At 40.7% G+C, this 534,405-nt stretch overlaps 16 protein-coding genes, 1 long non-coding RNA gene and 1 pseudogene across 28 annotated transcripts in view; 13 read left to right on the top strand and 5 right to left on the bottom strand.

Moving 5' to 3' along the window:
• Window positions 1–403: 403 nt before the first annotated feature.
• LOC147317245 (uncharacterized) lies at window positions 404–311,711 on the bottom strand. Of its 3 annotated transcripts, XM_086314025.1 has the most exons (15): window positions 309,116–309,253; window positions 306,552–306,735; window positions 258,502–258,544; window positions 256,810–257,044; window positions 230,038–230,150; window positions 194,337–194,461; window positions 193,027–193,170; window positions 20,167–20,204; window positions 14,429–14,549; window positions 12,092–12,204; window positions 11,690–11,738; window positions 7,364–7,494; window positions 2,105–2,332; window positions 1,922–2,018; window positions 1,650–1,818 (listed from the first exon to the last, which is right to left on the bottom strand). In XM_086314025.1, exons 1-15 carry the CDS (start codon window positions 309,155–309,157, stop codon window positions 1,781–1,783), a joined length of 1,701 nt encoding a protein of 566 aa, XP_086170151.1. In that variant the 5' UTR covers window positions 309,158–309,253; the 3' UTR covers window positions 1,650–1,780. The 3 variants fall into 3 exon arrangements, with proteins under 3 accessions (XP_086170150.1, XP_086170149.1, XP_086170151.1); XM_086314024.1 differs by lacking the exon at window positions 309,116–309,253 and adding an exon at window positions 311,345–311,711 and having other exon boundaries at window positions 404–1,818; window positions 1,922–2,332; XM_086314023.1 differs by having other exon boundaries at window positions 404–1,818; window positions 1,922–2,332.
• A 3,900-nt stretch (window positions 311,712–315,611) lies between these two features.
• Window positions 315,612–324,306, top strand: LOC147317246 (arrestin domain-containing protein 3-like). The gene is made up of 6 exons (XM_086314027.1): window positions 315,612–315,972; window positions 320,243–320,300; window positions 321,241–321,388; window positions 322,021–322,117; window positions 322,648–322,904; window positions 323,121–324,306. The coding sequence occupies exons 1-6, from the start codon at window positions 315,717–315,719 to the stop codon at window positions 323,730–323,732; spliced, it is 1,428 nt and encodes a 475-aa protein (XP_086170153.1). The 5' UTR covers window positions 315,612–315,716; the 3' UTR covers window positions 323,733–324,306.
• Window positions 324,307–336,491: 12,185 nt separating this feature from the next.
• Window positions 336,492–343,073, top strand: LOC147317247 (arrestin domain-containing protein 3-like). Of its 2 annotated transcripts, none has more exons than XM_086314028.1 (6): window positions 336,492–336,783; window positions 339,058–339,115; window positions 339,206–339,368; window positions 339,478–339,574; window positions 339,654–339,907; window positions 340,203–343,073. In XM_086314028.1, exons 1-6 carry the CDS (start codon window positions 336,528–336,530, stop codon window positions 340,518–340,520), a joined length of 1,146 nt encoding a protein of 381 aa, XP_086170154.1. In that variant the 5' UTR covers window positions 336,492–336,527; the 3' UTR covers window positions 340,521–343,073. The 2 variants fall into 2 exon arrangements, with proteins under 2 accessions (XP_086170154.1, XP_086170155.1); XM_086314029.1 differs by having other exon boundaries at window positions 339,206–339,347.
• A 21,737-nt stretch (window positions 343,074–364,810) lies between these two features.
• Window positions 364,811–367,792, top strand: LOC147317248 (arrestin domain-containing protein 3-like; annotated as a pseudogene).
• Window positions 367,793–383,320: 15,528 nt separating this feature from the next.
• Window positions 383,321–387,434, top strand: LOC147317249 (aquaporin-3-like). The gene is made up of 6 exons (XM_086314030.1): window positions 383,321–383,521; window positions 385,910–386,036; window positions 386,189–386,326; window positions 386,422–386,537; window positions 386,644–386,861; window positions 386,968–387,434. The coding sequence occupies exons 1-6, from the start codon at window positions 383,414–383,416 to the stop codon at window positions 387,170–387,172; spliced, it is 912 nt and encodes a 303-aa protein (XP_086170156.1). The 5' UTR covers window positions 383,321–383,413; the 3' UTR covers window positions 387,173–387,434.
• A 19,838-nt stretch (window positions 387,435–407,272) lies between these two features.
• Window positions 407,273–410,616, top strand: LOC147317250 (arrestin domain-containing protein 3-like). The gene is made up of 6 exons (XM_086312883.1): window positions 407,273–407,516; window positions 408,587–408,644; window positions 408,763–408,910; window positions 409,202–409,298; window positions 409,381–409,637; window positions 409,819–410,616. The coding sequence occupies exons 1-6, from the start codon at window positions 407,273–407,275 to the stop codon at window positions 410,179–410,181; spliced, it is 1,167 nt and encodes a 388-aa protein (XP_086169009.1). The 3' UTR covers window positions 410,182–410,616.
• A 125-nt stretch (window positions 410,617–410,741) lies between these two features.
• LOC147317251 (uncharacterized) lies at window positions 410,742–413,345 on the bottom strand. 2 transcript variants are annotated; one of them, XR_015131668.1, is made up of 3 exons: window positions 413,255–413,345; window positions 411,390–411,520; window positions 410,742–411,118 (listed from the first exon to the last, which is right to left on the bottom strand). It is a non-coding gene; the product is annotated as an uncharacterized LOC147317251 (long non-coding RNA). The 2 variants fall into 2 exon arrangements; XR_015131667.1 differs by having other exon boundaries at window positions 413,249–413,341.
• Window positions 413,346–436,753: 23,408 nt separating this feature from the next.
• LOC147317252 (arrestin domain-containing protein 3-like) lies at window positions 436,754–442,118 on the top strand. Its single transcript, XM_086312884.1, has 6 exons — window positions 436,754–437,009; window positions 440,936–440,993; window positions 441,077–441,224; window positions 441,358–441,454; window positions 441,535–441,791; window positions 441,963–442,118. Exons 1-6 carry the CDS (start codon window positions 436,754–436,756, stop codon window positions 442,095–442,097), a joined length of 951 nt encoding a protein of 316 aa, XP_086169010.1. The 3' UTR covers window positions 442,098–442,118.
• A 1,874-nt stretch (window positions 442,119–443,992) lies between these two features.
• On the top strand, window positions 443,993–445,677 carry LOC147317253 (arrestin domain-containing protein 3-like). The gene is made up of 6 exons (XM_086312885.1): window positions 443,993–444,278; window positions 444,449–444,506; window positions 444,587–444,734; window positions 444,856–444,952; window positions 445,031–445,287; window positions 445,459–445,677. Exons 1-6 carry the CDS (start codon window positions 444,023–444,025, stop codon window positions 445,594–445,596), a joined length of 954 nt encoding a protein of 317 aa, XP_086169011.1. The 5' UTR covers window positions 443,993–444,022; the 3' UTR covers window positions 445,597–445,677.
• Window positions 445,678–451,316: 5,639 nt separating this feature from the next.
• On the top strand, window positions 451,317–453,849 carry LOC147317254 (arrestin domain-containing protein 3-like). The gene is made up of 6 exons (XM_086312886.1): window positions 451,317–451,572; window positions 452,069–452,126; window positions 452,211–452,358; window positions 452,669–452,765; window positions 452,856–453,112; window positions 453,272–453,849. Exons 1-6 carry the CDS (start codon window positions 451,317–451,319, stop codon window positions 453,656–453,658), a joined length of 1,203 nt encoding a protein of 400 aa, XP_086169012.1. The 3' UTR covers window positions 453,659–453,849.
• A 1,065-nt stretch (window positions 453,850–454,914) lies between these two features.
• On the top strand, window positions 454,915–457,942 carry LOC147317255 (uncharacterized). The gene is made up of 4 exons (XM_086313082.1): window positions 454,915–454,982; window positions 456,363–456,745; window positions 456,896–457,055; window positions 457,857–457,942. The coding sequence occupies exons 1-4, from the start codon at window positions 454,931–454,933 to the stop codon at window positions 457,940–457,942; spliced, it is 681 nt and encodes a 226-aa protein (XP_086169208.1). The 5' UTR covers window positions 454,915–454,930.
• Window positions 457,943–469,158: 11,216 nt separating this feature from the next.
• On the bottom strand, window positions 469,159–476,692 carry LOC147317256 (aquaporin-3-like). The gene is made up of 6 exons (XM_086314031.1): window positions 476,510–476,692; window positions 472,636–472,762; window positions 472,360–472,497; window positions 470,730–470,845; window positions 470,419–470,636; window positions 469,159–470,326 (listed from the first exon to the last, which is right to left on the bottom strand). Exons 1-6 carry the CDS (start codon window positions 476,615–476,617, stop codon window positions 470,116–470,118), a joined length of 918 nt encoding a protein of 305 aa, XP_086170157.1. The 5' UTR covers window positions 476,618–476,692; the 3' UTR covers window positions 469,159–470,115.
• A 4,223-nt stretch (window positions 476,693–480,915) lies between these two features.
• nol6 (nucleolar protein 6 (RNA-associated)) lies at window positions 480,916–496,009 on the bottom strand. 2 transcript variants are annotated; one of them, XM_086314033.1, is made up of 26 exons: window positions 495,854–496,009; window positions 495,421–495,639; window positions 495,172–495,288; window positions 494,904–495,083; window positions 494,642–494,810; window positions 494,360–494,494; window positions 493,795–493,958; window positions 492,973–493,093; window positions 492,808–492,866; window positions 492,593–492,694; window positions 492,387–492,502; window positions 492,031–492,208; window positions 491,715–491,837; window positions 490,273–490,421; window positions 487,051–487,126; window positions 486,330–486,470; window positions 486,031–486,148; window positions 485,667–485,821; window positions 484,821–484,984; window positions 484,555–484,707; window positions 484,348–484,445; window positions 484,067–484,191; window positions 482,287–482,376; window positions 481,995–482,195; window positions 481,424–481,525; window positions 480,916–481,216 (listed from the first exon to the last, which is right to left on the bottom strand). In XM_086314033.1, the coding sequence occupies exons 1-26, from the start codon at window positions 495,890–495,892 to the stop codon at window positions 481,076–481,078; spliced, it is 3,435 nt and encodes a 1,144-aa protein (XP_086170159.1). In that variant the 5' UTR covers window positions 495,893–496,009; the 3' UTR covers window positions 480,916–481,075. The 2 variants fall into 2 exon arrangements, with proteins under 2 accessions (XP_086170159.1, XP_086170158.1); XM_086314032.1 differs by having other exon boundaries at window positions 480,916–481,225.
• On the top strand, window positions 483,218–484,289 carry LOC147317258 (cocaine- and amphetamine-regulated transcript protein-like). Its single transcript, XM_086314035.1, has 3 exons — window positions 483,218–483,411; window positions 483,536–483,619; window positions 483,751–484,289. The coding sequence occupies exons 1-3, from the start codon at window positions 483,265–483,267 to the stop codon at window positions 483,856–483,858; spliced, it is 339 nt and encodes a 112-aa protein (XP_086170161.1). The 5' UTR covers window positions 483,218–483,264; the 3' UTR covers window positions 483,859–484,289.
• On the top strand, window positions 487,082–491,394 carry LOC147317259 (zinc finger BED domain-containing protein 4-like). The gene is made up of 2 exons (XM_086314034.1): window positions 487,082–488,852; window positions 488,953–491,394. The coding sequence occupies exons 1-2, from the start codon at window positions 487,356–487,358 to the stop codon at window positions 489,502–489,504; spliced, it is 2,049 nt and encodes a 682-aa protein (XP_086170160.1). The 5' UTR covers window positions 487,082–487,355; the 3' UTR covers window positions 489,505–491,394.
• Window positions 496,010–497,678: 1,669 nt separating the features above from the next.
• c20h2orf81 (chromosome 20 C2orf81 homolog) lies at window positions 497,679–500,758 on the bottom strand. Of its 3 annotated transcripts, none has more exons than XM_086314037.1 (4): window positions 500,628–500,758; window positions 499,353–499,605; window positions 498,991–499,191; window positions 497,679–497,804 (listed from the first exon to the last, which is right to left on the bottom strand). In XM_086314037.1, exons 2-4 carry the CDS (start codon window positions 499,590–499,592, stop codon window positions 497,742–497,744), a joined length of 504 nt encoding a protein of 167 aa, XP_086170163.1. In that variant the 5' UTR covers window positions 499,593–499,605; window positions 500,628–500,758; the 3' UTR covers window positions 497,679–497,741. The 3 variants fall into 3 exon arrangements, with proteins under 3 accessions (XP_086170163.1, XP_086170164.1, XP_086170165.1); XM_086314038.1 differs by lacking the exon at window positions 500,628–500,758 and adding an exon at window positions 500,491–500,621; XM_086314039.1 differs by having other exon boundaries at window positions 497,692–498,885; window positions 500,628–500,757.
• On the top strand, window positions 500,594–507,191 carry wdr54 (WD repeat domain 54). The gene is made up of 10 exons (XM_086314036.1): window positions 500,594–500,733; window positions 501,047–501,330; window positions 502,298–502,360; window positions 503,163–503,229; window positions 503,667–503,723; window positions 503,816–503,943; window positions 504,110–504,210; window positions 505,000–505,162; window positions 505,364–505,438; window positions 505,613–507,191. The coding sequence occupies exons 2-10, from the start codon at window positions 501,106–501,108 to the stop codon at window positions 505,742–505,744; spliced, it is 1,011 nt and encodes a 336-aa protein (XP_086170162.1). The 5' UTR covers window positions 500,594–500,733; window positions 501,047–501,105; the 3' UTR covers window positions 505,745–507,191.
• A 12,914-nt stretch (window positions 507,192–520,105) lies between these two features.
• rhobtb4 (Rho related BTB domain containing 4) overlaps window positions 520,106–534,405 on the top strand; it is a 41,096-nt gene continuing 26,796 nt past the window's right edge. The window contains exons 1-2 of one of the 5 annotated variants that reach the window (XM_086314043.1): window positions 520,206–520,340; window positions 521,066–521,210. Coding sequence is in view for 1 of the 5 variants with exons in the window: in XM_086314040.1 (XP_086170166.1) it covers window positions 520,117–520,340 (224 nt within the window). In the remaining 4 variants the exon portion in view is untranslated. Of the gene's footprint in view, window positions 520,996–521,065; window positions 521,211–534,405 lie in introns of all 5 variants that reach the window. The other 4 variants (XM_086314042.1, XM_086314044.1, XM_086314045.1 and 1 more) reach the window with 4 other exon arrangements.

Below are 534,405 nucleotides of genomic sequence, written 5' to 3' on the forward strand. Positions count from 1 at the left end.
GCACCGGTCAGGGTGTTTAATCGACAGGTCTCACCTTGAATCGATTGGCAGGAGTCTCGCAGGGCAAAGACGTGATACACACACAATCAGCACTAACTCACACCAAAACAAACCGTAGGGAGTGGAAGAGAGACGTGGGTGGATGTCTCAATGCCTTCAGTGCTGCCTTCCTGCAAGTAGTTGCTGGGCTTGTTACTTGGAAACAAATTTAAGACTCAATTTAAAGGCACTTTTTAAATTTTACTTGTCAGTCTCGAACATTACCATTCCTTTACATACCTTTGCTTGGGCGCACCAAATTTGCAGTGGTATAGTAAATGTATTAAGCACTTTTTCAAAGAAATAATGAACTTTGCATGTATTTGTCTAATTTTCCAGTAAAAGCCAAATACTATACAATGTCTTACAACATTTCTCAAAATATTTTTATTGAGTGATTGTGGATACAGTTTATGGAAAAAAAAGAAGAAGAATTGAATACAAAATTGAATACAAAACAAAACTTCTCATGTTAGAACATAGGTAAAGAAAAAACAAACAAACAAAAAAATTAACAAAAAAAACGCAACCCAGGAGTGGCAATTAAAACTAACAAACCCTTTCCTTACAAACAATTTCTTGTTACAACAAAAATCACAACTTACAATAACTGAATACAACTAAAAAAAAAAAGCCAACTTGTTACATGACAGACAGGTGTTTTTAAAGGTGGATGATAAAAGGTTTTGCACTGAGCATTTAGTTAAAGAGCCAGTTTGCATACCACAATATTAAAGGACACACTGACAGACATGAAACAAGACAACAAAGACAAAGAGCAAGCTCACATTATCTGTGCAACAAATCAATTTCCTCAAACTGAAAAGAGCCACAGTGGCAAACACATGTGACTCATACCGAAGAGACGGACAGCCATGAAAATGCCTCACCGTGAAAATGTCTTACAAGAGGCCAAGATCCGAGAAGGCGTTATGTCTTTAATAAACAACATACTGTAAGCATTAAAATGAATGTGGCGCAGTGTGTAGGGTAAGAAACAACCTTCTCAAGTTCTGTTGAAATGATGTGATTCAAGGTCTCAGCATTTTCTACACACGGTTTTGACTGTAGGGCATTAGACAAAAGTCTAATGCCTTCAAATAAGGTCAAGTTTCAGGAGTGTTGTTGACTGAGATGGCTTATCGGAGGAACGTACTTGCCAAATCAGAATGTGTGATCACAGGGGTAAATTGGACCCTATTAATGCTCATCTGGACTCTGTTTTGGAGAGCTCCTCCAGAGCAGAAGGTTGTTTTTGCAAGCAAAAATATTTAGCTTTACATCCATTATCAAGTAGATAACAGAGAGCACAATTCCATAGCCAGTGATTTTTTTTGCGGCTTTTGGTTAAGAAATATACATGTTTAGGATAACAAAAAAAAGTTGCATACATATTCACTTGGTTCACTGGTGGGCAGAAGTAGACCTGTGAATTCTTGGAGTAATGCCAAAGGAAAAAGCTTGTCTTCTGTTTGCAGAGCACTTTTTAAATGGCTTAGATGAAGGAGGAGTTTGAGAAAGAGAGGTTTCAACCTGCGATCTCAAATGGGAGGAAGGGAATGTGTGAACTTGCTGTCCAGAGCTAGAGATTGAAGAAGATCTGTAAATGGAAGACTTAAGGCCACTGTGTGGTCCCGTTCTTGGATGGTGACAAGAGGTTACAAATTGAGTTCCAGGACATTTCACAGGAGGTCTGGGTGCAGGCCTGAGCTCGGGGCTCTGCAAAATGCTTCTGCCGCCTTCAGATTTTTGGACTGATTTGGTCAGATATGATCTTCTCTGAAAAGATAAAGATTTATGAAAATATAAGTACAATATATTGTGACAAACTGGAAAAACTGGAGTTGTAGTTTTGTTTGTGATGACTATATAAATAACTCACCTTTTGAGCCCCAGATGAAATTCTGCTTTGAGCTTGTTGTCCCTTTGATAGCTGGGGGAGAGTGCCAGCAGTGGGCCTGCATTGCTTGCCGTCTGACCTAGGTAAAAGATGCAGTGTAGTGAAGACTACGTGAAGACTGCCTTGACTATTTCTGCATGTTCTGCTCCTTGGCTCAAACCGCACTGCTGTCTGACAACCCTCTGTATCATCCCCCTGCTTGGATTTGATTGATGAGTGGCCACTTCCTGTCCCATCCGTTTCTGTTGCAGACATTGCCTCATCTGTGTATGGTTTTTGTTCATGTCTTTCTTTTTCCTCTGCACTTTCACTTTCTTCATCTGTCTCTTGCTCCTCAAAGCCTTCTGGACTTTCCGAACCTTGAACCAGTTTGTGTTTGACATGTCTGGAGCCCTGTCAGGTGGATACACACAATCTTTTAAGTTGTTTTTACTATGATATGGGTAGTAATATTGTACAGTCAGTTTCATTATAGAGTAAACTTATAGGAAACAGAGAATTTCAGCAATAGACATCAATATTTATCTTTGTCATATAACATGTATTGCAGTCAACAATGTGCTCATTTATGAACACTTGTTTGAGTCACTTAAAAAAATATAGACTAACACCTTGTGTTCTGTCAATTCATCCAAATCTTCCAGACTTGCTGAAACTTAGTGTTGTGCACATTTCTGGGAAGCCAGTGTAATGTTCTTCATGTTTGGAAGTAATGTATGCATTACTATGGCATTACTAATGTGGTTACTTTATTGTTTTTTGTCATTCTGCTATAATGGACTACATTTTAAAATTCAGCAATCACATTACAGTCACTAATCCCTTTATTATTTTGACAATTTAAGTTTCAGCTTTCTCTTTCTGTACTGAGAGACCCTGGAGCACATCTGTGCCAGTGCGGCAGTACCTCTGCCCAGTAAAAGATCATCACTGCCAGGAACACTTCCCGCCCTGACATAAAACTGGGAGGGGAAAGCTGATTCAGGAAAGCAAATTAAGTTTCTAGAAATGCCTGTTAAAACAACACTGAGGCCAAACATGGTGCATTGGACAAACTGTATCTAATCCCTTTATAACACAGAGATATTTGGCAATGTTAAATATTTAGCTGATGTGTGTATGTGCATGTGCATGCTGCATGCCTTAGATGTGTATATATGGAGGTGAGAGAATGTCCCTGGAAAGGTTGCCTTCATCAGTGCGCAGTGTAATTCTAATTGGCTTTATTAGAGGGCTTAAATCTAATACCATCTCTGTGCCCTGCCTAAGGCTTTGAGTGTGTGTTTGTGAGTGTGCACCTCTTTTTTTAATGTTTATGTCTCAACAAATTTCTTACAGAACATTTACAGAGTAACATACATGAGTAGATGGACTAAAACAGCTCTATCAGACGGTGGAAAAATACAGTTACATTCCCTCCTCTAAATGAGCCTGATGCAGCGTATTTCTCCAGTCTGAGAGTAGAGCCCCAGTCAATAGGCAAATACAGCATTTAGACGTTCAAGTTCATTGAAATAGCTGCACTGTAGCTCCAGATGTAATGATACAGACTTAAGGCAAGAGAAAGCAGCATGGAACTGCTCATTTGACCCCATTTAAAAACTTGATACCAATTAAGTTTTGATACCCAGCTGTTCTGGGTGTAAATAATTTAGGAGATCTCTCTCACTGAACACACAAATAATGTTATGTGCATGCACACATATATGCACATGGATGTGCATGGGCTCTGAAACACACTAAACTACGAATATATGCACACTCCTGTGCGCGCACACACATGTACGTGCGTAAAGATTCCGCTGTGCTCTGGAAACAGACTTCTTAATGAAGCCTTCCCGAAGTGAAAGTAGAGCAGAAATACATACTGGCCCATTTCTGCCTTCAGTACACCCTCCTCGCCTCTCTCCTCTCTCCCTCGCTCTCCCTTTCCCTCACCTTCTCCACATCATTTGTTTTATGCATGTTTCATTGTCTTTCTCTTTTGTCTCAATGAGTTAAATCACAACCCCTAATTTATGGCTACAGGCAAAGACACTTCTACAAACAAACTGGCTGATGAGAGGGGATGACTGAAAACATACGCGCTGAGCGGTGTGTGTAAATCTTAAAATGTCTGTTACTGTCTTTTTATCTGTGGTTATTTACATAAGAAATGACAGCATGTGTAAAAGAATGACTGCGATGCAAAATGAAAAAGGCTGCGCGCTCGAGGAGAGGGGAAGTGAGCAAGGGGGGTGAGAGAGAGTAAATCCAGTGACACTGAGTGGGGAGCACTCAGGTGTGGTGAGAGGATTATACAAAACCCTGAGTATGAATGACAGTAAACACCTGAATGACAGAGAGACGGGGAGGGGTGGAAGTGTGTGTGTGTGTGTGTGTGTGTGTGTGTGTGTGTGTGTGTGTGTGTGTGTGTGTGTGTGTGTGTGTGTGTGTGTGTGTGTGGCTTTGCGTGACAGTTTAGTGGCCTTCACTGATATTCTGAGAGGTAAGTGAATATATATTCACTCTGATGTTTTCACAACTGTGCTGCCTACTTAAGTAAAACTTGCTCTATTGTATCCATAGTATATACATTATGTCTCTCCCCCTCTCTCTCTCCATATATATATATATATATATATATATATATATATATATATAAGCTGTCCATACCTGAGGCCTTGGAAACTGCCAAGCAAAGACTCACAGCCTTGGCCAGCCGCTTGAGGAGGTACACCAGAGAGATAGAAGGCAGGAGAATAAACCAGCTGTTCTCCACAGAACCAGCAAAGGTGTACTCTCAGTGGCAAGGGAACAATAAGAGAACAGCACCACCAAGGCTGGAGATGGAGCAATACTGGAAGAGCATATGGGAGAAGGATGCAACCCATAACGGCAATGCTCAGTGGCTAGAGGATCTGAGGGCAGACCACAGCGACCTCCCTGAACAGGGTCCAGTAACCATCACAGTGGCAGATATCCAAGAAAGGGTCTCCAGTATGAAGAGTTGGACAGCACCAGGGCCCGACATGGTTCACGCCTACTGGCTGAAGAAGCTGACTGCACTCCACGAGCGTCTGGCAGCACAAATGAACCAGCTGCTAGTTAACGAGAGACACCCGGAATGGCTAACTGAAGGCCGGACGGACCTGATCCCCAACTACCGACCAATAACCTGCCTCAGTACTACATGGAAGCTCCTGTCAGGCATCATATCGGCTAAGATGAACAGGCACATGGGTCAATACATGAGTGGGACACAGAAAGGAATTGGCAAGAATACCAGAGGCGCAAAACACCAGCTACTGGTAGACAGAACAATCAGCCGAGACTGCAAGACCAGACTGACCAACCTGTGCACTGCCTGGATTGATTACAAGAAGGCCTATGACTCAATGCCCCACAGCTGGATACTGGAATGCCTAGAATTGTACAAGATCAATGGGACCCTAAGAGCCTTCATCAGGAACTCAATGGGGATGTGGCGTACAACACTAGAGGCCAACTCCAAGCCCATAGCACAAGTCACCATCAAGTGCGGGATCTACCAAGGAGATGCTCTGTCCCCACTGCTGTTCTGCATAGGCCTGAACCCCCTCAGTGAGATCATTAACAAGACTGGCTACGGATACCGACTACGGAACGGAGCAGTTGTCAGCCACCTCCTGTACAGGGATGACATCAAGCTGTATGCCAAGAGTGAACGAGACATCGATTCACTGATCCACACTACCAGGCTATACAGCAATGACATTGGAATGTCGTTCGGACTGGAGAAGTGTAGTCGGATGGTAACAAAGAGAGGGAAGGTAGTCAGAACTGAGGGGATTGAACTACCAGAAGGCAACATTGCAGACATAGAGGACAGTTACAAGTACTTGGGGATCCCGCAGGCGAATGGGAACCATGAAGAGGCCGCTAGAAAAGCTGCAGCCACCAAGTACCTGCAGAGGGTCAGGCAAGTCCTGAGGAGTCAGCTGAATGGTAAGAACAAGATCCGGGCCATCAACACGTACGCCCTGCCCGTGATCAGGTACCCTGCTGGGGTAATAGGCTGGCCAAAGGAGGAGATAGAAGCCACTGACATAAAGACAAGAAAGCTCCTTACCATGCATGGAGGGTTTCACCCCAAGTCCAGCACCCTGAGGCTGTACGCTAAGCGGAAGGAAGGGGGCCGGGGACTGGTGAGTGTCAGCACCACAGTCCAGGATGAGACAACGAACATCCAAGAATACATTGGGAAGATGGCCCCAACTGACCGAGTGCTCAGTGAATACCTCAGGCAGCAGAAACCCAAGAAAGAGGAGGGAGACGAGGAACCATCATGGAAGGACAGGCCCCTGCACGGTATGTACCACCGGCAGATAGAGGAGGTGGCTGATATCCAGAAATCCTACCAGTGGCTGGACAAAGCTGGACTGAAAGACAGCACAGAGGCACTAATCATGGCAGCACAAGAACAAGCTCTGAGCACAAGATCCATAGAGGCTGGGGTCTATCACACCAGGCAAGACCCCAGGTGCAGGCTGTGTAAAGATGCCCCAGAGACAATCCAGCACATAACAGCAGGGTGCAAGATGCTAGCAGGCAAGGCATACATGGAACGCCATAACCAAGTGGCCGGCATAGTGTACAGGAACATCTGTGCCGAGTATAACCTGGAAGTCCCGAGGTCAAAATGGGAGATGCCCCCAAGGGTGGTGGAGAATGACGAGCTAAGATCCTGTGGGACTTCCAGATACAGATGGACAAAATGGTGGTGGCTAACCAACCGGACATAGTGGTGGTAGACAAACAGAAGAAGATGGCCGTAGTGATCGATGTAGCGGTTCCGAATGACAGCAATATCAGGAAGAAGGAACACGAGAAGCTGGAGAAATACCAAGGGCTCAGAGAAGAGCTCGAGAGGATGTGGAGGGTGAAGGTAACGGTGGTCCCCGTGGTAATCGGAGCACTAGGTGCGGTGACTCCCAAGCTAGGCGAGTGGCTCCAGCAGATCCCGGGAATAACATCGGAGATCTCTGTCCAGAAGAGCGCAGTCCTGGGAACAGCTAAGATACTGCGCAGGACCCTCAAGCTCCCAGGCCTCTGGTAGAGGACCCGAGCTTGAAGGATAAACCGCCCGCAGGGGCGTGCTGGGTGTTATATATATATATATATATATATATCATAAACTACTGATATGTTCATTTACACCATGCATAAAGAAACTGAAACTATTAAATGCAAAGCAGATTTGAGCAGCAAATGATGGACGGACGATGAGGATGTCAACAAGGCAGGCAGGGGCAGGGAGTGTGGAAGAGAAAGATATCACTCAGGAAAAATCCACGGCAAAAGATAGGGAGCTGTTGGGTTAGCGAGTCAGTTAGATTTAGCTTTACAGTATGTAAGTCAATAAAAAGGCTGTAGTGCAAGAAAGAAGAGATATGTTTATCTTACCTGTGCCGTGTTTTCTTTCTCTGTGTGCTCTATTGGTGAGGGTTTTCTGACAAGGTCTCTGAAGTGAGGAAGGTCTCTGAAGTGAGTTTGAGTTTCTGGGTGAGCACACTGTCTGTTCTTCTTTCTGCTCTCTGAAGCACAAACACCTCTCAGCAATTTCAATATACGTTATAATACCTTTTTATGTTCCAAAACTGCATGTGTATGTTCTGTAGTCATCATATACAGAAGCTGGGCGTCAGTTTCTAATTCTGTGCTGCTAAATGAAGTGTCAAACTTTAGAGCCCCAGTGATTTTTTTTGTTAACCTGAATAGTTAAGTTGGAAGAAACAATTCTTTTTTCTACATGCCATTAGCAGGAGTGCCACAGCACACTCAGCTCCTGTTGTGGAAAGCTCAAATGTGTTTTTAACCTCTGGCTTAAGGTTAAATTCAGAAGACAGCAATGCATGTTGATTCCTGGATCTCCTCTTAGTGAAATCCCTCACCTCTAGAGCTATATCACTGTACAGTGCTGACTCTACATGAAGCGTGACCCCGTTTCCCCCACGACGACCCCCTCCTTCCCTTCACAGCGTTGGAAGATAGAGGAGCACAGGGGAAGGCATGCCAAGGCAGTAGACACTTTTAAGCAAAGATTAAAGGTTTTTCTTTTTAATCAGTCATTTGGCAGCAATGTTAGCATTTCACCCTGGTGCTGCTAAGGATCAATTTTTAATGCTGCTGTGCACAGAGCAGACAGGGTGATTGGCAAAGGAGAAGCTATTTACAAAGGATCTATTTACAAATTTTCCATAGAAATATGCAGAGGGCACAATTGACATCTCTTACAGAATTTTAAATAAGCTCTTCTTTTTTTTTTACTTTGTCACAAGGTGCGACCCCTTAGCGCCTGATCATCACTTCAGTGTGCGTGCGTGCATGTGTGTGTGAGTTTGTGCATGTGGGTGCACAGACTCACAAGTGCCTCACATATAAGAATAATAAAGCAACATAACTCTCTCCCTTGTGTTGCATTATCTTCATTTCTCCATCGTATGCTGCCAGGGGCTGGGTAACTAGGTCAATCAACCCTGGTGTAAACACATCACAACAATCCACCAAGAACATGCTAATGACAATGACTGCTTTTTAATTTATATCTCTCAGTCTCTCACTCTTCAGTTTCAGTAATACTACTTGACGGATTTCAGCTTAATATTGCATCCAGGTAAGCAAAAATTTTGGTAAATAGGAGGTAGTTATCTACTATACCTACTGGGCTTAAATATAAAATTGCCCCAATCAGCAATAACTAAAAAAAACCCAATCACTTCATGTTAAGAAATGCTTCTTCGCGGAGGATTCACAACAAATCAACTTCAACCTGCAGTAAATGTCAGGCTGTGTTTAATGGTGGCAGGTGTACAGGACAGAAGTGAGTCTTACACAAAATACAGCAAGCAAGTAACATCTTCAGAACTATACAAGTTCATCTCTGTGCAGACCCGACACCGGTGCCCTCCATGCATCCATCTTTAAGTCTACCCATGAATCAATCCATATATTCATCCATCCATCCATTCATTATGCAACCGCCTATTCATTCCTTATCCAACCATCCATTCATTCATGCAGTCAAACAGCCTTCGAGCCAACCAACCCACACACCATTGATCCAATGATTGACCCTGCATTGGGTAGATCAATACTCTCTTAAATGGCATAGTTGTAAGTGCTTAGGCACAATGGCAAGGCATTGTTTGTGTAGTTAATTTCCAAGGTAGCAAGGCCGTGCAGGGCTCTAACCAAAGTCAACTCTCTTTTATTCTCCACTTACACGATAACGTCAAAGCAAAGAAAGGGGGCACTGAAAAAGATATTGAGCAGAAAGCATCCTGTACACATGCAACAAAAGGGGCAGTGTTCCATGCAAAACTACTTGTAATGACCCAAGACTATTAGATGCTCCAGATAAAGATGCCTGTGGGTACAGCAGGTTTACAGACACATTACTGTACTGTCACACATGCAACTAGACAGGCAAGAGTAATAGCAAACATTTAAACATTTATAGATGAAAGAAATCATGATGCACATCACTGTAATGAGGTGCAGGCTGAAGGTAAAGTTAAACGAAACCATGACACATTTCACCTCGACACTGATATTATACTACACCGTTGATTTAATAATAATAAAAAAGAATTACCATACATATCACTAGTAAAGGTATTACTTAAACAATATTAACCTGAAGTAGCAGTAGTAGTAGTAGTACAGACTCACACCCTGTATATCATTGTGCAGCCTAATGTGGCTTGGTGTGCATACAGAAACTGTGATGGGTTAGAGCTGGGGCCGGGTCTTGGCATTAAATGAGTGGGACTCTGACAAGTCTTGGAGTTCTGTCACTGCAGTTCACAGGTCTTGTTAGCCAAGGTGTCGGCAGGGGTGGAAATAGCTGTGTGTGAGTGTATCTGTGTGTGTGTGTGAGCTGAACATTAGACAGCACTCCTACCTCCACCTCCTCACCTGACACCAGCAATAAAACTAAACAGGCCAAGGTGCTATGCTGTGTGCATGTGTGCGTGCGTGTGTGTGCGAGTGTGTAACTGCGTGTATGGATGTGCACATGGGAAAAGGGGGCATGTGTGCTGCAGGGTTGTTGTTGTTGCTGTCACCAATTTGCCGGGGCCTCCAGACGGGAGTAGGAGCAAGGTGACGGAGCTGTGGCTTGATAAACACAGAAGCCCTGCTTCGATTTCCCATCCAGTCCACTTTGGAAACACATGGCTCTTCTTGGGCGCTCTTGGCCCAGGGAAGAAGAGAGTCACGGTGGGGGGTGGGGGGCAGCAGGGGGAGAGAAGAGGGAGAGCCACAAGAGAGACACAGTGATGGGCATGTAGTGAAGGAAAATAGCAGTCAGAAAGAAGGCAGAGAGAAGAAGTGATGGAGGGGAGGTAATGTATGTGGTACAGCTAGGAAGAAGGTAGACAGAGGTGACAGGCCTGGTGGAATCAGCTCAGGTGTGCAGAGGGAGAAAAAGAAAGATTAAGAAAGGAGAGGGGAGGAGGGGAGTGATGTGAGAAATTTGAGTGAACCTCTAAACGTCTTACACTCTCAAAAAGATAGACACATACAGTCAACCGTCTCTTCACAGTGTGCTTCTTTCAATCTTTCACTCTTTCGGTCCCTCCATCTCTTTCTCTTTTGCCTGAAAAAAAACTTTGCAGTGTTCCGCTTTTCATATGACATCAGAAGTTTAAAGACCAGCTCCAGCTGGAGGCGCAGAGGAGTGTCAGTGAGGGAGGTGGGGCACTGAGCTCCCCTCTGCCCCCCTAGAGAGTTAAGGAGATCACATTTTAACCCCCTCCAAACCCCACCCTGCTGCTCCTCTCCTCCATGCCTTAACACCAACATAAGAGGACAAGTGTGGGCTCTAAGCACCAGTGATCAAACACGAGCGGCTGCTGGGTACGCTAGGCTCAGGACTGTTGGCCTAATAGGATTGGAAGCCCCCAGGTGAGCCAAAGGACACCTCCAATCAGTGTGATTAGCCAAAGGCTGCTATAGCACCGACTGATGTACAGTACTAAAAAGGATCACATTGGTTGTGAAGAATGCAAGCAAGTAATGGAGTGTAGTGTCATGGTTGAATGCGCATGTCAAAGTGTTAGGCTGGAATGGCAGAGTTTAAAACTGCATGTAGTTTTAATGTGTCAGAACGATCTCGAGGTTTTGACTGTTTGCTAATCATTATTAAGTTCACAGAAGCGTATAATGTGCAGAGCTGAATAATAATCTTGGCTTTCTGGCTATGTGTAAAAAACAGAGTAGGCTGTGCATCTAGGCAACATGCTCAAGCACAGGCACACATAAATGTGGATTTCTATGAGTAAAGTCTCGCCATCCACATGTTTACTAACACATACATGAACGGACAAGCACACGAGCAACATGCCCAGATACGCACTCACAGACAGGCTTTTATAAACTCATCAAATCCAAAAAACAATTACCAGAGACTGAGCTCATCACTGACTAAGCAAAAGTCATTCAGCGTGTAAAACACACAATATAATTAGCACACATCAAGCTGCTGGGTCCTACTGTGCATTAATGATGCTTCCCTCTGAAGTGAATTATGGTTCGATGAGTGAGAAAGTGAGTGAGGAGGGGCTTTGAGGAGGAACAAGACATCATTTGGAGAAAAGGATGAGGAAACCAGTGCGGAGAGGAAATACCTGAGGTTGACTGGTTTATCTTTAGTGACGCAGTCTAACTGCCCCAAGATCAATTAAACGGAGAGACATGAATCTTTGGGAATGATGACGGGTTACTCACTTGTGGTGAGAGCCATGATGTGCCATGCACCACAGGCAACACTGATCACCTGCGAAAAAAAATCAAATGTTTTTAAATTTTAAAGTAGTGCGAAAATTCCAAAGACATAGCTTAGCTTTGACGTTTTTCCCCAAAAATTACTTGATGTTGTAAATTTGTATAAAAGGATAAGACAGTGAGAAATGAGACTCACAAAGATGCCTAAGACCTTTGCTACATATTTTCATACTTAATATAGCACTGATCTACAGCTCTTTGTGCAAGATGAGGTCATAATGTAAGCCTGCAGGAAGTGTAACTTCTAAATCAATGGAAAGCAATGCAGTGTGGACTTACCTTTTAAGAACTTACAAATATCCAGATAAAAATCATTTCTCTGAAAACCTTGAGGCACAAACGCACCTTTCGGCCAGCTAGTGGAAAAGGCTGGGGGGTCGAGAGCCCTTTGGGGCCTGCATGATATGTGACCCGGGAAACACAGGGGATCTGACCCCAGAGAAGCAGATCTCCACCTGCTAAAGAGAGCAAAAAAGAGGCAAAAGTTCTGAAGATAGACCAGAACACATGCAATTTCACGGTGCCACAAGGGAAATAAAATATGAAAAATGAAATGACCTTACAGACTTTTTGTTTCTCATTCTAACTAGTGTATTAGCTGCTCCTAAACATCAGTCCCTGATCACATTTTTACCACACGCACACGTGCACATGAGATCAACTTTCTTCCCTCACCACTGAATGGAGAGAACACATTCTCAGTTGGCACCTATTGAAAAAAAACATATACATAATATGTGCTCACCTACTGCAAACACTCCAGCATCCACTCATACTAACTCAGTCTGGCTTTTTAAACCCACCACTAATAAATTTATATTTACTGCCTGCATTGAGGACTTTTAAATTATGGCGTACAATAAACCTGGCACACACATCTCAAAAGCTCTTTCAGGGGATGTTAAAGCAATATAGTAAGCAATTTTCCAAAGTGGATTACAAATTTCACATCCAGGTTTTATTGCACATTACGATAACTTAACCACATCTAAATGTTCCGCATAAATGGGAAATATGTGCTGCTTAATATGCTATTTTTCATTTTTTAAGAAGCGCTTTGCAAACCCTGCCAAGCGAGGGAGCCTGCTGGTTTGTGTGGTGGGGGAGTCAATAATCTTTATGAGGTGGATTTTAATTACAAGGAGATAACTGAGTATCCTCCTCACGGCAAGCCTCCATCAATCTCTATTCTGCATCAAGCTGTACATAGCCTTGGCACACACGCACACAGGCATGCACGCACACACACACACGCTCGCACGCACACACATGCAGACGCAGATACCCTTTCACACATGATTGATCAATCAATCAATCAATCAGTAATGTATTATTTTCATCTCAGTGAAGCAAACCTTATAAAAGCATATGAGACAGGCATTTCTGGATGGCATTTTACAACAGATGCAGCACTAACACATACATGTACATACACACAAAATACAAACACGCAGACACGTTTACCGAGACTCTGGCAGAGTAATCCGGCTAAAAAAGGTTAAGGCTGATGTTTTCCGTACGAACGACAGTCTGTGAAAGGTCAGATCAATCATGTGCTAAGCATGTCTCGTAAGCAATCCATAAAGCACTTGTTTTAAATAATAACATTTTATAGATCACTTAAAGACATAACTGTACCACAGGCAGGTATGGCCTCATGTGCCAAATGGTCTTCAGAGAGCCAAGAATTCAAATGGAACAAACTTAATATATGGTGAGTGCAGCTCATTTAATGATCCGGTGGCATTTCTAGTGAAACCGTGCACGCAGTGCCAGAAAACGTCTCCGTTCAACAATAGGCAATTCTTTTCTCTGAATGGTGCAGCATAGCAGTAGCATGTAAATGTGCCTTTCACTTGAAACAATTACACTGCCTTTTCTCTTTATGCAGAAGATGTTACGTTGGCCATGTAACCGCTTTAATTCCTGCTGAAGAAGAAGCAGTTGCCTGACACTTTGCAGTGGTGTAAATGTAAAAGTGAGCACATGGTTCCCAGCAGCGGCACGTGAGAAAATAACGAATAAGAGATGAGTTAAGAAATGATCTAGCGCTACCTGTTTTCAAACTTAGCAAAGAGTTTCAGCTTTTCAGGAATTACAGTAAAGACGACCAGGCCAGAGGGAAAGATGACATTTGCTTGGTGTGCCTCCTTATCGCTCAGTTGCTATGGCGGCAGTCTGAGATCTGAGTGGGGTAGTTTAGGGATAACTACTTGAATAACAAATCAATTCATTTTGTATATCACCTAACGGAAGAAGCTGAAACTGGGTGCAGTGCTGTGCAGTTTCATTTGGCTTAAGAGATATTGAGAGCTAATGAGGTTGAATTTGTGCTCCGAGTGATGTCATTTGAGGACACTGAATCCTTGTTGTGTTAATTAAAACTCAACGAAATAATGTAGATGAAAAATTTGCATGGCTCAAAGCCACAGTGAGGGGTACTACTGGGAAAATAAGGGTTTCAAGTTAATAAGTGGTTTTTATATATTACGTAGAGTGAATACAACTTTTAGGACTTTTTAATCACAATGAGAGATATTTGCAGTGACAATTAGACATTGAGGGTTTTAGTTAAGTAATGTTATTTAATTGGACTTAATGCTTTCAGGCCAAAATAATACAGCCGCAGGAAAGATAGGATCAAACAGTGGTCTTCTATTGCATTTTGGATGTCTGGCTCACCTGTGACAGCTGCACTGTAGCTGTCCCCAGCTCGTATCTGCGAGACCTCAGAAAGCTGTGAAGAGTTGAGAAGGCTAGGAGTCGATACGTGCAGTCTGTCCTCTCCGAGTCCAAGCTGTCCCTGCAAGTAAAATAGCGATACAGTGTAAGTTACAGAAGTAGAATAAACATTAAAATAAAAGCCATTTCACTGCTTACAGATAGGATGTGTCACTATTTAACTATTCCTATAATTTTACCATTTTGCAGGCAGCAGTAAGTCTATCTTTCATCTGTTAAATCATGCTGCCCTGCCATTGCAAAAATGAAAAGATGGTTGTTATATTTGTCAAAGAGGACTTGTAGATCACCTGCTGAGTGTCATGAGCGCATTCCTGTAAAGCACTGTTATAATATCTGCTGTGTACTGCATAAATGAGATGGGCAACAGGCAATTCATCTTGGTTCAAATCGCTGTCTCTAAGGAGGAAGCACTATTTAAAAAAAAGCACACAGCATTTTTTTCATCATTCATAAGTCTACTTCTTTTTATGTTTCATTTACCACCCCTATCCAGCACAGAGCCTTAATAGCCATAGCATCTCCCACAGTACAAAAGAAGGCTTTGTTCCTAATTTACATCTTTCTGTTTGTTACACATTGTGAGGGTGTTCAGTTTGACTCCTGTCAGTTGCCCTGCTCCTCTCCGCTCCTGCAGAGATAAAGGCTTTCTGCACTGTGCACATCGGCATGCCCTGGCATATGTCTGAAAGTGAGCACAATATGTATGGGTTACTTTTGAGTCTATGTGTGCGCCATGCAGTAATCGGAGTCTTTAATTGGTTATTCATATGCGCGCTACTGTGAGGATTTGTAGATGCGTGGCAGCATATGTTCCTGCTGTGAGTGTGTGCATCTAAGTATTTAAGGTGTGAATGTCATTGTGCTTCCATCAGAGTGTGCCTGTGAAAGCTTACTTGCATTTAGGTGCACTAAGTGAACACATGTGTCCGTACCTGTTTGTGCGTCTGCATGTGTTTGTACTTGTTTAAGTGTATTTTTGTGTGTCTGAGTGAATGAGCACTGTCAGGTGCTGCTCCATGCTGTGCCAGCTGCATCTGGAGCCATCTGTGTTGGGGCGCAGTGGGAGGGGAACGGATGACTTTAATGTACTTGAACCCCAGACAGACCTTTCCCAGACAGTCGTCAGTATGAAACCAAGACAACTGGGCCCAGTCAAGCTGAACTGGCTGATCTGGATGGTGAGCAGGAGACAGATGCTTTGGTTACACTGTAACCCCCCGGTCAGACTCACTAGGGAACCTTTGGCAGTCAGATACACACAAACACTACAATGTGTTTGTTTCAATAATAGAATAACACTGCTCTATATCGGAGAACACTCTCACCTCATTTTAGATGTCAGCCAACTTTCTACAGTACAATCCAGGTTTATTGTGTTTATTGCAAACATGCATGTATATGAAGCTGACAAAATCACAAGATTTAATTTATACTTCATTTGAGTTATCGGTTTAATGAACAAATTCAATTCCTTTCACAGTAATTAGAGCACATGCTATTGTGTTTCTTATGTTTATCAGAGAATTCAGCTCAGATTGCTGCTTTAGAATTTATGTAGCTACAACTGGAGAACATGCTGCAGGACTTGTTTCCCTGTGTTTTTCACTTAATAAGTACAAAGACATTGTAGAACAAATTAGGTACAGGACATATGGCATGAAAGAAAAGAAGTTAGCCACACTGGCCTATAGACCAGTTGGTGACCCTCTGGCAACCTCTGCTACCTATGGCAAAAATGTGTCTTCTGCAAGAGGAATGATGCACTAAAAAAAAAGAAAACCTTGTGATTGCTTTGATCACTAGCAAATTGCTTTAGTTACCCACAGTTTACATGGAAGATGCCGTCTCATCTGCAAACACTCATTAATTAACCTCTAAGTGAAAGTGTAACTCAAAAAAGTTACACAGTAAAAGCATTTCCTGCTGAAACCAACATGTTTCAATGGTGCAACTTTGAATTTAGTTTTAGATAACCAACTGTCTCCATTAATGGTTTGCATGGGACTCACACGGTTTCACAACCACTTAGTGAGCACTTGATGAGTGTTTGTAGACTTGTCATTGTCTTCATGCAAAACACAGGTAATTTGCTAATGGCAAAAGCAATCAAAAGACGTTTTTAATTGTGACTGCAAAAATGCATAAAATGTACAACTATTTTTGTGACATTTGTGCATTCTTGGGCTTTGGTTGTCAGGGTATTGCAGCACCCACTTGTTCTGAATTCTCTATCATACAAGAAAAATAAAGACATATCCATTCAAAATGACAACCACAGTTAACACTTTACCCACAAAACTAAAAACAACACAGTATGTCAACACATAATGCGCCACCACAAAGACAACACAGAGGCCTCGTAATGATCTTGCAGCAACAATATGACTAGTGAAGCACAAAATCAATTAATGCAGCAGTAGAATCAATAGGTGTCTCTCAGCCTGTATGTCCTGCAGTTAATTAATAAACAAAAAGGACATTAAGCAGTAGAGCATCAGAGTGTGGCAACGACTATCATCAGTCACAATGTGTGTACTGATGGCATTAGCAGGAAGGGAAAAGAAAAACATAGACAGATATAAATGTGAGCATGGTGAAAATACCAAACACACCCACAGGCAAAGATGCTTACACTATGTACACATACATTTGAGGGAATGAGAATACATAAACGCACACTACACAAGCATGCATGAACACACACTAATGCACAAACAAACTCCTCCACTTTCACACACTTCCGTGCAGGGAAGGACCTGCAGATCTATAGAATGAAAAAGGTTCAGTTTACAGCTGAATCCCAAACTGTATTAGCATCAATTTGGAATAGGCCCAAGGTTCGATGAGGCCTGAACTGTGTTGGAACAAGGCCCAGGGCTTCTACCACCATAAGGATGGCTTGTTTATTATTTACTATGTTGGATGAGTCACCCTCATTACAATATATAAAGGATTGCAGTAGACAGGCTAAATAGCCACACTGATCTGGAGCTATACATTACTTTTCTGTTGTAATTCTCAATTTTGCCCAATTAAAAACAATTCTTTAAAGGATTTTTAAAGTTTTTAAAATCATTGGTAATAATGTTCTGTAATTTGCAACTCATCTCATTCTCATCTCCTCTCGTTTGGTGCCTGCACGTTAAGAGGGTTGTTTCCCTACACCATTAAGGTTGGGGAATGGGTGTTAGCGCTTATGTGTTGAATGAGAGTTCAGAGTATTCAACCTTCTTGGAGTTCCTAGGCATGATGCTGGAAGGTGGCCCAGCCCAGCACTACACTGCCATAGAGGATGTAGGGAATAACAGTGACCTGGGGGCCTGTGACTGGGAGGAATGGCCTGCTCAATCTAAACCTGAGGGGCGTTTTGTTGTTGGGCTTGTTAACCACAGTTTATCCATTACAAACACCATGTTAGGGCAAAAGGGTTTTCCTAAATGCACTTGGCACAAGAAAGCCCTAGGTCAGAGGTAGGTGATCGATTTTGTAACTGTATCATCAGAACTATAGTCATGTGTCTTGGACACTTGGGCGAAGGGAGGAACTGAGCTGTTAACTGCTCCCCACCTGGTGAGGTTGGATCAGGTGGTCCAGTAGGATGCTGGACAACCCTAATGTACCAAAATGCATAATGAGGGTGTGCTCGTCAGGCAGAGGAGCTTTTCAATGCTCCTGCAGAACAGCAGTCCAAGAAAGCTTGGGGACACTGAATCAGAGTGGACCACGTTCTGTGCCTCCACTGCACAGAGACGGGGGCTGCAGGATGGTTGGTGTCCGTCATGACGGCAACCCCTGAACCAGATGGTGTACACTGGAGGTGACGGCAGCCATCAAGCTGTAGAAAGACTCCTACAAGGCTTGATTAGGTTGTTGAACTTAAGGAATTAAGTCAGTTGACCCTGCTATTGCACAATTGATATCAGGAAACAGCACAAGGCTTTAAAATGTAGATTTTCTGTATTTTCCTGCATTAGGGTCATGAAATAAGTTACACTGGGTTCGGTTGTTATTTATTTAATCCAAAGAATGGGGTGTATGTCAAAGCAATGGTTTCTTCCACAAAATGAATGATATATCAATTTTAGCTCTCTACTTGCCTTGACGCTTATTTGCTACCACCGTTATTCTGTTAGCAGATTGATTCTGGCTGTGGCACCTGCTCTCTGACATCATTCAAATTCCTTCTCACCTCAATCATGTGATACCAAGCAGGCCGTCTGTCTTTTAGTTTCAATAGGAGGAAAACAATGAGATTTCTATCTGTAATACTATTACTACCCTTAAAAGGGTTATAGCTGTCTGGGTTTACCTTGGTAAGGCAAGAGAACTTTATTAAGTTTAAGACCTTTTGTTTTTTTCATTTTTTCTGCTTCTACTGATACATAAGAGCCTTTAAGCCCCAGAGAGAAGATATCAGCCTACTAAAGAAAAAAAGTTTAAGATGTCCCCTCATTTCACTTCTTCCTGTGCAAAAAAACAAAGTGTTATCTCTCAGAAGGTGGAACCTTTCTGATTTTTTTTAATGTGTTGACGGGAGTGGTTTTGGTGTGGCACTATGCGGCTGATTACAGGGGGAGACTTAATCAGGTGGTGCAGTCTGTCGGGGGCCCCAGGGGCCGAGAGTGTGCTACATCCTGTCAGACTACACAGAGAAACAATCAATCATCAGAATGGCTCCAAGACAGAAGAGAGAAGAGGAAGATAGAAGAGATGGAAGAAGAGTAGGGAAAAATGGAAGGGAAAGAAGCAGTAGAGGATGAGTGAGGGAGGACACTCGACGAGATAAAGAACATCATGGAGGAAAGAAAAACATTGTGTCCTTGCAGAGACTAACTTAAACTTATAAAGGCATTACAATGCTTATGAAAACCCAATGAGTGTAGTTAGACTAGGAGCCATCCTGCAATGTAAGAATGTAGTGCAGAAGCCAGGCACACGTCAAAGCTGATGTCTAATATTTTTATTGCGCCGCCTCCCTAACCTTCACCTACATGTTTGTTTCACTGTCCTGGCAAAGCCTCATCCTGTCACATTGTAAACACGATCGCATTTTGGCCATGGTTTCAAACATCCCCACAGATAAACACCAGAGCCAAGAGGAAAAAGAACAAGTGAGAGATGGGAAGAGAGAGATTGAGGTAGGCCTAGGTTTTATACTCTGTGGGCTTTGTCTGAGGGCTGTGTAATGATGCAGCTCTTTAAAGAACATCTTAAATAAAAGGCCAGAACAATCCTTAGTGACAGGTGGGATTTTTTTATCTAAAAGAGGAGTAGGATGGGGCCAGCTAACACACGTACACACATACACATACTTTTGGCTATGCACATTTGAAGGGGCATGCTCATATATAAACATCAGAGGGTCCCATAAAAAGGATTTCCTGTTCTGCCTATGTGAAGCAGAGGAGTCGAAATGGACAAACAGCAGAGCCTATAAAGGTGATTTATAGAATTTAAATAGATGTGCATTCTTGGCACACCATAAAGTATATTAAGTGCTCAAATGGAGCGCTTGGAGACAAAAATGTTTTAATCTACAATTTTCTCCAATTATCTCAAAACAGGACAAAGTTAAAATGACACAAAGAGAACATGACATGAACAAAAAAGCGTGGAGTCCAGTTCTAAGTCTGCCAATCCCAACAGGACCAAAAGTGGAAAAATGTTTGGCTTACCTCTTGCCCCATCCCCCAGGAGAAGACATTCCCACCATCTGAAAAAAAAAACAAGTGAGAGAGAGAAAGACAGCGTGAGGAAGAGAGAACAGAGTAAACCAAACAGTCCACAACTCAAGCGAGGCAACAAATATAGAAAACTGAGGTTAAAATAGAAAAGAAAAAGATAAAAGAAAAAAAAAAAAACGAAGGGAGAGAAGGGAAATGCGCAGCTGACAAAAGTGGCTCAAGTATCATACATCAAGCACTTGTTACCTCTCCCGGTGCTTGTGATTGCACATGACTGCAAACAAGTCAGTGATAAAAATCTGAAGAAAGATGAGACCGATCGGGCTGGCTTTAAAGATCATCAATCACAGCCCTGTAAGCTCAGATATTATTAGTTCAAGTAAAGCTGCACTCTTCCATTTTATGGACATCATAAAAGACTTTGGGGGTGGGGGTATATAAAGGTGGAGTGTTGGAGATCCCCCAGTGTTTTAACTAGGACTGGGATGAATGTGTTTGGAAAAGCAGACCGGATGGATGGACAGCTCTAATGTAGTAATGTTAACTGAATCACTCACTCTGGACTGGGTTCCCCAGGGGAAGGAATGCAGGATGGGAGTGTAAGGCCAATTACAATATGTTAGACTTAGTGAAAGTGTATAATAATAATAAAAAAATAATAATAATCACAATAATAATAATATGATAATGATAAACAACATGCATGTTTGCACAGCATCATTTGTGAATATGTTTTATGAACTTTTTAGCATTTATAGTGTAAGTGGGAAATTACACACACACACACACACACACACACACACACACACACACACACACACACACACACACACACACACCAACATTTAGGCGTACACAACAGGGCACATAGGTCTTTCAGAGATTTCAAAGAACAAGGATCCTACAAATGTGTGGGTTCCTCCAACAGTTCGAAAACTGTCAATTTTAAACTGCAAAAAGTGTGAATGCGAGCACAAATGGTTGTCTGTCTCTCTGTGTTAGCCCTGCAATAGACTGGTGACCTGTCCAGGGCGTGTCCTGCTATTAGCCCCATGACAGCAGGCATAAGCTCCAGTTATACCCCCGTGACCCTGAATTGGTTAAGCGTAAGAAAATGGATGGATGGATACATCACAGATTAGACATGAGGTCAAATAAATCAGAATCACGATGGTCACAGGTTCACACTCTGTGCTCAGTCTTCATATCGAATGAGACACACTACGAATTTTCTGACAGATACAGTCCCAATTAAACTGGTAGAAATATCAAGACACTTAGAGCATATGATAAGATTTCTACACAGGACCCTTGCTCTGGTTTGGCATGATTTTCTTAAAACTCAGAGATAATTTTTTTCTTTTCAAAGAAACAAAACAGATATTATTTCTAAATAGTGCATGCATTTGTATGTAATTCTTTTAGATTCTTTTAATGTAAAAACAACCGTAATGCTGCTTTAGCACCTGCTGACACCTGTTGAGGCTGCACCATGTTCTCTGAGCCTTTCTCTAAAATACTACAACAGATCTAAAAGGACACTACTTCTGGGAACAATACAAATATCTCACAGAAATCTTGTGCTCACGCTGATCAAATGTATTAATATATTCTAATAAAATGTTACACAATCCATGCTCCTGCCCTCCAAACAATCTCTCTGTTTTGTATTGCACATATTCCTCAAAACTTTTTTCTTTCCAACCCCCCTCCACTCTCTCTCTCTCTGCCTGCCACTGAGGACATAAAGGCTAGTGTGAAGTCCATCACTGCCTGGTGAATAGCTGCCCTTTGTGCCTCAGAACTCAATTCAGACACTGAAAGGACTGCAGCCCTGCACCTCTGTGTGCTGGATGATTTAAAAGAGTGTGCATGTCCACGGTCTGCCTGAAAGCCTTCTGTTAGGTTAAACATACCAGGTTCAGTATTCCAGATTCTAAGTTTACTACACTTGTTGAATACCTTATCTGAATACAATCAATTCTGATACCAACACTTGTCTTAAACCAGTGTCAGTTTCAAGGAAACACAATTTTAACATAGCCAAAGAAATATCCTCTGCAGTTACTTCCAGCTCGTGGTAACAGTGTTTTAGGAGGTTGCCTGGTATTAAAGAATTTATCCTACCATTTCAACAACCATAACTTTCCTGTTGTTTTTGGCACAGTTGGAGAGTGCATCGACAACACACCGACCTCTCTCCCCATCTTCCCTTCTGCGCTCACATAGACCTTCGTTCAGCTTGTTAGGCCTGACACTGGCACCCTGGTGAACAAAAGGACTGCACGGCTTAGGGCTGCCCTGGAATGTCAGCGGGTTCACATTTCACATGCAGATGCATGACCCCAGAGCCCTTTAGTGGGAAGGTGCGCTTTAACCTCTCAGAGAAGCAGAAGGAGGGGAGAAGGGGAGTAAAGGGGCACCTTAGGGGGAATATGGGTTGGGGGAAGGGTAGGAAATAAGAATGTCTGAGTTTGCACTGCTTGCATCTGCTCCGAGTGCCTATCTTCCCTCTCTCTTTCCCAAAACACTCCCGCACAATGTTAAACTCCGCTGATATACCTTATAGAATATTATAATTGTCGATATTCTGAAAACTTGTCAGTGCCGTCTCCTTTCTGCGTGATCTGTGATGCGCCCCCTCTTCTTCCCCTACTTTGGAATACATGAAAGCATTACATTTTTAAATGCATACTTAAGATTTCTCCCCAAATAATTGAAAAAGCACAATGGGAGGGGTTATGTAAGGCAAAAGTACTGTGAGCTCCGCAAAAGAAACCAAAGCTACTGTCATCTGCTCTCTGTAGGCCCAGGCAGGCACAGTTTCAACTCAAGGGCTTCGCACTTCTTTAACTTGTTCTCCTTCCCTCGCTGCTCTCCCTATCCTAACTCTCTCTACGCCTGTTTGCCTCTCCTTCTCTTCTTAGCTCTCAGTAGTGAAAACTTCAAAGACAACGAGATCTTCTGCAAAAGCATAAAAACTTCAAGCATAGATGTTTGTTTTGACCCTGAGCCCCTTGCTGTAACCCCCCACCCCCCCACCCCACCCTTACTACTTGCAAGTCCTGCAAAATACATGAGGATTAAATCTGGATTTTTTTTTCTCACTCAAATGCAACTCTCATTCTTCCATGTGATACTTATGTGTAAGTTTTACACAAAGCAAATCTGCCGTATGTCACTGCAACTACAACAGTGACCTCACAAAACTGATGGCAGAAAATGAAGTTTCTTGTGAGGAAAGAGCATCAGTTTTTCAAATGTGTTGGAAGTTATACACTTAACAATGAAAAAACGAGAAAAAAAATCAATACCACCCAAAAGTATAAAAATGCACAAAGTGAACACAAACATGCATTTATGCTTCCACTCTGCTGTTGTGTGACTTCTGCAGTTGTCTGGGTTGAGAATTTAAGTTATTTCTTGAGAAGTGCCAAAGGGTCATATCTGTCAGCAGGTTGTTGCCCCTAATCAGATTTGTCATAGCAGTTCAATGTAAAAATATAGTAAAGTGCTCACTATAATACCAGACATTACCTTACATGAAACCGAATAAAAAGAAAAAGAGACCACTCAAGTTTTTAGCATTCTCTCATCATATTGCAGATGAATTACACTCGGTTCGGTACAATGTGGTTGACCTTGGAAGGCATGCTGAAGTATAAAGCATGCTATTCACAGGCATCACTTATTGTGCACTCGGCTTTAACAGTGACAGTGTTAAAAGAAACACGTGCACACATGCACAAACACACAAAACACATAAATGTAGCCTTTAAAATGCCTTAAAAATGTTGTTAAACAAACAGCAAAACCACTGGCTTCACCAGCCGATGACTTTACTTACTGGAGTCCGAGATTTTGCTCTGTGAAGAGACGAATCTATATTCAAGACAAAGTGCTCAATTTTTAATTTGCACACTCTACACTGAATATATGAGAGACTAAGTGTGCGCTCTGTGCTTAGCAGCTCTGCCCTCTAATAGTTGAGACATCTATAGCATCCACAGCAAGGCCAGGGGAGCAAGGGAGCAATCCATAGGCCTGCGTAGCCATGGCAACTAAACAAGGAATAGGCTAGATGTCAGGCGAGCATGGCTAAATTACCCATTAGAGAAAGCAGGAAGGGGAGAGAGGGAATACTGGTCAGGGCACAAGAGGCTAATGGGGAGATAAGATGGCCAACATATATACCACACACGTGCGCACAGACATAAACGCACACAAAAGTGCACACAGTCACACGGAAACAAACAATGGGAAAACAGACCTAGGCTGTCACATGAAGATGCCACTTATAAAAACATTCTTAAATAATAAATTCAAGTAAAAGTACATAAACTTTCACAGCGTTCACATGCAGTAATGCACTCATAAACCTATGCAGGTATACATATACTAAAAGTATGTGTGCGCACACAAACATACATGCACACACTAGCATACAAAGGGCACACAGGGAAGACAAAATGGTTTTAATAAAGACGCCCTCTTGGAGAGGTTGCTGGTGAATGTGAGGGAGATGTATTTATAGGAATCCTCCTGTGAGATCCTCTGTGCCAGGATTCACATCTTTGCATGAGAAAGCGAGAGAAAGGGAAACAGAAAGAATGAGACAGAGATGTTGTGTTATTACCTGTTTCTTCATCCTAATCCTTGATGCATGGCCTATGCCTTGAGTCTATACTGCTGAATAAAACAATAAAGAACAAATGGGTCTAAGCATCTGCACCTTTGGAGGTGTGAAAAGGTAAAAGGGATATTGGCCTAACAGTTCGTTCCTACTACGCGTTTACATGCAACTGTGCTCACACCTATATGTATCCAAACAAGCGCAAGCACCTAAAGTGTGCATATGTAAGAATATGGGAGCTTATTTGTGAGCAAATGGTCTGTGAACTTACACGCGCACACACACACACGCGCTCCTGCACACAGACACACACAAACATGATACCGGTTACACACTCGTACACGGCTAAACGCACACACTGACACACAACCCCTCTAAACACAGAGTCAGGCAGGCAGGCTCCTCCTGATTTTAATGCTGCACATTCATTTGCATGCGCCATAATTAGCGTCAGGCACACAGAGGCTGGTCCTGGGGGAGCCCTGTGATAACCGCTTCCTCTTCTATTAGGGCTCTCATTCCAAGAGTGTCAGACATTGCACATCTTCATTGTGGGGCCTGCAGCACATGGGCTCAGTGGAAACTCTGCCGCCGTAGCTACTGCTGGAACATTTAGGAGAAGACGATGGTTTCAGGGGCTAGAGGAAAGGTTGCAGTGGATGCTGGACTTGGTGTAGGATGTGTAAAGAGTGTAAAGAAAAGAAAGGAATGAAGTGATAAGTTCGTAAAACAAAGGGGAAGAGGGAACTAGAGACAAAGAGAGGTAGTAAAGCGGTTACACATTGTGCAGCAGACAGACAAGCTGGACAGAGGTAATGAATGCAGTTATTAAATTGTTTCAGCTGCAAAGAGGTCTATTCTTATGCCATTATAAAGGGAACAATTTATCCCCACTGATCGGCCCTGTCTCCTTTCTCCTCGCTCACTTTGATCTGCCAGCATATTGCCTTGATGTGTCCTATTCAATAGCGAATCTGGGGCAATTTTAATGCTTTTGTACCTCGCCACCGCTCCACTTCTCCCTCCCTGTTTAAAAATAGCTGTTAATTATAAGTGCAGTTTAAATGTCTCTAGTGACCCAGAAATGCAGGTTGGAGTGAGAAGAAGGGATTGAGAATCTCCAAGTTTAAAAAGAGCGAGACTCGATTTCTTCCCCTCTTTATCATGCTTTCTTCAATCTCCCTTTTTTTCCCTCACACCCCCCTACCACTTCTTTGTCTTCTCCATTCACCTCCCCTCCGATTCTACTTCACCATCTCTTTAGTGTTCCTCCACATTTTCTTTTTCTCCATCTCTCGCTCTCTCTGTCTCCTCTGTGGTGTTTCTTCGGCTCGGCGGGAGTGAGCAGGGCTGGAGGATAGGGGATTCAGTTCTTTTTCTCCAACACACGAGAGAACTGCAGCGAGACATCGGAGACCATGGCTGTGAAACCGCTTCAGTCTGCAGATTGTATGTGCGTCACGCAGAGTCTTTGTATCTCTCTCCCCAACTTCTTCCTCTCATGCAGCCGCAGGAGTGGGATGTTGAAAGGAAAGGCATGTGAAGGTGCGCTAGGTAGCACAGTACGAGGCACAGGCACAGAGTATACCTGTGGGGAAGAGAAGGGGCTGTGCAGGGACCTGAGGTGTGCACCTGGGGGGGGTGCAGTGTTATAAATAAGGCATTAGCCTCATGAAGGGAACAGAGATGTGAGGGGCTGTCTCGGTAGCTCTCTTTTTCCCACTAACTCTAACTAACAGTTAACCCGAAGGCATGTACATGTACTCCTTTCATCGCAAAGGAGGTACGGTACAAAAAAATGTCTCTAAAAGGTAAACTCTGGGACTCTGTCATGTCAAAGTCTGGACATGACAGAGTCTTAAACTTAGGAGAGGTCAGGTATAAACTTATCACAAGTTTGAAGTAACTGTTGTCACTGACTGGCTCACACCCTTCAGTTTTTTTGGTAAAAAAAGATGACCAACATTCAAGAGTGTGAAGAAAAAGAAGTTACTCTCTCTGCTGGTGTACAGGTAGGCTTCATCTCATCTAATCAGAAGTATAATGATAAATAAAGTATCACAAATAAAAAATAAAAAAACAACACCTTGAGAACACCTTTCAGCACCCACCTTTCTAATGCAACTGTAGAACATGAACAAATCATTTCCAAAGCGCTTTCTGTGCAGTGCATGGGACGATGCCGCTAAATGTGTCGAATTCAAAGCCACGTGCAAGGACAAGGTTTATGTGTTGATCCTTTTCACTCCAGCGCTGTGAATGCCGTTTTAAGTTTCATGGTCGCACGCTATGTTCTTTTCAACAATATCCCACACAGTTGTGACCTTACATAGAGCTGTGTTTGCTGATCAGTTTGCCTACAGCTCAGCAAAGCGAGGTAGACGTATGACTTCAACCCTTACAGTGTAAGAGCAGGTTAGTGATTAATAAGTAAATCAAATTAAGTCGGCGGCAAAACAAATTAGCTCGTCAAAATGTTCCTCTTTTTGAGGATTAGTCTAGCGAATGAGACAATGCACGTGGGGTTCAGATCTTTTTTTATTTATAGTTTGACTGATTGTTGAGATTGATGATTGTTTTCACACAAGTCCTTTAAAAAAACAAAAAAACAAAACAACACAAACAGACAAAAAAAGACATGAAACTGATTAGCAGCACTTGGGGAGAGAGTCGCAGAATAATAACAATACTGAGAAAGTTGCTCTAAGCCAATTCTGCCTTGCAATAATCTTATCTGTGCTCTTTTCTTACCATTCTCAAATACTACAAGCCAAATGACTTGAAATTCTGCATAGTATTCTTTAATTGAGAAAAGTGATTAGGTGATTTTTATCTCTTCTGTATCAGTTGCTAATAGTAAAAGCACTAGAAAAGCTAAGGTCTCCATTTTATTGTACTTCCAGACTGCTTCAATCTTGGCTTATCTGCAGTGATACTCATATTTCTGCAGGAGGACATTTGCTGACCTCAGCAGCATATTGTAACTTCTGGCTCTAACTAAAAATTAACATGACCTCTGTCTGTCTTTGCTGGCTATTGAGGCAATGATTTACACTGTCTCAACCAGTGTGTATGGCTTTGCCTGACAATAGAAATATGTACAGGAGATGACTGAGCAGTGCTGAAACAAGGACCCTGTGTGGGTCCACTCACTCAAAGCAGGCAAGCACTTGATAGATAAATGAGAACAATGTATTGGTTTGTCCACAGGCGTGGCAGAAATGACAACTTGTTAATACTGTCCTTGCTAAGGAAGGCATGACTGTAAATAAAATGTTATCTAGCAGCAGTGGGAGAAGCATCTTTAAACACCAGCAGTGCCCGAGGAAACCACAGCAAATGAAAGTGGCCCTTACACTCACTTCAAATCATTGTGGAAAATAGAGAAAACAATGATGCTGACGCTGTAATATGTAAGCGTTGTAAAATTCTCTCAAAAGTTTTGCTTCTCACCATACAGATATGTCGTCTTATTTTTCAAAATTACATGTAATAATAAACCAACCCAGGCCCATTCCGATGCAAGAGTTTTTGATATTCTAAGACTATCCACAGCCCATGAAGTTAATATGAACATGTTTACCTTGCAAAGCACAAGGGCATGGGTGGAAGGGTGACAGGGGAACCCAGGTATAGCCAACTTTTGTTATCAATCCATCAATCAATCCATCAATCCACCCTCTTAACCACCTCACACTTCAAGGTGTGTTCTGGCTTTGAGACTGGAGCCTATCCCAGCTTGAACACCCAGAATAATAAATAAATGTAAACAAAGAAGAAAGAAAATTCATCAGATGAGTAAGGAAGACAGTATAGAGATGGGAATAAAAAATGTGAGCTAATGACCTTGATAAGACCAGGGACACAAAGAGCCTGAGGACAAGACTTGATGTGTTGGCGTGACAGCAGTGTAGTAGTGCTGGTGACAAGAGGAGATGAGGAGCCGGCACTTCTTGGCTGGTGTTACACATTAGCATTGTTGTTTGCCAGGGGGCATCAAGGGTGACTGTGTGTTTGTGTGTGTTTATGCGCACAGAGCGAAGTAGGAAGACATCCCAGCCGAGGCCTTGCATGGTGACAGAGGCTGATACTAATCTAATGAGATAAGAAACGTATGCAAATGAACCTGGCCACAGTTCACACTAATCAGCTTAACACCCCGATAGATATAAGCTATCTGTCGCATCGTGTGCACACACACGCAGGCTCTCAGAAGTTAAAACAATCACTGAGAGGATTTGCCATGCCATGTATGAATACACTGATCCACACAAATGGGCCCGCTCACTTCTCCTAACACCTGTAGACTTGCAGATACTGAGTACAGTAAATGTTTGAACAACTGACCCATGCATACTAAATGCGAAAGTAGAAATCAAATGAGTGAACAGAGGCTTCTGTGTGTGGGTCTTTCTGTTTTTGGGATCATAAATTCTTCAAGTGAAATGTGGAGAGACAAGAGAAGCAATGGAACAGCAGGGAAATGTTTGATGAGAGGTGACTGCTGAGTCAAAAGTGACCTGCAAATGACTCCCGTTTTCCAACATCTCACCCCGTCAGTAAATACCACCTATTTATTAACATTAACACTACATATACTTGTTGTATTTTCACACAAATGTAATGTCTCTGAGAAAAAGTGGACTGGGTGCAGAAGGTCAAGGTGTCATTTGAAATGATGTGTTGTCACTAGGCAGAGCGGAGAAGTCGTGCCACAGCTGTACTCTTCAACACCACTCTTGGCAGCTATTATTATCTGTGGGAATCCAGGGCATCCTGCATGGTATGGGGGCAAAATTGACCATCAGTAAAAGACTGGCCCTGGAAATGCACACACAGCTGCCCCTCACACACTCTTCAGTGCTCACTGACCTTCGCTTGTGACACTGTTTAGACAAGAAACAAAAGATTTGTTTTTTTTAATTTTTAATTTAGATGCTTGATGAAGAGCTCTACTGTTTAATGTGCTTTTCTCTGTGAGAAACACATAATATACTGCATCTTCTTTTCTACTGACACTCCAGGAAGTATAAATATTGGGTCTTGCATTATACTGTATAATACTATATATGTGAGTGTGCAGTGAATTACATAATGTGGACACTGTATGCTGTATTGAAATACCAGAAAATACATGCATGTTCTAAATAGATGCAAAAATAATGAAAGTAGCTCAACTGCATCAATTTAGTCATGAACCTTTTAAATGTTCAAATATTTTCATAGCACGTCTTTGCTGATATTCCTGTTTTTATGCCTGTATTTCATTCTGTTTTTCTCCATGTTCCCCATCCTCTTTGATCTTTCTTTGACATTTACCACTAACCTTCCTATTTCAGTCGACCTATTCTTAAACAAAGCTCGGCCAAGACATCTTTATGGAAATCACTGCGCTGGGTGTGTTGATTTGCAAAGAGCATGGAAGCTGTTCAAGCAACACAGGTTATACAGAGAGACGGCAATGGAGAGACAGACACTGACTTCCACAAAGACGGTCAGTGACATAGAGGAAGTGAAATACAGAGCACCTTGCTATAACTATATTGGTTGGCTCCAGTATGTTGGCGCCCATCTTACCTGGCTAGAGTCCCACACAGCATTCATCTAATGAAAACCTGGCTGGATGGCCGGCTGGCTGTCTCATCAAGGCTCATTGCCATAGGTTCCTCTCCCCCAGCATCAAAGTCACTTGGCTTTTATCAATGGCCAAGTAAAAGCAAATAACTTCACTAAAATTTGAAAGAAACCATGAAAAGAAATCTAAAGCAGACATGAAGGGAGATGTCTAGCAATTCTTTAGGGGCACTCAGAAAGACTTATTGTAGCAACAATGAAATCAGAGAAAAGATGATTATTATGCATCTGCAACTGTGTGTACACTCACCCGATACACATGAAGACACAAATTTGTCTGCTATTCTGCTCTCTCTCTCTCTCTCTCTCTCTCTCTCTCTCTCACACACACACACACACACACACACACACACACACACACACACACACACACACACACACAGAAATGGACACAAAGGAACCTGTGCTTATGGGAAATGCAGACCTACATTAAAAAAAACATTAACTACAACATAGCACACAAGGTACAAGTACGCAGAGCCGTCACACTTTGTAAAATCCCCAAGTGTCGCATTACAGTGGACTGCTAAAACTGTGTTGGCTGGTGATAGCTCAGAGACCACAGCCAGACTACAGTAGCAGCCAGTCCCCCAGTGGATGACTGGGCTCTGCATATGAGCTCAGTCACTGTAACAAGCCCCACTTAGTCATTGGCTCTTTCACAGGCCCTCTCTCCATAGACCCTCTATACAAACAGGACACTTAAAAACACCATTACTGGGAGATTGCTCAAGCCTTAGTGAGCAGCTCTGAAGTGGTGAGTTAGAAAGATGAGACGACAAACAGGGTTCTGACGAAACAGGAGTGGGATGAAATATGAAGTAAGGTACACAAAGAGAGTTTGTCGAGAAAGGCATTGATGAAACAACACAGTGTGCTAGTAATTAGCAGAAAATGCAAGTTTGTGGTTTGGGAAAGATGTCAAAGTTCATACAGAAACTTCTTATAAAATGATTCTTTAGGCAAAAAGTAGTACAAGTCAGCAACAGAGGCTTCTCTGTTAAGTCCTTCTCTGAAGTATAATACACTAAAGCGGCATATCTGGAAGGAAGTGGAACAGATACAGCATGCTGAATTTTTGCCTACTCTGGTTGCAAATGCTCCGCTTCTAAAACGTATGTTTTTTGTTAGGGCATGGGAAACAGTATGCTTCAGCTTAAACAATCAGACATAATGTCCCCTGACTCGAAATACACTGCGTTTTTGGGAATATCATTTGTGGCTTCACGAATACTGAAGACTTGTTTAACCCAGATGTGTCACACGCTGACCCGTAATGTCCTATCTTCACCCCATTACTCCTCCCCTGTCTCACCCTCTACTTATATACCCCCCACCACCCATCTGTCTCCCATCCCTCTCTCACCCCCTTCCTATCTATCTCTCATCTCTCTCTAGTCCAGCCTCTCATCACTTGTTCATAACTTTACAGCGCTCATTAGGCAGAGTCACAGTTTCCATCAAAGAGAACGAGAATATTTTTAGGCAGGGGCCTGCTTCACGAAGCCTTCTCGGTGAAAGTAAACCACGTCCAAACAGGAAAGCCGCATCCTGATTTCCCAATAACTATATGGGTGTACCCCCTGGCACCCTTACTGCCCCCTTACTGCTGTCCTCTGGATCTGTTTCAAGCAAGAGAGCAGATTGGGAGTGGGCATGGGTGCATGCCAAAGTATTCTGGGAAGGGCTCCAAAGAACATATTTGTTGAGTGGGGAAGAGAGCGGAAATGGACTTGTGTCTGAAGGGAGGTATGGTTGGAAAAGCTGGGTGAAAGCAAGGGTAAGCGACACAGAGTCACAGAGCAAGATGGGAAGTTGAGTCATTGGGTAAAACTGAGGTGGACAAGTTTGCCGAGTGACTCATTGAATACAAAAGGTGGATTCTGATTCAGCCGATTACTAATATTTAGTGCACCCTTTACAGGATAAAATTCCACCTTCATGGTTTGAGACATGCAGATTGGGTTGCGGAAGATTTCCTATCGTGTGGCACTGTAAATGGATGTTATAAGTACACTTACACTTATACACACACAAAAACCCAACAGCCAAGGACTGAAAAAAAAAGAGTCCAGGCTTCAACAAACAGAATAATATGAATCCTGTTTGTACATGGAAAGGTTGCTTTAATGCTAAAATATACAACTGAATCAAGAAGAAAGAAAAATGCATTTATACACACAGCATAGAATTTAGCTTTTAATATTTCTCTACAGGTTCAGTTCACACATTTCTGTTCACTTTCTGAATACATGCTGCATACCTGAATATCTGAGAAGGTGCACAGTATTTATTGGCTTCTTTATTAGTAGCTGTTTATGTGCAAATGTATGTCTTACACAGCACTTCAAGTCATTCACAGTATAACCTGCTGACACACTGTGTGAGCATGTGCGACTATGTGCGCGATTATGTGTGCGTATGCATGGGTGCATGCGTTCTTTGTTATTGGGCTGGCTTGCCACATACCATACTTCAGTGCTACAGGGTAATGCTATTTCACACAACTCTTGGAAAATAAGTGAAGCTGGAACAAAACACATCACTTATAGCGATGTTTGAACATATTTCTGAGGATTTTTCTTTTAAAAGCAAGTACTGGCAGTAATTTGTGAACTATGAAGCAATAACTGACTCTTTATCAGCTGAATCAATCCCAGTCCTGAAGTTTTCTTTAACCCTTGAACTTACATATAATATCAATGCAAATATGTGAATCTTTTCCCAAGTGCAACAATGGGTTTATATGTTGGCCATATATATGGTATGTTAGTTTAAAATTACTCTTTGTGACAAGAAAGTGGAAGAAAGGCAGAGAAGGAGGTGGAGGTGTCTTACACAGTCCAGGCAGTGACCTCTAAAGATGACAGTGAAATAGTTAACCTACCTGGCAAATGCCATCATGTGAAAAGTATTTTGTCACTGCAATGTTTTCCCATACGGTTGTTGGAGAACTCTGGGAGTTCACACACTTTGCAAGGTCAAAAAAGAAACATCAAACAGATTTGTTGAGTCCTTGTGGGCTTTCTTTGGCAGCCTTTTGTCTTCTTTGTTTCACAGACACATCCTCACTTAAAGAGGCACTATGAAAGTGCTCAGATACGCAACAGATGCACAAATATAACACAGCAGTTGGAAAGAACAAAGTCATAAACACCTCACTCAAAGTAGCATATGTAAACATGTAAGTCCCCCCACCACAACTCACACGACCCCACATTACATACATGCACATACCATGTGCAATAGCTGGCATGTGGGAGTCATGCATAGCACATAAACTGGAAGCGGCGTCTTCATGTAAATTCTTCCCTTTTGACAACTGAGCTTTCTCATAAGCTCCAGCACTCAGCTGTCTACTGCATTCTCCAAGGGGCAGGCATGACATTATGTTAATTTAGGGTGGCTCCAAGGTGTGAGTGAGGGACTTTACGCAAGCGAGTACTCAAAGTAACCATGTATGTCATAATATGCCAGCAAATGTATTGGAAATGCTAAACAGAATACATACTACCAGTATAAATAAAATGGAAAACAAGTTGACTACAATAACTGTTCTGCTTGCTGTTCTCATTGAAAATGTGTGTATATATTCATCCACCATTCTAGCCCACCCCAATGTGGCTACAAATAGATGTGCAAAGTGGTCCAATCCTTGCAGAATGTTTATCCAGGGAGGTGGATTACATCAAACCAGTCATCACTGTGTCACAGTGAAGGACCTGATACCCCCATAAGCTCGGCATTTCCTGCCTTGAGAGCCATAATTAAGAGCGTGCTGGAGAGCATCACACTCTGAATCCTCCAGACCTTTATGTGGCTTTTGTTCATCCACGACACAAGAGGCTATATGAAGAGATAACAGTTAAAGCTCAGTGACAGAGAGACAATAATGCAGACATACATGTAGCTCATACAAGAAAGAAATTGTTAAACCATCCACCTGCAGGAGCACACGGTGGGAGATTTGGGCTTTGAAGGTATATATTTATAGATACCTCAAATAGGGGGAGTTAGAAATCTAATAACTGAAAATTAAAACTTTGGTCTTTTGTACTTTGGTTACCTTACTTCCAGTACTATTTACTCCGTACTTGTGGGTCAGACCATGTCCTACTTCACAGCTGACCTTCAAACTTGTGAAGTTTCTTAAATGTACACTCACTCGTAGACAATCAGACAGATATATACTGTCATGCAAAAAGAAAGTGTCCACCCTTACTACTTTCATAGGAATTAAGGAAGTAATTAATTAACTGACCACCAGCAAAAGTGAGCACTCTTATAAAAACAGAAGTTTTGATAGTTTGCTGGTCTGAAGCACTCAGGTGTGTGCTCGCCCTGATACTCGGAAAAAATGCAAAAAAGTGCTACATCTCTTACTCTCCAGGTCTCAGTTAGCATGCCAAGCCTTAAAGTTCCTGTGACACATTTGGCAAAAACCAAACACAGCATATCAGCACAAACAAGTGTCAAGCACAGTGGTGGAGGGGTGATGATTTGGATTTGTTTTGCAGCTACAGAACCCTTGCAGTCAGTGAGTCGAGCATAAACTCTTCTGTATACAAGAGTACAGTAGAGTTAAATCTGAGGTCATTTGTCCAACAGCTAAAGCTTGGCCAAAACTGAGTCATGGAGCAGAGCAATGAACCCAATCTCACCAGCAAGTCTACAGCAGAATGGCTAAAAAAAGAAAAGAATCAAGGTATTGCAATGGCCCAGTCAAAGACCAGACCTCAGCCTGATTGAAATGCTGTGGCTAGACCTTAAGAGAGCTGTGGATAAAAAGAAATGCCCACAAACCTCAATGAATTGAAGCACTGTTCTAAAGAAGAGTGGGACAAAATTCCTCCACAACCATGTGAAAGACTGAAAAAGTCATACAGAAAATTATTACTTTAAGCTTTTGCTGGCAAAGGTCATTCTTCAAACTATTTAATTATGCTATGTACTTTGTTTTTCAAATGACCGAACAGAGTCCTGTGAAAGCTTTCTTTTTTGGATAAATGTAAATGCCCAAAGAGGGTGGTTCAAATAACATTTGAGGTACCCCAAAAGATGACTGAGCATGCATCAAGAGTTTGAGGTGTGCAACAGGTTGCAACAATGACACAGGCATACACACACACAGATGAAAACAATACTGGCCTCGCTCCTGCAGCGGGAAGTTAAAAAAAAACACAGAGCTGGCTGCGTGATTGTGTCAGTGGACACAAAGCACACACCTGCCAGTGCAAACTAGCAAACATACGGATGCTCGCAGTCAAAGGGGACTTGCTGCTGATATGGTTGTCCTTCTCACTCCCTCATAACTCCTCTTTTTACCCATTGCTTAGAACTTGATTCACGCAGAGTCAGAGTGCCATAAAAAGCATAGCACAAGGCAACAATTAACCTGTATGTAAACAAGACCATCAGTTATGACCCTCGATTCCCGCCTCTGTGCTTAGGCCGCCCCGCCCCACCCAGAAGGGGTGCTTTGTAAGGAAGGTGGAGATTGTCAAACCACTTGAGTTCCACTTCAGTGCACAGAGAGTCGAAGAGAAGTACGACTCCACTCCCTGTGTTACCACAAGTACTTCAGATCACAATGCAGAAGAAAAGAAGTTTGGAAAATGCAGTTGTAGATGTAGATGTTTCATGGAAAAAAAGGAAGAATGATCAACATTTAAGATAGTAAAAACAACAAAAATACTGAAGTTTATGTATATTTTGGTTAAATAATGAGGAACTGAGCAGGGGGATGCTTTGCTTATAGGTTCCTGACAGATCTTTATTGCCCTGTTGAAAAGGTAGAGCTGGGACAAAGGCCATTATCATCACTTGGCTACTTCTACTACTTCTGCAATGCTTTTTTCATGCCTTGTCTTTGTGTGTGTGGGAGGTGTATGTTCATTCATGTGTTTAGGTGTCTCCGGATGTGCATATGTGTAGGCCTGTCTGGAAATGTGTATATACTGCTGAAGTGAGGTCAGAGTGTCCAGGGAGGCGAAAGGTAATCCTTTAAGTGAGAGACTTTAACTCTTTCGGAAAAGTAAACAGCCAAGCGTTTGAGGGCGTATTGTTGTTGAGTAGTGTAACAGAACTGCAAAAGTGCCTTGAGGCACTGTGTATGAGTGACACAGGAAAGCTATGGATACATGGAGTAGGGAGGGGTTTCTGTTTGTGTATGTGTGTGTGTGAACCTCTCAAGCCATGTCTCGTGCTGCCTGCAGCCTTGAACAGCTCTGTGGCAGGGGAAAAAGAGAGCAGATGCCTCTTCACTGGGGTGCATCGGGCCACCAAATCGGAAATATCACTGATCAAGTCTCAATTGAATTACAGGCCACCAACTGATGCATAGCAGAACCTGTTTGTGTGCATGACTGGGTGGGTCCTTACCTCCGTATGTGTGTCTCAAAAGTGTGTGCGTTATGTGTGTGCGGGCATGCGTAGCTGCCGTGCTAGTGTTCCGGGTTTAAGGGGGAAGAAGGATGACCCCGCACAGCTGACAGTCAGTCATGCAGGACAGAACAACACAATAACACTCTTGTTAACCAGGACATTGCATACCCCCCACCTGTTACCCCAAGAACCACACACAGACAGGGACATGCTTGCACATGAAAAGACATACTTAAAAATGCTCTCTCTCTCTATCCCACACACAATCTCATTTTATACACACGTACACTTTTTGAAGTGTTTCGAGAAACATAAAAGGCGCTTCACTGCGTCAGCTCATTTGAAGTCTCTCCTTCCTTCATTTAGCAAGGCATCCATTTATCTTTGGGCCTGTCAGGGAATTTCTAATCGCTTAACACACTTCCTGTGTGTCCGTCTACCTAAATTCTGTAAACAAGCTTCCCAAACGAACATGTTTAGTCTGGACCTGGCCTGGCTAGAGAAGAGTAGAGAGAGCTTGCTGAATCCCTGGCAAGCTAACGCACCAGTGTATGCTGAGGGAGAAGCATACAGCAATCCTATTTTTTTTTAATATCTTATTCAAAGTTCGCCAAAGTTTGGCTTTAGGTAAAGGTAAAAAATTAAAACAGAAGCCAAAATGACATATATTTAGCTCACTTTCTAAGTTCAGCACAAGAGTACAAAATACATTGGAAAATGCATTTTATTCCACTGTACAGATCTTGGACATTGAGTGCTCTATTAAAGGAGCTGTATGACCAATATGGGTGTGTGAACATTGTGTTACACTGTGCAACACTCTCCCCAGCTGTCTTTTTTGTACTGGGCTTTCCACAAGTACATGCAGTAGCCAGCTGAAGAGGCCCAGGGGCATCAGAGGAAACATTTAGATGCCAAAGCCCAAAATTGCTGTTACGTTCTAATGCACCCAATCCATAATAGTACACTCATTTTAATTGCCGCATATTCAAATAACACATATAATACGCCTATCTGTTTGTAAACATGTAGTGAATTACTGTGAATGAAAATTAGGCCTCTTGTGTGTCCTAGCCAAGTCTTTAAGTAGGTATTAATATTTCAAACTATTCTTAATTATAATTAGAACTTTTGTAATTAACAATCATTTGACCTTATTTTATATTTTCATTCACTGGCATGTTGACTGCAGGTTTATTTCCAAGACACACCACAGCGTTGATTGTACTGTTATTGTTACTGACGCATAAACACGCTCCCAAATTCAACAATAATAAAAAAGATTATTTCAGGAGGAACGCATTTTTAATCCCATGTTTTATCCAGTCTATAAAGCTGAGCCATAATCTATATTCTTCATATTATAACAAAGGATTACTACCTTGGCAGCAATGCTTTTTTTCAGTGTGCGTTTCTAATATGTTCTAAAGATGGCTCTGCAACAAAAATCACAGTTTAAAAAAAAGTAATTATTGCTCATCTTTTTGTTTATTAATACCATAAACCAATGCAATCTCACTCCCCAGTTATCCTAATCAATCAACGACAGGACTCAAACAGGTGTCGAAGACTTTGATTTCACTTTTTTTTTTGTTTTAATTTTCTGTTACTGCTAATTTACTCTGATCTGTGAAACTAATTGGTTAGGCTTGGGTTTAAAATTCGCACTTTCAGAACATTAAGAGGCATCGTCTACAATTTGCAGTAAGCTTGTCCATCCTTCTGTTACCATGAGCACAGCATAGCTGTCTATTATCCCAAACGTCTTCATGTTTACTTGTAATGGGAAAAAAACCCTATAGAGCCTATAGAAAATAGGAGGGCTAATTTCATTTCACCCTGCAGACAAAAAAAATGTATCTGTATGATTCACCTGGGTCACACTTTCAGGTCTGAAAATACTGAAATCTGAAAAATCATTTCCCTGAATACTGTAACCCTAGAGAAACATAATAAATAATATATTGATATTTAACTGTCTTGAAATGCATTGTTCTGGGAGTTTAGTCTATAAGCTTTTGTGCCAATAAATCCTATTGTGTTTTTAAAGGATGGAATTTGTTCGTGGGCAAGTGAGGAATACAGAAACATGTATATGTGTGGAGAAAGTGTTTATCTATGTGTCACACTTTCTCCAATAGTGTGTTGCTCTTGTTTATGGCCTGCTATAGACAACATATGCGTTGAGAGCTCTCCAGTTATCACTCAGCAACTTTTGAAAAATGAAAATAAGCTTACTTTACATGAAGGGTCACAAAATACACAGACTTGTTTGTACCCTAACTGTATTACATCCATCATTCCACAATGGTTTTACGATATGTACGCATTCTGCCTCACAGTATACTCAGCTCTTGGCTTTGTTTAGACAGCCCAGCCATGGGGAACACTGCGTTAGACATAATCTACACAAGATGGAGACTTAGCTTTTCAGAGAGCAACTAAGTGCACGGCTGAGTGAGTCTTCCAATCTGTTAGAGGTAACACGTAAAAATGGGTCCTGATAAAGTGCCTCAGTGATACCAATGAATAATGTGGGCCAGGAGATGAGAGACACGAGAGAAGATATGCTTTGTTATTCACAGAAAGACTTTCAATTTAGAGAGTAATTTGCTGATGAGCAAATTTTTCTGTTACTTTTCCACACTTCTTTTGCAGTGCACAGAATATCCAAAACTTTGTGATCAACTCTACTACGTGAACAGGTAGGCTGCAAACGTGGTATGAATATTTCAAAAGATTAGAAAAAAAATGTGTAAAAGTGGAACTGAGAAAGTGAGCAGTGGAGAAACGGAATGACACGGGTGCATGTTTGTGTGCGGTGAGCTGGGGCAAAGGGGCGAGAAACGAGGGGGCAAGCGAAAACAAATTCACAATGCTAGCTCAACTTCCAAAAAGTGTGAAAATCTCTATAAACCCATCAGCTCCAATAACAGGCAAGGCTGAATAGATGAGAAACAGAGGAGGCGGAGAGAAAGGCAGAACAGGGCCACAGAATGAACTGGCCTCCCCCATTCACTTTTAAATTTCCTCCTCCACAGTCCCCTGCACACTGTTAATTACTGGCCAGGCATTCCCCTGCCACCTTTTCACACATAACAAGCACCCCATCCAGACCCACCGCTGGAATATGCCTGCAGCCTAAGGATCAAGACCAATTATGGCCCTAAGCTGGACCCATTTCTGTTTAGCCCGAGGGGGGTGCGGAGGGTGTTAAACAGGCAGAGGATGGAAGCAGAGGTGCTGGAAGTGTTATTTTTCCCACAACATAAATGTGTCTGTTTATTTCGGAGTTGCTTGCTGAGTTTACTGCTGTTAAAGCACAAAACATGAAAAGCGGATATCCCATGAAACATACAGAAGTTAGTTGCACATGTGGAATAACTAAAACATACAGGCCTGTATTTGGACATAATCCCGCACACAGAAAATCGCGCTGAACAAAAGTATTAAGTAGAAGACCTTCTCCCAAAAATTATGGATGATGGATAATCAACAAGAAACGGGATTATGAAATATTGAGGCACAGACAGCGCAGGAGAGAGAGGTTCGGAAACAAGGGAAAGTGGCAGGAGAAGAAAAGGAATATACTGGAGCAAAAGCACAAGACAGAGGACAACACACACACACACACACACGCAAATCCATGGGTGGAAATACCAACATAAAATATATGGATGGATGCACACACGCACACCAACAAACACACACAAACACACGCACGCTTTCAAATTACAGCTCTGAGAAGCCATTAGTTTCATATATAAGCAGACCTGCTGATGAAAGCTCATAAAGGCGGCTATGTAAATAAAACAAATGAAAAGCCAGTGCTCAGAGGTGAGGGGGGAGAAAAGAAAGAAAGAGACCCTCAGGGATTTATTGTTTGTGAAAGGCTGCTCCATTTACTTTCGCCACTGGAGAAGTGAGTGGTGCCATCACCGAGGCATTAGCTAGCATCTTCTAATGGCAGAAAAACAGCACACCCAGCGTCTGCCTCACAGCTCAGTGAATTGAAAAAGGTGAGGGAAAGAAGACGTGGGTGGGAGCCACACATGCGGGGAGGTTATGACCCTCTCACATGCTATCCACAAGGTATATACAGAAAGACACACATTTGCAGTAATGCTTCAGCTATTACATGTCTTATCAGGACGATTTTCCGCATGAGGCCAAAGAGGTGAAAGGTTGAGGCTTGGGCACGCTCTTTTCATTGTGTGCAGCAGTGGAAAAATCATGTGGTAATGAATGTGTCCAGAACTAGTGAAGGAGAATATGACCTATGATCAAATTCACAACTTAAAGAAATAATATTTCTTTGCTTCTTTGGCTTTCATTTCATCAAGCTCATTTTGTTTGACAATAGCTTTTCTACCTCAACAAGCAGCCCAACCTCACAAGACAAGTGGCAGTTGTCATTAAAAACACTTCCAATAGTCAATGTTTGCATTTGCCTTGAGGTCACATGAATAAGTACATGTAAACTGTTTGTTGATAGGACAGGACTTCTCAAACAGATAACCAAGAAAATATAGAGCAAGCTTGTTACATATGGGAAAAGATTGCCTTCGGGGCTTTCTGCCAGAAAGCCCCTCACACATGCAGCACATGTTTTGAAAGACTGATTTTTACCTACCAAACAGTAAATCTACCCATCCATGCATTTCTTAACCACTTATACAATTTATGTTCACAGGGGAGGGTTGGAGCCTATCGTAGCATTCCAGCTATCATGGGGTGAAAGTATTTAGTATTTAGTATTTATTTATTTATTGTCATTGTCAAGAACAATGAAATTGCGTTTGGGGCTTCCATACAACCCCCAAAAAAGAAGAAAATAATAAATACCCCTTAAAACCCAAGTGTACATATTTAACCCAGTGTGACTCCAATGCAATAAGACAATCCTTAGCAATAATGTTCGTAGAAATTCAGACAAAGACCTGAGAAACATGACAAAATACAACAATGCAACCCATTCAATATTATTGTACTGTGAGATATGATATCAGATATGATAGTTATCTATTTAAGAAAGAGGGGGGGGGGCAGGAGGGGGAAGAGAATAAAGATATGATGCACCAATGCAGACCAGTTCATTGCTATTAAGAAGTTGGATATGGTTATTGTCCGTGAGAGGGGGGCAGAGAGTTCAGGAGCCTCACAGCCTGTGGATACAGGCTGTTGGCCAGTCTGGATGTTCTGGCCTGTATAGACCTGTACCTTCTCCCTGAGGGCAGCAGATGGAAAAGGTGGCGCGCAGGGTGATGTTGGTCCCGCAGGATACTGTGCACCCTCCTCAGACAGCGAGTGGGGAAGATATTACTGATCTCTGGCAGACTTGTTCCAATAATTCTGCCAGCTTCTTTCACCACCCGCTGGAGTGCTTGCTGATCGGACTTGGTGCAGCTGGGGAACCACACTAGAAATCCATACGTCAGAACGCTGCTGATGGCACAGTTGTAGAAGTTCAACATCAGAGATCTGGGAATGTGTGCGCTCCGCAGTCTCCTCAGGTAGTAGAGGCGCTGTTGGGCCTTCCGTACAACTGAGGTGATATGGTTGCCCCAGGACAGGTCCTCGGTCACAGTTACCCCCAAGAATTTAAAACTGCTCACCCTCTCCACCACCTCACTGCCAATGAAGAGAGGCAGATGGTTGTTATGACCCCTCTTCCGGAAATCTACAATGATCTCCTTGGTCTTTTTGGTGTTTAAGACCAAGTTATTGTCGTGGCACCATGACTCTAGTTGTTGCACCTCTGTCCTATAGTTTGTCTCATCATTGTTGGATATAAGTCCGAGCACTGTAGTGTCATCTGCAAACTTAACAATGAGATTGGACGCGCAGGAGGAAATACAGTCATGGGTGAAGAGAGTGTATAGCAGAGGGCTCAGAACACACCCCTGAGGGGCACCGGTGTTGACCACAAGGGTGGAAGAGGTGTTCTTACCCACTCTGACACTCTGTCTACGGTTAGTGAGGAAGTCCACAATCCAGTTGCACAGAGAGGAGTTAAGTCCCAGTTGGTGGAGTTTGGGACGGAGTTTGTATGGCCGGATGGTATTAAAAGCCGAGCTGTAGTCTACAAAGAGGAGCCGTGCATAGGTGTTCCTGTGTTCCAAAGTATACTGAATGGTTGTCTATCACAGGGAGAGACAGACAACCATTCAATCTTGCATTCAGACTTAAGGAAAATTTAGAATTAACCCTTGACCCAACAAACACGGACTATGGGAGGAAGTTATGCAAGCACAGAGAGAACATATAGACTCCACAGGACCCAGGGCGGAGAATTTGAACCCAGAAGCTTCTTGCTGAGAGGTGACAGTGCTAACCACTGTACTGGCTAAACAGTAGTTGAAAATGAAAACAATAGGCAGCACGGTGGCACGGTGGTTAGCACTGTTGCCGCACAGCAAGAAGGTCCTGAGTTCAATTACACCATCAGGCCGGGGTCTTTCTGTGTGGAGTTTGCATGTTCTCCCCGTGTTTGCGTGGGTTCTCTCCGGGTACTCCGGCTTCCTCCCACTGTCCAAAGACATGCAGCTTGTGGGGATAGGTTAATTGATTAATCCAAATTGTCACTAGGTGTGAATGTGCGAGTGAATGTGAGTGTGAATGGTTGTCTGTCCCTGTGTGTTAGCCCTGCGACAGACTGGCGACCTGTCCAGGGTGTACCCCGCCTTTCGCCTTATGACAGCTGGGATAGGCTCCAGCGCCCCCCGCGACCCTGAAAAGGATAAGCGGAAGCGAATGGATGGATGGATGGATGGACTTTTGATCCTCCAAAAGCACACTACACTGTTCTTTCTATTCTGCTGAATTTAGCTTCTACCAATATTTAGGTTTTACTTTGGGACTCAACGTAAACTGTAAATAAGACTGGTTCTTCGAAACTGTGACAAATATCATTATAGCTGCAGTAATTTTTATGATTTTATGTGTAGGAGAATTAAAAATGTCATTTAAAGATGACTATAATGACAATAAAAAAAAATCACACAAAGTATTAAAACATAATATAAATGTACTGATAAATATACTGTACAAAATACTGTAAATAAAATGTTATATTGACTCCTCTAAAGTCATATAAACATTTATTAATGATCGGACAGTTACACAGTCATTGTTACCTTTACACACAACCACAGTGGCTTTTAAAACAATCAAGATGGTCAGAAGGTCAGAAGGATTGCCCAAATATTTATTTTAAAAACTTATACTAAAGGTACAGATATTATTGTGTCAAAGTCTCTGGAAAGTATAGTCTTCCAAAGATGTTTTCTCCTGAAACCGATCTCTCCCATGATAGGGTAAGGTGATCACTCAGAAAACCTTTATAATGATGTGCAGTCACCCTCCCCTTTAAAGGCACACTATGCCAGAAAAATGCCTCACAATAATGCCCCTGAGCCACTGGATAGCTTTACTGTATGAGTAAAGGATTTAAGTTTTTCCCTTGATATATCACCTGTCTATAGTGTTATCACCCTTTAAACTCAATTGGTCATGTCTAAGTGGACACTAAAAGACCCATCCAGCGCTTCATGACTGTCTGTACGGGGGCCAAACAGGACTGGATCACATTTTCATTCAGTCAACTTATAAATGTACAATAACCCACATATTAACAGCCGGAGGAGGGGTAATCATTATCTTAGTCACAGGGAAGAAAAAAAAATATTATAACATATACTTAAATAAAGTAAAATAAGAAGCAGACATCAGCAAGCTAAACTACCTGTTTTACATAGCTAAGTGATATCAGAAGCCAATAATCTGAGTATATCTGATACACCAATCCCAGTAAAGGTCTGACAGGTGAACAAAACAGATCCAGCAATTGGTGGGAGCAGCATACAGTGAGAAAAATGGGTTTCTGTACTTCCTGTGACATGACCGTGCTTCCCATGGTGTGGCATTTAGCATAAACAGATGAGCTAATCTGAGCTGTGGATAAGGCACCTGCCTCATTCCACTAAATAAATAAGCCCTGTATCCCAATCTTCCTCCACTTGTGCCTCTGTCTATACTCCCATACCTCCAGCCCCTGCTGTTCTGCTGCTCTCCATTTATTTCTCCTCCTCTCCATCAGTCGGGTAGATGGAAAGAGGGAACGAGGGAGAGTAAAAGTGGAAAAAATAGAAAAGGGCTCATATCATTGCTGGGCCAAAGGTGAGTCGCCTGGGGAGGCAGCGGGAATGAAATTCTCCCAGTCCCATTTTACCAGCCATTCAAAGCACATTACTCTGGAGAAGGGGAAACTTATAAAGCCCTTGCAGTTGAACACATTTCTGTGTGTTTACGGGAGACAGAGAGGGGCTGCTGCACCTATGCCTCAGTAATAGATTCCCAATTTAGGGTCACTTCTCGTCTCTCTCCCCCTTTTGTCTTTTTGTCCCTCTCTTTTACTTGATAAGTCTCTCTCTCCTCCTCCTTTCCTATATTCATTTTCTCTCCTTCTCTATATATACATTTCTCTGCAGGCATGCTGCCCTCCCCTTGAGCTAGGATAGCTAGAAGGGACCCTCACAGTCTGTCTGCTTGCAAAAGGAATATTAGGAAAACTGTTTGTTTGTGTGTGCCCCTGTAGACACTGCAAACTGTTTCACTGAGGAGAGCTGATAGAGTTGATGATATAACTGTCATCTCCATAGCTTGATGGCAGACTATGATAGCTGCTCTGTAACTATAGTCTGCTGCTGGTGTGAACTACTGCCAGAATAAATACCTTTCTGAAAATGATGGAGCAGTTTGCTACAAAATGGGACAGTTCATTAGAGGGGCAGAATAAAAGGTTCTGCAATCAAATTCTCTACTTAAACCTTTTTTTATGCAGGTGAAGATCACAAGAAGTTGTTTTTTTTTCCCCTGAATTTGCTTATGACATAAGGTACACTAATAAACCGAATCACTTAAACACAATCTCCTGCCCTATAATAGGGTAACCATGTGGGATGATGCTGTCACTACAGTAATTACAGAAATACTATCAAGGTGGAAGGGCAACCTGCTCATAATAGTTGCCAAATTAGCTTATCTGTAAGGCATAATAGGGTCCTAACACCTTGTAGCAATACTAGACTCTCATTATTGCCATGCCTTTACATGTTACTGCCATTAACGCAGGGCTACATGATTTGTGAATAGAGGATGTTTTGTCTAGTGCTAGTGGATCAGGCCAAGAGATGCTGCCTGATTGGCCATATATTTTATTGACACAGATAAGTTTGGCTAAAAGTGAACTAATTATCATATTATGGTTCTATTATACGAAACTGCTCACAGGCTATGATTAACCCCCCCCCACCTCTCCTAGTTTAACAACTGAGCGGTCACTGGGTATCATATCAACTGCTTTTAATTAGATTAGTATGTTACATTTTCTGGATTGCTATTGGCTTCTTGGGGATAAAGGTATACCATAAATGCCTATTTCATAGCTATATATTTCCCTTTAAGCTAATTTAATATAATTGAGTTATACATGTAATGATCCTTTAACAGTTGGAAAGAGAAAATGAAACACAGGTTACACAGACTAATCCCACAACGAAACGTTGTCAGATACGACACAACTGCAAAATCCTGAAGTTAATTCTGATATTCATACATTTCCACGCACATCTTCTAAATATCAAACAATTAACAACTTAAAGTTTAAGTCAAGCATAGAACAGACAAAGATGAAACATGAGCAGAATAAGGAAATAAACATCTCAGTGTCTTGTCAGAAGCCGTTTCAGGCAGAGGAGAGCAGACATCAGTGAATGTCTTTGGAAACCAGCCGTTTAGAGTGGACGGCAGGCTGCCCATCAGTGACAGGCCCCAGGCCAGTACACAAGTGGAGGACCCGATAGGAGCTGGCAGGTGAGACCTGGCCTGGAGTCAGATCATACAAGTCCAGCTGGGGCTAACACATCAGGAGACAACAGCACAATGCAGGTGGCCTGACACAGACGTAAATATGACCTGCCACTGATGGACTCTGGCTGAATTCAGCTTGATTCAAATCAGGTTTTATTTGCATTAAGAGGCATTGCAAAGAGGAATGCTGTCAAAACCTCACAGGCCTGAAACAAACCACTGAAATGAAATGCGTCTCAATGAACTTCAAAAACCTGAATTCTTTCGTTGTTGACTATCTCTTCTCTAAACACAACATGTTAAGTAACGCATTAAAAGTGTTACGATTTCACATCTTGAAATCTGTAGAGAACATCAGCACAACCTTTTCATTATTCCTTTAGACAGCTGATCTTCTATTTATTCCATAATTTTTTCGCAATTTCCCAAAGAAGAGGGTACAAAAAGGGCCCGCACCCCCCTTTTTTTCTTGAGACCATAAGGGTGTATTTTAATCAACATCGTGTGCAAATGAAATGTCACGCCCTTTAATGTGAGAGCACCGTGGGAAATGTCGATAGAAATGTCAAGTGGTTGCAGGGATGTGGGACCAGAGGGGTTGATGTCGTCCATGGTACAGTAGACTGTGGGGCCATTGGGCATACCCAACCTTAACAGTGAGGACAGCACAGTGAAATTAGGATTGGTTTGAGCTCAATCTCCAACTGGACCATGTTTGAGCAGATGTCATCAATATGATTATTAGCTTGGTTCATAAAAACATAACTACATTTTTGTCTCACTAAACATAAAATGTAGTTTTTAACATTTGTGTGTGACACATTGATGGTGTATATTGAGTTATTAGCTGATTAGCTGATTATTAGCTTTGAAATTCTTCTGGACAGGAGACCAGGTGCTCTGCGACCACTTGAAGTTGTTGTCTTCAAAGCAACTTTGGTACATACATACATACATGCAGTCATAGAGTCAGTCTGCTATCAGCTTGCAACCAAATGGGATCAGGCTGGCAACTGCATGCAATCTATTTTGATAATACAGCAATTATTCGTAATAAACTGGTGAAAGCTGCAAATCTGTTGCTGTCTGATTCAAATCTGTTGTTTTCTATACACACTTTCACTGTTTGCATTGGGAGTCCAGACAGAACCTCACTGATTTGAAAAAGAAATTCAAAAATTCCTACAGAAAAAGTGACATAGTTGTTGCAGGAGGGTGACCGCAAAATGACAAAGGCCCTTGGCAAACTTGCTCACTGTTGCAAGGTTCGCTAACTGGCACAGACTAACTCAGAGTGATAGCAATCTGTCTGTTTACAAATATGACCGCAATTATTTGCAAATCTGTCTGAGTTAGACTGTAACTGTTTGGAGATAGGTTGCCTCCCACCAGGTGACCAGTGCAACTGTCTCGTGAAAGTGCTAGCCCAGAATTGGAGTGTTTCACTACTTTCAGTCAGTCACTGAAGTCACTTAAATTCAATCACTGGACAACCACTGATTCTTTCCTAGTCACAACAGGGTTGTCATCCTATTTTTACAGTAATGTGAGTGAACTATAAATCTGAGTTTTTAGATTATAGGTTCAGTTTTATTAACCTAGATTAGATTAGGCAGGTTTGTACCTGGAAGAATTTGCGATTACAGAGTTTGAACTTTAGTCAGAATTAGATTAGACCATACAAAAATGGCACATTTGTTATGTTATGATATATTTTACAACTCATTTAAGTAGATTAAAATCACCATGCACTTAAAGAAAACTTGCACATTTTCACTACGTGCATTTCTATCCGAGTATACCCACAGTCAGGTTCACCACAATAGAGTCTCAAATAACTGAAGGTAAACACACATACTGATTGTTCACTTTGAAAAAGCAATCAGCTTTCTAAATAATGTCTTTCATTAACCGATCAGAGCAGATTTAGGTAAGAGGACTTCTTTTGCTGCTCTTCCCCAACCAAAGGGTTGAAATTTGCTGTTCTTAAAGTAGAGAGGGATTATTTTCCCTTGCAGATATAATGGTCCACCTGTCAGAGGGAGTTAGAGATGACGCCATATCACTGACAGGTACACTATCACCCTTCTCAAAATTCAATATTTCTCAGTGGAAAATTAAACTATAGGGAAAATAAGGACATGGAGTGTGCACCGACTGGAAGAGACATGGCTACTCATATCTTGCTGACGACATAATTCTACTGCCAGAGACAGAAAGAGAGAGAGCGAGACAGAGATGGTGTCTGGGCATGTACCTATGCAGACAGATTGTGCTATGTATAAGTATGGTGTGCTATAGTGGAAGGGACCTGGGCTCAAGCTCAAATTAACTATGTGGCAGACTGGACTGTCAACTGCAATTACCTGCCTCACACTTCCTGGACCATCTTGGTAATTTATTTTCTCTTCCCCTCCCTCCATGGTTTCCTCTCCCTTTCCTAACTCTCTCCGTTCCCTCATTCCAAATATCACTGGCAAATATAAACAGCCCTTGGCCACCTCCCTGCAACTTGGAAGGCCTTATAATTGGAGCCTTGCACATTTAGGGGCTATTTTAAGTAAGAAGATGGGCGCTAGCCCTCTGCTCTTCTCAGTCTCTCTCCCCTCTGCCCTCTTGACCACATTAAGGGACAATTATCTCTGTCTAGTCAGGCAGGGCAAAGGGTTTAAGTTGAATAGCCATTGGCTGTCGCTGATTGCTTTTTTAGATTTATTAGATTACAAATTAAATTGGAGGAATTGGCTTGTGGCGCTACAAGTCAGGAGGCTTTCTATGTATGACAATGTGTGTGTGAGAAGGATTCAGTTTAACAAATAGGAACAAATCATGTGTTTTTGTGACAGGCTGTTAATTACAAAATGCCTAAGGATAAAATCATGATTGCTATTTGTGACGTTGTCTGTTATGTGTAGACACACAATTGGTTCATCCCTAGAGTTAGTTCCCTTTTTATGCTCAAATCATTCATAGATCAGTGGCTCAACATAATCATAGATAAGTGGCTTAACAAATAAACAGACAAATAACTTGATGCATGCTCAGTCATTCTGGTAAGTAAATCCGTAAAGGTTGATTCTGTTCATCTGGACGTAGTATTTTCAGTGGGAGGAACGTTTCGTCACGTTTTGTCACTCATCCAAGTGACTTCTTCAGTCTTGAGTCACTTGAATGAGTGACGAAATATTTCTCCGACTGAAAACGCTACATCCAGATGAACAGAATCAACCTTTTGGGAAACAGACAAATAAATAAACTAACAAAAACAGATTCCTTAAAAATATGCTGGTTCAAGGACTGGACTCAAGCCAATATGTCCAAAGAAAAATTTCATTAAGACCTTCAGTAAGCATGGAGAACTACTGCTCAAGACCAAAATGAGAAGTGGCTCAAGACTTTGTGAATGTAAATGTAATAAAATATGTAGAATAGGGACTCTAGATCCTTTAAGTGTTTTCAAACATATGTTTATTCTTGAACTTGTGTGCACCACACAGTGGATGCCTATATATGTAAGCTTGTCCATTCACTGTATATCGGCGAGAGTGAGAGGTGATTTTGGGGCTACAACGTGCCTTAAGGCTTAAATCCACCTCGGTAACGCGGTTATAGTCATGATCCCCTGCGCTACTATCCCTGCGGGGAAAGCAAACATTTAGCCATGATGAAAAATCATGTAAGAAACGCCACTGCTTGGCTCAAGTGCATTTATGCGTATTTATACAGCCACATTCTGCTCTTTATCCGGTTGCATCATATCATCTCGAGGAGAGAGTGGCAGTCTAGGCGATCCAGCCGTGCAGTCACACAGTTATTCAACTATGTGAATTAGCTCTGGGCTAGTGGCCAGTTGTAACAGGGAGTCTAATCATCTCCATGTCTCTGCTAGCTCTATTACACTTTAAGTGGATACTTTGCTGGGTCAGGTATATGGTAATCATACAATCGTTTTAATGCAATCCACATATTTACTGTGTCTCCTGTATCTGCTAGTACATAGTTTTGCAACATTACCAGCTGACTCACTGAAACAACTGACTTTGAAAGTGCATAAATAGGTTGTACACTGCTGACATTACGGATTCCATCTTCTACTTTACACCTTTTACACTCTTTTGCTATTATTCTTCCATAATCTATCTTCTTAGCAGGCACAAATCCTGAGAAAGAGGTGTAAGGAATTATTTCCTTTCTTCAATGCCATCCTTATGAAAATATAATTGGGGCAAACAGGTCCTTACCATGCAGGATACTCTCTAGGTGATTTAAGAAAGTGAGGTGGGAGTGCGGATTCATGGATTGAAGATGGGGGAAGAAGAAAAAAGAAACATAGTATGGAGTGGAGAAGAGAGAAAGAGAGACTGAGTGAGAGAGAAACAGATAGGGCCATACTGCCGGTTCCACTCTATTTTCAGCCCAGTGTCAAAATGAATTTCACATCTTAATATGGAGAAAGTGCTTACTCTCTGAAATACCCCCCAAAAAAAGAGTGTTGGTGGCGGTAGCAGTAAAGGAAAGGGAGGAGATGGGCTCAAGAAAGGGGATGGAGAGGGGGATAACAATGAGAGAGGAATAATGCTGACAGTAAAATAAAGAGAAGTGAGAACTCAATTAAAGGCAGGGATTTGACAGGGAGGGGGCTGGCCCTTAGGTGCAGAGCGGGAGGGGAGGATAGTAGGGGACTCTCCTGCCTTAATGAGCTTAGCCCCAGGGCCCGACTCACTGGTTGACTGGCTAAAACTGTATGACCAAATGTCTGCTCAGATGACTGTAACTCCGCTGCCAATGTGAAGAGTGGCACAAGCTTCAATGAGCTGGTAAGTGGAGGCTAATCAACGGCGATCAGATGTTGTCGCTTGTAAATTTGCCTGCTTGAGTCGGTACCGTGATTGCCACTGCGTGATTGTTGATGCACATTTTTCTATTTCTCAAGGATATAAAGACTATTCATAGGATCGGGTGTTTTTCCACCAGCATTAATGGCTGTACAAGAAGCATACTTACCATGACATCAGCACCAAATTACAGTGAACATGGAAAAGAATTTACTAGAATAGCCAGGTTACAAGGGAATAATAACACTATTTGCACACTCTGTTCTCACCCCAGTTTTATCTCTGCGTTGCTAAAAACAAATACCAACTCATTTCATAAACCTCCTTATTTGTACTTAGACTATTATTATTAAACCCCCATTGGATAGAAAGACTCCAATTATTTCCTCCTATTATTTCTATGCCTGGATGGAAATGATGTTTATTAATTTTTTTTTCCTCCGCAATTTGTCCTCACCATTTCTGAATGGTTTCACCCTTTTCCACTGACGTTGCTGAGATGGAACATGAGCACTTCATTTTACCAGCAGTGAAAAGTCTCTTCTCATGATCCTGTATGTATTTTCTGTTGTCTTTATCACCACATTAACAGCAGGAGAAAAACGAGAAACAAGAAGGGGGGGAAAGAAAAAAAAAATCTACCAAGACTGCCAAGTGGCAAAGTTGAGCTAAAGCTGGAGCGTGGAATCACATGAAGTAAAGCACCTCGAGGGAGAGAGCGAGAGTGAAAGAAAAGGGATAGAGGCAGTGTGATGGGCTGCTGCTGTTCAGTGTTGGGGATGATAAAACAGTGGGGGTGAATAAGGGCCTTGAGCTATGATAAACATATGGACACACAAACACAGTTATACAGATGCCCAAACACACACACCGCTGTGTCTCCCCATTCAAGCACCTGCCTGTTCATGGACGGGGTTGATTGCACAGCCCTGACTCATCCTTGGCTACATGTTAAACCCCAGGGAGCCTCCGATTGGCATGAAGATACTAATGGAGTGAAGCAGGAGAGCTGCTGGGAATGGCAAATCTCCGGCTGTGGGGATGCACCGGAAGTCTATGTGGGATCAGGCTCCCGCCCGTCAGCCCTGAGTTTTGATCTACAGTGAGGCACTGCTTTTGATGTCTTAATCATCTCCCTCAATCGAGCTCAGGGATTTTGGGGAAAGGAGAGCAGAGGGGAGGGGAGAAGAGAGGAGAGAGGCAACAGGGCAAGCCCAAGGATGTGAGCCCTGTGTGGGAAAAGGCTTCATGACATAGCCTGTTTGTCTCTGGATGACTAACTCTCAGTTGGCCTTGCAGCCTCTCAACCTGTTGTAAACACTTTAATATCAGTTGCCCTGGTTTTATGTTCAGGACTGCCTACACTCTAACCTACTTTCTGATCTATTAAAAAAATATGTTTAAAGCTAATTGATAAGCTCATCTACACAGTGTACCTGGAAAAACCTGAGACATTGCACTCACAGAAAGCAAAGTTCATACAGTGTTACAAGGCTGAACTTCAGAGGAAGCCCAAGTCAAAGAGTCTCCTCGATGATCATAAGAGATGCAACAGAGAGCTAGAGTTCAGCACAATCCAATTAAATCAGCAACCACTGTCTTGAGTGAGGAGCAGAGGCCAGAAAGGAGAAGAAGAAGAGGTTCAGAGACGGAGCAAATGAGAGATGGAGAAAGAAATGGAGAAGGAGAGAGAGAGAGTCAAGATTAAACAGTCAGATAAAAGAGGAGTGAGTCAGAGATGTATTCATTCATCAAAAGTTACAGACCCCCACCCACGGCTTTTGCTCAGGGCTAAGTGTTCCATGGAGAAGCCTGATGAACTGATGAGCTGAGGGAGAAGTGCGATGGAAGACAGCGAGAGAGAGAGAAGGAAGGAAGAAGAACCCCTCCACCCACATCCAACCCCCCACTGCAACTACTATAACTATCTAAAGAGAATATCACAGCATGCCGTGTCATCTCCACAGTGCACAGTTAGAAGACACAAGCAATTAATAAGTCAACAAAACTGGGGTTTTTCAAATACCATGTCATAGAGCAACACTCCAGCGTAGGAGAACAAAAACTAGTATATGCCTCCACATAAATGGTGAAAAAAAAATCACTGCGGCATTCATTCTTTGTCTCACAGCACAGTAGGGAAAAATTCTAATAAGATGTTTGAAGTTTAGACAGAAGTCTCTAATATAGCAAAATACTTAATTAAAAAGTAACTGCTATGGTGGCCTTGGTATTCAGAGGGGAAGTAATAAGCATCCACAGGTTAACTGCAACAAGTGATAAGACTAAAGGGAGGTGCAGTGATTCCTGATGTGAAAGTGATCGCTATCAGTAATATCTGGTTTCACTTTTTGATCTTTAAACATTTTTTTTGTATTAAATCCGAAAATGCTCTTTTTTTAAAATAAAGAGATCATCATCATATTTTAATTTGAGATATTAGCTCAAAACATAACAAAAATGTTCTCTCTGTGCATGTTTGGCCTTCGCTGTTTGTATGTGAATGTGGATGGTTGTCTGTCTCTCTGTGTTAGCCCCTTGACAGACTTGTGACCTGTCCAGGGTCTACCCCACTTTTCACCCTATGACAGCTGGGATATGCTCCAGGTCCCCCACTCCCCCAGATGACCCTGAATTAAATAAGTGGTTTAAAACATGAATATTTTTCTCTAATATTTTACTGTGGCTTGGGATAAAACACTTTTATTCCACTCCAGTCAATAAAGGCATCCCAACATTTAAACATGACAATGCCATCAAACTTTGTGCGCTACAGTCTGTGACTGCTGATGACACACTGGCACATCACATTGCATCTCTAGCTTGAATCACCTACCAAATGGTCTAATATAAACAGCTATGAATTGATATGTCAAAACTAGGAATACAAATATAAACAGGATGCAATTTTTTTAGTATAACAATGAATGCTAGTGATTACATTATTTGTTGTGCTGCATATACATGAGTTTATGGTATACTGACAATTTGTCTTAGCTCTGCTGGGTAAGCCGATGTCTTGTAAAGCCCTTTTTAGATTTTTTCGAACAATTTACAACTCCAAAATATGAGGTACAAATTTTTTAACTCAATATTGTGTCTGTCCCCAGGCAGACAATGGAAAGCATCATGAATTGGGTTACTTAATCCTGCATTCTAATTGGATGGCTAGCTGCTTTATAAGAAGACTTAAAAAAGGGGGAGTACACTTGGTAACGGTGCGATTTGCCTTAGAATGGGAGGAGATCAGCTCCTGGACTACAGCTCTAACTGGTTAGTACAGCTCTAGGAAATAGGCATAAAGACTTTGTCTGGTTGGGGCTCAGTAAAATAATATTAGACTTATATTTATGACTTCAAAGGGTGGCATGTGAAAAAATAAAATCCTACCGAGCACTATAGAGCTCTAGCCTGGCTAGCTTACACTAGTCATTTAGTAATTCCAGAGTCGATAAACAGATGGATAGCTGTCATTGATAGGGACCTTAACTGCCTTGAGACACCTACTACAAACCCTGAAATGAGGTGTTCAGAGATGACTGTTACATTTCTTTAAGTTTGGATAAAAAAAAGAGCTTTCCCTTTGCTAAATTATGGTGCACATTAAGTCTAACTCTTTAACCACTGAATTTAATCCATCAATTACCCAGGGAGCTGTTGCGAATTCTTCTCATCGCCTGCAAATTGTGGTGTCTCTCTCATGCACACACACACACATACACGCAGTCTCGTGGCAGATTTGCCGCTTGCTATATTTATCTGGTACCGATGCATATTTATTTCTAATTCTTACATGGCTGCAGGCTGTGCCGTGATTCGCCATCCTCTACCGGCATTAGTGGCCTATAATAGGGCTTAGAATTACATGTGGAACCCTGTTGGAGTCTCATGGCTGGATTTAAGGTGGGATTTATCATGTTCAGAATTATTCACTGCTCAAGCGCCTTTCCAGGCTCTATGAAGAAAAACGGCTGGGCTAAGAAACCCAAAAAGGCCAGTATGGAAAACAGGGAGGATGGGAAGGGAATAACAGAATGAGATGGAAGGCGGGGAGAGATTTAGTTATAGTGGAAAATATAACTGGGTGGCACAGAAAAATTAGGAATTTTAGGAAAATGTAATTTCAGCTGAGCAGACAAAATATCTGGATGAATATGAACCAAAGAGCTATGAAATTTTTCTTCAAAGAAGTGTGCTTCTGGACAGCTTTAAGAGCATTTCATTCAATGACAAAATTTTATTTAATGCTCATTTGACTGTCGAGTCAAATACAATAATAATTACTTTGATTTGAATTTTAGAGAATTCACCAGCAATCGTATTCACCCTTATTTTAGGCAACATTTCACACCCAATGAATACGACACATGTGTGGCGCCCACAAACACACATACAAACAGCTGTGTTGTGGAAATCATGATAGAAAATGGGGTCCTGCAGGCTGTGCTCTCTCTGCCTATACTGTTGACACACATCAGTCTTAAGAGCGCTTGGTTCACCTCTCAGAAGAAAGAGGGCAAGGGATGAAAGCCACACCTCAGGGGTTAAAATAACATGTCTGAAGGCATACACACTGCAGACTGCTAAACACAAACAGTGCCACAGAGCAAAACAATTCACATAAAGTTCGGGAGAGACAACCAACTTAACACTGTCGAGCCAACACTACATTTATTTTACATGGCAATAGTTCTGTTGACGGAAAAGGCAGAAAGTCCATGGAGCGTCAAACCAAACTGTGATAAGATTAAAGTTCACAACTCAGATGTAACCTGGTGGGATGTGAAAAAATGAGATGGGGAATACATAAATGTGAAAAGCTCTCTCAAAGGGTCAGTATTGACTGGGTCAGTACAAAAACACCAGTAAGCAATTACATGAACTTGAATTATACACTGTTGCTATAATCAACAAGTTCTTTATTAAATGATACACATCACTTAACGTTGTTTGCCTTGGGAACACTCACGTGCATTAACCTCTCTGAACCTCTGAAACAGTTAACACCCTCCTTCCTTCTTCTTTTAACATAATACTTAACATATCATATTTTATGAGATTGCACCCTGTACAATATATAAGATGCATTACTTCTTTTGCTTAAAGTTTCCAAACACCAGCTGTGAAGAGCATAGAAATTGGAATAGGGCATATGGTGGTCTCATATGCGGCAATGAGAAAATTAGTTTTGTGGCCCATTTATGCGTAAGATTACGTTATTTGATCGTCGTTCTTGTTTCTCTACTGCTAGTCAGGCTATGACACGTAACTGTAGTTATATAGAGAGTGGACAGAGGCTCAAACACACCGAAAAGCTAACTTTGCTTTAGAAAATTAGATCAGATATTATCACTCCTGCAACTAATTAATTAATTCACACAATTAAATGCAAAGCAAACTAACTTATCTGGCATAACAACTTGAATATTTTAGTTGAATGACACCAAGGACTGAATTAGGTCAAGTTACTGAACGCTTTTGTGCTTGTGATCCATTGAGATGAACGTTTCTTCTTTCTCTGACGAAAGCATTTTTTCCCTTTGTCTTCTCTTTCCATAAAGTTAATAATTGATGATATGCCTAATAATATCTTTTTACTGTTCTTTGTTTCACTTGGGACTATCCTGAAGACTAATTAGTTCCCCTAATTTTTAATCAGCAAAGCCATGGTTTGCTCTTCTTGGCAGAAAACTGATAATGCCTTTATCTGAATACACCTGCCTGTAAGGCTTTGTGAAATTGGTTATTTCTGAATATAAGTATTAAAATACAATTCAAATAACTTCAGACTACGAATGAGACGGTAAACAATTTAGAATCAAGAAATTGGACAAAGGAACTACACATAAGCTCAATAATGAGAATAAACAGCACTCTACCAATGCAACTTACATCACTGCTCCAACCTCCAACTGTAATAATGAAACATGAGATTGCACTGCAGAACACAATACAACAGTGACTCTGAGGAAACAACAACAAAGAGCACAGAGCAGCTTGACCTTTGCCACTGTTGGCAGCAAACCAATCACTATCCCCCGTATCTGAACATGTGCCCCAGGCCAAAAGCGCTCCTCGCACAGAGGAGGACAGAAGAGGAGAGCAGAGAGGGGATTTGCTTCAGCCACATGATGGTAGTGAGAATCTGCCTCCTCTTTCCTCACCACTCACAGCTCTCCTACCTTTTCCAGCCAGAGGGCTTTTCCTAACACTCAACACTCATTTTCAGTTATGCCTTCCTTTCTTTCTTTAGCGTTTTGCAAAAAACAAAATGAAAAAAGAAAACATTGTTTCTTTGGCTCCCCAACGTGCAGCCTATCCTGTGTGGTTTGGATAGTTAAACTTTAGTCTATGTTGCTGCATACACTTACTGTAGGTAAGGGGGAAAATGTATTTTTCTGTGCATGTGTTTAGTAAATATAAATCTATTATAGTACTTGGCCTGGGGTTTGACTTGGCTGCAAAAAAGTAAGAGGCGAGTTGATGGTCTGGATCATGTTACAGATCCAGCTGTCTCTAAGCAGGAGAAAACTCCAGCAAACAGATCAGAATAATAAGACCACAGCAAGCATACTGCAACATGAACCTAATCTCATCCCTAATAAAATCAACTCCATCATCACTGTGTCTGTTGACGGTCACAAATGGAAGGGCATAAGCACAATCCAAGGCAGACACGAGCATGTGAATGCTTGAGCTCACACAAACCCAGAATACTTTTGGCTCTTTTCCAGCGCGTAGTGTACGGTTATCTATCAGACTGGTCAGTTACCCTTGTGTAGGGAAGGATGATGGTCAGAATAAGGTTACCATAGGCAAAGAAACAGCAGCAGCTCGTATGGATTCCTCAAATCATTCTCTACACCATATTGCATTTCCCTGTGTTTTTGAGATTCTCTGGAGAAAAAAAACACCTAGAAAACAATTCTTATCTCTTTCATGTTGGGGGAAAAGTCTGACAAGTAGCCGCAAACTGATGGTGTATGAAAGTAGCCTAGCCTGATACAGTATTCAGCCTGCACACTTTGTGTTCATCTGTTTCCAGGATTCAACCATTGTCCGTGGTCTTTAATCATTCATAGTGCCTGATATAGATAATGCATCTCTCTCTGTCTCTCTTACCTCTGTCATGGATGTAATCAGGTTTAGCTGTGACATTCTGTTTTTCTGTGGTTTTGCAGGATTCCTTGTCAATATTTAATTAATTTGCGCAACACAGAGGGTAAAGATTAAAGAACAGTATATTGGATTATCAAAGGCGCAGAGGCAAGCAGACAGAGAGGTTGAGTCATTGCAAAAATCCAACCAATTACAGTGGATTACTAGACTTGTTTGGCTCACACCATGATGCTACATCCCATGCAATTATCACATATATTACAGTCTGGTGCCTGCAAAGACACTTACAAAGAATAACTGTATAGAGGCTGGCATTGCCATATCTGGAAAATGTTTAATAGGCTATGAGTAGTGCTAATCCAACAAAATCCAGTAAAATGTGGAACAAAAGAATACTTAAAGAAATGACAGGGTGGAAAAATGGCAAAAAAAAAAAAAAGTCTAAATTTAAAACAACACATGCAAAAATCAACTCATTTCTTACCCAAGGAGAACATACTATGAGTAGTTTAATGATCTCTCTGCTCTTTTCCATATTTCTCACAGATATAAACTTTGTGCAGATCACTCTAACTTTGGAAACTTTTATTGATTTAGTGCACTTTTAGTTACTTCACACTTTCTTTACGCCTCCTCATTCCACCAACGTTCATTCACCTCGCATCCACCTCCCACTTCATTTGTTTTTTCCCCCTCAGTCTTTTTTTTCCCACACAGGCATGGCACGTAAATGTAGAAGTACACACACACACACACACACACACACACACACACACACACACACACACACACAGTCATACTCACACAAAAAACACAAGTCCTGGCCTAACCAGAACGTCGTAAAATACCCCAAGGTTAACCTGGATAGGATGGTAAGAGTAGGAGGAGTACTGTGCAAGCAGTGGAGGGAATGAGGGTGGGATGCAGACCCAATTAATCGAACGCTTTGACTCCACTTCCATCTCTTTCAATTTACCAAATCTGCCAGACAAACTATTAATGTGTGCATTGCCAATGTGAAAACTTCTTTAACCCACATTAAATTCAACCAAGGTCAAAGCAAGTGTATGCTTATGCTGGCGTGGGATCAAACTAGCCCTATTAAATGTGATTTGAGGCAGGAGGGGGATGAGGCGGCAAGAGAGTGGCTGGTATGGCGGCAAGAGAGTGGCTGGTATGGCAGGGATCTTGGGTAAACAGCCTGCATAAGGGCATTATTTTCTAAATCCCACTTACTGAGGGCTTAAAGGTAACATTGAACAGCATTATAGCAGCATTGCTGTTTTCATGGGAGGAGTTCAAAAGTTCACAGTGAGGTCCTTTCAGCCAAAACCATTTTGCACAAGGTCAGTAAACATGCCAGAGGAGTCTGGTAACCTTCCTTCAGTTCAACTGCAGGGAGAGAAGGTGGACAACTGGAAACTAAGATGCTTTGTTACATAAACTATAATCTTTCCATAAACAAGTAGATTTTCATTCTTGAACCTAATCGGGTAGTTTGATGACTAAATTGAACTGAAACAGCAAGTAAAGAAAAACTTAAAACGTGGTCTCAGACAGGAATACAACTTCAGTTTCCTCTTTAGCGATCTGGTGTGTTTGTGCTTCTTCCATTCTTAAAATGATGTATAGAGTAAATTGCTAAGCATCAATGAACACGGCAAGCCATTTTTCTACCAGCCCAGTGCCAGTGGTTAATCCTGGCACTGACACTGGCTGTACACTGGTAATACATCAAAAGAAGTAAGAAACATACATCTTCAGAGACACACATATCACATGCACAAACCCACACAAAGGTTTGATTAAAGATAGTTAAATACCTTGTTACAGTCTTGCTTAAGTGTGACAAAATATCCAGGCACTAAATATTAGGCTGAATTATTCTGAGACTCTCTTAGCTAGCTGAAAATAAAGGTAGGGCATTATTTGTAATAGGAGTACTTTATAATGATGCAAAAATCTACTTTTGAGTAGTATAAGAGGATCAAGGTGGTATAATGATAATATACCACAGTCACAATCTTCTTAGACAAAGTGAATGTGTCAGAATCAAAATTTAAACCAAGCAAAGCTACACACAAAAAGATATAATATATTGTTATATACAATAAAAGCATTTTCAGGGCGCCCCATATTGTAGAGGTTTGCAAATCTACCTAACAAGCAAAAGTGGCCTAATTTGATTCTGGGAGGGGTCACAAATCCCTTGGGAGTTGTATCAGGAAGGGCATCTGTATAAAAATCTGCAAACTCAAACATGCAGAGAAACCTGCTGTGCTGACCCCTAATGAACAAGAGAACAGCCCAAAGTAGCTTTTACAGTATAAATATTTCCCAAAAGCATAGAACAGAATTTCATTGGGAACACTGAATGAGAACCTCTCCACTCCTTCTGAGGCTTGTCTCAAGTGTCTAGAGACTAAGGAAACTGTTGCATTTGGACAGCACCAATATTACACCACTTTCCTGAAGATGTAAGGGAAAAAAGAATTGTATGTATGTATTTTCTTGTTTTGTCATTTGCTTCTACTTCCAATTCCAAGTTCATTGCTACAGGATTTTCCTATTTTTTGCTGTAAAACAGTTTAAATCACTCTTTGTAGAATCCAGCTGTTCTAATGCAGGACTGTTGTAAAAGGCTATTGATCACGCCCTTGTCAAAATAGCTTTATCTGATATGCTTGTGTTGATGTTGCAGAATAATGTTGGTCCTGGGTCAACACGACAACTGACCAATGATGCTATTGGAGTATTTAGTTAGCATTAGTTACGAAGTTAGCTAATTCTCTTTTAAAATTAAGACTAGCAGACTAGGGTTACTAGAGTAACCTAAATTTTGCCAAAATTATAAAGACAGTTCTTGAAATGCTTAGCATTTGTACTAGAAGAGAGATTTATATAAACAAGGGTATTTTTTTTCTTTTTTCCCAATGACCTCACACCAGCATGATTAGTCAGTTTCAATAATCTTGGACCACCAATTACGATGATGATGCAGGCACACCACAACACAGGAATATCAGAAACACCTTAAAGTAAGCAATCAGGGCCCTTCTTGGCTGCTGTATATCTGATACTCACTTTAGAGGGTCAAATGATGGAAAAAGTAAGCAAAAGAATGTGAATGGCAGAATGTAACATGAGTAAATTAAGTCTCTAAAGGCAAATATAATTGCAAACTTCATAAAAAGTAAAAGCAAAACATGTTCTGTAATTTGAATGGAATCCATTGAGGGCAAGTAATTTTCCTGTTCATAGTTACGCGCCCTGACTGTCTGCCAATATGAGCCAACTGTTAGGAGTAAGGGGTCCAGTAACCCAGCACTGCTCTGAACAGACAAACAACACTAATGGCTTTCCTGAGAAATTAACAGCTCACAGCAGCAGCAGCAGCATCTGTGACTGTATGCAATCCCCTTGGATGACTGAGGACAACAAGAAGTAGCTGGAATATGCATCGTGAAGGGGGCACGTTTGAAAACTGTGAAAACATTTTTTGCAGACTTTCTTACTGCAGAAACATGTAATCAACTCCATGTTTTGCTATTCATTGTGGTAGTTACCATGCTCTTTATGGTAGTGTTTGTGCACTTGTACTCTATTTGGATATGGATGGACATTAAAAAAAAAGTGGCCATATTAGAGAACAAATCAGGCTCACTTGTACAAGTATGAAAAATTATTTGGTTTGACTCCAAGTGGGATCATAGCTCACTGAATGTGTGTGGGTTTTCTCTTTGGGCCAGAATCCATAGCTGTGGATGAACAATGCAACTGTGGTCACAAGGCTACCCCCTACACACAGCAACCACACACATGCAGTTAGATCACACTAACCTAGAAACAGCTAGATTTCTGAAAATAGACAAGAAAAAGAAGCAAGCCATTAACGGAATTATATCCTCATTTATTTATTTATTTTCTTTAAGAGTTCCAGTTGTAAAAAAAAATAGGATTAAGGCTGGAATGGGGGATGAAGGTTTTAAATTGTGGTTTAACGCATGTCTGTCAGTGACCATTTAAATTGGCGCAGATAAGAGTACATTTAGAGCACTAAAAATGACTGCACTGGGTTTTGGTCTTCTCCTCTGCTTAGATGTAATGACTCTTACTCTGACTTATTCAGTTGTAGTTATTCAGATTAAAAATCTCTGGTCATTTGCTGTTGTTAGATTTCAACCACTAGCAGCAAGGCAGGAAGTTATGAAAAACCAAAAAAAGGGCAGATAGGCACCTGAAAACACTCCTTTGTTATCTCTTCCACTGTCCATCACTGCCTCGCTGTGTCCATCATATCAAATTCAACACCATAAATGATCATTAACTCCTCACACTTGTAAACCTGTTTCGATTACAAATGACTGTCACTAAGGCTACATTTTTAAGATGAGATTTTTCCAAGTTAGTTTTGACAAAAATCACTGTTCACATAAAAACGCAAAGCACAATTTTTTGCACCGTCAGTATGTGGCAACATAACCCTAAGTGTGAAGACATACTGGCCAATCAAAAGGCTACAAATAAGGTGGGGCATGTTGTCTACTATCACATCAGTCTGCATGTTGAAGTGTCCTCAAACATGCCCCTGATGTGCGTGTGAAAACTAGGTTAAAAGCACTTAGGCACAGAAAACGTGCTTGCATGGGTGAATGAGGCTTGTAGTAAGAAAAACATCGACTTGCTTCCTTCTTTGGATTGTGTAGGCAACAGAATGGACTCTGCAGTTGATTTCTTAGCTGCTGCTACAAATGAAGCAAGGAAATGCTCCCCTACACTTGTGAAACATTAAAGAACCTCAAACCTTAAGGTTAACACAACCACACTTTCTGTACCTGGACTGATACACTTGAAATCAGTTACACTTGCCCCCTGCCATGCCTGTCCGATAATGGCCCACCTTCTTTTGTGTAAAGAGCCGATCATGTTTATTATTGTTTCCTCGAGCATGCGGTAAGGCAGCGGGTGAACTGAGGTAAGTGGGTTAGAAAGAGAGAGGGAGAGAAAGAGAGTCTGAGAGAGTCGTCAGTGCAGAACAATCTCAGCATCAGAATTCAATACAGTGCCTCATATATAGTTTTGCCCTATCTTTACCAAAGTATATCAAGTCCACTTGAGTTTTATAGTTTTGCCAAAACGAATACTTGTGTGTAGGCAAATGTGTAATTCATGTCCATTGGCATATCTCTTGCTTTCCTTTACTGCATCACTCATAGGTGTCCAACGTGTGATAAAATAGCTACACTCTTTTGTTTAACAAACACAAGCTGCCCCGACTGCTTTAGTTCGTCCCAATAAATACACTTTTTCCCCACCACAGCCACATTACAGCAACAGAACACCACTGAATACAGGAAAATGAGGGAACAAAAACAAATTAGGGGAAGAGCCCTTAGAAGAAACAAAAGACAAAAGAGCAACTCTCAATAGGAGAGTTGCTCACCCGATACAGGGAACATTCTGGTTCAAGGCTGTCAGTCAAATTCACTCTCAACCCCCCCTTTCTTTCCCCATCCGAGTCCAGATGCACCTGGAGGAATCCAAGCAACCTTAAAAAGCACAGAATCCCAAATGCATGCCCATTTGTGTGTGTGTGTGTGTACGAGAGGGAAAGAGAGAACCCAGATGTTTCTTTGCCCTTGCCTCTCTCTCTCTCGCTCTCTCTCTTTCTGCTTGCCTAGTGGGGTGTCTGATGGCCGTGGACATGTGCACTCTGTTGTGACTAGTACCAGATGTGCTCCATTGACCCAAATCACCTAGGCAGTAGAAATGCCACATAGGCCCGAATCTTCAAGACCCACCGCACAATCACACACACCTGTTTCCATTCATGAGCTATGCTGGGAGAGAGGTGCATCTTGGGATACGCTGTCAGCTTTTTTCATCTGCTGCTTATGTCTTTCTTGTTCTCTTCATAGTCATTGTCTCATGCTCTGGGATATAAATAGGGCCTAAGAGAGATTTCAAGGTTTTGTGAAAACAGGCCTAATGACACGGCAGATAGATATTAATTTAATTTAATTTACAAACAGAAAGAGCTGGTACTTGGTAACCAGATATTCTGGGAGGAGGCCTGTTTGATTTGGGATCTTATTTCATGTTACTGATTCTGAATTAGCTTAAGTAAATACACCTGCACGACCTCAGAGTACTCCAAAGGTCAAAGTCATTCAAACATTTAAAGAATGGTAATTAAATTACCCTTGGTGCTGAATAACTTTAATTTGGTAGCTACACAAATTGCTTCCAGCTTTTGTCTTCTACAAAGCTCCCCTTCAGCTGTGCTTTAGTATTTTATCAAGCAGGACTTGTAGCAACAAACAGCCACTCATTTTCCAAATCTTAAGTAATCAAAGCTAATTCTGACCATTTAGACGTGCTCTCAGTTTTCTGTTGTTTTTGCTGTATTTGAACAGGCAGATGTACCAAGAGAAGGAACTTTACGACAGGGACTAAAGCTAACATAAGTAAGCACTTCCACGCCAAATGAACTTCCTTGTCTGTTTGGCTGATTTATTAAGTGAAATAAAAATGGGTCCCTGCATGGTATTAGTGGGTTTTTCAGGGGGGCGAAATGGGACCTAGGGCCCATATTTCAGCTGCCTTGTGGGAATGTTTTGGCCCAGGTGGGGCCCCTTAATATGGTTTAACTGAGGTCCAAGTGAAGGCAGCCACAATGCTCTACAATAACTCTTCATTTTGATCTTGGCCTATTGCCAGCACGTCTACTACCTGAGTCTCTTTGAAGAGCGACACATTGGCCTGGGTATTTAACCATGCTGTTTGAGGTCCTGGCGCTGGGAGCAGAGAGAAAGAAAGAAGGGAGATAGAAAGAGAGAAACCGACACAGAGAGATACAGAGATAGATGTAAAGAGGAGGGAAGAGAGTGAAAAAGACTGCAGTGGCAAAGGCAATAGAGGCTTGAACTCTGATGAAATAATCCAGTTTGTTGAGCTGACAGTCCAGACAGACAGAGAGATGAGTAGCAGCGAGAGAACAGCAGCCCTTTGGTGACCTGCAGTTGTTTTTATAACAGACCCCGTCCTCCCAGCGCTTTTGATTACAAAGTGAAGCTCCCTATCTGCTCATTTTTCACCCTGGTCAATACTCTTGAATGCTACACATGAACATAATGTTCTCATGTCACATCCCTGTTGCTTAACGCTTACAAATGTTTGTGGTTATGCCTATTTATAACAATTACAAAGCAGGAAAAAAGCAGCTATTAAGCCAAATTTCAATTCACATTTCCCTCCGTATAATCGGAAAGCTAACTTTTTTTTGAAACACGGTATCAAGCTGAATGGAGAATGGATTACTCATGCAAAGAATCCACTCCTTTATTTAAAAAGAATTAAATAACTTTATCAACTCTCATGTCGGCAGCTTCAGTGTGTTTATACCAGCCAGCTTGCTACAGAAGAGTACTGAAAGAGCTCTGCTGGATGGAGCTCTTGGCTTTGATATAGTTTCTGGGCTGGAACTTTGGCAGCGTGTTAAATATTAATAGCGATTAACCCAGTTCAAGCTCTGCAGCAGAGAGTACAGACAGAGTTCAAAGAGCCTTCTGCTCTGTGCGGGCACTCTCTGCTCTCCAGCAGTTTAGCCCTGCTATCAGGAGGCTGCTGCTGCACTGCACCACAGACCAGACTGGCCTTTCTCACTTCAGCTCAAATACAGAGAGAGACACATGATAGAATACATACAACATGTGTGAACAGTATGTACAAAGACGTTGTAAGAGGCTTTTAAGATAATTAGCCAATAATGAAAAGACAGCCTGGCTAACCTCTCTGTCCCTTTCTCTTCTGTCTCTATCTCTCTCAAACTACTGCTGCCCTCCCTCCCTCCCTTCTTGTTCTCACTTGCTGAACTCCTGATAAACTCAGTCTTTCAGAGCTACAACATTCCTCAGCCTGGCACATTCACCCCCACTAAATAGGCCTGGACACCTCAGAGATCAAACACAATCTCCATTGTGCTGCAATTACCCAGACCTCTGTCAGTTCCCCTGCCCTTCACCCCCACCTAAACACTTCTGTGTGCTTGTGTGTGTGCTTGTGTGTGTGTGTGTGTGTGTGTGTGTGTGTGTGTGTGTGTGTGTGTGTGTCTGACTCTCTCCACCCACCCCTACATATATCCCTCTTGCCCTCTGGAGATGATGGTTCTGACGCACTGGGCCTCAACAAAAGCAGGCTTTATTTACAGAGAGAGTCTTTGGAGAGGAGTCCGGGGCAACTGAGTGCTGTCAGAAGGGAAGTGTTGGCTGGATGCTTCGCAGAGCGCTGAGAACCAAGCATGTGTACATTCGTTAACACATGATCCTGTGACCCTTTCTGCTCAATTGCATCAATTTAGAGCATGTTAACTCTTTGCTGGGTAGGTCAAAGTGTCACACTTGGTGAGTGTTGTTTTACTATAATGTATTCATGGAGAATGTGCGGTCAGCATGCTGAGTTTCGGAGGGCTTCATTGGTATTTATATTTGCTAAATCTAGGCTGCGTTCAAAATGCTGTGCCTAGATGTGGCTTTTAATTTGTAGTTGAAAAGCAGATAGCTGGGTTTTTTTTCTCTTATTGACATTAACATAGCTTACTGGCTCACCACATCGCTCTTGTCTGTTTTGTTTCAGAGACTCATAAATCTTCAATGTTCAGAACAAAGTGTCCTTCAGGACCTTGGGCACTTTGACCATCAGTTACACAAACATTCTGTTTGTTGGTTTAGGCAAAAGTGAAAGCATATGCTACAGGAACTATAACTCACTAGCCTGTACACAGATCTCCTCAGGACCGACTAATACTGAACAATCCTGTTTCAGGCTAATGTGGTGACATCATTCCCAATAGCAATTCCTTTCATGGTCCATTAGTTAAAGCTGAAATGAAAATGTCAAATGAAAAATTAAAAAGTTTAAGAGAAATGGAAAAAAAATGACAAAAAGCAAACTACAAGCATATTACAATCAAAGCCTTCTATGAGTAATCCTGGGTAAAAGGAGGGGTAAAATTCCTGGTGTCTGGGTCTTTCCGCCTTATGACTCTGAAGCGGTGAGAGCTGCGGTGGGAATGTGAGGTCACGCTGTCTGCGTTCTGTCCCCCATGATGCATCTGCCAATGAGTGCGGCCCCACTGTTAGCCATTATGTACCTATTAGCCTTGATTATCTTCTGATAGCTGAGCGCCAGTTGGTTTCACTCAGCCTGACAGTTGCAGCACTTTGTTTAACCTTTTGACTGCCATGGCATGCCCATCCAACAGAAGCAATAATGATGGGGGAATCAGCAAAGGAATGGGATGGGCGATAGGAAAACAAAGTCAACATGGAAGCATTTAAGCTTCTCAAGAACAGCATTACAACCAACACCTTCTCAGAGGTGTCACTTGATGCTGTATTTCCTTGCTGAGAGACGCAACCTTGGTCCTTTGCTCCACTATCTTGCAACAAGTGTTAAAAAAATAAATACAAATAAATAAGAGCAAGAAATAATAAAAATTACAGTGGCAGAAACACAAGCACCGTAATAAATCGCTCTTATCTTTCTTAACATATTCTTTTATGTATGTTGCCTGAGTGACACAACGTGGACACTTACATTCTGCTTTCTCCCGCTAACATCCCCCACGAGTCTTCACAGATCTGCCTGCCAGACATATTCAATTTGCAGCTCATCCTGGTCCCCTGTCTGCAGACGTGAGGAGTTATCTGAGACAGAATGAGAAGTGAGAGTAGAGACATAGAGAGCGGCTGGGATAACATGGAGCCACATGGAGCTCGGTTTCTCTGTCCCAGCCTTGTGCTAATCTCTCTGGAGAGACAGAGGTGGCCATGTTGGGTCAAAGCCTTTACATCAAGAACTGCAGGTCTGGACAGCTGACCTTGGTCTGGTCAGGTGACAAGAGAGGTGGGAGTCGGGAGTGTGTATGTTGGGTTACAGAGGGCAAGCAAAAGGGGAAATGTGTGTGTGTGTGCGTGTGTGTGTGAGAGAGAGAGAGAGTTGTAGAGAGATAGGGAAAGAATGTTTGCTGGTGTGAGTGTTTCAGTGTGTTTGTAGTTTATCTGTTTGTAAATGCAGACGATGACACACCAGACCCCCTGTGGCAAGGTCTGCGCTATAGCACCGAGGAGTTATGCTAAGAGGTGTCCAGCTTGTGGTCTGTGTAAGTGTAAGTGTGTGTGTCCTTGCAGCATGTTGACCTGTGATAAGCCCAGTGGCGAGGGCTGGACCCCTGCTTAGTGACAACCACAGAGGGCAGGCAGCAGGCGAGAGGGGGGCAATTCACAAACCTTTAATGAGCTCTGAGGAGACAGAACTTGTGAAGAGGCGGTGGGAGTAGAGAACAATTATATCATTACAGTATTTCATAATGTCTGAAACATTCGACTGCAAATGCAAGGCAGTCTTCTGGAGAAACTAGGGCTACTGAAAGCTTTGTGTCTGCTTGTAAGGCTAAACATAAGAAAATTAATAAAAAGCATCACTTTGTGAATTTACATACCTTATTGGAGGTATGTGAACTAATCCAATTACACTAAAGATTGAAAATACATATCTAATGAGTGAAGATATGTATTTTTTCTATTACAAATACATCAAACTATAGTCTATTTAACTATCTAAAAATACTGTATGTTTTTCAGTTTGAACAGGCTCCTAATGAGTGCAACTGATAATATGTTTTATCTTTTTAAATAAGTGGGCGTGCTCCAAATTTTTATCTTGAATAAGTTGAACCTGCAATCAACAACAGCAACAAAAAAAAAAAATTGCATTCCATTCTTGGATGTGATTGATCACCTCTGCACCTGTTGACCTTTTTCTCACCACTTTGCCATCCCAATTTGTACCTTCACCCATCAGAGACAGTCAGGGTCTGGGAAATAAACATCTATTTTGGAGAGGGTGCCGCATGAGTACAAGTTTCTAATAATACCACACCAACCGGATAATAGGACTCTCTAAATGACCAACCAGCTGCTAGTGCTGCCTATCTTTCTTAATCCCTCTCCTCCCTTTCCTCTCCTTAGGTTAAAAGGCAGCAAGTATGCGGCTGAGTGTGTGCATTTGTGTGACCTGCAGGGACCTTTTGCCGTGACACAGCCTGGGATTATAAACTCTGAGCTTTCTTAGCCTACCTCTCAAAGATTGCAAAAATATTTATTTGCAAGTGTAACAACATGACATTGTCTCAGATGGAGACACGTGCGATTTAGGTATGCAAGCAGCATGCATGGATACACACTCGCACCCACCACATAGTCACTCCAGCCTTTAATCCTTCGTTTTCAGTCAGTGGGAGACTCTGTGTGCAGGGTCTCTGCCCTTTGTATTGATCACATTGAACATGAGAAGGACTTCCACGCAAGGGCCTGTCCTTTGAGAGGAGACATGTATGAGGGGAATGAAAGGTCAATGAGAGTACAAAAGAGATTGGCAGAGGATGCAGTGGGACAAGACGAAGCAACAACAGAAACAGAGTGAGCTGCAGGGGTACAAGAAAGTATGAGCACTAAAAAAAGAAAATAAAAAATTGCAGCAGCCAAAGCCAATTCAGTTTTATTGTGTGTAAATGAATCAAACATTGTGGAGGTCAGAGCACTTGCACCTTGGCAGCGACCTCACTGATCTCTTCAATCAAATTAAATTGAGACCGGCCCACGTGAGGCATCAGCATTAATCTGATAATCTATGATCACAAGATGGCACAGGTGACAAGTGCTCTGACATGGCCCGTGAACTCATCTAACATTATACTCACCTTATCACACGGTGTCAGATACATTAAGGAGCATAAGATAGAGACAGAACAAAAAGCACACACAGTTTTTCTTTTCTCCTTTTACTGCACACACAATACTCCCTGAAATGCTTTGTTTGAATGAAATTTATTGCCGTGAACAAATTTGTCTTCATCTCTCATTAACTGGGGTTATGTCTCTTAACCCCTATTACAAAAGCAAGTCGATGATTCTATCGCTCTTCCCAGTCATAGCAAACAACACGACTGACTTGTATATTTTTTTATAGGTGCTACAAAATCCTGAAATGCTATATTGAAAAAAAGAATGAATGCAATGATTTGGAAATCATTTAAATTCTAAATGTATTTGAAAACAGTGAAAAAAATAGCACCTAGGCACGCAGACTGCTTCTGTAAACATTTGTGAAAGAACTGGTCGCTCTCAGGAGTTCAGTGAATTCCAGCGAGGTCCTGTGATAGGGTGCCACCTGTGGAATAAGTCCAGTCGTCAAATTTCCTTGTTACTAAATATTCCACAGTCAACTGTCAGTGGTATTACAATGTGGAGGTAATTGGGAATGACAGCAACTTAGCCACAAAGTGGTAGGCCATGTAAAATCACACAGCAGGGTCAGTGGATGCTGAGGTGCACAGCACACAGAGTTCGCCAACTTTCTGCAGAGTCAATCACTACTGACCTCCAAACTTCATGTGGCCTTCATGAACGTGGTCCATTGTGGTTGTTACTCTATGCAGAGTTCAAAAGCTAATAGTCATGGTATGGAGGTGCATTAGTGGACATGCTGTGGGTAAACTTGCACAAGTAATTTATCTAAACTCCAGAGGAAGCTCTGCCTGGGAAACTGAACATCTCACTGACAACAGTAGAAAACGACTAAAGTTTCAAAGTAACAGCTAGCTGGCTATCTGTAAGCTTGCTAACATTATGCATACAAAACTACAATCCAAATCCAGATCAGTTCTGAGCAAGCTAACTAAATGTTAGCTTGCTCGGCCTCTCTTAAATTAAAAGAGAGTGGAAGAGAGGCACAGAGGTCGGGCCAAGGGAGTGAGAATAAATGGTACACCCTTTGGTTCTCCCTGAAAATCTGGCCTCAGTCCGGTTATTATAGTATTAAAAAACCTCAGTAACAGCCCACCTTATGCTCTCGAGTGACAGCATCTTATGGGTTCCTGCATTCCATTAAGCACTTTAGGCTGATCAGTGCCCCAGGAGGTTGATAAGCAGATTATGTCTGATTAAATTTGTATCAGTGGAATTTGAGCAAGGGACCTGCAAGGACAGATACATTTAGGGGTGTTTCCCTCCTTTCCTTCCTGTTTGTTTGCTTATGACGCATACGGAGTTCATCGCTTTCTTCACCAATATACATTATTACACTTACTACAAGTCATGCACACATGCATGACATGTATGCACAGTGAGTGCGTGCTTTGACCTCAGGGACTAGTACATCTCAAACGTTGTTACTTCTGAGTCACCAGTGTAAAACAAAGCAAAATGAGACTGTCACTGGATATGTTCAGTTTTCTAAGAAGGGTGCGATGCCTCGGGGAGTTATTACACCCACTCCCTATACACATATTAATGCAAACAGCCTCTTTCTCTCTTTTTTGAAGGCCTAACATACTCTGCAATACTTTCAGTTTTTTAGCCGGGAGATCAATATAAGTAAGTGTGGGTGGGGTAAATGCTGATTTGTGGATTTATATACTGAAAGTGTGACTGTCTGAATGAGAGGTAACAGCAGGTTTTCTTTCTCAGGATGCAGGGCAGTAAATCACCATCCCCTGGCTGGCTGTTTGCCTGACAGTTTGACTAGATGACTTACTAAGTACATGGAAACCGAGGTTACATTAGCATGTTATACAACCCAGAGCTGGTAAAAGAGAGTGAATTAAAGTATTTTAAAAAATTAGAAGCTTAAAATGGATCATATTTAGCTGTGTTATGCAAAAGGCAATGTTTAGAACATATCACCAACTTCATCTTCCTCAACTGGTAGGCTGTCCTGTCATAAAAGAGGTCATGCCCAGTTGTCTTGTCTTTCACAGGGGGTGGAGACATCTTATTGTGCCAGGCCTTGAGAGCTTTTGGAGGATGCTGTTCCCATATCTAAACCACATGCTCCCTGTGCAGTCACAGCCCTCCATACAACAGAGCAGTAAAACCCTGGGGGTGAATTCTTAAGTACTGCTGGACCATCTGTGGAGGTGGGCTCAGAGCTGTAGACTGACAGAGTTTAGCCACTGGAGTTGTCACTGACAGCCATATTAGCACAATTCTGCTTCTCTGTGAATCACTGTCTCTGTGTGGGCTGGAAATAGGTTAGGACTAGACCAAGACCAAGCCAGATCAAGCTAGAGTGGGCCAGATCTGACAGAAACCACTATAATTTCGTGGAAGTATAAATAACCCTCCTCTGTGTTTGTGTAACCTCCACTGGTCCCCTCTGACAGGGTAGTCATACACATTACACACGCTGAAACATATATTCCAAATACAGCTGAGCAGGCACATGCACACACAGACACACACTGTCTCCGGTCCATTTCTCATCCAGCGTGTTAGCCCTGCAGCCCGTTATCTCGACCCCAGGAGAGAACGGGTCAGGTTTGGGGCCAGGGAAGGTGTTTCTGATGAACTAGGCACTCACCTTCTACAGACACTGTGAGTGATGTTCAAATGTTGGACTCAAGAAGGATGAGGTTGTGGAAATTAGGGAGAGATGGAAGTAAAAGCTCTCCATAGTTTCTCATCCACTGCTTACAATTAAAAAGTCTTTCTGTCTGACTGGAAGCCACATGTTTGATGATTCTTAACATCTGTCAGTCTCTGCCATTCCAGTACAAAAAGTGAACTCTTGAAGTAAAAAGAAAAAATGTTTCTAGATACAGCTCAAATAGATTCCAGCAGTATCTTAAACGTATTTCGTGTGACCACATGTAATTAGATTTAGCTTCTATGTACAAATTTGATTGTATCAACTGGAAACAGAGACCTCTGCTGAACAAAAATGGCTCTTTTTTTTACCTAGCAAACCAGCTAGCAAAGATAACAACTGCAGCAACTTTAATTGCTTTTTAGATTTGTTTTGATAGGGACATTATTATTTAACTGAAGGTTTGACTGCTTAGAACACAGGATTTACTCACTCGTAACTCAATGGAGATCCCACTTGTAACCTGTTTATCAAAGACATATTTTAGTGCTAAGTCTGTTAATCTATACTCACTCCCTTGTTCTTTTTTTCCCGGCAGGTTCCCACATGCGCGCTGCTGTTTATGCCTTAGCTTCAGCCCAGTAAAAGTGATGGCTGTGTGAGGAGTGTTTGACAACTCTTTAGAGGAGTCCATGGAGCTCATTAGAAGGATAGATAGCCAGCTTGGTAGCTAAGACAGGAGAGACAGATGAATGGCAAGAAAGATAGGATGATAACAGAGATAAAAGAAAGAGGATGAGACGGAGGGAGAGAGAGAAACAATCATACAGTAGGAGTCGGGACAGGCTGTGGATGTGGACATGATGTGTGCAAAGTTGGATGCTATGAGCATGTCCCTGACAGGTGATGTTTATATGGAGAAATCTGAGGAAAGAGAGCACTGTTTGCCAGTAAGGTCATTCACTATAAACATTAATTGAGGATTGAAGACTATATCCCCTCTAGACTTCACACATGCTGTACATAAGCTCTACAATCTACAGCTCCTGGCACCTAGTCAAACTCTTGGAGCCAGACCACAACACCCCCCTGCCAGTGACCTGCAATTGACCGTTTGAACCCTACTATTAAGGTCAGGTGGGCTCCCACACTCCAGGGTCAGAAAATGGTCACTGTGCCCCCCCTCCCAGTTTTGTCTCAAAGTGAGGCCTTTTTATTACCCTGATTTATGAAATCAGTAGGCTGAAGGAAAGTAAAGTTTTGAAAAAAGGCACTGATGGCAAAACATAACAAGGTCTTCTCCTTAGTTTTCTCTTAACATTTCTTCCACCACACCCTGACAAGACAAACACACTCCCAGTGTGCCACACAAAATATATTCTTATTGTCCAGTGGGGTCTCAGGATTCCCGTTGTCCCTGTGGATCTAACTATGAAGTAATTTAGCACCTCACACACACACCGACACACATATTTTCTCACTGAACCCCACACCCATGTTCTTTAGAAGAATACAAACAGCCTGCTGATTCATTGCGGAGCCTCTACCGTTTATTAGTAATGAATTATTTTAATGACCAGAAACTCTTGAAGAACAAAACTCTCAGTGCTACTCAAGATATTGTGAAAGGTCAATTTCATTTTGTCCAAAGCAACATTTGGCTCCCACGAACCAAATCAACAAAAGCTTTTGTTACCAAGCCAATGGATTTCTTTATATCCTCTTTTTCAACTTCAACAAGTTCAGAGGAATTGTGCTTATTTCCATGTTCTTTATTATTTTTTGGGTAACAACCTACTAGGTGTAAAAATCATTTTTTTATCATCTTGTTGAGATGTTGTCTACAAAGAGGTAACCAAGACAATTACTTAAATATATGTTAAAAATGATTTAACATTCCATTTGTGTGAGTAAGGTGTGGAAATCCAAAGCCTATAATAAATAATGGACAACCACCATTAGAACATTAGTCATATCATCAGATTGAAATGCTATACATTTGTTAGGTGATGTTAAAACATTGGACACACAGGAGCATCTATGAGGTGCAAAAGTACAGGCTTCCAACAAAACTCAAGTTTAAGTTCATTGGATATGCTTGATATTCCTGTAGCAATGCTACAAAGTGGAAATATGGAGTGCTGTTAAAGAAAGGCTCTTGTAAGGATCCCTTCCACACACATGAAACCTCAAGTATAAAATTATATAATTAAGGGTATATAATTATATACTGGACAATCACAATGTTTTTTGTTCTCCGTGTGCTTTTGTTTGATATAAAATAATGAATACTCCAGCTATGTCAAAGTCTGAAACTTAATTTGGGTAGGTTTCAGTAAATATAGAAGGAACCGTTAAACAATAAAATGTAGTGCTTTGGATAGACACACATAGTTAAACAAAATGATCATGTTTAATATTTTAAAGACATTCATTTCTTTTTTTGTTGTAGGGTCTGACTGCCAGTCAGAATATTCCACGTCTCCATCCGGAGAAGCTCTTTGGCTTGAGCTCTTTGATTGCTGATCTTGCTGAATACCGAACTGTCATCCAATTATTTTTTTCTCTTTTTGGTTGAATGTGAGCAAACAGAACGCTCTCGTATATGTCTGCAAGATCTACTACATGAGCAAACTGTTCTGTTTCTTTCTTGTGGATTTTTCTTTTTTTAAACAGGCCGGTACTATAACGCTTTTCTACTCAGTCTGAGCACTCACAGCACTTTCGTACTACAAACCTCAGCCTCACACATATTGATACAAGTGCTTTTTAATATGCTTAAACACCAAGCACTTTTAACCTTCACACATTCACACTCCGACAGATGCATGTGAGTCACCTTGTTTCAGTATCTTGAAGAAGGACACTTTGACATGTATGTTGGAGGAGCCAGTAGTCCAACCACTGACCTTCTGACTGGCAGATGACCCACTCTAACTCACTCTTAAAACTAACAGCTGCCCCCACCCCGTTTTAGATTCTTTATCATCTTCTTCACTTGGATGTTTACACCTCTTCTACGAACAGTGACACCTGACAGAGAGTCAACTCTGTGTGAGCTAATTTGTGTAAAAAGTAACAAAAGAAACAAACAGCAGCCATTTATAGTATTGTTCAACCCTATCAAACAGAACACTATGCATTACAAAGGTCACATAGTCCTCACAGACTTCTTTCTATATGTAGTTCTAAAAATATTAAAGATGACACCTTTAATGCTAATGTATTAGTATAAATCCTTTTTTTTTTCACTTGGATGTGCTGGAGCAAATGAGCCAGCAGAACAAAAAAAAAATGTACAGCTGTGCAAATGTTTATTGCATCTCCTTAGATAAGCAGTCTATGCACAAACATGTTACACATAAAGACACTAACTTTCTCTAATCCATAGGCCACAACCATTCCAGACAGCATGCTGTGGACCTCCCACACTTATTACCTGGGATATAATCATCTGCTATCTGTCTTTGCTTCTCCCTCTGGCTATACATAACAGTACCTGTCAATCAAAGTGTTCACTAATGTGGTCCATATGAGACCCGAGTAGCAGGGAATTCTGGAAATCCCATATTCTGCCCTTTTATTTACCCTCCTGTTAGTGAGACAAATTTCCTTATTGACATGAGTAATGGGGTGATCGGACACAGAGGAAGGAGATTCTCAGTTTCGTTTTTTTAACGCTCTAAACACTGCTTATTGGAAGTAGTAGCGATGAAACAATAGATAAGGAAGCACAATGTTATAGATCTGCAGGGCCCAGTTAAGACTTCTTGTTTTGAAATAATTAAATGTGATCTCTGGTGCCCTTGATCCTGGGGGGTAAAGGAACACAAGCAGGTGAAATGAACCACATAATTGAAAAATCCAGAGTGCAATCCAAAACTAAGTGGCCTACTGAAACCATACCATGGTGGGCACAACAAATTTAATAAATAACTGCTGGTCACTCCAGGAGGATTGGGAGTAGGCTCTGCTGAGCTGTCAAAGGGGCCCAATGTTTCCAGGGGTCTCAGAGCCTCCGCCGGGAGAGGAGGTGACACCAAGTGTGTTGTCAAGCGTAAATCCCGATGCAGAAGGCCCTCGCGAGATGGGTGTCCGTATATCAAAGGTCTCACTGACTCGGGCTGCCATTTGATCTCTCCTCAGGAAATTCAAAATTCCAGGCAGATGAGGGGTGAAACTGAGAGGCCCTTAAGCCCAGCTTGTGCTAGTGATTAGGGGCAGCTGTTTCAATTCACATTCTGAAGGACTTGAACTCTGCAACCTGCCACTTTTTTAAGTGGCAGGGCATGGCTTGCACAGACCAGTGAGAAGGCAATGGCCATGGCCATGGTAATGCCAGTCTAAAGCCAGGATGGAATTAAACTTTAATTAATCTCACATTTTGCAGAATGATTCAGTGTAAAGATATGTATGCTCTTTCGTGATAACACACAAAAAAGTATCACCGTATTAAATGTAAACACATGTAAATTTGTTTCTTGATGAATTCGTCTCAGCTGTGGTGCAAAAGGACTAATGACACCACGAGCTGATCGCTCTCCTTTTAAAAAGGACTGTGTTTAAGGATGTGAAATATGAAGGATGAAATGGATGAGAGATGAATTGGACAGATGAAAAAAAAGAGTGAGTGGTAAAAGGTAGGGCACTGAGTTAAAGCGAGAGGTGTGTGACAGACACAGAAAGAATGAGGGAGCGAGCAGAGAGTGGTGCAGGCACATAAACGATTAGTCCCAAACATGAGCTGACAGCTGGATCCCTGACCTTGGCTGGATTTGAGCACAACAACCCCCAGCGTTAATTTACATCCTTTCCATGCCAAGTAATTTAGACAAAATTCTTATTCCACTGAAAAGGAGGAGGAAGAGGTGGGGACCTGGGTCAACCCCTCTCAAAAGACCTCCACAAGTCCAGCAAGTTTAGAGGCGTGGCTTAGAATGAGGTGTCGTTGGCATTATAGGCAACCTTCACACCCTACAGAATCCTTTTGGGCACAGTGACACATCCACATTCAGCATCATATTACTAAGTGGCAATGATGTGATGCTTAGATGTTTTAGTGAAGAGAGTCTGGGCCTCCTATTTTTACTGCCATGTAAGTTGGGGGGATGCCCAGCTTATTAAACAATGATACATCTGCTTTTAAACTGACTTGGAGGTCAAACATCGGTTGTGTTTAAGTCAAGGTTGAGCAGCTGAGATGTCAATTGGTAGATGACCATGCTAACTGCAAGAGGCTTCGGTAATACTATTTTATTTCAAGAATTCAGTCAATGTGTGGCAAGATCGTGATAAAGAAAAAGAAGGAAAAAAATCAACACTAAACAAACAGAGAACAACATGGCACCAAATGGATCACAATACAAAAGACTGCCCAAATTTTCCCTGAGTGACCTTTCACTTCTCTTTAACCTTTTGAACTCTCCATTCTGCACCTACCTGTAGATAATCCTAAACTAATGAATCTCTTATCAGGGAGTAACAAGAGGAACCAGTGACCCCTTGACCTCCCTCGGCTATCTAGTAAGTGATTGTTTGAGGACACTTGTCTGAGAACCCATTCACGGATCTAAGGCTCATCACTCACATGAAACAAACTAGAACTAGGCTCAGGAATCATGGCACTCTGATCTGAAGCCCGAAGGGCGTTAAGGGTCAAAACTACCTTAAGGTGTTTGTGATCTTGTGAAATTAGATTTATCATATTGTTACACACAAAAACACGCAGTGGGGCTCATAATGTGAACACAAAGCTGCTCTCACGATATTCTTTGCCCTCCGGCAGAGGGCAAAGAATATCGTGAGGCAGCATTTAATTGGATCAGTTTTCCAGACCCTGTGAACCCTGCTTTGCTCTTCACCCAAGTGAGAGGAACCATGTGCCAGTCTTCTGCTACCCTTATGTGCTGTGTGCCATGCCCTAGATTTATGGCACATTTCACACTCTGCCACCGTGCAGCGAGCCAGTGATCTGGACCTCGCACTGGGGTGTTAATTGGTCAACCTCTGCCAATAAGCAAGACAAATAACTCATGACGATACTGTGGACGACATCTCACATTCTCTAGGGTTGTGTTCGTGTGTTGGATCATTCAGCATGTTCCTGCACCTGTCTGTGTCCCACACTGAAATGTACATGTGTGGGATGTCGTTGTATTCAGAGGACCGGGGAGAAAAAAAAAGGAAGCAAGCACTGACATGATGAGTATGACAAGTAAGAGTACAGATACAGTACACTCTTGTGCTGTGTTCTCATTGCCGAGAAGTGGACTTACTTTGGTTTGTACAAATGCAGAAGAGATTTTCTGTGACAAACCTTGACTTGTTTACAAATGTCGTCTTCCAACTCGCTCAGCTTTTCTTTCTCTGCTGTGGCCATTCTCTCTACTTCCAAAATAAAACACGGAGCAGTAATTTCATGTCAAGTGAAAAAGTATGACCTTTACTCTGCTGCGATCAACAGTGCTACAGTATATATGTATGTATGTGTACAGAAAGGGCAGCACCATAGCGGGCCTTAACATTTTAAATATATTTTTTGTAGGCTATAGGCTAACACCATTAAGTTAGGCTAATAAAATGTATTACCTAACCATGTATCTATTCATAGCCATGACCATTTTTACACATATAAAAAGAAACATTATATGAACCAATAGCGTTTTCTCTGCCCACTTGTGCTCACTAATTAAATAGTTGTGTTTTGGTGCTCTCTGTCCTGGCCTGTGTGTATTTCCTCAGCTGATATACTGCTTAACCCAACAACTTCGATATGCTTCCTCACTCAGATGTACAGTATAAGATTTCATGTAACAGTGTCATACAGCCAATTACATTGGTAAGGTTGAGTTTTTCCTCAATCTTAGTTAAATGTATCGGTACTTTCTACTCCATCTGAGCACTCAAAGCAGTTTCTACTGCAAATTTCACTCTCCCAATTTCTCTGACACACTCATTCATCTATCATTCACACAAACAAACACTCTGATGGATGCATCGGAGGGGCTCAGAGTTCAGTATCTTGCTCAATGATACGTCTACATCCAGACTAGAGGAGCCGGGCATTGATCCAATGACCTTCTGATTGGTAAACAACCCGCTCTACCACAGAAGCCACAGCCACCTCAGTTAATGTCAGTTGGTAGCAGCCAAAACAGAGCAGCACACTGAGCCAACTCAGCTAACTCTAACTCTACACTAACTCTTACGGCTCTGACATTCCTCCATATTTATTGTGTTAAGGCTAATTATTTTTAATGCCCTGTGTTGTAAACTGTTACTTTAGGAAGACCCCGTTCAAATCACCCATGGGCTTGTTTACACAAACTGGTAAATTGGTTAACGACAGTAAGTCTCCTGCTTCTTATTCATTTAGTCAAAGAGTGTTTGTGCAGTTGCAGATGGGCAGTAAATCAAACTCACTGTAGCATTAAAGCGCAGCCAAGGCTCTGGCTTTTGGTTCCAATATAGACTACGTATGTGTTTGACCCTGAACGAATAAACCACACCCCACTTCAAAAGAGGTCGCCACTGAAGCTGATTTTACAATCACAAGATGTACATCACTCGATACCCTGGTGAAACTACAGTTTACCTCAAACAAGCAACATATGTTTAGAGGTTGTATTTGTCTGAACATTATGTGTATGTTGCGTGTGTGCGTGCACATGCTTATAGATGTATAAGTGTGTGCATGTGTGAGTGTATGTTTTGTGTGCAGCGAGAGACTGGATAAACTACATGTGAATCTAAAAATGTATCCTTTGTCTCGTTCTGGCAGTCTTGCCGCTTTTCCATTGACACCAATGTGGCAGTGACAAAAAGAGCCATTGATATAATCTTCGACCATGACAGGCATTAAAGGGCCTAATTCTGCCCGCTTCTGTATTAAGCAACTCTAAAGCTGATTTCAATTGCCAGCTCCTCAGTGGGGGGGCAGCAAGGAGGCAGACAGACAAGGGAGAAAGGAAAGAAGCAAGCAGAATCTAGCTGGCAGGCAGAGTGGAGCACCCACCCTCAGCCCAGAGCCTGTAAACTCAGATTAGGGGGTGGATCAAAGCCTGGATTAAATCTGGGCCACTGGGCAAGGGCGGAGATTATGGCACCGTGGCACTGTGTGGCACTGAGGTTTGCCCTCATCACACAAATGGAGATATGTGCATGAACATTCACATATATGGACTCGTCTATATGTATGCAGAAATCCACACGCACCCAAGCACACGTATGAAGTGCATGCAGTATATGCTGCTTTGATTCAAAAACCAAGGAGGTGATCTAAGTTTAAACCTTGATCCAGTGCTCAAGAATGGCCACAGGCAAAAAGAAGACACAAGGCGAGTGACACTGATGGAAGAGGAAGTGTAAAAGGCAAAGAAGGGCTTAGAAATGAATGTTAAGGGTTGACAAAAGGCAAAAAGCTCCATAACCTACACTCTCCGCCCACGACTCCATACAATCCCCAAAACACTCAATTTGCCTCACATGCTTTTTCTTACACAATCTTTTATACACACACCTACAGGCACAGTCACACACCCATCCGACAGTATCGTGCCACTGTTGCAAAAATAAACTCGTAGCAGAGCTTCACTGCAGCCCGGCTTTCTCTGTTCGAGTCCCCATCACTGATTTCATCAACTGTGTAATTCTGCCCTGTGCACCCTCGTTGCCAGTGGGCTAACTTCATAAACAATTAATCCACCGTAAACTTCCATCTATGACACTAAAGGTGTTCATTGTTGCCTTTTTTCAGATGTTTTTTGTCAACCTTGCTAATCAGCTTTTGCAGTTCATTAATTTGATTGTAACACTCTGCGAATGCTCTTGCAGGATTAGTAAGATGCACCGATACAGTAGAAATATTATTTTGGCCACAAATATTATTCACGGTAAACTTAACAAATATAATTGTAATATAACTGCTGGTTGCAGAACAATAAGAGCTCAATAACTAGCTACAAGGCTTTGAAACAGACATGCACTTGTTCATTTAACATTTAGTATGGGAAAATGATTTACCCCCCCTCACTTTTTGTCACTAAGACCTCGCCTTGTTAGAGGTGAACTTCAGAAATAGTTTTGATCGCTGACTCAGTTTGTTATGTGCCTTTAGGGTCTATCTGAATTCATCCTTCCCCCAAATCTACCCACGTTCCCCTAAGGCAAAGCTCTGAATGTCTTTAAAGGAGTAATGGGGAGACGTGCCAGTGTAATGTAGTGTGCTGACTTTTCTTCAGTCCTCCCAGACTTCTCCCCATCCTGTCTATTCTCTGTTGCACCTCAAACACACACACACAGATACACACACGCACACACACACAAAGTGATTGACTCTCACACATAAAAGAAGACCCTTGCATTGCTGATTTTACTTGATTAAAGTCAGAGCATTGGGGTCTTGACTAAGCTTCGTCTGGGACAAAGAGCAATATTTGTGGGGTCCGTTCTCCCTGAAAGACCCTCTTGTCAGGGGAGGCCCAGAGAGAGTGCTGGGGGAGCACAGAACGGCTAAAGGCCAGGCCATTTATCATAGTCCACCAAATGAAAGAACCCAAATGTCTCTTTCTTCCTCCCGTCTCTTTCTCTCTTCCCATCCCTCCCTGTTGGTTCACTCTCTCTCTCTCTCTCTCTCTCTCTCGCTCTCTCTCTCTCTTTTTTTTTACAGACTCTCTTTCCCCTCATCTTCTTTCCTCCCCTTTGTCCAAATCCAATGGGAGCAAAGCAATAGTAGCTCACTGGCATTGCTTGTAACAGAGCGGAGACTTGAGGAGTTGTTTGGAACTGGGCCCCACTCACACTGGGGCCCTGGCGCTTTTTTTGTGTGTGTGTCGTGGGGTGATTTGTCAGGCTGTGGTGGCAGAAGTCGAGCCCCTGAGGTTGAAAGGCTATGACCCCAGGAGTGCTCTGTGTATGTGTGGAGACCCGCCCCAGGCTCAGGCCATAATAGACCTGAGCCCCAAAGAATGGGCATCCAGGCAGCGACAGGGGACCACAAAGGCCTCATCTGCATACTTCAGGTAGACACACTGTGACAGGAACTGACAAGGGCGTGACAGCCTCAATGGAAGTGGGGTACGGTGGAGGAATGAGACTTGTGGAAGAGTGTGTGTGTTTGTATGCGTGTGTGTGAGTGAGTGAGTGCATGAAGATATGGGGTCTGATGGGAACATGTACAACTTGCCACCACTCTTCTTGGCCCTGACTGAGAATAATCAATAACAACTAATCTCTCCCAATAATAAAATACAAAATAGCAAACAATGGCTTTGTTTACCCATCTGCGTGTATGCCTCCTGTGTGCCTTTGTGTAGTGTAGACTGCTGGCCTGCATACAAACAGGGCAGAGGGCATGCACACACACACACACGCACACACGCACGCACACACACACACACACACACACACACACACACACACACACACACACACACACACACACACACACAGAATCAAACACAAAGGCTGACAGCTGACACACTGCGCCAGCTCCTAGCCTTGCTTCCCTCCATCCCTGCCTTTCTCTCAGCCTCTCCCTTTGTCATTAAAGAAGGAAACACTTTCTCACTCTGTTTGTTTACTGGTTCCCACCTCTCTTTGGGGAGTTAGTAACAGAAACAAAATTCGTTCTCAGCTGGCCGCCTGCCTTGTCCCTGAACACACCCCACTTCTCCTTCACTTCCACTCCTCCTCCTCTCTCTCAGCATCTTCTCAGCATGGATGAGTAGATTACATATGCTTCCTTTCTGAATGAGTTCACTCGTAAATAATGGATTGAGTTATTGTGTGTTTGCATGACTCTAGGATTTTTTTCTTCTTTTTCTGTTGCATGTCACAGTAGTGGTTTAGCTTGTCTCAGAGGGAGAGTTAGGGTAGGGCTTGATAAGCGCTCAGGGAAAGGGCATGAGGCTGCTTTAAGTGTTTTGTACCGTGCATTTGTGAAAACACACACAATGAACTCAACTTTCTTTCTAACTCCTGAAGCATGCTGTATGAACCTTAATTTAAATGCTTGGTTGAGTCATCAAACACTTTCTCTCCCTTCATAAAAAAACAGCAACATTGGAAGCAGATGCTGCTTTCTATAAATACAAGATGAGAGGGCGGAGGGTGAAGGCCTCCCTGTACTGTCCTTCAAAATCCTATCTGGAAACATTTATGATCCAGCAACATGAGATAGAAACACAGCAAGTGAGGAAGAACTGAGCAAGAGCAATGAGCTAAAAGATAAAATGACAGGGGAAGTGTGGCATGTAAGAGAAAATAAAACAAGTTGTACTCAGGGACAAAAAGAGGGAGCTATTTTTTTCCCCTCTTTCTCCATGGGCAAGAATGCTGTAGTGATGCCAGGCTGGCCAAAGGCTAAGTGACAGCGACCAACCCACTTCACGGTCTAAGGTCACACACTGCTGTGCATCACAGAGTCTGTGACTGGGCCTGTATGCACTCAGAGAATGGGCTGCAGCCAAGGCTAAAGTCGATGCAATTATGAGGCAATTACTGTAATGATCTCCAATGAAACCTGCTATGGCATTGTTAAGGGAGGAACAAAAGGATGGGCACGTCCAATTGTTCAACACAATGTACTCTTTTCAAATAACATCGGATAAAAACCGAAAGGGGGTGCAGGGGAGGGAGGGAAGATGAGAGAAAACAGAGGGACAGACGGATGATGATGGAGCTGGTGGTGAGAACAGGACGGAGCTTTGACTTGTTCTTGAATTTCATTGTCAGTGTTTGTCAAAGACTTTGAAACAGTGTTTGCAAAAAGGAATAGAGGGATCTAGAAAACAAGAAGTGTGTGTGTGTGTGTGAGGGGGGGGGGGGGGGGGTGTTACTGGAAGATAAATTGCCTCTAAGATAAATGCATGCAGGCCAGAGAGGGCCGACCCCCACTCTATACCACCCCACTACCATGACATCAGAACAGAAGGGGAAAACATCTCCTCTTTGTGGAGGAGCGTGATTTAATTTGTACCTTCCAACAAGGGGTAAATATGTTTAGACCATCCCAATGAGCCTGCGATGGCCTGATCAGGTTCTCACGGGAAACTGCTCTGAGCAGGATATCAAGCCTGCTGCATTACAACTTCACTTTTTAAACTAATCTAATTTCTGGGCTCTTCTTTTCTTTCACTCCCCCCCCACCCCTCGCTCCATCTGTTCCTATGTTCCTCTCCTCTCGCGAGGCCGTCACTCCCTGCTGTCCGTGCTCCGTGTCACTCTGACTCACGCCGTTCCCCAGGGATGATCCCTGCGACCTTCTCCATGTCTTACTGGAATTTGACGTCAAAGGTCTTGTTGCTAAGAATGGAGTTTTGTTTAGTAACAAATATGACCCTTTGCCTTTACTTGGTCTGGTGCTCACCGCTTCTCTCACTCTGAGTTTACTTCGCTCTTAACAAAATGTGAGAGTGAATAACTTGCTCTAACATCCCTTCACTCATTTACTCTCCTTTTCTCTCTCTATACATCACTTTCTGTCTTTTCTTACCTTGCATCAGTGGATCTTCCTTTCTTTGCCTCTCTGCCCCCTGGTCTCGCCTCTCATCTCTCCCTGGCTATCTCATGTATTATTTCAGTCTACAGGGGCTCAGGGTGGAAATGAAATATGGCGGCCAAGCCTCAACGGGCATGCTCATATTCTGTGTAATTACCTTGGGCTGAGGACTGGGGCTCAGCTCAGTATCTATAAATCTGTGCTTCTCACTGGCCCCAGCCGCCTTTTGAAACCCTACCCAGCCGACGCATCATGGTGAGACTTTGACCCATGACCTTTCACACCGCTAGGGCTGCTGGGAGTGACCTGTGACCCTGCACTGGGCTCTCTCAGAGTCTGCTCAGTCTGACCCCTCCGAGCTTCATGACCTCCCAAGTCACAGCTGTGCCTGATCTGTCCTTAGGGGCCGGAAAAGAACATGTCAGATGGAGGTTTTTTTGGTTCTAGTGTGTGCGGGCGTGCACGTGTGTGTTGGCGTACATATAAATTGCAGTAGGGTTGTGGGTTATGTGCGTGTGACTGTGTTTGTCTGTATATCACCCACACATCTTTGTCTTTTGGATGCGCAAAGACCCTAACAGGGAGTGTATATATAGCGTTTGGTAGGTTACCAAAACAACGTGCTTCTTACAGCCAAGGCCACGACACATAGACGGGCTAAGACAATCTATCAATCATGCATACAAAGGTCGTAGACCCCTAATGGTGCGTCTGAAGGCAATGCTAATGCAATCTGTTAATAACATCGACATAGATTTATCACGAGATATTGATCCTAAAGATACATCACATCCACAATTATGGAAAAGTTCTCTAAAAGTAGATGCCTGGTCGTATTGTGATTTAATGACACACATGGACTCAGGTCACTAGTGTTTGCTGTCATTAGCTGTTCTGATTCTGACCTCCAGGATGTAGACGGCATTTCGATGTTTAATACCAAGGGCAGGACCTTGACAATATTTTACCTCATTCTTTCTTGTCTGAACTATTTTTCCCCCTTTCTGTACTTTTTCTTTCATCTCACATCCCAATCAGAGCTGTCATTGATGCCTGGAATCATCCAATCCCCCTTTTCTGCCATTTTCCATCACTCTCATCATCCGTTTCTTCACTTTTTGGAGTACAGTAACAGGTCTTCTGCTTTACTGTCCCACTCCTTTCCACTGTGTCTCCTTCAGTTTGCCTCTCACTGTGATCAAAAAAAGCACATGCTGGACCACTTATGTAGTACACTGTGCCTTGCCAAAGAAGAGCATTCCCCCACTAGTTATACCTTCCCTTTCCTGCATTCATGCTCCCTGTATGCTCTCTACCCCGTTGGCCTTCAGAGCCCCGTGTTCGACCAGAGCGGGGCCTCTATGACCTGCAGCTGTGTTTACTGTCAACACAGACCAGTGTTAGGACAGCTGGGGGAACAAGAAAAGGCCAGACAGTAGTGAGCATGAGCAGCAAATACACATATCTAAAAAAACCCACACACACCAAAAATGTACTCAGACTTGACAAAAAAAATGCATAAACAAATATATGATGGAAGAATTTAGCTTCCACACAGACTCTTTGAGTATCGCATGCTCAAATGTGCGAATGGTCAGTTTTTTGAACTTTTATCCGAACTCAAAGGCGTTCAGTAAACACTGTTCATTTGCTCATGTAATGTTGTGGCATCACTGTCCCCCTTTCCTGTTTCTGGTTCCTATGATGACACATTATAGGAAGGTTATGACCTGCACAGCAAAACGACAGTGGGCACCTGGTTATATTTGTTTGCACATGGCGTATGTGGAAATGCCTGCTGATTTGAGAGGAAAAGCACACAACTCAGATTCTGGTTTTCTTTAACCCCTCACATATAACCCCCCACACAGAATGATGACAAAATGTTGCATACTCATGTGTCCCCTTGTACTTATTATTTTTCCCCTCTTCCTGTACGCCAGATGATTCAGTGAGACATGCCCTGGTTCACACACTCTGCATCCTGTCCCGTACTGACACACCATAATAAACACACATACACACAGACCTCATACCAGTGCCTTAATACATTTCTCTGGGATTTAAGCTTTCATGGGAGCCTGCAAACCCCACCATAGTTGTGGTATGACTCTCCCCATGTGTCCTCTTAGGACTGGAGCAGAGGAAGCTCCATTAGTTAGCATCACGGGGGAAATTCCCACTGCTAGTATCAGATGCCCAATGATTTCATAACAAATAACCTTTAAGTAACCAAATGCATGACAACATTAATTATCTGACTAATGGGTATAAAACATTAAACGATATTGCCTTCAATACGAAAAATTGGAAACTGGCCAGTGAGAAGTAAGACAGCAAATTTCTCCTGATACAGCACCTAGTCAGTCTTATCTATATCATTTAACTGAATGACACTATAACAGCAAGATTCTCTACACCTAAAAAGGTATTGACACTTCCTCTTTGCTATTGACATGACTTATTAGGTGTCAAGGAGACTGCCTTTAACAGATTATTGGCAACCTGGATTTAGTGCCATTGATGTGTTGTCACATATTCTGATCACGCCTTCACATTTTTTCTCATTGTTCATTGCATATATATATAAAAAAAAGAACAACATTGCAGCAGGCATCCATAGTTAAATGAACTTGTACCCTTAAAATCTTCAAGTCAGACTTTTGTGTTTTTGTTTTTCCCCCCTTCACCTTTTCTTCGTATCTATACTGTCTCTGACTGTCCCTATGGTATGGTTTCCATGGAAACAGAGCTTGTAGGGGAAAAAAAAGTGTATCGAGATTGAGTGAGTTATTTTTTTCCTCCCAATTTCTCTCTCTCTCTCTCTTCTGCTCTCACTTTCTGTCTCTTGCTCCCTCTCTCATTCACTGTAAGTCAAGCCGTGTGTGGAGCGATCAATATCATTAATCAACACAACTCAACAGCACTCAGCTCTGCGGGGAGAGATGAAGAGGCACGGGGGAATGTCAACATGCCGGCCTGGAGTAGTCTTAACCAATGATACATATCACACATCATATGGATGAGAGCAGGGGCAAGAAGGGAGAGACAGAGAGGAACTGGAGAGGCAGACAGAGAGAGACAGATAACTCAGAAATGGAAGTATGCTTTCTAGGTAGAAGGGAGCAAGCAAGTGAGCAAAAGAAAGTGAGAGATTGAGGTGGGGAGATAGAGGAGTTATTACTTGGTTGTCACCTACAGTCTAGAATCCAATATGACATCAGCAGTGAAGTAGTGACGGAGGTGAAACGTTCATTTATCTGACTCACTCTGAGGTATGAGTACAGTCAATAAGTACAGTCACCATTACACCATCTACTGGAGCTGATACCAGCTCCTGAAACAAAAACAGACGGGTGACAAATGAAAGGAGAAAACAATATAAAGTATCTCTGTAAGGTGTAAGGCCACCATGTGAAACCAGAGCAGCTTCACAGCATCTTGGTAGTGAGTCCACAAGTCTCTGGAACTCTAAGGAAAGCCATTGTTCCCAAAGATAATTCCTCATCTGGTGTTTGGATAATGATAGAGATGGTGGAGAATGCAGTCAAACACACACCAAAATCTCCCATAGGTGGTCAGCTGGGTTAGGATCTGCTCATAGCATATGATTGACATCATTTCCATACATATCTAACCAGTCAGTGACCCCTACTGCCCTATGGATAGAGGCACTGACCTTCTACTTCCATCAGAATAGAAATGTGTCATCACAGGATAAAGGTGATCACTCAGAACAACTTTGTATTGATTTGCAGTGACCCTTCACTCCAAGGGGACAAGTGGACCGAAACCACAATAGACTCATCGTATTCCTTCACTGCTGGGGTTCAAGTTTTTCCTATAATTTCTCTTTCCCAACACTTTCCACCCGAATAATACAGCTCTACAGCATTCAGTTTTCAAATGCAGGTCTGATTTAGAAATATCCTAATCAGAAATAAAACAAAATATTTAACAGGTAACTACAGTGTATTTACAATGATAATTACACTCAAGGTGTATTCTTATCTACACACTGTTTAAGAGTTTTAAGATGAGGTGGTGAGTTAAAAGAACAACAGGTTAGTAATAATAACTAATATTAATCAAATACTATTACTTATGCTACGACACCATTCAACCATAAAGGCAAGTGCCAGGAGCAAAAGGGCACAGCAATAAAAACTGCTGGGCTCAGGTTTGAACCACAGACATTACTGACTATGGGAGGGGGTACCATTAAAAATTCACACTGAATTTGCTGCCTTGATTGTCTGCTCTCAAAATATTATTCTAACTTTCACTGCAATGTTCTCAGACACATCAAAATGAAGCTAAGACACCAAGACACCAGCACTATGTTAATGGAAACCAGTTAAGAGGAAGCACTTTCTCAAAGTCAGGCCCACTGGGTCAGCAGCTTTCATGTTACTGTCCTGCCACAAGCCTTTCGCTGAACAGCTTCCATTAGAAACGCCATAGCAAGAGAGGAGGTGATGTGAGTTCCAGCTGTTGTGGCCAAATAGGACACTGTATCAGAAATGCAACTTCTATAATCAAAATAAAAGTGTTAAAATGGGTTTTCTTTTTTTTTTTTGCTCACTTTTCCTTCAGGCTCTCTTCGCACATGTTCTATTTGTTGAATAACAAGCTGTATCTCTACCTCACTTGCATCTCATCCCTCTCAGTGTCCAGGAGAGATAAGTACGATGGAGCTGACAATGGTAGTGGTCCTGTACTGCGGGCCCGGGGTGGGAGGTGAGTGGGAGGCTTGGTGTAGCCTGTTGCCAAAAACATAATCAGCAACGCTGCTGGCAACAGGACTTGCCAACTCAACTTAGAACTGCCCTGCAGTTCTGCTAAACAACTCGAACAACTTTAAGGTAAAAATTGGTGTTGATTTTCTGTATATAGTCATAAAGCTGCATTTTTCCCCTTTCTGTTTGGCCACTGCTCAGGTTAGTGCATGGAACATGTTATACATAATTCATGTTGGAATTAAGATTCAACATTAAAACATATTACATATCTGTTCTAAACAATATGAACAAGTAAGCTACTAGAAAAAAAACCCGTTCTCAAATTAGTTTCAAATATTTCTGTAATGTCAGCACTGCTGTATGAATCACTGGCTCTTTAGCTCAAAGCCAAGTGTTCAGATCTGTAGGATTGAGCTGTACACAGTACACATGCTCCGAGGAAAGCACAGCACACCCAGGCAGATTTAGAGAGTTGTTTGTTTATTTCCTATAAGTGTGCAAGACAGAATGTTTTCCCGCATTAATATTCAACATCAACTCATACACAACGAGGAAAGGAAAAGATCTAGAGCCACAAAGAGAGGAAGGTGGAGGTATGGAGGCGGATCTTCTTGCGCTGCTGTGAGGAGGCAGATTATTTAAAGACTGATTGAGACGCCAACGTCAGATGGATTGGGAGCGTGAAGGCAATCAGTGAACAGATAAGGAGCTGTTACCTGAAGACGCAGCACTGTGCTGGCTGCTCGGGTAGTCCTCCCTGCACTGTCTGATAACAGCCTACTTTTAATGACCAGTGAAAGCTGGCAGGAGACGGACACTAAACAGATCAACCTCTCCTCCCCTCCGGCTGCGCCTGGCGCTGCTCACTAGATATACCAGCCCCCTCCTCTCATTCCATCCCACCATTCCCCTTGTAGTATCTCTCCATCCTGCCATTCCAACATCCACCTATCCCTCGAGCAATGCTAAAAGCAATGCTGCCAACGTACACTGCAGCCAAGAGCCATAATGCATGTAAATACAAGTGCATGTCGATGTGCAGATATCCACACGCTGGATGAATGAATTCACAATGCTCATATTTTCTCGGGCTTCGTTTTTGCTTCGCGTAACCATTAGAGCTCACGTTTTCATAAAACAAGGCGCACATAAATGCACTTTACACACACAATAATCTATACAAAAGCATTCTCCTAAACCTCTTCACTTTAAAGGTAGGCACTTCTTGCGCTTACTCCGTCTTGGTGGATTACAATTAGCCAGGGATTCTCCTGCAGGGCATAAATGTGTTGCTTTCAGATACAGGGATCCGTTTGACTCTAATGTAATTATTGTATGGAGGCCTGGTGCCCTCGTCAGCTGAAGATTAAGGGCGCTCTCGCCCACCACTTGCTTTCACCTTTGGCTCCTCAGCTGAAACCACGCTAAGAGTCTTACTCATTCGGCTTCGTCTTCCCTATCTCCCTCGCTCTTTCTCACTCTCTCTCTCTGCATCTCTTTCCAAGCTCTCTTCCAATAACATAACCCTGCCCCACACCTCTGCCTTTGTCTATTTGCTCTCAGCCTCCAGGCCAAGTAAGCCGATAGGCTGTCAGGGGTCAGCTGGCTATGAGTGATTGGCTTAATGGGCAAGGCCAGAGCCTCTGCCTGGGAGCCAATGAGGAACAGCCGCCTGGCCTGTACCCCCTTGTTGACCTCCGCTAGCCCACAGCAACAATGACACACCTCTGCAAACACAGCCTGCGGTGGGAGCACGGGTAGCTGCCAACAAGGGTCCTCCACACAAATACACACACACAGTCACATGCAAAAATCACACACAACTCCTCACATAGAAATACACACGCTATGAGATTATAGATTTGGCTGCCAAGTGAGGATCCCTCATATCTCTGCCACCTTTCCATTTTCCATTTCTCTGTGTCCTTATCCCTCTCTTTCTTTCATTCCCTCTGTCTTATTCTTTGCCCATCGCCCCCACATCCTAACTCTGTCTTTGTGAAACACAGTTCTGACATCAAAGTGGCAGAAATATTAATCCTACCAGAAGTATCCACTCCCAGTGTAGGGATCAAGAACCAGGTCGAGGATAGGTGGGGTTGGGTGGGGGGGTGGCATGACAGGAGACAGAAGGGGGGGGGGGGGGGGGGGGGTAGACAGAAAGACAGAAGAAGTAAAATAGATGGGGGATGTAAAGTAGCATATTTTTAAGCTTGAGTGGGAAGCCCCTACACAACAATTATGGCTCGCTAATCTTTAAGTATAAAACAGGTCTCACACACTCACACAGTATGGCTTTCTACCTTTCAATTAGCATAATCGCAGAACACAATACCATACAAATGTGAGGAACACATGATTTCTAAAATAATGGAAAACAAGTTAAAAAAAAGAAGAAGAAAAAAAACTACACATAATAATAACATCAATGACTTTTAATAAAGATTCCTGGCTTCACGGTTCAATAGATGCAGTTTCTAGAATTTCTCAATTCACTATAGTCCCCACTCTGCCTTCACCTCCTTACACTGTCTCCTTACAAACTGCAGGTCAGGCTTTCCACAAGAAAAACACAAAGAAAGCAAGAAATTATTTTCACAACTTAACTTGTCTTCGAAAAGAAGTCATCGCCCTGTTGTGTGAGATACACACACAACATGATAACAGCGATGGCGGCACCTGTGACTAAACAATCACACAAAGGATTTATCCAATGAATAGCATGCTTTAAATGGCATAATAGACATTACTCAGGACTGAGTATGTAAAGAGTGGGCGTAAGTGTTAATGAGCACAGAAATACACAAAATAGCACAATAAGTCAATTCCAAGAAACTTTTTTTTTCATATGATGAAAGAAATAACACGATGGTAAAAATAAAAGTAAACAAGAACATTGTAAGTATAGTTGCATTTTAGTTAACACTACACTCGTCTGCAATTTGCATGAGCTCTCAGTTTGCTCTGAAGTTCATTAAGCTAAACATCAAGTAACGCCACACTTCGCCTCAGGGAGAACACATGGTTGGCCAGTGTGTAAAGAAAGGCATTACGCTGAGTGTCAAAATAATATCTCTGCCTCCTTCTTTTTTTCACTAAGACCGACAGAGAAGAAATGGGTAATGCTCCTCACATGTGCTTTAATTGCACTGTGTGTAACTGTCGGTCTGAGAGTGCAGAGGCGTACGCAACAGACATTAATATTTACAAAATATCACAGAGGTGACAAACGTCCAGCACTTCAATACATATGAAATATTTTATAGAGTTCCCAGTCTGCGATGGTCGTCTGTGTTTTGTAAATGGCTTTGCAAAAGTATTTTTAAATGTGAATAACAATGTCGACTAACCAGTCATTAGAGTTGAAGAGGTCAGTGAAACATTCTTTCATTTAGCATTCTAAAGCATGAAAGGCTGTAATGTCATTGAACTTTCTGGAATCTAAAATTTTCTAAAGCATATCCAAAATATGTAATAAGGAATAAATGTGTAATTTGAAAGGAATGCATGTCTGGTCTATTTTTCAGCACTGTGACCGCTCCCGGAGTATGATTAGATCTTAATAGAAGATATAAAACATTTATAAAAAAATATATATATATCAGAGAAAGATGTTTATAGATTTTAGGACTGCAAAGCAGTGTCAAAAATCTGTACATGATCAAAACCTTACCATAAAACGCACTGAATATTAACCACTGCGTGCTTGCTGGCATCAAAAATGGACTGGGACAACTTGGCAAGAATGCAACAGTTGATCAAGAGCATGTTATCCAAGAATTTACAAACACACACACACACACACACACACACACACACACACACACACACACACACACACACACACACAGAGTCAGAAAAAGTCATGGCAATCTGATCAAGCAGTTCATTTTAAATCCAGCAGATCCCCAATTAGGAATGTTGACTGGCACTGGTTTTTAGTGGAAAAGAGTTTGTTTTTTTTATCTATCTATCTATCTATATATATATATATATATATATATATATAGACATAGATATATGAATTAGGTGTATACTCTGCCACATGTGCTGCAGAAAGTGGTGAAAGAAATGAGAAATGTAAACATGACAGAAGCGAGGCTGCCATATCGCGCCATCGGCCCCCCTGGCCAACACCAGTAGGCGCTAGGTGAAGTGTCTTGCCCAAGGACACAACGACCAGGACAGAGAGTACAGGGATCGAACAGGCGACCTTCCGGTTACAGATGCGCTTCCCAACCCCCTGAGCCACGGTCGCCCCAAGTATGGTGATACTTATGTGTGATAAGCTAAAAAATGCCTATCTAGCTCTAATGTAAATAACACATACTACACCAAACACCCACATAAAAGCAAATGAATGACTATAAAACCTAAATTACTGTATTACTTATTTTTTTCTGTTGCATGTCCAACCATTCTATTATGAAAAGACCAACCACACAGCATACATTCTGCAAATATGTGTAAAGCACATATATAAAAGCATTATTGTATTCTGTTTCACCTCTTCTCTACAAAATATTATGCCGTGACTTCTCATCCTACCAAATACCCCGCTCTCCTGAAGTGATTTAAACACGGTGTCTTGTCCACACGAGCGTAATTATTAAAACAAATACTGCTCATTGAGTCACAGAAAAGCTAAACACAATTAGCTGTTTTTGTTGGAATTGCTGCATGAGATTAGTTGGAGCCATAAAATGTTTACTCATCGTGGTGCCAGTGAAGCTGCAATGCATTAAAACCTACACACAAAACCAAAAGGACAAATAAATCCCTTGTATGGTAAACAACCAACTAGGATAGAACAGAGTAAACAATGTCTGAATAGCACTTAACTCAAGATTTTGAAATGGTCTGAAATCCTGTGTTTTCTATTACAGATTTGATTTGTAGCATAGAGTACATTATTTATTGTATTATTTTTTTAAATTTATTAAAGGGTATGTCTGCTTTGGCATTAATGTAATGTATCTGTGTTATTTATCTTACTATGTTTATGTGCTGTCTGAATGTGTTTCTGATTAGCTAATAAATGTATTGCTAAAATTATCGTCCAATATTTTATTTAGAAAAAAGTTTTAAAAAAACACTGATCCAGTGCTCCATAATACAGGGAGTGCAGAATTATTAGGCAAGTTGTATTTTTGAGGAATAATTTTATTATTGAACAACAATGAACCCAAAAAACTCATTAATATCAAAGCTGAATGTTTTTGGAAGTAGTTTTTAGTTTGTTTTTAGTTTTAGCTATTTTAGGGGGATATCTGTGTGTGCAGGTGACTATTACTGTGCACAATTATTAGGCAACTTGACAAAAAACAAATACATACCCATTTGAATTATTTATTTTTACCAGTGAAACCAATATAACATCTCCACATTCACAAATATACATTTCTGACATTCAAAAACAAAACAAAAACAAATCAGCGACCAATATAGCCACCTTTCTTTGCAAGGACACTCAAAAGCCTGCCATCCATGGATTCTGTCAGTGTTTTGATCTGTTCACCATCAACATTGCGTGCAGCAGCAACCACAGCCTCCCAGACACTGTTCAGAGAGGTGTACTGTTTTCCCTCCTTGTAAATCTCACATTTGATGATGGACCACAGGTTCTCAATGGGGTTCAGATCAGGTGAACAAGGTGGCCATGTCATTAATTTTTCTTCTTTTATACCCTTTCTTGCCAGCCACGCTGTGGAGTACTTGGACGCGTGTGATGGAGCATTGTCCTGCATGAAAATCATGTTTTTCTTGAAGGATGCAGACTTCTTCCTGTACCACTGCTTGAAGAAGGTGTCTTCCAGAAACTGGCAGTAGGACTGGGAGTTGAGCTTGACTCCATCCTCAACCCGAAAAGGCCCCACAAGCTCATCTTTGATGATACCAGCCCAAACCAGTACTCCACCTCCACCTTGCTGGCGTCTGAGTCGGACTGGAGCTCTCTGCCCTTTACCAATCCAGCCACGGGCCCATCCATCTGGCCCATCAAGACTCACTCTCATTTCATCAGTCCATAAAACCTTAGAAAAACCAGTCTTGAGATATTTCTTGGCCCAGTCTTGACGTTTCAGCTTGTGTGTCTTGTTCAGTGGTGGTCGTCTTTCAGCCTTTCTTACCTTGGCCATGTCTCTGAGTATTGCACACCTTGTGCTCTTGGGCACTCCAGTGATGTTGCAGCTCTGAAATATGGCCAAACTGGTGGCAAGTGACATCTTGGCAGCTGCATGCTTGACTTTTCTCAGTTCATGGGCAGTTATTTTGCGCCTTGGCTTTTCCACACGCTTCTTGCGACCCTGTTGACTATTTTGAATGAAACGCTTGATTGTTCGATGATCACGCTTCAGAAGCTTTGCAATTTTGAGACTGCTGCATCCCTCTGCAAGATATCTCACTATTTTTGACTTTTCTGAGCCTGCCAAGTCCTTCTTTTGACCCATTTTGCCAAAGGAAAGGATGTTGCCTAATAATTATGCACACCTGATATAGGGTGTTGATGTCATTAGACCACACCCCTTCTCATTACAGAGATGCACATCACCTAATATGCTTAATTGGTAGTAGGCTTTCGAGCCTATACAGCTTGGAGTAAGACAACATGCATGAAGAGGATGATGTGGACAAAATACTCATTTGCCTAATAATTCTGCACTCCCTGTACAATTTGCTATTTAAATGTAGGTGATTCATGATTGGGCATGATTGACTATGGCTTTCTGGACTGAGTGGATCAGAGCAGATCAGAAGTTTGGATATGAAGTAATAAAAGATGTTTGGCTTTCTGAATGAACAGGGGATCTTGGATGTGTTAAGAGTGACGGAGCAAAAAGTGTCTCGTCCTCAGATGCTCTTCGGTATGCATGTTTTTGCATGACAAGCTACGTTTTCACTTGCCAGAAGATTTCATCCCCTTCCAAACCCAACTCTATTGGTCATAAAAGGACAGGAAGAGATTTGTCTCTTTTACCCTCCTCAAGGTACAAAGAAGGTAATGACATAAACAATTTAAAGGACAACTCTTCGGAGTTTGTGTCACTGTTTATGGTGTGTCAACAGCAGACAGGGGAGTGCTCTGTGGCCAGTATACATGAGTATCTCACAATGCAGCTCTGTATTATAAATTTCAGTGAGAGAAAAGTTATGGACTGAGCTCCTGAGTGCATGGTTAAATGTGGCTGTATCAAATGCATGGGAATACATTCTCCACCAAGAAATGTGACAACAGCAAATGGCTTAGCAGATTTTTCTTCTGAGCTAGAGGGGCCAATAACTGTCACTTTAGTTTAGGCCCACAGACTTTCAGCTCCCTGTGTCTGGTCAGTAATTTGTAGAGGGGAACTCCATATTATAGTGTTTTGTAATACAGAGATAATCCTCCCAGACCTGGTCTGGTGCTCTGACTGTGAACAAGTCCCCGAGGAGTCCTGCCCTCTCTCTCCGAGAGGCACCTGTGTGTGTGTTAGGGGGAGGCAGGAGGTGTCTAAGGGTTGTTAGCATGAGGTATAACTGTTGTTCTGGGTTTCTGGTTAAAGGTAAAGTGTGGGTTAAGTTCGTGGGGTCTCATGTCCCTCAGCTCTTTCTAGCTCGCTTTACTGGTTTTGGCATTTATTAGGCTTTATGCTGTGCACTGGATCTTTATTGGGATTTATACTATGAAATGACCCAGACTGAATATCAGACCTAGGAAACTAAAAACTGCTCCCTTGGTCTTTTACCTCTACTAACAACTTATTTTACTGTTTTTCAGAGAATATTGAGTATAATGATACCCTGTCAAAAAAATCACAAGATGTAACGTGTAAAGTCTGGAGAGCATGAGAAACAAAACAAACAACAGCAATAACTGGAACATGTTTTCTGAGGAGGTCATTTCATACTTTATTATGGATTAAACTTTAAACAGGGATATTATTTTTTTTTCTATTTTCTCTTTGTTCCCATAGCCTGCAAGCTCACAACTGTTCGCTTTTCTGTTCTGTCATTTTTATTCTGCTCATGTGCAAACGTGCAAAACGAAATGATATGAAAAAGCAAAGAGAAAGAAAAACAAACACAGAGGATGAGAAGCAGGCGGAAGCCCGTAAAGCCTGGTGACCCGGGTCAGCTCTCTCAGATACACATCACTAAGAGGGGCTATAAAAGTTCAAGAGGAGGTGTCTCTGTCGATCCAGAGAAAATAAACCCAAGCCTGACTATACAAGGACATCAGCATGAAACACACGGAGGCCCAGGCAGAGTAACAACAACAAGGACAAAATCTACATCCATCATTCAAGGGTAGATACAGTGCGTCTTACATGGAGAAACACAATTTGCCCATACAGCTTTGCAATCGCACACATTTATAAGCACATGTGCACACATAACATTCAGTCGCTCCACACAGATTGGAGAAAGCATGTTTGCACTGGGATTTCAGAGCGTGAGGTGTCCGGGTCCTACTGCATGTTCCTAAGATGTTAGCCATAATAAGAGGTTAACCAGACATGACTTCTCTTTCTTTTACACAGCATATAACAGTGCACTTCATGCTTCACACACCTAAATCAATATCCATACACAGGCCAAAAAAGTACATATAAAAAACTATATGACTACATCTGTATACAAAAACCACAGGGACTACTCCATACAGCCAGCATAAATAACCAACAACACAGGCTGTTCATCATCACTTATTGGTGTATGTACATGCCGTGGGTTTGCGGGAACATGACTGGTCGGTACATTCATCAATCTGATAGTGATCAGTCCCATATAGGGGAGATTAATCATTAGCTCTGCCGGGGCAAATGCATGGCACGGCAGATAGTGATTATTGATGGGTTAATCCCAAGTCCATGGTTTTGCATTCAAGCAACAGCCTCAGGGTCTATCATGCAAAAACATTTTTATTTATTTTTATATCGCTTTTTTATTAAGGCATATGCAGAGAGTTAATGCAGCAGAGGGCAAATTAGGACAATTATGGTTAATGCACCATATTCATATCAATATACTCGTGCGGTTACCTGAAGCAAAGTACGAATTTGCAATTTTCAATACACTATAAGAAGGATTAAGAAATTTCCTGGTTCAGTATAATATGACAGTGTCACTGATGGGAAAGTAGAATCCTATCACCGTCCTCTCGGTTTCTTATTTAATCTTTTCTCTCTCCAACCTTCCTTTCCTTTCTCTCGCTCCCTTTCTCCCTCCTGAAAGTGATGTTTTGCAGAAGTGCTTTTAAAAGCCCCTGAGGGTAAATAGTGCTCGAAACGTAAACAGAAATGAGCTGACCTTGCCAGAGTTTTGGCTCTTGACAGTAGAGCTGCTTTAAGACTTCAAGCAGCAAGGGTCACAACTATAAACAAATCCATTCCAATGCCAGCAATACATACATACAGAGGGAAAGCAAACAAGTTCCTGCCAAAGGAACGTAATTAATGAAAACTCAAGAGAGATAATATGAAAGAAAAGGAAAACAGGGATAGAGTCAGTGGAAAAAAAATGTAGAAGATAAGAGGGGGTGGTCTTCTCATGGCTAAGGAGTATTACTAGTGGAGAAATGCAGTAGGAGGAGGAGGAGGAGGAGGAGATGAAGCAATAACACAGAGAACAGGGTGAAAAATTCCTCACCAGTGTATTTAAAGCCGGATGTGAGTCACCTCACCTGGCATCTGTTTTGGTTTAGCCAAAAGGTCAAAGTTCATGGTTCATAGGTTCTGAGCAGCTCAAGTACACCAAAGGAATTTTCACAGCTTTAACATTAAATGGGGAACTGAGCATCGAACAGTTCAGGCGCAAATCAATTTAGTAACTTGGGTGACGCATTTAGCTTCTATATTAATTTATTCAACCCCAGTGTGTAGTTTCTGGCCAAAGATGGAGAACAAGGAGGACATGATGAGGAACTTACCAAAGCCAAAATGCATCAGGGCTTATCTGATTAGGAAATTTAAAAACCAAACCTACAATATCGTTCCTTTACTCTACCTTCAAGACTTGTCTTTATCCATTTGACCTTGAATCATCTGCTTGTTTATCCTCTACTGAGGAAGGCAGAGAGTCAAGTCCACAGCTCATTATTGATCTACAGCACATTTGTGCATATAACGTATTAAAACACACACACACACACACTGCACACACTTTTACTCAATCTTAAATAGAAGCGAGAAAGTAAGAAAAAACACAACAGAATGAGTTAATTAAATATGGTATAATTATAATAACATATACTCTGAAGTGTGACTTTGGGCTGAAGTGAAAAGTGTTGCAAATGAGGCTGAAACATCATCCTCTTTTTAGGCACATAAAAAAGGCGATTGGTTATTGCTCCAAAAAGAGAGCGTAGGTCACAAGGTGACTATGAAAACCAGGAAGCTAGAACACCTAGGCAGACTGCAGAGGCAGTGACAGGCGTGTGTCCGTACCAAAAGTTCAGTGATACATACAATTCTTGTTATTCTAATGACAGAAAATGCCACTGTGCACAGCACTCTCATCTCATGCATGTCAGTAAGTAAAAGACATAGAGGACCTTCTTCATTTTTAGAAGTAACTCTACCTGTGCTATACTCCTAAGAGAATCCACTATTACCAGTGCTGGATGCCCTGGATTGGGGCAGTCTATACAGATTGTGGTGTGTGTCTCCTCGGGGCAGTGTTTGTCATGTCGGAGAATCTTGTTATATACTCCAAGTTCCTCAGCCCTGTGATAAGTCATCGTTATAGCTGGCCAACCTGGCAACCCAGTGATAAGGGAGCCATGTTCAATCACAACGCCAGCCAATATTTCAAATTCCATATTGTTTGCCTGCGGTCGAAGTTCCCTCCCTCCAGCCCACACACACACACACACACACACACACACATATAAAGGACACCTTTTCTATTTTCATCTTCTTCTGTCTCAGCTGCTGTTACTTTCTCGCTGTCTTTCTGTCTGTCTCTCTCTCTCTCTCCCATCAGGGAACACGAGGATGAGTGGTGTCTGTACCATGTTAGAACAGGGGAGGTTATGTTAACAGAGTGCAGAACCTGTCACACCAGCTCGACATGTCCTTTACTGAGGAGGAAGAGGGATTATTCACAAGGAAAAAAAACAGCTCATGCTCAACTTTCTAAATATATACACGAGCCCAGGAGCAAAAGTTATTTGTTTTACAATCATTATACAGAAGACACATCAGACCAGTGCTGCAATAAAATGTGTTTAATGCATTTTAGCTAAAATCACAATCACAAGTCAACAGGAAACAAAATATAAATATCTTTGGTACAAAAGAAGCAAAGCTACCCCCCCACCCCTTAAGTGCTCTGTAATCCACATTAAGGCTGCTCCTCTGAACTTAAGACTGTGAGGACATGAGAGGATGCTTACAGGCCTTGTATAAACACTCCTACACACAGGCCCTCCTCTGTTTAGTGGTTTTGAGGCTCCACCAAGAAGCTGACCAGCGAAGAGGCATCAGGTGGGGTCTGGCCACATCTGGTGTAGCAGGAAGAGGTCTCTGCTTGCTCTCACGAGCATCATCCTTCTCAACACCATGTCCTCTAAACTTCTTGTGAGCTCTCTTCCTCTGTGTAACTCTCAGAAAAAAGAAGCACAAAAAAAAAAGCTGATGGGTTCGGCTTGGGAAAGCAATGGCTCCCGCGGCTGTGTTTATACAGCTTTAAGAGAAGGCAGTTTAGCAGGTGCATGACGATGTAAGTACAACCGCAATCCACCACTAAGAGGATTAAAAGCTAGGATGATATCTTTCTAGTAAATAACATTTTTCTGGAAAGAAAATACAGCAATAATGGAGCTCTTCTCATTCCCCTGGCTTCATCCTCTTTGCATTGGAAGACAAAAAGTAAGTGAGAGGGAGGGAGAGAATGAGTTTATATTGGCTGAAAAAAAACAGGTGTTAAGCCTCTCCAAACTGGTCTGTGTAATGGGGTTCTGTTTGGAGGGTGTGGAACCGGCGGATAAACAGCATGCTGGTCTATATATTTGCCTCTTTCTACTCTATAATCCTAACAGCGCTACCCAAAGAGTATGCATTATAAGCATCAGAAGCATCTCAAACATATACTAACTTTTCTCGCATAGCCCCATTCAGGGACAAGCTAAGCTCCTGCGCTATATCGCCTTCCCAACTGGCAGGGATATGATACTCATAGCTAAGTAAATGGAGATGAATCATTGAGACAGAATTTCCATCATCTGAATGGGCCCTAGAATCATCACTGAAGCCTTCCTATGCTGACAAGTGTTGCCAGTGCCAGAAAATGCCATTATTTATCCCCATTTAAGCTGCTGCTTTAAGTTTGGTTGTGTTACAGACACCCCAGCATGGAAGGTGATCTTGGGCTCTGTGGTCAATAGAGAGGTTATCTGCCTCTCACAGCATGGCTGAGGCAACTCGTATCATAACAGTAGAACACCTGGCCCGAGTCTAACACATATCCATTTTGTCCTGTGATTCTTGTTGGGCCTCTCGCTTTCACTTTACTTTTAATTTCTTAATTCCTTCAGAGCAGTGCCCCATGACTACCTGGGGGTCCTTCTTCTCTTGCCCACTCATAAAGCAAAAAGCAGTGGGTGTTTACACCTGCTAGGCCCCACTCAAAGCCTTGGGGTGGAGTTAGAGAACTGCCCACTCTCTCCTCCCCGCTCCTCCCTCTCCTATAGGAAACAATCAGCCTGTTACGGAGGCATCAATGGCTCTCCCAGCTGGAGTTTCCCTTTGGTTATTGAGTGCAGATAGGACGCCACTGCGCATTTGTGTGTGTGAGTGTGTGCATGTGCACAGCCAGTGTTGTGATGAGCGCTGCTCAAAACACACTCCAAAACCCAAGTGGATGGGTGGGGCGGCGGACTCTTTTCCACCTCATATCACACAATGCAGCCAATTCTGTTGCCTGCTGAAGTGGAGAGAGAAGGAGGGTAAAGTCCTGGTCTTGAGTGGGTATGAACCCCTAGATCAGTGACCCAGTAGGACAATAGGGCTTCTCACAAGCAGACCCCTTCACCAACCCTCCAACACAACTAAGTTAATCCCCTGAGCTGACCATCTTACCATTAGTGCATAAGTACCGAGTCAGCCTAATTGCGTACCAAAAAAGGCATGTTTCAAGTAGCAGCCAACCACTGGTAGAGCGACACACAAGTGCAACATTTTTAGCGCTGTGATTTGTAATTGCAAAGTTAGAACGTAGGTTTATCTCTCCTAGGAAAAAAACCCCAAAACATGCATGCTTTTAAATTAAGAGTAATTTTCCCAGGTATTCAACCAGAACCAAAGCTTTCAGAGTAATTTACACCTAGTATGAATTGGCGAATTGTTGCATTTTATTATAGACTCGTCCTGATGCCCTGGCACCAGGGATAAGGGGCATAAAACAAAAACTGAAACATACTTGAAAAACCACATCAAGACAACTGACAGCATGAACACAAAGCTTTTTTGTTTGTTTTTTTACAAATAAAAAACACATAGAATCTATAGTATTTGTTGGTAAGACACAAATTACACTAGGGTTGGGCAATTTGTGCTCCCCTAAGGACACCTTCAGGGAAGAACTATCTACACTCTGTAATGCATTTTGTGTGGTCCAAATACAAAACACACAACAGGAGAGAAAAATTTTATCATCTTCAAGCATGAAGAGAAAGACTAAGCTAAACTAGCCTACAGGGTACAACAAGAGCAGGCCTGGTCACACAAATGATTAAGCCTACTGACAACAACAGTAGACAAATGTCTCGGATATTTCTTATAGTATTATCTTTGCCTACCTCTTCTTTTTTTAACCCTTTTCTTTTTTAAACTACAGACCAAATTTCTATTAACTTGTTCAATCAGTTTACTGTTTCACTTCGTCATGCCTTTTCTTTCACATTCAAACACGCCCATTGGAAAGAACAAAAAAAGTTGAGGAGTGGAAACATAACCAGTGTTCCTCCAAACACAGTTACCTTAAGCTCCAATTTAAAATCAAATCAAAACACAAAAAGACCCTCCTTCTGTTTTGTCTTGTTTTGAGATGATGATGGATCATTGCAGCTGTTCCCCACACGTGCATTCATATCAAAGAGGCCAGAGTATGAACTTGTGTTTGCGCTGCACTCATATGCCCAAATATATTTACATCGCAGTTGTTGATTATATGTGAAAATGCATGAAACTATTTCAAGGTAAGATCAATTTTATTTGAATCTCATAATAATGATTATGCATTAATAGGAAATTAAGCAATTACTTTGCAAGCTAATGCTGATTACTCCCACCATCATCAGTCGCCAGTATCCTTGTCCATCAGATTAACCCTATCTGGTATCTGTTCTTCACAGCCTCATGCATAGCAATGACAAACTTTTTTCACACAATTCTAGGCCAAACTTTTTTTTTAATGCCACATAGCTGTAATACTGTATCATGAATACAGAAACAGTATCCATATAAAGAGAAAAGTAAGGGGAAAAACATCACATTTAGAAAAGCAATAATCTTATCAAATCCACGGAGGGCCATTACAAGACATCAGACTCTCTGCCAGCAGGGATACAGTTCGTACCAAGAGATCAGAAATCTTCTACTCTAGCCAAAGGGAAAAATTCAAAACAGTGCTACTGGGCTTTTTTTCAGTTTTTAAGAAATCTAAAATTACTGCAGAAACTTTCCAAAACTCAAATGTAGTCTGAACTTGCTCTGCAAGGAAATGATCACAATGAAAAATGCAACTTTAGCACCTCCTTATTCCAAAAACGGCTGCATGATTTTCTTCAGGATCAGCTACTAATTCAGCCTGAATGAAGTCATACTCAAATGGAAACTAAGATAGGTTATCAAGAGTAGATGAATGCTATTAGAGCAATTGTTAACAGTTATTTTGTCTCTGTACTTTTGTGTTAAATACATAATACGACTATCACAATTTTGACAATGTGTTTGAATTCCTATATTCAGTTACCAAAGAATGAACACACCTGTCTGAGCAGACTTAAAAAAACCTTGAACCCTGATTTAAAGGTCACCAGCTGCTGTAAAACTTGGCCCACACTAGTTAACATTTATCAGTCATTCTCCTGCATAAAGGTTGGTGCTTATTTCAGATTAGCCTTGTGAAACAGCACAACAAAGTGCACCCTTTTCCTCCCCTCTCATGCACCCTCTTAGCCCTTCTCCCTCCTTCTCCTTTACCTTCCAGACTGACACAGTGCAACGCTTTTATCCCAAAGGTTTCAAAGGTTCTCTTCTCCCTGAATACAAAACACTACTGCCTCTTGAACTTTTGATGGTGGCTGAAAAGCAAAGGAAAGTCAGAAACACTCTCTATAAAGACATCACAGACAGGGTTCAGGTGTAGTTCACCTGAACTCCATCCATATTCAAAAGGTTTGTCTCTTCCTCCCTCCAGCAAGCTATTCCGGTCTACCTATTGGTATGGATGAGAGAAAGCCCTATTGAAAGGCTCATAAACATATGACAGAGATGTGGCCATGTGGAAGATGGTCATTGAAAGGGGCTTACACAGATAGAGCTAGCCATAGGCCCAAAGGCCTCAGTGCAAACATATTAATCAGCACCATGTCGTCTTTCTTTCTAAACAAATTATCTAAGGAAGTAGAAGGTAAAAGATATATGGATGGACAATATGCATGAAGTTGCTCCATTTGTCAGTGCTTTTGAAGCTGAGAGGCAAAACCTAGTAGGAAAGGATAATGTTTAGGGTCTTAGGATAAGCCATTGATTACTGTTTCCCATGTACTTTAATCAGCCTGTAGTGACACTTTACCACTGCCAGAGAAGGACACCCCATTGTCTTGGAGATAGAAAACACAGAGTTTAGGGGGTCCATATGCCACACTAATTGTTTATTGACTGTTCACAGCGAGGAGGAAGATAATTAGGGTCATTAACTAGTGTAACTAAGCAGACACAAGTTGTCAATTCCAGATCCCACCAGGCTTGTTTGCTCTATTGTAACAAGCTGTGTAGGATAACCGGTGTCTTTCCATGGGAAAACAGCTGGAGAAAGCATGGAAACACTTCTTTTCTGTTTTTATTATTCCTCCGCCTCCTCCGTTCTTCCTCCTCCTTTTCATTCCTTTTTTTTGTTTATTTTTCCTCCTACGGAGAGGGTCATATGCATCCCTTCATCGGCCATCACGTACTTTTTACTCCTTTTTTTTGCCTCTGTTTCACTTTAAAAGTTGACATGAAAACAAACATACTTGCATACAGTTCCATGTGAAATGTGAGAGGGATGATAAAAATGCACTTCATACACACTGGTCCAGGGATATGATCCCGGGGGGTTAAATAATATAACTTCAGTGTTACAGGATGACGTGATTTGCCTATACACGAGGGCCGCTATCACATCTCAGTGCAATTAAACACTCCTAAACATAAAAACGTTCTCACCCTCACTGCAACTCTGCGAGCAATTTATGTAACAATATGGAAAAGTTCAGCGAATTTGGAGGGAAGAAAAAACTCATCACCACCTCATCAGCCTTGGATAAACAACTTTTTGTTGTGTTTTGGAATCCTAGAACAGGCTGCTCTGATGCCTTGATAACCTTGAGTTTTGAGGTCAAGGCAGTCATGAAATAACTCACAGGCAAAATCATCCATTCTGGTGTTTTACCTCACTCCCCTGCCATGTGCTTTATATAATTATATAATTATTTCCAACTAAGAATTTGTCAAACTAGCTGATATGTATTCTTCAACTCACTGCTAAAAACAAAACTCAACTAAAAGCAAAAAGTTTCTTTAAGGGGGAAATTCATTCCGGTTACAACCATGCAGCTTGATGAGGAATGATCGAAATGAAACATGTAAAGTGGCCTTTTAGGTTCACCTTTTCACTCTATGTTTCACTGTGACAAGGGATTCCACTTCAAAGATAATGAGAAATCATTCTACAGGCACATTTTCAATAAAAAACCCAGAATGTTTGGATTTTCACTGGTGGAATTTGTATTAAGCGGGTGTCGAGGAGGTGTTGAAAGGGTCCAAGGGAAACTGGCTTTGCAAGGACGGCCGAGGGGTCCTGAAGCTCAGAAGCATGTGGGCAAAACCATCAGTTACTCCCAGATGCTATCAGGTCACAACAGCAGCTATGCCTGAACTCCTCAGGGACACACAAACACACAGCTGGAGAAGGCATTAGGACAGAATTTGAACCACAACCAGAAGGAATAGGCTATAGGGGATTTTCAGCTGCGTGTCAAATGTGTGCTAGTGAGACTAAATATGTGGGTGAGTGAGAGATCATAGGTAGTGAATAGTGCTGCTTGTTTCTGTCTGTGTTTAGGTATGCACATTGCTCCATGTAGTTGTGGCCGTGCACTTGTAAATTTATCTCCGTGTATGCTTTTAAGCTGTATTATTTTGTTCTGGGGAGATTAAACAACTGCAGGGATACAGTGTTTAACTTCTATGACACAACACAGATGCCTTGCTAAAGAAAAAAAAGATACTTTTTATCTACTGTAAACCCTGTACTTTCCATCCATGGTTGTGCAGCAGTAAGACTTCTGAATTTGCATAACAGCAAAGGGCAATCAATAGAAGAGGGGGCCCTTTGTTAGGAACTGTCAACAAAAGCAGGGGCCACAGGCCTGCAGCCCCCCCATGTCAAAAGTGCTTATTTGGGGTGCCACTCGGACATGACAGGGCCTCAAGAAGAGGGACTTGGGGTTAAACAGCTAACAACATTAAATGTCACCCCAGGGCCTGCTTTACTACGGAAGAAATGCAAAGTGGCTTGCATCAACCACTGTCGCCAATGTTACATGATGCATTGCACTGACTCACTCAAAACTGTTGCCCATTACAAATCAAGTGCATTTGCATTCAAAAATAAAAATAAATGCATGAAATATGATGTAGTGGAAGCATTTTAAATGCTTAATAAAATATAGTGCCCGATAATATATTTTTGGTCATGACATGAAATTCATCTATAACACTTATGTGTAATAAACCAGACTTGTGTATTAGTCAAGCAGCTGACAAAATGTTGATGTTTCCAAACAGTGTGTCTCCCTGCTCTCTGTTTCTTCCCTTTCCTAATTCTTAAATAATGCCACTCATTCATGGATGGCTTTTTCATCCATTATGGATCAATACCATATTTGATTTTGTTTGTTCTGTGCCAAGTGTCAATGTGCACAAGTCAAAGGGAAGCAGCCCTTTGTTTCATCCCGTTAATAAACACGAAAGCATTTAATATTTCATTTCTTCTACCGAAGGGCCTCTGAGACGTCACTGTGTTTAACACCCGGTGTCTGCGAAGCTCCTCGCGTTTTCTGTCTTTCTCTCTCCCTTCCCTTTCTGTCTTTTGGGTTTGTTTGCAACTGAGGCGTCTGCTCAGGACTGTGTTCTGTAACTTATTTAACAAGGGTTCATTCTCTTGAAAGCAGTTCTACCCGCAGGACCGACACAGGCTTTGACTCGACTTTGTGTACGTCTATTAATAAATTAGCTATTCTGTCACAATCTGAAGAAAAGATTCAATTATTCACAAAATGCAATGCATAATTCCATCAACCATGTTTTAAGCAGGGCTATGAATATTTTTAGCCATTTTACTTTGGATAATTAAAGCAGTAAATCTCTTTGTGAGGCACAGACCAGCCTTTACTGACTCTATGGTTCATGTTACAATGAAAAAAAAGAAGAAAAAAAGAAAGAAAAACAATACACATTTTCTGTTATGGTGAAGCCGGCATTAATCAACAGCTTCAGGTATGAATATGCAAGCAGCGGTTTAGTTAACATCTCTTATCGGAATATAAATCACTCATTTATTGGCAATCTTTCAGCTGTGGAGGATGGGAACAGGCAGGCGAGTGCAAAGGGGTAAAGTAAAGAAATAGAAACATACTGAAAGGGTGAGGAGATTTTGGGGAGGGTGTGAGAGTTAGAAAGACAAAGGATTTTGAGTTTGTGTATATGTATATGTTTGTGTGCGTGTGTGCATATGTTAGATAGAGCTACGGATAGGGAGATCAGTTTACCACAGCAAGTGTGTCCGCTGGCTCTTCTAAACTCGATTTGGGGATACCGCATTAATTTGGGGAAACATGCATCTCCCTCTTTCTCTCTGCTCTTTCTCACACCTCCAGATGAAGACTCAGTGTGCTCACAGCTCCTCTGCCATATGTCTCAGCTGAGACAAAAATGCCTCTTAGGGTTTTTCTCACAGTATTTTTCTCCAGTCACACGGTTTGCCCCTGGTCGCTACACTAACCCAATTAACAGGAAGCCCATAGCTCCCCCAGGTCAGATAAAGACACCCCCTCCTCTCTTTCCTCTCCTCTCTCACACACCCAGTGTCACACAAACCCCTCCACCGTACTCTCTGCTGCCTCTGCTGACCTTTCCGTTCCTTACAGCGAGGTTTCTCACCATCCGTTTACGCTGATATGTTCAATAAACACCACTGAAGGAAACAACAGCTGGATCAGTGATGTAAAGGTGTATAGGAATGTGGAGGGGTGGAAGGACGCACTGTGAGATGTCTGGTACGCACAAAGAACATCCATCAGAGAAAGGCTTGAATGTTTGCTTGACTAACTCAACAGAAATTTTAGAAAGTCCCAGATATGAAAAATATGGAATTGTGAATAGTTCACTAGACATTACAAGCTGATAAAAGGACACTAAACAGTGCTCAGAAATCTTCCAAAAAGACGTCAGTTGTACTCTGGGTCCCCCTGGTAAACCATAATGGCAACCAGTCAAGCAGCATGTGACCAAAACATCCTGGAGAGAGAGAGAGAGAGACAAAACAGGATGACTTCTAAAGCCACAAACACATCAGTCAACTTACCTCCCATCCTCCCTCCTACTCTCCATCTCTTGTCCTCTCTCTCTGTCACACACACGCACACGTGCGCGCGCACACACACACACACACACACACTTCCACCCTGGCTGTCTCAATTAACCCATGGTTAATCTTGGACTTCCCCTAGCAACTTCTAAAAGGGATCCGGGTAGAACGGGAGATGGTATCTGCCAGGAAGATTACAGTGCGACAGGCAGATCAAAGAGGGCTGGACTTTGGGCCCCAGCGATTAGCGGTAATTAAATAAAGTATGTCTGTTTAAACTTCATTAGCAGCTGGGCGTTTGCTCCACCAGAGTGGGCACAACTCAACCGTCCTTAATTAAAAGATAATCCACAGGATCGCCCCTAATCTCCTTCCAAAATATGCTCTCCTCTCCACCCATGACAGAGGTTTTCAGTCTGCTACTACTACAGAACAGGCCGGTGGGTTGAGGTGAGCATTAAAGCTGCCAACAGACTGAATAGCAGCCAGACAAGTGGGTTGCTCCTCGCTCCCCTCCACAACCCCCCAACCTGGAGAAGAGTAGAGACGAAAAAAAAAGAAAAAAAAACCTGCCCCCGATAACATCAATTTAGCATGCTATTATCTCCAATGGTGGAAAACTACACTCTGGCAAAGTCTGACATAAATCTTGGAGAGCTGGGGGGACATTGAATATGCATGAGCTGAAACAGATATGACACTGCTGGCACATTAATATTCTTGTCACTGGAGGTTTTCAAACTTTCAAGTCGATGACTTGAGTGAATCCAGTCTGGAGTTTCCATAAAACAGGGCAAAAGAATATTATACATAATTAAAGACCTACAAGCTTCTGAACTCTGAGGGCGTAAAGAGAGAAAGAGAAAAAGAGAAATGTGTTGCTGTAGATTCCATAGAATTTAGATGAATCCACAGTTTGAATAAGGGTGGAGGGATACGACTGTGTGGATCAAATAAATTCTCTATCAGTGTCAGTTTCTTGATATTCAGGGCCAAGGAGCACATGCTCGACACTAACGTATTTCATAAAAATTATGTGTGCATGGGAGCGCTCAATATGCTGCCACATGAAAGAAAGACAAGCTATTTTAAAAACTGGGCACACATGCAGTTTAGTTGTCAAAGTCACTTAGACACATGCAAGAAAGGGAGCAAAGAGGACTGATGGTTAGATTGCAGCTTTGTTCTGCAAATGAGCGGATATTGATCCCTAAGTTGTGATAATTACATGGTCATGGCTCTTGGGTTCGGAATCTCCAAAGCTCTTATTTACATCACTCACAAAATGTAACAGTTGGACCTTATGTGGCCCGATCTCTTCTCCTCATTCGGTTTCCTTTGCCTACCGCTAAGTACCCATGTCATATACACTTTCCATCAAATTCATCTTTACTCTGTAATATGTGGTCATTTTGGAATCATTTTACTTCTTAATCTTGAATTTGGGGGGGGGTTAGACGTTCCGGCTCTCTGTCTATAAATTGTCCAGCCTGCAGCTATCCAAAACAAACTGGTCTTTCTGCTTTTTCCCTTGGTTTGCTGTCGTTCACACTGTTTAGTCACAACCCTGTCAGCCTGTTTTCCTACCCCCAGGAATACCTTCACTTAAGGGAAGACGAATGGTGTGACCCATCTCCACCAACAAAACACCGTATTAAACTCAGATGTGCAACCACTTTCCAAAAAGATATATCCCTAAAAAACCCACATTGTTACCCTCTTTCACTCTTTTTTCAGGAGGTAGAAGAAGGAGAGCCACTCAAAAGAATATGCTATCTTCAGAGTGATCAGACACGCTTTGGGGTTTGTAACGAACTGTGAATGATTCTGCTCTGGTCTGCCGGCTAAGCAAAGGACCGCGGGGCCTGGTCGTGAAGCAGTGATCCAGGCCACAGTCTGCGTGGCATGCCAGAGAGTCAGAATGAGATTAAACTGAGCACCAAGCACAACCACCACAAACACATATCTATGGGATGCGCTAAGTACACAACACTGCTGCCAACATTTCTAAACTGAATGGTTATTTAATAATGATAATGACTTTTTGGGGCAGATTTAAAAGATGATATAAGAGTGAAACAGTTGTGGTGGTCAAGCTGTAGGGTTTTCGGAGGATCAACCAGAAACAAGAGAGTAGGAATAAAACAACACTGATGAGACATCTTTGTAGATAAACAGGTTGAAATGGTTGAAAAATAGTTCCGAAAGTGAAAGCAGAACCAAAATCACCGGACGTTATCTTAACGTTAGTAAAAGTTTGTTAGTAAAAAGAATGAAATGGAAAAAAAAAACACTCAACTTTGACTCAAGCTTATGACCCCACACTTTCAGGGCTTCTGCTTCTAACTACCAGCATTCCTGAGTTTATGGCGCTGACACTGAGGACAGAGACGGGGTAATTGTGAGAGTCCAACATGTAAAGTTCACCAAATTAAACTGAATTTAGATGCTCTGGTAATGCTACTCTGTGCATATGAAGAAGATTTTTGTTCGCAGTCATGGACTTACCATATTATTTTTGGCAAAAATAAACCAAAACCACCACATTTAATTCCTTGTTTGCAATATATATATATATATATATATATATATATATATATATATATTGCATGTATACATATACATATATATGTATATATATATATATATATATATATATATATACACATATGTATATATATATATATATATATACATATATATATATATGTATATATATATATATATATATACATATATATATATATATATATACATATATATATATATATATATATATATATATATATATATGTATGTATGTATGTATGTATATTCCTTATGTTGAAAAATGCAATCGCCAGTGACTATTTTGTTTTGGTAATATTGCTATGCTGGTATTGGTGTAAGAGAACAACTACTTTGTTAAATGATCTGTCACATAATTAAGAAATCTTCTGGTTTAGCCACTAAGTTTTCACTTTAGGTTTTCACTCAAATTAAGAAAGAAAATTACTTCTCAAATTAAGCATTTATTTCCCAATATTTCAAATATCTGGATATTTTTTGCAGTGTACCTTTAAACTCCTGCTTTGTTCATTACTTTATGTAAAACTGGCTCTTAAAGCACTTGGCCTGTTAGACTAAAAGCAAACACCCAACAACAGACATAAATTATAATTGCACGTTATGCGTATCGTATAAATACAATATACAGCACTGTATAAACAGAAGTACATTACTTTAAAAAGTGGTAGTTAATCACAGTACATGTGGCAGTACAGGAGTCCAGACTGTAGATAATGGATAAGCGGTGATGTGGAATTGAAATATAATACACAACTTTCAATTGATTTACAAAAGACCAGCTATCCTTGGGCTATTAAACAATAAATAACCATTTCCTGGAAATATATAACATTTGACCACACTGATACCGTCGTCACAGCTGTCAGACCCTCCCAGTTACCTCTTCAAAGAAACAATACTCTGACCTCTAAATCATAAAATTGCAGCAGCAGTGGTTATAGTGATGAGGTTACCTTAGCTGTAGTGGCAAGAGCAGGAGTCTAATAGTAGAAAAGGAGACTGGAGTGTGAAAGAGTGCATAAGGAGGTGAGAGAGATTACATCGGCAGCATTGTTAACAGACATATTTCATAAATTGATCCAGCTCACACAACAAAGCTGGGGAGCAGACACATAACCTGACCTTCACCTGTCTCTTTAAGCAGACCAACATTAAATAAATAAAACTTTGCTCCTTTGACAGCTGCTATCCGTAAGCCTGAGCTAGCTACAGCCAGGCTAGACCCCTCTTTACCGCTCTTCTTTTCCTCCCATCTCGTCTCGCCTCTTTTCATCGCTTTTGCGGAGTATCTGTGCACCTTCGGGTTATTCATCATTTGCCATAATATATCCCCTCTCTGCTCTCTCTCTCCCCCTCCACATTCCTTCCTCCAACAAATTCATTTTGCCCTTGACAGGACCCAGACTGTGTTGTCACACTGGACACCCCGTGTGCAGCTACTTCTGTGACACTGGGCGACAGGCATTTAAAGTCTGCCCATTCCCAACTGGACGGAGTTTTAGATAGAGGACTCAGTCTGGTAGAGAGGGAGGAAGAAGGGTAGGGGATAGTAGTGAAGGGAGGAGGGAGGGCAGTGAAGACTTGTGCAAGGACAGCACAGCCTTGTCACACCATTACAACTGGCTGTGGTTATATCGTCGTATCCCTCCTGAAGGTGTTTTTCAGCTCCAGCTGATAAAAAGCCCCTGGGCAAGGTGCTTAGGTCAGGTCTTCAAACACAAGGGGTAATCTATCCCGCCTCTCTGGCTCTTCCTGGCCGATGCCACCGCTCTCATTTCCCCACTCGTTGCCTTAATTTGGCGGCAAGGCCAGATCCTGTTGGTGTCAGCGAGCTTAGTGAATGGGCAAATGTCACGGAGTTGCAATGGCACAGGGAATTGTCAAGCACCTTGTATAGTACATGGCAGCTGCACAGGAAGATAATAGATTAATTTCATGAGTGTCTGAGCCCTACAGGACAATTGCTTTTTCTTTCACCCATCTCATTCTTGCTGGATTGTCGTCTCACACTGATAACACACATCTACCATACATACTGTAAACACATTTTCCCGTGAATACGCACACAAACCCACCAGCTTGCCTTCTTTTCTCTCTGAATTTATTTGGTGACACACATTTCTCTCTTTTCTTTACATGGTAGAGGTTAGGATGTGCAGCACGGTGAGCAGGAGGAAGGAAATTCCATTTATGTGTCATTTTGAAACAGTCTCTCCACTTGGACTAGTGCTAGATCTCAAACACATCAGCCAATTTTCACCATTACTACCAAGCACTTTGGCAATGAAGACCTGCCCGCTCTACTTACCGTTACAGCCCACAACAACTTCACCTGCAAAATAAGCTCCATGAAAAATACTACCGCACTTGGAAAAATTATATATATTTAAGTAAGTTTAAAGAGCAGTCCATCTCACATAGAAAGAGTGAGAAATAAGATATATGAGGTCATGGACTGGCAGACAATTGCCTGGGCTCCAAATAAGAGTTAGGAAATCCAAGCATTCTTTATTATCTCAGGCACTTTTATATACACACAGTAGATTGCAATAGTTGGGTTGCGGTCACGTGGTTCTGATGACGTGCGGAGGCAGCGCGATTTTTGAGTGGAGGGCGGAAGTAAACATGGAGGACACTGTGGAGAGTCAGGAGAGCAGCTATTGTGCAACTTTAGACCCCGTTTCTCGGGAGAGATATAAACAGATAGTTAAAAAATATATCGGACGTGATCCGTATTCTTTGAAAATGTCCGAATACACCACAGAAGTAAAGGATTTGCCTACTATCGAGGCTGTGGATATCACCAACTACTTGGTCCTCCAGACTTCTTACTACACTAGGCAGCAAATGAAAGCTTTCAAGAGTCTGGAGGCGTACAATTTTTTTGTCAGCGGGTGGGTCCACAACCTTGGAACAAAACGTCTCCGTGATGGATACAGTTTGGTGTTTGCAAGGGTGAGTGTTTGTTCTTATATTGCTTTATCTTAAACACGCTAACAGTTAGCGGTAGCGGCTTTAACGTCAACAAACATGCCACATCCTTAGGACTTCGTTAGAGTGACAGTTGTTTGTTTCAAGGTAAACCATTCTCAGAGGTCTAACGAGACACCTCTGAAGACTTGGGTAATTGCAAAGGAGGATGGAGAAGTGATTGCAGCTCATTGCAATTGTATGGCAGGGTTAGTAGCCTAATTAAGTAGGCTCAAATCCGGGCTCTCAGCCGTCTGTTGCATATCCAAAATCGCCTCTGCACATCGATGCTGTTCTGCCTTAAGCTTCATTCTTTTCTCTCGTTTGAGAACTGATTCCGATCTGGGTTTTCGTTCGTAGCCGAGATTGACCGTCGGAGCCCAGTCCTCCGACTCTTCGTCATCCAAAGCACTTGGGCAGCCTATAGTCCCAATCAAGTCAATATTAGACTACTAACTTAAAAGCACTAAGTAAACGAGAATTTAACGACAACCTAATGCTAATAAGTTCGTTTGCAAACATAACATTACCTCTGACGAAGTGGTCGCTGCAGACACGGGCATTGGCAGACTCTGCTCCTCCCGACTGTAAACGTAAATTTAAAATCCATTTTTTCCTAGTATTTAGTATGTATTAGTATTTATTTATTTATTGTCATTGTCAAGAACAATGAAATTGCGTTTGGGGCTTCCATACAACCCAAAAAAAAGAAGAAAATAATAAATACCCCTTAAAACCCAAGTGTACATATTTAACCCAGTGTGACTCCAATGCAATAAGACAATCCTTAGCAATAATGTTCGTAGAAATTCAGACAAAGACCTGAGAAACATGACAAAATACAACAATGCAACCCATTCAATATTATTGTACTGTGAGATATGATATCAGATATGATAGTTATCTATTTAAGAAAGGGGGGGGGGGCAGGAGGGGGAAGAGAATAAAGATATGATGCACCAATGCAGACCAGTTCATTGCTATTAAGAAGTTGGATATGGTTATTGTCCGTGAGAGGGGGGCAGAGAGTTCAGGAGCCTCACAGCCTGTGGATACAGGCTGTTGGCCAGTCTGGCCTGTATAGACCTGTACCTTCTCCCTGAGGGCAGCAGATGGAAAAGGTGGCGCGCAGGGTGATGTTGGTCCCGCAGGATACTGTGCACCCTCCTCAGACAGCGAGTGGGGAAGATATTACCGATCTCTGGCAGACTTGTTCCAATAATTCTGCCAGCTTCTTTCACCACCCGCTGGAGTGCTTGCTGATCGGCCTTGGTGCAGCTGGGGAACCACACTAGAAATCCATACGTCAGAACGCTGCTGATGGCACAGTTGTAGAAGTTCAACATCAGAGATCTGGGAATGTGTGCGCTCCGCAGTCTCCTCAGGTAGTAGAGGCGCTGTTGGGCCTTCCGTACGTTTTTCGGTTAGAATTTTCCATTTTTCTCCTCTTCGTTGGGCTATTTTTGGTACCCTAAAATACCATTTATCAGTTTCTCGGGTCGACCTACTGGAGCATCCGTAAACACAACAGGACATAGGCATTTTGCGTACTGTCTGTCTGTGATTTTGCGCTTATCTTTTTCACTTCCGACCGCCAGTCAAATTTCGCGCTTTACGTCGACGTCACGTCTACGTCAAATGAAACCTAGCTATTAGGCAGACTGACAGTCCCTGTGCGCTACAATGCAAGCATTGACAAAGACACGCAGGGAAAATGAGAAAAGATTTTAGATTTCTTGCAAATGTGATCCAGTCTGCAGATACATCGTTTTAATAAATGCACATTTTCATGTTACAAATATATCATAGCACAAACTATCACTTTGATGCTTGGCCTCGTTTGACCTTTGTAAGTTTGAAACCAGCCCATCTTGTGTCTTGTTGTGGAAGTGCATGTCAAGCCAGTGCCTCTGAGGTCATCTTTTATGCATTGCACTGGGTTGCTATGACGCTGCTCAGCTTCAGTGAAGAACACCAGTTTGCTTCTGGAATGATACTGCAGAGCCAGGGCATTTTCGCGGGCACTGTATTTTTGGCCTGGCTCCACAAGCCACAGCGGTACACTCTCAATCTGCACTTCAATGAAATCTTTTCATGCCATTAGAAAAGAAATTAATTTTTTTTTTCCTGACTGCATCACAAAAGAAGACAAGAACAATGAAAGCATTGGGTTGCTGCAGCTCTCAATTGAGACATACTGCTGAAATGCACAGCATTATTATGAGGGCATGACGGCTGTTGCCGAGTCTTCTAAGAATGATCCACATAGTTAGCATTACTGATCCTGCTGCTTCTCGATAGCAAATATCAGGAATTCCGGGCCACCAGCTAAGAAATGCCTTGCTAGCCAGCAGACATTACCATTTATGATGTCAGCACACTGCACAAAGGAGAGGCAGAAAAACCGTGGACAAGCGAGACAGTCTGGACTGTTGTTTTAGATAAACGTTGAAATTCTTTGCATTTAGGAGTCATTCACTTAACACACAGAGCTGCACTGAGTAATAAAATAATCACACTGTCAACAAAAATGTAAAAATATGCCATTTACATCACATCATTTAACTTTTTAGTTATAATGTGAGCCACAAAAAATCATCACTCAGTAGATTATTTCAAGCCACACTAATAGAGCATATCTAAGAAATCAAGTCCTTTTACCGGCCCCCCATGGCATACTTGTCTGCTGGGTGTTAGCATAGCTGCTCTGAATGCTAACTAGCTACTAAACAGCCTGCCTGCATCTGAGGTTGAGAGGGACTTTGCCACTTGTGGGATGCATTGGGTAGAGTCAGAACCAGGAAAAATGAGCACGACAAAGATCTATTCAGGTTTGAGCCCATGTAAAGACTTACCCACCCCTCCTTAAAATGCAAAAAAGGGCAAAAGAGTCTGTGTGGGCAATAAAAAGAAAGAAAGGAAAGCCAGCGACCAGATTTATTGGATACCGTTGCACAAATCAAATGTGATGGTGAATGACAGCTGGCTGCCACATGAGTATTCTTCTTAATCTTTTGTTCTAAGGTAGCTTTTGGTTCTCTGCGGTTGAGTAAAGGGGCTCATGTTCATGTGTAGGCTTCTATGTGTGTATGCATGTGCATTTGCGATTGTGGGGGCTGCTTTGCCTCGGGGCGTCCTAACAATCTCTGCAGGCAGTATTGATCCTTGTTACATTGGACCCCGAGCAGTTATTGTTATTGTTGTGGCGTTCCTGCTGAGCGGAGTGGAAACCAAATAGTTTTGAAAACAAAAACAGAGCCCAAGCATATTCAGACAAACTAATCAGCTGAGGGCAGACTGATTTTCATACTAATATCACATACTACTCTTTTATTCTGTGAGATATTGTAAAATCACAGCCCCTCACTGCTGTCAGGTAAATGTCCCCTCCTTTTCTTGGTATTCCTTCAGTTCTTAAACAGGAACAAGCCAGAAACACAAAAAAACAACAGAAAAAGCAAAAGAAAAATTCCAGTTTACATTCTACTTTCTTGCTCTGTGTTGTCTGAACTGCTGCTGAGGTCAAACTCACAAGTGCACCACCACATCCTGAGCATTCGTATTTCCAATCGTTTCTAGTCACCTGGAGATAATCGGACACTGCCAGCCTTCACCTCAGGTCTTTGACAGATATTGTTCCTCAGCAGACTATAAATCTGCAGCACTGGGATGTTTGCTAAAAGGGGGATCTGGGTCAAGGGTCAGTGAGCCCTTTCCTTTGGCCCCCACACGCCAGATGGCACCTCAAGGTTTCTCAGGCTGTCAGAGTGCTTTCTCTCTTTTTCTCTGTCTCACTCCTGCTTACTTCCCACCACCCCACTTCACTCCCTAACTCATCTTGCATTGTCACTCTATGTCTCCCCCACTCCTGCTCTTTTACTCCCTGACAACCTACCCATTTTCTCTTCTCACCCTCAGGCCCCAGGTTCACAGGACGTCGCCCCTCCTCATCATCCTCGCTCTGCAGAGATTTTGCTTCTTTGCTGGAGGTGTGAGATTCCGGTGCAGCGTACAATACAGGCAGGGAAGAGCAGACACTGGGAAATGGTTCTTAATTCTCAGTCAAATACCTACAGTCATATTGGGGAAGCGCACTGCTAGCAGTGGCATTATTATCCACTAATTACTGCATTTTGCAGGATTTTTCACGTTTTCTTTTTTTAACCCTTGCTTCATTTCGCCTTCCTCCCTTCCATTTTGTTTAGCAAATAACTTTTTATAATCCTCATTGAAACAATTTTCTGTGTCAAAATAAATAAATTAGCTTGCTTTATTTTGGAATAAACCATTAATACAGGAATGGCTGGTAATTAATTTCCTGTAATTGCCCCACTGGGATTGGTGTCAGTTACACCCACTCCATGAAAATGCTGTGTATTAGCTTAAACATGGCTCTCACTGAGCCTCTGTGTTATTTGGGTACCAGCTATAAGAAAGGAGGACTGACTTTGGGGCGGGGGAGGAATACGGTGGGGTGAGGACAGATATGTTTGACGCAGTCAGTATTTAGAGCCACATACATGTCGAAATTAAGTCTAGGAATTATATAAATATATATTTTAAGGGATGGCAACCAGTGTATGATTTGTATGTTATCAATGCTACTTCAGAATATTAGATGTAGTTAATACTTGAACTTAAGCCTAAGCCTGAGCTTATAGCATTGCTGCTTGTAGTAATAACTCTTTGTACATAACTCTCCCGAAAATGCTTCTTTAGTTGTAATACCCACACCAGGCTGTTTAACATCTCTAATTTGTCATTTCTAGAGGATGGCTGGGGAAGCAGACTGAATTGCCTTCTCTGGGCTAAGCTCCTTATGTTCACTTGTACATATTGAAGGATTTGTGTGAGTGAACTCAGTGGGTCCAGGTAAAGTAGTCCCACTCCACTGGCTGTGTAAACAAAGGATATGAGGGAGCCGCTGTCTTGTAGCCTCTCTCAGCAAGAGTCTGTGGCTCTAACTTTGTACTTTAAGACATCGAGACAGCACATTAACATCCGTCTCCCCAGCAGCGTGATTTAGGAGGCTTCTTCGACAGGTTCCCTCTGCACCCAGTGCCCCCATTCAGAGGCAGAGCGTGGCTTTCCTGCAGTGTCACGGCAAGGTGACAGAATGCTGGCTGGTAAGTGTGTCACCCTGGCTGAGGTTGGGGCACGCTGGCACAGTGGGAGTGTTTCTATTCCCCTACTCCATCTTCCTTTTCCACTTTCTCCCTCTCTCTCTTTTACTCCCGCCACAACAGCACACATGAAACCAGGGCATGCCCCCAGTGAACAGCAGAATAGGCAGCTGCCATCAGTGGGCCTGGAAGGGCCTGACTTAAAAAGAAATTTGGAGAAATAGCTGTAACCCTCTGCCCCACAAAAAAATGAAAAATAAATAAATCAGTGCCCCTATTTTCCTATTTGAGATGAAGTGGTGATAAATGCAGTGAGGGAGGGCAGTGGTTATAGAGCCTGCCAAAACCCAGACAGATCCTTCCCCCAGGTCAGGAACCATGGGGAATGGGCAGGATACTGAATCATGGGCCTACTCAAGGTTCCATTGTCAGTCGTTTTTGATGTGAAAAACACACATTTTCATACACATGTTCTGTGTTTATGCATATTCTGAAGGCAGACACACAAAAATGCACAGACACAAACTCATTTAGGGAACAGACTTACTAGACATCTTCACATGATGTAAACTGACACACAGCTGACTTAGCAGATTTATGTTAGCTATGATTTTATCATATCATTATGAAAGTGGCTTTAAAAGAGTGGGATCCTCAATGGAAATAGACCTGAATATATGGAGCGAATAGACAAAATCTTTTAAGATGCCTATGTAAAAAGCAGTGCATCTCCCCGCATTCCCTTTTCTCTCCATTACTTTGTGGCAGCATTTTTCACAGCTGTATAACTAGCATACGGTCATCTAGCATACTACGCTGCTCAGCAACACAGTTGAAGAAGAGGACAGTGTAACTGCCCGAAAGCTGAGGAAATATCATAAACCAGAAATCCCAAAATGCTAAGTGAAACCAGAGTTACCAGAACACAAAAAACTAAGCACTTAACGACACAGCGATTTTTGAATGGGTTTCTTTCTCAAACAAAAAAAAAAAAAAAAAAATGAGTGAAAGACTGCTTTGTTCAAATCTCATTCTCCCTCCTGGTGACACATCGGTCACAGAAAGACTGCACAATTGTGGTGTACCGGGTTGAAGCTTACATATTCAATTTTTGTTGCACAGCCAAACAAAGAGAGGTGCAGACCTGCTCTCCTCAATTGTACACTTCAAAGACAGCGGGACTGATGGGAGATAATGCTTCTAACATGCGTCTCGTTGGACATCTACCTTCAAACACTTAAACAGAGACACTCCATCAGGATCTGAAGTTGAGAAATATGGTGACGTCTAAAGTGAATCGATACCTTAGGTGTGCGGTGGTGGCTATCTGCCAAAGACGATGGTACAACCAATGCGTTTTCTTTGGAACATCAAGGCTGAGTAGTAGAGAATTATTCTACTACCATGTATACACGAGGTACGCTTTTTTAAAATTTCCTCTTCTTTTCTATCAATTATATTTATATATATTTGCAGTTTTCCTGGGTTATCAATGATAAATGCAAAAATACAGCTACACTCTAAAATGTAAGGTTTTAGAGGTCCCATTTAAATTCGTTCTGAATGACCTCAGAACAATTTTGGGAACTCTCCCGAAAGTCTGAGACATATAAATCCCGCACGGTGGTAATCGAGATAAGGAAACAGAGAGCGATAGCAAGGAGCAGGAGTGTGAGATATCTAAGTCATGTTAAAGCGGCAGGGTAGGGCACTGTCATGGCAGTGTGTCTGAGAGGGCTTCAGCCTTTGGCTCCTCGTGCATTTTAACACCCCATAAATCACTCTCCCAGCTCAGCCCTGCATTACGTGAATGATATATTTTATTTACACTATAGAGGAAAACACATATGGTCCTTATTAATCATCTCCCACCTTTAATAATGAGTCAACTTCCACTCATTCATCACCACTTCCAAAGCCATGCCTGCAGAGAAATGCATCGGGGGAAGAAGTAGGAAAAACAAACATGGTTGGCTAACAAGGTGGCTGTTTGGGAAAGAATATGTAAAATGTTTCAAAATGCGATTGTCACATTCTTATGGCATTAGAAGCCAATACTCTAATGTGGTAGAGCGTGCAGATTTTAGCCTAGGGGATTTTAGCTATTTAGTTTGTCACTCTTTGAGAGTAAAATACCTAGATGACAGGAGAACTTTTCTGCTCACTGACATGTTTATACAAGCTTGCTTCAGCACCATTACTCACATCTCACTTGTCTCTCTTAGAAGTCTTCTCTAATGATCGAGCAGAAGCATAACCACAGCCCTATGACATGGGTGTCATAGAAATCTGCTACATTTGCCAATGTGGCTGCATTACTGTCAAAGCTCATCAAAATGAGGCATTTAAAATTTCAACCTCTCTCCACCCCCTCACCCTCTAGAAAAGATATGCACTAAACGATAGCTGATTTCCCATCGTTGCGCCTAAAATAGATTTTCTTTCCCTGTTGTTAGGAGTCAAGTTAGATACAGTAAAACATCTGAGTGATTTCCTCGTGTTTCGAGTGAAGAGAAAGCGATCCGTCTTAACGGGAGTCTTAGAAAGTTGTACTTTACTGTGTTCGGGGTCTTTGGAACGATTCCAAGCCACACAACAGAGGGCAAGAAAGCTGTTATACAGCCATATTCCCCGCTGTGGGAAATATAATACGACAATAAGATAATAAGTGACAGCAGACAACTGTAACTAAATTCTTATATGAGGGAACATAAAGGATTTGCCACGTGAGCAGCTGGAGAGAAATCAGCGGCAGCACATAGTGGTGGTACTACTGCAGGGGTATTGGTGTTTGATGATGTCTGCATGGTACGTTTCATCAACCTACTTCAGTTACATAGATGGTATTCCTCTACGAGACAAAAACAAAATAAGACAACCATATCCACTAACGGTTTCAGCTTATGCCCACCTGGTGTGCATTTTCCTACAACACACAACCACATTCAAACTACCATCCAGTGCCTTTTTTTCTTTTTATTATTATTTACTTCTTTATCTTGATTGGTCAGGTTTGTATAAACCCTATTTTGATCATCACTAATGCTCAATTTACTTGTTTCCTCGTGGACCACCGAAAAGCTTAAGTAGTAAATGTGTGAATTTCTAGATGGTGGCTTTGAAAGTGTGTAAATATATGTAACAAAAAAAAAAAAAGACAGAAAAGAAAAAGCTATCTTTGCTTTATTTTATAATATGTACTTCTGTAATGGCTTAGAGCTCCTCAACACTGAGGATATGTTTGTACTTAATGAACCAAGAAAAAGGTCATTACTAAAAAGCAAAATACATTTTTGACAGTGCTATAGCTATCATAAACAGGGTGGGGAAAATAATAGGAAAAAGATTTAACACTGGGTCCTGCTAATGTGCTTAAAAGAGGTTAACTGCTGTATTTAGTAACAAGTAAATGCTCCTCCTCCCATTAAAAGCACTAGCCTCTTTTATGGTATAGCTTTAGTAAATCCCCACATCTTGATACTGGCTACACATTATTAAACATAATTTTATGTAGTGGCATATAAACAATGGCAGACTCAGTAATTAAAGAGATTTTGCCTATAGCTCTCTGATATAAAACCACAAAATAACTTATAAATTTTAAAAAGGAGACCATTTTGGATGAAATGTCAAGTTTAATGATGTGTTGTGGTTAGCATCGTTTCATCCTGCAGGTCTTTTCCAAGTTAACTACATCAATACAACCCAGCTCTTTTTGGTCAAATCCCATCCTCACCTCCCTGTGATAGCGATTCAATAAATTACTGTTAACAAATACTTGTCTCCTCTTATTTTCTGTATTCCCTGACACTTTCACTCCCTTTCTGAACCAATGATATATCAAAATCTATGAGCCCATAATCCCATTAATAAAGCTCTCTTGTCCATGCTACAGTTATTTTCACCTAATCTGCTCTTCCACGTTTGTCTGCTCTCTCTTTCTCTCCCTCGCTCACACTTTGTATCTCTCCATGTCCCTTGGCTGACCCCAGTGAACATTTTCCCCTTGCAAGGCTGAGAGAAAGTCTGATTAATGCCAAACATAATGCATGCCATGGGTTTCACATATGACAGAGCAGTTGATGGCATGATCAAGGGTGGTTGAGGCTGACTGACCAAGCCAGCTATCTTCACTTGGTGTGGGAGGTATCCCTTCACTTCCATGCAGACTGACGATGTGCCACACAGTGCCACAGTCATGTTAAATGATAACGCTTTCAAAAAATCTGTATCAATTTAACCAACTCTAGAAAAAGTAAGAATGCATTTATAATAAAAATGCAGTTAAAAACCTACATATACCAGTTTGTAGTAGTTTGTGACCCACAATGGTCCACATAAGCCACTCACCACCAGAGGACAGGAGACATGGAAAATGGGAAGACTGGGAGGGAAAAGGCAGTTGGAGAAACAAGAAGAGTAACTAACTCATTCTGGTGAACTTCCCAACATGAAAACAGGTAAAGAGTTGTTATACTTTTTACTACAGTTTTTTTCAGTTTGTACAAAGTGGATCTTTGTAAAGAAAACTTAACATAAAACTTACTATTACCCCTCCTGCTGCATCCCTCGTCTGACCAACAGGACCCCATGCCCTCAGATTACACTCACACAGTAAAAGACAGACTAGAAGAGAGCAGCGAAACAGCAGGAGAACGTCTGACACTTTTTAAAAAAAATGGCTGTAGTTTTGTTTTTGTTTTGTTTTTTGCAAGGGCTGAACAATCGTCAGACTTAACTTTTACTCTTCATGAAAATATCAGTAGTTTTAAGGGGAATGATCCATAAGCACAAAATACTTAGACATGACCTCATTCCCTGCAAAGGATGACATTGCTTAGAAAATTGTGTAATGCTGTTCTATTGTTAAAAGAACAGCATTACTCATATACAGAAGCTGTAATGGGCAAAGTTCAACTTTTCAAATTTGACTTGTTGCATGACTTTTATCTTTTGAGTCAGCATGCTTCATTTCAATGGGTATTTTGCATCTTATGTCAGTAGAAGTCATGTTTATAAATCCATCCATCGCCAAATGAGTATTACTGGGGTTTGAACGTGCATGCAACATGAGCTGCTAACCGAATGTAAGTTTTTTTTTTCCTTTTATTTTTTTTTAAGAAAGCATCTAAATCAATCAGCTATTTGTTTTTTCTCATCAAATGCAATGAAGGGTTACAGTCCCCCTGCGTAAACTACCCACGTATATGTCAAAACCTCTGGGACGCCACAAAATTTATTTTCTTATTCCAAAGACCTGAGGAATTACATTAATTGGAGGAAACATTCTGAGCTGTTAAACTCTCCGGTGGACCCTGGGTTGCAGATTTGTCAGCAGGCGTGCCGGACAATAAAATGGAAGCATTGATGGAGTAAGTGAAAAGTTTAATGTGGCTCTCACTTGGCTGCATAATGTGTCGTGACCGATGAAACATTTCCCAGTCGTTCACACGGCTTTCTGTCAGCACTGATGTAAAAGCCCTGGAGGCAGGGACCTGGGTCTGCCCTTTAAACTGGCGCCTCACTCTTTCAATTTGGCCCTCACCGCAAAGGAAAAAAAGCAAGATGGAGAGAACAACGGGAGTATAGAACAAATACAAAAATCTGTTCCTAAGTTTAAGGGTCGTGATAAATCGCAGGGTGAAATGAGCAAAAAGCTTTGTTAAAAGAAAACAGGCCATGATAATCTCAACTTGTATATGAATAAAACTTGAGGTATGAGAAAATCTCTGTTAACATTAATCAGTGTAACAGAAAATTATATCAAAATTAAGCTCTTAGTTACAGAAAATATTTTTTTAAACAGCAATGACAGACTTGGATCTGCGGCTGAGAATAACGTCCAGCTAGTCAACTGCAAGATAACTAAAAGACTTAATACGATAAGAGCATGGTAAGAATGTTTTATTATATAAATACGTTAAAGAGTTGTTCAGTGATTTAGCGATTTCTTCTGCTCATGACCAGAAGGTCCATTTTTAAACGTTTTTTTGTGTGTCACAGCCCTTATCCTCCACAGGTTCAACATATCCTATATTAACAATTCATTTTAGACATTGGATCCATTGGATAAGTGACTCACCGCTGCATTCATGAGATTTAAACAGACGTCATACAATCACAGCCGCAAATGGAGGAAAAAGATGCTTTACATGAAAATGTAATAGGCAATTTACATTTACATTTCTACTGTCCTTGCTATGGATGGATTTAATAGTGCAGGGGCTTGCTTTTAATACCTCCACGCTGTCTTCATACCACCTCTTTATCTATTCCCCTTCTACATCACCCTTTTCAACCCCCTGTGTCTCCCACAAGAGCTTTCATCCTCACCTTTAAGGGTGCCCAATCAACGGTAGGCTTGGCATAGCTTCTATGGCGATCACACAGAGGCAACCAGAAGCCCAAACAAAGGCCATTCATTAAAATATCTCCAACAGGAAGCTCAGGGGTTCAAACTACTACATTAGCCTCTCTGCTAAAACACAGTAGAGATCAAACCTTCAGCATACAACAGAGAGATTTAGGCGCCTTATTCTACAAATCTGAGGACTCCAGCAAGGCGAATGTCTCAGGCCTTTTGCATTAGGCAGACAGACAGACTGGCCTTTTGGGTCAGAACACCAATGAAGATGTTAGGGAAAGTCAGTGGAAAAGCATCTGTTCAGAACAATGAGTGGGTGGTGAGATGTAGCCTTTGATGGTTGACTGTGTCACAGTCCCATCAAACAAATCCTGGTCCCCTTTATTAACATGACTGCTAATGATAGCAGCTCACCTCAGTCTGGAGCCTTTCAATTGAAAGGATCGCTCAGTGCCGGCATGTTAAAAGGCCAGTGTGCACTTTAAAGGTATGGCTGTCCGTCATCTGAAAAAGTCTGTCATCATAGGGATATAAGATGATGAGATGTCATGGTGTCAAAAGTAGTTCTCTTGGATGACAATGTGCTTAACTAGCTTGTCCAAACTTTTAATAGCGAGTTCATGTAGAGGTCAGCAGGAATTCAACAGATTTTTAAAACCATTTTTTTCTATTTCATATATGTATATATTATATGTATATATTCATATTAATTAAACTGTAAATTTTTTGTGCAATATGGTTTTCAGTGGTTATTTTATCAAACACTATGTGGTCTGCTAAACAAACACGAGTGTTTAGGTTAGAGCTAATTCTTTTCTCAAAGAGTTCAAATCCTCAAAGATTTGCCACTCTTCTTAATGCAACAACAATAGTTTTTTAGCTGTGGATTAATTTCTTCCTCTGTGGGCTACGAGTGGGGATGAGAAGTGGAGGGTGAAAAGCTGTGTCTCCATAAAAAACTTTACTGCATATAGAATTATACACCTTATGTGCATCATAAATGGTGGGTAATTCATCCATAGATGTAATAAACCATGGAATATGGATGGCATATATTCTATCTAACAATATACTTCAGTAGGGAGGAAATAAATATGGTAGTGTGATTTACAAAGTACACCCATATATTACTGGAATATTTAGCAAGTTAAACACTGCATGGTGGGATGCACTGGAGCTGTACTGCACTGTGGTTGTCAACTGAAAGGATAATAGTGACTGCGACGTGGCATTATGAATGTCGAACGCCTTGTGGACATACGCTACCACGAGGAGACACTGTGCACTGTATCATCCCCATTCTTAATAAAAGCCGATGGTGGCTTCTGAGCATAAGAAAAGTTATGGAAAATATCTCTCACCCAAGGACACAGAGCCAGATGTGCTAAGACTTATGGGAGCAATCATAGGTGGCCAAGGCTCTGGTGTGGGCCTTATTACGTTAGACTGCAACCCGGCACCTTCAACTTATTAAGCTGTCAAGAGTTGCAATGATTAAAACCAAAGAAAGGTCAGTCACAGACCTTCAGCATTGTGCAGACCATGATATTTGCTTTTAGGCCCCCCGACCTAATGAAGACGTTTTACTTGATACATGCATGGGGAAACTAAAAGAAATAGTTCTTTTTCAGACCCTTTTTCAGATTTCTTTATTCACCCTTGATGGCTTGTAAAATATCCAATACCAGTATTTTCTCTTTTCCCACAACTCTATCCTCCTCTTCTTCATCCCTTTTCTATCCTCGCAGACTCCTTTGAAATTAATTTAATCCATGACAAAGAGGCAGATAATTAGGGAGAGACAGAGTGAAAGAAGAGTAGAATAGGTGAGAAAATCAGAACCATGGGTAACAGCGTGCTGTTTTGCACTATCCTAGTCTCTCTATTCAGCAGTTTTGCATAATATCAGCATGTGTGGGGATCAAAGGGAGTAGGTTAATGGGAAAGGGGCTAAGGGATAATTACAGGGAGGGGACAGGTCGTGGAGCGGTGGGGCCAGGTGGAGCCAGCCCTGCTAATATGCACCCGTTATGCTGACAGCAGGATTCCAACGTCTGCCGTCAGAGATTAAAAAAAGGAAGAAGAAGAAGAAAAAAAAAAAAACAATCTTGGGGAGTTTATTGAGAGCTGTCATGTGCGTCCCTCAGATGCTAGGAGAAGGTGGCGGCTCATGGATTTATTCTCTTGTCATAGCTGGTGATGCCATCCAGACGGCTGGAAACTGGCAGATGCTGGCGGAAGACACGGTGCAGAGAAGAGACGTGGTCCAGTAGAGGGGTAGGGTTCAGGGATTACAACCCCTGAGTGGAGACTCAATCATACATAGCAGAGCAATGTGGGACAATACGGAGTGTGGTGAAGTTGAGGAATCATGCTCTCCTTAATACGTTACGCTAATTGTATATGATTGATTTCAGCCATCATTATTATCAAAAGATTATTTAAATCTCTTACATATCTTTACTCTCCCTGCTTCTTACTCTATAAAGTATACTTATACAGGTGCAACAGCTGTAAACACATGCCTCGGGAAGGGTAAACTTGATTGGGCCAGACAGTAGACAAACTATTAGTGCAGGGGCCCAAGACACACCTTTGACACATGAAATCTGTATTCTTACCAGGATATAGCCATAAGCCTATAAATGATGGAGAGTCAGCAGTGGGAGAGAAATAAATCGAAAAAAAGGATAACAGTGCAGAAAAAACTGAAACTGTTTCAGTTCAAAGCATGCCCTTGACTTCAGAAGGGAAAGCGAGTTGAAGGGACTGTGATAGAGATACATCTGTCTATTCTGGCAGCGCATTTCAGGACTACCTGAGAGTAGCAAATTGTCCATGACATGTGTAAAACCGAGGGGTCAGATAAAGTTCTGTTTGGTCTCTGAGGAGTCAGTGACGGCTAGCTGGCTAATTGACACCGCAAAGCTGATAGAGGTTTATTATGCTAGAGCACCATTTATTTTAGGAAGAGGGAAAGAGTGGGTAAAATGCAATATTCAATAAAGAACTAGATATGCTGGTTGGGTCTTACTGTGTATAGAACTGTGCAGGGTTTATCAGTACCTATTGAAATTGGTTGAGTTGCTCATGTACATTTATTACAGTCTCCTAAGTATATTCATATCTGCTTGGGTACTGATAAACATTAAATTATAGCAAGCTATAATTGTAAGGCTATTTTGTTTCAAATTATTCTTTACTAATGTCTGGTTAACTTTACCAACATTTCTAAAAGAAAAAAACAAAAAAAACTTCAAGGACATTCTTGTGACACGAGGCTACAGGCGGAGCCACAGGTCTGAGATCAGCCTTTCCTACAGATACCATAACCATGGCTGTAATTACCTTAGTGACAGACCTAGCCTCAGATCTGCTCCTGGGACCATCATGCTGATCTATTCCTACCATTACTGCTGGCAAAGTCTGTTCTAAACTTGCCCTGCTGTCCGAGCTGTAGGCCCCCCAAACGGTTTTAGTCACGTCAGTCAGTCTAAACTCATTATCATATGTCCTCTAAACCTGAGCCATCAGCGAGTGATGACTGTCTCAGTCAACCAGAAGGCTGGAGGCTAAATGAGAGCTGTCTGCATCAGAAAAACCTGTTCCAACCTCTTGTCTCTCAGGTGCCCTCCATGGGATCCATGCCCTAAATAGTGATGTTTTACCTGGGGCCTCCTCCTCCCTCTTCTCCACCATACTTGTATCCCAACAGGCAACAGAAAGTGTTTAAAATACCTAGGTGAGGGGGTGATCATGTAGACTCTGCCAATGAGAAAAACAAGTCCAATTCACAGTAGTCAAATTGAGGAGATTTAAAATGCAGACAAAGAACATACACTCATAGACAAAACTTGAAAAAAAATCCTTACAAAACTGAATGTTTAACTGTTCTTGCTTGGAGCTTACAGTATGCTGACAGTGCAGTGATTCGATTCAAAGATTTCTGGCAGAAAAAAAGACTTATACAGCCTGTAGCTATCCCAACAGGAGCAGTAAGTGAATAACAATGTGCTACTGAGAGCCTCTTTAGCATCACGTCTATACTGCTGGCTAGAATTGTGTTTGTCTCCCTTCAATCCAACAGCAATGCTCTCTTTCTAAGGAAAAAAAAATCGGATCTGTCTATCTTTGTGATCAGTTACATGCTCATTATGTTGGATCCATCAACATTTTGAAAAGCTCGAACACTCTTTTTTTTTTTCCTTAATAGTTCCCAGGATACACTCAACTGCAGTTGAAAGCTCCAGTTACCTGAAACAAATTGCCTCAAGAAATCTGAACCTCAGCTAGTCTGCAAACGTAAAGAGAGAGACACACAAGAGCTTCAAAACATTAAAGCACACAATACTCCTGTGTTTTCCGTTTTTCTTTCTTTTTTTCCCCTTTTTTTTTGAATTGTCCGCTTAAAAAAGAAATAAATAAAGAATAAAAAAGAAACCTTGTAGTCTGTGTGTGTATTCGCATAGAGTTTGCGCTTTGGGCAAAACGTTGTGTTTCACCACATCCCTCCCTCCCCCTCCACCTCTCCCCCCCTCCACATTCCCACAGTATAAAAAGAGCTTTGACACAGCGGTAAGATAGAGTTTCACAGTGTGTTTGAGTGAATGTAATATGTTAAGATGTTACCAACATGGTTTCCATTACAGTAGAATAACAGATTCACATTTTGTAGAGATAAGCACTGAGGGGGCGTTCGGAGCATAGCCTGCTGTGACATACTGAGTATTTGTGTCGACTGATGATGGGGGACAAAGAAAAAAAAATCAACATGGGTAGGCAAGGCCTAGTCTATGATGTATGAGGGAGCCAGAAATAAAGTATTGACAGGAAAAAGAAATGCTTTTGAGTGCCTATACATTAGCACAAAAGAAGCCCTGAATGGTCTAAATCCCATTTTTTGAATCCCGAGGCAACAACAAAACACACAAGCACAAGCAGACCACCCTGTCATGCCATACCAACTATAGTATTTTTCTTTCTTTTCTTTTCTTTTTTTTCCCTTTTACTTTTATGCTTTCCTCTTACTTACACTCTATGTGTCTCTGTCTCTCTGCCTGTCTCTCCATATGAGGGCTTATCAAAGGCTGCAAAGCCCTGGTTGGGTTTGGCTGCAGAATGCTCCATAGTGGGACTGAAAGGTTTCTGCCAATACCATTACCTAAATCGACCCAGAGAGCATCTGCACACATAGATATATCAATCAGGGAGAGGACAGCAGAGCAAGACTTACAGGAAAAAAAGTATAAACCTACTCCAAAACATTGATCAAGTGTATTCAAGGCTTCTGTGTAACTGTTTGACCTGCTCACTTTTTAAATAGTGTAAAAACTAAGTCCCATCCATTTTGGCTGCGGCCTTGGAGATTTCCATCTGAAAATTTATTATCACCTTTTTTTTTCTCCGTGAATATATCTTTTGTGGAGCATCAAATTCAGCTCACTATTCAGTATTCTCCAAGGTTGTTGCAAAAAATTTTGGCAGATGTAGCCTCTGCTGGAGAGAATTTCACAAAACAGATGAGAACAATAAAATACAGAGGATGAAAATACAGTGCTGTGTGTAAAAGTCTGGACAATGGGGCATGTTAAGGTGTTTTGGCTCAGTGTTAGAGCACACAGTTGTTGGTTCGTTTGGGGTTTGTTTGACAAGTTTTGAGAATAATCACATATTACATCCCCCATGTTTTATAATAAGTAGTTTTGATGTGATAGCCTAAAATTAGCATCAGGGTTTGTGATGTTTTACAATCATTGTTTCATGTCATATATAAACAGAGTCATAACAACAAGTGTACCACTGCTGTAAAAAATGTCCAACCCAAGTAAATAATAAATAAACCCCAAAAAACTTAGAGTTCATGGTAAGTTCAACAGATGATCCATTTCGTTTTCTGCGTTTCCCCTGTTTCTCCCTATTTCCCTGGCTGACTTCGCTCTTTCTCTTCTTCCACCTCCCCTGAACTTTCTTGCTGCTAGGTATTGCTAAAATGATTAGCTGCCAGCAATCAGCCCCTGGCCAAATCAGCTTTGAACTGGTCAGGGCAGACTTATCACATGACGGCCAGTCCCTGGGCTGGCCTTACACTGTGTGTTGGCAGGTGAGACCTGCATTACAGATTGCATAATTCCCCAGGTGGGTGTGATGAGTTCACAGCAGCTTCAGTAGGAACCAAATTGTGGGGATTGCTGACATATAATCGTTTTAGAGGAGTGTGTTTGCGTGTGTGAGTGTGTGAGAGAGAGACAGAATGAGAGAAAGAGAAGGAAGAAGATTGGGACGACAGCCTCAATATAAATTTTGCTGTTCTTCCAGCCCACCCCTCATATATTGCAAACACATACACACTCGTGAAGGGAATAATCTTAAACCCCACATACGCTACGCACACACGGGCCACTCACATACACAAAGGTGAGGAAGACAGAACGAGGTCAAACGCAGAGGCAATAAAAGCCCTGGCGTCCAACTGTTGATCGCATCCTGGGTTCATCACTTTAAACAGGCAGAAACAGCAGGAGAAGAATCTGGTGCCGAGCAAAGATCATCCCAATTAGGATGACTCATGCACAGTGGCGAGGCCCTTCACAGACCCACCCTGTCCCTCGCTCTTGGAGACTGCCTGCCCTATCAGAGGTGAGCATGGCCCATGCAGCTCAGAAGGGGATGATGAGGTTTGGATGTCTGGAGCGGGTGGGTGTTGGAGGAAGAAAGAGTGTGATGGGAGAAGCTGTTTCTTTTTTTTTAGCACGTGGATGCTGTTGTGGTTGAATACAAGTCTTCGACCGCAGACACCCACTCCCTGTGGGACCACTGAACTGAGCACCAACCTCACAGCCTGGGTCTGATGTGTCAGTAAGCAGAATAACCACTAACTAAGAACCTTCTAGCTCCCTATCTCTTTGCACCCCCACCCTGCGGCCCACCTCCCCTCTGCACCCCAAACACCCCTGGAGCAGCAGTCGACCGTACTCTGCTCCCGCTATCACGTGTACCTTTTCATTCTATTTCCACATTTTCTGACAGCTCCTCTACAGTAGGTAACATAAATTCAAGAGGCTATAAAGGGAAGGGAGGGAGACAGAGAAGCAGTTGAATGTGGCAAACATAACAATGTCTTTTCCTTTGGCCAAAAAAACCTGAGCAAAAACAAAAATCAGGGGTGTAACTGGAGACATTTTTTCACTCTTGTGGCTTGAAAATGATACTTCATCCCTTGAAAAGTACTTTGCTACATCAAAAAAAATGTAATAAGTGAGGGAAATGTTTCACACACACTCCTGTACTTAGATTTGCCTTTCTAGTTCCTAATGCCCTGTGTCACATCAGCCTATGTGTGTCTGAGGCTTGTTTTGGCCTTCTGTCAAAAGGACTCTCCTGCAGAATAAGACATATTCACAGTGGCATATTGTTGGGCCTGGGGGGCGGTTGAGTGGAGGAAGTCCCTTTCAGTATTTAATCACAATTTCACATAAAAAAAACACACCCACTCTCTGTTTTTGTCCTTTCTCGTTTGCACACACCCCATCGTTTGCGCACGCACACACACACACACACACACACACACACACACACACACACACACACACACACACACACTTCAACGAACAAACCTTTACACTCATTGACATGTGCACACACCTGATCCTGACAATCATAGTGCCACTACTGATCTGCAGTCCGTTGAGGTCGTGGCAGACTGACAGCTGTCACAGAGTCCCCATTACCCCCACGCAGCAGGGAATTAAAGACAAACAAACCAGTGGCCACAGGAAGAGGAGGTGAAGTTGTATGTGTGTGTTCACTGTGCATGTCTGGGTGTCCCTGTGGTAGAGTTACAGTGAGAGTGTGGGGGGGGGATGCCATCATTCTCTTATGTTTGAAGGGAGTAATAAGGGCAGAACTCTGCTGTTTTTCCATTTCCCTTCATGTCCTTTTTTACTAACATGATCGGTGCTGTAAAACTACTTCGGTAAAGTCTCAAGTGTATTTTGTCTGGGGCATAATTTAGGATCAGGGATGACAAATATGTGATGTGATGTCTAACACTGGAGTAAAATTTCGGTAATGTTTTAGTGGATATTCTTGAGCTGCTTAAACATTACATGCATGTGAGCTATCCTAGAAGAAACACATACAGAATCAATCATGCTTCGGTTCACTGCCCAATAAACTCTTTAAATGCAGTATAAATCATCAGCACGGGGACATGAAAAGCCTTGTCCCAATTTCTTAATCACACAAATCTTAAAATCATCCATGTTCTCCGGCAAGTGTAATGCATATGCCATTTTTCCCTGAACTGCAACCTCACTTTCATAGTGACTCACTGCTAACGGGGATTCAGCCGTAAAGTTTACATGTGTTCCACATCGTTTAACATGCAGCCCAGACCAGTGCCACCATTGGTTTTAACCCCTGCTGGGGGTTGGGGTGGTCCATAGCTCCCTCAAGGGAGGCCACTGCTCTAATGGTAATTTAAGTGTAAAAATCTGCTCCCTGGGAAAAAGGTCATTGAATCTACATAAGCCCCTTGAGCCAGGCTTAGGACCCTGAGCGTTCAAGAGGATGGAGGCAGCTAGAGAATGGCGTCTGTAGCCAGCTTTCCTTCCATCAGCCTCTGTATCCAAGTCCCCTGGCTCTACAGTTCCACTTGGTGCTTGATCTATGTCTGTGAACAATAGCTACAGATGCAATGAAAGTGGGGCTGGGGGAAGATGGGATGAGAGCTTTGGGTGTTCTTCCTCAACTGTCCCCTGCATCCTAAAAGGGGACTCAACAATGGGGAAATCAATACTGTAGTAATGTGTACTTCCTAAAAGCACGACACAGACACCCACATCCACGTTCACCGCACATGTCCACACATGTAAACCTTACAGATGCGAGTAACACACACCCTGACTGCCTTCTCTTGTCCCCATATAATGAATCCAGCCTATTTTGCTGGCAGATGGGGAAAGTGCAGCTGAAACAAAACAACGTCAGTCATCTGTGGCACCACATATTAGAGACGAACTTCTGCTCAAAATTTAAAATTGTAAGCATATGTTGTTTTGTCTTTTTGATTAGGGTTAGTCTTCTTTGACTGTGCTGCTCTACTTCAACTGCTGTGAGACTCTGAGGGGAAGCTTTTCTTTCAACAGATGGCAATATTAGCTTAGGGCAAATTACTCTGTAGTTCTTATCTACAAGTATATATAAAGGCGTGTAAAATGAAACGCAGTATGGGCAAATTAAACGGCATACACTGAAACAGCATGTATAGAAAGAACAAAAATATGTTTATGCAATTGTGAGAGTAAGCAGAGGGCGCACAAACACTCAGAAACACTATGCAGTTTCACATTGCTTAAGCGGCACTATTAACTCATCAGTTCTGCTTAAGTAAGTAGAAACACCGAATATTGAAATGATTCAGTGTTATAAATTGTTAAGGAAAACTCATATAAGCATCTGAGAACTTAGGAGACCTGCTGGTGGAGTTTTAATAAAAAATCTTTTCATTCTTGCTTGATATCTGGACAATCTTTAAAACATGTAAAATTTAGTTTGGCATTGTGTCGCAAAAATATTTAAGCTAAATGGTAAATGGCCTGTATTTATATAGCGCTTTACTAGTCCCTAAGGACCCCAAAGCGCTTTACATATCCAGTCATCCACCCATCCACACACACATTCACACACTGGTGATGGCAAGCTACATTGTAGCCACAGCCACCCTGGGGCGCACTGACAGAGGCGAGGCTGCCGGACACTGGCGCCACCGGGCCCTCTGACCACCACCAGTAGGCAACGGGTGAAGTGTCTTGCCCAAGGACACAACGACCGAGACTGTCCGAGCCGGGGCTCGAACCGGCAACCTTCCGATTACAAGGCGAACTCCCAACTCTTGAGCCACAATCGCCCCGGAAGAAACAAACACATCACGTGGATGGCAGCATATGTTCCTCAATAATGTGGATATATCCGTATATATCCATTCAGCATGAAAAACATCTTCACAGATGTGAAGGTTACTTATGCATACAGAATTATGCACCCCCATACTACCACAGAGCCTGGCTTTTGAACTGTAAACTGATAATAAGCCAGATGATTCCTTTCCTCTTTAGCCAGGAGGAGCCAAAATCCATATTTTAAACAAATGTTGAATATTCAGACACCAGGAGAGTTCCTTCTTCATCTTAATCCATCTTACGGGTCAAATCGCACAAAAGCTGGCTGTATTTCTGGTACTAAATAAAAGCGCCAGCTATTAGTGCTTTTATTTAGATGAAATATATAAAATGAAAGGAGACAAGTTGTTTCTTCATAAACTATTTTCCAAGACAGTCTTTCACAGAGTGTTAAGCCCCCTTGTCGAGTGTTGTTTTTTCGTTTAACTTAAAAAAAAAAAAATCTTATTGGCATAAAATTAATATTTGACATACCAAAAAAAATAAAATAAAATAAAATACAGGATTCAAATTCATTTAAAAATGACAGAATTGTGTTTTTATTTAAACTTTAAACAGTACCACAGCTTTTTTGGGTTATATGAAGACATATCTTTGTAGAGGATCATCCAGCAAAGGAGGATTGACTGGATTGAGGAGTGTTGTATAGAAGGAACACTGAGTTTGTACATTGAGTCACACCAGAGGTTTTCCACTTTGACGATCTTTAGAGGAGTTGCAGCTTGAATGCTGTTTTCAAAATCAAAATCATGTCGACCTTTATTCTCTCCTCTGCTGACAATTAACAAACGGGCATTTTGAAAGCATGCAGGAGGCAGTCACTGCAGTCCATCCCTGGAAAATTTCACTATGTTTGAAAACATGTGGGAATGCTTTATCTCAAAATGTAAAAAGGACTCCTAATATACCATGGTGATACAGAGCGACCATTACACGGTGTTAATATTAACACTTTCTCCCTTTATTTGGAAAGACACTAATTTTAAGACAACTGGACATTTGTTTACTGAGAGCAAGTATGCAAGTATCCAGCGTGAAGAAGGAACTTTGTAGCATAAGTGAAAGATGACTTTGACTTACGGTAATGACTTTAAAGTTTCTGATCAGATGCTACAACATTTTTTCAACCAGTCTTAATCTGCAATAATTTCTACCATAGCAAATAAAAAAATAGCTATAAAAAATACAATCAATCAATTAATTAGTGCTTATTTTCTGAGAAAATAGTGATGTCATACAGTATAATACCAACTAGTACTCTCTGTACCTCTGGTACTCAACATCCCTTTCTCATAACCTAACATTTTGATCTAAACACCTATAACTTTAGTTACTGTATCATTCACAGTTGCAATGCTATCAGACTGAAAAAATGTGTCCATAGATGAACAGTCCAATACACCCGAGTACTCGAGTTCATGTTATCAGGTTCATATTTTGGAAAAACAAGAAAAATCAGACCAATCTTGCACATATGGCAAATAAATTCCCTACCTCTCTCAATCACCTACATAGAGTTGTCTGAATAAAGCTGTAACGTACTTCTGAATGACAGAATGCTATTGCTTTAAACAGATTATCAATCCAGCAACATTACATATCCCACATCTGAAAATGGCTACAGTACTGACACTTCCTGCATCAAGCCTTCCCTCTGCAAGTATTTGGCAGCCATACAAAGAGTTTTCCCAGCTGCTGTTGTGAAATTTCAAAATGCCCTATAGGAGAAATCATTGTCTCACCTCCATAATCAGTAAGTTTTGCTGCTATTTGGTTTAATTAAATAATTTGCTCTCTTTGCACCATTATCTTCTTAATTGAAACCCCTTTTTAAAGATGTGTACAGGTAGGATTTCCTTTATAGTTCTGACAAAGCTAGAGATAAACGATTGTTCCAAAAAGCATTTGGCAAATGTCTGATAGCCCTACAAGGTGAACGAGTGATTAGAAACAAACTAATTGGACTAGAATTACCAACTGAAATGCCATATGTCTCTCCAAAACAATGAAGCTGCACTTTACATGTCTGTTGAGACATAAAATGCACAAATTTACTTTGTTACAGTCAATATATGGGAACTTTGGTTATGGTTAAAAAAAGTGAAACTAAACTAAACAAAAAACTGTTTTTGCGTGGTCACAGTGACATTGACCTTAGACCAACATAAATGAATCATCCTTATAGTTAACATTTTTTGACAAATGTGAATACATTTTCTGAAGCAGTTCAAAAGAAGAGTTCTTGAGGACACAACACATAAGAAATTTATGCTGCTACCATTGTAAAAATGCTAAAACTCAGAGTTATTATTTTATATATTTTAATAAAGCCCTGACCCTAAGCTGAAAAAGCAAAGAGGAGATGGATGGATAGATGGATGGGTGGATGGCTATGCATGACACAGGACTAACTTGTAAGCAATGAGAACCTGAAGGCAGCTGTAGCTCAGAAAATAAATCTGTAGACCCAACAAGAAATACTACAACAAATTAGACAATACAGAATACATTTGGCAATAAACTGATAAAATATATTATTATTTATATATTATATTATTATTTTTTTTTTTTACATAATATCGATACAAAGTAAGCTAGAATGATCAGTTTCTTCACATTCTCTTTAATAAATATATAGTTTGGTACATTAACCATGGTAAACACCAAAGAGTGTGAAAAAAACACCACAAAGGAACAGAGCAAAAAAAAAAAGTCACTTTGTGCATGATGTATATGCAGTATGTGTAATGGGTGTTGATGGATCACTAGCTTAATACTACACCAGAGGCAACAGTGGCCTTACAATATCCCCAATGAATAAATGTTAACCTGTATCTTAAAGAACACCCCCATTGTTTGTCTTCTCTCTCTAGCCCAAGCCTACAATTGATTGGCCCTGTATTGAATGCTCAAACACTGCATGCAACGATTGATCACTCCCAATTACATGTGCAATGGATGTTTCCTTTTATACCTAGGCCCTGAATATCTTGCGGTTACAGAAACTATTAGAAAAGAGGAAACTGAAAGGTTCCACCTCAAAAATGAAGCGATAACAGAAACCAGAACTAAACCAAATATTTCATATTAATTTGGAATTTGATTTAGGTGTCATTTTTATCATCTTTCTCTTCTTTTGCCTCCCTCTTTCTTCTTACTTTCTCTCTTTCTGTTTTCCATTCTGTTGTTGGCTTGACCTATGATCTGCACCCCTGGCCCTTGACCCTGAGACATCTGATCAGTCACCACTCTAGGGGGACAAAATTAATAGAAGCGTTGCTTGTTAATTGCATGAGGGGACAGCTAAGAGATTCATCACCTCAGTCATTGCCATTGCTTTACTTTGACCCCCCCACCCTCCCCTTTCCTTGGTTTCCCAGAGGGCATTTGGGGGCAGGACCAGCTGTGCTTTTCCTATAACCCTCTGTGTGTTTGCTGTGTAATTATTCAGCATCAGCCTTTATTAATCAAGTCGATGCACTTACGTTTTAAATGGAAATTGCGGGGATTAATACAAGCATTCATTTTGTCCAGGAAATCTTGATGGCTTTAGCCCACTAATCGAATTGGAATAAAGAGGCCACGGCAATGGGAGGGACTTGATTGAATTAAGGGAGAAAAGCACACATTATACTGTATCCACCAGCAGGGTCCTGACTGCTAACATATACACACACAAACACAAAGGTCGCGGAGCATTGTCCACTATGACACTTTGATGAGTCGTAAGTGCATGATGCATAGAAGTATAATTTGGTCATAACAGGACTGATGACTCTGCAGATGAATGCACCGATTACTGGGTTGAAGTATAATTTCTCTGTACCTATTTTTTGGCTTATGCACACTTATGGAATGAAACAAGTACAATCTGTATGTGCACACACACTCTCATGTGTATATGTGTTGCCACTAATGGAGCAAGTGTCTGCAGAACCTTGCATATCACGCATGCACACACAGAAAAAAAATCACCATATTCATGTCCCCATTCAGATTCATAAATAAATACCCCCCCGCTTCCCTGTATTATATATGTGCTCAGTCTTTCTGTCATTAGTTTACATTCAGTTCATCTGTCTCTCTCCCTCTCTCTCTCACTTTGTTGCTGCTCTCAGGTCAGCACACACTGCTGAGATGCTGACCATGATTCCAATTATCCACTCGCTTCACTGCTGGATACATGGCATCCACCCTGCACAGGGCAATACAGCTGCAACACAAAATGTTCACACACACAGAGGCACTTCACAAATACATTAATGTGTACAAATAATAAAGTGACATGTGCAGATAATAGTAATACCTCTTATACACTGGGATTGCACTCAAGTAAAGCATTTAAATTCTAAAACGATAGCTTCACATATATGTTCAGCCAAATTGATTGGAACAGCAGAACTCTGCAGGGCTACAACTTAACAAACTGTCACAGCTTTAGTGTCAAATCCCCTTTCCCCTTTACAAATCCACCTTTTCTTTCCCTCTTTACCATTCCACCTCTCCATCATGCCTCCTTTAACCATGTCCTCAGTCCCTGCAACTCAGATTGACAGACAGATTAGATTGGACACAGTTGATGGCGGTGGAAGCAATCAGATCTGGTGTTTGGCAGAGGTTTTGTTTGTGTAAAATGACACAGAGGCCTTGGTCCGCCTGGCCCCCCTCGCGCTCTCCCTCTCTCCATAAGAGATGCCATTGGCACAATCTTGCAGGGCGATTACTATCAGGCCTGGTGGAGGTGTTCCAGCATGTCATTTGTCTGTCATTTGTTTGTCAGCAGACGACAGCTCCGTGTCTCTCCAGTGTATTTGAGTAGGTGTATGTGTGCGCAGTGGTGAAAATGCACATTGTTGTATATTTCCTCTCCTCTTCCCTCCCTCCAGCACCTCTCCTTCAGGTATCGTCTCCTCTATTTGATATGGCAGTGACATTTTTTGACAGCATGTAGATAGATAAGATTTGTTGCGCCCATGAGCCATCTAGGGATTAGAAATTCACACTCCTTTTGGCAGACACTGTCTAGATAGCTTTCTCTTGGCAATGTAAGATTCAACCAAACATCTCTTGTGTACCGCTCCTTAGTTTTGCATTGACTGTGACAGGAAAAAAAAAGCCACACACCACTTGTGCTGCTCTAAAAAAGCACAGGCAATTCCAATCACGTGGTCAGGAGAGGATATTCTCCGTTGTTATAGGAGCTGTACGTTTTCTCTGAGCAATACTTTGAACCCACATGCTCATTAGTAAATTATATGTTTGGCACATTACTGAGCTCTTGAAACTCATTCAAGGCGTATTGTAAGTACTCGACTGTGGTAAAATTCTCTAAAATTCTTGCCTCCTACAGCCTACTCCAGTTCCAACATCATGTCATATCTTAATGATTACTCAGTGTGAAAGTTCACGCTGACCCAAAACAGAACATCTTAATGCCATAAAACCAAAGTAATTGAGATAGAATTACACTAACTGACCCTAAGAAACACTAAACATCTGTTCAGCCTTATTAAAACATACAAATGGGCAGCAGTGTTTTCTCTGCCCATCCCTACTGTATGAAGGTTTCAGGGTCTTTCTATTCTTAGTGTATTGGCCAATGAGCAGTTATCTCATAGCCTCTGTCAAATCAATCATGTCAGATTTGTTTAGATCCTGGCCCAGAGAGGGCTTGTGTGTTTATGTGAGCAGACTATCGCAGCGAGGGATGAGGGATGCGCAGCAGAGAATCATGGCATTCACATATCCACAGAGAGGAGCTTATCAGCCGTGTTTGGCCCAAGTCTTTGATGCTGCTCAAGTACAAATGTGGCTATTGAGTGTAGAGAAAGAAAGGGAATCATGTGTCAGCTGTATTTTCACAACTGTCTTTTTTTAGAAGAAGAAGAAGAAAACCAGCAATCCCTTTCCCCCCCTTTTTGTTTCCCTGTTGACCATGTATAAAATATTCTGAACAAAATGTGATCATGTAGCTCTTGTCTCTAACATATTATCTCATGCATATTAAAAACAGCCTAGCTTTACTTCTCTTGGCTCTGGCACAGCTCAGCTTCAGATCTTGTTTCTTTTTTTTCTCAAGGGGCTAGTTAACCCCCACATGATCTGGCATTCCAACAGACTCTTCACTCTCCTCCTCATATTCCTCAATGACCGCCATCTCTGTAGCAGCCCTGAAACATTACCAAAAACCCCAGCGTCACTTGGCCTGATTTATTGTATCATTAATGTCAGGCTATCAGTGGACATGAGCGCATGAGACAACAGACGAGCCGCCCCCAAAACAAATAGTTTTGATTAAAGTCAAGGACATTCTGTACAGCTTTTCCGTAGAAAGGCATTCATCACATTTGATGTTGACCCTCCCTCCCTGCCTTACTCTCTTCCTCTGCCTGTCTGCCTGTTCGGTGGGGGGGCTGGAGGTGATTGTAAAGGCTGCAAAAACCTAAGGGCTGAGCTAACATAGATACTGACAGCTTATGTGAGAGGGGTTATACAAATCAGTGTGTAATACAAAGTTGGAACAGCACTGAGTGGATTAATTGAATACTAAAGGGATTACAGTATAGAGGTTTAGGCGGACAAACAGTGGGTCACAGACAGAGAGCTTGATTTTTCCATGCCTCTTTGGAATCAGGTACTCGACCAAATAACCGTTATTCACTACATCTTGCAGTAGCAGTCTATCTTATTTTATGTCCTGTGATGACAAAACTCCTACATTATCAACTGTCCCCAGAGATCAACACGTGTATGTTGCTTGTTACGCACACACTTCAATATTTAGTGTTTGGCTTGTCAGCAGATACGCAGCCCATGCCAAGTCTTTAATATGATGCTTGGAGAGTTATAAGTAATAAGAGGATAACAGAAATTGAAATGCAGACATCGTTTACAGTTCCCTAAACCAAACATCTGTTAAAATGACAGGAGAAGGGTCGATGTGAAGAGGATTCCAGAGAGGATGGGAAAAGCACTTCATTGCTTCTATCAACTTTTATCTCCCACCAAAAAGCTTCCAGTTTGTGTAAACAGATCCCAGAGAGTCTGCATAGCCTTTCCTCTTTCCTGCCTCTTTGGCCTGGCCACCCAGCCCGTAGTCCAGCCCACAGGACTTGACAATAACTCCAGAGGTCAAGGTTTAAGAGGAAAGTTTAAGATGAAATCATGAGAATTGAAAAAGTCCACAAACAAATTAGTTAAAGAGGGGAGAAGAAAACAAAGCTGGCGTGTAACACGGAGCCCAAACAGACATCGCAGCCTTAGCTGAATCTGAGCCGAATTACATCTGTGCCTTCCCTTATCTAATAAAAAGAGGGACTTAAGTTGTATTATTTTAATATGTGAGTATGTTACTCTAAGCCTGGCTGTTTTTAAGTGTCATTTTGTCACGGCTTGGGAGAAAAAAAAAAGTGTGATTTTAATCAGGGCAGCTTTAGGTGCTTTCCTGTGCTCCAGATGTTCTGGCCCCTGCCTGAGAAAGCTTTTTTTTTTTCATTTTTCTTTTATTTCTTTCCGTCTACTGGAGACATAAGTGGAGGGTTATTGTGCTCTTCTCAAGGTCTCTCTTAAATGTCTCTCCCACTCAAATATTTGGACAGTCACAAGAGAGGAGAAATGTATCAGGTGCACCTCAGAGGAAAAAAATTCTGGTCGTAGGTGGGCATGAAGATTTACAGCAATATTTTGGACATAAAGGTATGTCAGTAAAATGCATCCAGACACAAATGCGCAGAAAAAGCATTAACAAAAAAGACGATCTGGCAGGATAGATCAGACAGGGAATGGTTGCTTCCCTGCATAGCATCATGACATCATTAGCACGTTAGTGTGTGTGTATATATATATATATATATATATATATATATATATATATATATATATATATGGTCTATTTTAACAGAAGTACTGAATGGTTAATATGAGTTTACAAAAAGGCACCACTGTTCAGAGGCCTCCTTCTACGAAAGTGCGCATGAATGTGTACATTTGGGTCAGACCCGATTTAACCAGCCCCACATGTGACACTCATAGAGGGTCTGATTTCCTCACCCTGCTGAGACCCATACACCCCTGGTTCTCATTGACTTTGGTTTCATGCTCGCGGGGCAAACACAAAATGGCAAAAGAAAAAAGGAAACAGTTAAAAAAAAGCCGAGAAAAAAAAGAAATAAAATGAAACGGAGGATAATACAAAAAAAAATTCAAGCCATGTGCTTCTCGTGCCAGTAAACACCAAGCGGCCCTGGACTGAAAAAAGAGGCATCTCAGGGTTTTAATCGTGCAAGTGATGCGTGTCTGTAAATGCTGCTACCTCTGTGAAGAACTGGAGACTAGAGCATTTAGGAGGATACGTTGACTCCACGAGAAAATAATGAGTCCCAGCGGTCCTACGCAAGTTCACAGTGGTAAAAAATATTGCAGCAAACTCTTGTCTTTGGATGAAAACAGGTTTGAAAAAGTCCTTCAACAAACAATTTTGTCTGAAATGCAGACATCGTTTACAGTTGGTAAGTATACTGTAAGGACAGAGTAAACACGGACGACACATTAATACCGCATTCCCCTGAAAATCATCCATTCACTTAGATTGGGCTGTATGTACTCGGATCTTAAGTGAAGGACTTGGCTGTGATTCTGTCAGAAATGTGTACTAGCCACTAGCCACCAAAGCAGTGGCATAAATCTTGAGATCAGCCTGTATTGATAGGGCCTTGGCTACCGATTTGGTAACACGTGTGCATATCCATTTCCCTGACAGAGACTGATTGCACATGACTGGGGAGGTAATAGAATTGTCTTTAAGGGGCCGGACACCATTTATTACAAGCAGAAGGTAGGCTACACCTGCAGTGCATCCCATTACTCTAAATATCACTCCTCCTTTTGTCAAGCCCTTCGTCCTTTCTTTCATGAATTATGGCATGGTATAAGTGATCAAAACTTGTGTATCATATGTACATGTCAAGTATGTAAGAACAAAATAACGTCTAATGGATGATATTACATCAAAGTAGGTAAAATCAATCAATGTATTCACACTGTACAAAGGTTATTTTTTTTATCTTCATAATTACATGTTAAATGAGCTGATAATTAACTGTATTATGCTAACCCTAACCCTAACCCTGCAAATAAATAACTTATAAGCCCCTCAATCATATTTCAGATTTAGGCAGCTTTTTAGGGCCAATAACAAGTGACATAAAAAAAAGACCACAAGTGAAGAGTTTTTCCAACTTCAACAAGCACGTAGCACTTATTTCATACAGCCATGTATCTGCTTTCTTCTACACCTCATATAGAGTCAGTCTATGACCGAGAAAGTACATTTCAGTGGATGTTTTTTTTTTCTTCTTTTGACTGAACGCATAGGAGATGGCAGAAATGCTTTAAAACAGGTGTTAAAGCACATTTTCAACAAAGCGTAAACCGTGTTATTGTTTGGAATATGCTCTGCAAGACTCACAACTGCCCTACTGAGATAAGCCAAATACCTGAAATTTAATGACTACTTGTTGAATAAAAGCTTCTTTTATTTAAAACTCTTCATCCATTGAGTTTTCATCATTAATACAGATATGCAGTGTGTCCCAGTTCTCCCCTTCTCTCATCAGCCTTTCTTTTCTCTCCTCTGTTCTTCCCTTCCCTTATCTCCTCAAAGTTCCTTACTGGGAGGAAAGCAGCCACAACAAAGTCTTAGGAAGTACCCCGGGGAACTTATTATGTCAAGAGAACTAACAACACAGGGTTTCCTTCATTCTGTCTACCTGTTGGACTGCCTGCCATTGATCTAGCAGGCAGGTGTCAATATAGGAAAAAGTTCACAATATTCGTCTTAGAGCACATGCACGCAAGTTTGACACATCTTCTAATTTCTATGGAGTTTTTTAGTGTGATGTAGGTAATATTTCTTCCCTAATGAGTAACGAAATTAGCTTCATTTCAGCAGTGCTGTGAAAATATTAACGTTAGGGAGATAAGCAAATTCTCAAAGCCACCGAAAGGAGGCTAAATTAAATCTGCAATTGTGGGTTTATTTGAAGCTTCACTCATACAGTGTTTATTGTGTGTAGTGAACAGGAAGGGTAAAATAATGTTGCAAAATAGTGGCATTTTTTTCTGTAGAATTTAAAAAAAACAACTGCCACAGACATATTGTAACAATGATTATAATAATTTCTGTGCCCTTTGTCCCTCCAAAGGGCTAAATATGTATGTAATAAACCCAACAGTTAAAAGGCAAAGAATAATTCATGGGAGACATTACTAGTGAATGCGGTTACCTCCAATGCTTAGAAAGTGAAGTTTTCCACATTAAAAATGCAAATCCAGGTAGCATGTCGTATTTTATTCCTTGCTCCACTTGGTGCAGCTCCATGATTACACTGCTGATCGTCCCATATTTTCCTTAAATCAACATCTTACAGCATATTAGCCAAAGCCTTGGGGGACAAAAGTGCCATTCAACAGCCTGTGCATTTTGTAATGCATACATAGCTCTTTGAATACATATATATTATTTGACTTTGCTCAAGTCTTATAATGGTGATGAGCTCTATGAAAAGTAGTCCCTTTTTTGCCATTCTAAGGAGTACTATTTTAAGAGTCTGTTGTCTGCAGTAAATAATTGGAGCAAAGCCTTTCTCAATGCTATATTTAAGTCTACCTGTCATCTATAAATGGAAACTAATTTGAAACTAGTGAGAAGCAAGTTCGTTTAAGAAATGTTCACACTGGCAAATAAATCTCAAGCTCGGCAGCACGAGCTGTGATCTGAATGCGGCTCTGCTCATTTACACTACAGCCTGTGCAGCTCTGCAGCACTGTATTCTGCACATGTTGAAAAGAACATAATACTGTCGTGAAACCACTGGGGGAGTTAGACAGAGACAACAGTCAACCACAAATGTCTACTTGTGCACACACATATACACACACTGTACAACAATGACTGCCCCTGGGCCATCTACTTCTTAATGAAGCTTTGTCTTTAAGGGGGCTTGGAGGACACGAGGTCAGGCAAGGTCAGTCTGAGACGAGGTCAGCCTACTCATCAGAGTTGTGTAAGGAAGTCTGGAGCCAATGTCAGTCCAAATCATATCTTCAAGACGCAGACAGGAAAGAAACAATGACTATGTGTGTGTTTTGTTTTGTTTTACTAAACTGTACGCAACTGTTTTTTTACAGTTTGTGTTATCTGAGCAGTGATGTGCTCTCTAACAGTTCTCTCTACTTGTCATATTTCACTTCTACCTGTCTGCCTCTTTTCCCTGACAGTCACATGTTAATGCTTTAATCCAACAGCTCATGACATGTTAAAAACAGGAAAGGAAACGGGAGCTTAATCGCTCGCTAGTAGCGACAAATACCTGTCCGTCTCACCCAACAGGGAGGGGAGACAGGAGAGTCAAACACATGGTTGAACATACAAATACGCCCACAGACACCCCAACACATACACATTCTCCTAATTACCCAGGTCACTGGCTCAGTGCAAAAGCCTGCACCGCCCTCCTATTTTCTCTTCTCTGTGCTAACAGTAAGGATGTGGATGTGCCCTGAAAAAACACGAACTTTGTGTTCCTGTCCTGTCTCGTTTGGCTACCAGGGGCCCACAGGAATCCCTATTCTGGGAGTGTCATTCAGCAAGGGTAGCAAGGGGAGAAAAACTTATTTGGAGAAGTTCCCAACGCTGCTCTGTGTTGCATTGCGCGATTGGGCCAGTCAGTGTTCTCTGGCTTCAATAATTGTGATTTATGCTCTAGCCTTCGGGAGAGTGTGTGTGTGTTGCTGAGCCCTTGCGCCACATCGACGACTGACATATTTCATGCACACTGAGCGACCTGATGCGTCCACAGTACACTGATGGTCTGGTCCCCCCCCCATTCATCTGGAGCTGTCTCAAACGCACACTAACTCAACACGGACACGTGACTCTGCATTTCCCAATATTAAAAGCAAAGTGAGATATCAAACAGTTCTTCGAGCAACAAGCACACCTCTAAGAACAAGAAGGAGATGGAAGCTTGTATAGATATATAGAAGTACACCACAAAAAGGAAACTAGGGCATCAGATGCCCCTGTTCTTTAATACAGGGAGTGGTGACACTGTTTCCTTGTGTTGATTTTGTCCTTGCTGCAGGATGCCTTGGATAAGAGTGTGGTATTCTCATAGGAGGACAATTTTAGCTAGTTTAAACCTATGGGCCTTGAGTGGAACAATGAATCTAATGACCAGGAGGATGGAAATAGGGAGCGACGTGGACAAATAGCAGAATATATTTGGAGTTTTTAAAATCCACTGCGATTTATTTTGCATGGAACTTGATACCCCTCGTTTAGGAAGGTCAGCGATGAACAAATTAGACACTGCACAGCTGAAACAAAACACTCAATGATAAAGTGCATTGCGGTGAAAAAGTCTTTGCCCCCTTCCTGATTCCTGAATATTCAACAAATATTCTTTGTTGAATATTTGCCACACTTGAATGTTTCAGATCATCAAGCAAATTTGAATATTAGATAAAGGGACCTGGCTAAATGCAACATTTAGTTTTTAATTGATTATTTCGATGATTAAAGGAAAGCAATAACTACCTGGCCCTATGTGAAATGAGGCCCTATGTAGATGAACAACCACTTCTAACAAAAAAGAACCAAAATGTTCGTCTCACATTTGACTTTTGGGTGGTGGTTTGATGGTCTGAGTCTGTTTTGCTGCTTCAGGACCTGGGCGACATACTGTAACTGATGTAACCATGGATTCTGCTCTTTACCAGAAAACTACTGAAGGAGACTGTCCCACCATCAGTTCATGCTCTGAAGGTTAGGCTCATTTGGGCTATGCAGCATAACCATGATCCAAAACATACTAGGGAGTCCACCTCTGAATGATTAAAAAACATCTAGACTGAAATCAATCAGAACTTTCCCATCTTATGCTGTCTTGTTAATTAATGTTTATACTCAGTGCTGTCTAGTCTAAGCCATTGTGTTTATAGATTACAGGTTGTTCTTTTAATAAATAAAAAAAGAATAATATGAAATGTGCAATGTTAAACAATGCTTAAGAGTCTTCCAGTTTTAATGTGGAGGGCAGATTTTGTTTATTCAGTGGGCTACGCGTACTAATTTGGAAAACACAGACACAGAGAACCATCACTTTTATCCATATGCCAGGTTGACAGAACATGCACCTGAATCAAATGAGGGGGATTATGCATTTTATCTACCTGCAGTACATAAGAAAACAGGCCAAAAGACACATGACACACATGGCAGGTGAGAAGAGTAAGGCTGATTGATCCCTTCTTCATCTCTCACACGGTGTTTTCCTCCGACAACATTCAAACTTGTACAAAGCTCCATCTCTTCACTTTGCATAAAGAGCTTTAGGAGAAATCAAGGGACGAGCAAAAGGTTTTAGGATAGCGACACCAACTATGTATGCAAGCACAGCTGCACACAGACACAAGCAAATGCAAACAGCGTGCAGCATACCCCCGCATTCCCCTTTGTAGCTCAGATCAAATACAGAATCAAAAACAGACATTAATTTAATTGCTGTCTCTCAGATCACAAAAAGTAAGGCCAAAAAAAAAAAAAAAAAAGGAACAAAAAAGCCAAATTGAGTCTGAGTCCAAGGTCAGTGTGTGTAGCTGTCTGAACAAAAGTCGGAGATCTCCCAGAAAAAAAATCTATCAAGTTAGGGAGAAGGCGCCCTTGTCCCGACCCCTGCAGAGTTGCTGGAAAGATGGTTTCCTGTAAAAAGTTTATCTGAGGGTATGGAAGATTAACGAGGGTGTTTTCATTGGCTGCTCTCTAGTCGTCTTGCAGTACTTAGAGGTGATAAGATCAGAATATTTATTGAGCCTCTTCTTCAGGTCATTTGCTATGTAAATTTTATGAGCTTGATGTTGCCTTTGTTTCGCGGTCATGTGTTATTCCTGCTGAACCCTGGAGCAGGGGGAGGAAAGAGGATTTGTATACTTAGTATGCAGTGTCTTCAAATTAGTAACCCATGCATAATTATTTATACCATGAAAGGGGGGGGGGGGGGGGGGGGGGGTTGCAGTGGAACAACTCATTTTACTTGCTGCCTGTGAAAATTAAAATCTATTATTTTTCAATCAGATCTGCCTCTTGTTTTTACACCTTGCTTCATTTGTTTGGAATAATGTATCATCATGAGACAAAAGTGTTCACTTATTGATTTCTCAGGGAAAAGGAGAAGCTATGGGCTGTTTTTAGGCTCAAACAAAATCTGTATTCAAACTGGATTAGCATGGGCCACTGATGAGATTAACCATGCATTTGCTGCAGTTATCACTACAGAAATGCAACTCTATGGAAAATACCCCCCCCCCCCCCCCCCCACACACCCACCCACACACACATTTTGTTAACTATGTAATAGTTCTGTAGAAGCAGAAGTAAATTGTTCCAATCACAAAGAAAAGATAATAAAGTTAGCTGGTTATTTTAAACAAAGTCGCTATTTCCCACCTGTTCCTACCACTGTCAAGTTCAGTAATTGATTGAGGGGAATGGATTGAAGCCCATCAAGCTCTGGCGGACTCTATGATCATAAATCAAATGGGGAGGGTCAAGACATCAGGGCAGGTCTAGCAGCAGAAGCCAAAGCACTGCAACTATGACCTCATCTCAGCTTCCCATGAAATATCTATAAAACACAAACATTTACCCACAGATAAGACGGTATGATGATGTGAACTCAGACGCATATGGATAACTATTAGAACGATGAAACTCTCTCAGTGAAATCTCCTACCATGACATCTGTGGGTTATTCATGTGAAATTACATAAATCTTTCAAACGGTTTTAAATCACTCTCACCCTCCCTCTCTTTCTCTCTCTTTCTCTGCAAGCACTCACCATTAATGCCTATATCAACGGCAGGAGCCAATTGTTAAAGAGGGGTTCTAAGTGCACAGCCCAATCGATATTGATAATGTTGAAAATGTGGTAGGAAAGAGAGCAGGAGTGGTGGAGAAAGAGGGGAAAAAAGGAGAGGAGGGGGGGGACATAAATCTGCACACAGTGAATAGGGGAGAGCAGCTGCGGTGGCCTCTGAGTTGTCCCCTTCACCTCTTTGGAAACATCATCAGCACTAATCAGGGCCCTGCTAAAGAAAATGGTCCCGCTTGATTTACACTTCCTACCCTCTGCTGTGTAACAGAGAGAGAGAGGGAGAGAGAGAGAGGGAGAGAGAGAGCGAGAGAGAGAGAGAAAAGGAAGAAAAAAAAACACAAAAAGAGAGAAAAACCATGAGAAGTGACTAAGAAGGACAGGTTGGGCAAATGAAAGGGGGGAAAAAAACCACGAGGTGGTGAGCAATAATAATAGCCAACATAAATGCACAGAGCCACATTCTTTCAAGGTCAACCTCAGGTGAAGCAAAAGGTTGTATAAAGGTCATACTGCATTAGGGTCATGTAGGTCTCAATGAGAGTCAATAACACCTCCCAGTCTGCTGTAGACGTGTGGGGGTTGCCTCTGCTCTCACATCAATTCGCTAGGCAGGGACCACGGCAATAAAAGAGATGGAGAGAGACTTAGCCGGAGAGAGAGGGTGAGAAAAAAGAAAATGTACAGGCAGATTGTGAAACAGCTCGCCTTTCAACTACTAACTGCTTTTCATGTAAATGTCTGGGACTGACACTTCTTACACATCCCCACCCAGCCCTCCCCGCCTCGCCCACCAACCCCTACGCGCACACACACACACACACACCCTCTCCTACTTCAGTATACTTTCTCTGTCAGCAGAAGAATAAAAGAGAGGGGAAGGCGAGGGAAGGGCCAGGAGAAGAGAGAGTGAGACGGGAGTGAAGGAGAAGTAGGGGAAGAAAAACAGAGAAACAGAAGAAATCAAGTCTCTTGCCGGGGTTGGCGAAAGGTCAGTCCTGACAGGCTCGGAGGTTAAACTGCCGAGTTAAAATACTGTTCATTATCCTCCACAGCCTCTTCCCAAATTCCCCTCTTTTGTGTCACAGTCAGTGCCCAGCATCAATGTTCCCCCACCCCAGGATTTATTAGACATTGTTGAACAGCGAGAAAGGGGACCTTTTCTGTACAATAGTAGCAGTGATCCTATGGCAAGGACAATACCGCTGCCAACACAATTACAGAGCCTGGCTTGAGTTATAAGGGTTGCAGGACTGACACTGCAGTGTGTACGTGTGTGTCTCTTTTTGTGTGTTTTTACTGTATGATGATAAAACAAAAACAACCAGCAGGTATTATATAAAAGCTACAATTTGTTTATGTTGACCCGATTCACTTAAAAATAAGCATACTGAGAAAAAAAACATTCATACAAAAACAATTTACAAACATTTCTCTGTATTTAAAATAACCTTATTCCAGCACAGGAAATTTAATTAGTAGACACGGAGAGAACAAAGCAGGGGAATATCCATAACATGAATTAGGCTGAATCCCATCATTCATTACTCACCAGAGAGCAATGAGATGTGACACATGGCAACAGAACCCTGCCTGAACCGGACAAATTAAAAACACTAGTAATTAGCGCTATGCAAAACATGTTGTAAGTTTATTACCTGATTTATGTGGCTTCCTGTTTATAAGGGCACAGCGAGCCAGCTATTCGTCTTCCACCTAGCATGCTTAAGATTCAGAATGGGTTTAAATGATTTATTAAATGAATAAACAAATAAATCACCACACACCTAATTTCCCTAATGATATTAGAAATGACTGACTGTACAAATTGTGCAAAATATAAGCTACTATTAACCTAAAGCACCTCTCATTTTAGGGGTTCAAAACGTCCATCCATTTTCATTTGTGCAAAAACAAAAACAAAAACATGATTAATAAAGATCTGACTCTTGACATGGATTCCACAAATAAAACACTCCACACTCTCTTTGCTTAATAAAGGAGGGTCAAACACTTTGCGTTGTCAGCAATATTTCACAGTCACCCCATCGAAGATGCTCTGTCATCCTAGGCAGAGAGAAACTGACCCCCCAGTAAAGCAAGGCCCACACTCTTACCCCAACTCCAAACTTTGTACATGTTCTACTTCCTTCACAGCGCTCTGTTGGGTGTCACCCAATCACTGTGTGAACTGTATATTTCTATTTTAAGAGACATACTGTTTTCATCTTTTGCCCCTCTATTCCCAAAGGGAATGAGTAGAATATAAAAGCCAGACTTTAAATAACAAGGAAGCGCCATCAGTTCCCCTGCTAGTCCGCACATTAGCCCCGTCTGTGAGTGAGAATCCGACACCTACTAAAATGCCTCAGCTCTTTGGGCGTATAAGAGCATAAATAATTCAAAATTAATCCCCGCTGAGGGGGACTATAGGAATCATAAATTATCTGAGAGTAGTCCCTAATACAATCCCGGGATTGGAACACCTATGGTAACAAGTCTCATTATTGTGACAGTGTGGCTGGTATTGTTTTCACCCTGTGAGTCTGTCTGTCTGTCTGTCTCTGGGTGTCATCACGGGCAAAATGAAGACCTCGAGAAACCCAGCATAGCAGCCGCTACTGCGGTTTTGAGGACTTTGGTAGGTGGTTGCATATCTGTCTCTCTGCCTGCATGGCTGACACATTTTGTCAGTGTGACAGCACTGCAACGAGGCACGATGAAACTTTACAGAAGTGTAGTTAGCATCAAAACAGAGGCTGAAAGAGAAGATGGTTGAAGTCCAGCATCTGAGTAATGTGCATGTATGTGCTTGGATAGTCGTGGAGTTTTGGACAAAGAAATTTTACCTAAATTCACTTAATAGGAGTGCCCAAAAATTAGACTGATAATGTCCTTAGTTTGTCAAATGGCTTGGATGGTATATTTGTTTGTTTTTTTATCTTGATGTGAATGTGTGTGTGTCCTAGAGGTACCTACTGTAGCAGCAATTAACACAGAGCTTGTGTTGAGTGCTTTGGCAGTCGTTTATATGTTTGTCTGTCGGTGAGGAAATTTTATCAATGTGACAACATATAGCGCAAGATACGGTGACAAAACTTTACAGGTGTATATTGACATCAAAATGAAAGTCTGAGCATTGCTGTTGTGGTTGATGTAATCCATTCTTTTTAGTTTAAAATGTTAGTATAAGTTCATTAATTTAAAAAAGTGGAAACATGGACACACAGTTGTTTTGTTGACATTTACAACAAGTTTTTTTTAAAAGGTTTGCTCATCACTCTGTGGCAACTGCAGACTGCCCAGGGGACAGTGATGGATGGCAGGCCGACAACTGTTAATCAACCCCAGCAGGGATGGAAATACTAATGTCAGGTAATTGAGAACATAAAAGCGAGCATTATCACATAAAAGAAGGTACATTTAGACCTCCTGACACCTGGACACTGAGACATGAAAAGAAGATGTTTAAAGCTGAATGTCAACTAAACCTAGACTACAATGCCAGAGACCAATAAAGTTCAAAAATAAATAAATACTTTCAGACAAGTGCAGCCATGGATACAACTATCATCCCTGAATTAAAGAGATGGCAATGAATCACCTTGTTTATATTTCTAGTATGAAAGACTGGAAAGACTAACACAACTGCGAGCAGAGAGGAAAATGCCAGTCTAAAGCATATCAAAGCTATATTAGATGTGTCTACTCTTGTGCAGAAGGAAGATGTGAGAACACAAACTGATCCTCAATAAAAAGGACTACTGTAACGGGTAAAAGAGAGTGGCATTCGGCGAGGGGAGGGGAAAAAATATCCGCTTTGGAAAGTGTTTGGAAATATACATATCAAAGGAAAGACATGGAGATTTCCTTTCCCTGTGCATCCTATCCATGTACCCCCCGCACCCCCGACTCTGCAAGTGAGATGAGGGGGTCTATTGCAAATTCTCAGGTAAGAGAGCCAGAAACCTACTTATGATGCTCTGCTGGTTATAATCCATAGGTTCTATCAGCAGATTACTAGAAATAAAATGTTGGGAGAGACGTAAAACAGGACTCAGAATGCCAAATGAGACAATGCTGCTTTTCAGTCTATACTTCACTTTCATGTACATAATTAGCAGCTTGTGTTCAGCTCGTGTAAAGACAAAAAAATATATATAAATGTGAAGGGGGAACAGAAATCTTCTTAGCAGGATACAGCTATAAGTAATTTATGTTGCAATATATCCCAACGCTGTATACGATAAGATGCATGATTGCGGTGGAGTTCATGTGGAAATTTTCATTGAAAATATATTACCACATGTAATAGCTTAATCTCTCTAACTCGCCCAGTATGACTTTCCACCCTCTTTAGCGCCACTGGATATGTGTAGGGCAATTCATTCGTCACACGGCTTTACCCATTAGAGGCGGACTGCTAAATGCTTCACCTTTTGATTTTGAGGAGGAGTACAGGATTTGTCTGGGGAAAAGGGAAGGTGCTTTATTGCTCCAAATTTCATCACAATAAAGGCTTATAGGGAAGGTGGCATAATCGTTGCCCTATAAATGTCTCTGTGTAGATTACATGCTTCTTGCCTAGCTAATCCTCATAATTGATGAACTTCTATGCTGACGATTTTTTATATTATTTTGTAATTTGTTTATTAATTAAGATAACACTTATTTTGGGACCTCAACCAAGTAAACACGATTATGTGCTCTGCGGGGTAAGTGTTCAGTGCACTGACGTTCCCAAAGCAGCAAGCTGGCTGGCTGGCAGGCTGCTGCTGCCAGGGAATGTCTAATAGTCTTCCACTGAGAAGTTTAATTCATTTGCCATAAAGCTAAAAATAAACACAGTCACACTTAATTGGGCTCTGAATGTGAGCATTATTGAGTTGTTGAAAAAAGCAAGACCACAAATTATAACGAAGGACTCAACATTTAAACAGCCGAAACGCTGCGTAGGGCATATGCATTTCAATTTTGTGAGTATTAGTTATTACAACAGAAGAATAGGAGAGGGATGTATAAATACTGCACAAAAATAGTGAGAAACAAAATAATTTTCAAATGATGTGCAGTATTTTCTGGAAAAAAAAAAACGTACATTTTACAAAACTGATTATTTTATAGGTTTTGCGCTCTCGGAAGCTCGCTATCACGAGTTATCGCCTTTGAGAAAAAAGCATTTATGTATCATCCAAGTTTATGATGCGCAGTGACTTTGAGGCAGGGCCGTTAGGATAAGAGAGAGGGGAAAATCAAAAAAGATTTCCATAAAAAAGTGGAATAAATAAGTGCCTGAGTTACAACAATTTGGATTTACATACATTATCCAGCTCTATCTCTTTGGGATATTTTACAGTCTTGATATGTGAGGGGGAGAGGAGAGATAAACTGAATATGACCTATGCTCTGCAGGCTCAGCCAGAAAGAGCAAATGCCTGTAAGAATACTCAAGGAGCAGAAAGAAAGGGATGAGAGGATGAGGACAAAAAGCCAGGGGAGAGAAGAAAAATGACACTAAAAGGCAGTCACGATCTGATTGATGCTCTGCTGTATTTGAAGATCAGTGGCAGCCTTGTGGTGGCAAGCACAGAGGTCAGAGAGTGTGCGTGTGTGCGTGTTTGTGTGAGTGAGTGATTGAGTGAGGGGTGTGTGTCCACGCTCGCTATAAGGGCGCGTGGCTTTCTTTGTCGGTTTCACCGTGCATGCGTGTGCAGGAACGTGTGTCCGGAGTCGCTCTACCAGCCTCCCTTTCCCTCTCTCTCTCTCTTTGCCTGTCTCTCTGTTGCTCCATTGTAGAAGAGAAATCTCAGTCGCTGGGTGGCTGGGGGAAATCAGATGTGAGCAGAGAATAACATGCTCAATTTGGCCTGGGAGTGGAGCCACGGCCAGAAGAGAGGGGAGCACCGTGATGTATCGAGCCGTTTGCCAGCCGGATGGGGTACACAGTGGCGGCCCTCTCTCTGCCTGTCAGCAAATACACATTTTTCACTCAGCAGGAGTAGTAGGAGCCCTGTGTATGTCTGCATGTGTGCATTTGCGAGGTCGGTGGAGGGGAGAGCGTGCATGTTTTGGAACAGGAGAGGATTTTATTGGGGGGAGCAGGGTTAGGCAAGTTGTGTTTAATTTACATTTGGTGTAACTGTAAAATACTAATGTCAGTGCATAGAACGTGTTTGCATATATAGATATAAGCCTGTGTGAGTCACATTTGGCAGATGTGAACTGGCACAATGGAACAAAGAGCTCTAACAGTAAGTACTATAACTCTGGGTTTTTGGTTTTAGGTCATTGTGGCTGACACTAATTTGAGGGGAGGAAAAAAATGTGATATTGGTATTTTGTTTAATATTTTTTCCACAAAAATATACACCTATGCATTAAGCTTGTTAGGGTTCAACAGAAAATAGGAAACTATTGGGTCACTGTTCATTAACTTTCCAGCAATATATTTCCCCTGACTAGCCCCCTCAACACCGTCTGCTCATCTACAATGTATACTCTGCTACTTGTGCTGCAGGCAGAATGCAGCAGAGTATATACTGGTGGTTCTCTAGCGTCAACGTGTGCATTTTTGAGACTGTGTGTGTTGTCCTGAGTTTCTGTGGTGCAGGGATTCAGCACCCTGTGCTCGTGACCCACACACTCAGCAGATTTAACTTTGTTTGCCCTCATCAAAATCAGAGGACACACAGCTGTGACCAGCAAGAGGAAAACATGGAGCTCTTCCAAATGCGCCTCGTTGCTTTCTAACCTCCAGACTCACACTTCAGTTAACCCGCAGTGTGTTTAAAGAAGAATAGTGAGCATGTGCCCCTTTTGAAAACCTACAACTGTAATTGCTACTTGTAATTGCAAGAGAAACCTCAAATTTATAAAGAAAAAAAAAATGCACTAAATATTATTACCCTCGCAACTCCCTTTCTAAGCACAGAGGGTTTCATAAGACGCCTGAGAACCTGGTATTGCCATCACATATTGGCAGCAAACAAGTCAGCCTGAAGGTCTCGGAGCAACACATTCACACACATATACACAGACGCGCAAGCCTCCACACTAAAGACCTCTTTTCAGCTTGCGTCGAGGGAAGTGGGCTGGGGAGGCCCTTTGATGTGGGAACACTGAGGTCAGAGAAAACAGTCTGTGCAGCGCTAAATTCCATCCCCCACAACAGTTCCTTTTTCACTTCTCCTGCTACTGGTTCTGGTTTGAGAAGCATATCTTCAAAACAAGTTTAAAAAAGAATTTAGCCCACTTTAAATATGTAGGAGTACAGAATGGATAAATGCCACGTTTCAGGCTGTAGCTGCCACAATCTCTTTTAACAGTCTGCAGCCTGTGTTGCATTTCAGATTTTTTTCCCCCCCTTATACGTTTATTGGCCTTTTGTTTCTGGAACCTAGGGAAAAGGTAAAATGTCTAACCAGCACATAAACTAATCTCAAATGTCATGTCTTATTAGAAGCAAATGGAAGGAAACGTTTGGCTCGCTCACCCCGCCGAGTCAATGAATTTGTCAAAATTTTATGATAATTCATTCAATTACTCTATAGACATTTAAATGATGTGGCGAGTGAGGGAGGAGGTGATGAGGGTCAGCTAAAGAGAGTGGAGAGGGGGGGAGGAAAAGAGGGAGGGGGAGGAAAAGAGGGATTGGGGAATAATCCTGCTCTTGATATTACACTCCCTCCAGAGGCCTTTTAAGAGCTCCTATCACAGTGTGAGGCCTCCGAAACTTCTCTCCCCCTGCTCACCAACTCAGCAGCCAGTCCACCCCCGTCTTCACAGACACCTCTGTTCACAACTATCTGTGCAAACAAGGCCATTGCTAAACCCACATACTTAAAAGCCCAACAGATGCATGCGCATTAGAAAATTATGTTTTCAATATCACATCTGAAAGGGTTTTTACATTGATTTACCTGGATGTATAACCATATAAAAAGACCTTTGGACTACTTTTACATTTTTCTCTTCATGCCCCAGTGTGCACATTCGCAAACACAAACACTACTGCTTTCATTTCTTGGAGAATGGCAAAAAGGCCGCCGCTCATCTCGACCCTTGACCTCTGGTCCCGCTGCCTGTGCTAGAAGAGGGAGAGACGTAAGTATGGAGGGGTGACAAAAGGCGTCAATGTTGTGGGGCCATGAGAACAGCTCCCTCTGTAAGACCGGCTCAGGCTGCATCATGGGTAAGCTCCCCCTCTAGTGTTCACTGGCCTCTCATGTGCCTACTGCTACTCAAAGAGCAAGTTTTAATTTACTGTCCGAACGGGCTGCTCATTTAAACGCAGATATAGACTGTACATTTAATAGAGATAGTGATTATGCATAGCAGGTGCCTACGTGTTGCTCCCTTGCGAATCACTTAAACTGTGGCCAACTAAAGTGCAGCATAAAAACACAACACATTCAAAGTCAGGGTAGATATGTGCCAAACAGAACGCCTGTATGTATTTGTTTACTTCAAAGCTGGTCTTTACCCATGATTCAATCACAATAATCAGAAATAAAATACATGCTTGTTTTTTTTTCTCGTGTAAAACAAAACATATTAAGGCATTTTACAACACTCAAAGGTACAATCATATTTGCTTGCATGGTGGCATTGCCTCGGCGTCTTCTTTCTCTAGCAGGACTGGCTTTTCCTTTGAGTGGAGTCAAAGCATCTGTTCGCCATTGGCTCAAAACCAAGCACGGTGTGTCCCATTCACATCTAAACTATGCTAGTGCCTCCTATTCTAGCTTAGCCACGCCTGAGGGCATGCTAATTACCTTCTCTCTCGCTCTAAATTACCCATCTTTCAGTGGGACTCTGACGCATTTGAGGCCAACGTTGCTAGCAGACAGAGAGGACAGAGTGAATGATAGAGAGGGAGAAAGAGGGAGGAGCAAAGTGTGAAAATAGAAACAAACCAATAATCTTTTACATTCCCTCCTAAACGAAAGCCACTCTGTCCCTAATGTAGACAAGTCATTTTGTACAAGCCGTTAAAGCCCACTGGGCCAGGCGAGCATGCAGTGCAGGGCCGCCCGTTTCAAAGATCTTTTGCAATCAGTTACACAATGGACCCCCTCATTTTATGCTGCTACATCATAAAAGTGCTCCTTTTGTTACATTTCCATCCTTAAAAGGGTCTTAATCCCCATCCTTTCAGGGCAGTCTATGGCAAATTCCTCAGGGACATCCCATTCGCTGCAAGGGCTGGAGTGACCCACTCAGAAAACAGCATGCAGGGCTTTGAGCTTTTCTTCTGCTGCCACTCTCCAGAGAACATTAAATCGTACTTTTCATCCCCCTCACCATAGGGGGAAGCCCCTTAATGATGACAGAGAAAGAGAAATTCCTCCACTCAGTCCTATGACACCATTCTGCTGTCAAGCAGGCGCCTCGGCGGACAGAGAATCAAACATGGCTTCCTGCAGGTGGAGCGTCAGTGAAGGTCACGGTACAGTCCAAAGAGGAGAGAAGAAGGGAAGGAGGGAGGGATAGGGAGAGAAAAAGAGACAGAGGTAGCACGTCAGAGGGAGACCAGCTTTCCCTTTGCAAATTAAGTCATCTGCTGAAAAAGGTCTTAAAAATAGCCTTCACTCCATCTGTCATGTTATTTAACTGGTTGTTGCACAGTTTCTGTTCATATATATACATTTTATGGGGTATCAGGAAATTAATGTAGGTCTAGGGGTCAGAATGAATGCGGTAACTTTGTTAACACTGTTAATGTATAACTGTTATACATTAACAGAGTATGCATACATAAATGTACATTTTCTAACGTCATACGTTTTCTAAGGGCATATATGAAGGCCACTTGCAAAAGTGATAATTATTCTAAGTGTATCACAAAAACAGCAATGAGCTGTTTAATATCAGAACAAGTGTCCGTGCTAATTGGTTAACTATCTTACTTACATTTAAAAATAAGGCATATTTGATGTCAGTGACCAAATGTTAGACAACAGGGGTTGCACATCTCCTTCTTGTGTTTGTCATTTGCTATCTGAAAATAACTACACAGATTTCCTGCCAGACATATGTATTTATCATCGATTAACAGCAGTCAGCAGCCATATACACGTCCATGAGAGACTGATTGTCACTACTTCACATTAGGCCAAATTACTTTGAGTATGAGTAGGTAGCTTTGACGTGACTACAGTAAAAGACGCTTTTGTTATGTCTAAATAATGTCTAATTTAGCTAAAACTGTTGTGGTGTTTTTTTTTTGTATTTATTTTGTTTCACTTTATGTGTCTATTGAAGTTTGTAATTGCTTAATTACAGATAGGGAGTTTGGTCAGACTGAGACCCTGCTGTAAAATCCTCACACTTCTCATAACAAATAATAAATAAACTTCCAAGAGCAAAATTTGCTGTTGTTCTTATTACTTGTAAGATAGAAATCGGTCTCACTTACAGTAATGAATTTAAGGCAATGCCTAATTACTTCAGTGCTCTTTGCTTGCATATTATTACCTTTCTAGCATCAAACATTTACTTGACTAAGGTATTGATACTTTAATGACACTCAGGTTCATACATTTTGATTGTTTATGTGTTTTATTTTTTATTCACTTATTTTTTTTCTTTTCCTGTGCTTAACTGATGTATGGATTTATATGTGTTGTTGCTATTAATGTATTATTACTGCATTATTACTGTATGATTGTACTGCCATCCTTCGTGGCCAGGACCCTGTTGTATAAGAGATTTTTACTCTCAAGAGTTTTATTTTTTTTTATTAGAAGTTAAATAAAAAATAATAATACATGCCAAACTTAATAATATATGCATTTCAACACATAAAATATCAAAATGTCACTGAAATGCTAAAATATGATGATAAAAAAATTAAGCATTTAATGGTAAATACTGGCACAACAAAGCCATGCATGTTTTTGTTTTAATCATTAGCTTTGTGGCATCTATGTCTGTGTTACTTTCCTTATTGTACAGACGGGTCAGTCGGTTGAGGGAGTAATGCTGTGGGATTTGAGCAGGTGAAGATGTCACTGATAGTTTCTAGCATGAGATGAACACAGAGACCTCAACAGTCTATAATCCTCTAGCTACAAGTCTTACCCCCCTGTAATGGCTTTTCAAGCTACTCAGCTTTGGCCAACACAAAAGTCATGAAAATGCACACCTGGAGGTGAAAAGACAGCTCAAGCATCCAGTTCTGTCACGTGGCTCTTTGGAGTGCATTTTCACCTTGTGTCTGGCAATAATTTTCAAATTATTTGCCACACATGGAGCGCATGTTTCACAGTTTGCATTGATGTATATGGAGCATGTTGCCTGGCAGAATTCAGAGAAAACCAAAATAAGGGAGACGCCATCAAAAGCAATAATTACATGCAGAGTCGGGGAGGGGCTACAACGAGCCAATAATCAAAACCAGCACTTACCCTAGAATCTGATTAAACTGCTAATGACCTGTCACTCAAAAGCAAGGCAGATGTTTATAGATGCCCAGTACCAACCGCACAGCTCATCAGTCAGAGTCAGAACCTTGGCAGCCATGTCATATACCACACCCACTCACTTAGCATTGCCACTGCACAACACCGGGGAAAACTACTTTCCGGTTACTGATGGTGGATGCTGAGTTGTCGCCATGTGCTTTCACACAATCAGAGGAGAGGGCAGCGGTGTGTTATACATTTATTAGTTTTTTTCCATTCTCACTGTCTTGCTTTGGCCACATTGCAACACCTCTGCCACCTTGACCGAGCCACTGCCCCTTCTCTTTTCCCATTTGTGATGTGGAAGCAGCCATTTTCTTGTGGTGACTCCCTCAGCTTTCACCCTGACGCGTGACACTCATGACAAATTGGGTGTGGAAGTGAAGGTGATGGGCTGTGAAAGCAATGCCCCTGCCCCCGCTATACACATGAACACATATACACGAAGGCTACTAGAAGTACAAATACAAAAAATATCAGTCGTGTGTGTGTGTTCACCATCTTGCACACAATACCTTTAGACACTCAGCCCCGCTATGAGGCAAAGCACAAAGGTTATGTTGCAAACGGGGTGATGACCTGGATGTATAACACACAAAGAAAACAGGAAATGGAAATCTTGACTTCCTTCACCTCCAGCTTTCACTCCAACATGTGTTTTTCTCCCACCTCATCTATGCAGTTGCAATACAGGACCTTGGGGTATTTACAAATTTGCTCATCGTTTTCAATTTTAAGAAAAAGAAAAGAAAAAGAAAATTTTCTTCCATATTTATGGTTTGTTAGAGTTAATGTTGAACAGATACATTTTTGCATTTCCAATGAAAAATGCCAACAACCTTTCTCCGATTACTTATTATTTTAAAATATTTATAAACCAATTAAATTCTTCACATCGACCACATTTATTGTGAAAAATTGAGTAATTTTGACCAGGGGAAAAATTATTGTACTGAATTGTATAGCAATTATCATAACATTACACTAATTCCCTTAGAAGTATTTAAATTATATGGTTGGTTGATTGCATGATGAATTAAAGAGCCATTTTTCATACTAAGAACCTAATCCAACAGTAATCAGGATGGGGGCTCTAAGGCACATTCAAGACCAGACAGGCCGGAACCAGCCTAAGCTAATACAGTAGTCATATCATTATCATCATCATCACCTCCAGGGACTTAATCTAACCTGTAGCCTTAGTCTGATCCACAAGTGCTTAAGGAACAAATCATTACATTAGCGCCATAATAATGCCAGAAGATGTCACAATGTGATTTTAGACAACTCAATTTTCTACAATCTCCTTAAGTTGTTTTAATTAAGTCTGCTGGAGTTTCAGTCTTGCAGTTAACAGTTGCCCATGAGTTTGATACTCTGATTCAAATAAAGGAACGGGTTGAAACACAAAATTAATAAGCAATAACAAAACCATGTGGTTTACCTTTTTATGTTAAAGAGCAGCATCGTGAACCGTGATGTGCATGATAAAAATATTCCTCGTGTGGTTCAAATACGGAGAACGAAACACAGATGTGGAGAACACAACATACAAACGAGAAAACAGTTTCAAAGAACTGCAAAATGTGCGGATGCTGCATATGCGTCGTCTTTAACTGATGTAAAGGAATCACTGAGTGCACATAAACAGTTTTGTTGTGTGGTGCAAAATAGCAGAGGTTAAACAAATATATGCACTTCCACATTTACTTCCTTCAAGACGAGGGACTCACTGTCTCTGTCATCAACAAACACATACAGTATTCTAAACAAATGACAAATGAAAGTACAGAAGTACTAATTAGGACATCTTCACAAAATAAACTGAAGAAGAAACAGGAAGTGTGCAGAATTTTACGTGGTAGCCGGCTATACAGGGAGTGCAGAATTATTAGGCAAATGAGTATTTTGTCCACATCATCCTCTTCATGCATGTTGTCCTACTCCAAGCTGTATAGGCTCGAAAGCCTACTACCAATTAAGCATATTAGGTGATGTGCATCTCTGTAATGAGAAGGGGTGTGGTCTAATGACATCAACACCCTATATCAGGTGTGCATAATTATTAGGCAACGTCCTTTCCTTTGGCAAAATGGGTCAAAAGAAGGACTTGACAGGCTCAGAAAAGTCAAAAATAGTGAGATATCTTGCAGAGGGATGCAGCAGTCTCTAAATTGCAAAGCTTCTGAAGCGTGATCATCGAACAATCAAGCGTTTCATTCAAAATAGTCAACAGGGTCGCAAGAAGCGTGTGGAAAAACCAAGGCGCAAAATAACTGCCCATGAACTGAGAAAAGTCAAGCGTGCAGCTGCCAAGATGTCACTTGCCACCAGTTTGGCCATATTTCAGAGCTGCAACATCACTGGAGTGCCCAAAAGCACAAGGTGTGCAATACTCAGAGACATGGCCAAGGTAAGAAAGGCTGAAAGACGACCACCACTGAACAAGACACACAAGCTGAAACGTCAAGACTGGGCCAAGAAATATCTCAAGACTGGTTTTTCTAAGGTTTTACCAGAGAGCTCCAGTCCGACTCAGACGCCAGCAAGGTGGAGGTGGAGTACTGGTTTGGGCTGGTATCATCAAAGATGAGCTTGTGGGGCCTTTTCGGGTTGAGGATGGAGTCAAGCTCAACTCCCAGTCCTACTGCCAGTTTCTGGAAGACACCTTCTTCAAGCAGTGGTACAGGAAGAAGTCTGCATCCTTCAAGAAAAACATGATTTTCATGCAGGACAATGCTCCATCACACGCGTCCAAGTACTCCACAGCGTGGCTGGCAAGAAAGGGTATAAAAGAAGAAAAACTAATGACATGGCCTCCTTGTTCACCTGATCTGAACCCCATTGAGAACCTGTGGTCCATCATCCAATGTGAGATTTACAAGGAGGGAAAACAGTACACCTCTCTGAACAGTGTCTGGGAGGCTGTGGTTGCTGCTGCACGCAATGTTGATGGTGAACAGATCAAAACACTGACAGAATCCATGGATGGCAGGCTTTTGAGTGTCCTTGCAAAGAAAGGTGGCTATATTGGTCGCTGATTTGTTTTTGTTTTGTTTTTGAATGTCAGAAATGTATATTTGTGAATGTGGAGATGTTATATTGGTTTCACTGGTAAAAATAAATAATTTAAATGGGTATATATTTGTTTTTTGTTAAGTTGCCTAATAATTATGCACAGTAATAGTCACCTGCACACACAGATATCCCCCTAAAATAGCTAAAACTAAAAACAAACTAAAAACTACTTCCAAAAACATTCAGCTTTGATATTAATGAGTTTTTTGGGTTCATTGTTGTTCAATAATAAAATTATTCCTCAAAAATACAACTTGCCTAATAATTCTGCACTCCCTGTATACCAAGTACTCCATGACCATAACTCAAGACCTTGCACCTGGGGTTTATGAGCTCTTTAACATTTTTTCTTCATGTGGAGGCCAAAAAACAGACAAATAACAGTTTACGGATTCCAAAATGTGTTAAAAAAAAAGGCATAATCAAACACAGACGCACACAAGCGGGAATACCGAAGCATTACCATCAGTCTGTCTGGTTAACCAGAATACTTAAAAGCTGAGCTTGAAAAGGCTACTGATAATATGATTAAAACATTGCTGAGCTCAACAGTAATTACTCTCCTGAACACAGTATATCCTGATGATATGACAATTTTACAGTTAGAGTATTTTTCGACATTGTTAACAAAGCCATCACCTGGCAAAGACTTCAATACATATTAATGAAAGGAGATGGAGTTATTATTAGATTACTGAGGTGAATGTGATTAGCAAGAACTATAGCTTTGCTTCCTGAAAACATAATTGTACTGCACGTTAAGCTAGAGGCTCACATTATCAAAGTTGTATCAGGCAACTGACAAGGCTTTTATAATTAGGCATGGTATTCTTTGAGAGAAAAGAGAAGAAATCTCAGCCACACAATGCACAGCAGGGTATATATTCACTTACAACCCCTACAGGCACCAGAGAACAGGCTTGTTGCCTTTGATCCTTCCATCCAGTTGTTTATAGAGGTTGTAGAGGTCCCAGAACCCTTTTGTATTAGGAATAACTTCAACTGTACAGCTGAGATGCTGGTAAGAGAAAGTGGTAGCAAAATATTCAGCATGCCTGGCTTTTAATCACCGGAAACTTGTCCATTAAAATCTAAACAGTACATCAGAATAACTAAAAAATTAACCAAATAAAATATTTTTTAAAGTAAAAATGTGCATAAATTTTCAATACACGTTTTCATAACCCAAGCTAAACCGAAAAACAAAAACAGAAGCAACTTCTCTTAATCTGTGTCATCCCCTCGGTGTCGTTGATACCGCCCATTCCAAAGTGCCTCTAATCCATGTTTACACATACTGTATATTTTCCTCTAAGACACTGGCCATCACTAAGCTATAGGCCGCGTCTGTGCACGGTGGCTATTATGCACACATCAGGCGAGGGCTTTTTGTGCCATTGTGTTCAGTGACAGACTGAATGAGAGGGACCGTTTCTCAGTATCAGGATGTGTGGGAGACACCTGCTGGGCCGGGCTGCACCAGCCTGCTCTGGTCCACCATTAAAACGTGTAGCGCTAGGGGCTCTTTTGTTAGCCAGGAGCTCTTGGTGGTGACATGTTTGAAGTGTCACAAGTGTCAGTCTTTATTAGATCCAGAGTGATATTAGGGGATGGAAGAGTACGGTTAGCCAAGGATAGGGAAAGATGGATTGAGCCAGACAGACGGATAGAGCTTCCCTCTTTACCCATTTTCCCTTTATGGCTAAATTCACAAAATTAACAACCAACTAGAATTACAATGTCAACACCAAGCAATACTTTGGTTAGAGGTACGTATTACTTTTACAAAGTTTTAAATACAGTGCCAGTAAATATGAAAACGTATAAAGTATATATTGTATGCTGCTCCTGCTGCTCCTAGTACAATTCATCAGATAATCTTCTAGGTTAATGAAGCATCTCCTTACTATTGTTTTCATTAGCATACTTTCTCACTGATTCGCAACACTTTCGCTGTGTGCGAGTGTGCTCCCGTGTCTGCGAGCACTTCCAAAATAACTGGAGAATACAGGAGAGATAATTTATGGGGCTGCTGCAGTACAAATACGGAGGTTGCTGCTGGAAGCATACATCGATTGACATCTGCTCAAATGTTCATTGACAAAAGGAGAAACACTGAGAGAAAGAGTACGAGGGAGAGAGAAGGGTCCTGAGAGGGGGAGAAAAAAAAATCCATAATTGCTCTCATCGCCATATGATTTTCTGCAGGCAATTTTCAGGGAGCACACACTGACCTTTGCCTACTTAATTCCTGTGCAGTAAAGAAACAGAGAGATGATCACTGGGGCACATAATTACACACTCATCGATACACGGATCTATGGGATAGACTATGAATGCAACACGGGGATGAAAGGACAATACACATTACCCTTGCAACCCGCACAAACGAGCGTGTACTCTGACCTACATGCACACGGAAGAAAACACATGCCCACACACATATTATCATTGCACTGGCGTATATTTCTATCTGGATGCAAAGTCAATGTGAAATGCATGGTGGGTAATGATGATGTGAAGGTTTGAGGCTGCGAGCTGGATGGAGGACCCCATATGGCTCTCTCCCTCCGTGTCATTACCTTGTTACGCCTCTGACTTCCATTCAGAGAGAGAGAGAGAGAGAAAGACAGAAGGCAAGAGAGAGCGAGGATCACCCAAGACCATGCTACAACTGAAATTGTCTGGGGTCAACAGTGCCATAATTACTTTAAAATGTCAGACTGCAATAAAATACAACAGTTCATCTGGCAGAAAGCAAATTAGCTTTGACCATGCCGTAATTACCCTTTCCTGCAGAACCATTAGAAGAGATCAAATCTTCACATTCTCTGTTTGAGGAAAGGCCATCAGAGTACACTCCACCTGACAAGGATGCACATTTGCCATTTTGCAGGGGTAATTAATTGTCCTTATAATAGAAATTTTATATTGGACTTTGAAATGGAAAAAAGTGTAATAACCTGCCAGTTTTATCTTAACCATTTGATGACAACCCTTGCCTCTTGCACTCTCATCATTCCTTCTTCCTTTTCTTTTACTTTAGCAGCTGACTGATAAGCATGTTTAAATACTCTGAGGATTTCCTGCTCCAGTAACTCCATCTAAAGAGGAAACACATAATATATTGACATTGATCTGCATTTAAAAATAAGGCGGGATGTCAGAATCAAGATGAACAGTTTTCAGCTTTAAAAACATCGTGAAAGGATGTATAACAGACACCAAGGCTTTAAACACCTGTTCCTGTATATCAAACACACAAAATCTGTCAATTTACCAGAAAGTTGCAATGCAGGTGTTTTCACGTTTCTTCAAGGAGTGCAAGTTAAAATCTTCTGTCGTTTAAAGGTTTTCCTGTCACACTGCATTTCCTTCTAGTTTTGCACCATGTGTATAGGATACAAAGACAGTGAAGGAATTTGAATATAGAAAATCATCGCTTAATTAGAAAAACACTATTTTTTCAAATTATTTAATGTAAAAAGAGTCAACTTATACACCTTGACAGCTTAAATACTTTTTTGGTAATAAAATGGCAAAAAATGAATACACATAATGGCTGTTATGTATTGTTATGTCATGTAATCACTGTTATGTATGATGGCATCCCCAGAGCCAGTTTTGAACCAGTAAAAACCCGAGCGTACATTTTATTAACATGTTGCATTGTTATTTGTAACAAACGCTGTTTGACATAGTGGGCTTCTTGTTTTCTCGCATGCCATATTAACCTTCACAGCATCCACAGCCCATAATCTTCTCTACGTAGTGTGTAGCGATACTAAATTTATTAATAATATTGTAGATAGCTCAAGTGCTGGTGGATTTTCATCAACCTTCGTGTACTTCATGTTGTGTTAACTGAACATGATTTAAGTGTAGGCTATATGTATTTTAACTTGAAATTTCAGTCAGCTAGTTTGTGCTCTAATGCCACTGTCTTGAACTTCAGTTGGTGATGGCAGTCTTTGTTCTGCTGTGAAATCTCACTGACTTCAGTCTAGCAGTGCATGGACCAAATCTTCTAGCTCATAGCAGAATTCCCAGAGAGCAATACAAGGACTGTTGTCACAAGGCACAGAGAGTAGAGTAGGAGTGCTGTACCCTGCAAAAGTCTTGAGTCACCTCAAATTTCTTTATATTGTGCTGGGAAAGTAAATAGTAATACAGTACATAGTTTGTACAGTTCTAATGAGCTTGAAAGTCATTACGTAGCATGGCCAGCTTAAAATCTCTTGGGCAAGCTTTCTTAACATTTTTTTAAGTATTCTTCAAGAATACTTCTCCAGGCATCTTGAAGGATGTTCAAAGCTCTTCTTTGGATGGTGGCAGCCTTTTGTTCTTCTTTATCCTTTCATAAGGACTGGACCCAATGCAATTTGCATACCGCCATAACCGCTCAACGGACGACGCCATCTCCACTGCACTCCATCTTGCCCTGACACACTTGGACAAGAAGGACTCACACGTCCGAATGCTGTACATAGATTTCAGCTCAGCATTTAACACGATCATCCCCCAACAACTGATCGGAAAGCTGAGCCTGTTAGGCCTGAACACCTCCCTCTGCAACTGGATCCTGGACTTTCTGACCGGAAGGCCTCAGTCAGTACGGATCGGGAACTGCACCTCCAGCACCACCACACTGAGCACTGGGGCCCCACAAGGCTGTGTGCTCAGTCCTCTGCTGTTCACACTGCTGACTCATGACTGTGTAGCAACACACAGTTCAAATCACATCATTAAATTCGCTGATGACACGACTGTGGTGGGTCTCATTAGCAAGAACGACGAGTCAGCGTACAGAGAGGAAGTGCAGAGACTAACGGACTGGTGTAAGGACAACAACCTGTCTCTGAATGTTGACAAGACAAAAGAGATGGTTGTTGACTTTAGGAGGACACGAGGCGACCACTCACCGCTGAGCATCAACGGCTCCTCTGTGGAGATCGTTGACAGCACCAAATTCCTGGGCGTACACCTGGAGAAGGACCTCGGCTGGTCCCTCAACACCAGCTCCCTGCACAAGAAAGCCCAACAGCGTCTCTTCTTTCTGAGAAGACTGAGAAAGGCCCGGCTTCCACCACCGATCCTGACCACCTTCTATAGAGGAACTATTGAGAGCATCCTGAGCGGCTGCATCACTGTCTGGTTTGGGAGCTGTGCCATATCAGACCCCAAGACCCTACAGCGGATAGTGGGAACAGCAGAGAAGATCATCGGGGTCTCTCTACCCTCTATTGAGGACATCTACACCACACGCTGCATTCGCAAAGCCACCAGCATTGTGGCTGATCGGACACACCCCTCTCACACACTCTTTACACTCCTGCCATCTGGAAAAAGGTACCGAAGCATTCGGGCACGCACATCCAGACTGTGCAACAGCTTTTTTCCACAAGCCATCCGTCTCCTCAGCAAAAAGGGACTGACTGATAAACACGCACACACACACATACACTAACATTATCACTCAGCTTAACTCAAATACCTCAAAACATTGAGACTGGACTGACTAACCAACACAAGCGCAAACACACTGACCTACACCACCAAACCATCGCACACACCAACCTGTAAATGCTCTTTTGCACAATATTATTACTAGATATATTATATATATATTTTTTTTTTTTGCACTAACTTGTCTTGTAGCACCTTGGTTCCTGGAGGAACGTTGTTTCGCCTCACTGTGTATTTTTAAACTGTATATGGTTGAAGTGACAATAAAGTTGAACTTGAACTTGAACTTGAACTTGATAAGACCCGTTGCCACTGATTTCAGTGCAGTTCTTCTGTAATTTGGCATAACTCAGTCTTTTCTCCCTGCTTCGCTTTCTTTTCGCTTCCCTTTCCAACCATCCTCCAGAGAGAGACCATTTGTGATGAAGCAAATCGTAGATGCATCAACTAAACAGCCAGATAGGAACACGACTTTCAGATACTCCTCATCTCCTACAGTTTTTTAGGCCTGACAATTGTCCAATTTCCTTAATTTCTTAAGGACACACTGCTCACCGTGCTAAGATAAGTCAGGTTTTCTGCTAACAGGTCTTTGGGAATGACCTCGTAAGAGCAAAAATACTATTTTATTCCTGCCAAATTGCATTAACTTGGGCATTTTTCATAGATTCAGCTAAAGAAATGTGAACAAATGTGTTTTGTGACAAGTTCCTAATAATACAGTTTATTATTAGTTGGTAAGTGTAGAAACAATACTGGTTCCTCCCTTGAGTTGTGTGCCTTTTGACTGACTTATAAGTCAGAGCTAAGTTAGTGGCTTAAGAAACATAACTAAAAACAAAATTGAAAAAATGAAAATGGTCCAGTTACAAGGACTGGATTGAAAACGGATAAAAAGCAGCCCACATCTAAAGAAAAAACTTCAAAAAAATGTGGAGAAATATTGCTCAAGACCACTTTTTAAAAAATCCCAGAAAATCTGGCTCCTTGAGAGCAAATGAAAAGAGGGATGGCTAAAGAAAATCCCATCAGCAACCTGGCAAGTGAACCGCTTTTAGGAAATCATGAGATAGGACAGAATAGTACTAACGGGTACTCAGCGACTAAAAAAATCATCATAAGCAGTAGGTTTGGACAGCTATTTTCCTATTACTAACTACGCAAAAGCTGGAGATGAAAAAAGTGTCAAAGCAGCAAAGATACAAATGACCACTTCTGGTCAGAACTTTGAAAATAAAATCAGAGCGAAAGCGATGCATGGGCTTTTATTTTGACTGATAAAGTGTGCATCCTGGCAACCATGATCCACAACTAATCATGTGATCTGAGGAATTCAATTTATCAAGGAGAGAACTGTGATTCATATTCCACATCAGGATTCTACCCATCAAAAAAGTCATAATATGATCTTCTGGCAAGATCACCCACCCCTACGCTACCACTGTTGCACTATGCTGCTGTTGAACCTGAATCTAAGCTCAAGAGCATTGTAACCTTATCTAATTAGCTGTGGGCCCAGTCTGTCAGCCAGTGTTGCTGGGTTGGCAGCCACCACCATGATTAGTCATATTGAATTATACTTTCAGGGCATGTACGACACCTTCCACATCAACACAATACATAGACTCACATGCTATGTGTGCGCTACACATAGCCAAAGACATACTGTAGCCACAAAGACACAAACAAACTCACACACTGATGAAAACAAGTACACATATATGAATGCACATGCATGCACGCACACACACAGACAAAAAAAAAAGAAAGAAAAAAAGCGCACACACTTAGTTTCTGTTTTGGAACAGGGTGATGCGGATGTGCGTAAACAGGATTAGGAGAGACGGTTCCACTGTCACACAGACCTCCAGATTGTAATTCTCATGCCTCTCTGACAGCTTGGCACAGCACTAAGTCACCTAACGTTTGCTTTGACATGAAATCCAGACCTGGGCACAGATGAGGTTATCAGTGGGGGGAGATGAGTGGGTGGAAACGCGTCTAGTCCTATTGGGAGGACTGTTTATTGCCTGGGCTTGGTTGACTGAGGGGACTGAGGGGGCAGGAGGAGAATGGCATAGGGCACAGAAAATATCCACCGTAACTGCCGTAAGCATACCTACTCCGAGGGCTCAGGTCCTCATACAAGTGTGAAACCTACCTAAAAGTAGCTGAAAGATTACAATCCTCTTCATTAAATTTATCTCCTGCGACATAAACTTTTAATATGCTCACCAGCAGTGTGTATGGGACTTCCAGGGCAGCTTAAATGACTGCAACCTGTAATTACTGTTCCAGCACTTGATTAGAATAATCTGATTGCAATTATTCAGTGACTTTAAAATACAAGCCTCGAGCTACAGAACAATAATTCAAGGGCAGTGATTGGGAACGTGTTTCTTTTTTGGCTGTAAAATGACGTTTTAATCGACAGAGTGAAAGAGGTTCCCTGCTAAGGAGCCAGCTCCCTCAATTAAAGGCCATTTATGCAGTGAGGGGGAAGACGTTGTGCTGCGATGTGGAGTTAATCACCAGGCAGACACTTAGAGTTCTCACGGATCAGGAAACTAACCCCTCTAACGGGTAAACAGGCAGAAACGCAGCACAGCGGCAAAGCCATAAAAACACACACACATAAATGCACACGTGCATACCAATATTCAGGCTACCAGTTACTGTACTATGTTGTTTGATTCCTTAATTAATTAAAATAACATAAACATGCCTAATGCTTACAGGTCCAGTTTGTCATGATTACTTGATTAAAAGACACAATCTCAAAATAAAAACTGACATAAGAAAGACGTGTTAATTATCTTCTATATTCTCCAGCAACAAACCTAGACTATTAATAGCATTTAACAGACAACTCTAATGTATCACGTCACTCTAAGAAATCTGTGGTGGATTAATTAAAAAAGTAATACAACTTGAGGGAGAAGTATTGCCCAGCTGGCACTGATTCCATGGTCAAAGTGAAGGACAAACATCGTGACTGTAATCTTTTTCTAGGCCTCTAATTTGCATGACTTTATTTCCTTGTTCTGATTTACCTAAGGAGAGGCGACTTCTGTCCCTGCCTTACAAGCTGACCCACACTGGGTGATTAACAGAGCTGATTAGCCCTTCAACACAAGACACACACACGCACACACACACACAGAAATTAAGTTGTACTTTAACAGAGCGTGCGGGGACAGTGGGGTTAAAAAATTATGTTAAAAAATATGAGAGGCCAGTGTGACTACAAGGTAGTATGAGACTTACAATACATCTAAAAGATTCATATTTATGACTCTTTTTTTTGACACTTTGTTTTAATATATAGAAAGCAGGTGCTTACACATCTGGAAAGAAAATGGTGGCACAAAATTGATTGTCTATTCTATTTTTTAAAAGCTTAATTGTTGCCATCCTGTTTCATAATTGACTGTACATGTTAACAAAATGTGCAACCAAGAACGCATTAATCAGTATTACCCTGCATTAACCTTAGTAAGTGGCACAATAAGAGACATGCCCTCTCTAATCAGCCTCATTGTGTTATATCACCTCCACTCTAACTATATCACCCAGAGTTCAAAGACCTCACCATACATGTTAATGCTGAAACCATCTTTAATCAGTGGCATTGGTCTTTGTTAGATCGTGGAGGTCTACGTCGTAATGAAAACGGCAGCTAGCTCTGATAGCAGTCTAATTGGGAGATAATGAGCCAATAACATCAATAGCTAATGACACACCGAGTCTAAGTCACCCCCCCCCCTCAGGCCACACAGAGGCTCATTCAGCACTGATGGAGTGCATGGCAGGGTAGTCTGACAGAGCTAGACCAAGCTCTGTACAAACAGACTGTCTTGATGGCTTCATTAGGCTTCTGCAAGGCGGCGAATGAGACTTTAAGATGGTTCGCTGAAGGGAACAGATATGTGATATGTAGTGCACTGTCTTATAATTACACTCCAGGTGAAAAATAGGCCTGCTACATTTTGTTTTATTGCAAAAAGAGAAAATGTGGACTTCTTTTTCAAATAAAGTGGCACTGATGATTTTTTGCCATTTGCAGATATGAAAATTACGTGTAGTTTGTTTGTGAGTGAACGAGTGGTGGTGGTGGGGTTGACAGTTTAAGCGCCGTAAGAGTGTGTGGGCGTGGGCACCAGTAAGTGGGTTGAAGGGGGCTGAACTTTTGTCAGTTCTCAACAATGAACTAGGTAACAGTAAACAAGCTTGATGATGCATAATCACATTAAGAGAGACACCAAGCATGGAGGAGCGACCCTGCTAATCCACGCTGTGCTAGCTCTGTAACCTGCACGTAATCCCAGAGTGAGGGATCGAGGTTCAGAAGAAGAGAGAGCAAAAAAAGGGGAGAGGGGGACCAAAAGAGGCTTTGGAATTGAATTACTGTACTTACCAGCTTTAGGCCAATTAGCCAGGTGCTTCACATTTCTGCTGCGTTATAGTAGTTGTTTCCCCCCCCAGTTTAATGGTATAGCATTGTGTTATGGCAATATCTAATCTTAGGGTCAATTTTGTAGGCAGTTATCTATACCCTAGAGGCAAATGACAGCAGTGAGAGAAACCACTTGTCCAGGTGAAGTACAGAGATGAGGACCTAGTCACAGGACAAATACAGTCCAAGGAAAACACATACATTTAAAAGCCAAGTAAATTAAGTAAGACACAAGGAACACAAGTGATGAATACTAAGCAATTTAAATGGCTTTGTACATACACGAACTGACAAAATGACAATGAAAAGACAGAAAAGAGTTGAATGATAACAAAGGAAGTAAAACCAACTAAAAGGAAAGACTACAACAAAGACGCCAGACTGCAGAGCAGAGTGGACCATCAGGTCTGGTGCGGTGACTGTAATACACCCTGACAGACAGAGAAAGTTTCATGATTCCTGGCTTTTGGCTTTGTTTGACTCTATTATTATTATCATTATTACAGAAGGTTGGTCATTTCTCATTTTTTTACATCCCTAGTTTCTCTGTTTTTGTGTGGAGTCAGGTTTTTGTTTATTTTCTGCTTTGATTTCAATTATGTTGTTGTACCAGAGTCCTCTTCTATCTGGTTGTTAGGCCTACAGTCTTTACCCAGTCCAGTTATTGCCTTGATTAGTTTCAGCAGCATCTTGTTATCCTCCTGTGTCCGCTTCCCCCCGATTTGCCCCCAGTGTGCATAAATAGCCTCAGTTTCCTCAGTGGTGTTCCTATTTGTCCTCCTTGTATGCACCTTGTCTTTTGAGAGATTCTTTTGGGTCCTTCTCCTTGCAATTATGACAGAAACACATCAGAAAACACAAAAACATAACGCCTTGGTGATACTTGGAAACACACAGTGGTTTACATGTTACACAAACGTAAAAAAAACCACTCTGTTTTGTGACACTATACAAAAATCCTCTTCATTCAATTAATTGCTACACATGGCTCCACATTAATTATGTAAGAGAGCATTACCTGCTGACCTTTTTCACCTACTCTTCAGTCGCCAACAGTGGATGAGTCACACTTGTCCTGTCTGTAGTCTAGGTAACACAGTACTTTAATAGGATACAGATAGGTACAGGTTGGGTTTTTTGTTAAATGTGAATAAATATGTAGTAACTCAAGAAATTTTATGAATTAATTAATTAAATTTAACATTGCTGTGGTTCCTTCAAGTGTATGCGTGATCAAATAAAAAGTTGTCATATTTGCTATGTTTGGGATTTCCAACATTTTCTTGTACTGGTGATAGAAATCACTACATTGAACATTATCTGGATGGAATTCTATTTCTTTTTGAGAAATGTTTGTTACTTCAGGTTAATCTAGATAGAATTTTAGGATTGGTGTTAGGTCTGCTATGACCTTGATCTTGTGTCATGGTAGAAAACAAACAAACAAACAAAAAAAAAAACAGGGGGAATGCATTCTGTTGACCAAAGAAGGGCTTTTTCAATTACAAACAAGTTAGCACAAAACAAAATCACCAACAGATGTGGTGATCTGTGTATATACTAATGAGGATGTGAACAGCTGTATCTAAAAATGTGCCCAGGGGTGCTGATGCTTTAGAATACTGTGTAAGCAGCGAGAAAGTGTCTGGATGAATGAAATTAGTAAGATTTTTTCAAGTGATGTTGAACTGCATGAATCAAAACAAAGTGCTGGTGAGAAAAATAATTAGCATCCTCCATAAGAAGACATTAATTATAGATATGGAACATATAGAACAGATAAACAAGCCAGAGAGACCTCATCTGGCTATCCTGTATAATGCTTGCCTTGGTCAAAGATGAAAGTAAGGTAATGTGCATATTTCATATCTGAATCATTTTTGCAAATTTTTCCCCAAAAAATAAATGAAAAGTAAATAAAAATAAAAACGAAAGTGGACTTTAAAAGCATACAGTGGAAAATTATTATCATTATTTCCAGAGTATAATAATTTTTGATGAATATGAATTAGCTACCAGGAATCACACTTTAGCTTTTTGCCCCTTGAAAGTCTACTAGGACTAACCCCTGAGGCTTGTTTCTGAACTGTTTTTTAATTGATATATACTGAGGCATCAAAGCTTGTCATTAAGGATGCAGGAGAGGTCATCAAATGTTTTGCTTTTTGTGTGTGTGTGTGTGTGTGTGTGTGTGTGTGTGTGTGTGTGTGTGGGGGGGGGGGGGGTGGTGTTAAAGCTACTCTTGAAGAGCTAGAATTTTGGTGATTCAATGTAAAGCATGCTTCACCACAGTCAACGTATGTGTTTACTTATCTTATGATATCATCTCTTATGTTAAAGATGTGGAAATAGAAGAGATTATCTTCAAAAATGTCATTGAGAATAGTTTGATAATTACAAAATCAGAGGTTAATAATCGTGGTGAATAATCTAGAGTTTATTTAGATATTTTTATTTCATTTTAAGTTTCCTTTTAGTTTCTGCTGAATTTAGTCCGTGATCTTTCAATGAAAATCAAAACCCCAAAGCTAGGTAGAGCCATAGACCATGTGACATGGTCTATAGATCATTTAAAACAGCAGAGTGATGAATAAATGATCGAAGCCGGTTTAACAACAAAAACAAATGTAGGTTTCCTTTGAAAAGCTTACTTTGCAGAACACATTCAGAAGGTGTTAAATGAGGAAAAATGTCTTTGTCTCACGCAGTAACATGTTGAACTTGTATGCATATTATAAGCTGCGCTCTCTTCACTTTACTTTCAAAAGTTTGCTGAGCAAACTTTTTCTGCCAACTCCTATACAGCTGAGGGAAATTCATCATTATCAGCTAGTGGATCAAAAATGGGGAGGGGGGTGAAAATGACAGATACAGCAAAAGTAAAGAAAGGGAAGGTGGGTGGAGACGAAGTGGGGACTGAGGATACAGGGAGATTGGAGGCAGACAATGAGCAATGGAGGAGAGTGTTACTGTGTGTGTATGTGTGGGTGTAGTAAGTGTGTGTGTCAGAGAGGGAGAGAAACGGGAAGAGGTCCTTGAAGTAGACCCTGAGAGTCGGGAACCAGCTGGACTCTGAGTACTTCCTGCTGATTCTGCCTGCCCTTCCGATCCCGTAATTCCTTACCTTATTTCTACAAACTTTCTTTGTCCTGACACTTTCTCTCTTTTTTCACCGTGTCTCTGTTACACAGTGTGTATCTATGTATCAGCTATCTTTCGTCTTCTATCTTTGCACCCCATGTACTAACTTAATGTCGCTTTGTGAAGAGGGCAAAATGGCACATCTAAGATCACTGTACTAAAAGAGCTATCAGAAACTGTTGCATGTTTTTGAACTCTCCATCTCATGGTGATACTGTGATTGTGGTTTCAGTGCAGTTTGAAAAAAAAAATACATATGCATAGATAAAAATAAGGTTATATTTTTATACCCATTCTTGAAACTGCAGTCTCATTTCTTGAGAGAGGCAGCAGCCCAACAGCACTCTAGCCCTGAAACATCATTGTATGGTGCAGGAAAAAAGAGAAGAAAAGAAAAACTAAACTAAACAATGTTAAAGAAATATCACTTCAGTGACTATCAAAGTAGCTCAGATGCTCTCAAGTAACTATGAAACATTACTGGCTAATGCACATGTTTATGTGGCGTGTATAGGAAAGAGGATGCACAAGATTTAAGGACACACCAGGCTTTAACATGTGTCTTTGGCAATCTGATCACTCAGATTTGAAGATTTGTGCTGTGTGTATGCAAATGTGTCCTAGAACAATCTGAACAATTATTTAAAATGAAATAAAAAACACAAAATAACTGAAATATACAAACCAGAGCTTGTATATAGCTGTTTTTTGTTTTGGCACTGATCACTTTCATTAGTTATCCAAACAACTCAAAGATCAAAATTTCTGTCGTTGACGTTTTTGTGTGAATGGTAAATTAAGAAAAAAAATTCAACTGTATAATATCTGTACATCTTGTCACACTGTTGTCATGAACACTGCTCTGTTCGTCTGACAGAGAGCAAAACATACAATGGCAGGCTAAAACAAAACAATGGACAGATGACACAGCTGTGTCATGCGTCATATTTAATTGCTTTAAAACGGCAGCTCTGAAACAAGGATGTCTTATTTCGTTAAATGCCCGTGTCCTCGACTTGTCTCACCTCATCTGTCTTCTTTGTCTCACTAGCATCTCAGGTGTGAGGGTGGAAGGTCTGAAGTGTTCTTTGTTCTTTTAATTTCTGGAAGAATAGGTACAGTAAGTGCATCGCTGCATCTGTATAGTCAAGAGATGTGATTGCTTATTTGCAAATAAATGAATAAAAAGAGTGTGGAAGGGAAACTGGATCACAAGAAAAAATTTACCCTGAAAATTAAACTGCAATATTTAAGTCAAAAAAAGTTTAGTCCTTGTGTTTATGATGTCTTTCTATTCAGTTGCAAAATTACTGCTCAGGCTGCTGTTTATGATAGCAAAACTGCTTTTAAGAACTTGGACCCTATCCTACTGTACAGCCTCATGTAACAAGGTGTAACCATCCACACGCACACAGCACATACACAAAATGAAACCTTGCAAACACACGCTAACACAGCTCAGTTTGACCTCTTTGTGGCAGCAGCTAATGTGTTACAACTATTCTCTGGCCCATGGCCCCAATTTGCTATGCTTGACCACACTGGCTTCCAGCTAGTGTATTATTCCCATAATTTAGCAAAACGCCACAAAAGCTAAGACATCATACCCACTTAGCCGTTGTTAAGGCTTATTGTTTTCAAAAAAATGTGTTTCACAACGAGACATTACTTGGCTGTGAGCTTCAGGGGACTCCCTCGCAAAAAACAAAATCATCATCTAGAGCTAAATGATTTTGATAGAAGCAGCAGATGTGATCAGTGGAATTGCAATGAATAATGACAGATAAATGGCGTGTTTACAGACTGGTCTCGTCCACCCACAATAAGAGGGGTGTAATCAAATCACAACAGTTTTTTGAGAAATGCTCCTTAAAGGCCATTTCTGTCTCAATCCAAAAACAATCACACCCTGATGTAGCTGCTAAGATGCATGCAAGCCCTGAATGTTACTGGCTTTGAACGGTCCAACTAACATTTTCAGAGTCACTTTGTGCACAAATGTATAGTGAATTTTGTCGCAAAATGATTTTTCAATGTTTTTTTGTTTTTTTTACCTTAAACCATGCTCGGTTTCTAGAACATGTCAGAGAGAGCACAAAGAACATTTTTCAACACTGAAAAATTCCAGTGTACATATTTCACACGGTTTCTTTTTTAAAAAAAAAATCTCCTTGAAATAATGTGAAAGCTAAAAGTCTGGAAAACATTATTACAATATTACAGATGCTGTTTGGATTCAATTAGTAAATAATAATATTCTCTTTATTTAAGATAGATATTGGATGTATTCCTGTTTGACTTTTTATAATAACAGAAAAAATAGTATAACAAAAAAGAAAACTGAGGTGAAGTGTCAGTGGAATAATAAAAAACACACGACTTGAAGAAGAAAGACAGAAAGAACAGAAGGAGCAAAAGAGAGGAAGGCAGGGTCTTGAATTAATGCCAATCACTTCAAGGGACTATAACCTGACCACTGAATTCTTTGAAACCTCAGACACACAGATAGAAGGAAGCAGTTCTGGTGAAGCAGCGAAAGAGTCTGGGAGGTAAGAAGGAATTAAACTGATGAAGCAGTGAATGTGAAGTTATGAGGGGAAAAACCGGTGGGGTGGAGTTATAGCGTCCACACCCAAATGACCTGTTTCCAAATAATTATGAAAGAAGAAGAAGAAGAAAAAAATAGAGCAAGTCCCCAAGAACAAGACCAATTTTCACACTCTAGTGCACAAAGAGAAGTACCGACTCTAAGATGAGAGGGTTGGCTGTATTATACTGGCCCACTTAAATCTTAATGTGTTATTTGACTTGGCAAAGAACTTGGTATGTCCCATTGAGTAGCGGGGAATCTTACCAGGGTTTGCCAAGTCCGCTGCAGCCGTACTGAAAAGCTTTTGCCTTGGCTAGCCTGCAACCTTACAGGGTGGTTCCACCCTGTGGAAGAGTGGAAAAGGGTGTCGGGTTGGGATGATGAAATATAAACACTAATGGTTACAGTACAGCCTTTAATTTTAAAACTATCATCGCGAGCACTTACAAAATGAGTACAAACAAACTTGGGGTTTCTTTTTTAGGAGAGAGGAAAGAGTGAAACTACACACGTACCAGAAGTCCAAGTGACAGGGGTTCACATTGGCCTGCTATAATAAAGGAAAAGGTATAATGTGACTTGAAGTAACGTAAATGCTTTTTTGGTTTTCCTTATAAATGATGGAAAATGAAAGCTGCAAGAACAATTTTGCGGTATACAGTGTACGCTGCTGTGAAACGAAAATAATGCAAATTTATTAGGCGAGTGGGAAAATCCAATAAAAACTCTCAGTGATTGGCTTAAGACAGAAAACTTATTATTCCACTTTTCTAAGACAATAAATCAGGAGTTATTATAGGGACTTGTCAAATGTAATGACTTATTTTGAACTCAAAAGCTATATATTCAACACGAAGCGTTGAAGTTGGACAGAGCTATTGCCGTATTTGGCTTATAGACGCACAAACAATAAACTGCTTCGGCTAAATAAAACACGGCTTTACATTTGTGAGGCATGCTCCAATTGAAAATCCAATAGACGACGTTTCACTTTGCAAAGTGCGGCTTACAAAACTCCTCTGTTCCCCGCTAACCCACATTTCATCGCAGCTTTCCATGAAATAAAAAAGCGGGATCATGTGTTGTTTCGTTTACGGCGTAGTTCAGCGTGAGGTCAGAAGGACCTAAAACACTCACTGTACGGCCCACAATTAGACTTGACATTCTGTGTTAATAGCTCGATTTGACTAGAGTGTTTTCCGAGGATTCATGCCACTATGTTTGAGAGGTCCAGACGCATGGGAGGACAACCCTAAAAAAAGAGCCATCCGTGGCTGCCAACATGATAAACCTGTAGGGAGGAGCCCAACATACCCAGCCCCCACAAAATTCATCCTCAAAAGCAAGTATTGCTCTTGCAAACTTACAGGAATTTGAAAGATAGGCCACACCGCACTATCTTCCCAGTGACCTACATTGGAGAAAATAACAGAGAGGTGAACTGTAGAGACAGAGAGAGATGTTGCGAGGAGGACAGGAAGAGAGGATGAGAAATTATGCCAAGATCTGAAGACGCATTTTTTTTGAGAAATGGTGTCTGGCAGCATGCACAGGGTCAAGACCCGCAGCACTAGAGCTCAAGCAGCCATCTTGGCAGTCAGTCCTTTTTGGGGTTGGTGGGGGCGAGTTTGTGCGGGGGGGGGGGTTTCAAGGTACATAAGTCTGCTGGGACTCACCATTTCCTCTTTCTCACTGCTGTAATAAAGAAGCTTCTATTTTTCTTTCATACAGTTTATCTTTGATCGGTAATTTATTACTCAGTTGACAAGAAATGTAAACATCCACATAATTTGGAGCAGAAATCATTACTTCCTGTAGTTATATTTACTATGAGGACAACGATACTCAGAAGGGGATTAGTAATCAAGGCATCTGATGGTGTAAGCTGTTCCCCCACGGGGACAGTGACTTTCTCTCTCTTCCTTCCTGTTCTTGTGAATATCTCAACCTTGGATTCAGTCATTTCCAATAAACAAGAGAATTCAAATAATCATTGTGACATATTTCACTCGCTCCCTTTGTCTCCTTTTCTCACTCTCACATGATCGCACACAGCGCACTCCTCCCTCTACAGGGCCTCCTACATGGGAAAAGTAGACGGGGCATGAAAGGTACACAGTGTTGATCCAGACGATAAGCTGACCAACTGGGTTCATTTATCAAGGAAAATCAGTGCTCAAATGTGATCCTGGTGTGGGATGCAAAGCCTTATGACAACTCCATCCCATCCACAGCTCTGGGCTTGTTGTCGTAGTTGCCTTGCAGAAACCCCTGAAGTGTTATTACAGATCTTCTCTGCCATAAAACAGAACATTAGTTAAAACAAATATTTAAATCTAGGTAAGAAGGACACAAGGGAGACAGTCTGAATGATGTATGCCAGATTAAACTATGCCTAGAAAGACGGAGAAATGACCTTAACAGTCTTTATGCTGCAAAACCCGGTTATATGTGATATATTAAGAAAACCGCAGGCAGATTAGAGAGACACAGATACAGTAAGTAAAACTCATCTGGTATGACTTTCTGTGCAAACTGAAACCCAATACATACATATCAGATCTGAATACTGTGCAGCGATAATAGCTGAATATTCATTTTAGAGCGAGCGGAAGACAAACATTCCTGTCCTTAATGACATCTCTTGGGAGGAAGTTCATTACACAAGGTTGTTACGCAACAAAACTCTGTCACTTTGAGAGGTCAAAGGAGGTTCACATTGCTAACATTAGCGCAAAACCCAGTGGCAACTAGGTTAGTGACACTCCCTGCATAAAAGAGGATCTTTAAAAGAACTGGGATACAAGTAACATCAGTTCTCCAGGTAGACATGATAAGACTTCACTTCTGTGACCTACTTTGTGTGAGACTGCAAAAAGAACATCATATAAAAGGTATGGATATTGTCTAGCTCATAAAACCAGACATTAGCAGTGGAAACCTTTTGAGTATAACCAGTTCACTAGGGGTGTCACACAATATTCTAAATCCGAGTGTGTATCCAAATATTCTTAAAATAAGCAGACATTTGATTTGGATCTTATGCATGCTTAAATGGTTTACTTCTGTGTTAGCTTTCCTGAACAATTAATTAAATGTCATTTTTGGCCAATCCTGACAACATAACCATCAACCACGTGTTGCTTTTTTGTACCCTGAGTACTAAACCTCAGGCATTTTTGAACAATCCCACAGTGGTGTTTGAAGCACCAGCAGGGCCTCGGAGCAAGATACTTGTCTAAGATGATGTTGATCTACAAAATACCTGGGCAGAAAACATTGCTCTTTGGAAAAGAGGTTAAATAGCCTTTTCAGACTTCTACTCCCTTTGAAACTGTGCCCTTGTTTTTCCTTTGGAAGCAACATTAAAAATAAGTCTGTTGTCATTATTTAGGGTACCCGAATGTAGGCAAGGTAGCAGTCAGTTTACCTGCGATGTGTTTATCAGACGTCTTTTTAAGTTGTTCACATATTCTAACAATGTGAATTAAAGCAATAAAATTTAAAGAATTCAACCAAAGAACCATAACTTTTCAAATGTCTAATTTTCATGATTTTGTTTTATATCACTATTGAGTGTTAATAAATAATTATCAGGATGGTGTAAACAGAGATGGGCAGTAACGCGTTAACGCGTTACTGTAATCTGATTACTTTTTTCAAGTAACGAGTAAAGTAAGGGATTACTATTGCAAAAACGGTAATTAGATTACCATTACTTTCCCGTAGGAACGCTGCGTTACTGCGTTACTAAAACCGTGATTTTTTGCGAGAATGTCTCACGACAGTGATGTAAGCGAGTGCGCCGTTAGTGACAACAGCTGTGTGCAGATCAACAATGGATCACATATCGAGTGTGGGAGAGAGTATGAGCGTGCAGCGTTTAAAGCGTGGAAGTACTGGCCTTACTTTGAGTTTGATTCCATAAAAAGTGACAAACACATTAGTGTCCGTTGTGCGTGGGAAGAAAACTTCTTTTTACAGCGAAAAAACCCCTAAACTTCCAAGCAAGCACCGAGTGCGCTATGACGTAATGGGAAATTCACAGAGAAACTCGCGGATTCTTCCATTGACCGCGGCACACCTGCACCAGGGTAAACCTCCGCCTACCGCAGTCCTGCTTTACAGGTGTAAATAGAGCAACAGGACCGCTGTCTTTGACTTTATTTATTTTCTGCTGTGTTTTACTTGCATCTATTTGAAAGACTGAGTGTAAACACAAAAAATATTTTATTTTATGTGCTGGAATGTGCAGAAAATAGGTTTAAATGTTAAACTAATTTATTCAAGTCAGAGAATGTTGCATATAGTTTAATTTTTGCTTGATGCATAAAGTTAAAAGATTAAAACTGATAAAACAAGTTAAAAAAAAAAGAGACTTTTCCATTTGATTACATTTTGTATGATGGATTATGCAGAAAAAGTAGAATTGGGCTGAAAGATCTATCGCTTTATCACCTATTCAGGTTGTAAATCATGTTTTTAAAAAGTAACTAAGTAACTAAGTAACTAAGTAATTAATTACTTTTGAAAATAAGTAATCAGTAAAGTAACGGGATTACTTTTTTGGGGAAGTAATCAGTAATTAGTTACTGATTACTTTTTTCAAGTAACTTGACCAACACTGGGTGTAAAATGTAAAGGGCAGTATATGGCAACATTGTTACTTTACAGAACATCCAATGTGTCCTCTTTTTCTTCTTCTTCGTTATTATTACTATCATCATCTTGCTCTGTTCATCGGTCCATCCCTTGAACCTAGAGCTACCATGAGGATGTGATGGTTCACATCCTGTCACTATATGGAGTGTCAAGGAGAACAATCTTCAAGCTTTTCTTTTATTAATTTCTTAACCATAAACCTTTTTATGGGAAATTTTATTGGCACAGTGCTCCATCTTTTTCTTGACTGAAAGAAAAAAAGAGCAACTATCATCACTAATACTGTTGTAGTTCATGTCCCACATTTTCTCAATTATATTTCTTTGTCTTTATATTTAGTAAGTTTTTCCGATAACTTTCAGAGAGACATTTCTTTCAGTTGGGACAGCAGTGAGCACATAAGTCCCCCGTTGTCCTTCTCTACTAAATCACACTAGCCTCATCGCGTTCACTTATCGCTGATGCGTTCATAACATTACTATGTGTCTTGGATGTTGCAAATATTTGCATACTGCCCAACAGAGGTATGCTGCAGCTTTGTTGTGCCTTGTATGTATTCTGTTTTGATTAATTCTGATCGCCCACAGAGTAGATGGTGTAGTGTCTCTTCTTAGTGTTGAGCAGCAATAGTAATAATAATAATAATAACAATAACAATAAGAAGGTAAAGAAGAAGAGTTTGGTGAGTCTGTATGGAATAATATACAGCAACAATGAGCAGGGAATTCTGATAGTCGTTGAATCATCCCACATAGAAACAGCCAGGTGTACATGTCCTCATGGAAGGTGAGGTTGACTGTAAGTGCACGTGCGCGCGCACGTGTGTGTGTGTGTGTGTGTGTGTGTGTGTGTGTGTGTGTGTGTGTGTGTGTGTGTGAAAACATTGTAGATGCAGTTGCTCACTGTTCTGTGCACAGATGGATGATTGATGTCCATGCAGGCCTACATTTTTGAGTGGATTGGAGTCACAGCACATGAGCAAACACAAGATGGGAGACAGTGGAACTCTTCACTACAAAGACTAGCAAGAGTCTCTGTACCACAAACACACACTGCAGAAACTCAAACTCACACACCACACCCATAGATCCACCTCCCCACCTCCACTGCTTGAAGATCTACCTGCCAGCTGCTGCCAGTCGCAGGGAAAGATGGGCTTTGTTGGTTTTGTGAAGCCCACCGACAAGACCCCCCTGGAGACTGCAGGTCTCCAGCAGCACAAGCCTCAGCCTTATCCACTCCGCCGCACAGGCAATCTGTTTTCTATATTACCAGCCTGTATCACTGTACTATGCACTATAGAACAGCAATTGAGCAGGAAATTAAGTTAGGGGATCGGTATTTGGCGGAGGAGAACGAGCTGGTGTGGTCTTCTCTCTCCACATACAAGGATCATTAAATATCACATGAGTTTTTTGATAAATTTCCTCTTCTCCTCTATCTGCTGTTCCCATCAACTTACTCCCCTCTTCCCCCTCTCTCTTTTTCTCTGTCTCTTTTCTTTCTTCTTCAATTTCCCTATCATCATCTACCAGTTTCTCTCTCATCTAGCTGTATTTGTAGAGTGTATGAACCAAAACATCCTAATGGATGTTTAAACAGCTTGAGATGTGTCAGCCTGGGAACTACCTCCCTGTGACAGGGAGCTCTGGCAGGGAATTGAAACCATTACAAGGGGAAAATAGGGGACATATTTCTTTCTTGTCCTTTTTGTTTATTTCTCTTCCTCTCTCAGGATCCTTTTCTGTCATCCTCCTCGCTTCTCTGTCTATTTTCTCACATTATTTCTCTGTACAAACAAACGGAGGACCGACTCGAAGCATTTGTGGATTCCAAATTGGAGCAGTCTTTTTTTTACTTTGATTACTTTCCTCCCCTTGTTTCCATATGTACTCTCCCACCTGAGTCTTAAATGAGTGACCGTGTGATTCTGTGTAAGCATAAGTAGTGAGTGAGGGAAAGAAGGACAAAGTGAGCGCAAGCTAGGTCAGTGCGCTACTGTTCATAATAGTAATACTTACACTGGAGCACTGCCAGCACACATACAAAAACCATCTCAGCGCTCTGACATGAAGCAGTGGTTTTATTTTTATTTTTTAGCACAAAAAGGACTTTTTTGTTTCTTTTATTAACTTCTTAATCATAAACCTCATTATCAAACTAATAATTAACTTATATTTCAGATTACTTTTAGGTTAATTTTGGGTATTCAAATGCCCCAGATCTCTAATATTAATGAAATGTATATTCATAGAAGACATTGATTCCATTATCTCCTCTTCACACTTTAGGGAAAATCCTTATTTGGTAAGATAGAGTGGACCTGAATGGACTACATTTATACGATTTCCTAAAGCTTTCGAGCAAATATTTAACTATCACACAAATTTGCCTAAAAATATTTTCTTCTGAACTGCTTAATATCTAATGAGGCCTTACAAAATAAAGACGTTTTTATAGTCGTGACTCATGGAAGCACTTATCCCCTGTCGCTGATTGACATGTTGAGTTTCTTCTTCAGAGCAATGTTTTTGCCTGAAACTGAAAGCAGACACTGCTTTTATTACATCCATCCAGACAGACAGACAGCAGACACAGAAGCTCACTCACAAGGACAATGAGCTCTCCTGCAACAATTTAAGGTCAATCAGTAGCGCTGACAGCTAAATTAACAAGTGCTACAGGCACCATTACATTAGACCCCTGATTGTGTAACAATAAATATATCAATACTCTGTGTCACAGATAAACTAATATCTACAAATAAGCAAATCAAATGGAAAAAAAATATATTACTCTGGAGATAGGTTTACAACCACCACTGGCTACACAGAACATACAGGTTACTCAAGACCTGTGTATCGGTCAGGTTAGTAGGAGGCAGTCGGAGAGATAAGGTGCCAAACAGGTCTAAATCCCTCCTGAAGCTGACTTGATGGACAGACAGGCCACCATTAACAATGCGGTAGCTTGTGAGAGCAGCAGCTGATGGAAAGATACCCTGGCATTTGCTGTGTTAAGAAGTGGCCCTTAAAGATTTCACACTTCCAATTTCTTTGAATTATCTGCCATCTCCAGCCTGTCACTCAGCCTGACAATCTCAGATTTTTGCTCACTGAGGCAACGGCCTGGTTATTGACAAAGCAATCCACAGTGATACAGCAAAACCTGATAAAACATTAGTCAAACGACACAACGTACAAATCTAGACGCACCTCACACTCGGAAAGATGCTCACACTCTTTGTTTTCCCTTTTTCAGCTGAGCACAGCTTTAGTACAATAAGAAGTAAGGATTGTCCAGAATTATATTTAAGAGTGTGACCAATAAAGAGTGGCACAGATACAAAGAAATCCAGATATTGAAATATATCATCTAATATCCTTGATATACGTATATATGGTGAATATGATTAATAGGAAAGGAAAATGATCAGGTTGTAGGTATATCTGCAGTGAAGACAATAGTGCATGGCTCTTCAACACAGTCACAGATGAAGTGACACAAGCATTAACTCACTTTGGTCTGTATCATCCTGTGCATTTTTTTTTTTGTGATATTGATACACCAGTGATGCCAACATATCAGGTTTATCTTTGCCTTTTGTGTAAAAGCATGAATCTGCGATTTGCTGTCACATGAAACTTGGTTGAACATCCATTATACATCACAATTAGAAGCATTATAGCTGACACAGCAGAAAGGATTTGCTATAGTCCACTTATGAAGCAGTGATGACAGCCAATGCTGTTACAAGACAGAACAGACCGCTTATCAGATCTTTGCTGGTTTTGATTCGCTCGCTGATTCAGACAGGCCATGATAGAAATATCACAACATCCCCATTACCCTCAGCATTCAGTACATAGTGCACAGCCTGTGCTTTCTATGAATTATTAAAAGCAGACAGATTATGCTGCAAGGCTGCACGGCTGCTAGTCTAGAGGCAGGTTACAGATGCTGCTGAGTAAAACAGTAACATCAGAAGTGCGTTTGTTCTTTTTTTAAAGAAGGGGCTTTGTTCTCTTCTTTGTCAGATTAGGGGGGCTTCGATAGGTTTCAGCGTATGGGTTTAAAAAGAAAAGGAGGGGGAAATAGTTGGTGGGGTTTGGACAAGTTGTATGCTTGTGGACATTTGTGAGTGTGTATGGCACAAGATGAAGAGGGGGTGAAGGGCATAGTGTCAGGGCTTGTCTGACATGTGGCCTGGTGGGCTGGCTGGATGGTTGGTTTGCTGTCTAGATGGCTGGTTGGGTACAGCCCAGCTCAAGCCTGGCAACTCTCTCTCTCTCTCGCTCTCTCTCTCCCTGGAGTGACGGGCTGAGACATTAAGACAGGCATTTTAATTAACTGTGCCACTCTTCCACCTGCTGCCCTCAATATGCTCCGGCCCTGGCAAGCTGTTTCTCATACCACTGACTCCCTTGCACTCCTTTTGTTCCATCTTCCCCATCTCTCTACTTTTTGACTTACTCCTCTTCTTTCTCTCACTTTCTTTCCAATTTTCAAATCTGACCCCTCATTACTTCGACTTTTCTCTCTCCCAAAGCCTTCTTTCCTATTCGTTGTGTATCCCTCTGCTGTTTGACCCTAATAAATGAAAACTCATACCAATAGATAAGGCGATTCCATCAGGCTCAAATGACAGAGTTAGCCAATTTCTTTTTCTTTCTTTCTTTTTTTAACTTGTAGAGAATTAAATCCTACATGTGTCCTGTTCTACTGGCCCTCTAACTACCCCCTCCCAACCACTGAACACAGATACACGAACACACACTCGCGCACACACACACATTGTACACACTCATGCTCTTCAAATCTATCTGGTAATTCAGTTCTGCCCGACACTCATCAGGCTATTCATTAAGGCCTGATTGGAGATGGATATTTCTTTTTCCTCCTGACAGAATGGAACTAGGGATCAAGCTGGGGACATTACAGGATTTGGAAGAGGGACTGCAACACACAGCCATGTGAGTGTGTGTCTTTTTTACTTGGTCAATCAGTGTGAATGTGAGCTCATAAATGTTTGTATTAATATGTGTAAATGTATGCCTGGCGGTTTAAGAATCTCATTTGGTGCCGTGACTCCTATAGTTTAATCATTTAGATCATAAATTGAGAATTAATTCAAACAGAACGGAGCAACAAATGATCCACTTTTAGCACTCTACTTAAATTGTATTACACTTTTAATGGGGTTAATAATAGACGGCATTACCAACACAGGAAAACGGCACTACAAAGTGTTGTATTAAAAGGATTAATGTTCTCCATTCAGAATTGAAGCCAGGTCTTGGAGATACAGCTAAAACTAACAAATGGCCCAACTCAGGCTCCATGATGGGGCCTCAGTTGCAGTCATACTACAGTAAGAAGACAGCAACTGGGGCCAATATATCAGCCTGGCAGACACGGCGCATTCATCTGCCGTGTGGGGAGAAGTGACTTTGAAGTTCTCCGCGGTGAGGTGAAAGAGCAGCTGTGGCCTCAACCTCTGTGTTTATGTAGCCGCTCAAGCCCTGGGAGAGCTCTTAATGAACGATGTGGATAAATGGACACCACGGCTAAAAGCACACACTCAAATGTCTGTGTGCGGGCTAAGACACTAAGGCACTGATTTATTAGCCAAACATCGGTATTGGCCAGTATTCTCCATGATGATCGCTATCAGCTTATCTGAAAATGAGTTCATGCTCACCAGAGGCTGTTTGTCTGTTGTTTCCCACTACGTTAGCAGTATTACACATGGGATCGAGTATCAAAAAGTTGTACACATTTGAACTTATGAAGTTGTGATGAAAGGCTGAAAGGCAGTTGCGTATTTATAATGAAGAGTTCTAGGTCTCAGTGGCACAAAATGGGAAATAAATAATGAAAATGTGCAACAAAAGACTCGTATAAGCATTGCTTGAGGTCAGATCGTTATTTAAATTTGTATCAGAACTGCATGTAGAATTTCAGCGTATCCCTTATAATGTCATAGAGGTCATCCACACTGTTAACTTATATGTCCACATGTGCTTTGAACTGAAATATGCATCAACAGCTGGCAGGTGATGGTATGTTTGTAATAGCCTTCAAACATAAGCAGAGACAAACCTGTTAGAAGAAGGCTGTGCCAACATCCACCAGCAATGTCTTTCACTGGCGAATCTGGTAGCGTCACTTCCTCTGGGGACAGGATGTTTCCCTTTGTGCTTCCACATGACCGTCCACATCCCCACTGAAACAATTTCCCATCACCTGCATGATCAGTTAATAAATTGAGTTTAAGTAGTAAACAATTACACTTCCAATTTAAGCCAATAAATATTTGTGGTAAATTATTAATGAAATGAATACAGTTTCAGCGATGATTTGTAAGTTCCCCCCCAAAAGTCCAAACTTTTGAATACTCAGGTCCTTTTATCTTATACAACAGATATGAGATACCAAGTGATAGAACATGTACTGAACCCTGTACGGTTCCTCCATTAAAAGCAAAGCACCCCACCGGAGGGGCCTCCAACCCCCTGCAGCTCATTTTGCATCTCTCTGCAGCACGCATCTCGGAGCATGTTGTCCTTGTTGTGCGGCTGCTGTGTGGGGGTCTCTAGAGATAAATTATGGATGCAACGCAAAAGCTGTAAAATTTGTTGTATCTTCTATTATCTTCATGTTAAAGGCCACAAAAGCTCTTCAGTGAAGTCAGCCATTAAGAAATGACAGGTATTGCTATCAGGCTTCTTTATAGGCTATTACCTGCAATGACAGCAGCTGCTGCTGCACCACTGTACGGCCTATCACATTATTTGCAGCTAAAGTCAGCTACTGTGTCATTTTGCCTCATTTTCTTGACAGTGCTATCATAAATCCATTGGGCTGCAGGGGAAACTGTCGACTACCCCGATTATCTTCATAGCCTGAATGAATTCTGAAATGTATGTAACAGGCAATGACTGCTATGGATCAGGAGCCAGGGCCATATTCTCACTAACTCTCTCCCTCGCTCCCACCACCACCCCAGCCCCCTCCTTCTGTGTAACGCTCTCAGGTGATGTGCTGATGGAGGGCTCGAGTACTTTGACTAAAAGAAGCCAACTCTGAACTGCAATGACAGCTGATGACAACAATGTTAGCCACCCCTTCTTAAAGGTGTTTTCTGCTTGAGCATTTTACTTCCCCTTGCCCAAAGGGAGGGAAAAAGACAAATAAAATTGAAAAATATCACACAAATCTAAATTCTAAGTAGTCGCCAATAGGATCCTTCTATGCATTTTGATGGACAAACTAGGGTCCAGTTCACACATGAAAAATTCAGTCCATTTTTTCAAAACTTAAATATTTTCAATCCTTATTTATTCATTTAAAACATTACTGTGATTAAATGTCATGTAACCCAAGCAGACATACACAGTGCATTACAGTACCTGTCAGTGCAAGATTATGGTTTGCCCCACAGGTGACCTTCGACACATGGTCCACACGCTCCACAAAGCGGGGAACAACTGCATTTTCATTAGAACCGCTGCCAATTTGTCCATAATCATTTTGGCTGTAGGGTGAAAAGCATAAACACGTAATTAGGAATATAATTAATTACCTGCAGGCATCATCTCTTTTATCACATTTTAAACTCCGTAGAACACAATTTCAAAGCATGGAAATATCGTACATCTTTCGATTTCTATAGGGTAAAAAAAAAAAATTAATGAAAGCATAGCAGCAAGCAGGTTCCACTGGGGACTGTGCAACATATGTGTTGCCTCCCATTTCTATGGATCCTCTTTGTGACAATAACAAGACACAGCCCTATCAGAAGTGAAACACCTCACTAACTAATTAGACTCTCAGGCTGCAGTCTGACAAAATAAAAAAGAGAAAAGTGCTTGAAGGGAGACTTGCTCTCCCGCAATTTGCATCTGCCACTTTTTACTGCATCTGTTCCAAGTGCCATTCAACGTTCTCTTCCTCCTTTTGTTGGAAAGTGTTGAGCCCCAACTATTTAAGCTCACCTCCTACCTACCCGGAGCTTTGTTCCTGCTCCTTTGCAGACCAGTAATGAGCCAACCGCCACAAAACTGCTAGGAAATTAATGACTCATTACGGACGGGGCCTAGACCGCTCCACAGCCTCTTGCCTCTTTTCCCCCGCTCCACCCACATGCCCACATGTAATCCTCTGTCTCTCCCCCCTTTTCTCTCTCTTTCCCTCATCCCTTCAACCCATACAGAAAGACCCCAACACCTCCCTATCAATTAGAGCCTATTACAGGGCTCCCATGCTAGCAGGGTAAAGAAAGACGGCCTTCACAGCTCAAGAGTGTGTGCAGGAGAGATTGGGAGAGTTGAATGAGGAGCCTTAAGGTGCTCCTTTCACACCCTTGCCCTTATCCATTATGCCAGCGTGTAAAGCCCCCTTGGAGAAACGTGTAGCCCCAAAAAGACTTGGGGATGAAAATAAGTCAAGGGAGGAATTCTTGGTCACACCTTTTCCCTTTTCCGTCTCCTTCAGTGTCAAATTATATCATAACTAGTCCTCAAGCAAAGCAACATGGTCACTGTGCTCCTCCTTTAAATGGAGTGTTAGAAAAAGATGGTAAGCTCTGAATGGCACGTATTAATCATACCATCTGTGTCTGTATTGATAGACAGACCAGCTGAGACAGATATTTAGCAGATGAAGCAAATGGCGGACAAGCACGTACACATGAAAATTCATGTGGTTATTGATTTCTTTTAGTTTCACTCTTTCAGTGCATTCCACTAGGTAATAACTACTTATTCGTGGGATTGTTGGTCTTTGTTCAGAGGGACTAAAAAATATGATTCTACTTCTCTAGCATTTTTGAATATCTTTTCTCTTTTTCTGCACGATAGAATATGTATCAGCTTTTCATTCAAGCATTCTGTGCTCACTGGTTTTTTGAAGCTAAGGTGCATTTCAAGGCAATCCCTCTGAGAGTGAATGGGTGAGATCACATGGGCTTGAGGTGGTTTAGAATGGCAAATCCTGCTGAAAGTGTCATCTCCAGTCGGAGGCATCAATTTGGTGTGTGAAACAGAGGCCCAGGAGAGCCCGATAGCCTGTGAGATTCCTGAAAGGAGCAAAGGGGCCTGGGGATCAGCTCATACACACCTGGATTAGACAGGAATTTCACAAAGCGCCTCGAATACATGAAGGAAAAGTGTAAAAGGAGGAAAAGTGGAAGAAACACGATAGACAACTTGGGATAAAGTGCAGAGAGAATTTGAAAGGAAAGCCACTTATTTAATATCACTTTTACAGTATATGGTGACCCTCTGTATTTTATACAGTAAATTAATTTCTTTGTTTTACAGAAATTAGTGAAAACAACATAAAAAAATTATATATACATATATATGTATACACACACACACACACACACACACACACACATATATATATACATACATATATATATATATATATACATACATACACACACACACACGTATATATATATATATATATATATATTTGAAGAAGAAATTCCAAGATCAAACATTAACATGCACTTCTAAAGCCAACTGAGTGAAAAGAGACAACTTTTTGTCCTCTTTGACTTTGACACTATTGTATACAATAGTTATTTATCATCATATGAAGAATACACAGAAAAAGGAGTTGATCAATGACCTCCATCTGGGGACGACTGTCAAAGCTCATAAATATGTTTAATAGGGAGATATTAAAACATTGACATGCACAAATTAAACCTAAATTACTGGTAGCACTATTTCTGGCCAAACATTTCGGTAACTGTAAAGCGGTGCACATAGGCAGCAGTATTATCTCTAATATAAAGCCTCAATTAGCTTAAGTGAGAGCAAAATGGCTGATAATTATTGCACCAGCTCATTAGACTTGTTCTGACACTAAAACCACTTAAATCACCACACAGACATAAACACCAGCACAGAGGCAAACGCACACATGCAGATGTTAGCGTTTATTCCCATCGTAATGAGGCAGATACTGTGCAGGTTGGGTTTTTACATGTTTAGTGGAAAAACTAAACACTTCAAACTTGACTTAATAGGGTCTCACCATTACATAAGCTAATTAGAAATCGGTACATGGATGGCAATTTTACTAAACGATAATAAAAAGTAAAAACAAATGGCAAAGGAGCGTCAGGGCGTGTGCTGTTGTGCACTTCAGGTTTAGTTACAGACATTTTTTTAACTTCATAAGCGAGACCAAGTTAGAGCAAAGAATTTTTAGTCTTGAGCAAATACAATGTGATCATTTAGAAGTCAATAACAAAGTCACTCAAGTCAAAAGACATATTACGGAAATATGATCTATAAAATAGCGACGAACACAAAGGCAAGGTATTTGCTGTACCAGCAATAGATCTTGGCTAATAATGATGCAGGCTCCTATAGAATAAAATCCTTGGGGCCAGTCATGAAAGTTTAAGATTCAATGCGGTAAAATACAATGTGCTGTAAAATATTAATGTGTGTGGTAAAATTATGCTGGGGGTAATATTTTAGATTGCCTCTGTCTGTAAAAAAGACGTATCTGTATTTATTTACAAGCAGGGATAGTGGATGGGGGGCTTTGTTTGAAGCCATGTTTATGAATATTGACTCTGGCTCCTTGGTAAGTGGCTATAAATCTGCAAGAGGATCTTTGTAAAGTTCCCTTGGAGGACATAACTTCAGGTCTAACCGTCTCCTTCCTTCACTTGACTTTTAAACATTTGGATATAGCCTGGCCAACTACATTTAGAGCTGCTTCTAAATTATGAAAGCTTCCACTTTGATAGTCCAAGTGCTAACCAATCAAAGTTGATAAATTGCGGCAATAGATTTATCTAGGACAGAAACACAGGTGCGTTTGGCCCTTGATCTGGAGTGTTTATGAGTTTGGGAATTAAAAAAATAAAAAATGGATCTCTGCATATCTAGCTATGTTCCAAACACTGACTTAGATGCCTTTAAAGCTTTGAGATTCCCACCATCTACCCACACTTCCTGAAATATACTTACGCCAGATACTGACATGTATGCATGTATCATCTGACTTTACAGCCAGATCTTTCAGTGCTAGTCTCTGATGAAAAGTGTGAACAACTTGAAGAGCGTGACCTGTGCTGATAGGAGGAGCATTACTCCTGTGATCAAAAAGATCATACAAGTAAAGATCATACATCACGTCGCTCATATCACCCGAGGCTATTGAGACCAGCTGGAAAAGTTCTATAGGTCCGCACTGTAAGAACCTTTTGCAAATGACTCATTTACACCTTCGTTTTTCTTCTTTACCTCATGTTTGACATGTTTATCTATTTATTTTCTTTCAAAGTTCCAAAGTTCAGATCACAGAGGTGATTGCATTAGCAATATTGCAGCCGCTGGCTGGCCTGGAGATGATGGACACAGAGGTCCGTATCCTCCGGCTACCATGATTACATAGGAGCAAGGATTAAGAGAACTGATTTCTTTCCCGGTTGAGTTCAAAGGGCTCAATCAAAGTGTTTCACTGTTGAACCCATGCCCCTTGCTTTCGATGCATAATTAACTGACAAGTGGTGATAAGGTTAAGCCTTGCAAAAAAACAATTTTTGCTTTTATTCTGCCGGGTGATGAATGCAACAACAGTTGATGTCACTGTGCACTAAATAATGACTGGAAAGCTTCATTGATTCAACCATCTAATTCCAAGAAAACAGCTTCGTCCTGCATTAAATTGGAGAAAACTGACATCCCTCTATTAAAGCCCCATTTCTCTCTGTCAGTCGCCTCCATTTCTTTCTCCACTTTTTTTCTCCTCCATTTCCATTTCTTTCTCACTTTGTGCCTCCTGCTTCCACAAGGCTTATCCTCAAGGCCTATCCGTTTATGTAGAACCTCAACTATCTCTCTCTTGCCATTCTGTCCCTGACGCTAGCTGACACTAGGTATCAGTTCACACCCCGAACACACAAAGAGAGGTGCTAAACAAGGACTTCAGGACATGTCACAGCACACTTAAAGGGCTTCACAGTAATACAGAAGGAGTCCACATGTGACACAGTGAACAGAACACATTCACTCAAGAGAATGCCGCACAATGCACACAAGCTACATGTTTATTTTGTTTTAGCATAAAACAGTGGTATATTTAATTAATTAGTGTATGACCTAAAAATTGATCATACGTAAGAGAAACAAAATGAGTTTTAAACACAATTAGAAACATGTGGCTGAGTAAATCTGCATTATTAACGTTCCATTTTAGTGAATAACATTTAAATTCTGTATCTAGAGCTTAATGATCATAATTATAAGCCTCTGTTGCTACTTGTGGGTTTTTTTCCACGAGACCACGTGTTTGCAGTTATGCAAGATATAGTGTGCTTCTGAGATCTAATGAAATTAGGCGATGTGCAGTGCCTAATCAGTCTTGATTACCTGTTGAATGTTACAAACAAGCATCCCCTGGCTCTTGAAGATATGAGGGTTGAGGTGTACTAATTACAAGTGAAGCAGAAATGACACACAAGCAGCGGAAGGATATAAAATTGTTAAGAAATATGATACAAAATGTCCCATCGCCTAAACAGACAACCCACTTCTATTTCTTTTGTACATTTCTAAGATTAAGATTCTTTAGTTTCACACCTGATGAGTAAAGCGGTGGGTTTCCTTGAATGTCCAACCCACAAGAAAAGCAATCAATTCTGATTTTTACCATTTTAAAAAAATGTACCTACCCTGAGAGCTGAACACACCCCAAGATACTGTAGAGGATGTTTCCACTGAAGAACCCGAAAAGTTGATGTTCAGGTTGCAATCCAAACGCTTTCGGGTACATTTCTAATCACATGAAAAGATTTCCCCATCTCTACAAAAGCCTAAAGCTTAAAAGCTTTCTAGACATGAACCACTTTTTCCCTAAAGTTAGTGCAATCACCCAATGTATGCATATTTTTTTCCCTCCTCTCACTTCCTGTTTTGTGACTGAAAATAATGTGGAGCCCACACCACTTTAAACCAGTATTTACAGTTACGATCTGCCTGTTGTTTTCCAATGAGCCAAGCAGTGCTTTGCCTTTTAAAAAAAAAAAAATTCATTTAGCTGTAAGGCAGTGTGTGATAAGACAGAACGAAGACTTCCCTCATAACGAGGCGCATGCCAAGTCTGACATAATCCAATCTGGTCCATTTTCATCTGCTTTTGTCTTGTGTTTTTTGCTTCTCTTTTGGACTTTCCTTTGGTTCCAACGATGGCTCAAAAACCTGAAATGACACAATTCGGTCGCACTTGTATGGTGGTAAGGCTGCAATCCAAACGGCTTTTCTGCAGAAAAATCCTTGAAGACCCACACACATTTAAATCTGGCCCTGGGGGCAACAGGCTCTAAACCACTGAGATAAAAAAAAAACATCCAGGCCAGAAAGCAAAAATATACATTTTAAGGAAGGGCTTACCATAGCAACAAAAAGGCATGTCAAACTTGTGGAAAGGAGGCATTCTGACTGAGGAGTAAACACAGACCAGTGTGCCTGTAGGAAAGCCTAGGCAAAGCTCTTCGCATATCAAAAGGCCCAGCCTCACACATGTATGCAGCAGAAAGAAAGACAATGGCGGTAATAACACAGGATGCGTTAGGGTCCGGAAAAGACGGTTAAACGGTCATTTGTGTGAAGAGGCATAACGGGGCCTAATAGAGACGGTGCAGTAGGCAGGGTCTTGTAGAAAGAGACAAACAGTGTGTACTTAAAAACAGTATTTCGCCTCTACAAGAAGCATTCCCTCTGTTCAATTAATCTGCAACAAGTCGAAAACATCTACTTATGTGCCAGTTATCACACTAACTTGGACTTTGACATTATTTTCAAAACCTTAACTAATAGATTGAATAGGTTAATTTATTAATAGGTTAATTGATTAATACTCATCGACCAGACAATTTATTAGGCACAACCTGCAAGTAATTCTTAATGGCACATATTCAACAAGTTGCTGAACACCTTCCTCAGAGATTTTGGTCCACATTGACATAACAGCATGCTGCTACTCCACCACATCCTAAAGATGCTGTATTGGATTGAGATCTGGAGACTGTGGAGGCCATTTAAGTACAGTGCAAATTCTTACCCTACCACCCAAATTTTACAGCAAAAATCGAGACTCATCAGACCAGGCAACATTTTCCAATCTTCTATTGTCCATTTTTGGTGAGCCTGTGCAAACTGTAGCCTCAGTTTTCTGCTCTCAGCTGACAGAGGTGGGACCTGGTGAAGTCTTCTGCTGCTGTAGCCCATTTGCTTCAAGCCTCGACGTGTTATGCGTTCAGAGATGTATTTTGAGTTACTCTTGCCTTCCTATCAGCTTGGACATTCTCCTCTAACCTCTGGCACTGACACGGTTGATATTTTCTCACTGGATATTTTCTCTTTTTCAGACCACTCTCTGTAAAGCTTAGACATGGTTGTGTAGGAAAACCACCGTAAATCAGAAGCTTTAGAAATGGTCAGACCAGCCCATCTGGGACTATGCCATATTAAAAGTCACTTGAATTACCTTCTGTTCATCCTCTTGAGTCTTTCATTAATAGGCCAAAAATCCTATATCTCAAATCACAAGAAAACAAAATTGTCACAAATATTATATTGATAAGGTCATCCACTCTCTGCCAGGATTTTTGTCCTGGCGATAGAGCCACTGGCAGGAGTAGTGCAGTGAGACAAAACCCAGACACAGACACAGAAGGTGTCCAATTGGGTCAGTTACCTCAAAAATAAATCTTTTGCTGAAAATCTAATTCCATTTTTTACACAGCCAACCCAATTTTTATTCAGGTTACTAGCTGTTTGAACAACTTTAAGGTATGAGGTAAAAAAAAAAAAAAAACTATGAAAAGAGGGAAACAGGGTTTATAGATGTGGTTGACCAGCTGGATAAAAATCCAAATATTAAAAGCGCAAATCTGCATTCATTCGTATTTGACTGAGGCAGGTGTATACAGATGTTCTTTTGTAGCTATTTTAATAATTTCCTGTCCTTTCTCCAATAATGTCTTTAAGTCCTAATTAAAACATAAGTGAATTAATCTGCAATTTTCTGCAATTCACTTTAATGCACTGGAATACAAAAAGCCTAAATTCAAAATAAACTATAAATTCCTAAATGAATAAAAGCTAAAAACTTCAAATGAGTTAGAATTTTGAACTGCTTCCCTGGTTTCAAACTCATTCATTTTTGTAAATGACATTAGTTGGTTGAAACACAGTCTGTTGCTAACATATGGTTTATAGGCATTACAACATTTTGTTCTCCAGCATTAAATACACAGTACATTATTTAAGAAGACTATAGCCTTTGTTTAGGAGACTTAAAGTCCTGATGGAAGACTAGGCAGTTTCATGCCACTGATGTCTTGCGATTATGTTGCAATGGTGTTTAAAAAGTTGGCATTTTACTTCAATTCAATTTAATTTAATTTAATTTAATTTAAATTACACCAAATCAAAACAACAGTCACTTAAATGCACTTTATGTTGTAAGGCAAAGACCCCACAATAAATAGAGAGAGACAGCAAACCCCAATGATCAGAATATTCAGTATGAGCAAGTACTTGGCGACAACGGGAAGGAAAAACATGGTTTTAACAGGAAGAAAACTCCACCAAAACCATACTCAGGGAGAGGGAGCCAACTGACAGGTTCCATCTTGGGAACCCTCTGTTTAACATTTACATGCTCCCACTGGCACAGATTATAAAGAACAACAAAATAAACTACCACAGCTATGCAGATGACACACAAATATCACAATGTCACCAGGAGACCAAGGCCCTGTACAGGCTCTTGGTAAATGCATTGAGGAAATTAATGACTGGTTGTGCCACAATTTTCTCCAGCTAAACAAAAACAAAACTGAGGTAATAGTCTTTGGCGCCAAAGAAAAACGATTACAGGTCACCAGAGAACTTCAATCTATACACCTAAAAACCACAAACCAGGCGAGAAATTTGGGTGTAGTGATGGATGCAGACCTAAACTTAGAAAAACACATTAAGACAATAACAAAATCAGCTTACTATCACCTCAAGAATATATCAAGGATAAAAGATCTGATGTCTCAACAGGACCTGGAAAAACTAGTCCATGCATTCATCTTTAGTAGGCTTGACTACTGTAACAGCATCTTTACAGGTCTACCTAAAAAATCAGTCAGACAACTACAGCTCATTCAGAACTCTGCTGCTCGAGTCCTCACTAAGACCAAAAAAGTGGACCACATCAGTCCAGCTCTGAGGTCTTTACACTGGCTGCCTGTCCGTCAGAGGATAGACTTTAAAGTTCTGATGCTGGTCTATTAAGCTCTGAATGGTTTAGGACCAAAATACATCGGTGACCTCCTGACCCAGTATGAACCTTCCAGATCCCTCAGGTCATCTGGATCCGGTCTTTTATCAGTTCCCAGAGTCAGAACCAGACACGGAGAAGCTGCATTCAGCTTTTATGCTCCTCATATCTGGAACAAACTCCCAGAAAGCCTCAGATCATCTGAAACACTCAGTTTATTTAAATCCAGGTTGAAGACTCACCTGTTCTCAGCTGCATTTGAATAAAGCACCAAATCCACACTTTTAAGCTTAAATTTCAAAACTAACATTTTAACTACTGATTTTATCTACTGTTCTGATTTTATCTGTTTTGATTTTATATACTGTTTTGTTTGTTTGTTTGTTAATTAGTTAGTTTGTTTGTTTGCTTGTTTTAATCAATTGTAAATCATGCTTTTTATTTGTTTTTGTTTCTAATGTCTCTGTAAAGCACTTTGAATCACCTTGTTGTTGAATTGTGCTATACAAATAAACTTGCCTTGCCTTGCCTTGACATGAGAGAACAGAGGACACACTGTGGGGGGGAAAGAAACGTTTTGACAGCTGCATTAAGAAACTTGCAAAAAAGTAAAATTAGCCTTAAATTGAATTGAAATAATCAAAAAGCCTATGGCATAAATTCCAGCAGCTTTTTTTCAAGAAAAAGTTAAACCACAAGTTAAATTTCTTGTTTGATAAGATAAAATAGACTTCATTCATCACAAAGTCTGCAAATTCCTCCGTTACAGAAGTTAAAAAAAATATTAAAAAGTTAAAATATGCACAGGACCCAAGACATGGATGAAAAGAGGAGCTTTAATTTATTTCTGGAATTTATATACAAATGAATTCACAATTTGTCACCTTTCACCACTACAGGTTTTCTTCATAAGTTTCATCAGCTGCAATATACTCAAGATACTAAATATTATGCGCCACATCGACTAAAATATGGTTAAATTTATGGTTGAATTTGAATTCATGGAAACATTTATCAACAGTAGATTCAATATAAACTTTGAACTAGTTCCAAAGCAGCCCAAATATACTACATGAACTGAGTGAGTTATCTCACGGAAAGGTAGGTCATTTTTTTGTGTTAGTATTATTACAACTGTTATTATAATGTCATTTATCTTTTGTATTCATGCATATTTTTTATACTTTTTTTGCGCAACTTCAGGTTATAGATGGAACTGGCAAGAGGAACTCCCCAACATAAATCATTAAAAGAGTAACTACAGACAGGGAAGATGGAACAAAACCACAAAAGTACTGGGTATTTTATGAAACTGTTAAAGAAATACTATCCGGTAAATCTCATACTATTTTGCCTCAAATCAAAGAGAGGGACGAGGAATCCGGCACCCTGCCGCTCTGGGGCATACGGTGGCACCTTCATAGCGAGCCGTCGATATGCAACGAGGATATCTTCAATCTTCAATTACATGTGACGACAGCAAAAACAAATTCAACAGGGAGGTGAAAGAAGGGGAAAAAAGACAGAATGGGATTCACACAAATAAAATCCGTGCCACATTCTCCTTTTCTATTCGCACTCATGCCGTGAATGCTTATATTTCAAGTGTAAACACAATCAGTGCTGTGTAGGAATGATGAAAAGCCGTTACTCTTATTATAGGAGAAAATAACAAGCACTCATGAAGGGATTGATTGTTTTCAAATCGTAGATCTTTGTAAGAGGAGTGTAAAGTAGAGCTAAGTCTCCATTATAGGACGCTGCTGCTACATTGCTTTTGATTTTCTGTCAACATCCCTCTTACCAACTAGGCACTGTATTTACTAAATGCATCGGGGCCAAGAAATGGATTGAAAATATTGTTCGTCTTCTGCAATCCAAATTGTGTCAACCAGTTGGAGGTATTGCAGGTCTTTTATTCCGTGTGTCTCACTCTGCCAATGTTTATAGATACTGTAGGACTCTTCTGAATAGCTGACAGCACAATATGGGTGTAGTTGTTGTAAGAAAACCAAACATAAATTAACCGTGAACCATGCGAGCAGGCAACTTACTCCTGCAAAGCTCTTTTTTCCAATGCAGGGATTATACACAGAAAAGGAGACCTGAACCAAGTGAAAATGGTTCCCCCAAACATGTCCCCATACAAATCAACGCCTGTTTAATAAACCGGCGTGCTTTACAGGTTTTACACCCAAACACTGTTTTATGATGGTAATGATTATTGAAACGTTTTCAACAAATTAAGCACATTAAATACAACTTTGAAAAGGCATAGAGTATGATAATGTTCACATTTGTTTAACACGGCGTTATATTTTAATACCTTGTTTCGTGTTTTCTTGAAGTCACACACTTCATTTAGAGGATTGTAATTCAAGCACAAGCAAGACCAGCATCCAATCCTGTGCTATGTCAATGAATTAGACAGTTACCGCTTAACATTTCATATCCTCAAACATCACCACACGAGTCAAAAACCTAACGATTTGCTCCCAGTAATTAAGTGCATACACTTACCTGCATGCCACACAAACACAAAGCTCGTGCCCTTCTCTGGTTGCCACACTGTCCTACAACAGTGCCTATTATAAGTCAGCCGCTGCCCCCCTCACCCTTCCCCTCTCCCTCAGAGTCATGGCCCTTCTGTCCTCTCTAAGTACCCCAATAAATTCAAATGTAATGCTCCTAAATGAGATCACTTACATGTGCCATTTCTCTTCAACTATATTTATCATCTAACACTTTGGCCTTCATTAACAAATAGCACTCAAGGAGGTGGCAGTGGTGGGTGATTCCTCATCTCTGCTGTGGGGGAAAGCGAGGGAGGGAGAAGGCTGTCACCAAAGGACACCAAGCAAAATGGGGGTGGAGTGGGGGGGGGGGGGTCACACTTCACATTATGACGTAAGCCCAAGTACAAAGTGTTTCACGAGGTCACCTAAATTACTGGCAAGCCAAATTGGAATACTTTGAGTTACATTAACAAAGGCAAGGACGTACCATAACATATTTGTGTGGCATTTAATATTTTGACATTCAAATCCTTTTGCTTGCACGATTTAAAAATATGAAGCACAAAAACCGTTGCAGCCACCCGGGATGCCAAGGATACAAGGATGACTCATCTCTGTTCACCAAAACATGTCACAATCATAATTTTAACCTGAAGCAGTATTGTATTACATGCTCTCTCTCTCTCTCTCTCTCTCTCTCTCTCTCTCTCTCTCACACACACACACACACACACACACACACACACACACACACACACAGAAAGAGAGAGAGAGCAAATCCCTCCTTCAACTATCAAACAAAACAATACCAAAGTACAGAGGCCACCCACTGCCCAATGAGCATCAGCTAAATAGTTTGGCCATTTACATCGATGCATTCAATTGACTGTCGTCTCCAGCATTGTGCAAGGCAGTGGGGTGCATCTATGGCATTACTCCTGCAATATTACACACAGTGCATTACTTAAGGTTACGCCTACCTATTGTTTAATTTATATCCCAACTATCCTTCCTGTACTGACACTGTCTCCACATCTGCACTGGAAGAGAAAACATTCAGTTTAGCTATTAATTATCACAACAGTGGAAAGATGCACAAAGCAAGGGTAACCCCCTTTTTATTTCCTTTAATAAACATTTTAAAACAGCTTCATTATAATAATGTATTTTGATTAATGATGTTTACCACAGTGCTGGTAGTGAAAATTGCTTTCCCATAAATTAAACCAATAAAAGTTAGTTGATGAATTATTGCCTAAATGTAAAGTGTTACAGTCTAATTCATTCACAGCAGCACTACTCTGTAAAGTATCTACAAAATATACATATTCAAGAAATAATCAACATAATTAATTCATTTCAGGTTCCAACAACTATCTTGATAATATTTTTTTGGTTTTCTTTCATTTTCAAAATATCAATTATGAATAGGAATAACAAAGAAATACTAATGTTAAGAGTTTTTGTAATGCTGCAATATCATATTATCCAGTTACTTTAGAATATGTTAAAGGAACTTAGAATTACATAGTTAAGGTCTCAGAGAATTGGCATACTAATAATTATTCAAGTGAACCACTTGAAGTATACTTAGAGTAAATTAAATGAGCAGATTCAGTTAATCTGCATTATGCTGATACAAAATTAATTTTACATGCATGTGTCTAATATATATACATATAAACCATGCATGCAATTATAATTCAATTCACAAACTTCTTTTTTGGTTTTGTTATGTTTTGCTGATTAAGAAACACTGTTTTGATCTAATACCCTCTATACCACATAAGAGTATATTTAAATCAAGATGAAATATAAATGTTACAACTTGCTGTGAAAAGAAACTATTTTTTAAAAAAAAGTCATTTATGCAGCATCTTCATGGACGTCACAGTAAAGACGCTGAGGGCAAAACAACACAAAGGCGTGTTGAGAGGTTAGAAAAGTGAAAATTGGTTTATGTCAGAGTGCCAATTAAGAAGAAGTCATACTCACAAAGCTCAGACGGCTTAGACTTAAATGGAAAGAAGAAAAAGAATCCACAGGCATAAAACATGTCAGGTAAAATCAAAGAGAAAATATAATTTCCCATGAAGAAATCAATTTGTATTCCTGTAGCTGATGTTTTGGCTTTTTTTTTCTTTTTTTTTTAAACCGGGCGACATTATAGAAGGAAATGCATTTTTATCACAGCCACTTTCAGTTCTTTTCTGATAACTACCATGCTGATTTCAAACAGTGCTTTGTGAGCCTCTTGTATTTAACAGAGCAAAAGGCTGTGTACCCTCAAGGTAAATTTACTATCTCTCTCAAAAAAAGCAAAAGCAAAAGCAAAAAAAAAAAAAAGGGAGGAAAAGCTTTGTGGGGCAAGTCAAACATTTTAACATCTCTGTGTTTCATCTAAATCACTGACAACAAAATAGCCTCTAGCGTGAGTGTCTCTCTTTCCCTCAAAGTTAACTATGACATCTGGCATGGGCTCTGAACACCATGACAACAGACACCACGACTATAGACACCACGTCAGCATACAACTGTAGTGCAAGAAAAGAGGCAGTGAAGAAGGGAAGGATAGAAACACAGCTTGCTAATGGGGAGAATGCAATGTAAAGAGATCACTAACTGCCATTATTTACACAACTCCCCATAACAAGTGGATTATGCAGATCCTAGCTATTGTCAAGACAAATGTCATCTTAAGGCTTCCGCTTTTTTTCCACAGTTTCTAAACCTACGAGGAGCATATGGCAGTGACATGAAATGTACAGTAAAATAGAAAATGCACGCTAGGCTAATAACCAATGAAGCCCACTTGATTAACAGTGAATATCAGTATGAATAATTCATTTAAGCGTAAAGTATCAAGAGAAGACGGTACATCAGCCCCTCTGTGTGCCCTGGGGCTATTGTCATGGTGGGCATGATGGGAGGGGACTGTAACGCAAATGTTTTCATCTAAATATCCTAATTCTGTAATTTAATGAAACTCTAATCATGATGAGAGGTTTGAAACACTGTGCTGAGGAAAACTACAGGCGAGGGATGACAGAGTGACAAAAAGAGAGAGAAAAAGCAGGGAGGGGGGAGGGGTGGGGGAAAGTCTTGTTTTTGGTAAAGTGGGGAACACTGTGGCAGGTAATACTCTGGATACTGCCACTCACTTTCGCAATCAGGCAGAAATTATAATTTTAATAGACATTCAATTAGATTCATTATTTCACATTTCTTCCTTGTGTCGGTCAAGACCCCTCTCCATTCAGATTTATCTCCGAAACACATTTTTGTTCATGGGGAAATGATGGATTGACAATGCAAAGGGAAGAGTGAAGTCAATTTTGCCTGATGTCACTGACAGCTTAGCATGTAATTACTGTCACATATGCACAATAGCAGTACCTAGAGAAGAGCAAGGACAATCAATTTAGCTTTCAAGCCTGCAACTTCAGTATTACTACATAACTTTATTTGAAATAGCACGAGTGGAGATGGTTTAAATGTTAATATATATAAATGTATGAGGTGTTGTAGACCATGTCCCCCCCCCCCCAAAAAAAAAATAAATAAAAAATAAATCTACCTCTATGGCCTCGAATGGATTGTCCAGCAGCACCCTCTTGTGGAGCGTAACTAAAATGCAATCAATATTCAGTATTGCAGCCTCTCTCTCGCTTCTCTTCTCCTCTCTGCATCCTGCTGCAGTACTCCTCCTCCGGCTGCATCTTCCCTCCAGCCTCTTCCTGTCGGAGATGCTCGGCTACTTCCCCTTTTCTTTCACACTGCATCTCCGCCTGAATTTCTCGCTCGGGCTTGGACGCGATCTCAGTGACCTCTTAGTCAAATATTTAGATGGTCGATTTCAACCCCTTTAAGGAACTGCCTCACAACCTCTCGCCATAAAGAAATCGATGGGACGAGTTCAAATGCCAGAGAAAATGTTCAAACATAAACAGGTTCATTGGGAGGCTATGGAGGGGTGGGGGGTATTGGCAGAGGTAGAAGTGCTAGTGGGAGGGGGGGGGGGTTGGCGGCAGCAAAGGGGGAGTCTGATGCTAATGTATGCACAGCCATAGAGTAGCTATGCATATGCATATGGGTAGAAAGGGATTACACACTGGGATGAGCTGAGAAACTGAGAAGGTTTAAAAAGAGGGTGAACACTCGGGACACAATGAGGCAAGGCGGGACAGTTATGTTTACCATGAGAGGAGAGGAGAGGAAAGGAGAGGATTTGGTACATCATGGTAAAAATGGTCTTCGTCTTGTGCTAAACAGAGTGACCTCTAGTCAGGGCCTTGGGGGAAGAGGGTATGGAGGGGGTAGAGTAGTTAGAGCAGCCTACTCTCAGTGTTCCCTTCAGGGAGCAACACTGCACCAAAAAGCATTGGACAAACCAGGGCATTAATATCCTCACACTAACCCCCTGACAATACCGCATTATGTATGTACGCCTCTGTGCATTACACACCTTGAACTAGAAACAATCGCGCCCTTTTCTTTCTTTCCCTTCAGCACTTGAACCACAGCCAAGAAATTCAATGAGCGCATTTTATTATATATTTTTTATTTCATGGGCAAAAAAGAGAAGCGGAAGTGCATACGCTCACAAATACACACACATACACACACATACACACTGCTGAAAACCTTCACTGTGTTCTTTACATAATCAGTTACCTTGTGACACCTACCTTTGCTGCAAATGACTGTTTGCCTTTTATTCAGCTCAGTGTTTTCTCTCTATCTCTCCCTTCCAGCCATGTGTATCATCTCTAATTACAATTCACACCGATTCCAGCCCGCCATGCTAAAACGCAGCCTACAGAATAAAATAAAAAAGCGGCTTGTAAGGTGCAAAGGGGCACATGAAAAACCAAAACCGAGTCTGAAGGGAGAAGGTAAAAAGAAAAAAAAAGAAAAAATCAAAACACAAGTTCTGGGTGTGGGGTAACAGCATCAGCACAGTATTATGATGTTTCTAAATGGGGAGCGTGTCTCTTGACACGGGTCCCTGTCCAGATATCGATTGCTCCTGTGGCTGCAACACTAACAGCAGTGGAGAGCCATTGAACTTAAAAGCAAATAGTCCTTCTCCCCCGCTCAGCGTTCATTCGCAAGCGATCGATACAGGTTGGCCCAGCACGGCTAACACCTCTATCTCGTATAATGGCCTTCCTCCTATAGTTACTGACCAGGAAGCGATGCAGACAGGCAGGAACGGGGTGGGTAAAGTGGAGAAAAGTGAACGTAAAGGCATACGCATGAACTAATTTAAAATTCAAAACAGCTACATAGATATCCAGTTATGTCAGCTAAACTAAAATTGTGGACACAAGAAATTAACTCAAGTCTCAAAGTTCCTACTTAAAAAAGCTTTAAAATTTTTAAATTAAAGGATAGGAAATCTATTTATAAACATCTAAATGTTTAAATACCTCCAACTGTTGTAACGCAAAGATTAGTAGTAGGACTAAGACATTATTATATTTGATAAGCAGCTCGCAGAGCAGTAAAACCACTGGTGCTTGGACTCTCCCTGCCTAGTTTCCTTTAACGGTCTTCCATTTATTTGCCTGCTTAATAGGTAGAGGTGGGCTGGGCGTCTGTTTGATCGCCATTAGCCCTGTATTAGCCACCATGACCCTAATGTTCCCCACTCCATTACTCTGCGGCGGGAGATGGAGGTGGAGATGATGACCCTGGGAAGAGAGTAAGGCCGAGAGGTTCAGCATGGCTGGGCAGAGATCAAGTGTGAACGAGGAGAAACGCCCATCACCCATTCTTGATCACCCTGGAACCTCTTGGGACCTCAAAGGGGATACACCCTGTATTCACCTCGGCCTTGTCCGAAACACAGCAACACATGATATGAAGTACCGTCATCATGTATGACATGTTATCACAATAAAGGTATTATCTTCACATATGTCCAATTTTAAAATGTTCTAATTTCAGCAAGAAATACCTGCTGCTCAAACAACCAGCAAATCATGTTTTATAAATGAATGAATAAATGTTAGTTTTTGGATGTGTTGGTTTGGTTTTTTTTGGAAATACCATTTTATGAGCCAGACAATACCAAAGCAAATCCAATCTATTCTCTTTTTCTGGTTGCCATCCCAATACTGTATAGAGATTTTGAAATTAAGTGCTTTTGGACCAGGCAGAGACTGTGCAAAGGTTTCTCCATCCTACTCTATTCTTTTTAAGGGTATTACTGTAAAACAGGCAACTGGATAACGGCAAGGTTCAAAGCAATATGCAAAAAGAATGCAGTTTTTCCAGCTGAAATCATCTGATCCCTTCCATGCCTGAATCAGCTTCAGCTGTAAGCCATCGCTGAGTAGGGACACAAAGGGAAAAAGGAAATGAAAGAAACAGAGGAAAAGAGAGACTGTATGAAAGAAGACAAACGGGGGGGGGGGGGGATTTGAGGGACTGCGGCACTGTACAAAGCACTTAAAGATGGCAGACGTCAGAAGTCGGAGGCAGTTCTTGGCACCAGGAGTCAGGAGTGTTACAAATCATGTGGTCAAGGCAAAGGACGCTACATGGAATGTATCAGAAGCCTTAAATATGGCGGCTCTGCAACTCAAAATCTCTTGGCTTGTGGATTTCTGCAGTAGCAAGCTACTGTGTAGTAAAGTGCTGACTGCTGACTGAAGGAATTTCACTTCTGGGGATCAGAAGGAGATCCACTGTGACAAAAAGTCCAGGCTCAAGAAGGCTGTGACCAAGAGCAAATTACAGCAGCCTTACAGAAAACATGCTTGTTAGCAAGTGTACGCACTTTTCTAGGTATGCAAAAAGAAAATGACTTCTGAACTTTGGAAACTTTACACTGAACTGTCACATTTATATTTCTATATTTACAGCTACATTCACAGTTACCAAAAAATGTACACACAAGCAAAAAATGTGATGAATAAAAACCCTGACTGAGTGATGTGTCACCCACAAAAAGGAAGGCAATTCCTGAATTTCCAAAGTAAAGCTCCCAAGGTTAAGCCTTCCCAATTCATAACAACATCCTAACTGTTTTAGCCCATTTTAATGGGCGGACGTGTGCTGGTCCTCTATCAGAATTCCATTAACCCAGTATTAGCCATGGTGACCGTAATGGTTCCCACTTCATTACTCTGTCGCTGGGCGAGATGGGATGATAGCCTAGTGTGGAGATGAAGGCCGGGGGGTTCAGCATGGCTGGGCAGAGCTCAAGTGTGAACAGAGGAAACGCCCCTTTGCCCATTCTACAAGTCGCAAATTCCCTCTGAGACCTCGATGCAAGTACCAGCCTACATTCAACACGCCCCTCGTGTGTTGATGCCTCGCACAAAAAGGATCAGCAGTTATGAATAACTCTTTTGCTCCTAACACCTCCCTTCTCATACATCTGAAGACTTCAGCGTATTTTCTTCGGTGTACAACTTAACAGTTCAATGAAAAAGACCAAACTAAAGACAGTGATCCCTTAATATTCAAGTATTTAGATCCACTTATTGAGTCATTGAAAAAACTTTTAAGATGTAAACTACACCCAACATGTGTTTGGGACACTAAAGTTTTCATTACTGACCCCTTTCCCCCATTTTTCTGCAATACCCAGAGTTATTAGGCACAAATGCACTAACTGCAGAGAGAAAATGGCCATAGGGCATTTCTAACAGGCTGCCCTTAGCAAAAATAACCTGTGCGCATTTGGAGAAGTCAGAAACAAGTGACACTGTCCTACAGTTGAACCGAGGAACTGTTCTTACACGTCTCACCTTTCATCCTCTGACCCCATTATTTCTTCTACCATAGAAACCTCACCAAAACAGAACATATTTGATTGCCCTGGCCCTCCAAACTCTCTCCCTCTCATAATGTTATCTTAAGAAATGTGGAAACAATTGAACCTCCATTTGATTTTGGCGCTTGAAATGACTACCACATTGGCGTCCTATGCATTTGTGTGCGTGTGTGTGTTCGGACTCGCCGCCCCCTCCCACCCCAAGAGATTCCACAAAGAGATTCCAGGGCCCGTGTGATCGAGCCTCTCTCATCATGGCAAATTGACCATGTGCACTTGACAGCCAGCTGAGTAATCTCCTGACACGTCGGAGTTAACACACCACTCCACAATCACAGAAAGAAAAACAACTTTGGGGAGAAAAAGTCATAAATAACCTGGCAGAGAAGGAGCTTCACTTTCTACTTGCCCTCTGAACCCGGTTGAGAAAACAGTCAATACGAGAGGAGAGCCACACAATTTTCACTGGCGTTTAGGTGGTTTCATTAGGAGAGGCATTACATGTAAAAAGAGGCATGGGAAACATTTAAGATGGAAGGAGGACTGATGAATAAAAGCATACAATTAGTGCAAATTCAAGACAATTAAAAAAAAATAAAGAAAGAAATAAAAAAGCCACATCAGCCGTAGCAAAGACAGGCTTTGCTAAGGTGTGAGAATAGCCATGAAAACCTGTGAAAGTGGAGTTAACTGTTGCCGTCACAAACAGAGAGCGTGAGAATAAGAGCAAGACAGACACAGACCACAAGACCAGAAGAACAAGAAAATTTTGAATGAGTAAGAGAGAAAAATGCCAGAAATTGTCATTCCTCATTGATGGCGTGAGCAGGAAGTGGTTTTGAACCACGGGGATTGTAGGCCATGCTTTCTTAGAAGGGAGGCTTACACTTGTATGACAGCAGACTTTTCATCACACAGTCACACTGAGCCACCACTGGGCTCCAAAATCTGTCACCAGACTCTAACAGAAATGGCCCTCCAAATTGAAAAAGTCTGCAGCCATCACAGGAGTATAAGGGGTGAGAGAAAGGAGTGTTGAGGGGTGGAAGTTGAAAGCGTGTATGCGTGAGTGTCTCTACCCACAGACATTTCTAAGAGTACGTTTGTCTCTGTGTAACAGAATAGAGGTTGGGAAGAACAGACAGGAGGGGAGGGAGAGAGTGAGAAAGAGGGAGGGCAGCTGAGGGGTTTAGGGGGGAAAATGTGGTCATCAATTGCTGGCAGCGGATCGAGGGAAAAGATTATTGGACGGTAACCCAGCGGCAGATGTCTGATGAGTGTCTATTAACCTGCCTCCTACATCTCGTAGGCCGTGTCGCTGATGAATTCAGACCAGGAGGCCTTGTCCCACCCAATAGGAGGGGTTGGTAATCCCTCTCCAGGAAATACCTGCCAGAGACCCCGAGACCTGATTGGCCGTATCTGCGCTGCTCTGGCACAGTTAACAGGATGGGGATGCAATTGAGGAGATATGAGTCAACCCCTGCAGCTTCCTGTCCATTGCTCCTCTACCATCATATAGTGTCACTCTCCTCTTCCATCCCTCTTTTTGTTTCTCTCGTACCTGTGTGGCTACATCCATTCATTCACCCACTGATGCCCTTATTTGTATTTCTGCTCACCTTTTTTTCAAATTTTCCTGCACTACTACTTGATACTCCTTTAACCCAGCAGACCTGAAAAAGCTAGAATATGACGACAAACTAAACAAACCTAGTCTTGAGAGTGACTGGACAGACAGGGCTATTTGCTCAGTGACATCAATTGGAGGTACAACATCTCTCTGACAAACCGCAGTCACCAGGATTTGGGCCTTGGCTCACCTGAACCTCATATAAAATGGTTTAAATATGGGATTTCCCTGGCTGGTATATGGCACAGTCCCTTTCCCTACTCACCACTGTTTCAACAAATTGCTACATGGACATGGAATACCATCTCTCATCAGCTCCCCACCCACAGACTCCTGCATAGATAAGCCCAAAGTAAAGAATGGGACATGGCATTAATAATTCTCTAGGAAACCTCACCCCATCACTATTGTTCCAGAAAGACATATTTGAACAGGCAGCACCCTTTAAGCCCATGATGTTTATTTTGACTACACACAGTATTAATGTCTATAAAATATGCCAAGAACAGTTGATAAGTGATGAGATATCAACTGACACACTTAGATAAACCTGTTTTGGTCCATTTGGCCTGTTAAAGAGACCATGTCCCAAAAGACCTGATGATATATGAGTTTGGTATCATCTGCCAACAAATCACTTTTATGTCATCGCCTCGACTCAATGTTTGCCTCGCTCTCTTTTTGTCTGAGCAGAACAAAACAGAAACAATTCAGGAGGGAGGCAATTTAAAATAAAAATCATCTCCACCCAACCATCTTAGTGTGCCAGTTAGTTTCAATTAAACCTGTTTAACTAGGAGCTTACTTAGCATGGCCCAGGATGTAGTCAGTGTGGAGGGCAGAGGGGCAGAGGGAGGGGCTACAGGGTGTGAGAGCTCAGGGTCTGTGCTCCACATCTGCTCCTATATTAAAGGCATATGGGCTGGACCACGCCAACCACTTATGAGCATGCACGGACCCCCGTCCAGAGCCCAATCAGTCTTGATGGGGTGATGTAATGGACATACCTTGGCCTCCCTTGTCCTTTCAAGCACAGTGCAGCCATAACGCAATCCTGCACAGAAGGCCAGACAACATGCCAACTCACTGTCAACACCTGCCCGTCAAAAACTGGTGGTATGAAGGCACACATGCAGTGGAAAAGAAGGGATGGCGACGGCAACGGGCTGAGATAAGAAAGGAATATAGAGAGAAGGAGAGAAAGTAAAAGCAAGCGAGACGCAGAGAGGGAAGACAGGCAGCATGCAGGACCGCTGAGGCCACAGAAGGCTGTAGAGAAAAGATGGGAAAAATTACCCGAAAACGAATAGTGCAAAAGTAAAATCTAAGGAGTATCTACCACCAGAACTCGTGCAACTTGTGTTTGTCTTATAGCATGGAAGGTCAGAGAGGAAATGAGAGACACAAAATATGGGTTGGGATGTGGCTGTATAATAATCCAGAACAGGCCTGCTCCTCTACTCCCCCTGTGGCAGAAAATTAGGAGCCTGTGGTACAAGTTGTCCCTTCCACATTTATCAGTGACACCACCATGCCCAGACTCGCACAATTGTGTTTTCATCTATTCCCACAAACAACCATTCATCTTGGCTGTGGTGTAATGGAGAAGAAGCACGGGGAAGGAAACAGGATCAAGGGATCCCACGCTTTGGTGGACAGATATGGTGGAGAGGAAAGGGTGTTCTGGCTAGACGCCTGACTTAGGTGACTGAGAGTTATCTCAGGTTGGAGGCGGGGGGAGCTTGTGTGCGGTTTGCCTTCTCAGAAGGATAAGGTGTAGTCAACTCTGTGGTGACCCAAGAGTTTGTCACAGGGGATGTAATGAGGTCAGATTACAGGCTAGTCCACAGACTGGCTGCAAAAGGTTGGCCCGTAATCCCACAGTCATTAAAGGAATGCTTTGTTAAAAGTGGATGGAGGAGAGAGAAAAAAGATGGAGAGAATGAAGAAGAGGGGGGAATATAAGAGGTGTGTGGGGGAACTCAATAACACTTGATTCAATATGAAAAGCCTCTTGTTGCCACCCAGGAGAAACCCGGCTAGGAAGGATGTGAGGGAAGCCAGCCGAGAGACTCCTACAACCAGGAACAAGACGTGCCTTGTTCCAGGTTTAAGGAGCAAACAGATTAAGATGAATTGATGCAAGCTTAGTGACTTTAGAGAATGGGGAGAGAGAAAAAAAACGCCCACAGATCAATAAGGCTTAGGAAGCAAGCAACCAAAGACGAATCTCAACTCACATTCAAGAGGATAATACTCAATGAAGGAAACACTCTCAGATCTCACATATATCCCTACTCTTTGGTTTAGACTTAAAAACAAAGTGTACAATAAAAAAAATTAACAAAACCAGGATAGCAGTGGGGGGGGGGGGGGGGGGGGGGATTTAAAAACAAAACATTTGAAATTTAACATAAATGTAAACATTTTATGCAGTCGTAGAGGTAAAAGAAAAATTATGAGTATGGACAAAGAATAAAATTTAAACGATGAAACAAGGCTGAACTATTTATACAGACATTGCTTACACATGTGCATTTTTTTTTAAATTTTCACTTCTGTGGTTTGAAAATGCATGTGTCTGTGCACTGTGTACGCTAGAACACACGAGGGGTTTAAAATAAAACATATGCAGATCACACCAAAAGTCCTATTGCCAACAAGTTAACATACATCCAGTGTCCCACAGTGCACTGTGACAGATCAGTGCCTAAGCCGGCCTGGCGGGGCCTGCGCCCTGATGTTTGCAGAGATCAGAGAGAATGATCTGGGTTAACATGGTAATTATACGGCAAAGCCCTGCTATCTCAGGCTGGATCTGAAACTGTTTTTCTCCTCTCTACTCAGATATTTCAGGCCTCCAGTTAGGAGGAGCGACAGCCGTCTTCCAGAGGTAAAGCCTTAAGAGGTGTTCCATCTTAATGGAGGTAAGCACGTTGTGACTACATTTAATAACAAAATAAAGATCTGCTTTAAATTATTAAAATTTATAGGCTTGTATGAAAATATTTTTTATATTTTTCATATGCTCTGATTTAATAATAGAAAGGCTCATCAGCGGTCTGGTTGTTGTTGATAACTTGAAAGTTAGATTTCAAACTGGAAATTGTGTGTGATAAAAAGTCACGTGTGAAATTAACTGTAAAATCAACTGCCTGTTAGCTAGGTTTTATGAGATTATCTGGGCATTGTATATAAAATACCACTGTGCACTATTGAAACCATTAAAAGCAGACTAGTATGAAAGTTAGGAAAGGGCTCATTTAAACTCACCATCATTGTTATTCCTTCCAAAGGAAGAAAGAAGAGATAAGTAAACCATTGGCTGAGGTAATTGAAAAGGGTACCAATTATAAGATTTTAACTGCTTTACATATCATTGGAAACAATCACTGTGTTATTTTTGGAGACAGAAACTTTTAAAAAATAAAATATAGCTGACTTTTGACACTACTGAAATTAGCACATGGTTTGCATCTGGTTTGGTGGTAAAACACAACCTGCTCTTGGACTTCAATTATTTTAATGTGGAAAAATAATAATTGCTCTACCTAGAGAGAGAATTATAAAAATATTAACAGTATTTTGCCTGTATTAAGTTTCGACCAACCAAAAAACACAAAACAAAACCTGGTGGTGGTAGCTATGCCCGTGACTGTTATTTCCCAGTATGTTTATGTTTTTTCTGTATTTATTGTAATGTGTATTGTTTCCGTGACCGCAGGTGTGCCCTTTAACCCCAAAGTCATTAGCCTTTGCCAACTAGGTCTCTAAACTGCACTACGCTGGTGCAAAACACGTGCAGAGAAAACGAGAGGCACAGCGAAAGAGAGAGAGCGGGAAGGGGAAGAAGGCTCCTGGGCCAATTACGGCCCCAAGAAAACAAAGGGCTATATTTCAATGATTCCTCCAGCTGTGCTGTTTATGAGCTGTGTGCTTAGTCTCTGTGACCTTCACCTCCACACTTGCCCTCTCTGAGGGAAAACAAGCTAAAATTGCCTGATGCTCAATCTTTCATTTCCCCTTGTTTTTCTCCCCCCTGTATTTTCACTTTTCTTGCTTTTGCAAGTTGCTAAAAACATACTGCTTATTTGATTCAGGATTTTTTATATTTATTAGGTTAGATATTTTATGGCCTAGCAACTTTAGTGCTAACTTGATGGTATGCCATGTCCAACACAGTCTTAAATGTAAAAGTAAGAAAAAATATAGTCTAATCTAAGGCTTAATGGCAAGGTGTGTGTCATATGTAACCTTTATAACTTTGCTTGTCAGACTCCCTCCCTCTCCCACCAGCACACATACGCACATGTGCACAGACCTCATAAGCAGGGTCTGGGTATCAGTCACTGTGGCCCTTTGACAGGTCTAACCTTCCCAAGCGGCAGGCTACAACATCTTCACTGCAGTCCTATTGACCAAAGCAATAAGCCATTCTATATGGTGTATTAAAGTAATTTTCCACATGCTACCTCAGCACGATCCATTGTTCATGCAAGCTGCTGCTGACCATGAAGACAGGAAGAAGGTGGAAGGGGCAAAAAAAAGAAAAAAAAAACCTTCCCCAAGCTACTGGATGAAATTGCAACACTTTGCACAGCAAAACGATAAGTTCTCTGCATAAATGTGTTTTACTTTTTCTTTTTTTAAAATTAAAAACTGTGTGTGTGTGCATGTGGGGGGGGGGGGGGGGGGGGATTTTTGGACTGTCAGAGGGAGGTGCCAGCAACACCTAAACGCTTGGAGGCATATGTCCTTACTATTCAAAGAGCATGTTCAAATTATTCCTCTTATATTAGAAAGCAAAAAAAAAAAAAAAACGAAAAAGGAGCGGTTCTTTTGTTGGCAAGCACTGGCTGTGTAATATGTTGAGGCCATCTGCGTAGTCCGGTGGCTGCCCTCCCCTGCTCCTCGTGTCAGAGGTGGTGTTGGAATCGCTGTGTACCTCACCCTGGCCTCTGCTGAAATCAGCTCCAGTCCGGGACCATGTGACAAATGATTCCAATCTAGGCTGAGCGCCCTTGACTTGACCCTGACCGCTGTAGACAATAAGGGCAAGCTCAGTCACTGGAAAAGATGTTCTGTGCTAATAAACCCGAGTGCGGACCAGGGTAGCAGTGAGCGGCAGCACGGCTTGGGTGGGAAGGGGGAGGAGGGCATTCGGGGAGAGAGGAAAGGGGGGAGAGTTCAGGTTCTGACCTCTCAGGTGCAGGTTGATAATGAGTCTCCCTGTTTGCTCTGTGAAAATGACCTAAGAGAGATGAAAGGAGCCAGAGCACAACAAAGAGCCCCATTCTTTGCTCCTCTGAAATGGGATCATTCTTGAGGATTGGCTTATGAATGCACTTTCTATTTCATTGGCTTTAAAGGGCACTTAAGCCAAAATACAAACATGTAAAAGTAGTTGGGCTAGATGCTGCCACGCAGCCCCTGAAACCAAGCGTGCACCTCCTCTCGGACCCCACACATGCAAACAAAACAAGCAAACAGACGAATAAAAGTAGATGCTCGCTCGCCCGCATACACATGCATGCAAGGACAAACGCACACATGCCGACAATATCCCAAATCCTGCTTGTGTCTCCCCTTGTCTCCTTAATAAACCCTATAAAATGAGTGTGCTCTTGCCAAGCGTGGTGCCGTAAACATGCCACTCCAGAAAGGTTCTGGGCATCCCGCTAGTTATGCTAATGAAACCCCCACCCTCTTCTGTTTTTCACTCTCTCTCTTATCCTGCTGGCACAGGCTTCACTCTTCCGCAGTACACCACTCCATTGTCATCCCCTGCCCCTGTTCTGCTGGCATCAGACTAGATAATACACAGCAAAACGAAGATCCAAGAACCCTTGTAAAAAAACATGGCAAGAGAATAATATGGTTATTATTTCTTTGAACTCAAAACCAGGCCATTGTTCTTCATTTTTGTGTCCCAATTTGTAGCAAAATATGGTACAAAATATGATTATCTTAAGAATGTGCATGCACGGATGGCTAATTATAATGGTATAAACAACATTTCCAAGGTAAGTGTTAGGAAAGAAACAAGAGAGGGTCATGAAATACTGAACAAAATAACTCTCACTTCTATCTGATAAGCTGTGACAAGCTTTGACACAGCCAGAAAGTAGAGGCAGGACTTCTCGTAGCGCTGATTCTGGTAAAGTGGAGTATATCAGCAGGTTATTTGTCATGGGGACTTTCGGGAACTTAGCGCTTAGAGTAACTTAGAACTTGGAGGCGGAAGTGCTGGGCATGACAGGAACCCCTGAAGTCTGCTGAACTCTGCTGAGTGTCAATCTGGAAACCAGGATTATACCCTCCATCCTCTGGCTTGAAAACACAAAACCCACTTGTCACTGCAGCACAAACTTTTGTTTGTGTGACTCTAAGAGCGAGTAGGTGTGTGAAAATGCACATTTGTCTGTATCTATAAATGTGTGCGTGTGTGTGTGTCCATTTTCATGCTTCTTCAAGGCCTTGTGTGCATGTGGCTTTCTCAGAGCTGTTGAGTATGCCAGGCCTCTGACATGTGGATTTGTGGCTTGACTGCAGAGGAGTTTATCACAGATAATTACATAAGAATGTGCTGGAAAAGGAACAAACCACGGACAGTCTGGGCTGGCAGATGCTGAGCCTCGGCCTACACAGTGCCCCGTGCTCCCTGCACTCCAGACTCACACACCAGCCCCCACCGGGCCTCTCTAAGCTTGAAAGGGCAACAGAGAAAACACTGAAATCCTGGAGAGCCCAAATGAGCTTCTCTTTTATTTCTCACCCTACAGCTTCCTTGCTTCTCTTTCCTTCACTATACTTTTCACACATTTAACTTTAACTTCGCAGAACACACAATAGATTTTTTTTATATATATATATCGTGTTAAAAATATATGTCTCCAAGTATTAAAAGTGTTAAATAAAAGTAAATATATATATTTTATGGAAGTATGAATAGCCAAAAATAAAGTGCACAAATTGTGCAAACACGCTTGTAGTCTCACCAAGCTTGGAAATTGTGGATTTGCCGAATAAAAACTACTGAAATAGGTTTTGCTGAAGATCCAGCTTTTGCCACCGGCGGTGATCATCCACATTAAATTTGTGTGAGTTTCAAACAGAAGTTGATGTCACCACACAAGTTTGAGGTCTGCACTGAAACCGCAGAGTACACAGCGCCAATGATAAGGAGACTTCAGGGAGTGATTTAAAAAATAGAAGCAGCGCTGAATGCACCCTGGAGGTGAATGAGAAGATGATCTTCAGTTTTCATGGATAAAGTCCCTGAATGACTTTGTAAATGCATACACATTGTTTTTTTGTTATTCAAAATGGATCTTTTGAGGGTGAACATCACCTCTGTTACACAATGCCTTGATCCTGGACCAAGAGAGAGAATTCCAAATTCTGCGAATATTCTCGCTCTGTGATCGTTCCGCCACAAAACTGTGGCAGTGTCGTGCCTTCTATCATCCGGGCTTCTGTAAAGCGCAGAAATGGTCACTTTTTTCTCATGTTATGAACATTCTCAGTGTCAGTGTCTCTGTTGCAGATGGTGCAGTGTGTGTGTGTGTGTGTGTGTGTGTGTGTGTGGGCATCTTATGGTGTACTGAATTGGAAATGGAAGTTTATAAGGGCACTGGCAAAAACCTCTCCTCTGCCCTCCCAAGATAATGAAAACAGTGTGGCGAGAAGTAAAATGTGACCACTGCAAAACTGAAACCGCACTGAGGTAGCAAGATGAATAACCTTGCGCACCAGCCAAGTGAATTCTGGGTATCAATGCCTTTTCGATTCACTTACTTTTTGTAATCATCAAGGTCAAAAGGCAATTTCTGCAAGCACATAAATAAATAAAACAGGTTGGCAGCAAATTAAATAGAAAGGGGAACAAAGTCATGCCTCTAGCTAGTAATAGAAAAAACAAGGGTAGAAAATCTCACATGAAAGCTAATTTTAGATAACATCTAGCTTTGCCATTTGACTAATTGGAATACACTTCAGTCTTCATACAGAAATGCCATTAGCACTTAAAAAAAATTTTGTGCTAAAGATTTTTGTTATGCAAAGTATTATTTCTTCATCCATGACAGCATCCAAAAGCTGTTGATAGTGAATGTTGTGGTTTAATCTTTTTTTTTAATTATTTTATCATTATATGGCTTTAAAATAACTCTGATTGTAAAAGTTGTATTTTCTTCAGCTGCACTTTTACTTTGTCCAATAAAGCCAAAATGCCATCCCTTAGTCTATTACTAAAGTTACCAAATGTTACCAGTGGCCCCCTTTTTTTAATCAAAGACAGTGTTAACATAAACATGTTGCATACTGACTATCATGGCTAGCTGTTGTCTAATGCTGCATTTGAGATTACGTGAACAATCAGTTTATAGTTATCTGGTCTGGTGTCCCTCTGTATGCTTTAGTTTGTATTTTAAACTTGTCGTTTTAGCCTTTCTTACATGAAACCTGAGGAGGCCTGTTTTTCAAAGTGACTTTCAGGTTATTTTCTGATGGCACAACTTTTCCACTTAATCCAGGAAAAAAAAGACAAAGAAAAAACTCCTACAGGGTAAATTAGTCTTGCTGTCAAGTCTTAAACTCACAAACCCAAGGAGACAAGACAACTCTCCATGTTTTTAGTTGCTCCTATAAAATATCTACAGGAATCCTTAGTTTTTCTTTCCACCAAATGAGCTAAGATATAAGAGAACTTTATTGACTTGTAATCGTGTGATACTGAGTAGTGTCAGCAACAGCTCAAGGTTATTGTGCGAAATGAGTTCAGGCTCTAAACGGCTCAGCATTGTAAACTAAATCAATACTACCAAATAGTGAGTACTGCCATTTACAGCATGACGCCCGCAGGAATTTCATTCTAGTCATAACTCTCAGCACCCGGCCTTACATAGTAAGCAACAATGGGCCCTTATGAAAAAGTAAACAAGTTGTCGGGGTCGTGCAGTTTATTCCTCAAGGTTGCGTCAAACCCCAACATCCAGCCTCCTACTATAGGGCCAGAGGTCTTGCATTTGTCTGGCTCTTCTGTCAGGGGCAGATCCCTCCTCGCAGTACACTGCTAGCAGAGAGACGGGGGCTTTTATTAAGTGTTGGCAGTAGACAATATGGCCTCCGCCTGTTTCTAGTGCCCCTGATTCTGCTCTCTTGGCACATGATAAGATTCTGAGTCCATTCTGACAAACCATACAGTATATATTGCTTTTGTTCAAGAATCCAGAGCAGTTTCTCAAAAAAAAGAAAAGAAAAAAGGACAGTTTATTACTGTTTAGAAACCTCCTTCCAAGAGCAAAGCAAGCATGCACAAGAAAGAGTAATGATATGTTTTAGGTCAATATTTTATACGATGATGCATTTTGGGAGGCACACCTCTACAAGGCATGTGTGAAACAATGGGTGTCATAACTGCCCCGTGCAGCTTATTAATCTTCCCTCGCCCTATAATCAATCTGTTTCTCCCCTTGCAAACACTGGTTACATCCCTGCGTTACATGAGAGACCATCTTTCACTGTGGCATAAAAGGGTGGCTCCAGGATGCTGATGTCTCTCTCATATGAGGCAGCTAAGACTAACAGTACAAAGCGACTTCCTCGGGATGTTTTTAAATCGATGGCAGCAAGATTAAGCAGGAAAAAGGAAACGGGACATCAACTTTTCTTGTTTGTTTTTTTTCCCCCCACAGCTGATTTGACTAGTCAAATGAAAGCCTAGAAAAAAAAATCTGTAGATTACTTATTGACTACCCAAATAATAGTTTTCTTTGAAGAACAGATTTCCAAAGCTGTGACACAAAGGTATCTTTCAGCGACTGTAAAACCTAGGCAGGGTTCTTATTAGGATGTCCAATCAAACATATGGTGTCATGCTTACAACTGGGAACCATTTCAGAGGTATGTTGTGAAGTCATACGGTAGTGCTCTGTTAAAATTATTCTATAGAAGACAGCAAGGGGAAGTTGCCACTATTCTTGTCATTCCCCATTGTATAGTCATACTGCAGCAATTATTCAAAATCTTTGATTATCCTCAGAGAAGCGATGCAATCATGGCTGAAAATCAATTTCAGGGACATCAGGAAAAATCAAAAAGCTAGCACAGTGCCAACAGGGCCAAGGGCTTGTGTGAGAGAAGAGAAGGGATTTTTTTCTCATCATCGTTTCGGTTTTCCCTTTGCTGAGGGTAATCAGCCAGGAACACCAGAGAGCTTGCTGTTAGTCAGAGCCAGATCCTGATCCTGTTCAGAGCTGCTAGTGATGTAGAGCCAGGTAGCATCCAATTAGCGCTTAGTGTAACTTAATGCAAAGTACTGGCACTCGGCTCACCGAATCCAACTAGTTGTCATAGAATTTCCACGCTTGTTCTGTCAAATTCACGAACATTTGCTGATTTGCTTTGCCTTCTCAAGGCACCATGGAGTTGAAATAAGACGTTTTCATCAATGCTGTGCTGTGTATGGCCATTTTCTGCTAAAACAGATTGGCCTGATTACTGATGAGACAGCAGGCACGTCAGCGACGGCTGCTTGATGCTTATTGACAACTGTGTTGCTTTAGAACCACATTTACTCCTTTTACATATAGAGCAATTTGTAATGGCACAGGTTCCAAAGCTCTTTAATGGATGTAAATCCAATGAAAAAATTTCATGATAAACTAAAAGCATGTACCATTTTAAGTAAAAGAAGCTGGATATAAAAATTCCACACGTCTTTATGTTCAATCTAGGCATGCCCGCTTGTGTTTAATCAGTCTGGACCAAATGCTGGACTTATCTCCAGCAGCTGAGAGCAGATCGAGTCTGATAATGACATATTTAGAGACACAGCATAAAAGGAAAGCCTACCCTGTTCTTTCGTAGCAGACTGATCTGGTTGATGAAAAGCTCAAAAATATGCCAGAGACATTACAAAATAAGGGATAATGTGTAATATCGTATTTGTCCCAGTTAGATGTGTTTCACTTTCTTTTACTTTTTCTTCCCCTTGACTTGTGCTTCTTGGTCTCAGAACATGAGCAGCTGTGATGAGAGCCTCCACAGACTTCACTTTCTAGTAACACTCAGACATTTGAGTTTTGGCTGTGGCATGTGATGTTTTGTAAAGATGGTGGCTTCCTCCCTCTGTCCTCCTACCTGCCAGGGCTCAATGGGCGGATTGCTGCTACTTGTGTAACAGCATTAGCAGAGGTTATTCAGCAAAACAGTGGAAAATCCACTCCATCATGTTTCCTCATCAGGGATGTCTTCTCTCTGACCTCCACCTCTGTTTCAGTGACTCACACAAACATGGAAGATGGATATGTACCATCTCCTCAGGTTCTGCCAAATTCAACAAAAGACAGGCCTGTCAACCATGAAATGGTCTTTACAGAAGTAATATGGACAAATGTGGATTAGTTGGAGGCACTTTTATCTCTAGATAATTTCGTGACCTTTATTTTTTATTCTAGGTTGTAAAAGATTATTCCGAATGCTATCATAACAACTGGTATAAAAGGAAAATGGTGGTCTATTATCCTCCGTAATTCCTTTCTGGACATCTATCATCATGCTCCCCTCCCTCTACCTAGCATTCATCATAGGACACCCCCATGGTTTTCTAATCTACAGCTTTTGTTTTCTTTTTCCTTTTTCTTTTCTTTTTTTTTGTGCTTTTTCTTGGTTATATCTCCTCTGAATTACTTGGCTCGGAAACACACAGGCAAACACACAGACACACACAGGCAAACTGCTGTCTGGCCTCCGAGGTTCAGTGGGAGCATTAAATACAGGTCAGGGTGACAATGAGGTTGTTGCAAGGCCTTGAGGAGGCCTGGGGGACTCTGCTTATTAGTCCCTGGGCATGACTGTTTGTGTTTGGTGAGTACTAGTGTTGGATAGTAAGTTAATAGAGTAGATGCGCGATGAGGACATAAATGGATAAATAAACTAAGCAAAACAGAACAATCCGACGCGATGCACATGTGCACAGATTTCACATCTGGATATTGGATTTCATGCAATGTTCATGTCCTGTCTTGTTCATCTCCCTCAGAAGTCTGTTTTTGGCTCGAGTCATTTCAATGACATCATAGCACAGGACTGATGGGGAATATTTCTGCATGACATTATATTCTTTTTAATAGCTGCAATTTGCTCTTATTATACACTCTTCTTATACACTCTTAAACAGCCTTTATATATAGCTTAAGTTGTAAAAGCACTGTACAACATATGTAATGAATATTTATCCAATTTTAAGGAAAAGTTTTCTCTTACACTGTGATCGATTTAAATTTAGAAGTATTGTTTTTATTTAATCTCACCCTTTCTTTGGTGATTATTTCATTATTTATAATCACAATAAATTAAATTATATGCACTCCAACTTAAATGTACACAATGCACATGCATAACCTTTATTAGTTGAAGCCCAAAATCAGGGAAAAAGATTCAGTTTTCAGTGTAGGCTATGCTGTACTGTACAGTATGTACTATATTCTAATCTATCCACAAGCAGACATGTCTATGCAGCTTCAATCTTTTTCTTTCTTTCTCCATGACAACTTTCATTTCAGTCACATGGGTGTATGCTGTAATAACTCAGTTTTATGTTCAAAATAAAACTGCAATACAGAGGAGAATATTAGTAAATGCTGCAAAGGCGACCCTCAGAGAAATATCCGTTTTCTGCAGTGAATCTTGAGACTGTGTGATGATCTGTTGCAGGTATCTGTTGGTTTCAGAGTCATGCCCTTTACTGTCCCTCCGTTATTTACCCACCAGACATACACAGCTTGATAAATGTTTTGTCTGACCTTCTAAATTTGTTTTCCTTCCTCTTAACTGTGATTTTATTTCCCTTGGACAGGCCAGACACTGTGCGCCTCTCTGTGTGTACGTGCACGTGTGAATGTGTCTGCTCATTTTTTCTTGTTTTTTTAAAGCTTCACCACCCGAAAGATAAAACGTATCTTTTCCTTTTTGAAAATTTTTTTTTTCCATCAGTTCATCATTAGAACGGGAAAAAAAGAAAACACTGTAAAAGCAAAGGAATTCAAAGCTCTACTGAAAGCGACTGGCCCTCCATCTAGTGTGTGTCTACTTCAATCTGTAAAGGGTTAAAGTCGCCACAGGCCAGAGCAGAGTCAACATCGGCCACGGCTTGGCTGGCCTACCCTGCCAGATCAATATCTGCAAATAATAAATTAGCTCCCCAGAGGGGTCGCACTAAACCCTGAGCAACACTGCCCTGGAAAAGTCCACAATTGGTGTGTGTGAGACTCAATAAGCCAGGTGAATGACTGTGCAGGGGCACATCTTTAGCACTCCATAATAGAAAATTAATGGTGCTCAAATCAGTGCTGAGGGCACCCTGAGGGTTACCTAATAGGCCTAGTTAGAACTGTCATCCCTTCCAGAGTCGCCTAAAATATTACATGCAAACACAGGGAGCCACGATGAGAGGGAAGAATGGGAGTGCATTTATGTCTTATTTGTGGTTAAATCAGCTACAGGTAAAAGGTGAGATAGCACTGAGAAGATAAGAAAGGAAAGAAGTCATGATTTAGCTTGGTATAGCTTACCAAAGAATACTAAAGAGGTCTAATTTTGAATTTGGAAGAGGACAGAATCTAACGCTAGTAAAACTTATACGTGTCACCATCAGCAAGGATAATCATGGCACAAACTGTTAAGTGAAACCTTTTTTTACAGTGCACTGTCATCGCTTAATGCTGTCACTCTTCGTATTAGCCTTTTAGCTGTTTATTAGCACAGACTTGCATACAGCTATTTCAATGGCATATGAACAGCCAGGCCCGGCAAGGTCACTTCTACCAGTTTTGATTTCCCCTTTAAGCTACAACATAATAATAATTAGATATTTAAATTTGCTTCATAAAAGCACAGCTCATCTCATTTTAATAGAAAGATTGACTGATGGCCTGAATAAGCACCAAACCGTTGATGTGTATTTCACGATTTTCTTTGTTTCTGCTGGTTAAACGTCAGATATTAGTTATTTCAGTCAGTTGTTGCACAATGTACAATTCACAGCCCTTGATCATACATTTGTCCTGATTATTTATGATAAAAAAACGTTTTTTTTTCCCTTTGTGATTATGCTCATTGTCTTCAGTTTTAATGACAAGCTGTAGGTCAAACAGCTGCTCATGTTACCAGAAAAGAAATAAAAAGGAAGACAATGACAGAAAAATGTGAAACAAAATCATTCCAACTTGCTCAATTCAGGCACTATTAGCCTACCATAAAACCATATACCCTAAAGAAAAATTCATATTGCCATATAAACATGGAAATAAATAACAAGAGAGCTAAGTAATTTAAAGTTTTTCTAATATGGTTCTGAATTTTGATACTGTATAATATTTGCAGTGTTCAAGCATAAGCCAATCTAAGGTCCTGTTTAAAAGCAGATCTATATGCCACACAGGCTTGTAATGAGCCTTAAAAGCACATCTGATCGCTTATTCCAGTTGGTTTATTTCCCCGCCCTTACGGAAAGACTGCTGGATTCAATAAACACACTTCTTATTGATCCTAAGTCACACAGCAACACATGCACCTGTCTCACCCACACCCAGCAAGATTTATTACAACTTTATACGCTTGGAAGAAATGAAAAGGCACAGAAATGTAATCAAGTGCACTCCCATACACACAGACAGTTTAATTAGCCAATGATTTCTCATCAACGTATCCTCATACACGCACAATTTTTCAAACCCTTATTTATCTATGCAATAATATCAGCTGGATGGAATGTGGGGAGGGGTTTTCCTCCTTATCTCTCCTCCTATCCCCCTTAGATCTGGACTTCGGCAAACTGTCTGCTGCACTGACACCGAACTTACCCACATGCCGCCACACTGCCATCCTCCAGAGCAAACAGAGTGTGTCGCTCTCCGCAGGCCACTTGGGATATTTTCAGAGATGATGGAAGATTCTGGAACAAACACGGTGCCAGCTGGAAAAAAAAATAAAGTTCCCAGTGAGGTGAAGAAACACTCTGAGTATCTCTGGGTTGCTGTTATTGTGTAGTTAAGTAGGTATACTCCATCAGTCTGGCAAACATCCCTAAGACGGGCACAGCTACAGCAGATCCTCTCAGTGCAGATGAAGACAGAACAACAGGCACAACAGAGGGAACAAGAAAGAAACAGCATATTCCTTTATGGTGCCGAGCTGTGTAGATCTGATGTTTTTAAGTCCCTCTGTGTATGTCTGTCTGAGTGTGTTCATGCCAGTGCCACACGGAAAAAAAAGAAACAGCCTATGAGAAGAAAAGAAAGCCTGGTTCCTCATCATGCGCTTGTTAGCTTGTCCAATCTATGGCAATCAGCACAGTCCCAGGGGTTGAAAGACATGAGATGCTGGGGAAAGGGAAGCCGAGGCTGAGGAAAAGATCAATACCGCTCTGTGAAACAAGAAGTGCGGGCTATTTACTCTCCATTGATCTGATGATGCAGGAGAAACACCTCACTCGGCTATTAAATTGAGAGTATAAGTCTAGTGTGGAGGGCTTTTTTTCCTTCCTCTCTCTGTCTTTCTGTCTTACTTCACCCCAAGGTCAAGAAAAAAAAAAGCTAAAAACATCCACAAACACACAAAAATGGATTGCTTGGGCCAGGGAAAGTAATTAATCTGCATTAAATCTGTCAAGGGAGCAGACACTAACTACCCGTCTTAAGCGAAGTTTTGCTCAGAGCGACTCATGGCAGCATAGGATGGACTACTGGAGGACACGGTGATAAATATAACTGCTAACCAGGGGCCTGCAGTGCTTCAGATGAGCTACTTTAAGGCTAGGCTTTGCACACTCATAAGAAGCTAAACTAAAAGAACATAAAATTATGCAGGCCTGGTAGTCTAATTAAACTGATGCATTTTGTGTTCAATGTAAACAATTAGCAGGCAGGGAATATACGATATTCTTTCTTCAGGTTTGGTTTCTACAGCCAATATTTAGCATTAGTAGCATTTTAATGCATTTTCAAGAAATCAACAGTTTTGCATCCTGAAATTTTGCAACTCTTAATTTCTGTGGATGTTAACATAGACTAATAAGACCACTCACTATGCTGGAATAAGAAGTTTCCACATTGAATTCCCAAAGTTTCACTGAAACTATGTGATGTCTGCTCTCTATCTGTGGTCATTTTGTCTCAACTCAACAACATATTCTATGTAAATGAACCAAGCTGCTCTAGGTACTTAACTCTGTGGGTCAATAGATGAGCTTCAGAACACTTACGCATGCTTTCTTAAAGGATATTGATTAAAAAAAACAATTAACTCATTACATTGAAACCTGGAGTGCAATTTCTGTTTTGTTTGGTTGGGTTTGGGATTTGTTTTCTTGCTTACTAGCTGTGAAAGGGAATAATTAATAACAAAAGACGTGACAGCAAGAAGTCACAAATAAATAAATAAAAAGTAAAAATAAGGCATTTAAAGTATTTAAAGTCAGAAGCCAAACACTTTGACTTTTCAGAGCATTTTTTTGGTTTTGAAAACAAAAAAAGAAGAAAAAAAAGTTGACCCCAATGATGAAATTATGTTTTACAATTTAACGGTGTGTTATAAAAATACATTTTTGTGGAGAACTGATCGATTTACGACAGATTTTGTCGGTAAAAACCTTTACAAGGTTACAAGTTGGAAGAATTTCCCTAGCATGTGTCCAGTGGCAGAGCTGCTAACGTCCACAAGCTCGGTGTGAAACTCTCTCTCTCCCACCATGCCTTTCTTCGCCTTTCTTCTAACTCCTCAGAGGAGAAGCCTTATTGACTGTGTGGCTGTATTACAACAAGCAGTCTCTAATGACTCCCTGAAGACCTCTCTATCCCTACTGCCCGCCCGCCCGCCCTCCGTCTCCCTCTCTCTCTCTCTGTCTCACTCTGCGTGCCTCTCCTTCTCTGCCTGCTCTTCAGGCTCCAGTTCAGCAGCTAATTAACCCTCTCTAATAGCGTAGATTACATTAGCTTTGAGCAGCTCGCACCCTCCACCGGACCCGCACTGCCACACAATGAACCCAGCCTTGCTTTACAAATCTCCCCCTTCACAAGAGCACAATTATGAATTCAAACAACTTCTTATCCACACTCACTCATCCAGGGACAGAAGCCCTCCTCTGCAACCGCCCCACTCCTCCCATGCCACCCATCGCCCGGGCCTTCACACAGGGAGTAATGAGAGAACTGAAGAGAGGAGACCACACAACAAGATGGCCAAGAGGGGGAGAGGGTTATTGGGAGGGAGGACCCCCTATTGGGGAAATCAGAGAGGTCACTATAGGTGTTTCATTGGCTGAGCTTACAGAAGCCCAATGATAACCCTCCACTTTAACGTTCGTACTGAAAGGAAAATGGAATCTTAATTACCGCGTGCAGCAAGAAAGGGGAATACCAGGACAAAGCGGAGGTGTACGCATTAAGTAGTCAAAGAGAGGGAATTAAGCCCAAAAATGAATGACTTAAGCCAAAGTTTTCCTTCTATACAATGACAAAAAGGCCAGAATGTGTTCTTTCTCTTTTTTAATAAACTTCCCAGTGGTCAAATTTCTTGATCGCTAAGTTAAATCAATCACTTAAGACCCATCATCTCAAAAAATGCACTCCTATTGGTGTGTACTGTACTGCTACACAGTATTTAGTACCCCGCTGTAGGAATGGCACTATGGCTGGTTAGTCATCTTTGATACAATTCAACTGAGCTGTATAACGGTGCTACCACCATTAAACTGCAGGAGTCCAACTACACTTGGAGCGTTAAAAACCAATGGAGTACCTAGGACGAGATAAAGGAACAGTGAATCAATGAAAAATAGGGTAATTTTTTTGAATCGGAATTTTTTTTTCTCTCTCTCGCTGCACTTACAGTGGCGTTTTATGAATGATAATGAGAAGAGGTGTAAGGGTGGTAAAAAAAAGGGCTAAAAAAGAAATAAAGTATAGAGGAAATGGATGTAATCTGCCCTGTCCAAATGTAAATTGGTACATTTGTAGTGAAAGGACATTCTCATGTTTCTTTGTCCGAACAAGTAATTTTCCCTCCGTCCCTCTTCTATAAGCCTTGCCATAGCAGCATTTTCCACAGCATAGAGCACTCTCTTTTCTATTTCAATAGGACAGCTCATTTGCTAGACTCCGAGCCCAAACTGCTGACTGGGTTTTTCAAGGCTGTGTACTTTGTGTGTGTCTGTGTGGACTAGTGTGCGTGTGCAAAAGCTTGTGCTAAAAGAGAGAGAAAAGCTGCAATGTGAGAGGGAAGGAAAACGGCGAGAAAGAGTGGGAGAGAGAAAACATTGTATCATTAAGCTACTCAGAGATCATTAGATATATAAGGGTTCTGCTATGCAAGGTCAGGTCTGCTGTTTTTCTAGGTCGGCAGAGGAGCAGTAAAACCAGTCTAATCATCCACTTCTCTTTTCTCTCTTCTCCCTGGTGACACTCCCTTCCTCCTCCATGTGTGGATTCCAGCCCAGTTTCACCACACTCCTGTATGTATTTACTAACATTATCAAGGCTCATGAGCCAAGGACACATTAAAGCAAACAACATGCACAAAAAGGCTTTAAGCTAGTTATTGGCCTCGTTACGGGGTAAAGCTCCTTGCGTCCTCATTCGCTTTCAGGATGTACAAGGCTACATGAACAGGTGCAGCATTCTGCCTGACTATCCAATATTTCTCATTAATGCTGTCATTTAAAATAGAGTTTAGCAACTGGCATTGTGCCCCAAGTGATGGGTGTGTTTGTGCTTGCATGTCTCAAAACACCAGCACATGTTACTGAAGACATTTTTCAGCTAAGGTGACAAGGGCATTAACTTTATTGAGAGGTAAACTTGTTTTGTATGTGAGTTGCTGACACGTGCTTTAACTTGCGGATACGTATCAGTATTGTTTATAAGTGGACTACTGCACCGCTCGGTAGTTTCAAGTGGAACTGCTGATTTGAAGGTTGGTGGAGTTATGGCAGTTATAAAACTAATATTTTTAGTAACACACACCATGCAACACACTAAAATTCACTCTTTGAATTGCTTTAAGAGTTTTAAATTTATTTTAACAGTGGTGCTTCAGCACACTCTGCTGGTCATCAGTAGTATTATGATCACTGATGTTAGCTATTTGCTAATATACTGGTATCAGCATTTATAACAGGCAATAAAATAAAAAAGGTAAAAGATGGAAGAAACACCCTTCAGTCATTCTATGAGTGTTTATTTTTCCAAGTTGTGTCCACTAGAGGGCACTCTAGTGGACACAATTTCATGCTTTAGCACACCCTGCTGGTGATATGTTGTAATATGATCAAACTGATTTTCAGTAATGTCAGTTCACTTTCATTGTTCATTTTCTTTTGTCACAATAGGCAACACTGCAAACACAACAACCAGCTGATGTAAGGAGAGTCAGGCAGAGAGTAAACGAGTAATTCATGACTTGTTGTAGGAAAAAAACAAGAATATTTTATCTTAGAAATTATAAATAAGAACAAAAACACAAATTTTATGTTTTACGCACCTGAAAATAGAATTTGAAAAAAATTGGCCCATATATCGATTTTGAAATGACCAAATATCGGTATTGGTCCTAATAATCCTATATCCTAAATTGGGGTATTTTCATAGTCTCTCTGTATTAACTCAAATCACTGGTCATCTTACCACATCTAAAACAACATGATTATGATTAAGTGGTGAATGGTCAAAGCGTTGTGGCTGTTCAGAGTATATTTAACTTTACTAACTGGTGAACACAGTAAAACAATTATCTATTTAAAACCATTCTCAAGAATTAGTAGAGACCAAAATTAATTGTGCACATTGAGCTCATATTTACTAGTTACCCGAAACCTCAATCTACAAGTAACTGGTGAACATAGAGACAGGAAGTAAACCGCTTACCATCAAGTATGCAACTTAAAAGTTCATAACATTGCAGAAAAAAAATGTCACTTCACACGAGACTGAGGTCCTTACAAGTCCACTGAAGGACACCACGCTGCTAGCCCTGGCGGTAGGAGGCATTGCTGTTGGTAATGTGCCCTGTTCATCAAGATAATGATGGATAGCTTTAAAACGGACCCTCAGCTTTATAGAGATGAATGTCCTGCTTGGCCTCTTACTCAGCACTTTGGCCTTTCCCCCACTCACTGTGCGCTTTATCACACAAACAGCCTCACCGGGGCTAAGATGGAGATTAGCGAAGCCTGTCTTTAAAATGGAGCCTACTAAACATTATCAATCAAACAAAAACTGGTTTCTAAAATGCATCCCAATACGCCTTCTATTAGGAGCATCAAAATGGAGCAGTGATAGTTGGCTGTTTGTGCGCTGTTGTGTGTGGGATGAGCTCAGAAGATCGAGTAGAACAGAGAAAAGGACAAGTGTGTGTGACAGAGAAAATGTGTGTTAAGAATGCCTCTCGTTCCCTTGACCGTCTCATTAGGCTAATGTTTTTTTTTATAAGGCACTTCAAATGCCAAGGCATTGGTGGATTTAGTGTAAACTTAAATTCCATTACCTGGCAGGCATTAATTGCTCACTGAGCCCAGAGATCTTTCCCCTGGGGCCTCTATGTTTCCTCTCTGTCATCTGGCTAACTATTCTGTCTAGACTAACTTAGAGCACCATAATCCACCATGGGGATCAATAAACTGCACATAATTCAACTCCAATAATGAGCTTTCACTTCAACACAAGCGCCGGCACACTTCCCAAGGAACCGGCAGGGGCGTAAAATGATAATGTAATTATTAAAAGGACAGACAAAATGAGTAAGCACTTTCACAGAGAGAGGGAGGGTGAGGCCAGCCTCAATTAGACATACTTAAAGCTATCATTGTTATTCGAGACAAAGCTAATCAAGGAGGAGATACAGGGGCATCCATTTCAGCAGGTAATGGAATGACGCTCGCTGACTCTCCCATTTCCCTAGGCTCATGATGTTATAAAGGCCGCCCTGTAGTCACGCGTGAGTGGGCACTCTTTAATGGAGTGCAATGGATGTGGTTTCCTTTTAGAGATGCAGAGGAGGGGGCTAGAGTGTAAGATTCACATTCTAATAGTAACACATAATACAATATGTGCAAGGGGTCATTTTGAACCTATAGCTTCCACTAGTTACATTTTGTATCTAATGCAGCTATGAAAAGAGCTTCTATGCACCCTGAAACAGTTAAATCTCTATCATGTCATAACACATCAGGCGCCCACACATGCCAGGCATACACACATCAAACTAGCAGCTGCCGTTTGAGACCAGCATGAGAGATTTGGTGTGTGACAAAGTAAGGTTTAACCTGGGGCCTTATCAGTTAACTAGTGTTTCTCCAATTATATGCATCCTTGAACTCCAGTGAAATCAAGAGAAGCTGGTTTGTTTTTTACACCCAACTGCTCCTAATTCATCTGCAGGCTACAGGAGGTCCATGGTGGATAAATTAGGCTTTTACGGAAGAGTTGCTCCTACTGTTTATCTGCTGGTGACATTTGCTGCATGGCCCCAACTGCACCATAATTACCCCACTTATTCACTAAACAGGAATCATGCCTGGCAGGAACCCCCTGCCACAAAGGTTGCAGGACTTAGGGCTATGTGCAGCCTCCAGAGTTCAGTGGCCATGGCGTCATGAAAGGACTCCATTCATTTGAACATCAGCATGGGCTCACTTTAGCATGGCATAGAAGAAGATGGGGGCTAAACTGACTCGCCTGAATAGCCGGAACAAAGAGCATCATGGCTGATGACGATGATGAATTTACATTTGACTGCACATGCTTTTCTAACGCACAGCACACCTTGGCACGCCGTGAATGTCACAGTTCCCATAGTGGACTGGCATTTTCGAGAGGATTCTTCTTGCCCCTGGAGCCAGCATACTGAGAGTTGATAGCTATACATATCCCAGCGAGGTAGACGCCAAGGGACAAAGAAAAGAGTTGAAAATAGACATCTTGATGGTTCTATTAACTGTCATCATTAAAAATGTACTCTGTATTCTCAGTGTCTAATTTGTAAAATGCAATGAAATCCTACATTAGGACATTATCTTATCCCCTGACATTTTAGATTACGATACTCATTGTTCAGAAAACATGGCCAAATACAGCAAAACTAGGGAAATGCCAATTAAAACTAGGAACAGTGCTTTTCCGTTGCTTATTGTGCAGCTCTTCAGCTGCCTAGAGTTCTGCATAGTCTTATCTGTCAAAGATAGTAAGCACAGATGGATGACAAGTGACAAAGGGATATTTGGTTGAGGTTGTGCAGTAATGAGTGTCACGTGACTCCTGCACTCGAATTTCAGACGGCCTCCCCTGATCCTAAAACTGCAATCAACACTGGGCCATCTGCAACGCTGCAAATTAGCATAATTGGTGTACATTACACGCTTATAGAGAGTACATTTTTATCCACAATTCTTTGTCCTTAACAAGATGAGCTCTGGAGATACTGGGAGAGAGAAACTGTTGATTAGACACAGAGAGCTTGAGCAGACAGCGAGGCTTGTCTTCGTGAAAATAGACGAACTGACGATCGGAGTTTGGTGAACGGCCAGGTGTTAGGGCCAGAGTGCAAGTAGGCCAGCATGCAGCAGAGATGAGCACCTTCAACCACACCTGGAACCGGGGCTTAGGTGATCGACAGGCTGGCCATCTTGTCAGACAGCTCGCAGACTGAATGCAGTCAACACTTAGGCCTCTTCCAGCTGCTCTTCCAGAATAAATTGAACTTGATTAGAATTAATCACACTCAACCTCGTGCAATTTGCAAATATCGGGGAAAATATTCAAGGAAATCTGCTTGGAAGATTGCAAGCAGTGAAACAAAAGGAAAATATGACTGTAGCAGCGCAACTTGACTTGACAACGTGCTTTGGCTGACAGAATGTTTTAACTAAAAAGACAGATGGAGACATTCGGTTGCATGAGAAACCAAATTAATTTGATATGTGAACTCTGTACAAATGAGCAAATACTGCAACAAAACATTTGCACTATTGAAGGGTTGGTTGTGCATCTCCTGCACAATAAGTTAAATTTTACTTGCTTGGAATGTATTAGCCTTCTAATTTCTCACTTAGCCAAAGCACCAGGTGTTTTCTTACCTGTCACACAATGAATAGACATAGTTCACAAGGGTGACTAGCAACAAACAGGCAGCGTGTCAAAAAGTCCTGTGTAAAGTGTAAGATAACATTTTCATGATAAAGTCACAGCACTCACATTAACAAAACACGTTTATTCTGGACGGTCACCATAAGTTAGTCATCTCCTTCCATGTGTACACCAAGAAAATGTGAAGCATGTAAACTGCCTGAGTTTAAAACTTGCATTTAATTTTCTCTCGTGATGGGTCTATGCCAGGGCATTGTTGCTTGAAGAATAAATTGGGTAATTCAATTAAAGTGCTTTCCAAAGACACATCGTAAGTGATGGAGAATGACTCTAACCCAAGCCTGAACCCCGTGCCCCCGCCCATCGCTCTGCTTGCCTGACAAATGGATGGCGGTGTATAATTGAAACACATTGCTGCCAGCGTAGGTCAATAACATCGCTCTCTCTCCTCACCAGTACCAGATTAACAGACTCTATTTTATCTTCCCTCAGCCTGTCCCAGCTTGACAGAGCGGAAGCGTCAGCTGCTTATCCATAAAAGAGGCCCCTTATCTTGAAAATAAACAAATACATAAAGTGCAACAGCTTGCTGTCTGTCCAAGCAGTTAAGGGCTACTTAGTTTAAGGCAAACATGTGGGCAGTGTTTTGTTTAACACATCATCATATGAGACGAAGCACTGCTGTCACTTCAGAAAACCTGCACAGACCTTCTCAGAACAATGATGATAGCGTGGTTTTCCACTGGGAAGTTCTATACTCTATTCTCAAAAACTAAATAAAATCTTTTTTTTTTTATGTATTTGTCCTTTTGTTAAAACCAATCATGGCATTTTGTTCTGTGTCTGTTTTTTACCCACCATTAAGACCAATGTCATCCAAAGTCATTCACTAGTGTTTTTCAAAAAAGATGTGTCTTTGGATATTTGTTCTGACTGTAAATAATTAACATTTTTGAGAACAATTAAAACACCCTTACTTCTGTAGATGTATAATGCAAAGCCATCACTGTTTATGCGTGATAAACATTGCGGATTAATTAGCCTAAGCACAAGTGTAATATGAAGCTAAAATGGGTGATTATATGTATCTAAGCCACAGCATAACAAATCAACTGGCTTAAATTAATTTGATAAACAAATGGGAAAAGTAGGGTTAAGGTTCAAGGGTAAAAAAAACTCCATTATCTTCTACTTCTCACTCTGTGCTTTCATGTAATTATATGTTAGGTTAGGCAGAGTTAATTGAATCTGGTCCATTGAATTTGTTTACAGTTTAGCCATAAGGATTGGAAGCAATAATTCCTGACATCAGACTAAATGAACAAGTAGCCTCAAAATAAATTCCTATAGGGAGTGTGCGCACCCAGCTTTGTGTGTGGGTTTGAACGGTTGTTTCTCTGCACTTGCGAGTGCTTACTGATGGGAGTATGCATGCGAAAACAAGTCTGCATGCATTTCGTGATGACTTGAAGCTCGTGTTTATGCATGTTCGCACATGGAACACACACAAATTAGCCATTCAATTAAGTCCTTTGTCAGGGCTCTTTGTAGGGGCGGGGCAGAATGCACAGTACAGTAATCCGTGATGCACAACAAGGTGACAGCTCCATTGTCTGTCTGACAGACAGAAATTATTTGCAGGCATGCTCGACCAACAGATTAAACCACTGTTGGGGGACAAGATAAGATGGCAGGCAGCAGTATGGAAGGTACCTCCTCTACCAGCTCAAACAATGCCCTTAATCCATTCCCTTCTCATAATAAGGTTGGCTGACATTACTTTTCAGTATCCCACACACTTATTCTTTTCTCTTTTTTTTCCTCTCACTCATTCGCCCTTTCATCAAGAAGAAGGCTTAAAGCAGAAGAGACTTCATCATGCAAATTAATTTGTGCATTACATTAAGAACCCTAAAGCCAATGTCAAAGAGACTTTCACTGTATCACATGAAGTAGCGTTTTTACCTTTTTTTTTCTACATGTCCTATTTGGCTGCCTGTCTGAGAAACTCCTGGCCAGATGAGTTATATGGCAAAAACGCAATTTTGTGTTTAATTCATTGCACGCTGCCTCCTTGTCTGTCAGCTGCAAGGCTTCATCCTTTCTGGCAGCACTGTACTTTTTCATAGCTTTTTATTATTGAATCACAACCTTGATGGGGTAACTTTAAGCTGAATGAAATCACAACTCTATGGATTTACACTGCAGAGGTCTGACCTTAAAATCTGAATTTGACAAATATGTTGGAAACAAAGTGTCTGAAAAGTCCCTGACATCACTGAAAAATGATCACTGAAAAAAATCCATTACCGCCTCAGAGACTAATGTGCGTGTGCTTCTTTTTAACTAAGTTGCTGTTATGTGTACAACACAGTTTCAGTGATTACTTCCTCTGAATTTTAACCAGGTGATGTATTAACACCATAAAATACCAGAAACTTATGGCACAATACAGGTTAAAAGACAGTATGACGGTGCGAGATGGTTAACGCATCAGATACACTTGTAGTCTACATACTGTAAATCCTCCGGCGTCGTTAATAGATTTGTTTAAATAAAAAAAAAATCAATTGTGCACCAGCAGTTTGGTATTTAAGTTTATGGACCACCTCCAGCAAGAAGTGATCATCCACATCCTCAGGTATCCATGCTATGCTGCCAGAAGGTTCCACCAACAGCTGTCTGTTCCAGGGGCAACTGCCTACTTTATATTTGCTTAAGTAAAAATGATTATTGCCAATTAGATGCCCATTAATTGTGCAAGCATGGGATGCTGCCAGCTGTTTACATGGGGGAGAAAAATAGCCCTTCTTATTTCATTTTTCCCTCATACAGAACAGCACAACATCTCACTGCCTGCCGGAAAACGCATGATGTAGTACTTGCATATACTATAAAAGCAAGTGGGTCAGGTACTCTTGTGAAGACATGTATTGAAAGCCCGCAATACTGAAATCAGTACAAAATACAGAACATTAACTCTGAAGAAGAAGAAGGAGTCAAAGCAGTGCTTGAGGCAAAGCTCAAATTCATGAGCCATCACTGGACAAAAACTGACATGTATGGATATGTACATTTAGATTTTAGGACAAACAGGAAGTTGATAGTTGAAGTTGCTGCTGTGTTTTTCACCTGAGGTTTCCTGTATTTAAAGAAATAAAGAAAACATAAAAAACAAACCCAAGTCCATATCAGCATGCGCAAACAACTGTGAAAGTAAAATCTAAAATGTTTCTTTAGCGCCTTTGACCTACCTAAGCAGAACTTTATAGCTTTGCGGTGCTGAATTTGTGATGAATGGTTGTCAGCTGCTCTGGCAATCTGGACAGCTTTAACCTGACCCCACAACAATAGCCCCGGACCCTCAGCTTGTGCCCCAAATCGGCAGAAAGAGCTGAATTTAGTCTTTTCAGTGGTTAGCGACTGACCCGGGCGCAGCCTGCTGAGTCTCAAAGCAGCACACTTTTATTCCCACAAGCCCAGCTATGCTCAGTCTTAGCTTAGGCTCCCAGAAAGAAGCATCTGTTGCAGGTGTCATTAGTTTACCTCTGACCTTTTTCTGAGCCGCCCCTATTAGAGGAATAGCGTGGACGCAACCTGCCTCACCTCTAAAGATGTGCGCTGAGCTAGCTGATGTTGCAATTGTGAGCAGACTAGAGGGATAAATACCATTCAGGCTGCCACGAGAAGCTCCGCAAAGGACTGTAGAAAAGATAAATGAATGCTGAAATCGAGGAAAATTATTCAACCATTTACAACCCCTGCTAGCATATCACTGTTATTCTATTTGTCTTTCACCACTTAAACTGTAAAATCATACAGAGTGCTGCAACCATTTCTCTCTCCGGTTTGTTGCCTCACTTCCACAAAATAACACATCATTGGACAGATAGTATCAATTCTGCCCACGGTAATCCCAGCACCTCTGGTTGTATCACTCATTCCATTTCAGCTAACGGCAACAGCAAACATTACACAGTGCATCAACATTACAGGCGAGAGGCAGCACGGTGGAGAGAAGAGGGGGGGAAAAAAGGGCCGTATCCATCATGTTATGATGCCCCTGTTATTGTGACAGATCAAATACAGTGCTCTGTGTGTATGTGTGCGCGTACAGTGTCTGTCTGTGCAAACGGTTGTACCAAAGGCTGGACTGATTGGCATTTGTGTGACTAAAGACTGTGTGGGTGAATTTCTGAATCTGAAGAATCTGAAGGTTGCCTGACTTACAGTAGATGGCCTTCTTCATACAGTAGCCAGAGCTGTAGCTAGCACGTTTATTGAAGCTGCTCCAATTAACCTTGCCATGGTTATAACCCTGAAGCCCCACTCACTAAGCTGAAGGGTAGAGGACAAATTTTAAAAGATGGGAAGAATATATTGATAAAGGAAATATTGAAAAGTACACAGAGTGCAGGGAGAGCTTTACAATTTTAATGAATGTGGAGAAGATTGGTGTTTTGATTGCTTTTCTTTTGCCTGGGTGACAGACTGCCTTTTTGTTTTGGCTACTTGGCTCATGTGTTGAATAGCTGTACTCCGTCTCTGCTCTTGGAGACGTGGGCTCGCGGTGTCGGCCTTTGAGAGCAGAAAGAAGATGAAGAGGCAGTGTCAGGTTGCCTTTTAATGGTCAGGAGTGTAGTTAGTTCCACTGACTCAAGCCTCTCCCCTGTGATGCTGGGTCCACTCCACATAACTGGCCATAATTCAACTCATTTGGCAGTTTGAGGTCTCAAAGGTCTAGGGATAAAAAGAGTGGAGAGGCCTAATGGCAGACTGTGGGACCAGCTGAGGGCACTTCTTACAAGATCTCCACAGGAGAACATTTCTGGAACAGACCCTGGAAACCATGAAAATCCATTAGCTACTGAACAGGAGGAACAGCCAGCTCGAGAAGAGAGAGACAACAGAGCATTGTAAGATATAGGTTGTATGCCTGTCAGTCGGATGGAAGCCGTCAGTATTTTTAGCACATCAAATTTGTCAACACATAACACCAGAGGACAAGCCAATAAATAGATTTTTTTTTCCTCTTCCCATTCTGATAGATTAGAGTCTATATATATATATATATAGACACACAACACAAAGACTATCAATGGACACTCTTCAAAAAGGTGTTCAAGCTTTGATATGGCAAAGACAGGCACGAACAAACAAACAGAGGCACACACATGCATATAATAACTGACAACTGCTCATAAACGTACATCTTTCATCTGTTGGTGTTGATTGAGACCGAGGTAGTTCACTAATGTGGTTTAAAATGAAAGCACTTCAGCATCTGTGGTGAACATTACAAGGAAAAATCCACCACCACAGTGAGCCTCTGAGGCTCTGTGGGGTGCTGTGCCTCCAATGGGGTATTAATTGAGATGTTGGAGGAATAAGTGCAATGGGACTGAGATCGGGCACAGTGTGTGCTTGATAGGAGAAAGGATATTTTGGCAAATTCCAGTCTGGGCATGTTTCGGGGGGCCCTTTGAGAGCATCTGTGAAGGAGAGAAGGAAACAGAGAGATTTCTGAATTGGTGTGTGTGCCTGTCTGCATGTGGGTGGGTGGGTGGGTGTATGCATCCGTGTTGATGTGTCTTTGTGTAAATGAAAGAGAGAGCCCTGCTGACCCCGAAGTTGGAGTGTTCTGGCTACACAATTAAATGGTGTTGAAGCATGAGAATGAATAATCAATCTGGTTTATTATCACTGATGTGAAAATTACAATAGTGGTGAAAACGACTAAGAAGGTTGGAATATGTCCTTATTCTCACAAAAGCCTATAATATTATGTGTGAGGTTCATTTGAATCACATTATCGTATACTTTTAATGTGTAGGGGAAAAAAGTTAGGTCATAGACTGTGCTCGCACGCTTGCATAAACATATTATTGTCCAACTGAAATATATTAGTTAGGTATTATACACTCAGCCATACCTCAATTTCCTCATATGCAGAACGCAAGTATCATCTGTCTTTCACATAAAAATGGGAGAATGAAGGATGAAAATATTCAGATTTGACAAAGGGAGAGATTTTTCAGTCCAAGTGGGTGTAATTTTGGGATTAGGATTCGCTGTATCTTGGTTAGGGGACATGTATATGATGTGAAGGTTAATCACAGGCTGTAGTTTTGTAATGCTAGTCGCCACTGCACTGCTGTGCAATCAGCACTGTGAGAAAATAAGTGGGTCACAATGCGAGACCTTGATTAAAATCGCAGTGATTATAGTGCGGCTTCAGCTCTGATTTTGTGGGTTTCCCCCAACATCTGTCCTCGAGAGGAGGAACCCATACGAATGAAAATAGACAATATAGAAGCGCGAGAGCGCCTGCAGTTGCGCTTCATGGGTGCACACACGTGCACGCTCCCACTTCACGCCACACATGTGCACACCTGCTCAAAAACAGCAGCGAAAACTCACACAGAGCTACGTACATCCTGAACAATCTCTCCTCTTTTGTCTATTTTTGTCAAAGAAATGTACAGTGTAAATCATGTATAGCGTGAATCATTTTCCTCGCATAATTACTACTGTTGAGGAATCTATTGAAACACACAATAGAAAACTGCACTGGAAACACTGCTCTAAAGATCTTTGTCTTCGGTGCTAATTATAATCTGCTTTATTTACCAAAGCAAGAAAAAAAAAAACAGATGCAAATTTTTTCAGAGAAATGTTTTGTTTTCGCTCTAAACGCATGACATCAGTAACAAGACCATGATGTTCAAAACTCAACGCTGCATTTAAAGCACAAAGTTTCAAAATCTATACCTGACACATAAGTACGTATTTCTCATGTGAACAGACAAATAGTGGTACTTTTATCATGATAGACACCATATATAAATATTCAATTATAAAATACATATATAATATCGATATATATATTTAGTGATAGTAAAATGACTCCATAATTGATGTAGATATTTTTTGTTTGTTTGTTTTGCTTTACCATGCCTGCCAGGAGTCTATCTGGAAAACAAAGTACAGGCTGAAGGAAACAATGCTTGTGCCATTTAACAGCAATGTGAAATCAATATATGTTCTGAAATGGCAGGAAAAAACATCATTGTAAACTAGTTATTGATGTGTTAAAGTAATTTACACTTGCTAGTACAAGACAGATCGTGGCAATATTTATTTAGCTGGCAAGCTGGCGGTGGGAAAACGATACGGCAGCTGCAGCTATCACCAGATGCTGGTGTTACAATGTCCGTCCATCAAACTGTCCCCCTCTACCTCCCTCTTCCCACTCACAACCCTCCTCCTTCATTTTCCCAAATGACTGGCTCCCTCTTTGCGGCAACCTGACAGTCTTAAAACAACTGTATAATTAGAGCTGCATCTGTCATGCAGGTTTATCCCGGCTTTCAGTTCGGGAGTCGCCGCCAGTGGGAAACACTTGAAGTAAAGAAAAACCCAGAGCAAAAGAAAGAACGGACGACACTTTTGCCAATAAACACTGTTGCTCAATCATGATCAAAAAACTTTTGTTTGTTTTTTTTAAATAAGAAAAACTCAACTTCAAGTTTTAGTTGATTTACAGAGTTTTACATACATGCAAGAAGATTACGAAACACCTAAATGCATACATAAGGCAGCATTTGAGCAACGCAATTAGTCACTACAGTACCGCCGTGTACTTGCATCTCCCAACAGGGAAAAAGAAAAAGCTAAAGGGTGGTTAAAAGAGAAAATATGCAGCTGTATGGTGAGCGATCCTACTATCAGCTGCTGCAATTAGGAAGCACAATGTAAAATGTCACAGCGGATCTGTATCATCGGCAGCCCTGTCACAGGAAAAGGCCAGGAGGAGTGGAGAAGCGCAGAGTATGGCGAATCCCATCGGCCAAGCCTGTTTTAGTAACGTGAGAGCTGAGATCGTGTAACATTACGGCAGGACAAGTCTGGGACTCTAGTTCAGATGCTGTCGTGTCACCCCATTTCTATTATGAAGGGACAGGGACAGAAAAATATGATTATGTGGCAATATGCATTAGTATTTTACAGTTTAATGAAATCCAAGAGGGCAAAAGAGCACAGAAAGTAGAGATAATTATGCACGCATGAGCATGATAACAACCTATATTTTAAGGATAAGAAGCCAAATTCAAAATCAATGTGTGATACTTTTTAGAATTAATATTTCTGAAAACAATTTAGAAATAAAGCGGTATTAGTGATCTTTCGTATTCAGGTTGATTATATCATTGTACTACATTTAATGATCACAATTTTTTAAAAAGAAGATACAGATGGAATGAGATCAAATACAATGCAATATGCTCTAAACACAAGCATATAAATCTGATTTCCTTCACTGTGCTGACTGAATTACTTTCATGCTCCCATTTTCCATCTATATTAAGAAAATAATGGTGACGAAAGATGTCTTTTAATTTTCAGCTCAGCATCATTTTGACATGTGGAACTGATGAATCTCTACAGGACATAATAAATCATTTGCAGATTTCCTCCCATTTTTGATCAAGTTGGGATGACCAGAGTTATGCCCGGACTCATTACATTTGGGAAACAGATTGAAAGCACGCCTGGGCACGCTCTCTCTTATTGCCATTACGCACCCTGCTCAAGCTTCTGAACAACAGTAGAATTATCACCTCTGCACTCGCACACATAGCCTCCCACCAGCAAATATCTGGTCGCAAAAACATGTGAGAAGTAATCATCGAATTTGTTTGAAAGAAAGCAGACCCCTACTTCTAAACCTTGCCTTTGTCTCTTGTGTAGGTGAGAGGCCGTGATCTCTACATCGGCAAAATTGGCAAAATTATTTAGGGGCAGAATGAGGAATATCTGAAAGCCTTTTATTTTTTGTGCCTCATTGCTTGAGCAACAGTACTATGAAACAAACTCCTGGTGTGGGGGAAACACAGCATAATATAAGCTCCCTCTAGTGGCTTTACAGAAGATTGCAATACATTTCATGTTAAAGGAAAAAGCCATGGTTTTTTTTAGCACTGCTAGAAATGAAATGTTTTTCAAACTTAATTTTGTTTCGAAACATCGCGTAACAAAAGCAGCACAGCAGTAAATATTCCATTTTGACCCTATCGCATATGCAAATGTGATGTACTTAGCAAATAAAAGTGAGCAGGACAGACTTGGGTAAGACACCGTGTGTGTGTTTTAGCGTGCTGTGCAGCTGCCTGGTGAAGGAGTCAGTGAGGGTTCACTCACAGTACCACAGAAACCCTGCAGCTGGGTTTGCCACTAAGGAACAGAGATGCCCAGGGAGAAAGATAAAGAGAAGGAGACGTGGAGAGTATATGAAAGAGGGGGAAAAAAGAGGAGAGGAAAAGAGGAAGGAGATGAGAAAGAGGTAAAGTGGAGTGCGTGTATATTCATATTTTGCCTATTTTGCCACAAGCTCTTCAAAGGCTATGTCTTGCCTACAACACATCTGGGAATGGGAGTGAAAGTTGAAGAGTTCCTCATGCTCTTTTCTCGCAAGCCCCTAAACCTATTTTGCTGACTCTTCTTTTTTCTTCTCCTCTTTCCTCTCAGCCATCATCTTGCTCTCTCTCTCTCTCGCTCTCCTTCCCTCACAAAAACTTGGCAGCTGTTGTCCAGCCGACTTATCCTTGCCATAAATTTTACTAGTTGTGTCCTTTGTTCATTTAAAAGACTGGAATTATTGCCTCATGGTCATATGCCTCTGCCAAGCAGTCAAGTTGCAGTTAACATCCATGTTTGCCATAAAGGAAAGACTTTGGCAATTTTACTAAAATGTATTAAATGTGCTTACGTTTGGCTAATAAAGCTCAGTCTGCACAATGCTGTAGCTATAGGAGTAGACAGTGCTTTAAATATGGGCAACAAATTCCAAAATTCAACGCAACAGCTACCCAATCAACTCGGTTTGTTGAATAATCGCCAAAATAAGAGTTTTTACAGAATGTTTTAATGTTAAAGAGAATTGACCTTTGACCTTTTTGGATACAGTACCCCACAGAAATCTTGAATCAGCCCTCATTTCTTTATATTTTGCTAATAAAAATATGTGCAGTGATTTATTGAAACAAATAATGTATAAGGAAAAACCTGAGACTGTGCAATTCTACAGAGCTTCAAAGTCAGTATTTGCTTTGACCACTTTTACTCTTCGACACAGCCTGAACTCTCTTAGGCAGCTTTCTTGTCATTTCTTTAAGTAGCCTTCAGGAATAGTTCTCCAGGCTTCTTGAAGGACATTCAAAGTTCTTCTTTGGATGTTGGCTGCCTTTTGTTCCACTGCTCGTCAATATCATCCATGACTAGTGTTGTGTGTTCTTCTATCTATGCATGCTTTTACTGCATTGGCAGTGTATTTGGGATCATTGTCATGCTGAAAAATGTAGCCACTGTCAATTAGATGTTTCCAGATGGTATTGCATTGTGGAGGCAAATATGACCGTACTTTTCTGTAATTCCATCAATGACAAGATCCCCAACTCCACAAGCTGGCACTCCCAAACCATTACAGCGCCTCCACCGTGTTTTACAGATGGCTGTAGAGGCTTACTCTTCTATCAATCTCCTGACTCTCTGATGACGCATCACTCCATAAGACCCATTTCCACTGATTTTCAGTCTAGTTTTTGTGTAATTTGCCACGCCTCAGCCCTGAGGCTTCTATGAACAGTAGATCCGAATCAACGGAAGCTTCTGATGCATCTCTCAGGTTTTGTGTCCGATCTTTGATGGATGTTTTCCTATCTCTTAAGGACATGAAATTGGGATGTTCATGTCATGTCACTGATACAGTTCATCTGCTGTAGATATTTTTTTTAGGTTTGCCACTCCTTCTTTTGTCCTCTCTTTGTCCTGTTTCCTCAACTTTTTAAGGATACACGGCACACCATACCATGATATGGGAAGTTTTTGGCTTACAGCTCTGCAATCACCTGGGTATATACAAGTAAAACTGCACAAAAGGTGCCATTTTATGCTTGCATGATTCATAGGTCAGTGGCTTAACAAACAAAATCATTCTTCTGACAATGGTCAGGTGCAAGGAATGGTGTGAAAATGACTGAAAAAGCAATCAGTATCCAAAGACAAAACTGAAAGTCCTTCAGAAAACCTAGAGAACTTTTATTCAAGACCACTTTATAACATTACAGGAAAGTCTGCCTCGTTGTAAGCAAAACGAAGTGAGAGGTGGCCCAAGACTTTTGCACACTGTACAAAATGCCTTTACGTCATCTTTTGATCCTATTGGACACTGTAAATGTTATGGACTCTCAGTTCATCCTTGAGTCTCAGTGAATGTTTGTAAAAAAGACAAAGAATTCAAGGTCAGTGTGTTACAGATGGAGCTGAGCTGACAGAAAATGCAACCCACTCCTGCTTTTACTATAATCACGCACAATACACCGATTTACTTGGAAAAAAAACCCCAAAAAAACAAGATCAACATTGGTAACAAAAAATATAAAACAGCGAATCTAAACTGGAACAGTGTGTGACGGGAAGATAGTCATTTTGAAATCACCTGCACTGGCTGCCTAACGTTGAGACACTCTCAGGCAAGAGACATCAGCAGATCTATGCTTTTCCTATAAACACAGAACACAGCAAAATGTTCAGAGAGCGAATGCTGATACGGAGCACTGTGATTCCTCTGAAGAGGCGTCAGCAGGTTAAGAGGATACCTTTTCCCTTTATATTTCTACTGTTTTAGTCACGGCTGTGTCTTCTTTCCAATTCCACTCTTTTCCCCTCTATCTTCCTTTCTTGCCAAGTTTTATCCCTGAGGTGTCCTCTGGGGCTACCTACTGGATAAGCCATTTGAAATGTATTTTCTAAAGAACCTTCCGTTCCATTTTTGAACTGCTGCTATCTCTCTAAATGTCCTTAAGAAAAAGTGTGAGAAAGAATGGTGGCAAATATTTTAAAGTACCTTCAGCTGTACTTTTTTTTTGTGCAGTTTACTCATACAGAAAGAAGCCATAGTTTCCCCGCAGCAGTGTGATACAGACTTCTGCAGTGATCTGCGCGAGTGTGTAATGCAGAATGTGGCCTGCTTGCACAGAAACCACTGTGTCAGTATTGTGCAGCTCAACTGAGCTGATGTAAAGGCCAAGCACATGGGGTAGAGTTGGAATTCATCATCCACTAGTAAAAGGGACTGAGGTCTCCCATTAACCCTTTAAACTGTATATTCTTGGTTTATGGCATAAAGCTCAGTCTTGAGGTGAAGATATGACAAAATCGTTTAGCGTGCAGGTCCTGCTTTTGCACGTTAACTAACCACTTCTCATACCGTATGTTTAAGTATCTAGAAGGGCAATCTATAGTCCTAAAGCCATGATCAGTCATTCCCCATAAAGTGCATCACTGTGCCACATCATGGACTACAGCCTGCTGTGTCAACCAATTATGCCAATTATAGCCAGAAACCCCTGTGGTGTTTTGATAAGACCTTCCACAATTTCTTCCAATGAAGCAATTAGTTCCAGCATTTGTTTACAGAGAGAGGCTGTGACTTGCAGCGAAAATAATATTTGTTATCTCCATTTGCCATCAGAGCACAGTGAATCCACCACTGGCTAATCTTAACCTGGCTTTCTCATTGAGGTTTAATCTGGTCATGGCAACTTAGCATCTAGTATGAAGAGCGTGCGCATACGTGTGAGGGTGTGAATGATTATGTGTGCATGCCCTGTGAGTGTGCACATATGTGTGTTTGCATTTAAGGAGGCTGTGGAGGAAAGAGAGACAGACAAGCCAGTCATTCTCCTTCTGCCCCCTCCCTCTCCCCATCCATGTCAAGAACCAATCACGTGTGAAAACTTGCCTTAACTTCCCTTGCCTGTGTGACTACAGCGTCAGAGAGTTTGACAGATCTGTGCGCCACGGAGGCGTCTCCCAGCCATTTGGCATGCCATGCGCGTCTGGTGCGCTGGAGACTGCCTGTCAAACGCCTATGAGTCGGTGGCGCAGCCAGGGACCCTACGGAGCGCCAGATGGGCCATTAAGGTAGTATTAATGTAGATGCCATCGCTTTTCTCCTCTGACTGGGACATGCTCTCTCGAACTGCGAGCAGCTGCTGCCATTTACTAGGACAGCTTCCTGCTAACTTTGGCCAACTGGCATTGCCACTGACTGGCTCTCAATGTAACGATACACTTTTCCTTCTTACTATACCTGTGACTTTTTCTTTTTTTTTTCTTTTATTACCTCTGCCCTCCCTTTCCAGAGGTTTTAACAGGAGAGAGCTGAAAACTTCCAGCTTTTCCTGCTGCCAAAGACACACACTCCTGCACATGCAGGCAGCGATTCCCTCTCCATTTCTCTGACACAGACACATATGCACACACATATAAACAGCAGCTCTCTAATAGGAGTATAGAAACAGAATCCATCTGTACACCCACTCTTAAGCTCATAATCAAGGCGTGATATTCAGCAGTGTACGGTTATTTCTGTTTATGCCCTACTGAGTGCTAATATCATGCTTTAATTGAGAGAAAATTGGCTGTTGGCAAGAAACAGAAAAGAAGGTTACCAAAACCCCTACCATGGATAAGTATTGCAATCAGTAATATTCTATTTAGTTAAGTAGCCTAAAATGGGATGTTTTGAGATCATTATTCAAATCACATTGACAAAATCCTATTATGAGAATTAGTTTTCCAGAAGGAAATGTACAGAATTATTGATACTAAATGTGCTTTCAGCATTACATACACTAGGGGCATATTGGGGAAACAGCAGGGCACATGATTCAAACTGAAACAAGGTCACAAACACCATATCCTCTCATTCACACTGAGAAAACAATACACATTTTAAGGGTAAGCTTTGCATAACATCTTATGGTAAAAAGAATATTTCCAGAGTGCAACAGAAGTCATCACACTGAGCACTTCCAGCCCCGAAAAACTCTGTCAGATACCGTTAAGAGTCAGGAAGATAGGCACTTTTAAAAAGATGCAGGATTTCCAAAGGCACAGGTTAGCCTTCCTGTAAAGTTGAGACTACCTCCCTCGGTTCTCTTTCTTTTTCTTTTTTCTTTGTTGTCTCTCATTTTGCAGCAAAGCCCAGGGCGTGCAATAAGGAACTGAACGAGTGCCCTTTGAGGTCCTCCTAGGGGAGATGGGTAGAGTAGCTGAGGTCACTGTACACCCACACTGAGTTCCCACTTACCGCAGTGTAACAATAGGCAAGCAAGTAGAGTATATACTCTACAACGGCTTTATTGTCTGGCAGTGTCTCACTTTCTTCCCCTCTCTGTCTCTTTACTTCAGCAGCATCAGTTTGAGTGAGATGTGGGGGAGGGCTGTCTATGTTTATGTCTCAAGAGGCAGCTCATATAAGGACTACAGGGTTGGCATCACTGGTGGTCAGTGTTGAAATCAAACGCACCGCCACCGAAGCGCAGCAAACGCTTATGCTCCCGCACAGCCGTTAGTGTACTTCTGGTATCAATCTGACACCTTCTCCCTTGGCTGCTCCTGACAAGGAATTTCCTCGTCTAAAAATTAGTTGTACCTTGCCAAGAGCACAGTGGCAATTTGTACAGTTGTGAATACATTTAAATCTAAGTAGAGGAGATAAACGTCTATTGTGACGAATAACAATGCGCGGGCCCAGAGGGTGCAAAGGCGTAATGCTCATATAGTATGAGTTATGATTTTAAAAAAAGAAAAGAAAGAAAAGAAAAAAACAACATTATTCTTTATTGCTGACCGCACACAGCAGCATGATGCTCGACCAGCTGTCTGTCAGCTCGGGCTGATTTGAAAGTAATTTCAAGAGCCTCTTCAAAAAGTCTCAAATCAACCTCTTCCAACAATGCAAACCCATTTCTTCATAGTTGATTGAGAACAGCAATTGCTATTTTGGTACTTGGACTCAATGAATGGGGCCAGCTTTCTATCTGGGTATCTGCATACTGGGAACGAGGCAAACTGGCACTAATCAGCTGTCTGCCAAGTAACCAGTGTAGCAGAGGGAATCGCAAACATTTCTCTGTGTCTGCCTGACAGCCTGACAGACGAGATTAAGAAGAAGAAGAAGATTCCTACTGCAGAGTAAACTTGAGGATGAGGAAACAGAGTGTGTATATTGACGCGATACGATACAGGGATCCATTTTCCACAGCTTTATCCAGGAAATCCAACCTGAGATGAACAGGATCAATTCCTTTATTTACAAGGTGCATGTTATTGCTTTGCCATGCAAATGCTTTCAAAAGCGCAGTAATGCCATCCCGCTATTGTGGGGGGAATGATCACCGCACCAGGACAAGCAAGCCAGGCTTTGATTGGTGCAGAATAACAGTGTTACACAGCTAAGCAACGTGTGTGTGGGTGTGCTGCAAATAGGTTATTTTGGATGGGTTTTTTAGAAGAAAGGAGGCATTACTGAGGCCTATTGGTGCACTGAGGTATACTTCCAACCAAGGCGATTAACATGAAAGGATAGTCCTAATGTTATTTTCCACTGCAGCGAAGACAGAGGCAGAGAAAAGCCTGTAATCACATTATTATTTGTGTCGGAGATCAAGATCAATCAGGGTTAAAGCGTGTCACAATGTTTCACATTAACAATACATGGCTGTTTGTGTAGGAGATACAACACAACTGGATGTGAGATACTTGGCCTGGGAGGCGGTGGGAGTTAGCAAATGCTCAGTTTTTTTATTTTATTTTAATATTATGACTTACATTATACCTGCGCTCTGATTCTATACATTCAACATACTCAGTGGATAACAGAGTCGTGTTTTACAGCTGTAAATGTGACTATCAGTGTTTCTCAATGAGAAAAAACACAACTGTGGAACAGACTTCACTTCCCTCAGAGGCCTGTGAAGGAAGTATTTTGGCACTTAGGGAAAAACAGAGCACATCGGTATTCACAAGCTAAAGGAAACATTCGGTAACTTATAGAGTGGCTTTTTCTTATATACACAAGATACACAACAAATGAACCATGGCTAGAGATAGAATCACATACAGTACTCAAACAAAAAATACTGCCTTTGTACAATCCTTCATGTAAACAGGTGCAACAAACCCTCAGAAAGGGTGACTGCTAAGATTCAGTCACAAAATATATCGAGCCGGTGAGCAAGCGAGCAGTAAGAGGGAGATTCAAACTTAATGAGTGCTTTGGCAGCTTGCGTGGAAAAGGCAGGGAGGCAGGCAGTGATTAACTGAACACTTCAGAGTACAAGGCACAGCGGTGCTCAAAGAAAACAGTGATGATCTCCACTTAATCGCGGAGAAGCCCGGAGCATCTGCCGCCAGAGCAGGGCAGCGGCACCGGCGAGCTCCCGCTCCGCTAGGCTGTCATCTCCAGAGAGCTGTGGCCATATGCTCGGCTCTGCCGCAAACTCACAGGAAGTTAATTTTCTGACAAAACACAGGGATAAATATGACATTCAAACAAGTTGTGCGCAGCCAGGCTGAACACGGATGCCATGCCAAGCTCAAGCTGCACACGTGTCACACTTAGGAACAGAGTTTATTTTCTTGCTCCCCTGGTCGCTTTTTGCTTACTTTTGTAGAAATACACTGGTACATTTTTAGCTAGAAGGTGTTAGCCTACTTAGAAACTAAGCTATGCAGTGTTCAGAGGGAAAAAAATCAATAAATGGAAAAAAAGAAGTAGATGTATGGTATATGATGCAGGCTTGATACTAAAAAAAAGCTACCACAATACCTACTGCAAGTTTTTATTATAATGTATTATATAAGGCACCTCAGAATGTCCTATGTGCAAACAAAATCCCAAGAAAATGCCAATGTCATTGTTCTAATGGGGGGGTGTCCTGGAGAAATATAAGGTTAACTTTCTTTTCTGTTCAAAGACGTATCGCTCCCCACGGTGTTACATTAAAATAATGTCAATCAAACCATTAAATAGGCGATCTGTCTAACCTTGTCTGGTGCAGGTGAAACGCCATAGCGGGCCTGAACAAAGGGCTCGCAGGTGTGAGCGGAATCCCAATACCTTATCACTGGGCCAATAAAGAACAGAATATAGTGTTTCTTAGATCTCTGCGCTTTGCTACCACTCCATTTCAGACAAAAAGGGGAAACTGAGCCTTAGGGGTGAAGCAGGCAGTTCCAGCCTATAGATTCTTTACAACAATAGCCAGTATCATATAGTCAGGAGACTGGAGGACAGCTGAAGATGGAGCAGCCTGTCTGGTCCTTCAGAAGGAGAGTGTATACAGAAAGGCAAAGGGATGAAAGAAGTGGGAGCTGGGTGGTAACGGACAGGGCCAGGTTTGGGTCTCCACCTGAGGCAATCAGAGGACACAAGTAAGCCTAGAGAGATGAACATATAAGTCTGGGATAGTCATACCACTGGGGCCCATGTTTTTTCTTTAGTAGCAAGATTTTAGAAGTGGGAGCAGTCATGCAGATCCAAATGGCCTTTGTCATTGAGAACAGGTAAGAGCTTAAGCCCATGAACCTTGACACACTGCTTGGTGGCTGGCTACCTTTTGCCCTCATGTATGAGGCCTGTCTCATATGAACTGAAAGGCCTCTCTATTGGATGTTTGTCTTAAACAACTGACTGTAAAAGCCAGCCTTTCAGTAATGACAAAACAGGCAACAATATTTGGGCCAAGAAATAGAGTAGAATGAAGTACAAACATATTAATCTATTTTTAAATCCACTCATTACGAAAATGAGCCTAAAGAGCTTCACATAGTGTATAACGCACTAATGTTGCTGCAAAATGCTGGGAGAATCTGTTGGAAATATAATATATCCAGCACACATGCACACAGCAGCACATACCCATATATCAAGTGCTGAGTGGCAATCATTCACCTAGACACTGCCACATTGTGGTAAATGGGCTTATTTTGCATGAGAAGGAAGAGGGAGCGATGGGCTGCAGCGAGCAAAAGAGGGACTGAGGGACTGAATCAAATGATATGAGTAGGCAAAATTAAGCTCCAATGCAAGTGGAACACTTCACAAGAGAGCCAATTTCAATTCCACAGCACTTAATTTAGGATTTGTGTGGTTCAGCAGCATGCTACTGTATAGTAAGCCACGTAAGGACAAAGCTTGAGAGGCAACTAACAAGAAGCTATCCAGGCTCTTGAGGTATCCATCACGTAGACCTGCCCCTACTCCCAACAGTGAATTAAAAACTAATATTATAGCTAAGAGACTGTGTGGATGTTTAAAGGGGTCATTAAAAAATCATATTAATTTTGCATCTGCAGTGTGTAAATTTTGGCTCCCTCTTCCATCAGTGAGAGCAATTACACAAACACTGTGAACCTCTTTCTGGATTGAAACTCTTCCTCTCAATACTTCTTAGATTTTTGCCCAATAGGCTTCACAACATTCTTAGCTGTGTTAGCCTAAACCTTCTTTCCCAGCTCTTCATTTTTCTATATTGCGTTTATGTAAATATGACCCAAACAACTTTAAGATAATCAGAAGCCACTGGGAGTAGTGATGGATTGGGTAACGATTTGTGCATAACTGTAAAGAAACCATAATCTTCATACCTGGTTCTCTTTGAAGTCAGCCCTCTGGAAGTCATAGCCTAGCTGAGCATAAAAGTTGTTCCCAAAACTGTAGACCTGCCCAGTTTCGGTCCATATGAAGGAGTGTCGGCTTCCACAGGCTATGCCAACTACATTGGCAAAATTCCCATCTAGGTGACTTCCTCTGACGTTTAGTTCCTGTGGCAATTTGACTTCGACTGGCTGTTTTTTTACTGCCCTCTCTCCATTACCCAGCCTAGGAAAAAAAAAAGAAAATAAGACAGAAAATACCTTTAGGCTTTTTCTTCTTCTGCAGTCATTCAATATTCTTTATATTCTGCTATTTACACTTTAAAAGTTTATTTTCTTTAACACTGTTTCTATTTTATTGCAACATAACAAAAGACACCACCAGAAATCGCTTTTACTTGCACTACTCCAATGATACTATAATTTTACCTTTGAGCTATTTTTCTTCTAACCAAACAAGAGTCGCCTAATAAGCATGTTTCAGTGAGGTCAGTTTTACATTCCGGGGAAATCGCTGAACCCAACTTAATTTGAAGCTGTACAAATGACTTTACACAGGCCAGAGCCGAGACTCGTTTCTGCTTCTGCATGCCTAGTGCGAGTGAACAAAGAACATCCAAGCCCCTGTTTCAAGATGAGCTGGTCAAACGCAGCCCCAGCACCCCTGTGACCTATGAGCTCCCAGCAGCTTCAAACGGAGCTCTGCTGTTTGCTTCTTGATAAAATGCTCCTCTTTGTATTTGTTTCCCTGAGCCAGCGTCATAACCTGCAATGCCCCGGCCATATCTGCTAGTTTGCGGCATGTCTGGGAAAAATAACAAACAGTCTTCTCCATTATTTCCACAAACGGGGAACGAAAGGTCCTCGCCCGTCATCCCCACGAGAGCCTGTATTGATTACAACAATGCTTCAACTCAAGACAAGACCACTCTGGGGTCACAGCTATTTCCATCAGAAAGTTTGCCAGTTTAAATTTACACAGCTCCCTCGTACTCTTCTCCTCTCTCGCCTCCAGTGAGACACACAGGAGAGCTGAGGAATTTTCAGATATCAGAGTGCCAGTTGTGTAACACAGATGCTCACCCTTTGCTCTGCAAGTGGGTGTTGCAGAACTCCAACTATAGGCTCCTCCAACTATAAGCGCCCCACTAGAGAGCCCCGACCTGCTTAGACAGGTCAAAGCATCATCAGTAGAGAGAGAACCGCAGACAGAGAAATGGAGATTGAGAGAAGGAGACTAAGGGACAATGGGAAATGATGAGAGAGTGAGAAGTGATGCCTTTGTTCCTTTTATGTATTTCTCTGAGGTCTGCCATGCAGCTGTTTGAGTACTTGAGGGCCACTGAATCACTGTAGTCCCCATGCCCTTAAATGTCATTAGAGCCAGACTGGCTCCTGGCTGGAGAAGTTTTAACAAGGAAGCTCATCAAAAGATAAACAACTTCTGTTTGTTTATAACTATGTCTGAGTTTGTTTGTCTGTCAGCTAGCCTCTTTCGTCCGATTAATATACAGCCATGCAGTACACCGGCAGAAAACAATAAGACGTTTGAATGGCCAGTGGGCAGAACAAACTGATAGCTTCACAGACAGATGAGTAGTTCCCCAAAGTATCACTACTCATCCTCATCCTTCACACACCATCAAAGCAAGACAGATAACGTTACTTCTGACATTTACTTACTGTCCACTGGTGCCATTTCCCCATGCAAAGATCTTGTTATCCACTGTAGTGAAAAGGAAGAAGAGGACAATGTTATTATATGACATGTCGGCCGAAACGCGTCAACGGTCGTTTCAAATTCTTTGAGACAATCTTTGGACTCGCATGTGGCTACTGCTGTTGAAATAATGACAAGTGGTAATGCTTAAAAGCTGCAGATGTTTCACAGTAATGGCTCAGGTTGTGTGTTTTCCCTTTTGTCCTCAAGTGTAGAGTGAGCAGTGCCATGTCAGCGGGTGGACCCTTTCCCGCTGCGTGAAGTTTGATTAATACAGCCTCGACAGAGAGTTCAGAGACTGGGGCCGCCTCTCACACACCCTGCTGTAAAATAATGAGCCTTCAGCGGGAAGGAATAATATACATGGGAGACACTTCCTTAGAATAAGTCCAAGCTGAATATATTCAAATGAAATGAGGAGAGAAGGCAATCCTAACTGATTAGACTTGTCTCAAAGAGAGGGCGAAGCCCATATATTTCTCCTTCTATGTACATGTATTTAACTGTCACCTCTGCACTAAGAGTCCAACATGGCACTCATCCATTTGCATATAGTTACTATAAATACCTGGACCTTACCTGTTCCTGCAGTGATTCGAGTCACGCTAGAATACAGACAAGTCTTATTGGTCTTATGGGAACTCAAACACCACAGGGGTAACAGCCAATAGCAACAGACTTTACTCATCAAGCCAGCGGAGCCCTCATACATTATAGAGTAGGCTTTATGATTTACCTAAGCTTGTCAAAAGAGAAAAATTATCAGGCAAATGTGGGGTAATAAATTGCAATCCGTGCTGCATATGTTTGACACGTGACCCTTGGCATTTTAAGGATCGGGTTGTATGAAAGAGTCACAGGCAAATGTGGGGAAAAAAGAAAATAACATGAAAAGTGAAATATCACTTGGGAAACTTTGAGGAAAATGTTCAAAACATTTGAGGGATTGCTCCTTTTGCCAGAATACAACACCTATTGTGCACCTACGTTGCACTGATACATAGATATTGTCCCTAATTAACCAGTTTCTAATCAAACAACTGTAGAGCACACACTTTTCTTTACTTTGACTGATGTTAAAATACTACATCTTCAGACTATGGGTAGATTTTCTGCAGAATACAGTACACATACACGAATCAAAGTTTTCTACTAGTCAGTCTCATTAAATCATTGGTGAAGATCTGTTGATTCAACCTCTGGAGGTGACAGCCAGTGTTTTGGCCAGCAGATTTCTGGATAAAGGATAACTGACTACCTATTCCATGAGCCTCTCACTGTTTAGAATTTAGATACATTTTAAAAAGAATTGTGTTCCTCAGTTTCACTCCACTCCAAACTGTACACCCACACCCAAAACCAACCCAAAGTATTGACCCACAAAGCTTCCAGTTTCTAGATTCTGATTTTGAATATTCAGATATGTGTTTAGAGAAATTAGCTGCAAATATGATTATGTACATCATCATTTATGCAGTCATCTACGTGTTCATGTGCTACTCGAGCATACAATGCAGAACTGCTCCACTACTTTGGCTGGTTTGCTACAAACTAAGATCAAGCAATCAACAAATAGACTGTAACTTTATATTCAAGTTGGGCAGCAGAAATAAACTGCACTTTTAATATGCAGACATTTTATAACCTTTCAAGTGCATTAGGTAATAATTCATGTGAAATTACCTCCTCTAGCTAGATTCAGGACATACTGCTCAATGGACCAACCACAATATTTATGAAGTGCTGCTCAATACTGGTCTATGTACATTTTCAGTGTTCACATTAATAATATAAACAAAATTAATTAAATGAAATTAATTAAACCACCATGTTTTAACAATACATAAAATTAAAAGAAGAGATTGTTGTTGCCTCAAATAGCATCTTTTTTTTAGACTCTCATTCTATGTTTTTTATAAAACAAAACTGTAGCAATTATGAGTCTAGTAAACATGAAGCATGATGTTTTTTTTATGTTTTCTGCATATGTTCCATAATAATATAATGTTTTATCATTTACATTAAATACACAAATACTGTAATTTAACCATTCGCTCATACATTATGGTGGAAAGCCACTCGCCTTAGAAATGTCACTATTATGAAGACATTTTTAATATGTATATTAATATTTACATTTACATACATTATATATGTTTTTGTCTTTTAAGTGTCTAATTTTAAAATTCAATTATGCGTTTGTGTAAACGGGTTACATTTAACATGGCAGTATAGAAAAATATGTGTGTATGAATTAAAACGTGCCTTTTCGGCAGGCTATTATTGACATGCACCACAGTTCAGGTTGTGTGTAGCGAATGTTCTCCCTAAGACGCTTTAAGATGTTGCAGTGTAACTCAGCTTTGACAGCCTGGAGGACAAACTCACAGTGCACAATCCTATGAATGTCAAAGAAAATGATGCTCTTGCTCGTGCTTCTGACAAGTTCTCATGGCAGAGACTGCAGACTCTTCCAGTCAAGACTGCTCTTTAGTTTCTGAGAGCAAGCTCATCATCAGCAATGATCCTCGACACGCAGGTTAGTTCAGTGTGTGTGTGCAACAATAACAGTTTCTGAACTTTCTGACTGCAAGACGTGTAAGTTTGTTGCCACAACTTTACATGCTCATGGAAGCAACTGATTACTCTCTTGCAGAGCATACTCATGTAGCTAGAAGCACAGTATCAGCTGATTTCATCTTATGAACCATCACATACATGCAATAATGTTATGCATTTCAGACTGATTTTGGGAACAGATTTTAATTGGCTGATCCAGGTTTCTGCGACAAAAGCTGGACTGCACCTATCCTGGCTGTGTCCTGTCTCTGGCCCTAGGATAGGTTCCAGCCTGTGCAGCCCTGAATTGGATAAGTGGCAGAAGACGGTGAATGGATATTTCACTTTTTTGAACACCAGTGTAAAATATTAGTTTTGAGAGAATTTTAGGATTATGGCAGTTTTAACACTGTGATGTTACAAAACGTATCATAAAATGTTAAAACACCTAAAACTAACTATTTGTTTGTCTCACCTCACCTTTTTTCTCCACAAATGATACTAGGTTTTACATTAATCCTAGCCACAAACGATATTGTATATGATTATACAGATATATGTATATATGAGTTCGAAATCTCCTCGGCTTTCTGCCACAGATGTGCTTGTTCGGTTAACTTGTAATTTATCCTAAATATATCATTTTGACTGGTTGCCTGTGTTAGACCTGTGGCCCGGTCGTCATTTCCCATCTTATATATGATATACTATCATGTATTGTACTGCTGGATCTATTGCTTACAAGTTTCAAAAACAATACAGAAACTTTAAGCAAAATTTATCAACTATATTTCACTTGAGTGTCTGTGGGTTTACAGAAGAGCTTTAACTTTTTACGTATTTAAAAAAAAATATATAAACACAGTCGAGCTTTACTTTTGGCTGGGATAAGAATTCTTAGTGGAATAATGAAATAAAGATGAGAGTGAAAATGCAATGGGAATAAAGACTGCGCCTATTTTATTTTGCAGTTTTGTGTTTTATTGTATCCTTTTCTTCTCGTACTTTTTTATTTTTCTGTTTTTGTTTCTTTTGCTACTCCAACTCTTGAGAATTGTAACGTGGGAGTATGATAAATAGCAGTGGTTAGAGTATGTTGAACCGAAGCACAAAAAAATATTGGCAGCTGTAGGTCTGCTGTGTTGTTCGGCACACAGGCGCATTATTAAAGATATCTATTATCACCAGGTTTGGGTCAAACAGTAAACAACACTAAAAAGTATCTACATCTAAAATGTATTTTAGTTTGGGAAAACAGAAAACTTTAGATTATAAAAGTTGATTATTTGGTTAGTTTAACAGTTTCAGTCTGATCCTTTCATATGCAGAGTGCTTCTTCCAACCCGTTAAAAAGGCTAAAAAATGTCTTTGCAAAGTAGTATTTAAATCCAGGTCTTCATAATTAATACACGTGCTCAGGAAAATGCATCTCTTTACTGTTTTATGTCCCTCACCTTGTATCTTTAAGCCCTCTGTTCTCCTCTGAGTGGCAGATGTTTTCACCCCCACCCTAACCCACCCAGCCACCCACACATACATTCTCTCTGTCTGTGGCTGGCATGGGGGCACGGAGGCCGACAGCGGTGCATCAGGCTGACAAACAGAACTGATGGGCTGGGCTGAGAGCGGGCAATCTGGCAGGTTGAGTATTCACCCTCCTTTGCCCCCCACTAGCCCCTTGCTAGCCCCTGCTGCTCTGCACCATACGCAGGCACCGGCATCCCAGCGGCTGGTGGCCCATTGCTTTGCTCCCCCATAAAAATAGCCCATCCCATTATTCTTCTGCCTCCCTGGGGGCCACAAGGTCTCCAGCATCATTACCAGGACTAAGGATCTGACTCTGCCGCCACCACTTGGTACTCCCCCTCCTCTCCCCTCACTCCTCTTCTCTAATTATAGGTCAAGCACTCTTTTTGTAAATTATAAAACCTTTGTTCTTATCAGGAAAACTGAACAAGAAGGAAAGATACGACAGGAGGGCAGGGAGCAAGGAAGACGTGAAAAAGTATGTGTAAAAAGTGGAGGGAAGATGATGTAAAAATAAGAAAGGAGGGGGAAATTTTTCAATTATAAAGCCAAGCTAATTTGGTATGACCAGCGACTGTCATGCATGGTGACGGAGCTCCATTATGCAGTCATTTGAGCTCTTTCAAATTAGTTATGTTAATGTCCTGCGTGTGAATGTAACACTTGGATGGGACAAGATTTCAGCAATTAATTTCTACAGTCAGTGGAGAGACAAGCAAATTTATTTTCCCCCTCTCAGGGAATTGGTGGCGGAGGGAGTGAGGAGGGGAGAGAGCATTCTGGAGCAGGGAACAAGCTAAACACAAGACCTAAATAAAGCCTGAACAATGGGAGCCAATGCCTCCTCATTCATTCAATTGACAATGTTTTGCAGCTTAAACCTGTTTTATTAATTATGTTTGACATTTCCTTAATTAGTTTCATTTACACCAAATCAATCCCTGCTGCTGTACAGCGTCATTTATCATTTTAAAAAATTTGCATAGCCAGTGCTGACTTTTTCTACTTAATTATACATTAAAAGTGTCAGCCGCGCTTGCTGCCTGGCATTATCTGAGGCAGAAAGGTTTGTGGCTGGACGGGGGTGGCATTAATCATCAGGGCGAGCGCGGGCAAGGGGTGCTCCCGGTCGCCAGCGGGAGAGCCGAGCGGGCTTCTCATTTTCTAAGCTTGATGCTTTCGGGGCTATGGTGACCTTAATGACCTACGGGGAGAAGGAGACAAATCAACGACCTCCAGCCCCAAAAACAACTACATCTTGTTTACAAATCATGTGGAAAGGAAAGGCAGGAGCAGAAGCAGGGAAAGAAAAGCCAGGAAGATATGTAGGCAAATCAGCAATACAAGTTGAGCTGCCATACTGTATATATGCAAGCACTAAAGAAATGGGTATTGTTTGGATAACAGTTTTTTAGGCTTTTATTTAACTTAATGATTAAAGGTAGCTCATTTGCATTTACATGTAATGTTTTTTTTTTTGGATAAAAAAAAGAAAGATCATCAGCTTCATGTGTCAGAAAGCTAGCTAATGTTCTTCATTCTAATTAAATAATGCCAGCATTAGTAGCTGAAATCTAAATGTATACCACTGTATCTCAAAAAGCAACTTAACCGGCTGAGTCAACTGGCTGAGTATGGCTATTACTTTCCCTTCAGCAAGTTTGTGAACACAGAGCAAACTGACAGCTCAAATACCTGGCAAGCTCACTCCTGAGTAAATCTTCTGAGTGTTGAGGTGAACATGGCTTTACAAATCACCCATTCAGGAACTGAGGCAGAAATTGGCAGGTAGGCAGAGCCGTGGTGTCAGGAGTGAAAATTACTCTGAAATGCGGAGCACAGTGAGAGACTGAGTGAGTGAGTCTCTGAATGGTGAAAGCTATGGGTGTCACTGTGTACTATGTTCACATGGGAAATCAAACAAGTGTATTTTGGAGGCGAGTCAACACTTTTGTCCTTTGGAAAATGAAAATATTTCATGTCAATTTAAATTCAGACCGGCCTCAGGTACTGCACATAAAAAAAGTGCATGGCATATCAGGCTCATGTTCATGCGCAGGTGAAACGGTTACTCTTACTGGTAAAAAGCCAGTCTTTACATCAATTGTCATATTAAATGTATCTTTAGGAGATTAAAATGCACAATGATAAGTATTAGACATAAGGCGAGGATACACCAGAGTCAAAGATGAAGAAAACCAACCAAACAGCTGATTTCTCAAAAAGGCCCCTGAATAAGATGTATTAAGAAGTCTGTAGCCATGGCTTTGCTTAAAAAAATATTTAAAGGGAAACACAAAAGAGAGGCAGACAACAAAGAACCTGATGAAGTGGCAAATACCTTGGCATGCTCCAACAGGAGCAGCACAGAGGCTACATGTGCACGGCTCGCTGCCCCCTCTGGCCCCAGCTAAAGTACTAACTATCCTCCCTGGCTCATTGTATTAAGATAATCAAGGTATCTTTGATTGCAATGGGCCAGATCAATGTTTGAAAATTTAAAAAAAAGGGGGGGGGGGACTTGCTAATAGACAGGGAAATGCTTAAGAACGAATTGCTAAAATGTGGAGAATGGGGAGTATTAGACATCATTATTGTAGAAAGTTCCTAATCCGCATATTAATGGTGCACATTGACTGGAAAACTTTGTATTATTGCAAAGTACTTGAAATAAGCCACTAACTCCTTTCACTCATGAAAATATTATAATTTATATAAGTGATCACTTTAAAACTAGAACTTTCCTTTCTCTTCAGCCCCCCCACCCGAACATCACCATCAATTCCCCGACGAGAAGCACCCCTTTAAATGCAAAACATTTCTACTATCAAGGATTATGCTTCCTTTCAGGATATATGAAAACCCCTTTGAGAAAATATGATGATGAATTCATGGGCCTAAAACTCCGGGGTAGTTTTTACATTCGCAAAAAAACGGAAGGAGGGGAGGAGAAAAATCACCTATTTGGATGGCATACATTACCATTACTCTTGTATTGTATCTCCACTTTTCATAATGACGGGGATAAGTGTCCTGCACCGAATGCGTATCCGCTGACAATAGAGGCAGACATTACTTGGTTAAAAGCTTGGGGTCCTGTGGGTAAAGAGGCCCAGAGAATAAAGAGTATCCGTCATGGCTAACGAGCTATAAGGATAGCACATTGCCTTTATAAATCACTAGATCTTGCTGTTTATTTAAATTCATTGGTGCCTCATTATAACTGAGCTATGCACCTTTAGGTCTGAGTTGATTAGGAGTGCCATAGCTCAAAATGGCTTTTAATTCAGTGAAACGTAGCTCTGACCTTGGTGCCGTAACCCTGACTAAAACACGCAGCGACTCCCACATTAATAATGATGCTACCTTTACTGGGCCGCAGAGCTCTGCCGCTGCTACTTAAAATATGTATTATTAGTTACCAGCGACGGCACATTTATCACACCAAATTACCCTTCGGTGTAAAACTGCTTAATTCTGGGTCCCTGTACCCCTCTGCACTATTACCTGCTCTTTAGAAAGGCCTGGAATTAAATGTAGGGATGAAATGTCAGGGTAATGGGGAAGAGGATGCGGGTCGATGGGATGCACACTTGATCATTCCCTAGTGGCCTTCTCCACATCCAGACAATATACTGAATGTGTCCTCCTCGTAAAAGAAGCTTCATTGCATCTTGCTTTGCAGGCCTTTGAAGACGTAAAATGCTGTTACACTATAATATGCTTTACACTGATCATTAAAATTACATGCAAAATATTATCTACTTCATGTGGGCTTGAAGGACAACTATATATTCTAGGCATCAAGATCAAATGAAATATTTGGCTCATAAACAGAAACTTTGGATGAGCAAAGAAAACAAAAGCAACCCCAAACTTTTTAGTCACCAGAGCATTTTAACAGATCAACACATGACTTCAGCATACAATACATACACCAGCATTTCTGTGCACAACACAACAGTACCTACTCACATTCTGCCAGCCTATTGAGGAAACAGAGTGGAAACTGGCCATTGTTCATCCCCTGTGTGCCCACCAGAGACTGATTACTTGGACCAATCAGCTAAATGATTAGATCTATTAGGTACCTTAGAGTGGCCATCAACATCAGCTTGCCAAGCTTCAAGACCTGTGGGACTTAGCCCATCAGAGTCAACTCATTAGGTGTCTGGACTCTACCCAAAACTACAGCAGAAAGACACAAAGACAGAGGGCCAGGAAGACAGTAGGGAGAGACAGAGTGAGAGAGAGAGAAAACAAAACTTCAATAAATGAATTAGATGCCTCCCAAACAATAAAGCACCTTTGGGATCACTTGTGTTTATGTGGTTCAACATCTCAAGAACATGTAAAAACAATACAAAGTGATCTAACAGATAACATAAGTGGGAGTATTTTGAGTGTTAGCCACATATTCCATTGTTATAAGACCAATGGGAATGGACTGGTATACAGAATTTCTTTTCTCTAAGTATAACATCAAACAATCCAGTAATAATTTAGATTACCAGGGACAAGGCGATGACGGTTTTACAGAGAAACACAGACAGTGCTGGCATAAACACATTTCTCATATCAAACACAGCCGTACAGTACATAAATATATGCACAATACATTAATGGTTTCTGCTCATCTGAGCAAGTGGCAAGGCTGGAGCAGTGGGGGGAAAAGAGACGTTACACACATTCCATCAGATGTCGAATCAATTAGTCACGACCATCTTCCAAAGTCAGAAATAACCACTCGTCCTCCTGTCTCCAGGGAGCCAGGGATAGGCCTGGGCAACAGACGAGAGATGGGAAAGGATCCAGAGACCCAAAGGGGGGTAAAAGGAGGAAAATGAGAGAAAAGAAAAAAGGGGATAAATAATGCTGTCTGTTTTACACCGCACCGTCTCGCGTCTCTATTTTTTCACTAGTTTTCCGTATATACAGTAGGTTCTCAGCGGAAGTGTCTTTGCATATCAGAGGGCACTCGTTTTGCACACTGTAAATACTCTGGTCATTAACATTTGATGACATTATCTTCCTAATCGCACAATAGAAGGTCTCCTTCATAATGTATACAGTACATCGCAGCTGTAACACTGACTCGAACCCTTTTTTGACGACTCTCATTGGGCAGCTGTTTGTGTCTTTTCACTAACAACAAAGCCTTTAATCTGTTAATCTGAAGCATAAAGCAAGCACAAAGATCATGTGACCGCTTTGGTAAAAGGTAAAGGGACATGATTATTTTTCATAAAGAGAAGCACAATGGAGATCCTTTCCCTGGAGGCTAAAAATAATTTAATCTGGCATGTAGATGCACAAATAGCAGTCTTACATGTGAATTGTACCCATTATTACTGGTTTTCAGAAGTTGGTAGCCGATTAATCTGTTTCTCCTCATCTGAGCTGGTGTAGAGAGGAGAAGCTATTGTATCTGCTAAGATTTCCCTTTTGCTTTGTAATCTCCCTGAACCTCCAGATTAGAGCAGTTTATCTAAACACTGAATAACATGATCTAAAATACTTTTATCAAACGTGTTACCCTCCACACCTTGTGTTCTAAAGCGAAATACCACCGTATTAGCCTAAATATTTGAAGAACAAAGTTCTTCTGCATAAAACAAGTGCTCTAAAAACAGTTTATACTCTATATGGTTCCTGTGGTAAAGTATGAGAGGGAGCGGTTCTTCGCTGAACACAACACTAACCAAGCCGCTGGGTGTAAGTGTTGTTGTTTGCCCACGGACTTGACCCCCTAGAATAAGCAAGGAAAAAAGTCAGAGTGAACTAGCAAGTGCAAGACAGAGACAGAGAGGGTACTTTGTGGGACCCAAAACCACTGCAGAGAAGGCCACAGACACCCCGCATTCCCTTCTGATTTCGTTATTTGTTCATATCGCAACGAATGGTTCTTGTTGTTAGGGGGTTGGCAGTGGAGTGTAGTCAAGGGGCGAGAGAAAACTGTGGTCCCCGCTCTGAATCCGCCACATTAGATGGCGTGTGTTTGTGCCCTAGGGATCGCAGCGCCTCAGCCTGTGTTTGGGGTACTTTGTCAGATGACTCAGTGTGTGTGATTTATGAGCTCTGGAAAGGTTGCATTTCCAGCACGCATGGACGTCCGCATGGTAAATGGAGAAATTCTGAATTTATTAACATACAATGAATGATGATTAATGTTTTGGTATAGATCATGCTCTCTTTTCAGATGTCTCAGTATGGGGGTGATATATGCAGCAATAAAATGATATGTATGTACTCAAAAGCACATTGCGTGAGCATCGAGTCCATGACTCTTAGACACATTTACTGTGTATATGTGTGATGCGAGTACTGGAAGGTTCCCTAGTGTTATCGGAACTCCGTGGACATTTATCTATGCACTGAACGACAGTACGACTTGTGCAAGTTCTACCCTCCGCACAAAGTGAACTGTTCCCTTCTATGGGAAATGCACCTTGCATAGTCAATGAGGAAATGTATAAATTAAAAACACGAAAAACTGTGAGCAAAAGAATGCAATTTAGACCGATATCAGTATACATTTGGAGATCCATTCATCAAAATCCCCACCATTATTAGCTTTTGTATTCTACAACACATCTTGTGTCTCCCTCATCAGCTTTTTCAATATCTTCTCAAATACATTACTGCCAGTGTCGAGCGGGTATGTTCACCCTAGGCCAATTACTGCGTTGAACCATAAAGGTAAGCATTGCTGAAGAAAGTTCTCTCATATATTTGCCTTTGTGTCTCAGCCACCCACCGACGCAGGTGGGAAATACAGGTAATGTTGGACATCTTTATAATCACAAAGACAACAGAGGAATCAATATGCAGAAGCATGTTTCTGACAGGTTCTTGGAATACATCTATATGGGAGATTGTGAGTCTCCCAACACGTTTGCATCTCTAAACGGTGAATCAGGGTTGACCTCTACTTATGCAATGAGTCAACCATTTCAGCCTTGGAAAGAGGCTGCATATTGCTCCATGCTTGCACGTGTGTGTGTGTGTGTGTGTGTGTGTGTGTGTGGGAGGGGAGGGGGGGAATCAGATAAGTTAGATGGAGTGATCATTTCATTGGGCGGCCTAAAACACTCAAGTGTGTGTATGCATATCTTGATATGCACTTTGAAGTGACTGTATATGAGGTGCGGTATGTGTGCACGCTCTGTGTTTACTGCAAAAGTCTGAGCCCAAGTAGCGATATAACATAAATGTGTATAAGTATGTGCACGCGCTTGTGGGTTAACTTTATATGAATGTGGTTGCTGTCAGAAGAAGCTGACTGGTGATGAGGGATGGAGAGAATCAGAAACACATTGGGCTGGGAATGGGGTGTGAGCCGCAGGGTCGCCCTGGCACAAAACACAACTGCCTCTCACATCATTACCCTCATTCCCCTAATGCGCACAACACTTAGAGCTACAAACAGGCTTGAGTCCAGAACACACATATAGGCACACAAACCTACAGAGCCACGCACTCACACAGGATAAACTATACATATGCCTGCACTCATCCTCCAGCAACACATAATGTTCTTTTAAGTGTTCGAGTACAGTAACCAAAGCTGTGTCTTAACATTACTGAGAACTGAAGAAAAAAATCCTCAACACATTATACACATTATATAACAAATGCCGCAATTCTGATGGCAAAATATGTAACAGGCTGTTGCAGGTCAGAGTGCTGCATAGTGGCTCTCCAGGACCGGCTCTTTACAAAGTGAGCCAAGGAGGCACTTTTCCACATCCTTAGATCTTTGCCCATTCTGAAAACACATTCATTGCATTTGAGACCAAAAAAGAAATGATAGCCATTTCAAACACAATTGAGCTCCACTGGGAAAAGTATACCTATTCAACTACAGGACCTCCATAAAATCACAGTAGTTTCACAGTGTAACGGATGCTTTCCTCCCTTCTTGCTGCATGAGAGGTTTTAAGAATGGACCGGGGGAGCGCTTGAGCAGAGAAAGAAAAGATAAAGGAAGAGAAGAGCAGAAGATATGATGCAGAAGAGTGGAAGAGAGAGGTAAGCCAAGCATAAAATAACTTCAATCTAACATCCTCTCGGAAGGGGCGGCAGGAGGCAAATAGCAATCCCACCAATGCCGTGTACTCAAGGGGGTTCCCCCCACCTCTCACTGACCCATAGAGAAGAGGATCATGGGAGAGAAGGGATGAGACAAACCCACTTCAATTAAGCCACAGCGACGTCTCGTCAGCACGGCAGATGAGGTGTCAGAGAGTTCAGCCGTGGATAGATCACAAGGAAAAAAACAGTTCCTGGCTCAGCACAGTCACAGTGTTGAACCTTTCTTTCTGTTCTCCTATTTTTCTCCTTCGACTCCTTTATACCTTTCTTCCAGTTTATTATACTAAGATTTTTTTGATATCTTGCAAGATTAGAGGATGGGCATACTTCTTATGAAATCTGTTAATCTAAAGCATAAAGCAAGCATATACAGATCATGTGACCACTTTGCTAAAAGGTAAATGGACATGATTATTTTGCATAAAGGGAAACACAATGGAGATCCTTTCCTTCCAGGCTAAAAATAATTTAATCTTTCGTGTAGATGCACAAAAAGCAGTCTTACACGTGAATTGCACCCATTATTATTGGATTTCAGAAGTTGGTAGCCGATTAATCTGTCTCTCCTCATCTGAGCTGGTGTAGAGAGGAGACGCTATTGTGTCTCCACAGATATTCTTTTTGCTTTGTAATCTCCCTGAACCTCCAGATTAGAGCAGTTTGCCTAAAGACTGAATAACACAATCTAAAAAGAGTAATGACAATGAATTATCCTAAATTATTTGAAGCATGGTTGGACAATTTCAGGCTTACAGATGACAAAAATTAAAGTTCTGATCCATAAACAACTCAAAAAACCAACACTCTGATAACAGATGCTAACATTAACGCCTTTTTTGCTTTTTCCTTTGTTTTTTTGTTTTGTTTTTTTTTAAAGACCAACAAGACTTTATATTCTTACACACTAAAAGTAACACAGTAATTCACCTCTTTTTGCCTAATGGCTCCAAAGGTAAAACAGGTTAAATAAGGGAAGAATAGAGGTCCTTCACTGAACACGGCACTAACAGGTAAAGGTCAGAATCACAATTTGTGGCATGCTGCGTACTGCAGTACCATATACTGCAATATTGTGCAATTTATCACCTTGTTTCCAACTGCAAATAATTTCCCCATTGGTAAACTTGTATGATTAACCTGATAAGATAAATTCCTCAGTCTGTTTCGCTCACTTTATTCATTTTTATTGTTGTCAAGAAGATCAACATTATCATTAAACCCCGTCATAAACTTCGCATGCACCTCACAAACTAACAAACTGTTTTGTATTACAAAACTTAACTAAATGCAAACATGTGTGGACTGCTATACTAATACAGGTATTTTGAATGCAAGGCAACAGCAGCAAACAGTTCACAGCGAGATGTTAGAGTTACACATAAATCCACAGTGTGCGACATGAAAGTTAGTGTAACTCTTTGTGCTGTGCTTATACTTTCCTCAACTTGATGTCTCACGTCTCTGCATCATGGGTACAGCCATACTCAGGCTGTGTCCATGTGCTCCCTCTGAATTGGTGTTACCATTGTTGGCTGGTTTTTCGGTTGAGCTGAATTAATGTTAACTTTGGTCTCCACAGTTAAACTTACCTCAGGATAGTGGTTTGTGAATTGATAGTTCTCTCAGTGTATTTACTTTCATACGACAGTCCTTGATAATGCCAATGCGTTATGTCCAACTTTTTTCCATTCCAGGAGTCACCTCCAAACTTACACCAAGTTGTGGATGCTAACATGAAAGAAACCAAAACTACTCATCCTAGTGTTGCTAAGGTCAAATAAACTCTGCAAACCTATTTGACATGGTGTGCATTTGCAACATTATGCAGGGTGCAAAGTGTTGCACATTTAAAACATGATTTCATCAATAAGGATATAATTAATGGTTTCATACTGCACCTAAAATATTTTTTGACCCACATTTAACTTTGTCAATTTAAAGTGTGCTAGGTTTCAAATGGGTTTCAAGGGTTTTGTCTTTTAGTCTCGTCTACTTGTCTTATTTTATTCCTCTTTTATAAACAACTAGCAAATTAGTCACCAGGAGCATCCCTACCCTATTGGCAGCACTGAAAAGAGGGAGGGAAACAAGTCCAAGACAGTAGCAGTGCAGGGAAGGCCATAGACATCTTACATTCAGTTATTTCCTCACATTGCAGCAAAAGGGTTGAGGTTTATGAGTTGACAGTGGAATAACAAACATGTATCAATCTACTTAGATTCAAGGACAGACAAACTTCTTATCAAATATGCACATTAGCAGTGAGGCGCCTCAGCACACCTGAAAATGGCATTTAAAGGTCATAATGACGTGTCGCCAGTGGTGTATCAAGATAGCATGGACAAGTGGAAGGAGCCAAATCAAAGTAATATTCGGAAGAAAAAGGCAGACTGATAAAAATGTGATTTTTCAAGGTGTAGCTAGAAATAAAAGGAGACATAGGCTCTAGGGGTAGGGGTGGGTGTAAGATGAGGGGGCAATCTGAGCGACCATGAGATATTTGTGAGGGCAGTGCTGTGCCAAAGGTTTTAAGAAGATATCGCTCTCTCTGTGATTAGGCTGACATTAGCATAATATCGTCTTTGTCACCTCATAGGCCAATTGTTATGAAAAGCGCCAATCTTTCCACTTTTCCCGTAAAGGCATCAAGCAGGCATCCTAAGGTATAGGAAGCCTCTTTCTCCTCTCTTCACCCAGCACTCCCCCTTTCTTCTATGAAGCTCCGCTTGGGAGATACAAGCTGGATTTGGCTCACATCCTTGCCTCTTCCCCAACACTCTGCGTGGCTGCCTGGTGTCAGAGCGCCAACTCTCCCAACCCAGCTGCACTGATTAGCAGAGGCAGATTATTAGCCAGGCATCCTCCTGGAAGCGGGGTGTCCAACACCATTTTCACTATTGCAAAGTACAAAAGGACAGAAATGCAGAAACAAACAATTAGCCCCGCAAGTATACCACAGCAAAGTAGAGAGAGTTAGGTGAAGCTAATTTGTTTTCACTGCTTGTGGACACATCAGCGAAAAGTGATTCATCAGCATTGTGAAAAGAGCTCTCTCATCTTTCATGCCCTGTCTTTCTCTCTCCCCTCTCCTCTAACTCATCCTCCTCTGTCTAGCACCTGTCCCACTGCCAAGATTTCACCTCCCAAACCCTGGGATGTGAGCATCCCACTCCAAAACTTGTGCAATGCCTTATCTGTACCCCACACACTAACATCCAGCATCTGAGGCATCCTTCTCTCCCTGTGCCAGAAATATGCCGGCATCTCTCGCTCTCTTCCTCTCTCTCTCTCACCCAATTCTCCATCATGTTCTTTTCTCCTTCTCTCTTCCTCTCTCTCTAGAGCTTTGCATTTGAAATTGAACAGACACACAGCCAATTTATCATAGGCTGACACGTGTCATGTCCAAGGCCTAACCACAGGGACTTACAGTAGGCATTGCATTTATCCCCTTTGTTGTCAGCAAGGACCAAGACAATACCAGGAGCTATTAAAAAGGGGTAGAGAAGGAGAGAGGGAAAATAGGTGGGGATTGAAAGAGGTGAAAATAAACCAATAAAAATCAACCAAGATTGCATACCACTCTGAAAGGTTAAAGACCCCTGCAAGGTTGAAGGCAGCACATTTTCCTAACCAACAATCAAATATGTGGTGATGCAAGCCGTCTGCTCATAACCCCGATACAAAGCCCAGACAGGCATGTGATGGATTGGGTGGAGAGTTAGCACAATATGGGATCAGACCTTTGTGCAGGGGTGCATAGTGTAGTTTAAATTTTAATATTAGTCTGCGATACTCTGCAACTAATAGACCCAGAAAAATGTAAAGACAACAAAGAAAGTTCTAGCTGAAAACAAAATGGCTGAATGAAAAAACACCTTGGGGAAAACGTTTAAGAATATTCTCAAACACACAAAGAAGCCTAGAAAGTTAACTCCCGCTTGCTAGCCCGCCATTTAGATGCTTTCAGAAACTGCAATAAGGAGCAGGAGAGATACTTAAAGGTAATCATTCCTGAGACATGAAAGGGGACAAAACTGTTAATGTGCATCATATAAAACCCTTTCTGTTTAATCACCTTATCGCTATATTATCGCTCCTCTCTTTGAACAGGTTCTTTAAAAATAACACACGTCCTTATCGTTATACTGTACGGGAGAGGCAAGAAAGATGACCCTGCCTGATAATACTGTCACTACAAAGAATGTATACATTCTCCTTATGCAGACTAGGTGAAAAAGATAAAGAGAATGAGGATAAAGGCTAATGAGATGAGGAAGCAGAGTGTGTATACGAATGTGCGTGCACCTGCAAGTTATGGACCACAAGGTTATTAATTGGCATCTCGCACACCCATAGACTTACATTCATTCCACTTTAATACTTTGGTATTTGACATGAATGTTGAATAGTCTGTCTACAAGGAATTTATATTCAATCTAATAACTGACAGAAAGACTTCAAAATGGTCAAAGAAACGTGAAATATAAAGTGCCATCTCCTTTCGCTCAAAGACAAGCATCGACTTTACAACACCATACATCGTTAAGCCTTGCCAGTCTACTAGACCAGTAGACTTCAGAACTGCTGAGAAGGTTCATTACCCAGAGGTAAGTGACCTTTTAGAAACTAGCTTTGGAAGCCATTTTGGTTCTTCCAGTAATTAACAAGTGGTTATGCATGCGAGACAATTAATGGAAGGTCAAGTGTTTCCCCGCTACCCTTTTCTAGACGCCATTGGGCCACTGACGCTGAATTGGATGTTCAGAGCCCATCAGCTCCTGAGCTTCACACATGGGAATAAGTCACCACTGTGGTCTATAGTGCAAAGTAGATAGCCTTTGGTTGCTGTGAAGACTTGGAGAAAAAGGAGCATAATGTAGTTCAGTGGCCAAATATCTGATATGAATCTTATGGAAGAAGATGGGTCGAGACGTTGAGGAGAGACCTGGAGTCTCCATGTTTAATTATGAATGCTTTTACTATGCACACACCAAGGCTTCCCCATTTAGATACAGGTTAAATCATAACTTCAATAAAGAGTAACTACAAATAGCTAGGTCCAAGTGGCTTTAAAGAGCGCAATATGCTTGACTACTTAGACATCCTGAGCTACGCCAGTGCACTGCTGAATTTTTCTATTCTATTCTCACAGTCTTGTATATTTACCTTATTTTTTATTTTCATGGCATAAAGTCTGATGTTGACTGCTATTAAATTTCCCTTGAGGGCACACTCCTTCACTCACATGCTCCTATCAAATGAGCCAACAAAGCATATCAGGGTGTCGTGTCTGTGAAACACTGCATCACCTTTGTTCACTCTTCATCAACCCTCCGCCCCCATGCTATTACCTCAGGACTATTCCCTATTCCCTGCTTAACCCTTGTCTACAGGACTGGTGTCACACAGAGCACCACTCTACTGCTCTCCACATTCTACAGTCCCTCACCTCACCTGACATCTAACACTCGCTTGTCGCCTCTGACGTGCACACGTGCATACAAACGCGCTCTAAAGCACAGCCGCAAACACTAACCACACAAAAACACAAATTAGCACTGCAGACGTGCACACTGCAAATTAGCAACACGATGACAAATGCACACATGGATGATCAGCCTGTGGAGGGTTTGATATGTTCAGATCTTTGCCCTTCATGATACCAGCAGCGCTTGTCATTCCTACTGAACTCTGCCCCCTATACGGCTTTTCAAACACACGCACGCACGCACGCACACACACACACATGCATTTTCACTGGCACAGTGGTGAGTGAGTTAATACTAGAGGTGGCAGGAGAGAGTGGCATTGAGAAAGTCTGTGCCAGTTGCCTGCTGACAGCACCTTTGGGATTAGTAAAGTTTGATTTGATGGCTTTCCTTGTTAATTAGGGTTTGGAGGTGACTCCTGGAATGGAAATGGGCAAAATGTTCAAAAAAAAAAAATGTGCCAATTCCCACATCCCCTCCATCTCCACCTTCCAAAACATGTGACCCATATACGAGTGTACCTAATGAAGAAAGTAGAACAATCAAGTCATTTGAAGTTATAGGCCACTCTGTATTTCTGTGGTTCTGCCAACGTAGGCAGGGCAGTTGAGTCAAACTAATAGCGCAAAATAGGCTAAAACTTCAATGTGAACAAAGTCAACAACAAATAAGAGAACAAAGAGGAGAATGTTTGGTCTTTAATTAACAGTGCATATGCATTTGTACAAGCATATTAAATTACATATCGTATAACACTGTCCCCTGCTGGTTTGGAGAATCGCTGCATGTGTGTGTGTGTGTGTGTGTGTGTGTGTGTGTGGGTGGGGGGGGAGCTTAACAGTCATTACACAGTTCTGGTTTATTGTCTTTAATTAAAAAGGGGAACTATGTATGACAGCATGAAACAAGAAAGAGCCTCGAAGAAAGACACAAGACAGAAAAAAACAAAGAAACACTTCCCGCCTCCCTCCACTGCCCTAACCTTTCAACACACAATATATGATCTTAGATAGGAAAAGGGTTCAGGGGTACCCTGTATCTCTTACCCTATCTCAATCCTCTGTTGCAAAGCATTTTACTGCAGTATAAGGCTCTTAAGCACACACAGCGAACAGTAGCACAGCTATTTCTGATTTACTGTGCGCGTACTATCTTCTGTTTTATTTTACAGCTGGCTGGCATGCCACTGCAGAAGGGTACTGCAAAAAGCCCAAGGTCAGACCACATAGCCACTGAGATGAGACACACACTTATAATAACACATACACATGTTTTCTCTTTTTACTACTCAGCCAACATTAGTGCTCATTTTACTCTGCCGCCCTCAAACTCGACGTTGCCATCATCTGTCCTCTCTCCTTTCTAGCCCAACTTTGTTTCTTTGTCTCTTTATGATATGTGCTTTTGCTGCAAATTCTGTATTTCTCTTATGTGAGAGGTGAGGGAAGGAGAAAGTACAAGGGGAGAATCTAGGAGATGGCATACATGAGGTGAGTGAGAGGGAGGAGGGATTGCTGGGGGTGGGGGAACACTAACAGTGTGCTGACAGCATGTAGAGCAGTCACCAGATATCTTTAATCAGTGAAATGTATTTCCCTCCTGCTCTGCCGGGGTTTTGCTCAGCGGTCAGACCTGCTGGGGCGACACAAATGAATCTTGGCGGAGGTGAGGACAAAGGCGGCCGTAAGGTTATGGCATGTAGATGATTGGAACTCTGCCGGTTTCTAAGGGAGCTGCCATGTCCCACAGAGCGGGTGTCACAACCAGATGATAGGGACAGGGTCTGCACTCCCTAGCTAACAATGGCATGGGTAAGTGTAAACACACACACAAGTCTAACTATATTTAAACAACATCTCTGATAACTTTTAATTGCCTATAGAAAACGGTGGGGGGGGGAGTAAATGTGCAAAAGTTGTAAGTGTAAAAAAATTCATTAAATTACAAAATGTTAATGTAAAAAAAGCTTGTGCGCTCTCTTTTTTTTTTCCTTTCTTTTTCTATTTTGAAGAATCCGTCATACCAATGAATACAAAAACAATGCTCCCAGAGTGTTATACTCTCATTCTTTTTTGACCTGGCCTTAACTCAAAATAAGATCACAACAGGGAATTCCATTTATGTCTGCAGTTCCTGAAAATTAAGGCAGTATTTCAATTCCTTAGCATAAACGAACGCTTCGTTTTTTTCCTTATAAACTCTTGACTTTTATTCAGCAAAAGGTCCACCTCTTTTGACCTCATCTCAGTGGGTTTCACTGTTTACTTATATAACCCTGTCCTTTGACAATCTGAAATATGCAATATATAGCGTCACTTTGGCCACATAAACCCTGGTCATGATAATTAACACCTGAGAATACCAGGAATGCCATGGCTCATTTAAACATTCCCCTGTCAACTTATTTTTTTTTCGTGATAATTTGGTCTATTATTCAAAGTGTTCTGTTGAGGGGATGGTGAGGCTTTCTGCCATCAGCAGCTGAAGACAGTTAACCTCTCAAAACCCACTGGATGTAAGCCGTTACGGGTGTGGCTTATGATTCCCCATGACCTAAGAGCCTGAAGGAGCCAGGCTCATACAGATGGCTTGTCTGTAGTGTGCTCTCCTCACAAGTCTACCTCCATTTACTGTTAATGAAGAAAGCTACATGAAAAGCAAATATGCAGAAAGGCCTAGAAAGGTGTTGTAGAGGCTTGATTTACAAGGTTATGCTATTGAAGAAAAGAAAAAGGAGGGAAAAGGGCAGCACCTAATCATAGGTCAGGGGGAAAAAAGGCCAATATACCAGGTGTGGAATCGTGGGGTGCAAACAGTGGCTGAAGAGAGAAGGTCGCGTGAATGGGGATGAGGATAAGGTATGTGTGTGAGAGTGAAACAGAGAGAGGGAGCGAGAGATTTGGTATGTGTGTGATTGTGTGCTGAGGCAAGAATGTTCTTAATGGGATACAGGTGACAACATGCTGACCAGAGCCACTGAGCAATGATCACTCAGGGATCTGGGGGCGTGCATGCGTGCGTGTGTGTGTGTGTGTGTGTGTGTGTGTGTGTGTGTGTGTGTGTGTGTGTGTGTGTGTGTGTGTGTGTGTGTGTGTGTGTGTGCGTGTGTGTGTGTGTGTTTGCCAGGGGGAAAAAAAAGAAAAGGAAATCTTTAAATCAAGCTTAAAGATTGTCGGTAGTCTCCCCAGAGAGTAGAATTTCCTTATTGTTATGAGTCTGGCATCAATAAAAACCTGAGGTTGTCAAAAAAACAAAAAAATTGAGCCACAATGACAAGGTTATTCCGACATTTCTAATATTCTTTTAAAGTCTTACAAAAAATAATTAGATTTTTATGCATCATGCAGTACAATTAGGAACAAGTCAGATCAGTTTCAAGTTCATTCTGCAGCATCATAATGACCAAACATTTCCTTACATAGTGAATCTATTTTAAAAAATCCTTCAGTAAGAAAAGGAATCATGCTAAATATGCTCAAAGTCCTCAAAGACCCATGAGATAGTCTAAATCCAAGCTAAAGGTGATCACGTCCAACACTGAGTTCAGATTTTTCTGCTTCTGAATGAAGTTTATGTGTTAATATATATGTTAATATACAATGTCCTTATTACATTTACTGTTTAAAATATTTGCATTTCAGTATATAAAATTTACAAATTTACAAATTAATTTCATCAGTTTGTTTCATATTTGAGAAAAGACCTTTTGATTTTCTTTAAATTCTATAATAATAACAACAATAATAAAAAATATTAATACAGATTTATATTGTTAATATCATGCCAGTGATTTATTAAGCTTAAAATAAACACTATTCAGTTATTAATGTAATTCAGAAATAAATAAAAAATAAAGAGTAACTAATTCTAAGCCATGCATCTGTGTTTTAAGAATATAAGAACTTAAGATTAACAACAAAAATGTAAAATTACAGTTTATTTTATGTAAAAAATAAATGATTAGGCAAAATCAATAGCTTTTGGTTTGACTGAATTGTAGCATAGAGAAGGTAATAAGTGAAAACTGGCATTAAACTTAAAATAGTAAAACAGGTCAGTTTTGAACTTTAAAAATCCGTATGGTTTATTTTTAAAAAGCTTTAATATTTAGAACAATTAACTGCTTATTAAAGACAACAAATTGAATAATGTCTGCTCAGTATAAACTTTTGAACTGTTTTCATATGTAAAATAAAAACAAATCTGAATCCTACTGTAGGAGATCAAACTAAGGAAGGGAAAATTAAAGAAATTTGGAATTAACAAATAGCATTAATCTTAAGGACATTTTTTCCCCAGTGTTTTTGTTTGCTACAAATTGGTTTAACAATTGCTGTTGTGACTTATAAATCAACACTTGAAATGAAAGAAATCAATTTCAAAGGTAAAAGTGTCTGGTTAATTGTTCACTTTGATTTCTGTTGAGAAGATGAGAATAAGACATATATTAACCACTGATAACAAGTGACTGTTTTCATCAGTGTTTCTTTGTGTCTTCTTTGACCCCAGCTTCTCCATCAGCTATTTCTCTTGAAAAGAAAATCATTCAGTTACTGTAGTGCCCAAGTAAATTTATGTAGTAGGCTAGAATGCTTTTGAATTATTCTAAAAGGCTTGTCAAAATTAATTAAAATATTTGTAAGGTGACTTCGTAATTCCTCTTACTTGTGAACATGTATTACGGTGCCAAAAGCACATCATTTATTAGAACATAATTTCCTTTCTAGTAGCGTCTCCACTACTGATATACAGCATTGTGTGGAACACTGGTGCCCCCTAGTGTTAATTATATGACCTTTTGATTAGAACAACACTGATTGTAAAATGTAAATCAATACCAGCTGGTGGGAAATACACCCTACTCCACCTTTTTTTATTTTATTCATATAGTGAATGCAGATCAGGAAATTTGATTTACATATATGTTATTTTCTTTAAACGTTTTTTGAAGTTTTAATATGCACATATTTAATTACTTATCCATGTAGAATGGCAATCAAAGATATCATAAATCCTAAATTTACATGTCTGATGCCATAGCTATGTGAGTGTGTGTGTGTGTGTGTGTGTGTGTGTGTGTGTGTGTGTGTGTACACACACACACACACACACACACACACACAGCCAGTACAAGATGTTCCTTATTTTTCAGTAGGTCTAAACTTTGGCCAATGCCGGCAGTCACACACTCACACACTGCAGTACTCCCTACTCGTAAGCCACTTTGCCATGTTTGTCCACAGTCATCATTAGATGGTAGTAAAGAAAACAAATCAAGCTTACAAAAGTTTGATTTCATAAGTCTCTGGGATGTCTGTCCGTCTAGTCTTTCAGGAACTCATGAACATATCCTTTTCATCACATGTGAAGCCATTTTCGCTCTGGCTTTAATTTTTTTTTTTTAAAGGAAAGAAAAGAAAAAGAAAAAATATGTGGTCTCAACAAATAGGAACATGGTTTTGATGTGCATAATTGGATCCATTTCTCATATGCACAGACAGTCAATTTCTTTTTTCTTTTTTTTCCCAGTGAGACTGCATCATGAACTTATACCTCAACTCTTCTCTCTCATCTTGCAGCTTTGGAAATTAAGTTATTCTCATCTGGCAACACTCCCTCCCCTCAGTCCCCTTGATCACAAAGAAGCCGTCAAGCTAAAGATATGAAAGCACCCCACAACAACCCCAAACCCCCTCCAATAAGCATGCCATGTTTCTTATGCAAATGCCAAAGTGAAGCATTTACAAGAGGACTTTAAAAAGTATGGAGACCCCGTCAATGCAGCTGGGTATTATAACGTTTACTCGCTAATTTCTATGGGTCAGCTGTGGAGGAATAGATCTGCCAATCATTTTCACATGTAGCAAAATTTGTCTGTCTACAAACAGGGTTACTTTGTCGTTGCCATGGAGACTAATCCGAGTCCACAACTCCCCCCATACTTGCTGTCCACATTCTGCGCGTTAACACCGTCAGGCAGTTTCTGAAACTACCTGATCACACATTTAGCTAGAGGCTGGTGGAGCCACTGGGAAGCCCTCAAATAAAGTTCACTGTACACGAGGTCAGTAAGAGGGCTGTGTGACGCACGCCAACACACACACACACACACACACACACACACACACACACACACACACACGTACTTATTCCACACTGAAGCTGTCTAGGTATGTGACATCAATTGGGGAAACAAAACACACAGGGAATTTCTTTTTCCCTTTTTGTCAGCACCACTTAAAGCTGTTGTGGCTGTTTTTCAAAAGAACTGTACAGTGGTCTAGTCTAAATTACAAATATTTTTGGAAAATATTCAAGCGTGAAGCTCTGGTGTCATGCGGTAGCGGACATTGCTCGAAAACCGAACTGCTATTCAGATTTTAAAAACATCCAGTTTCATTATGCGCAAGCTATGAAATGCCTTGGACGTGAACGGCTTTGTGTCTCGCAAATTTGTAAGCATTTGCTTTTAAAACAGTCGCGAGGTAGGAGGCAGATAATTAAAAAACATATTTGCATGACAGTAAACCTGAGTGTCTAGCTTTTCAAGAGGAATTTCTCTAGGATGTCTGCTTAAAATGCTGTGCATAGATCCTATACCTTCTCCCTGCAAATCAAATATTCATGCACTACCTTGTTGTCTCTAGTCCTGAGGGTAGAGATGGAATTACATATGCCTCACACGCATCTTCATGAATCATATATCACTGTATACCTACACACACTCATATTGGTCATTATGGAGTCTACACACAGACAGACACACACACACACACATATGCATGCACGCAACATGATGAAGCTATGTATGAATGCATATCTACTTGTGAAAACTATTGACCGGCTTTTAAGGTTTATTTAGAGTACATGGACGAGGATTTTGATTTTCTGCTAAAACAGGTTTGCTAGATTAAACCTCAACCTGACTGCACTGTGAATGAGAGGAGAATGGGAAAGAGTGAGAAAAGAGGAAGAAGAAGTAACTTGAAGGTGGGGTGAATGAGAGTGGAGGGGTGTTTTCTCAGGGCAGTGGCCTTTCCTGGTGCCAGGACAGGCACTAAGGCACCACTTTGCAGCCCCCTTCAATTAAACAGAAAAATTGATGTGTATCATTAATTACGTCAGTAATATCATTTATCATCACTGGGTGCAGTAATTAATTATTTTCTACTCGTGTGAAGAACATGACAGAGTAGAGATAAATAAGGGGAGAGAAAGCTGGAGTGGAATTGTAGGGGAGGAGGGTGGAGGAGCTGGAGAAAGGGAGGATGGAGGAGGGAAGGGGAGGGATGGGAGGCTATTCGTCCATCAGTAACTGGGGGGTACTCTCACACGCTCTATTTACCGGACCACTGGGATGTGACGGGAACGTGACAGCCCCCCTCCTGCTCTCACTTACCAGCCTTCTCATAGAGGAACAACAATTAGGCCTGAACGAGACGGGCACTTCCTGGAACAGATGCTGGCGTTCCCTGTGAAAAGCGACCCTGTCCTGCCTCTGAGGTTAAGGTGTGTGAAGCAGAGTTACCATTGCCTCTAAACGAACTAACAGCCTTGTGATGGACCATTTATAATCAAAGGGCAGCCTCAGAGAGAGTACGCCTGTAAGGCCAGTAAAGCTTGTCTGAAGAGCTGAATGCATTTTATTGTTCAAGTCCTGCCCACCATTATGGGGAACTTTCTCTTTTTTGTGGCTTGTAGGTGATAGATCTGAAGCTCTGTACTTGCAACATGAGGTTACATGTAGAGAGGTTTACACAGACTTTATAACTACTTAGCAGGTTTAATGCATTTGGTCAGTTAGTCCAAGTCACGAAAACAGAAAAAATCATCTAAAAAAGAATGACTTACAACATCTTTTTTCCATGTTTAATATTATTGCCTAATTATTATCATCTATATTTACCTAATATTTGCTGTTTAAGAAGTTTCTGTGTTCTTAGGACCTAAATTGTTTTCTACTGGCATCTGCAGTTATTAAAACAGGGAATCGCAATTATAACTATAAATGTGATAACAGTTAAATTACTGCATTTCTGGGTTGCTTTGTCAGAACTACGCATAACACAGTACAGTTTCCTGTTTTAGCCTCGATAATTTTTATTTAAATGACCACTTGAATGAAAAGTATTTCAGCTGAAGAGCGCTCTTATCCAGACAGACCTAACTTCTCTGTCTATGCAAAATATTTTATTCTTTGTCTACAACACATAAAAAAATATCCATCAAAATCAGAAGTCAACCTATGCTAAAAGCACACAACAGATGTTTTTTTTAATTTATTTTCGGTAAAACAAAAGACAGACAGTGTGCAGTTTTATTTAGCTTATGTGAAATAATTTAAATAGTCTGCACAGGAATCTGCCTTACACCTACACTATGTGCACTCTACATCCAGTGTTACACAAAGTCTGGAAAGTGGGAGAAAAGGTGATAAAACGCCGACTGCAGCCTGGGAGATTTCAAACTCCATTGCCTTCAGCTCCGTTGACTGACTCACTTGCTTGTATGCCTTCTCCCAGACCTTTGTGGATGCAGAGTATCGATCCAGAAGATGGGGAGGAGATGAAGGGAGGAGAACGTGTGCTGAGAAAAAGTAAACACTGCTCCAGATGACAAAACACTGATCACCCCAGAGACCTAGACCTTCCCTGCTCTCTCTTTCTCTATCATTTTTTGTGACCTTTGGCATCTCAACCTAAAGCCATGTTCAGCCCCGCAGTTTTTCACCAACTGTGTCTACACGGTGTTGTGTTTGTTTACGGGGATTCGTGCATTCAGGAATTCGAGAGGCGCAAATAAGATACACATTTTAAGACTCTTTTTTTGGGGGGTAACGCATTTACATGTGAGGTAAGGCTATGGCAGCACTGAGCAAGAGGGGTTTAGGGAACACAGACATCTAAGCCAGTGTTTAATATCAAGTGTGTGCAGCAGAGTTTAATCAATACCAAGCCTCTTTTGTTACCAGTCTGCTGAGGAGAGCAACGGCCATTCACTCCAGAAAGGTTAATGCTGGGGGTCAAGTGATTTCACACCCACACCAGGATCCTCCATGTCACCACAGCTACCACGCCTCCAGCCGCCACGACACCAGCATCCTGATTTATAGGTTGTGAGAGTGCGATGGGATCGGAGGTGAGGAGGAGGGGAGAGATGCGGTGTTATCTTATGATAATGCTGTCCGTCCATACTCCCACAAATGAAGGGAATGAGAAAGAGTAAGAAACGGGAAGCTAAGCAGAGAACAGAGCAGACTCAGCCTCCCTTGCACAGACGTGGGTGTTATTTTTTTACTTTTCTCGGTGACATGGACCTTTTGTTTCAGCCAAACTGCTCTACACGCAGACCGAATGGTAATCTTTATTGTAATAATTGCTCTAAATTTGCATGTCCACTTGTGAAAGGGCAGTGACGCTTGGTGCAACAGCAGTGAGTCATAATGGATTCGAATATTTATAATACCACTGGCAGAAGATTACAAATCTGTGAGAACTGTTTACAATGGCTGTTAGCAAAGTCAGAGAACATTTTACTTTTTGCCACTTGCCTTTAAATTAATAAGTAAAAAAAAACTCAAGTTAAAGTAAAGATCCTATTTGAAGTCTCACTCTCTGCAGGGATAAATCTATATAACAGGAGTGGTGTGGTTAAGAAGGTGCCAGAGAAAGGAAGAAGCACAAGAGGAATTAACATGAGGACTTATCTCTCCCGGGCCATTATTTAAACCCTCACTATTCTAAACACACCACCCCTCAAATGAGAAGGACAATAAATAATCCTTCCAAATAAAATCTATTCTCTGCAAATTCTCCCGGATACAGCCCATCATTATCAGTAGGAGGGGACAGACAGCAATTAATAACACAGCCACCCATCTCTCAAAGAGCATCCATCTTATTTTCATTAGGTCTATTGCTCTGTGCACATGTGTGCTGGCTTGTTTGTGAGTATGCGCGTGTGCATGTATGAGTATGTAAGAAAAGAGTGTGTCGCTGCATGCATATTTATGTGTCGTTAAATGATTCCACTCAGCCACGCTGCCACGTTCCCTTATAGTCCAGCCTTTACTCTGTGGGCCTGGACGTATGCCGTTTGAGGGAATCTTTTTGTGATCTTGCCTTTAGTGTTTCTAATGCCTTATTAATGTTCTACCAGAACTACCTTTGATTCACTTCTCTGGATCTCCTGCATTTGTTATCTCGTGTTTGGAGGCACTATTCTCTTTCCAAAAGGGCAATTGCGCTAGCTTTAGCATCCTCTGGGTCTCTGGGGGTGACAATAGCAATTAGCTTCAATGACGGAGCAATATGAGAGGCTGCTGATTGACAGTTGCCCCCAGAGAAGGGGCTGACTGAGGTGACAGCTGGGCTCTCCACTCTCCCCGGCTGCCCCAGGCTCTGGTCCTGTGTCATCCCATGCGCCAGCCAAACTCTTCCCCGGCACACAGTCACATGTCTAGTTACATCCTGTGCGGCGGCCAATCCCTTCCCCATCACTCAAGCTTATGTCTTGTTATATCCTGTGTGTCAGTTAAACCCTTTCACCCCAGTTCATGCCTGTTTCTTGTTATTCTAATGCAGCACAATGTGACACGCAACGCTGACCTTTCCTTTTCCTTTTTCCTCATCATACTGTGCGTGTGTACAAATTTGTGTGTATTAGAATTTGTCTGTACTTCTATCTTCTTTTTTTCCCCTCATACAGTACAGCCTGATGGTTTGTATCTCCTCCATGTCAAAGCAAAAACTGCAGCAGCCCTGACACATCAGTGAGTGTTTCTTCAGTAGAAGCCTGAGGAAATGAAGCGCTCCCCGTCTATTGATCCCCCTACACTCCACTGTGCATCAGGGAGACTTTGTTTTCACTGCCTAACAGAAACAGAGCTCCATCAATACTATACAGTATTCCTCAGCACCAGCTCCTCTCCTTACACTGCAGCGTCCCAGGAGGCCTGTGATAGACTCCACTAACTGTACACAACTGTACAGAGAGAGAATACAATATGTTTGTGTGTGTTGTGATGCATTTGTCAAAGCGCAGTGGGGGCCCTGGGATGGCAACGGCAATTTAAGGAGTATAAAAGACATATTGGCAACAATGGTTTGTGAATGATGTATTATGTAATCTGCCCCAGGAGTATATCTCTTCTACTCCATCTCCCTTACTTTTTCTTCGTTCTGTCTTTCTAGCTCTGTTTTTTCCATCTTCATCTTCCTCACTGTGTGTGTGTGTGTGTGTGTGTGTGTGTGTGTGTGTGTGTGTGTGTGTGTGTGTGTCTTTGGTATGGCTTTTAAAGCTCACTTCCACATGCATCAAAATAAGTGCCAATAAACAAATCACTCCACTAAACGGCATCAAGGTCACATCAATCTCAGAACAACAACGCTGACTGGTTTCACTAGAGTCTATTAGTTGAGGGGGAAACAAGCAGGCATTGGGCCAGTGTGTGTGTGTGTGTGCATGCGTGTGTTTGTGTGCGGATGGAAAGAGACCTCTGTCAGCACTGATAGAGCCCCACCACTCTTATTTATGGCATACTGTACTCCATGTTCAGCATTCAGCCTTCAGCCTGTAAATAGGACAATGGTACAAAGGTCTGACAGTGTGTGTGTCTGTGTGTGCGTGTGTGTACTCACACATGTGCAAAAGCTGTATATAAAGAAAACTGTGGTTCTCTGGTATCCACTTTTTTCCATTTCTTGACATTTTGACAAATCTCCTGATTTCCAGATTAATTTCAAGATCGCAATTGATTTTTTATCTATGCGCTCATTCACATTTTTTTTTACTATAAAAACGAACGTACTGAAAAAGAAGCAAAAGCAACACTTTTAAATTTTGACATTACTTTTGCATATCGACACAGTTAGGTAAAAAATAATAGTGGTGACAACTTTTGGCAAATTAAGTAAATTGAGGAACTGAATCGTAATAGAAAGAAAGAAATATTGAGTCTGCACTTGTGGTAAACAAACATCTTACGTATACTTGTTTTTCTAAAGTAAGTCTATGTCTTGTGATTTGTGTAAGAAATGTTCTGTTCCATTTAAAATACAGCAATTCATCAAAAAAAAAAAAATCTTAAAACTTTTCCCAGTGCGGTTACAGTTCTCTCAGAAGTCTTTAAGGAAAATGTAAACAAACACTTAAAACTTACTTAAAACTGTGGGAGTACATTTGGAAGTTATAGAATTAACATGCAATGAAAATTTTAAAAAAATAAATAAAAATCAACACTTTTGTCAAATTTTAATTCAAAGGTTGTTTTTTTTTACTGCTGAGCCATACATATTCATATACTCAGCCTCATCAATTAACTAGTGATCGTGTTTTCTTTTGGTTTCCATGATTCCTCTTTTCTCCTCGCCTCTTCTCTGTTGCACACTCACAGCTCCAGTTAATATTTCTTGTTAGACCATCTATATTCAAGTTCCGATTAATATTTCTCCCAAGAATTACTACCGACTTTTGGAGTGCCATGCACCCCTCACAGGAACCAATAAACACACAGTAATGATGTGTGCAATGTAAGTGGAACTATCCTAAGTTCTGGTCCTTATAAGAGACAGTGGGATGAGATTAAATAGATTAAAAGTGAGAGCTACACTCTGCTCTTAAGGTAGAATTATAACTCGTCTCCATACTAATCAACTTCGGTAGAGGGTGCTATAATGTGGAGTTTACGTCATTGTTTGGCTGAGATTGCAAACCACTTGATGTCACAAAACATCGCATACAATTTATTGCCTCTTGAAATGAAATCCAATTAAATCCTGAAAAAGTGCCTCTTTATGGGTTTTATATGGACACACACAGGCAGCATCGCACATGCATGGATGGACTTACAAGTATACTCATGCATACAAAGGCTCCTGCACACATGCACGCATTTGGATACCTGAAGATGCCTTGTATTTAAGTATGTTTATCCTCCCCTGTAATAACTATCAACCGCAACCCTTTCTAACTGGATGAAATAATCACCAGCTACTCCAGTTTTACATGTTTTTTTCCAATCCAAAAGGAGCTCCCAAATTCTTATGCCACTGATATATATCCGACCCACAGCTTTGCTTTATCTACAAATACATTAAACGGTATTAATAGCACAGAGCTTAATGGATCAATTCCCTCTGTTTATGTAAAAAGGACTGGAAGAGAGGGCATAAACGACAGAGTCACAGACAAAAAGGAGGAGGGAGGGATTAAGGGAGGGGATACGATATGGTAAGAAAGGAAGAGACATTTCAGAGTGTGGGAGAGGTGTGAGTGGGGAAAAAAGCACCTTATTAAATGACAAGCTTTTCCTGGTTTGCACTAATTAATTGTGCAGTGGCACTGACTGCTAATTTGCTGGGAAAAATGCATCCCAAAAGCAAAAGGGGCTCCTGCTTGAACTTTGCCTCAGAAGCACCTAATTCACCGGTGACTGCAGCTGTGTCCGTCTCCTGGACTGCAACACTATTAAATTAGAGCGCCTGGGCCATCAATTTAATAAGCGCTGGAGCAGATAATTTGAATAAGGACAGTATTAGTATTCTAGCTGAGCACAACTAAGAGCAGCCGACCTTTTTCACCGCAGAGAAGATCCTTGAACACATCCAGCTGAATCAGAGAACGCAGTAATAAGCCAATCACTGCTTAACATTGTCAAATGGAAGGATGCTTCTGCTCTCCATTCTCCAGTCAGTCACCACTATCCCCACAGCAGTGCCAGTTATCGTGCTTTATTAAGCCAACTTCCTAGCTTCATCGTGGCAATATAAAAAAAGAGCTAAATAAAGGTTGAAAGGGTTGAGGCATTCATGAAAACATACTCAAATAATGCAAGGATTTATTATTATTTACAATATAGCAGGTATGGACAATATATATTGAATATTTTCAGTGTACTGCAGTTTGTTCTGCATGGAAGTAGTAAGTAACACCTGAAGATTGACTTTAAATTGTATCTCCAATGGCAGGCCCCCTCACATGTAGAAAAAACTACATATATAACTCAACTTAGATGACAGAACTGGGATTGCTGTCAATTTAGGCATTTTCAAGCAAAGATTATTATAACTTTACTATTTTAGGTGATTAGTAAGGTCTTCTTCCTTCACCTTTCACAAAACAGTCCATTGCAGCAAATTTATCCCATTTTTAGACAAAACACTTTTCCTTCCACAGTTGGCATTAGGGCTCTGCCTTGTTAAATTCAAATTCAAATTTATTTGTCACGTACACAGTCATACACAGTACGATATGTAGTGAAATGCTTGGACAACTGCTCGTGACCTAAAGAAAACAAAAAAGGAAAAGGCTATGAATAAGATAGGAAATAAATATGAAAAATTAAAAAGGGTAAATTTAACTAGGAAGGAATAAAATATAAATTAAGGTTAAAAATGAAATAACTGTACAACACAAATTAGAATGAAGGGTAAATTTAACTGGGAAGAATAAGATAAAATATATAAATTAAAGTTGAAAATAAAATAACTGTACAACAAAATACACAATATAGAACTATATAAGAATGTATGAAGAAATATAAATATAAATAAATATATACACAATAACAGCAACTGTACAAGTATTAACCGGAAATGAAGAATATAGTGACCAGTGTTGTGCAAAACCAAAGTCCAGAAAGTCCAGTGTGTGTGTGTAAGAACCATATGTGTGGGTCAGTACTGTGTGGTGGTGTGATTGAGAGACCGTATCGCCTGCGGGAAGAAGCTCCTCCTCAGTCTCTCTGTGTTGGTCTTCAGGGAGCGGAATCGCTTTCCTGACCTCAACAGAGAGAACAGTCTGTTGTTGGGATGGCTGAGGTCCTTCACGATCTTCCTGGCCTTGGTCCAGCACCGCCTGCTGTAGACTGAGTGCAGGTCAGGGAGCTCGGAGCGGATGGTGCGCTCAGCTGACCGCACAACCCTCTCTAGAGCTCGTCTGTCCTGCATGGTGCTGTTCCCGAACCAGGTTAAGATGTTTCCCGCCAGGATGCTCTCTATGGTGCACGAGTAAAAGTTCCTGAGCACCTTGGAGGGCAGTTGGAAGTCTCTCAAGCGTCTGAGGTGGTAGAGACGCTGTCGGGCCTTTTTCACCACAGTGTTGATGTGACAGGACCATGACAGGTCCTGCGTGATGTGATGTTATACCGCTCATGATAATACCAGTATCAATTTTTACGTGTCATCTCAAAATATCAATTATATATGCATAGACACGTTTTCATTCTCGATTGTTCACAACGACATAAGCCGATAACATGGATGAGAGTGAGAGTAGCGTTTCAGCCTCCAGTGATGATTTATTACCTAAAAAGAGAGCCTCTTCAATATTAGTAGTTTGGCTACAAGAGGTTAGACCTTCAGCACAGTACTTTGCAAAATAAGCAAAGCACTGTAATTTTGGCAAAACTGAACAGGCTCCCGAACAGTTCCGAGGTTAAGTTAGTATAACAATAACAAACACTAAAGTAACATGTTAAGTAGGGATGTTCTATTTTTACTTAAAATTTACATGGAAAACACTATCTAGGCTACCTCTGTGCTTACATTTGACTTATGCTGTGTCAATATATCTAATGGGTCACTACTAGTGGAGAATTAGACGGCCAGTCATCAGTGGCAGTAACACACTGGAAAAGAACGATTTTGCAGCGCCTCCACACAGATATATACACACACATACACTACAATTATTATAGTAAGATGTGACACAACACCATTGCAAATTTCTTTGAAATATTCTGTTGCAATTTCTAGGCTATATCACCCATCCAGAGTTAGCAGGATCAACCTGCAGGTATACCCTCTCTCCATTAGAATTTTAAGGGAGTGGCAGCGGAGCAACACGTTTAACTGACCACGAAGAAGATGGCGTAGGTGCAAGTAAGCACACGAGGAAAAAAACTGTTACATGTGGTTTTGGTGGGCCATGTCTCAGTATTTTATATCAGTGTCTTTTAATCAGAGCAATGATAATGCAAACAAATACTGCAATTCAAATTGTATTTAACAATGTTTCTAATCATATTATGATTAGAAATGTTTTTTGTTTTGTTTATTTATTTGTTTTTTAAACACACTCACCAAAAAGGAAAACAAATTAAAATAACAAATTAAAATTTAACTGCCAAGTATACTATCTGTAATTTACAGGTGAAATGCCACAACTCTTACAATAAAGTTGGTCTCTGAACCTCAGTTTACACAGGACATGGGCCCACCAGATCAGATCAGATGTTTCAAAGCTAACTGTCTACAAGAAATTTGACAGAAAGTACTTCTAAGACATTAGTAGTGTTTTTCTGTGATATGTCGCAATGGCATGCCTTCTTTTCTGCCACCTACACAAGATTGGTCAGAATTGATTACTTTTTAAATGTTTTTTATTTCATATGGTCACCCTGCAAAGCAATCTGAATTCCTGCAACTAATTTTCTGACAAAAATGTAATCAGAACAGCTTTGTTGAGTCTATTAAATGCAGCACATTTAAACATTAATTCTACATTACTGGGCTACAGAATGTTCATTCTTTTATATTTATATAACAGCTGGTAAAAGTGTTTGTGCGTAACTATCTGGTTTTATAAAATGTTGATATGATTTTCTTCTATTTCATATAAAATTGTTCCAGTACAAGCAATAAATGAATACCAACAGGATTTTTTTAATGTAGAGGTGTGGTATTTCCTACTACAAATACTCTAAAGGGCAGTGCTGGACGCTTCTGTTAGCTCCTTCATAACAAAATGTGTAATGTGTACTATAGTTTTCTTCATTTAAGTCTTGTAATATAAGATCATAGGTATAGAAAAAGTGCATCCTGCACAAGTGTCAAGATCTAACCATTCCATGTTCAGACATTTTTGATGATTTCCAATCATAAACAATTTCTAGCCAATCCATTTCATGCATGCATAACATGTGCACAATGGTGCAGCCAAACAGTTATAAACACACACACACACACACACACACACACACACACACACACGCTAAAGTGTCATTAGCGTGGAAGCACTTCACTGTGAGCAAAGATACAAACTTTGTCAAAGTAAACCGCAGGGAGAACACCCAACTACAAGCCTAATCGGAAACCATGGACATTGTAAAGAAGCTAACAAAGGCAAAGTGGCTAAAGCTATCCAAACATCAGAGCTAGGCACAAGCCAGCAGCCTTGGAAATGTATGTGCAATGATTCAAAGGAGTTAGGGGGAAATTTATGGAAAGATTAAAAAAAACCCCATAAAGGCCAACGTCCCGTTGTTTGGTGAAGTTATAACCGCACTGGAAAGGGATCTACGTATCGGAAGTTTGCATTGTTATATAAAACTCTTGCATTTGTTTCTGCTTAGTAAGGTAAAACATGGCACATAAGGGTGGGTGCATCTCCTTCCAGTAGTAGAGCAGTTTCAGTTATTTAAGGCAAAGACGAAAGGTAAGTTGTTCCCTTATTCACAAGAGGTCGCAGCCTCAGATAGCTACACTTGTTTGGGGGAAATTGTGAACTTTAATAACTTTTATTATGAGTTTTGCTTGTAAATACTATCAGTTATAGAAAGAAAATCAGAACTAGCATAAATCTGTTTCAGCAGTTCGCAATTGGAAAAAAAAATCACAAATCAGGATCTACAAAATTGCTAAATTGCTTCTTTCAAGATATATATGAGTATTGTAATTTGGTTTTACAATATTGAAATATTTTTTACGCTAAACACGCTATATTCTACTTCATGTACATGCTTGCATTCACACAGTATGCTCACACACGTGTATCTCCTGTCCAGATGCAGAATTGATTTATGGGAATGTTGGGGTGTTGAATTGATCAGTTAACATCAAATTCCCCATGAACTACGAAATAACAAATCAGTTCCTGACCTTAAGCCCCAACATCTTTAGCTTCTCCTGCACACCTGGGTGACAGCCCATTAAGTACTGTTTTGACACATACTGTCTCTGTTTTTAACGCTATCAGGGCGAATTGGCAGCACAGTGAAACATTAGTGGTAGTAATGCACTAGGCTGTGAAATACATCATCCGCAGTGACAGTTATGGTGACTGTCAGAGTGTAGAGGGATTTAACTAGCCTTTTGTCTACATAAAATAAACATTGCATGGGGGGTTAAATGCACCCACATATGACTGCTTGGTGATAAATCAAGGATTTCCTAAGTACGCTATGCAGTAATAAACTTTTTTTTTAAAGAATAGTGAAATCAAAGTATAGATTTAATTTGTGTAATTTTTTGAGGCAGGTAATAGCTAAAGACTATGAAACTGTCTCATATAACACATAGTTTATTGCTACATTCTTGACAAACACACTCAAAGCAGCCTTGCATTTACAAAACTCTTAAAGGTAATTTTCTTATGACAGAAAACATAGTAATTGTTTTAGAGCACACATAAGGCTTCAATGCCAGCATGGAAAACAAAGTCTGTGGTTGGTTATATGACTGTCCCAACTTGGGCATTATTGGGATATAATAAATAAACACGATGTCATCTCATTCTTTCACAATCCTCCGCTTAAAGACTGAGGACAAGAAAGATATATAAGTAATCGGGGAGTTAGATGGTAGATATATTTTAAGCCTGGGAAACGGCCAGCTCTTTGTTTTATGGGGCTAGTTGCAATGTTGATGAATATTTGCCGGTTCAGAATCATAGCTTAATGTCAGCCCACAATTTGTTGCAATTAGCAGGATGATTTATTGGAATGGCAAGACCGAGTGCATGGTAACAATTAACACAGCTTTCTCTAGGCTTTTTATTAATGGCATGTTGCACCAGAAGAAGGTTTCAACCAAAGCTAGTACATCTGCAGGCTTCTCAGTGTGTGGCACCGTTCAACAGCAGCCCAGTTCCACTGAAGCCAAAAAGACTCTAATCCCTTTATTTTCTTTGTTTCTGGGTGCAGTCAGATTTGTTTATCTACAAATTGCCTTTGTTCTAAGACTTTTGAATACAAAATATGTTTTAACCTGGGATTTTTTAAAATATTTTATGTATTTTGACCATTTATTTTAGTGTACACTTTAATTTCTCAAATGAAATCAAAGAAGTGTGTGTGTAAGCCTGTATGTGTGTGCGTGTGTGCACGCACATTTGGCTTTTTAGTGTGTACTTTTTCAAAACTATGCAATGAGACAAAAAAGAACCAAACAGCTGTTCTGTCTGGCAATAACAGGGTTCAAGTGGAGCGATGTGCCCCTAAACGGCTAATAAACGGCACAAAATGAGCCTGCAATTAAATTTATACACTTGATTGCACTGCTGTCATGTCCACTACAGGCTTATCGAACACCTGGGATCTATTTCCTAATAGAACCTTGGGGAGAGTGGGAAAGAGAGAAAGAGGGAGGGGGGGGAGAGAAATTAACAAAGCAATCTTTTTTTCCCCTAGTATTTTTGCCCGCTTTCACAGGCATTTGTGGAGGATCCTCTTCACAGACGCCCAGGATTTGAGGTTTTTAAAGCAGAAAAGCAAAAAAAAGCTGTTTTGTTTAGGTTTTTTTTTTTTTTTTTTTGAACAATGGTAGCTCATTGTAGCAAATGAGTTCTTAATACATTCAAATTGCTGTATTGATTCGAAGCCATTAGTGAGCAGTTTTATGACACACCATAATGAGAGGTGTGTGCTTAGGGATTCGATCAAGGTGAGTTTTAAAAAAAACGAACTGTAAAAAATCGACTGGATCCTGTGACCCTAAATGATACAGCTTTGTGAATTTGTATATATACTTTTTAACTATTGTACAAAGAAAAAAAAGCACTGAGTTGCACAAATGAATGCATGTTATTTGTGGCCCATTTTACCAAGTGGCATGCGTCAATATATGATAATAAATAATGTTACTAATCTAATGAAATGACAGATTCTCTCCTGACTCCATAAGCGCTGACACTGCACTGCGATACCTCTCAGCCCAGCATCAACACTTCATTTCATCATGAAAAAAAGGTGTCAGCACAGCAAATTAGAATCGTTAATAAACCTTTATTTGATGGTGTTTGATAAAACTGTGACGTTACTGTGAAAACGCTCATCTTTTTCTCATGTCTAGTTACACGTAGCATTCTCACTTTCATTTGTATCTCACTTTGAATAACAAGACCAAGCATTTTCTGTCCATTCCTTCTCAAATATGTATACTGATGTGTACGGGGGGGTCTTTTAATTTTACTCACAAAACTCTAAAATGTACTTTTAACAGGTGATGTTTAAGCTATAATATCATCTGTAAAATTGTAAAAAACATGCTAATAACCTACATGATTTTGTTTGCTCTCTCTCTCTCTCATGTATGTATACATATGTATCACGTTCAGCTTGTCCGCAACGTTTGTATTGCGTTGAGGTTAAAGCTAGAAGTCATATACTCAGTCTGTGCTCTGTTTCCTCAACAAAGAGCAAGAGTTCCTTCTCCCTAAATTTTCTTCAATTTACTAATTACACCGGGCAATTTCAATGAGCTGGAGAGAGAAGTTTTGGGCAGTCTTGGCCCACAATCTGTCTCTGACCACTGCTAAATCACAAAGTATGTGGCAATAGGCCAACAATAATTTTGCTAACCCTTTTTTAATTGTGGGAGGGTCATTCACAATGCCCCACAGAGAGCATTAGGCACTGAACTACAACTGAGAAGGGCAGGTTTCCCACCAGCGAGAGGCACCTTGCACGCGGGCTAAGAAGTCACAAAATGAAGGGAAAAACAGAGAAATGAGTACGATTTAGTGCAAAGTTAAAGACACGTTATACTGCAGTCTTGGACTGGCTACATTCTTTTTAGAAAATTCTAAAATGTGCATTTCGTGGTTTATCTTGCACCCAATATAAAATGGTAACTTTTGACTGGAGTGGGAAATTACATTTTGGTTCTTATTTTGGTTCTCTCCGTCAGTCAGCTCCTTATTTGATTATGATTTCTAATTTTGTGACCATGTCAAGCAATTATTTGGCAATTTATGTCTCGTTCTCTGTTTACCTGGTTCACTGAATGGCTAATGGTACCTTGACTTTGGAGCCTTTAAGAAGTAGCCATTAAACAATCAGTTCATTATGCTTCAAAGTTGACAAAGCCAATTTTCCAGGAATGCCAATATTTTTGAAGAGGATTCATCACCAAGAATGTGCAAATGAAGATATATTCATTCTCCTCTCTTTGTTACTCCTGCTTAAATTACCCTTTTTTGACAGCTGACTAACAATCATCATTATAGCTTAAGCAGTCACCTGCGAGAATGGCCATAAATCTTGTTAAAAGAACCAAAACTGTCTTTCACACTTTTTTTCTATACAAGAAGCAACCTGTCTGTGAGCACACACCATCTGTACATAGTTAAAGCTGTATGCACACAGATGGCAGCTAAACACTCTCAAAGTTGCTCCGTCCGCATGTCTAACCTTACAAAGCAAACTAATTAACAGTAAAATGCAGAGAAACGGAAGGAGCAGTTTGAAAGAGTTGCAATGACTCTAATGAGGAGAGAGAGAGAAAAGTCATCTATATAGCAATGCTAAAGCGATGGGGGAACTTTTACTGGGGTTTTAGCTTTACTGCCCTCTTTAAGATCCGTTTTAAATAAGGGCTGCTCATCGCCAAGCCCCTAAACCCAGCGCACAAGCCTTTAACAACATGGTATGGGCATCTGAGAGGAGGGAGATGAGGGCTGGAGAAGAAGAAGGAGAAACCTTGAGTGCCAAATGGAGACATTTTCACACAATCACTACAGCCCTGAACTTTTCTAGACATTATCCAGAGGAGCTCTATGTGAGAACGTGAATGTCCAATTGAGTCGACTTCAAAGTTAAACAAGTTTTACCCCGTTAGCTTCTTACAGCCTTTGTAATGTCCGATTGAGGCCACGTGAGAGTAGAGTAAGTAATCGTCTGGAGAATTCAAAGTGAACGCACAGGTGTCACGTGTCCCGTTTTTTCACATGCTTTTTATAGGCACCACTGCTCACTTAAAGCAAATGGAGTAGTTTAGTTGTGAGAGCACATCTGTGCAAAAGTTCTAGTGTTTTACAAATGAGAAAAGATGCTCACATGTAAAGCAGAAAGCCTCAAATAGTTAATTCAGGGTTTCATTGATCAATCTGAATGATAAAAGTGCATCTTTAGGTTTAAAAGTCTTCATATTTTATCCAATGGCCACAGTGTTTGAAGAACTGCTGACCAGCTTTGTGTAACTCAGTTGCACATTACTTTTAAAGCTTTTCAAGTTGTTTCCCTTGCCAATGATAAGAAAAGGAGTGAAGTACTTGCATATTGTCCCGGTTGTTGTCTTTGACTCAAAACTGTGTACCCCCACTTTCTGAGGGCTACCAAACTGATGAAATGTATTTTGTGAAAACGAGGACAACTCCTTGGAAAGTTAATTAGTAGGAAACAAGCAGAGGAAAAAGCAGGAAACGAGAAATGACCCAGCTGCCAAAAGTAATAACGTTTTCATTATTTATTTCATTATTCATTTATGGATGTGTTCAGACAGAATTAATAATAGAAATCCCTGAGAGAAAATGTTTGCGCTGGAACCCTATTACGAGCAGGCCAAGTCCAGTGGCACAGTTAGTTAACATGCACAAATGTACTGCCCCTGACAAATAACATATCAAGTGGATCCCTGGATTATTTTGTGTTCCCAAACCACTTTCTTTCAATTCTCTCTTTCATTTAATTGTTCCAGTCAAGGTTAAGGTTGCATTCAAACAGTTACTCTCTGCTACCTTCATGGAAAAATAATAGAATTTAAGAAAAACTAAAGCAATAAAGCAATCATCTGCTGCCAAATGCTGTGAGAACTGCATCGCAATAATCACCGTGGCATCCATTTAAATGTCTGTTGCTCTGTTTTCATACATAAGTAAGATGTCCATTTCTCCCTGAGAAAACCAGTAATGAAGCACAGAATCAATTAGAAGTCCCTTTGGAGAGTCAAATTTGTGCTGTTCCATTACACATTTCTGTTTTTTAGTCCAAATATTACATTGCACGATATTCCCTGATCTGGCCTGTGTTTGCTTTTCTCACTGTTTACTGCAACACTTCCAGGCCAACTCACATTTGATTTCCTCCACCGAGAATCCAAGCACACTCCCAATACACACTATGGAGAAAATGAGCCCGGAAAAGAGTAGTGGCAAATCATTCAAGGCTGTCCAAAGATCTCTATTACAAAAGCAGATTTTATTCTCACTTCCAACACAGACATCTCTGTTAAAAAGCGTGTCAAAGGCAACTGGGATGGCTGGTTTTTCTCTTGGCATATTATTTTTTTTACTTATCAAATGTGTTTCCCTTACCATCGTCCCAACCACAACCCACCCACCCAATTCCTGGCTTTACTATATTAAGTAAAATTGAGAACGCATGGTGGGGGACTGAGTGCCTCACTGGGTCTACAGTATGCATCTATCTCCAGACGATGAGGCGGTGATGTGTTGGCGTGGGAGTGTGTTCGACGGGAAACGACAAGTTAATTAAAAAAAATTAAATATGAGAAAAAAAAACACTGACCATGTGTCAGTTGGATATTTTTACATTATCCATATATGAGGCATTTCTCTTTTTTTTGCTCTCCTATTCTGTGCTCACAGCACAAGGGCCACAGCCATGTGTGAATAATCACACAAAGGGCCTCAGAGGTGCCCTAACCGCCTTACAAAAGAAGGCTAGGTGCAAGGGCAGATGGGGGAGGCATAGGTTGTAGGATTTGAGAGATGGAGGAGGGGTTGTAAACGTTAACACGTTGAGGATTTGGATATCCTCACAAGCTTGTCTCATTAGCTGCTAATTGGCAAGACTTTTCTCCATCTATTGTCTTTTGTTCTGCATTAACATTTGTTTTTTGAACGATGCAGACGAGCAAGAAAAAGACAGTCTAAGGCAGTGAGACAGTCCACTATACATTTCAAGTGCTCCGTGCTTCGCTAAGAGAGAGTTAAGCCCATATTACAGCAATATAAACAGTTCTGTCCTATGATTAACCTTAAAAGCAACTGAGTGCAAAACTAAATGCTAAACCTTTTCAACTAAATTAGCACAGGAAATCACTGGAGAGAGAGAGTTAGAAAGATAGAGAGAAAGAACAGTAAGTGACACAGAGGATGAGAAGCAAGGACAGGGTTATTTTTTCCTGTTCTTCCATTTTCTGCTCATCCACCTTTGCCAACTGGGAAATCATAGAAAAACATCAAAACAGCTAAATGGCAAATTATTATCAAAGCTCCCCTCAGTGTTCGGTCCAGGCCAGACATATTGGAGTTGTCATGCAGGGGATGGCCAATACTTTCCTAGAATTACTCTCAGTATTGCACTCTTTGACAAACATTAAACAAGACAATAAAATACATAGGTAAAGGTGCATTTGCCTACAGGCACAGATGGGAAAGACAGAAAGATGGGAAGAAAGAGGAAATGAGAAAATAGGTCTCCAAATTAACAACACAGTTTCCGGACAGTCCAAGTGAATTATACATTTCCAGAAGAAAGCTATGCTTAAGGCACAAAAGACGGGTCATGTGTGTGGGGTTTTTTCCAGCCACTGTCTTTGTCATTTGTCCCAGTCTGTCTATATCTCTCTTGCTCACAATTTTTGTATCCCACTGAGTATACAGAAATAAAGTTGCCTTGAATGCTAATAATTATTGGATTTCAGGGCCAAGTAATTCAAAGAAAACTATGTCTGCTGTACTTAGTTTTAATGGATGTCACCAAACTAGACAGAGATTTGGTTTTTGTCTTGTTTTTTTGTGATGGCTCTAAGAACAGAGGCTTTATCAATCTTGCTTTTAAAGAAAATTGTTTATTACGCACTTTAAAATTTCAGTCTGTGTTCTTTATCACTGTCATATGCATGATGTCATCACATTACACTTTTTTTTTAAAAGTTAATCAATGTTGGAAAATGAAGAGACCATCTGAGAAATATAAAATTGCTTCAATGTTCATCAACAGTTTGCAGGAGGAAATACTCGGGTGGAGGGACTGTGCAAACGTAACGATGGTTACAATTATGGCGAGAACAAGAGTTCTGTTTTATGTTGAGAGATGTCAGAGAGGAAAAAAGGGTAAGGAAGCTGGGTCACAACTCTCATATGTTTTTTAACACCTGACACCAAGGTTCATAACTCATATGGAAAGAACCTGAAAAGAACACTAACAAAAGAAACAAAGAAAAAGAGGAACCTAAATACCTTGCCCAGTCTTGCATCTGACCATCCCAGGATACCGTAAAGACTTTCTGCCAAACTTCTGACACAAGCATCCAAACCAAACAACAAAAGATTTTAAAACATGTTACATTAAAATAGTCTTTAGTATTTGCTTAAAACTCCTTCAAAGTAACCATTTCTGACTTAAGTTATCCAGCTTCTAACAATTCAATGTAGTCACAAGTGCAAGGCCTCCAGCAGAATACTATAGGTCACAGTCGGCCAGCACATGAGTCTTTGGCTTCATCCAACGTGCAGCAGATCAAGGGCCTCGAACTAAAACAGTACTGACAGTGACCTCACTGAGACCCAGCAACTGCAACAGCCCTAACAAGGTATTAGCAGGCACCTCTGTATACCCTCCAACTCTCAGCCTGGGTCCAAAGAAATACAGCTGCGCAGAGTGTTCTTGAGGGCGGAGGGCAAACCTGAAAGCAAAGAGGTGCCCCTGGCTAAGCTCAGGGGTGGAGCTAGAGGGTCAGGAATTCAAAGCAACGTAGGGCCAAAGTTTACAAAGATTTTTTTTACTGGTATTTCCTTTCTCTAACACAGCATTTCAGCATTTGTTTAACAAAGAAATTTCAATTTTAAAAAGATACCAGTGCATGCTTTCCCCATATTTATTTAATAAATACAAATATGGAGTGTGTGCCAACACCCCCCCCCCCAAAAAAAGAGCACTGCGAACTGCAATAAGGAGCCAATCTTGTTAATAAAATAAAAAATATAGTTAACCATAAACTTAAAGCTCACACAACTTAAACAACCAATAATCTTTACTGTAGTTTGTAATTTTACCACATTGTACATTGCAATCTGTTTGAATTCATTGGGGTTTTTTTAAGTGAGATGGCTATTTTTACGTATTAACATGTTTGCTAGATAGCTAACATTCAACTGTAGGATAAGAATTCAACCTGCAATTACAATTATGTTTTAAATAATCAGAGATGAGATGTTTATAAAAATGAAAAAGTCAATCAATTCACCATTAAAAGAAAGCATAGCAATCTGCAAAGAGACTATTCAATAACACGGATCAAAAGAGTACATAATTGTGCTAAATTCTTTCAGTAAACTGCCACTGTGACAAATGTTCTGTAGTTCGGTCCCCTGCAGCTGTGTTGACCCCAAGCTGTAGTCTTAAATTCTGTGTCAAATACAGGTAGTGTCACATAGCAAATATAGCAGCCACACATCAGATTTTAATAGAATAAGGAGTAATTTTATATAAAAACCATATGAGGAACTGAACTGACATCCTGTAGCCACGGGCAAATCCCTGGATGCTTGAACTCAGCAACAAAAACTACAGTATATATATACCTGTGTCCAGGTGGACAGACAGGATGCTCTTACACAAAGCAAAGTTTTATTCTTTTAAGTATATCTTACCAGCTACATCTTCAAAATTCTGCACTGAATAGCTTTTTCTCTAGTCCTGGTTGGAACGAACCAAGCACAATACGCACGATTTCTTTTGAACTGTACACCTTATTCTTCTTTTAAATATATGATCTCGATATTAACATATTTTGATAACGCTGTTCAGTGGCTCTTAAACATTGCCCAGTGCTATATACAGATATAGTGCTGGTGGTGGCGTTAGTCAGTAACAGTAGCCATCTTTCTTTTTCACCTGAGTAACCTAAACCAATTTCAATGATATTAAGGATCATCAAGCTGTCACAGAACCTGATGAGGGTAAGTTGTATTTACAAAGAAATTGTATCTTGTTTGCACTTGTACAGTACAAACATCTAGCTTTAGCTTTGGCAAATACACTTTGCAAATATAATATGCTGAAAATGTTTGATGTAAAAGTTTGATGGGAGTTGGTTATCGTCTGGTTTTAGAAGGCATACCTTTGTGTTGCTACTCTTCTGATCATTCTTCTTTTAGCAGCAGCCTGTCTGCAAGACAAGTTAAGGGGCAGTGTGCCATTTATGTATTTTCAATATTCCTGCATAACTTTTGCAGAGTTGCAGAAAGCGTTTTTGTCCATTGTGACATATACGGCTTTATGAAGCTCAGTAGAGTAGAGATTTGTGACCTAGGACCCCTTAACTTACTGTAGAAGGGATCTATAATAACTGGAAGTCCAAATAAGCAAAAGGAAAGCATTTGCTGACTGAAGCAAGACAAAATAGTTTTCAAAGTGTGTTAACTGGTTCTATTCTAGATTTTTATATTTGTTAATGATTTATAGCATAATTTCTTATGTATGTAATTTTGAATATTGAAATGTATATAAACTATAGAAATATACACTTCCTACTCTAAAAGGTATGAGTTTAGTTTGTCCTCTAAGAAAGTGGTATAGCCGTGTGGTTTTGTGTGTGTATGCATGTGAAAGCGCGTATGGCGGTTGTCTCTGTGTGACTGTGGGCGTCTAGAGGAGAGAGAAGCCTCATCTGTTACCAACCCAGCCTGGCCGGCCCGCCGCATGAAGTAGAACGACAGGGTGTCACCGCCGACGACAGTGATGGATGCCCTAAATTCTGTAGGCAACTCGGGCAATTGGACGCATTAACAACAGGCACCTGCTTTCCCCCGTACAAATCTATTAAAAGATAACAGCAATGGCGGCTTCCACACTATTAGTAAATTATAGCTCTGTCTGAGTGTGAGGTAAGTAAGCCTCTTTTTCCCCACCTGCCCCCACCTACCTTCTTCTGCTATAGTTTCTAATTGGCAGTCTCACAGTGCCACCTAGTGGCAACAATTTATAATGTGAAGTAATGTTTGAAACGGAACAACAAAGTCAAAAGAGCAGACTAAGTTTGTCTAAGAATCTGATAATTTCACTGTCATGAAGATAAATTCCACTCTCATTGAGTTCAGTACACTGTAAATAGCCATTTACTGTTTACAAATACAAATTTGTATTTGTTTTAAATGTTATATATCTATGTGGTATGTGACTTTTGTTGCCATGATTCCAGGTCTCTCTTGGAAATGAGATTTTTAATCTCAATGAGATTTTTTACCTGGATAAATAAAGGACTAATAAAAAATAAAAATAATTGGAAATGAATGAAAATAAAGATGTTTTTCACGCTGGCCAAATTTCTATCATTCCAAACTCTTTCATTAAAAATATTTTATTTTCACACTTGCAATCAGAACACAAATCACACGCCCCCAAACATGATGAACATATGGTACAAGTTTAACATGGCAACAGCCCTTAAGGTCAGTTTTGTTTATAGCTGTTCACTGACTGTCATAGTGACTGTAGTGCGACCTTAAATCAGTGAACAGTTCATCTTTGTGAGATAGAGTGTGCATGTGTACGCTCGAGAGTGTGTATGTGTGTCAGGTTACACAAGCAAAGTTGTTCTCCAGCTTTCTTCACGTCTTATGGATTTCTCTTGCAAACTAATTTTCCATAAACAAGCCTTTCTTTGGGCTGACTGGGCCAAATGGCCATTGATTTGGGACAATCTGGCCAATATAAAACCATTACGACCTACTCAAGACCTCCTCTATCAAAACATTAACACGACACCATTATGACAAATATCCGGTTATAGCCAGGTACGACGCATAAACGCGTGTCACATAAATTTGCTTTGGATAAATATTTCTGTGTCTGTGAGGAGGGTATGTGTTTGTGAGTTGGCCAAGAATAAAGGGAAGACATGACCAATAAATACTTTTACAGCAAGCAATTTGTCAGGATGTGTAAATGTCCCCAATTCCCAACAGCACTAGAGTAAAATTTACAGTCACTCTGGAAGTGACAATGCACAAAAAAGGACCACTTTTTACTCTCTCTCATCTCCCTCAGACCACTAAAACCTTCCCATAAATCTCCTCCGGTCCCTCCAGATGTCTCCTGTTGTCAGATATCATGCCTTGACAATGCCTTCCACCATCATTGTCTTGACAGAAATATGATATGTGAAACTGCAATGTCGCATCACTTAACATGATTTAGCCTAAGCTAGCCTGCACCATTTTAATCAATCAAAAATGTCACCTTTTTCCCTGTAATGACGGCAGAGGCAAAAGATCCCTGTGTTGGGGTGATCTATAAGACTTATCTAGGCTACTGATTTATGACCACTGCCAGCTAATGTACTAAAGGAGCCTACTCTCTTCCTGTCATCAGGTTTTCTATCAAATTGGCGAATAAGTAGGCCAGTATTCCCTCATGGGCAAGAAAGAAAAGACACTTCATATAGTATGTAAACTCTACAATTATGGCATTATACATGCTTGTAACCCATCCATACTGTACCATCAGGTAAAACTATTATTAGATGTCCTTAAAAACATGTCCTTCACATGCCAGACTCTGGATAATTGTTGCTACTATTTCAATGAGTTTGCTTGCTTATTCATGCTTTGACTAAACTGTGGCCTTTGTTTGTCATTGCTCATTGTTCTGTAAACATTCCAAAGTCTCAGTGGATACCTGAAGCTTTAAGACAAAGTAATCTGGCTTTTATACTTTTGAAACTTCTAAATACATGCCAGAGGAAAACAGTATATCAAAAATTCAAAGATGCGCTGCAGACTTAAACATGGTAAATATCAGTAACAGCAGCAAAAATTAATGAGCTGTCCAAGTTAACCAGTTGTCTGATTATGCGTTCTTTTTTTAAAGTAAAAAATGGTGTAAATGAGAGTATGCACCTTTTTCTTTTTTAAAGAACAGTAGCTGCAATACCTTTATATTCCTGCATGCATCATCTGCTGCACTGGGTCCTTGAGGTTCAGAGTGCCTTTTGGTTTGTTCTGCTAATTGCATTATTAACATATAACAAAATCAATTTTGGCATTTGTAAACTAATTAAGAATAATATGAGATAAGAATAGCAGCGCAAATAATTTTTTACCAAACACAAACAAACAATATGCACACACACAAAGATGGAGGAAGAAATAAAGTCCAGCTGGTGTTGCTAGAGATTGGTGCAAACATCAAACAAAAGAACCAAACAACATTGTAAATTTATTCTTCGAACACACCGACAAAAAAGGTAAACTATATTTAAGAAAAAATATTATTTTTATTATTTATCCTTTACCCATTGTTGCACTTGCACCACTCAATATCTAGCAAGGCTTCCTGGATTTTATTTATTATACAAGTGGACTGGGAACGCTACCTGTAACCACAACAGAGTGACTGGATCCACATGCAAGCAGCTTTACACTGCCCAGCCCAGATGTTGCAAACTCTTTCAGAAGTGCCTCCTCTGGAGGAATGACCTCTGGCCTGCCGTGCCCAGTTTGTCCAAGCTCCCCACTTCCCCAGCAAAGAAGATCCATGTCCACCTCACACTGCATGTCCTGGGAAACAGACCAACAAAACTTAAACAAGTCAGCTTGGTACTTTTTTTCCATTTATGACTTTACCAGTATTCCTGACACATTTTGTTTCTGTTGCATGTAGGTTAAAATGAGAAAATGAGGTGTACACATAAGTAAACAATTTAAAATACTGTTATCCTTGGTGGGTTTGACATAGTGGCTCATAAACCAGTTTTCCATTTGTTACAGGCTCTAGTTAGTGTGACCCTCCAACACAAACAGAATAAAGCACTGCAAACACCAGCTGAAATCCAAGACAACAATGGAGATGTCATTCACCCTGCCCCTGAAGAAGACTGTCCTTTGGGGGGGGTAGTCGGATAGGACTCCCACAATAGGACCCTGGCTTGTTAGTCAGCTGGCAGGGTAACACACGTTGGGTGAGTGCAAAGGTTAGTTGGATAGCAGTAACTTAAAGTAAGCTCACCAGATATACTCAGTCTTATCCATGATATCAGATTTATCTAGCCTCAGAACTCTAGTCAGAACTACAATAGGGATTCTGACCTTAACAAGTCTGTTTCTAGCAGCTTTTCAGCACTTACACACACACACACACACACACACACACACATATATATATATGATCCATCACTAATAGTGTGTATGAAAGAGGAAATATTTTAATAGCTGTTTGTAAGCACTGGTCTTCTAGTCAGCATTGCGCTTGCATAAAACTAATCAGAAGTTCTCAGCCTTATTTGTAATGAACTGTGGATCACCAATATGCTCCTAAACATGTTTGTTTACAGTCTGCCCTCTGTGCTAATTAGAATGTGACCCTGCACACACACGAAAACACAAATGGAAGGTGGGTGTATGTGTACGCATACACATACATACAAACTCCCCACAGCAATATTAACAGCACAATTCCATCCGACTGATATTGGAATTTTTCGAAAGAGCAAACCAATAGATAACCTATTACAAAACTATAAGAGATCAATAGCTAATTTCTTTGCATTGATTACCACTTGGACATTTAACATGCGCCCTGTGGCCACAATGTGTGTTCCACAAGCTTAGATCCCCATTGGCTCTCATGAGTATTAAAATTATCGATTCAGACAGAGGACTAAAAATGTCAAGCTGTTCATTAATCTTAATAAAGACTGGACTTGACCAAGGCACCCTTTCTCCCAATGCAGGGATACAACCTATCCAACTAGGAGGACATGGCAAAGATTAATGAGCTTCTACTGTGGGATGTGATTTAAGTCTTTGCGATTAATATATCAATTCCAAAAGAACGAGTCTTTTATACCAGCGATTATTTTTACCCAGGGTGCACCTAAAGACAACATTTTAAAATTCATATCAACTGCTTAATAGAAGTTCTTTCTTGCAAAATTTCAATGAAACTTCACAAAACAAGCAGTAATGAGGTCTTTGTGAGCTAGGAAGCAGCATCTGCCATTATGCTACAGATGGTCCTGTGCGGTCCATAATACACCATTTTTATCAGCACTGCCTGACAACTAGTTTCATCTCTCTCTCGTAGATGACTGTCAAAGCATTCGGGGCTGTCTTTAGCTTAATGAGGGCCCTAAGCAGGATATAATTTGCTCACTTTTTTCACTTTTAATTACTTTAATATTTCTGCCACACTTTCTGCCACACTCATATGTTTCCTGTCTTGATTTGCTACATTCATATCCGCTAATCAGAGAGGTATCACATTATTCTGAAGCAAAAGCACTTTGAAACTGGCTCTTTTGCATGCTCACATTAATATATCCTATTACTAAAAGACTAAAAGTGGTATTTTGATGGAGATTGTATTATAAATATTGCAGGACTTTACAATTAAGATAAATCTAACATCCTAATCCATACACAGAAATCTAGAAATCACAATGGCACAGAGATATACATTCTGCTAAATCACAGTGAGCATTTATTAAACATGTCCTCATTCCTTCCATTTTTCATGATGTAGAACTTACTTGGCTTTGGTTTTTCATGCAGGGCCTGCCCTTTTGTATGTTTCAAAGGTCAATCTTAGTTATCTGAATGAACACTCCTGGACTTCAAGCCAATGTCATATAAAAGGGTTTCTGTCTTAAGTTTTACTTTTAATATAAATAAGTAATTCACACAGGTTCACATACATAGTCTCTTCTAAATTTTGGAGAGCTGTAAAATAGGTTCCGTTCTAAGGTTAATTTTGTTTATTAACCAAAAAACAAGAGTTGGATTCCATGTTGCTGCAATCAAAATGCTGTATATTATGAAACAGTAAAAGTAGAAATGCTGGCAGTAACACGTAATTTGGTTGGTAACGACATGCCCAGCAACACCAAACACAAATGGAGAGAAAAAAAGGTGTAGCAGCACTCAGCAACTAGGAACTAACCTGTGGCACTTTTAAAGAGCTTTTCATTTTTTCCATCTTCATTTATCACTCCTCCTTTTCAACTATTCTTTTTCTTTTGGTGGTCTCTAGCATTTCTCACATTGTTGTGATTGTCTGGTTGCTCTGACTTCATTTACCCCTCCTTCCTTCACTGTTTTGACAATATTGCCAGGGTAACAGTCTCCATGACATTTTCTGTTTGCACTGTATCACCCAACTGAGAGTAATCGAAGTAAGGGACTTTTGGTGGTAATTTCAATATTACTAAATAACATTTCTAACTACCTGAAGCACAGTACAAACCCCACAGACAGCAGTGTGAAATCATGTCTTCATACCACACAGAGTTTGTGAAATACATCACTGGGGAGTCTTAAAAGGTTTCCCTTTTCTAAATAACTCTCAGATACAGCATGTATAAATAATTTATATTGGCCTACCTGAGTATCCTTGTCTCCATTTCTAGTATCTGCCTTTTGGCTACTTCCTGTTTTACTCTGAAGGTTAGTGTTTGTATCCTGTGTTAACTTTTACTTTCTTTCTCTGTCTTCTCCTAACGGTTGTCGAGAGTCTTAATTTCTCTTTTGCTTGTGCTCTGGTTTCCTTCCTGAATTTAGGACCTCACTCCTAACTCAATATCTGAATGTTTTTACTCATTTTTTTTTTAAATCTTCATCAACCACAGAATAACCATCAGCTGTGCTTAAAACGTGAAACCAACATTATCAGGTGTTTCTCTTATATGCGTCAACATGAGATTTAGCCTGCTAACTAGACTGACAACACAAGTAGAGGTTATTTAACATTTCTGAACTTTGGATAATGCCTATTAGAAGAAATTAATACCAATAAGTCACACTAGAAGACGTAGCCCTAATGCAACAGCATGTGAACAGCTCAGCTTAAAAAAAAAGAGTACCAGTGTGTCAAATCAGGATCACCATGAGAGTTAGATACTGACAGAACAGTTATAGAGACAATGAAGGCAACAGTGTTAACAGTAAAGTTTTACATCCATATAGCAGCCATCCCAGGTCTAGTCAGCTGGTTGAAGATTATGTGGGCAAAGAGAAAGCGTGTCTAGTCATCCATTTATGGACAGTAACTGTGAGAAGGATTAGAGTTACTGTAGGTGGTCCAGCCTACATTCAGTCAGTCAACCAAGGGAAAACACTCTCTGACCAGGACAGACAGATTCTATGTTAATTAATGAACTGGGGAGATAACACATAACATGATTTTCTCAGTGAAAACTAGCTAAACATGGCTAACAGTTAATATTAACCATTGCATAATTAGTTACTATGACTCTGTTCAACAAAATAATAAGCTAAACAAAGGGCTGTGCTACAATCACTCTGAAGTGGTCTGGAAGTTCCTGAGACACAAGAAAGCACAGCCATAGATTTTTCAACAGACGCTTGTTTAAAAAGAAAAACAAAAGGTGCCAAAGAGATACGAAAGTCTAAACATAAGTTGAAGATAATAAATATTTATCTAAATATAAATAATTTGGTGATAATCAGGCCAGACTTCACAGTTTTCCTCGCACACAAGTGGACACACTGGCACATTACTGGAAATATTAAGCACAATGAGCACAATCCATATTAGGTAGACTTTGTACTAGGATGTGCATCAGACGTTTGCCTTCTATTCTCTTCTGTCAGGAAAGTGACATAAAAAGAATACTCTGACACACTTGTTTTTGCAATAATGATGCTCCTGTTTTGTTTATAATAACAGATTTTTGTTGTGCTTTTCTAAAATTTGTCCAACTTCAACCTGCGGAAAGTTTAGTCTGCTTGTTTGTTTTTCAGTTTTTTTGCTTTGTTTGTTTCAGTGGAATTATTATGAGTTAGGAGTATGATATGAGTTGGGTTAAGTAAACACAATATAACCAGTTGTCAGAATGTATGCCAGCGTCAGAGGATGAGCTAGCTTGTCTCCATCCTGGCAAAGAGAAAGGTTCACATGAGCATCAGTAACCTTTATTTATCTAGCGTCAAGCTGTAGCTGAGAAAGTACTTCTATTGCTACATTCAATATATATTGTTCTGCCTGTCACAAGATAAACAGTGCTAACGTCTTAGCTTCATTGCCACAGTAATGTGCTACTGCTAGCTATAGTTGACATTAAGTGAACCATTTAGCTTTAACCAACATAAACTTGACATTTCTGTGTTCAGCAGGGAATGTCAATATGCTACGTTGAAAGAACGCACTTACCTAGTTGTTTTTGTTTTGTTTTTTTAAGTTCCAGTTCGATGTTTCCCTTCTTAGCATTTTGGTGACTCAGATTCCCATCATCCCACATTCCAAGAGAGGTTCTGAGCATGTCCATTGTTAGTCCGATTAATCGTAATCTGACCAGTTTAGTTTAGTTTTTGTTTTGTTTGTTTTTTTTACATCAGATTTGATTTTTTTTTTTTATTAATATTATTATTTTACTTCACATTTCCAAATTAATTTGTAAATTAGGGTTAAAACAGTTCACTTTTTCTCCAGAAGCATTTGTCTGTCATTTATGCCATATACGATATACAATAATTCTGTAAAACTCTGTAAAAACCTATTTTTTTATGCTGAATATATTGCTTTTTTTTTTTTTTTTTGCTATTAATGTAATTTGTTAGCATTTAGGGAATTAAGGAACAGGCTGCTTGCATTGTAGATATAACCTTTATAGAAAGTGGCTGTGTGAAAAGGGTAAGTGCAGAAATTTGGATGCTTGAATTTACCTTGAGTCACTGAGTATATAGCCTATTTTGCTGTCCCTGGGGATAACATAAAACGTGGTTACTATTACAGTTATATATGAAGGCAATTTACTCAGTGTACAAGAATATAACAAATATCAATTTGGGACTTATATCATTTATATAATGCAGATTTTGCAGTGAGAATGGGTATAGTGACTACACAAATTGCACTAAGGAACAGTCGTCTCCCCCTCCCCCCACCCACCAAAAAAAAAAAAAAACTTTCTTGATGATATCATTTATATGATATAAATGATAAATGATGTGGTTCTTATTCTTTTTCTGCTGCTCCCTTTAGGGGTTGTCACAGCAGATCATCTCCCCCTGTCACATACTCTTCCTAGCATCCTTCTCTGTTACGTCAGCCTTCTACATATCCTCCGTTAAAACATCTGTGAATCTTCCCCATGGTCTTCTGCCCGGCAGCTCCATATTCAACTTTTCTTGACCAGTATAACCACTGTTCCTCCCCTCCACATGTCCATGCCCTACCAGTGACGCCTCTCTAACTTTGAATCAAAATGCTCAACCTGAACTGTCTCTCTGATTAACTCATTTGTAATCTTGTCTTTCGTGGTCACTCCCAATGAAAATCTTAATATTTTCAATTCTGCCAACTCTGCCTTGGCCTCCTGTTTTTCTGTGAGTACTACCGTCTCCAAAACACATATTATGGCAGGTCTTGCTACCAATTTGTAAATCTTCCCTATTGTTTTGTGCTATTCTTATTTTGCAAATCACTAGCGAGAATAGTCTCCACCCACTAAACCCTGCCTCCATTCTCTTGTTCTTTTGCTTATTTAAAGGTATTTAAACTCACCTGCCTTCACTACCTCTGCTCCTTGCAGCTTTACTGTTACACCCATCTCACTCTCATTCACACACATGTATTTTGGCTTCTACTGACTTTCATTTGGCTTCTCCCCAGAGCATACCTCCACCCCTCCAGGTTCTCTTCCGCCTGCTCCTTATTCTCACTGCTGATCACAATCTCTTCTGTAAAGATAAGGCTAACCTAATCTGTTAACCTGTCCATCACCATTGCAAACAAAAAGGGGTTTAGAGCAGAAGCATGATGTAATCCCACCCCACATCCTGAACCCATTGGTCACACCTACTGCACACCTCACCACTTTCCTGCTGTCCTCATACATGTCCTGTACCACCCTCATATTCCTTTCTGCCATGTCTGACTTTCTAATGCAGTAGTTGTATGTTTTCTCTAGATCTACAAACACACTGAGCATTTCCTTCCTTTAATTTCCCTTGGGATTAATAAAATATTCTGATTTAGATTCTGAAGTATTCTTGCTCTATTTCCTCTGTCCACCAGATATACCAGAATACCATCTGATGCTGCCTAGCTACATTGTCCCCTGACACAAACTTGCAGCCTCTTATCTATTTCGGATTGCATCTTCTGGATAAGATATAGTCCACCTCTATGCATCTTCCTCTACTCTTACACATCACCCTATGTTTCTCCTTCTTCTTAAAGCATGAATTTACCACAGCCATTTCCATACAATACCTAGGGAATGCACACTGACAACATTCAACATCATGCCTTCGATTTCCAACATCAAACTTATGATCAACACTTCACACCGACAACACTATTCACATGGTCTTCCAAGATTACCTCTACTCCCTTTTCTCTTTCTCCCTCACATATTTTCTCAATCACCTCTTCCTTTGTCTTTGGCCAACACAGTTTCTAATAACACCCTGTTGGAAAACAGCACCAGAGGTGGTTGTTAACCCCAACCAATTTGGTATGGAAATCTCATCCTTTATGAGCTACATGTTTCATTTGGCTAAGATTTTACATTGCATGCCTTTTCTGACGCAATCATCCCCATTTATCTCTGCTGACCACCCAGGTCCCTAATGGTGGGTGAGGCCCTGTCAAGCCTGGAATTAAACATTTGTTCTAGTTTACAACTTTTTAAAGTAATTAAAGTCTAAATTAAATTGTCTGAAGCATTGGTTGGGTGATTTAAGTTTGATTCTAAAAAATACTGGAGGCTCTTTCATGACAGTGGATTAGTCCACCACATACTTGGACTTCGCATCACAGCTAATTTATTCCATCCACTTGACTGCTCATGTGCACTGTGAGTTGTGTCTTTCCCCATTAAAGCTATTTCAGGGTATTACAATAAAGAAGAGAAAGCAAGGAGACAGAAAGAAAGCAAACTGAGGGAAGTCAGATATTAACAAATGTCTTTCAAAGAGAAAGAAAGTGGTGAACACCACACAACTAACAGGTTAAGATTGAATTAGCTAAGAGGAGTTGTTAATGACAGTGAGTCAATGTAATATGTGACACTGTATCTATTAAAATGTTCTAGCACAACAACAAAAAGGTAGATAATGGAGTAACAGTAGGTCCATCTCCAAATGATATGACCTCATGTTGTGGCAACTAAAAGTTATTCCAAGCAATCATTTGTATCAATAGAAGTTCCAATAGATAGCTTAGCAACACTAACAGCAAGTACCATTAAAGACCAGTGGTTTTTAGCTGGTGTGCCATGAGGTCAGCAAGCCATTTTGGTGAACGTAGTGCAGGCAGTGAACCCAGGCTGATAAAATTTATTTTTAGAATATCACAATGGCACTGTTCCTTAATTTAAAAAAATAAATAATTTTAGTTTGTTGGTAGTTATTTTTTTATGGCAATTCATGTGTTCATTACTGTCAGGCAGCTTACTAACATGAACAGTCAGCGATGTTGAGTCAGTGTACAGTCAGTGATTACTTAATTATTCAGTGCCCACGAGACCATTAGACTACTGTATAACTTTTGTATTTGTATTAACATTAAAAGAACACTTACAGAGAATGGCTATAGCAGACCATAAACCTAGTTTAAAGCAATGCATTTTAATATACTGCTATTAGGTGTACTCAGCCAAGGTACTATTATTATAGTGTTATAGTGTCATAGACACAAATATGTTTTAAGAATTATCAAAACAGAAATCAAGACAATGAAACTATTTACAGTTATTATGCTGTGTATTAGGCTGTCCGCTGTTTAAGAAGCTAACATCAAACCTGTATGCTTCATTCTAGCAGAGGGTCTGTCTATGTTGCAGGTAGTGAGCAAGAAGACAAGAAAGAAGATGACAGAAAAAAGAGAGGAAAATGAAGGTTTCCCTGAGCCCGGTGGAAAGAATGACAATAGAGAAAATGGTATTAGAAAACAGCTTTTAAAAAAATAAGATTGCATTTTAAGTTTGTTTTCATTTTTTTTAATATCACGGAAATAAAACCTAATTAAAATTTGCAAAAAATCATACAATCTTGAAATTGATATGCAAAGCAACACTCATGTAACTATAAAGTAATTGTGGACACGATGGTGAAATAAAAGTTGAACTGTGAAACTTTTCAGACTTATTGAAAATCATTTGTTTTCAATTAAATGTGGTGAAAAGCTGCTGTTTTATTAGTAACATTACTGGCTACCCTAATGACCACTACTGATTGCTACTGACAGTTGTTGAAGGATTCCTGAGAAAGTGCGTGTGTGCTAGAGTACCCTGTCAGCGGACCTGTATTTATGAATGAAACTAATGCGCTTTAAAAACAGGGAACAGGGAATCTTCCTCACAATCCAGCTTCCTGTGACCACTCTCTCCGTTCTACAGCGGATGGCAGTAGAGGTCTTCCAGCAGTAACGACCCTCCTGGGCGTGGTCTTCTGCTCACCACAGTTTACGACAAACGCCATAGTGTCTCGGCCAAGGAGTAGCGTGTAGTGGAAACGTTTGTTAAGTAGTAACAGTCTTTTATTTTTTCATATTATTGTGCCTGAACCGCTTTGCTACGATGCCTTCAGTTGAAAGCTTTACTGTCGCATATGACGCAGTGAATGAATTCGTGACTTTTTCGGAGGGAGACACTATAACAGGGACTGTAACTCTGGCCTTATCCAAGGAAACCTCAGTTCAAAGCCTGTTTATCAAGGCGAAAGGGGACGCTAACGTCCGGTGGTCTCAGAAGAGCGGTGACCATACTCATACGTACTCTGCGCACACAAGATATTTCAAACTAAAGGAATTTTTAATCCCAGAGAGCGCCAGCGGTATGTAACACACTTTACAGTCTTCTTGTAAATGTTTGTTTTTGCAATGTATTGTAAAGGTATTTGCAAAAAAACAAAACAAAAACCCGACAACGAAACAACAACAAAGAATTAAAGGTATTCAATTAATCTTTAGTGTTGCAAATGTAGAAGGAGCTATCAATTTTTGGCAAAGTAATTAGGCAATTACTTTTACACAGCGCACAAAAACACTGTGACGTCAGACACATTCACACTCACTTTTTTCATCTGCGTAAATAAATCACATGGCTGATGATATGTGCCATGGTGATCCATAAATATGATCACAAGTTTATTTAATTATTTTCAACCCAACAAAACTAATAACAAAAACATGATGCTGATGCTATGAACACTCTACACACATGAGTCAAGATGCAGAAAAACTGCTCACGGAAACGCTGCACACTCCAGTTATCATAGTTATCATAGTTTTCGTTTCCGTCTCTTTTATGAGTTCTCAGACAGATAATGTGTAGCTTGCTCATCAGCTCAGAAGAGACCACAACCTAACATCTAACATTGTTTTCTGAAAACTTCCCCAGACAGTGGCAAAGACTTGCACTTTCATATTCAATTCAGCTTCTCCATCAAGTAGTTTTAGCCGTTTCATACAGGGTTCAGCATATTAGTTTTCACAGGCGTGCTCTATATCTCAACAATGGCTCATATTAGGATGACAGTTTTACCAAACAGGTCAAGTGCCTCTATGCATGTCATTAGTTTAAATATTTACCCATTTTACTTAATCTCATATGTCATTGTACTGAATTTGAGCAACCCTAAGCTTAATGCAGATTACTTTTAACAATTATCCACCTCAATTAAATCTATGGTCTGGAGCACAGGCTGTTGTCGAACAGGGCAAGCTAAAGAATAAACATTTTGTGTCAGCAAGGGGTAGGGGAAAGCCATTCACCAGAGCATATCTTAAGTGCTGCTGATGTGGGCTGGCGTCCTCCACACGCTCTTCAAGGCTGGTGTGTTTTCTGAAAACTTCTAACACTTGAATCTCTTCCATTTATAAGCCTGCGATTAACCGCACGGCTCAGGTCCGCGTGAAACCCGCGCAAGCAAAGCTGATTACACAGCAAGCAAGACACGAAGTAGGCAAAGTTCTTCATGTTTCTCGTGCACGGGAGAGAACCGGACAAACGCCGTTCCTTCGCTTGACCCCAGTTGCTCTCGTCCGCTCCCCCATAACACTGCTCTTTTATTGAGGTTACATGAATATGCATAGGTTCATTAACATATGACGTCTACATACACACAAAGAGTACCTTGCCTGTGTGTGTGTGTGTGTGTGTGTGTGTGTGTGTGTGGGGGGGGGGGTCAGAGTGTGACCCCATAAATGACTTCCCTAAACCTGCTGGTCTGGAAGTCCAACAGTTCATCTAAACAAAAGGCACTTAGACTAAAACCTACCATAAAACAATAAGAGAAGGTACGACCTCTCCCATGCTCCCAGAGTGCTCTGTAATGCACACAAAGTTTGCAGACTATTAAGGATCAAACCTCTACCAATCTACAACTAATTATAAAACTCTAAGCATATATAAGTAGATATTTCTAAGCATAAATGACAATCAACAATACAAAACCTAACACTATTTATCGAGGTAAAAAGTCTCATTGACATTAAAGAATCAGAATCAGAAACTTTATTGTCATTGTCATGAGAACAACGAAATTAAGAATGGTCCCCGATCATTGCATCATCCCTAGCAATATCAAAATATAAATAAAACAATAAAATTCAATAAATAAAATAGATAGAATACTTAAAATACTAATAAGATATAACAGTAAAACATTCACATACATTCCCACACACATGCTTCAGACCGTGCATAGATTAACACAAGAGTGGCGTGATGGACATTTTTTTGTAGTATTCAGATGTGTTATTGCAGTTGGATAACAGCTGTGTTTGAGTCTATTAGTCCTTGCTCTGATTGCCCTGTACCGTCTGCCTGAGGGCAACAGTTCGAACAGGGAGTGGCCAGGATGTGAGGTGTCTTTTATGATGTTTTGGGCCTTTTTAAAACAGTGGGCGTTGTGTAGAACTTCCAGTGTGGGGAGAGGGCAGCCAGTGATCTTTTGGGCGGTGTTAATGATCCCTTGGAGTGCTTTCCTCTGAGCCCCTGTGCAGCTAGTGTACCAGATGCATAATGCAGTAAATTAGAACACTCTCAATGGTGGCTCTGTAGAAGGACACCAGCAGTCTCTGTGTGATGTTATTCCTCCTGAGAATTCTCAGGAAGTACAGTCTCTGTTGGGCCTTTTTCAGCAGCTCGGAGGTGTTCACACTCCAGGAAAGGTTCTCCTCTATATTGACTCCCAGGAAGCGGAAGCTTGCCACCCTTTCTACACAGTCCCCATTTATGAATAGTGGTTGGATCTCTGCCTTTTTCCTTCTGAAGTCTATTATGAGTTCTTTGGTTTTTGAAGTGTTGAGGAGGAGGTTATTGGCCTTACACCATGACGTCAGCTGCTCCACCTCGTCTCTGTACGTAGACTCGTCTCCCTTGGAAATGAGCCCCACCACTGTGGTGTCATCTGCAAATTTCACAAAGATGTTGCTGTGGTGGCGAGGAGTGCAGTCGTGTGTGTAGAGAGAGTAGAGCAGTGGACTGAGCACACAGCCCTGGGGTGAGCCAGTGCTGAAGCTCAGGGCTGAGGATGTGTGATGGCCAACTCTGACTCTCTGTCTACGGCCCGAGAGGAAGCTATTGATCCACATGCAGGTGCTGTATGGAAGCCCCAGGTCTTGTAGCTTGGCCACCAGTTTGTGTGGAAGGATGGTGTTAAAAGCTGAGCAGTAATCCACGAAGAGCATCCGCACATAGCTACCATGCTCTTCCAGGTGAGTTAATGCAGCATGGAGTGCTGTGGCTACAGCGTCTTCCGTGGATCGGTTTGCTCTGTAGGCAAACTGGTGTGGATCCAGGCTGCGGGGCAGGGCTGCTGTGATGTGTCTGCGGACCAGCTTCTCAAAGCATTTCATTACCACTGGGGTGAGTGCCACCGGTCTGTAGTCATTCAGGCCGGTGATGTGGGGCTTCTTAGGCAAGGGGACTATGGTGGAGGACTTCAGGCAGAGTGGGACAGTCGCCTGTGCGAGGGATTTGTTGAAAATCCTGGTGAAGATCCCAGCCAGCTGTCCTGCACAATCCCTCAATATTCGACCTGGCACACCATCAGGACCCGCCGCCTTCCTCGGGTTAACAGCCAAGATGTATTTTTAACATAGTTAACTTTTAACTGTGTATTTATTGGCATTTATTAGTCTTTATTAGTATTCATAGTATATTTGGTGTATATTTGGTGTGTTCTTGGATACTGCTGGATTTTGAGAAATTTCCCCTGGCGATGAATGTATTTTTTTTTCTTTCTCTTCTTTGCAAAAAAATATAACATTTCAAAGACACGTTTCTCAAACAGAATACACGTGAATGGGAAACAAAACATGTTATATTAAATACTTTTATATTTAATTGTTAGTGTTGAAGTTCTAATTTATAATTTAATAAATGTAATAATAATAATGTGTGTTCTGTGAAGAAAGTTCAAGTGACTCAAAAGAAATGGGTTGATTATACTTTAGAAAAAACAGTAAGTACAATAATGCACATGTAAAAAATCTGTGCTTTCCTTATTTTCTATATAAATCCTGTTAACTACAGTCTATTTATCAATATATTACACGTTTAAAAAAAAATCTCACACACACACACACACACACACACACACACACACACACACACACACACACACACACACACACACACAGAGAAACAGGACACCTGTTCTTAAGCATACCTTTCTTTTGTACTTTGGGGACAAACCTACTATCAACTTAACACTTAAACATTCATCTGTTTTTTTTGCTTGTTTTTATTTTACATAATTTTGTGTATATTTAACATTTTGAAATATAATTTCGATACAGAAACATGAGCGTTTAAGCATGTTAGTTGGTCAAACTGGAGTCATAGACTGTATTAGAAGCCCAATATAGAATCTTTATTTACAATCAGCAGCTACAAAAAGCATCTAATTTCTCCTTTTTTTGTCTCTTTATTCGTGGTTAAAGCAGACTGCAAAGTGTCTAAGTAAATTACAGGAGTCACAGGAATGTAGAGGACAAAACTTGTAATACTAAAGTGCAGTAGAAAAGTATTGAATAGTAATCGTTATGTACCTGTATTTGAAAATTTTACAATACTTCATTTTCCTTCATTTTCAGAAACGGTTTTGCCCCAAGGGATTCATGTCTACAGATTCAGTTTCCAAATACCACCAGGGTAAGTACAGTTAGTCAGCTGACCAAAACAATGGTTTGAATTTACACTTTAACAGTGATTCGAACAAACACAAAAAGTGGATCAATAAAATAGCAGCAACTCAGGGCATTTAGGCATGTAGATATGGTTAAGACGATGTGTTGAAGTTTGAACTTAGTGTCAGAATGGCGAAGAAAGATGAGTTAAGTGAATTTAAATGTGGCATCTTTGTTTGTCCCAGAGTATTTTTTCAGTATCTACTGAGTTTTTCTTACACAACATCTCTAGGGTTTACAGCGTAAATATCCAGTTAGCAGCTGTTGTCTAAGTGAAAATTGCTCATGTCAAGTCAGAAGAGAATGAAAAGGCTGCTTTGAGCTGATATGAAAAGTAACTCAAAAATCACTCATTACAACAAGCGTATAAGTAGAATATCTGAATGTACAGCACGTTGAACTTTGAAGTAGATGGGCTACAGCAGCAGAAACCACACCTATCAACTGAGAATTCATCCTTCTTTAGCAACATTTCATGCTGCTGCTGCTGGTGTAATGGCTTGAGGGATATTTTCTTGGCACACTTTGGAACCCTTAGCTTGAGCTGACAATCATTAGAGGCTACTTGAGTATTGTGGCTGGCCATATCCATCCGTTTATAACCACATTGCTGTTTCCAGCTTTGTGAGATACCATGTCACAAAGCTCATATCGTCTCAACCTGGTTTCTTGAACATTATGAGTTCACTATAGCATAATGGACCAAAATCTCCAAGGAATAATCCCAGCATGTTGTTGAATCTGTGCCACAAAGAACTGAGGCAGTTCTGAAAACAAAAGGGGTTCAAACCATCACAAGTAAGGTGTACTTCATAACTTGACTGCTGAATGTGTACATGCGTTGGAAACATGATGTTATTTCACTTGACATTGCATAACTTAAAGTCTGCTGTTTCCCTACACAGAAGCATGCCTTCATTCTTCAGAGGGACTCATGGAAAAATTGTCTACAAGCTAGAAGCAAAACTGTTAAGGAGCTGGAGGATGAACAGTACAGCAGAGAAGGAGATCAAATTTGTCTCCAAATGTGTTCCAAACCTTCATTCTCTGATGGTGTGTACAGTACTTAAAAATACATTCAGCCATCTTTGATATGTTGTGTATTCTCCCGCTACGTGGTATGCACTCAGTGCCAACCGTCCTTCTTGTACACGTAGCACTTCTTGGGGGGTTCATATACGAGAAAAACAATGGTTGTTTCAAATAATGGCCATTATTGGCCAGATAATTCTACTTTCATTTGTTCAAGGTAGGCGATACAGCTCTGAGAACTATCCACGAACACACTGTAATGGAGGTGAAATGTTTCCCAGCAGAAATGTTAACAATCCAAAAGACTCAGCTCTAATTATTAACAGTAATGACCGGTGCATTCCGTTTAAAGTGTTACCTGGTTGATCCAGCTCCATCAGTTAAAGCAGTGACAGGTGAAACGAATAGAATTGATAATCTTGTCATAATGCAGTGCTGCTATCCTTGTAATACACACCAACGTACCATAACCATGCTAAAGACCCAGCATATGCCTTCAGCAAGGCAATCCCGATAGCAGTGGTCTCCCCACAGCAGGATAATATGCCCTGCCCCACAAGAAAGAGGTTTATACCCAGGCCCCCAAAACACCAACTGTCTTCTGCTTTCTGCCAGGCCTCTTAGGACTGTTTTGCTTGTTTATTCCACTGTAGTCACCGCAAGTTGGTTCAACGAACAAAAAGATGGGTTTTTTCTCAAAAGGACACGTACACATGGATGTAACTGTGGACAGGATCGGTTACGCAGCAGGTATTAAAATTTCTTTTCAAATGTTGTAGGTCTCAATTCGTTTTATACTCTTTTCTCATTATACCAAAAAATATTTTTGTGTGGTTGAACATAGGCAGAGTTCAATAAATTAGCTAATAATGGAGGATGCAAAAAGACTATTGAGATCATAGTTGACAAACTTTTCATTCCCATAATGTAGAAACTATCCAATTTATTGGCATCTTGTAAGTAAAGAGATATTAATATGTTATCTGCTTTATTTAATGTATTTTGTCCATTCCAGTGCCCCAAAGGCCAACTTGATCATTTGGCATCCAGGGAAACCTATTTGCCACAGTGTTAATACAACTGCAAGTTAAGCCTGTACTCTTAAGAAATAAGAAATCTAGGGATGTTGCCTACCTTGCACTTTCAGAAATTCCTTTCCAATAGTTTGACTTTAAGTAATAGGTGTTGTGACTTTCTGGTGTATATTAGACAATGGCACTTTAGTCAACTGAAAAATGTAAAGACAATTGTATTTAAAATCTTCTTTTTTTTTTTTACAGGTGAAACAATAGTGGTTCTTGCTAAAGTTGACAATTCTTCATCCAGTGACATGACACCGAAATTTAGCTTAATACAGAAAGTCGTGTACCATGCCAATGGCAGAACCAAACATGAGAATACAGTTTGTCATAAAGTTGCTGACAACTGTATTAAACCAAAAACACGGAAGGAGCTCAGATGTGAAATAAAGATTCCTAGTGATTACATGCTGACAATCCAGAACTGTGATATTATCTCAGTGGAATACTGTGTAAAGGTATGTAGTACTGTATCCTAAAGCAAAACTTGAATTTTTGTGGGAACCGATATTATGATTTATGCATGACAGAGCCATTTGTAATTAACTGTGTGAACAGCAATGAATATCATTGAGGAAGTGGCGTTCAGATGTTCTCTTGTTGCTTTTCCAGTGTAAAAATAAAAGCATCATGTACTAATGAGACAGATTTACATATATTTTTCTTTCTCCTAGGTATATCTGGACATCAGCTTTGCTTTTGATCCAGAGATTCTGTGCCCAGTGGTCATTTTACCTCCTGGCTTGGCTCCTGGCTGTCTGAGTAATATAAATGTAGGTCCCTATCCAACAGGTGCTATTGGGGGTCCAAGCAACAGTGACTTCCCTCCCCCCACAATGCCCATGGGCCTTCAATCTATGTCTCCACATTCAGGCAGTTATGGATATCCAGGAGTCCAAAGCTATTCAGCACCACCACCACCTATATACCCAAATAACCCTGCTGTATATGGTGGACCAGCGGGTGTGCAAACTTCTCAGCCAACACACATGTTTGGAAGCTACAATAACCCAGTGCCACAGGTGCCTTCGCCATATGGAACTCCATTTTCATCTTCATTATCTTCTGTCCTGCACCCGCCACCACCCCCAACACCACCCCAACAATTTCACCAACCCCCATCTGCCCTTGAGAGCCAGCCATCTCCTTCTATTCAATCTCCAGTACCTCCTGCGTACAAAATGCTGCCTTCTGCACCAGTGATGAATGTAGACTTCCTGTCTCAGTCAGATGGAGCTCCTCCATCATACTCACTCCTTTTCCCAGACAAATCTGATGCAAAATAACTGACTAAATGCTAAATGGTCAATTAGTGAGTTATTTAGTTATAAACTAAACCTGTGTAGGTACAGATTTGACATTAGACCACCCCTATTATGTCTTGAACAATTTTTTATTAAAATGAAATTGTTAATGTATGCAGTATTTATCATTTAGTCACCTATATACTGGACTTTATATACTGGGCATAAATAAGACTTTTGCACTGCATGTGATTTAATGAGCAGGTCAGGTCACTCATTAACTTTGTACAGCTACTTATGCCTTAATTATCATGGTGCACTGTATTTTGCATTGTTCAAAGTGCCCTTTTCAGTATTAATATCTACCTCACTGCTCTATTTAGTAGGGGTGGGGGAAAAAATCGATACTGTGTAGTATCGTGATATTTTGTTTGCTAATAATGTATCGATACAGGGACAGCAGAAATCGATATTTTGTTACAAAAAAAGTTTTTGTGGACTGGACTGACTTCAGAGCATGTTGATCCTTTTTCTGAGCAAGAATCCTGACATTCCTTCACTGTCCAAATGTGTTTAACTTTTTTTTTTGACAGCAATAAACATGACAGTTTACTGATTTTAATGTAAGACATGTTTTATTTTAATTAAGTTTAAAACTTTTTTATTTAATGTAAAATTATATTTTGTTTTAATTTACTTTCAAATTCTTCAGTTGCTGAATGGGCTGCATAGTTTTCATAAATTACATAGTTTAGAATAGTTATAATTGTACCAGATGGTTGCATTCAGTTAAGTTGGACTAGACTGTAATACAAACCGTTCAGTTTGTCAACAATAAAACTGACTGAAATGAGAGAAGGACTGAGTGCGAGACTTTGATATTAGATAAATGAATATTGATAAAGTTTACCTTTATGTACAGAATCTGAATATCGCAAAATATTTTAAAAAATTGCAATAATATTGTATCGTGGGATGTATGGTGATTCCCACCTCTACTATTTAGAGGAATATTATAACAAAATTGCCAACACTGCATCAGGCTTTTTAGATATATGTATTTTTTATATATATATATATATATATATATATATATATATATATATATATATATATATATAAATAAGAGACATATTTATTTCCTCTATACTTTAGTGTGTTGAGTTTATCTCAGTTCAATGCAATTTTACCTATGTAGCGTCAAATCACAACAACAGTCAAAGCGTTTAATATTTTTCCTACCTCTGTTATAAATATTTATTATTATAAAATGTTACAATATTATTTTTTTGCAAACTGCCAGTTTTTTCTCTGAGTTGTAGAGCTGAATAAAGTTATGTGAAGTTTATTTTTTGAATAGTAGTAATTAGTTAATTTTTTTTATATGGTAGAGCATGTCCACAATAGTCAAACTGATAGTAAGTAATCTCATTCATCTGATTTTTTCAATCTTATCAGGCAACTCTCTTTAACAGTGTGAAATCTTGTTCTAGTCTAATACCCTTGGCCGTCAAACAATTTTGAAGACAGATTTACTCTGAATACCAAACCAAAATTGCGCAAGTCCTTCCTGCTGTGCAATAGCTGAGGTGATTTGCTTAAAGCAATGTTGTAAAAATGTTGCAACTGTTTTACATGGGTTAGGCAGTTGGATATGTTTTCTTCTTTCTTTTTTAAACCTCATGCTTTAGGCAAAGGCAGACAATCATTTGTAAATTCAGCTGGCTGGCATCAAAGAAAGCAGTCCATTTGACCAACAATCTAGCATGTCTCCAATACAGGACTTCAGTCTCACTTATGAATCGGTCAGCAATGATGACATTTTTCCTGGAGGAGACACTATCGTAGGCACAGCTACTTAAAGAAAAAAAAATTCTGACCAATACATAAATAAACTGAAATAACTGATAATAAACTGAAAAGACAAAAGACAATGGACTTCATTCACGACTAGTTCATATGTATAAATCTCACACATAAACTCTGTGGATGAATGTTTCACAGAGAAATCTGTGATTCATTGGGACTTTCTTATCTGAATTTATCTGTAATAATAATAATGGATTGGATTTATATAGCGCTTTTCAAGGCACCCAAAGCGCTTTTACAATGCCACTATTCATTCATTCTCACATTCACACACTGGTGGAGGCAAGCTACAGTTGTAGCCACAGCTGCCCTGGGGCAGACTGACAGAAGCGAGGCTGCCATATCGTGTACTCATTGAACAAATTGTTAGACCCTGTGTACAAGCAGATGATGAAGACCTGGATGTGTTATGTTAAAGTCAAGCAAGGAAAAATAGTGGTTGGAGACTGCAGTACAACCAAAATTATCCCAAATGTGTACATCAAAAGCAAGATCTTGTTGTCTCTTAAATGGTTGCTTCAAACATGGGGACCTGATCTGCAACCATTTTCAGGTCAGTGATTTAAATGAAAATGACAATAGGAAGACAGAAGGTAATGCCTGTCACATGCCTGTCTCCCAGTACTCGTGACAGGCATAAACCTACTATGGTCATATTGTTTATGAGGAAACAAATATGTGAGCTTTACTTCACAGATAACATAATTATTTTGCTTCTACTTTGTACCCTCAATATTTACGGAGTACAAAGGAGCAGTAATAAACTATTGGTCAAATTCATCATGTATTTAATAACAACTATGAAAAGTGGGGACAGTGCTTTTCAGCTGTGGTACCAAGCTCTGAAACTGTTAATCACTCCACCTCCACCTGCTCATGATTAGATAGAATTGTGGAACATCTTTGTCTAAATAATGTAGGCTAATCTGGACAGAGGTGATCTTAATCATTACTAAATTTATAGGCATACTGGTAATCTACAAAAATGCCATTATAGCTATGATAACCTATGCAACTGCGGTCTATATTGCTAATAATATCATTCACCAGCATCTTTGCACATTCACAACTGCTTTTGTTGTTATGGTGCTTAGGTTACTGCCAATACTTGTGGGAGGTACTGATGACAGAACCAGGGTGTACAAAAGAGTAACATCCCTAACGTAGCATGCAGCCATCACAGACATGCATACTTAACCTGTCACGTACAAAAATGTCATCTACATTATAAGTGTCATGATGTGTGCTGTGGCAGGCAGGATGTAGGACCCAAAAGCAGGACTCTGAGACAGAATGACAAACTAAAGGCGGCAGCTTCATTGCTGGAGAACGTATGAACATGAAATACAACTGAACTAGAAACTCAAAAACAGAAACACTACCTTACTAGAAGCACAGAGAAGAAAGAAAAAAAAACAGCACAGTGAGGGTATGACACTTCAGGACTTAAAAACACAGGCAGGACAACGAGAGGATGGGGAACAGGTGGTAACACAGCTGGGACAAATTAGACCTAACGACACACACTGATGGAGGTAAAACATAATCTCTAATAGCAAGAAACTAAACAATTTAACATGAATACATGAAAATACAATAAAACCATAAACCACTCAAAGAATCTAACTATCCTTTTAACCAGTTAACACAGTCCAAAACCTAGAGATTAAAAACTAACATAAGCACACAAACACAAAAAAACTGATATAAAACAAAGAAATATTAACCAAAATCAAACAAAGCACATGAACACTTGGTCACCAGACACAGGACCATGACAAAAGGACTGGGTCTGTTTGGTACCGTGTCCATAGTCCTGTTCAGTGAGTGAAAATATATACTCCAAGGAACAAGCCCAAATGTCTGTTTACTATCAACAGAAAACTGCTAACCAGGAAGTCGATAGATAGATAGATAGATAGATAGATAGATAGATAGATAGATAGATAGATAGATAGATAGATAGATAGATAGAATAATTTTATTTCGAACATACAAATATAACTGAAATAACAAGAGAAAAGAAAAACAACCACAAACGCCCAATCCCCTTTACAAACCATCCTAGACTTGTGTAAGTTAAGATGTAAATGACCACTTGATCGAAGGGCTCTGGAGGGTGTATAAAGCAGCAAAAAGTCAGACAAATAGTCTGGCCGTTTAGCACTTTATAAGTCAAAAGTAAGATTTTAAATTTAATTCTAAAACGCACTGGAAGCCAATGAAGGGAAGCAAGCACGGCAGTAATGTGTTGGTGTCTCTTCACATGAGTCAAAAGGCGGGCTGCAACATTTTGTACAAGTTGGAGCCGTGCCAAGCTGGACTGACTGACACCAACGTATAGTGAATTACAGTAATCCAGTTGAGATAAGACGGACGGACGGATTGCTCGTTCCAAGTTTTTAAAGGATAAAAATTATCTCACCTTGGATAGGAGCCGTAATTTTAAAAAGGACCACTAAACAACTGAATTAATTTGTTTTTCAAATGTAAGTTTGCTATCCAAGAAACCTCCCAGATTTTTACAAGCCCAAATCTGGGGCATTGAAATTACAGCTTAGTCCAAAAATAATTATTTTATCCTCATTGAAGGTAAGAAAATTTGAGGCCATCCAGGTTTTAACTTCGTAAAGACATTTGAATAGGGATTCCACGGGAGTGGAAGTGTTTCTATTAAACCGAAGATAAATCTGGGTGTTGTCGGCATAAGCGTGAAAGCAGATGTTATGCTTCCTAAACATTAGGCCTAGGGGTAACATATAGACTGAAAAGAGAATTGGGCCTAATACAGAACCCTGCGGGTTCCACAAGGAAAAGGAGCTGGGGAAGAAATAAAATCATCAAGACTCATGGAAAAAGTTCTGTCAGACAGGTAAGACCTAAACCATTCCAAAGGGATGCCTTTGATACCACATTGCTCCAAACGTGAGATCAGAATGCTGTGGTCAACAGTATCAAAGGCTGCAATTAAGTCTAGAAGCAGGAGCACAGCTGAGTCTCCTGAGTCGGTGATTAATAAAATATCATTAAGTACTTTTAGGAGGGCAGTTTCTGTACTGTGGTGGGTTTTGAAGCCCGGCTGGAACTTCTCGAAAATATTATGACTATTTAGAAAGGATTGTAGCTGCTCAAATACAATCCTTTCTAGAATTTTTGACAGAAACGGAAGCTTGGAAATAGGTCTGAAATTAGCAAGAACAGAGGAGTCGAGGTTTGTTTTTTTAAGTACTGGCTGCACTACAGCATGCTTGAATCCAGTTGGTCCTATTCCAGAGCTAAGACTACTATTAAAAATAGTTAAAATGTCAGGGCCGACTACCTTAATAATCTTTTTTTTAGAAAATGTGTTGGGACTTCATCTGTGGGGCAGGATGATGTCTTTATGCTATTACAAAGATCTTCCACTTGGTTAAGACATACAGGCTCAAACTGGTCAAAAGCAGTTGAGCAGGTATATGTTAATGAGACATCATACAGAGACAGGGTATATGCAGATCGAAGCATTTCTTAATTCTTATTAATAAAGAACTCCAAGAATCTATTGCAGGTTTCACCGGAGCTATCTATATGGAAGGCAGGGGAGGTATTCAAGGCCAAATCAATTGAGAAAAGAGTTATTAGAGTTGTTCTCAATATTTGCTGCTTTGTACATTGTTCCTGCAGTGCTGAAGTCAACAAAATCCTTAAATTTCAGAATTTTGAGAAAGAAAAATCTGATATTTATGCCTTTGTACATGATTTATGATTTTGGGCTCTTGGCTTTCGGCGGAGGCGGTCACGTTTTCTCTTGTCTCCTCTCCCTCCCTTATCTTCCTGCTTGACTTCCCTTGTCTTTGTCTAGTCTTCAAAATCTACAAATTCTCTTTTAAAACACCAAAATCAGTTTGGAGGACAGAATAATTCATCTTGCCACTGGCTTGACTGAAACCACTTTGAATACTATGTTTGGGGACATTCAATCCAAACTCAGAGGATGCTTCCTCCCACTCAATAATGCCATCCACACACTCCTTCGCTATAACATCTAAAAAGAAATAAATAAAATTGCTTTTGCTTGCACACACTGACAGTTAGATAATGGACACACTAAATGAATATATTTTCCTATTTCAATATCTTTACATCTTTATAAAAGAAAATCATTTTATGTATGTTTTTTCAAATTCCAACTGTTTCCTAGATTATTTCTTTTACCTTCCACCCAGTGTTTCCACTGGTCTCATTCTGTCTAGTCCATCAAAGAGTTGATAATAATAATAATAATAATAATAAATTTTATTTATGAGCGCCTTTCAAGTCACCCAAGGACACTTTACAATAGGATAAAACACCTAGTAAAACAATGGCAGAATAAGAACAATAAAATAAAAGCACAAGATAAAATGAACAAACAGTGGATTCACAGTGAATATGCAGATTTGAACAGATGAGTTTTGAGTTGGGATTTAAACTGGGGGAGAGAACCAATATTTCTTATTTCAGGGTGCAGAGAGTTCCACAGCCTGGGAGCAGAGCAGCTGAAAGCTCTGCTTCCCATGGTGGTGAGGCGGAAGGAAGGTACAGTAAGCTGGATAGAAGAAGAAGAACGAAGTGAACGGGCAGAACAAGTGGTGGTTAACAGGTCAGAAAGGTAAGAAGGAGCGAGGTTATGAATGGCCTTGAAGGTGAGCAGAAGAAGTTTGAAAATTATCCGGAATTTCACAGGGAGCCAGTGAAGTTCCTGAAGAACAGGGGTGATGTGCTGGTAGGAGGGGGTTCTGGTGATAATGCGAGCAGCAGAGTTCTGAACCAGTTGAAGCTTATGGAGGGATTTTTGGGGGAGACCATGCAGAAGAGAATTGCAGTAGTCAATACGGGAGGTAACAAGACTATGTACAAGAATGGACGTAGACTGGGTGGAAAGAGAAGGAAGCAATCTGTTAATGTTACGTAGATGGAAGTAGGCAGAACGGGTGAGATTATTGATGTGCGATTTATAGGAAAGTGAACTGTCTAGGATGACACCAAGGCTCTTAATGTCATGGCTAGACGGTCCTCACCGATCGTCTTGCCAATTTGTTGTGGTGTTTGTGTGTACTGTGTCGTGTTCTCCTCTCCATCCTGTGCATGTGTTTTTCTGCTGGAACATGTACTTCCGGAAGCCGTGGCACGGAACGGCAGTTGACCGGAGGGGAGTGTCCTGAGCTAGAATCATCGCACCTGTGCGGAATTACCTTGCCAGCGCAGACCTATTTAACGGGGCGGTTGAGTCACAACCAACGCTGGAACGTTGAACTAAACCGGGTAGCGTAGTCATGATTGGCATACCCGGTTTGTGAAGGAGAGGACATTTTCGTTATTGAGCGTGTGTTTTTTCTCATCTGCCTCCAGGGTTCAGGGATTGGAGGAGGAGCCGGCACCAGGAGTTGTTGTGGATTATTACTGCAATGTCACCGTGAGGAGAGGTCGCCATATCACTGCACTGCCCTTTTTGGATTATAGACTCGAACTGTTAACAAACCTTTTCACTGTAAATAAATCCACTGTCATTCTGCAAGGAGTCTCGCACCTGAGTCCTTTAATCCAATTCACCATGACACTTAACCTGAGGAGAAGGGAAAACTGTGGAGTTATCGATGGTGAATGAGAAATGGTTTGCCTTCAAAAGGTTGGATTTGGTGCCAATAAGGAGGATCTCAGTTTTATCCTCATTGAGCTTTAGAAAATTAGAGGTAAACCAGGATTTTAACTCGGATAGACATTCTGTAAGGGAAGAAGGTGGGAGGGAGGAATCAGGTTTGCAAGAGAGATATAACTGGGTGTCATCAGCAAAACAGTGAAACTGAAGATCAAATTTGCGGAAGATGGTACCTAGAGGGAGGATGTATATTACAAAGAGAAGAGGGCCTAAAACTGAGCCTTGGGGTACACCAGAGGTGACGGGGAATAGATGAGAGCGGAATGATCTTAGTTGAATAAACTGGGAGCGGTCGAGGAGATATGATTGAAACCAGACGAGGGGTGTGTCAGAGATGCCAAGAGAGGAAAGTCTGCTTAGAAGGACAGAGTGGGAAATGGTGTCAAAGGCTGAGCTCAGATCTAAAAGGACAAGAATGGTGAGAAGACCAGAGTCAGCTCCGATTAGAAGATCGTTAGTGACTTTAAGTAGAGCAGTTTCGGTACTGTGACATGAGCGAAAACCAGATTGAAATCTCTCGTAGATGTTATTATTAACCAGATGTAAATGAAGTTGAGCTGCAACCACTTTTTCGAGTATCTTAGAAATGAAGGGTAGATTGGAAATCGGACGGAGGTTGTTAAAGTTGTTAGGATCTAAAGAAGGTTTTTTCAGTATAGGAGTGACTAGAGCAGTCTTCAATAAGGAGGGAACGATACCGGTGGTGAGAGAGAGTGAATGATAGCAGAAATGAGTGGGAGTAAAGAAGAGAGGCAGGATTTCACAAGCCCCGTGGGCATGGGGTCAAGATGACATGTGGCAGGCTTTGATTTACACATGAACTCGGAAATATCAGATAAATCAGGAAGATGAAAAGTGGAAAACGGCTCAAAAAGGAGAAGAGGTTCTGGAGAGGGCGTAGACACAACATTTGATCTGAGTTGCTGGTGGATGTTATTGATTTTCGTAGTCCAGAACAGCATCAAGGAGTTGCATGTTTCAGAGGAATAGAAGTGTGGTGGTAAAGCGTTGGGGGGTTGAATTAGCTTGTTGAAAACTGAAAACAGAGTCCTTGCATTACCCTCATAAGAACTGATAATACCAGAGTAGAAGATTTGTTTGGCCTTGTTAATGGAGTCTTTATACTGAAGTGCGTGGTATTTATAGATTTCTGAATCAACAGTTGAACCAGATTTCTTATATTTACGCTCTAGCTGCCGAGCTTTGACCTTCAGAGCTCGGAGGTCAGAGGTAAACCAGGGAGCAGAGCGAGCAAAGGAAACAGAGAGGGTTTTTACAGGAGCCAGAGAATCAAGGACAGTGAGTAGACAATTATTATAATATAACAACAAATCATCAGGAGTAGAATAGAAGTCCGGAATCTGAACATTGTCCAAACTGGTAGTAAGAATGTCCATATCAATGTTCTTGATGTTGCGGAACAAGATGAGACGGGTTGGCTTGGTAGAAGAGCAGCAGAGAGTGAGGTTAAATGAAAGGAGGAAGTGGTCAGTTATGGGGATTTCAGTAGCAGAAAGATTCGAGGGAGTAAGGCACTTTTACGGTGGAACAAAGAAATTCACGGCAGTTATGTTAATAATATGCGCATCTGCTGCATCCGCTGAAAAGCTGCAGCTGTTACACACGCAGCTGCAGCTTTTCAGCGGACTGAAAAGTGCGAACATGTGGACGGGTCCGTTGTGCATTGTTTACAGTGGTGCCGAAACCCAGGATTGGGGCACCTCAGACAGTACCTTTTTTTATTGCGGCTGTCGACTTACACATGCGGCTGCAGCTTTTTGGCTACAGTCTACACACATCAACAACAACAACAGGACCCAGTTCATTATGTTTTAAGCCGGCCAGTCAAGATTGCGCTCAGGTGTGTCCGCCTCCCCCGCAGCCGTGCCACATCCCATGCCCCGCCACAGCTTTGCAGTCAACAACAGGCTCACCGCAACCACTGAATAGTATTAAACTCTCAGTAAATTATATACATTTTCATCTCTCTTCACAAGTTTCTGGACTTATTTTTTTATAAGACTAAGATTGAACTTTATTTTTCCGTGTTTGGCAATGTTCACATTCTGTTTAACTTGTTGCTTTTTTGAAGAAGTAGTGCAGACTCATGAAGCAGTCTAGTGACAAAAGTTACAAATAGTTGTTTGAAATGAAAGTTGTTTGTTTAACTCAGGAATTCGCATGATAAGGTGGGGCCAGGTTTCACAATGAACTCACCCGAAACTCTGGCTGATTGGGACCCACACCCAGTTTCACACCTTGGCTCAGGCGATTAGAGGATCATCAGGGGGTCCTTTTGTCCCTCTGTGGGGGGCTACTCCCACTAGGTTTATATCTGGGACTCTCCACCATTTGACCTTAGAACTGAAGAAGCTTCTCGGGTGAGAGGTGAAACGCCTTCAAGTAACTTAAAGAAGTCCAGACGCTTTTCTTTGCAAGCTCCTTTGACTACGATGACCTGGATGACTGAGAACCTTCACAGACATATTGTTTGTTTAAAAAAATAACTGAAGGATTCATTGTGAAAGAGCTTATTATCTAATAAATTTGCAGCTAGGCTTTTCTGTCATTGTTTTGTTTAGGTGGGGGCATGAAAATATTTATTCCTGCCATGTGGGGAATGATGTAAAAAGTTTAAGAACCACTGCTGTATGGAAACAGGTAAGGTTTGGTTTGACTGTGTCATAATCATTTAAATTGCTGCCCAGTGACGTCTTAGAGATTGAGAACGCTGGCCTATTGAGAGACAGTTCAGCTCTTTACCCTTATAACAGTATCAATTGTTTAATGAAGCCATAAGAAAGACCTGGCACCCACATCACAGGAGAGAGCACACTACATGCACACTCGGTGTTACTGTACGTAACACAGCTGTCTTCATTTGTCTTCTTTTTGCATTTGCTGCTGTTGTCCTTTGTTGGAATTTTCAAAAAAAATGTAGCTGAATGTGTAGCTTTGTGCTAATATTGTGTCTGTTTCCATGATTTAAGGGCATTTGTAAACCTAAATTCAATATGGCTGAATTAAAATGGATTCAAAACAAATGTTTACATTCCTTACATTCCACAACACCTCCTACCCTCTGCATGAGACCTTATGAGCACTGAGCAGCTCATTCAGCAGTAGACTTTTACACCCACAGTGTAGGAAAGAGCGCTACCACAGGTCATTCTTATCAGCAGCTGTCAGACTCCATAACACATTTTAACATGCGGTAGTTTAAAACCACCTTGATTACAATGTTGCAGTAACAAAAACATATATATGTGTTAATATAGAGGTAATTATGGGTTAAATTATGGGTATTTCTTCATTTCGTTTAAGTTTATGATTGAATCGGTGGTTGTGACCAGGACATAACTCTTTATTGGAAGAGAGCTGTGACTATCCCCTTTCCCATTCACTTGGATAAATGATAAAGAAAGAATATTTTGAAAAGCTTTTGTGAGCTGAATTTTTTTCTTACTATTGTGAAACAAATTTTTAGACAATGATTGTGTGGCGGAGGCGGGGCCCCGGGCGCGGCTGCAGAGGAGGAGTGGTGCAGTGGGCTCAACGGGGCGGTACGGGAGACGCCGGTAAGAACAGCTGATGGTGATTATGGACTGACAATGGTTTTCCCTCCCCTGTTTTATAGTGAGACGGAGAGCGGTGGCGAGAGGGAAAAACGACACACGTCAGCTGGGAACGAGCTGTCAGTCTATGTGAAAAGCATAAACCTGTGAAACGTGTGAATAAATGTGGAACTTGGCAATAACAACCTGCGTGTGCGTGTACCTGTGCCTCATATATTCCACAGATTGATTATAAAATAAAATGTATGCAAAATGTGCTACAGGATGCAACATACCCACATGCCTTTATTCAGCTGCAACCTGATCTCTTTCAGCTGGAGCCTGGTGATTTGATTACAATGCCCTTCCTTTTAGCCACAGCATCTAATTTGGTTTGGTGCATTTTTGAGCAATTTTCTCTGATCATAGAATACAGCCAGTCTTCCTGTTAAAAGCAAACCACTGTGATTTGACAAGACATAGAAATTCTGACTCATGTTGTTTTGTTTATATAAATGGTAAATGGCGTGTATTTATATAGCGCTATACTACTCCCTAAGGACCCCAAAGCGCAGTCATCCACTGTGACTTATAGACACGGGACCCCTCCTTGAATCTCCATCTTATTGTGTGGGAGGGGGTCTTTGTGCAAGAGTTTATAAGAGCAACCATCAATTTTCTTAGCGTCTTTTGCAATTCAATGGCTGGGGCTGGAGCCTGTCCTTGCTATCATGTAGTCAAAGATGTAGTACACGTGTAGGCAATAAGTATGCAGCTGGACTTCGGAAATCGACACAGAAAGATCTTATCTGATCAAGAGATTTGAACCTAGAACTTTGAACGTGGAAAGACAGGATATGATAAATGAAAACTGGTGGGACAGTTTGTGGCGGACAAATTACTGCATTTTTTAAAAAGAAAAACATCAGGTAATTTAGGCGAAAGTGCAGGAGACCGTAGAACTGGTTTTGATGGTAGTACATGGTAAATTCTAGTTAGTTCGCAGAACTTATGAAAAAAAAAAGAGTTTAGCTATGAGCTAAAACTAACTTGGCGTCAAAGTTAGTTTTACCAGTTAAACCACTGGTTTAACTAGTTTAAATGGACTGCCCAGCTATCCCTTCAGTCAAAAGCTAGTAGCAAAGGCAGCAGAGGGAAGCACGGTGGTTCTGTGCTTAGCACTGTTGTTGCCATCAGTTACATGCCATGATACATGGCACTGTTGTTTTTCTGTTGCGTAACACCACCATTTGGAAACTTGCATCCAGAGTTTTTAGCTGCCCACCCAAACATAGCAGGCTACTTCTTTTGATCAAAAGGAGTTTGAATGAGGTGCTACTGTTACAAGGGTTGAAAAGCTGAAAAGTCGTTCTTCAAACAGCATTTAGTTTAGTTATGGATCCCAAAAAGCATTTGCAACATGTCAGTGTTTCTCAGATTAGTAAATGTAAATAAAATCTGTGAATAAACTGTGACTTTGGTAAAGACTTAGTGAACAATATTAAGTAGCTATCTTAAACTGTGCAAATCCCAGTAATATGTCTAGTTGGTCATTATGGTGCATAAGCTAAATTTATTGTCTAAAGAGCTGTTGTAATAAATGTCTCACACTTTTTGGTACTATGTCAAATTAAAAAAAAAAAAGCCCACGACGTCACTCTATAGGCGGAGCCTCCTGTCACGCCCATTGGATCTGCTCGTCAGTGCTGAGAAAAGCATTTCGCCGACAGCTCAGAAATGTCTCCGATAAAGGACTTTAATGTGACTTACGGAACAATCGACGAAAGCGATACTTTTTCTGAAGGAGATACTATAGTTGGAACAGTTAGTTTCAGCCTGACAAAAGCCATCAAAGTCAAAAGTGTTTCTGTAAAGGCCAAAGGAGACGCAAACGTACACTGGTCTGAAGGAAGTGGAGATGACGAGAGATCGTACAGTGATCATAGGAGATATTTCAAGGTGAAGGAACTCTTAGTTGCAGAAAATGCTAAAGGTAGGTTTATTTATTTAGAACTTGGAAATCAGGTTATTTTGCCATTTCACTCCTCATGGCAATATACTGAGTTTGTTATGATCATTGGTTTCTTTTAGTTTTATTCATGTAATCCTTGTATATTATGATAATTCCGTTCTTGCCCTTCTAGTTTGGTTGTCATCTACTATTCAATTTTCATTAAAATTTTAGTTCTTAGTTCCATAAAGGACGGTGCTTTAATCTGCTGTCATTCCCCAAGGAGTCCCCAAAGCGGATGGATTTATGATTTAGCTAGAATTGTGCGCGCTAAAGACGGATGTTTTAACCATTTCACCACACTTCGAATGTTTTGTTATTTTAGACTGTAATTCTCTTAATTGTTTGCGTATCCTCTCTTGAATCCTCTTGTGTCAAACTATTCACGCCTGCCTTTCCCTGCGTCTCCCTTCCTGTTTTGTCTGTTATTTGTCTTCCGTGTCTTGTGACCAGTTTGAATTCGACCCTCTTTTCTACTTCTGTCGCAACTGTTTGAGGGTTCCCTCTCTTGTTACACTCCTTGATCACCTCATGTGTTTATAAATGGTACTTTCCCCCTTAGGCTGCACTATTTATTGCCACGTCTATACACTTCTGCCGTGTGCTTCTCGACTCTGTTTCTGTCAGTTTTTATACTTTGCCAAACTATTAACCAGGTGGCGGGGAACGATATATAGCAGCATATTCCGATGTTTTGCATGGCTTTATTGATACAGAGACATACAGAGACACCAAATCTCATGCACTACCATCCAGAGATAACATTATTTACATTTAATTAGCTCAGCTAATAAACCAATCAACACTGGACACCCTTTGCTTGATAGAGCTACTTCCTATAAGGCTACAGCTCTTAAAAGTAAAGTCATAAGACCGTATATCATAGAGTTATAGTAGTCTTCAACCAGAAATTATAAAAACCTCAAAGCACATTTTCTATAGCTTCCGTTTTTTGCAGGAGTAACTGTGTAAATACCTGCATTGGCGTTTTTGAGTATATACAACTAAATAAAGAATGGAATTCGTCCTTTTGAAATTTAAATTGCTCAAAGCAAAATGCTACTTTCACATTGGCTCTGGTCCCACTGTACCTCTGATTCTCTCTTCTCAGTTATCATTCCTTGTGAGTCTTGCATTATCCTAACTCACTAAACACAACCCAGTCACAGGCACTGTGGGATAGATTATAATATTGCAGAATTCCCATAGAGTCTTTTCAAAGTTAAAGTCATCTTCAGTGTCAGACACTGATAGGTGCCAATCTTTTTTGGGGGGAGTAAAAAAATATTACTGACCTGGTAATGGCCAGGTTACCGGGCTGGTTACATCCATGGTTGTCATGGTCTTCTAGCTAGAAACTAGCAGACTGGCTTGAAAATAAAACATGTTACACGTGCAGAGATAATATTAAAGACACTATGGTGATACATGCATTTTAGAGATCCCTGCTTTTTTTTTTAAAGAGTTTTCTGTGAAGTTAAGAATAATTAGAAAAGTGTGTGCAAAAACAACAGGAATAACAGTGCATACAGACATGAGTATTGATTAACTGTAGAAAAAGTAAGATATAACTACTGATGCTTCAGTCAGTTCTGTTTGAGGTATACAAGTTAGTATGGCCATAAGCTACCACAGGAGTTACAACAGCAGAGGTATCCACATATTTGATTTGACAGATTTTTATACTGGATACCATTCCTGATACAGCCCTTCCAGGGATTTGTCCCAACTTCCCTTCTTCCAGATGATCTTTTGCTGATAGGAGAAACATTAAACATCACATAGATTAAATGAAAATCTCCCCAAAGTAAAATGCAGCTATTATTAGTTATCATTGCCTACCTATGATCATTCAGTATGTCTGCCATATAAAAACCTTAAAATGTCACAAGCAGAAAAATAAATAAATAAAAAAGAACCAAAAGCATTGTAATATTTAATTTAATCTGATGTGCAGTTAAATGAAACAGACAAAAGTAAACCAATGCCATTCTTAAAAAAATACATTTAATGCAAAGTTTAAAACAGGAATATAAAAAAAGCACTCGAGTTTCAAAGGTGAGTTTAAAGTTGTCTGCATTTTCTTTTAGTTTTACTGAACGTGATTCAAGTCTAGACTTTTTACAGTGAAGTTCTTTATCAAATATATCTTCTAGTTTGTAACTAGGCTTGATGCAGATCTTGGAAAGCAGCAGTTGCATTTAAGAGCCTACCACTCAAGAGTTTCTCAAAAGTTTAATCACATTTCTCCTGCAGGCACTTCACTTCCCCAAGGGGTCCATTATTTTAAGTTCAGGCTTAAAATCCCAGAGGGGTAAGTGGGAATTTCTGGCTGCAAGTATCAATACTGTGTCATAACTTGCCTTTACAAACAAATGCATTATACCATGGTTCTGTTTTATAGGAACATGCCATCATCCTTTACAGGATGCCATGGAAAAGTTGTCTACATGGTTGAAGCAAAGATATCCAGGAGCTGGCGATGGCCTTCTACAGTACAAAAAGAGATCAAGTTTGTTTCTAAGGCATTTCTACACACTGTTCAAGTAATGGCAAACACTGCAATGGTTTGTTAGAAATTTTATACTTGGAAAAGTGTATTGTAACCTTTAAAAATGCAATTCAGTGAGGCATTAAGTTGTGTTGGAAAATGTTTGTCTGTATGTTTTGTTATAGTGTCCACAATCTAGTACAGTGAGTAAAAAGATGAGTGGTCTCTCCAAGGGACAGGTCCAAATGTCTGCTACTATTAACAGAACAGTCTGTTTTCCAGGTAAATTGTTTGCAATTTGCAAAATCTAATGTAAATACATTTAACAATGCAGTTTACTTATAATATTTGCTTTTGTCAGGTGAAACTTTATCTGTTGCCACCAAAATCTGCAACTCTTCCTCCAAGGACATGAAGCCCAAATTCAAACTCCAGGAGAGAATAGTGTACCGTGCTGGTTGCTCTTCTACGTCCAGTGAGAAAACTTTATTTAAAAAGGTCGGGGACAATATAAATCCAAACTCAGAGGAAAGTGTCTCCTGCCAAGTGAAGATTCCCGTTGATGTCATCATTCTCCATAACTGTGAAATCATCTCAGTGGAATATTACATCAAGGTATGAAACAAAGTCATAGTTCTTTTATATAGTATTACCTTAGAAATTAAACTTCATCTGTTTGTAAACATTTTCAGGTAAGTAATAGACACGTAAAATACGTGTCCTAAACTCTTAAAAAATGTATACAAAAAATTACTGCAGAACACCTAATTAAACTACTACTATTGCAAAATGCTGCATAAAATTTGAATAATAACATATAAATTATTTATGACAAATAACTGAATCAGTAGCTTCATATGTTGCACTTTGATTCAGATGTTTACTAATCTATTACTGACATGTTTCCTAGGTGTATGTGGACATTAGTTTTGCCACTGATCCAGAGGTTGTGTTTCCACTGGCCATCGTTCCTCCCAGTTTTGCTGCCTTTCAGCCTGGGGAGGCTCTGGGGCCTTACCCACCTGGGACAGCTGGGGCTCCAAGCTACAGCGACTTTACTTCCTTTAACCAGTGGCCACAAGGTGCCCCACCATATGAGTTCTCAGCTCCAGCGTTTTCATCACCCCCAGTACAATATCCAGGATCTACTGCTCTGCCTCAGTTTCAGCAGGAAGAACCACCTCCATCGTATACGTCTCTTTATCCTCACCAAAATGAACAACCGTAGAAGCTCAACTGGATACTGAGAAAATGAATGAACTAAATGTTAATAGTAAGTCACACCTCAAAAATAGCTCTTGGGAGTATGGGCTAATGAATCTTCAGTTGGGTTTGGAAAACAGACATCAGTGTAAAATTCTGAAAGCCAAGATAAGAGACGAGAAAATTGGTTACCACATGGTGGGTGCTGAGCTTCTTGTTGGTCAATTAGCAGGACAGCATGAGGCCTTACAGCTGTTGTCACATGAGAGAACTCATAGTTGCATAAGAAATTGAGTTTTTCATACTGTACTAATGAAACGAAGAAAAGACAGCACATAGCTGATGATGATAACTAGTTTGCAAGTGGAATGGAAAAGGTGCTGCTTTAAGGCTGGCATTCACTTAATTATTTGTTTTTGTTCAGGAGTATGTGCCTGCAGGTGAACAGTGAGTAAGCCAATGATTTGTTGTGAATTTTACCTCCATGTTGTCTTTGCTACAACCATGATAATTCGAGTTTTCCATTTTCTTTTGTGGGGTCTTTATCTTACAATAGAAAGTGCCTTGAGGCAACTGTTGTTGTGATTTTGCCACTATATTAAAAAAGAAAAAACCTGCTTCTTGTCTGCGGTCACTGGGTTTTATAGTAGAGTCATCAGACACTTGTTTATGCCAGGCATTTCCAAGAAAGTGTAGTCATGTGTCTCTTGATAGGTTGTTACTCTTTAAAAGGTTTAGTTGAAACATTTACTAGCACAGAGATAAGTTCATATTCAGATGCGCATACATTGTATTTATAATACATATTAGAACTTTTTTTTTTATGCTACTTATATTACTTCATTTCCTTTTTTTATTTTCACACAAAGACTAGAGGCCAATAAAGGGTCTGTTGCAGTTCAGTGGCTTCCTTCTGGTGGCCACACTTTCTAACAATTTAACAAAATCATACACTCCAAAATCCAAGTTTCGATTTATCTTGACGTTTCCTTTGTTAGATTTTATCTGTGTATGTATCTGTAAGGTTTTTTTTCCCATTATTTTCTGAATTTCTTTATAATTTTATCCCATAATAAGTTTTAAACTGGTTATCATCGTTGTAATTTTTGCTAGGTTTTCATTTTTATTATGCTGGTCCATTTAAGTCTTATTTATTGAAATTTCAATTTACATGCAATTGCCTGGAAAGCACTTTGGCTCAACCACTGTTGATATAAATGCACTATAAAAATAAAATTGACTTGACGTTTGTTAGTTATGTTAGTTAGTATTATGCTCATTCATTTAAGATAAAATGAGGAGGCCTTTTCACAATTTTATACTTAGCAGTATACTAAGAGTATTTATTTTTTTTATCTTTAATAATATTTAATTGTTAAAAATTCAGTGTGAGTTGTGGCTTGTGCTTTTGGTTTGCCATTCTGCTTATTTTCTGTGTCATTTGTAAACACAACACTGGTTCATCCCCTTGACTTAGGTGTATTTTCTTATGTTTACATATCATTAATTAATACCAACAGTTGCCTCAAGGCATTTTATATTATTTATTTATTTTATTGTGTTTATTTTTATAACACCTGTCTTGCACAAGCATTGTCTGAATGCTTTGTTGTGCTAAACACATTTGCTTTCCCAAGAGGAGCACCATGGGCTTTAGGTAGGTTCTTCTTGCTAATCATTTTATTTTATTTTATTTTAATATAATTATTGGTGTGGATATTATGAATATTAAGTGTCTACTACCTGTTCCACAATATGGAGGGGTGGGGGGCTGCTGTTGTAAGGCTGGTATTGATTTATTAATTGAGTTCTTTTCTGTGAATTTCACTTCCCCCTTTTTTAAAAAAATTGTCTTTCTTACATGGTAACCGCGTTAACCTTTGCTTCTTTTGTGTTGTCAGTGCGTTTCATAATAGTGTCATGAGACACTTGTTTATGCCAGTAATTTCCCAGAAAGAGCAGGCATTTGTCTCGTGATAGGTTGTTACTCTTTGAACAGTTTAGTTGAAACATTTGCAAGCACAGTGATAGGTTCCATTCTTAGAACTGTTTCTTTTTTTTTTTTTAGGCCACAGTGATTTGGTTAAGCTCTGCATCAGCAAACAGTGTGTTGACTACAAGTGGATTCAAACTGCAATTCTGTTTGTGATGAACCTGCATTGCCTGTGCAAAACAGATTAACATGTAATCACTTGCTAAGAAAACAATGGGAAGTCAGGCTTGTTTATAGAATGCAATTCATATGCAATGGTAATTTGAAGAGCTTTGTATATGATGAATGAAAGGAAATTAAAAATGGGAATAAATCAATTAAAAGAGTTTTTAATACTTTTAAAAGTTGCAGTTGGTCAGAAATGTAGGAAAGATAAAGTGCTAATTCACCATGTTTAGTTCAGTAGGTTTACTGCCTACAGATATCTAGTATATGCACACTTTTCAGAAGAGGAAGCATTGACTGGCTGACAGGTGTTCCCTTTACTGCACCATAAGAGAGATGTGACTGGAGTCATCCAACTAGCTCAGGCCAATTTAGTAGCTCAAGGCAGTCCATTAAAGAAAGCAAATGCGGTGTGCAAAAACACCCTCAAATTTTGATACCCTCCTCCTCTAACCAAATATGTTTATTTGGTTAGATGCTTTGCATCTTTTAACACTAATCTAGATTTTCACATTTATAATTCAAGTTTGAATAAAGTATTAATAAGATCTTAAGGTTAGGTTGTTGTTTCTAGAAACTTTTCTTTTGAACATATTACATAACAGCATCACAATCTCTCCACAAGCTTCAAAATCAGGTATTTGCAAGCATTTGCAAACTGGAAAACAAAGGGAACGTCTTTAATGATGTCTAAAAAATTATTCAGGAAATTGGGAAGATGAATTTTGTGAATAATAACTGAGGCATTATACACCACTTCATGTACTCAACAAGCTTGCAAAAAGAAATGCACAGTGCACAATGTAGCTCATTATTAATGAAGTCATGAGGAACATTATTGTATAGGTGTCCTTTGTCAATATGGCACAATGACACCACTTTAATAAGGTGAGCAGGCCTCCAATTTTACATAAAACAAGACTGAATAGCTCTTAGGAAAGCTCTCTAACCATGATGTCACAGTGATTCCTCTCAGCTGCACCTCCTTCACAACTTTCTGGTGCTGCTGCATCCTTCTCTCCACTCTCTTGCTGAAACATATACTTGCTGACAACCTCATAGAATTATGTGAGGTAAGAAACCTCAGAAATACTTCTTGCAAAATTTCACAAAGATTTTAAAACCAAAACAAGGCTACTGCAGTTGCAGCCTTCTGGAGTCTGTTTAAGCTCTTTGCACATCACAGACTCAGATAAAGAGTCTTTTAACACTCAGTCTTTGACTCAAGTTGATAACCAGGGGTGCACATAAGTGGTCCGCAGGTAAGCATGTGCTGTCAAAATAAAAAACACGCACCAGATAAGAAGTTGCAACGCGCATTTGCGTACATAAGATTTGCTGGAGGAGGACAGACATTTGTTTAGAACTCTTAAAGATATCGAAGAAGCAAGCTCTTTTAAGCAATTACTTTGGTGTTCCTCCACCTCCAAAGAAATGTCAAGGGTGCACTTATGTGCACCCTTGTTGATAACTCCCTCTTTACTTAGATTGTTCAGTCACACACAGTTATGCAGAGTCCCCTTGCAGCTGATAGGTCACACCCAGATTTTCAGGCTAGGATTTTCAGGTTGGAGACACTTTACACGCAAGACATCTTACTGACTGCATATATATCTGTGTAGTCAGAAGCCTTCAGGGCTGCAAACAGTACTGAGGACAGTGGGGAAAATCAATGGGTTTTCCCCACTTCCCCACATCCAGCACACTGCTCAGGAACACTGTCTGAGCAGAGCTAACAAAATGATAAGGTCTATTCTCTCTGCTTACAAGGTTCTAAAGGTTCACAGCGGGTAAAATAAGTATAAAACACATCACCAATTTTAAGTACATTTATTTCTAAAGGTGCTAATTTAATGCTAACATTAAATTCTGACCAGATCTCCAGTCCACAAAAATAAACAAAATAAATGGTAAATGGCCTGCATTTGTATAGCGCTTTACTCAGTCCCTAAGGACCCCAAAGCGCTTTACACTACATTCAGTCATTCACCCATTCACATACTGGCAATGGCAAGCTACATTGTAGCCACAGCTGCCCTGGGGTGCACTGACAGAGGCGAGGCTGCCGGACACTGCCGCCACCGGGCCCTCTGACCACCATGAGACTGTTTTTTTAAAAAGTATTGAACACATGCAGAAGAAGAGGTGTGAAAGGCATGGAAAGACATTTTGTTGCTTTGTCAAGTACTGAAGGTTCCAGTAAGCACTGTTGGGGAACAGAGAGAGCGAGAGAGAGAAAGAAAGAGAGAGGGAGCTTTACTGGCTTTTCTTTTGTTCATGTGTGCTATATATTTGTAATATGCCCTTTTGTATGAGTATAAGAGTATCAGGCACGTTAGAAAGCTACGTTAAGAGGACGAGTTTTTTGAGACAATATGTCTGTGAAGGTTCTCAGTCATCCAGGTCATGGTAGTCTAAAGAGCTTGGAAAGAAGTTTGGACTGGACGTCTCTAAGTTGCTTGAAGATGTTTCACCTCTCATCTGAGAGGCTTCTTCAGTTCAGTTCAGTCAAATGGTGGAGATTCCCAGATTTAAGTCCTAGAGGAGAGTCCCCCCAAGGGGGTCAAAAAGCCCCCTGTTGCTCCTCTACCTGATCACATGAGCCAAGGTGTGAAAACGGGAGTAGGTCACAATCAGCCAAGGGTTACGGGTGAACCCGCTGTGAAACCTAGCCCCACCCTATCATGTGATTTCATGAGGTCAAACGGGCCAGGATGTGTGTGGGCGTTAAGGCGTCCGGGAAAAGATCTCAAAACTGGATTATAGATGGCAGACAGTTTTGTGTCATAAACCACCGCCTCTGTTCAAAGATGGTCGTTCACAGTGGACATAGATGGCTTCTTTCACTCCTCTTTCAATCATGAACTGTGCTCCACCGACCCCCTCCCTCTCAGGACGATTACAATTCTTGGAACATCTGTGATGGCCAAAACATGTCTAACATGTCCCTGTGGCAATTCCTCACGGTTCTCACAACGGCCACGCTTCGAGAAAGGTCAAAAAAATCCATGACAGATAGATAACTAGATAGATAGATAGATAGAAAATGTATTTATTTATTTATTTATTTATTTATTTATTCATATAAATGACATAAATATAAATGAAATAACAAGAGAAAAGAAACAAAAAAACTTAAAAACATCAAGTTTTCATGAATATCTCTATAATATCTCTATCTAGTGTGACCTCTGTGTTATGGCTCTTTAAATGAAGGAACAGGGTCAGGTCAATTTTATAGCAACAGCCCCTTTTATTCAGTATCTGAATGACAAAGTGCAACAAAGTGGTTTTAATTCTTGTGAAAAACCAGCGCGAGCCGTCTGTGGTGTGGACAGGAGATATTTTATTTTGTATTCTTATGATCACAGTTATAATCAGAATTATCATTGATTAATCATTTACCATTGTTGAATCAGTTGACAGAATAAGCTTTGAATTATATCCTTGTTAATCTGAGCAAGATATTAATGTATATAGATTATCATCACTTTAATTCAGTCTATTGTTGGTCTGTATTATTCTTTCTATCTGCTTAAGCTGTTGTCCATTAGTGTATTTACACCTCTCGATCTGGTGGGTCCAGCAGGGCCTGTTCCAGTCACTTGGACATATTCAGGCGAATAACAACATGCACATAGTTATGTAAAACACGCACGTTCACAAACACACTTATGGAGAACTGTGAGGGCGTCTCAGGACATGCTCCCTGTTTGACACACACACACACTCACAATCGATACGAATAGATATACACACCACACACACTGGTTTTCTCTGAGTTCTGGACTGAGTGGAAACATCTGGAGTCCATATAAGGAGAACTTTTTGAGTGTGGGGAACGGTTATCATTTCCAGTAAGATCGAACTGTGACGTCAGTGGGATTATATAAGGATGGGGAGCAGTTTGCTCGAAGAAGTCCGGCTCTTCCCACACTGTAATGTGTGTTTTAATAAAATGATCTGTGCTGACCCAAACTATATACCAGTCGTAGTCTCTTCCTCAAAGTCCGAACCATGACAGTGGGAATCCCTCATCACTTAACATTTAACTATGTTAAAAAAAATTCAAGTAAACTATTAACACTAAAGGTGCGCGCATCTTTTCCAAGTGTGGATGGACTGTTAGCGATCAAATAAATAAATAAGGTTGTGTTAAGGTTCAAATATTGAGGAAGGAGAGTACAAACAACCATGGTCCAAGAGCTTGGTCAAACAATTGATTTTAATGAAATACACGCGTGGGAAGACCAGTTCCGTTCGCAGACAGGGCTGATCTTCGACTACTCAAAACATAAACATATATTTTATACCATCAGGGTATATGTTATTTAATGACGCCCCCTCAACGTCAGATCCAATATATGCATACGTCAATTCAAAACCACAATGAGTTTTAACACAGTTTGAAAAGAACATTGTCTTGGTCTTCACGGCAGGTACTTCCTGTCACTGCCGGATGCTCGCTTATCGTCTTGACACATCAGCAGCAGTTCTGCGACAAACTGCTCTTTTGCAACCCCGAGCAAAACATGATTAAACTTTCACCTATAAATAATTCTCTCTAACTGAGTGTGTGTGTGTGTGTGTGTGTGTGTGTGTGTGTGTGTGTGTGTGTGTGTGTGTGTGCTAACCACAATTGCTCCCTATTTCACCTCGCCGACTAGCTCCTGACCACTCACCAGACAGAGAGACAGAAGCCACTCTCATATATGTAATAACCGAACTGAAACTATGTATATGTCATCTACTGAATAAATGTTTTAATCAAGAATCTCTACTAAAGGCTTAATACAAGAATATGAACTTATAAACGATAATAAAAAATGACCTGATATAAGTGTTTTGTAAGCATGTATTGCAATTCCTTCTATGTTCTAGTTTCCCTCAGCATGTATCACCTGGACAGTCACGCCAGTGAAGCTTAAGACCCTTAATGAACCGAACATCAACTCAAAATAAGCACCGATATGCAATATGTATAAAATAGTTATAACTGCATCTGGAATACAAGGTTAATATGATAACAGTATGCATAAACATCTTAAGGCCATCTTAAAGCTATCTGTTACATTGTTAAAGCAATGATCATACTGCAGATTATATTGTGCTGGTAAAATACTTTTGTTCATCCCCACAGTTGTATGATGTCCGATGTCTGTCTGCTGTTTACCGGAAAGATTTAAAACAACAACAACAACAACAACAACAAACGCTGTTTGCATGAGCATGTTTGTGGCTAGCTAAGTAACTTAGCAATGCTAGTTAAGGTAACACTGCCATTAACCCAACCACCATGCTACACAATGAACCCACTAGGTGCCGTGGTGATGGTGCGGTGGAGGCTGCAGCTGCTAAGGGTTCACTACTGCTGAAGCTTTGGAAGGCTGCCAAAACGGCTCTTCCAGTTGTAACAAGTGTCACCTGGCAGTTTGCTGTCTTCTGCTGTGTGTTTGGCAGTTAACTCACTCCAGTGCCAGTGGGTATATTGTTCGTAAGTGATTTTTGCCATTTTGTTTGGATCATTTATTGTTGTAGGCATGGGACACACAACACAGGAGCTCTAGTTTTACACTCCGACTTTATTCACCTCCAAACATGAACTTAGCATATTGCACCCAAACACAACAGAACCCTTCCTCCAAGCTTGGGTGTGAGTGAAGCCCTCTAGTGGGTCGCCACATGTGCCCCGCCCCCCTCCTGAACACCCAAACAAACAGTCCACTAGTCCAGGACCCAGGGCTTAATCAAATGTCCAGAATGTCTGAAATGGGGAGTCCGAGAACTGGCTGTGTGCTCACCAGGCTGGGAAAGACAGGCCAAACCCTGGCCGGATGAGCGACTGTGGGCACGGAGCGATCTCAGAGGCAGGGTCAGAGTCCAATGTTCCGGCAGCAGGTGGGTGGCCATGGCGGGGGGCCCGGGCTGGGACCACAGGAGCATCCTACAGAATGTGTGCAGGCTTAAGTCGGTCCACTGAAACTACCTCCTGCCGGCCCAAAAAATCCAAAAGAAAAAGCTTGGAACCTGGTTCAATAACCCGAAACAGGCTGTCGTAAAGCGGACGCTAGAGAGGATGATGGGCGTCATGCAGAACAAAAACAAAAAAAAAAGATTCCAACAACCGCAGAAAAAAAAGTCTGGCAGGCAGTGGTGCACAGGGCCAGGGACCGAAAAGGGGTCTCCAGGGGAGCGGACACCCGGCACTGAGACATCAAAACATGGGGGGGAGGTCCCTCAGGCAAAAATTCCCTGGGGACACAGAGGGGTTGGCCAAGGACCAGTTTAGCAGGAGAAACCCTGATGTCCTTCTTGACCACACTGCGCAACCCCAACAAAACTCAAGGCAGACGGTCGACCCAGTTACCACTCGTTAAGGAAGCACGGAGAAAGTGCTCGCACATCCCATTAGCCTACGGGTGGTACGTCGTGGTGCGGTGGACCTTGACACCCCTCCCCGACAGCCATGGTGGACCATAGTTCCGATACGAACTGAGGGCCTCTGTCCAAGGTAATGTCAATGGGGGGGGCGGGTACCAAAACGCAAAACCCACGTGGACACCAACGCCCTGGCCACCACCTCCGCTGTCATGGAAGCCAGGTGAACCACTTCCGGCCACCTGGTGATGCAATTCACCCCAGTCAAAAGATGTGTGAAACCCTGCGACCGTGGAAGCGGTCTGACGTGCACATGGTCGAAATGCCTACCAGGTACGCAGAAAGGTTTGAGGGGCGGCTGAGTGTGCATCTGGACCTTCGAGTGTTGGCACGGAATGCACGCAGCAGCCCAACTCTTTACCACTTTCCGCAGGCCCGGCCAAATAAACTTGTCCGTGACCATCTTGAGCGAAGCCCGTAAGCCCAGAAAAGAGAAAGCATGGATGGAGTCAAAAACACGACTGCTCCACGAAAGGGAAGACACGTCGCACAGCAAACGTGGACTGCCATCCCACACCAGCATGTCTTCCAGCACGAGGCCCGTCTGTGAGGACCGAAGGGCGAGGACGAGGAATAGCCCGTCGTCCGAACCGAGCAAGGACAACATGTTTTCCATGAGTTAATGAGCCATGCCTCCGCCCAGCCTGGAGAGGGAGAGAAGTTTCTTGGCTCGCTCCGCACCGGAGAGGGTGTATCGCTGCAGTAGTAGGTCCTTAAGGGCAACATATTTCCCTTGCATGGGCGGATCCTTGAGGAGGGCCATCACACAGCGGGTGGTGTTAAGTCTAATAGTTGGGTTGCGGTCACGTGGTTCTGATGACGTGCGGAGGCAGCGCGATTTTTGAGTGGAGGGCGGAAGTAAACATGGAGGACACTGTGGAGAGTCAGGAGAGCAGCTATTGTGCAACTTTAGACCCCGTTTCTCGGGAGAGATATAAACAGATAGTTAAAAAATATATCGGACGTGATCCGTATTCTTTGAAAATGTCCGAATACACCACAGAAGTAAAGGATTTGCCTACTATCGAGGCTGTGGATATCACCAACTACTTGGTCCTCCAGACTTCTTACTACACTAGGCAGCAAATGAAAGCTTTCAAGAGTCTGGAGGCGTACAATTTTTTTGTCAGTGGGTGGGTCCACAACCTTGGAACAAAACGTCTCCGTGATGGATACAGTTTGGTGTTTGCAAGGGTGAGTGTTTGTTCTTATATTGCTTTATCTTAAACACGCTAACAGTTAGCGGTAGCGGCTTTAACGTCAACAAACATGCCACATCCTTAGGACTTCGTTAGAGTGACAGTTGTTTGTTTCAAGGTAAACCATTCTCAGAGGTCTAACAATCGCCTCTGCACATCGATGCTGTTCTGCCTTAAGCTTCATTCTTTTCTCTCGTTTGAGAACTGATTCCGATCTGGGTTTTCGTTCGTAGCCGAGATTGACCGTCGGAGCCCAGTCCTCCGACTCTTCGTCATCCAAAGCACTTGGGCAGCCTATAGTCCCAATCAAGTCAATATTAGACTACTAACTTAAAATCACTAAGTAAACGAGAATTTAACGACAACCTAATGCTAATAAGTTCGTTTGCAAACATAACATTACCTCTGACGAAGTGGTCGCTGCAGACACGGGCATTGGCAGACTCTGCTCCTCCCGACTGTAAACGTAAATTTAAAATCCATTTTTTCCTACGTTTTTCGGTTAGAATTTTCCATTTTTCTCCTCTTCGTTGGGCTATTTTTGGTACCCTAAAATACCGTTTATCAGTTTCTCGGGTCGACCTACTGGAGCATCCGTAAACACAACAGGACATAGGCATTTTGCGTACTGTCTGTCTGTGATTTTGCGCTTATCTTTTTCACTTCCGACCGCCAGTCAAATTTCGCGCTTTACGTCGACGTCACGTCTACGTCAAATGAAACCTAGCTATTGTTGAATGTTGCCATTGTGTTTCTTAAATTTGTACAGTCTTAGTTCAAGCAGTAGGATCAAAGCCATTCCTTTGATCCTGACCACCTCTCCAACCACTCTGTGCTGGGGGAGGTTTTATTATAGATACATTGTAGAAAACCCCTGTGATTTGTGTATATAGACTGTTCCACAGACCCCCTCTAACCACTGCTAAGATGGTACACTCCTCCCATCCTTTGTTTGTGTTTGCGCTGGTTCACCGTGATAGCGCTGGTGGAGCTGGGCTGTTGTACTGAACATGTGTCGTGCGTGAATGATAAGTAAGTGCCTTGTATGTTTTGTTCTATGGTTGTAACTTATCATACACTTGCCTATGTACATTGTGTGATGCCTTTATAGAGTTTTCCAGCGGTTTGTGTAGCCACGAGACACTGTATATTCACGCTGATTTGACCAAAATGGCGCTACCCTTGTGAACTGAGCTGCCCAAAGTAAAGATGGAGTCTATCCCTGTGCAGCAGCACATTTGTGTCCACCAGGGGGTGGTGTTTAGTCATTTCTGTTCAACCCTTTCTGTATTATGTAGACCAGTTTGGTTGACTTTAATTGTTTGCTAATTGTAATTTCTGTTATTTTACAGAACCACACACACACATACATATACTCACACGAATTCACTTCTGGAGATGTTTGGATTAAAGGAACCCTAATTCTCATTGCTGTGGACCCTCTCTTTCATCATATAAGTCACCTGTGCCTTCTGACCGAGGATAGGAAAATCCTGCTGTAATTTGCCAGTTTATTAAGCACACACATGTCCAGTTCATACATCCTATCTGAAAGATCTGTTTCTTTTGATGTAAGCTTCCTGGGTTTACGACCCTTTGGTCAGCAGGAGGTCTGACACACACACACACACACACATTCTCACATAACACATAACACACACACACACATTCTTACAGACGTTCACACATATACATAAAATGCTTTGTCTTAGAACCAAAGGGGCGTGGCTTTGTTCTGACATGTTTTGTGTGAACTGTCTCTCAATAAAAGGTAGCAGGAGGAGGTCAGATCTGGGGGTCATTTTCGTGGTGGACACAGACGAGGCCTCCCTTGCGCAAATAATCGATCGATCGACTGTCTTGTTTTCTTCATGATGAATAAGTCTCTAGAATTAGCGGGGCTTGTGGAAACACAGACCCAACATTTATTTGGTCCTTCGGAGCCGGAACCTAAAACATCACATCCACAGAGGAGAGGGAGAGGACGCCACCGCAGTCTGCTAGCAGCCATCGTCTGGGACGATTGACGAAAGCCCTGGTACTTTGCTTTTGTTACCAGGCCGGAAGTTTGCGCCTGAACTCCCCTCGGGATGGATGGCGATTGACGGGATCCAGAGACTCTTCCCATGAACGTAAGCAAACAGTGAGTAGAAAAGGCCTTATGCGTAACTGAGACTGCGCGGGCAGACGCGGGTCCAGGGGAGCGCTGGTTGCGCGGTTTCACGCGAACCTAAAACAATAGAGAGCGGCTACGTGACCGTGCAGGTTCTCGCAGGTACGTGAGTGCGCCAGCCGTTAAGGCAGGATGCAGGCTATTAAAGAAAGAAACGGCTCTGTAGCTGCGCGGTTTCACGCGAGCACGGGAGTGCGTTGGTTGTGCGGGTCCACACGAACCTAGAGGAAGCGGCTCTGTGACTGTACGGATAGGACGCAGGTCCAGGAGCACGCTAGCTGTGCGTGCTGACGCAAGTTTTGATTTTTTATCTTATCTTATTTTTACTTTAGTGTATTTTTCTCTGCCGTTAAAGGTATAGAGAGTTTAAGATTATAGGCCAAAAAAAAGTGTGAATGAGCATATGCGTGTGTGAGTGCCAGTAAGTGAACGCAGCAGCACAGAAGGAAACCTAAAGCGGTGTTAACGTAATTCTGTGACCTGTTGTGTACACGTAGCCTGGGTTTTGGGGTAAAGTGTTACCTGCCGCAAACTTAAAATAATTGTCACAATGGGGAATAAAATGTGTAAGTCTGCCTTAGAAGGGGATGTAAAATTTATGGAGAAATTTTTACCGGGCAGCACGCAGTATGTAGGTTGTTGGCATAAAAAAATAAATAAATATGTATTTGAAGGGATATAAGTGGAAGTTCAGTGTAAAATGCGTGTAGAAAGAATAGCTGTAAGTGTAGCAGGTAAAACAGGGAAAGCGAAGCAGAGGAAGGAATTGCAGTTAGCAGTTGCTAAGTTGTGGCTGGAGCAGGCTCAAAAGAGAAGAGAAGCACAGAATGTTAAAAGAGCAATATTGCAAGCAGTAGTTATGAAATCTGAGGATGAAACCACAGCTCAATCCACTGCAACTAGAACAACACTGTAGAAAAGCTTTAGAAAGAGCAAGAATGTTAGCAGAAAGAAGAGCCAGAGAAGAGCGTGAGAGAGCAGAGGCAGAGGTGGAGGAGAAATTAAAGGCTGGGTATGGAGAGGCATTAGGAGCAACATTGAGTCCAAGACAGACTAGGCAGGGCAGGAAACAGAAAGTAAAGTTAGTGAACACAAACGTTACAACCACATATCCATCCCTGACAATACAAAAAAAACATATGGTGTTTCTGTCCCAGAGTGTGAAGATGAAGAACGTTTTTCTCCTGATCCATTCCGTGAGGTGAGCACTTCAAATCAAATCAAATCAAATCACTTTTTTATTGTCACATCACATGTGCAGGCACACTGGCACAGCACATGCGAGTGAAATTCTTGTGTGCGAGCCCCACAAGCAACAGAGATGTGCAAACACAACAACACAAATGAGCAAAATACAAGAATGGCCAACCTGAAACTAATAAATATATGTACAATATATAATAGTGTATGCATTTCTGGATGTGTATACTAAATATTTTCCTACGTGTGTGTGTGTGTGTGTATGCACATTTTTACAAATTAAATAGTTTAAAAAAAAAAAAAAAAAAAATAATAATAATAATAATAATAAAATGTATAAAATATACAGAGTTGAATATGTGCAAAACAAGTGGCATTTATATACAGTATGGAGTGCATAATGTTGAAGTTCTAGTAGTGAAGCTGAGGTGTCTATGACGTGTTCAGCAGTCTGATGGCCTGATGGAAAAAGCTGTCTCTCAGTCTGCTGGTACGGGACCGGATGCTGCAGAACCTCCTTCCTGATGGAAGCAGTCTGAACAGTTTATGGCTGGGGTGACTGGAGTCCTTGATGATCCTCCCCGCTTTCCTCAGGCAGCGCTTCCTGTAGATGTCTTGGAGGGAGGGAAGCTCACCTCCAATTATCCGTTCAGAGCACCGCACTACTCGCTGGAGAGCTTTGCGGTTGTAGGCGGTGCTGTTGCCATACCAGGTGGTGATGCATCCAGTGAGGATGCTCTCAATGGCACAGTGATAGAAGGTCCTAAGGATGCGGGGGCTCATGCCGAATCTTTTCAGTCTCCTGAGAAAGAAGAGGCGCTGCTGCGCCTTCTTCACTGTTTTGTTTGTGTGTACTGACCACGTAAGATCCTCAGCCAGATGTACTCCAAGGAACCGGAAGCTGCTCACTCTCTCCACAGCAGCGCCGTTGATGGTGATGGGGGTGTGTACTTCTCTGCACCTCCGGAAGTCCACTATCAACTCCTTTGTCTTTGCGACGTTGAGGGTGAGATGGTTGTCTTGACACCAGTGGGTCAGGGCGCTGACCTCCTCCCTGTAAGCCGTCTCATCACCGTTGGTGATAAGACCCACCACTGTAGTGTCGTCCGCAAACTTCACAATGATGTTGGAGCTGTTAGTGGCCGTGCAGTCGTAGGTGTAGAGTGAGTACAGGAGAGGGCTCAGTACACGCCCCTGTGGAGCACCAGTGTTCAGTGTGATGGGGGATGAGGTGATGCTGCCCGGTCTGACCACCTGGCTTCTGTCAGACAGGAAGCTAAGGATCCAGCTGCAGAGGGAGCTGCTCAGTCCTAGATCCTGCAGTTTCCTGTCCAGCTTCGAGGGAACGATGGTATTGAATGCTGAGCTGTAATCTACAAACAGCATCCTCACATACGTGTCTCTCTTCTCCAGGTGTGACAGGGCAGTATGTAGTGTCAGGGCTATGGCATCATCAGCACTTACCCTATGGTAGAGGTTGCTAACCCACACTTTGGAGTGGACGGGGATGACAGCCGCACTATTCATGTTTACCGGCCATGGACCGAGTCTGAATGTGCTGATGCTTGCAAGACCCTTGGAGACCCATTGACTAATGTTGATGAATTCATAGCTCGACACAGACAGCTTTGTTCCTCATACTGTTTAAATGGACAGGAAACTGAGATTACTTTTAGGAGATGTCTCACTTATAATTGGACCTGTGTCAGAGGACAGTACACAGGTAAAGGGCCAGGTGATAACACCCTGCCCCATGGAGATGCAGATCTCGTTGTCCAAATTAACGAAGTGTAATTGTGATCTAAGCAGAAGTGAGTGTGAGCGTGTTTGACGTCACGGTGTGTGTGAAAAGGTATCCAGCTGGGGCAGACATGATTCTGCAGATCACCTGCCCAGTGGACAAAAAGAAATAAAATAGTTATGTTGATGAATGATAGCATAAAGAGTGTTTGGTGTTTCTTAGTATGAAACAGCTGTAATTAGAGCAGGGCGATATGGCCAAAAATATTTATCATGATATATATTTGAAAATTTGCGATAACGATATAACCGACGATATAATTGATGCGAGACAAAATACAACTCCACAACATTACTAGCGCAAAAAGACAACCTTCCATTTATTTTCACTTAAACAAGAAGCTGGTTTTTATGTACATTAAAGCTTTATAAAAATGTAACAGTGCAAATGCAAATTCCTTGCTGAAAGTTTAACCAAAAGGCATTTCCAGTAGAAATGGGCTGACATATCCTGAGCATAACCATGTATAATATCCACTGAAGTTAAAAAGAGGTGCTTTGCAACATTAAACTGCAGTGTGCAGTACGCATTTTTTGGACCATAAGGTGCACGGGATTATAAGGCACATTAAGCGAAACAAAGCAGTCAGATAAATCAAACTTTATTAAACTCATTCTTCTTGCTTCCTTCACTTCTGTACCATTGATTCATTAATGTTGAATTCTCTGGCAGCTGCTCTATTCCCATGTTGTTGCAGTATATTAATGACTAACCTCGTATTGTGGATGGATTATCTCAGTTGTTCTCCTGACTGAAGTTTGGTCCGTTTACTGCATCCTGCCATGCGATTGCATTTGTCTCTAACCATGAAGAACCTTCACGTTAACTTTTATAAGTGGAAAAGTGTTAGTGTTTGTCCTCCAGCTTCACTGTTTATGTTATGCTAACATAGCTGTGTCGCTAGCGATCACGTAGCACATCATTATATACCAGCTAGTCCAACTTCAGTAACCCTACAAACGTCACTGCTGTTTAGTTTCCTGTCTTCATTTATGTTGGAAGTGATAGCAGAGCTGTACGTTTGATTTTTTTCAGAAATCTCTCAGTCAGAACATGCAATATCATGCTTAGGTAACTAGCGAAACTAGCGAGCTAACTTCCGCTAGCTTCCTGCTAACTTCTAACTCCGTTAAATGTAATAACTTTTGTTTTCATGGATGCCTGGAAGTTAAACTTTATAGTTACACCTGGTAAAGCAGCAATGCTGATCGTTTTATTAAAGATGAAAGAATTTAGACAGTTTTTAACTCTAAGTGATGCTGCAGTGTTGTTTGACCTGAAGTATACAGAGTTTAGGACCCAGATTACTCCCAGATTTAAGAGCATCTTAGTCCGACAAATACGACAATAACAACGGCTGCTTGCATGTTCTGCAAAAAATGTGCTTTGTTGTGTATCTGACGGACAAACACCAAACCAGTTCCACATCACGGAAGTTGCACCATTTTTACAAACCAATTCTGGTTCATCTGTTTCACTCAACAATCGGCCATGTGCGTATGAAAACAAAGGCACTGCGCATGCGCGTTTTACTCCCATTCTATCGCGGTATTTCATTTTCCTATCGTTGCCTAACATTATACCGGTATTAGGCCAGGGATAGCTCAGTAGGTAGAGTGGTTGCCCCATGATCGGAAGGTCGGGGGTTCGATTCCCCTTAACAGCTACCCTGAGGTACCCCTGAGCAAGGTACCGTCCCTACACACTGCTCCCCGGGCGCCCAATGGCTGCCCACTGCTTCACTGAGTGAATGGGTTAAATGCAGAGAGCGATTTCCCCACGGGGCTCAATAAAGTACAATAATGTACACACTTTCTTCTTCTTCTATTACCGTGAACGGTATAATATGGCCCAGCCCTAGCTGTAATGCTACTTTCTGTTTTGGAGAAAAGTACAGTTTTAAAAAAAAACAGAGAGAGATGTGTGTTGTTTTAAGCAGTGATGAGAATAATGAAAGTGTGATGAGAGAGGAACACAAAAACATACAGAAAATGCATTAACCATGCTAACCCTACATCCATATACACATAAATGATACTCATGAAGACCAGACAGCATCTTAAGCATGAGATTCTGTTTGTCATCTTGTCCAAGTCACTAGTAAGATGAAAGTGATACATAGACTAGTGGACTGAATATTATAGGAGGACAGATGGTTGCATCATAGAGGAGAAAACAGAATGCTGATGAGAGGTCTTAAATGAGTGAGTTGAGTGAGCTGATTTTGAGTTTCTGGTGTGTGAAGAAGTTTTACCATGGCACACATTTAGTTACATGAGAAGAAACCTATTATGTGACGAGACAACAGGGTTATGCTGTATGTTGTGTGTGTGGCTGATTGGATGAATGTTTGAGATTAAACTGGCTGTTGATTTGTCTTTTGTTATTAAGTTGAGCCTGCCAATTGGGTTGTTACGATTTATCCCCCTGGCATGAAGAACACGTGTCATGACTTAAACAAGGCCTTTCTTTCCTTTGCTTTCCTTTATTTTCTTTCTTTTATTTTGTTACTTTCATGGTGCACTGACAGTTTTGTTTGATGATCCATGTTTGAGCAGATCTGCACGATTAGAATCAAAGCGACGTCGAGAAAACTGTTGAAAGGTGAACTTCTCCAAAATTAAAATGGGCTCAGGAGAAAGCCACTTATTTGGGACAATTAGGAAACAAGTTCCTGTCCAAAAGGATTCAACGAGGAAATCCAGTCTAAATTGTTTTTCTTTTTGAAATGACGTCGTTTTGATGAGCGTGGAAACGAATGCGGCGATAATTTCCACAATTAGCAAAAGAAGGAATCACTGAGTGAATGAGTAAGAATTTTAAAATAAATGGGGAAACTGACAAGACTGACTGACTTAACACCATTGTGTGAAGTTAACCCCCACCTGACAAAGGTGTGGATGTATCTCTGTGTGTGTCTCTGTTGCAGGAGCAGAAGGAGACCACAGGAGGAAACTTGGGTCACATGACTATGTGAACTTTGAAAATTTAACCTTTTTAGTTTAAATTTTTCTGTGTCTGTGAATTTACCAGTTACCATTCACTACCTTGTGTTGCTCACAGAGATTACTGTGAGAAAGAGTGTATACACCTGCGCAGCACTAACATTTACATTTCTTTTTACAGCAGATGGTTAATCATGTGATTTGATCATGTGATTTACAGCAGGACACAACTTAATGATGTGTCTCTAGCACAGGATTACTGAGAGTTTGTATGAAGAAAACTGTAGTTACAGGCTATATGTTGATGATGAAATTACACTGTGTTGTTGAGAGAATGTTGGAGAAAATGTGAATGTTACAGGGGAGAAATTAATACAGTTTGAGACATACTGTGATGAGACCATTGTTACTTTTTCCACAGCGAGTGTTAACTTTATGACTTTTCACAGCTCCTCTGGAATCTGGATGGCTGACACCTGACAACCAGGATGAACCGTGTGTTTGGCTAATGTTTGTTTTTCTTTAAGAGTGCTTGTAAAGGATTCAGCACAGACAGACAAGTGACGATTGAACAGATGTGCAGTGGTTACAGAATAGTTATATGAAGCTCATTATCTGACCACTATTGGGCTCATGGTGAGTGACAAACTTAAGGGGAGTCACTGATTACAATGTGGAATGACGTTGAGATGTTAAATAATTTGGAACAAATTATGGGAAAAAGTAGGAGTTTAATGAGTTTAGAATAAACCTGCAATGATCCTTGTCTCTGTGACGCTGAATACTTTATTACACTTATGATCTATAGTTGGTTGCAAATGTGAAGTTGTTTTAACTTTAAGACTTTGTCTTTTAGGATACAGGAGCTGGGAGTTAAACAAGCAAAACATTTAATTGCTGACTAATGTTTTTACACAGGGTTACAGCTTGGAGTGAAGCTGCTCCAAGGGACAAACCCTGGAGATTGTTTTAGGGAGACTGTGCAACATTCTTGTACATGTCTCATTGGGGAGTTGACACGTGGCGAAAGCCGTGTGGCGAGAGGAGTGTCATTTTTTAATTTGTAGACGTCGTGAGGTGCCATGACGAGAAGGAGTGACTGAGAGGATCGTCCACAAGATGGAAGCTGAGGCCTGGAGAGAGTCTTCAGGAGGATCAGAGATCACTTTCAGCACAGAGAGCTGTGCTACTGGGCTTCCAAAGGATTGTCACGAGGAGATCGTCACGAGGAGACTTTGCACAGCAAAATCTTAAATACAATGAAAGAGTTTCGACATTGATGTCAAGGAAGACAACTACGGTGTATGACGTACTCTGCCTTAAAAATCTTCGGCAGCGTTGGAACATGAGAACTTGAGGGAGCGTGCCAAGCTCCAAAAAGTGACAGCGCAGAGGACGTCCAGCGATGGACTTGTGGTTCTGTGAACAGCACAAATGTCAGGTGACTGTAAAATAACTAACAGCACTTTTTCCACAAGTGAAGCCAGTAACTTACTATCCTAAAAGATTAGCTCTGGTTGCTTGTGTTTTACCTCCATGCGTGAGATCAGTATGTGCAGCAGCTTCAGCTGTACAATGTTTCAGGAAATAGTTTATTTCACCTTTTGACACTGTTAGTTCCACACGAGGTAGATGTTTACTACTGCAGACTAAACTTACATTTCTGTCACCTACAAGACACTTGCCTTTAATGTTACTGTTCCTCTCACAACCATGCATAACCATAAAGTGGTGCACAATTCTGAATCTGTCAACCCTTTTTGCCAACGAATGAGGAGGGCACTTCTCATGAGAGTAGAGAGCACGTGGAGAAGAAGTGTAAGCCGAGGGATGACTTAATAGCTGTGCCACTCGTTGAGGGAAAGGTTTGGTTTGTTGATAGTTTGAGTTTTACAATAGCAGAAGGACAGACTAGAACAGGTTTTACTGTAGCAGACAGTGAGAGAGAGTTATCTATGTAGGACAACTAGCATGTTTCATATTTGCTTGAGCAGCAGAGATTCTAGCTTTAATGGAAGCGTGTAAAGCTGTAGAGAGACAATATACACTGATAGGCAGTATGTATTTGCTACTGTACATTTCTTTGTAGTGCAGTGAGTGAGACGAGGTGTGACAACTTCGACAGGGAAACCTGTAGAACACACCAAACTCTTGCAAAATCTGCTGGAGGCAGTGTTATTAACAAGTGGAATTGCCGTTTGTAAATGTGCAGCACACATGTGAGGGAAAGATCCAGTTGCATTAGGGAATGCTTTTGCAGATAAGATCGCAAAAGAGGCAGCTTTAGGAGAACATGGTGTTAACATTTTAGCAGTACAACATCAGCAGACATATAGGGCCACTCACCTACTGCAGGAAAACAGTTGTGACTTACAGAAGGAGCGAGCTTGCAGGTTGGTGTTTTTTTTATCTGTGTGATAACCCAATACTGCCTAATAATTTGTATAAGACTGCTGCTATTTTGAGCCATGGGCCATGCCATGTCTCAACAGGAGGGAGATGAGCAGTCGTTATACTCACTCTAGAAGTAGTTTATACTTTAGGATTATTAAATACTTTAAAAAAAAGTTTTTGCAGGCAGAGAGAACTAATGGAACAGTAAAGTTAAGATTTAGTAAGACAGGCAGGACATGGTTAGACTGTATAGAATTAATTAAGATATACATGAGGATTCCTCCAACAGAGAACGGTTTGACTCTTTGAGATTATATATGTTAGAGCATTTAGAGTTCTAGTCTTCTGTAGTGATGATAGAAGAGCAGAAGAGAGAGCATATTAGCAGATTAGATGCTTGAAATGTTTAAAAGTAAAGTAGTCATGAGAACAAATGATCTGCCAGATGATTCTGTTACTCTGCAGGAGTAGAATCTGAAGTCTGGAGATTGGATGTTGATAAGGCCATGGAGAGGAAGTGCTGGTCCAGTCCACGGTGGAAGGTTCCTATCGGGTGCTGCTGACAACGACCACAGCAGTGAAGATTGCTGGAAGAAACACTTGGATACATCAAGCGCACTGCAAGAAGGTGACACACATCCAGGCCAGCTCGGAGCAAGTGGCAGGAAGACCGGGTACAAGGGGGGGGGGGGAAGCCTCCAAGGCCCTTCGTCTCAATCCGTTGAAGAAACCAACTGAGCCACAGGTACTCATCAGAATGGCTGGGAATGTGTTGTGCATCTTCTTGAGCCTGTGGACCGTGAGTGGGATGACAGGGAGCGCACTGGAACAGAGCAAACCACACCCAGTACCCGCATGGGTTTTCAACAACTACTGGTGGCAGTTTAAGAACACAACCGCTCACATAAAGAACGAGACCAATGGTTATGCTTGTGATGCCACTGGCTACACATTCTTCTGGACTGTGGCCATATAGCATCACTGAGAGCGAGACAGTTTGTTTGGTTGCTTTAGCAACACATCCAGGAACACTGCCAACTTTTCAACTCCTCTGAACCTGAATGGAAGGTTGATTCACCAGTAGCTGGGAAGGTGAACTGTTCTGGTACAATAGACCTGCTCCTCTGACTTAAAGAATATGACTTGTTGCAGGACATTATACAGTTAAACGAACTGGAAACAGGCCAATTGCCTATCTGTATGAAGGGCAATGGATTAGTCCAAGTTGGAGACTTATCATGGAATTTGTGCAACATCACCTATTCTTTAGTCTTCTGCAAGAAGGATGTAAACAGAGAAGCCTTTTGTCTACATTTGCATCATGAACACTTGAGGTTTTGAGCCAAGAAGATCAAAACAGCTTGATCCAATTTCCTTTACAAAGCTTTTTCTGTGGTGACAACAGAACAGGAGAAGAGTTGTAAATGCAGATTATTCACCAGTTGACTCTAACCCCCACACGATGCCTACAGTGAGATTTTGGGGGGGGGGGGGGGTTGATAGAAGTCAATAAAGAAGGGTGTGACCAGGCTGCAGCTTTGAAGCTAGCTGAGAGCCACATGGACAAACAATAAAGTCAACTGATGCGTTTAAATGCCTATGTCTGTATACAGTTGGATTGTAGTGACATATAATTTTTGAGAATGATGACTGTTGACATTCAGTTGTTTACTTGAAGAAATACATAATGAATTGCACGACAGGAGCTGGATAGCTTGGTTACTGTCTGGTCCTTGGTGGCATCTTCTTTTGAAAATATTAATTCCTGTTTTGGACTGTTGACATTGATTTGCTTATGTATAGGATGTAGTTTACTGTGTATGAATGAAATCTACACTGACACTGTCCAAACAAAACACAAGTTGAAATTTAAGTATACAATGACAAAAAGGAGGGAAATGTTAAGTCTAATTGTTGAATGTTGCCATTGTGTTTCTTAAATTTGTACAGTCTTAGTTCAAGCAGTAGGATCAAAGCCATTCCTTTGATCTTGACCACCTCTCCAACCACTCTGTGCTGGGGGAGGTTTTATTGTAGATACATCCTATCTGAAAGATCTGTTTCTTTTGATGTAAGCTTCCTGGGTTTACGACCCTTTGGTCAGCAGGAGGTCTGACACACACACACATTCTCACATAACACATAACACACACACACACACACACGCACATTCTTACAGACGTTCACACATATACATAAAATGCTTTGTCTTAGAACCAAAGGGGCGTGGCTTTGTTCTGACATGTTTTGTGTGAACTGTCTCTCAATAAAAGGTAGCAGGACGAGGTCAGATCTGGGGGTCATTTTCGTGGTGGACACAGACGAGGCCTCCCTTGCGCAAATAATCGATCGATCGACTGTCTTGTTTTCTTCATGATGAATAAGTCTCTAGAATTAGCGGGGCTTGTGGAAACACAGACCCAAAAGGTGGTTAGCGGGTCGAGCAATGGCACCACGTGATGAAATTTTATGTCGTCAGCTGAGATGCTGTGGAGAGCAAACTGAGCCTCCACGTGGATGAACCATGACGAGGGGTCATGGAGCGACAACTGGAGCGCAACGGCAAATGTAGCCGCAGCAGGAGGCAGAAGGCCAGCAGTAGCGGCGTGTCCAGTGCGAACTCCATGGTTTGCTGCGTGTTCAAGGTAGGGTCACCAATATGGAGGCATGGGACACACGATACAGGAGCTCTAGTTTTACACTCCAACTTTATTCACCTCCAAACATGAACTGAGCATATTGCACCCAAACACAACAGAACCCTTCCTTGGGTGTGAGTGGAAGCCTCTAGTGGGTCGCCACAGGATCATTCATTGTTGTAGGTGCCCATTTTTAATGCGTGTTGTTGGACTTCTTTGTGTGACCACAAATTTTAAAGTTGGACTCAGCCAAGCTCTAGATTGACTGCGCGCAGGTAAATCGATCAATATTGTAGGTACAGTATATTGGATGTTTGCTTAAGATCTGTGATTTTGAATGGTTTAATAAAAGGCACAGCCTGAAAAAGGGACATGGGCTCATCTTCCTGCAGGCTCACCACTCGCATGAGGTACCGTAGGGGTCGTATGCAATGTGAGCTGGGCGGCGCCCAGGAGCGGACGTCCTTCCCTTATTCTTCACTTATTTGCTCAAGTGAAGAGATATGTTTGACATATTTTTGACAAATTATATGCCAACAAGTCACTTATAACTGTTTATATTCCTGCAATAAATTTTTTGACAAATACCCCTAATCACTTTTTTTGCAGATGATTACTTTTTGGCACAACAAAGGCAGCTGGCAAAGCAACTAGTGGAGTGGTTGTAGCAAGGTAAACTGGAGACCATCGATCTGTGAACTTTTTTGCATGGTACAACTTCATGAGTTTGGCATTATTCAGTAACTTTTCAGATAAAAAGTAACCAACTTTATTAAGTGGTAGCACTGGGACAGACCCTCCTGCCCTGCAGCAATTGAAATAGGCTCCAGCTCCTTTCCTCTTGGACAAGCTGGATGGATGGGTGGATAGATGAGTAAATGGATGGCATCGATGATTTTTTTTGTTACTTCTGAGAGCAAAGTTAGTAAATATTTATTTAGCCTTTCACTTTGGGTCTTGCGCTTTGCAGATAGTTGCTCAACACAATGTAGGATTTAGCTATGGGCAGGGTTGGGGTTGGCCCTCTAAATGTGGAAGTTGCTTGTTCTCTCCCTGCTTGTGTCACGTCTTTCCTGGTACTTCAACTTCCTTCTCAGTAAAAACAATTATCACTGCTGTTAATTTCGTGGTAAACTTCCCCTAATTTCAATATTTTTTGATTATCAAATCCCAGAAAGAGAGATTGCTGTGAACTTTGAAAAAAAAAAAAAAACAACAGAAAATTTCCATCATTTACATGACTGGCAAGGCTCCAACACTCAGCGTTTTAAAAACTCCTCCTTTTGAGTGATGGGGTTGAAATTTCTTGATCTGCCCGTCTGATCAGTTTATCTGTGCTGAGAAAAGCATTTCACTGACAGCTCTGAAATGTCACGGATAAAAGACTTTAATGTGACTTACGAGGCAATCAGTGAAGATCATGCTTTTTCTGAAGGAGATACTATAGTGGGCACAGTTAATTTCCGACTGACCAAAGACGTCAAAGTCAAGAGCGTTTTCGTGAAAGCCAAAGGAGACTCTATCGTAAAGTGGACAGAAGGTACTGGAGAGGAAAGGGAATTTCATTATAGTCACCGGAGATATTTCAAAGTGAAGGAATTTCTATTTGCAGAGAATGCTAGAGGTAAGGGGTTCATGCATTTAAAACCTGAACTCAGGTTGTTATTGTGCCATTCCTAGCAGGACTTTTTGTTGCCATTTCAGTCCTCATGAAGGAATATAGTGTTTTTGTCATGTTCTCTGGCCTCTTCTCAGAGTTTGTGAGTCCTTTGGAGTTTTATAATCCTTTATCTGACTACATTTAATTCTCATCTTTTTTTTTTGATTGTCTTAATTGCTTATAGGTTTGTCATGTCACCGCCTTCTGTCCCATTACATGTTCACCTCGTGTGTATAAATACTGCTTTTCTTATATATCCTTCATCTTGGCTTCGTCACTTCTGCTGTGTACCTCTTGCGTCTAATCTTGTCATTTTTCTATTATCTGCTCTTTTTGGCTAACCCGTGGCAAGCCGTGGTGCTTTGTTTTCCTAATATGTGTGTATAGAAGTATAAACACACATATTCTTCCCTTATTCTTCACTTATTTGCTTATTCTGGAATGATTTTAAATTCTGATGCTTTTCATAGAGTTTATGGCTGAGTTATCAACATGTCCGAGTGCTCAGGTGGAGACAGGACTCATCCAGAAGAGGGCTGATTTATTTCCCCATGTAAACCTGAAGTTTGTGTAACTGCCAACTTACAGTGGAAAATGAGCTTTGATGTGTTGTCCGCAACAACTACTCTCATGAAGGTTGCCACTATCAATCAATTGGTATACATTTATCAGAACTGTGACACCTGTGGATCCAAGTGAGGTAAAGGAAGACTGGCAAGCTTAAAATGCATATCACAGAAATTGTTCTTATCTGGATAATTAAGCATGCATCAACACTTAAATTGGAGAGCATCCCCACCCCCATCCAGCCTTGCTTGTCTATGAAATAAAGAAAATACTTGTTTTGCAAGAATCTTTATGACTCTGTGTCAGGCTAGTTAATTTTGGGCACTTAAAGTATGATTAGAAAAATGTGTTTTTGTATTCGTTATAATTTCTCATGACTTCTTGGGCAGATCTCTCTTGAAAAACACATTTTAATGTCAGTGACACTTTTTTCAAGATAAATAAAAGATATGCAACAGTCATTTTGCCAAAAATAGATTGTGGCTTGTACCTTGTGATTCAAACATATTTTCTGGCTCAGAATGACTTTTATGATTCACAAGAGATATGTTTGACATATTTTTGACAAATTATATGCCAATAAGTCACTTAGAACTGTTTGTATTCCCACAATAATCTTTTAACAAATACCCCTAATCACTTTTTTGCTGATGATCACTTTTTTGGCGCAACGACGGCAGCTGGCAAAGCAATTAGTGGAGTGGTTATTAAATTTTTTTGTTACTTCTGAGAGCAAAGTTAATACCGTGCTGTAGTTTGCTTTTACAAATAACTAGATTCTGTTTTTTTAGGAACATGCCTTCGTCCTTCCAGGGGAAACATGGAAAAATTGTCTATGTGGTTGAAGCAAAGATATCTCGGAGCTGGCATTTGCCTTCTGCAGTACAAAAAGAGATCAAGTTTGTTTCTAAGGCATTTCTAAACACTCCTCAAGTAATGGTAAACACTACAATGATGTGTTATAAATTTGACATCTGGATTACAATTGAGTTGATCTGAAAAAAAAAATGTCTGTCTGGTTCTTTACAGTGTCCACAATCTAGTTCAGTGAGTAAAGACGTCGGTGTTTTCTCTAAGGGACAGGTTCAAATGTCTGCTACCATTAGCAGAGGAGTTTGTTTTCCAGGTAAAATATCTGCAACTTACAAAATAAAATGTGAATAGATTTAAAAATTAAGCTCATTGTTAACATTTGCTATTGACAGGTGAAACTTTATCTGTTGTTGCCAAAATCTGTAACTCTTCCTCCAAGAACATAGAACCCAAATTCAAACTTCAGAGGAAATAGTGTACAGATGCGATGGCAAGACTAAAACCTGTGATGAGACTCTGTTCAAAGAGGTCGGGGACACTATCCGTCCAAACTCAGAGCAAACTGCCTCCCGCCAGTTGAAGATTCCTAGTGATGCCATCGCCACCCTCCGTAACTGTGATATCATCTCAGTTGAATATCAGTTAAAGGTATAAAACTATGTCATAGGGATTTCATGGTGAACTTTGGTTGTAAATGTTTGTAGGTAAATAATAGATAAAGAAAATGTGTGTCTTAACCTCTTAAATAATTAATAACTACTATGAAGATAAGACGCTGCATAAAAAAGCATAACAAATAATAATTATATGTCAAATTAAAAAAGTAAAATTGGTAGTTTTATAAATTGCACTTTTAATTTGATGGTTACTTTAGTCTGATTTGATTCTAAATCTCTGACTTTTTCCAGGTATATCTGGACATTAGTTTTGCCTTTGACCCAGAGGTGGTGTTTCCACTGCTCATCATTCCTTACAGATTTGCAGCCATTCAGCCTGGGGAGCCTGTGGGCCCTTACCCACCCGGGAGAGCCTGGGCTCCAAGTTACAGCAACTACCCTTCCCTTGCCTTCCCCACTGGATCAGGTGCTTGTCCCTCACTAGATCCCGCTCAGCATGCAAACATAACAAGTGGCAATTTTAACCAGTGGCCACAAGGTGCTGCTCCATACGGGTTTTCAGTTCCAGGATTCACATCACCTTCAGTACCTGCATACCCTCCTGCTACGCCTCAATTTCAACAGGGAGAACCATCTCTTTCCCCTGAACTGGTAACTGAGCAAATTAATAAACTAAATGTGAGCAGTAAGTGACACCTTAAAAATAACTGTTAAGGTGAAAACCAAATTGGTCAGAGGCTATTCCTCAAACTGTAACTTTTAAAGTATCTGAAAGAAAAGAAAGTGGAATTAAATCATGTCATTGAGCCCAGATTTCACCTGTTGATGGCAGCAGAAGTCCAGCATGACCAAATGTAACAGTGCAGACAGAGATTCATACTGCAATCTCTGATCTCAAAAGAGGTCTTTGAGTCTCCTATTATATTTTTTTTGTTGATCCAACGATTCCTCTGTGGTCGTTGTTTTTGCCTAGATTTGAGAGGTATATCATCTTTCTCCACTGTAAATGATTCAAAATGCAGCTCCTGGATTCTTAAGTTGTATGAAAAAAGCAATACATAACTCATGACAATTAGTTTGTAAAGGGAATAAAAAGTGCAGTGTGGCATTATTAATTAGAGCTAGCGGTGTGTGTGCTTTTTTCATTTCTTTTTTCAGAAGCATGCGTCTGCAGGTAACTAATTAGTGCGTAAATTTGCTGTGAATTTTACTTTTACAGTTATTCTTTTTGTCTTTGCTACATTGTACCTGTAGAATATATATATACTGGAAGTGCTGGGTATACAAGTCTGGCCTAAGTCTTTGGTCAGAAAGACTGCAGCAGTCCAGGAGTTTAGTTCACCGTCTTTAATGAAGCTTCACAGAAGATATGCACTTATAATTGTGGCAGGTGCAGTATCGGTGACTATAAGCATGGTTGTCTGGAAACAGAAACAGGTAACACTATAATTAGCAGGCTCAAAGACAACCAAGCAACAATCAGAACACATCATCTACTCAGACACAGCAATATTTTACAATGTCCACAAGGGGTCGCCGTAAGACCAGAAGTTGGCTAAATAGCACATATCTTCCCAGTTGCTAGTACTAAGGCAAGCATGTGGCGAGCTAACAACAGCTAAACTAAACAATAAACAACAGAAAAATCCTTTAACCGCGGGATATAATCATTGGGGGAGATTCTGGCCACTGGTATTAACTTAGTGCTAGTTAATTAAATAATTAAATAAACCTACTAACGTGGTAGCAGTGTACTGAGGCATAACTTTAGCTTAAACATACACAAACAACTATAACTATTATCATACCAGTTAACCTGTCAAAGGCAATAACACTTACAGTCTCATTAACGCACACGGAATCACACAAACTGCGATACAACTGCCATGCTCTGCTGCTGCTTTTCGTCCCTCACTCTCCCTCTGCGTGATGCGCACATGATCACTGGTGCGCTCATTTGGGTGCGCTTGGTTCTTGCCTCTAGACATCCTGAGGCCGAGTCAGCAGGGAATTTGCACAGTACCCATGTCTTATCTTTGTTGCTTGACTGTTGTCAGTAGGTTTTATAACAGCATCATCAGACAGTTGTTTATGTCAGTAATTTCCCAGGATATGCAGACATTTGTCTCATAATTGATAGTGTAGTTGAAACAATTGGTAGCAATAAAGATAACTTCATATCAAAATATGTATAACACTGTATTGTAACTGCTTTATTTATTTTCTATTGTTAGATTTTATCCGTGTTTGTTTTTCATTTTTTACTTTTATAATTTTATCCCACAATTTTCATGCTGTTTATCATTGTTGTGCTTTTTGCTTGGTTTTCATTTTTGTATGCTTGTCTGTGTTTTACTTTTTCTTTAGATACAGTTAATGTAAAACTGCCAACTGCACTTTTAAATGTAGTATAAAAATGAAATTGACTTGGTGTATGTAATTATTGTTCACATATTTAGGATGAGAAAGCCTTCTTGCAGTGCTATCCTTAGGAGAGAGCTGCATTTTATCTTAAAGAATATTTAATTGTTGCATAAGTGGTTCTATGTATGCTGGAGATGTAAGTGTCACAGTCCGGCGAGGGCAGACTGTATGTGTTAACAAAAAGGACCCAAAACGCAGACTCCAAAAACTGAACGTGGCGTGGATTTAACAAAAAACAAGCCGTTTATTGAGGCTAGCAAAAAGGGTACAAATAAAAGGGCATTGGGGAAACTAAACAATAACCTAAACTGGGTGAACTAAAACTAAACATGGAAAAAACCTTAAACATGGTGAACTGACATAGATACCTGAAGTTGTGACATGGATGAGCAGACGACCAGACAAAGAATGACTGAAAGCACACGGACTAAATACACACAGGAGGATAATGAGGGAAGTGGGAACACATGGAGAAACAGCTGACACACATGAACATAACGACGTCACAAGGAGAGAGTAACACTAAAAACATTGAACATAGGAACACAGGACCCCTCCAAAATAAAACAGGAAATATAATGAGACGCAGACCTGACAACATAAGACCCACAGACATGAAACACACGAAGGGCAAGGGAGACTTCACAGGGGTTGAAAACACAAGGGGGAACTAATAAGCAAATGAACATAGGAAACTTAATAAGCTTAAACATACACTATAAACATCAAAAGAACTAAAACTCAAAACACTGGGTCATAAGACCCAGGATCGTGACAGTAAGGTTCTAGAGGTGAAACACTTGCCAGGGCTTGTGGCTTATGCATTTTGTGACGACCTGCGTGGTCTCTGTTAAATCACTTAACGGTCATTTTGTATACTTACCTGATTTGTTGTCAGATTTTTGGCCACAAAAAGGCTACACACTAATTCCGACTATGGCAGATAATAAAACTAAAATCATATTTAGCTCTCTATAGAGGTTCGAACAGGCTATACATTTAAGTGCGTGGCTTTTTTTCTTTTCTTTGTTTTTTACTGCAACTATATACTGGCCAGTGGTTGCCAGTGGACTCCCACACTGAAGTCCAGGCCCTGTATTTTAACTGATTAGTACTGGTTGAAGCTCAAATAATAATCTGTAATAAAAAACATTTTGACCTGAACTACTGGTAAGTAGATGCAATCTAACATTTCTCTTGATATTTACATCAATAAAATTGTTGAGCAATTGCAAGCTTCGAATTTATTTTTGAGAGTGTATATTTTCCAGGCCGTAGACAAAGTCTTCATCCAGTGATCTATTGAGAAGGTAACAGGAAGAAACTATCAGAGATGCCAGTCACAGACCTGAAGATGTCTTTGGTCCTCCAAGGTATGGAGGCCTATCTCCCCCACCACTTCCCCTACCAGTGGCAGATGCCCTCAGACATCGGTGCATTGGTGGTTCTTTGTGTCCGGGGATGGGCGTCCAGGCTCACTCCTTGGTGGCTGCTTATCGGGGCCTGGAGCCTGGGGCTCGCTCGGGCCGCTTCGGGGGTGGGGTGCCCTCAGCCTCTCGGCCTGGGGCTCGGTCACTCTGGCACAGCTGGCTGCCAGCGGAGCTCACGGGCACGTCACTGCAACACCCCTGGCTTCTGCTCCGCGGCTGCTGAGTGAGCCCTCATCTGGGGCTCTCCTCAGCTCTTTCTGGGATAGTGGCGTGGTTGCCCCTCTGTTGGTCTTCCTTGGTCTCTTGTGTTCTGAGGGCCTCTGGATGTCTGGAGTTTTGATCTCCTCCATACCTGCTTCATGCCCTGGAGGACTGGGCTGTGGCTCCCCACACCCTCTAGCAGATTATTACATGAAGGAACCTTTTAAAAACAAGCGCGTTCATGCTCACAGGTGTACACACGGGTGCTCACACCCACAAACTACACCCTTTTTGTCTCCTACCTCAAAGCACACTGTGCGCTGTCGATCTTACGTGCTGCACAATAATGTTTAATATTTAGTATTTACTGTTGTATTCCCATATATCATCGTGATGTTGTTTATTCTATTGCTCTCATTTTCTTCTGCTTGTTTTCTTTTTTCATTCTCAACACGTGAAGTTAAAAAAAGTATCTACTGTTAAAAAAAAAAAAAGAAAAAAAAAGGAAAATGTGCGCTGTGGCAGTTTTTTGACCATAACGTTGTGATATGTTAGCTTTGTTTGTATGTACGAGTCAGAAATAAACTTGGACAGCTCACAAAAAAAAAAGAAAAGAAAAAAAGAAGATGTCTTTGAATCTTTGAAAGACAGAGAGTCTTGGAACATCTGCAGGATGTTGAACTGTCAGTTATTGTGTCATTTGAACTTTAAGTATGCTTTGAACCTAACCTGATCCATTAAAGTACACCTTTGGGGTGTTCCCTAAAGCTATAAAATACATCAACAACAGTTCTTAGAAAGACACTCTCAGAAGGAGCTGCTGTCAATCTATGGCATGTAGAAACGAGGTACTCCCCTTTGAGAAATAAATGTTTTTATTTTACATACCACAATTAGTGAATCTACAGGGTGGGCCATTTATATGGATACACCGTAATAACATGGGAATGGTTGGTGATATTAAAGTCCTGTTTGTGGCACATTAGTATATGTGAGGGGGCAAACTCCTCAAGATGGGTGGTGACCATGGTGGCCATTTAGAAGTCGTCCATCTTGGATACAACTTTTGTTTTTTCAGTAGGAAGAGGGCCATGTGACACATCAATCTTATTGGTAATGTCACAAGAAAAACAATGGTGTGCTCGGTTTCAACGTAACTTTATTCTTTCATGAGTTATTTACAAGTTTCTGACCACTTATAAAATGTGTTCAATGTGCTGCCCATTGTGTTGGATTGCCAATGCAACCCTCTTCTCCCACTCTTCACACACTGATAGCAACACCGCAGGAGAAATGCCAGCACAGGGATCCAGTATCAGTAGTTTCAGGTGCTGCATATCTCGTATCTTCACACCATAGACAACTGCCTTCAGATGACCCCAAAGATAAAAATCTAAGGGGGTCAGATCGGGAGACCTTGGGGGCCATTCAACTGCCCACGACGACCAATACATTTTCCAGGAAACTGTTCATCTAGGAATGCTCGGACCTGGCACCCATAATGTGGTGGTGCACCATCTTGCTGGAAAAACTCAGGGAACGTGCCAGCTTCACTGCACAAAGAGGGAAACACATCATCATGTAGCAATTTCAAATATCCAGTGGCCTTGAGGTTTCCATTGATGAAGAATGGACCCACTATCGTTGTACCCCATATACCACACCAAACCATCACTTTTGTTGTTCCAACAGTCTTGGAGGGATCCATCCAATGTGGGTTAGTGTCAGACCAATAGCGGTGGTTTTGTTTGTTAACTTCACCATTCACATAAAAGTTTGCCTCATCACTGAACAAAATCTTCTGCGTGAACTGAGGGTCCTGTTCCAATTTTTGTTTTGCCCATTCTGCAAATTCTGTGCACCGATCTGGGTCATCCTCGTTGAGATGCTGCAGTAGCTGGAGTTTGTAAGGGTGCCATTTGTGAGTAGCTAATATCCGCAGAAGGGATGTTCGACTAATGCCACTCTCCAGTGACATGCAGCGAGTGCTACGCTGTGGGGTCTTGCTGAATGAAGCTAGGACAGCAACTGATGTTTCTTCATTAGTAACAGTTTTCTTGCGTCCACATTTTGTCAAATCCAACACTGAACCAGTTACACGAAACTTAGCAAGCAGTTTGCTAACTGTAGCATGGGAGATGGGTGGTCTCGTACGGTGTCTTGCATTGAAAACTGCTGCAATGACCTGGTTACTGCGTTCACCAGATATCAACACAATTTCGATCCGCTCCTCACGTGTTAACCTCTTCGACATGTCAATGGCTGTGAACGAAGAGAAACTTGTAAATAACTCATGAACGAATAAAGTTACGTTGAAACCAAGCACACCATTGTTTTTCTTGTGACATTACCAATAAGATTGATGTGTCACATGGCCCTCTTCCTATTGAAAAAACAAAAGTTGTGTCCAAGATGGCCGACTTCTAAATGGCCACCATGGTCACCACCCATCTTGAGGAGTTTGCCCCCTCACATATACTAATGTGCCACAAACAGGACTTTAATATCACCAACCATTCCCATGTTATTACGGTGTATCCATATAAATGGCCCACTCTGTACTTCTACATTAGTGTGAAACCTTTTTCCCTCTTCAAAGCTAAATTAATGTTACTGGCTATTGATTGATGCTATAGTTGATGTGACCCCTATCCTTTCAGAGTTGTGTGGTATTATTTTGCAATTTCTTTTGTCATTTTATGGCATTACATTCGTACATTATAATATTGTAATGGTAATAACACGTCTTTCCAATTTTGGCCCACTGTTAATGTTAATGAGCATTAAGTTTGCACTTTTACATACTATCAACAACCATACAATGGCTCTTTTGAGAAACTGTTATCCAGAATTATATGTTCTCCTGGCTGCAAATGATACTTTATCCCAGGATAAGAAGGAAAAAAACATGTAGCAGGGGAACATGTCTTTTCAAACCCTGCAATGCCAGTCACATACCACATGTCAGTTTTTGGAATATTGAATTGCTCTGCAAAGGAGACAGCTGTGCTGTTTTTTATAATGTACCTTTGAGCCCTGCCCTCTTGAACCAATGTTCACATTACAGGTATTCAAAGACCTGCAGCTAGAAGGCATTTCTTTTTCTGAGAAAAACACACATTCTTGGATATTATGGCATGCAGGAACATGTGCTGCATGTTTTAAGAGACTTATCATTTCTGGTTGAATAAATACAGAACATATCAGTTTAAATGTTACCAGGACAATGATAGTTTTATAGCAGCAGAATAAAGAATAAAAATAGTGCAGTCCATAGCACATAAACAACATAGCTAAAGTGAAAGTGAAAGTGCCACAGGCTCACTTAGTGTGGAACAGACTTAAACTGAATAGCACCAGCTTGGGAATACCATTTCAGAGATGTATAGTAAGGTGTTGAGATTGTGCCAGAGAGAAGAGCAAATTGCACAAATAGATATTTTGTGCAGATAAATCTAAAACAGCTGCAATAAGGTATGGTACAGACAGAAGAATCATTGTACAGTTTCCCAGAAAACAGCAGGAATGAGTTCCTGAAGCATTCCTTATTACAGCCAGGTTAAATAAGCCTGAGGGAGAATGAACTCTGTTTTCACAGCAGCATGAAGTGGAGTGGATGGGATGTATTTTCTATGATTGAGAGCAGTTTTTGCAGTGACTTCCTATTCCTCTTTGACTCCGGCCAATAATGGTTAAAGCCTTGTGAATTAGTTTGTTGATCCTGTTGGCATCTCTGGCAATGGTGTTTAGCTACCATAATGTTTTATTGGATTATATTTGATGGCTTGGGTCCCAGAAAGATTAGCAACCACTGTTGTGGAAGCTAATGGAGTTCCTTATTAATAATTAAATAAATAAATAAATATAAGTGGCACCTTATTGATTGGAGTTGGTTTATTTTGTTCAGCTTAAGCAGGAAGTTCTGATTTAGTTATATTATTGTGGTGAATATTGTATTTAAGCAACAGTTGATGTAAATTTAATTTCATATAAATTTCATATTTAATGTATAATTTTATAACTGTATTTGTATTTACATTGCATGTATATGACAAACTGTATTATTTTTCTTGTTACTGACCCACACACACAGACGAGAGGTCTAATCAAGTTTAATTTCTTTCTTTCTTTTCTTTCTTTTTTTTTGCCTGTCCAGCACTGTAGCAATCAGAATTACTGTCTGAAGGCAAAGACAAATGTCCAACAGATTTATTTTCTTGAGTGGATCATTACAGCTTTTGGTATACTGGTGGATTTTGTTGTCATAGTTTAATCGATCTTTATTATTTATTTATTTATTTAACTTTTACATTTTTGCAGTCAGAATGGACTGGGCTGGGGGACAGGAAAGAGAAAGAAATTGGGAACTGAGTTAACGACGGAGAGAGAAAGAAAACTAGAGGAGAAGAGAGACAGAGAGAAAGGACACTGAAAATCTGTTTAATCACCTGCTGAAAAAAAACAAGAAAAAAGAAAACATCACAAGAGGCAAACCACAGCAACAGCCAACATAAGCACAAGTAACAGTAAATTATAAATATTGAATGTCAAATTCAAATTCAAATTTTATTTGTCACGTACACAGTCATACACAGTACGATATGTAGTGAAATGCTTGGACAACTGCTTGTGACCTAAAGAAAACAAAAAAAGGAAAAGGCTATGAATAAGATAGGAAATAAATATGAAAAATTAAAAAGGGTAAATTTAACTGGGAAAGAATAAGATAAAATATGTAAATTAAAGTTGAAAATAAAATAACTGTACAACAAAATACACAATATAGAACTATATAAGAATGTATGAAGAAATATAAATAAATATATACACAATAACAGCAGCTGTACAAGTATTAACTTGAAATGAAGAATATAATGTCCAGTGTTGTGCAATCCACATTATGTCTTGTGCGGTGCAAATATGCTTAAAGTGATTTAAGTGATGAAGTGTCCAGAATGTCCAGTGTGTGTGTAACTGTATGTGTGGGTCAGTACTGTGTGGTGGTGTGATTGAGAGACCGTATCGCCTGCGGGAAGAAGCTCCTCCTCAGTCTCTCTGTGTTGGTCTTCAGGGAGCTGAATTGCTTTCCTGACCTCAACAGAGAGAACAGTCTGTTGTTGGGATGGCTGAGGTCCTTCACGATCTTCCTGGCCTTGGTCCAGCACCGCCTGCTGTAGATTGAGTGCAGGTCAGGGAGCTCGGAGCGGATGGTGCGCTCAGCTGATCGCACAACCCTCTGTAGAGCTCGTCTGTCCTGCATGGTGCTGTTCCCGAACCAGGTTAAGATGTTTCCCGTCAGGATGCTCTCTATGGTGCACGAGTAAAAGTTCCTGAGCACCTTGGAGGGCAGTTGGAAGTCTCTCAAGCGTCTGAGGTGGTAGAGACGCTGACGGGCCTTTTTCACCATGGTGTTGATGTGACAGGACCATGACAGGTCCTGCGTGATGTGAACTCCGAGGTATTTGAAGCTGTCCACTCTCTCCACTGGGCACTTGTTGATGACAGGGGTCTGGTAGTTCCTCTCCTGCTTAGTGCTGAAGTCCACTATCAGCTCCTTTGTCTTACTGACGTTTAGAAGGAGGTTGTTCCTCTGGCACCAGTTCTCCAGATTCCTAATCTCCTTCAGGTAGGCCGTCTCGTTGTTATCAGAGATCAGGCCCACCACGACGGTGTCGTCAGCAAACTTGATGATGGTGGTGGAGCTGGTAGTGGCCACACAGTCAAAGAGTACAGCAGGGGGCTCAGAACACACCCCTGGGGGGCTCCAGTGCTGAGAGTGGTGGAGGCTGAGACATGTCTGCCCATCCTTACTGCCTGTGGTCTGCCAGTTAGGAAGTTGGAGATCCACTGACACATAGATGAGCTGAGTCCCAGATGCTCCAGCTTGGTGGTGAGTGTGGAGGGAATTATGGTGTTAAATGCAGAGCTGTAGTGTATGAAGAGCATTTTAACATAATTCCCCCTTCTAGTGTCCAAGTGAGTGAGTGATGTGTAGAGGAGATGTGTGGAATGTTGCAGCGGCTGCAGTGATGCGGACGCTGTACCGGTCTGTTGTGGTGAAGAGAGAGGTGAGTGTAAAAGCGAAGCTCTCAATTTACCGGTCGGTCTATGCCCCTACCCTCACCTGTGGTCACAAGCTGTGGGTAGTGACCGAAAGAACGAGAACGCGAATACAAGCGGCGGAAATGGGCTTCCTCCGAAGGGTGGCTGGCCTCTCCTTTAGAGTTCAGCCAACCGGGAGAGCCGCTGCTCCTCCACATTGAAAGGAGCCAGTTTAGGTGGTTAGGGCATCCGACAAGGATGCCCTTTGGTCGCCTCCTGGGCGAGGTTTTCCGGGCATGTCCCATCGGTAGGAGGCCCCAGGGCAGACCCAGGACACGCTAGAGAGATTATATCTCTCGGCTTGCCTGGGAACGCCTTGGTATTCCCCTGGATAAGCTGGAGGAGGTGGCTGGGGAGAGGGAGGTCTGGGCTTCTCTGCTTGGGATGCTGTCCCCGTGACCGGGCCCCGGATAAGTGGAAGAAAATGGATGGATGGATGGATGTTACTGAGCAACATACAAGACTGATAATGCATGATATGTTTAGAGGAAGCAGCCAACCAAGATAGCGTGTGTCTCTGAGTACCTGTTTGTACACACCTGTACATTGCATGTCATGTACATGCAATGTAAATACAAATACTGTTATAAAATGATACATTTAATATGAAATTTATATGAAATTAAATTTACGTCAACTGTTGCTTAAATACAATATTCTTTTTATACAGGTGTGTACAATATTCACCCTCAGAGGAGGAGAAGCGTCTATGTTTTTTTTTTCTGGAATCTGTCCAGGGTGCACCCCACCTATTGCCCTGTGGTAGTTGAAATAGGCTCTGCATGGGGAAGAGAATGGATAGATACTAGAACACCAAGAATACCTGTTGAATCAATTACATTTTTTAAACTTTGATTTACTGACAAACTAAAGTTATTCCCTTGTCTCCTGTGGGACAATACGTTTTAATGTTGATTCGGTTCAGAGAATTCAGAGCTTTAACATGTGGCCACCACTGATTAAATCTACTGGAACATAGATGTTTATTTTATGGGTCTGTGCGCTTTATCACCAGATTAACATTTTTCTGCACCATTTATTTTTTGGTCTTTTCCCAACAGCGTTGCATTTTACTTTTATATTTTTTATGGTTTTTGTAGATTTTTCTGTGGAGGAAAAGGTACATGGCAGGGTGGTGGTTTGTCTTAATTCCTGCTTCATAAATAGAAGTTTTTATTTCTCAGGAGATCTACATTATTAAAAAACTAAACTAACATTTGGTGGAATGCTCTATGAGCATTGCAAGTGTTCTGTTGAATCTCATTTGGCCACAGACAATCTTTAGTCAAGCATCTGTTATAGAAACTGTGGGAATGTGTGTTATCAAAACCAAAGATGCTAATCATAGCCATGAAGACATTAGCATTCAAGGCTGGACAGTTGCAAAATTTGGATTACTTTGCACCATCAGCTGCTGTGCTGTTTGTATCTAAGTACGCTTTTGATTTAACCAACCCATTCCGAAAAATGTCACGGAGCTGGAGCCAACACCCTGTCAAAGAAAGAGACTTGGTTCTTAGAAACGCATAAGAAGAGAATTCCTAGAAGCAGACTCTCAGACTGAGCAATTGTCAAGTTATAACATGTGTTCATAAGATACTCCCTTTTTTGAGCCTTTTAAGTGCACTTGTTTTGTTTTCCTTTTACATAGCAACACCTGTAAATGTCTGTGGACAGTAGAGAGTAAAACGTTGCTTTTTTGTTACTGGCCATGGTTAAATCGATCCCCACCCTGTTGTGTTTTTGGGGTGATTTTATGATACTTTGTTTGTCACTGTGGTGTCTCATTTATACATTATAATATTGTAAAGGTAAGAACAAGTCTGGCTTTTCAACTTTGGGCCCCTCGTTACTGTTAATATTCTATATCATCAAAAGCAACAATGGCTCTTTTGAGAAACACTTTTTCAGAGGTTGAATATATGTCCCCAAGGCTGCAAATGACACTCTCATGGACTAAAGGATTAATGACCTTAGAACATGTCTTCTCAAACCCTGAGATGCCAATCAAATTCCCAAGGATTGGTGTTGGAATACTGAACTCTGAACTTTAAACAGCTATGTGATTTAGACTAATGTAGTCTTTGGGCCTACCCTGCAACCCATTTGAGCTATTCTTTAAGAGTTATTCCAAGAACTGCAGCTGGAAGACAGTGTTATTTCCAGGAAAAGCTTTTTCAATTATTGCATGTTGTGACATGTAGGAATACTTACCTGTGTTTGTCTTCTTTGCTCATGTCTCTTTCTCTCTCTCTCTCTGTTTCTTTTATTATATGCATAATTGTATGGTACAGATTAACACTTTAAATAGTGGGTTAGCCAGACTTTATTTTTGCTCAAGGCATACATGCTGTAATATTCTTTTTGCATTTCCCTCTTGCCATAACGTACATATGAGATGTTACAAGATGTTTGATCCCACTGCTTGTATTCAAGTCCCATCAAAATTTTAAAGGGCATTTTGTTCTGACATTTTGCAAGAGATACATTCTAGACTGCTGGCTCATGTAAAGAGCATATAGTGAGATTAAAGTTTAAAAATTATGATTTATTTATCAAACCACTACAGCTCTGGGTTGACTAAGTAAACACACTTTATTTTAGCATAACATAATTGTCGAACACATGGTAATCAAATACACTTAGCATTGTAAAAAACTATTAGCTATACATAACCAGTTGATGTCAGATTAATAGCTGGACTAAATAAACCAAGAACATTAACATCAATCATCATGCTTCTTGAAAAAAAACCCAAATCTGGCAGCTTGAACAACCATAATTAATGTAAGTACACAGAATTCTTACGTACACATTAATTCTTTTTAACATTAATCTGTTCTATTCAGAGAAATGTGTAGAATTTAAAAATCTGGAAGTTCTTTTTGTGCCTTTTCTACTAATCCACCCACTACTGATTTCAGTGTAAAAACTTCTCATTTCAGCAAGTTAGCTCATGTTTTACTGTCTTGTTTCTGAACTAAGCTCTTCCAAGAAAAGTTGTTTAAAACCATACGGCTCCAAAACGGCCTTCTAAGTAGGGTTTGAGCTGGGAAATTGAAGTGAAAAGATTTAAAAGTAAAAAAACTAAGCCAAAAACTAACCAACAGTAAGTTATGCTTTTTTAAAGCCTACATCTAACTTTATACAAGATATAATCTGTATGTGTAATTCTTTCTGCGAATAGTTTATCTTGTGCCTTTTTCTAAATTTACAGAAAAGGAGCTTTTATAAAGGTCTTGAACAATAACGCCTGTGCCTGCTTATGACTGTCAGTGGCCACTGACATCTAACCAACCATCCACTAAACACTAGAAAATGGGTATAGTAGACAGTGGTGCCAGACAACCCCGTTCCCCATCCTTTTATTGAAATCTGTGCACTAGCACTTGATAGCACCATTTGTGTCAATTTCAGAGGAACCAGAAATCTTATCTGCACTAGTAACTAATTACTGTCACGGTCCCCGTGCCTGCTCGGCTGGCCCTGTGTGGCTACATGTTATGTTTTGTCTTTTCTCTCTCTCCTCTCTCTCTGCTCGCTGCCTGGGCGGAGCTCATTGTGAGCTCCCGGTCTCCACCACCTGTAGGCAATCACCTGTGGCTCCTCACCCTGTTTGCTCCCGCTACTTAAGGCAGTGACTGAGAGCACCTCGCCGCTGGACTATTGAATAACGCTCGTCAGTGCTACTTTAGCCTCAGCCAGTTTTGAGCTCTGTCCGTAAAAGTTCCGTGCTAACCCTTGTTCTCTGTATGCAGATTTCTCGTGTTTTGGTTTGGAGACTCTGGACGCTTTTCCCGACCCCGCTCTGCACCCCTGGGAACCCTGGCCCCCTTCTCCCTCACCTGTATATAGTGCACCTGGAGTGTGTAAATAAACCTGTTTTTCTGAGACTTCAGTCTGCGCCGAGTCCTCCCTGCTCCTCCGTGACAATTACATTTTGTCACTAAACTGTTATTACTTTCATATAAATTTAGACCCAGTTGCGCGGCATTTCCACTACACCAAAATGCCGTTACACTTTCGTGGAAGACCCAACAAACCTGTAAAACTAAAAGCTGCTCTTGATTGCACCACAAAGGTTGTGGCATGACAGTTCATTATTAAATGTTGTGCAATACTATTGTGCAGCATCTATGATTTGATGCCTAACTGGAATGACTCAGACTCATGCCAAAAAGTGCTTTTTCAAAATGTTTTTAGGATGTTGACATGATTGTGAGATTTTAAATGTGTAACTTTTCTGTGCAATAAGTACCCGTATACCTATGCACATTTGCCTAGCAGTCCTCAGTTGAATACATACTATACTACTATACACGGATCCATGCTAATACCGGTATAGTTGTGGTCTTAAGTGGAAATAATCTCACACCTCCACTTAAGCCAGACAAATGAGGTATGATGAATGAACAAAAGAATATGCCAGACAAAATAAGGTGACAGACAGAAAGAGAATGATCTGGTACTGGTTGTAAATAGGTGTGAATTACAGATATGTGTGCATGCTCTTACAAATCCAAAATATGAAAACATGACCATTTATCTAAATGGATATTTTAAGATCCAGTATTTGAAGTCTATACAGTTTAGGCTATGCTCGTTTAAAAAAAATGGAGATTGGTTTGTTAAGATGAATACACAGAAAATAGATGGAGAGGCAACTTGTCTGAGGATCTATGTTGCTTGCGAATATTGAGACAAGTGAGATAGATCTGAATTTTCTTGTAAGACTATCTAATCCTCTCTTGCCCAGTTTTAATGAGCTCATATGAATTATAGCTTCAGTTTCCTGTTTTTAGCTGGCAGGTGTGGTCCTCTGCAGCTGTAGCTCATCTACTTTAAAGTTTCTTGTGCATTCACAGATGCTGTTTTGCATATTCTGGTTGTGATGGGTGAAAATTTGAGTTATTTTTCTTTCCTATTAGTTCAAAACAGATTGTTAGTCTCCTCTAACCTCTGGGATCAATGGGACATTTTCACCCAGTGAACTGACACTTGCTGGCCAACTTTCCTTTTCCAGACCATTCTGTGTAAACCCTGGTGATCGTTCTGTTGGAAATCTCAAGACCGGCCGACATGCCATGAATTACCATACCAGATTAAAAGTCACTTAAATAATGTGTTTCTTCCTTATTTTGATGCTTTGTTTGAACTTCGGCAGATCATCTTCAACATGTCTACATGTCTAAATACACTGAGTTGCGATTGTGTGATTATTTACATTAAAGAACAGTTGCAAAGACATCTCTAGTAAAGTGACCAATGAGCATTTGCACAGGGAAACTGACCAACAGTTGTTTATAATCAGCTGAAAAACCTATGACACTTTTGGAAGGTCAGAGAAGAAGCATGATTGGTAAGTTCTTAGCTGTTGAGCTGGCAGCTAAACTATGGTTAAGTTAGAAGATACAACTAAGTTATGTTTTGCTAAACAATTTTTTTATTGATGAGGGAAATATGTTGAGGATTAAATATTATTCGAAATGTCTTGACGTGTGCTTAATCACTGGGTAAGAAAAATCCCAGAAAGTTGATTCCGTTCATCTGCATGTGGCGTTTTCTGTGGGAGAAACGTTTCATCATTCATTGAACTGAATTCTTCAGTCTCAGCTGACTGCATCTTTTCCCAGCCTTGTAAACAGCACAATTGCACAAGCACCGAAACTAGCACTATTGACTAACAACTGGCCATGAGGTCAATCTTAAGTGACTTCAGGAGAAACCTGCACTCCACTGAAATTGAAGAAGTGTGCACCATGTGCAGATAAATGGAATCAACTTTCTTGGATATCATTTGTAAAGTAGGAAAGAAAGTCATTACCTCATGATATAAATGATCCTGCTCTAATTTGGCACCATCTACAAAAGAGGCAAATTATAGCAAAGAACTGTGTTTATGTCCATTGGTGTATATATGCATGAAAGTTGAAGAGAAAGTGCCTCTGTAAGAAAAAAGGTGAAGGACTGTGAATCAAGACACACAGTGGGGCGTGGTACAGAGGGTGGGTACAAGTTCAGGCTTGCCTCTGTCCCAGCCCAGGTCTATGTATGTATTAAGAGCTCGCCTCAGCTTCACAGGCACTCAGGAGACCCTACAAGCTGTGTGTGCGTTTCTGTGTCATTTCTCAAAGTCATCAACCTGTGACAAGAAGACATGGGCAGACAAAAGGAGTATCTGGGTAAACTGTCCCGCTTCTTCCAGATCCGCAACCTGCTGCTTCGTCAAGCCTTAGCAGAGTGTCTTGGCACGCTCATCCTTGTAGTAAGTGTGTGTGTGTGTGTGTGTAGTTCTGCGTGAGAGAGTAAACATGCACTAACAATTCACTGAGTAATTAATAAATTAATACATGGAAGCACAGTTTTTACTCATGTTTCAAAGGTAACTAACAGAGAACTGAGATAGGATAGGACTGATAGGACCTGGTTAGACTTGGTTAGAGGCAGGTGAGACACGGTATTTATCCAGAGAGGGACTGCTTTTTTTTTGTTTTGTTTTTTAAAGGCTGACATCTGTGTGTATCAACTGATTAGCTGGACAGGAGAATGCAAATGGTCTTTAACAGTCAGATCCTTACCACATTCTTATAAATTACTGTGCCAGTTTTTTCCCCGCATGACGATGCTGCAGGATTTCTTAGTTTTTCCATGATAATCCGATCTCTAATTAGAAATATGACTAAAAAAATGAAACACTGCAATCTCATCAACTCACTGTAAAAAGGAAACTGGCTGGCTCTCTGCTCTTTCTGGCTCTTGGTTAAGTTCATTTAAGATTCTTTTTTTAAAAATACAATAAACAAAGTAAAATTGTAAACAACACATCAACATTAATAAATGATAAAACAAAATAAATGTTTTTTACTATCAGGAATAGGTGGGTCTCTTCTCTCTATTCATTCAGGATGAGGACCAGATGAACGGCCTGATGTGGCTATGTGAAGTCTTAACAGTCATTCGCATAGCCACATCAGGCCCGGAGTGAAAGTCCCAACATTTTATTTGCTTCTGTCGGCTGACACGGCATAAAAACATCTTGACAGGAGCTCAAGGCAGTTTACATATAATGCACCTGGACAAGTGCTTAAAGTGGCCTCGGCTGCTTGAGTCGGTGAAGTTGTAGGTTTATAAAAATTCTCCTTAGATATCAGGCATTAGACGTGGCATATTTCAGTGTTAAATTCGGCGCAATTTGCAATAAATCACATAATGCAAACTTTAGTGAATGGTGTTTGTATTACTGATTGGGTATTTATGAAATAAAATATTTATTTTTATGTCATTTCAAAGTAAAAGCCATTTAGAGCATCACACATTATTTAATAAACAGGAGTAATATGGAAGTCCAAATCTCAATCCGCCTGGGTTTGAGCAGTACATAGTGTCACTACTGATGGCACAGGAGAAGGTGTGGTGCAGTTATTCATCAGGGGATACACGTCAGTAATAACATTATTGGGTAGCTGAAACTGGTATTGTGCAAAAGTCAATCAATCATGAAAATGAATCATATCACAGAAATACATTTGCGAACACAATTTTACAGGCATAAATAATATTTTTGCACAGATAAAGTGATTCCCTAAGAGCTGAAATCTTGTCATATCTGAGCATGTGGGCAGTGTATAGGGCTGTTTGATATAACGATATATATTGGATGACGATATAAAAACGTCTATCGTTTCATTTTACACTATTGTTTGTTTCATGGTGTCGCAAAATAAACTGTTTACGGCAATATTTTTTCATCGTTTTTATGGTCACTGTAGTGGCTATATTAATTTCTTAAAGTTCTCTGTTTCTCTTATATTTTATATAACCACACTACGGAAGGACAAGCGCCTGTTTTTATGCGTTGTGGTTAGCAACAACGACGGTAACAGCATTGCGTCCGCTTGTTTATGTTCCACATAAACCTTTCACAATAAAGCTCAAGATCCTGTTGAGACTTTTCAAAATAAACTGAATCACGTGAAAGAGCAGATTATTTACGGATGAGAATTAAAAAAGAGCCGCCAGGTGCTAAAAAAATAAACCTTAGACTCAAACGTTAGAACAGGCTTTTCCCCGCAGCACGCCGTGTAATAAATACTCACAAAGAAAACGGCGGACTTTACAACTTATGTCTAAAAATGTATAGTTTCATGCATCGGTTAAAACACTCGACTCCAGCTACATGACACGCAGCAGGAAACACTTCCCGCAAGACGAGCTGCCCGAGATTCACCGAATTTACAGAAAATGTTACATTTTTGTGATTTATATCATTATCGGGATAGAATTCTTATATCGGGAAATGAGATTTTGGTCATATCGCACAGCCCTGGCAGTGTATGTTAAATAGAGGACAAAATAAGTGACAGGCCTAAAAATCCGTAGCCGGCACATGAGAAAGGGTCTAAGTGTAAGGGTGGAAGCGTAGGTAGGCACCGATGTGGATGTCTACAGCCATCTGTAAAATACTGTCCAGGCTCTGTCATGGTTTGGGGCTGCAAGCCTTTGGTTCCTGGGATCTTGTCAAACCTATGATTATATAACTGTCAATATATCAGTATATCAACTGTTTCAACAACAGAAACAACCATAATGTTGTGTACTTTGTTGTGTAACTTACTAGGATCCAGCTGAACTTGCTTTTCTACTCTTTCTTCAGATGTTTGGCTGTGGTGCTGTGGCCCAGCGGGTGTTGAGCGGTGGTTCCCATGGCTTGTTCCTTACTGTCAACTTTGCCTTTGGCTTTGCTGCCATGTTAGGCATCTTGGTCTGTGGCCAAGTGTCAGGTAATCAATCAGATTTATGGAAGTGTATGATATAATCAGCTATGGGTGTGCGTGTGTGTGTTTGTGTGTGTGGCTTTACTTTAGGCAAGGCTGTAATTTTGTGTGATTATGGACTGCACACACTGACATAATGTCAACATCTGCATTTGCAGGCGGCCATCTCAACCCAGCAGTAACTTTTGCCTTGTGTCTGCTTGGAAGAGAGCGCTGGAGAAAGTTTCCCATGTACTTCCTCTTTCAGACAATTGGTGCTTTTTTTGGTGCCGCTATTATTTTTGGCATGTACTATGGTAAGTGAAGACTTCCAGTGGTGAGTCAGAATTATCTTGTTTTTTTTTAAGAAAAAAAAAATCCATGGTACATTTCATTGTTTGTATCCCTCTAGATGCTCTGTTGCTCCGTCCTGGAAGTTTTAATTTTACTAGCATTAACAACACGGCTGGCATATTTTCAACTTACCCTGCGAGGCATCTCACACTTGTCAATGGTTTCTTTGATCAGGTGCTCTTTTGAAACTCAAACATGTATCATACACATAATTTCAACTCTGAAATAATAAATGATATATCCCATTATTCCTTCTTACTTGTACCCCTCCTCAACACAGATTATTGGCACAACAGCGCTCATAGTTTGTGTTCTGGCCATTGTGGATCCTTACAACAACCCTATCCCCCAAGGGCTGGAAGCCTTCACTGTGGGATTTGTGGTTCTTGTCATTGGATTGTCCATGGGCTTTAATTCTGGCTATGCAGTCAATCCTGCCAGAGACTTTGGACCACGTCTTTTCACCTCTATGTCTGGGTGGGGGGGTGCTGTTTTCACGTAAGTAGACAGATTTTATGCATTTTTCCTTCACATTGCCCTTCCACTGCTCTCTGTTTGTTAACCCTTTTTATCTGGCAATAAGTGTGATCCTGTCTGCCCGCAGGGCTAGAGACTGCTGGTTCCTGGTCCCTATTTTTGCCCCATTCCTTGGTTCCATTCTTGGCGTAGTGATTTACCAGTTGATGGTTGGTTTCCACGCAGAGGGAGAAGCACGTGACAAGAAACAGGGGACAGTCCAGGAGAACCTCCAACTTGCCAATGTTGCTTCCTCAAACAACTCTAAAGAGGCTACCAAAGAAATTTACTGAGGGTCTTGCAGAAATACAGCTAGTCACTGCATTTGGGAATGCACAGTATAACAGCAGCATGTTTATTTCCTGCCATTTTTCTCAAGCTATCTCTGTCTGTTTGGATTTTTCCCCAGATAGTTATCAGGTCTTGTTACTGTATCGGAGTTTTGAAAAATGACTGTGTAAGTAGAAAAGCAAATTCAGAAACACAGAATTACATTAATTCTTTTATGAGATGATTTTGTATTTGATTCTCTATAAAACTTCAGTTTTTACACTACTTTATGTTTAATGTTTTTTTTAAGATAGGTAGTGTATGCATATATATATATATATATATATATATATATATATATATATATATATATATATATATATATATATTCAGACAGACCTTTCTCTATTAGTTTCTGTGCTTTTTTGTGCTTTTTTTTTTGCCTATTTCAATGTTAATCTGCTTGAAAATAGTAAAGTATATTTCGTTTAAAGTTCATAACAGCCAGCAACATATTTTAGTGCAGACTGTGTTAGCTGTGTTCTCAGGTGTTGACAGATTGTGGTGAGATTATAATCTGCCACTGCCACCTTTTCTCTGAAACCAGCTAGAGCTGCTATGATTTTAAAACTGAACTTTTTTCCCTGAAAAAATGATTTTAATGTCATTCAACACTATCAAGTACTTTTAATTTCATGCTTGAAACAACATTTATGTTCTATGTGCAGAAACATATTCCATATGGTTTTTAATATCTTATATGTGGGTGTATTCACTGAGGTGTACCAGATTGGAGAGTGAATATTTTGTAAGTAGGATAAGGGGAAAAACTTTTGCATTTATAAAATAAAGTTCTGTTTTGTTTTTTTAGTGCTGTTTACTGTTGGTTGTGCAGCTTGACACTGCTTTCTCATGTTTGTCACAAATGGATAAAGGTCACTCTTTCGAGGATGCCAATGTTCACATTTTGGACAGAGAGGACAGATGGTTTGAAAGAGGAGTGAAAGAAGCCATCTATGTCCACTGTGAGCGACCATCTTTGAACAGAGGCGGTGGTTTACGACACCAACTGTCTGCCATCTATAATCCAGTTTTGAGTTCCCTCCCCAGACGCCTTAACGCCCACTCACATCCTGGGCCATCTGACCTCAGGAATTCGCATGATAAGGTGGGGCCAGGTTTCACAATGAGCTCACCCGAAACCCTGGCTGATTGGGACCCACACCCAGTTTCACACCTTGGCTCAGGCGATTAGAGGATCATCAGGGGGTCCTTTTGTCCCTCTGTGGGGGGATACTCCCACTAGGTTTAAATATGGGACTCCCCACCATTTGACCTTAGAACTTAAGAAGCTTCTCGGATGAGAGGTGAAACGTCTTCAAGCAACTTAAAGAAGTCCAGACGCTTTTCTTTGCAAGCTCCTTTGACTGGTACAACTGCGATTACAGGGTGACAGTTTTGAATCAAAATCTGGAAAATAATGTTACTAAAGCTTTGAAATGTAATATGATCTAGTATTACACCCTTTGGATCCCTTTGGACTCGCCCCTACTTGTTAAAGGTGTCACTGAAATTAGGACGGCTGCTGACACCGAGACGCTTAATTTGAACATCGCATCAGATGAAGCTTATCTGCATATGTTTAATGTACCTGCTGTAGCTTTACTGCATATTTTCGCGGTGTAAAACAAAAAACGGTGGATGTGAGCTTTTACAACGTTCGTTTTTCTTCATGTTGGAGCTTGTTGAACCGGTGGCTTGATGAAAGACTTACGCAAGCTTTTTGCCAGTAAAGATTTTAAGGGTGATTACTCGAACAAGAGTTGCCGTTTTGGCCCATTTTGTTTCCACTCACCCACCTCTTTGCCTCTAGCTGTGTGTGTGTGCACGAGCTCATCGTTAAACAATGACATCATCTTCACTGCTGTTGCTGCGACTGGGACTGAGGGCTGCCTGGACCCAGTGATGTCATACTTGTTATTCACACGTGTGCTCCTAGATACGTTTGCACTGCAGATCTATTTTTAGTCAAAAATGTGGGTGACAAGTGAGCGCAAGAGATTCTCGAAAATGTCTTTTCAATCTTGTTTTAATTACAACATTTGTACAAAACAAGTCAGAAAATAAATCAAATGCTTGTAATAGCATATGAATACTCAGTTATTTGCTATCTTTGTTTTTCTTATTCTTTGCCTTTTAAGAATTTGCATTTACTTGCCATTTATCAACAAGATATGTGGATACCCAGTTTTTATCCAAGTGTAAGGGAGAGAAAATGAGGGCAAATCTGTTCTTGCAGAGAAAGTATTCTGGCTGTCAGTGTGATCCAGTGGGTTCGTCCATTTACTTTCAACAGGTCTTAGCATGCTAAGGCCTGTTGAAAGTAGCATGTCACCCTGCATGCTTAGCATGCTAAGGCCTGTTGAAAGTAAATGGACGAACCCACTGGATCACACTGACAGCCAGAATACTTTCAGAACAGATTTGCCCTCATTTTCTCGCCTGCAGGTCACCCTGCATGCTTAGCATGCTAAGGCCTGTTGAAAGTAAATGGACGAACCCACTGGATCACACTGACAGCCACCCTGCAAGTGCACCTGCACCTGCAAGTGCACCTGTAATCTCGTCCAAACATGCAGGGTCACCCTGCATGTTTGGACGAGATTACCCTGGAAAGTCCCTCTTAAACACGAATACAGTTTTCTGTCCACCAACGCTGTTCGTACCATGTCATTTTTTCCCTCTTTCATGCTTAATGCTTAGCATGCAGGTCACCGTCACCCTGCATGCAGGTCACCCTTGCATGCACCCGTGCATGCTAAGCATGCTTAGCATGCGGACCTGCAGGTCACCCTGCATGCTTATAAAAATATAAAAATATTTATATTAACAATGGATTACATTACAATAAAGAAATGGAAATGTGTCTATCTGCACTTCCCTTTCAGTGTCAATTCCCATTATATGAAGCAATTGGAGAAACAGGTTTAAACACACTTCACTCCCTGTTTAGCACTAAATGGGAACATGAAAAGGTTACAGTTAGTTGGCCAACATATTCAAGTATTTACCAACTTGAATGATATTAGTACCTAGGATGAGGTAGATCCCAACCTGATTCCAGACAGGATGCTAAACTAATAATTGAAGAACATGAAATAAATGCTTCAAATTTCAGCAAAGGTACTGTAGTAAAACTGAAAAACAGTGTATTAGAATGAATAACAACTAATACAAGTGCAATAGGTCTTATCTATTCTAGTACATACAGCACTTTTTGCACTTTTTAAACTGTTTAAGTTTAGTGGCAGCAGGATATACGTGACTTGAAAAAACCACATGGTCCTTTAAAACTGTGATACAAACAGCACTTACCAACATTGTGACTGTGCACACATGCTTTCCATCATAAAGTGGCTCGCTAGTTATAGTTTGCGTCCAGGTGGATTCAATAAAACCGTTATATGCATAAACTGTATTTGTTATGCAACTGCATGAGAATTCATTTGGTTCATATTTCATAGGCATGTACACATACAAATTAGTGTTGCTGTATAGACCATGCTGCTATTTTCTTTTTTCCAGAAAAGACCATGCTGCTATTTTCTTTTTTCCACTTCTGTATAATAGGTGTTTAATACCTGGAACCTGAGGGGACATGATGTTATAAATATGAAACTTTAAACATGCCCCGACTGAAAGTTTCTTTTGTTTTTATTATGAGAGAGCACACTCCTGAGAGTCTGTCGCTACATGCAGCATCGGTTAGATAACAAAGCATGTGCGTCTCTGCTTGTTAAGTGGTGGAACAGAAACAAAAAAACCCATTTACTTTCTGCATTTTTTTTGGGTGGGCTGAGCCCATTCCTTTACACAGATTCCTAAAAGCTTGATCTGGTTTGCTTAATCCATCATTAATACAAGCTTCAACAACGTACTCGGGGTGGTGCACAACTGATAGAAAGTAGGAATAGCCCAGTTGTCAAACACACCCTCCCAACTGTGCAGCTTACATATGCTATGTTGCTAAGGGCAGAAAGATTATTATTTAATAATCGTATATAAGTATATATGAGTCATAATTCTACCTAGTGATTCACAGCTCAACTTTATTCATGCAGTATACATTTTTTAATGAACTGAGTTTTAGCTGTAAATATTTCTCAGTTATTTCAGACTCCACTGCCTTTACTAAAAAGTTTTGATGGGAAGACATGCTGGGAAGATGGAAAATCCATGAAAACTCGTTGATGTCAACTACAGAACAATATATTTTTCAACAAGTGTCTTATCGAGTATTTCAATAGGGGCATTTAAATGATGTTGTGCAAAGTAAAATTATAGCACTGCAAATGGGGAAGGAGAGCAGAGAATAACATCGGGACTTTTGATATTAGCTAAAGGCCTGAAAGACGAAGTTCTGATGGTGAGGAGTTTGTGCTTTTAAAAAGACTTAAACCTTATTATCAGTTATGTTTAAAATGTGTAATCATATGTAATATGAGTGCATGAAAAAGCTGGACCACTGGAAATGATTGATAAATAATTAATTCTATAAATGAATGTTCTTGTTTTGTACAGTGGCCCTGTCTACTCAGTTTGTGAGGACCCGTGGTTATTGGGGTTCTCTCTCTCTTTTTCCATGCTTATAGACATACAAGCTCAAACAGTTCTCAGCTAATATGAGATTATAGCTTAAGTTCAAATAAATGTGTGCAGTTGCTGTCCATGGTGCTGATCAAAAGCTGAAATGGTGTTACTGACATTTCTTATTCTGTGTGTGTGTGTGTGTGTGTGTGTGTGTGTGTGTGTGTGTGTGTGTGTGCGTGCTCCTCCTACACACACACACAAACACACACAGACACACACTCACTCACACACACACAGAGTGTTTGCTTTGGTACTATGTTGTGTTAAGGTTCTAAAAATTTTTTGCCCCAGGGTATATCGCAACGCTGTTAGCAAAAGGGAGCGATAGAGTCCTTTATTTAACATACGTACCAGTTAATGTATGTTGATGTTTGTCTATGTAAGGGACTTGAATGAACAATTAGTGTAAAGTTTTTACCTCTTTCAGTATAAATACATTTACTTTTCCACCAGTAGATGGCAACAGGTGTATAGAAAACAAAGCAAAGGTTTTTTTGTGTTTGTAGAGAAGGTTCAGCAATGTTTTAATTTAAAGTGTCTGAGTGTTTTTGAGAGAAATCTCATGGGATTCAATATATATGTGGTGTGGAATAAATGATGCATTCCATGCATGTACTAATTGGCTGAAGGTTTGGAGGCTTTTACTAAGCTTTATGTATCTGGTCCTGTGAAAACATCAAAGTGCCTTATTAATTTTCAGTGTGTTTAGAAAGCACTTTTAAAATGACATAGAGTGATAAGTGTGTGGTTTAACTTTGACCCAGTGTTTTGTGTTTTTGGACATTTGTGATCTTATTAATGAATTGTTTCGGCTTTGAGCAATTGACTTGTTTGTAGATTCTATTAATTATCTTTGCTTTCTTTGTCTTATTACATTTTTTTCATTTCCTGTTAATCCTCTACTATGTTATTTGAGATTTCCAGTAAAAAAAAAAAAACAGGTTGACCAAAGTTCTTGTTCCCTTAGTCTTGTCTCTGTACTTCTTCCATTAGTATCTTCTGTCATGGTTTTGGGACATTTGAACCAGCATTTCAGAGTTTTCTTCTGTTTTTGTTGATTGTTATGTATTATTATTTAAGGTTCATTAGTTAGTCTTGAGTTTATTCTATGTTCTGAGTTCCTTGTATCCACTGTTTAGTTTCTTGTCTGTTAGAGTCCCCTTGTATCTTGGTGTCTCCTCTGTGCTGTCAGAATATGTCTGTCGTGTCATCTGTGTTTACGTCTCTTGCTTCCTCGTTCTCGGACCCCAGTCATGCCTTTCTGCTTCCCTCCTTGTTTGTCCTGTTTGTCATGTGTATTCATCTATGTCTCCCCAGCCCGTAATGTCACTCTTCTTACTTGTCCCTCTCTGTTTCTCTCTCCCCCTTTTCCTTTTTCTTCTGTGATTTCCATCTTTCCCTTTTTTTGTCTCCTTCCTTTGTTTTCCTAGTCAATCCTGTTCTCATGTGCTTTCCTCCTTCCTTCCTTGCCATGTGTCTAACAGTGTATTTTAGTTTGAGTCGTGGTGTTTCCAGTTTTATTTTGACAGTCTCTTCTCTTGTGTTCCCGTTTTGCTTCCCCTATGTCCTTGTTTCTATTCGTTCCAGCTGTGTTTCCATGTGTTTCCACTCCCCTCGTCACCCCTCTATGTATTTAGTGTGTGCGTTTTCTATTATTCATGTTGGGTTGCCTGTTTACCTTGTATCATGTTCCAGGTATTCGTGGCTCTCAGGTACAGGTTTTCATTTCTAGTTTTAGTTTACCCAGTTTAGGTGATTGCTTTGCCTTGGACGGCCTTTGCCCTTCGTTTTGTATTTTTTCACCAGCCTTATTAAATGGCTCACCTTCCGTTAAAATTAAATTTTGTTCCATGTGTCTGTTTTTACGCTCCATCCCTCTAACTCCACACAGTCTGCAGCGTCAGACTGTGACATCTCCAATGATAAGTCTGCCATATTATGTCTCCATTCTTGTTTACCTTCACTCTCCCCAGCCCATCTTGTGTTTCTCTCTCTGTGTCTGTCTCTTGGCTCTTTCTGCCATGTGTTCATTTTTCTCTTCCTGCATCAAGTCGGTGTCTAGAGTCCGGGTCTCGATTGTCCATTCTTCCTTTGTGTTTCCTGATCTTAGCGTTATTCTCATTTTGGGTTCCAGTGAGTTTGTGTTTGTAATTTTCCTTTTGTATTTATGTTTTGTTTATTTCCACCTCCTGGGCCCTATTTCAGGAAGCCGGTTTAGAAAACTTAGAGTGAAAAACGATACTCAGGGTTGAGTAACCCCGAACTGTCCAACTCGGAATATTCGGTTTCAGAAAGGCTGATAACAATTAGTTCAATCAACGCGGAGTTGCTTTAACCCCAAGTGAAGCGCGCGCACGAGGATACATAAAGCCCTGATAAGCGGAGCACAGAGTAAGCGAGTCACCATGGAGACGGAGGGAAAGAAGGCGCGGTCAATGTATTTTACAGCGCTTGAGGCCGAAATTCTGATGGCAGCATATGCCGATAACATGCAAATTTTGCAGAAAAAAAGGTAACACAGCCTCAGCTGCAAAAGAAAGGGAGCATGCATGGCAAAACAAAGCCGACAGAGTCAATGCGTGAGTGTTAATATAAACATTGATCTAGGGATTTCCACCCATTTAACACGTTATTTTATCATATGTTATTTTATTTGTTATTTTATACATTTTATGTTGTGATGTGATGTGAGCGCAGGTGGAACCCAACAGGCCCCAAACGTTCCTGGCAGCAAGTAAAAATGAAATATAAAAATATAGTCCAAACAGGTAAGGTGTAATTGTATTATGAGCCATAGTGCTTGGTCTGTTTGTCCGATGTAAATCGATTGCAGTTAGAGGCTACATTAATTTTCTTTCTGTAAGCACTTATTGAAATTATCTGAGCACATTACAAGTACATATTTGCTTACTCTGTATGCTCAAATGTGACCTGTTATAGCCAACAGAAAAAAAGCGGAGGCCCGAAAAACAGGTGGGGGTCCTCTACCACCACCACTCACAGAGGCTGAGCAGTTGGCCCTCAGCCAAAACAGTGGGCGCCCTGTGGCCGAAGGCATCTCTGTGGGGACATCCTCTGAGTCAATAACCCCGCAAGACACAAGTGCCTACATAGTGGGTAAATGCAAAATAATACATGATGTGCGTACATCCTTTCTTCACAGTCACCTTTGCAGTGCTGCTCATTCATTTGATAAACTCTTCACCATAATGAATTTGTTTGTAGTGAAGTTATTTTCCTACTGATTTTGCCTTCCCTCAGTCTTGGTTGTCTTTGAGAGCATAATGACAATGAAGTGTAAGGTGATTGGTATGTTTGTTAATTGCCATTTGGTCCCTTGTAAGTTATAAGTGACCTGTATAAACCTCATATTCTATCAGTTGATGGTGATGGTGTACTGCATCTGGTGCAGCCTCCTGTTGAGCCAGACCAACATGCAGTTGTGAGTAATACTCCACAGATTATATGAGTTTACAGTAGAACAGCAATGTTGTTTATTTCTTTACTGCAGGAAAATAATGAAGAAACATTGACAGCTGTTACAGAGGAGGAAGCAACAGAGACACTTTATGAGGTTTACATCTTTTAATACTTTGTGTACAGGAAATACAGGCGACCAATAAAGCCAGTTGAACAGAAAATCTGTTTATTCGTCTTTCAACATGTTGAGGTGATGGGTCAAAAGAAATGATTGTGACATATGGTGTCTCTGACTGCGCTTCCATCTTGTATGTCCGTGGGAGGGTCAGGATGTTCATGGTTTGGATCACTGCTGATGTTTGGTTCAGAAGGACAGTGTTCTCCTCTAATTGTGGCAATGTTGTGAAGAATCACACATGCCACAATAATGTCACATGCCCTTTCTGGGGTGACCCTGAGTCTTTGCAGGCACTGGAACCGGGCCTTAAGCATTCCGATAGTCATTTCAATTCTGGCTCTTGTCCTGCAATTAGCCAGATTATATCGCTGCTGTGGGCCCGGTTCAGGGTCAGGGTAAGGGGTAAGCAAATAGGGTAAACATGGATACCCCCTATCACCAAGCAAGTAGCCAGTGAACTCTCCTAAGACAGAAGGATACACTTCAGTTCAAATGTCCCTGTAGCAATTGGTCTTTATATATTTTAAAGTATTTTCAACTCACCATGTCCAAATTTTGTGCTCAGTGTACATTCACGGAATATTTGTGAGTCATGGACAGAGCCTGGCCACTTGGCTTCCACATTTGTGATAATGTTGGCAGCATCACATATGATCTTCACAGTGCAGAGAACACAAATTAGCATCCATTACTATAATGAAATAATTTGTTAGTTTGAAATGCTACAGGGAACTATGTACCTGTACATTAATGCTGTGGAAAGACTTCCTGTTCACATAGTCTCCTTCATTTACTGAAGGAGCAATGATTGGAATGTGAGTGCCATCTATACAGCCAATCACGCCTGGGAACCCTGAAAATAAATGTAAAATTTAAGTAGTAGTTCAAGTATCACCACATCATATATTAAGTTTTGTTCATCCTGATACCTGCGATTTTGTGGCATCCCTCTTTGATAAATCTTGTGGGTCTATGACCGGGGAACACCACAAACCAGTACAGGAGACGTTTCAGTGCAACTGTAACATTCCTGACTGCCCGACAGACGGTAGCCTTGGAAGCGTGCTCAGCGTCACCAATATTATACAGAAAGCTCCCGTTTGCAAAAAACCGAAGTGCAATACAAATAATATGTAATGAACTGAGAGCATGTCCGCGATGTGTCACATGCGTAATATATGGCCTGAGGATGTTATCCAAATAACTTATAGATTGTGCTGAGAAACGGTAACGTTCACACAGAAAATCATCAGGAAATGATAAAATGTCCAAACGCGCTCTGATCACTCTCTCCCGGCGGAGAGCTCTGCGGAGAATTTGGGCTTCACGATCTACTGGCTCTTCAAGGACGGGGCACGCCATGTCCGACACTTCCTACTGTCAGGTTTCCGACAAAGGGGCGGAGACAGTCAGGGTTAGTTGTAGTAAACCTGCTAGGGGGCAGGTTAGCTTCACGGAGTGTGTCGTCATAGTGACTCACTCAGGCTTCAGCTGAACTCGCTTTGTGAAACCGAAAAACCAGAGTTTTCGTTAACTCAGGGTATACTTAGTCAGACTTTGCACTAAACCGGCTTCCTGAAACAGGGCCCTAGTCTCCAGCCACATAAAGGCTCACTTTCAGTTTACCTGCATGTCTGTGTTTAGGTTCTCACACTCAACTTCATGAAACTTGACACCATGTGTGTGAGTGATAGACATAATTTTAAAAAGCCTTTACAGAGAAATATTTTGGAGCACTCAAAGTTGTACCATGTGAATAAAATCTATTTGAAATTCGTGCTTTTATGCTTTGCACATCATCTGACTAACTTTGACATGTTTATGGGTATGCATTCTTTTTAATCTAAAACCTTCACTGTAACATAAAACAAAAGTTACTGGTGGGTTAGTTTACAACGGTTACTCTCTGTTTAGTGATGCAATAGCAACACTAAACAGAGAGTAACTTTTGCACAGAGTGGTTGGAAACTGCATGAAGCCACAAACACAGAAAGAGGTCAACTGTAAAAATAAAAATTACGTGTAAGACATCAGGTAGTACATCCGGTTGGCAAATGTTTATTTTCTTTGAGTTGTTTTGTCTGCATAGACTTTGTTTTTGATCCCAAGCAATGGTGAATTCCCTTAATCTGCAGAATTCATGGGTCCTCTTCTTGTAACTCCACATTCAGGCATTACCCAGATAGATACTCATTTCAAAGTCCAAAGTGATAATGAAAGCCACCAAGATATCTGTAAGGGCCACTCATTTAGTTGGGAATTGAGAACTAATAGAAAAAAAAGTTCCCAGTGGTTCAGTTCCTTAACCTATTGATACCATTTAATGGTTCTTGCACTTCAGCTATAATCTGCTGCTTTCAGTTTGAGGAGGAAAAATAGCACAATGTAGAGTGTGGATATGGGCATTAATTTGCATGGCACAAAAGGACAAGATAAATGGAAAAGTGGAAAACTGAAACAATGACATTATGCTGCTAAAACAACTTTGATTCCTTGCAAAGACAGCATGCTAACACTTAGCTAACCAAGAACCCAGAGAGAAACCCGAGTAAACGGCGAGCCTTGCAGCCAGAACCTTAGCTTCAATAGGTAGTAAGCTGCAGGCTGCAACCTCCATTACAAATGACAAGATGGAGCGGCCTTTTCCAGACACCTGACCGCTTACTGACCGCTCCGCTCAGATTAGGCACCTTTTTAGTTGTTTACTTATTTATTGCTTTGTTTACTTCTTAAAATCTTCCAGTTTTATAGTCTACTACAGCAGCTCACTCAACATCGATAACAAGGTTGCAGATGTAATCTTGGACATTTGGACACACTGGCGTTCGTACAATCGCTGGAGAACAAGCTTAATGACCTAAGGGCAAGCGTCATCTTCCGACGAGACATGAGGGACTGCAACATTGTGTGCATCATTGAGACATGGCTGACCCCCACCGTCCTGTAAGTCCGTTGGATTCATTCTCTGTGAGCGAGAACAAGTCAAACAAACACCAAAAGGTGGAGGAGTGTGTCCCATGGTAAACAGAAAGTGGTGTGACGCCAGGAGCATTTCTACTCTCACCAGTGGCTTCTCGTCCCATCTGGAATACCTAAGCATTAAGTGTCGTCCTTTTTACCTGACCAGTGAGTTCACCTTGGTAATTGCCACGGTTGTCTACATCCCACCCCAAAGCTATGCTACAGGACATGCTCAACGACTTAGATTGGGGCATGTTCAGAGCATGCACAGCTGACATCAACAAGTTTACGGAAGTAGCAGTAAGCTTCGTTAGCATGCTAGCGGAGGAGATCATCCCCACTGCGAGAGTCGTGGCGTTCCCAAATCAGAAACAATGGGTGGACAGATCAATCTGCGCTGCAGTGAACGCCGGGACCGGCACTGCCGATATGAGTGCCTACAAAGTGCCTACTATCGGTGATAATGAAGTTGTTCGAGAGGATGTTGAAGCACATCATCTCCTCCTCCATCCCAAACACCACAGATCCACTCCAGTTAACCTACCGACCCAACAGATCCACAGGGGACGCCATCGCCCATGTCCTGCACACCACTCAGCCACGTGGACAGGAAACAGGGTAACTATATGAGGCTGCTGTTTGTTGATTGCAGTGTTCAACACAATAGTACCTGGTAGACTGTTCACAAAGCTGAGGGATCTAGGACTCAACAGCCATCTGTGTGCATGGGTGTTGGACTTCCTCACTGGCACAACTTAGGTGGTGAGGGTATAGGTGCATCTCCGACAACATCACCATCAACACGGGAGCGGCACAGGGGTCTGTATTCTCGCCACTCCTCTACTCCCTCTATACTTCAGATTGTGTGACCATCCATGGCTCCAATACCATTGTGAAGATTGCTGACGACACAATGGTGTTGGGCGCCATTTCCAACAACGATGAGATGACCTACATGGAGGATGTGAGGAATCTGGGATCATGGTGCCAGGATAACCACCTCCAGCTGAATGTCAGCAAGGCCAAGGTGCTGGTGGTGGACTTCAGAAGGAGTCAGCACAGAGACTACAAGACTATTATCATCAATGGAGCTCCGGTGGAGAAGGTTTGGTCCTTTAAGTATCTCGGTTTCCACATCTCCTCACATCTGGCATGTAAATAATGTAATCACTAGTATAGCAAATTGCTTTTTCCACAGAGTAATTAAGTCATTCACAGTATTACTTTTAAGAAAAGCAATGTGCAATATTTATAGTAATTTATAGTAATGACTTTTTTGAGTAATGACTGCAACACTGATCACAACAAAGAGGGGAAATAGCTCAACAAACATTTGACCGACAGCATGCAATTAATTTGCATAAATGTAATGTCGTTATTGCTGCTTAGCAATGGCGGTGACTATTGACTAATGACAACTGATAAGAGAATCTATAAGGAACTGAATCGATAAGTGATATTAGTAATGGAATTGGAATCTCTAAATTCTTATTAATTCCCATCCCTGGCCACTCATGTGTTCTCTCATGTATTCTCTCCCACCAGCTCACTGTTCTAAGCTGGGTCATCCATAAGATCTCTATTTTCATCTTCATAGTCTTTTTCTGAATTTCCTACACTGACATAGGTTATATTACAACCATAGCTGGACTGGCCATTGGGCATACCCATGGTGATTTTTCATTTTTGTCGGCCGATGTTTTTTTTTTTTCTTTTTTTTCTTTTTTTCGTAACGGTATAAACACTGAAAGGTGGTGGATTGGCCAGATGCTGGGAGATGTGTAAAAATAACTAAATTGTTTGGTGGTGGCTATTGCGGAGCTTTCACAGCTTGAGTAACATTAGCAAGTGGTGAAGGCCAGCAGATGCAACATGCTGGCAGGTGGATGACGGAAAGGTGAGGCAGGAGGAGGAGAGACCCGAGGTGGCTGCCGGTGTCGGTCCGAGTGTCAGGGGAACTGAACTTCAGGTGATCTTATGACCTGCAGTCTATCTGGGTCGGATATAAACCAAGTTTATGTGGAGTTTATTTTCGTTGTGCTGACTTTTTACAGTCAGTTACAATAACTCGTACTGCGTACTAGCTAGCATGACGGAGTTTATATACAGCTGGGTGGGTGCTATGATGTTACTGATGTTGAAATTTATTTTATTAAGGTTTATTAAGGTTAATTAGTTTCCTACCGTCCCGTAAAAAACCGAATCGTCTCGTATTCAGAGAAAATATTCGTGTTGAGCTGAAAAGGAACGCGATTTGTCCCGTACTTCAGCTAGAATGAAAAAGACACAAAGCTGGATTTATTCTGTGTCTTTATGCTGCAGCTGCCTCTTCTCTCATTCTCTCCCCCTCTCTCCCCTGTTGTTATTTCAATCATGAAACTGATCAATGATCAGCTGATCGGCTTTTCTCTCTTGTTTGTTTATCGCCCACTTTGCGCCAGAAAGAAGAAAGCAGTGGAGGTTAAACAACAGCAGAACGTTTAAGCTTGATCAGCTGTTGTTAGAATTTATTTAATATTAATTTATAGTATCAGTTGATGTTTGCTGGAGCCACAGCTGTAAACCTGCTGGTCATGATATCGGTTTGGTTATCTGGTGAGAGGGAAACATGAAGATGAAACCAGGAGATGTCCTTACTGAATCATCAGAGCTGAACAGGTGATGGAGAAACAGGTTTACCTTTTAGGTGGCATTAATTGAGTTGAAGGGAAGTTATGAACTGTTGCTGAGAGACAAATAACACCAGGATCTTTTTCTATGTAGCTGACAGCTGGTAACTGTGCAGGGGCGGGTCTAGCAAAGTTTTGCCAGGGGGCCAGGTAGGGCATTAACAGGGAAAGGGGGCACAAAGAAATACTTTTCTTTCTTATTCTCATTTAAAATGTCTCGCTTTTAATAAATAATTATCTGAATCTTACAACAAACGTTTGTTATGTAAAATGTATAGAAATCATTATTGTACATAGTAATTTTTTTCATTGTCCCATCATAATTTCTTCAGAAGTAAGTACTGTATATGATGCCAGTATTTTCCCACATTTTCTAGATACTGTACCAGTACTGTGTGTAAAATGCCATCAAAAAGTCAATTAAGTTTTATTCTTTCTCACCTGTCTTTCTGTCTCCTTTCACTTTTTAAAGGTTGCCATGTTGGAAAAAATATTTTGCCCTGCCATGCTGTTTATTGATGTGGTAAATGAATAGTTTATGAAAATATATCTAAATCTGTCATTTATTATTTTTTAATATTCAATAATGATCATGTCTCACCTCTAGTCTTCTCTATCTTAATTTCAGGTTTCCACCATGTGTTGTAGATAGTTCAGGAGGTTAACTCGACCAAGCAGTCTTTGGGTTTTGGCTAAGTACTGTTTAGAACACCAGAATAGGGAGGATGGTGTAGTTTATTAGACTGATACATATATACCAACAAGACAGTGCACATCACTGTGACAACAGCGTTTGTTTTCATTCAAAGGATTTATGGTTTTTCCTATAATACCTGGTTGGCCAGTCTCTAGTCAAAATGCCCGGGCCGATTTTTTGTCCCAGTCCAGCCCTGATTACAATAATTTTACCTGCATTCAACTGCACATGCCTTGTTAGCTAACCTATGCTTGAGTTTACCAACACTTACGATGAATACAAATGAACCACACATTGCTAATGCAGGCAAGGTATTTTTAATTTTTTACATCTTTAAGCTCTTGTATGCTACATAAAACATCGGTCCAAACTTCATTTTACTTGCCTGGTATATAAAAGTATAGTTCATGTTTCCTTAGTGTTTAAAATGAGATCACATTTTCAGTGATGAACATTAAATTTAACAATCTAACAGCAGTACAAAGTCTGCAGAAGGTGTCAAAAACCACAACCTACACAGGTAACCCACAAATGCAACCTACTGTACTCTTTTTCTTTGTCTCCTCCTTCATAGTCACTAATGTTGTAATCACTATGTTGTAGAAGCCATGAAGCAGTGGTCCTTCTGTTTCTCCTCACTCAAAGGCACAGATATGAGGGCTGCTGCTACGTTGGTGGACCTGTGCAGATGTCCTCATACAATGACCTAGCACATATATGATCGTGGAGGAGCTGGACTACCTGCGGGCATCAACAAGCAAAGTGGCTAAAATCCAAACAAGAGAATTATCCATCTGGAGTGAAAAGGAGATAGAACAATGGTCTCTGCCATTACCTTTTTGTGGGGTTTCTTATTGTTGCCTCTCCAGTATTTATTTATTTTTTTAAATTTGCAATGGTTTCCTAACTGTACAGACTGGGGACCCTGAAGTTGAACTACCTTTGTGCTAATTTGTGTCTTATACTACAGTGTAGTATTAGATGAATTGATTTGATAAGGATTGGTAACCTCTTTGATCTCAGAGAAATAAAGCAGTTTTAATTCAAATATTGAATTAGAAGAACAATGGCATTAACAAGATTGTAATGTTTACAAAAAAACCCTAAACACGGCAGGGTGATTACAAGTAAACCACAGTTAAAAACCACACATCCACACACCAACTTGGCCTGGTCTGGCTTTTTATAGCAGACCTTAGAAATCCACTCTGAAAGTTTTCTGCTGACTACAGAAGCTATACTTAGGCTTCGTTCACACTGCAGGCGAAAGCGCATCAAATCCGATTTTTTTGACCCTATGCGACCCATATCCGATCATGGTATGACAGTGTGAACGGCACAAATCCGATATTTTCAAATCCGATCTGGGTCACTTTCGTATGTGGTACTGAATCCGATACATATCCGATGTTTTAGAAAGCGACTGCTGTTTGAACGGTGATGTCGCATTAAATCCGTCTTTTACGTCACAGACACAAGACAGATGCCAATTATCAGCTCCGGAGAAGCGCCCGAGAAGACATCGAAACTGACAGTGAAACTGTTGGGAAGACATCGTTGGAGAAACGTGAACATTTTATTTGTACTGTATAATCTGCATTCTGACAGAAATCTGCAACTATCCTTTGAAGCACCGCTCCTCTCTAAAACAGCAATAAGGATCATTATTAGGTTATTTACATTATTATGTAAATACATTATTATGTAAATAACAAAATAACTTAAAGCAAAAATTGGGAAACGTAAAGTCCGAAGTCTTTATATTAACGGCCATCTGTCAAACAATATAGGGCTTTGGAGTTGACGCCACGCCGCAATGCATTATGGGAGCGCAGCGCCATTTTCGGGGTCTACGAATCAAAACAAACACACTGTGTTGGAACGACGACTACAAGAAAGATGCTTAAAAGCAGCTCAAAAGAGAATGAACTGTATAGAGACTGATTGCGTCCAGAGGGGAAGCAGCAGTACTTGCAGAAAATAGCGTGCATTGGAAATGTGGACCCGTATGAAATACGGCCGTGGAGTAGAAACCCTGAAGACCAACCGCTATTGACGTAGCCTGACATATTTTCGTACCTTGTCTGTGGAGTCAGCACGTACAAGTCGTCATTCAAACAAAGGTAAGTCAGCTTGAGTACTGCGAGTGAAATGCGTTTGATTTCCCTGCAAACATTCAGATTAGTGCAGCATAAATTCATTCATGAGGGGAAATTACAGTGAGAACATGTGGAGGCTGTTAGGTGGATAACATAGTGAGTTCAGTGCATTGATGTGACATTGTCCTGAAGGATTGTTATTCTTTATAGTTAAAGAAATTGCACTAATTTATTCATATTTATTATAAATAATCCTAATTATACATCTTGCTTCCATGTTTGTATCCCGTGTTACTAAAAATACATTTTATTTTACTTTTATACATTGATTAATGACCTGCAGAATCTCCTTATCATATTAAGTGATCCATAATTGTCACTTTATGCTTTCTCCATCTCTAAAGTGATGACATCCTTGCATTACATACTTTAGGTTCATTTTCTGCAGGCAGGTTTCTGAGAGAGAACAGGCAGATTTAGAATATAACATGCAGCATTCTATAGATGGATACATAAAAAAATTACATGTATGTGCTAACTTTCTAAACACTTTGTTACATTTATGATAAAGTAGATAAAACACATTTATGTCGGCCTTGGCTCATAGTTCTTGTCTTTAAATGAACTTTGTCTGTGTGTGTTTCAGGTACTGCACTCTCAAAGACTGAATGAACCAGCATTGCAGCCATGGGTCACTGTGAGCATCACAGGGAAGGTTGAAGCAGCCCACAGCACCTGTAAGGCCGGAGTCGCAGAGACCTGCAGCCATGTCGCTGCTCTTCTGTTTAATGTAGAAGCAACAGTGTTGATCCGTGGCACAAGGACTGTTACAGATGAACCTGCATACTGGGTTTTGCTGGGTAATATGACCAAGATACAGCCAGAGGTTGGCCATAAGATAGACTTCTCCTCTTCAGCTGCCCAAAAAAAAGGCTCTCGATCAAAACATAAACAGACCATCCGTATTGACAGGTAAAAGGAGTCGTCCTCAAAACAGAAAAATCCCACCTGCTACTGTGGAGGAGTTGTCACTGCTATTGGATACTTTGCTGGAACACAGTAAAGCTGTGGGTTGTGGGAATGACCCATAATGTTTTATCTAGGGGTCTAGATTTGTGCCTGTAGTGCACTGCCGTGTAAATAATTTGCATTTACTGAATATATACTGACTGAGTACCACTGTTCAAAAGTTGAATAAAGAAACAAACTAATTTTTGCCTCTTTTTTTTTTTTTATTAAAACCACCTTATAGAACATCACATCAGTTACAATGTAGAATCCATGTCATTTATAGTTTACAAATGACAAAATGTTTACACAAAATCATGAGTGTTTACATGATATCACCCACTACTAACATTACTTTATTTACTGTATCTTTTGAAAAAATACAGCAATTTTAACAGCACAATACTTAAGAATATTTAACAGGAGCAGGTTTCATTTTTCCCTGTTTTTATTATCACACTGTTCACCAAAACGCAGCAAACCTTCACCATCTTATCCAGGAGGGTCACCTCTTCACCCTCACATGGAAGAAGTAATCTGATTGGCATGGTGGTGTGTTTGAAGCAGGTCCCTTGTGTAGCGCTGGAACTCAGTCATGATGGGTTTCATCCATTTCATAGGCTGGTTTGCTGCAATAATGCCAAATAATTAGCAACTCTATAAATAGAAGGTAGTTCTGCAAAATCACTCAGTAGGATGTTTGTTCTAATTTGCTATGACCTCAGAGCGCATAGAAAATAAAACTAATAGGCTATAAAGATTGATATGAACATATTTAGAGCTTACCAGAAGGAAAATGTCTAGAGCACCAACAGATTTGGAGATGGAAGAGTAAGCTAGACGCCTTCGTTTGGTAACATCCAATACACAAGCTGCCTCATGTTGCTTCCAGGTTGGGAAAGAATGGAAAGATAAACCATTTTCAACCTTATTCTCTTGCCGGTCGTGTGATCGAACATTGCAGACGACCACACAGCAAATATGAACCATGGCTGTTGTGTGTGACTTCGCTCCCTTTTCACTTGCGCTAGACCCCCAAAATGGCGGATCGGGCCAAAATCCTTTCCACACCCACCCCCGTGATATCACGCTCCAAAGTTTGCTCTGGGTCTGAACAGAGCGCGTTGTGTGTGAAGTCTTCTTTTGCGCATGCGGGCCGCTTTGAGCGTTCACACTAGAGCGCGTTTGCTGTCGCATTTTATTTGTAGTGTGAACACGCAGACAAAAAAATCGGATTTGATCAAAAAAATCGGAATTGAGCATTAAGACCTGCAGTGTGAACGTAGCCTTAGAGCCCAGAAACATATCTAAGCTTTAACCTACAAGCTGACAACAAAACTTTTATTTCAAAGAGCTGTTTTGTGATCAGGCAACTGTGGGTGAGAGAACTGAATTTGGTGGAAGTACAGTTTTTGACAGCAAAGTTGTTTTTAAAAAAAATAAAATAAAAAACGTTTTTACTTTAACTTAACGGGGTGTGACTGATAGGACATCACTGACTTGTGAACTGGTTTTAGTGGTACTACACTTCATGAAAGCCTTTGTTGAGCCACTTGAAAAAAAAAAAAGAAAACACTAACACAGGAAACAAAACAAGAACAGTTTCTGAAATCTCATCGCATGAGCAGTCTACAAGTTTCCCACCACACTGAGGTACAAAAAGAGTTAGGAGTTTCCGACCACACACTTGGTCATAGTTTCAAAAAGAGGTATGACTTCAACAGCCAACCCACACACAAGCACGCCTCATCCTACAAATGTAAAAATTAAAAAAGAAGAAGAAGAGGAGGAAAGAAAATAGATGAATAAATGAAACCACACACAAATACATAAACTGCTGATTTTATGGGTGTAACAAAAGTGCAACATTTCCTCCCATTTGCGTATTTTCTGACTTATAAGCAACAGAGCCTGATATAAACTCTTGTCAGCTCTATAATGTTCTCATCAACTTTGTTGAATAAGCAGTCCAACAACAGAAACAACCAATTTGCCTATGGAAGGATGATAAAATTATAAGGTTTTACTGACTATTAAACATACTCTTTGATTATTTTCCAACTGCTTTAACTGCAACAGTATTAATGTATAAAAATATAATATATATTTTATTGTATAAATATTATATAATTATATTATAATTTTGGCAGAAACCCCACTAACTGGTTCAGTCTTTAAATGTTACAGATAAACAATTTAAATGAGAATTATATGAATTACAAAATTGTGAGTTATTGTGATATTCATCAGCATTCAATCACCTTAACTGTGGTTATTCATTATGCCGATCATCATATATAAATGTAATAAATGTCCCAAACCTTTTAGTGTCGGCTACAGTCCAAAATTACGGTGTCACTCACAGGGAGGAGCCTCCAATCACACCATTCAGATCCGTTTATCAGTAACGGGAAACGCAAATCATTTCACTCAGATCTAAAATGTCTCCGATAAAGGACTTTAATGTGATTTACACAGCGACCAACGACGATGATACTGTCTCTCCGGGAGATATTATTGTAGGCGCAGTGATTTTCAGACTGACAAAAGACGTCAAAGTCAAGAGCGTTTCTCTGAAAATCAAAGGAGACGCTTTCGCGCAGTGGTCAGACGGCGACACAAAATACTTTGCGCAGAGGAGATATTTCAAAGTGAAGAGCTATGTAGTTGAAAAAAATCCTAAAGGTAAGTGGTTTAAGTATTTTAAACTCAGAGTTATTTTGAAATTAAATGTGTCGGATGGGAATTTTGAAGCTTTGGAGTGAAGCAGCGGATAACGTGTAATGGTAACAATGATAAACGCAATGTGGGAATTATAAGATTTTTTTTTTTAAAGAAATCTTACTTTAAAAAAAAAGAGTTGTTTGTGAAGTTGATAGTTTTTGAAAAAGTGTGCAATTTTTTTTAAAATTTAAGTTAATAGTTGTCAGGGGTAGACATTTGTTCAAACACAAGTAAGAGAAATGAGACAACTGCAGACCGACTCAGAGTGTAATTAGAAAACGTGCGTACGGGTGAATGTCTCTGAGAAGACACCCACACGGGTGAATGTCTCTGAGAAGACAAAACACACCGAGCACAGGCTTGCTTGCTTTATTTATAAGGCAAAAATGGGTTACATAGTACTTCCTCTTTTAACTGTCAGGGAAGAGGTTAAACATTAAATCAGCTTATCTGATCTTTCACACACTGGGATAAGAATACAGAAGTATATCATGCTTTATCTGACATCACAGACACTGAAGTGAAGAATGCATCAGTTTTCCTTTAACAATAGACTTGGTTAGGTGATTCTTCAACAATAGGCTTGGTTATGTGAAAATATATGAACACACAAAATATAAGGCATACTTGGTTAGAATATAAGGCTTACTTGGTTAGAATATAAGGCTTACTTGGTTAGAATATAAGGCTTACTTGGTTAGAATATAAGGCTTACTTGATTATATTGTATTATAGAGATTTGGTTATAATGTATAATGTAGAAAATCTCTAACAATAGTCTTTTGTAGTTATTGACAGATTAAAAAAACAAACAAAAACTATTATCTATATCTATTAAAGCAATGACATAAGTCATGATGTGATCATGATCACAAAAGTGATGGACAATAGAAAGAAGTAACCGATTCAACGGTGTACCAGACATGAAGTAAACAGCACATTTTGATGGTCTGAATTAAATGAAAAGTAGTAAATCGTAAATATATCACTCTTGCTCTGTGTAGGAAAAGTTAAGCAACCTTGTCTTGCAGGCACTGTACTTCCCCAGGGGGTCAACAGTTTATTCTTCGCATTTAAACTTCCAGACTGGTAAGTGGAGATGTCTAGCCTCAAAGATTAATACTGTGTTATAACAGTTTCCTTTTGCATAGTTATGACATTATTTTAATACAATCTCCACTGTTTTTATTTTATTTTTTTGTTACAGTGACATGCCTTCATCCTTCCAGGGGAAAAACGGAAGAATTTCCTACATCATGGAAGCAAAGATAGCTAGGAGCTGGCATTGGTCCTCTGATGCACAAAAAGAGATCAAGTTTATGTCCAGGTCCAGTCCACACACTGTCCAAATGATGGTAAACACTGCCTTGATATATGTTATAAATATTTAGAGCGTGTGTTGTAAATGCTAAATGAAAAATATATAAGACAAAATCTTATATGATTTAAAAACCTGAATGTCCTGTTACAGTTTCATATGTTTCATTAGGAGTCGCCAGTTGTAACACAGGGAGTTCTGTGTTTATGATGTTTACCAGAATTTGGTCTTAAGTTTACAAAAAAAAGGAAGTAGATTATTCTGCAATTTGGTCATTTGAGGAATTAAGTTGCCCTGGGGAAATCTTTATCTGCATGTTCTATTACAGGAGCCACAATCTGGTTCAGTGAGTAAAAACATGGGTGGTCGCTCCAGGGGACAGGTCCAGATGTCTGCCACTATTAATAGAGGTGTTTGTTCTCCAGGTAAAATATCTGCAACATGAAAAGACAAATGCTGATAGATTTTTAAAAAATGCAGTTTATTTCTATGATTTGTTTTTGACAGGAGAAACTTTATCTGTTGTTGCCAAAATATGCAACTCCTCTTCCAAGGAAATGAGACCCAAATTCAAACTTCAACAGAAAATAGTGTACAGCTGCAAGAAACATACTAATCCCACCTTCAAGACTCTGTGCAAAATGGTCGGGGACACTATCAGTCCAAACTCAGAGCAAACTGTGTCCTGCAAAATTAAGATTCCTGGTGACATTGCCCCCACTCTCCATAACTGTGATATTATTTCAGTTGAATATTATGTCAAGGTATGAAACAATTTCATAGTGATATCATGATATCTTAGCAATGAAACTCCTTCATTTGTAAACGATCATGGGTAAATAAGTAACAGGAAATATGTGTCTTAACTCAGTATCTTTATAACTATATAACGGATAACAATCTTTATTTAAACATTTCTTTTTTCCATTTCTGACTGTTTCCCAGGTGTATCTGGACATTAGTTTTGCCTTTGACCCAGAAGTGACGTTTCCACTGGTCATCCTTCCTTCCAGACTTGCTTCCATATGGCCCGATGAGGCTTTAGGACAATCTGTGGGGGAGGGTGGGGCAGCCAAGGCCACCAGTTACAATGTACATGCTGTACCTACAGCCTCGGGTGCTTGCCAATACCCCATCCCCGATCCCCCTCAGGATGATGACATAAAAGGAGGCAATTATAACCAGTTGCCTCAAGGTGCTACTTCACTGGGGCTCTCAGCTCCAGCTTTCACAGTGGATTCAATGCAGCAACCAGCTATTCTGCAGGGAGAACCATCTCCATTATCTACTTCCATTTACCAGCATTAGAATGAGTGATTGTGCAAGTTGAACTGGATTAAGTGAATAGGCTAAAGATTAACAATAAGGGCCAGGTACCTGTTAAACAGGGTAGTGAAAGTTCTGAAAATTAGAAGTGAGATACAAAAGCATGTGTGTGGCTTAGGTGGGTGTTGAAACAAGAGCACAAAACAATTCTTTGGTTTCATTTTATAATACCAGGCTTATTTTTCTACGAAGATTTGAACTTTGAGGGGGTTTAAACAGGAGAAAAAAGTGTGAAGATGTTCATGCCTGTCTGAGAAAAGTGTATAAAGTGTGTAGTGAGGGATTTTACAGCCTTAAAACATCTATAAAAATAAAGTTTGCTACTTTTCGGATTTCACTTATTATTTAGTTATTTTTAGAATGTAACTCCCATGATAAACAAGGGAACACTGTATAGCTAAGTTGCAGTCGTCAATCACCTCTAATAAAGCATATGTATGTATATGTATTTTTATCTCATTCATTATAATTTTATTATTATATTTTCTTCTTTCACAAATTTATCCCAAGGGTTTTATACTTTTCTTTCTTTCTTCTTAAATAACTTTTTTAGTCATCATTGTAATCTTTGCTTATTTTTTTAATCATGTTATTTATCTACTTTTTATTTTGAAACTCGATTTTTGTAAACCTGATTTTATCTTAAAATGTTCAATTCTATACAGAGACAAGTGAAGTAGTATCAGAACAGCAGGAGGTGATTATACATTTTGAAAGAATAATTAAGCCTAGACTAGATATAGTCGGCAAGTGGCAAAAGGCCACTTGACAGCAACTTGGGTAGTCTCAGAATCTTGTCTCTGTATTTCACAGATGATGTGGTTCTGTTTATCAAGTGGTGGCCCCCAGCTCGCAAGGTGGTTCGCAGCCATTCCAGTGTGAGAATTAGCACTTCCGAGTCTGAGGCCATGATCCTTAGCTGAAGGTAGAGGGGAGAGGGAAGAGGGAGGGGAGAGATCAAAGAGAAGAGAAAAAGAAAAAGAAAGAAAAAGCAGAGCGTAAAAGCGAGGCTCTAGATTTACTGGCCGATTTATATCTCCACTCTCACCTATGGTCATGACCTTTATGTTTCTTAGTGCGGTCAGACATACAAAGACATGGTGGTATGATTTCAGAACCAGCCAAATACATATACCTATACCATCTGTTATTTTGAAATAAATAAATCAATAAAAGTTCAACCACACTACCTGCTGCAGCTGCTTTTTGATGATGTGTTGCTCTCTCTTCCTCTTGGTTAAGATCATTATGTAAAGCCAAACCATTACTGACAGATTTTGGGCAGTGAAAAAATATTCTGTACTAGGTCCCAAGAGACAGCCTGAAGTTTTAAACAAACAAAAACATAAATAATGCTTAATCCATCGGAATCATGAAAATGAATCCTAAACGTTGCTGAAATACTGTTAACTCTACTTCTTAACAGCAAACTGTTGAAGACATACAGGGAGTGCAGAATTATTAGGCAAGTTGTATTTTTGAGGAATGATTTTATTATTGAACAACAACCATGTTCTCAATGAACCCAAAAAACTCATTAATATCAAAGCTGAATGTTTTTGGAAGTAGTTTTTAGTTTTAGCTATTTTAGGGGGATATCTGTGTGTGCAGGTGACTATTACTGTGCATAATTATTAGGCAACTTAACAAAAAACAAATATATACCCATTTCAATTATTTATTTTTACCAGTGAAACCAATATAACATCTCCACATTCACAAATATACATTTCTGACATTCAAAAACAAAACAAAAACAAATCAGCGACCAATATAGCCACCTTTCTTTGCAAGGACACTCAAAAGCCTGCCATCCATGGATTCTGTCAGTGTTTTGATCTGTTCACCATCAACATTGCGTGCAGCAGCAACCACAGCCTCCCAGACACTGTTCAGAGAGGTGTACTGTTTTCCCTCCTTGTAAATCTCACATTTGATGATGGACCACAGGTTCTCAATGGGGTTCAGATCAGGTGAACAAGGAGGCCATGTCATTAGTTTTTCTTCTTTTATACCCTTTCTTGCCAGCCACGCTGTGGAGTACTTGGACGCGTGTGATGGAGCATTGTCCTGCATGAAAATCATGTTTTTCTTGAAGGATGCAGACTTCTTCCTGTACCACTGCTTGAAGAAGGTGTCTTCCAGAAACTGGCAGTAGGACTGGGAGTTGAGCTTGACTCCATCCTCAACCCGAAAAGGCCCCACAAGCTCATCTTTGATGATACCAGCCCAAACCAGTACTCCACCTCCACCTTGCTGGCGTCTGAGTCTGACTGGAGCTCTCTGCCCTTTACCAATCCAGCCACGGGCCCATCCATCTGGCCCATCAAGACTCACTCTCATTTCATCAGTGCATAAAACCTTAGAAAAATCAGTCTTGAGATATTTCTTGGCCCAGTCTTGACGTTTCAGCTTGTGTGTCTTGTTCAGTGGTGGTCGTCTTTCAGCCTTTCTTACCTTGGCCATGTCTCTGAGTATTGCACACCTTGTGCTCTTGGGCACTCCAGTGATGTTGCAGCTCTGAAATATGGCCAAACTGGTGGCAAGTGGCATCTTGGCAGCTGCACGCTTGACTTTTCTCAGTTCATGGGCAGTTATTTGGCGCCTTGGTTTTTCCACACGCTACTTGCGACCCTGTTGACTATTTTGAATGAAACGCTTGATTGTTCGATGATCACGCTTCAGAAGCTTTGCAATTTTGAGACTGCTGCATCCCTCTGCAAGATATCTCACTATTTTTGACTTTTCTGAGCCTGTCAAGTCCTTCTTTTGACCCATTTTGCCAAAGGAAAGGACGTTGCCTAATAATTATGCACACCTGATATAGGGTGTTGATGTCATTAGACCACACCCCTTCTCATTACAGAGATGCACATCACCTAATATGCTTAATTGGTAGTAGGCTTTCGAGCCTATACAGCTTGGAGTTAGACAACATGCATGAAGAGGATGATGTGGACCAAATACTCATTTGCCTAATAATTCTGCACTCCCTGTAATTGGTTAGTTCCACAGGAATCTGTGCTCGGACGAATTCTATTTATCTTACACATACTGTCAGGTCTGACGGTGCCCCGACCGGCGACCTGTGTGTATGTGTGTGTTTGTTCTCCTCTCTCTCGCTCTGTCTTTCCTCTCCGGCCCCGCTGCGATTGTTACGCGGTCGCGTAGCAACGGGAGATCTCCGACCCGGAAGTGCTGCCACTCTGAGCTGTCCCACCTGCGACTGATTCCAACATCATCCACCGTCGTTGGCAGAGCTATTTAATGGTGTGGCTGGGTGACAGACAGCGCTGGAGTATTGCACCAAGCCTGGTAGTGACTCGAGCTCAGCAAGGGTAAAACAAGTGGTTGGTAGCGGAGGGAGGCTAACCGTGTCTGTTTTGCCTTTTCTCGGGAAGCGGATGAGACGGAGAGACGGAAGGAGAGACGTCACTGATTCACGGGAGTTGTGTGGACACCCGAGGGCAGACGGGGAGAGGAGCACTGAAGGGACTTGCACTGTGGATAACTGTGGATTGGCTTCACTGTAAATAAAGACACTGTTCAACTTTAACGAGAGGTCCGCGTCTGGGTTCACTAACTCACCACCCTTAACACATACTTTCCTTAGGCAGTATCATGAAAAGTAGTTATCATGTAAAGTAGAGTGAAGTACATGAAAAGTGACACTTTTTTAAAAATCTTCTAGTATAAAGCATGGGACAGAAAACTAAAAATTCATTCATATTTTTTTTTTTTTTACATTTTTATAAAATACCAAAGCTTTCATTTAAATTTACAGAAGCATAAAGTATAATTCCCACTGACATTTATTATGTCAGTGGGGCGATCGTGGCTCAAGAGTTGGCAGTTCAGTTTGTAATCGGAAGGCTCCCGGTTTGAGCCCTGGCTCCGACAGGGCCCAGTGGTGCCAGTGTCCGGCAGCCTCGGCTCTGTCAGTGAGCCCCAGGGCAGCTGTGGCTTGCCATCACCAGTGTGTGAATGGGTAGATGACTGAATGTAGTGTAAAGTGCTTTGGGGTCCTTAGGGACTAAGTAAAGCGCTATACAAATACAGGTCATTTACCATTTATTAGAGCTGAATTATAATGTGATGAAAATAAGACAGCAAGTTACTTTTCACCACTTATATATACAAAACATTTCGTTTGTATTGCATACCATTTCCAAAATCAAATCTGCAAATAAAGCACTCAAAAACGATGCTTTTATGTACTCCATGGTACATATTGTCAATGTAGGGCATTAATACTTGGTAAGTTTTTTAACACTAGAGTTATATGACCTGTTTTCATACATAAATGCCAGGCAACGGTCCAAATATGTGTCATTTCAAATTCTTTCTTACATGTAGCACAGTTCACTTAACCATGATGTGATTAAGTGGTTGTGACTTTTGCCTTGTTTTCAGATCAAATAGGTCTGCAGGTGTCAATAAACCACAAAGCAGCTGCAGTTCTTGCATTATGTCAGAACTATGAAAGCTGCATTGGTTAAACAAGGTTGTCAAATTAATATAACAGTAGTAATGACAAATAAATATGTGTCCAGAGGCCTCTGAACTCAGATGTCAGAACCTTTTGAGTTAGCGTTTTTCAGAAAAAACAAAACAAGGAAATACAAGATCTGTCTGGGTTCTTGGCAAGGTGGAGCCATGTTAGTATCACAGGCACAGTTATTGTGCTTGCGATACTTATTTTAGTTAAAAAAAATGTATGGCTTAAGCTGGGCATACACTGTGCAATTTTTTCTGTCACGCGATTCAACTCCTGCTCAAACTGTACGATTGACTCGCAGGGGTTAGAAGTTCGTAGGTCACGATGCAGGGTCTCACACTATACGGCCCGATGCTCTGATGCAACCTGAGTGCTCACACTGTACGTCCATAAAATGAAGGTTATAACAGAAAATCTGTCGCTCGCTCTCCCTCTCTGTCTTTCACTCACACAGACACGCACACCACCATCAATGTTAAGATAAGATAAGATAGAACTTTATTAATCCCTCGGGTGGGTTCCTCTGGGAAATTCGACTTCCAAAAAGCACAGCAACGACCGAAGTTACAGTTACAGAATTGTTATATATATATATATACACACACACACACACACACACACATATATAAATACAGAGACAAATATAAATAAAATATACAAAGGGGATAAATAGAATAAATAGGAATAAAAAATAAAAATACAAGTGAATTGCACATTTCAAGTATTGAGTCTATTGCACTGTTGACTATTTACAAAAAGTATTGCACAAGGTATTGTACAGTGAGGTGAAGAGGCACTACAGCTTAGTTGTTCCCCCCTCCTTTGTCCTCCTGTTTCCCCTCCCTCTCCCCTCCAGAGAGGAGTTAAACAGTTTGATGGCGTGTGGGACAAAGGAGTTTTTAAGTCTGTTAGTTCTTGTCTTGGGGAGAAGCAACCTGTCACTGAACAGACTCTTCTGATTGTTTATGGCCGTGTGCAGAGGATGCCCAGCATTGTTCATAATGTCCAGCAGTTTCTTTAATGTCCTTTTCTCTGCCACTGTCACCATGTTGCTAAATTGCTAACGAAAAACATTGATAAAGCAGCTGTGATTGAGCAACAATGTAAATCCAACTATTTTCACGGTTGTTGTGGTTGTGATCATTTTGTGAGGCCATATCAAAAAGGCTCGGATGAGCTTTCCAAAGTTCTACAAGTTGTGCCTCCATCGCTTGTGTCCAGATCACACACATTCGGAGGCTGGAGCAAGCCGTCGACGAGAGCATTCGCTGCTTGGGAAGCTGGCGATTGAAGAGAGAGGAGGCGAGCGGCCATGTAAGTCCCCCGACGGGTCCCGACGGCGCGAGCGCACCGCGGCGGCGGCCCATCGCGACAGACACTAGGGCAATGCTTCATGGGCTGCCTCTGTCGACCAACACACCGAGCCCCCAACAGTTATGCCTACAATGCCAGCTAAGGTACCGAAATACAACGAGCTAACCCCGCTAGAGCCCTACCTCTCACAAATCTGGCTAGCCGCAAGGCATAGTGGCTGGAGCGACGAAGAGGCTGCTACACACCTAGCGCTAGCATTTGAAGGAGATGCACTGTAGGTACTCCTTGACCTAGCCCTGGCTGAAAGGGCTAGGTCAAGGAGCTTGCGCTCACCTCGTGACCTAACCAGCACTTGCCCCCCCCAAACCACCCTCAAATCAGAGACTGCGATGGGGAGGTCGCGGAAATATGCCAGCTGCAGCCCTCGGTGCCCCGGAGGCGTCCTTGTCGACCGACCAACCGCTGCTACCGGTGCGATGTGTCCGGCCACGTGGCGCGTGACTGCCCAGCACCCGCCCCGAAGACCAGAACTACGCAGCCTCAGGGAAACGGGGTGGGAGCGGTGTAGCGAGGGGACCACCGCTCCAGCTTCCTGCCCCCCTCCAAGGACGATGCACGGTGGTGGGTCAAGTCGGGCACCTCAAGGGACTCTACCTGACCTGCTGTGTTGAGGACCAGCCATGCCAGGCCCTGGTGGACACGGGGTCTACCATTTCCCTAATACGACCTGGTGTGCTCCCTGGAACGTCCGGGCCGCTTGTGAAGGGTTGGTCACCCACCGACACCCAGCTGATGACAGTGACGGGGGAGAGAACTGACATGCGGGGGAAGAAACCGTTGCGGATCCGAGTGAAGGATCTGGAGCTGGTGCACGACTTGTGGCTTGCTGACATTCAAGACCAGTGCATCATCGGCCTTGATCTGCTGACCCGCTGGGGGGGCTGCGTTGACACCGCAAAGCAGGTTATCACTCTTGGCACAGAGACTCTTGCCCTTCAGTGCGGTCAAAAGCAGGGAGCGGAGGGGACCAGAGACAGACAAGACAGGCATCAGGCAGCTGCCGCTCAGCAGATTTCGGGTGTCGGTGGCTCTGGGTCATTTCTACTCACCTCATCCCCAGCCTCTCAGTCTGACAAATCTCCCTCGGCCGAGACCACCGAGGCTGTTGATGACCAGTGGCAGCGCAGCAGCGTAGGTCTCAACGTTGACCAGTGCCAGCGGTTAAGGGGCCTCCTGGACGAGAATGTGGACACCTTTGCCGCCAGTGACAAAGATTGCAGGCAGACGGGGCTGGTCCAGCACACCATCGACACCGGCTCTGCTCAACCCATCCGTCTGCGCCCACACTGGCTGCCCCTCTCAAAATGGCAGGTGGCGGAGGAAAAGATCCGTGAGATGGCTGCGGCTGGGGTGATCGAGCCGTCCAACAGCCCATGGGTGCCACCCGTGGTCCTGGTGGGAAAGAAGGATGGCAGCCCGAGGTTCTGCGTGGATTTTCGCCGTCTCGATGCAGTCACCAAGAAGGACTCGTACCCGCTTCCACGGATCGACGAGGCCCTGGATTACATTACTGGCTCCAGCTGGTTCAGCTCCCTCGACCTACGCAGCGGTTACTGGCAGGTGGAGCTAGCCCCCGAAGCAAGGCCTAAGACTGCATTCACCATTGGACAGGGGCTGTGGCAGTTCAGGGTCATGCCATTTGGGCTCTGCAATATGCCAGCGACGTTTGAGAGGCTGATGGAGAGGGTGCTTGTGAACATCCCTCGTAGCTGCTGTGTTGTGTACCTGGATGACCTGTTGGTGCACTGTCTCACCTGAGCGAGGTCTTCAGTGCCATCCGACGAGCTGGGCTGCGGCTCAACCCTGCGAAGTGCCGGCTGTTGACAAGAGAGACCACGTTCTTGGGCCATGTGATCAGCGCCCAAGGTATCGCCACCGACCCCGCAAAGGCGGCTGCGGTCCGGGACTGGCCGACTCCCTCGAACATCAAAGAACTGCGGAACTTCCTGGGCCTAGCCTCCTACTACCGTCGGTTCATCAAGAGGTTCGCGACGATAGCCAGCCCCCTCCACCGCCTGACTGACAAGGGCCAGCCGTTTGGCTGGGGTGATGTCTGCGCTGCGGCTTTTGAACAGCTGAAGGAGGCCCTCACTAGAGCTCCAGTCCAGGCCGACCTCGACGCCCGGCAACCTTTCATTGTGGACACTGACGCTAGCAATGTAGGAGTCGGGGCGGTCCTTTCCCAGCAGGACGAGGCCGGAGAACAAGTGGTGGCATACTTCAGCCGTGCTCTGGGGAGAGCCGAGAGGAACTACTGCGTGACGCGGCGGGAGCTGCCGAAACTGCCCAGGAGGCACTGGGGGTGGCTACTGCTCAGGCCACAGCCAGCAGCAGCTGAAGCGGGAGCAGGAGGCCGACACAACGTTGGTTCAGGTGGGGCCCTGGCTGGAGACGGAGCAACGCCCAGACTGGACGGGGGCGTCGGGACAGGGGCCCGAAGTGAAGGCCTACTACTCCCAGTACAACAACCTGGAGACCCACGACGGCCTCCTGTACCGGAGATGGCAGGCTCCCGATCAGGGCAGAGATCTCCTGCAGCTGTTGGTGCCTTGGTTGCTGTGGTCGCAGGTGCTCGAGCTTGTCCACGGCTCGGTAGGGGCCTGCCACTATGGTAATGCCAAAACTCTCCGCCGTCTCAGTGGGCGGCTATACTGGCCTGGCTGTCGACGGGATGTGGAACTTCATGTGCACTGCTGTGACACCTGCACGGCACAGAAGATCCCAACTCAACGCTCCACTGCCCCCCTTTCAGCAGTACCTGGTGGGGGCCCAGATGGAGTGAGAGGGAGTGGATGTCCTAGGGCCTTTCCCCGTTACTGAGTCAGGGAACCGGTATGTGTTGGTGGCTATGGACTATTTCACAAAGTGGCCAGAGGCCTACGCGGTGCCGGACCAGAGTGCAACGACGACGGCGGAGAAACTGGTGGAGGAGATGCTCACCTGTTTTGGGGTCCCGGCTGAGCTCCACAGTGACCAGGGGCGTAACTTCGAAGGTCTTTGGGGAGATCTGTCGGCAGCTGGGGGTGGAGAAGACAAGAACCACACCGCTCCACCTGCAAAGCGACAGCTTGGTCGAGCGCTTTAACCGCACGCTGGCCACCCAGCTCGCTATTCTCACCAGCCGCCACCTGCGGGATTGGGACCGACACCTGCCCCTGGTCCTTTGGTCGTATCGGACTGCGGTTCAGGAGTCCAGCCAGTGCACACCTGCCGCTTTGATGTTTGGACAGGAGCTCCGGACACCTGTGGATCTGGTGTTCAGGTCCGGAGATTGACGGTGGGCCAGAGATGGATTACTACAGGAAGCTGAGGGAGCGGCTGCAGGTGGTTCATGACTACACCTGCCAGGCCCAGGCCAGTGCCGGAGTACGACAGAAAATAGCCTACGACACCAAGTGCCGAGGGGGGTTTTTGTGCCTGGCGACAAGGTTTGGGTGTACTGCCCAGTTCGCAAGAGAGGGGTGTCCCCCAAACTCTGCAGTCACTGGCAAGGGCCAGCGGAGGTCGTGGAGCGGCTAACAGAAGTGGTGTACCGTATCCGCATGCCGGGCCCGGGGCGCATGGTGGTGTTGCACCAGGACAGGCCCTCGCAGTACCGACCACTCGCTCCAGCAGACGCCGGGGCAGGGGATGCTGGTGGCACCTCATGTTCTGATCCGAGTGACTTTTCCCTCGCCGGTCGAGATCGGCCGGTGCGCCAGAAGAAGACACCTGGACATTTGCAGGACTTTGTGTGGGGTAATGGGGTTGTCGGGGACGACTGACTCCTTAGGTGGGGGCTATGCAGCGGGTCAGGGCTGTTCGGGGTTTTGTTTTTACAGTTATGTTCTGTTGTTATGCTGCCATGGTTACAGGTGACGCGCTCTCTCTACGACTGTGTGTTTCCTGGTGGGAGAGTGCCTTTTTTTGTTGTTGTTGTTGCGCTAGAGCTGCATCGAGCGGTGGTGTTAGTATGTGTGCTCGTTTGCCGAATGATAATAAACGGCTGTGCTCCCTGGCTAGCTGACGGGAAGCAAGACCAAACAAAACCTCTGTCTCCTCCTTGTCTGAGCTCGCCACAGTATGTTAAAAATACACAACAGCAGCAGTGTAGGTCAAAGTTTACAGTTTAACTGCTGTTTATGTTCAGTGCTGCTATATTGGATTACTAACCAGTCTCAGGGCAGACCATTTCTGACTTCCAACTTATTCAGGGATGCAACATTCTCACATTTGTACATCTTTGTACTCCTCCAGCTGTTAACCCTTTAAAGCTGGTCGGAGCGGACACGTTCCATTTTGCGTAACTATTTTTAAATCCCGGTAGCACTGCAACCACGTAAGCTAGCGCAATAATTTTTTTTGGACTCGAGTCAGACTCGAGTCATTAATTTTATGACTTTAGACTTGACTTGAAAAAATGTTCTAAGACTTGTGACTTGACTTGGACTTTTAGACCAATGACCTGGGACTTGAATTGGACTTGAACCGGTTTACTTGAAAAGACTTGATATTTCACCCCAAATATAAAATTTAACATACATATTATATAGAGATTGAAAATGTGACGTCATTCAGGGGTAAAACCGCAAAGGATTCTGGGAACTCGTGGCAAGAGGTACTAGCGCACGCAGGCTTTCAATTGAAATCAGTCACACAGCGATAAAAAGAAACACAAAAATGTCAAGAAGCTGTTGTATTATTAACTGCAATAGCCGGTCGCATGACAGCCACGGGAAGCCGACGGGTAAAGAGATCGGTTGTTATCGGATTACGTCGTTGAAGAGAAATTGTTCAAGCCATGTTTCCGAAGTAACAAAGACGCGACGGATGGCCTGGATTGCAGCCATTCAAAGACCAAATATAACGTCCCAGAACACTCCAGCTCACATGTTAGTCTGCTCCAAGCATTTACACGAAGGTCAGTGTTTTTTAGTACTTAATACGTCATTTTCATAACATAATTGGTGATATACAGTGGGGCAAAAAAGTATTTAGTCAGCCACCGATTGTGCAAGTTCCCCCACTTAAAATGATGACAGAGGTCAGTAATTTGCACCAGAGGTACACTTCAACTGTGAGAGACAGAATGTGAAAAAAAAATCCATGAATCCACATGGTAGGATTTGTAAAGAATTTATTTGTAAATTAGGGTGGAAAATAAGTATTTGGTCACCTCAAACAAGGAAAATCTCTGGCTCTCACAGACCTGTAACGTCTTCTGTAAGAAGCTTTTCTGTCCCCCACTCGTTACCTGTATGAATGGCACCTGTTTGAACTCATCATCTGTATAAAAGACACCTGTCCACAGCCTCAAACAGTCAGACTCCAAACTCCGCCATGGCCAAGACCAAAGAGCTTTCGAAGGACACCAGGAAAAGTATTGTAGACCTGCACCAGACTGGGAAGAGTGAATCTACAATAGGCAAGCAGCTTGGTGTGAAAAAATCAACTGTGGGAGCAATCATCAGAAAATGGAAGACATACAAGACCACTGATAATCTCCCTCGATCTGGGGCTCCACGCAAGATCTCATCCCGTGGGGTCAAAATGATCATGAGAACGGTGAGCAAAGATCCCAGAACCACACGGGGGGACCTGGTGAATGACCTGCAGAGAGCTGGGACCAAAGTAACAAAGGTCACCATCAGTAACACACTACAACGGCAGGGAATCAAATCCCGCAGTGCCAGACGTGTTCCGCTGCTGAAGCCAGTGCATGTCCAGGCCCGTCTGAAGTTTGCCAGAGAGCACATGGATGATACAGCAGAGGATTGGGAGAATGTCATGTGGTCAGATGAAACCAAAGTAGAACTTTTTGGTATAAACTCAACTCGTCATGTTTGGAGGAAGAAGAATACTGAGTTGCATCCCAAGAACACCATACCTACTGTGAAGCATGGGGGTGGAAACATCATGCTATGGGGCTGTTTTTCTGCCAAGGGGACAGGACGACTGATCCGTGTTAAGGACAGAATGAATGGGGCCATGTATCGTGAGATTTTGAGCCAAAACCTCCTTCCATCAGTGAGAACTTTGAAGATGAAACGAGGCTGGGTCTTCCAACATGACAATGATCCAAAACACACCGCCCGGGCAACAAAGGAGTGGCTCCGTAAGAAGCATTTGAAAGTCCTGGAGTGGCCTAGCCAGTCTCCAGACCTCAACCCCATAGAAAATCTGTGGCGGGAGTTGAAAGTCCGTGTTGCTCGGCGACAGCCCCAAAACATCACTGCTCTCGAGAAGATCTGCATGGAGGAATGGGCCAAAATACCAGCTACTGTGTGTGCAAACCTGGTAAAGACCTATAGTAAACGTTTGACCTCTGTTATTGCCAACAAAGGTTATGTTACAAAGTATTGAGTTGTATTTTTGTTATTGACCAAATACTTATTTTCCACCCTGATTTACGAATAAATCCTTTACAAATCCTACCATGTGGATTCATGGATTTTTTTTTCACATTCTGTCTCTCACAGTTGAAGTGTACCTCTGGTGCAAATTACTGACCTCTGTCATCATTTTAGGTGGGGGAACTTGCACAATCGGTGGCTGACTAAATACTTTTTTGCCCCACTGTAGGTTACAAGCAAGTCTGGCGCTGAACAGAAATTGTCGTGCTATGCTCCTTTATTTATTGTGCATAAATAGTAAATTGTCCTGACACAATATTGCGTTTCGCTTCTGTTATTATGGTACATTGACAAAAACATATACTTTTATTCACAGGATAAAACAGGTTTTTTGTATCACTAATTGCCCAGTACGATTACAGCATACAGTATTATTGTCACTGCTACATTTCTGTAACGCGTACCAGAAATTATTTCCACTACTAATTAATTACCCTTGAGCTCAAAGGTTATATTAATAAACGGTTAACGAATGTGTATTTATGAAGACGATTTGTGAGACTGGTAAACTTATGATACATACGATGGTCTTTCATTCTACACGGTGCATTTCAAGGTCCTGTACCCATCCGGCGGTAAACTGTACCTGGGCTTGTTGCAGTGACCTGAAGTTACTAAACTTCATGAGTGTATGCACTCACTCCAAGAACCGTATAATTATAAATATGCATATAAATATGCTACGATGAGATAGCTGACTTCATCTAACTAGCAAATGTTGTCCAGGCTACGTTGGTGATGCAGTTTTTTTTAATATGTATGATATTTTTGTCATGTGATTTTAAAGCCGGTCCTACAACCGCATCCAAGAATAACATGCAGCTTATCTCAGAACTGTCGGTGAAAATTATTCTTGGAGCTAAGTTTAATTGAGCTGCATTTTAAAGAGGTGCAATTTCACAATTTGTGTATATTTTCTAAGTTCACTATTTTGTCATGTGTTGAGAAAAACACAGATTTAAAAATTACATGGTCTAATATTTACATTTAGCATATAACTGCAACATTCTTTTTTCGTTGTTTTTTTTTTAAAGACTCGAAAGGACTTGAAATTCAAAATTTCAGACTTGTGACTTTACTCGGACTTTTACACCAGTGACTTGAGACTCGACTCTGACTTGCCTGACATTACTTGAGACTTGACTTGAGACTTGAGGATAAAGACTTGAGACTTACTTGAGACTTGCAAAACAATGACTTGGTCCCACCTCTGGCGTGAACTATCACGTGACCGCATGACCTGCCCTAAACCGGAAGTGACGTCATTTTGCGGAAATGTAGTTTTTTACCATCGTGGCCTTATGAGCCTATACTTGTGTTTTTAAAAGTTATGTTTGACTTTATGACTTTCTGTGTCGTTTCTGGGATGCTGAGGACTCATATTGCACTGCTGGAAATATTTTATTTTGATGCATATGCTGTTATTTTGCAAATTTGTACTATAATATATTTTTTCGTTTTTCCTGCAGTATATGAAAATTGGTGTATCTCAAAAATAAAACTATGAAGACACTTAAAGTAAATTTCCTTTGGTGGGAAACTAGTTTGTGCAACTTTTTTGTATTTACAGTTTTGAGGGATAAGCCTCTTAAATTTCTCTAACTAGAAATATATGTTAAAAAATCAAAAACGATTTTCAATTTTTTTGTAGTTTATTGCACTTTTTTGCAATTTATGTAATTACTATGCACTTAATGCAGACATATTATTAAAATTTGGGCTATAATGGTTGTATTGATGTATAGCAACTTGAAATGCTCCAAAAAATGGCTCCACAGCATGTAAAAATATACTATAAGCTCTGGCGGACTTGGTTCTATGGTAGGTCTTAAAGGGTTAAAGGAGATATTTCAAAGTGAAGAAATACTTAAAGAAAAGGGCGATGGTAGAAAGTTTTACTCATTTAAAACTTGGACAGTTTTGTTGTTCTGACATTAAAGGTATTAGTTTGAAGCCATGGTGTTCTGGCTAGAGTGTAATCTTTAAAAAATGTGAATAAAAATAGACCAGTTTTGTATTTAAAACACTTGCGATGTGCAGAGACAACAATATTTAAAGAAATATTAGAGGGAAAGTACTTATTGACATTGGGAACTCTGTGTAGAACTAATAAGTGTGTTTTGAATGTTGACTAATGTTGCAGTTACTGGCACGTACATTATAATTAAAAGACATTTGAACTATTGCAATAACTCTGAAATGATGCATAGAAAAGAAAAGATGAATAAAAGGGAGACTGAAGGGGTTAAAAAGCAAACGTACATTTGAGAACACAAACTGACTTAAATAATCAGCAGTAAATCATAAATATATCAGTCCAGTTTGGGCAAGGTGCTTTTTTAAGGTCTCTACAGGGAAAGATAAAACAAATTCTCTTGCAGCTACTTCACTTCCCAGAGGGGTCCAAACTTTTAGGAGCAAGGGGGAATTTCTACATACCAGCTTTAATATCGTGTCATAGATTGTTTTTTGTAAATATCTATATTCTCCTCTGCTCTGTTTCACAGGAACATGCTTTCATCCTTCCAGGGGAAACATGGAGAAATTGTCTACAGGGTTGAAGCAAAGATCTCCAGGACTGGTGATGGCCTTTTAAAATACAAGAAAAACAAAAAACAAAATCTAAAAGTGTGTTGTAACTTTTAAAATGAAATGTATACATTTCATTTTAAAATATATTTCAGATAAAATTGAATAATATACCATATAAAAATAGTACAATATAAAAAACAGTTACCTGATACACCTTTCTTCTGCATTTCCATGAGGTATTATGTTAATCTAGTAAACTAAAAGAAGAGTGGCCCCTCCAAGGAAAACATTCAAATGTCTTCTTCCATTAACAGAGGAGTTTGTTCTCAAGGTAAAGTAGCAGCTGCTTGAGTTACCAAATATTGTTACATTTATTAATTTAGTTTGTTTTTGACAGGTGAAATCAGTTTTTGCCTAAATCTGCAACTGTTCTTCCAAGGACACGAGACTCAAATTGGGACTTAAGCAAAAAATATGGTACCAAAAGCCACAGTAAAACCAGTGAGAGTACTCTGTTCAAAATGATCTGGGAGATCATCCATCCAAACTCAGAGCAAATAGCCTCCTGCAAGTTAAAGATTCCTAACGATGCCATTCCCACTATCCATAACTGTAACACAATCTCAGTTCAGTATTACACCAAGGAATGAAAGTGATATTACATTACCTCATAGATGAAACTACCTTTGTTTGTAAATATGTTGCAGAGTTTAGCATGGTGGAGAAGAACAGTGGAGAAGGCTGCAAGCCGGATGAAGGACAGGTATGATGTTCGAGCTAGAGCAGCTCCATTGCTCCCAGGAGAGTGTTTTAGTCTATAAAACAAGAAGAGACAAGGTAAACTGGCAGCACATTGGGAGGAAAAGATCCAAATCATTGCCAGTCACCCAAGCCCTACAAATTCAGTTTACAGAATTTGGCCGGAAGGTAAGGATGGTCCTGTCAGAGTGGTTCATCGCAATCATCTGCGCTTCTGCACTTTTCTACCATCAGATAACTATGCAACAGGAGGTAGCATCCCAGAAACAGACTACAGCCACACATGATATAGCAACAGTCTCGGATCAGTGGTTGCTTTTATGGAGCACGGCACAGCCAGGATCAGTTCACTATCCCCCCCTCTCACTAATCGGTCCCTACTGCTCAGGAGGGTCTTAGGAGATCTGCCCATGAGAACTTTGGGAAACCCCAATCTCGATATATTAAACAGAATGCCCGAGGATGGGCTATAAAAAAAAGTTGGGGTGTGTGTTCCAGAGTGTAGCATGATGGAAAAGAATGCAGAGAATCCTCCACTAAACATTGGGGTTGGCATTACTTTTTACTTTTTACTGCATTATAGAGTCCGACAGCTGCTGGAAAGAATGACCTGCGGTAGCGCTACTGCCTACACTGTGAGTGTAAAAGTCTACTGCTGAACGAGCTGCCCAGTACTTGTACAGTCTCATGCAGGGGGTGGGAGGTGTTGTCCAGGATGGATGTTACACTGTAAAAAAAATATTGTAGAATTTACGGTGAATTACTGGCAGCTGTGGTTGCCAGAATTTCACCGTGAAAAATAAATTGTAAATGTAGAACACAAAACGGTATCCTATTTTGGTAACCTTAAATTTCACAGTAAATAATAATTATTTTTTTACAGTAAATGACTGAATTTAAACATAAATTCATGTGAAAACAACAGACATTCCGTTAACCTGATTACAGTCTTACTTTGTTAAATATAGTGAAACTGTATAAAATAATACAGTATCATACCTAAAAAGTTGAATATTACGGTAAATTACTGGCAGCTGTAGTTGCCAGAATTTCACCGTGGAAAATATAGTGATAATGTAGAATATATAACGGTATACTTTGATGATAAATGTAAACTTCACAATAAAGAATCATAAACCTGTTCATGGTAACTCATGTAAAAACAACAAACACTCCATTAACCTGATTACAGTTTTGCGTTGTAAAATACAGTGAAACTGAATAAAATAAATATTAAAAAGTTGAATATTACGGTAAAATACTGGCAGCTGTGGTTGCCAGAATTTCACCATGGAAAATATAGTGATAATGCAGAATACATAATGGTATACTTGTTGATAAATGTAAAATTCACAGTGAAGTTTGGTTTTTGTACAATTATTACATTGAAATAAAAAAACGAATATAAAGTAAACCAGTTAAAATACATTTTAATAAGCTTGTTTACTGTCTTCTATTGACAAAGCACAGAAGAGCTGTAAAATACAAAACATGCCTTTTTATTCAAAAGTGCATATTTACACAAAATTATTGGCAGCTCTTTCAGCCAGAATGTCATCTAAAAAAATTAAGGTCCAACAAATGAGGTAATAAACATAACAGGGCTAACTGGCATAAAACTTACATTCTTTGACTTTTTGTCATAATTTGCTAGAAACATTAATAAAAACCAGTAGAGACAATGATTAAATTAAACAGTTAACATCCATCCATCCATTCGCTGGAGCCTATCCCAGCTTTCATAGGGCGAGAGGCGGGGTACACCATGGACAAGTCGCCAGTCTGTCACAGGGCTAACACACAGGGACAGACAACCATTCGCACTCACATTTACACCTATGGGCAATTTGGATTAATCAATTAACCTATCCCCACAAACTGCATGTCTTTGGATGGTGGGAGGAAGCCGGAGTACCCGGAGGGAACCCACGCAAACACAGGGAGAACATGCAAACTCCACACAGAAAGACCCCGGCCTGATGGTGGAATTGAACTCAGGACCTTCTTGCTGTGCAGCAACAGTGCTAACTACAGTGTCACTGTGCTGCCCTAGACAGTTAATATTTAATAATCAAATTAATGACTAAAAAGGCACTGATCTAATTAATATCAAACTTAATACAACCAAAAACAAAGAAGTACATAATAAACAGTCAAACAAAATTGAAAACACTTGATACTTGCAGTGGTTGGCAAAGTTTCTTTTTATCCAGACCTGATAGTAGAGGGCTTTCAAAACAGTCTCTGATGGTGTCTGAGGAACTGGAAAGGGTTTTGGATTCAATGTGCTGGAGGACTTGCATGTTGTTCTTCAGATGCTCGGTGTAGATTAGCCTTCATTCCTTGCAGTCTGAAAGCAAATACAAAGCACAATAAAGCAAACTGCCCATTTCAAAAGTAAATATACAATCTTACATCTAATAGAGCTGACACAATTAATCGTATAATGATTTACAATTGTGATGCATTGCAATGCGGAAAAAAACCCATTCTTAATCCATTCAGAAGAAACTAATCGATTATTAAATACAGTCCCAATCAAAAGTTTAAGACCACTTGAAAAATGGCAAAAAAAATCATCTTTTGCATTTAACTTACATTTGACAAATTTAAATTGGGACATGCTGTTTTACAGCTGATCAAATGTTTAGGACCACATACCTTTAAAAGGCTAAATCTGTGCAAAACTGTGGATTCATTGTCATTTTCTGTCAGCTAGTCAGACTGTCAGGATGTTCTGATGGCAAAAGCAAAACAAACTTTCCTTTTTGAACATGGTCGGCTTGCTGAACTGCATAAGTAGGGTCGCTCACAGTGCGCCATCGCTGCTGAGGTGGGATGCAGTTAAGATGGTCATTTCTTAAATAATCCTGGGGGTTATGGAACAAAAATGTGAAGTGGAAGATCTAAAAAAAAATCCTCAACCCGAATTAAGGCCATTAGTGGTGCCGACTGCACCCCCATAACCATCAAATGGCATCTGAGACTGAAGGGCTTCAATAACCAATTCTCTGATGAGAAAAAAATATAACCTTTTTTTTTCTCCTGTAAAAAAATGCAGCCTTGATGGTCCTGATGGTTTCCAACCTTACTGGCATGACAAGCAGATCCCACCTGAGATGTTTTCTTCGCCCTACAGACGAGTGGGTGCCACAATGATTGGGGAGATGCTTTTTCCTTCAGTGGAATAATGAAGCTTCAGGAGGTGCAGGGGTGTCAAAAGGCTGCTGGCTATGTCCAGATGTTGCAGAGAGCATCCCTGATGACTGAGGGCCCTCATCTGTGTGGTAACGACTGGGTTTTTCAACAGGACAACGCTACAGTACCCAATGCTCGCATGTTCCCACTCACCTCATGGAAACGCTTGCATGAAGTGATCAACAAGGACAGCGGAACAATTAATTACTGAGTTCAAGTTTGGAACTTTCTGTTTTGGGGGTTTACCCATGTTTTTTGGAGGTGTGGTCCTAAACTTTTGATCAGCTGTAAAACAGCCTGTTTCAGTTTAAGCATTGTTTTTAATAAATTGCAAGCTCAAAAAATGTTTTGCCTCACTCCTATTTCTTCTTGTTGCATGTTGAAGCTCTACTTGGAACCTTGTTAAGATCCAACCATGCAAAATATGATTTTTTGCCATTTTTCAAATGGTCTAAAACTTTTGATCAGGACTGTACAACCTAAAAATAACAGCAATTTGTTTTCTTCAGCCACATACATCACAGTGGCCCAACAAGTGCAGTTTGTGTTCAGACAAGTTTTGAGCGATAAAAAAAAATAGCTTATATGTAACCTCCTTTATTTGTTGATGAAACGAAACAAACTGAAGTGAAGTTATCATGATGCATTGGGAAAAAAATGATATTTTTCAGCGCAAACTGTCTGTAGTTTTCTAATAAAATCTCTGTTACTGAGCCTCACAGGTTCTTCTCTTCACATGCCAGCAGTGGCTTCGCACATGCACGATCTGGATGCAGTCTGGATGCAGTGGGGTAAAAATCATCTGTTCCATCTTCCACTCCACCACGTCATCAATTATGAGAGGCAACAGCCTTAAAAGTTCCAGTTTTGTATTAACTGCGCTGAGAGTTTGTTTGAGGACTGATCTCACACGGCTTTGAAGAGGTATCAGAGTCAGAGTATTTAAACTGTTTAATGCTCCGATTCAGAATGGAGTAGGTGAACCATTCTTTTTTTTTCACAAAAAAATTTAAGAAACAGCATAACATGATATGACAAAATGCCATAAAAATCTTGTGTCCTAATCAAAATGGCAAATCTGGCTGACGGATGTGAAAATATTTTAAACAGTTGAAAACTGACTCAAACTTTACTCCTTCTATATCTGGTGTACCTTCAGTCTTGGGGTGTTCAACAGGAGAGTTGTACATCTCTATGGTGCATTCTGCTCCACACTGATTTAGATCACCACTCTGAAAAACAGATTGCGTCATTAAACAATATCTACAGAAATGTTGTGTACGACTAAAGCAGAAGCCACCAGTGCAAAATGAACCCAAATTATCTACAGCATGCAAAACACGGTTCCTTTAACTACAGTTTTATCTTTTTATTTCCATAACCTAAAGGATTAACAACTTCAAAGGCATCTTGGTATAGCAGTAGTTTGAAACATAATGGATTTTGGTTAAAAAAAAAAAGAAAAAAAGTACTACTTTTGAATATCTTACCATCACTAATGTCACACAGTACATCTGATGAAGACTCAGCTGATTCCTCACCTGTTACACATATATACATATATATACATATATATGTATAGGTGACGGTTTAGACACGTGATGCATTTTCTCCCAAACGTGCATGGACTGTAACAATCAGGAAATCAGTTTCCTGTGACTGCTCTTGACCTTGCAAACTATGCCAGTTTATGAACATTATTTCATTATTTTTTTGTATTTCATTTTAATCAATTAATTTTAATTTCAGCAGGTGGTATCACATGCAAACAGATTGAACATGGACTGAACAGTGGTAAATCCATGATTTAAACCTCCCTATACCACAAAATATGTTTTTTTCATTGTAAATAGCTGTGTTATACTTGGTGAGACTCTAGAACTTAAAGAAATATACATATTTTTTTATTAGTAATTGTTTGTATGTACTGTTAACATATACTGTTTTATCAAACAGCCTGAGCTTGTTAATATTAAAAACATTTCACTGTAATTTTCACAATAATTCTAAAAATGTTTTGACATTTTGTTAAAATTAAAAGTACGCTATGTTTTAGGTAATTAATATACAGTTGTAAATCGTAAATTCAAATGAAAAAAGCAGGAAAGATTGTCATTCATACAGAGTTATTATGTAAATTGTAGGGTGATTAATTGTAAATAATGTTACAGATTTTTCCTGTTGTTTTCAAAGACAATGTGCCATATTACAGTACATTCATATATTTTCAACATATTAACAGTGTAAAAATAAAAGCAAATCACCGTTTTTCAATTTACAGAAATGTAATGTCCATATTACAATCAATTACTCTTTTTGATTTAATGGTAATTTACCGTTGCCATTTTACAGTTATTAACTGTAATTTTTATGTACATTTCTTACAGTGTAGCTTAGACAACATCCTCTCCTCCCCAACCTGCTCGATGGACTTCAGTGGACAGTCCCGGACAGAGCCGGCCCTCCTGACCAGTTTGTTGAGTTTCCCCGTCCCTCTCTGCCATTCCCCCCACTCCAGCAAACCACAGCATACAAAATAGCAACGACAGTGTCATAAAATGTCACAGGTGGAGCTCTTAGACCCTTAAGAGCTCTGCTGGATGGGGAAGGGAAGGGCTACTAAATCAAACCTGTTAAAAAAACTGGTTCAATCTGTTAGCCCAAACCTGGTCTCCAGACTCTGGACCCCCTCCGCTCAAAGTGCTCCATCCAGTGATGGTCTTCAGTCTGTACGTGTCCTTTCCTCTCCTTATCTCTCTCCTTAGCTCCTTCTGGACTCTCCTCATTTCCTTTCTGTTTCCAGATCTGAAAGCCCTCTTTTTCTGCTCCAGCAGGGTCCTAAAATCTGGAGTCAGCCATGGCTTGTTGTTGGAGTAACACCGCACTCCTGGTTGGTACAGTGTTATCTATGCAGAAGTTGATATAGTCTGTTATGCAGGTGGTTAGTGTGTCGATATCCTCCCCATGTGGGCTGCATAGCACCTCCTAGTCTGTAGTTTGTAAGCAGTTTGAAAATAATCTTGTTTGAATTAGGATTATGGATCTGCTGGGATAAAAAAAAAAAAAGACTGGATTGGAGACCCTCTGTGCCCAAGGAAAGGAAATTGGTCAAGATCTGGAGAGGTTTGAGCTCGAGAGAAAAAGCCCAGGAGCTGGTGTAGAGACCCACCCTCTAACAAAGCCAGGCCTGATAATGTGGGTGGAAATGCAGGATTGATAAGTTTTTGGCTGCTCGTTCTTCCAAGTGACCACCTTCTCTTGTTTGTAACCAGGCTAACGATCCTGACTGTGTAGGATTTGGGCCTTGGATTCCAGGCTGGAGTTGTCTTCAGCCAGTAGTCTGACTTGGAGGGGAAACAAGAAATCTTGTATACCCCATTGCAGTGTGAGTGTGGTGGTTACTTACCGGTCAGTATTAGAGCTTACTATCAAATCACTTTTTTTTATTTTTTTATTGTCACATCACATGTGCAGGCACACTGGCACAGCACATGCGAGTGAAATTCTTGTGTGCGAGCCCCACAAGCAACAGAGATGTGCAAACACAACAACACAAACGAGCAAAATACAAGAATGGCCAACCTGAAACTAATAAATATATGTACAATATATAATAGTGTATGCATTTCTGGATGTGTATACTAAATATTTTCCTACATGTGTGTGTGTGTGTGTGTGTGTGTGTATACACATTTTTACAAATTAAATAGTAAAAAAATAAATAAATAAATAAAAATAAAATAATAATAATAATAATAAAATATATAAAATATACAGAGTTGAATATGTGCAAAACAAGTGGCATTTATATACAGTGTGGAGTACTACGCTCTGTACTACGCTCTTGTACGGAGTGTACAAACATTTGCAGATAAATGATAGACACAGGAAATGTTTTAGCTTATTAATTAAAAAAAAATGGTATGCAAAAATAACTACAAAAATGCACAACATGAATTAAATTATCAATCAATTATGTCAATTATAGATTCTCAATAGCTTCATACATGGAACTTTGATTTAAAAAATATATTACTAAGCTTATTTGACCCATTGAAGTGTTTGTCTTGACTCAAAATCTTAATATCTTTACAGTACAAGAGAAAATAATAAATCTTTACATGTTTCTCAGGTGTCTTTGGAAATTAGCTTTGCCCAGAGGTGGTATTTCCACCTATTGTTGCTTCCAGATTTGCTGCCATTAAGCCTGGTGAGGCTGCGGGGTCTTCCCCACCTTGGACAGCTGGGGCTCAAAGTTATAGATACAGTGATATCACTTCCCTTGTCCTTGCCTATTGGATTTTATCCTGTACCCAGGATTTGACAGTTCCCCACTTCAGATCGCACTTGACATACAAGCACACAAGTGGTGACCAGTGGCCACAAGCTGCTCCACAAGGGTTCTGAGCTCCAGTTTTCATATCACCTTCAGAGTAATATGCAGGACCTGATGCTCTGCCTCAATTTAAGCAGGGGCCCTCCATTATAAGCCTCCATTTACCATCATTAAAATTAATTACTATAGAAGCTGAACTGGATCTGGTAAACAATTAAGCTAAATATAAACAGCAAGTGAAACCTCAAAAGTCACAGTTGAACAGGTTAGTGAAGGAGACAAGAAAGCTGGTCACCAGTTATTTGTTGTTGGTCATGCTCCCGTCTGGTTTGAGGTCACTTAGTAGCCTTTCAGCAATTGTTACACAAAGTGACTCAAAGCTACATTTAAAAAAAAATTATTATTTTTTCCTTTTATTGAGTGTTTCAGGGCTAAAGTAAAAATTATTTTTACATGTTTGATTATAGAAAGTTCCATCATCTTCTGCCCTCTTTAGGTGGAGCTGGCCTGACAGGACCTGTTTTATTCCTACCGTTTACTTAGTTTGGTTTTATACATTAATTCTTTTTCGTATTTTTGGCAAACTTTTATTTTGAAAAGTTCTTGCTTCCTATCTGCAGTTTTTCTGCTTTTTAAACGCCTTGGGCTTTTTCTAAAATGACCAGGAACTCTCTCCCTGATGGAAAAGGACCTCCCTCTTTCTTCTGCTTTTCACTCTTCTTTCTTTATGTATGGTACAAAGGTAGGTGGGAGAAATAAGAGGCATGGGTACTAATGGAGTGAAGCACGCTGTAATCAGGAGACTTTGAATTGGTTGAGGATGCATCTTGTGTGGGCTAATGGGCTATTGTACTCAGTGTTAAGAAAGACAAGCAGTAGAATCCATTTTGATTTGATTTTGCAGGCAATACTGTAAAGCAAAAGGATAGCCAAGTAAATGTATGCAAATATTAGGGCTAGTTTATTTGCTCATGTGTGATGACTCATTAGGGGAAAGGAGACTGTTATTTAGGTTCTTGAAAGCAACCAAACTTTTCTCCAGAATTGGACTTATAAGGAGAATTGACACAGTGAAAGGTCGGTGACTGATTAAAGAATCATTAGGAAGCAGCAATACAATGAAAATACACACACAGTACCCCAGTAAACACCAGTGAGTAAGAACACAGGCACAGAAAGAGAGAGGGCTAAGCAGAGCAAGGAAAAGCAGCTGTCAAACAAAGTAATGATGGTAATGACATTCACAATCAGAAAACAGAAGCCAGTTTTCAATTTCTTTGCTTGCTAGGTGCTGAGCCAGTATAGAATCATGAGGGTGCCCACTCTTTCCTACATGTCTACTAACAGCGTTTCAGCAACAAACAAACAGACAGAACAAAAATGAGAAAAATACGGAAATTGTTTTCTTACAGATATTCTTTTGCTTCAGTGTTTACGGAGCCCCGCAAGGGACATAGGAGAAAAAAATTTACGCTGAACTTTTGCGAGATGTCGCAAAACTAACTCGGGATCTCGCAAAACTTTTGCGAGATCCCGAGTTTGGGATGCGGCTAAAAGTTTTGCGAGATCTCGCAAAAGTTTTGCGAGATCCCGAGTTTGTTTTGCGAGATCTCGCAAAAGTTCAGCGTAAATTTTTTTCTCCTATGTCCCTTGCGGGGCTCCGTAAGTGTTTCAGTCCTTTGGCTTAAGCTTCATTCTCTGATCCAGTCTTTGTTTCTTTTTTGTTGATCCAAGCAGTCATTGGCAGTCACCTGGGCTACAGCATGACTTCATACATTTGGGCTGTGTAGTTTCTTATGAAGTTAGTGTTGATGTTTAGGAATTTAGGCGTGTTTAGGCCTCTCCTCTTCTTTATCATTACACATACAGCTGTTTCTTAGAAAGGTGTTCATCTAAGCCAGGGGTGAGCAACTCCAGGCCACAAGGGCCAATGTCCTGCAGGTTTTAGATTTCACCCTGTGTAAGCACCTGAATCACATGATTAGTTCATTATCAGGCTTCTGGAGAACTTCAAGACTCGAAGAGGTAATTTAGCCATTTAAATCAGCTGTGTTGGACCAAGGAGATATCTAAAACCTGCAGGACACCGGCCCTCGAGGCCTGGAGTTGCCCACCCCTGATCTAAGCTGTTCAATTGAGTTTAGAGCAGCAACCAAACCACACATTTACATGGTTATGCAGTGGGAAAAAATGTAATTAAATTTAAAAAACAAAACACCCCACCCCCCACCCCACCCACACGCACACACACACACAAATGTATAACCTGCTTAGTCTGCGCAGATTCTGATTCCCAATCAGGATGGTCAGCCCCTGCAGTGAATTTTTGTTTTAGGTGTACGTTATGGTGCTGAAATTGTCACGGTTCTGGGTCAGTGTTGACCCAGCATTTTGAGTTTCTTATATTTTGGTCTATTTTTGCATTATGGATTATTTTCTGATGTTCTGGTGCTTTCTTTATTATTATCATTATAGATCTGTTTCAGTTATTCTTGGTGAGGTATCAGTTCTTAGGTTTTGGGTTCTCATGTGTATTGCAGTTTCTGTTCAGTGTCTAGTCTGTCTCTGTGTCGTGTCTGCATCTTTGTTTAGTGGTTTCTTGTTTCCTGTCTTATTGTGAAAGTCTTTGTCTTATGTTAGTGTGTGCAGCTTAGCTCCCCCATCTCGTTAGCCCTGATCTCCCCCAGCTGTGTCTCCCTTCTGTTACCCATTCCCTGATTACCACCCTGTGTATATTAGCCCTGTGTTGTCCTCAACCCAGTGTCATGTCGTACCATCAGATTATGCCTGTGTGTTTTTTGGTCTCAGTGTTCAGTCCTCACTTCATGTTTTGTTTTCTTGCCAGCAATAAAGCTGAGGTTTTTGAGTTGCATTCCGTTTTCCGAGTCCTGCATTTGGATCCTCATCTCTGCCTGCCCGCACACAGAGCCCTGACAGAAATTTCATTTATAACCTTTTGCACATTGTATTAAGCAGCCAAAAACATGCAAATAAACTGTTATATAATAAGCACTTTGATGGATTCTTGTCTTTCTTTGGAGACATTAGATTTACATGTAACCTAGAAGACAGGGAAATTATGAAGCTATTGAGTTATGTTATGATTATTCATTTGTCAGTTATTATATACTGTACAAAACCAGTGTATTGGAGATAGACATCTTTATCTAAACAGGGACTGAAACAAGCCACCTGTGGGTTACCAGTGACAGGTGCTCTAAACCTCTGATCTTTGTCTCACCCAGATATTTTTCTTCTCCACCCAAACACATAGCAGTCCCGATTTTTCTGCAACTAATAGGTGACACATTTTGGTCAAAATGAGGTTGCAGCTTAAATTCATGTCGTAATAAATGTGGTCAAATCAGATGTCATGATGTTAATTTTTAGGTGGAGCCTCCTGTCATGCCCCATAAATCAGTTTATCTGTGATGAGAAACACATCGCTTTTCACTCATCTCTGAAATGCCTTCGATAAAGGACTTTTATTTGACTTGTGAAATGACTAATGAAGACGGTAGTTATTCTGAAGGAGATACTATAGTGGGCACAGTTAATTTCAAACTGACAACAAATGTCAGCATTAATACCCTCACCGTAAAAGCCAAAGGAGACGCAAAGACAAAATGGACAGAAGACATAGGAGATTATCTAATGACTTTCACTTCAAAAAAGAGATATTTCAAAGTGAAGGATTACTTAATTGGTGTAACACTTAAAGGTAAGAGGTTTTACTCTCACCTTTAAAATCTGGCGAGGTTGTTGTTTTTTGTAGAATTTTATAATAAAAGCAGTTGCCCATGAAGTTAAGCGTATATGGAAATAAAGATTTGTACTGAAACAATAAGAACAACAAAAATGTTTAAATATTAAAATAATGTTAATTATAATAAATAAAGTGAGATATCAAGTAATGAAAACTAATGAAAACTGATTAAACCATGCATCCTTTTTGAGATTTGATCCATTTTGAATTTAAATAAAAATAGTACAGTGTAGTAAAAAAGTACAATTGAATATCATAAAATCCATCAATCACAACAGCAAAAAGTATAAAGGTGTAAAAAGAGAAGTCACTCCATAATTTGGCCCACAACCAAAAAAGTTATGTTTTGTGTTTTCTTGCTCCCAAAGACACATGTGTTAGGACAGCTGGTTATTCTAAATTGGCCATGGATGTGAGGAAGATGAAATGTAAGGAATAAAGTGCAGTATGAATGCATGATTACAATTTGACTTGTACTCAAAACCTCTTTTAGCAGTCAATAAAAGTAGACAAGCACTACATAAATGAAGGTATGTGCCTATCTGTTAGTACTCATGCCTTGCACTTGCAAGCACAAGTACCAACTCTGAAAGAAAATCTAAAAATGAACACAATAAAATTAATTGATTCTGAGCTTGTTAGAATAGAATAGAATAGAATTCAACTTTATTGTCATTGCACATGCACAGGTACAGGGCAACGAAATGCAGTTTGCATCCATCCAGAAGTGCTTTAGTGATATAGATATATTACAATATATATTAGCAATAGTATAGATATGTAAGTATATTACAGAAATGGGTCTATTATGGTATGTTATAATGTACACGGTATGAAGTATGTTGTGAATATTCTATAACTAAGTATGTACAGGCTGTAGTGAGTACAAGCTATGTACAGGATATGAACAGGATATAAATATGAAAAAATATACAGAATATGAAATAAATAACTTTACAGAATCTGGGATATACAGCTATACAGAAATGGGAACTATGCAAGTTGTAAACAGTTGTAGGATTAAAGATTATTGAATGTACAGAATGATTATTTACACAGAGCTATACAGTAGTGCAGTTAAGATAAGTGAGGGTGTAGATAGTTTCTACAGAGGCTATATAAAGTGCTAGTGGTTGTGAGTGGTGGTTCACTCCATGTTATTATTATGTGTTTGAGGGTACAGTTGTCCATTGTGGGGGTGTGTATGTTCAGTCCATGAGTTTAACGTGGGTCAGATGTCAGGAGGCAGAGTTCAGGAGTCTGACAGCTGTGGGGAAGAAGCTGTTCCGGTACCTGGTGGTCTTAGTCCGGAGGCTCCTGTGTGATGGGTGACTGGGGTCTTTGATGATTTTCCCAGCCCTTTTCAGACACCGCTTCCTGTAGATGTCTTTTATGGCAGGAAGTGGTGCTCCGGCGATGCGCTGGGCAGTTTTCACGACCCTCTGCAACGCCTTCCGGTCCGAGGCAGAGCAGTTCCCGTACCAGACTGTTATACAGTTGGTCAGGATGCTCTCGATGGTGCAGCGATAGAAGTTCACCAGGATGTCTGAGGACAGGTGGTTCTTCCTCAGAGTCCTCAAGAAGAAGAGGCGCTGGTGAGCCTTCTTGACCAGCTTGGAGCAGTTGGTCGTCCAGGTGAGATCCTCGGAGATGTGGACTCCCAGGAACTTGAAGCTGCTCACACGCTCCACAGCCGTCCCCTTAATGTGGATGGGTGGATGTGGGTCAGCATTCCTCCTGTAGTCCACGATGAGCTCCTTGGTCTTCTCGGTGTTAAGCAGCAGGTTGTTTGTGTCGCACCACTCAGCCAGACGATCCACCTCCTCCCTGTAGGCGGCCTCATCGTTGTCACTGATGAGACCAATCACCGTGGTGTCATCTGCAAACTTAATGATGGTGTTGGAACCATCAGCAGGTCTGCAGTCGTGGGTGAAGAGGGAGTAGAGGAAAGGGCTCATCACACAGCCTTGTGGTACACCGGTGTTTATTGTGATGGTAGATGAGCAGTGGTTATCCAGCCGGACATGTTGGGGGCGGTTGGTCAGGAAGTCCAGTAACCATTTGCAGATGAGGGAACTGATACCCAGGTCTGTCAGTTTCCTGATGAGTTGTGAGGGGTGGATTGTATTGAACACTGAACTGAAGTCTATAAACAGCATTCTGGCGTAGGTGTTGTTGTTGTCCAGGTGTGAGAGGACAGAGTGCAGTGCGATGGAGACTGCATCCTCTGTGCTCCTGTTCTGGCGGTATGCGAATTGGTGGGGGTCCAGGGTGGGGGGGAGACAGGATTTGAAGTGTGCTAGGACCAGCTGCTCTAAGCACTTAGTGATGATGGGGGTGAGTGCTACTGGGCGGTAGTCATTGAGGCAAGATGGGTTGGAGTTTTTGGGTATCGGGACGATGGAGGTGGATTTGAAGCAGGCCGGTACCACAGCGTGGGCCAAGGACAGATTGAATATGTCTGTGAGCACTCCTGCAAGCTCCCCAGAACACGCTCTGAGAACACGCCCGGGGATGCCATCGGGACCTGCAGCCTTGTGGACATTGATCCTGCTCAGCACCGCTCCTACATCGGTGGAGGAGAGAGTCATAGGTTGGTGGTCTGGCGTCATGTCTGCTTTGGTTGTGGTTGTGGGGTTCCCTCGCTCAAAACGAGCATAAAAGTTGTTGAGCTCGTTGAGGAAGGAGACATCAGAGGATGCGGGGGAGGGTTTGGTGGTCCTGTAGTCTGTAATGGTCTGGAGTCCTTGCCACATGCGTCGGGGGTTGGAGTTGGAGAAGTGTTCTTCTACCTTCTTTTTATAATGGTGTTTGGCTTTTTTGATGCCCTTCTTTAGATTAGCCCTGGCTGTACTGTAGGCGTGTGCATCTCCTGACCTAAAGGCGGTGTTGCGGGCCTTCAGGAGGAGACGAACATCCCGGTTCATCCAAGGCTTCTGGTTGGGGTACATGGTGATCTGTTTCTGGGTGGTGACACTGTCTGTGGTTTCGGAGATGTAATCCAGTACAGATGAGGCGTACTGGTCCAGGTCTGTGTGGGTGAACATATTCCAGTCTGTGTTTTTAAATCTGTCCTGGAGCACTGCGTCTGTCCCCTCTGGCCACACTTTAATTGTCCTGTCCTAATTGTTGATCTCAAGACAGATGAAAAGAGAGTTTGTAGGTTCACAAGATTATGGATGCCATTTTAGGGAGCTGAGGAAACATGCAAGTACCACAAATATGCAATTATTCCTAACACTGCTTTAAATGCACGGACTAGTTTCCAAGAAGCACATTTTGTACCTGCATGTTTGTTGTGATTATTTTTTAATTAATGATAAAACGTGAGGGCAATTTTTAATGGTTGCAATGTTTGTAAATGGTTATAATAAATTCCAAAAGTTCCAGTACTGTCTTCCCATTTTCACTTATATTTAATTAATTATGACTGTTATAATTTCATGTCTTACATGACACATGACATGCTATTCTGTGACAGCAAATGTTTTTCCTCTAAAAATGAGTGTTAACATTAAAAAAATACACTCTTCCTGCTCTCTGAAACATTAACTAAGGATTAATCATCCATTTATTAATGTCAGACAAGCTATTTATAGATTGTAAATTTATCTGTAGTGTAGTTTGTTGGAAACACTTAAGAGGTCATTCTTGACCTTGGTCAGTTTTGACTCTTAAATACTGTGAAAGCATGAAATATGAACTGTATGTAAGGGTTAACTTGTATTTTGTAGTTACTCGAATAGTGTTGCAGATATAAACAAAACACTACATTCAAAGAATATGTATGTAAATATTAATGATCAGCAGTAAACTGTAAATATAGTTGTATGTCTTTTAAGAAGCTGACATTTTTAAAAGTGTTTAGCTTTATCTTGCAGGGACTTCACTTCCCAAAGGGGTCCACACTTTTGAATTCAGGCTCAAACTCCCAGAGGGGTAAGTGGGAATTTAATATTCATTAACATTTTATCTTCTTTTTTTGGCAAATGTACACTTTCCACACTGGTTTTGTTTTACAGGAGCATGCCTTCATCCTTCAAGGGGGAAAATGGAAAAATTGTGTACATGCTTGAAGCAAAGATATCCAAGAGCTGGTGGTGGCCTTCTAAAGTTAAACGAGAGATCAACTTCATTTCCAAGACATTTCAGCAGTTTTGGGAAGGGATGGTAAACACTGCACTGATAAGTGTTAGAAATGTAACGTGTGCTAAATGAAAAGTGTTTGGTATAAAAGAAATCACATTAAAAATCACAGGCAATAAATCATAAAAATCTTCTCTGTCGATGTGGTTTTTCATAGAGTCCACAATCTGGTACAGTGAGTAAAAACATAGGTGGGCTCTCCCGGGGATGGGTCCAAATGTCTGCTACCATTGAGAGGAATGTTTGCACTCCAGGTAAAATAAAGGTTCAAGTTGCACGGCAAATATTGATAGATTTAAAAATGCAGTTCAATGTTCTGATTTGATTTTGACAGGTGAAACTTTATCTGTTGTTGCCAAAATCTGCAACTCCTCTTCAAAGAACACGAGGCCCAAATTCAAGCTTGAACAAAATACAGTGTACCGCAGCAAGTACCACACTAAGAACTCACTGATAATTCTGTTCAAAGAGGTCGGGGCCACTGTCAGTCCAAACTCAGAGCAAACTGTCTCCTGCCAGTTGAAGATTCCTGATGATGCCATCTCCACTATCCATAACTGTGAAATCATCTCAGTTGAATATTACATAAAGGTATTAAACAATTTCTTGGTGACATCACATCCCCTCAGAAATAAAACTGCATTTTTTGTAAACATGTGTGAATAAATATGCTACATGTGAAATGTGTGTCTCAACTATGTATTAATTAGAACACATAATAATAATTCTTTACAAGTTTCTCAATCTCTGACTGTTTCCCAGGTGTATCTGGACATTAGCTTTGCCGTTGACCCAGAGGTGGTGCTTTCACTGGTCATCGTTCCTTCCAGATTTGCAGCCATTCAGCCTGGTGAGGCTGTGGGGGCTTACCCACCTGGGAAAAGGGCGCAGACATAACGAGCTGGGGAAACCATGGAATAAAACACAAGGAAAAGAAACAGGACGGGGACACAGGGGGTAAAGACACGGGGGAAAATCTAATAAACTAAACTGAACAACCGAGGAACCATGGAATAAATAATGAACAAAATACAAAAACACAAGAAAACTAAGAATGCTGGGTCAAAATGACCCAGGACAATGACATTTATTGAGTGTATGCAGGGTAAATTAAAAGAGTAATCTGACATGTTTAATTATAGAAATGTCCAGTAATAGTTGCAACTTTTTATATATTTTGCATATTTTTATTTTGAAAAGTTGTGACTTCCTACTACAGTTTCCTAAACAAAGCAATTATCAACACCTGCTTACTCTGTATAAAAGATGATGTGCCAGCAGCAGAGAAAGGGGAAGCATCAAAATGGAAAGAACTGACGGATGCTGGGGGAACTGGTGTGGCATGGGCATGGGCATGGGGAAGGCATTCCCCAGTGAGAGACAACAGTTAAAAGACTGGTTGCTGTGATGGGTTCCAAAGCATTTGTCTTAAGACCCCTGCACCTGTGCACTTAATGTACAACAATGGACTGCTAGCTTGATTTTATTTTTTGCTGTTTTTAACTGCCTTCGGCTTTTTCTGAAATTATAAATAAATCAAATGTTTTTAACTGCTACACTGTGTTTTTGTACTCTTTGGCTACCATCCCTTTCTGTTAGCAGCTTTACTCACTGGACTTATTCGAAGAACTGACACAGTGAAAGGTCGGTGACTGATTAAGGAATCATTAGGAGGCAACAATACAATATAAATACACACACAGTACCCCAGTAAACACCAGTGAAGAAGAACACGCAGCACAGATAGAGAGAGGGCTAAGCAGAGCAAGGAACAAGTTGGCAAGGGAGACCAGAGAGGCAGGTGAAGATAGGACAAGCTGAGAATACTCATGCTGTATTGCTGAGACGGTTTCAAAAATAAAGTACTTCCCCTGAGAGACGATTATGGCTTCTTTCTCTCTCCATTTAGGTGTCAATGTTTTTGAGGAGGTTTATGTATTTATTCTGTTATTAATCTGATTGCAAATACATTTTCCTAATCGCTACTCTGGTCTCTGTACTCCTTGGTTGCCTTTCCTTTATTTAGCTGCTACCGATTAAAAAACGGTGTGTTAAAAAAAAAAAAAACTTTTATACACCTCTCCCTCTTTTTCACATTGCACAGACAGCCGTTTTTCGGAAAGGCAGCGGTGTTCACTTAAGTTGTTCATCTGGGTTCAGAGCAGCGACCAAACCGCACGCACACATGGTAACGCTGCTCACACAAATCACACAAGTGTATAACCTACTTTTCCCTCATTTACGTATTTTTTGACTTGCAAATGTGGATGACCAAACTCTGCAGTGAAGTTTTACTTTAGATGTGCATTATGGTGTTGAAATTGCACTTATATGCTTGCTTACAATTCTTGAATGAGCAGCAATAACGTAAATAAGCTCTTATGTAACGAGCACGTTATTTATTTTTATTGAAGACATATTTACATGTACCCTAAACTACAGGAGGGAGTATTAACAGATTGTTGAGTAGTGTTATGGTTATTTATTTATTTTTTGTCAGCGATCATATACAAACACAGTCTTCTTAGCAAGATGTATGAATCTTTCAGTACGACCGTGACTTCGATTTAACGAGTTCATGTTCAGCACTATTCAGTAGGCTAGTCTATTTGCTAAACTACGTAAATTGCAATAAGTTTTCAAATGTTTCATTATACTGTATATCATACTTAAATCAATGCGTGGAGCATCTCATCTCTTAACTTTTGTTATTATCTGAAATCATAAGTCACGATGTCACTCTTTAGGCGGAGCCTCCCGTCATGCACCTTAAATCGGTCTATCGGTGCTAAGAAACGCATCGTCTTCAACTCAGCTCGGAAATGTCCTCGATGAAGGACTTAAACGTGACCTTTGAAGCTATCAACGAAGACGGTAGTTATTCTGAAGGAGATACTATAGTGGGCAGTGTTAGTTTCAGGCTGACAAAAGAGGTTAAAGTTAAGAGCCTTTCTGTAAAAGCCAAAGGAGACGTCAAGGCAGAATGGACAGAAGGAACAGGATATTTCCAGATTACCCACACTGCAAAAAGGAGATATTTTAAAGTGAAGGAGTACTTAATTGCAAGAAATGGTAAAGGTGAGAGGCTTTAACACACTTGGAAGAATGCAAGGGTTAAATTGTGCAGCCGACATAAAGAAAACACTACATTTAAGGAATATAACCTGGCTTCAATGATCAGCAGTAAATTGTAAGTATATCACTGTAGCTCTGTGACAAAGCCGACATTTGCTGACCGTTTCTTGCAGGCACTGTACTTCCAAAAGGGGTCCACACGTTTAGGTTCGGGCTCAAAATCCCAGAGGGGTAAGTGGGAATTTGAATTATTAATACTGTCATACGATGCTTTGGCAAATGCATACATTTCCCACTGGTTTTGTTTACAGGAGCATGCCTTCATCCTTCAAGGGGGTATATGGAAAAATTGTGTACATGTTTGAAGCAAAGATGTCCAGGAGCTGGTGGTGGCCTTCTAAAGTTAAAAAGAAGATCAACTTCATTTCCAAGACGTTTCAACAGTTTTGGGAAGTGATGGTAAACACTGCACTGATACGTGCTATAAATGTGATATTTGGAAAGTGCTTTGTGAAAAAACTCACATTAAAAATCACACGCATTAAATTGTAAACATGTTTGTCTATGTGGTCTGTCATAGCATCCACAATCTGGTACAGTGAGTAAAAACATAGGTGGGCTCTCCCAGGGACGGGTCCAAATGTCTGCTACCACTGACAGGAATGTTTGCACTCCAGGTACAGTAACTTCACGCTGCGCAGCGAGTGTTGATAGATTTAAAAATGCAGTTTAATGTTCTGATTTGATTTTTACAGGTGAAACTATATCTGTTGTTGCCAAAATCTGCAACTCCTCTTCCAAGAACACGAGGCCCAAATTCAAACTTGAACAAAAAACAGTATTTCGCTGCAATGAGTCTACTAAGAAGTGGGTGATGAATCTGTTCAAAGAGGTCGGGGAAACTATCAGTCCAAACTCAGAGCAAACTGTCTCCTGCCAGTTGAAGATTCCTGATGATGCCATCTCCACTATCCATAACTGTGAAATCATCTCAGTTGAATATTACATAAAGGTATGAAACAATTTCTTGGTGACATCACATCCCCTCAGAAATAAAACTGCTTTGTTTCTAAACATGTGTGAATAAATATGCTACACGGGAAATGTGTGTCTCAACTATGTATTAATTAGAACAGATAATAATAATTCTTTACAAGTTTCTCAATTTCTGACTGTTTCCCAGGTGTATCTGGACATTAGCTTTGCCTTTGACCCAGAGGTGGTGTTTCCACTGGTCATCGTTCCTTCCAGATGTGCAGCCATTCAGCCTGGTGAGGCTGTGGGGCCTCACCCACCTGGGACAACTGTGGTCACAAGTTAAAGCAACTTCGCTTCCCCTGCCTTCCACACTGGATTTGGCTCTGAGCCCAAAGTGTCAGGTCACTACCCCACCCCAGATGCTACTCAGCATGATAATATAACAATGGTAAATGGCCTGTATTTATATAGCGCTTTTACTAGTCCCTAAGGGCCCCAAAGCGCTTTACATATCCAGTCATCCACCCATTCACACACTGGTGATGGCAAGCTACATTGTAGCCACAGCCACCCTGGGGCGCACTGACAGAGGCGAGGCTGCCGGACACTGGCGCCACCAGGCCCTCTGACCACCACCAGTAGGCAACGGGTGAAGTGTCTTGCCCAAGGACACAACGACCGAGACTGTCCAAGCCGGGGCTCGAACCAGCAACCTTCCGATTACAAGGCGAACTCCTAACTCTTGAGCCACGATCGCCCCAAGTGGCAATTCTAACTAGTGGTCACACGGTGCTACTGCACAGGGGATTTCAGCTCCAGTTTTTAAAGCACCTTTAATGCAACATCCAGGTCCTACTCTGACTACTTTTCTACAGGGGGAACAACCTCCATTATATACATCCATTTACCAGCATCAAAATGAAACACTGTGAGTGTAAGTGAATGGGCCAAATATTAATAGCAGGGGACACCTCAAAAGTCACAGTTGGGTATGGGTTAAACAGGGTTCAGAAGGCAGAATCATAAAGCTGCCCCCTTCTTGTTGATGATCAACTGGCAGGACAGAAGAGGCCTTCCAGCTGTTGTCCCACAAAGGAATTAAATGTGTTATACAAAAACTGTGTTTTTAATATTTAATATTTTGGAGGGAAAATAAGACTAACTGGACAAATCATGAATGTGTTCAGTTGCAGAAAGTTTCTATGTCCTATACCCTATTTAGACGTAGCTGGCCATATACTATACCAAGTAATCAGAGCTGTACCCCAAAACTGTGACTTTTAAAGGGCCTGAAAAATGGGACTGGGGGTTAAATCATGTGACTGAGCAGTTTTCACCTCTTGATATCAGTAGGGTAACCAGAGACACAAGAAGTGACAGAACAAACAATAAGAGAAGTAAGTGATTTTCCTTTAGTCAGTCTTCTACTCTCTATACTCCACATAACAATTTGTTTAACAACAGACATGTTTTTAATTATAGATCACATTTTTATATTTGTTATTATAATTTTGCTTGTTTTTTCAGTGTTTTGAAAACTGGAATGTAAATGCATTGTCTGTTGTTTTAAATATATATAAAAAACAATGTCACATATAATTTGTGTTTATGCTTAGAGATTTGAGGTGAAAGGTCTGTTTAGCAGTGTTATCCTTAGGAGTATGCTGCACTTTACTTTGAAAAATATTGAATTGTTTATGTTGTTCTATGTATGGTGGCATATCAGATTCTTGAGGCAAAACACTTAGCATTACTCCTAGCTTATGGTTTTCGTGATGACCAACATGGTCTCTGTTAAACTACTTACTGTTTTATACTGCAATGCCTTCACTGTCAGCTGAAACAGACTCAGAAGCACTTTTCACATCTGATTACTGTCAATGGGAAGCTTTTGTTTTGAAAAATTGCTGATAAAATCTTATAACTGAGAGCTTTCATTATTAAAATTAGATGTTTCTGAGCACTGTGATCATAGCATGACAGCATCTTGATAACATCCAATAAAATAACTTGATGGATGGTTAAAGGAATAAACTGCCACCAGGTGAATGTCTAAACTTGGATGTATGTGTCACAGTGCTATCAAAGGGATAGAGGGTCATTCCTCAACCTGCACAGCAGCTGAAATGTAATGTGTTATCGTAATGTACATGAAACAAAGAAGCTTTATAGAAGGTTTTTGGTTATAATATAATGATTACTTATTAGTCAAAGCTGAAAAAATCAAGAGTAAAGCCTCTAATATATTGTAGAAAATCAGCGGTTGCCTTCTGTGGTAAAACAGTTATTTCCTAAGATGAATTGGAACAAATTGGAATATTAAAACATTATGAAAATGCAAACGGTTAATTGGATTTTTTGATGAATCCAGGGAGACAAACACATTTTGGCTGTGTGTGATGAGAGAAGAGATTGGTTTGCCCTGAGCAATAGTATAGCAAGTTGCCATAGATAAACGCTGGACTTAAGAAGATTGTAGCATAAAGGTGAGATATATTGCTTTTAAGAGCTTTGAACAGTGGTGATGACCATTTTTACCGCACACAACATGTCAGTAACACTCTGCCATTATATGCACAATTTAACCAAGCAGGGGCGTGGGGAGGGAGAGAGCGAGCGAGCATGGAAAAAACATCTCGCCAGCACAAAAGTAGCTACGATAGGTAACAGAGAACTGCACAAGAGTTTAGACTCAGAATAAAAACACTGTAAAGAACGTTTTGACTCATCTACACATGTTAGAGCAGGTCGGTCATTGTGAGTGCTTGCATTTATTTATGTCCTTCCGTTTTTGCTCTGAGCTCATAGTTTTCCACTGCTGCCTCTTTGGGAGATGCACCAATGTGTTTTCTCACACCTCTGTGTGTTTGTACATTTCATCATACAAAAGTGGTAAGTGTGGTCAGAGATTTAGGGGGCAGGTTGTTCTACTTTCCATTGTTTGCTTCACTTTTAACACATTTAGGAAGAGTGTTACCTTTTCCATTAAAGACGATCACTGATTTGTTAAGACATTGTTTTTTCTTTTCTTTTCTCCACTTCCAACGAGAGTTACACTAGGTAATAATGTCAAGAATAATGCTACATACTACTTTTATAACATACGTTATGCCCTACTGTGGGAACTATTTAAGAAAAACCATCAAAAAACCACTGAATGCCCACACGTCAACTTGCCCTACATGCGATGCATGCAAGGAGCAGTTAGGAAACCACAATAACTTACCGCAGCATTTCATCTCCTGTGGGGAAACAAAAAACAAGGTTAGGTCACACTACAGACTGACAGTTGGTTCCCATCTATTGAGCGATACTAACCAGTATAAATACTAAAAACAGCCAGGCAGTCTGAAGCAGCAGTCTGGTGTGAAAATCAGAAAACTGGAATATATTTATAAACACAATCACAAAGCTCACAGGGGGTATTCCTCCTGCTTTACCAAACTTTACCAAAACTGTCCTAAAGATTAAACACAGCGCTCAATACTAAGCACCATATTGACTCAGACCTAACACTGTTATCTTTGCCCTACCTCTTTAGCAATGGACCACTCTAGTCCAGTCACGCCACCAATCTCAACAAAGGATTTCCATCAAATACTGACACCTCAAATTAAGAAATCCTAACTGCTTGCACTCGCCTATGGGTAGCGCTAACTCCTAGATTCCAGCTCTCACACAACTAATTAATTAATAATCTACTTACAATTTTATCTGTTGGAAATCCACCACTAGATGGAGACAAATAGGTGAGAAAAAGCAAATGTTTGTACTGGATGTTTGTAGAGGATGCTGAGTATTTTTTTATTTAGCCTCAGAGCTTTGTGAAAGTGAGTAAATTGTATGTAAATGAGGAAATATATGTACAACAATCAGAGCTTAGAGAAGGATAATATATAGTTTCAAATGTGGGCTGCGTAAAATGATGTGTTTCTTAGTCTGTATATGCATGCAGAAATGAGTTTTGTATGTGACTCACATATTTATTATATGCATGACTAGGGGAATTTAATTCAGCTGTGTTTCACTGAATCGTGTTTCTGATAAAAGAAACCAGAACATCAACAGTATTGTGATGATCATCACCATTTACAAGTGGTAAGCGCTGTGTATGGAAATTAATATTTTAAGCTATTACATAATTTAGTATTCCTTGACGTTCTTTTACTAACCATTTTGTGCTTGCAAAATTTATCAATTTCGATGCTTGTCTCCATTTTCGAACTGAAGATGTGAACTTAAGCAGTAGATCAATGGCTTACAATGGATTGGACTGTGGAGAGGACAAATACATACATTTGAAGCCTGACAGCATCTGGTATATACACAACTTTGGATAAACTGGGCTGTTTAAAAGGCCATTTGTATAAACTGCCCCTTTAAACAGCCCAGAGGAAGAGACATCTGTGTAACTGGTAGAGTCTAAAAACCCAAGCACAATGCTACTATTATTATTATTATTATTATTATTATTATTATTATTATTATTATTATTATTATTATTATTAATAATAATAATAATAATAATAATAATAAAGTCAGCAATAAGTAGGATACCTACTGTTTTACCTACATGTTTTCTTAGTTACTGATGTTTAGAGAGGCCACACTTGTTATGGTTCACAGGAGTTGAGGAGTGAGCGATGAAAGTGATGCTACGGTATTTCTCTGCACTGGTTGTTTGCTGCTCTATGAGTTCAGCAGAAGAAGGTGAACCCACAGCTGAGAGTGGTTCCCTAGTGGGTGGGGGGATCATATTTCAGGTTCAATATTATAGTTACGTTCTTCCTAGTCTGAACCTCAGACAAGAACTGGCCAGAAGAATTGAGCTTTTTGAAGTTCTGCTTAGAGAACTAAGACAGAAACACCATCACCTGTATCTCACAACACATCTTAATGATTTGCCTTCTCAGTGTTGCCATAATATTTTCGAGACAGGGAGGAAGCAAAACTGATTAGACTAAACACTAGACGAGAGGCCATCAAAATAAAACGGGAAACATGAGACAGACTAAGACACCGACTTGACACTGAGACCAGGACACATGACTGACAGGGGGTCATAGGAGATGTACGAACATGTGAACATGGGGCACAGTAACAGAAACCTAAAGACTAGAAACTAAGGATATAACACACAGTAGCAGATCAGTAGGGAGCACTAAAACCACGAATAACACTAAATTAAATAATATAAATTAATAAACACACACACACACACACACACACACACACACACACACACACACAAAATAATTTACACTAAAATCTACACTGCAATCTGGAAGAGTTAAATTGTTTCGACTGATTTTTTTTTTTTTTAACCGTTCAGACCAAACTGCATGCAGACTTTCTTAGAAACAAGTCTTTTCCCGCATAATCACGGGCGAGCCAAAATCAGTCCACGTCTCAGAATTCAGCGCAATTCGGCACAAAGGACACGATGGTTTCGTTTCAACACCCAAATGGGACGAATCTGAATCATTGCTGACGAAACAAAACAAACTCTCTCTGCTGAATGGGACGGAATATCTCCGAATAATCATACCGATACCCAATGCTCGCATCACACGGCAAATGCTTTTGCCCAGTCTGACTCCGACGAGTGATTTTGGTGATGCAAAAGTTTATAAGAGCATCCTTCAATTTTCTTAGCCCGGGGTTGGAGCCTATCGCTGTTGTCACGGGGTGAAATTTGCAATACTCTATACAGTTTTTGATTGATCGCTAGTCCATTACAGATGGACTAGCGATCAATTACCAGTACATCATAAGCATATTTTAATAGGTTTCGGGGTTTTACTGGAATATACTTTAAAAACCTGCCAATTTGCTGTGAATGTGATCTTCTTCTTGTGAACATCGTTTGTGGCCTGGTAGTTTTTCTCACATCACCCTAAACTGCGTAAATATATGACGTTTCTCTTTATATGATATTTAGATGTTGTGATATTGGGTAGAATCATAAATTACGATCTCACTCTTTAGGCGGAGCTTCCTGTCATATCTTGCTTCAGTTTATTAGTTCCTAGAAAAACGCTCTGCATTTCACTCGGCTCTGAAATGTCTCCGATAAAGAACTTAAATGTGACTTTTGAAACAATCAGTGACAACAGCAGTTATTCTGAAGGCGATACTATAGTGGGTACAGTCAGTTTCAGACTGACAAAAGAAGTCAAAGTCAAGAGCGTTTATATAAAAGCCAAAGGGGACGCTAACGTAGAATGGACAGAAGTAGGTGTACCTGTCGAGAGACTGCAAAGTGCGCGCAGGAGATATTTCAAAGTGAAGGAATACTTGGTTGCAGAAAACGATGAAGGTAGGATGTCAAAGTCAAACAGAGTTTGTTGTACTTAAAGGTGTTTGTAGCTATGAAATTTATCAGGAAATTTGGCAATGTGTTGTATTAAAAAGCAAAATTGCTACAGTTAGATTCCTTACTTTAAAAAAAAAAGTTTTTTTTTCTTTTTATGAAGTGAAGAGTCTGAGGAAAGATATATCCCAAAATAATAAGAACAAAAATCTAAATAAATAAATGAATAAATAAAGACATGTTATCGAGGTGTGCATGATAGGATTCCAGGTCAAACCACAAAAAAGATTGAACTAATTCAAGTTGGTTAACTTGTCTTTTATTATCTGTTATTGGCAGCTATAGTTAAAAAATATTAACACTTTTATCTGTAATTCCAAACAAAACAAAAGCCAGACAAAAGGAAGTATCAATGGGTTAAATAGTGTAGCAGAGATAAAGAAAACAGTTAACTTTGAGAATATGAGATTGAGATCAAATGTTAATCAAACGACTCTTGCAGGGACTGTTCTTCCAAAAAGAGTGCACATCTTTAAGTTCAGGCTCAAAATCCCAGAGGGGTAAGTGAGAATTTGCAGCATCCAACATTAATACATATCTTGCTTTTGCAAATGAATGCATTCCTAATTAGTTCTGTTATACAGAAGGATGCCTTCGTCCTTTAAGGGAAAACATGGAAATATTGTCTACACCTTTGAAGCCAAGGTATCTAGGAGATGGCGACTGCCTTCGAAAGTGCTAAAAGAGATCAACTTTGTGTCAAAGTCCTGTCCACACACTCCTCAAATGATGGTAAACACTAGAGTGACATGTGTTAAACATCAGATTTTTGGAAAATGTGTTCTAACTATTCAATAAAAAATGTTTCAGATTCAAAAACCTGAATTACCTTTTACACTTTAAAGTTTTTTGTTTATACATCTTGGGGATAGTCATCAGTTCAAACATACCAACAGTGCAAATGTAACATACAAGAGAATTCAGCGTTGATTACCTGGACTAGATCTGAAGCCTAAAAACAACATTGAGGTATTTTCTTCTGCATTTTCTCCACATGAGGCATTTAGTTGATCTGGAAAAATGTTTATTTGGTTTGTTATAGTGTCCACAGTCCAGTTCAGTGCGTAAAAAGATGAGTGGTCTCTGCAAGGGACAGGTCCAGATCTGTGCTACCATTAACAGAGGAGTTTGTTCTCCAGGTAAAGTATCTGCAACGTGCTCTAGCAAATGTTGATAGACTAAAAAAATAAATAAAAATGCAGCTTATTGTTAATATTTGCTTTTGACAGGTGAAACCTTGTCTGTTGTCGCCAAAATCTGCAACTCCTCTTCCAGGAACACAAGGCTCAAATTCAAACTTCAGCAGGTAACTGTGTACAGTTGCCAGGACAACACTAATAGCAGCAAGGAAACGCTGTTCAAAATGGTCGGAGACACTATCCGTCCAAACTCAGAGCAAACTGCCTCCTGCCAGCTGAAAGTTCCCAGCGATGCCATTCCCACCCTCCATAACTGTGAAATCATCTCAGTTGAATATTACATAAAGGTATGAAACAATACATGATTTGTATTACCTCAGAAATGAACCTGCTTTTTTGCAAACATTTGTGGATAAATAATAAAAAGTAAATATGTGTCTTAACACAACATCTTTATTGCAGATTATAATGCTTTACAAGTTTCTTTATCTCTGACTGTTTCCCAGGTGTATCTGGACGTTAGTTTTGCCCTTGACCCAGAGGTGGTGTTTCCACTGGTCATCCTTCCTTCTAAATTTGCTCCAGCTCAGAGTCGTGAGGCTGTGGGGCCTGAGACAGTTGAGTCTCCAGCTTACAGCGAGTTCACATCCTCTACTTTCACCACTGGATTGGATCCTATACTCACAGGGTCAGGTGTTTATCAATACCCCACCCCAGATCCCACTCAGCATGCAAATATAACAAGTGATTATAACCAGTGGCCACAAGGAGCTGCTTCACAGGGTTCAGTTCCAGCTTTCATAGCACCATCTGTGCAACATCCAGGCCCTACTGCTCTCCATGGAGAAGAACCTCCACTATATTTGTCCATTTACCAGCATCAGAATGAATGAATGACTGTAGAAGCTGAACTGGATTTATTAAGCGAATAAGCCTTAAATAAACTGTAAGCAATTTCTTTAGACACTTGGATAATTGTTCAGACATTTTTTCGTACTGAGAATGTTACCTTGAAATGAACTGAATATACTTTTTGGGATTCCTAACCTGGATAATTGAGCATGTGTCAAGACATTTTGTAAATCCTACATATGAATATATTCCTGGTCCCAGACTGTCTCAAGATGTACCATAATGTTTCTGACTTTTTGTGGGTAACATGTATCGGAAAATGTGACATAGAGCTGGGCTTTTAGGAGTTATGGTGAACAACTCCAGTCCAATTGACATCCTCCACTGATGTTGCTTTTTTTATTTTTTGTTTTTTCAAAGGCCAAAACATGCATTGCCTACTTTTTGTGCTAGTATTGTGTTTGCGTCCCCCATTGAAGATAAAAATAAATATAAGCTTATTAAAGTTTGATAAAACTGAATATTTTAACATTTAATTTAGATCTTTATTCATTCATGTTGATTCATTGGTTCATATGTGCAACAAACTTTTTTGTTCTTTTTACCAAAACATGTTTTATACCCAAGCTTAAAGATCATTAAGTAGGAAATAATTTTGAATCATAAGCCTGACATTTATCAGCTGAAAACAGGACAAAAAATGTTTTGCTCCAGCTGTTTTTATGTGCAGGGAGTAGGGAATTTTATCCCGATAGCATCCTATGTGGTGAATCTTTACAGAGAAAAACACCACATAACCATTCAGCCCCACAAACATTCCTCAAAGACTTGTTGTCTTGCTAAAACAGATTTACACCCCTTTAAACCTAATTAGTATTCCATGGAGTCGTAGCACCTTGGTTGCAGGCAATAACTCATGTGTGCCACAGTGGCAAACATTGCATGTTTATCAGTAAAGGTGGTATCGGTTGCAATGGTTTTCTAGTGGAAGGAGAAACTGTACTGTTAGCATTTGTAAAAAGGTCTGCCAGTCATGGGTGGAGAATAGGGACAGCACTTGTAAGAGTGATCTTGAATAGTTTAAACTCCTCTGGACAGTTGTGAAGCATTTCATTGCAAACAAAGAAATCTAAATGATACTTAAACATTTCATTCCTCCTTAAGAGGATTAAAAAGTGTCACATGGTCACTATTTATTGTATTTATTGCTCATCTATTGATATTGTGAATGCTTAGCTCCTCCCACCTGCTGCTGTTGCTCAGACAACACAAGCACATGACCATAGGATAGGCTACTTTCGCCTGCCACCAAAATGGGAAAAGTGCTACTGAACGTCTGTTTTTTCCTCTTCATCATTTTCAAAGGTAACATGTGTCGCTGTTTACCTCAGTAATATAGCTGTTATTTTTAAAAAACAGCTTTAATTTTAGCTGTTCGAACTGTTGTAAACATTTCTTAAGTAGCTGAAAGGCATTTTGCAAGTGCTGCCCCCGCGACCCGGCCTTGGATAAAGCGGATGAAGATGGATGGATGGATGGATGGATGGATGAAGCTGATAAAAGAGATAATAAATTTAATCTGTCTATACAAACAAAAACTGTGGGTGAGAAGTTTAAGGTCATGCCCAAAATTTCTTGTTTTCACTGAAAGCTCGTACATATATTGATAAAAAACGCTGACAGGGTTTGAACCATTGATTTTTACGTTAAAATGTTTTAGTTTTGTCAAACTATCATATGTTCGCAGCATTCATGCTCTTCCAGACCTTTTTTTATTGTAGCTGTAACTTTGTTGAAGTAATGTGGATACATTTCATTCCTTTCTATGCGCCCTGGGACCGGCTTTGTTCTGTTATGTGTGGGTTCAGACAAAGATCATAGCTTACAGCAGCACCCGCAGGTTGCCGGATTTCATTCCCTTGTAGATGTCAGCATTTTTGGGATCACTGCTTTTGTTAATGGTACCTAATGAATTGTGAGTTGGTTTAACAGAGAAACAGGTCTGCAGGTGTCATTTTCTCAAAAACCACCAGAATTTTGTCCTATTTGTAAAGCAAAGCAGGTGCAGTTATGACTCCTGTATTACATCAGAACTATGAAAAAACAGCAGTGTTTAAAATGAAGGGCATATTTATAGACTATAACTGATTGACACCTCTAAAGGCTTTTATTTAAACAGCTAGATTTTTTTATATGTAATAAAGTGTGAACTTCACTGCTTGGTCAGTTAGTCTTGGTTTCAAATGCATTACACATAGGTTCAGTCAGTGGTTTCAAAGCACAGCATTGCAGAGCTAAACAGATGAAGCTCCATTGCAGGATTTATCAACCTAAAACAATAACGACAACAAAAAAATAAACATGTGTTTGTTTATTTAGTTGTTTTACTGTTGAATGAAGTGCTCTTGTGTGGTTACAAACTGCATGTTGAGCCATGTTTGCCTGGATTTGCATGTGTTTGTCCACTTAAGTAGTAATGTTAATGTGGTTGACACACAGAAAATGAGTACAGCAGAGAGCAGTTGTAGGTTACCTAGATAAGGTTGTGGTTCTCTACAGGTAAGCATGTGGGCTTGGTACTGACTGCTAACCAGTTATATTACCTTGTTTTAAATAATAAAATATACAGCTTTTTGCATATCAGACATACCAAATGCATCTTTTAACACACATTTATTACATATAATTTATGGGTACTTTAATTATTTATTCTTTTATGTTTTATTTGTATGTTGTCATCCACAGAGCTGTCTGCCTTAAAGATTCAAAACAAGCTGCTGGATAAATGTCTGCAGGTTACAGAAGGAACCGAAGGAGGTAGAGTGTCACTGGGCGAATGCAGCCCATGCTCACCTATACAGGAATGGCGTTGGCACCAAGAGAGCCAGGCTGTCAGCAACTACCACACTGGAGAATGTCTGACTGCACCAAGAGAGCAATATGAAGGTGTGCATCTGCAGCCCTGTGTCTTCAGAACTGCAAGTGGCAAGGATGGTGATAGAAGAGAGCCAGGAAGCCAGGTATGGACATGCTCCAGAGAAGGCCACCTCACTGTGGTAGGGAAGGGGCTCCACCTTACTGCTACAAAACAATCCACTTTGGTCTTCCTTTCAAGAGGACATAAGAAGGTAATAATATTAAGGATGGAGAAAAGAAATTTTCCACGTATGATAATAGCATCTTAATTACATTATTTTAAATGTATTTAAAAGCCAGAGAATATTGTTGAATGTTTTCACAAAGCTGAAAGATAAAAACGTTTGCCTCTGGTTCTTTAGAAGCAGGGGAGCAGGTGGAGAACACTTGACAGCCAGACGCTATGCAATGGCAAAACCAGCCAACATAAAAATATCAATCCTCACCTACATCTGGGGGAATCGTTGGAACCAGAGATTCTTTCCAGTCATATATCTGATGTATACAGACAGGATGAAACAGGTAAGAATATCTCAGCCATAATTTACCCAGTGTTGTGTATGTGCATGTAAACACATAACCATTTTAGAAGTCTTTGATTGAACCACTCCTATTCGGGCCTGTTTTAGACAATGACTTGCAATAAGATAAATTTATGCAAGACATAGTTTAGGCTTACAATCGGGGTTAAAGTAGTATTCTGGCACCTTTAGTTAAAGTTGTTCTTCTAGTGATGGCATTGAGATATTTGCTCAGTCATTAGAAAAACATGACATCCCATAACTGCTTACACCTTTGACACATCTTTTTTTCCCTCATCCGTGGGGTGTATTCATAGTGCAGACAAAGGAGTGTGCATAAATGGAGTAACAACAGCAAGTGGCAGTAGTAACTTGAAATAAAGCTCAAGAGATACCATCAAATACACAAACTGTTTTTGTGAAGCTTGTCTCACAAAATGTGTCTGCAAGAAAATGTGCAGTTGTTAAATTTTCAAAGGAGAGAAAAAAGTTGTAAATTTACAGTGTAGAACTGGAAAAAGATTTAAGAAAGAGAGCAGAGAAAGATGAGAAATTATTTTCAAAGGTCTATTCATCTCACTGTTGAAATGCTAAATACTCAAAGAGCACTGAATACTGGAGCATGAGCATACATCAGCTGGTCACAGTTTGTACACAAATAAATGTCATACTTTAGAGTACCCAAACTACCCATGTCACACTTAACCCTTGGCTATAACAGTTATTTGTTTTTAATCCAAATGAAGTATAATATACACTTATGTCACATAATAATAATGATTCTATATTTTTTTTTATATAGATTTGACTCCTTCTTATTTTAGCACCAGATCCCCTGCAGATCCAATGATTTTTCTCCATGTGGACAGTGGTAAGATCTGCAAATAAAAATAATAAAATAATACTAATAGAAGAGTGAATGTCCAGTTTTATTTATGTAAATATTTGATTTATTGTTGATGTTTGTACACTATAGAAAGCAATATTTACTTTTCCAACACTAGATGGAGACAAATATAAGAGAGACAGCAAAGGTTGTAGTGGATGTAGAGAAGTTTTTTTTTCAAACTGTGTTTCGACAAAAACCGATGATATGTATTTGCAGCAGTTACTAGTTAGCAGAGGAGTAAATATGAATTGCATAAAACAAATGATGCTTTTTTTGGTTTGTATTCACATACACATGTTTATAGAGATTTCCTAGAAAATGGCAATGGTGGTGTTAAGTTTATTATCTCTGTTCCTGGGGAGTGTGACTCTTTTCTTCAGTATTTACGCTGATAGGTGAGTGGCTAAAACACATAAAACATGCATTATTTATATAGATTCACTATTGGAATAAAACAAGTACTTCTTTACTTTTTAAATACTTAGTAATTTAAAGGTACACTCAGCATTTTATAGACTATACTATACTGTACTTATATAAATATACTTAAAATAGTTTGAAATGATCATTATTATTGTTATTAAGTATTGGTAGTAGTAGTAGTACACTGTGAGAAAGAACAGGAAATGTCTGCTATACTTATTAAAGGATTTGCAAACATGCGTGCAGTATAAAAGGCAAAGAGTCTGTATTATTTTAAGGAGTTTCCATCCATTCGCTTCTGTTTATCCTTTTCAGGGTTGCGGGAGCCTAGCCCAGCTGTCATAGGGTGAGAGGCAGGGGTACACCCTGAACAGGTTGCCAGTCTGTCGCAGGGCTAACACACAGAGACAGACAACCATTCGCTTTCTTGTAATTTCTTTTAGTAGTATTCAGGAATAATTCACCAAGCTTCTTGAAGGACATTCAAGGCTCTTCTTTGGATGCTAGGTACCTTTTTTCCTTCCTTTAAGATGATCCCACAGGTCCAGGCTCTGGGGAGGAGTCTTTTGGTGTTTGGGTCATTGTCATGTTGAAAAGTTAAGCTGTTGTTCATTAGATGCTTTACAGCTGTTGTTGGATGGTGAATCAAAATCTGATGGCAGTTTTTTGGATTCATAAATCCATCAATGCTTTCACAATTCCAGACATCATTGGCTGAAATGCAGCACAAAACCATTACAGAGCCTCCACCATGTTTTCCAGATGGCTGTAGGCACTTGCTATTGTACCTCCCTCTTTACCTCCTCCGTACATGATTTCTCTGTTTCCATTCTTAAGGAAGGGTCACCACTGAGATCATTTCTGATACAATATTGACGAACAATTTTATGCCTGTCAAACTGTGATATCTTTTTTTTTTCTTTTTTTTTTTTTCCTACATTCAAATCAGAGATGGGAACAAATTATGTGCTGGTAGTAACAAAGTGCCTAAAGATACAAAAACAAATGGTCAGATACAATGACTGGATTAAAAATGAGCAAAAAGACAGCCAATGTCCGAGGAAAAACTTTGAAGACCTTCAGAAAGCCTGGAGAAATATTGCTCATAACAATATAAAAAATTACAAAACTCTCTGTCTCATTAGAGACAAGGTATAAGAAAAAAGGGGTGGTTCAATACTTTTGCAAGTTTAAATTGTTACACTAAATACAATCACATCCAAAAGAAATCTGAAACAGGAATCTGTGTAGTCCTGTGAAAGAACACACTTGATAGGATAGGTAGCCTTTGTCAGTGCGCCCCAGGGTGGCTGTGGCTACAATGTAGCTTGCCATCACCAGTGTGTGAATGTGTGTGTGAATGGGTGGATGACTGGATATGTAAAGTGCTTTGGGGTCCTTAGGGACTAGTAAAGCGCTATATAAATACAGGCCATTTACCATTTACCATGTTTTAGCAAATTCATCCCAGTGTCAGATTTTGCAATGCTTGGAGAAACTGAAAGAAAAAAAGTGTTACATCACATAATTTACAGAATATTAATTATTTTCAGAGAAGAATCTTTTAATTAAAGCTTCTTCTCTGTAAAAAAAAAAAAAAAAAGTTTTGCAGCACAGCAGCAAGTTGCAGCTGATCAAACCACAAGACTGCTGGAACAATTTTCTTTGGACACGTGAAATCAGTACAACATGTCATACTGATAGGCATGGCTGGGTGATGATTTGTATTTGTTTTACAGCCTTTTTACCCCGTCAGACCTGGACACCTTGCAGTCGTTGAGTGAGCTTGGCTGAAACTGGGTCATGCAGCAGGATAATGATCAGAAGCACAGCAGCAAGTCTAAAAACAAAAAACAAAAAACAGAAAATGATGGTGGCTAAGACAAAGTCCAGACCTCATTCCAAATGAAATGCTGTGGTGGGACCTTAGGAGAACTTTGCACAAATGAACACCAGCAAACCTCAGAACTGAACTGAAGCAATGTTGCAAAAACGAATGGGCCAAAATTCCTTCACAATGAGTGAGAGAATGAAAGTCATACAGAAAACAAATACTTCACATTGTTGCTGCCAAAAGTTGTTCTATGAGCTACTGGAATGGGGTGTGTGTAGTTTTTGAGCAGACAGGTACAGTATATAACTATATCTATATAGAGATATGTTCAATGGAGTTTATTGTTATGAGAAAAAAAACCCAAGAAAGTAGAATCGTTAACATTTTTTGATGCTTTCACAATAGAAAAAAAGATTCTCGTGATTTCTTGTATAAATACTTGAGGGAATGCTTGTTAGATGGCAGTGGCTTAAGCCTTCAATTGGATAAATACTTGGGAAAGTAATATGTGGTTTTTTCTAGGTTCTAAGCTTTACGACGATTAGACGTCCCTGCCCAGTGGTGGCTAGTGTTGCTTACTTCCATTAACATAGATATCCATTTACCTAATGCTTATAGGTATTTCACTAGTGTAATTTACCATTTAACTTTGTCTTTTTTAGTTGTATTCCAAAATTTCTAAATTGCTGCTCTTATTTACATTTTAAACAGCATCACAAACTTTTGGAACTGATTCAAAAATACTGCATGGTTATGGCTGACATAAAATATTGTACAATTATGGCTAATTACTGAAAACCACCTATAGAGGGGGTTTGTCTTGTTGCATGCAAACATTGCAGCCAATTTATGGTGCATTTGGTGCAAAGTAAGAATACCGTTGCTCAGTGTAACCATTTGTGTTTTGCAGTGTATACGACAATAAACTTCTTGAATCTTGAAGTTTATAATGACAATAAAAGTTACAGAAAACATGGTATTTTCTTGTGGCACAGAAACTTCCCAGCAGGAGGAGTCGTTCTACAAGACAAAACCAAAGGCTATGTAAAAGTGTTTGTGCAAAGAGACCTGGCTGTTGTTGATCCCTCCTTTTTGATAGATCTGTGTGTAGACCAGACAGTGTCAGGGGAAAAGAATTTGACAAGAGAACAAAGAAACTGAACAATATATAAAACTTCTGTTTTGCAAAAATGCACTCACAAGTTTTCTATGTGCTTTAAATGTACAAATATATCCTTTTTCTTCCATCAGAGAAAGTAAGTCTTGCAGCTCTCCTGCCGTGGTTGTGTTTATCCTAATGACAGAGCACAAAGTTTACTGAACAAAATACAGCAATCCATCCCCTGTTCCAAACCACATCCACATGCCAGATTAAAAATTGGAGGTTATATATATTTTTTTTTTTTCTCTTTTGGTGAAATGTGTCAACAATTTTGCTTCTACAGCTTACAGCTTTTCATGCTTGTATTGGATTGGCCTTAAACCCAACCCAGGGAGGTATTATGAAGCAACTTCAACAAACCCAAGATATTTTTTATCTTTGAAAGATAACAGCCACAGTGCCACTAATCTATGCCAAAAGTGAAGCCAACTCCTTTTAAATATTGATATTGTAGTGGCATAGAAACCGTCTTCTCAGTTGTTGGGTTTTTTGTTTTTGTTTTTTGCTACAGTATATTTTAACAAATCATTTCATCATAAGTAAAGAAAAAACTCTATTATAACTCTTAGAATTTGTTTATGCTGGCATGACTTCTATGTATTGCTACACCAGAAAGACTCAAACAATTCTTTTCGTATCTGAGTCCCACCCTAAAACAGGTCACAGGTAAATCTGTCCAGGTTTTTGTAATATGATTGCATTTATCTAAAAAGGGATTGCCGCTAGGTAATCAATCACTGGCAACAGTAAAACCACAAATTTCTTGCATTAAAAATAATTCAAAAACAAAATATGTGGACTTGAAATAAAAGCATGTGAGAGGATGAAGTAATGATTTCAGATTCACAATTTATTTCAGGTCATTTACAGACATAGTGTAGAAATGATTGTAATAACATTGTCTGGCTACACTGACCTATAGATACACCCTTAATTTAGCATGGCTCATGTGCACACCTTCAAACATCTTTTAGTGAAAGTGTTGACACCGAGTGATTGTCATTTTAAATCCAGTCTGCCCGAGTACTGAGAGAAAACAATGGAAAATGTATCACCGCCTGTGTGCGAAACTGTGTGCAAAGTCTTTATAGGTGGTGGCTGGTGGTGACATGCATGAAAAAGAGGTGTGTGAGAGAGTTAGTCAGCACTTTCAGTACCTGGAGGATTACCAGTTTTCACAGGTTTTATTATATAATTCATTTTTTTACTTGGTTGTTTTGAAGCAATGGAGCTCTTCAAACTTCTGCAATGTAACATATTTGTATTTGTTAGTGCTGGTTGAAAAAACAGAGCACCATCAAAACGGTTGCAATATTTAACACAATACAGGATTTATGGTACCTGGCTTTGGATAAACGATAGATGATTGGTGGAACATAAAACCATTTGCTTTTCATCCCATATTGATTATATCACATCAGACAGTAAAAAAAAGATGACACAACAATTCATGACACCACTGCACATTTAAAAAAAAAAAAGCAGATTATATAAATACTAATGAGCCATTAGACCAGGGGTGGGGAACTCCAGGGCTGGTCAACACACCTGAATCAAATGCTTAGTTCATTACCAGGCCTCTGGAGAACTCCAAAACATGTCGAGGAGGTAATTTGGTAATTTGAATCAGCTGTGTTGGACAGTGTTTCCATACTGTCCACACCAGTTCACCAGTTCATTTCACACCTGTCTATGATTAGAAAATAGGAGACGATTAGAAGGAAGGAACAGAAACAGCTATAAAGAAATGTTCACATGTGGCTTCTTCTTTGAATGACAGACCTTTAACCTGAATTTGTGGTTGGCAAACTGTGTGATTTCTGCAAATGATCCTAAACCCATGTAGTGATTATCGTGACAACACCATGCCTGTTTTTGATGCAATACAATCTGAGGGACGGAGGATCATGTATTGATTTAGATTTCTCATATTCTTGGTAACTTTTGATATATTTACAGTAGATAATGAACTAAAACTTGTCAGAATTTTTCCATGGTGGAACATTATGTTTTTTAGATGCCATTATTGAACCTCCGCCTAAGATGTTCATGACCTAGTCTTGCTAACCTGTTGCCAATTATCCTAGTTAGTTGCAAAATCTCTCTCCAGATATTTCTATTTAGTACCATTTACTTATCGAGTCTTTTTTCTTACCCCCATCCCAACCTTTCTGAGACAGGCTGTTCCCATTAAGTTACAAAGGAGCTAATATTTTCTAATTGAATAGTAAAATGTCTCATTTAATATAAATGTAAACATTTTAAACATAAATTTGCTTTCTGTGTTTTATTGTGACTAATTCATGGTTGTATGATATTTGTGAATCATTGCATTTTATTTCTATTTGCATTTTACACATCATCCCAACATTTTTTGCAGATTTAAAACTGGATATTCCAAATACATAGACACACTACACACACACACATTGTTCACTTTGATACTAATTGTGATTTACAGGCAAAACACAAGGCTTCAAATATTTTAAGATTACACACTGAAATACTGCTGAGTTTTAAATGTGCTTTGTGCTGCATTTTAGGTATCTGGGTTATTGCATTTTCCATAGCCTTTAAATATTCTGTTGTTGATGATCATGTGGAGAAATAAATCACTGAATCACAGGTTAGCCTTGGCCAAAGTATTGAAGTACTATAACCTCTGGAGCTTTAGGGTATATAGCATTTATCACACATGGCCTGCACATGGTACCAACATGTTCCATACTACGCATAGCAAAACAGACCATAAGTGTCTGTTCATGTGTGAAAACATTTTTATTGCTCAAACATAGAGTGCAAGTTCTTTGAACTTACCCGGGGAATTCATATAGTGTTCTTACTTTGTTTACTTCTTCTTTGCTTTAATCCATACTGACAGACATTATGATATTAGGTTAAAACATCTGTGTATTTGTCAATGTCTCTGATATCTGTATTTCATCTTTCCTGTGAAAAAATGTTGTCTAGCTGGTAAGTCTAGCCAGCTGCAAATGCTTTGATAAAACTCCAGCATGAGCAAATAGTGTGGCTTAAAGGATATAATGGGGATTCAATAGGTACATTCGGTACCAAACCATGTAATAATGAATGAATATACTTGGTATGTGAAATGTTATATTGAAAGTATTATATTGTTTTAGCATGAAAACATTCTGTTTTGGGTAGAAGGGTTCCTTCTTTAACTCGAGCTTTCACTGGCGGTAGATGTAATACTAAAAGCTTATGTGTCTCACCTCTATGATTACTCCAAAACTTCTTGTAAGGTAGAAGACCTGCTAGAACAAGCAGCATTTTTATGGCCAGTAAAAGCAGGTTGTTTTTTTTTCATGGACAAATAAATGTGATCTTTTGCTTGGATTCATTTGGTGACGCTGAAGATGTATAAAAGTTTTTATACTTGATTTGTATCCACTGCTAAGAATTGTGGCAACTAGAAAACCTCACGAGCACCTCTTCAAATCTAAGGGACGGTAACATTTAATGTTTAAATGTTTTCATTTTTAAGTTTCAGAGCTATGATGTCCAGCTATCATTTTAAGAAGAAAGAGCAGCATTGAGAGCGCACTCAGTGTTCTGATAATAAAATTGCAATGTTTATTTTACCAGTGTTTCCTAGATCACTAGATTAATGATTTTCTGCTGGATTAATCTCATCTTTTTGCCACAGTTATAGACTTTTGTATATACACTACCAGTCAAAGGTTTTAGAACACCCCAATTTTTCCAGTCTTTTTTTAATTGAAAATTCTGCAGATTAATGTCTCTAATGAAAGCATGATACAAATAAGCAATTGGAGTTAAAAAAAAAAAAAAGAAATTGCTGAATCAATTTATAGACCAAAATGTATTCTAAACTTTTGACAGATCAAAGTAGCCACCTTTGGCAGAAATAACAGCTGAACACACCCGTGGCTTTCGTTCTACAATAGAAATCAAATATTCTTCAGAAAGTTCTTCCGACATGTGTTGCAGAAGTTCCCATAAACGTGTGGCACTTGTAGGTTGCTTTGCTTTCACTCTTCTGTCCATTTCATCCTAAACCAGCTCGATGGGGTTTAAGTCTGGAGACTGTGCTAGACACTCCATCTTTTCAAACTTACCATCTTGTTCTCTTTTCCTGAGGTAATTCTGGCTTAGCTTGGACTTTGGGTCATTATCTTGCTTTAGGATGAACCTCTGACCAAGTAGGTGCATACCAGAGGGTATTGCATGGCAATGCAGAATGCCGCAGTAGCCATTTTGGTTCAGGGTGCCTCTGACTCTGTACAAGACAATGACCCTGAATCCAGCAAAACAGCCCCAAACCATCACACTCGTCCTGTCAAACCTGCAACTTAAAGTCTTCTCCTCACAGTTGAACCTGAGACTTGTTTACTATGACCACTATTAAACTGTGCTTGAAAGTGTTGCCCTGTGAGCCACCTATCACGCAAGCTGTTAACTCTCAGAAACTTGTCCTCTGATTCAGTTGTGGCTTTGTATTATCAGTTGTGGCTTCCTGTCAGAGTTTGGACCAGTTTCTGAGTGCCTTTGATGGTGAAGGAAATTGTACTGACACCTTGAATTTGGCAGTTTCTCTTTAGGAAAGACCTACATTTTTAAGTGTTATGATGGTGTGTCTCTCTTCCATTGTTACTTGCCTCTTTCCTGCAATACAATACTGTTCACCTGATGCTCACAAGGGTATGGTACCACAGTCTGTTCCAACACTGCTTTTGTGCAGACAAGAGGGGGTTGTAAGTAATCCAGAAAAGTTGGAACACCTGTAGGAATTAGTAGCGCCAGCTTTCAAGGTTCGATCAACCATTGCTGCAGAACAGCTTTAAATTGTTAACCCATTTTGTGTTCCCTGTAAAAGGTCTTTTGTATAGTTTGGACATGTACAGAATTTTTCACTTTTAACGTTACTTTTTTTTAAACCTCTGGCAGTTCACCACTTCCCTTTGTACCATTTCAAGCTATTCACTGGACTTAAACAAGTTGAATTGTAATAAATAACTGGAAAAAATTGGGGCATGTAGTGTACATTTTATCAAAGTCTCTGGTGTAGATCGCCCTCCTAGGGATTAGTTTGTGTTGAAGAAGAGTCATGTGATGCATGAAAGGCACCTTATGAGCGCAAAGAGTGTCTGAAACGGAAAAAGCAACATAAGAAAGCTGATAACGGCTGTTGTCATAATAGTTATTTCCAACTGTGAAGCCAGCTAATGCAGAACCCCCCCCCCAAAAAAAAAACAGGCCGACTCAATAAAATTCAGATGTTAACATCTGTCATTAAGACAGAAAAAAGAAAAAGGTATAAACCTATCCATTTGAAAATATAGGCTGTTTTCAGGAAGGAAAAACTCCCTTTTAACAGGAAGAAACCTCTGGCAGAACCAGGCTCAGGAAGGGGCGGGCCATCTGCCACGACTCGTTGAGGTGAGAGAAGGAAAACAGGAGAAAGACATGCTGTGGAAGGGAGTCAGAGATTAATAACAAGTATGATTCAATGCAGAGAGGTCTGTTAAGACATAGTGAGTGAGAAAGGTGACTGAAAAAGAAAATTCAATGCATCACGGGCATCCCCCAGCAGCCTACACCTATTGCAGCATAACTAAAGGAGGATTCAGGGTCACCTGATCCAGCCCTAACTAAAGAGCAAAGTGCTCTAATGGGGTTATGTGGTACTATAAGGTCATTAAGATAAGATGGGGCATGATTATTTAAGACGTTGTACAGTGTTATTACAAAAGTATGAGCACCCTTGATAATTTTCATGATTTTCCTTCATAAATCATCGGTTGTTTGGATCAGCAATTTCATTTAAATATACCATATAGCAGATGAACACAATGATATTTGAGAAGTGTAACGATTTGACAGGTTTGATGGTTTCATGGATAGCCTGCTTTAAGTCACACCATAGATTTTCAATAATATTCAGGTCTGGGGACTGAGACGGCCATTCCAGAATGTTGTACTTGTTCCTCTGCATGAATGCCTTAGTAGATTTTGAGCAGTGTTTAGGGTCATTGTCTTATTGAAATATCCAGCCATGGCGCAACTTCAACTTTGTCACTGATTCTTGAACATTGTTCTCAAGAATCTGCTGATATCAACTGGAATCCATGCGACCCTCAACTTTAACAAGATTCCCAGTACCTGCACTGGGCACACAGCCCCACAGCATGATGGAACCGCCACCACATTTTACTGTGGGCAGCAAGTGTTTCTCTTGGAAAGCTGTGTTCTGTTTCCACCACGTGTATGGCCTCGTGTTATGCCCAAATAACTCTAGTTTCATCAGTCCACAGCACCTTATTCCAAAATGAAGCTTGTGCAAATGTGCTTTAGCATACCTCAAGCGACTCTGTGGCATGTGTGCAGAAAAGGCTTCTTCTGCATTACTCTCCCGTACAGAATCTCCTTGTGCAAAGTGCGCTGAATAGTTTAACGATGCCCAGTGACACCATCTGCAGGAAGATGATGTTGCAGGTCTTTGGAGCTGGTGTGTGGGTTGACTATGACTGTTCTCATCATCATTTGCCTCTGCTTATCTAAGATTTAGGCCTTAGAACCGTCCCTGTGGTCTTCCATTTCCTCACTATGTTGCTCACAGAATTAAGAAGCAGAAAATCAGAGTTCATCTGGGTCTTTATGTCTTTACGACATTCCTGCAGTTTAACTAATTGGTGTGTGTTATCTGTCTTCATCGTAAGATAAAGTTGAGTGTAAACTGCATAGCAGTGAAAATGTATGCTATGCCTTCTAATGATGCTGCCTAAGGGAAGCATGTATAATGTAAACAGAACTGGTCCTAGCACTGAACCCTGTGGAACTCCATAATTAACCTTAGTGAGTGAAGAGAGAAAATACAATCCTAAAGGCAGAAAAAGCACAAACAAGTACAAATTCTGCTGGTTGAGCAGCGACTGAGTTTGATTCCCTAACCCGGGCCTTAAATATTTTAATGTATATGGGTTGTGTGTCTGAGGTGGGGTTCATTTTGAACTGTTTTTATTTTATCAAGTATTGTTTAACTTTTGTAGTTTTTGTTAAGGAACGGTTGTTAGGTAAATTGTGAAAGGATTTTGTTAATATTAAGTTTAACGTATAATTTATCCTTTTTTTGTGTATAAACCTGCTGATTTCGTCCCTTTTGCTTCCAGGCTGAGAGCTGAAGGTGGTGGAGGGTTTCCCAGCTGACTTTTATTATGTGCTGTGTGTGTGGTTGGTGCCAGATTCTCTTCGCAGTTGAGTGCATGCTCACAAGTGTCTGGGGTGATCTATTTATCTTTTTTATTTGTTGAAATCGTCTCCCCGTCAAGTTGACCATCCTCAGTTCTGAACACCAACCCCCATTCCCGTTATGGTTGAATGTGTAGAGTTTTAAAAAAAAGTTTTCTTTGAGTAACGAAGTATAACTTTTAATTGTGAAATCACATCTCCTGCCTCATATTAGTGGAACAAACCTGTGTACCTTACTGGTGTTAGTACTTATTTCTTTGGGTGAAATTCCAAAGGTGGCGTTGTTGGTAGCCCTAGCTATAGTGAAAACAGTGAGTATGAAGGGCAAAGTACTGAATTACTCTTTTATACATTGCTCCCACAATTGTTCATTATTGTAAGATATATATTTAGTTTGTCAGAAGGGGATAGGCGCAAGCTAGTCTGTCTGAGAAGTGAACCTTTATGTGTCACTTTAGCTTATTTTTATGACAATGTTTTGTACTTTTTATCTCATGTAATCAGAGTACAGTCACGTTCAGAAATGAGAAGCACTTCTGACAAACAGGAAAAAGGAATATCAGGAGAGTAACATGAACCACACTTACGTTATGCAAAAACAAAAAGGAGAACTTTACTGCAATCATTCAAAAGCATTTCCCCTCAACCTACATACAAAATTTAAAGAGTCACTGTCCAGTCTGGCACCTAGTAAAGGACAAAAAGGATATAAAAAACACACTCATCAATAGACACCGATGAACGTAGGCAATATGTTTCTATGAAATAAGACTTTTTTTCACACTAGTTTCAAGCATGGAAATGGAATTTAATATCTTTAAATAACATTTATTTAGAAAATTTGGTCAAAAATGAAACACGTGTGGATATAAGAAAGAAGCAGATTTAGTTACTTCAAGATTGTCTTTGTAAAGGGTAGAAAGATTATATCCCTATAACCCTCGCTACAATCTCTCTACCCAAGATAACAGAGGCAACAGTTTGCACAGGTATGATAATGTCACTGAGTGGCGCCTACATTAAGTGAAATGTACTACTTTCATTATATAGACAAGATAGACAAATGTTTGAACATGCTTATGTTTGATTGTTTTAATATCCCACTGAAATGGGCTGAGAAAAGCACAGAACAGGATTTTTAAAAATATTTTAATCTAACTAAGTATATACAGAATATAAAGTATGTAAAAAACTCCATAAAAAGATTATCTAAAATTAAATTGGTGTAAAGCATACAATACTGTTAAGTCTGGTGTTGTAGATACTAAAATCTGAAAGTTCATGTCATAAAAGAATTAATGTAATTCTTTGCTTCTGAATTCATATTTAAATTCACACAGTCAGTCTCTAAACTATGACACATAAACATGCAACTGTACAGAAGGTAACCTGACATCTATCTGGGGAGAAGTCCCAACAGAAACAATTGTTTGAGAACAATAGCTGTGTCAGGAAGTAAGTGAGGGTGGGATACTATGTATTTAGTGCATGTTTTTTTTAAGTGACATCTCTCTAACGGACTAACACTCATTTCTTTCTTTCACAGCCTCTCTGGAGTTGTCTTTGGAAGTCACATTGGTGAGTCGGACAGTCTCCTGCTCTGTGCTCTCTTTCCTGTCACGTACTTCCCCTTCCATGTGGAAACCAACCATCAGCTGGTATATCATTACACCAATGAAGGTACCGAGGAATGGAGCAAAAACAGGGACCAGGAACCAGCCTTGTCTAACCCTGGACAGAGACAGAATAAGAGTTAGTAAGTGTTAGTAGGGATCACTGTAAAGGCAATGTGAAGGAAAAGTAGTTCAAATCTGTCCACTGACGTGAAAACCTCACTCCCCCAACCAGCTATAGCGGTGAAAAGACGTGGTCCGAGGTCTCTGGCAGGATTCACTGCATAGCCAGAATTAAAGCCCATAGACAATCCAATGACCAGAACCACAAATCCCACAGTGAAGGCCTCCAGCCCTTGGGGGATAGGGTTGTTGTGAGGATCCACAATGGCCAGAATGCAAACTATCAGTGCTGCTGTGCCAATAATCTGTGTGGTAAAAATGAAATGTAAGAGGGAATCCCATCTATATTCTGTTCTTAAAATTTGTGTATAAAACCAGTTTGCATTTCAAAAGACTACCTGATCAAAGAAACCGTTGACAAGGGTGAGATGGTTTCCAGGATAAGTAGCAAAGATGCCAGCTGTGGCATCAGGTCCAGTCACATTAAAACTTGCAGGATGGTCCCACAGGGCATCTAATGGGATCCAAATAATAAGATGTTTTTTTTTTTAATTATTGCTGTTGTTGCTGCTTAAATAATAAGATATGATAATTATATACACTCAACAAAAATATAAACGCAACACCTTTGTTACTGCTCCCATTCCCCATGGGATGGACGTAGAGACCTAAAATTCATTCCAGATACACAATATAACCATCCCTCCCAAACAGTGGTCACAAATCAGTCCAAATGTGTGGTAGTGGGCACATCTGCCATATTGAGATAATCCATCCCACCTCACAGGTGTGCCACATCAGGATGCTGATCTGACATCATGAGTAGTGCACAGGTGTACCTCAGACTGCCCACAACAAAAGGCCACCCTGGAATGTGCAGTTTTTTGCGCTATTGGGGGTCTGGGGACCCAGAACCGGTCAGTATCTGGTGTGACCACCATTTGCCTCATGCAGTGCAACACATCGTCGCATGGAGTCTATCAGATTGTCAATTGTGGCCTGTGGAATGTTGGTCCACTCCACTTCAATGGCTGTGCGAGGTTGTTGGATATTCGTGGGAACTGGTACACGCTGTCGTATACGCCGGTCAAGCACATCCCGAACATGCTCAATGGGTGACATGTCCGGTGAGTATGCTGGCCATGCAAGAACTGGGACATTCTCAGCTGCCATCTGCCCTGAACAATGTGAACCATGATTCATCCGTGAAGCGCACACCTCTCCAACGTGCCAGACGCCATCGAATGTGAGCATTAGCCCACACAAGTCTGTTACGGCGACGAGCTGGAGTCAGGTCAAGACCCCGATGAGGACGACGGGCATGCAGTTGAGCGTCCCTGAGACGGTTTCTGACAGTTTGTGCAGAAATTGTTTGGTTGTGCAAACCAATTGTTCCAGCAGCTGTCTGGGTGGCTGGTCTCAGACGATCTTGGAGGTGAACCTGCTGGATGTGGAGGTCCTGGGCTGGTGTGGTTACACGAGGTCTGCGGTTGTGAGGCCGGTTGGATGTGCTGCCATATTCTCTGAAACGCCTGTGGAGACGGCTTATGGTTGAGAAATGAACATTCAATGCACGGGCGACAGATCTGGTTGACATTCCTGCTGTCAGCATGCCAATTGCACGCTCCCTCATTGCTTGTGGCATCTGTGGCATTTTGCTGTGAGACAAAACTGCACATTCCAGGGTGGCCTTTTGTTGTGGGCAGTCTGAGGTACACCTGTGCACTACTCATGATGTCAGATCAGCATCCTGATGTGGCACACCTGTGAGGTGGGATGGATTATCTCAATATGGCAGATGTGCCCACTACCACACATTTGGACTGATTTGTGACCACTGTTTGGGAGGGATGGTTATATTGTGTATCTGGAATGAATTTTAGGTCTCTACGTCCATCCCATGGGGAATGGGAGCAAAAACAAAAGTGTTGCGTTTATATTTTTGTTGAGTGTATATATATATTGTATATTTATCTAATAATTATATAATAAGATAATTCTGACTCATCACTAGAAGTCTTCACTTACCATAGTACATGCCAAAAATAATAGCAGCACCAAAGAAAGCACCAATTGTCTGAAAGAGGAAGTACATGGGAAACTTTCTCCAGCGCTCTCTTCCAAGCAGACACAAGGCAAAAGTTACTGCTGGGTTGAGATGGCCGCCTGCAAATGCAGATGTTGACATTATGTCAGTGTGTGCAGTCCATAATCACACAAAATCACAGCCTTGCCTAAAGTAAAACAAAAAAAGCTCTAAATACATGTTACATAACATAAACATCAATAAATCAGTTTGCTTACCTGATATTTGGCCACAGACCAAGATGCCTAACGTAGCAGCAAAGCCGAAGGCAAAGTTGACAGTAAGGAACATACCATGGGAACCACCGCTCAACACCAACTGGGCCACAGAACCGCAGCCAAACATCTGGAGAGAGAGCAGAGAAATCAAGTTCAATTGGGTCCCAATAAATGAATACACTAGTTTTTGGTTGTTTCTCTTGTAGAACAGTTAATATAATGAAAAATTCAATGTGTGTTTTTGTTTAAATGGGTCTATTTAAATTTGACTAAATGTTTTCTGTCCGTTTGTTGCATTGACTTTTGTTTGAAATGAAGAAAACCTTTCCAATTGCTCTGAGAAATGCATTCTGCATATCAAGACTTTACAAAGTTTTGTGTACGACATCAACCATACTCAGCATCTCACAATATAAGTATTGTACATTAGAGGCCCTGTTAGTCAGTCAAGGTGAGATTAAAGAATGTGATCATTATTTGTGAGACCTGTAAAACAAAAACCCACTGAATGAGACCTGCTCTGAATGAAATCCATTGTTTTAACAAGGGCAGGCAGGAGAAGACTACACTACATGTACAGAAAGGTCAGTATGTTGACCTTGATCGGAGGGGAACTGTCATTATTCCCAAGTGATTTATCCAAGAAGGGGGAAAAACAAGTCCTAATCCACTTGGAAAGAGGATAAAGATGGTTTGGGAACATTTTTCTTTATCAACAGCACCAGGGTGAGGTGTTCCGGGCACGTCCCACCGGGAGGAGGCCCTGGGGCAGACCAAGGACGCACTGGAGAGATTATATCCCTCAGATGGCCAGGGAACGCCTTGATGTTCCCCTGGATAAGCTGGACGAGGTGGCTGGGGAGAGGGAGTTCTTGCCCCTCCGCTTAGGCTGGTGCCCCTTGCGACCTGGCCCCAGATAAGTGGAAGAAGATGGATGGATGGCTGGATGGAACAGCACCAAACAGGATATGTCAAACTGTGTGTTCAGAGTACCTCGTGATTATATTTGTGCATATATCCATGAGTGTTCTTTGGATGTGCTTGTAAGTGTAGTATGTAAGCGTCCATGCTTAGGCTTCTGTGCTCTAAGCCCCATGAAGAGGATTCTTTTCACTGAGATCAGATGACGTTGAGGTTAGTCTGAGGGAACCGCCTTTAGAGGGACTGGCGCCTGAGGAGTGCTCATTATCACTGTGCTCAGTGTAAACTCTCCTCCTACGATGAGACCAGCCGTTGCTGGAAAAATAGGATATAGCTGAGTCTTATGCTAGAATTGTGCTTAGCTGTTTTATTTTTAGGAGTGTGAACAAAGTCTTTTTGATACTTCTTAATGTCATAGGCACTGGATTACAAATGATCAGCCATTAGCTTGTGAGTGTCCATTTCCTGATTTAGATCGCATTCCACCAGAAAGGTCTCATTTAAATCTGATACTAAATTTGGACACAGGGAGAGCTACTTCCAGCTTGCAGAAGCACTTCTAGAAGTGCTCATATTCAGTGATTCTGTGCTCTTTTCACAAATTACAGTTACTTCATATGTTTCTGTCATAATGTAGCTTAACTGCAACCCAGCAACAAACATTCAAGTTGCCGATTCAGCATTTCATACATCTATAGTGCCAAATGTTAGCACAGTCAGGGAGCTTATAAAAGAACTGCAGAGCAGTCAGCCAACTGAAACAGACACTTAGGATTTGTCTGGGAGTGAGAGGCCTGAAACCGGTCTCTGTGGGATCTTTTTAAAATCAGGATGAAGAGCCTTAGAGGAATTCCAACAGCTACTCTCCAGATGAAAGCAGACTGCTTTTGAAGTGGAAAATGGATTCCACCTTCACATGGGTTTAGCACACCAGTGGCAACCAAAGACACAATCTGCTGCTGATGCTGCTGCTGCTAAATGGCTTCCAAGGTCAAAGCCAGTTTAGACTCAGTGATGAGGCATTTAAGCACGCTATACTAACAGAAAAGTTACTCAGTCAGTTCATGACATATTTTAAATGCCTTTGACTAGAACTAATTTTTTCCATATGCAATGGTCAATTTGTGAGCAAATCTACCATGAATTTCAGACAATATTAAAACACGCACGGCTGCACACACCCAGTGAGCATGAGTTCATCTGGAGGCATTGAAAATCACAAACAAAAATTAAGAAGAAAGAGGAATTTTTACGCAAGATATTATTGCATAAGAAAAATGTGGCACCTATTATTCTGTCACTGAACGTGTCCTGATGAATAACTTCACCACACCTTTGTGTACTATCAGTAGTCACACCAAGAGTTACACCATTACAGGTCAAATATTTCTAATTTCCCATAATGATTTAACATAGATCAATCCAAAGTGCTCAAAACAAATGTAGATCATCAGTAGATCATCAGTCGGTGGTTGCTGGAGTACTTTTCTATGCTGTGGTGTGCTGGGGGAGCAGCACAGCAAACAGGGACTCATCCAGGCTGGAGAAACTGATCAGGAGGGCTAGCTCTGTGGTCGGCATGAAGCTGGACACTCTGGTGACAGTGGCAGAGAAAAGGACATTAAAGAAACTGATGGACATTATGGACAATGCTGGGCATCCTCTGCACACGGCCATAAACAATCAGAAGAGTCTGTTCAGTGACAGGTTGCTTCTCCCCAAGACAAGAACTAACAGACTTAAAAACTCCTTTGTCCCACACGCCATCAGACTGTTTAACTCCTCTCTGGAGGGGAGAGGGAGGGGAAACAGGAGGACAAAGGAGGGGGGAACAACTAAGCTGCAGTGCCTCTGCACCTCACTGTACAATACCTTGTGCAATACTTTTTGTAAATAGTCAACAGTGCAATAGACTCAATACTTGAAATGTGCAATTCACTTGTATTTTTATTTTTTATTCCTATTTATTCTATTTATCCCCTTTGTATATTTTATTTATATTTGTCTCTGTATTTATATATATGTGTGTGTGTGTGTGTGTGTGTGTGTGTGTGTGTGTGTGTGTGTGTGTGTGTGTGTGTGTGTGTGTGTGTGTATATATATATATATATATAACAGTTCTGTAACTGTAACTTCGGTCGTTGCTGTGCTTTTTTTGGAAGTCGAATTTCCCAGAGGAACCCACCCGAGGGATTAATAAAGTTCTATCTTATCTTATCTTATCTTATCTTATCTTCTTATATGTACATACACGGGATATTTTAATCAGGGGTAGCCTGCTTCTGTGAGTTTATTATCAGGTTATTATCAGGTTTACAGATCACATTGTGCTGCAAGATTAATCATGTTTAGTCATTAAAAGAATACGCTGCCTGCTAGAATTTAAATTATTAACTGTAAAATCCATTTTATTCTTGGCGTCATTTCAAAATAAACAACTTTTAATGGTATACTCTGGAGTCTATATTTCTACAGTATATCTATATATTTCAGTTAGCAAGCAAAAGTTGTCCACCTCACAGTTATTGTTTTGATGCCTATTTTAACCTTTATGTTTGAGACAATGCAAGATAAAATTCTATTTCATCTTTTGTCGGCCTCTGTCTTTAATACTGATACTGAAAACAAAAACAACAATAACAAATGTGCTGTTCCTCATACTGAATTATCATCATTACTTTGCATGTATTAACTTCCATGTTCATGTGCACATATATAACTCCTTTTTATGTGAAGAAAGGGTGAGGTTGCGCCTCTGGGATCCTACACACAAACACACACACACATATATATGTATATAACAGGTGAGCAGGGGTTATTCATAATAGATAGCATTATTTAAAGGATGAATATTGTTTTAATGTTGTGTTGAGATTATACATGAATTCCATGCATACACGCACAGACACAGGTGCACACATTCTTACGCTTCCACACACAAACATGCACTTACCACAAGGATGAGAGTGCCAAGACACTCTGCCAGGGCTTGACGAAGCAGCAGGTTGCGGATCTGGAAGAAGCGGGACAGTTTATCCAGATAATGCTTTTGCCAGCCCATGTCTTCTTGTCACAGGTTGAAGAGACTGTGAGAAATGACACAAACACACACACACACACACAGTTGGTAGAATTTCCTGAGTGCCTGTGAAGCTGAGAGGACTGAGTTCCTCTTTTATAGCCAATGGTCTCGGATGGCCATTCTGAGCTTGGACCCACCCCTCTATACCCCGCCTCTGTGCTAGCTTGGTTTTGTCACTGACCTGTTCACTCCCTCACCACCTGTCACGCACAAACACCCATACACACACACACACACTCTGTACACCTTTTTTTCTTCCTCAGGACATTTTTGCATTGTAAGGTAAATACTTTATTATTACCTTTACCCTCCTTTACAACCAAAAATAGTCTAACCAAATAAAATGAAGTTATATATTTAAACTTAAATGTATGTTTAAGTTTACTGATGATGCTTGTTCTCTGTCCCTCAGAATTGGGATTAGAAGTACTCACTGTATGAAAAATAAGATATAATTATATATTTACTAATACACAGGTATCCTGGGTTTTTTGTTTGATTAAAAAAAGCAAATGTTGGAAAGAATTCCTATTTCCACTCATTGGGAAACAACAAGTGGAAGCAAATCCAAACTTACCTGGTTGCCACAAGAGCCATATAGCATATGGAATGCTATATATATATATATACACATCTTGACAAATGAATCTCCATTATTTTCAAAGCAGTATATTCTGAACCCTAGAGTTCCAGAGTTATCGGAGCACACATACAAATACACACACATGTGTAATTCATGCTGTTTGCCACCAGTACTGGATCATTCCCAGCTAATCACACACATCTTCTCTTCTACTCTTTCTGTCACCTTATTTTGTCTGTCCTTTTCTTATGTTCCTCTTCTGAAACTTCATCACCATACATTATGTCTCCTTTGTCTGGTTAGAAATGTGAGAACATGTGCTCTGTAAGGCCTCAGCTATGCTGGTATCAATAGGAATCTGGATCCCATTCTAAAATACTCCTGTTTTTGTCTGTGTGTGTTGTTGATGTTGCCAGTTTTTGCATGATAGTGGAGTCCATCAGCTGGAATTTACCCAAGGACTGCTAAACAAATGTGCACACGTTTATAGACACATAAAACTGCTTATTTAAAATGTCAACTTATGAAAACAATTCCACTTTCAGGCATACAGAAAACTTTTTCTCCATAATTTATGGAGATGTTATTGTGTAAAAGGCAATCTGAGTCATTGCCAGCCAGATATGGTAAATGGCCTGTATTTGTATAGCGCTTTTCTAGTCCCTAAGGACCCCAAAGCACTTTACACAACCTGTCATCCACACATTCACACACACATTCACACACTGGTGATGGCAAGCTACAATGTAGCCACAGCCACCCTGGGGCGCACTGACAGAGGCGAGGCTGCCGGACACTGGCGCCACCGGGCCCTCTGACCACCACCAGTAGGCAACGGGTGAAGTGTCTTGCCCAAGGACACAACGACCGAGACTGTCCAAGCCGGGGCTCGAACCGGCAACCTTCCGATTACAAGGCGAACTCCCAACTCTTGAGCCACGATCGCCTCATGTCGCCAATATGTCAACTCGAACATGGTTAAGTCACGTGCAACATTTTACAAGGAACCTTTTTTTGAATAGGAGTAGGCGTCCCCTGAGGAGATTACTGAGGAGAATGCTTCCTAAACCAACTTTGGGGAAAGCAGGATTCTAAAATGGTAGAATTTGATGTAAATTATATGAAGGGAAATTGAAGATTAGCAGGGGGGACTAGATGATTCAGCAGAGAAATTTCTCATTACATTGATATTGACTGGTGTTATTTCTTCTTGTTCTTGTATGTCCCCCTTTTCCACCTGCGTTTTCTACACACATCCACATAGTTTGCTCAAAAACTGTTAATTTTGCTAACAATTAAATGTTATTTGGAGGCTAAAAGAACATCATTTTTGTATGTATTCAGTTCTCAGCTCAAACACAATTTTGAAAGACAGTGGAGCTGCATTTTTCAGCCATGTGGTTTTATCTAACTTTTCCTGGAAGAGTTTGGCTCAGAAACTGGACAGTTAGTGCGAAAGTGAAAAAATGGGGATACCCACAAGAATTTAAGTCCTCTTTTGACATCCTTACAATTAAAACTCTAGTATGATGAGCAGGAGAAAAGGCACAGAAACTGCCAAGAAATACACAGCCTTTGTCCTGAGTCTTCCCCCCTCACTGTTTATAGGCCCACCAAAAAGAAAATAAGTCGCAGATTTTGGCTGAAAAGGTAGCTCCTTGTACCTTTGGACTCTATTGTATGATTTTTTTTCATGCTGTTCATACTACTCAATTCATCTGACTTCAAAACACTTAAAATATTCTTCTGTCTTCACTTTTCTAAAGCCTGAAAACAGGAGCCCAGAGTGAGTGCAGATGTGGCAAAAATATGTTGCCTACCACAGCTTCACTATTTCAAACTTTTTAACTATTTACTATAAAAACATCTACGCTGATATTATTGAAGTTTTTGATCTGTGGCTCTATGTTCGACGTGTGTGCCAGACGTGTCTCGTGTAGGAGTGGCAATACTGTAGTTGTTTTAGAACCAGAATTCAGTAATATACAGGTTCCCTGTGTTCAGAATACAATGACAGCATCACTATACATTATTCACCTGCTTTGATCAAAACCCAAAGGCAGATGTATGAATTTTTTTCGTCTGTTAGCTCAATAATGAAATCTATTGATCTGAAATCTGGCTTACCATCTGAGAATACATAAAGCAATTAAATACATGGATTTTGTTCATAAATTCTTCATTTATACAGTACTGCGAGAACGTCTTCAGCCACCTCTCGTTTCTTTATACTTTTCTGGGAAAATGGGAAATAGGTGTAGTGATTTACCAAAAAGCATGGGAATACAGCATATGAGGTATGAACAGATTTTCAACAATTCTAATATGTTTGAAAGCCAGTGTTTGGTGTGGCCACCTTTATTCTTCAACATCTGAACTCTCTTTGGCAAGCTTTCTTGTCATTTCTTCAAGTAGTCTTCAGGAATAGTTCTTCAGGCTTCTTGAAGGATAACTGTCTTTATGCTCTGTTCTCTGTCATGATCCCACAGTGCTTTAATAATCCAGTAATCTGAGCTCTGGGGAGGCCAGTTAATGGCTGATGGTATTCCACTGCATGTTCTTCTGTCTGCGTTTGTTTTTACTGCACTGGCAGTGGTGTTTGGGATCATTGCCATACCAAAAGAAAAAAGAAAAAAAGAAGCCATTGCCAATAACAGACTTTTAGATGGCATTGTATGGTGGATAAAACCTGAAAGCAATTTTCATGTTTACAACTCCACTGAAGTTAGGAGATCAAAGCCAACTTTGTGGATAATTAGTTTATTAATGCTCATTGAAGCAGTTCAACCTTTAAGATTAAGCATCTCTCAAGAAAATTGTGGATGTAAATGGGCAGCATTAAACAAGCAAGGAGAAACAAGCTGACAGAGGAAACTGGCACAAGCACGGGGAAGACATGCAAACTGCACCCAAAAGGAATTTTGAAATATTTTTGCCACAGGGCAATTGTGTTAAACACTAAGCTTCTATGCTTATGGTTGTCCTTTTGTTTTAGTAGGGAAATCAAGTTTGACCAAGATATACTAGAATTTAGCTTCCGCTGCCTTTTTGCTGTCTTGCTTGCACAAATGTTAAAAGTTGTGACTCCAAGCCATGTTTAGTTTTTCTTATAATGAGCAACAAAGGTGACAACTTAAAAAGAAATAGAAAAACTTAAAAGCAAAACAGTCACAAGTTCCATTGCTCTTCTTGGTAATCATAGCCTTTTTTCTTTGTCTAAAATAAAACACAAACGGTATCTTTGCATCAGCAGCAGTGATGAAATAGATCCCGTTTGCAGAGTTTTGAATGTCTACCAACAGTTTTAGGTTACTAAAATGGTTACTCATACAGTACTTACACATAATTGCTGCATATGCTTTCAGTCATAGATAACTGTATTCTGTTCATCACTTAGTCAATTAAATAAGAGGAAAAAGTTTTAAAGTTCCATTAAAATGATTAAAATGTCCCCTCGTGTGGAAGGAAGGAAATCCTCATGAGAAACTTGAGTACATATAAATCTAATTATATCTAATAAAAACTATGATAAATGACTCAAAAGTTTTATCATAAATGTTTCTGAATAACTATTTTTTTAATAAATGACTTCAAAACAATGACATTTAGCTTTATAGATGTGCAAGTGTTATACACCTATAGATGTATATAAATCAAGACAATTAAATGAAATTAAGAGGCAAATAAACTGAAATACAAACAGCATGTATGCATTTATTGGACATGAAACAAACACAGATGGATGAGAGAAATATAGCCAGAACTGTTAACGGATATGGTTAACAAGAAGCTCAAAATTCATTCATGTTTTCACTGTTTTATTATTTTGTAATGGAATTGAATTTGTGCTGCGTCTAAAATGACCATTTTTCAGTCCTGGCCTCCACTGACTTGACTAAGCCCTTCCCCATGATTCGGAAGTCCTCCAGTATTGCTTCAACATTGGGAACAGTCTTAGCTTCAGCTCCAGTGACCTCCACGCTGCGAGCAGACACCTGTGACGTCTGAGGTTTTGTGAAAAAAACAAAACAAAACATAATAACAAAGAAAAAGGAAACATGAGGAAAAGGTGATTAGTGTGAAGGTGTGAAAATGAACAGAATGAAGGAGAATAACTATTACAAAAGCAAGTTTTCCACACCCCCAAAAACTTGTTTTTTAACTGCCTTCATGTTTTTAAATGGAAGTCACTTTGCAATTACCTTAAAGGGGGTTGGGATGAATGCCTTTGGCTTCCATAAAACTGTGATTACTGTTCCACCACATGGATCACAGAAGAAAAGGGCCAAGTCTCCAAATGCCTCCTGGAAATTAAAAAAAATAAAACTATGTTACGCATGCCAACTGACACTTATTTGTGAAGCTCAAAGCAAAACTTATTAGAAAACTATTGAGTATACCCCCCCCCCCCCCCCCAAAAAAAAAAAAAAAACAAACAAACAAAGAAACCAAAAACAAACCCAAAACCCACTTCAGTTTGACAAGCTTACTCAGTCAAAACAGGACTGTGATAGACATGTACAGAGGAAGAACGGGAATTAGTATGAATGTTGTGCAGTTTGGATTTCACTACCTTACAGTATAAGAACAGCTGAGTTTACCTCGGATTTTCTCTTGTCTGCGATTTAATTTTTTATTATCTGGAAGCGGCTCTGTTGTATCACACGTCAGCTTTCAAGCATAATATCTGCTTCACTTTTTTTTTTTTTTTTTTTTTTTTAAAGTCTGTCAAAAACACACTCAGCATTTGAAATGTTGAAAGACATTACTCACTCTTAGCTCTCCCAGGTAGAGGGACACAGGGTTGTAGTCGATGACTGGAAGGGGCCCTCCAGGCTGAGCCACACTGCCAGACATCACGCCCCTGCTGAAGGTGATGGCCGGAGGATCTACTGCCTGGTCGAGCAGGGGGACCTGCTTTGGGTTCAGGTGAATCACAACATCGTAAGCGTCCAGAGGAGGACGCAAAATCACCTACACAAATACGAAGAACGCATGAAAACACTGAAATAGCAAAAATCTGCATTTATATAGTGGATAAATCATGAAGGCAGTATTCACCCACCCTGACATCCTGCTTCTGGCTGCCATCTATCAGCTGATTTTCCAGCACTTTAAGACTCTCTGCAGCCACCATTATCACACGCTGCAGCATCTGAACACACATTCAAAAGTGGCTTTGAACATTTTGAACTATTAGCACCAAAAACACTGTCTCGGTTTTCAAACTAATAGTTAGCACTGGAATATATGTTACCCATATCTTGTAGCATAATTTTATCTGGGGACCTAATTTCATACGGGAACTGCATAACAACTGGAAAGCTGCAGCGAAAACACCATTTTCTGTATGGTTTCTAATTTTGCCAAATTGTTGAAAATAAAAACAAAAACAAACGAACAACAACTTTAAATACACCCCTTAAATCTGTTTTGAACTTCCACCACATTTTTAATCAAAGTTAGTTGATTACAACAACAGAGCAATCCAATTTCTTTTTTTAATTGAGAGAAATATGACATCATTCAACCTGAGAGCTCTTTCTAGTCCAGATATGAATTGTTTCAACCTCTATGACATTTTTGAAGTCATGGTCATGGAAGTCTTTATTGGAAAACACTGTCATTAGAAATAAACTTAATATTCAATCTGTTAATAGACTACTTTCATAGTCTACTCCCTGGTGGTTATTCACAGGAACTGCAACAACTACAAATTAAAAAAAAAAAAAAAAAAAAAAAAAAGACTCATTACTGAACTCGTCTCTACAAAAATGTGCGTACTAATTCAACAATGACCCCCTCAGGCTTCACATTCTCAGGGATGTGAAGCCTCAGGATCCACAGGAGGTATACTAGAATCAATGTCAAAATTTGTAATTAAGTCCACAGTGACGTCTTTATCAGGACGTCACAGCACAAATTTCCTGTTCTCCAAGAACTATAAAGGAGGATGCTGGGAGAGGCAGGTCCTTAAAATTGTTGTTTCTAACAGGAGCAAGGTAGCCAAGCACAGGAAACCTATCTGGGTCAGCCGCACACTATGGGAGGCTCGTGTGCGTGTCTTTTCTGTACGATACTGTGTGCCACAGGACTACTTTACGGCTGCGGTCACGTCCAAGCAGAGGAATATGAAACTAAATATTTTACTTATTTTACTACCAAAGAGGATGGCAATGAAAAGCAGCTGGTGAGCTACACCTGATGGTTTTAAACTGATATAATTAATGATGTAAACATCGTTCTCAGATTTATTTACTTCAATAATCCTGTTTATCATTTGACCCTTTGAAATTTTTTATGTACCGTTTCAGATCAGTGATTTACACGACGTTTTGGAAAGACTTCAGAACCATCCGTTTCCAGTTCTAAGAAAAAAGCATGGCTATCTCCCTGTGGTATGCAAGGCAAAAACTAATACCAGCTGGAATTCTAAAACTGATCTAGTCAGTCTGTTTAGAACAATTTATCATCTTTTATAGAGGTACTGAATCACTCTCTCAATTTAATATGATTCCTGTCTTTTCAGTGTGATCCAGGAGAGCAGTGTGCACTAAGGAAAGGATCCCGGATCGGAAAACTATGTGACTGTTCTTTGCCAAGAACATGCAACTCTTTTCTACACCGCTGTTTATGATTCTCTGCACCTGCAAGAAACTTTTTAAACACTGTAAAAGCAAAAGGAGGGGAAAACACTTCAGATGTATTTTAAGCTATAGTACATTCTTCAGTGTTCTTTTCTCACATGTTTACTAAACAAATGTAATATTTAATCATTTAAAATTCAGCGCTGAGAGCTGATCTATTAAATACTTTGTTATTTGTGTACTTGTGTGTCCACTGACCTGAATGCTAGGTGAGCGTTTGGTCCACATAGACAGTTTTTTGTCTTTAGGCGTAGCTATAAACATGACAGGAAGGGACTCCCGGGTGGCCATGAAGCCATTCTTGATCTCTGGGTAGTCCACAGCTACACGTGACAGAGAGGCGAAAAAGATTTGGCGTTGAAACAATAAAGCATATGGACGGATGTAGAAGTATGTTGGGCGAGTAAAAAGAAAGAGGTCAAGAGGGATTTGTTTGTGTCACACACACGGAAAAGGGATGTGTGTGAGAGAGCACTTGCCCGTGAGCTGGTTGTTGAGGTTGACAATCAGCGGATTGTTCCTCCAGTCAAAGGAGGAGAGCAGATGAAGGAAGCGAAGGAAGGCCACCTGTGGGGAACTGAGGAAGATGGAGAAATTCACTCACATGACCCATAACAAACAGAGGAAAACGTGTTTCCTACACAAAAAAAAAAAGGAAAAAAAAAAAAAGCAAAAGTGGTGGCTACCTGGGAGCAGTAAAGGGAGCGGGCTGCAGGAAAAGCGACGCCACCAGCAGGTCTGCTGTGTCCTCTGTAATGTCGTCGCTGAACAGCTGAGCACTGAGCCAGCGTTTGGCCAGGCGACATGCTGCGCCAAAACATGGGTGTTGCTGCTGGAGCCTTCAAATAAAAAGACAAAACGCACCAGACTGAAGAAAATGAAAAGACACAACTAAAAACATAAGTCTGCTTTGTCACACAGGAACTACTTTGTATCACTTTCGAACTTTTACCCATGTAATGTGCTAGTAAGCAGAGGCTTGTGAATGGTGGCCATCTCCAGAGCCTGGGCCTCGTCGTTGTCTCTTACAACCAGCAGCCCCTCTGCAGTCAAGCTCTCCCGAAGCACCTGAGGTTCACGGTGGTATGCCACCTGGATTCGGAACACCAGGCCATCCTAGGGGCAAAGTGAAACATGTGCTGCTTTAGCCAAAGGTTTCTACCTGTAGAATGGGACTTTTTACTCCTGACTACCACCAAGTGCTTGATCTTTAATTAAACTGATGAACTTGTCTCTATTTCTTTAAAAGCGGGGTGTCTTACAGATGTGCACTGAGAGAACATGCTATGATTTGATGCAATATAAATTATACCAAATTGAAAAGGCAGCTTAAATAAAAGGAATATTGTTATGTGCAATCAAACATTACAAAAAAATAAAATAGTCAAACAACTTCAGAGTATACACTACTAAGTTACCTACTGTCAAATGTACTTAAGAAACTTAAGAAAACACCAGCAAACAGAAAAACGCACACAAAACACAACAGAAGTGTTTTTGGGGAGACAATAATGTGACGGAACAGCTGCAGAAGCTACAGGATCTACAGTATTATATAAATAACATGATTAAAATGCATGGAGCCCACCTAACCAGAGGTGCTCTGTCTTGTGTTAAAATAAGAGAAAATAAAGTTAATATTTGTTGGTCTGTTTTTTTCCCCCTAGATCCCTAGTTGCTCTAAGAATAAACTTAAAGACAGAGTGGCTCAGTGACCCTTTTCTCAGTTATAAATTATATATATCAAGTTAAATTTCACAGAAAAGCCAGCTAAGGGTACACATAATCAAAAACATACCTTCCAGACATCCAGGTGGGTAGGACAGGGCCTGCATGTATAGCTATGGTGCTTTCTGAGTAGCTCCCCAAGTTGGATGTGAAACGCAGCTCGGATATGCTGGATCGCGAGGCGGTCATGAGGCCATTTCCCACTCCCTTCCATGTGACAGATTACTGCAAGAATAAGGCAACCAATACATTGGTGTATGACTTTGCATTGCTACATGTCTGTAGTACCCAAGAAAATGAAGATAAACGTTTTCGTTTGAGTCAAAGTGTATGCATAATACACCACGAACAGCAGCCAGAGTGGAAATTACTACACATCTAGGTGCAGTTTTTTCAAAGACCTTTTAAAATGTTTCAATGAATGAGCCACTAACTTGTTATAGGAGTGATATAGACAGGACATGGTTTGCCTTCCTTAGGCACCAGTGATCTGGAAGTTTTCTCTCTGTCAAAAAAGGAATACTCCAGTTTCAGTGGTCGTGGGGGAAAGACCTGCAAAGGCACAGTTGAGTATAAATTCACAGTTTAATATAAAAGACATCAATGTTTGATCAAGAGCTCACAGGCTTGGAGTGGGATCAAGGTGCCATTTTAAAATTATGCATTTTTTAACAACTTATACCTATTACTGCCGTCATGGCAGCAGTTTTCTGGTAAGAGCGAGGCATTTTACCTGTGTGTATCTGAGTGCAGGGTGTGCTCCTTGAACAGCAGTGATGGTGAGAGGCAGACCTTCCAGCCTCCATAGTTTTCTGCTCAGGTCATCATAGGACTGAACCACCACTAAGCTCTCCTCCTCTCCAGTGCCAGACACCTGAAGAGCATAATGTGTATTAATATTGAAAAAAGACATTCAGAGGCAGATGCAGTGATGAAAAACATCACTGATGCCCTCTTCTGGTGGTTTTCAGGATTAGACTTTATTTTTTAACACAAATAATTATTTAACTGCTAAGATAATTTAGCTACAATAACAAAATTTGTTACAATCTTTTTAAGTAAAATAATAAAAGAAAGTTGAGCTTTGACAGACAAATAATTATCAGGAAAAAAAATGCCAGCGGGGTGTGTTTTTGCATGTGGTTGTAATGGTTATAAGTATTTATATAACAAATCCCAACAGTTTTAGAATGTTCTTGCCATTTTAAGTTTATATAATTACTTAATAAATCATAATCAGACCATTATAGCTGTTTTTATTTATATATATATATATTTATTAGGTATAACAAGACATAATACTATTATTATTGTCAAACAAACTACGCATACTTTCTAGATTGATCTGTATTGACCCAAACCATACTGTTAGGGGAAAATATGAACGGTATGTCAGAGTTCTTCTTGAAATTTCCATCATACGTGGCTAAAATAATTCAATAATAACGGTTTACCTCACTTCCCGTTTTGATGACGTCATCTACCATCGCCCCGACATACCGCACACAGGATTCGGGGATGTCTGCGTGCCTACGGGATGACACACACGTTCTCTCTTTTTTAACTTGAACCTTCAGTGAAATTGTACACATAATTGCTTCACCGCCAGGTTTTTCTAGGGCACATGCCGAAGTGAAACAGGTCACAGCCTGTTTACATTCCCCCAAACCCCGTTTTATTTTTTACCCCATCCCCGATAGCAGTCAGTGCTAACATTTGCTAGCTTGCTAAGGCTTGGAAGACCTGAATTACGGTAAGTATGAAGCGCACAGGAAGGAGGCGCAGCTCCGTGTGGGACTGCTTTGAACAAACGGGGAACTTCGTCCGCTGCATGAAATGCAACGCGACGCTGAAATACTGCGGCGGAGCCACGACCTCCATGATGAACCACATGAGCAGGCACCATTCATCCGCGACGCCGATGGACGAGGACGAGAAACCTGTGATCTGCACCGTTCAGTGCATCGAGGATGAGAACGCTTCCAACAACTCGGAAATCACACAGGTTGCAGTCATGTCACCCAACATAAACATCACCCCTGCTGAGCGGGACTCCAGCGAGAGGAAACGCCTGAAGCGGAGCTCCGTTTGGGATATCTTCATCAAAGTGGACGACGAGGTTCACTGCACGATGTGCGGCACGAAGCTCAAATACAGAAGCAGCACCACCAGCATGATGTACCACATCAGAAACAAGCACCAGGACGCAGCACCCAACGACGGTGTGTCGCTGGCAACGCATGCGGAGGTGACTGAGCTCATCTCCAGAATGATAGAGAAGGACATGCTCCCCATCAGCATGGTTAGTGGCGATGGTTTTCGCGAGCTGCTTGCATACACTGTGCACAGTTATAAAATGCCATCTGTTGGTGATGTTACACGCATTATTGAAGGCCGTTTTCATGAGAAGGTTGAAGAGCTTATGGTGCAGCTGGGTAGAGTGGAGAAAGTGGCTCTCACTGCAGACTTCTGGACAGGTCTCACCTTTCAGAGGTACATGACCATGTCGTGTTCATTTATAACAGAAGACTGGCAGGGGAGGTCAGCTGTGCTGCAGACGCACAAAGTTTCAGCAGGCAGCCACTCCACTGCAGACACTGTTACAGAGAGCGTGCTCAGCACCGTGCAGGCGTGGGCCATCGCCGGTAAAGTGACCTCATGTGTTCATAACGACACGCAGAACAGCTTATCAGTCCAAGCATGTACCCGTGTCACCTGGGACTACACGATTTGCTTTGCCACAACGCTTCAGCGAGCAGTCAGCGATGGGCTTAGTGAAGATTTACTCCGCATCGTTGTTGCTGCCGGGAAACTAGTTAAGCACTTCAATCGCAACTTGCTCGCGAATGAGGCCTTGGAACAGAAGCAAGTTCAGATGTGCCTGCCGCAACGCAAGCTCATCCAGTCGAGCAAAGACAGATGGGACACCATCTGCGACATGTTTGAACGTTTGCTTGAACAACGGTGGGCGATTAAAGCCGTCCTCTCCGACCGCAGCGTCACCAGCAGGCAGGAAGCTCAGACCCTTGAGATTGAAGATGACTGCTGGCAGATAATTGAGAACTTCACGCCTGTGCTGGCGACACTTAAATGGGCTACAACAGTCATATCTGCAGATACGGAGGTGTCCATTTCAAATATCTACCCGATCACCTTCAGCCTGGTTCAGACTCATCTCGTGCCAAAAGAGAATGACGTCGAACAAGTCTCAGAGTTCAAGCTCAAAGTTCAGCAGTCACTTAGAAATCACATGGAGGTAGGCACCGGTTTTGACTGAAACATATTAACAAGGATAAAAAAAATAATCTGCATTCCCTTTACATATATTTATGCCATTTTATTTTTACTTATTGCAGGTTGACTCTAACGACCTGGCTTCAAAACCGGCTCTTATCGCCTCCATGTTGGATCCCCGGCACAAACACCTGAGCTTCCTTACACCAACGGGGAGACTGGCTGCAAAGGTTAAGCTGCATGAACTAGTTTCAAAATTGGATGCAGTAGTAACTGCTACTGCAGGTGCAAAGGATGAGCAGCAGGAGACTTTGGTCACCCCGGATATTAGCCAGGCAGCTGTGCCCTCGCAAATTAGAAGTGACACCAAAAACACTATGGTGCTGCTCCTTGGCGACAACTACAGTTCTTCCTATGCCACCGACTCTGAGGCTCAGGTCGATTACTACTTAAGAGACATTGCTCCCTCGTTAGACATTAACCCTCTCGACTGGTGGAGGGTAAATGGACCGAGATTCCCCAAACTGGCAACTCTTGCGAGACACTATTTGTGTGTACCAGGGGTATCGCTGCCGTCTTTATTGTCAGAAGCAGGACAAACGTTTGCAACAATGCGCAGAAGACTGAGCCCAGAGCATGTTGACATGATGATCTTTGTAAACAGAAATGCATAACCTGCATGACCTTAGATGTTGAAGATGCTGGTGCCCTATACCAACAACAGAATAAGGTTACTGAAAGGTAACAGAAGAAGCAAGAAGTCAAAATAGGAAGATGTTGGCGTGTTGTACGTGCTTGTGTTCAACAGTGCTATAAGCCAAAACTTGTTTCAGACACTAAAACTTGGAAGTCATTGCTTTTGAGTTTTTAACACTGTTTGCCTGCAGCAAAGTAACAGTTGCCATTACTTCACCGCAGGCAAATATTTAACAACATCTTCCAAGTAGTTCTCAAAATTAAAACCAATCACTTTGTTTTGTCACCTTGCTCAACTTCATACTGGCACTTCAGCCCTGAAACAGCTTGCAGTGAACCAGTAGTAAAATTATGTAAGAAGTATTTGTAGAAATATGTAGTCATAACAAAGTCTTGACAGTCAGCTTCAAATGTCAGAACAAGTATCTAGAGGAGAGTGCTCTACAATCATGCTGAAGTCTTTTATATGCCATATTCACCTTAGCATAGGCATTGTGTTCTATGAATGGCAATGAATACCTGTTTGTTTGTTTTTTTAAATATCAAATAGACTAACTTTACAATTAAGGACAGGATGAAAAAACAAAGCCTCTTTCTTTCTTTCACCGTAGTTTCTGTAAGCATTACAGCTTACTGAATATTTCTATCAGTGTTATAGTTGGAAAAGATCACCACACTACACTGTATTAACAGTATTGTCAGTTCTTTAGTCTCTCAACTAAGCTCTGCTGAGATAAAATACATACAGCTGCAGCAAGTGTGTGATGATCTGTTTGGGAACCAGACGCTTTTGGCAAATGCTTTCTCCGTCCCACAGCACAGCCTCGGTGATGTCGCCATCCTGGAAGCGACGCAACTCAGAGCGAGGACCCCACAGCTGACGAAATTCAGCCGCCTAGCACAGGAACATTTAGATTTTTAATTTTTCTTAAATCACAAGCATGATTAAAAACAAAGCCACAAAAAACAAGTAACAGAAAATATAAGCACAATTTCCATACGAACAACATGATCTCTTTTTATGTTAAAAGAAAAGCTGGTTACAAAGTGCAAAATCCAGCCATAGTTACACTCGTGTGTCCATTTTAAGCTGCTTCCTTGTCACAAAGGGGGTTGACACAATGGGTCGCTCTACATGTTTTGAGTTCGTAGAGTTTTACGAAGGATGCCCTTCCCGTCTCCAGTGACCTTGCGCTTGGCCAAGCGAGTGTGTGAACCACTACACTATGAAGCCACGAGTAATACAGAATCACGTCCATAAGTGTTACATTTGTCTGCAGCAGTATAATATTCTTCAAGATGTTTACAAACACACTTGAAGTAAAAATACACTTCTTACACCTAGAAAACCATTCTCAAACTGAGCTGTGGCTCTGGAGTTAAAGTGAGTCATCCATTAACCAGTCGGTAGTTCAATCCTCTGGTTCTTTAGGTTGTAAGTTGAAGCCCCATTGGGCAACATTGCCCAAATAACCCCATGTTTATCCATAACTGTGTGTATATACAGTGGTCCCTTGTTTATCGCGGGAGTTACATTCTAAAAATAACCCACGATAGGTGAAATCCACGAAGTAGCCAACTTTATTTTTTTACAATTATAGATGTTTTAAGGCTGTAAAACCCCTTACTACACCATTTATACACTTTTCTCAGACAGGCTTGAACATTTTCCCTCTTGTTTAAACACTCTCAAAGTGCAAACCTTCGTAGAAAAATGAGTCCAGTATTATAGAATGAAACCAAAGGCAAAATGTGCAAACCGTTTCATCGACGTTGTGATTGTTGGGGAGAATACAGTACAGCACCTCAGAGTCACACTGCTAGTGATCGAAGATTTATTTAAATTTGACAAGCTGAACGCATTCTGTACTGTACAGGAGACACGGCACGAGACTGGATGTAGACCACTGTCAATCAATCAGGACCCAGAAAAGAAAAAAAAAAAAACACCATGCAAAATTGCACAAAAAAATCTGCAAAACAGCGAGGCCGCAAAAGGTGAATTGCATTATAGTGAGGGACCACTGTATTACACACTTGCACATTTCAAAAAATACAATCTGATTTACATGGACAATGAGTCATGCATGTAGCATTATGAGTCAAGTGACCTTTTGTCTTCAACTTCAGTGGCTAAATCAAGAAATAAAGCCCTATACATGCAATAAATAAAGGCAGGTGAGGTTACCTTGGGGCTGTCTGCTGGTGGGCCTCGTTCTAGGACAGAAGATGACAGCTCTGTCCTTAAAAGCAAACCGAAAGATAACGGAGGCTGAGCTTTGTGCTTTGGGGCTTCGCTCTCCACAGACCACTGAAATAAAACCAAAGTAAAGTAAGTTCTGCAGATAGCAATTTTGAGATTAACTTCTTTTTACACGGATATTTTATAACTTTGAAACATATCCACTGTTACATTAGTAGTATTAGAGCCAATTCTTTCTGCACATTGGTAACTTAGATAATATGAAATAAAGCAATAATTCCTGAATGCAAGTCTTTTTCACCTTAGGGTCAGGAGAGAGGGAGTGGGTAAGGAGGTGAATCCTTTGGGACAATCCTTGCTGGAGAAGTGACAGAATAAAAGGCAATGCAGTGTGAATGTAATCCCCACTGTGGTCCATCAGCTCACTGAGAAGATTCAGTTTCTTACAGCTGGACTGAAGCTTCACCAGCTCACACAACCTAAGGGGAAATGAAACAGAAGAGCTGAGAGGATGAAGAAAGTAAAAGTCCTCCATGTGATTTGTTTTACATTTAGTAACCATGTTTCCTAAAAAGAAGGTGCAGAACCCAACTGCTTACCTAGTATGCAAGGTTAACTAAATATGTTAAATATATGCATTTGTTTATAGAAACATACTGGAACACATGGTCACTTGTCCTTATCATGGGTTTGGGTGTCATGAGGAGGCACTGGAAGCCATCCACTGTAGGGTTGTCCCAGAACTGCATTGACAAAGATGCCTCATGCTGCAGCTGAGGAACCAAAGTGAAGAAAGTTCAGAAACAGTTGCTTAAAAATCACAAGTGGAAAAAAAAAGTTTAAACACACCACTGTTCAGTTACCTGTTTGTATGTACAAGCAGTGATGTCAGCACACATGTTAAGGTGTCCCGAAGGATCAACAAACACAACCTGGAAAGCATCATGGAACTCTGAAATGGATGGCTACAGAGAAAAGATACGAGGGGGTTGGTTGAATCACAGTTCCAGAGTAAATGAAAGTGTGAATAAAGTACATGCACACAATTAGTGTTTTAAATTTGATTTGGATAACTCACAGCTGTAGAGTCAGGATCTTTGGCCAGGCTGATTCCATTCACTGTCAGATCTGTAGATGCTGAGGAAGAAGGTGCAAGGCATTCAAAACAGATAAGCAAGTTACCTTTCAATTACCAACATTTTAAAAAAGGACACAGGAGGACATCCATTAAAACTAAAATTACCCAAGAAGTTCAAGGTGTTTCGAAGAAGCTGATATGCCGTCATGCTGTTACTGATTCTATGAGTGATCAGTAGATACGCCAACAGCATTGAAGCTAGGAAGCCATTAAAACAACCAGTGCCCTATAAGACATTGAGAACAATAAAGATATAAGGTAAGAAAAAAATTACACCTTAAAGTAGGACATTTTTTAGCTTTAGCTTTAATTCAGAGTTTTCAGTGTTGTGAAAATGGCTGTCCCTCTACCTGGCTAGATTTTAATGGTGACTTGTGCTAAAACCATGATGTGGACCAGGCAAGGATCAGAATTTCAGTTTAAAAGTATCTGGAAAGTTACAGCATGTGTTGCATTACTAGTGCAATATTTATTGATGATTATTAGTTGCAATATTAATCGATGATGCAGAATGTGTATAAATGTTTTCATGTTTGACTCTAATCTTCTTCCAAATCTTACGCTGCTGGAACCTCAGCTACTAGAATACAGATATGAAAATTCATCAGATGTAGTTGTAGGCCATTGATCACAAAGAATAATTATTTAATCAATAATATATATTGATCTGGAGATAAACTAAAGTGATTTCCACATCTCCTTTATTAGGCTACGAGAACTTTTAATGTTTAACTAAATCAAAAGTTGCAGCACTTCAATATGATCCAGTCAAGAATAAAGTTGATTATAACCATTGTTGTAATCATCATCTCTGACTGGGGTTTTCGGTTTTGTCAAGCCATATAATGCAAAGTGCTACGCTGAACGTTGCAGTACACTCCTCTGAACTCTATGCAACAAGTGTGAGAACCAATGAGAGCTTCCTACCTGATCAAGCTCTCTTTGACGAAGCCAGACTTTAAGTAAAGCCACCCCATCAGTAAAAGCTGAGCACTGAGAGCTGACAGCAGAGAGGAACTGGAGGTGAGCCCTCGGCAATAAATCTCCCAGAACAGAGCTGTTATAATGTGGAGTCGGAGGTTCAGAGCTCTCTGTGACAAAATAAGTAAAAAAAAAAAGATAATTTAATTAAGGAGTTGCTGACTAATAACATGGCTATAAATATACAATACAATGAAAACAGTCTGTTGAAAATCCAGACACAGTTTGTTCAAAGACTCAAGCTGCATCAGAAGGCCAAAAAAAAGGTAACAACTTTGAGATCTCCTTTGCATGCTCCTTTGATGTTCCTGCTTTGCTTCTCATTCCATCAGAAATATCCAGGTCATTTTTTAAGCCTGTTTGATGTTTTTCTAGTTCATGACAGGCTACTTCTACTTCTGTAGTCGGAGGGTTAGTATTTAACTAAATTTAACATACAACTGTAAAATCATTGTCTGAGACAGTTTACTGAAGGGGATTTAAATACTGGGATGAACAATAACAATCTTACCAGACTGGGAAGTCTGCAAACCAGTGTACCACTCTGTCCTGATGTTATTCCTCTGGGGATGAAAACGGCTGGGCTTGAAGAACCCGGGAGCTGGACAGGCATGAACGCGGAGGGTGAAGCTGGAAGAGTCTTTACCTGGAATACAGAACACTTTTTATCTCAAAGTCACAACCAGAAAAAAAGCCTTTTAACATAGATGTTAAAATCCATATAATGTAAACGTAATGTCATTGAATAATGTTTAAAATGTATACAATATGAAATTAATTAAAACTTGAATACCTGGAGGGGTCAGCAGCAGAACAGGTCGAAGTCGATTCCCATGGAGACAGGAATACTGCATGGTCCCGATGTCAGAAGAGGAAGTGAGATGCTGGGCCAGGCCTGCCAGGTAGAGAGCCCTTTTCCTCGGATACCTCTGGTTCAGGACATCTTTTGGATGGAGGACATCCTAACAACAGACAGAATAGCAGACTGAAGGCTACGGAAACACAGCACACCATTGATTTTTTTGTAGAATACAAAAGCAGTTAGGATGACTTACATTTGGAATTGTGACAGCCAGGTCCACCATGACATTTGGTTTGGTGCAGGTACCCAAGGGGTAGCTCCCGATCAGATCAATGGAAGAAGGAGGCGCCATGTGGAATTTCCCTTTTGTTGTTTTAGGCACCAAGAGAAATGGGACCTTCACTGCACCAGACAGCCAGGACAGGTCACTTACCTGAGACAAAAATCATGTGTGAATTTGTGTGGAGTTGACCATCTATTGCCAATCACAAAGCTTTGGTTACAACTGAAGCACAACATACCTCAACTTCTGGTGAGTCTGGCACAGTCTGGATTAACTTGGTGACTGTCTGAATGAATGAATCTATTTGGCGTTTCCTGCGTTCACTCAATGCAACTTCTTTCAACAGCTCCTCCATCTATTATTGATGACAGATCACTATCAGTTTGTGTGGTCAGTGGTTACATACGACAACAGGGTTAAGAGATATGATCACACTCCTTTTTTATCATTATCTTTTATGGTTATGTCACTAAGTCTGGCGTCTCACCTGCATTTTGAGCAGACTGCAGTGAAACAGGCTTTCTGCCTCTTTCAGTTGGTTGAGCTCCTCTGCTGTAGGAGGTCGATACAGATCATTTCGAGATAGCTTCACTGGGTGATAGACAACCTCCTCCCCTGCGTGATCAGCTTTGCTTCTTTTTGCTTTAACTGGAGCCTCATTTTCCTCGTCCTCTTCTCTCTGTCGAGAGGAATCTGAGGGATTCATCTGTAAACAACAAATTATACATGTTGCACTGTAATACGTGTTACCAATATTCCCCCAGCACAGAATGTATGAAACATGTAAGTTCGCTAAGTGGTTCCAGTGCGACGTAAATAGCAAACTGTAGGCATGCGAGCAGTACTCGTGCATCGCTGAGTAGAACTGCTCTTTTCTGAGCGATCGGGAAGCCAAACTTTACTAAATTTTCAAGTCTTACCTCTGCTGGTTCCTCTGGAACGGACTGCTTCTTCTTCATTTCTAAATTGTTTTCGACAAGATAAAATTTCAGTTATTTAGGAACGTTTCATCAACAGCGCTTTCCCTTCATTCCGCTTTCACATGTGCCAAGGGTTAGTGAAACATGCTACCCAACAAAATATTTCCCTGATTGGGTTAGAAAAGGTGAGGGAGCTCGATGATTGGCTCGCTTCTCTCTCTGGGCGGGTCCAATCGTCTTTCCCAAGATAGGTTGCACAAACAATCTTCTGATTGGTGCTCCGGAGCCGCTCATGCGCAGACACATGCCTATAATAATTTCGACACAGGTAAAATAAATAAATAAATAACATACAATCGATACGGTGATATTTATCTGCTTTAAATTTCTGTTAATATCTTTTTTCAAATCAATACAAATGTACAGAAAATGCAGATCCGCTATTTATAAGCAATTAATTGCTAAATATAGTAGATACAATTCTGTTATTTTGCCTCCAGGGAAGAACACAATTATACAAACACCTATCAGCATAATGTACAATACATTCAACAGCCCCACAAACTACAGCCTCTAAAGGATTATGGCGCTATTACATCTTCCAAATGGTGAAAAACGGAACATTATAAACGTTATAAACGTATGCAAGAGTATAATAAACAGCTTTTCACTCATTTTAAGTCCAGTCTTTGTATCCGACCATTTTCATAGATACATTTCTTTGCTTGGTAAGCTGCTTAATAATGGCCTATCATTCAAGCATAAAAATGCACCTAACTCAGAGGAAGAACCAGTGTCCTAGCTACACAAAGACAACATAGGAAAGAACTAATGTTGTTACAAGTGCTCTGTCACAAAAACACATACGCTGTTCTCATTTCTTTAGCAGAATTAATGAAAAATGCTATAAATCAGACAGTTTGAATGGCATAAAATAGTATTTTTGCCCCAGCGAAGGGATTCCCAAAGAGTTATTAAACTTGGTACATCTCAATATGGTGTGCATGTAATCTTAAAAATTTGAGGGAAAAAGGACAAATGATGGACAAAAGAAGAAGAGGCTTAAAAATCCATCTACAGCATATGAACGGTGTCTAAAAGTCTTGACTTTAGGAAATGAAAAAAAATCCAGCAAAGAAGTGATACAGGAACAGAAAAATACCCCTAGCTCTTCAACTGATCCTTCTACTGTTTACTGCAGCTCCATCAGAAATGGTTTCAATTAAGGATGGCTGTCAAGAAGTCACGCTACTATCCACTACCATCCACCATACAGTACCATCTGGAAGGCGGGTGGTTGGCATCAGCTTCATTTTTCAGCTTGGCAATGATCCTAAACACACTGCCAATGCAGTAAAAGCATACTTCTGCCTCCCCAGAGCCCAGACCTTAACATTATTGAATGTGTCGGATCATCTTGAAAGAACAAAAGGCAGCCAACATTCAAAGAAGAGCTCTGAGTGCCTTGCAATAAGCCTGGTGAAGTATTAAAGACTACTTAAATAAATTACAAGAGTCTAACATTTGAGAGAGATCAGGTGATATGTAAAGTATATTTTACGAGATACGTAAATAATAAGGTCTCAGTGTTTATTTTTGCACACAGTATAAAAAGACTCCAATGCATATAATGTATTACGAATAAAACTTTCAGGTGCAATGTCGTTCCTGAGACAACTCACCTTTATCATGTGTTATTTTATATAGCAACATTTTTTTAGATTAGAAATACTGTATTTAATTTCTGTATTTCAAATGCAGAGTAGCTAAAATCACATGGTGGGAAACTGGAGTTTAAAAAAAAGGCAGACTTGTACAATTATAGTAGTTTTTTCAAATTTATTGTGTTAATGTGTGGCTCAACCATAGACATTGCTACGTCTTCTAATCAGCTGTCACAGATCTTGGGCTGAAGCAGTGGGGTGACCCGAGGTGATGGGCCTCCTGCAACCTGATCAACAGAAAACAGCACAGGCACATCTGTCATGGTTTGAGGCAAACCACATGAAGTTAGAGGAGTGGACCCAAATGCAGACAATGAAGATGAATGTGGATGGTAACAGAAAACGAGCCTATATTTAGGGCTGAACAGATGTTAAAAATAAATGGCAAGGACAACTAGAAAAGAACAAACAAAACCTATACTGGCAAAGCTAACCTGAAACATAACTAGAAAAGCTGAGATGGAAGCAATGACACACAGGAGAGAACGCAGGAGTAACGCAGCCGATCCAACAAAGAGCTAAGGAGAACACACAGGGAACGAGGAAACAAACGGGGGGAGACACAGCTGAACCTAATTAAACATGCCGAGGCAAGGGGAGCCAAACTAGACACACTGACATAGCACACAAGACTATCAGAGTAAAACAGGAAATATGGCACGTACATACAGTCACAGACTCAGAGGCACAAGCTTAATGTTACGACATAACTGACACCTTACAGCGGGAACATAGAGACAGGGAGACTAGACATGAGATGTGGGACCAGGACAAGCACAGAGAAAACATTGGGACAGAGACTGAACAGAGAACAGAGACTGTTAAAATAAAACAGGAAGCACACGACAGGTACAGAGACATAGACTGATACTGAACAGAGGGAACACGAAGTACAGGGACAAGAGTGACATGAGACACGACTGACTAGGGAACAAGAGAATAAACACAAGGACAGAACTAAACCTACACTAAACATGAGGGGGACAGGAACCAAAACCTAAGAACTCGAAATCACAAACCAAGAACAACTGGAGAGCAAGAAATACAAAACTTAAACCAAAACACTGGTCGTCATAAACCATGATGAAATCAAAGATCAACAATTATAATACAAAAATCAAAACACTGAGTCTTCGACCCAGGAACATGATAGCATCACTCTCTATCGGCTTTAAACTGGTAGACTGGGAAGGCTGGTTAATTTGGACTTGTTTCTTCGCTTTGAGGAGCTTTTTATTTGGACCTCAACATTCATTGCTGGCTGACTCGTGCCTCTCTCTGTGCTGGAACCTGGTCAATGTCAGCCTTCTGTTACAAAGGAATATAGCAATATAGATATAGTGTAGATGTGAATACAAATAACTTAATGGTGGCATTTGAATAGAAGACAAATAGAAGAGACTATAAGAGTACCTCCTGTGCAGCAAGATGTTGTTGATGGATAAGAACAGGCACACATCCTTGAGCCCAGGCATCGGAAGTTGGTGGCACAGGCTCAGAATCTTCTGTTTTTGATCTTTCGACTGGTCCTTCTCCCTCATCTAGGCACAAGATTTGGTGCTCTACAATCTGTGTGAGGTACCTCTTGGCCCAAGATGCAGAGAAAGTTGGTAGCTTATTGCCAAAGACAGACAATATCACAGATGTGAAATGCAATATATATTATTTATGGATAAAAGCAAGACAAAGTATTTGCTTTATAACATTAATGTTGAACTGATTGTAAAAAAAAAAAAAAAACAACAACAAAAAGCTGATAAGCTTCTCAGTTTTACCTGGCTCGCAGTATACACATCAAGACATCCTTTCATGACCTTCCTCAGCAGTTCATCTAAGATTTTCCCCACTGCCTCATCTGCATCCTCCTGAAGCAACATATTTGTCCACTGGGTCCGGGTCGAGTGACCTGGGATTATATCTTCCCCTTTCTGCTCTTGTGCTGCAGGTGAGATCACCTGTACAGATGACCTACGTCTGTGCTTGTCAGTTTGAACCTTGGTTGCAGAGCGTGGCATTTTTGCTCAGAGGCTGGTGTGAAATATAAATTGCAAAAAGTCAGATCATGGAAAACTAAAAAAAACTGGCATTATCACAAACCTAAATTCTATTTAATGATGAAGATCTTGGTGAGCTCACTTGGTTAAAAAAATAATCAAGAAACAGTCCTGAAACCTTTTGATTGACCTTTTGACCTTGTGATTTGGTGACACTGTAGACATTTAAAGGTTGCAATAAGGGACAGTCACACTTTTAGGGTTTTATTAGGAGGAGAGTAAATGCATGGGCATTATTTTGTGTTTTTATCCATAGAGTACAAAGCATGTTAGATAACAGCATGCCAGATAGCTATCATTTTTCAAGCTATTTATTTTCTTTGGTCAATGAAAAGGTTTATTTTATTTTTTATCTGTGTTATGGTCGTGTAAAGGTCAGTATGCTGGCAGTTGCAGACAGGGCATTCAAAAGCTCAGTTAGTGCATCAATCAGGAAGTTTGTGGCTTTAATTCCGTTAGATGATGAAAATGACGGGCCCAAAAGTCACAATTCTACGTCAACAGACACAATTTTTACGTGATCCCCACACTGGAGTTAAGAATACAAACAATGACCTGTATATTTAAAGAAAACAAAACAAAAACATTTTAATATGGTTTTGTCCCGCTGCAAATGTCATTTCTACACAGGCAGCCAACTGGCTACTGTTGCTCGTTCGGGGTGCAGAGAACTTTTTTATTTTTACTCCTGTTATTATCGTAATAATTATGAGTAGTTTGCACATAGAGTAGGTGTTTTAAAACACTCTTCACAGTTTCAAATATTAACCCTAAAATCACTGTTATCAAAACGAATGCTCCGTTATCCGGATACACGTTACAGACATACACGAAGCACACAAACAGGGGAGATGGGCACCTTGTCAGCGACACCTTTACTTTAACGTAGATAACCACACTGCAACTAAAAGCGCTAAATTTATATATCGCAACACAATCGGCGTTAGGTTTCTTTTTAATAAACAGTGTTGTCATGCCAAAACTGGAACATTTTACCTTTATCCTCAGATTCGTACTATTCACGGTTGCCCAGCAACCTAGCACGCATAGTTGACGTAGTACGTAGAGTTACGTCGTCTCTATGGCTGCAGAGGACGCATAGGTAATCCTGTTGCTAGCAAAAGCCAGAGAAGCCCTTCGTTTACATTAACTTAATTTGGAATAATCGATTGAGGCAACAGCTATGGGGGAGGGGTTTTTTTTAAACTTTGTTTTACATATGTCCAATATATAAGGCTGTCCGGGTGTATTTATTATCTCGCTAAGATACTTAGCTTGCTGCTAATGTTAAGTGGTTAGCATTTAATTTGCTATGAATTAACGACAGCCTAGTGGTTAGGGCATGTTTTTGAAGAGATTACTTGCTATTTAATTATGGTATCTTTATTTTCTGTCTTCTTTCTTTTCTTTTTTAGTCCGCCATCAGATTAGATTACACATTGTTCGATCAACTGTGCCCTACAAAGAAGACCCAATGTATCACAAGGAAAAGAGTATCCAGATAAAAAACAGCGCATCAGCGTTGTACAACAACCTCAGCGTGCTGCGCATAGCACCGAGGCGCCTCACCCACTTCACCGTGGTCCATGCTAACATGGTCAACATGGTCAGCGCGTCCTGGGACGGCCTAAACTACACCCACCGTCAGCTGCAGTCCAAGGAGCCAAATGTTGCTACAAGCACTTCGCTTATCATGCAGGTTAGGTCACGGTGCAACTTCTTCTGCTCCCCATTTTACCTTATCATACTCACTGAGAACAGCTAAAAGACTGACTTCAGCAAAACGTCAGTATTGACTTCAGTATTTTCAGTCGTATTCTTTCTAAATGTACACGAAATGAATGCACTTGGTATACGTTGGTGAGTCCAAGGCAAAACAATCCCCCTTCAACAAATTTCATTTATTTCCAGTATATTATAAATAATTTGAAACAACCAACTTAAAAGTCCTACAAAACGAATGTTAAAGCATTACTCTAGAAATATTGTAAGCATCCTTAATTTGGTAACAATGCCCAAGACCAAGTTGGCTGGTTATGAAGTGTTAAGACTGTTAACTGTCAACTGATGGTTTCCTGACTTTGACTATTCCTGACTATACTATTCAGATCACTTCCCCAGATTGTGGATATCTGCTCCACTCACCACTGTCTTGCTTTTTAATCCTCATGTTTTTCTCCTTCCTTAATTTTTTCACTTAGAAAAGAAACACACACACACATATACATATATATATATATCTATATATATATATATATGTATATATCTATATATATATATATATGTATATATATATATATAGATATATATGTATATATATATATAGATATATATATATATATATATGTTGTGTGTGTGTGTGTGTGCGTGTGTGTGCGCCCCTGTGTCTTGCTTGTTTGCGTACCATATTAAAGGCATTCTCTTGTATACCTAAGACAACTAATTTTCAGACAGCTACTTTTTCCCTCAATGTGTGAAAATGGCTTAACACTTTCTTCAGTTACATTACATTACATACATTACAATGTGTAATGCATATATAAATATTACAATTAATCACATACTCATACAGTACATTTATAGTCCTGTGATGTAGAATGCAGAGCTATAAAAGTAACACAAAAAACAATTAAGCTTAAAAATAATACATGTTTTTTTTGTAACAGGCTGCGTTTTGTGTACTCCCCTCTCGTGATCTCCTTGTGGTGACGTCTCAAAAGGGCATCCAGGTAGATGTTGTTATTTTCTCAGTTTTGATGTCAATAGCAGGACATGTATGAGGATAGTAACACAGTGGTGAGGTGTACAGCAGGACTGACAGATGGGTTCAAGGTGTGGGTGGGATCGTCACAGAGCCCTTTCTTGTTTGCAATGGTGATGGACAGGTTGACAGAGGAGATGAGGGTGCACGAGTGGGTGAAGACGTGTGTTAGAGGTGATTTGTAACAGAATAGCAAGAGTTAAAGGGAAACTTTACAAGATGGTACCGAGACCTGCTAAGATGCATGATTTGAAGACAGAGGCACTGACAAAAAGACAGGAGGCAGAGCTGGCAGCTATATAATTGAAGACGATTACATTTTTGCTGGGCATGATCAGACGGAACAGTATTAGAAATGAGTACATCAGAGGGACAGCTCAGGTCAAGCAGTTCGGAGATGAAGTTAGAGAGACAAGGCTGATATGGTTTGGGCATGTGCAGAGAGGTATAGTGGATATACAGGACAAAGGATGTTAAACATGGAGCTGCCGGTGAAGAAGGACATGCATGTCCCTACTGATAACCCTCTGCATGTAGGGAGAAAGTAAGATGGAGGCAGATGATCTGCTGTGGTGATCACCAACAGAAAAGGAGGCAGTGTTATGTCTTTTAATTTTATACTTATAGTGGCTATAATCACACATTATGAAACAGTAGTATTACATTAAGTTAAATTTAATCTGTCATAGAGTACCGCAAGCAATAAATATTGTTTTGTAGCTTTTTACTTATCTTATAAGTCTTATTTACTTATAAGTGTGTTCCTTTAGATGTATGAATCTGATGGCTCCATCATGGTGTACTGGCATGCACTGGATACTCCAGAAACACCTACAGGTAAATATGCAACATTTAGTTGTAACTATCCTACTACACATGTAGGGACTCACTAATAGAAGAACTTTTTTTACTCATTAGTGTGAAACCATAGTGTGCAGTGTGTTGCGATATAATGAGTTACAGTGAATCGCTTAATTGTTCCTGAAGAGGATTTAGATCAATTGATCCATCCCCATAACATCAACACCCGTGGGATGTCTTCATTATTTAGTGTTTTTTTTTTTAAAGATTTACACCAGTATTATGACATCACTATGGCAATAAAGACGTTTTCAGATTTTCTTATGCTTGCTGATAAATACTGTTATCTGTGACTGATGTATTCAGCTTCATAAATTTCATACTCATTACATATTTGCATGTGAGACAGAAAATTATTAACCCTGAGTTCTTTATTAGATTTGGTGCATTCACAGACCTAATTTCTGTCCCAGCACAGGCAGTGTTTGCCCGAGGGATAGCAGCAGTGTACGAGAATTATATATGTGTGGGTAAGTGCTGGGTGGAATTTTTGTCTTTTCAGTTTTTGTGTAGTCAAAAGAGCACAGGTCTACAGTCTACTTGTCTCTTTCTCATTCTATAGGAGTTTCATCTGGTGCAATTTTAGTATTTGATGTGCCCAGTAAAGGAAGTAATATTACCTTGTCTGAAGTCCTGGAGGAGCACAAAGAATCCATCACTGACATGGCCTCAGAGTGCTCTGGCAGCCAGGTAAGGCACATATGTGTGTTTTGCAATCTGTCACAGTCTTTGTTTGTACATGACAGTGTACGCCTCTTGCATGAGTCATAGATTAAATGAATAAATACCTTATGTAATAATTATAACAACTATGATCGTTCTATGAATTACAATATCCTTTTCTCTGTTCCTTTAGGAGTGCATAGCTAATCTTGTCACTGCAGATGATGGGGGAAATCTATGTGTGTGGAAGTCTGGGGAGGAGTTTCAGCTGCTCAACAAAATCCCTGGTTTTGAGTAAGTTCACTGAAGCTTTTTTCTACAGTGTTGTCTTGAGCCACACCTTTCGTCATATTGCTTTTAAGGACCCATTGGTCTTGAACAGTAGTTCTCTGGGTTTTCTGAAGTTATTTAAAAAGTTTTTGTTTGGACACTAGTTGCTTTTTCAGTCATTTTCAGTTCAGTCCTTGTACCCGACCATTTTCAGAAGGATGTTTTTTGTTTGCTAAGCCACTGAACACTGACCCATTAATTATTCAAGCATGACATTCTACCTAACCATTGTTGTGTTTAATAATAGACAACTGAGCTTAGAAGAAATTTTTAAATGGTATCTTTAGCCTCTGTTACTAGGAGCCTGTTGCAAAAAATATGTAGTGTGTTCTAATTTCTTAATTGATTTAATGAAAAATGCTTAAGATAGCACAGTTTGACAGAAATAAAATAATATTTTTCAATAAGATGCTTCTCAAAGAGCTGTTGCCAGAAAACCTGGGATATCTTGGCATGGTGTGCAGTGGATCCTTAAAAACTTTGAGGATACAGAACAAGTGGAAGAGAAAATAAGAAGTGGCACAAAAATCAATTTTACAACAGATTAATGCTATATTAAAGTCATATCATTAAGAAATAGGGGGGGAAATCCAGCAAAGACTTGATTCAGGACTTGAAAAATGCTGTCTGTTCTGACCGAAGGTATTTTTTACACTGACTTATTTATGTGTTTTATTTCCTGACATTCTCTAATCTAATATAAAATATAGTTTCTGTTGGTTCCCTGATGGCATTGGTCCTCAATGTTTTCAGTATGAGCTGCTCATCTGTCAAGTTGTGGAAGGGCACAGCGGTGGCAGGTTACGGCACAGGCCAGATTCGACTCTACGAGGCAGTTACGGGAATTTTGCATGCTGAGATCAACGCTCATGCTCGCTGGATATACTCAGTAGACATTGCTCCTTTTTCTGGATTGGTGAGTTGTATCAAAAAGATGTATAATAATGCCTTTTTTATTTAGCTTTTTCACAGCTGAAAGTAACAGATTCATCTTTGTCAGTTTGACAATAATTAGTGAAAATTTGAAGTATATTTACATTTAAACATATTTTTAGTAGTAATATTAATAGTTTACCTCAAATCACCTGAAAGATGACCATCTCCTTCTCTACGCTAGCTTTTATCTGCTGCTGAGGACTCTCTTGTCAGAGTATGGCACATGACTATCACCCCAGAGACCAACAGTGTGGAGGTAAGTGGTCCCAAGACAGACTACAAAGCATATTTCCTGAATACATTTAAAAAAGAGGGACAGTTCATTGCAGTCTCCCCCAGTCATCCTACACACCTGGATGACTGACACAAGATGACTTATGTCTTACTCTCAAACAGAACCTGACTGTGTGTTTTTCTCATTTCCTCTTAGGTTGCGCATTTGCATAACGAGTGTGTGACAGATACACAAATCTGTGGCGCCAGGTTCTGTGATGGCGATGGCTATGCCTTTGCAGTGACAGGCTATGATCTGAGTGAGATTATCCGCTACATCCAGTCATAGGACTCTAACGTCATTATGGCTAAGTGTATTCATTGGTTTGTTTGGTATATGGAACAGTTTTTTGGAGGTATTTTGGTATTTGTTTGTACATCTGCAGGCCTGTATCCACAAAAAGCTGGTAAACTGTGTAAAATGTATTTTTTAAAATCATTTCAGTAAGTAGTAGTTATTTGAAAAATAGCACAAAGACACAATGTCAACTGTTGAAACTTTAAAAAATTATATATATTTTTTAGAAGCATATATGCTGATTTTAAATCTGGTGTAAGCAGAACATTTCAGAAATGTTGTAACAGGGCAAATAAACGATTGCAAAAGCTGTGTAAAGACGAAAGTCATATTTAAAATAAATTCCATACCCGGGACCTTCTCTGAGTTTCAACTAATTTAAGATTAACTGAGGTGAAACGTAAAGCTTATTTTGAGTCAAACCACTGCATCTGCCCAGCTAAGGAGGAAAAGAACCATCCTGTCTGTTATCAGCACAGAGTTCAAAAATCAGCATCTGTAATAGTGTCAGAGTGCTGTAGTGCACACAGCATTGCTCTTTACATTTTTTTCTTTGGGCTACTTTTTCACTTATTTTCAGTGCGATCCTTGTTGCTGACAATTTCCAGGGGAATGTTTTTTTTTGTTAAGCTGCTTAACACTGACCTGTAAATCATTCAAGCATGAAAAAGCCCTTAACTGGTGTTGTGTCAACAGAGAACTTAGCAAACAAGCTGTTTTAAATAGTATTTTTAGCCCTGTAGCATGGTGGAGTGGTGGTTAGCACTGTTGCCTCACAGCAAGGTTGAATTTCCGCCATCTGCCTCGGGCCTTTTTGTATGGAGTTTGCTCTCTGTGTCAGTTTGGGTTCTCTGCAGGTGCTGTGGCTTCCTTCCACAATCCAAAGACATGCGTCCAAATATTGACTTTCAAGTTCTTTAGAACTGTACAGACTTTGTGTTTGTCTTACATACTGTATTTGTACTTATATTTGTAGATGTTTCAGTGCATCATTTAACCTATTTCCTATTTTCTCAGCATAATATAAATAAATAATGAATAGTTAATTACATACAATGCAGTAAAGTAAGTGCTGAATTGTTGAAGAGTTCCCCTGTTGTGCAAGAGAAGGAAAATAATTTGCTTGAATACTGTGGAAAGAAAAAGGGATTCGTAACAGTGGTAAACGCCTCTCCCCGTGTTTTATAATTAGCTTTGGGTTTTTGTTTTTCAATTCAGTGTTTCGTTTAAATCATTAGTAATACAATTCATATTTTAAGTATTTAACAAATCTTTAGAACTTTTAGAAAGGTTTGGTACAATGGTTTTAAAATAGTTGTACAGGAAACTATTGTGAATGTGTTTGAAGAAGAAATTTATGTGACTGTATCTTTAAAACATTATTCTTTTCAGGCATAATGTGTAAAATAACTACACCAGTAAACACTTTATAAGGAAAGCCGTGCTTGACTTTTTATTTTGTAATTCCAAAATGCAACAGGAGATGGGGTTGTGGGCTAATATTTTTAGCAAGAGGCTGCAGGACATGTAGTTAACTAGAGAGCAGTATGGAGTTGGGTTATTTTATTTTAGTTTCTTCTGGGTTATTGACAGTCAGACTCTTCCAAAAAGGCCAAATTATGGTTGGATACTGTGTGCAGACTGCTGGACACGGGCATTTTATATTGCTAAGTATACACGCACATATTACAGATGGAGGTCAACCTTTTTATTAAAGTGGCTAATTGCTGAGATGGGTTCATTCCTATCCCATGTCTAGTCTAACATCTGTCAGATTTCTCATGTCTAGTCTAACATCTGTCAGATTTCTCATGTCTAGTCTAACATCTGTCAGATTTCAGAATTTTAGTTGGTCAAAGTTTTTTTTACAGTCTATTTTGCTATCAGTTTAGATGACATATGCAACGCATTTATTGCCTTTTTAATTATTATTATTATTTTTCCTCCACCAGTGCGGGACCTGAAGCTGAAGCTGTGGTAGTTTTCAGTCTAGCTGTTTGTTTGTCAGTTGGCAATATTGTGAAAAAAGCACCAGGGCAAAGTTCATGGAACCTGGAAAGCTGCAAGTTACCTGGTTAAAACCAGTTGTCCTTGTTAGAGGAGTTAACACACGTTTATATTGGATAAAAGAACGTCTCAGTGTAGTTTACTGTTTGCACGAACTTTAATGAAAACACATACAATCTGCTTCTTTATTTTACCCAATGCTGTAGATTTGCTTTGCAAATAATGCAAGAGAATCATTACAAAGTACAACAGAGATAACGTTTTCTAGGATTTTCTTTTTTATTGAAATGACCTTAACTGAAAACTAAACTTGCCATTGTCTTGTCCTATACTACTCATTTTATGACAGGTCATATGAGCCTCTTTGTTTTTTGTTTTTTTATTAAGTTCATGTCGGGCAAACAGGTATCATAATTCCACCTTATCATGACAAGATAAGAAGAATCAGGTCAGCGAGGAATCGTGTGCTATTTGTCAGGCTAGAGCTAAGCATGTATTAAATCCCAGGGTTCTAGTCTTTTCTGGTTTGCAGTCAACACCGGTCACGTAACATCAGCTGACAGGACTGTTTTGAACTCACACACGGCAACTTATGTAACTTAAATTTGGTTGGTGCCAACTTACAGCCATGTCAGTGATCTGGTTGCATCAAAATGTGAATCATATACGTGTGCGACAGTGTCATAAACACGCAGTCTTTATGGGATCAATAACTTTGGCTGTGTAATATTGTGTCATGCTCCCCAGCTGCCTGGAGTGAAGTGGATAACTAAACTGGCAGGAGAGGGATGGTGACGGACTAAACTGTCAATATGAGGTCCCAAATGACATAGATACTGAGATTACATAACTAACTGGAACAGTACACACAGAGAGATGCCAAGGTTGGTCAAAAGTGACACATGAAAGAAGCAACGAATTAACAGAAAACAAAAAGAACTGAAGGCCTGTAGGTAGAAAATGAGAATAAGACGTGAAACACGTGAAGACAAACAGCTGCAGTGATATATTCCTTGTTAACTGAGCCAATAGTGCTGCTCGGTTCTCCAGCCCTGTACACAGCCGCAGGGCCACTCATGCTGTGTACTGCCACAATACTTGTCAATAGTTAGCTTTTAGGTGTAACACACAGCTGAGCACACAATGTCGGGGAGATAAGACCTAAGCATGAACTATTCTATGATATAAATGTGGATGTATGTTAGTGCATGTGTGCCACGTAATAACACTATTGAAGCAATGTTCTCCTCATATTCCCTGGTAGACTGTCTGAAATCTTTTATTAATGAGAGTGACAAGACAAAAATAGATTTAACCAGACCCTCAATGAAAGGCCCTGATGTGTCACTTCAATAAAGTCACAGAGGAAACGCTGATGACAACACGAGTGACTTTTCCCCTCTGAAAAGTAATCGTGGAACAATCACAGTACCGGCCTTTTGTCTAGTTATCTCAGCATTTAAGGCACGTTTGAGTTTCTATTTCTACAACTGAAAAAGCAAATAACCAACAAAACAAGTTCGTTTGGTGCTCTGCCCAAACTGCTGATGGGTTTCGACCGAGCCCGGATGGTATAAAAGCCATGCTGCAATACAAGTTCATTCATCAAGGCCGGTTGAGGCATTATGAATTAGCAGGTGTGGTAAATACCACACCATGTATAACAACATCAGTATCTTTGAATCTGTTTGCTTTTTCTTCTTCATTATTGTTGTGGAGAAAAGCTATTTATTCCTTACCAATCCAACCTTGTGGCAGCTGCCTAGGACTGTGTCCCTAAGCCTGCTGGGATAGAGGCTCACCAGGGGGGATGAAGAGCCTAAAGCGCCTCCAGCTTGCTGCCACAGACAGACCAGCTCTCTGACGAAGCAATCAGAAAACCAGCTCCTAAAGACAGGCTGCATAAATAGATCTTCCATTTTAAACACACTGAAATATGAAGGAGGGGCACACCACAAACTGACGGAGCTGAAAAGAACTGCCATTGCTGACTGATGGACGTGCAGATAGATTGTGGCCTTAAGGCAGACAAGCAAAGACCAGCAGAACTAGTTCAAAATATATATGTAACTGATTAACAAATGCTAGTTTTTGCACAGTTTTTAAGTTGTATCTCCATAGATGTCTTCAGGATGGTTAGGTTCTTATCCAGGGAATTGAATCAGTTTTCAAAGCCATAGTTATAAAGACCTATGTTCAGCTAGAAGAAGACCAAGGAGACACATACCAGATGACCCCTATAAAGTCTTGATCTTAACATTCAGCCAGTGTGGGCAGTGACATTGAGACAAGCCTAAATCCACAAAAGAATTCATCCAAACTGGTGTTTTGGGATAGTGATTGTGGTATGGTGGACCTATATGGCTCTAATAAGAACAACCCATTGTTAAACTGATCATGTAGTTTATATCCCAACTTATAGCTAGGTGTCAAAGTACTCTCTGCGAAAAAGCACCAAAAGCAGACACTGAACGATAGCAATATTCCAAATGATGCTTGTTTATTCTGTATGAGATATTTTTCCATTTAAACATTCAAAAATGGATTGAAGACAGTTGGGGGGAGCACACATCATCACCTTTCAAATTGATATGGAAAGCTGTTAGCAAACAGCTCCTTATTACCAGCAGTTATGGGACAATATTAATATTAATTTAAAGTCTTGTTTCCGTCTTTCTTTTTCCATGCAAGGCAACAGTACAAGACGTTGCTAGCTGCTACATCAGTTTTTTCTTTTTGCTTAAACAAACTGTGTGCAGTCACTAAACACACCACTCTGGTCAAAATGAGCCGTAAAGTGCAGATGCTATTCAGGTGTAAATACTCTGTAGCTTTTATGACTATGAGCCATTCATCTCCACACTCAGACTCACAAACATAATTCATGCAGGTGTATGTACTGATAAATGTATTAAGCATCATCTAAAACAGTCAATCCACTCCAGAACTGCAAAGTGATAAAAAAAAATACTTACACTCTGAACTGTAAATTGCTGAAATAAGCTTTATTGCAGTCATCTTTTCATATTTGGAGCAATTATAGTTGTATATATTAAGTAATTTATTTCAAATGGACTTTACGTGCTTGATGTGTTCAAATTATTTGCCTAAACAGTTTGCAGAAAAAAATTCAAGTGCTTCAAAACAGGTGAAACAGGCTGAGTAGTAGAAAGGTAGTAGAAAGTAGGGTGTGTAAACTGTAGTAGATGATTATGATCATTGGAATGCAGACGGACTGGAGACTCCATCCAGCCTTCAAACAAAAATATACCACTGACACAAATGGGTGGATATAAATTGCAGTAGGATAGATCTGTTCTATTGCAACAAACTAGATTATAGTTAAGCCGGGATAACCCATTCACCTCTGTAGCCACAGCTTCCGTGCATCACAAGACTGAGACTGAAAGCTACACCCACACATGTCCAAACCAAGGCAAGCCACCTTTCCTGTCTGTGTGGGCCTCTAATTTGGGGAAAATGACTAAACATCCAGTAAAAACTGACTCACTATATCCCAAATGTTCTCTAAAAATCACGAGAAGTTGAGGTTTCATGCGTAAAATAAAGACACGGGTACATTAAACTTTGTCATTTTTTTTTTGTCATTATTTTTGATTGTAGGCTTCCAAAAGGTTTTGGTATGTTAATAATATTCTTTGATCCAGTTTCTTTGAACTTAAACACATATATGATAAAATCCAAGTGAAATTATTTACTTATGTTCTTATCTTTCATAATTTAAATTAAGAGTCATAGAACATTTTAACATTTTAAAGAAACTTCTTATACATCTTTCAGTTATGTGGTAAAGATAATTACTACTCTTTTGCCACCCACAAGTGACTGTGTCGCATTCTAACTGTTTAGTTAATCATTAAACACTAAAATAAACTTTTAATTCTTTTCTATGATGCAACTCGGTACTGGCCCTGCCTTTCCACAACTTGCAAACTTGCCTGAATGATCTTCCCTCATTTCACTATTTAGCTTATTGAAAAATAGAAATTGAACACATAGTCATGCAGACGCTGACCATTTAAGTATAGTCCATTATATAATCACTATTAGTAGGACGGTCCTGACCTCAACACACAGACACTTTCTCTTTCAAACACAAACACACCACTTGCATATCCCCAGTAACGTCAGTTTGATTGCATGGGTAGGCAATGGGACTTAAAAGCATTAGATTAAAGTAAAATAAACATGATCAGACCCTGCCATCTGCACTGGGATGGCATGGTTGCCTAGCAGTGGGCATTGTTTGGCTTGTCTGACGCTGATGTGCTGACGCTGGTGTGTGAGTGCGCGTGTGTTTATGTGTATGTGTCCATATGTGCAGATGGCACCTTTCAAATGATGATGACTTTATTTTCCAAACAGTGTTTCAAATAAAATCAGTCTTGTCTCAAATTCGGCACGCGACCTTTGAGCATACTTTAAATGTGCTTAATACAAGGTTTCATTATGGCAAATAGTTTGTTCTAAGAATAGCGACAGCTGGTGACAGCTGAATATTTTTTTCGTTTTCTTACCTCTTTTAAACCACACAGTTCAAAACAGATTTTATCATAAAGATAACTCATTTGACTGTGAGACTAAACTACGATGGTACTGCGATATGCCACACCTTCAAAGCTGGTGTGTTTTAGACCTTTGCTTTATGAAATAGATTAAAATTTGGTCATTTGTAATCCCTAAACACCTCTCACCCTCCTCTCATTACCAGCGTGTGGGTGAGAGAGTTATTGAGTCTCAAAATAGAGTCGCAGCAATAATAACAGCGATATCCTGGCAACCCTTATCGTTGTGCTCTGTCAGTGAGACTGCTAATAGGGTTAATATGAGAGAGATAAATGGACATCTTCAGGGCACAAACTAAATTCAAAACACATCAACATTTCCATCAGCTGTCATCATACGTTTGTTCATTATCTCTCTGGATCTATAATAGCCATGTGTACATTTTATTTGCATTGCTCGTGTTGCAGGGACACAAATTTGGTTACACAGTCACATTTTTTTGTTGTTGGGTTTAGGTTAGGTTTAGGGTGAAGGAAGTAAGGGTTACATATACATAAGGAAATGAAAATCAGAATCAGAATACTTTATTAATCCCGAAGGAAATTAGGGTTACAGCAGGCAGCACGCTAATGGCGCATGCGCACTTACAAAGGAACCTTCTGACCAACTTTACACAAACATCACATTGGGGAGACATGTCAGTAAGGTAGGCTGATAGGAAAAAAAAAACAACGAAAATACATAACATGAGGTAAGAGGAGGAGAGAAAAAACTCCACTCAGACTGAGCTCCTAGTGGGAGAGGGATGGTGACGGACTAAACTGTCAATATGAGGTCAGTACCACTTCATGTTATATGAAGTGGTACTGACACGAAACTGTTGGGTGGTGTGTGCATACTTGGAAACTAAGGCCAATGCACCATCCATTGGTTATGTAGTATGCTAACTGAAAACCTAACGTTAAACTAAATCAAATCAGTTCACCAAAGGGTTCAAAAAGGAGCATTATAGCAGGCCCTTCCTCTCAGCAGTTGTTAGACTTTATAACCATGTATAATGTGTAATTAATTCATGTGTAAACTAAAAAGATTTAAATAGTAAAATTCAGATGTTGCTCTTGTGTAGTGCCAATGCTACCTCGCATAGTGTAGTCTCGTAGGCTCTCCTGTTTCACAGCCCAAACTGGTCAAGGATCTTCTGTTCCGCTCTTGTGTGAATTTTCTGTCTATGCAAGTGTCAAATATATTTGGGCAGTTCTTTCCTGACAAGTTAAACAAAGCTCAGTCTATCTAGGGTGAGAACATTTAGCGAAACCAATATTGCAACTTTAAAAAATTCTTTAGACACTGTATTAGCTTCTTCCCCATGGTAAGCTACTTTCTACATCAGGGTTATAGTAAAATTTCCAGCAATTTGCTGCCATTGGGGTCATCTTTACTGTTGCATACTGTTGGACTATCTAGACCATTTTCTTTCTTTTTGTCTTGGGTGTGTTGGCTATATGACGTACTGACCATATTTATCAAACATTCCCTTCCTGTTCTGTATGTCAATATAAATGCTGCGGAGCAACAGCTGCATACACATTAAAATCTTACTAGATACAATATAGTGCATATCCACATCTTCAAAACCTTAAACAGCTTGTGTCAGGTTGATTTAAATTCTAACTGTCTGGTTTTATGTCAGCGTAATATCAGCCTTGCTTTTGGTTAACTCACTAGAAACTTGAGCCTCTGTGACTCTAATGTAAAAGACTACTCACTTAAGTAAGTCCCACAATATCATATATCAATCTGCTCACAGTATGTGGGGGAGAGCGAGTCTGAGAAACAGACGAATCTTTGGTTTAGAGAGAAATGCTGAGTTCTTGTGCTCTGCTTTACCTGCAGCAATGGCTAAGAAAAAGAAGAAGAAATATCATTAAAAAAACAGCTGTCATTGTTTATATATGAATTGACCCAGTGGCAGCTTTCAAAAAGTCTGAAAGCTGCAACTAGTTTCATAGATATTCTCTGCAGACTGAAAAAGAGCACTTACAGCAGAGGATACAACTTCCCAGTAACTCCTGTCTTCAGTGATAACCCAGTACCTGTCCCTACTACCAAGCCGGCCTTTTTCCTTCTGGCCAGTACGCAGTAAATGATATGTGATTAAACACAAAGTGGCAAATGAAGCGGAAGTACAAACACTGCAATCTGCTCATTTCTCCTGAGAAAACAGTTGTCCCTCAGTGAAAAATGCAGTGACCCACACACCCTTTCATTAAGGTGGTCACCTTCACAGCGCATGCTAAAGAGGAAACAAGAGAGAGGACTGCCATGACACCATACTTTCCTGTAGTCATACTATTAATTTAGAGCCATAAGGATAAAAATCACCCAGGTTTTAAAACTTGGTTACTATAACGCCCTCTGGTAGAATCTCAAACCTCCAGTTCCCCGTTGAGCGTCATAAGTAAAAAAATAGATGGAGAGGGATATAGTTATTATTTTTTTAAGAAAGAGGTGAGAAAACAAAGACAGGAAGATAAAGATAAAGAATAAGAAATTGCGGTTTGTCTGTAAAATGCAGCCAATGAATATTAGGGCAGAGGTAGCTGTGCTCATCCCTGTTTCCATGGTGACCTGAATGTGCTGTCGGTGCAGTGACGCCAGTCTGGAGCATTGCGTTGCATGAGCCACACGTGCCAATGCCCAGCTGACAGCAGCGAGCATACGCCTGTATCTATTCATAGGACCCAAGTGATGCTCTGAAGGGACACGGGCAGCCTGGAGTTCTGGCCAAAGAGGCCAGGTGTCCAAACCTGGATGAGTACGGACCCAGACCGAATGCTACCCTTCATCCTTGATGGAGGTGCTTGGAGAGAACGTGGGAAGAACACATAGCAGGAGTTCTGTCATTGCCTCTTTGATCTTTGTCCTCACCAACAAATTGACCCCTGACCCCTTTTTTTGAGGTTTCTAAACAGATGACACAGGTACAGCATGCATATGCGCATGTCCAAAAACACAAAATCAAAAAGAGGAAAAGCAAAATATTTACAAACTCGATGGGGTAATGAGCATTTGTTTGAGGTACACTTATTCAGTTTTCAAAGTCACCTTTATTTTCTCTTAAACTGACTGTTCACATACTGGTAATATACAAACACACTGTGATTACCCACCATATAACAACTTGGTGAAAAAAAACAAACAAACCCTCATCCCTGAAAAATGCGCAACAAGTCCAGTTGTGAATTTCCCTCACTGCCAAATATTCCACAGTCAACGGTTAGTGGTATTATAACAAAGTGGAACCGATTGGGAACAAAAGTAACTCAGCCATGAAAGGGTAGGCCACATAAAATCAAAAGCAAGGTCACTGGATGCTGAGGTGCATAGTGCAGAGTTCGCCAACTTTCTGCAGAGTCAGTTGCTACAGATGTCCAAACTTCATGTGGCTGAAAAGTTTAATTATATATATTTTTGTAAATGTAAATATTGAAAATATGCTCCAAACTTGCTCTGCAACTCTGCGTCCCCTCCACTGATGTTAAAGCAGACCGCTGCTGTCCATGTAAAACATTTGAGAAGTGTTCTACTGAGAAGATATTAAAAAATAATCCTATAATCATCTAGAATTTAAGCAGTAAGTCTCTTCTGAAATCCCCTAGATTTAAATATTTTACGAGTAGAAAACAATAACTGCAGCACATAGTCAAACAGTTGTAATTTGCCATCACAACACGTGGTCTAGAATGTGATATCTTTAGCAAGAGTGCTTGAAACACCAAGTCAGTGCCCCTTTTGTGAGCAATTGTTCAGGCTCAATTGGTATTTCTCTAACACCGCTTTGTGCGAGATCAAGCAGAAAAAAAGCAGAGGCTCTGTGGCAACGAGAAGCCCATTGTGGTCCGTCAGCCTAAAGTTAGCTTTCGGTGTGATGTCTGGTGTCAAAGGCCATTGTGGTTCCTGACATACTACAGTGAAGGGACAGAGCTGCTGAGTGCAAATGATCTGTGCAGGACTTTTTTGTGAGTGTGTAGCTAGTTGTGTATCGTATTGTTAAGGCATATTTTTATGTATTGGAGGTGCAACACATAGGCAAAATGTTTTTGTTTGTTGTATATAGCTGACATAGGACTTTCAGACCTTTGGGGTCAGCAGTTTCCCCCCTTTAGGAAAGGGACAGAGTGAGAGATGAACCATGTGGATCCCCTATTATGCCCCTATTGTGCCCATGCAGCTGCATAAATAGTGCTATTGCAGAGGCCTCTGGCAATTCAAAAGTGCTGTACAAGACACTTTGAGATAAAGGTTTGGTAGACCCGTCTACACCATTAGGAAGAGAAGAGACGTTTTGCCCAATTAAAGCAGAGAAGTTGACAGATTCAATACACTTATAGTCTCATGACCTTCAGTGTGGCATGTATTTGTATCTATAGCCATCTTTATTTCCATCTGCAGTCTAGTAGAAAAAGAAAGTTTACCCTCTTTCAATTGTAAGGGTTTTTGTATCAGGACATTAACAAAAAACTATCTGGAGTTTACCAGGTTTTAAAGGTGGGTAAACACAACTGCACATGACAAATTAGACTGTTTTTATTTATTTAATAAAAAGTAAGCCAAAAACAAAATACACCCTTACTGCTTAAGAATGTACACCAATCAGGCATAACATTATGACCACTGACAGATGAGGTGAATAACATTATCTCGTTGTACCTCTCACCTGACCCCCTCTGTACATATTAACAATGATTTTAAACCAGATATTTCAAATTTGAATTCATCTCTCCATAAAACCTGTTGCCACTGATTTTCAGTCCAGTTCTTGTGTAATTGGGCCTATTCCCCCTTTCCCCTTTCTTAAGAATGGCTTCTTGGTAGCAAAGCCCTTCTACTGACACTATTTCTGGTGAGGTTTCAGTGAACACTAGATGGATCAACTGAAGTGTGTCAGGTCTTTGCTGGATTTTTTTCCCTGTTTCTTAAGGATATGACTTTCCAACATTGTTTATTTGCTGTAGTCGCTCAAGCCTGTCACTCTTTCCTTTGTTCTTCACCAGTCTAGTTTCTGCAAATTTCCCGCCAAGCCAGAATGTCTAGTTTTTGGCTAATAGCTCTTTGGGAATCACCTTGTTGGTAAAATGATTCTTTTATGCCTTGATAACTGTTTAACATTGGCAAACTATTGAAATGGGTACAAAGTCTGCGTTTTTGTGAAGGGCTGCTAGTAACAAGAGCTAAAGATACAATTTAAAATAGATTCCCTGCTAAGCGGTCTGTTATGAGTAGACACAACACTGATTCATCCCTTGGGTTAGATGTCTTTTTATGCTTGAATGGTTCATAGGTCAAACATTTCTTTGAAAATGGTCAGGTACAGGGACTAGAGTGAAAATAAATGACTTTGTGTATGCGTATTATAGTTCAGAGAAGTTGTAGCATGTGTGTTCACAGATGTGTGTTGTATGTGTGTGCATGTGTTGTGTTTGTGTTATAATTCACAGTAGTGGTTCTTCCCAAGTGTACTAAGAGTGCGGCTACAGCATGATGTGACAACACCCGCCTGCACATATGTGAGCATCTGCTGGCCATAGCTTGAGGACGGTTGCTTAGGACTTGCATGCATGCTGAGGTAGGAGCAAGCCTGGGCAAGTTCCTTTCCCTTCACAAGACAATAGCAGCTCAGATGCCTGGCTGAGAAGGAGTTTTAGGGAATCTGTGAGAGACAAGGGCCTCTCACACTCACTCAATTTCCTGACATTTATGCTTTTGCCAAAAAGAGAATATACAGAGAAAAGACCTCTATTTACAGAAATGCTGATGACAGGTGGGGGTCAAATACTTCACTGACAATTCAAAAAAACAAGTTTATGGTGAAGAATAAATTGAAGTGATCATTTTTTCCTGTTGTGTTATATTGTACATTACCTTCCACACAAAGGTGTATTTTTATAAACACTTGTAATATTTTCAAATTTGATTTGATTTGTTTTGATGAAAGTGCAAGTACAAGTTGTAAGCTAGGACTGATACCATTTTATTTCATTTTATTTAACTTTTAGCAGTTATTCATATTATTATCACTGGAACTGTGTACCCTTTTGACTTTTATCCTTTTATCCAGTTTGTAATAAAAGCTCCCAATTTTAAGCATTTCACACAACTATGTTTAAACACAGTGGCAGTGAAAATACTGAATCTTAAATCCTGAAGGTTACACAAACTGACCCAAATGACGTGTTGCTTTGCTTATTTAGCCTTACATCTTCACGGTTGTTCAAAGAAGGTGAATTGTTCCTAGAAGACTGTTGGCTCACCTTGTTGCTAAAATAAAAAAATACAACTAGGTGTGAAAAAAATAAATGAGTTGACTAATGTTGGAAAAAAAAATGTAGACCATATATATACAGTCTTTAATTTTTGCTTGTGCTAATGGTTAGATTTGTCAATACAAGAAGAATGAAGAGATATTTGGTGCATATGTTTACTGAGGCTTGGGCGTTCATTGAGATTATGAGTCTGCTGCCTTAACAACAGGTTTGGTTTTGTATCGTAATACTTGTCCTTAACTTTTTAACTATTGCCCCCATAAATACCCCATACAGTCGTGATAATACTGATAACACTATCCCAAACACTAGTAAAAAAACAAACAAACTACTGAACCTAATGGTAAAATTAATTCTTAAAATAAAATGTCTATCTGACAGAACCAAGTGCTAAATGGGCAACTGAAGTGTCTGAATAACAAAGACGGAGAGCACTAATGGCAGCTGATTGACTAGTGATGAATTGTTTCTACTCAGAAAAAACTTCAACCTGTATTTGTGGAACAATGGCTCTGTAGCCAACATCCTCTCCAAAGAGTGACTATACAAGACCTTACAATAGTGTTTTGCTACGCCAAAACATCCCCCCAAATAGTTTTGAACTTGGGTGAGTAGTGGAAAGAATAAAAACAAAGGTGTAAACAGTTTCAGCCATATTATGAACTACATGGACTTCCACACACAGACTTGTTCAGGTGCATATGCTGAAGTCAGCTATGTTACTATCTATCTATCTATCTATCTATCTATCTATCTATCTATCTATCTATCTATCTATCTATCTATCTATCTATCTATCTATCTATCTATCATTCTGACAAAATATTTCAATAAGTGGCAAGAGGGGGTGGGATAAATCCAACTGCAACACCCATTATAGAAAATATTTTATAAAGCTGTCAAGGATAATCTATGAGGAGTTACAAATACATTAAAATGTTGAAAGACTGTGTTATATGGTGTAAAGTTGAAAGCAACCTTGAACTCTTTAGTGCCCTTCGCTCTATGTTCATGAATCAAACAAAACACCCAACTTTGAACTTGACCTTCATTTTGATCCCGGATACACACTTGTTAAGTTTGTGACTCTGCATCTTACGTGTCAGATTATTAGTGTTTAAAATGATTTTTTATTTATTTATTTAGGTGTTACAATTTTAATTATACTAGAATACATAAACAGTACTAAGCAAAAGACGTAAACTCACACATCCTATAGTCACTATGAAGACCACGATGCTTGCGTAGTGCTGACGTTTTTTCCCCAACCATCACGTTTACTATGGTAAAACACTCATCACTTCATACTCACACGGTGAGATCTATTTTATTTAAATGGCTACAAATTCATAATTCAGCACCTTAGACACAGAGATATAAGGCATGACTTTCTAAACGAATATTATAGCCATTTTCCCCTTAAGGAGCACTGTGGTTGTTTTACTACCTCCTCACCCAGCGAGCAGTCTGGTCTGGAGGCTGGCACTCGCTTTGCTTTATGAATGGATGGGTGTGGCGCTTGTGACAAGCAGTGATGCAGTCATCACTGTGCTCGTTGATAAGCGCTGGCGTGCTGTCCATGCAGGATGGTTTGGAGTGAAGCACAACTGGGTTCTGCCACCGCCTGGGAAAGACAACGCGGGAAGGAAAGGGGAGGAGAAGACAGAGAGAGAGAGACAGCGGCGACAGTCTACTCCCCAGCAAGGACCAAACTTCTGGCAAGGGATTCGGTGAGACGGGGGACTAAAAGATAAAAGTGCGGGTGAGATAGAACAAAGGGCAAATGCACTTTTATTTAGGGATATGCTGTTTAGTTATAGGCGGATTACAAATAAATAAAAATGGAAGAAATATAAATCAAGACAGAAAAGATCGAAACGGGGCTGATGCCACGAGGATGAAATGTATGCCAGAGACGCTCGTACGTCTGCGACGTAAAGTGTAATATTTTAAGAAACAAACAAAATAAAATAAATTTAAAAAAAGAAAAAAAAAAAGAAATAGAGTAGTTCAGCCATGATTCTGCTGGGTAAAAACAGTCAGACAAAAGAAAGCAGGGGCAAGGTTCCCCTCCTCCGTGTGTTCCCTCCTTGTAGGTGTGACAGAAACAACAAAGGGACGTGGAAAAACTCGCATCAGGACCACAGGCTCACAACTACCCAGACAGATCCCGGAGCACAATAGCAGGGGTCTGCAAACAAGAGCATGTCTGCAGGTTTTGCAATATGCAGCAGTCTCCGTGTAATTGCATTTCTCCTGGCGTCTCTCGGCTACAACAGTCGGGAGTATTTTTCTTCTGTCAGCTCTGGCAGATCTTTACACGAAACGAAAGCGATGATTTGAGGAATTTCAAGTGCTGAACCGGAGGAGCAAGTGTTAAAGCATGTGAGTTATGATTAGATGTTGTCATCCCGAGGAATGCTCTTAAGTGATCGCAATTGTTTGTGCCTTGCAGTTTAATGGGGAGAAGCGAGAGACGAGCGCTGCCCAGAATAAAGCGAATGGAGTAGAGCAGCGGAGAGGTGTGAACTTAAAGTGGACGTCGAAGGGGGGAAATAAAAGAGCCCTGAACTGATTGCAGAAGCGAATGTGTTTCAAAGGTAGGAGATTACAGGGATTGTTGCACATGCTACGTGTATTGCCATGCCATTTAATCTGTATGCTCGCTACAGAGCAGTTCACAGTGCAAGACCACATGTGGACAGACAGCAAAGGGTTGCATAACGATTCAATTAGTTTGGGCTGTTCAGTGTATTGCGCTATCGACATATCGCAGGCTGAACTAGAATAGCCTCCGTTTTGAACTTCTCCGAAAGCTTTTTGGGAGGTTACATAAGTTATCTTAGAGGGGGTGTACTGAACAAACACTTGAAAAGTAATTGAAATTTTACTTTATCTTTTTATTTGTAGATCTTCCTATAGAACCCCCCCCCCCCCACACACACACACACACACATACACACAAAAACACTGATTTGCACAGCACTAATGAAACTTTGTGACCTACCTAAAAGGGCAGTTTGGGTTTTTGTTTTTGGCAAGTGGAAGTTCTACCTCATACTCTTCCCACTTTTCTTTTTGTGGTAAAAAGGGGGAAGAACTGCACAGATCATCTTGTTTAGCTGTGCTCTACTGTAAATCCCAGTTTCTTCTGCCATATGGTGATGTTCCCTGCAACTGCTAGTTTGCTTAGCTTGGTTAAATACAGAATTAGATGTGCTCACCACCTGCAGAAGTCTGGATACATGAGTCAAGCTTAAAGGAATAGCTGCAGAATGGAGTCACTTAGTGTCTACAGAGCCAAACAGTGATTCGCTGCAGTTACTGGCCAAAGCATGGAAAGAAAACTGGTTTCTCTGACAACAGTCGAAACACCCTCCCTCCCCCCCTTCATCAACCACAATAGAAGCATGGTGAAAATGTGGTGGGTGTAGGGATGGTGTGACAAAAGTTGACATCAGTTCCTCCACTTTTCCCTCGCTGTTCAGTGTTTTTTCTATCAGCTGTGGAATTTGAACCGTTCTTCCTTTTGGGGTGAGGCCCTTCCCTGCGTCTGCTCAGAGGAGTAGGATGTCTCAGTAGATGCGGTGCATATGTGTTTGTGAGTGTGTGTTTAAGTAAGTGTGTGTGGGTAACTGGGGCTTTCCAGTAGAGTTGCACACCAAACATTCTTGGCTGTCGAATGGCTGACTAGCGCGCCAAGTCCACACAGCTGGGAATCGTATAAGAAGAAGTGTCTTTGTGTGATCTGGGCAATACGACGCACATGCACAGTCACATGCGCGCACATGCTCATGCACAGAACTAAAACACACAAATAGTCTGCTTTAAGCCTGCACCTCGGCTCAAGAACAATTTGAATAGTTGGTGTCTGTGAGGTGCATGTGTGTGTGTGGTAGGTGTATTAGATGTAACTAGTAATAAAGTGACGCTCACACACACGCTGGTGGAATTCAACATAACTCTTCACACACACAGAATGGAGAAAATATAACAGAGACTCAGTCATCCTGCAACAGTGTCTTCTTTTCCCAGCACCACATGATGTTTGTCCTCTTTAGTAAGTTTTGAACAGAGAAAACATGGTGGTGGTGGAGGTGGTGGTGGTGGGATGGAGAGGGAGGGTGGGTGGGCAAAAGAGAATAAGAGAAGGGATTGTGCTGGCGATGCCAATTGTACAGTTTGTTTCTTATTGGCTGCTTCTCTGGTTGTTGTTGTTGTTGTTGTTTTAAATGGCGTGTCAGTGAGCAAAGAATGTGTATGCAAGAGCAGAATGCAGAGTGAGAAAGAACATAGGCCTTTGTCTGCTGGGAGAAGAGAAGAGAAGCAGATTGTATCAAATTAATATAGGAGAAATTGAGCTGTAGAGGGAAGAAAAAGGAGAGGAGTTCAAAGAAGAGGGACACGAAGAGGTTTCGGCCATGGAGGAAAGAGTAAAGCAGGCTGAGAGAGTGAGAATGAGAAATTCTGACAGAGTCCTATTCCATATTATTGTAAACATGAAGGCAGAACCCTTCTTTTTCTCAGATCTGTCCTGTTTTCTGTTTGAACCAAGAAGCTGATAAAGGAATGATTTCATTAGAAGAAATGAAAAGAAAAAAGAAAAAAACCAGATAAGTTAACAACTGGCTCTTCTTCTTCATCACAATCTGTTCAAAAAACAAACAAAACATCCCTTTAGAAATGATCTCTTTCCACATGTTGAACATTTGCCTTATGATAATCAGCTGCACCGTGTCCCTAGCACTCGCTGATTTCTTTGTACTTGCGAGTGTGGCTTGGTGCGATTACTTTACAGATTGAAACTGCTCATCTGAACAAAGTTCTTTTTGTACAAAAAACTGAATGTCTACATTATATGATGCATACGGGAAGCAAAACACACATTTGCAAGGCCAGAGAGTCTGTGCGTGAGGGAATATGTTTTAGTTGTGCGAGACTTGGATAAGAAGGTGTTGTATCATCAACAAGGACGGACCGGGGTGGGACAGGACCACACGATCAAACGAGAGGAGATAAGAGAGCTGGCTGAATTCAGAGAGGGTGTCTTTGTCCATTTGTGGTTCCTCAGATAGCTCCAGGCTGGATTGAGGCCAGGGGCTGACAGGGGTTGTGTCTAGAGATCTGAGATCGCTGCACTGATAGGAAGGCATATTACACAACATCACTGCTGAAAGAATACGATTAAGGTTTTTGGTTTCAAAGGTTTTATGCTGCAAAAGTCATTTTGTTTGTGGTATTTTAACTTTTAGATTTTGGCTTTTCCAGATGTGCCTTGGATTCAGTGCCCGTCATGCAGGAAACGCTGCCTGCCACTGCATTGTGTGGCTGCAAAATGACAGATTACCAGAGAGCTGAGGTAGGTTAGGGCCACCTAAAATTATAGCTGAAAAGAAACTTCCAAAAAAAAAAAAGACTAGTGGACTGATATTTGAAACGGCCGTGAGCTAACAGTGGCTCTGACAGTCTGGCATGCAGAGACACATATAGATTGTTCTGCTTTTACACTCCTCAACCCATGCTATAGTTTCTCCATTTCTCTATTTAATCACATCTCTTGCTCGTTGTAACCTGTTGTCCTGTTTCTATTTTGCTGTGTGGAAACTTGGGTGCGTGTGTGTCTGCATGTGCATCCAGTAAAGGATGGCGAGATATTCTCCCGAGACCAAGTGGCACCATTTGGTGGCTTGGCTGTACTGCGTCTCTATTTATGTTCATGCTTGTGTTGTGATTGTGTCCTGGTCGTACGGCTCTATCACTGTGACGACTACATCTTCCTGTGCAACTGTGCATGATTATGCATGCATAGTTTTGCATGTGTGCAAGGCTGTATGCAATTTGACCCCTGGAAATCTTTCTTTAGCATCTGCTCCTCTCATTTGTGGCAGAAAGCCGATCCCTTTTGGTGAACTGGCTCCAGCATCATATGACTGACCAAATTGCGATGATGTTTTGGAGTGCGCGTGTTCTGCAGTACAAAATGACATTGCATATCATAACAGGTTGCCTTTTGGCTATTGATGTATATGTGTGGAGTTGTGTGGGTGTGGCTGTCTCCTTGCATCGCCTACAGGACGCTCTAAGCACCTCCCAGGCCCGAATGGGCCCGCGCAGCTCCATAAATCTAGCTCGTGTTGCTCACACAGCAGTAATCTCTAGCGTCTTTTATTTTCGATGCCTGCAAGCCTGGAACTCTGTCTCCTTATCTTCCTGTTTGTTTTCACATCTTTCCTTTCCTGCCTGTCTATCCATTCATAACAGCAATTTGGCTTTCATTAACTAAGGATGGGGGGGAAAAAAACAAAAACCAATTAGCACCTACATTGCCAGAAGCTCTCCTTGGGTTACAGAAAGTGACATAAAGAAAAGGAGAGTTTCTCTGAAGTTTCGCACACATATTTGCTCATTTTAGCATTGTCCTCCACTCAATTTCTGTCCCCACTTGTTTTAAAGAGGACACTTGCAGTGTAAAGATGATTTTTCAGTTATTTCTTTAGTCATTCTAGCAGCTTTCCCATCACAGGGATGCATCCAAAAAATCTTTTAATGCAGTCAAACACAAGACCCACAAATATAGAAACAATGACTCACACAGTGAAGCTTTTAAACTCCAAAAACCAACATTTCCAAACCACACTGTATAGACATAAACAGACTGACACATACATACAGTATCTGTCTCGTCTAGTAATAGCCAAACGCAGATTCTCAGAGAGCAGAACACCCAAGGGTGCCGTTCCTGCTAATCCAGGTCAGACCAGCTTCAGTCTTGGCTGAACCACCCATGAAACCACAGGATTTTTAATCTGTAATTTTGCCTGTGCTTGTGCGGTTGGCTGTATTTAAGGTGTTTCCTTGCATGTCTTCTTTGACACGTACACATTGTTGCCCCGTGATCGCCCTCCACGTGCCATTTATTCGAGCGCTGCCCAATTTTTTGCTGTTTCAGAATGATGCAGCATGTCTGACTGATGCTCTCTCGGCTCTCTGTCTGTCTCGCTTTCTCACACAGTCAAGGACACACACACACACACTCCAGAATAAATTAATCAGATATGATAACTGATAGAAGCAAACGCGATGTATGCAGGACTGCAGTGTCTGTGGTTTGTTTCCTCATGAAAATTGGAAATTGACTCATCACATATTATGTGGTGTGGCTAGACATTTTAAGCCATGTTCTATTTTTAGTTATTGCAATACAGGGATCTTTTCCTTCATTTAAATCTATTGAGGGGAAAAACAATAAAACACTGAGTCATGTAGGTTGAGGTCAGACACAGCGGATCACAAAATACAATTTAAGGGTTAGACAATAAAATCTGGTTTATCACCTGTGGTCTTCTTAAAGCAGACAGTTTGGAAATTGTTGCACTGACTGGCAATGAAATATTCTCGGTCTTTGTTTCTGTCTCTCTCTGTCCCACTGGAATACATCACCAGAGTTAACATAAATATTTAATCATTTTATTATCTTCATTCCTGTTTAATGGCCCAACATACTTAATAGCAATGCACTCAACAACATCAGAGGCCAGGTTATACAAAAATATTGACTTCTTGAGTCTTGTTAAGCTCCATTATGGTTTTCTGGTCAGCTGTCTTTTAGTTTCATCTTTGAAAGAGAATATCTTTGTGCTTCATCTTAACATTTATTTGGTTGAAATGACCTGTGCCCACAAGTGGCTAGGATTAGCTGGTATCATTGATGGTGGAGCATCCAAAAGAGCCTAACCCCACGCCCTTAATCAAACGATTAAAACTTGTGTGGCCGTGCTATGGCTTAGCAAATTAATGACATGTGGTCACAGTGCGTGGTGATAATTGCATGCTGGTTGTATCATCAGGCCATGGCACAGCGGTGTGGAAATAAATAAAAAGGAACCGCTAGTATAGATTTTTCCATCACTATTTTGGGATGCCTCTGTACACGGGATATCAGCTTTGTTTCTGCGCACACATTTGCTGTCTTATTTAATGACATTCCTGCATTTGGAGATTGCATGATGACCTCCTTTGCGATACAGCCGAGCAGCGTGTGTAGGATACTCCAATTTAGTGCTTTTAGGTGAAAATCATATCTCTTCATTTGATGATTTTTTTTTCTTTTTTTGAGATTTCAGGCCAGCTGACGGATTACATGCCACCTGCACTGCCTGAGAAAATGCTTTGACCACTCGGGATTATAAAACCCACTCAATGGGCTGAACTGAATAAAATTAAAAATGCATTGCTATCGAGGTAAATGCTTTATCTGTGAGATGCAAGGGTTTTACCTAACAATTCGTTTGTTTTTGTTTTGTTTTCTCAATTCTAATACAATGCGAGGAACTCTGCAGAGCAGCGCAACTAGATAAATGATATGCAGGTTATTTGAAGTAAACACAACAAAGGGCCTTCCTGTTATGCCATGGTGCTCTGTAATGTGGCTATCTGACTATTTCTGAGTCTCCCTGTGATTTTTTTTTTTTTTGTTGCTGTTTACACTTATGCTCTTCCCCTCCTCTCTATCTTCATATCTGTTTCTTTATGTAAGCAAGTGTCTTTTAAATAGAAGCAGATGGATACTGCATTAGGCTGATAGCAATATGGATATTGCAAGAAAAATGGAAGCGAGGATGAAAATGTGCATTATATCAAACATAGAAATGTTACATTAACACGCTCATTTACAATATTTGACAAGGATCTTTCAGTTTTCAAAAGAGAACACACAAAGTTATATGTTTTTACAATTTAACAAATTAAATGCCACACATAGCAGTTGGAATATTTTTGATTATTAAAAGAAAATAATGAAAACTCATAATCCAGCCGACATGTTTGACCTGTGGTATGGGCTTTCATAGGTAGAATTTCCTAAGCTGTGGTGTTTGCAAGCCAAATAGATTAGGAATCTCTGATACACAGTATTTTGCAGAGTGAGCAGGGTTGATGTACTGACTTTGTGGAGTGTGATCTCGGCGGGCCTACAGTTCTGCTTTTCTGTGCCAGACTGAAGTCCAGAGGTGTTTGTCTTGGCTTCGTTCTCTGTTTGATCAGGCTGTTTTGAGAATACTGACTGACCTGTGCTGAGGCCAAATACATCTCTCTCCTCACAACTTTAGCATTTCCTTTGCCTCTGTCCCTTCTCTGTCCTATTGTCTCACAAGTTTAGAACTTTGAAACATTAAATTTAATGTTCATTTTCAAAATATTCTTAAACCTAGCAGTTTGAATTGGACCTTTTTTTCTTTTTGTACAAGATAAAGAACAAAATCAAAAATATTTTTTTTTTCTTTTTATTCATGCAGTTTTCAAGGGCCCAGTTTCCTTCTTCTTCCCCTTTTCTTGTTAGTTATCTGATCTTAACCTCACTCCAAAGTTTAGTCTTATATGTGGTTCAGAGAGGTCACTAATACTTCTAACCTTACCACGGGTAGTAGGGAAAATGTCAAGACCCACTTATAGATTGCATGTATTGCGAAAGAGACTCCATCCTTTGATCTGCTGTAAAGTGCTGGTCAATAAAACTCTTAAATGCCCGGTGTAGTGCATAGCACTCTGCACAACATAAATATCTGCATTCGCATGCATTTTGGCTGGGCGCGTTAAGGCTGAGAGAGCCTAAATATTTCCCATAAAACTATTACAAAGCACTAAATACTTTTCCCTTTTACAATGCATCATTAATTTCTAGTGTTTGGTGGCATTTTCTCTCATTCCTGCCAATAGATTTCTCAAATAATGTTGTTACTGCAGTGACTATCAACAAGGCAACCATGGTGAACCACAGTTACCTATGCAATAAATACAAATATTTAGTCCATTTGATAAAGGATAAAGAAAGGTTTCTCTTGGACTTGTAATCTCACACTAATGTTCAACACTTGTTCAGAAAGAAAAAAAAGAATCTCTTTAAGTAAATGTGCCAACGGATCACCGAGAAGTGCTACGCCTGCAGCACCATGCCTGTTTAATGGGTGGCGTTTCCTCTTTTATAAAGGATATAAAAATGTAATTCTAACAACCGATCTGCTTACTCTTTCCCTGCCATCACAATATTATTAAAATTAAGTAACACAGTATCCTATATACAACACTTTCCAAGTAATTCCCGATAAGATCATCACTGATCCCTGCTGATGGATTTACTAAAGGGCATACTAAGACAGTATATCAAAAGGATTATATCAATTTCAAGCTGACAATGAAAATTTTTCATGGATTATACACTAAACTTGTTCAAGGCAGGAAGGAGAATAAAAATCAATCATATCAACCATGGTGTACTAAACCTGGGCCTGTTCTCTATTCTTAAGTGTATTTTTAAATTATATGACATGCTAAATATGTTGCTTGCTTAAAGGAGTCAATCTCCTTCAAGGCTAAAGCCTCCTGACACTGGTTTCCTGTGCTAACCTAAATTCTGCCCTCAGCTTCTGAAGTTACTCCAGCTCTGGTCCTACTTCCTTCCCAGCCTCCATCCCCATTTCCATATCTGTCTCTGTGTCGTTCCTTAACCTGAATCTCACACCCCAGCTTCACATAATTTCCTGCTGCCCCCCTGACCTAAGTACCTAACTCATCTCCACTAGTGTAATACTCTGATACCTGCACAGCCTATGAATCCTTAGGGTCCTAATCGGCTTAGCCATCACCTGTCATGGTAACTAAAGTAATCTTTTTTTTTTTTACTGGAGCATAATATATGCTCCATTTATCACAAATTAGTAAAAAGGACTCTTTATGTATCAACCTGTGCTCAGGTTTTCTGAGAGACGCCTTATATAAAAAGCTGCCAGCCCTGGTAAAATTAAAAAACACCCAGGTTGTACAGATATGTTTAGGTTAGAAATAGGGCTAAGTTTCCACCAAACTGAACTATCACTTTAAGAGTTCGGACCAACGGCTGAAGAGAGCCTTAATACGATTAGCCCTGGCACTTGACAGCTACAGCTTAAGAGGCACCTCCGTTGACCTGTGTGTCTGTCCAGCAGAGAGTGTACATGTGTATTTCCTTGCATTCATATATGATCTTAAGGTTGCCTTTTTAGAGCATCAGGGAGGCTGTTTGTCTGTCCGTGCACATACTCCTGTAAACCTGAATTGAACCAAAAGCCAACTTTTTTTTTGTAAATCTTTATCTGTTACTGCATGCACTGGAGCTCAGCAAGCCATGCCTGTGCAACCTCAATCCCCCAAAGTCAGAATGCAGGAAGTACATAACTTCAAAGGCAGATGCATAGTCTGTCTTTATCGCAGAAGGTTTGTGCCACTCAAGAATTTACTTTTTCACTCTTCTGCATGTCAAAACCCCATATCCACCTTGGCTATCACTCACTGCTGTTTTGTCTCTGGCTGTGATTTTGGATAAAATAGGCTTACAAGCAAGGAATTTAAAACAAGAAAACGATTCAGCAAACACAAAGCCGATGGAATCACTGGAATTTGCCACTGAAGTGTTTTTACTTAGAACTGAGTACTGGGTACTTGAGGCTGTGCCAAAGACACTATATCCACAGAGAGACTTGAGTAACTTGACTTGAATATGATCTGCCGGTGGTTGCGATGGGCTATGGGGTTGTGGTTGGGTGCGCTAGATGCCGCATTGCTCTAACTGGGTCATTTTGGCACTCTAGGGCTGCTAGTTGAGGACAGCGAGGAATATACAGCACCGTGTTCTTTTTCACTCCAGGCACTTCATTGCGAAAGCCAGGCACCACACTGTGAAACATTTAAGTTGGCATTAATATCATAATCAGAGGTCTGTTTATTCTCAGACAGACAGCAGGCAGTTAAACAAAGAGACCTTCCCCTCTCTCCCCACAATAAACCCTCAGTGGTGCCGCCCTCCTCCTCTTTCCTTTTCCCAGCCTCTCGCCCTGTCCTAAAGACACTTCACATTCCCAACATATTCAACCATCATGGCCCACCAGCATCAACAGCACAAACTTGACCTGGAAATATATCTGTATTAAAGTCGTTGAACATTTTTCTGCAGCCAAGCAGTCAGACTCAACAAGCTGCCGGCCCACATGTTATGACACTGGGGGAATAATAGCTGCAGACAAGTATGTCAACAGAAAGTTTTACCTCTTATATTGGGTCTGCTGCAGAACTTGAACTTTAGCAATTTAGCAGCTCAAACAAATTAGTCTATATTTATTCCTTCCAGAGACTGAGGGGGTGGTCGAGTGTGCATGTAAAAGAAAAAAAAAAACAGTCTCAAAAATGCTAACGTGTCTGAATCAAGCAACATGGTGTGTGTTTGTGTGTGTGTGTTTGTGTGTGTGTATGTGTGTGTGTGTGTGCGTTTAAATATAGCTGTTGTTTTTTAGTTTTTGTTTTACAAGGCATAAAAGATAACTATGTCTCCCTAACACAAAACACCATTTAAGCATTTTAATAGTCTATAATATCTTCTGACCAATCAATTGTCGCTTTCTTTAAAGGTTTCACTCGTTCGGTCACAAGCAGTGCAGTGACTTGTCTTCATTAGCGTGTAATAAAGCAATGACCACTGGTCCCACACATGTAGTTTTCCAGCTGGCTCATGATAAGGCATATTACTGATAACTTCGCAAGTAAACAATTCCTCCAGCCTCTCTCCCTCACTTCCTCTTTTGCGCCCTTGCCTGTCTGCCTCATTTTATACTTTGTCTCAGGCCTTATCTAGCGTTAAATGTTTTTCACGTAAACTCACACTGTGCCATCGCCCATCGCCAAATAGGCCGGCTGTTACAAAACACACTCTATTTCATGCCAGGGTGCCGGCTCTGGCAACACTCAGCCACTTCTCCATGCCACTCTGTGTATGTGTGTGTCTGTGTGAGGGAAAGAGAGAAAAAAGAGACAGAGCTTAACAGTGGGAATAAAAAAAACTGACATATTTGAATTTATGAGCTTTTTTTTTTCAATATTTTCCCACCATCAATCATGTACTGTAGAAATGCCAGTTTCCCACAAGCTCGTTTCACTAACGTTCACTTACTCCAGATTCACCTTTGACCTTTCATATCTGAATTTTCTTCCCAGAGAAGCAAATGCCACATTTTTTTTTCTTGTCCCTCACCTCTAAAACAAAATTGTATGACAAAATCATCCCGCTAGACACACAAGTGAATGCTCTCATCCTGTAGATCCACATATGGAGTGTAATGTTTGCTGGTGTGTGTGCTTTGATATGTGTGTGTGAGTCAGTGCCGAAGGTAGAATTTAATCTTTGATATCGTTATCAGTTCCAGGGTGATGGTGGACTGTTTGCAAGACCCACTGGAGCTCTGACCTACTTGTGTCAGTGAATAGGTTGCATAGGCTGTTTTTTTGTTAAGAGTGTGTGTGTTTGTTAGAGTTTTGGGAGGGTGTGCACTTAAAGCGAACTCTGTGTGGACACAGGGAGTGTGAGAAGCTGGGTGTTTTGACAGCTTTAGAACAGTTCCAGCACAGTGTTGGGGCAGGGGGTGAGCCGGCCTGTTGGATATATGAGTGTGCGGCGAGGGTGAGAATAGGGTCAGCGGAGGAGTGGATAGGAGGGGATGAGATAAACGCAAGAAAACACTACCAAAAAATGCTCGTTTTGAATTTCTTTATGAGTAAACATCTGAAATGAATTGATTCGAAAATTTATTGTTTGTTATCCCTTAGCAATACATCTGAAGAGCAAACCTTACCCCTTACTTGCAGTTAAAATAAAACAGATATTAGTCTTGAACTTTACTAAGCTTAAACAAAATGAATTCTATCGAAATAAATGCATTTCAACATGCCATTCCTTCCTTTGGTTAAACCAGAGGAGCACTAAATATACTGCAGACAAAACTGAGCATTTGTCCAAGCAGCAAGACGCCTCTTTGCCGAAGCATTCCTGCCAAAAGAGTGATCTCAACCCATTCTCCCAACTTTAATCTCACCAAAGTGTAAAAGCTACGGGACTAAACTTCCCACACAGTTAATAAAAGACCCATAAAGCTTGTCTAACAAAACACAGTCCTTTTTGTTTTACTGTAGCTGAATGGGGCCAGACATCACCTCAGAATTGTGCTGCTTAAGAGTTCTCTCACAAGTACACTTCTCCCCCCCAAAAAAATAGGGGGGGGGGGGGCTCTCCACATTTCCTAAGCCCTCTCTGTGCCAGTGGTGTTGAACCCCTGCTTTCTCCAATGGCATTCCAGCCCATCTTTCATGCTGTTTCATTGTGGCCATGCCAGCCAGGTCAGGGGGCAGTATTTTCTCAGGGCTTCAAGACAGCATTGGAAAGATAGATATAAGACGTACCGTCTGACTATTTGTGCACTGAATTCCTGTTTGATTCCTGTTTGTTGTCGTTGTGTCTGCGTGTGTGCATGATGTGCAAGAATCTACACGAACACAAACATTTTATATATGATTGCTGCACTTAGGTCAAATAACACACTGACCTTCTCTTTAAAATGCTTAATATAACTCAGTATGTTGTGACACCCATGGCTAACCTGCGATATAGAATCTGTCTCAAAGATGTAAGCTGCCTCTTTTGAGGTGGCTCCGAGTGACAGCACTGACTTGATGTAGCCGTAAGAGCCTGCGCCGCCTTTGTTTTAGAGATTACAGTACCAAACTCTGCCAGTAGATGTCCGTCTTCAGTCTTGCACAGCCTCCAAACAAAGTTGGCAGACTGGCTTTCAAAGATATTCACATGATCAAATTGGTGACTGTATCAGTATCCTAAGTGTGTCAAATAAGTGAAAGATAAAATGATGCCTATGACTATAGTGAGTGGCAGATGGACTGGTAAAAGCTCCTGCCTTGAAAGCAAACCTGCTAAAGTTTCAATTAAACATAGTTTTGCTTGAAGAAAACTGGAGGTATTTTGCTGACAAAGCAAAGCTCAGCATTCCAGCAGTAAATTCTTAGACACTGAGATCTTGGAAGATATGATAGCAAACGCTATGTATTCTCCTTGGTCCAGTCTGTGATCTCCTTTTTTACTGGCTTTAGTAGCAGTAGGCTACAGTTGCAACGTGGTAGTTGCTATGCCTGAAAACCCGGAGTAACCTTAGGAGAAAATTTCTCTCCATTGCCCATGAATAATAATAACAGTCTTGCATTATTTACCTGGATAGAGCGTGTTTGCAAGGGTTAAAGGGGAAACGTAGTTAAATCCCACTGACATGCAGACAGTTGCGTGGATAACATAAAAAAAAATACCCCGTGCTTACCAATGATTGATTATTAGGTAGTGATTAAAGGCAGTGCAAAGTGGATGCAAGGGCTGTATCTGCCAAAGGCAGCACGCTTTGTGGGCCGTTCTGCGTTAATAGGATGAAAAGAACATAGTTTCTGGGCGGGGATACGATGATATATACAGGACATGATTGGCCCGCGTGTTCTAATCGCTGAGGAGGCCTTAAGTGTTCCTCTTAAGCCTCGAGATTTAGGCTATTAAAGTATTACAGTAATAAAGTTAGTGCGTTTAAATTGCGTTTTAAATTCCTCAGCCACTGTTGCATGGTAATGGTCATCCCGGAGCTGTTTGACAGTTGTTCTTATTCACAGAAATCACACAGCGCAGTAAAGAAAAAACGCTAATTGCAGAATTTCATATTTTAATCAATAGACAGCTCAAAAGTTCCACTTTTAGTCATCAGTGACGTCTTCCGTATTCTCAAGTCTTCTTCCAAAAATGTCAGTTTGCGGGATATCAAGCTGTGTCTAAATCCTCAGAAAGATGGAGTGCAAACGTCTAATTTTCCAACGGAACTTGAACGCAGCACAGGAGAAGTTGGAAGACTTGTGTCGTGACGCGCAGTCGTGGAGGCGTGCCTCTGATGAAAT

The sequence above is a fragment of the Aulonocara sp. 'chitande type north' Nkhata Bay genome, linkage group LG12 (genome assembly GCF_057382095.1).
Source record: "Aulonocara sp. 'chitande type north' Nkhata Bay isolate Kocher_YH1m ecotype deep benthic linkage group LG12, A_spYH_male_GT1.1, whole genome shotgun sequence".
Lineage (NCBI taxonomy): Eukaryota > Metazoa > Chordata > Actinopteri > Cichliformes > Cichlidae > Aulonocara > Aulonocara sp. 'chitande type north' Nkhata Bay.

Excerpts from the sequence above, each read along its gene's own strand:
- LOC147317245 (XM_086314023.1), bottom strand. The coding sequence starts at position 309,157 with ATGAAGATGGAAAAAATGAAAAGCTCTTTAAAAGTGCCACAG. Across the intron at positions 306,736-309,115 it reads GCTCTTTAAAAGTGCCACAG|GACATGCAGTGTGAGGTGGA; the intron begins GTTAGTTCCTAG and ends TCTGTTTCCCAG. Across the intron at positions 1,819-1,921 it reads TTTCATCTGGGGCTCAAAAG|AGAAGATCATATCTGACCAA; the intron begins GTGAGTTATTTA and ends TTATCTTTTCAG.
- LOC147317246 (XM_086314027.1), top strand. The coding sequence starts at position 315,717 with ATGCCTTCAGTTGAAAGCTTTACTGTCGCATATGACGCAGTGAATGAA. Across the intron at positions 315,973-320,242 it reads AATCCCAGAGAGCGCCAGCG|AAACGGTTTTGCCCCAAGGG; the intron begins GTATGTAACACA and ends CTTCATTTTCAG. Across the intron at positions 321,389-322,020 it reads CAAACCTTCATTCTCTGATG|TCACCGCAAGTTGGTTCAAC; the intron begins GTGTGTACAGTA and ends ATTCCACTGTAG.
- LOC147317247 (XM_086314028.1), top strand. The coding sequence starts at position 336,528 with ATGTCTCCGATAAAGGACTTTAATGTGACTTACGGAACAATCGACGAA. Across the intron at positions 339,575-339,653 it reads CAGAACAGTCTGTTTTCCAG|GTGAAACTTTATCTGTTGCC; the intron begins GTAAATTGTTTG and ends TGCTTTTGTCAG. Across the intron at positions 339,908-340,202 it reads CAGTGGAATATTACATCAAG|GTGTATGTGGACATTAGTTT; the intron begins GTATGAAACAAA and ends CATGTTTCCTAG.
- LOC147317249 (XM_086314030.1), top strand. The coding sequence starts at position 383,414 with ATGGGCAGACAAAAGGAGTATCTGGGTAAACTGTCCCGCTTCTTCCAG. Across the intron at positions 383,522-385,909 it reads TTGGCACGCTCATCCTTGTA|ATGTTTGGCTGTGGTGCTGT; the intron begins GTAAGTGTGTGT and ends CTCTTTCTTCAG. Across the intron at positions 386,327-386,421 it reads TATTTTTGGCATGTACTATG|ATGCTCTGTTGCTCCGTCCT; the intron begins GTAAGTGAAGAC and ends GTATCCCTCTAG.
- LOC147317250 (XM_086312883.1), top strand. The coding sequence starts at position 407,273 with ATGTCTCCGATAAAGGACTTTAATGTGATTTACACAGCGACCAACGAC. Across the intron at positions 408,645-408,762 it reads GCATTTAAACTTCCAGACTG|TGACATGCCTTCATCCTTCC; the intron begins GTAAGTGGAGAT and ends TTTTTGTTACAG. Across the intron at positions 409,638-409,818 it reads CAGTTGAATATTATGTCAAG|GTGTATCTGGACATTAGTTT; the intron begins GTATGAAACAAT and ends ACTGTTTCCCAG.
- LOC147317252 (XM_086312884.1), top strand. The coding sequence starts at position 436,754 with ATGCCTTCGATAAAGGACTTTTATTTGACTTGTGAAATGACTAATGAA. Across the intron at positions 437,010-440,935 it reads AATTGGTGTAACACTTAAAG|GGACTTCACTTCCCAAAGGG; the intron begins GTAAGAGGTTTT and ends TTTATCTTGCAG. Across the intron at positions 441,792-441,962 it reads CAGTTGAATATTACATAAAG|GTGTATCTGGACATTAGCTT; the intron begins GTATTAAACAAT and ends ACTGTTTCCCAG.
- LOC147317253 (XM_086312885.1), top strand. The coding sequence starts at position 444,023 with ATGTCCTCGATGAAGGACTTAAACGTGACCTTTGAAGCTATCAACGAA. Across the intron at positions 444,507-444,586 it reads GGGCTCAAAATCCCAGAGGG|GAGCATGCCTTCATCCTTCA; the intron begins GTAAGTGGGAAT and ends TTTTGTTTACAG. Across the intron at positions 444,735-444,855 it reads AACAGTTTTGGGAAGTGATG|CATCCACAATCTGGTACAGT; the intron begins GTAAACACTGCA and ends GGTCTGTCATAG.
- LOC147317254 (XM_086312886.1), top strand. The coding sequence starts at position 451,317 with ATGTCTCCGATAAAGAACTTAAATGTGACTTTTGAAACAATCAGTGAC. Across the intron at positions 452,127-452,210 it reads AGGCTCAAAATCCCAGAGGG|AAGGATGCCTTCGTCCTTTA; the intron begins GTAAGTGAGAAT and ends TCTGTTATACAG. Across the intron at positions 453,113-453,271 it reads CAGTTGAATATTACATAAAG|GTGTATCTGGACGTTAGTTT; the intron begins GTATGAAACAAT and ends ACTGTTTCCCAG.
- LOC147317255 (XM_086313082.1), top strand. The coding sequence starts at position 454,931 with ATGGGAAAAGTGCTACTGAACGTCTGTTTTTTCCTCTTCATCATTTTC. Across the intron at positions 454,983-456,362 it reads CCTCTTCATCATTTTCAAAG|AGCTGTCTGCCTTAAAGATT; the intron begins GTAACATGTGTC and ends TGTCATCCACAG. Across the intron at positions 456,746-456,895 it reads TTTCAAGAGGACATAAGAAG|AAGCAGGGGAGCAGGTGGAG; the intron begins GTAATAATATTA and ends CTGGTTCTTTAG.
- LOC147317256 (XM_086314031.1), bottom strand. The coding sequence starts at position 476,617 with ATGGGCTGGCAAAAGCATTATCTGGATAAACTGTCCCGCTTCTTCCAG. Across the intron at positions 472,498-472,635 it reads GGTCTGTGGCCAAATATCAG|GCGGCCATCTCAACCCAGCA; the intron begins GTAAGCAAACTG and ends CTGCATTTGCAG. Across the intron at positions 470,637-470,729 it reads TCAACGGTTTCTTTGATCAG|ATTATTGGCACAGCAGCACT; the intron begins GTAGTCTTTTGA and ends TTTACCACACAG.
- LOC147317258 (XM_086314035.1), top strand. The coding sequence starts at position 483,265 with ATGGGAGGCTCGTGTGCGTGTCTTTTCTGTACGATACTGTGTGCCACA. Across the intron at positions 483,412-483,535 it reads ATGGCAATGAAAAGCAGCTG|ATCAGTGATTTACACGACGT; the intron begins GTGAGCTACACC and ends GTACCGTTTCAG. Across the intron at positions 483,620-483,750 it reads AGCATGGCTATCTCCCTGTG|TGTGATCCAGGAGAGCAGTG; the intron begins GTATGCAAGGCA and ends CTGTCTTTTCAG.
- LOC147317259 (XM_086314034.1), top strand. The coding sequence starts at position 487,356 with ATGAAGCGCACAGGAAGGAGGCGCAGCTCCGTGTGGGACTGCTTTGAA. Across the intron at positions 488,853-488,952 it reads CACTTAGAAATCACATGGAG|GTTGACTCTAACGACCTGGC; the intron begins GTAGGCACCGGT and ends TACTTATTGCAG.
- nol6 (XM_086314032.1), bottom strand. The coding sequence starts at position 495,892 with ATGAAGAAGAAGCAGTCCGTTCCAGAGGAACCAGCAGAG. Across the intron at positions 493,959-494,359 it reads TTTGCAGACTTCCCAGTCTG|AGAGCTCTGAACCTCCGACT; the intron begins GTAAGATTGTTA and ends ATTTTGTCACAG. Across the intron at positions 492,695-492,807 it reads AAGATCCTGACTCTACAGCT|CCATCCATTTCAGAGTTCCA; the intron begins GTGAGTTATCCA and ends TTTTCTCTGTAG.
- c20h2orf81 (XM_086314037.1), bottom strand. The coding sequence starts at position 499,592 with ATGCCACGCTCTGCAACCAAGGTTCAAACTGACAAGCACAGACGTAGG. Across the intron at positions 499,192-499,352 it reads ATGTGTATACTGCGAGCCAG|CTACCAACTTTCTCTGCATC; the intron begins GTAAAACTGAGA and ends TTTGGCAATAAG. Across the intron at positions 497,805-498,990 it reads AACATCTTGCTGCACAGGAG|GTTGCAGGAGGCCCATCACC; the intron begins GTACTCTTATAG and ends TCTGTTGATCAG.
- wdr54 (XM_086314036.1), top strand. The coding sequence starts at position 501,106 with ATGTATCACAAGGAAAAGAGTATCCAGATAAAAAACAGCGCATCAGCG. Across the intron at positions 503,724-503,815 it reads CGAGAATTATATATGTGTGG|GAGTTTCATCTGGTGCAATT; the intron begins GTAAGTGCTGGG and ends CTCATTCTATAG. Across the intron at positions 505,163-505,363 it reads TTGCTCCTTTTTCTGGATTG|CTTTTATCTGCTGCTGAGGA; the intron begins GTGAGTTGTATC and ends TCTCTACGCTAG.